This window comes from Brugia malayi (genome assembly GCF_000002995.4).
Source record: "Brugia malayi strain FR3 genome assembly, contig: Bm_v4_Chr1_scaffold_001, whole genome shotgun sequence".
Taxonomy (NCBI): Eukaryota; Metazoa; Nematoda; class Chromadorea; order Rhabditida; family Onchocercidae; genus Brugia; species Brugia malayi.
The window spans coordinates 1,877,404-2,386,995 of record NW_025062475.1 but is presented as its reverse complement, the minus strand read 5'-3'; the positions used below and the strand labels follow the sequence as shown (position 1 = coordinate 2,386,995).

The window sequence follows — 509,592 nt, the reverse complement described above, 5'->3', positions numbered from 1 at the left end:
CCATTAATTATTAACATTATTTTTCAAATTTTTTATTAACATCAAATTAACTAACATTATTTGTCATTAATTGTTTAATGCAAAAATGCTAGCTTGAAATTCTTGACGAATATTATTCGTTTAATTGTTAAAAATAAGCAGGTAAAATGAATGAAATTATAAATTAGTGTACATATTATCTTTAATAAAAATTATTAAATTTATTGAAATGAATTTAAAAATTGAAAAAAAAATATGAAAAATTTAGGAAATGGAAAGAACAAAAAAAAAAAAACAAATTGTCAACCAGAACTGCCAGTTAGGGAAAAAATTGATTGTCAAAATGTGAAATGTTATATGTGTCTGTGTGTGTATATGTGTATGAATGTATGTATGTTTGTGTTGTGTGTGTGTGTGTGTGTGTGTGTGTGTGTCTGTGTGTATGTTTTTGTTGAAAACAACAAAATGTATGATGAAATTTTAAAAAATCAGGAAATTAATTCTTACATGGCAGTGAGGAATGAGTGATAGTAGTTATAGTAGGAAACCAGCTTTATAATTAAATCGTTATGATTCCTATTTGAAAGTATTACGACAGAGAATTTTTCATATAACAATTGTAAAACAATACTGATTGAAATATTTTATAATTTATTGATTAAGCAATTATTGATCGAACAATTATTGACTGTAATTACAATCATTGTTAGCACAGTAAATTAATTTATTAAAATTAACGAATACATTTGAGATATTTTGAGAAGTTACATTTACCACAGTTATTTTCATTAATTAATGATATTCTTGTTGTTTAAATTTCAATAATATCATACGTACGTCACTTGTAAAAAAAAAAAAAAAAAAAAAAATAAAACGTTTAAATAAACAAAACAAGCTGATGATTAATAATTTTTTTAAGTACAACAATCTACCACTTTCCACTAGTTCTATCACGTAACCCACGTAAAGTACACTTAAAAGTTCAAAATTACGCAGCCCTTCATATGAAATCATTTTTTCTCAAACAAATTTGAAAAATTAGTTGAACTAAAATTTATTTTTAATAGTAATTGTTTATAAATGTTCGTGAAGTAATGCCAATTATACTTATTCACTAACCTTTAATTTTTCAACTTTTGTATTGAACAAAAAAATTAGGCTGATGATATAGTTGTATATATCTGAAATAAATTTATCTCTTTTAGGGATTATATTTTCTTTTAAAAATTCATCGGAACAAAATTCACAAAAAAAAAAAAAAAAAAAAAAAAAAGGAAAGAAAAATGTTTGATCATTAATAAATAGAGCAATAAATGATGAAGAAATGATTTCATAGAAAATTGAAAAGAAACGAAGTGAGTGTAATTTTAATTATGATATTAAATAAAGCATTATGTTTGCTTTATCATTTTTAAAAAATACTTTTACAAAAATGAAAGAAGAAAAAAAGGAAACAGAAAAGTGGAATTATGTGAGAAATATATAATTTTGTGTAAAGCGATAATAATTATTAATTAAGTACCATAAATATATAGTATTTTAATATTTCTTTGCATGTTTATGTATATTTAAAAATAGTTTGAAAAAAGAAAAAAAAAAAAAAAAAACTAAAACTGAAAAGCTTTCAGCTTTTTATCATTTGATTATATGAATTCCGCTCAACAAATATGACAAATACTGTTTTGTGGACATAATTTTCAACTATAACTAATGGTATAAATAATATTAAGCATAAACAGATAGTACAACTCGTGACAATATTTAATTTATGTTCTATTTTAACAAAACTTTATTTCAGCAATAATAATACAAATAATAGTAGAAATAATAATAACAATAGCGGTAATAATAATAATAATAATAATAATAAATAACAAATAATAATAAATAATAGAGACAATAATAATAGCAATAAAAAGTTTAAAAAATAAAAAGTGAGCAAACTTTTGTTATTTTCTAAATAAAAACATTTATTTTTATGATATTATTCGTTTTTAAAAATTGATAAAATAGTAAGGAAAATGCTATCAAAGCATATACTGAAATGCTGGAATTGTGCGAAAATTTTTTTTTTATGCTCAAAACTAAATATTTTTTTTTTTTCTTTTCGTTTTAAAGAAAACGAAAAGAAATTTTTGGAATCACTTTAATGAAATTAATTTGAAATTTTTTGTTTCTCTCTTTTCTCCTAATTTTGTCTTTTTGTCCATTACTATTTGTTATAATTATCATTAATAGTGTTGTGATTACTGATCATTATTATTGTCATTGTGATTATTTATTATTATTATTATTATTATCATTGTGATCATTTATTACCATTATTGTGATTATTTATTATTATTATTATTATTATTATTATTATTATTGTGATCATTTATTACCATTATTGTGATTATTTATTATTATTATTGTTATCATCATTATCACTGCTACTATTATTATCGTTGAAATTACTGCGATTGTGATTTCATTATAATTGTATTTCATACTATTCAAAATGGAAAATTTTGTTATAATCCTCATTCAAACATATATTTATTGGTAATAAATTGCATTGCTTAGATTTTATTTTAATAAAAAGAATAAAAAATGCATCAATTGCAGTCTTTTATTAGACTATAAATTTTTGTTATTTCAAAACCTTAAAAAAATTATAGGACAAATTATTATTGTCAGAAATAAAATTAGCAAATAGAAATAATATGCATCTGAAAGATTTCCATATTTTGTTTTATTTTTTTAATTTTTTTTGTCTAAATGATGCCGATTAAAAATTTAAAAAAAAAATTTTTTTTTAGTATTAAATGATAAAAAAAAAAAACATCGCATACAAATCACAAAATATAATGTTGGAATAAATAAATTATTTGATTTGATTAAAATTGTTAAAATTTGAAAAAATAATTTTAGGAAAGAGAAAAAAGAAATTTGAAAATAATCACTGGGAAATCTGGCATTTTTATTCGATTTTTTTTTAGACAATAAATTTAGGCTAAATTGAATTAATCAAATTTTAAATTTAAATGCAATAATTTTTATTTGTTATTACTTTTCAATTTGTTTGCTTATTTATCTATTTTTTTTTTCTTCCTATCATTAAGAAAAAAACTTTTCAAAGAAAATATACAAAAATTATTTGGTTGAGAAAATATTCTATAAGCATCAAATATTTTATGTAGCAAAAAAATAGTTGCAAATAATTTTGTACAAAAGTAAAAACTTTAGGATTAATTTTTTTTTTCTGTTTAAAAAAGTTTTTTTTTTTTTTAGTTATTAGAAAAAAAAAAGAGAGAAAAAAGATTTAATTGAAAGTGATCAAATTCTACTGAATTCAATTCAATATATTTGTATTCTCTTAACTTCAAATTAATGAAAAATGTCAACAATTATTTGACACATTTCACTGATATTTTATTATCATCTTATCATATCAAATTATCATTTATCAATCACTCTCATTGTATTTCGTTCAATTTTCATTTCATGCATTACCATTTCTAATATTATTTTGAAAAAAAAAAACAAACAAAAATGATTTTAAGCATAAATTTTTTCTTCAATCAAACGTAACTACGTGATTTTTTTTTTTTTGTTCGGGAAATGATTACAATTACTTATTGACTTATTTGAAATGATTACAATTACTTATTGACTTATTTGAAATGATTACAATTACTTATTGACTTATTTGAAACGATTACAATTACTTATTGACTTATTTGAAATGATTACAATTACTTATTGACTTATTTGAAACGATTACAATTACTTATTGACTTATTTGAAATGATTACAATTACTTATTGACTTATTTGAAACGATTACAATTACTTATTGACTTATTTGAAACGATTACAATTACTTATTGACTTATTTGAAACGATTACAATTACTTATTGACTTATTTGAAATGATTACAATTACTTATTGACTTATTTGAAATGATTACAATTACTTATTGACTTATTTACACTATATGGCATTTTTTGTAATTTATTTAGCATAATGGCTAATTTTATACTGCTCAAAAATGTTAATTAATGAAAGTAGAAATTGTATGAAAACACTGTAAAATTCGATTGAAAAAAAAAAAGTTTTTTGGCTTTTTTTTTCTCTAAATTTTTAAATTATTATTTCATCATAGAATTATGTTACGCAGTATTTTAAGCATTATTTTAATATAATTACAAGTAATTCATTAAGGAAAATAAAAACAGAATGAAATACGTGAATTCCACGTGATAATGGTAAAAAAAAATTTTAAATACGTGAAATCTACGTGATGATGGCTTATAATTGTTTATTCAATATGTAATATATGCATATTTATTGCATAATCATTAAATTTAATTATCAATTATGTCATAGCATGATTATTTCAATTATCAAATATAAAAAATTAATTTGAAATAAAATTAACTTTTAAAACGAAAAGTAGCAAATGAGTTTAGAAATGATTATTTGAGTGAGAGAAGAAAATGACATCAATGAAATGGCCAGAAGTGATGAAAATTGATTGGAAAAATTAAGGTCAAGGTGAAAAAAAAAGCTATTTTATTCATAATTTATAACAAATTTAAAAATTTTTTTTTTTTTAAAAAAAAAAGAAAAAAACAAGTTAAAATAACATGAGAAAGAGCGAGAGAGAGAGAGAGAGAAAGAGATATAAAAAAAAAAATTACTTATCAAAAAGGATAAAAAAATACTAATTGTAGAATTTTATCATTTATCAGTTTGTCAACGCGTACAATCAATCATCTAATAATTATTTATCAATGAATGTATTATATGATAGAAACAATATGAACATACACACATACATACATACAGCATACACACATACACATAAATAGAAACTTTTATTTTGAAAACCGAATTTGTTTATTATCACTTGATGATAACAAAAGAAAAAAAAAATCATTCCTGTTATTGATAACAAAAGATCAATGTTTGCTGTCATACATTTATTTTCTGTTGTTTTCATTTCAATTTGTTTTCTTTCTTTTTTTAATTCCTATCTTATATGATATTTTTCAAATTAATATTAATTCTTTTTTTTTTTCACACATTTGTTTACATAAAGTTAAATTATCTATTATTTTATAATTTTCATTTTTGTTTTTAACATCACATTGATGCAATTTTTTTTTTCTTTTTTTTAATTTTTTAAATGCTAATAATTGACATTTATAGGAGTTTAAATAATTGATCATAAAACATGAAATGATAAATTTTCAAATTTCTTTTTAATTGTTCGAAAGTGGCAAAAGTTGAAATTTTAATCATTCATAATTTATAGCGAAAATTTTTGTGAAAACATTTGATCTAATTTTAGAAAATATCGACATACAATTTTTTTTTTTTTTTTAGTATCATCAATTATTATTTTCAGGTATTTGTTTTCATTTATGTGACATTTTCATCATTCTTTTCAATGTGAATGAAATAGGATGATAGAGAGAGAGAGAGACAGAGACAGAGAAAGAGAGAGAGAGGAAGAAAGAGGAAATGGAATAAAAATATATCATTAAAATTGAATATTTTTTCGTTTTAATTTAATTTTTAAAATTTTATTTATCACTTCGTCATCTTGCCAGATCATCTAGCATAATATGATAATAAATGTTATCATAGATTATGAAATATTCAAATATGTTTTCTTCTTCTTCTTCTTCAAATGAGACATATAAGACAAAGTAATTCCCATTTCATAATTTTCATTTTTAATCTTTACACTAATACAAATGAAATAAAAATGGAGAATAATGAATAGTGCAAAATGCTTTTTAAACGACAAATTCACAAAGTAGACAAAAAGGAAATGCTAATTTTAATCAGATTATAATATCACTTTCTCTCTCTCTCTCTCTCTCTCCCTCTCTTTTTCAATTATTTCAACTGAATAATACAAATAATTTCATTTCATCATCTGTTTAATATAACATTCTCACAAGAACAAAGAATGAAAAAAAAAAATAATAATTCGAAATTATTTGATATATTATTTACTAACAATAATTTCAATTCATTTTATGCACACTCTCTCTCTCTCAGTTAATTTGAAATTGAAAAAAGTAATGCAAATTCAATTGCTTTTATTCTTTTTTTTTTTTCATTTTAAACTATTACGATTTAAAACAAAAAAAAGAAAAAAAAAACACGAGAATAAAAAGTAAAAATAAATAAATGAAAATATATTTTGACAGTAAGTATTTTTTAATAAACAAAACTTTATTTTTTTTTTGTTTTAAAAAAAAAAAAAACTTCATTTTTTTATTATTGAATACTAAATTTTATTCAAATACATACAAGCATCGCATTTTTTTTTCCTGCGTCTGCTTACAAACTGAAATTTTTTGAAAATTTGGTGATACAATTATTTGTATACAAATAATGATATACGCATATATAAAATTATTACAAAAAACCCCAATGATTTATTCCAAACAAAAAAATTTAATTAAAATTTCAATTTTACAAAATAATAATAATTTCAAAAATAGGAAATAATAGTTGTTATTGTATAAGAAAATGTATAATGCTCTAATGGGTTGATAATTGTGTTCATATTACTAAGTAAATAAAAGCATTGAATTGAAATTTAATCAAAATTGTACTATTTGTTTTTGTTAAACATATGCCAATACTATTTACATTTTATTATACTATATAAATTATACTGTAATTGTTTACATAAACTATTTATTTGCATGTTTTTTTTTGTATTCTTTGATTTGTCAATATTTTATTATGTACTTTAGAATGATTCATTCCTTAAAATTAAAATTAATAATAACAGTAATAATAATAATAACAGTAAATGAATAATAATTAATAATGTTGATAATTGATAAGTAAATAGATTTTTTTTTTCTTTTTGTTATCATTTTTACTTAAATCTTAGGTTGATTATAACACAATTAAAGATATTTGAAAATATTATTGAAAAAATTTGTGGAAAAATTATTTCTCAATTATTATTTTGCTTATTGAACGATGAAATAAATTTCAATTATTTCAATTCTTTCTCTCTTTCGTAACAGTTTTGGCAAGCACATAAAATTTTTCATGAATACGAAGCATTAAATGAAACTAAAAATAAATCAGTCAAATTAAAAATGTAAAATTTTAAATAACAATTAAAAGTGCGTACATTTCCATTTTTCATCTAATTTAAACATTTGATCAATAAAAAAAAAGAAGAAAGTAAGTGGATGAATTTAATTAATTTAATAAAAAATAAATATGTGTGAAATATATTGAAAATAAAATAATTTAAAAAAAAAAAAAAAAAAACAATAAAATAATAATAAAATAGTTTTCTAAAATAATTTCAGCTAATATCAAATAATTGAATCGAAAAATGACAAACAGAAAAATAGACGCTGATGAACCATATAAAATGCAATAGGAACGATTCGAAGGTGTACCAATTTCGAAAAATCGATTCTGTGATAATAATTTAGCCAATTCTAAAACGTCAGTATTTGTTTCTATCCAATCTATTTCTCTCTTTCTTGTTTGTATAAACAAACTGCAAGATATCATCATCCTTCTTACTCTCCCTCTCCCTCTCTCTCTCTCTCTCCTTCCCTCTCATTCTTTCTCTCTTGCAATCTTCTCAAAACTATTATCAAACATAAACCTGTTGAAAATTATCATGATCATTTCGATTTTTGCACAGCATCAACACATTAAAAAGGGACCAATGATTGAAAAAAACTGATCAAATATACTTACTTGCTGAAATTAACCACAAATAAATTTTAATTGAAAATTTATACATATGAAACAAAATTTGTGAATGATAGGATTACATCACTGTTATCCTCTCTCCCTCTTTCTCTCTCTCTCTCTCTTTCCCCACTATGTTATTTGAAGGATATATTACAGTTGATAATACAAAAATCACCTTTGCATATAATTACCTTAAAATAAGAAAATGATAAAATGGGATAAGGAAGAAAGTTACCAACGAAACATATTCAAAAATTATTTCAATTATTTTTACCATCTGAACATTCAGTTTTTCAGCAAAACATACTTAGAAATCTTGCGTTTTTTTTTCTTTTTTTGAAGTACATCTATAATGTGCACATATGTTCAAGAAAAACGACAATAAAGAATTTAGAGCAGATGGTAGCTATCTGGAAGGCTAATGTGAATACTACAATGCTTGCCGAAAATATATGGCATAAATGGTAATATAAAATACTTCCAGCTTTATATAGCTCATATTTGTACGAGAATGACACGTTGTGAAAATAGCCAGTTTCTATTGTCATTTGTCTACCGCTACATCTTCTTCCTTTTTCAATCAAACAATCATTGTGACACCAAAAGAGGTATTTTCACATGATCTTTGATCATGTGAAGAACAAAAGAGATGGCATTTCCCCCATCTCCAATTATGTAATTCCTTGCAAACATATAATGTGATACTTAAAAAGATGAAAATTAAACATTTTTCTTCATAAAAAATGGATATGATAATGAAAAGGAATCCTTTAGCTGTTGATGTGCTTAAATAAGTAGAAAGAAGTCAGTATTTATTTCATTTCAAGACATGTGCACTCTCATAAACATTTCAAGATTATTTCAGGCTTACTTAGGTTTCTTCTTGATACGCAAATCATTTGAATGTCCACATTTCTTCTTACGGCAGTTCGTTGCACGTGGTGGGAGACGAGCATAACACTAGAAATATACTAATTTGAAATCTATGTTTTCCTGGAATTAAAATTTCCGGAACAATCATAGTTTAACATATATCTTATCTAACGAAGGCAATAAATGGTTATCGAGAAGTTTAACAATGATAGAAAGAATGATAACGAGAAATTCGGAACGCCGGCAACCTAAATGCAAAAGTCCATTTATAAGAATGTGAAAGGCAATACATAAACACAAACTAAATCTTTGGGATCCAACTTTAAAACCAAATGCATAGGAAAAAAAAAAAATTCTACCAACAACTTGTTAATTATACTCAGTTTTGAGTTTCAGAAAATTTTGGTGATCAATTTCTGTGATTTCCATGCTCCCATAAACAACTTCGCATTCCCCCTTCTTCTTTCAAAGATTTTCTTCAATTTTATAATTCAATTAAAACTTTAACGATCCTCAGAATGCAATGGTAATATAAGTTGGCATACAGCGTGTAAGCATGTAAAAATTGTAACTTAAATTTCAAAATCTCGCCATACTTTCACTAACCTTACGACAAATTTTTTTTTCACAATTGTATTTCTGAGCAAGCTGTCGAAGGGAAGGCTCAATGATACCACCACGAAGACGAAGAACCAAATGAAGTGTGGATTCTTTTTGGATATTGTAGTCCGAAAGAGTACGTCCGTCTTCCAGTTGCTTACCTGAAATTTAAGCAGCTTGTTAAAAAAAGAAAGCGCTTATTAGTTCCTAATTTTCATAATTTAACATTCATTAACATATTACAATGCTTCAAACAAGTTACGTGAGTTGAGTAATTTATCAACCATTCACTGCTATTCAGCAGTTTGCCATTAACCACCTAATTTTATTTCAGAACCTACATCGCCTGTTATTATAGAGAAATTCATTACATTTACATCGACGATACTTCAAATTAAGTTCGTATCATCTTTACCATTGCAACTTCCTAAACAATGCTTAAATCTTGCTAAAAATACTTCATACAAAGATTCTACCTGCAAAAATCAACCGCTGCTGATCTGGAGGTATGCCTTCTTTGTCCTGTATTTTCGCTTTTACATTCTCAATTGTATCTGAGGATTCGACCTCAAGCGTAATCGTTTTACCAGTTAAAGTTTTGACAAAAATTTGCATGGTGAAATCTAGAAATTACATTTGAGATACTTGTCCAAATTGGTTCAATACATATGACGCCGATTCGCGGAAAAAATAATTAAAGAAAAAAAAAGAAATCATTTCAACAATTCGGTTAATGATTAATTCATGATTATCGGAAAAGATGAGACTATTTAGTTGATACCCAAAGATGAAATTTTGTTTGGTGTTAATTCACAATACATTACTGACAAATACAATAACACAACAACACCACGACCTTTAACCCTTCCTTATCAGCCTTCTGTACAACCCACTACCTAAAATCCACCACGTGCCAAATGCAGCCGGACTGGTTTGAAATGAATTTCTGCATGCTACTGAAACCATATGAAGTTAGAGCCATATGCAAATTTTCTTCCCGAAGTTTCCAATTAAAACAAAAAATTTGAATGTGAAATATTAACCAATTAAAGGAATTTATTATTCAAAACTAATATATAAATGATGATTAATAGTTAAAAATTTCATCAAATTTGATGTATTCATCAAAAAATTTGATCAAATTTGTTTATTAAGATCAATTTATATGAAATTTATGAAAACTTCACGCATATATCACTTAGATTATCACAAATGCATATCACATAGTGCCATTTTAATATATCATTTGTATATTTATATATCTTGTAGTAATAATAATAATAATTCTATTGAAATACTACTCATTCTCCATGTTAAATTTTTACTTCCATTTTTTAGTTTTGTTAAAGTAATTTATCAAGAAGATATAATTGTGATAATTTATGATAAAGATGAATGCGTTGACAATGTTATAGTTAATATAATAGATTGGGCTATGGATGGATAGGAAAAGAAAAGTTTTTAAGTATTAAAGTTTGTATTTTAAATGAATATGATAAAATGATTGTATGGTTGATAATTAACATAATAGAAATGTTTGAATTAGAAGTATAAGATTGAAGAAGATAGACTATTCTTGATGATTTATTAAAAATATAATATCAAGTTAAATGATTTCATTGTAAATCAAACGATCGATTAGTTATTCATTTAATGAAGACGTTGAAAGTTAAATATTGTAAATAAGGCAGCATTAACTTGACCTTTGACTCGAAATTATCTTCCTCTGAAATTTTTATCTATTAATCTTTGATTTCTAAATAAAATAGTATCATTTGTTATGAAATTCTTTTCACTTTTATTTTCTCACTTCTTCCATTTCTTTCTCTTTCTTTCTTTCTTTTTTTTTTTAATTAAATTTTTGCAGAAATAATTATTATATAAACCAATTAAGCAAGTGAGTTATGTTTTTCTTTTTATCTCAAAATTTTAACTTTTGTCTTAAAAACAATAAAAAGCAATGAAAAATGAAAAAAAAATAATGATTAATAATAATAGTGAATAATAATAATAATAAATAGATAATCTTACCAAAAAAAAAAATGGAAGAATTTTTGTCACATTACAATAGGCATTGAAGTAGTTGTGACATAATGAGACTGTAAATTTTTCAAGCTGCCAATTATTTTAAATTAAAATTTGAAATGATTATCATTACTCGATTAATTGCAATTGTTATTTTTTTCATCATTACATTTATCCAAATGAAATAAATTACAATTCAATTGTGATCATTTATTAATATACAATATTTTAAATTTAATTGAATTTACTATTTTTAACTCTTTTAAAAAATGTTGTAGAAAAAAAAAAAAAAAAAAAGAAAGACTCAAAATAACAGAAGATTCTTTTAAAAATATTAAGCAAAAAAAGGGACAAAGAGAAAAGGAGAAAGAAAGGGAGAGGAAGAGAAAGAAAAAGTAAACCTCTTCATTGTTGTGAACAAATAAGCCACCAAATAAACGCGCAACTGGAAATGCAAATTGTGGAGTAAATTCGCGCACTTCATCAATTTGTTCACTAATAATTGTTGTTTGATAACTGGAATGTGAAGGAATTCCATTTTGCGTATTTACTGCATAATCTGATTCTGATAATTGTGGTTGTGTAATTAAATTTTGCTGAAATTATAAAAAGAAATAAACAAAAAAAGAAAAGAAAAATTTTCATTCATTTATATTTACAACGTAAAAATCAATGAATCAAAGGTATCGGGTATTTTTTTTAAAGTATATTATACTAGCAAGTGCTTTTTTTTAAACTATATTATACTAGCAAGTGCTTTTTTTTTTTTTTTTTAAAGTATATTATACTAGCAAGTGCTTTTTTTTTAAACTATATTATACTAGTAAGTGTTTTTTTTTTCTTAAATCTATTTTATTTTGCATTCTATGTGCATAAAATGTTTTAATTTTCAAAATAGATTGGTAAAAAAAAGTGATTTTAATAAGAAAAAAAAAAATAAGGAACAGAGTATATATTGCTATTTTGAATTATACCATCTGTTTTTTTTTTAAAAAAAAGAAAACTATGATGATGATTAATATGTATTTTATTTGAATGTAAACAATCAAATCAATTAACGGGAAAGAGAAAAAGGGAAAGAAGATATGAAAAAAAAAAAAAAGGAAGATATGTTTGTTAGAAATGATTAAGTATAAAGTAAATTATGTTATAAAAACCTGAAATGCAGATGCAGCTGGTAATGTTGGTGTAAAAGTAGTAGTAGTGGTAGAAGTTGAAACACTTGGCAATGAACCTAAAATTTTATTGTTAATTAAGGTGCTATCGAGATTTGATTCAATTTTTCCACAGTTTAAATCTTACTGAAAAGTAAGCGATATTGAAAGAAGTTCCAATATGAAATGGTGTGAATGAAATTTACATGGTTTATCCAAAACCCTCCTTACAACTTCTTGCAACCACCTGTTACTGTAACTGCTTATCCAGCAGGTGGTTACAGATTGCTACGGTAACAAGTGGTTGTAGCAAGAGGTGGTTACAGTAGTATGCTTTTGCAAGCGATTACGGTAGAAAGTAGTTGCAGCAACAGGTGGTTACAGTAGTGTGCTTTTGCAAGTGATTACAGTAGCAAGCAATCTGAGGTTTGAGGTGTGAGATTGTCCATGATGTGTCGGTTCTAGGTACTGCTTTAGATAATGGATGAATTTGCTAATAATGCTAATAATTCTAGTTGCAATTAGGGATGAAAGATAGAATTTGGTTAATGTGGCATAAATCCAGATGATATACCAGGTTTTGGTGCTTGTTGAAATGGTAGATATTGTCCAGATGGTGGTGCACCAGTTATACCAGATGGTAGTTGAGGTGGAAGAGAGAAGCGAACTGGTGTCACATTAAAATTTGGATCATATCCAGGCAATGGTAAAGTAGCCTGAGGAGGTAAATCACGAATATTTGGAGTTGGAAATTGTCCTTGCGAAGCTGAAGAAAAATTAGAAAATGCAAATTTGAATTTGTAACATTAACCTTTTGCATAAGCAATTTGCGCATGATATTATCGTCATTATCGTTTTTTTTTTTTCGTTTCTTTTTGGCTGTTTATTTTTTAACTGAATTAGCTTACGATATTATTTGCTAGTAAAATTTATATTTAACATTTTAAATTTGTCAACAAAAATCATATGCAATCACTCAATGATTGAATTTATTATGATAACTCACGTGTTGTTTGTATAAGAGTTGGCTTTTGAGAAATGTGTGATTTTTGAACTCGTTGAAAACGTGAAGATGAATCAACTCGTGATGGAATTTGCATTCGTTGTCGTCTGGGATTGTGATAAGTTGGACGATTTCGGAATAAATGATATTTTGCGCTCTTTTCTAAAGCAAACATTTCGTTCGATACTATTCTCATATTGCAACAGAGAGAGAGAGAGATCTATTTTTCTGCTCATTAACTGTTCCATTCTTTTTCTTTTCGTTTTTTAATTCATACGAATCAATGAATAAAATTTCAGATAATGATCTTCCCATACTGGAAGTCATTTTAGATGGTTGTCTTGGTATTTTAGGTTCATCTTGTTGTTTATCTTCATGGCTTGATTGTTGTTTAGATATTTGTGACATTTCATTCACACCTAAATAAGCTATAGCAAAAAAAAAAAAAAAAAACTAAAAACAAAAAATAAATGAAGCAATTACAGTAATGTAATGCAGTAGCTACAGTAACACCAATGTAGTAGCTATAGTAATAAATAATCTTATTACTGTATTATGTCATAATGTTTGTTAATTAATTATACTTTTCATAAGCCAATACTACATTATTTGTTTTATCATAGTACAACAATATTATTAATCAATGTAAAAGATTCATTATCAAAATTTATTGTTAACATACAATTGTACTAATACTTTAATTAAATAGCAAAATCTTTTAAAATATTTCATTCATAAAAAATTAAGAAATGAAAAAAAAAGGCATTTATAGTGCAACAATAAAAATGTGAAAAGAAAAAAAAAACTACAAAATGATCATTTTTAATATATTTGAATTAATATATTTGAAAACAATTTATGAATATATTTTCAAAAAATATGGAAATAAATAACTGATAAATAATAGAAAGTAATATAAATTTATTAAATTGTTAAAATCAATCAGAATTCATTATATACACGAATACTAATATCATTAAAATAAGAGCAATCGGTCAATTTATAATGTCAGTTTCATTTCATATCATTTACAAACCTCAAATCTTTTTAAGGATCAAGCAAGAACAATTACTTCAACCGCACTAAAACCAATAATTAATAAAAAATTTCACGAAATGATAATTTATATACAATTTTTATCATAGATTTTTCAATATGCAAATGTGTAGTCATAAAATTCAACAAAATTATTTTTATCATTGCTTCATTTTTCTTTTCATTTATAGTACGTATGAAGAAGCATTTCTAAATTCAATTTTTTTTTTTTTTAATTTTAGAACTGTCGAAAATCTGATTTGAAATTTTTTTCATGTTTAAAGAACGAAAAGAACAAAGGAAAATAACTAGAGATATGTTTAAAAGGTTAGAAAGTGTACAAAAAAAAGAAAATTATGTTGAAATGCTTAAGTTTAAAAAATAAGTTTAAAAAAAAATTATGTTGAGATGCCTACAACGTTTTTTAATGTTTAAAAAATGAAAAAATAAATAAATAAATTTGGTATTTGTAAATGTTAAATGCTTGATAATAGTTTATTCGAAAATTAACTCTGTTCCTTTCGAAGGATAATCCATACAAAAGTTGATTCATCTTCATAAAAAATGCTTCAAATTTCAAGTAAACAGCAGAATTGTCCCAAGTTCTTATCAACCCATTAATAAACCCAAATTGATAATTAAAATTTTCAGGAAATCGAGAATAACTTATACATCTGAATAAATTATAAAGTATGACTTATACGTGTTCGGTTCAGGTGAGGACAAGAGGAAACATAGTGATCATTAATAGCTAATAACAGCTGTCGATTGGTATCATATTTTGACATTTCATCAAAATTGAGAATCTAAAGTAAAATTCAAATGAATGTAAAAAAAAGAGCAAAGAATCAGGGGAATTTATTACTGTGAAAAAATTTTAAACATTCAAAGGTAGATAAGCGAAAGATCCAATTCTTCAACATAAGACATTCATCTCTTTATTGTGGAATGAAAAAAGCCAGCAAGTAAAAATATGTAAAACAGTAAACAAGAATGATTGAATGGAACATCAAAAATAGAACATGCTCAGTATAAGTGAGATAAAATAATCCATACATATGGAGGCAGATTAACCACATGAATAAACGATAAAATATTCCAAACAAAAAAAAAAAAAAAAAATACCCTGAATACCACAATTTAAGCCTGACGAACATTCTAAATAACATCCAAATAAGAAAAGAAAAAGTTGCTATAGTTATATCTTAAACCTAACTAGTCATCAACTAAATCATAATAAGCTAAAACTAAATCAATAAACAAATCAAGCACAGTTTACTGCAAATGTCAACATAGTTCAAAGTGAAGATTTCAACTGATAGCACTTTCTTATCGCACAACATCATTTTTAATGACAAGTGATATTTTACTAAGCTTCATAGTAAAAATGAAATAAAAATTGCGCATTAGGACAGAAGTCAGCTTTAATGTTGATGGAAGAAAAGGACTGCAAAGATCGTTCTAATTCCGGAAGAAAATGAACACCCTGTCGATGTGAAATAGACCATTTTGGTCGTTCACCTACTTCAGGTTTGTTTAAAAGTCCACTAGTTAATCGATAATCGCCATGAATCCAATCCATCCAAAAAACGATAGCATTTGTACCAATCCTGAAAAATGTCAAGTACTTTGGTAGCTAAAAAAGCTTCTTTTTGAATTATTCTTTCAAACTTTAAAATAATATATTCATAGAATGAAAAATTACATCACATAATATAAAAACCATTGAACACTTACATGGAAGGAGTAATTTTGGCCTTAAAAGATGCATGAGATGGTGGTTCATTAAAATCAAATTCAGCAAGTACAACTGGTTCTCCAGTTACGATAGAAGAATATTCCCATAGCGGATGAGGATCAACCATTGCATCTACAGCACTTCGAGCCTTTACAATCACATCATCAAAAGATGTTAAATCGAAGCCTTCCACAATACCAAACAGAGCAGCTATTTTCCATAATTCATCGAATAAGACTGGCATTGCATACATTAGGCCTTTCTGCAAAATATTCCTTCCTGAGAAAACCGCTTTCTTAAATCTTTTCAAAAAATAACAGATAAAAAAATGAATAAATAAAATAAAGTAAAAACAAACTCCTGGCGACAAAGGAAAATATCTAGATTTGAAGAATGTCGATAATTTATGCGCCGTAAACCAAAAGCACAGATTATCCCATGGAAGAAAAGATGACAAGTAAAACGGTTCTGATACAACGACATCAATCTAAGAATAAAAATTTGTTTTCACATAAAAATTAATTCGCAAAAAGAAAAACGTAAATGAGAACTTCGAAATTTCTAAATACAATATGTTGTAAAATTTACTTCCTGGCAGGGAACAGAAGCACAATCATCATATATCTGAATATTCCGTATTTGATTTTCTTCGATGTAAGCCAAAATAACTGCCAGAAAATGGTCATTTGGTTCAATAATTTTGACTTTTTTCGCATATTTCGAAAGCAATAAACTCATAAGTGAACCATCATCAAGTACAGCCACCGATTTTTCTGTAAAGTTCTGCAAAGAGATTAAATTATTCGAAAAAACATTTCCGCTACCAAACCTAAATAATTACATCAGTAATATGATTATAATACATGTAGATGGAAAATTGATTAAATTAAAAATAAAGCAAATAAAAAGAAAAGAAGTTTCAAATAATGTCTGAAGTGAAGATTAACTTAATGTGTTTTCGCTTGAAACCAATTTTCTTACTGATGCATATTTTGCTTAGTGTCCTTTTTCACTGTGTTTATTATGCATCGAAATATAAATACTGTTAACGAATTATGGATTACTTAGAAATGCAAGTAAAAAAGTAGATAGATATTGCAAAAAAATTATTTCAACAAATTTTAGGATAATAAATCACGCAGCAATATAATTAAGAAACTCTGAAAATCATGCAATTTATAATTAACAGAATCAAAAGAAGAACTGAAATCTCAGAAAAAATAATTTTACCTCTCTTAAGAAATGATCAAAAGCAACATCATCATCAAGTTCGTTCAAGCGATGAATTGCATTTCGTGAGCAAGCAACATGCGTTTTACATCGACAAAAATTGGGTTCAAAAGCATCAAATCTAAATGTGAAAATCACATCATCCATTAAAATTCAAAATGGTTTCCTAGTTGAACAAAAATTTTCAACTAGAAAATATAAAAATAAATGAAAATTTAATAATACATACTCATTCTGAGGTACAGCAAACCAGAAAGAGAATTCGTCATGACAGCAGTGAAGCGCAACTGTTTCATCTTTTCGAACCTGAATACTTTGAGCAAGATAATAAACACCTTGCACCCAATGATCACGCCAATTCTCTTTTCTATTCCACCATTTTGGCGCTGTGCTTAATATATTTTGTCCTAAAAAATAATTTCTTTCTCAAATGGATGATAGAAAATATTGTAATACAGTTGCTTTTTGTTTTGTTATTTAAATAGACATATAAAGTGAATTCTAAATTAAAAGAACATAATCAGTACTTCTACAAAATTTACATACCTGTACCATCCATATCAAGTTCCCACCACATCAGAAGTGCTTCAAATGTACCATCTAATTCAACATCAAATGTTCTGACAACTGTTTCATTATAATTAATAGAACAACCGTCTTCAAAATCGAAACTGCAATTCAGTAGTGGCATTCTTATAATATGGAATATTAGATTTAAATAAGCAATATTTCGATTTTCAACATATTACTTTTAACTAATATGCCTTATTTGTTTAGAAAACATAAAAACTTTCACATATTTTAAAATATATCATAATAGCAAAAAGAGGGGGATATTTAAGTTTATTTAAAGTTATAGAAAAATGAACAGTGTTCTTAAAAGAAAAAACTGTAGTGAAAAAGACTGAAAATTATGAAATAACCTGAAAGCTACAAACGGTTCGGCAAGCACGCGAATCTCGTCCTCCGGTATTTCCGAAACGTGAATGTCATGTATAGCTCCTGCACCAGGACAACGTTTACTAATTTCTGGAACTTTGAAGTGTCGTGATGGAAGCTGATGAAAACGCATAAGAAAATCACTTTGTACAGGAACTAACAAAACTCGCGCTGATGATGGAACTACTCTACAACCAGGCTGAAAATCTCATCTCTAAAAGAAAAATTAGATTCATGATTAAAAATTAAGATATAATTTCCTAATTTTCATGAAAGCTCAAGATCAGATAAGTTGAAAGAATTGAACTGATCATAATTGCTAATTTTGAAAAATTTCTAAACAAACCTTAACTAATTTTTGATGTGCTTCCTTGAATGTTCGTAACGCACCCTCACCAATCAATTCAGTATCAAATACTTCAGCAACAATTACATTTCCTTTTTCAATAGTACTAACTGTAAAAAGAAAAGCGTTCCAACATTAATAAATTAAGCTTAAATTTCAAAAAAAAAAAAAAAAAAAAAAGAAAACACTGCCAACTTTGTTCATCCGTCAACTCAGTTGATCGTGATGCAATTAAGCGTATTTGTCCTTCATAGCCATTTTTTCGGATAATCTCTTCCGCACATTTCGCCATTGGTTCTAGCATTTCCAGAGCTGTCACACTATCAGCACCAGCTCTCATAGCCATCATTGATAGTAAACCAGTACCAGCACCAATGTCTAGGACATGCACTTGTTCGTTCTCTTTTTTAAACTAAAAAAAAATTCAATTTCAAAATAAATGATAACACAGAAATATGTTGCAGCATTTGTAACATTCTGAAATTTCAAAATTATTATTATCATTTATTAAGAAGCACAAATATTGCAAATGTTAGCTACTCTTTAGGTAGCTATACAGTGGAAAATAAAACGTGACAACATATGAATCAGTATTAAAAGAAAAATTTTTCATGATCAAATTTTTTTCCTAACAGTTTAGAGTATGAAAGAATCAAAATAGAAATGAAATACAAATATGATAACAATATAAGCATATGCTTTAATAACTCAAACATACCTGACCAATTACTGATTTTAGTCCAAGTTCATACTTTTGATTCCTTTCGAAATCATGAATCATATCACCAAATCCACTACGAGCAATTTCTTGGGCAATATCATAATCTTCATCGGCAACCTTCCATGTCTGTCGTCCGGTAACTGGATCAATTGTTTCCAAAAACATCTGAATTTATGGGAAAAAAAAAGTTAGGAATATGATTGTAAATATGAAAACAAAGAGAACGGAAATTTTGATTTTGCTGTCATTCTTCCAAGCAGAAAACAATTATAGATTAAGAAGATAAGAAGTCTTCCACTAATATGATGAACGATTTAAAATGAAATTAGAAGCTAAGCTATGAATCAGACTAATCTATCAAAGTTTCTCCTTGTTCCTTCATCCATTTACATGATTTTTGAAAAATTTTTTTTGAAAAAAAAGACATTTCATAAAATCGCAAAATCTCTTTCTTTTAATTTCAATTATAGCTACATACACTTACTTATTTATGTAAAAACGATCCAGAATACAGATATAACCTTAACCTTATCCTTGTGTTTCCTTCGTAAATAGCCTTGAATTCCAACTATACCAACTTTGAGACGTAAAGACAAAATCCGTGAAAATAACTGACCTATAGCCAATATTCTTTGGGTTTTATTTGATAATTCTGAAAAACCATCTCGAATGAATAAATACAGCCTAACAGATAGTTTAATATAACTTTTGTGTGAACGTATAAAATATATGAAATTAATAAATGCATTACTCGAAGTAGATCAATGCACACGCAACTAAACGACATGGTTGCACTAATATGATTATATCGAAGGATTTTGCGTAAATATGAAAAGATATATGTTTATTACTAGGTGAATAAGCTTTTTTTTTTTTTTTTTTAGAAAATCGAAGTTTGGAAAATTCACCGAGAATGTAAATCGGTTCCCTAAATTAGAAAATAAGTCAAAAAAGATCTTTTATTATGCAAAATATTACACTTACGAAATAAGCCATAAAATTTTAAGCTTCCCAAAAATAAATAAATGATGCACAAAGAGAAAAAATATTAAAATCAATGTCAGACTTCATAGTCAGAGATTTGCAAAATTCTGAATCTAAGTTTTTTTTTTTTTTCTTCCTTCGAGAACAAACACTCTTGAGACGAGGGCATTAAAGAGGAAGGTTTATAAATAGCATATATACACATCGAAGATAATAAGTCAAACTTGATAGTATACAATAAAGGTTAGATGGATAACGCGACAGGAATCAAATAAAACAATACTGCATAAAAAGAAAACTTGATTGAAACGAGTAACTTTTACAGAAATATTCGTAGAGTTATTTCAGCAATGATTTTATTTTATTTTTTAATTTTTTTATGGCTTTATTTTTAATTCCCCTACTAAAACAAAACATGAAGACGATTCTTAAGTTAGCAATAAAAAAATAGAGGAAAATATCAAGTGAACTTAATATCAGCAAGTGCAGAGGCAACTTTTTCAACATGCTTATCTTTCGATTGTCCATCTCGTATAATTCCATCACTCGATGTGTTTCCTTCATTTTGTACGATTGTTTTCGACGCTGCACTATCCCTTAGAGAACATCTCCGTTTCTCACCTTGCTTTCCTTTGTAAACCTTTTCGCAAAACATTTTATGATTACACCAGTCAATTTTTTGGCAGTCAGGATGACAATAATATGTATTCTGAAATGCATTATTTTAATTTAAATAGATTTTGAGACTATAAAGTGCCACAGAAAAACTACTATACAAAAATCAAAAGTTTAATATTAAGTTTAAGTGCCACTGAATAATAGTTAAAAAATGACAAAAGATGAATTTAAACAAGAAATCACCTTACAGCACCGCTTAGTGGAAGTAACAGCACCACATGTTGCACAAAAATGAGACGTTTCTACCATTCGTTGCCCCGAAAACACCGACATTATCAGATAAAATGCATCCGGTAAACTACCCTAAATAATCATTCTAATATATTTCAATGAGTTTCATAAAATGTAAATTTAAATTAAGAAACTGCATTGACATTAACTTACAAATTCAACAGCCGCAAGATTTTTGATGAGTGCCTGAAAAAGTAAGCAGTGATGATATGGAAATGCCTGAACAGCATTCCTTAGATAGCGTTCTAAATTTGGTCGTATCCGATAAGTTTGTTCCATTTTCAACAATTGCTTTATATAATTTCTAATTATTGTTGATGCTTTATGCCCTTCCTTTTCCAAAGCTGTCTCCACAAATTTGCACGTATCTCGTACAGTATATAAAATTAACCACAGTTTTAATGACATGACCTAAAATTGAAAAAAAAAAAAAGAAAAGAAAAGAAATACAAACATTAAAGAGTACAACAGATAAACGTTGCAACACTAATCGTAAACTGATGGAATCCTAGTACTATGAACTGGTAATCTGTGTATTGTATGTTAATTTTCGTGTATATCACATTCACATGTAGCACACGCTTCTATCATTTTAGAATGTGAATAAATCTTTTCTTTTATTCAGAAGAAATATTTAAAAAAGCCGATGATAAAACTGGAATTAAACATACCTCATTTGATTCTTTGCATCGTAATTGCCTTTCAAAAATCCTATCCAAAACATAACAAAATTTCTGACGATGTTGCCATATTAGTTGATAATGATCACGCAGGAAAAGCATAACCTGGATGAGTAACATTGCAGCTAATCATTAAATTGCATTTAAATTGTAGTAGAATATAAAATTTGCTTTCCAGAAGTTATCAGAAATTACCTCCTATATTTATAGAAAAATCAGTGACAAAAAAAAATAGTACAAAGAAACGAATGAATTATTATCCCATTTTTCTAACAAAATAGTTCGTCAGAAATAATTCACCAAAAAATAAAGTGTTAAATGTTTTCCGATATAACTTACCCAAACAGGATGTATTATATGGGTTTTAATCAAATCGTGTAATGCTCGGGAAAATTCTTTCGAATAAATTTCATCACTATCATTCCCTTTAGGATGTAATAACTTCTCGATTTCATCCAGTGCTACATAATTGTTGATAATACTAACGCATTCATGTTGTCCTGCAAAATATCAACCAAAGAAGTTTGGCGCTTTTTTTGTGATATTACTTCCACAAAGGAGAATGAGTTTGTGACACATCTTTGCCGCGCAAAAACTAAAGACAAGGCAATAAAAAAGAAAGAGCTAAAATAAAGAATAAAATATATCGAGCAAAAATAAATTAAAAAAAGAAATTTCTTGTTTGAAAAATGATCGTCAAAATTTAAAAATTGTTGAAAATGATCATTAGAATTCAAAAATTTTGGAAAATATAAAAATGGAAAATTTGAAAATGTTTGAAATTTCATTCGAATCCATGCACAAAAATAGTACTTCTGTTTGCTTTATAAGCTAAAGTTTTTGACCATTTAAAAATTTTTGAGTTTTTTTTTTTTTTTTAAATTCTTTAGTTTTTTCTTATCTTTACTGTGAATTAAACCATAAAAGTATGAAATACAAAACAAACAAACAAACCAACAAAAGCTGCCATTTCTGCGGCTGTTTTGCCAATTGCATTCGTTGAATAAACATGTGCACCGTAGTCTAGTAATAATTGACATATGCCTGCAAGATATGCATGCACTCATCATACCTTGAAAATTTAAATATTTTTTTTTTCAATTAAACAAATAAATGGAGTACTCGGATGAACAAATAACAAGCGAATTTTTATCTAATTAGCAAACAATAATTACAAATGCTACATATTTTTCCAAAACCATGTTAAAACAATTCAAGCTAAAACTAAAAATTGTTTGAATTAATATAACAGAAAATAAATATAGAGAAAAACCTTGATGCCCAGCAATTGCTGCAAACATGAGAGATTTATAACCAGAGTCATGAGTACTGTTATTCGGATCAACACCATTTGCTAACAGAAATCGAACTACGTCTTCAAGACCTGACCAACTCGCTTGATCAAGTAGTGACATGCCAGTCTGGAACTTTATGAAGGTTATCGCTTCAACAGATAAAACTGAAATTAGAATGCAGTATTTTCATCTAAATCAGTAACGAAAATTTATATCATTCTAATTGCATAAAATTTTGATATGGCAAATGCAATTGTAAAAATATACTATTCTAGGATTCGTAATTATAACAATCCTAGTTTTTTTTTTTTTTTAAATATAACCTTTCATTTATTTTATTAGCTACTCTCAATGCTACGTAGACAGTTATAACCATTAACAGTTAACAGTTAAATTCAGAACTGATCAGACCTTATCGGTATAATCAAGTGGAATACGCATACTCTTCAGAATTTGTAACACTTCTTCCGCATTTTCTAAATTAAACGAAGAACATCAAATTGCAACTATTCATTTAAATTTCGATTTTATAGATCTAATTTATTGATTTTAATTCGGGATATTTATATGACACTGCGACGAAACTGAAAGCCGGTCTTCCCAAATCATTAGTGACATCAGTCATTTATACTAAGTTATCTGCAGTAAAGGTTTTAATAGACTATTATCCTGAAACTTTAAAAACATAGCCGATAAGACTCGCAAACAAGACAATGAAATAAATAATAATAGAACTGAATAGCTTGAAACACTACTTTCTTTGATCATATCAAATATTCTTTCAGCAGCTTCCTCCTGATCATATTTCGGGACTGTTGTTGATGCTTCCAAATTATTCATTCTAAAATACAGCAATAAAAAAACTCAAAATTTTCAAACTTATCGGCAGAACTATAATTTTACAGGACAGTGAAATTAAAAATATTAAGCTCAAAAAATCCTCAGTTTTTCCGGTCTCCCATATATAAACCATAGAAAAAAATGTTGCTATAGAAAAAAGAAACAAATTATGATTGATTTTTAATCCCGATTTCTCTATCTAAAGCTATTAGCATTAATAAATTTTCGGTAATATACCAGTCAAATTCATGACTTTTCCTATCCCCAGTAACTTGAATACACAATTAAAATTTAAAACAATACCCGAAAATTTGAAAATAAAGATCAGTATTTACTACTGCAAAATACTATGCAACATTTTGTAGCAGAAGCAATCAAAACTTCTGAACTAAACAAAACTATGAAAACATTCATCAGTGAATGCTTAGTTTATCATACCACATAAGAAGCATGATATTTATAAAATGAAGAAGAGCTGTTTGTTGCTAAGGTAACGACGAACAATCAATTTCAATTAAATATTAGATTTTTCTCGTAACATTAGCAAGACTGTTGCATGCAAAAAATCTTACATGCTAGTCAATATATCTCAGAACTATTATAAAATTTGATATTTTATAATAAAATCCTGATCTATGCAAAGTTTTCAAAAAACATGATTTTTTGAAGCATGAAATAGTCTCGCACACTGTGTAATCACAAACTTAACTTTCCTTATTATCATAACTATGTAACATAAAATTTCCAGTTTTTGAGTAACATTTTTGAAAAAAATTATATTATCATACCTGCTTCCCTTTGGTAAAAACGGTTAAAAAAAAAGGTTAAATTTTATCCAAAAAAAAAAAAGGAATGAAGCAAATTTAAATTTCCAAAAGAGTATTTACCAATTAATTCGTTCATTTACAGAATTGACCAATAAATGCTAAAAACCACATCGACCAAAACTTGGAAATATTTATAATCCTGTTTGTTCCTGCCGCATAACTGATCAGTCAAGTATAATATTTTCGGTAATATATTTGTCCTTCATTTTTTTTCCCAAATCCATTTTTTTAAACCATTAATCTACAAATATTATAGGATTTAATATTAAAAAAAGTACTGTGATGTAATAGATGTAATAATTATAACAATAATAATAATAATTCTATCATTACAGCATAATAAAATAAGACATAATAAAAAGGAATGATAAATGTTATCATTTACAGAGAAAAGACAAAAAATAAAACTGATAAAATGATATTTACTTTTTTATTTATATTTGGAATGTTTGGACATTATTTAATTAGGCTGCTGCATTGTTAAAAAAGAAAAGAAAAAAAAAGAAAACTCCACCAAATAATTATTTATTTGTTTATCTACCTACCTCCTTACACTTTACACAAAATTAGGCATAATTTTTTAATTACCAATGTATATGCAAATAATAAGCAAATTTATAAACAGATTTAATCGTCCTAATCTCCAATCAGAAAAGGTTCAGGTTAAAAAAATGAACGATTATTATAAGGTTCAAGTAAAGAAAAAGAACGAGCACTACTCTTGTCTTTTTTTGACTTAGTGAAATTTATAATGCAAGTAACCACAGTTAAACAATATCAACATTACATCTTCAAATAGTAACAAAAAAGGATTTCACTTGAAAAATCTTCATGGGCAAACAAATAATCTGACGGTAACATATTAAAATACTAATGTGACAACTTCATTTAAAAAAATTTTTCGATCTCAATAAACATTTTTATGAAAGGAATGAAAAATGCAATGATAAGAATGAAAATTTTAGTTTTTTATGGACAGAATTTCTTTTTTCATTTATCATCTTCTTAGTATTCTCATTTTTTTAGTTGCTAATAATTTCGGAAAGTTTGCATAAAAAGGAGAAATTTAGACAGGAACATCAGGAAAAAATCCATCATATATTTGTCACAAAATTTTAGTTTAGTTATAAATTTATCAAAATTTTCAAATTTAATTTTTGGTTTTACTTTAGTAAGACAACAATTACATAAGAATGCTGATTCAACAAAATCATTCAAATGTAGCAATGTAAACCGGTTTTATGTGCATAAGTTGTCATGTATAATATTAATTAAAATTTAGCTGTTTAATAAATGAAATATAATTTTAACGAAGCGCAATAAATTATCTTGAGATTTATATATGAATATGTGATAGCAGTTCGAGTTCTATAAAGTTTGCAAACAAATACTTCCAATCTTATCAATTAAATCATTTCATTTCATCGCTTTCTTTGTCATTCATTCCAGCAAACTTTTCTATATGATAAGATTTGCAATTACTGCAACACGCATTAACATTAACAAATCTAACCTAATGTAACATCACACTGATAAAGACTGAGAGGTATCAATGTGACAAACATGAGCTGTCATAGTGATAAACTTGAAACCACATAAATCCATAAGTCATTCATTGTCTCCGTACAGCTCTTCCACTATTGTGGTGTGTGTCGTTTTCACTGTTAGATGATTTTTATCTGGCTAAATAAATTTCTTAATTTAGAAATTCCTGATATAAAGTAGTCGTTTCCGCGTTGTACTTTTATAGGGAATTAAGCTGATCAAAAAACTTAAATAGAATCCCAAAATTTTATGTCTGGGAAAATCCATCACCATTGTACTGTTGGAACAAGTTAATTATGCTTGTAACTTTTCTAGGATGTTTAACAAATTCCTTACAAATGATTTCCGGAAGTACTACCGATCATCAGTTGTTCATACGAGCTAGTAAAATACAATAAACAAAGAGTATTAGTTTTTATAAAATTAAATCTTGTGAAAGAATTGAGGAATAATTTCATATCATATCATCATTAGCTTTCTTTCTTCCTCTCCTTTCTCTCTTTTGATTATCTCTCGTAATCATTTTCTTACATTTATCAGTAAAATATAATCGATCTGCAATCCTTTTTTATAAGATCGAAGCATTGGATAATCAGGAGATCGAGTGACAAGAAATGGATTGCAGATCGATTATATATTCTCCTACCATCTTATAAAAAACAGCAGATGATATAGGATGTGACTGAAGGTAGGGGCAGGTAGCAGGTAGCAGAAAACGGCGGCAAAAACCAGGAAAAAAGTCGAGAAAAATCCAGAAAAATTACTGAAAAAATCATTTTTCTGGATTTTTTTTTTTGGTTTTTCTCCTTTCCGGAACATTTATTTTGAATCCCACCGATCAGTGGAAGAGATCTTACTTTCCTTTCTCTCTGTCCAGTACTGCTGTTTAGAACCAAATAATTCATCAGTGCTTGTTAGAAGTCTTTGAATGATCAAAAGAGAAATAGAAATAAGCGTACTGATCGGTGCCAAATAATATCGGAGCTCTAAACCTGGAAAATACCATCAGAATGATTCCCCTCTCCCACCAGATATTGATGGAGTAAACAATGAAATAAAAATAAACCTCAAATTTGTTTTTACTTTTGCTATTTATTTTCATAGACCCTAAATTCGGTGCTGGTAGTCCGATAATCGTTCTTGTTAATACGGATCTGCCGCATTCAAACACTCGTTTCATTCATTATCGTCTTATTATTAAGAGATCAGTGCAAATTTGATATTGATATTATGGGACTATGCATGAATCAAGTAATCACATAGTTTGCTAAATGATTAGTATAGATGACAACTTCTTTTGACAATAGTAACCGTAATAGCAGCCTGAGATGGAAATTATAGTGCCAAAAATAGTTGCTTTTATTTAGTGATAAAATTTTACGTGTTAAAGAATTGAATTGTGTATTTAATATCGATGTAATCGAAGGATTTCTATCTATCAGTCTGTTCCAATAATTGATAAGGAAGAAATGAAAGTATTAGATCTGATTCGAAATTCAAAAAACTTCATGTAAAAGAGTGAATTGTCATTTATTGTTGCTTCTTTCAAATTCTTCATAACTCATTCTTTTACAACTAAAAGTACTTTCATTTCAAAGCTTTGCTCAAAAAAAAAACGGAAATAAAATTTGGATATTTTTCGCAAATTGAAGTATGCAAAACCGAACGAAATAACTGGCTATTATCAAAACAACATTTCACGAAACGCTTACAATTGCATCCAGAAGAAAAAAAAAGGAAACAAATAGTTTCGCATCTAACAAAGCAATGAAGAGAATGATTATAAATAAAACGACAATCATCACGAATGACTTCCCTTATAAATCTTTCACAAATTGAGAAGAAAAAGTTGAAACTGTTATCAAGAAGTAACATTCATTTGTACTTAGGTAGAAACTGAGACAGATATTCTTCAGTCATCAGGTTGCAATTCACTGTAAGCACCCGAATTAACAGCATCAACTAATTCGGTCTTACCAGCTTTCAGCCGTTCACGAATTAACTGGGCCATCGCACGTTCTGTTCGTCTTTCTAATTTTTCCAATTTTTCCGCAATATCACGTTTCAGATCCCAGTCAATCTATTAATGAAAAACTGTTAATTAGATTACAAAATTTGCACGTTGTGCATTATGTAACTTAGATACAATTTCATCTCTTAACATAAATCTTTGCATGCAAAAACAAAAAAGTATGTTCTGTTTGAGAAAAAAAAAGAAATAGATGTACCTTTCGTGGTGCCAACGTCGTAATATCAATTTGTTCCACAGCTCTAGTATCTTGGGTATCTGCTAACTGATCAGCAATCTCCTTCTCGACAGCAAATAAATCCACATCATCACGTTTATCACCCAAATTACTTTGTGGCTCATAACTTCGAAATGTAAGCTTTAACGATTTATCTGATAGTCCAGACTCTGATCCATCACCTGAAATCTCGCACAGAAAATGATCACAATATAACTGATCGTCTTTTACTAGTTAGAGAACTTGAATTCCCTTATAATCATGTTAAAGAATAAAGCTACAGAAGAGAAATAAATTCTGTAGTCTTATTCTTTAACAGTTAATCATTGATTCAATCTAATGTATATTTACTTAGTGCATATAAAATGAGGAAACATAAAAATCTAAGGTAAAAAATCTCCATTGTTATCAATAATCCTCACGTGAATAATTTGTACATCAATAAACCTCACGCAAATAGCCTCCACTGTTTTCAATGTTCTAGAATAAGCCGAAAACTTGCCTCCTTGTTGCATTCGTTCACGCATTTCTCTAAGCCGTCGTTTCCTTTCATTTGCTTCTTTTTCTAAGCTAATACTCGTCTCAACTATATCTATGTCATCTATTTCTTGCTCTTCAACAATTCCATCTACCATTTTTGACTCCTTATCAACTCCAAGTACTATTCTGAAATGATCTGAAATTATTCATTTTTCAGTTTTTGAACTTGTCTAAATTACTATAAAACGAACATCTTTACTTTAAAAATACAACAATAAATATTTTTTAATGAAAATAAATAGATATGGAGAAATAAAGTCCCTATCAATCCTTTCCTTTGATATCAACCATCTCTTTATGCGTTATTACTATGCAAAATCCAGAAATAAAAAAGTTAACACAAACTTTGAATTTTGACAACAATAAGTCTCTCGAAAATTTATCAAATCACAAAAAGAAAAGTCACAACATAGAACTTCAAACATGATAAAGAGCAATTTGATTAACAAATATAACATTTTTCAATCAACAGCCTTTCGATCTTATAATTTAGATTATCTACAGGCCAAAGGCAAGCAGGATAGAAATGACTTTTACAAAATGTCTTTTCTCATTCGTCCATAAAATATGGCAAAAGAAATGAAAACTATTAAATGCTATATTCTATGCAGCGTCCTCTCAAATATTTATAATAATCCTTCATTTTATCCCAACCGTTCTTCGGCTCCCATCTCTTTGTCATTGGTGGTCCATCACCTTCCTCGAGTCTATAAATACATCACCTGTCATTAATTTATATATTAAGAAAAAGAAAGAACCGAAAAACCATTTCTAATTCATTGAGTTGGATAACATACTTCCAATCATATCATAAGCTGTGATTCTTAACACACATTACAATTTTTTCCTACTTTACAACACCATAAAATTTAGTTGGAATACAAGAAAGTATTCAATAAAAGATTTAAATTTTATATAACATGAAATATGTTTATAAAATGTAGAAAAGAATCTCTTGTTTGGTCAAAGAATGATAAAGTCCATAAAATACTACAACCGACTATAGCTAAGGAATTATAAACCTGCTAAATAATCAGCTATTAGAAAATAGATATAATATTGTGAATATTCCTTTTTTTCAGTCCGTAAATAAATATATTACGTGAGTTTTTCATAAAATACAGTGCGGAAAAAAAAAAAAAAAACCTGACCTTACGAAAATATTGATATATCGATATCTCGTGACAGTGATACGTTCACGTGCATGGCGTCTATAACCTTTGACAATTTGACATTGAACTGGGAATGCTTCCGCAACATGCATATCTGATGGAAATTCAACGTGAAATTCTTCCGATGCCTTCTTTTTTGCTTCAGTAAGAACTTGCCTTAAAATCATGCATGCCTGAAACAAAATGAATGAAACTGAGCGAAATTTAAAAATTTTAACTTCACAAATAATATTAAAACTTCTTAAAAGAAATATTCTGATTGATGGATAAATTTGACAGTTAAACACTGAAATGGTTAAAAACTGAAACAAAAACTGCACAGTGAATTTTGAAGAAATTCAAAACCTTTTTACGCTGTAATTTTAACTGCTCCAATGCTTCATCAACATTCAAACGCCAAACTAAATGACAAGCCATAAACATTCTTTTGGGACTACAATGAACTGATTCACGACAGTAGTAAACTTGCCGCAGAAGTGGCAAACCGGTTTCAGGACTAACATAATTTGGTGGCCAAACAACCTGAAAAAGCAATCTTTTTTAAATATTACACAGATTGTTTTAAAATGTGAAATAAGCGAAAAAAAAATTTTTTTATTATAGTAGTTCCATTTTAATGTACTGATATAAGAAATTTAACAAATGCATTCAAAGAAGAAAAAGTATGAAATTTAAAAATCTTATCAGATTCCTGGAAAAGTAATATTTTCCGGAATCCCAGAATAACAAATACAAGGTGCAGAATTGTAGAACAAATGAATTCTTGTGTATAAATTCTTGCAATAATATAAGTAAGATAATTTGAAAAAAAAAAATGAAGTCCAACTTTATTATAGTAGTTCCATTTTTCAGGGGTCATTACATCTTGACCAATCATAGGATGTGCTTCACCTTCTTCACCATCATGTCTTTTCTCCAAATCCCACTCAGGTGCATAATACAATTTTGGTTGTACCTATAAGCATCTCACAGATAATTAGTTAAATTTTCGAAAAATTCCTATGATGATCCAAATTTTAAATATTTTTAAAGCTTCCATTTTAGAAAAAAAAAAAAAAAAAAAAGCTACCTCACATTTTTCTTCAAATAATTATTTTTATCAAATATTTACTAATCATATTCCAAAAGATGTTTTTACCTCTTCATCACATTGTAGTTTTGGTTGTCGAAGTTGTATTCGTCGTTTCCAAGCTTCTTCAACCGAAATATTGGTACCAGGATACAACGTTCCACGATACCTTTGAGAAATTTGCAACAACGAAATTGATGGTTGTAATGAACATTCCAAATTGGAATGCATTTTCATGCATAAAAATCCTAATCGTTTTAGCATCTTTTACTAAGAATTGAATCTCTGCCGGATCACTTAGCAAATACGTGATAAGCCTCCGGAAACCGAAATCAATCCAAATGCATGCAATATCTCAATTTATTATAAACTTTAAATTAAATACAAATTAATCAATTATTTTCTTAAGTTTCAACGCATTTGACATTACTGAAACGTAATTATATATCAATTTTGTTCATCTTCTATTTTACTTAAATTCAATCTCGAAATATCAATTTTATCATATGTTACAGTAAAAACACTTCAAAAAACAAAAAATGACGAAATCTATTAAAATTTTTAGCAAACATTATAATAAGTAATAAAAAGAAAAGAAAATTTTTGTAATAAACATGGTGATAACATTCCTTATTGAAGTTATATTGATAATAACTGAAATTATTTACAATATTAACAAATATTTTGGCTAATAAAAACCTTTCTTTTCTTCCATCTTTGAAGAAATGAAAACAATTTATGCAACAGGTAAATACCACTTTATTACCATTTAAATTAAACAGAAATGAATTACATCCGTATTTGCAAATATCTTTTAATTAATCGACAAACAACATGATATCATTACAAATACGTCATCATAATTTATCCAAGTTATATTCAAACTAAATAATTATTACAATTGAATGTATTGCTAATTTGAAAACAGTTTGCCTAATTTTCATCTTTTTTCCAATTTTCCAATCATTTTTTTTTTCTAAATTACAAACTGATAGTAAGTAATTTGCATACAGATTATTTATACTAGCAAATGTTATAATGCTAGAGGTTGCAAAACAGAAAATATCTATACCTAATCGAATTTGGATAATTTTACATTATTTGAAATCCTTAGTTGGATGTTTTGTCTATTACTGCACATAGAAGAAGATATATTACAAAATATTGGAATGTAAAACAATATTAAAGTATTCCAAACTAGTTCATTTTTCACAAATATAACATTAATGATAGTTATAACGTCTACAGATACATCAATATAAAAAATTAAGGACTGCTTTTGAAATTATACACAGTCGAAGATTGGCAATTTGAAAGATATTTTCTTGAAATTTGCACCTAGTAACGGAGAAGCTAAACATTGGTTTGACAATAGAACAAGAACTAAACGATGTAACTGTAACTATAACAATGAAATACCAAAAATCCATAATTATAATTGAAATGGTGGAATGTAAAAGTATAAAAATTTCCATCTATCACTATGAAATCAAATCTTTTTACTTTTTACTATTGAAACTATTCAATGATAACAATGGATATTAAAATAAAAACTAAAAACAACTTTACCAAATAACCGGCAGTGACAGAATATGACAGTACAAGTATAAAAATGAAACGAAATGAAATAATAATGAGTGTTTACATGACTTACTTTATATCCCATATACATATCACGTGATATTGCAACTAAAATTTATGAAAATTTAGTTTTACGTAAAAAATCACATGTGCCTAAATAGCCAAAATCAAGCCAATATAGACTTAAAAAAGCAAAGAATTTTTAAATAAAAAGTATGATAAATTAGAACAAAAGTAACAAAAGATTTTCAAATAAAAAGTATGATAAATTAGAGTAAAAGTATTTCCAATATAAGAAAAAATAAAAACATTTATCTATTCATTCAGTAACATAGATACTGATGCTTTCGATGCTTTCAATGCTTTGTACTCCAATGTTAGGCCAATTAAACCATGCCACAAACAAAATCCTATCAATAATGTGAGAACAAATCGAAGTGTTAATGCCTGGAATATAAATTTAAATGAAAGCTTATCTGTTTGCTAATGCAACAGCACATAATAACACTCGAAAAAATGAATCTCACAAATTTATAAATGAAAGTTCAGCAGTATTTGAAGTTTCCTAGAAAATATACTTCGATCTGTTTCTCTTTGTTACAATTCTCTTATAGTTCCACTTATGAATTTTGAAGCAAACTTACTTTTAATTCGAAGAGTCAGTATAATGTAAAAGACAATAATTGAAAAAAAAATATTTCTATTGAAAATTTTTGCAATAATGAATTCAAATGAAATATGCAAAAAAGAAATACATTCAACAACTAACCAATGTTTTAACAACAGGAATATGCTGCTCAGCAGAAAAAGTAGCCAAAATAAGTCCAACAAGAATAACAACTAAGGCAAGAAAAATAAACCGATCTCGACTGACACGAGTTATTCCTTCTTGCTGAGTTTCGATAACTTTTTTTAGCAAATTTGCTGGAGTTAATGATAGGCTTTTAGTAATCTGTAATAAACAAAAGTCAGCAGATATTTTATATATCAAATTTGAATGCCTGAATTTTAGAATTATTTTGAAACTAAAAATTGATTTTATCACCATCTACTTAATTTAGAGTAATAAAAAAGAAAGAAAAATTTTTTGGGCTTAAAAAAATGCAAAAAGTTAGACTATATTTCATACGTTCCAGAGTTTTGTACGGCAAATTAGAATCTTTACAAAAATATTAGTACGAATAAGATTTCTCTAAACGTTAAATCATAACGCATTTAGTTTCATATTATTTCCTCAACAAATAAAAAAAAAAAAAAACAAAAATAGTGATATATACCTCGTCGTATTGATCTGATACAGAAAATTCAGCATAAATTCCAACATGATCGCTGTAGTTGATTGATTTCTGATCGTGGATACGATTCATTCTTATTTCACATAGCTTCAATTCTATTTTACCTAAATAATATGCATGCTAATACATGAATTTTTCAATTTGACAAACTTTTATTAAATTATAAAAACTATTGATAAAAATATGTTTTCTCTAATTTCCTTTTTCTTAGAATCACATAAATCAAAAATTAGTAAGATTAGCAACAACTTCAGCATATGAATGAAATAATAAGATGTGTTGGACAAATGTGACAGCGGTTTGACTGCAGTTTCAGACAGTGATAGCGGTTTGACAAACAACCGAACACTTTGATACTTTATGAACGCCAGGAGATTTCTAAACATCTTACTAGTTATTACTAGAAATTATTTCTGTTGACATATTCTAAAATAGACGGTTGACGAAAAATTAGATAAATATGATGAAAAAGTCAAAATTCATAGAGTAGTAATTCATTCAATATCTAAAGTACCGGTTATATGATATATGCAATGCGGTGTTGTTGGAAAAAGAACCAAACTTTTTTTGATAACTAATACTAATGCAACTTTTGATTTTCATAACAATTTACTGAGCATACTTCTCAGAACTAATAGTTCCGTAGAATTCTGAATGCTTTAGTTGCACGAAATCACTAAACAATAACCATAATCATTTTTGAAGTGTAAGTTTAACTTTGATAAATGCTTTAGAGTTTCTATCACATCATCTTGTGCAATTAATTCATTTTTTATCGAATGTCCAAATGTGATAAAGAAATGTTTCTGTTTTTTTTTTTTTTCTTTTTTAATAATTGAACGCTTAACTTTGCTTTTCGTTTAAATCCATTCCTATTGTCTAAAATAAATACTGAAAGCATAATTAAATTAGAAAAAAAAAAATACAAAGCCACAAAAGAGCGTACAATTATGAACACATAAATCATGTTTTTTTAAGAATGTGCTTTAGTATCAAATAGCAAAATGGAATAGCACACATAAACTGAAGTTAAATTTGCATTAAGTGCCAAGCAAAAGTCCTCTAATCTAATATCTTAACACAAATATGTGCAATTATGCAAACTTACTTTTTCCACTTCTATACATAATATAATCCAAACGTTTTCCGTAACATTTTTTATTTTTGAGCCGTTGAGGTGTATAACAATTATCAAGCCTTCCGAAAGTCGCACCACAATCATCACAGCTATTCTGAAACAGTAAGGAATAAATTTCTAGAACCTTCTTTTTTTTTTAAACAAAAAACACAAGGGAACTAAAGCTAGATATGAATATTAACATTTTATTCTTTCTCTCAAATATAGATTCAATTTCTGCCTATTCTTAATAATTTATCAATTTTGATCTCCAATGAAAACAACTATATTATTTTCAGACCGGATATTTCAATACTTCAAGACTTTGTTCAAATAAGTTCGATCCAGTGACTTCTATCCTAAAATGAAATGATGATATGTAACCGGTTTTTGAATCCAAGCATCTCTCAAGTTTGCGTTTTTCATAATTAATTGATAAGCAAGGTTATCAGGTTCAATGTTAAAGTCACCTGAAATATAATGCACATCAATCAAAAAAGGAACAATTATTCTGACTTGGCAAATATTAGATTTCAAAATTTCCACTTTTAGGAAATCAGTAGAGTGTGAGATGTGATTTTCATCAAATTAGGATTGAAAATCTCATCCGTTATATGTAAAACACAACGGCAGGACACAATCAATGAAGAAATAATATAAGATATTGGCTGTCACAGGATAACTGTTCCGCTAACCAGTTTTTTAGTTAAACTAAGTATTTTGCTAACTTTTTTAAATAAACAACTGATCATCAGTTGTTTATTAAAAATTTCACTGATCATCAGTGAATAGTTAGGAAGTGTTCAAGATAAACTGAGAAAACAAACCAGCAAGAATTAAGGCATCAGCAGAATAACTTGTATGTTTGACAAACTGAGCTAGTTCAAAAGCTTGTGCAAGGCGATGAGGCAAATAGAGGTCTTTGTTAGGATCGTATTCCGCGTGAAGCTATAAATGTAAATTTTCAAAAAAAATCATTTGATTTAATTCATCTAAAAAACTAGATGTTGATCTACTACTATAAAAGACTAGAAAGAATTTATGAAATAAATAGTTCAGATCTGAAAAGTACACAATAACGAATGCAAAAAGAGAGGAACTATGATTGCCTTGATCTTTTGCAAACTTATCCCTGTTTTTGCTATGAAAATTTCAACAGAGTATTAATATGCAAGAATATGTTCGAAAAATTTACATGAGCAGCATAAAAATTGATACGGTATTGTTCAATTTCAATTTCCACTAAGCCCACACCTTTTCCACCAAACCAATCACCTCTGAAATGAAAAACATTTTAATTATTCCACGAACTTTGAAAATATCTTATTAGAACACTCGGATGCATAGAAATTACAATATTTTCAGTAAATTTAGGATTTGCAAAAGCTTCCTAATTGATTGCTACACTCATTACGACAAATAAATGTTAACGGCGAGATCAAAAGCATATGCATGAAAAGTTCCAAATTAACTAAGACAGTTACTGGAATTTTTTTTAATCTGCAGTGGTAATAGTATCAGTGTTATAAGAAAAAGTTTCATTAATTAAACAACTCAACAACTTCGATGAAAATATTACAAACTTCAATTACCTGTGTATATGATGAGCAAACCCATTAAGAGTGAAACGATGCATTAAAGTTGAAACAATTGGATGTCGACTGAAAACACAAATGCCACTTCCAGTGAATCCACTGTAATGAACAATGAAATGGGTTAAGATTTGTTGCTAAATGTAAAAGTATAAAGGTCGAGGAAAAGTGTAAATATAAATAAAACAAATGCAATCATTTTGAAACATTAACTAATTTTTAATTTCAAATAGAAAAAAAAAATAATACCTATGAAAGTAATAGCTGTAAGCATATACATCTTTCAATGCTTTTTGTAAACGAAGAAAATCACCTTCTCCCCAAACCTGAAAAAATAAAACTGGATTCTTCCAGATTTTAAACAATTATGATTTTGAGAAAAAAAAGAAATTCAACATATTATTGCATTGCTAAAAATATTCTTCATGAAAAATTTTGCAAAAGTATGACAATTTTCACACACAAAAAAAAAAAATATTTCTCAGCATAGAAAAATCAAAAATTTTAGAAAATTTCCCAGAACATAAAAACATACTTCTTCTAAAGCTACAATATCATACTCATTTTGTAGCAAAGCTTCACCAATCTTCTTTATTCGAAGAGCATGATCACTGCTTCTAAATGGCCATGGTAAAGGTAAAGCCCTGAAAGGTATACCTATTCAGTATGGAAAAGAAAATTATGCAATTAATTATCAAAAATGCATACATAAATTCAATAATCTAATAAAAATAGAAGAAAAAGTAAACATCAGCTCATTTTACTGTTGAAAAAAAAAACAAACTACGAAAATTAAAATTATATATACAGCAGAGCTAATTTTTAGCAGGCTTGAAGAATCTATGAAAACATGTTTTATGCATGTAGGAAGTTATAAATTTTATTGTTAAAGGGATGATAATACTTTATTGATTGTAGAGAAATTCAATTAATCTTCTAATTTTATTTACAAAGCTTTTCTATGTCTTTTTTTCTTTTTTTTTTAAAAAAAAAAAAAGGATTAAATACCAGCAATTTAAGCTAACAACGCGCAATATCAGTGGCATATTTTCAGGGCAATATTGTAAGGAATTTCGCCCAATGAATTGAAATTTTACTGAAATACAATTTCAGAAAAAATTTTTCTTTGCAACTAAAACATCAAAAATTGTACAAAAAATTCATAAAATAATTATTGTTATCCATTTTAGAATCTTGATTTTTGAAATAAATACTACTAGGTTGTATTATCTGCACTGAAATTAAAGGTAGAAAATGTAATTAAAAATGACTACTGATGATCGATCATCAGTGATAAAATAGCAGTATTCGACTTTTTTCTTTATTTATCAGTACTGATTTAAACATCTTCGCAATCACTGATAATAATAATGCTGGCAAAAAAGCCAATCGATGTGAAAAAAAAAAAATCAAACAAATGAAAACATTAAAATTTATTCTTTATCAATATAAAAAAATAAAATTAATCCAGCATTAGCAACACGAAAATGTTACAAAATCGATCATTATTCCACATTTCTGAAATATGTTTAATAATATCAATCCAATTCCAACCACGTTCCTGTAAGCATTAAGAATGATTATTTCCATAATTTTTATAATCTTAATTTAAACTCTAACTCTTAATTTAAGCCTTTCATATCATCTATAAAATACTCCACATTCTCCTAACACCTTTATTCTCTTACAAACTATAGAAATTGCCGTATTCAATTAACTTCCAACATATGATTCTTTTTCCAAAGAAAACCTTAATTTCAGCAAAATTTGGACAATAATTATGTATTTGCCATATAAAGTATTTATGATGTAAATATTATTGATTAATTTGTTTATAAAATTATTTACAAAAATTTTTGAATAAAATGAGGAAAACTTAATCTAAAAAAAAAAAAAAGATGAATAACTAAAATCAAATAAACCTTTTCGTCAAATTTTTCAGCAACTGAATGATCTCACATCTTTTCTGCACTTCTGCGCTTCGGTTTTATCATGTTGCAGTAAAGTGCAAGTCTTTCATTGTAAAACAACTACTTTGCACTATATTTTTATAAACTTCTGTTGCTTTAATAACTGAAATTTCAGCACAGTTTACTGTAAAAGATTTACAAATTTCACAGTGCTCAAATCATAGTGATCAAATTTGGTAAACTTTGATCACGATGATATATTCTATTGATGTAGTTTGCTAGTTAGTTAGTTAATCATCCGTAATTAATTCTTTCTATTACTGCTAATATTACTACTAGCATAGGTTATAGTTGAAAATTTTTTTGAAAACAATTCCAGAAGTAAACACTGTAAATATTTTTAACGCTATTACTGGGAATGAAACAATAATAAAACAAGAAAAAGACAGAAGTTGAACGAAGCATTTGCGCATTTTTAATTTCATTGATAAATAATTTGTTGCGCTTCATTTTCATCACTTATATATCGCTTTTTATTATTACTTCGTTCTTCATCTGTTTGACTTCACTTGACTTCATCTTCACCTTATTCTTCGCTTAACTCACTACCACTACTATTGTCTACCACTATTCTTATCATTTGGCTATAAGAATTTCCATCTCAAATTTCAGCGAAAAAAAAAAAAAATTATTGTATAAGAAAATTTGAAATTAATAATTTTTATATGAAAATAAAGTAATCCCATATAACTCCCATACTATTTCGATAGCAGATTGTTTCAACTTTAGAAAACATTTTCATAATCCAAATCGTAAATCATATACAGTATTCAATCAAAAAAAAAAAAAAGAAAAAATCAAATGTCAAAAATTTAAATTAAAGATTAGTCCCTATTATAAACACATATACCTGATCATTAAACTAAATTTTCGAATGTATTCGAACAATGTGAATGTTACGGACATTGTTAAATGTCAATTTGCTTCAACTAAAGCTGATTTTGATATTTTCAATCGTGCTTTGATGTCGTTTTTCAACTAAAAAATTTGTTTGTAGAAAAAAAAAGTCGAACATAATACGATTTACAAGTCTAAAACGGAAGGTAAAGAAAACATTAGGGAAAATATGCCAATTCTGGATAAATAACTGATAATATGACTTCAATAATGAATGATTCTGCAATCACAATCTTCACTTGAAATTTATACTGAATGTGAATAAATAGACTTTTCAACCCTTATTTTTATTTTTTTTATTCTGGTTTAATCAAATTTAAAACGAGAAATTCTGGTTTGCATAGATCATTGTAAGAAACTTTGAGAGGGAATTTTAGGAGGAAAAAATCTATTGATAAAAAACAAAGAAATGTTAAGCATTGTTAAGATAATCAGTTACACCGCTGAGAAGTCTGAATCACATATCATTAAAAATACATCATCCTAAGAGAAGAAGAGGTTTAATGATTAATTAGAAAAATCGATTCAGCAATATCTTCTATCTTTTCTGATTTAATTTGCATAATTAGATTTTAAAATATGAATAAATGAATCAATTAGGATAGTAAGAAAAAAAAAAGACAAAGAAAAAAAGCATTTATGGAAGAACTGTATTTTTTCAAAATAATTTGTAACCGAAAAATATGTCATCATGTTATCTATGTCCACTTGAAAAAATAATAACAAAGATAATGATAATAGTAATTAATAATTAGTTGATAATTAACAAATAGTTAGTAACTAATAATTGATAATTAATGAGTGATAATAATATATATAGTAATAATAACATAGTAGTGCATAATTATAAGTAAATGATATTACCAGCATTATAAAATGAATCGTAGAAAGTTTTAGGCAAAATTTCAGAATTTTCAGATTATGATTGAGAAGCAAATCCCATAAGTGTTTCCTTTTTTTTTTTTTTTTTAAACGCTAATGCATCTTTTAGGATAAAAAAAAAAATTAAAAATTCATATTATTATTGGAAAGATATTCAATTAATTTCAATGTGAAAAAAAAAATCGTTTTTTTTTTTTTTTTCTTTCAAAAATATCAAAAACTCACCGTAATAATTTCTGGTTATTAGTGCATGTTTCTGAAATGAACTTATTGGTGATCCACAGAGTTTATAAAAAATTTAAAAAATTTGTGAAAAAAAAATTTTTTTTTCCTTCCGATAATTTTTAGTAAAAAAAAAAAAAAAAAATTCACATAAAATCTATCAATTTTATCGTCAAAAAATTTTTTACATAAAAAAGAAACATGATGTGATAATTTCTGATTACTATTACATGTTCCTCAAATGAACTTGTTCGTCTTCTGCGGAGTTTTTTTTCTCGGACATTTTTCTGAAAAAAAAAAATGAAGGACAAAAAATTATCTTTCAATAAAAAAAAAAAAAAAAAACAAGAATGATAGTGTTCAACACACATAAAAAAAAAAAAAAATAAAATAATTGTAATTGCTTAAATGAATCATGATGTATGAAAATGATCAGAAATCATTTAATCGAATATTCGTGATAAAAAGTACAAGCACTTCAGTACTGCACAAAAGGTTTTCGTTCTTTTTGTAAACCAAGAAAAAAGAATAAAATTTGCAAAAGTTTATGTGAATTAATACCTAAATCCCCCCCCTCCCCCCCGAGTAATTAGATGAAGGAACGTAAGTAACTAAAATATATGAAATAAATGAGTAAATAATTCTAAGGCATGTAAATGAGTAACTATGAGCAAATAATCTTCAAAATATATTAATGATAACAAAAGAAATTATATAAACTTGAATTTGTTATTATTGATAACAATGAAAAATGAATCATTACTAAAGATTAATTGCATTAATTTAATCATTACTGAAGATTAATTACAACATCTATAGTTGAGATTAGTTGCAACACCTCTAATCAAGATTAATTGCAACACCTTTATTTAATTTTTCGCATCTCTAAAACACACTCACTCAGTACATCTTAATGATAAATCACCCAAATAAATTTAAATTTAATAAGTACATGAAACAATGAAAATCATCAGTGCTATTAAATCTTTATACCATACAATTTTCACTTTTAAAAATGATAATTAAAGAACACTGAAATTTTCCAAAAATACATTTCAATTAAAGATTTAAAAGATACAGAGAATGAAAAGGGAAAATTTACATCTCACAACAAAGAAATTATTATTGTCGTTCTTTCTTTTCTTATTTGTTTAATTATTATTATTATTATTATTTTTTTGAGATCTTTAACACAGTAGAGTTTTAATAGAGTAGAGCCTACAGCGGTATTATAAGAAAGCCTAGATTTATGCAAAGTAATTAAAGTAAAAAAAAATGATTGAGCAAATAGTAAGAAATAGCATTGATAAACATGAATTAATTACATGAAAATTCTAACAAAATTCGTGAATGACGCTTAAGCCAAAACTTACAACAACAACAAAAAACGCCTAGTTCAAGAGGAAGAGATACTATTATTTCACAAGACATCATTAATCCATAAAACTGTATGGTATTTCACGGCTATGACTCCAGGTTGAGATAACTAAGATAGCTGACTGTTGCTGAATGTATGTAATTTAACGTTTTGTTTCTGGTTGTGTGTGTATTGTATATTTTGGTTTCAGCACGCATGCTGCATGTTGTGATTTTGTAAACAATCATTTTGTTTACTTTACCTTTTTTTTTTTTTTTTTTTCACATTATCCGTTACACTGACAGTTAAAATATTTTATGCTTAATATACTTTAAATATTTATTTTCAGTATATTTTCAATGTCACCGCTGCTACATCATTTGCTTTCCATTACACGAACGCAGTTATCTCGAACGCAGCTAAAGCAAATGACGAAAGCTTTTAGTGGAAGTCAAATACAAAATACTCATCCTGCAACAAGTTAGTTAATAGTTTTGTTGCGTCTACGTTTGCCTTGAGTGACCTTGAATTTTTCAGACAAAATTATAAAATGATTCAAATCATTTACATGTAATTCATATTTCATTTGGCTACCGTATTTCTTCATCAAATATTTCTTTTTTTTTTGCATGTGTAAAATACTCATTAAAAAGTATTGCGGCCAAGAGAAATGCACTTTTAGTATAATTCATGGAAAATTTATGTTGTAGACTATGATGAAGAAGCAGATGATCGTGATCGTTTCAAATACGACAAATTTTATAATAGCGTAGTAATGTATGGTTCACCAGTGGTACTCGCGATCCTTTTTTATGTAACTTATTTGGGACATCAGATGGAGGAACATTTCGATCAAGACAAATATGTTCACTATCCGTATCTCACTGTTCGCAATAAGGTTAGTTGAATTTGAAGTGAATATTTTACCTTTTAAAAATTCTGTTACATAAAAATACTAGTTAAAATTTTTTTGTCATCGGTTTTTTAGCCGCTTCCATGGGGTGATGGTAATCACTCACTGTTCCACAATCCAGAAAGAAATTACGTGCCAGGCGTTGGTTTCGAAAAGAAACAAGAAAAACACCACTGATTTTGTCAGTTATTTGGAAGTGCTCTGTGATTTTATTTCATTTCTATCAACTGTTTTATATTTATTATACATCTGAGGATTTACTAATGTATAATCGAAAATATTCACACTTTTTTACTGTCGATTACTGCAGAAAGAGTACTGAGTTATTTTATTCTTTTGAAAGTCAGATAGTTTATCTTTGCTATACATCTGAGAGGCTGAGCCTTATACATACGTTATAGACATAAAGCCTATTGAGTACACTGTGAAGAATAAATAGAAAGAATGAATTCCAAGGTTGGAATATTTTTGCTGATACTCTTTTTCGATGCATTTCATATTTTATGATTTTTTTTATGATATGAAAAGATCAGGAAAAATAAATTTAAACTGAATGCGAAAATCACTTCCACGACTCATAATTTCCCAAATATCATTTTAACGGTCATTATTCTTCAGTAATTCTTTTCATAACATCTTTTAGTTTCTTAGTGGAAATCTAGCGTTTGATAGTTCATTTGTATGTCACGCAAATATGGAAGCACGTCCATAAAGGACCTTTTTAATGAAGGTTTCTAGTGCTATTAATTAGGATTTTATATCGAAGTGTAATAAATGTGCAGCGAACAAAGTTTATTGCCTCACACACTAGATTGGTTTACAACGAATGGCTGATTTTAGAATTATTCGATGCGAAAGCTTCTTTTTTTTTTAAAAGAAGTAACGCAATGCTTGGAATGTCATGCATTCGTTATCTCTAAATAACTTGTGGTAGTGTTCATTCAAAAGTAAGATCCTTGTCAGTTGCATAAGATATTTATATTTCATGGGTTTCATGCTCGAATTGTAACATTCTTGTGTTACAACATTTCAGTTTTCGGCTGCTTGTAACCTAAAGTTTGCTCATTAAGTACTTCCGAGTATACTGTATGGTAGGGTACAATGAATTCAAGTAAAAAAATCACATTCAGAATCCTAGCAATTCACATTTATCTATAATTGTTCTTGTAAAATCTTAGAAAAGCATCAAGTATGACTGAAACATTTTATAAATTTAGTCCAAAGCTACATTATTATAATAAATTTAACAAGTACTCGTGAAGCAGTTATTATTGAAATTTGATGTAATTACAAATTCAATAATACACACATGTATGATTATACAGAAAGGATCAATGACACTATCATTTCTATCATTTTAATTCAAAAATGACTATCATGGTGAATACGGAAGCTTTTTTCATACGCCTAACTAGGTCAGGCAAATCTGTCTGTAAATTACAAAAGTAGTAGAATCATAGTTTTTATTATTAAAGTAGCCATTACTTGTCAAAAAAGATAACGTATTTGATTAGCAAACGTTATCAATGAATTATATCGAAATATAAAATTAGCTAATAGAAGAAGTGGAATTCACTATTATTAATATGTCTTTTACTACATTTGAAATAAATCATTAAAAGACGTAAGGATTTGCAGGAAAAATACTGGAATGGAAAATGATAAAAATTCATTATAAAGGAATTATCAAAAAAAAAAAAATTGTTTCAAATATTACACTCTTATTTGCAGTATATAATAATTTTTATTTTAAATATTAAAAAATCAGTAAATGATTTTTTTTTTTTTTTTTTTTTCTAATTTTTCTATCTTTCTACATTAATCCAATTTGTTCGTTATTTAAATAGCACATTAATTCCTTAGCGTAGTTATTAATTTTCAAAGGAACTCATATATAAATATATTCTTTTCATTCTTTCTTTCAAAAATTTATTGAACAAAATTGTGGATAATTTTTTAATTGTTTTTGAAATAATAACTGAACAAATCTGATAACTCAAGTTTTATAGTTCGAAGGAATATTGCAATGTAGTTAATATGATTCAGTTTAAACAAATGATAATTTAACACATTTCAAAACAATCGATATTTTCTACTCCTTTAAAAAAAAATAGGAAAAAACAAATATAAATTAATAGCAATCATCAGTTTTTATCAAATTTATCAACAATACAAGCAAATTATCCTTAAATATTGAATCAGTATTTCAGGTATTATTATTATTATTAATTTCAAATACCTGTTCATTAATCAAACTTTTATTCGCAATATTAAGAATACATTAATTAGCATTCAACAGATTTAAAAAAACAAAAAAAAAAAAAAAAGAAAAAATCGGATATAAAGAAGAATTTTCAATTTCGAAACAATTGTATATCATGCTATTCATCTGTTGATATACATTGTCAAACTAATATTTACCAATTTATGATTTACATAAATTTGATTGCTTTTTAAATTTTGGACTAAAAAATTTTTTGAAAAAAAAAAAATTATAATTAATTACATATGAAATTTATGAATTTAGCATGCATGTACATATATTTCAACCATACATATTTCTAATAAAATTCGATTACAATTTTTACTAAATCATAAATCTTTTACTGAACTTACCAAATGTATCTTTTCCTTTACAAATCTTATCAAAAAAAAAAAAAAAACCTACCTCGATTATTTGTTAAAATAATGCAAAAGAAATGAAACAAAGTTATAATGAGAATGCTAACAAACTTTGATCAAGGTAAAAAATTTCGAACAAATATTTTTCAAATGTTACGTTATTTTAATAAAAAATGTTGGCGCATTTTTTCACAAATCAAATATAAAATTCGGTCTACTTAGAGCATGCTAAGTAGAATAGCAGAAGAATATGGTTTGATAGTCACCAATTAAGCGTATCAATGGAAGAAATCATTCAGTAATGAATGATCCATTATTTTTCATCACATTTAATTTAATAGGAATAGCACTTTTTTCTTTTGAGAGAGGGAATTAACTTTGGGGATTTTTTTTTTTTTTTTTTTTCAAATATTTATGTTTGATAAATATAAAAATAAATTGATAATAATTTGAGGTAATCTATTTTTGTAATTTAGAATTTTCGGCACACTTTTAAAGCTGTGTTTTTAATAAATTTTCATCTTCAATTCAATTTGGAGTTTAAAAAACTTTTTTTTTTTTTTTTTGATTCTCAATATTATGATGATTTCAGTTATGTGTTGTAAGCTTATTCCTTCATTTTGCATGCTTTTATCGGTAGCAAATGCAGTGCATTTGGGACATTATGGTCCGCAAGAAGAACATTATCAGGATGTGCAACCACAAGAAATGCAACGGAAAAGTATAAAATTACTACGAATGGGACCGCAGATTATGCAACCGCAAGGTATGCTGCCACAAGGTATGCAACCACAAGGTATGCAACCACAAGGTATGCAACCACAAGGTATGCAACCACAAGGCATGCCACCACAAGGCATGCGACCACAAGGTATGCAACCGCAAGGTATGCAACCGCAATACATCGAACCACAAGGTAACTAATTATGATTACACATTTGTATCCACAATGCTTACTTCTTACAGTCTTCAGTCATCATTCAACTAATTTCAGCTGATGATAAAAAGTGTGCTGGGTGCATAATAAATATAAATTGTGGCGGTGCAGATTGTATGCCAACGGTAACACAACAAACGCCAACACCACCGATTTGGACGTTACCACCCACGCAGACACCAGGATGGACTCCTGGACCACCGCTAACTCCAAAACCAACGACACCTCCGCATGTGACACCAGGAGGTTGTCGTTTGTGTCCATGTTACATACCTCCTCCATGTCAGATATGTCAACCATGTCAATGAGAACTATGAGCACTTCATTCAACCATAGCTAAAACAAAAAAAAAAAAAAAAAAAAAAAAAAAAAAACAATTTTCTATTTCATTATTATTCCTCAGTAAAAGACTTAGTAAATTTCTTGCAAACATATAGCAAAAGACAGTTTTAACAAAATAAATTTGTGAGATTGAAAATTCAATTTCATTACGATTAATGTTTTGATCTGAAGTCAGCAAAGATAATTGGAAACAAATTTTGCTCATAAAGTATAATATTAGATTTATCTTAGATTATTAAACTATCCTAGAAGTGGCGCAAAAGTTTCATCAAAAGAAGCGCCATTGTGAAATGCTTATTATACAGTTTCTGTGCATTAATTATTTTCCGTGGAAAAATTGAAAGTTCGAATTGTGAATAAAATTCATTAAACCATTTTGATTGAAATACAACAGTAATCACATCTAACTTAATTTTTTCAACTTCTTTACAAACAGTTTTTGTTATTTATAAGATTTGACATTAAAAAGATTTCTCTATTTCTCACCAACTCCAGAGATTTAGTAAATAGAGTTCTTAACAATTAATTTAAATCGTAAACTGAAACTTAGTCTGAACTATTAATACGTATCCAAATTATTTGCTCTCTATTTGCTTCAAGTTTCCTTTTTTTTTTTTTTTTTCTGAACTTCAGTCATTTGAAAAATTGAAACTAAAACATAAATGTCCCTCGTTCAGAAGTGAAAACCAACGTTTAGAGTACAGTTCACATTCCTTTCCTTAAAAAAACAAAGAGAAAGAAAAGTATAAAACATTCTTCCAAAGGTTATTAAATGAAAAATGTTGCAAAGATATTTGTTTTATTTCAAATCAAGCGGAAGTTCAAATCGAACATTTGTGGAACATAAACGTAAGCTCAGTTGAAACGTAAACTCATCAAGTCTGAAGCAAACAAGCGTGGTTAACTCTATCACGTCTATATACCACGATCCAAAGCATACCGGATTTCAACCGAAACACTCTGCATTCTTCCTGATTTCCGGACTCAATCCATTAAATTGACTTAAATTCACTCAAACTATTAGAAAATAATGCTTTGCTACATACTTTCTCAGCTTTACAATTTTAAATTGCTATCAGCTGTTGTACTTTCATCCCATTACTGATACCAAATAAACTAATAAGTGTGCCAATAACGTGAAATATTTTCCACCTAATAAGCAACCATTATTATACGTGAAAAGTTTGCTACTTTTAAACGTCGTAAAAATTATACTATTTTAAAGAAGCAAATAGTGTTCCACTCTATAAAACATACATTCTTTTCTAACACAGTTAATCAAACAACAGTTCTGTGCAGTTCGGACTTTAACATTAATAATCTTTTGTTAACAAATTGCGAAGACTAATAATGAATGTTTTTAATGATGTGTCACCTTACTGATGTTCTAGTAGTAAATAAATGAAAAGACAGTCAATCTTTCCTAACCGTCAAAATATCTATGTAAAACTCACTGCAACCAAAATGACAAAACAAAATTTTGGAAACAGAGAAGTAAGCAACAAAAAAATGAATTAAGTGTGCTATGTCATGCATACAACAGTATAACAGTTTAATTGTCCGCAAAATAAGTATGTTTGATAGCATCATGAAATAAACAAGATCCGATAAATTTGAAATTTCATGAATTATAAAAAAAGAAAAAAAAAAAACACCCTTTGAAATATGAATTGCAATAGCGATAGGGAGACAGAGTGTAAAGTATAAAAAAAGAAATTTAAAAATGTAAACTAAAAAGATATGTTTACATAGGAATAGCTGTGTTGATTAACAGTGTATAAAATATTCAAAACTTTCTGCAAATATTACATATTACAAAAAAACAAAGAAAGACACTAAAGAACAAGTTGAATCAAGTGTACAAAATAAGATACCATAATTATATATTCGTACTTAATTCCACTGCAATGCTTTAACAATGATCGTACGCAATAATCGTTTTAATTGTAAAAATGATACTATAATATGAATGGAAGTCAAGAAAATCAGACTCCAAGCTTGAACAGGTCGGATTGCAATTAGTATTTTAACTATGCATAGTATTTTACAGTGAAAAAGAAAAAAGAAACCTGGAACCACAGACTATGTAATAGTAAACTTTACACAGAAGCCCTAAGTAACTTTTGCTGCTTAACAGGAGGCATAACTGAAGCATTACAAATTATATCCCATGAATATGATGAACATTTCAATTCTTTCGGTATTGACACACCAATGAAACGATATTCAGAATTTTCGTGCTCCACCTGAAAGCTATTAATTACAAAGGTACTTAAATATCTTTATATTCTGTCGCCCTATCTCATACACGGTAAGTCCGAAATTCTTTTATCAATTTCAATAGGATTAGCACAATGTTTATGAAAGTTAAGGTAATAAACAACAAGGTATGATTAATTAAAATCGTCGTACACCTACTATCGTTGTTCAGCTGAACTCGTCAAAAATGTTTGAAAAAAAAAAAATAAAAAATAAAATAAATAACTACTTTAGTCACAGCAAATTTATCAATGTGGCTGGTACATGGAATCAAAGGTCCATAAGTTATATCGACAAAATCACCCATTCGATAGATAATTACTCCTTGCTCACCATTATCGGTTTCTTGTTTTATTTCATGCAGAAGTTCTTGTTTAGAACTACAAACTCGCAAATTGATTATTTAATAAACGAATAACAAATAATACTGAAACTAGGATGACTGCAAATTAAATAAATAAAAATATGCATACATATTTGAATCAAATAAATCCAATGCAAATTCTAATGATACAAATAATGGTTCGATAACCAAAGCTTTTGTGATATACTCTCCAACGACTTTTTCAGTCAGCGCAAATAAATTTTCCTATAAATTCGTGTGAAATATTAAGGAATAAAAAATGAAATACAACAAAGGAATATAATGAATGGGTGTTTCTTGCTACAGTGGTACGAATAGAGAACTGTCTTGATTATAAGTAAATTTAGGGAAGATAAGAATAAAGTAGTCTTGTCAAATGTAGATTTATTTTATGAAAATTGTAATCTTACTGAAAAGAATTCTTTTATTTAATTTCTTGCATATAAAGAGAGAAATTCTACACTTACCGAATTTGGTGCCCAATCATGCAGATCTTTTATTTTCGCAATATATTCAAACCTACCCGAATGATCTAAATAATATTAGTTTTATAACAAAGAACAGACAAAATCAAATTATAACCGATATATTCACATCGAAATGAGCTATCGATCATGTCTAAAATCATAACGATGTGAACGAAATTACAACTTACAATCCACTTTCGAAGGACCAACTAGCTGCACATCAACGGCAAATGCTTGATCAACAACAGCACCTAACAAAAATGCACATGACCGCCAGTAAGCCTGCAAAAATATTTTCCAAAATTAATACCTTTCAGAAAAAAGATAATTTCATCCACTATTTAATCCCTTCTTATCTAAAAATAAAAAGAATAACGACAGAAATACTAAACAAATTAGAAAAAAAAAGATATTAATAACAAATAAATGAATAAGAACAAATTTACAACCATATTAACAGCATTGGCGTGGTTTTTATTTTGGCAATTATAACCTAATGGCATCATCCTTCCATCACCCGATAACTTCTCCAATACTGACTTGTAAGAACCATTTGCATATGCTAATGCCATGCGGTCAGCTTTTAACCGTGAAATATCTGAATTTAACATTTCCAACAGAGACAATAATAAACAATAGAATAAAACAACTAGGATCAACGAGGATGAATTTCTAGCCGTAGCCGTTTTTCGAATATTAATGAAAGAGTTGATGTACATATGCAATGCAATGTAATCGAATGGAATAACAATAAACTTTGAAACAATGACCTTGAAAATAAAATTTAAACTAAATTTGAACTGCAACTTAAAGTCTTTGGACAAATCTCTATAAACATTAACTAAACATACGCTTCATACAATCATGAAAGGTTGAAATATTTTGATTCATCAGAACTTTGACGGGATCATTACCAGCTTCATTTTCAATTGTCCAAAACACCTAGGAATTCCAATGCATTAATTTTACATGGAAAATTAATGTTTTATTTTGAGCGACATATTAAGCGTTCCTACACTGAACGATCAAATAAATTTTTGCATAGCGCTTTTATATTTTAAACATATAACATTATAATTGGATCAGACTAAGTCTACCTAGAAGGAATGGTATTTATGAGCTTGACTTAACACAAAGCTTACTCTGAATTTCATTTCTTAAAACAGACCTTTTCAACTTTTTTATCATGAATCGCAGCTTGCCGCTGTTGTTCATTACAAAATAGTTCCAAACGTCGTTGTCGATCAAAGCTGTGGAGCGCACGACATCCTGAAGAATATTATAAACTAAAGCAAAGAAAAGAATGAATTTTTGGAAGAAATATGAGAAAATTAAAAATGCTAGAGTGATTATTATTAAATTTCCATCAATTAATTCTCAAAAATTTTCTCTTCTTACAAACAATAGATATTATTCATTAGTTTCTTAATAAACACTTTAATGAACATCTGCCAGAAACTGATGATTTTTCTAACAATTACATTTCGTGAAAAATTTCATTAATATTGTCCAAAGATTTATAGAATCTTACCTTTTTTTAAAACATTCACACTTTGTACTGAACAGCAAATTGTTTTTTCCATTAAAAAACCCAACATGACCCAAATTTATTATGGCTAATTTAAACGATCGCAACAATGATCAGTCATAATTCCATGAGAAAAGCAGCTGTAATATTTATTAATGATAACAATAATAAAAGTAGATTTTAAGCTTGATATAAGGAAATATACATCAGATTAAACTTCGTCTAATTAAAAATTAGCTAAATGCCTTCAATATAATCTGATTCTGTTAACATAATCAAATTCTGTTATTTCATAAAGTTAATTGCAACAATCTTCACATACTAAATTAAATTAGGTGCTTTTTTTTTTTGATATTTATAACTTGGTTTTGGACACTGTCAACGTAATCTAATTCTATTCAATATAACTGTAAAGGACATCGAATCAAAGAATCACAAAATAACTAAATGCATCAAATTAGACATAGTACAACAATGTGAAACAATTAATTAGTTACAAAGTGGACGGAGTCACTCCAACAGGTAATTCCCGGACATCGGCCATTTTTATTATGAATTTATTAAGTGTAACTGACGTGCGTGAGTGATTTATTTTCTTACTTAGATTTATTAACAGTACTAAGCCATAAGCATTTACGTGTGTTTCACGTACTTGAATGCATCAAGCGCTATTAAAACTGTTGGACAGATATCTATTTTAAAAATTTTTTTACAAATAATTAAACTGTTATATTGTTGTATGCATGACATAGCACACTTAATTCATTTTTTTGTTGCTTACTTCTCTGTTTCCAAAATTTTGTTTTGTCATTTTGGTTGTAGTGAGTTTTACATAGATATTTTGACGGTTAGGAAAGATTGACTGTCTTTTCATTTATTTACTACCAGAACATCAATAAGGTGACACATCATTAAAAACATTCATTATTAGTCTTCGCAATTTGTTAACAAAAGATTATTAATATTAAAGTCCGAACTGCACAGAACTGTTGTTTGATTAACTGTGTTAGAGAAGAATGTATGTTTTATAGAGTGGAACACTATTTGCTTCTTTAAAATAGTATAATTTTTACGACGTTTAAAAGTAGCAAACTTTTCACGTATAATAATGGTTGCTTATTAGGTGGAAAATATTTCACGTTATTGGCACACTTGTTCATAATAGTTTATTAGTTTATTTGGTATCAGTAATGGGATGAAAGTACAACAGCTGATAGCAATTTAAAATTGTAAAGCTGAGAAAGTATGTAGCAAAGCATTATTTTCTAATAGTTTGAGTGAATTTAAGTCAATTTAATGGATTGAGTCCGGAAATCAGGAAGAATGCAGAGTGTTTCGGTTGAAATCCGGTATGCTTTGGATCGTAGTATATAGACGTGATAGAGTTAACCACGCTTGTTTGCTTCAGACTTGATGAGTTTACGTTTCAACTGAGCTTACGTTTATGTTCCACAAATGTTCGATTTGAACTTCCGCTTGATTTGAAATAAAACAAATATCTTTGCAACATTTTTCATTTAATAACCTTTGGAAGAATGTTTTATACTTTTCTTTCTCTTTGTTTTTTTAAGGAAAGGAATGTGAACTGTACTCTAAACGTTGGTTTTCACTTCTGAACGAGGGACATTTATGTTTTAGTTTCAATTTTTCAAATGACTGAAGTTCAGAAAAAAAAAAAAAAAAAGGAAACTTGAAGCAAATAGAGAGCAAATAATTTGGATACGTATTAATAGTTCAGACTAAGTTTCAGTTTACGATTTAAATTAATTGTTAAGAACTCTATTTACTAAATCTCTGGAGTTGGTGAGAAATAGAGAAATCTTTTTAATGTCAAATCTTATAAATAACAAAAACTGTTTGTAAAGAAGTTGAAAAAATTAAGTTAGATGTGATTACTGTTGTATTTCAATCAAAATGGTTTAATGAATTTTATTCACAATTCGAACTTTCAATTTTTCCACGGAAAATAATTAATGCACAGAAACTGTATAATAAGCATTTCACAATGGCGCTTCTTTTGATGAAACTTTTGCGCCACTTCTAGGATAGTTTAATAATCTAAGATAAATCTAATATTATACTTTATGAGCAAAATTTGTTTCCAATTATCTTTGCTGACTTCAGATCAAAACATTAATCGTAATGAAATTGAATTTTCAATCTCACAAATTTATTTTGTTAAAACTGTCTTTTGCTATATGTTTGCAAGAAATTTACTAAGTCTTTTACTGAGGAATAATAATGAAATAGAAAATTGTTTTTTTTTTTTTTTGTTTTAGCTATGGTTGAATGAAGTGCTCATAGTTCTCATTGACATGGTTGACATATCTGACATGGAGGAGGTATGTAACATGGACACAAACGACAACCCCATGGTGAAGGTTGTTTTGGTTTTTGAGTTAACGGTGGCCCAATTGTCCATGCTGGTCTTTGTGTAGGTGGTAATGTCCAATATGGTTGCGTATATGGTGGTATTGGTTGCTGTGTATATGGTGGCATTGGTTGCTGTGTATATGGTGGTATTGGTTGCTGTGTATATGGTGGCATTGGTTGCTGTGTGTATGGTGGTACCGTCGGCATGCAGTCTTGACCACAATTTATATTTACTACACAACCACTACATGGTTGACCAACAGCTGAAATATGAAATTATTCGTTGATATTCATTTAAATTTAAATTCATCGTTTAAATCTTGATCAAATTTAGCTACTGAGTAACACGAGGAAATTTACAAGAAGCAAAAATGATTGCCACATGCTATATAATTCATAATTAATTACTTAGCGGTTGCCTGGGTTGCAAACCATGGATTTGTGGTTGCATAGTTGGTGCAGGTAATCGTGGTGCACCTGGTTGCTGTCCATAACCTCCTCCGTAGTACATTGCATTTGCTACCGATAGAAGCATGCAAAACGAAGGAATAAGCTTACAACACATAACTGAAATTATCATAATATTTGGAATCAAAAAAAAAGTTTTTTTTTTTTTTTAAAACTTTAAATTAAATTAAAAATAAAAAATTATTAAAATATAGCTTTAAAAGTGTGCGAAAAATTCTAAATTACAAAAAATAAGCTACCTCAAATTTATCAACAATTTTTTCATATATTTATTAGATAGAAATTAAAAAAAAAGACCCCCCCCCCCCTCACTACAAGTTAATTCATTCTCGAAAATGCTGTTAAGTGTGACAAAAATGACCGACCAACCAGTCATTCATTACTAAATAAATTCTTTTCATTTATTCAAACTAACTTACCTACGCTTACTTTGTCGTCTTATTTTGGTGACATTTTGCTTTATCATTTTCTGCTTATATATAATTTGGAAATCTTTTACTCAAATAACGTGATATTTTTTAAAAAAATGTTTTTTTTTTGATCAAAAATTGCTTTTTTGTGAACAATGATAGTTAGCTAAAAAAAAAAAATTTTTTTTCTCTTTATTTTGTTCTTTGAAATTTTTTGTTTTTTTTCAATTTGATATTTTTTTGTTTGAAAAAAAAAAAAATGCATAACTTATCAAACTAATTTTGTTCATTTGATTTTTTTTTTATTTTTAATTGTTAAAAAAAAAAAAAATTTTTTAAAATTATGAATTAAGCATAATTTAATTGTCAATGGTTCGGCAAATTTATCATAATGTGTGATATATATTTAAATTTTTTTTTTTTGATAAGAAGCTCAAAAAAAAATGAAATCAAAAAAAATGTATCATATTTGATTCAAACTGAACTAATCAAATATTTTAATAAGAAAATATTTCCATCATATATTTTTTTTTAAGTACAATTATTTTTAAAAAAATTTTTTAAAGTAAAATTACAATTGTAGACATTTTATTATTAACAATACTATTTAATTTTCATTTATTATTTAATGAATATTAGAATAAATATTTATCAATTTTTGATTTATTATCAAAAATTTTCTTTCATTTTCCTTTACTTTTTGCGCAAAAAAGAGCAAAAAAAACTTAGATCACATTAGATTTTTTTCTTTTAAAGTATGCAAATTTATTTTAAATATTATCTTTTTTCCTTTTATCATTTAAATAATTTCTATTAATTGCATCCAAAGTGAAAAAAAAAAAAAAAAAAGAAGAAACGACATTTAAAATCATTAATTCATTTGTTAGTGTTAAAAATTAAATTATTATTTTGAAGTTGACATCGATATACTTCAAGTAATTTAATTCGTTTATTTTATATATACAATTATGTGACAATTAAAAAACACTTTACTTTACTAATTATTGTCAAATAATTGATCTGATGTGACACAAATAATTTTTACTTGGCTAATTGATTATTTAGCTTCAATCTTTTCTTGTCACATTTCCATTTACCATCTGTTAGTATAAATTGTTTAGAGCTATTACAGCAATAAATGTTAATTGATCTAAAAGCAAATTTAAAATTTCATTTTAAATTAATAATTTATTAGTTTTTTTTTTGCTGAATTGTTAGCATTTAGAATTAATTAATTAATTAATTAACTAATATAATTTTTTTTTACTTTATTTGTAATGAATAAGTAAAAGTTATTATTTTTGAAATGTAAAAAAAAAAAAAATGAAAATGTTAAATTTAAAATGTCTAACATATATATTATTTATGCTACATTAATAACATTCTATGCATAGCATAGTGATTTGATAGAAAAAAAAAAAAATGCAAAAGAAAAAACAATGAGAAACATACAAAAATATTTTTTATAATTTTAAAATTATAATTCAGTAATTAAATTTTTTTTTTTAAAATTATAATTAGATTAACATTAACCAAAATACATACATAACAATCAAATAAAAAAGAATGCAAATAAAGAATTATCACCGAAAATGATTGGAAAAAAAAAATAAATAAAATTGAAAAAATGAACAAATTAAAAAAATAAATATGAACAATTAAAAAAAAATTTCAAAAATTTTCATAAATATTATTTGGTTATAAATTATAAGTTTGTTTGTTTGTTTGTTTATTGAAATATTTTCATCAAATGGAATTTCTTTCTTTTTTTTTTTTCACTGAAATTAGCTAAAATGAAAAATTTTAATTTACTAATTGGATGAACAAAAATTTTTTTTTTATTTTAATACATTTAAAAATTATTTTTCATTTTCTTTCGTTTCGTTTCGTTTTTTTTTTTTTTTTTTTTGTTTTTGTTTTTGTTTTTGCAATTTTTATTTGTAATTAGGAAAATAAATAATTAATAGATAAGCATAGGGAAATATTCAAAATTATGAGAAAATCCTAACAATATTGAATATAACAAATAAGCAGAATAAATTAATTTGAGGTCGATTTGAGGAGGAATGTTTCAGGTCACGTATAATCAAATCTAAATTTCCATCACCTATTTTTGAAACAATTACGTTACGTAATTGACGTGTCCTGAAAATTACACTACATGACGAAAATTTTGACGCAAACCTTGGGAAAACAAAAATGTAAAATTCAATTCAAAAATGTCAAAATTTTAAATTCTAAAATTTTTTTTTTTTTTGTAATTCAAAAATTATCAAAAAAATAATTTTCCTCTTTTTTTTTTTGAAAAAAAATGTTTTTTAAAAATTTAACTCTTACTTTGTTAATGATGTTTCTAAAGTAATTTTTGTTGGATTTATCATTTTTTCATCTTTACAATCATTTCCACCAACAGTAAGCTCAACTTGCCAACCTCTAAAAAAATTAATTCAATTAAAAACATTGAATAATAACAATCAATTCAATTTCAAAATTAATTTTAATAAAAGCAATTAAAAAAAAAAAAAAAAATAAAATACCTATCCAAAAGTTCAATATCATAGCAACTTTGATGATGGCGCACTTGTCCTGCTGCTTTCATATTATAGTAATTGTGTCGTTTTCCTCGATTTTCAATTGATAAACGACCATTGTAACCAATAAAAATCTGAAAATTTTGTTATTAAATTTTTAAAAATTAAAAAAATTAAATTACCTAAATTAATAATTATGCTTAATAAAACTAATTTTACATTATTAACATATAAAATATTGATATAGCAATCAATTTTATAACTAAATCAAAATTTTTAAATTTAAACTTCAAAAAACTAAGAAAAAGAAAGAAAAAATTTTACCAAATAAAATAATTGATATAAAAAAAAAAAAAATGTTAGGAATTTTCTTAAATATTTAAAATATTTTTTTTTTTTTTGAAAATTAAATTTTGTTAAAATAATTTTATCATTTTCGTCTTATTATTATCAACATTTTTGTTTTTTTTTGTTTTATAATTATATATTTTTTTATTTCTATATTTTTTATAATAATAATTTGTTTTATAATTTTTTTATAAGTAACAAATATTTTTATAACTTTCTTTTTTTTTTTTTTTTTGCATCAATTTTAATGATAACAATTAATTATTGATAAATGACCATTGTAACCAATAAATATTTGAAAATTTTGATATTAAATTTTTTAAAAATTAAAAAAATAATTTGAAAAAAAAATAATTCGAAAAGTTAGCAAATAATAAAGGTAATAAATATTAATTTTACCTTTATACCGGTGGTAATTTCAGGTGATTGTAAATCGAGCACTTTCTCTAACAGATATATTACAAAGCCACTATGCTTTAACCAATCATCATTGATATTTTGTTTCTTTTTTACAAATATTAGCTGAAAATTTTGCATTTTATATTAAAATAATTGATTAATTAAATTCGAATTTCATTTAAGATTTAAGCAAAAAAAAAAAAAAAAAAAAATAAGAAAAAATCTTTTTTTTTTTCTCCTAAAACTAATCAATTGTATGAATGAAAAAAAAAGTAAAGCAAATTACTTTAAATTAAAATACTCTAAAAGTTTAAAATTTTGATTTTATATTGAAATACTTTAAATGGTGAAAAATTTGTCAAAAAAATGTTTTAGAAAAATAAGCAAATGATTTATGATATATTAGTTACAAAATAAATATTAATAAAATATCAATTATTACAAAAATTAAATATTTTAAAAATTAAAAGTATGCAATTAACGTATTATGAATTTATTGCTTTGTCAATAATTGCATAAATTTAATATATGAAATTATATAATTAAATTCTATTAAATATTGACAAAAATTGAATAAGGAAGAAAAAAATTGAATAATTATTTTAATTTATAAATTAGCTACATTTAGCATTAACAAATGTTAATTTGAAATTTAACAAAAATTGAATATAAAATCTAATCGGAAAAAAAAATTAAATATTTATTTTATTTTATAAATTAGCTAAATTTAGAACAAACAAATCTAATTTTGAAATTTAAATTGATTAAATTGAGATAAAGTAAAAAAAAAAAAGAAAAAACAAAAAAAGGATAACCTTAGCAGTGATCCTTTGATTATCCGGAAATACTGATGGCTGTGTGAGTGAGATCAGGAATGCCGTTGGCCAACCGATAAATGCAATACCTTCGTCACTTATTACAGCACCAGATGATTCAATAAAAACGGATGGAAATTCTATCAAATTCCAATGATTTCGATTAAATTTTGTTTCACTCTGAACAAAAAAAAAGATTTAAAAAAAAAAAAAAAACAAAATTCAAATTTTAAAATTTAATTTTTTAATTTTTTTTGTTTCTCTCTTCCGTTTCTCAAAATTAATAAATTAATGATTTGTAGTATTTAATGAATAATAATAATAATAATAATAATAATAATAATAATAATAATAATAATAATAATAATAATAATAATAATAATGTTATTATGTATTGTTTATCAAATTAAATAATTTTCTAATTTAATCATTTATTATTATTATCATTATGTAAAGAAATTTTAATGAAAAATAAGTGCAAAAATGTACGAATAAATTTGATAAGTAAATTAAAAAAAAATTGTTATTAAATAATTATTATCAAATAAGTTAATATGAAATCATTATTAAATAACAATTCCATGATAATAATAGTGAAATAAATATTATTAAATAAATTAATATAAAATCATTATTAAATAACAACTCTATAATGATATTAATAATAATAATAATAAAAAATTAAATTATCAATGAACAAATTTATATTACTAAAAAAAAAAAAAAAAAAAAATTTTATTAATTTTTGCATTAATTTAATTAAACTAAAAAAATTATACTAACCATAACAATGGAATATGGAAGCATTTTCAATACATTTCGATGTTTATCATTTAAATCAAATACTAAACGTTTAGAATATACGCCTGATCGAAGATTAATTATTTCAAACCAATCATTTATTAAATCCATTTCATCACTCCAAATTAATATTGAAATTGTGGAACGTATGCCCAAAATAAATTCAATTTGTTTACTGGAATAAGCAGCCTGAAAATGAATTAAAAGAAAGCAATGATTTGCTTTTATTAAATGTTTTATAAAATAGAAAAAAACAAAATAATAATTTCTAAATGAGTAATTAAAGTAACAGTTAGTTTTTTATATACTTTAGAGATCTAAGTAAGAATAATTTCGTTGAGTATTTTTTATCCAATAATTAACTAATTATCAATTAATTAATTAATTCAATTTAAAACAATTCAGTATGACTCATCAAATTTTAACTTTTATTCATAATGAAAAGGAAAAAAGCGAAATATCAATGGAAATTGATTGAATAGTGCTAAGATTTTCTTGCTTTAATGATATTTCAGAAGTTACATTAGTATAAAATGTTTTAGGCCTAAGAAAATAGCAAATATTAAATGTTACATTAAAATAAAATAATAAATATTGAATTTTCATTCAATATGCTTCAGAGATGGCCAAGCTTTCTCTTTTAGGTATTATGGTTAAATGGTAGCCAAGCTTTTTCTTTTAGGTATTATGGTTAAATGGTAGCCAAGCTTTTTCTTTTAGGTATTATGGTTAAATGGTAGCCAAGCTTTTTCTTTTAGGTATTATGGTTAAATGTAGCCAAGCTTTCTATTTTAGGTATTATGGTTAAATGGTAGCCAAGCTTTTTCTTTTAGGTATTATGGTTAAATGGTAGCCAAGCTTTTTCTTTTAGGTATTATGGTTAAATGGTAGCCAAGCTTTCTCTTTTAGGTATTATGGTTAAATGGTAGCCAAGCTTTTTCTTTTAGGTATTATGGTTAAATGGTAGCCAAGCTTTTTCTTTTAGGTATTATGGTTAAATGGTAGCCAAGCTTTTTCTTTTAGATATTGTGGTTAAATAGTAGCCAAGCTTTCTATTTTAGGTATTATGGTTAAATGGTAGCCAAGCTTTTTCTTTTAGGTATTATGGTTAAATGGTAGCCAAGCTTTTTCTTTTAGGTATTATGGTTAAATGGTAGCCAAGCTTTCTGTTTTAGATACTGCGTTTCAGTAATAACTAAATTCTCGTTTTAAGATAAAGCACTTAAATTGAATTCTTATAGTTATAGCATGATAGATTACTGTAGTAACTTACCGTATAGCATAACTTACTGTGTAATAATATACTGTATAGTGATAATAACTTACTGTACTAAGTCGGATTGCTAGCATAAGCGGTTGTTCAATTTCTTTGATAAGTGCTAGTACTTGAAGCAGCTCACGCCAACCAATACTTAAATTTGGAATTAAAATTTTGAAATGAATTATGACACTTAAAACAAAAAACAAAAAAAAAAAAATGAATTAAAACAGTTTAGATAAAAATAATTATTATGTAAATTTTATTTTTTCTAATTTAATATATTTTCATTTTCATTAATTATTCCTTTAAATTCATTATTTTTCTATTTTTATTATTTATTATTTTTATTAAGTAATATATTTCTATTTTTTACTAATTATTCTTTAAATTAATGACTTATTAATTAAATAAATGTTGAATTACAAAAGAATGACATACTTCAGTTGTGGAATTGTCAATTCTGATAGATTATTTTTTGTCCAACCAATTGAAAGAGTTGCATCCGGAAAATATTCTTTTGCGCTATCAATAAACTCCACTGCATCTACCGGCATCTAAAACAATTATCAATTATTAATTAATAAATAAATGAACAATTATTGATACTATAGTACTAACATTAACAATAATAACAAGAAATAACTTTAACGATAACAACAATAATAGCAGTAATAATAATTAATATTAATAATGATAATGATAATAATAGTAACAACAATGAAAATGGCGATAATAGTAAAAGCGTGGCAATAGTAATAATAATAATATGATGATGATGATAATGATGACAAGAACATTCGAAAAAAATAATAGTAATAGTAGTAATTGCAATAATGTAAAGCTTTAATCATAATTTATGATTAGATTAAAAAAATATTCAAAATTAAATTTGTAATTTCCTTTCTTTGTATACTTAAATCTTGAAATCACAATGAAATTTATAATAATTTTTATGCTTTCGGTAATTTAACAAATAAAAATAGAAATAAATTAGTATTATTAAACTATGCTATGATTATTTTTCTTTATTTAAATTATAATAAACACAAGTTTTAAATCTCATATATGATAATGTTTTCCTCTTTTTTTTTCTTGTAATTATTATATTTTAGTAATGAATTTAATAAAGTTTATCATATCACAATTACTTACTTTTTATCAATCAAAATTATAAGTGTGAAATTTGCAAGCTTCTAATGTTTATGATAATTTTAATGTATGATAGTGATAGTGACAAAATATAGTCTGACAATGAATAATAATAATGTAATAGTGATAAAATATAGTTGACAATGATAATAATAATGTGATAATGATAGTGATAAAATATAGTCTGATGATGATAATAATAATGTGATAGTGATAAAATATAGTCTGACAATGATAATAATAATGTGATAATGATAGTGATAAAATATAGTCTGACAATGATAATAATAATGTGATAGTGACAGTGATAAAATATGGTCTGATAATGATAATAATAATGTGATAGTGATAAAATGCAGTCTGATAATGATAATAATAATAATTACCTCTTTACTTCTAGGTGATCGGAAGACATTTGCATGTAGGACAACAGGTGAAGAAATGTCCTCACTTGCAGCAAATAAATATTGCAATACTGGACGAATTGCTGCTGTTGATCGAACATTAATTTTAATTACTAAAATATAATTTTCTTTTTGATATCATTTTTCTTTCCTTTTTGAAAAAAAAACTGATAAAAATATTTATTTAATTGTTAGTTTTATTCTGTAAACAATTTTATTTATTTATTTTTTTTGTTGCTAAATTTCTGACATTTTTTTTTTTTTTTTATTAAAAAATAAATATCTTTTAACATACCCAATAATTTATTACACTTGATTAATTTAATAATTAAAGCATTTTTAAAATCAATACTTCAAAAAAAAAAAAAAGTTTATTAATCTAATATTGGCAATTATTATTTAAGAAAATGAAAAAATTATTTTATATCTTAGTGTAAAATTTTTTTTTTTTTTTTTTGTTTGTTTGTTTGTTTGTAATAATTACTATTTATTAAATTAACAAATTAATTTAAATAAGAGATTAGAATTGATAGAAAAATGGAAAGAAAATTATAAATATTAAATTATTGCAAACATTTTTGTTAATTAATTAATTATCGTTGCATTTAAATTGATTTAAATATGAATTCAAATTATAATTCATTTAGATTTTAAGCATTTCTCAGAGTTTTTATGTTTAATTATGTTATTGTATCATAATTAATACCTTTGTTTGTAATTAATTTCATTAGGTTTTAAGTAATTAGAATAATGGAAAGTGGAATGTGCAATCCAATGACCTTTGCAAGAATTGTCAACGATTTTAGTCGAAAATGATTGATCGATTAATCATAATTATCGATGGGATCAATAATTATGATGACCTTATGGTTTAGATTTGTAATTACGGACCAAAATAATATTTTTGTGCTATTAATGAATGTATTGAAATGTTTTTAATAAATATTTTTTTGTTTTTTATTTAAAAAAAAAAAGAAAAAGAAAAATGTCACTTAAACTGTTTATTTTTTATTCAAAAAAAAAAAAAAAAAAAAAAAAAAAAGAATTAATCCAAAAAAATTATTTTAAAAAAAAAAATTTTTTTTTTTAAATTATTTATTATAAAATTAAAAAATATTATTTAAAGTTTCAAAAAAAAAAAAAAAAAAGATTGACAAACAAAATTAAACATTCTTTAATGTTATAAATAAATTTTAACAAAAAAAAAAAAATTAATAAAATTAAACACAAAAAAAATTTGAATAAATATTTAATTCAATTATAAAACAAAATTAAACATTTTTTAGTGTTATAAATAAATTTTAACAACAAATGAAATAAATTTAATCATAAAATTTTTTTAAACAAAACAAAAAAAAAAAGAAATTTAAAACCTTTGCGCAATTTTGCAACTTCTCGAAGCCATTCTTTAAATGTTATTCGATCGGCAAACTTCAAAGGTGCGCTCATTAGTGGTATCGCTCGATTATGATGTTTACGTTGATAATAGATGAAAACATCACCTTCAATCATTGTACTTCGTTCCAAAATTGGTCCTAAAAAAAAATTTAAATATTTAAAAAAAAAAAATTTTTTTTTAAATTCTTTCTTTTAAATTTATTTAGTAAAAATGATAAACAAAAGACTTTATTTGTGGGTTAATTTATTTATTTTGAATTAATTTAATGTAATAAATTGCATTATTTTATTTCATTTTTATTTTATTTTATTTTATTTTTATTTTTTGTTTTAAAAATTTATCATAAGAATGTTTTATGTGTAAAATCAAATTTATAAAAACGAATAAAATTTTTTCGTTTTTTGTTTGCAAATTTTTTTAAACACTTATTTATAATTTTGAAATAGAAATTTGTTTTTTTTTTTTGAATTAGTTGAATTAAATATTTGAAATTGAAAAATATTATTATAGCAAATTAAGGTTGGCAATTTTTTAGTCTTAATTTTTGTCTTTCTTTTTTTTTTTTGAAAATTTTTTCACAAATATTAGATTAATTATTTCAAATTTTAATCTTTGATTTCATTTAATTTTACTGCGCAAAAAAAGAAAAAAAATTTATAAGCTGAAGCTAAAACTATCATAAAATTAGCTTATATTCATTTCAAAAATTAATTAAGCAACGAATATTAGCAAATAAAATAATATATTGGCTAAATAATATGATTAATTATATAAAATTTAATATTATAAATTATAAAATGCGATGAATCTTATCCATCTCATTTCAATTTAAAATTTTTAGTTTAATTTCGATCAATTTTGCAACATTTAATTGTAAATGAATTTTTAGCCCATCCAATAATTTCATGCTAATAAATCAAAATTTTTGCTAATATTATTAATTAAGCTAATTTATTACAATTTTTATGTGCCATATGTTACTGCTAATTCACAACTTCTAATTTGATCATTAATCAAATCAATCAAATTTTTAAAAAGCTAAAAGTAAAATGATAAATTCGTTAATTTACAATTATTATAAAAATATATTTCAGAAAAAAAAATTTTTTGTGCTAATTTTAAAATTTTTAATTAAATGAGCTAATTAAATTTTCGCTTTAATTTAAAAAAAAATTAATTTTCCTTTTAATTTAAAAAAATTTATTTTTAAAATTTTTAATTAAATGAGGCAAAAAAAAAAGCGAAAAGACAAGAATTTGCATAAAATGCAACAATTTGCTAATTATAATCGAAAAATAAATAATAAAAAAATTTTGAATGAATGATTGGTAAATATGAAAATGTAAATTTATAAAAAATTTACTTAGTAAATTAATTATTAATAAATGCAATTGAATTCAAACATAAAACAAATTAAATATATTCTTTTCTTTTTTTTTTTTTTTTTTTTTTCAGTTTTAAATTTTAGTTGCACAAATATTCTATGATTTATTTACCATTTGAGAAATATATGTTTATTTACAATAATTGTTTACTCATTTTGTTGAATAATAATAAATTTTATATTTATTTTTAAATCAAATTTTTGTTTCATGCATAATTTTTATTAAATATTAGAATTAATAATAATAATAATTGGAAATTCAAATAAAATTTTGAATTGAAAAATTAGTTTTGCTACTAACAAATATGATAAAATTGAAATCAAATTTTTTTTTTACGTATAATAAATATTTCAATTAAAATTTTTGTAAATTATTGAAAACTATCAAAAATTCCTTCCATACATTTCTTCTTCCTATTTCATTTCCAATTTTTTTTTTCATTTCCAATATTATTATTATTAATTCTAATATTAAAAATATTTATTAACCATTAAGTTGTTCGAGTAATGCTGGCCAACTATTAATTCCATGTGCTATTTGTACTTCACCATCGTTATTACTATCATTACGCCAAATTTCAACAGCTGATACACGTGTTCGTGATACGTAACCTAGAAAAAAAAAATTTTTTTTTTTAATTTTAATTAAAATTAAAAAAAATTAATTTCAAAATTTAAAATTTATATAATAAAGAATATTTACATTTTTTTTGTTTTTCTTTTTTTGATAAAAAACAAATGATTGTTTTAAATGATAATAATATGCTTTTTTTTTTTTTTGTGTCACATCTTTTGTCATCTGTCCTCATATGATATTTGAATTTTCCCGAGAGAGAGAGGGAGAGAGAGAGAGAGAGAGAGAGGTAAATGAAAGAGTGAAATAGGAGAGAGGAATAGTGATAAGGAATGAATTTTAAGTTTATTTTAGTTTTATAAACAAATGTAGTATGAATGAATGAATTATGACTTCTTTAGATGTGCTTAAATTTTTAAATTCTTCAAACTATACGAAATATTCGAAAATATTTTGAAATTCAAAAAAAAAAAAAAAAAGAAATAATAAAAATAAAAATAAGAATTATTTTACAAATAAGTAAATCGTTTAATTTAGAAATGAATAATTTACTTAATTAGCACATAAAGTTTTATTTTCTAATTTAATTTTTAAGTACAACAATTATTACAAAGTAATTAAATAAATTAATTATTAAAATAATAATGAAATCATTTTTCTTTTTTTTTTTTTTTTTTTGAATGATTAAATAATATTATAATTTATGCAATTTATTAAAAAAAAAATAATATTATTATATTCGTTTTTTTTTTTTTTTTTTAAACTTTGAATATTTCCTATATATTTTTTTCTTTTTTTCTTTAATTTTTAAAAGTTTCATTTTTTTTTTTTTTTTTGAAAATTAACAACAATTTGATGAGTTAATCTAAAGAATATTCTTTAATGATAATCAAAAAAGAAAGACACATTTTTGTGTCGCATACTAATTTACAATCATTGTCATTGTCGCTGTCATTGTCATTGTCGCCTTTTTTTATAGATTCCAATCGAATAAAATTGCATTGTTGTCATCAAATGGTAAATTTTTTTTTTTTCTAACATTTTAATTTCTATATATTATCGTCAAATGTTTATTTTAACAAGAATTTATTTATTTATTTATTTTTTGAAGTTTAAATTATAAAATAATAATTTAATAACTGAAATCAGCAAGAAATTATATGTAAAAGGAGAAAGATAAAATAAAATCAATTAAATAGAATTTTAAAATTTATAAAATACTACTAAAGTATTCTCAAATTATAATATAATCAATTTGATGTGAACATCATAAATACTGTTGAATAATTTTTGTAAAATTTAATATTTAATTTTAAACTATACTAGTAAAGAAAGCTAAAAAGAAAAATTGGAACTAAAATTATTATTATTATTATTATTTATAGTACTACTATTATTGTTATTATTACTTTTTTTTTTTGATTACCAAAATTGAAACTTTAAATTTTTAATTTCTAATTAGCCAAAAAAAAAAAATTAAATAAGGAAAAAAAAATAAAGCAAAATAAAAAAAAATAATAATAATAATAACATACCGTAACAACCATTTGCTACCAAACCAACCAACCATAATGCGCAGAAAATAAAATTAAAACAAAACATTAGCCTTTGGCGCAATTGTATTGTTTACTTTGTTTTAAGTGAATTACTGTAAAAGCGCACAAATACATTCCAATAATTCAATGTTTGCAATTAATTTCATATTTTATTTCCATTTTCTTTTGTCGTATTTTCACAATAATATCGTCGTAATTTTATAATTTATAATACTGAAACATATCAAAATTTAAAAATTAATTTATAAATATTCAAATTACGATTAAAAAAAAAGAAAAAAACAATTATCATTAATCAGAAAAAAATTAATTATTATTTTAAATAACATATTATAGAAAAAAAAAAAAAAAATGTTAAAATTGAATTTTTATATCAAAACTATACAATAACAATTCTAATCAATTTTATTTTTCAACAAAAATTTTTTTAAATTTATTTTTCATTATTTTACATTTATTTCTCTCAAAACATTATTCACTTATTTTGTTATGATTTTACAAAATACTTTGTTTTAAAATTATGCTATTTTAATTTCTATTTATTTGCTATATATATATATATATATATATATTCAATTTAAAATTATTTAATTTAATTTCTATTTCATTAAAAAATATTTGTCCTAAAAATTTGCTATGTATACTCAATTTAAAATTATTTAATTTAATTTCTATTTCATTAAAAAATATTTGTCCTAAAAATTTGCTATGTATACTCAATTTAAAATTATTTAATTTAATTTCTATTTCATTAAAAAATATTTGTCCTAAAAATTTGCTATGTATACTCAATTTAAAATTATTTAATTTAATTTCTATTTCATTAAAAAATATTTGTCCTAAAAATTTGCTATGTATACTCAATTTAAAATTATTTAATTTAATTTCTATTTCATTAGAAAATATTTAACCTAAAAATCATTCCTTAACTAAACAAACAAAAAAAAAAAAAAAAAGAATCAAAGATGAAAAAGAGAATTTTCAAATGACCTTGAACATTATACCAACATATCATACCGAAATGTGAAAATGAAAAAAAAAGAAGTGTCATGGTACTCTCTTTTAATACTATTTTATTTTCACTATTACTTAATCAATTTAAATAAGTTAATTTTATATAAATTATTCAAATTTAAACAATACAAAATGATAATTATATCATAATTGATTAACTTATCAAATATTTATTGATTAAATTTAATATTTTTAAATTATTCATTAAATAATTATTTGTTTATAATTTTCTCCTCAATAAACTTTCAAAGAAAAATGAAAATCTTTTTCAGTGCAATGTTAGAAATTAATAAATTATTAATTTAAAATTAATTAAAAATTAATAATTGTTAAAATTTAAATTTTATATAGAAACTAAATTAAAAATTGAAAAATTTTTACTCTTATTTACATGTTTTAATTTAATGTCTAAACAAATTTTTAGAATTAAAAAAAAAAAAAAATTGAAATACTTTGATTAATTAATCAAAATTCAAACATTTTTCTTGATGAAATTTAAATTTATTTTTTATCTAATATTTAAATTTGTTTTGTAAAATTTTTTAAATTGAAAAATTTAAATTTTAGTATAATTTTTTTCTACTTCAATTTGTGTATATTTTTTAATTGAAATTTTTAGAAAAAAATATTTTATTCGTTTTAATTTTATTTATTTATTTATTTTTTTTAGCAAATAAAAGAGATTAAAATTATTTTATCGTTTCTTTTGCTAGAAAAAGTGTAATAAACTGAAATGGAATAATTCTAGAAGTTAGTTAGTAGTTAGTTCCCTGAGGTTTAGATTATGTTGATTGATAAGATGACGATTGACCCCAACTCTCCCTCCCTCTCTCTCTCCCTCCCTCTTTCCCTCTCTCTCTCTCTCTTTCAGCAACCTTTTATTTTCATTTGACCTTTTGTTACCTTTCATTTCTATCTGACCTCTGTTACCTTTGATTAGTTAGCAAATACTACAACACTAAACATATGTTATAGCACTTTAAATTCATAATAAATCTCATAAGTAATTAGTAGGAAAAAAGAAAAGTTAGTTTATTTATTATTTATTTTTCTAAAAAAATAATTTTAATTATAAAAAAATTTTTTTTAAAAAATAAAAATTTCAAAAAAAAAAAAAAAGAAAAGGGACAAAAGAGCAGGTGTTATTTATAAATATAGGTCAAATGAATAGAATAAAAAAAAAAAAAAAAATTAAATAAAATTGAAAAAAATTAATACACAATGAAGATTTCAAATTTTTTTATGTATTATAAAAAAAAAAAAAATTTTTTTTAATGCAAAAAAAAATTTTCATCAATTAATAATCAAATAAATAGAGCAAAAAAAAAAAAGGAAAAAAAGAAAAGAAAATTCTCGAATTTTGTTTTTATTAGTAAAGTAATTATTAGTAAAGATAAAAGGGACCGAAAGAGTAACTTAAATTCTTTTTTTAAAAAAAAAAAAATTTTTTTTATGTGTTTGTTTAGATTAAACATTTTGTTTTGTATTAATTAATTTTAGTATATCATTTTTAATTTATAATATTAAAAACGTATTGTGCTTAATTTTAGGTTACATTAAAATTTTATTTTAATATACGTTGTCAGTAAGAAAAAAAAAAAAATTCATCCATTTATCAATTAATCAAAATATTTTCAAAAAAAAAAGCGAAAAAACTTACTAATAATAAAATAATTTGGGTAATTTTTAATTTTGATAATATTTAATTGTATTTTATAATTTATCAAAATTACCATTGAAATTATTTCAAAATTTTGATAAATATTTAAAAGTGTTATCTCTTATGATTGTATAATAATAATTTCAATTAATTACCTTTTTTTTTCTCTCACTATAATCCTTTTAATTAATTAATTAATTAATTTGTTTATTTGTTTACATAATTTATTGTTTTTTTTTATTTCCTTATTACATAAAAATATTATTTTTCTCCTTTGTCATTTCTTTTTTAATTTTTTTACAAATAATACAAATAAAATTTTGTAAACAAAAAAAAAGTGCGATTAATTAGATTGAAATTTTAATTAATGAAAAATTAATTAAATAAAACAAAAATTAATTAAATGAAATTAATTACAATAGCATAAGACAAATGAAACTATATTGCTTAGCAGTAGTTTTTCCAAACATTTTAAATATTTATAAATATTCAAATCATCGTTATCATACATCGCTTCTCGACAAATTGCGAATGTTAATTTAAAATATAATTAAAATTTAAATTTAGAAATCAAAAATATTCATCAAAATTCAAGATTAAAATTAAATAATAATCGAATTAATTCATATTTGTTGGCCAAAACAAAACAAAAAAAAAAAAAAAAACATTTATTTAAACAATCAAAAATAATTCAATTAAAATTTTATGATTTTAAGCAAAAAAAAAAAAAAAGATTTTCAACAAAGAAGAATTAAAAATAATTAAATTAAATTTGCATTTCTTTAATGAAAAGAGAAAAAATTAAATTAACCAAAAATAATTTAAAAAAAAAAAATAATACAAAATTAATAGCACAAATTTTTATTTTATTTTAAGCAATATTTGATTAATTAATTCGTACATATAGCTTTAGCCAAAAATTCCGAATAAACAACAATATTAATTGTCTAAATTTATTAGTGATAACATTTGATAAATTATTTATCAAATGTTATCATTTAATCAATTTATCATCATCCATCAACAGTACTCCATTTCTTTTAACTCAAATGATTAGCTTCTTGTCCGATTCTTTTGTCATTAATACATCACTAACAGTTGTTTACTTTATTTACAATCTAATCCTTTTGTCTTTGATTTTTTTTTTCTTTTTTCTTTTTCTTTTAGAATAATTTCAAAATTTGAAAAATTTTCCAAAAAAAAAAGAAAAAAAAGAAAACGAAAATTATTTATTTATTTGAAAATAAACAAAAAATTTAGTTTTAAAAATTGACATTTAAAAAATGAAATGAGAATTAAAGGCTTTATCATACATATTAAATTATAGAATAAATTGAAAATTTTAGTGGAAAATTTATAAAAGATAAGAAATTAGAAGAGAAAAAAGAGAGAGAGAGAGGGAGAGGGAGAGAAAGGGAGAGAGAGAGAGAGAAAGAAATGAAACTTTTAAAATTTTGAAGTTAATAACACAATAGACGGATAAATCTAAAATACATCAATCTTTTGCAGTATATATGGATGGTTAAAAGTGTAAACCAATAACCAGGGAATGGTGAGTAACCGATTTCCGGAACGGATAATAACCGAATATAAACAGGAATAGCAGAAGAAGGAGGAGGAGGAGGAGAGAAGGAGGAGAAGGGGAGGAGAGAGGAAGAGAGGAGAGGAGAGGAAAGATGGATGAAAGTGGAAGAAAAGGATGAAAAATTGTGATAAGTTGGAATTTTACTAACAAAAAAGAAAGTATTTCAAACTATTAAAAAAAAAAATTATTATAAATAAAAATTTTTTAAAAAATTAAATTCAAAATATTAAGAAAAAAAGGAGAAAAAAAAATTTAATTTTTTCCTTTTATTTTCTTAGAAAATTAAAAGAATAAATAAGAAAAAAAAAAGAAATTCATTTTCTCAAATGCAAATTTAATTAATCCAATTTTTTTTTTTGTTTCATTTTCATTTCATTCAATGCGTATCACAATGATATGACAATGGTAATTATTCAATTTGAATTTTGTCATTAAAAAATTTTCAACAAATGTTAGAAAGAAAAAAAAAGACATAAAATGAGATTAATGATTGTTTCTTTTTTTTTTTTTTTTTTGATTGTAAATTAAAAATTTTTTGATTTAAATTGAAAAATTTTTAAAATTCACCAATTAAAGGAATAATTAATTTTAACCATAAAGAAAATGCAATTTAGTATAATTTTATAAAGTTTATAAATTTGGAAAAGAATTGAATAGTTCAATGATCTGTAAATAATTTGCAAGAAAGCTTTAAATTAATTTGTCTAAGCAATTATTTGGTAAATAAAATGGATGGTGTTGACATTATTATCAAATCAGTTTGAAAATTTTTGAATATTTTCTTTTAAATTCATTGAATTGGAAATGTTACTCAAAATTTTGATTACTATAAGTAATCAAAATTACAGGAAAGAAAATTATATTTTAAAGAAATATGCAATTACATTAATAACTACAATAAGTAATAATAGTAGTAGTAATAATAACAACAACAATAATAATAATATCACGAAAGGTACAACTGTAATTATTATTACGATTATTGGTAGAAGTAATATTTAAATTTATTTAAAATTTAAATCTATTTATATATATTTATAAATAATACTTTTATACTTTACAAATTATTTAATCAAACTATTTGATATTATTATTAATTGTAAAATCTATAAATTAATAATATATTATTGTTTGCATCTATTATTATTTTATTTGTAATTTAATAATATTTATTATTATTCTGTTTAGATGACATTTATTATTATTGATATAAGTAATATTAAGAAACCATTCTTGTAATTATGGTAAGCATAATAATAACAAATTTTTTTTTTTTTTTAAAACAGAAACGAAATAAAATATAAAATATTTTTGAGTAATTTTATGCCTTTTCTTTTTGATAAAGAAACAAAACGAAAAAGTAAGATAAAGTTAAGTTAAATAGTAAAAGTTAAATGCCAAAGTGATAGTAATTTTGTTAGATTGAAGATTGAAGATATAAAATGGATTGAAATGGAAGGAAGGAAGGCATCGTGGGACAATTATTTATAGCCAAGTGTCAAATTCATTTTGTATGAGTCGTAAATGATTTGAACAAAAGTGATGACTTTTAAAATAAATCATATTAAAAAAATTTTTCTTTCAAATTATTTTTGTTAAAAAAAATCATGAAATAAAAATTTTAAATTGAACTGTAAACAATTATTTTTTTAAATTTTATATCAAAAAATTATTTTTTTTTTTTTTTTTGAAAATTTTTATTGATTATGCTTAAATATTTGTTGAATAAATTTAATTAAGCTGATTAATTGATAAAAAGTATACAAATAGTTAAGTTAGTATTTCAAAAAGAGAAAAAGCAAAAAAAAAAAAAAAAAAATTGAACATTTTACTAGTGCAATTGATTGAAATAACATAATAAATTTATCTTTTAAAAATTTTTAATGCTTAAAATTTTGTTAATCAAAAAAATTTGTTATTAATTAAATATTTTTGTTTCAAATTATATAATTATATTTCATATATTTCCTTTTCATCCTTTTTTTTTCTTCATTTTGTACAAATATCGATTTTAAAGTAATTTTAAAATTGAAATCATACAATTTACTTCCAATTTTATGAAAAGATAAAAAAGTGGAAGAAATTTTAAAAGTTATTTTAAGCATTTGTGTCATACTTTTAATATATTTCAAAGCTAATATGATAAGATGAAAGGAAAAAAAGTGTCGAAAACAGATTATAGTTGCTTTAAGCACAAGAAAATGTTTAGTAATAAATGTTAAATTTTCTGCTAATCATTTCATTCTCACTTTTTTTTTTTTCAATTTTTCTGCTTTTCAATGTCCAATTTTCACTTTATTTTTTATTTAGAAGAATCCAATAAGAACGAACATTTTATGTTTTATTAAAATTCGACAATACTAGCAATTACTGAAATGAAAATGAAGAAAGTGATAAAATGACCGATCAGTGATAAAAATGAGAGGAAAATTAAGGGAGTGATAAAATGACCGATCAGTGATAAAAATGAGAGGAAAATTAAGGGAGTGATAAAATGACCGATCAGTGATAAAAATGAGAGGAAAATTAAGGGAGTGATAAAATGACCGATCAGTGATAAAAATGAGAGGAAAATTAAGGGAGTGATAAAATGACCGATCAGTGATAAAAATGAGAGGAAAATTAAGGGAGTGATAAAATGACCGATCAGTGATAAAAATGAGAGGAAAATGATTTGATTAATGTAAATGTCGTATAATAACAATAAAACCAAAAAAAAAAAGATTTCGATTAAAAGCAAAAAAAAAATACAATATTATTTCAAGATAATTGAATTAATATATTAAATATTGGTTCAAGAAGGAAAAGTATGAAATTTGTTCAGAAAAACTTTATTGTATGCATAATTAAAATTTAATTTAAAATAAGATTATTAATGAGTAATTTCAAAAGTTAATCATATTGTGTAATATTATAATAACATAAGTATATACTTTATACATTTAGAAATTACTCTTTAATAATAGCCAAATATATTTAATGCATTTTGTTTCATATAAGATAATTCTTGGTAGCATATAATGAAGCACAAAATATTGATCAAAGTATTAATTAAAATATGACTTATTCATTTTTAATCAATTTAATTCAGCCGATTTTAGCATAATGATGTGAAATACATGTTAGCATTATTGATATCATTCACAAATGTTTTAGCAAAATTTTAAATTATCTATTAAATGATTGTAAAATTCTGATAAATTGTGCTAGTGATTTCAAATAATTTCTTTGTTCATTATCAAAAATTAAACAATTTGAAAGTTTTTCTTTTCTTCAACTAATACTGTTATTCATTTATTTACAATACAAATTGTAAACAATTTAATTATATAATTATTTTAGAAAAAAATTATTATCATTATTGCACCAACTGTATTATTAGTAATAGTAGTAACAATAGTAATGGTAATAAAATCATTAATGACTAGCAATAAGTAATAAAATAGAAGCAACACTAGTAATAATGATAGTAATAGTAGTAGTAATAATATTAACAGTAGTAATGGTAGTAGTAATAATATCAATAGTAGTAATAGTAGTAGTAGTAGTAATAGCAATAGTAGTAATATTAGTAGTAATAGTAGTAATATTAGTAGTAATAGTAGTAATATTAGTAGTAATAGCGGTTGTTTCAATTGTTGTTGTGGTAAATATCAAAGTGTAACATATAGAATTGAACAGAGATAGTAATGCAAAGATTAATTAATTAATTAATTAACAATATCGTCTATTATTAAATAATTTGTATCATTTTTAATCCAACTAATAATATTATCTCATAATTTTTCTTACTTTATTATTATTATAACTTTTCATTTCCTCAACTTATCTCTTTCATTTTTTACAAAATTTTTGTTAATGAACAATTTTTTCCACTTGAAATATTTAAAAGTTCAGTCATTAAAATCATTCCTATCAATTAATTCATATCTCACTAATCAACTTTTTTTTTTTTTTCATTTTTAATCCTTTCTCTCTCTCTCTCTCATCATCATCATCATCATCATTATCATCATCAATCTATATCATTCTTCTTTAAAAAATCAACATTTATTCCTACCTTTTTATCATACCTGTCATGTTGCTCATTAACAACACTAATATCACCATCATCATCATCATCATCACTGTCAACATTAACATTACTGCCAACATCATCAACTAGTTTGATATTGGATTATCCGGATAGATTACTGAGATAATCTGATAGTTAGCAGACTACATTGACAATAATAATTATGATGATGATAATGATGGTAATGATGATGATGTTTGCTGTTGAGATGAGAAGGGAACATTTCAATCAGACTGACAAATGAAACATTTTACAACTAGCAATCTATCAAATTTCATTAAATTTCAGAAGTATACAAAAATTTTTGCGCTTCAACAACAAACGAAACAAACAATGGTTACAACAATAATAATGATAACAATAACAATAATAATAGCAGTAATAATAGCAGTGATAATAATAACGATAATAATTATAATAATAATAGTAACAATAAATAAATAATATGAAAGGTTAACAATAACGATAATAATTATAATTATAATGATGATGATAATAATAGCATTAATAATAATGATAGTAATAATAATAATAATAAATAATTGATAATAATAATATAATAGTAATAATAATAATAATAATAATAATAATAATAATAATAATAATAATAATAATAATGATAACAATAATAATAACAATAATTAATAATAAATAAATAACTAAATAACAATAATGATAATGATAACAATAATAATAATAATTAATAAATAACTAACTAAATAATAATACGAAAGGTTTAATTAACAAATTTATTATTTAAATCCAATACTCTATTAAATTAAATGTTATGCTGATGAAAGAAAGAAAGAAAGAAAAAAAAAACGAAGAGAGAAAGCCATAAACTTTAGTCTTTTCTATTTCAAACATTTCAAAAAATGGGAAAAATTGAAATAGCTTTTAACTAATTCACTGTTTCAACATAACTTTTTTTCTTTCTTTCTATATTCCTTCCTCCTTTTCTCCTATATGTATGTGTGTCTGTCTCTCTCTCATCCATATTTTCTCTCCTATAATTCTCATCGGCTTATTTGTACTATTTTGCAACTCTTTTTTTTTTTCTTTCCATCTTTTGTTTGAACCAATTTTATTTCCTATCAAAACAAAGAAAAAAGGAAAAAAAAGAGAGAGAGAGGGAGAGAGAAAGAGAAAAAGACGAAAAAGAAAAAGAGTATATAATCACTATTTTGATATATTATAATGTTAATAATAATAGTAATAAAGTGTCTAAATATGAATTAGACATTTTTACTTCTTGAAATGAAACGAATGATAAATAAATAAATACATAGAGAGAGGAGGGAAAAGAGTGAGAGGGAGAGAGAGAGAAGATCTTTTGGGAATAAATTTCCTTTTTTTTTCATTTCTATCCATTTCCGTTTTTTCTTTTATCCCATCCTATTATCTAAACTTTCAAAAAAAAATCTTTCCTGAAAACCAAATTAGTCAATTTATTTTATGTTTGAAAAAAAGAAAAGGAAAAAGCCTTTCTTTTTTTCTTTTTTGTTATCATAAAATAATTCTTTAATACAATTTAAATTTTAGTTTTATATATACTTCTCTATTTTGAAATTAAATTTCATTTTATTAATTATTATTGTGTTGTAATTTCACTCAAAAAGAACAAAAAAAAAAAAAAAAAATCTTTGATTGCAATGAAATAATTATTGAAATTTGTCAATGAAATAAAAAATTAAATAAAACTAAGAAAAAATGAAGAAAATCGATTATTAAGTATTATTATTATCAAAATACATAAAAATATTTGTTAAAAGAAAAGTGTATTCAAAGATTTAATATCATTTTTATCAATGTATAATAACATTTTTACAATAAATGATAATAGATCATTAAATCGATAACTGTTATCGTTCAGTAATTTATTTAGTATAAATTTATAACTTTAAAAGATAAGTGCAGAAATGAAAAATAAACGAAATGATAATGAATATATTATTTCGAAGTAATTCAGTTCTATCATTTTTGTTTCAATTTTCATTAATTATTTTATTTATTCCATAATATATTGTCATATTATTTCTTCTGATTAAGAGAAGAATTACTGTAGCATGGCTTAGCAGAAGGAATTACTGTAACATAGCTAAGCAGAAGAATTACTGTAACACGACGCAGCAGAAAGGATTACTGTAGCATGATTTAGCAAAATACATTGAAAAATACTGTATTATCACAAAACTAATTTATTCACAAGTGTATTGTAGCATTATTTGATAATTAAATTGTATATAAGATAGTACCAAAATTAATAAATTAAATTGGCAGTGTAATGATATGTCAAATTTTTTTGAACTGTACAATATTACATTGATAAAAAATACCTTTCAAATTTCTAATTTAATTTGTTGCTAATTTTCTTTCCTACCTGCTTCATTACATCGATCCTAATTTACCACTATTTGAACAAATTTAATTTAATTAATCATTTTTAACTTATTTGAATTATCTCTCTTATTTTGGCAGTAATTTATTTGAGCAAATAATTCAAAATTCAATCATCATAAAAAAAAAGGGAACAGAAATAATTTAATTAATGACATAGGAAAATATTTAAGTTTTGTTTGTTATTAATGTTATCACTTTTTTTTTTCGAAAATTTTATTTCTATTATACATTTAAATTATTTTATTGCATTATGCTGTATAATAACTATTAATAAATATTAATAATATTATTAATAATAATAATAATTTTAGTATATTACTAATACAATGTTGCCCTATGACCGTAATATATTATACTATAACATAGGAAAGGATAAATTGCTGACCACTTAACCATTATGCTATTTGTTATACATCAATTTACAGATTATGTGAAGGATGGCGCTAATGACCGATGATGACCTCAATGCCAAACCACTTCACTTCCTTGTCATCCCATTCATGCATTCATTCACTGATTGCAATGTATGATATTGGCGATGATAATGATTTATTAATTAATATGAGTTTAATTACCCCAACCGACAAGATGATGAATTACTTTAAAAAATTTCAAACAATTCTGCTAATATACCATATGCATATATAATTAAACGGATTAGAATCTTGAAAAAAAAAAAAAAAGGTTGAAGAAAATAACAAAGTAAATATTTGAAGATGAAAGTTTTAAATTAATTTTACACTTTCATAAAAGAAAAAATATAAACATTTTTTTTTTTTTTTTTGGGGGGGGGGCAATAAATGATCAATTTCAGAAAAATTTAAACATATTCAATAAATATGAACCATTATGCATTCAAAATTTCAACTTTTTTCATAACAATTTGGAAATGTTAAAAAAATAACCTAAAATGTAAATAAATGAAATTAAAAAAGAAAAGAAAAAAAAAAAAAAGAACAATTCAAAATGTTTTCAGTAAAATAATCTAATGAAATTAAACAAGAAAAGAATAGAATAAAAATTTTGATTTCAATAAATTTGTTATCAAACGATAAGCCAGTTTATCATCCGTGAACAATTAATTAATTGGAATGCATGAAATGAACAGCGAAGTTTAATACTAAATTAATTAGTACAAGTCACATTTTCGACAAATAAATGAAATTAAGAATGTAATTTATCTTCCTTAATTTACCCGTTTTTATTTTTATTTTTATTTTCTGTTATTTCACTTGATTTTTCATTTTAAGTCGAAAAAATTCAGCAAAAAAATGAAGTTTTAATTTTATAAAAGAAGAAATGGAAGATAATGAAAATTGCTATAAATGTTAATAATAACAATAAACAATGGTATTAATAACAATAATAATAATAACAAATAATAGTAACAAACAATAATACACTTATAATAATAATAATAATAGCAATAATAACACAGAAAACTACGAATAATAATGATAGTAATAATAATGCATTAATAAGCTAATTTTACTTGGCCTAGACACAAATGCATTTTTTATTTTTCCTGATTTTTCTTTTCATTAATTCATTGCAACCTACCCAACCTTTTGAATCTTTTATTATTTGTCACCGGTACAGTTGTCAACCATTGAAATATGAAACAATGAAAAGAGTACATGCATGCATTCATGCAAACAAACATCTGCATATTAATTAAATCTGTCACCTGTCTGTCATTCGTGTTTATTTTACACTCAATCAACATAAACAACAATTATTTTTTTTTCGTGTTCTGTTTTCATGAAAATAAAAAAAAAAAAAAGAAGAGGAAAAACTTTTTTTGTTTTTCACTTTTAAAAAGCAAATTTTGCAAAATTTTATAATCAAACTCAAATAATTGATGAGAGAGAAAAAAAAAACGAAAACAATTTAACAACAAATTATAATAATTAAAGACTTTGTGTTAGAATAAAAACATATTAATTGCAATTTAGAAAGCAATGAATTTTTTTTTTTTTTTTTTTATTGTCAACATTCTCATAATTAATAAAATCAAAAAAAAAAAGGGAAAAAAGTTGGTAAAAAAAAAAGCAAAGATTAAAATATATTGAATTTCAACTTTTTGTTCAAGAAAAATTTGTCTTTTTTTTAATTCTTACACTAATGAAGAAGTAATTTAAAAAAAAAAAAATTTTTTTTCCGTAACTAAACTATTGAGAAAAAAAAAATTTTCTCTAACAAAGAAAAAAAAAAAAGATCACAAAGAAATTTCTAGTAATTTTACTAATGATTTCATTAAAAATTATTATTCATATATGCATCATTTGTATAATTTACTAATATATTAATTTTTAAAACAAAATTTTGTTAAATTTTCATTGATTAAATATATTCTGCGTAAATTTTTATTACACAACAAAAATAGCTTTTTGTGTAAACTCATCGATTCGGTAATTCGGAAAGTATTTTTTCTTTCCCATTAAAAAACGAAGAAAGAGGTTTCATTGCAAATAAGTGTAGGAATTTAAATTGAATTCAAAGAAAGAATAAATTATTTGAAGGTAACCATTAATGTGATGATGACATGGTGATAGTAATATGACAATGATGGATAAATGTCACCACTTGATGTCATGATAATAGTGTGTGACAGTAACAATCCATGTCACTCTTTTCAAATTATCAAAATTCTAATGAAAATAATCAAACAAGCATCCCGTATAATTTTACATCAATTCCATTGATAATTATACATATTGGTTGATTTAATAATAGAGTCATAAATTTCATGAAAAATTTCAATTTTCAAATTTTATGCTTGAATGAGGAGTTTTTTTTTTTTATTTTGAAAATTAAAATTTTCTTTCTTTTTTTTTTTTTTTTTTTTTTTTGTAATAAAGCTGAATAAATTTGCAAATAACAGTGAATGATATAAAAGAAATGCATTTTACTAAATTAATTTAAAAAGCCAATCTTATTGCGAAGTTTTTTTTTTTTTTTTTTTTTGTTATTTTAATTTAGAGATATGGGAGAAAAAATTGTAAATGGAAAGAAATCTTGCCAAAAAATATAGTCCAGCCAAGAATGAAATAAAAATATGGCCTAGGCTAAGAAGATAAAACAAAAGCATTAACCATTCTCACTTACTACTTTCGTCTAGTATCAATAATAATGCAACTATCAATAAGTTGAAAAAAGAAAATGAGGGAAATATCAAATTACTGATAAAAGATAAATGGGAAATTTTTGTTTATTAAAATAATAAAATAGTATAAGGAATAAAATTTGCGATGAATTTTTATTTTAACAAATTGAAGTAAAAATGATCGGAAATGAATGGTGCGATTTGACGAGAATAACGAAGTAAAAGATAATACTGAATTGAATGAAAGAAAATTCAATAAGGTCCCATTTTCTCCCAACTTCTAGTCTAATTTCCAATTTGTTGTTCAATCTATTTTGATAATTTGTTCAGGAGGAATAAAATTTTTAAAATATGAAAAATTTGCTTCAGCTATATTTTTTTACAAAAAAAAAAAAAAAAAAAAGAGAAGAGGGAAAAACGAGATGAAAAAGTTTAGTTTTACTTGCAATATTTGATAAAAGTATAAATGATAAAATATAAACCAACAAAAAAAAATAAAAATAAAAATAACAGCTAATATTTAACCATGTTTTTTTTTAATAATTTTATTACATTTTAATCAATTCAAATATAATAAATTCACTAAATTATACATTAAATTAGCTACTGCTCATATATTATTTTATTATATTTTGTTGAAATACAAACTCAAATACAATTTTCATTTTAACTTTATAATACACATATACTACCTTTTTCTTCCTTCTCTTTTTCTGTTTGAAAAAAAAAGTTTCAATTCATCTTATTGGATGAAAATCTTCTTAACTTAAATCGGCTTAAAAAAAAAAGAAAAAATTTTTTTTTGAAAATAAACTGCAAGATTACACTTGCTTCTATTGCTGCTTGCATGTGTAAGTGGTTTAAATATATATATTTTGCATGTGCTTTTAAAATGAAATTAAATTGAATTGAATCCATTTGAAAGCAACTGAGCAATGTTAAATCTAATTAAAGTATATTGAATCGAGTTGAACGGATTGTATACAATGCAGAACTGAAATACTACATTAAATTGAATTGAATTGAAATAAGTGAAAATCAAAATTCAGCATTTAAAATTTACGTACACAAATCAATTATTTTCATCTTATCCAACTCTTTTTAATGCATATGTCAATGCAAAAAAAAAAAAATATTAGGAAAGTGTAAGGTTCGATTAATTGCATTACATTTTCTTTGAATTAAATATGCGAACATAAAATGAAAACAAAAAATATTACAAATAATATATAAGAAGAGGAAATAACTGATACTCTTATCATTTCTCCTAAATATTTTAACTTTTAATTTTTTGTAGTAAAAAATTTATGCATAATTTGGTGGAAAATTGAATGCAATTATTCTAATACTAATTGTATCTAATTTCTCATATGTGCCATATCTTTTAAAATAACTTTAAAAATTTTAAATACTTGTATGCATATAACCATGTTACATATATATAGCTGTAATAATTATTTCATTAGATAAAGAAATGTAGCTTGTAATATATTACTAATGTTCTTGAGTAAAATCGTAATTAATTTTTATCAAAAAAAAAGAAAGTGATCAATCATTTATATCACTGATATAATGAGTGAATCAAATGATGTTGCCGATAAGGTAAAAAAGAAATCTATTTTTTTTTTATCAGTAATTAATAGATCAAAATTTTGTTTTTATTTTAATAAAAATGAAACCTAAAAAAATTTATTATTATCTTGTTCCTTATTTTATTAATAATTAAAAACTCACATTTATTTACAAAAATAATTATTATTGAAAATTTCCATTTTGTGTTATACATACATATGTGATTGCATGATATCAAATTGCATCATTTATACAGTAACAATATTATTCAAAGTTATAACTGTTGCATACGGTAACAATAATATTCGAAGTTATAACTGTTGTATACGGTAACAATAATATTCAAAATTATAACTGTTGCATACGGTAACAATAATATTCAAAGTTATAACTGTTGTATACGGTAACAATAATATTCAAAATTATAACTGTTGCATACGGTAACAATAATATTCAAAGTTATAACTGTTGCATATGGTAACAATAATATTCAAAATTATAACTGTTGTACACGGTAACAATAATATTCAAAATTATAACTGTTGTATACGGTAAGAATAATATTCAAAATTATAACTGTTGTATACGGTAAGAATAATATTCAAAATTATAACTGTTGTATACGGTAAGAATAATATTCAAAATTATAACTGTTGTATACGGTAAGAATAATATTCAAAATTATAACTGTTGTATACGGTAAGAATAATATTCAAAATTATAACTGTTGTATACGGTAAGAATAATATTCAAACAGAGTTATACTGTGGCATACGGTAGAATTTGTCTTATCGTTCGTTTCATCCTTTCATTATGATAAATTTTCCTTTTTGTTTGTAGGATTATTAGTTAAAGAAAAAGGATTGAAAAGTAGAAAAAAAAAAGAAAGAATAAAGAAATAATACTATGGAAGTAATAGTTAATGAAAAAGTCTTATAATAGTTAATTAAAATGAAATGAAATAAAATAATGAATAATAGAAAAATCTTTCAGATACATTTAACAATAACAGTAGCAGCAGAGAAAAAGCGAGGTGGAGAGAGGGTAAGTAAAAGTGTGAAGCAAGAAAGTAACATACGATTTTGAGGTCTGTTTGCAACTTGCATGCAAACCGTCTAGCTTTGTCTGCAATATGCAGTTACAATGTTTGTATGGGTATCGATATGGTCTCGCGTATGGCTACGTAATCGGCGTAATAATGGTGGGCTAGGTAATTGTTGTGAAATGTTGACGTATTCAAGTGATAAGCACACGTAATAGTGCCATTTTCCTTCATTTTATAGTTTTCTTCGTGTATTGTTTTAGCTTCAATTCTTTCATTTATTTTTTTTAATTTATTAAACTTTCGATCATATCATTGTTGCTACCTATTTTTCTCTCTGCTAATTCATTTTTTTTTTCCTATTTTTTGTCAAACAATGAATATTTGAGATTGGTAGTTGTTGTTATTATGAAATGTTTATTATCATTATATTTCTCAGTGTTTTTTTTTATTTTTTACGAATAATATTAATATTATAATCTTATTTTTGTAACTTACATTCGTTTTTGTTTTTACGCCACTATTTAATTCATTTGTGTTTCGGTACTTTTTTCCAATTTGTAAAATTATATATAATATTTCACTTATTTTGGACAAAGCTGGAAAAAGCGATATGGTTAGTTTTATTTCTGTCTAATTCTTATTCATATCTTTTAGTCAGCGTTGTAACGCAATGTGTTACACATCTTTTCTTTCCTGAAGAAGCTATTTTGTTAACATTTCTTTGATAATATTATTTTATTAGCCTTTTTCTTCATTTTATTAAAATTCTCTTATAAATGTTTATTTGTTTTGAACTTTCACTGTTTTCTTCCTTTTCTCTTGTTTCTTCGTTATTTTTAATCCTGAATGAAGACGTGAAATTCTAATTGTCGTTCACATATCAGGTCTACTTGGATTGGCTTTAAATTTGGTTGGTAAATGAAAAAGGAAAGGAATTGGCAAGATACTATTGTTATTATTATCGTTGCTGTAGCAGTATTTACGAATAGCAATTGTTAATGCAATGTTGCCGGAACAAGAATTACGGTTACTATATTTATATGATGACGAAATTATGAAAAGGTAATTCTGCTATAAAGAAGTTTCTTTTACAGATAACTGACCATCTTCAAACATATATTTGTTTTATTCCACTGTTTTCAAAGAACAATATGAAATCAATATTTATATAAAATTAATACACATAATATGGTAGAAGCAAAATGATGGATTTGACCATTAAATCTCAATTACATGACTTGTCTAACTTAATTATTAGGCTTGCAAAATTCATGGTTGAGAGGATTGTGTAAGTGTAATTATTCAAACTGCATTTCATCTTTTCTATTTTTCCTAATTAAATTTCATTTTTTATGGAATTATCGTCATACTGTCGAGACATATTTTGTTTAAAAAAAAGCAAATTATTTACGTCTCGAACTCATTTTGATTTGTTTGGAGTTATTAAAATTACATTAAATTGTCAAAATTATCACTCGTAAGTATTGTAAACATATTATTTTGTTAAGGTTGCTCAAATGTTCTGTATTAAGGTTTCTGTTTTAAGTAATATTTGTTTGTTTAATTACTTCATTTGCAATATCATTTATTGAAATAGTTTGTTAAAAAGGGAAATTATTTACGTCTTAAACTTGAAAGTCAAATGTAAATAACTAGCCATCCACAGGGGTTTTTTTGCCTTTTTTCCATTTGATAAACTTGTTAATGTTTATAACTAAGTGACGACCGTCATTCTGTTACTCATTAGCAGAATCTATGGTGAGGTACCACGAATGAATCGTGATATGACGTGATAGTTGCCGACGTCTCAGGGCTTGACACTAACTTCTCATACTGGAAAACCATAGGATGACAGAAATAGTAAATAAAATTTACTAAATATCAGTATTAGCTACTTTCATGATACTTCTTGGATGGAAATTGAAGCCCAGTTCTAGGCATGTGCACTTGTTTACACTTTAATACCCTGAACTTTTTGCCCAGTTACGTTTGGTTTATCTAGACTGTTACTAGGTTGTAATACTGCATATGTGATACCACCAATACCTCCAGCTGGCCAATCCAGCAGCTATAGCTATACCGATTATAGCTAGTACTGGTAATATAGGACCAGCAAATACAAGTCCTGCAACTACACTTTGTTTGGTTGTTTATGTAACTGCTAAACTGACTGCTGAAAAATTAAATTTTTCAATATAATTTAATTTCGAATATGAATATCAACTATTCTTTGCTAGATAGAATAATAGATGAGACATTTATTATATCAATGTTCATTTTTGTTAACTAATAGTTGTTGTTCTTTAGAATTGCGCTACATCATGTGGAAGCTGTTAAATTTGCTTTACTTCTTAAACCTAACGAATATGAAACTCTTACCGAACAGTATCAGTTTAACTGGAATGCATTCTCAGTAAAACTATGGGAACGACTATGGGAAGCACCGACACGTACTCTTCTCTTGGAAACCGTTCTATCTTTCCTCCTATCTTGTAAGTTGTTGATTTAACGAATTAAACTTTATGCTGAACATTAAGTAGAAGCATTAAGTAGGAACTTTTCAAACTTATCTGTAAAAAATAAAATTGTGATTATAAAGTACGAGATTATTGCATTAATTCATTGTCGATTGTTTATCACCGAATTCATTCGATATTCCTAGTCTGAATGTTGTGCGTTCGACATAAACTGAAATGAAAATTTCTATTGTTTTGATCTATTGGTTTTATTATATGCATCATCAAAGAGATGTTTGCATACCATATCTTGAAATTTTTTGGAAATTTTGATAGCTTAAAATTTTAGCTTGAAATTTTTTGGATCATCTTTTTAGGCGACCAGAAGCTTCACAGGCGGTTGTTGCGTATCAATTTTAGAAGCAATTTACTCGACTTAATCGAAGTTCTAAAAAATTTCGATGAAATTTTTAAAAATATGAAGCCTGATATTATGTGCGAAAAGATTTCCTGCATAAGCCGGCATCATGCTAATTTAATGATGCCGGTGAAAAACATAATTGAGCAAATGGGTGAGCTGTTTTGTTATTCTTCTTCTTTATTTTTTTTTTTTTTTTTTTTGCAAATTCCTGAAATCAATAAAAACTCAAGTAAGGTTGATCATATCTGCTATAAATGTGGAAGTATAATAAAAATGTTACTGGTAGAAAATCATTAATAAATAATTTACAGAATCCGTAATACACTAACTTCATAATTTGTTAGTGTCACTTTTCAGATTTCTTTCACACTTATGATTCTCAAAACTTCTTTCTAAAATTTCAAGGGAAAAAGTGATATACTTTTTTTTTGAAATTTTAAGTAGAAATTTTGTGAATCATAAGTGTAAAAGATGTACTATTAATGATAATCTTATCAAATATATCGGTTTCGATATTTTGCTAATAAATGGACTTATATAGTTTTCAAAAATTTATTTTTGCAGTAGTTTATTTAATAGTTTAATTGATACTTCTTTGACGATATTATTATTATTTTTTATTTTTGATTATTTCATATTTCTTTAAAGGAGAAGAATCTGCTAAGAAATACATTTTGCGAACGATGCTTGATATGGGTGAGGGAGCATTCCTGGATTTACTGAACGCAGTGGCTGCTTGCTCCGATGTTGCTCATCATTTTGTAACGGAAACATATCCTGGTTTTGAACGAAATTATCGTAAGATGTTGTTATATTTGCAAATAAGAAGCACTTAATTTCCGGATCATTTATTTGTTTCTTGGAATATCAGTTTTTTTTTTTTTTTTGTTTTGGTTTTAATTAACATTGGAATATGTTTTCAGTGAGAATTTTTGCTTCTTATTCTGTTACTGTTACTGATAGTGTGTTAGTTTTGTTCATAAATACTGAAAAAATAAATACATTTGTAGATAAGTACTGATTGACTAATTGTTATACATTTCTTAATCGACTTGTTTCACTTCAGGTTTGTTTCTGCATGAACGCAAGAGAATGGAAAGAGGTTTGGCTGCTTGTTGCATTTATTAATCTATATGAAATACTATTTGCTTGTTATAAATTGAATGTTATCTGTAATTAATCACTGTTTAGCTTTTTTCAGAATCTTCATTTTTTTGCTTTAATTTTTCTACTTTAAAGACGGATTATTATTTCATAATTTTAGACGAGAATTTTGCATTAATTATGAATTACATATTTTTTTCCAAACTTTTGGTTCCATTTTTCAAACATATCTTTAATTGCGTTTTTGTATTTTTTCCTTCGTATGTGTTTTTCCGTAATCGTTTTTCTACAAATTTAGTACTTAAATTGTAAACGGCAAATGAATGCAGCTGTACGGGAAGTCTATACACTTTGTCTTGAAATTTTCGAAGTGCTTTCTGAAAGGTTGGGTAGGGTTCGTTATTTGGTTTATGTTCATCTTTCGTTTCATTTCCATTCCTTCAAACTTTTTGACAAAGTTTTTAGACGAATGAATATTACTGCTTTGATATAACAATGATTTTCTTCATATATTTAATCATTCCTGATATTTTATCACTTCTGAGAGACAGATTTTGCAATACAACAGTTTTTAATATGATTCTAATTTTCATCTTTTTTAACTAACATTATTCACCCTAAGACGCTAATTTAAAAATTGTCAAGTTTCCTACTTAAGTCAATCCAATGTACAGTTATAAGCAGTGAAGGCTTTTTCAGAAAATGAGATTGATTGAGGAAAATACTCGTCAGCCCATTTTTTCCTTCATTCATTTTTGTCTTTAACTATCAAGCATGCGTCTCAGATTTGTCGATAACATTTTGGTGTTACATTTCCACAATTCTATTTTTTTTCCCAGGGAAACTTTATTTTTGCGAATGTGATTTTCCAATAGCTGATGTTATTATGAGCTCAAGATCAAATGAACTGGACAAGACATGCATAGTTGATTTACGTTATGAGCATTTTCCTGTCAATGCATCAGATGCAGCCAAGGATGATATTTATGAAGGTTTTTCTTATTTCTTTCTATGATAATTTTGATGTTATTTAAGATAAATAAGGAAACATTATAATCAGTCAATTATTTCATTACATCTTAAACTAGTTATTTCTTTGAAGAATATCTGTGCTGGAGAAGATGCAGGAAATTTTGATGAGTTAAATAATTTTAGTGCACTTTTATTGAATAAGACGATAAATACAAACTCTGCATATGGTGCTTGTCTATAGAATAGCTTATGAAAATCTTTATGTTCATCATAGAGATGAAGTTTACGAAACAGAACAAATAAAGAGACAGATTAGAGAAAACTTTTTTACAGGTGAAGTTATGGTTTTACGAAAATATCAGGAAGAAATAGCTCAACCAGCTTACGATGGACAAAATACTTTGATTTGTGCACCAACAGGAACTGGAAAAACTGTGGTAGCGGCATCGATCGCTCGAAATCATCTTGTAATGGGCAGGAAAAATAATTTACATACGAAGGTATTTCAAAATTTTAATGATTTCACATTCTCACTTTGTTGGAACTTTAATTCAGCTACACGTATTTTAAAGTCTTTTGTCTTGGAAAAAAATTTTTTTTTTATTTTTCTAGTATTTTTTAGCAACAAGTTTTGCTATTAATTCTTCAATTAGCTTCAGTGTTTTTGAATAGCTTATGAAATTTAAAAAGTGAAAAGTTGTCGAAAGCTAAAAGAAGTTATCAACAAAGTATTTGTATCAATATTATCGGAACATTAATTCAAGTCAATTACACGTATTTCAAAGTCCTTTGTTTTTGAAAATTTTCTGTTCACTGTACGTCTAATGTGAAGAATGATCAGAAAATTTTAGATTTGTTTCTTCGTTACCAATGTAGTATTTCTGGAGCAACAGACAAAGTTGTTGAAGAGATTTGTTGGACATCGCTGGAAAGTTGTCTTTTTATGCGGTGTAGCGGCGAATACACCTGTTGCGGAGACAATTGCAACTCATGATGTTATTGTTATCACACCCCAGCTTATTGTGTTAGTACTTTTACATGTATTTTAAAATTTCTTGTTTTATTGTTCACAGGAAGTATGAAAATTTATAGAATAACTTCTGGACTTTTGAAATGAGAAATCGATATCAAATAGAAAAATTTAAACATCGTACTTCTTTCAATAATTTTTAATAAATTGTTTCACATCGAAACATTTACGTAATTTACAAAGTAATTGAGTACTGGGCATTTCACGCTTTTCTAACAGAATTGTTATTATTATTTGATTACAAGATCATTTCCAACTGTTCTTGCATCATTTAATATTCCAGGAATCTCATGAATGATTCTAATGAAAAAAACAGTGTGCTTTTTTCGTTATCGTCATTTTCGCTAATGTTTTTTGATGAAGCTCATCATGCAGATGGAAATCATCCCTATAATGGTATTTTCAAAACTTTATCACTTATAATCACAAGAGAAATGAAAATTTATCTTCTATTGTTGTGATAATTTAATTTAATTACCAAATATCGGAAAATTATTGGTTATACCGGAGAATACTTTTTTGCTAAAAATCTTCTGTTTTAGTAATAATGAATAACTATCATGACATGAAACACACCGGCAAGATTCTGGATGGAAAACGTTTACCTCAGGTACTGTTTTAAGGATAATGATATTAATGTGTTGCATTATCATTTGAATGTTATTTTTCGAACAGATTAACAACCAATCAACATATTTTAACTGTTAGTCTGTAGTTTATCAATTATATTAGACAATATTTATTAAAAAATCAGTTTAGTAGCACTACAACAAGCTTTTTTACAAGAAAGAAAATTATCAATATAAATGAATAGTTCTGTTTTTGCATGTGCTACAGAAATAAAATTTCCAAAATTTTGTAAATAATAGTTACTATCAACTTATGAATTTTGATACTAGCATTTTGCAGATTGTTGGTTTGACAGCTTCGCTGGGTATTGGTAGTGCTCAAAATGCTTCGGAAGCAGTAGAACATTTTATTAAAATATGTGCGAACTTGGATATCACTGTTCTAAGTTACGTACGTGAAAACATCGATGAACTCCGTGCGTTTTCTTCTATTGCTGCTGACGGTAAGAATTTTGAAGTTTTTTTATTTCCTGAATAGCTGAAAATTTTTTATCTTGTTGCTTATATTTAAATACGATTGAATTACTCCAGTGGGAATCGTACACTTCTACTTTTCTAAAAGCTCTTCTGATTTATTATTGTTTCAGTTCAGGTTATGTTTTGAGGCTTTTCAGTTTCAACTTAAATTCCAACTTATTAAATGAACTCTTAATTGTTTTGTAGATTTTCCTGATTAGTGAGAAAAAAAAAAAAAGAAACCTTTTGTAGAGACGAAACTGGTTCCGTTCAATATAAAAACTGATTCAATAGTCATTGGTATCTTGAATCTCTTCAAGCGATTTGAAATTTTTTTGAGCAAGATTGGTATATAATTTGACTTCATTACTCAAAATTATCAGTTGATTAACATTCGGCTTTGAAGTCGATTAAATTATCTCCAGTTATGTATCTTCCAGCAAGCTACTCTAACGTTTTAAATGTATTTTAAGCTATTTCACTTTAAATGTATTTTAAACTGTTTCTTTCGTACTTATAGCTGCGTATCAGTAAAGTTTCAATAAAATCTATATTAATCGGTAGCCTTAATTTTCTGTCGAATTTGTATGACTTGCCTCAATTAAGTTTTCTTATTAAAATCCAATTTGTATGATATTTGTAGATGTTGTTCATTTTAGTAAGATCAGCTTCCATGTCCGATAAAATACATGATAATTCAAACCAAGATTTACTCCATAAATTGCTAAATCCACCACATGATAAATGCTCCAAAGGTTAGTTCACGTTGTTAGTGTCTTTTAAAAGTGCTTTTCTTTTTTTAAAAAATTGAAACAATTACTGGAAATTTATTCAACTTTCATTTTTAATCTTGAAAAAATAAACCATGTTTCAGTGTATGAAACGTGGTTTTCTCAGCTGTTGGTCGGGTTTGTACCGTTAGCAAAGCTTGACAGGGTGATTCGTTTTCATCTAATGACGTGTTTGCAATTAATTGGGGTATGTTTCGAATTTAAAATAAATATTGTTTGGCTAGAAATTGTTCATTTTGTTTTGTCTAAATATTTTGAATTAGATAAATTTTTAATTTTGTGCTTAAGCATAAATTATAACAGCAATGTGAAAATATTCTACCATGAGAAGTGGATGCTTTGAACTAGCTGATAAAATGATAAAATATAATCGTGCATTAACTAACAAAAGTTGTGCAAATGTTTAGAGTTTAGCTAAAATGTAATAATTTGTTGACTAGTAGTGCCTTATATTCTTATGCACGACGATTGTTTTTTATGTGGTTAACGAGACAGATGCAAGCATTGCTTTTAACGATTGGATTATCAAATGTAATTGAATAATATAGAAAAATGTTATTTTACTTAATTACACCTAAAAATACTATCTAATCTAGCTTCAACATCAAAAAACGGACTTTTTGTAGATCAAATTTTATTTTATAAATTTATAGAATTTATAGATCAAATTATACAAATTATTTATTTCAGATCTTGTTTCGTTCCTTAGACTATTACATTCATTTCCCTTCATGCGTTGCCAAAAAGTATTTCGAAAATGAATTTAGCTTTATTCGGCATACTGCAGATCAGGAACTCGTGGATATCATGGAAAGTACGTGTTTTTCTAACACATTAATATCTGTTTTCTAAATCTACTTTTATCAAATTAAAAAAAATTCTCACATTTTGAATGCTAATTTGAACATGTTGATGTCGAAAGCTATTTCGTTATTGTATTCACTATTATTACTTGTTAATTACTGTTATTTTCAATTTTAATTATTATATATTTATCTGCGATTTATTATTGATTTTTGCTGTCTTTTAGCATGCCCTTTAAAAACTGTTACTGGGGATAATGCAGATAATGAACTATACAATGAACTTTTGCGGTAATTCCTTTTTTTGTTTTCTCAGAATAAAATTGGATTTGTTTGAATAAGTCTTAAATTTTGTTGAAAAATTTGCATTTCATTAGACATTTTTTGTGAAAAAATTTATAATATTATAGTGAATTACGCGATCAGTTTGCTAGACTAGGAGATGGACGCGCTATTGTTTTCGTATCGACGCGATATTTTGCAGGAAAATTAGCAGAAGAACTGAATAAAGATGAAAGTTTACATATGTTGAATGCTAAATCGGATTTCATTACGGGTACTTTTCATTACGGTATTTGTATATTTAAAGCAAAAAAAAAAAATGGTATTTCTGTAGATAAAATAATCCTTATTTTTAAAAAACCAAGATGAAATTTCCGGGTTTTCAAATGTGTTTAAGACGTTCGGGATTAATTTTCAATCATATGGGGTTTTTATTAGTACCCAACGCAGTTTATATGAGTTCAACTTTTTCATGACGAAATTTCTATGTTATATTAAGCTTGAATTCTGAATTGTCTGAATTTGTCAGGTCGTACTTGATTTTTCAAGTTTGGTATGTTTTGTGTTTTAAAACGAAAAGGACGAGTAAGGAATAGAAGCATCGGTTACACTGTTAAATTGAAATAAGTCACATATATCCATATACAAAAAATAAAGTAAAAATGTTCTTTTACATTCCTTCTCATCCTGTCTTCTTTTTTCTTTCTCTTCTATCTAGAACAAATCAAGTTTGTCTGTTTTTGCACTCTCAATCATTTTGAACTTTTTATTTGAAGGTATCAATGCATCAGGTGAGTTTGGTGGTCAATCTGCCAATCAGCAACGTAATGCACTGGTACGATTTACGTCAGGTGATATCAAAATTTTATGCGTAACATCGGTCGCAGAAGAAGGCATCGACATTCAGAAGTGCAACCTTGTCATCAAATATAATTACGTAACCAATGAAATTGCACATGTACAACGAAGAGTTTCGTAATTCATTCTTTGATTCAACAAATTCAGCATTCGTTTCTATAATTTGAAAGTTCGTAGGAAGCATTATAGTCTTATTTTTTCATTTGAGAATGAGATTATTGTTATGGAATCAGTGATAAAACCAACTTATTACATACTCATCTCTCATTTATATAATATCTACAAAAGATTATTCCAACGACATTATTGTTAAAAGTTTTTTGAGGTGCATGAATTGATAGGTTTAATGTCATTTCGATATAACACTAAAAAATGATCGAAATTTATTGTTTAAACAAAAAATTACTGATAAAGAATGGAAGCTTTATTTCCATTCATTTTTCATTAATATATAGCAAATATTTTAGGACGTGGTCGAGCTGCAAATTCACGTTGTGTTTTGATAACAAATGATGCAAAATTACAAGCTCGTGAGGAGAAAAATATCAACCGAGAGCAAATTATGCGAAATGCTTTGAAATTGATCAATCAGAAACCGCCGGATTGGTTTCAGGACGAAGTATGAAAAAGAATGTTAATATTAGTACCAGTGTTTTCAATTATTTTTAAGGAAAACAAAAATTTGAGAAGAACGGAAAGACACATGACTTTAGTTATATTTTATCAGTCAAATCTATTTTTGATATTTCATTTCGAATTGTAATTATTTGAAGAACATTTATGTGTGTAGATCAAAAAAAAAAATTTCTGCAAAACACGAGTTTAGCTGAGGAAGCAAATACTTTATGCTAAATGTTAACCAGAAATTAAAAAGGAAGATAGTTAAGTGAGAAGATTTGATACTTAAAAATTTAGGTAGCAGAACGTGTAAAACAGAACATTATGGAGCGAACCCGAAAAAAACTGCTATTGGATGAGAAAAAGATTGTACTGACTTCTAACCGGTACACATTATTATGCAAGTTAGTTTTATTCGTTCGATATCACTGAAAAAAAAGCTAATGCAGAGATCTGATCATAAGTATCAATGGTTTTTTTCTTTTCTACTTGCTAACATATGTTTTATTCATATGGTAAATGTATTAATTCACTAGTCATATGATTAGTGCAAATTAATTCACCATGCTTAAAGTCAAAGTAGTCAATAAAAACCGTTAAACCATTTTGTGCAATAGAGTTGTTTGTCATTTAGAATGATGAAAGTTTGAGTATTTGCTAAACTATTCAGTGCAAAATACTGCAGAATTTAACAAAGTTAGTATTGATTGATTTTATTCAGCAGATTTAGTGTTGATAGGTGTGGTATTTTATTTATGGGCGAGACATTGGTCATATCCCGGTTTTATAACAATCCATCTTACATCTAAAATTATAAAAATTAAAATAAAAAAAGAAAAAATTATTTTTTTTTTTGTATTAACTAAAAAATTTCTATTTGTGTGTCTTAATTTTTAGAAAATGTGATGCAGTTATTTGCAATAGTAATGAAATTGTCGTAACACCCACTTATTCGCAGTATATTTGCGTTTGCAAAGAAATTTGGAATCGTTCAATTCAGCGTGCATTTTCGAAAGCTACGATAGAACGAGAAGCTGATTTTCTGTTTAAAGGCATTGGAGCGGTATAATTTTTAAATTGTAGCATTATTGTATCATAGTCAATTTAGTGGAAAAAAAAAGTTTTGGAAGAACATGTTTAGCATTTTAAAAAATTTAAAAGATAAAAAAATAAAAACTTAACTGCAATTTTTACTTTCAGTTCATTTTTGCAGATGAATTGTGTGAAATGCTGGCATCATTGGGGTCGTATTGTTCATTATAATAATTTTACATTACCGATTATCGCTGCCACTGGTAAGTTTATAAATGCTAATACTATCTAATTTTCTGAAGAGAAAAAAGTAAAACTTAATCAGTTTATGAGATTAAAAGAAGAAAAAAAAAACTTTCATTCAGCATTCGTTCTGGTCGCTGAAAATGGAGAAAGATTCCAAAGAAAGCGATGGAAGCAGGTATTTCCATAAATTTTTGTTAATTTTAATTAAATAATTCATTTGACGATATAGCAAACATATAAACACATGATTTTTTTTCTAATGTTGTTGTTGTGAGCTAAACAAAATGATTTTGTAATAGCTTATGTTATCTGATACTCTAATATAATACGCATTAATAATAGAGTGCGTATTATTACCGAAGAAACAAAAGTTCTCGCTTAATATCTGTTTTCTGATTCAAATTGTTATTTCTTCAAGAAGTCTACTTTACGAATTTACTTCTGTCACCTAAATTTCATGTCATCTACTTGATATGTGTAAACCACTGATATGCATGAAAAAAACTTAATTTTGAAGCTTTAAAAAACTGATTTGTTCAGATAGTTGAAAGCCTGTTCAGGCCTCGAAATATCGAAATATACGACTATGCAAATATGAAGACTGCAATGCCAGACTTATCCGATTTAATTATTGATGATTCCTGCATTTAATATGAATAACTTTTTGCATTTAATGTATGTTTTCACCCTCACTACAGGAACATCTCTGCATTATTATTATTATTTATTATTTTTTTTTTTTTTTTCATTACATTGTATAAAACATCATGGAGCAGTTAGGTATCATAATGTTGAGATGAATGCATAATGCAGTCTTTCGAAATTCCATGAGTGCGTAATTTGTTTTTCAGTGTTTTAAAATTATCTCTAATTCAGTTTCTTTTTGCTTCATATATGCTTATTTTAGGACAGAAATAGGAAACCAAAAGGTCCTACTTTTGCGTTTCTATTTCACATATCATCAATTCAGACATGCATTAATTTCATTATTACGAATCAAAACAAAGATAATTTGTGTTTCAGGATTTACGAAAAGTTTTAATTTCTACATTATATTTGAAATATTAAATGTTTCACATTGTATATACCTTTACAGAATGTTAGTTATTTTAAAATCTGTACATTCTGTTTTCTCAATTCCTACTAGTTTACTGTTTAATAATTCCTCATAATTCCATCAAAGTATTGAAGTATCTCCAAATATCACTCTAAACGTAGTCTGTTTTGGAATGATTGTTTTAGCTTGATGAAGAATTTGCAATTTCCATTCAGTGATTGAGTTATAAAAAATGCGGAAAAGATTGAGAAAAATAAAATCTCAACTTTAGAAATTGCGCATGACAAAAAGACGAAGCAAGAAAAAAGTAACGAACAAACCCAAATTACTAAAGATTTCACGGTACAGATCTGTAAAAAGAATGATTCGTAGTTTTGGTTATAATTATTAAAATCAATTTCATATCTAATAAAATAAATATATGCAGAAAATAATTCATCCCTTTCACGAATACACTTGAGCTTTAGTAGCTATTAAAGATTAAATTACTGATGAATGTAACTGAACATTTTAATCTGTGAATCAAATGTAGAACTGATGCTTTATATAGATAAAGTTAGCAGATACTATTGAAACGATTCGAAATGTCGCATACAAGGCAATTATCATTCATAGGCTAACAATGATCGGATTAGATAGAATTAAATCGAAAAAAAAAAAACAACTAGATTAGATCAAAAAATGATTCCAAAAGTTGATTTAGAATTAATGAGCATAACAATATCATTTTCATCTATTCACAAAAATATCATTAAGATAATATTGGAAAGTTCTTCACTGTTTTGATTCAGAAGAATTCTTCTGACAGTGAACAATACGAATACTTAAATATAAATTCTAGTTTTTAGGACCAAACAAAAAGATGGAATACAATCCCCCCCCCCCAAAAAAAAAAAAAAAAAAAAAAAAAAAAAAAAAAAAACAATTAACTAGAAAAAGAAAGTATTCGATACTGGTCAAACTTACCTTTTTTTTATGATCAGGAGAGAATAAACATGAGATATATCATTTATCATAATTATTTAATCAGTCAATATCGTTGAATTTCGATCTGAAAGATTACACTTAACTGCATCAGTGATAATTTAAATAAACAAAGGAAAAAGTAAATTGATATTATACAATATCCAAGTGAAACGATAATCAACGAAATAAAATTTACAAAGAAATGAAGTTCAAAAAAAGAAATACCCAAGGAAAAAGTTATATTTACAATCATCACTTTGATTATCCAAATAATTATGACCACAAAAAATGCTCACATCAGATGGATATTCCAAACTGCCTAATACTTTTTGAGAACTTGGCGTGATAGTTTCTGATAAGCCAAGTAGCCTAGCATTCCTCTGATAGAAATATACCTTTGGTAGCCTAGTATTCTTCTGATCAATAAGCATAACATAGTTATAGTTTAGTGAAACAAATTAGATAATGTCCAGGACAAAAAAAAAAAAAAAAAAAAAAAAAGAAAAGAAAAGAAATAAACAAATATTAAGTTTGAGGTAAAAACTTTTTTCATCCTGCTGAGAAAACGAAAGGAAGGGAAAGGAAGTTTGAGAAATTTTAAATTCGTTTCAAAAGTAGAGAAGAGAAAAGAAAGTAAGGAAGGATTAAAAATGAAAATTTTATAAATAATCGATTTTTATCTTTTCATTTTTTTTTCGCAATTTATTACGTTGAATTGGTTTATGCTATCATTTGAAAGAAGACAGGATGAGTATTATTAGCACAATATAACATATATCTATTTATTGCCCTTTGACCTATTCATCTTCAGCTCTACTAGTTTACTTATCAATGAATGTGTACTAAACTAGCGGCAAAATCAAATAAGAGAATGTTTAACTTGATATGAGAAAAAGAAAAAAAAAAAAAACTCGGAAGAATCGATGATAGTATAATTACTACTGGCTTTCCGGATAAAAAAAAAAAAAAACGGAAATGGCAAATCATTAATATACCTATCTATCACCAACAATCTCGATCTCTAGATATCAAACTTCCGTTATATAAATCATTGTAAAGCTTCCATTTACCTAACCAATAATTTTGGTAATTTAACTATCAGTAGTCTAAAATTTTTTTCACCTCAAAGGTTAACTTAAAGTTTAAATAAGTAAAATATCGCACCCAAACCATCTAACCTAACCTATCTGAAGTATCTAAAGATTAAAATATGAATTGTAGTCGATATGTTAATCTCTTTAATCCTAAATTAAAACTGAAAACTCACGAATTTAAACCAAGGTTTAAATGAAATCTAATTTCAAGTGCAGCTAAAGTTAATTCATCTCTTTTCATTTAATTAGTTAACCATTTTCATTCCATCGATTTTAAATTCTTATTCCATCTTACCTTCTTATGATTATTTGTACAAATTCGCCATCCAAAAATAATGAAAACTTATATTCAAACACGTGCGTCACGTCATGCAATACATATATGCCAAAGTAAGACTTTACTTGCGTAAAGGAATTCTACTAGTTTCCATTCAAATTCTCCGGTAAAAAAAAATACCGGAAAAGTACATATTGAAGGCAGTAAATGTTACGACGTAACTATACAAGGATGATTTGCGCAAATAATTCTAATCACGAAAATGAATTAAACTTTCTACAATTTCGAAAAAAAAAAAGTGAAAAAGAAACTGAAAAAATTAATTGAAGTGCTGATTCACAACATATCTCTCAGAAATTACAAACAAAATAGACTAGTTGGAATAATTTTGATTATTACAAATTGTAAGCATTCATATAAATAATCTTTTCTAATGAGATATGATTATTTCAGAGGAGAATTGTAGTTACTGAATGGTCGAATAATCTCAATTAACTTAAAGACTATTAGTTAGCAGAACTAATGTATAAATGAATATGAGAAATGAGGAAAAAAAAATGAATTATTATGAACATATGGTAATAAGCTAATCATATCTATGACACTTTTCTTTAGTAAACGAACAGCATTGAACTATTCATTGTCAACATTTATACACGGCGTCTAACGTATCCCGAGAAATTTTCTGAAAAAAAAAATATATATATATATGTAATTATATTTGTATAAGCAGTTAGTAATACCATATTAAACGAAAATTTTCACGAGATTTCTCGTCTCCTGAAATATTAGGATTAAAAGAATAACAAGCAAACTAACATCATAATCTACAATTTCCACCCAAGGTAGCAGTGTCTCTATCACGGACTGTAAGCTAGAAACATTTACTTGTCTGCGAAATGAAGCAAAACACGAATCAAGAAAGGCTTGAATCTGAAAATGATTCTAAGTACGGAAAAGATTAATCACACATTAAAATTATTAAGGCTGACCATAGATTAAAAGATAACAATATTCTAGAAATGATAAAAACCAAAATTAAGTGATTCGTTACATCTTACTCTGTTAGATGATTTCTTCAGAAAACATATGATTTAATCGAATAACTATATTCGGCCACAAATATTTTTTTTTTGGACAAAATAATAGAAAATCAATAACATGAAATAACTTAACCAAAAATTTGATCTTTAAAAAAAAAAATTAACCAAAAATTTGATCTTCAACTCTTTAAAATAAAAACTACTCACAATTTGACACTGAATAGAAGATTTGTTAGATGTACAACTGTTTACTGCCATATTTTCATATTGTTTGGCGATAAGTTCAAGTGCTGACACCTAAATAAGCAAAACTATCTGAAAAAACACCCCCCAAAAAAAGTATAAAATAAGTAAAAAAGAAATTTGTGACAGATTACAAACCTGTGCAGCTAACTGAGAAAGTGTTTCATTCAGATTTTCTTCCTCCTTTTTTAATTGATTTAAATAATCAGCTGCACGAAATAAAATTGCTGCATTAGTCGTTTTACACCCAATGGGTGAGAATGATGATGGCAGTAACTCCTTCAGTTCCTGATATCCAATCTAAACCATTGAAATTTTGAAAAATTTCACATAAGAAATTGGATGAAATTATGCCATCTTAGGTTAAGCGTACATATAACATAATTTTAGAACAACCCGAGTAATCTGTTTTTCTTCTATTTTCACTCCCAAATAAAAACAGAATCACATGATCAGATGATGATCTGACAAAGTTAACTTGTACAGGAATGCCTTCTGGAGTTCCGGATCCTGAGCAAGCAATTGCGAATCAGTAAATTCTCTTTATATTGTTGATTTTAAAGTCACTTTCATGACATGCAGCAAGTAAATTATAATTTATTGATCGAATATAAGTTACTACTTACTAGTAGTAGTAATTACTGTCACTTCCACAGATAATGGCATTATAACAGTCAAATGTGCATTTTTTGTATAAAAAAAGAAAAAACAATTCAAATTTCGGATGTTGAAGTGAGTTTAAAATTGACTTGAAAACTATCTTATGTTATGCTAAGATTGATATAATTCAGTTAACTATTAGCATTTAACATACAAATACATCTCAGTTCTACTGATTAACCGGACAATTCAAAATTAATTAAAATGGACAAACATTGATGGCTTCTCGACGCTGTCGTTCACATCTTAAATGAGTTGCTTTCTTACGATCTGTTGAATCTGGACTATTTTTCGAATCACGTGAACCACCTCGTGTTTCCGGTGATGAATTTGATGACATAAACTTTTTGTTTTTTAGTAAACTATATAAGAATTTGTAAATAACGGTGCCTAACTCTCCTAAAATAAATTTCTTTTTCTTTTTTCTCTTTAAAATAATGATGCAAAAATTAATAACAATAAAATTAATGAAAAATTATCTTTCACATATGCCTTTCAATATTCTATCAAACGAAAGAATTAAAAAGATAGATTTCCATCAAGACTGACAAAACACAAGAAAAAAAAAAAAAAAATGATACTCCCTCAGAAAAATTACAAAACAAAAATGAGCAAATAGTACGTAACTAAATATTTTATAACATATGCCAGTCTATTTCCTATTCATTTCAAAATTCTCTTTCAATATTTCATATTTGCAATTGCCGTTTTGTATGAATGTCGCACCACACACAATTATGTAACCAAAAATTCGGGTATTTTAATCAATTACGAAAGAGAACTGATCTATGGTCAAGAGGTTAATTTATTGATTTATATTAGAAGAGTTACTTCTATTTTTAAAATTCAGATTAAAAATTAATCCATTTTTCTTTCCCTTTAAACAAATAATAAAGTCGCCAAATTCAACTCTCTACATCCTCCGCAATTTCTCAAATTTACCGTTAAATATTTGATTTTAGCTTTCTGAAATCTGCCAACAATTTCCCAACTATTATCAACTTATACCTACTTTCAGTGTTAGATAATACTTGTAACAGACGAAAATTTGGCAGTACAATTTCAAAAAGCTTATATGCAAAAATCTACTTTGCTATATCTCCCATACCTCTCTCTCTCTCTCTCTCAAAAAAAAAAAAACACACGTTCTTTTCAAAATGGTAATTTTGAACTTAGACTGAAGGAAAACCCAGTGGTTTCAGATTATAAATGGATAATTTGTAAGAAAAACACTAGGAATCACAAACATTGTTTTTTTATTCAACACGTATGGTATAAATTTATTCAAAGACATGAAAATACAAGAAAAAAATGATTTAGTACTGAGGAAGATAAAACGATCAGTGAGACAAAAAAAGAATAAAGTTAAGGAGGTAAAAAAAAAAAAAAAGATTGAATATCAAGTCAAAAACTCAAATACACACCTCGACAACCAGAAATTTCTTGCAACGTAAACAAAAATAAGACCTTTAAGTAATGGAAAAGGAAGCAGCAGCAGCAGTAGCAATAAGAAAATACAAAATAATAAAGTAAAATGAAGAAAGAGATGTTTGAAGTTCTCTCTCTTCTTCTTTAGCAATGGTCATAAGGAGCTGGCATATCCGCCCAATGACTCCTTTTCTCTTAAGAAGTAAATTACGTCCCAAAAGACAATCAGGAAAATTTTTATGGGATATTGTCATCTTGAAAGTTACGAATCGCATGATACTGCTCCCATTTCCAACTTTTCGATTTTCACGAAGCAAGAAATAATTGCTATTATATCTAGTTATGACGTATGTCCTGAGTTAATGACATGATAAAAAACAGAAATCCTCCCAACTTTGTTCTCTCCATCCTCAGTCCGATCGTAAAAACAATTAAAACAACAAGAATAAGAATACCTCCCAGACAATATTACATGGCGATATTATAAAGATCAAAACTGGACATGAAGAAAAATGAATTTCCTAGCTTATGAAAGATTAAAAGAAATTAAAAGAATATTACTTGAAATTTGTCAACAAGCACAAAATTGATCACCATTGCAATTTCAAAATACTAAAATTTATGAAATTTAAAAGACGTAAAATAACTGCAGAAAATGTTCTTATTATAAAATGAGATGAACTAAGTAGATAATTGCTCAACAATCAACTACTTTGCATAATAAATGTAAGAAGCTTCCTACTAAATTAGGATAAAAAAATTTCCGTAATAGAAACATATTTCACAAGTAGAATAATTAGGAACAAAGCAATAACGTCAACACGTAATAAATACTTGGTATATTTCACACCACGGTATCTATCTCAGTAATTCACACATTAAAAATTCTAAAAAGCTAGAATAACATCACAAAATTACATATGGAATAGCATTAACTTTCCAAACATACAAATAAAGAAGAATTAAACAAATCATTAACGGGAAAGTCCACTTCATTATTAAAGTTATTATACATGGCAGCAAGTGGCCAAAAACTATTTCTCGAGATTTTCTAGAATTTTTTAATATAATTACTCTTGGAAAGCTTCAGCCGGAATCCTATCACGTACAGCTAAAAATGCTTGCCCCGCAGCCTGAAATATCAAATGGGCATACACATACCAACGAAAAAATCGAGAACTATAAGGCAGATAAACATGAATAATGAGAAGTAAATATTTGATATGTACTTTTCAATGCGTTGATTCGACTTTTAAATTAGAAAAAAAAAAAACTTAAAACAAACCTCATAATTCCAATTCTGATCAATTAAACATTTCTTAGACCATTCTGGTTTCATTCTACTTTCTTGACAAAACGCATCAACCATTTGTTGTTGCATTTCTCGGTCACCTGCCGCAGCACGTTCAGATGGTGTTGGTTCCTGCTGCTGAGGGACCGATACTGCGGAGCTTTGAATATTATCCGTTATGGACATTCCACCTATTGCATCTGTTGTTGCAACTGTAGCATCTGGAGGTATCTAAAAATGTTTTCATAGTAATATTTTTTTGTAATAATTTTCAGTCAGTGACGTAAATAAAAGCAATCACAAAAAAAGCTCTATATTCATTTTCAGCGATGGGTACACTATAATAGAGGTTGCAAATTGAAAAAGATCAAACTTTTAAGGAATTCGTCACCATCGATTTATACCGCTGTATCCGTTCCATAAATACTCCACTGACAAACAACATGTCATTGACAACTGCTATTTTTCTGAGGATAAGGCATTTTATTTTCTGAGCGATATCATAAAGTCATGAAACTTCTAATATGAAGTGGTTTGAAACTAGAACAAAGGAGCAACAGCCAAACAGCTGAGCAACTCTTAAGAAAAACTTTTCTAAAATTAGACATTTATCACTGCTATAGTGGACACAGTTTTTCTACTTCCAATCGGAACCTTATCAATACCTATTATTATGCTCTCATTACCAACAAAAAATATAATGTCTGCAGAAATAATGAAAACTTACCCATCACCCTTGTTAATAACAACAAAATTACGACAAAAGAATCTGAGTTCGTCATCATCTCCAACTTTTTCCAAACCATCACGAAAAAAACCTTCAACGGCGAAACACATGTGCTTGTCCTAGAAATTGCTCTTACAAAAATGCAGTGAGATATCTTAAGTGAAATGAATGCAACAAAAAATAATCTCAATATTATTATCTAGTGGCGGTTAACACCAATGCAATCGATAAAACATCTCCAGTTAAAACTATGACTGTGGTAAAGAATCATTAAACTTACAGTTATTAAAGAAACGTCAATCAAAAATGTATCCATCAAATGCTTGGTAGCTGGAAGTTTCCGCAAAGCAACAATAATATCCATGGCTCCCTTATATATTACTTTTTCTCGAAAACGTTCCCATCTTTCCATACATTTGATATTGTGCGATGTTTTACGATAAGTACTATATATGCTATAAAAAAATATTATATCAGTGTTTGTTTTTGCCATTCTTTCATTATAAGGAATTTTTATCCTAAATTTTCATCCTTCAGTTATAATGAGTAAATGCGTGAAAATATTCTATACGCTGAGACCTCCAAAATGGTCAAAACACATCATTTATTATTAAAAGCAAATCATTTAAGCTACTGTCATTTGAGTGGTAAAGCAAAACAAAAATAAAGTAAAGCATTAGATAAAGAAAGGCGATGACACAAATGATACTAACCCTGGGTTGAAATAAGGTTTCTTTTCATTTGCATCTGTTAAATTTTCCGCACACACTGTAAATGTAGCCTAAAATCAAAAACTGATGCAAAAAACAATCCCAGTTCAGCAATACTGATAGATGATAAGGCTGTAGAATGAAAAACACTGCAAGTCATTGCAAGAATGATATATGGAAGACTGGAATATATCAACCATTTAGAAATATCTTTTGATCGTAGTCCACAACACATTATAAAAATCATAAAATATTAAAAATACGACTAACATTTTCATCGTAAGCATTAATCAAATTTTTCCTGTTATTAACATCCGGATCATCATATGCAACCATAAATTCGACAATGAATGCTTCAATAAGAGCACGGTGATCATCGGTGCCGTAAAAACTTGGCTAAAAACAACAGAAACTTTAAGGATTGGCCGTGAATTTTATAAATCAATCAGCAATCAGAGAAACTGGACAGTCTCACATTCTGCTCGAAAAATCAACAGTAATTCTAGATAATTATGCAACGATTTTGCAGCTGGTATAGAAACCAATTGGAAAAAAAATATTTACTTTAAACAGTGGTAGCTTAGCATTTTCATCTAAATCTGGTACAATGGATGAAACAGATCGTTGAACCGGAATACCATCCTAAAAACATCTGGGATAAGAAAGAGCAATTATTTCATGCTATGAATACAAGAACTAATAGAAGTCCTTTGCATAATAAAGTTTGTATAATTCTTTCATAATCATCTGTACATAATTCCGATGAATAAAAAACGTATTACATGCAATAAAGTAATCCAATCCCAAAAAATTTTCACCATACTGATCCAATCATGTAAAACAATGTAAAATAGAAACTCTAGTTAATATGCAGAACAGCTCGATAAATGAGTTTCTTCATGAAAGAAAAAGACTTACCAACATGGTCACCTTCGGAAAGACGCGATGAACAGCGCTGTAATCGAGAGAACATTCTTATATTATATAATGTATGGATGCACACATAAATATCCATCCACCATATATGAAATGAAATATGAAACCAAGAAAATATTTCTATGGATAAGTATTTAAAGAATGAGCCAAGTTCCATTTCACCAAAAATTTAATAAAATTTAATAGTCTGAACACCATAGATGCATTTGCTTGAAGCAGTGCTATGAACGAAAAGAATAACTCCCCATAAACAACTGATAACCTTAAATAAGTTTCTGCTGATGAATATGAACCACATAAGGGATTATTTTCAAAAAATAACGTTTCAACTGGCCATCCTTTCAGCTTCTCCAATTCCGATTCCTTGTCGATCTGAATTAACACGGACCTCATTTCTTGATTTACACAAACAATAATTTTACTTTTGCAAACCAAATATTTGCAGAGACAGGCTACTGACAACCACTATGACTCGAATGTCACGTCATTAGCTATTGAAAGTTTTGAACAAGTAAAGAAAAAAAAGGACGAAATCTAAGAAATCAAAATAGTGCTATCTACCTGATTAGCCGATAAATCCAATGTTTTTACATTTTTGATGCGATAAAGAAGACATGCAAAGAAATCCAAAAAGCGAAGGCGATTACCCTAAAAATAGAGTAGAAGATAGGATATTACAGAACAGACAAAGCTGTCTTCATCTTTGTAAAATAAAAAAAAAAGACCAATTCCATTCGGAGTTCATTCCCACACTCTTACATAATCACATATTCATTACATCCCTTATCGGAACACAATCCAAAAACTATTATACTTTGGGTAAATACCCTTCTAAGTACGATTTTAGGGACAGCTAATTTTTGAGAGTATTGCACTACATAAATAAAAACCTTCATGCTTAAGGCAGTTACACCTCCATAGTATTGGTCGATCAAATCGACAACTGCCATCATAATATTGTTACGAGTTAAAGAAAGATGCAAACTTCTCGTTCGGAACACTGAAACATTCAAACTGATAGCAGTGGAGCTATTTGAAAACAAAAGAACAAATTTATAAACTATCTCTTTCCATATGTCAGATAAACGGATGGATTTTTGCCTCAACCGCTTTCTAACAGCGTTAACGACTTTTCGAGTCATTTGTGATAACCTGCTGCCAACAAATTAGATTGCTAGATCAAAGGAGAAACTACCATCTTTGAAAACCAACCGTGAGACAAATCGAAAACCCATTAACGAATCATGAAGACTTAACTTATTTCATTTACTTCTGTAAAAATTTGGACTTTGAAATAATCAAGTCACAAATCAAATCTAGTTAACATAGTGCACCTGCTTTTTCAGAAATCAGACAAGAAAAAGTATTAAACTTACATTCATCTAAACCAAATTCACTCAAATCAAGAGCGTGTGTTTCCGCGTTATAGCGTTTCTTCAAACATTCCTGAAACGATGCGCATTATTTACAATTTTTTCCGCTAATTTGAGAAAAAAACTATAAAGAGATTTATCGAGTTAGAATTTTTGACAACGGAAACAATTGAAAACTTAAAACCTCGGAATCCTCTAACATTTCTCTATTAAAATCACCAAACGAATAATTAAACAGAAACCGCAATTAGATCTCTTTCATTCATTGATATGGTAGCAAAACCAGCTGATACACGTGATAATAAAAAGGTAATTGGTGCATTTGTATTCGGATCTCGGACACGCCTTGATATAGCATGGATTGCCGCAGCTGTCTGAATAATAATAATTACAATCCTACAAAATCAAAAATCATATGGCCAAGGCTTCGTGTAGGCTAAGCTACAACAACACTAGAATAGAATGAAATAAGTCTAGACTAGAACTGTTTACAAACTTTTATGCTGAATTACTAAGTGCCATTCAGCTCAGGACTTACAGAGAAAATATCTCATGAAATACCAAGAAGTGATTTAAAAGAAACACTAATATCTAATTAAAGGAATGAATTATTAGTAAACAATTTGATTTACGTCATCGTCCTCAACAAAAAATGTTATGTCTCCTCGATCCACTCTGAACAACAAAGGTTTTACGTCGTCGACATATTGTCCGATTGACCGCATAATAAAATCCTTTCCAATTGTAGCACCTCTTACAACCTGAAACAATAATTCAGAGTCAATTAATTTCTATTCCTAAGATTTCAAAGCACACCAGTCACAAAGGAAGTGCATACCTTAATCTGATTCATAACAACTGCTGTAGTGGTCGCACTACCACCGGCACCACGTTGCAACTGCCTATCACGTCTGTTATCAAGATGAATTTTTAATGATACGCGATCTCTTCCATTACCTACAACTACAGAAATAGACAATCAAATCAAAGTTCTAATCCATAATGACTATTTGTCTAACTTCAGGAATAAAACAGCGTCTGTAATGATTTAGAATCACACCTCTTCCAGAACCTCTTCCTCCTCTTCCATATCCAGCACCCACGTTTCGTCCCTGCACTCGGAAGAAACGCGGATCGAAATCCTACAAAAAAAAGTAGAATACTGCATGAACAATCAGATCTTGCTGAATAATTTCGTAAGCCATTGCAGTCACCGTTTAACGATAAGCACATAACACCTAATTATCCGGTATAAGCAGCGATGTGACGGATGTATTTTCTGCCCCAACCGAAAAAAAGATGTTTTAACAGCACCAACAAAACAGTCCTACTATTTAGGTTTAAATTAGTAGGGCTGTTTTGGTTTAAACAGTAATATCAGTCCCATAAATCACTATCACTAATGTGATGTTGAAAATAAAAAATAAAAAAAAAAAAACAATTTCCACAAGTCAAACTTAAAAACAAACTCACTTTTCCATCGTCATCATCATCATCAAACCTCGATGCTAAGTCGCTATCATAATAAATGAGCTTTTTCATTGTCATTTTCTTGGCATCCCATTTTTGATGACCACCACGTCGACTCATACTGCTATCTAAAATGAAAACAGCTTATTTAAGCGGACAAGTCCAACACTAAATGAATAAGAGTTTCATGACAAATTGATCGATCATAACTGAAGGACTGCACAATGAAGCAAGCTGAAACAAGTTTCATGCCCATAACTCATCCTAGATAATCTGTCGGTTTATAAACATTGTCATCCTAAATCTTTATAGTATTCAAGCACTCTTCTCACCATTAATATGCAAAAGTTAAACAATACCATATATGACAATAAATGCATTCCAAGCATGTCTATATGCAACTTAAAATTTAACCTGCCACAGTTTACTAGCACAATTCTGTAATGAATCACCTGACTGATCAGCCAATATCTACTAGATTAATCACTATTTCTCAACATTAATAAGTTCACATCATTTCCTCATGACATTAAATACTTCAGTACTTATATTACACTACCCAATAATCACATCCACTCACAACAACCCCGCCCCACCGTGGTACACAACCGAATCAACCCAGCCCCAACAACAAAAATCACACACCAGCCTGTCTTATTGCAGGTAAACAACTTCAATTAACCCGGTCCATCAAAAATTCTCCAGCATCATATGCAACTAATTGTCTCATAAAGTATTGAAAAACTGAATGCTTAGTTTGTTTAGTGTGCGAAACTTTCGTTGTCATTCATTTAATATTATATTTGGATTTTTGACAAATTAATTTACGATTAATTCTCGATTAAACAAAAAACAAACAAACAGATAAATAGACACAATTTCACTCTGAATAACATATCAATGCCTGAATTATTTGATAAGTTACAGTTTTATCATTTGAATGTTAGCAGTTATATGCGATCGTTTTTGCAGACCGATTAATTTATTCGATCAACCAATTGGTTGATTGATTGATCTAATTTATTAATTAATTGATTGAATTGGTTGATTCATTTCATAGATCAATTTTTGTTCATACATTACTTATCTCCTTTTTTCTCTATCAGCAAATTTCTAAAGAGCAATTAATAGTTATTGAATGTAACATTTTACATCTATTTGTTTTATATCGTTGTTCATACTGAAATCAATTTTTGTGAAAGTTAAAATGAGTAAATTGGAAAGATTATATTTTATAATTTTAATAATACATGCAGAATACAGTTAATGTTTTATAATCAAAAAGTTAAGAAAAGAAAAAATTTTACATTAAAGTATAACGCAACGTTTGGATCAATTAATTATTCTGGAAAGTTTGATTTTCATGTTAATTATTTGAATAAATGTCAGATTCTTCATGTCTGTTAGAACTTTTCTATGGGAGAATTTTACACTTTTTTTTTTTTTAAATCATATTAATTAGTCAAAAAATATTGGTTAACAAAACAAATCGTAACATTTGAATCATATAACATGACATAAAAAAGTGTTCATTCATAGAACTGTCAAAATATATATTTTTGAAGTTAATCAAACTTATCTTCCCTAAATAATTTGATCTTTAATTATGAAAAAAAAAAAATAAATTATGGACGAAAGAAAAAAAATTTTTTTTCTTTAAGAAAAGAGTCAAATTTTGATGATAGCATATGTCATTGCTATCTAAGTAATAATCAATGTTAGCTAGACATATATACAAAGGGATAATTTAAAAAAAAAAAAAAAAAAAACCATTTTTAAACAGCTGAAAGATTGATTAATGTAACTTGCATAGATGTCTGTCTGTCTGTGTGTGTGTGTTGTAAAATTACATTTTAAATTTTACCATCTATTATTAATTGTTTAATTTTAAAAATTAATTTATCAACAAATTTTTGCAAAAATTATTTTTAGCAAACGTATATATAAAGCAATCGCAAATGCTTCATTATATTTTGTTCATTTTTCAATATTATGTAGTTTTATGTATCATTATTATTAAATTTATCAATGTATTGATGAATGGATTACTTATTATTGATAAATTTGATAATGCAATAGATTACAAACTGATATATTTATTACTAAGTATTTTTGTGGTGTATTTTTATCACCAATAATTTCTTCACAATAGTAAAAAATGGTTTAAATTTGACAATTATCAAATTTATGTGAGAAAGTGTACAGATAAATGATTAACGTATAGTATCAAAAGAGTACATTGAAGTGAGAAATTTTACTCTTTCTTAAATTATATTTAGCACTCTAAATTGCTTAATGGAAAATAACATACTAATTTAGTGAATAGTTCGTTTATTTGAAAATTTAATTTATATTTAATATTTAACAGATCTTTTTTTTTTTTTTTTTGAATAATAAATTTGAATACCAAAATCTAATAGTTTACATTTACAACATTAATGAAGAAATATCCTGTACTGCTACTCTAATCCTAATATCACTAGACACCGATTAGTGAAAGAGGTTAAAGTAAGAAATAATGATTGTAAGAAATAAAAGGAATTGTAAAGATATAAAGAGAAAAGACCTTGATTGAGAAAGATTTACTAGGTGACGTACGTAGAATTTTGCATCATCGTTAATGCGTGATTATCAATTTTTTCCTTTTCTGTTAATTTTTCACCGTGATTTTTTTATTGATTTTTTTTTTATGATAATCTTTTTTTTTTGCGAAGTTTTATGGTATGATTAGATGTAATATTCTATAAATATTTTTGTTTTGTATTTTATGTATTTCTAACTTATAAGCGCTACGTGAAGATATAATGAAGAATGTTACGTTACCAGAAAGTGATTATTCAGCAATTAATTTAAATATTTAATCATGATATGTGTTACATCGTTTACAGATTTTTATGAAACGTTTATGAATGTTATGTTTTAATAAGAAGTTAAAGAAATGAAACATTTCATGTCATTTATAGGTATACAGAGATACATGCATAACGACGACTATTTGTTAACAGTGTTTATGTGGGCAGTTTGATGGTAATTAACTGATGTAATTTACATTTATACAATAAAGGTGGGAAATAAGCAAAGGAAAATGTCTACAGGTGTATTACCATTTGTAAAAGGAATCGATTTTTCATATAATGACTTCTCGGTTAGTTTGTTTTCTTATCAAATTTTGCAAAGAAAAATGTTAATAAAAATTAAAGGTTAATGAAAATAAGTGAAAAAAAGATTTTTACTAATTGTTATTCGCTGTCTTTGCCAAATTTAATTTATTTATGTGTTTCATTCTTTAGGGTGATTGTTTTCCGGTAGAAGTTGAACAAATGACGCAGATGACATGGCTAAAGTTGAACCATGCTTGTTTGGAAAGGGTATACATATTTTTCTTAGACATTACATTTATTTAATTTGATAGAAAAATAGATGAAATGACTGTGATTTCGAGTAGTTTATAGGTTTGTTGTAAATTAGAAGAGCTGTTTTATAGGTGCCGGATGAACTGTCACGATTAACAAACCTGGAGCATCTGCAAATGACCTGTAATACATTATCAAGTGTTCATGGAGAGCTTTCTGATTTGCCACGCTTACGTTCTGTTATTGTACGACATAATCAAGTAAGAAAAATAGAACAAAGGAGGTCTTAAGAAATTCGCTACTGAATTTTCGCTTATGTATCTGAATTGGAACAGTTTTATCCTTATTAAGTATATAATATTCAAATGAAGTTTGATAAAAAGCACAACATTTATTTTCAGATTAAAACATCGGGTATTCCTACTGATATATTTCGGATGAAGGACTTGACAATAATAGACTTTAGTCACAATACTCTTCGTGAAGTACCACCGAATTTGGAGTATGCAAAATGTGCTATTGTACTAAATTTAAGCCACAATAACATAGAGAATATACCGAACGCAGTAAGTATTTGTTTTTTAACGGTTGTTTACATAAATACAGGACGAAAATGTTTAGATCTTCAATGCATGGTAAATAAGAAATAATACTTTGGGAGTATTTTTTGAATCAAAGTAAGACTGCTGAAGGAATGTGTATTCTGTTCTATGTCATATTTTGATATTTTTAGGTATTTTCAAATCTCATAGATCTTTTATACTTGGATCTCAGTAATAACAAGTTGGAAATGCTTCCCCCTCAAATTCGGCGATTAACGACATTACAAGTTCTTCGTCTATCCAATAATCCATTGCATCATTTTCAACTAAAACAGCTTCCTAGGTACTTTTTCTTTCAACTCATTTCTGTCCAAAATTTTTAAATATTTTTGGAGCGCTGAATTAAATCATTCATTTTTAATAGATTTTACTTGACTAATGAAAATTACTAGCACTGTTCAAATATTTTTTTAATTGAAAGACGATCATATGGTGATTTTGAGTGGTATTTTTTATTAAGTAGATAATTATAAATTTGAAACAAACAAATTAAAGATATTAGGGCTTAATAACTGAGTAGGAATTTCAGTATGAAAGCTTTACGGGTGTTACATATGCGCAATACTTCACGTACTTTGGAGAATATTCCTCCCACGTTGGACGATTTGGATAACTTACAGGTACATTTCACTTGCGTAATTATTCACTGAAAATTCTACGGAATGATTTTGCAGTCAGTTTCATGAATCCTTTGTGAAAGAGTCGTATTGCAAATACAGTGAGTATCTGCGAGCCTGAATGTAAGATAATCCTGATGCTCACGTATCTTTATCGACATCTGCTACTAATTTTTTTAGGATGTTGATTTTTCTCATAACAATTTACCTGAGGTGCCGGATTGCTTATATAAATTGAAAAAACTTCGAAAGCTTGACATCAGCCACAACCAGGTGTTTTATTTAACTTCTTATTTTCGCTGTAGTTGCTAAGCAATTTTCAACTAAAAGTGAAGCATATGGTTCGGCATTATTTTGATTGTGTGAAATTTGATTTTTGTATGCATGATTCATCCGGAAGACTGAAGGGAGCCACTTATGATTGCGTAAACGTGCATTGCACTGAATTAATATCAATTTCTACATAGAGTTTATTTACTTTTATATGTCAATGCATCGTTTAATTAATTGGACTAATTTCTCAATCCGTACAGATTAAAAAAATCGAATCAAAAGAGACACCGTGGGAAAACTTGGAAACGCTGAATGTTTCTTCAAACCAGTTAAAAGTCCTACCTGAAAGTATTGTGCGAATGGTTAAATTGCAAAGGTTATACGCTAGCGACAATCAACTAACTTTTGAAGGTTATTTTTTCGGTTTATAAAAAAATTTTCTTTTCTGGAGAAAGATACAGACAACCCTTCAGAACATCTTTGAAGCAGGTGTGATAAAGAGCACTGTTAAAGAAGAAAGGAACTTAATACCTATATTTGCAGGTATACCAAGCGGTATCGGGAAATTAGTTCAGTTGCAAGTACTATATTTATCATATAATCAATTAGAATTAATACCGGAAGGTGTTAGCCGATGCGTACGTTTACATCGCTTAAAATTAGACAATAATAAGTTAATAACTCTACCAGACTCGATTCATCTATTACCCGATTTGAAACAGCTGGATTTGCATAAGTTGGTTTTTTGTTACTTATTGAAACATTTTTGTTATGTGAATTTTTCCTTTCAACTTTTATTTCTTTACTTATTTTTTGGTTATCCCATTGTTTGGGATATCGAACATTCTTTTTATATTCATAGTGATGGGATTAACATTTGTAGGAAGGAAGGAGTGTGATGAAAATGTAGCTGTCATTATAATACCGTATTTTAAATAAATAAAATATAGCATTAAGATTCCTTGTTGAAACAACATAGCATCAAAATAATTTATTGATTTTATAAGCCGACATTCCGATTATTTGAAATTTGTGAACAGTTGGCAATTATGCATCTGATTTCACGTTATTGGCCAAAGGACTAATAACAATAAAAGTTGTTATCAATTTATTGGTTTTTATTATAGTGTGAAATTATGTGTGTAATTACCAGCTCCTTATTCTTACTCTGTTTACAGTAATGACGGACTTGTATTGCCACCCAAACCAAACGAAGAAAACCGATCGCTGGCCTTTTATAATGTTGATTTCTCCCTAGCAAATCAGGTGATGACTTTTCTGTTTTTTCTTTTTCTTTTTTTTTTTTTTTTTTTTTTTTTTAAATTAAAATTTCTATTTGTTTGCTTTTCTGCGAAGTAGCTGATATTTTGCCTTAGATATAGAAATGCATAGTGATAACTTAATTATTTAAACCACTCCAATCAACGAGTAAATTTGAATGATGTACTGTTTACCATCTTTTTCGAGGTGTCATTCTTAATATCCTTTTGTACTACTATCAGACGATGTGTTACATTAAATAATTGTGTTTTTGTTATCTGATTACAAGTATACTTCAGATGAAACTTGCTGGGCAAAGTCCATCATCATCGGTCAGTTCAGTTCCCAGTTCTGCAACACAAAAAGATCCAGTTGCCAGAAAAAAAGAATTCTTACGCCGACGTCGAATGCAGGCTGACAGTCAGGGTGCAAATAAAGTTATTGAGGTATTTGCTGTTCTCATTACGAAAGCTAATCTGCAATAATTTGTAGAATCAAGAGTTAGAGGTGGAATTTTATTGTGTTTCTGAAGTCTGGTTGAAGCATTGCTTGGGTTTATATAAAGCTACAAAACTGCTGTTATTCTACAGTTATATATGTGGCGCATGAAAGTCATCCATCATAAACCAAATTTTCCGTTTTCTTATTTCTCTCTTCTTCCTTCTTGCTAATTTCTTTCTTGCATTAGCATCAAGTAGTTATTAATTTTGTTATATAACAAATTTTCTCTTACAATGAAAATATTTTACATAAGGCAAATGTATGGTTACAGTTAACCTTTTTATATCCTCTGGTAATTTTTACTACTCATCGAAGGAACTGGTATATCAACATCATCTGCATAGCAATTAATTGCATTGATACTGCAGTGACATTTCATTTTGAAGGCGGTTATAGAGATAGTGAAGTTATATATTTCAAAAGCAAACTGGCGTTCTTAGTCAAAAAGGAAAAGCTCCTTTTTCCTATTTTGCTAAATGCAGGTTCCTAGCAACCTCATTCATTTAATTTATCGCTCTCTTTTAGAAAAGAAATATTTTTTCAACCATCTTTTAATGACTTTATTCCTAGTTTTTTTTTTTTTTTTTTTTGTTGTTCCATTCGTTGATAATGGGGTTTTATCTTTTATTGTCTTCTTTTGTTCGAATTATTGAAAATACGGAAATATGATTTCGTTATACTTATATGTATTGGGAAGAATTCTTCATTTAATTGAAAAATTGCTGGTCATTCTTTTTCAGAATTAGCCTTGATTTGTCTGATAGATGCGCTTAACATTTTCGTCCATAACGGGTGACAATTAGTGATACATTTTTTTTTTTTTGAGCTTCGAATTTCGTTTTTGAAAGATGGTAGTGAAAAAATCTCCGTTTAATTAGATTATTGCCATTATAGCTTGTTTTTGGTAGCCGCTGTTGAGTGCATTTTTTGGAAATTATGGAATTTTAATTAATTATTGTAAATCCTGCTTATGTTTTTGAAATAACAACTTGATTGCAATCGTTTGAATGCCATTATGGCTAGCAATTTGGATTCTTTTTTTATTAAGTCATTATCGCTGAATTAGTTATCTACCGATATTACAGGATTTTTGTTTCTCCGTAAATTTTATTGAATTACTTTTTAATGAGTAATACTTGTAATATGCTTTCTCTTCTCTCTATTTTTGAAGAAAAATTATACTAATTACTCAGTCATGCAAATCAGGTTTTACAGTTATAAATTTGTTTGATTTTAATCACTTTAATATATAACATTTTCTTTTGAAGTTCTTTTGCTTCCAAAAATATGCTTCTTCATGTCTTATATATTTTATTTAGCTGCCTTTTCACTCCCACATTGTCATATATATTTCAACTAGGATTTCCTAGATGTAATTTTTATGCATGAAGCACGCTCATATATTTTTTTTTCTTTCAAATTCGAATATATTTTAGGGTATGTCGCATATTGCGGGTGCTGCTCGAGATCAATTAGAGCATGAACTGCCTACAGATTATGTCAAAGTTCCCACCTGGAAGGTTATTATGTTTATTGTTTAAAAATTTTTACTGTCAATTAGATGTTTTCTTTTGACCAAATCATATTTTATCATTTATTGCTGACAACTTAATATACTTTAAAAACAACGGACTAATTATTTCTTTTGATAAAATAGTGAATAACAAACTCTCACAAAAGTAGTGGAATAATAAGCTAGAAATGCATAATTTTGTTTCTGACGATCAATTCAACTTTCTTTTTGAATTTTGAGTTAAAAGGATTCTGAAATTTTGAAAATCTTGGAAAAATGATGAAAAAGAAGTTTTAATTTTTAGGATAAAATGGAACAGCAAAAGCCACATCTAGATTACAGTGAGGTGTTTGATGAGGATGTTGGACAAGATGAAGGAATATGGGTTTGGGAAATTGAAAATTTCTATCCTAGTATACTGGACTCATCAATGCATGGCCATTTTTATGATGCTGATTGCTACCTCATACTACGCACAAGAAGAGTATAATTTGAATTTTATGACCAGTGAATTGCTCAATAAAATTTTAACTATGCACATGTATCTAGATTATATTTTTACTTGATAGAAAAAAAGTCAGAAAATAAGTTAGTTCAATAGATATTTCAGATTTCAATGCATGGCATCATATTAATACATCATATTAATTCCATTTTTAAATTTCTTATTTTCTAGTACATGCACTGACGCGTAAAAATTTGGTTGCTTAAGCTAAAAAAACTTAATAGTTTAATATTTCAGATTATACCAATGTCTTTCTGTTTATCGAGTAGAGCAGTTAGCATAATAAAAAGCTAACTAAATTTTATCTCCATTGTCTTCAGTGAATGCCATAAGAGCCACACCATAAAGCTGAATATACACCTCCTTAAAGAGATCCTCAATGAATGATTTGTTTTGTCAAGCATAACACTACACACTACAGAGTTTATTTTTTTTTTTTTTTTAAGGAAGAATCTGGCTCTTTGAAACATTCAATTTTCTATTGGATTGGAGAAAATTCATCGTTGGATAAAGGAATGTGTGCAGCTGTTCATGCTGTAAATTTGCGAAACCATTTAGGCGCTACTTGCAGGTAGAAATTTTGTAAATTTTCACAATTCGGCTGTAATGACTATGCTATGATAAGGTTTAAAAAGTTATTTAACTTAATGTTATGAGATATCTAATATTGTTTACATATATGTATTCGGGTCACACTAACTGAACTGATTAAAGAGTAGATTATTCGTTTTTTATCAATGCAGATTGTTTGCAGAACTGAACGAGAAGAAATGAATGATGAATCTGATGATTTTTTGGAGTTATTTGGGGAAGAAATTACCTATATTGAGGGAGCACGAACAGCTTCTGGTTTTTATACTGTAGAAAAAGCGGCGCATGTCACACGGTAAGGTATTTTTCATTTAGAATATTTTACAAAAATTATTTCTTTACAAATCAGAAAGTTATTAATAATTTATTTAAGGTCTTATTATTTTAAATTGCAGTTTTTATCGTGTGTCAGTAGCCGGAAACACAATTGAAATGGAACCAGTTCCAGTATCTCCGGATAGCTTAGACCCACGATATGTGTTCTTACTTGATGCTGGTGATACAATCTGGATTTGGAGTGGGCGAAAAGCAAGAGTAAATTTTATTCTTTTCTATTATGATGAATCTATTTCAACTGCATCAATTGCTGTTTACTCACTTTTTTTTTCTCGTCTCATTTACTGGTCGGACAACATAAGTTGTTCAGATTAAACTAGTAAATAGGTTCTTTCAATTTTAGTTATTTCCGTCACTTTTACTCTATGCTATTTTTTAGTTATTTCAGTTCTTATGTTCTGTCTTATTTTGACGATTCTTTTTTTGGTTTAATCTATTGGAATATAATATTGTTTAATGAGCAGTAGAAGCAGTATTTATCAGCAAGATTTAGTTTTTAAATAAGAAGTAATTTTCATATTTTAAAGATAACTGTATCGAATAAGGCTCGTTTATTTGCTGTGAAAATGAATAAAAAAGATAGAAAAGGTCGAGCAGAGATTGAATCATGTGCAGAATTACGCACACCCGAAGGATTTTGGATGGCTTTATATGGTTAGTATTGTGTGTGTGTTAGATTTGAAGTCAAAGTTTATAAATTTATTCATTGTAAAAAATGTTGTAATGTAATTTCTAAAAGTCATTAATAAATAGTAAACAGATACTTTAAATACTTTAAAAGTCAGAAACATAACAAATACTGAAAGATATACCCTCTTAGAAGTGAACTTCGAAACGTGGTGCTTTTTCGGCTTCTAAATCTTCGTCATAATCAAGTTCTTCGTTTTCTTCATGATGTTCCGCAATTTGATCTTTTATAACTCTCTTCCTTCCTCTTGAATGTCATCATCATCATCCAAAATTCTAGGAATCCTATATTAATAGTGTGGCTCCTAAAAATTCTCTTGACTTTTGGTTTCTCAGTTTACCGGATGATTGATTATATTTTTCTTTCAGGACAGCCTAATAAACCGGAAGATCCAATAGTAGAACATGTTGATGCTGATTTTGTTCCTGAAAGAAGACGTTTGTATCAAGTGCAAATTGGTATGGGATTCCTAGAACTACCTCAAATAGAACTTAAACATAGTGTTCTGAAGCAGGTAAACATACATTTTAATTAGAAGTGAAAAAATACGGAATGTAATTTTAGTTGTTTGTGAATAATAAAACCTTGTTTTTAATTTAAAAATAAATTTATTTTAAAGGATATGCTGGACACAAAATGTGCATATATTCTGGATTGCACATCGGATATATTTCTGTGGGTAGGTAGAAAAGCAAATCGACTGGTGAAAATGGCAGGACAGGTAATTTCTTTTTCTTTTATTTTAATTTTTGTGTTTTAAATCGTTTTTATTTTGTATTCTTGAAACGTTTAATTATCTTATATAAATTCTATTGCTAAATTTATTCTATAATAAATTTTATACGGAATATTCTTTTCTGTGCTTTGAGTGAAAAATGAAAAGTTTTTACAGAGAAAAATAAAATATGAAATTTTGAAAGAATTTATATGTTTAAACATATTGAAATACTTTACATTGCCCTATTTTGATGCTACTGGTCCATTTTCAATACTGCTATTCTAGACTCTCTGGATAAAATTTCCCACTTTTTTATCAGAAGGCATCAAGCGATACATTAGTAGTAGTATAATTTAAAATCTTTAAAAAAATTGAAGAAAATGGTGGTAGAATTGCATGCAATGTTAGAAAGGCCAAATTATACAATAATTTCACGTGAAACAGAAGGCGAGGAGTCAACAATATTCAGGTCTTTTTTTAATTTTCAAATTGGTATATAGATTGTCTAATTAAAGTTTTTTACTTCAAAAACTTAATTTTAAAAACTGTTTTTTTTTTTTTAAAAAAAAAAACAGTAATGAGAGCTGTCTTACAGATCAAAATTCCAAGGCTGGGATGATATCATACCATTTGATTTTACGAGAACTGCGGATAGTGTTCAAAGAAGAGGAGCCGATTTAAAAGTAAGCTTTACTATTACTAATAGGGATGACTTTTGTTTTATTTGTTATTTGAACGTGCAATATTTAAAAGCCATATGAATTTTTTGTTTTTTTTTTAAGATAATTATGGAACGTGATAAGATAAAGACGGATTTGGCACCGCTATTCTTGCCACGACAATCAGCAATGAGTGAAGAAGAAGCTAATCAAATGATGGAAGAATGTAACGAAGATCTCGAACTTCTTGAACCTTTTGTTTTAGTATGTTATAACTTGACTCTTTGAAGTTATCCCAAATGTTTTTGTGATATCTGGAAATGTCTTGAAATGAAATGGGAATCAATTTTTATACTCCAACATTAATGAAATTAAAGTTTGTTCAGACAGGAGATTATATCATTAACACATGAAATTGTTTATTTTAGTCTCTTGTTTCAAAAAATCTTCATAACTTCATATTTGAAGAAATGATATTTTACAGGAAGGAAAGAAATTTGTTCGATTACCACAAGAGGAATTAGGCACTTTTTACACAATGGATTGTTATGTATTTCTATGTCGATACGAGGTGATACCGGAAGAAGATGAAACAGATTTGGATGAAGAAGAAATAGAATTGAGTGGTGAGAAAAATGATGCCGCTGGTGACGATACTGATACAATACAGATATTTAAACGAAAGGTTGGATCTATATTACTGGAATAAAATTCGAACCATAACATGTCAAAAGAGGCAGTTAAAGTAGTCATAAAGCAGGTTTCGAAAGTAATTTCCTTAAAGTTACCTCCATTCTTCCATTTTCCAGGCTTTCTGAAAATAAATGAGTAACTTACTGTATATGGAATAATATGGATTAAGACATTTTTGTAAGCTTATAAGATGTCTATTATAATAAAGATGTATTAATTTTATCTGTTATAACAAAATGTGTTAATCATAAGATGTATTAATTTTATTTAACTAAATGTTGAAAATGTAGCAATTATTCAGGAACCTGAGGAAGTACAAGAAGATTTCAAATGTGTAGTATACTTTTGGCAAGGTCGTGATGCAAATAATATGGGCTGGCTTCATTTTACATTTAGTTTGCAGGTTTGTTACTAAATTTTTAAATGATTGAAATTTTGTATCAATTGAAAATTTTTGTTTCAGAAGAACTCTGTCAATATTATTCTACTAGAAAAGTATTACTTTGTAAAATAGATTTTTTTTTTTTTCAGAAAAAATTTGAAGGTCTTTTTAAAGACAAACTTGAAGTTGTTCGTATGTATCAGCAACAAGAAAATCATAAATTCCTTTCGCATTTTCATAAAAAATTTGTTATTCGACGCGGTCGACGAGGTTTAACAATGAATCTCGGAGGTTATTGATTCTTTTTTTTTTTTTCATTACTTTTTTGCTTAAATATTCACATATGCGACAAATTATACAGAACGGTTTTAATGCATTCTAATGAGTGAATATGTTATAGAAAGCTGATGCTACCCTTGTTAAAGACAAACTCTACAAAATAATCAGTAATTTGTTGACTAGATTTTAATAAAGACTGAACGATCTAAAACTGAACTGAGCTTCATTTTCATTAAAATTTAATTTGGTATCCATGTATGAGTATCCATCGCTGTCTATTTTTACGGATAGCATTCATTACTGAAAACACTACTAAAACATTACCTCTGTTTAAAGTGGTTGATTAATATTTGTTGTTATAGGACATTGGCCGGAATTATTTTTAATGCGTGCTAATGGTTCTGCAGTATGTACGCGAACAATTCAAATCGACTGTCGAGCCAATCAACTCAATTCAGCTTTCTGTTTTATTCTTCGTGCTCCGTTCAAAATAGTTGATGAGAATGGATTGGAGGGTAAAGTGTTTGTTTGGTACGGCAGTAAGAGTAATCCAAATCATCATGATCTCTGTTTACAGGTTATTTTATCGTTTCCTATATTTGCTTATCTTTTAAATTCCTTTCATTCGCAATACAGATTCGAAACATGGCGAGAAATTGACTTTGTGCTTTAAACTGCATTATATGATAGCATATTATAGGTGTAATGATGTAAAATGCATTTTGAGTACCATTTTCATTTTGCAGGTAGCAAATGAGCTGATAAATCGAAACAGTGAATTTCCGGTTGAAATTGTGCGAGAAGGTGATGAGCCGGAGAAATTTTGGGAGTGCCTAGGGGGTAAAAAAAAATATGATACTAATGGTGATTTCTTAAATTTCACAAGGCTATTCCGTTGTACAAACGAGAAAGGATATTTTGTGGTCTCCGAGAAAACTGTTGACTTCTGTCAGGTAAATGTGTATTTGCATAAGTTATACAACTTGCAAAAAAGTGAGCGTCCATTCTGTAATTATATCCCGTTGAAGTATTACTACATGTGTGTTTTTTTCTGGATTGAATTTAGGTATTTGATGCCCAATCAAAAAAACATAAAAAAAATTATGGTGCTAATGATGGCATCTTAAATTTCACAAGTTTATTCCATTATACAAGTCTGTGCAGTAATTGCATACATCAGTTATACAAGCAGTAATTTCATGCATCAAATTTTTATTAAAAAAAGCATTTCATTTCAGGATGATTTGGATGATGATGATATCATGATTTTGGACAATGGAGATTTGGTTTTCTTATGGATGGGATATCATGCTAGCGAAGTAGAGCTTAAATTAGCATATAAAGCTGCTCAGGTATTATTTTTGCTTTTTCTATTTGCAAATGCATATCTTCTATCTATTTATTTATCTGCTTAAATATTTCAAATGTGGATACGAAGCATGGGAATAAAGACCGAAAATTATAGGTTTATGTTGCACATATGAAAATCAAAGAACCTGAAAGGCCGCGAAAGTTGGTGTTAAGCTTGAAGGGTCGAGAATCACGACGATTCACAAAATGCTTTCATGCCTGGGGAAAGCATAAAATTCCAGCTGGGGATGAAGTTTAACTTCCAGGACTTTGACTGTTGTGGTCAGATTATTTAAGTATTATAGTTGGTCTCAGTGAATAAATGGGTCTTTTTTTTCCCTCACTTACTCAGTCCAAGATTATCCTTTTTATTTGAATTCATGTGCTACACTAAGTGTGCAAATGCGTTAATGCGTTATGTATTTTCCTGAACATATATACGCATATTCCGGAGCATATGACAGGAAAATATTGCTTTAATTTCAAGGTCATTTCATCTTAGGTGGCATAAATATAGACTGTGTAAATGATAGTGATATGTTGATACGTATAGGATTTATTTATTGTTTTTTTGTTTTGTGTGTGTTTATTCTAAAGTGCCTTATAAATATTTTTTGCAATGATATGAGAACCATATCTGAAAAGAAAAGTTTATATCCATTAAAAAAAAAAAGAAAGAAAAACGAAACAATTATGAAACAGCAGCTAATTCCTGCATACATGTACAAAGGAAACAAAATGCATTGTTAGATAAATGTTTTTTTTTTTTTTCGTAGAATTTCTTTTCAAATAATTTGAAATTAAAAGATAAGGAATGAGTAAAATGATGCCATATTTTAGTGTTAATATATTTCAATAAGGATAAGATGTTTTTATCCTTCACGATGAAAACAAATATTTGGATAAGGTTCTTCTATATGTTTTCGATTAACTATAATTATTTATTTGTAGAATATTTATTTTTACGTTATTTGTAAAATTTCTACTCTTCTCCAAACATATTTATACTTTTCTAACGGTATTTTATTTTTTCTTCCTTTTTTCCACTACACTTCATATGAAAATGCAGAGTGTATTGCGATTGACATGACAAACTTCTGTTTTCTTGGTTTTTTTCTTTTTTTTTTTCTTTTTTATAATGTTTATTTCATTACAATATCGATTTATTCTGTTAATGCAGGTAACAATGAACAATTGATTACAAACAAATGAGATAAAAAAATTTTCAGTTGGAATCACCAAAGCAAATTATCATCTAACTTCATAAAACTGTCCAATCAATTTTCCCTGGGTACTGTTCTTCCATATCACAAAATAATGCTGCACATTCATCACGTTCATCAGTTCGTTTACAACTATCAAATAATTTGGCGGCAGTAACGAGAACAACTTTTTCAAGAAGTGGTGCGGAAGCACGACGAAACTCTCGACGTGCTGCAGCTAATGCATTGAGTTGTTGTGAAACTGTATCTGCAATAACGGTATAGCTTACAGCAGTACATTTTCTTCTATATTTTTCTTTCATTCTTTTTTGTTTTTTTATCTTTATAGTTAGCGAGAAACATTTTGAAGAATGGATAAATGAAATAGATACAAATGAAAAATAATGCGCAAAAACAGTAAAAATAATCTGAAGCAATAAAACTTTGCAAGCATCAATGAATGTTACTCTCATCGTAGATAAACACACAAACGGACATATGGCAAAGATAATCGACTGAAAATTAAAGAATGAGATTAGTTTCTCATGATAACTATGCTTTAACAATAATGATGAAAGCAAAGATTGAAAGATTTATTCTAATTCAATCAAGACGTCCATCCGAATTGCTCAGGAATCGTCAAGATTTATTGATTCATCAATAGTAGACAGCGAAAAAAAAAAGTCTTACTAAACTATAGTAATTTACCTGATGACGTGCCACTTTTTTGTGCATACACTGTGAAAGTAGTCATATGTAAAAATGCATTTTCCAAAGGCTGACATCGGATTTTAAGAGCCCATTCACAATTTTCAATTTTCGTTAATGCTTCATCAAATCGTCCCTCCATTACCTGATAAGAAAAATAAATTATAATCAAATTTCATATATACTTTGTTGTAATTCACCACCTAAATCTTACAATTCCTTGTTTTTTTTTTTTTTTTTTTTTTTTTTTGTTTTTTGTTTTCTCCGCTATCATCACAATTCAAGCACTTACTATGTATTATAAAAAAAAATAAAACAATATAAAATAAAGCTCCCGGACCTCTAAACTCATATCAACTAGATTTGAGAGTAACTAAAATATTGAAAAGCAAAATAAACCTATAAATGTATTACTGAAATGAACGACTTTGATCTTGAACTGAGAAAAAAAAAATTCAAACTTACATCTATGTAAGCAATCCGTCGCATGATAATTGCATGAAATGTATCTAGAGAATGCTTATGTGCAAGGTTTTTGCATTGTTCCAAAATTGATAGCGCTACATGCTCCAAATTATTTGAAGTATATAACATTGCTAATGTTATATCACACCTAAACAAAATAGTGTTTATCATCTGCTATTGATTAAAAAACAATCTTTAAATTATTAATTATTGAACTAAGTTTCTAATAAATGATTACCTTAGCTTTAGTCTTAAATCTTTTGAATTCTTCACTCTCTCAACATTTCTTCTCGCTATATTTATTGCTTCCTGAAGATCACCTTTGGAGTGAACCAAAATGGCTTTCCTGCAATATTTGAATTCAGCAAAATTCAATAATACCATGATAAAGAACAAAATTAAAATGCTTCCTAATAAACCAACTAAAAAATTTTTTTTTCTTTTTGGAATTTCACAGACTCGAACTTCAAACCTCAAATCGGCTTCTGGAGGAGCTAATTGTTCAATTATTAGAAGCCACTGATCAGCAGCAATCCAGTCACCAAAGAAGAAAGCTCGATCATATTCAATCAACGATTCACATAATTTCCAGTGAAAGGCACACTAAAATTACGAAAATGTTTTCGTAATGAATAAATTAATACCAATGTTTTAACCAACTTAGTTTGATCTGATCAGCAAATCCAACTGCAAGTTTACTTCTTTGAGTCAGTCTCTAACTTATCATACTATCTATTTTAAAACTGTTCATTTTATTTGCTCATTTGTAAAACCATTTATCTTTTTCCGTTTTATAATTGAAATAACCATTTCCAATTAAATATTTCCACCAAATCTAGATAGAAAAAAATACCTGCCAGTTGTTTTTCTCCGTAAATCGCACCTTCAACTTCTTCACCACTGTGCGTGCCTCATCAAACTGTCCGTTCAAAGCATGAGCATAAGCGATATTTACAGCAGCAATTACCTAAAGCACAAGCAAACTTGTTCTCATAATTCATAAAATCGAAAAAAAGTTGGAAGAAAGAAAGAAATTCAAATTCTTCATACACTTTTTTAATGAGTACGAAATAAAGTTTCAACAGCATTAACTGATAGACTGATTAATTAACAAGTTACTAATTTAATGCTAGAGTTTATATTCTTAAATGTAGCATAACAATCTTTATTTTTTTTTTTACTAATTTTTCTTTTCTGCTTAAATAATAGAATAAAGAAGTTTTGATGTGAATTGTAGATGATAAGAATTAAAAAAAGATTCAACATAAAATAATTAAGCAAATGGAAGATCTTACATGAGATTCAGTATCATATCGTTGACACCACTGATCACCTGGATTAAAATAGAGGATACGATTGCAATCGCTAATAGCTGAATCGACGAAACCATTTGCAAGTTTTATTGTTGCAGAAATTACACGGGCAGCTTCATTCACAAGACGTGATTGAGATTCTCGATCAACACCATAATCAGCACCAGCACATGCTTGTAATCCCTTTACCATACTGAAATTTTAGATTTCACATAAATCAAAACATTTTATGGAGTAAAAGAATAGTTTAAAACAATTCTACTACTTTAGAGCGCTCTGAAATGAATAAGAAGCAATTTTATTTGCTAACTCTCAATGATTGTTCTGTTTCAGAAATAAACAAAAAAAAAAGGTTAAGAATACTTAGAGAAGTGTCAAAATAATACACCACTACCTTTTTGGGTCATTAGCTGATTTTGCTAGACTAATGCAATTTTGTAATGTAGCACAATCATTGAGTTGCTTAATAAATGCTCGTGTATCAGCCTCTTCAGCTTTGATCTTATCATCTTCCTCTGTTGTTTCCTGTGTTTCACCATTATCAATCGACATTGATGCAAGAAGTGCAGCCGAAATAAAATGAGCTAGAAGTTAATTTCAAAGTTTTTTGATTTCAGTTTTATTCTTTCATGTTATCTCAAATTTGATAATTATCAAAAAAGAATGCTGCAAAATGTAAACATTACTTTTCGATTCATCAGTTGAATCATTCTCTCCAGATGGATTTAAATCTTCATCTGCATCGATTGCAGCTTGTTCAACTTCAGCTAACCGTAAACAAACTAAATCGTGACTGGTTTGCGCTTGATGTACTGCTTCGGAGAGAAAATGACGAGCATGATCCCTGTAAGATGTGTCTTTACTAACTTCTTTTTCAAATTCCACGGAATTGAATTTAATTTCGAACAGAAAAAAAAGTTAAATCTGAATCCATTAAATACGAAATGTATTAAATCCTCTTCAAAAGATCTATTAAATCAAACTTGCTAAAGAATCGTAGCTATAAATAGTAGAATATAATCACATATTCATTTTGCTATGGCTATGTACCACTAAATTATAAAGTTTAGTTTTTTAAATAACTAAAATAATATTTCCACTACTGATATATAAATAGGCAAATATTAAAAGCGAAGAAATCACAATACTCGAAATTTGTGCAAGCTTTCGAATAACGGACGCTAACATATGCTAAAACGCCGCATCAAAACTTTTAACCATAACTTACTTATATCCGAAAATTCGAGCAAGTCGTGCATGCAATAGAGGTGCATAACGTAACGGACGTTGATCGGTAGCCGTAATTGAACGGTTTATATTATTCGTTTCATTAATGCGTATAGCCGTCCAATCAAAGAACTGTTGCAATGCTTCACCAGCTTCAAATATATTATGAGATCGTATTGCATTCATCATATCAACTAAATGCTGAAAATGATAATTCTAACAGAATAAATTATTTAAGCATACAGGAAAAAACAAAAAAAGGGAAATAATTCTTAAAAAGATGTAAATATTAATAAGATTTTCAAAATTAATAATTATATTACAAATGTGTTATAATTCAAAACGTGCAAGCATATAATCATACTAACTGTGATAAATTTATATCAATGTAATAAATTACGTGTTTACAATTTCTATGATAAACTTATGTAAGACAGCTTCTATTATCATAATAGAATAAACAGTTACTGAAGTAGCCATTAGCAATATATTATTTAAAAAACTTAAACTCACAAAATTTTTTAATAATTTTAAATCGCAACAAAATAAAAAGAAAGAAGCATAACTACTAACAACAAGCGGTAAATCAGGATAATGCTTCTTGATGAAATCACATGCAGCCCTGAGCTGTTTTTCTTCCATTGCATCATCTGGTGAAACATGCAATGCATGCAACTGTCGACTGATAAGAGCTCGAGCTCTACTTGAAGAAAGTAGCTCAGTTAATTGTGGTTGTGCACCAGGATGTTGCTGTAATTCATAGAGTGTTGTAGATGGTAGTGATGTATTAACATTGAAAAGACTCCTCCTACAGTGCTTTTCTTCATCGTCAATTTTGACTGTTTTTTTCTTTCTATTCGCTGGTGATATTGATGCTTTCAAAAATTCTTCACTCATTCTTGTAGCTCTGAAAATGACAAGTAAAAATATTCGAAATTTTATTTTGTTATTTTGTAAAAGCAAATTTTACATCATTAATATCTCAAATTAACTAATACATGCACAGCTTACTCGTTGAAATAACTAATGTTCAAGCTATTAGCAGTTATAATCAAATTATTCCATTCATTCTACTGAATAACTTATCAACAGTAAATGATAAAAAAATAAATTTACTTGTCTTTAATTGGTGTAACTCTCAAATGCGTTATATCATCTATAAGAGGAGCCAAATGCGTATCACCTAAACATTTAATTCACGTATATTTTTTAAGATGCTAAAAATATGATATTATGAGTAAAAGGAATTTGTTGTTTGTTTGTTTAATTTAAGAATATCGCAAGAGCAACGAAATTATCAAAATGGCACCAAATGAATACTGGAATAAGTTATATAATGCAAATAAAAATTCAAAAGTGTCAATTTGTAAAATTAAATAAAATCGATATCATATTTTCACAGTAAATATGAGGAAATACCTGATACAGATGACGCAGAAGCGGTCAATTTAGATATGTTCTTAGCATAACCACCAAAAAGATCACTACGAGCAGCGGGACGAGAATCATTCAACCATTCCAACCACTGCTTATGTGATCGCTGAATTTGCGTGACACTTTGACAAGCTTGTGTGACTGCCAACTTAAATTAAATTTATAGTATTTATATAAATTTAACATTATAATAATATGTCGCTTCATATTTTTTTTTTAAAAAAAAGTTTCATTTTTATATTAAACTGATGCATCAGAGATGTTATTTTTTTAATCAAAATCAAATATAATTTTGACCATGAAAATTCGTAAAGAATTGAAATGTGAAGAAATAAAGCCCGTAAAGAGTTAGTGAAGTAACAAGATGACCAGACAAATTACCTTGCGAACAAAAATGCCAATAAGACTTTTAGTCAAAGCGAATGGCTGTCCCAAACGATCCAGTTTCCGAGGTTGATAAAACAATTCATCACGACGGATAAGTATTTCCACATTCCCACGATGACTATCTATTCTGCAAAAATATTCATCCATTTGAAGTCAAAAGTTTAAAATAATGCAGAAATTTAAACTAATCGAATGTGGTTACCAATTTCCCCTAATCTCTTTTTTTTTTTTTAAAAAAAAAGTTTCATTTTTATATTAAACTGATGCATCAGAGATGTTATTTTTTTAACCATATAATTGAAGTGGAATAAGTCTTAAATATATTTTTAACTCTTAAAGTAACCATTTAATTATGAAGAAAAGCAAACGTACTTTGCCATAAATTCCAAAAATAAATTTAATGAAACTTCTTGCAATGGTGCCATTATCATATCAATTGTTTCCGGAAAGCTTAAATTAACTGCATTTAAAAGCTCATATACCAATGATGATAACTGATAGTGCTCCTTGTGTGTAAATGGCTTTAATCGATGATTTGTATCCAAAACTCGTATAAGAAGATATATGGCAAGCTGAAATACGCAGAAAATTTCTTTAGTAAATATTATAATAGAAATTTTACTATTTTTTTTTTCTTTTGGCATCATCCAAATGTGAATCATTCTTATGGCAAGATTGGCAAGATTTGATTTATTCATACGAAAATTAAAAAGTAGAAAACAAACCCGAAATGGTGTAACCGGTTCACCAGGTGAATTATCGAAAACGAAACTGAATGCCTCATCTAAGCTGAAGCTAGAATGAACCAAATCCTCTGCCATGCCAGTTTATTCTCTCTATAATTTAAAAATTAAACATATTTCGATGGATGTTTCATATAATTTTATATGTATGTATTATATATGAATTTTGACTTATACCCAAACTAATAAGAATTAATTTGAAAAGTTGATTTGCTAAATAACATAAAATTGCTTTATCAAATAACCAAATAAAATAGAAAATCTGAAGAAGAAATGCTTATGAAAGTGTTTTAGGTCTAGAATATTTTAATCTGTAGTATTGTTTCTGTACCAATTCAAATATGTATAGAAGGAAATAATAAAAGCAAAAAGATGATAAATTTAAGCAGGAAATGCTTTTTACCCATATTTTTAGGCAATCAATTTTACGGATGCAAACCATAATGCTAGAATTCAAAATTGAAACGTTCGAATTTCTTATAACTTTGCATATCAATGCGATCACTGTTACATTTATATATTTCATTTATTTGATAGTGTTTTCGTCTTCTTTTATCATACAACAAATTCAAATATTCACAACAATAATAATAAAAATAGTACTAATAACAACAATAATAACAATAATAAGTAGCACTAAACAGCAAATGAGACAGAGAATCCCGAAAAATACTTCAACAGATGTTGAAAATGCAATTGATTAAATATAATCAGTTCCAAACATTAAAAACATGAAAGGAAAAAAGAAATTTTAATTTGAAAATTTGCGGAAAGAAAAAAAAACTCCACCTTGAAGCAGTTGCTTAAATTATCAGAAGAAATATCACATTTTGACTTTATCGAAAATTTCGAATTAAATGACTCTCATTAACATTTTTCTCTTCCTTCATCGAAGAAGTAATACTTTTCGAACAATATAATTTAATAAAGAAATAATTAATTAACAAATTATTAACTACTAAAATATAGTAATCTAATTGCATCAGACTATACTGTGTGCTAATCTCGCCGATATTCTCAAACAAGGTGTGTGATGAGAATAACGGTTGAACTAAACTTAGATTACAGTACGAAATAATGACAGCGAATAAAATATAGAAATGCTATTCTTAATGAAATATATTAATGCAAATAATGGCAAGAACAATGTTTATAATAGGCACTTTAGTGATATTAACGGGAAAATAATACAAAAGAAAGTGAAATATGAAGAAAAATTTTCAAACTGAAGAAAAAGCTGAGGAAAAAATTTCAAAACTTTAACAAACTACGAAAATTTAAAGGGTATGTAAATAAGAAAATGAGCAAATTAGAACAAAAATAAAAATAAAAATGTATATTATAGCGTAACATTCGAAATCATCTCCAATAATCAAGTTCCAAATTTCCAATTGATTTCCATTCATGCAAACTACTATTCAGAAGAGATGAACGTGCATTTGTGATCAAAGTAATAGCTTATCAGATTCAAACAAATTCAAATGAAAACGAACAGTTAGGAAGACGCAAGCGTACCATAACTATGTTCAGTATCTAATTACATCAGTGTATAAAGAACATCCAAAAACATTACAATAAAAACCTGAACAAATTAACAAAGTCAAATAGTTGCCCATCACACATCAAAAAAAAAAACAAGACAAAACAAAAGGTGAAAGGTCCTCACCATATAATTTGGAAAAAGACATCCAAAATTGAAATATAAAAAAACAAGCAAACAATTCAGCAAAATAAACAGTACCAAAACTTTCGTTGCCGATATTCTTTAATTTCAAAATATTTCTGATTGTCGCAAAAGTTCAAACATATCAAGGAAGAGCCATTGTTGAAAGTGAACAAGTAAAGAACGATACTTCATTCGATAGTTGAATTCGAAACGCTACATTATCCGGCATTTATTCTTCACTTTCTTATTCTTTTTGCTTCCACCATAAGAAACTGTACCGTGATTCTAAGAGAAAATATCATATTCAATCAGATAGCAATCAGATCTCATTTAAATATTTCGAAATTCAATATTTTATGTCTACAGAATACTTGCTCAGACATTAGCAATAAATAATTACATAAGAGACTCAATTATGCAGCATCAGCTGCAGTGAGATAATAGTTCAAATAAGAAAAATATTGTAAGAGACACATTCCCTTTCGCTTATCAGGATTAAATGAAAGTACTTTTCATTCATAATAGTATGAATAGTACAACCAATTGAGTTTCGTAGATATGCAAAGGGATAAGGCTCCACGCAGCCAATCATAATCTACTTGTATTAAATTTGAATTAACTCAAAAATAGATATCATGTAATAAATAGTTTGAAAAGATGAATTTCTTTTTTAAAAAAATGGTGCAAAAAATGGCAAACTATAGTGCATTCCAAAACAAGACATTTTTTTTGTATAAGAATGTTTTTTGTAAAAAAAATAAGAACGAATATGCGGAAAGGACTTACTGTATCGTTATCCTCATCACTTGGAAAACTTTTTACAATCCGAACTAATTCATGGAATGCCGCATCCACATTAACTGGTGGATCTTTGGCTGAAGTTTCAATATATGGAACTTTAAGCCGATCGGCTAGTTCCCGCCCTTGTTGTTCCGTTACTTTTCGCTGACTTACTAAATCAATCTAGAAATTATTGTTATTAATGTTCAATTTAGCAAAATTTCATTGGAGCAACCTTCATTTATAATACTAGCAATACAGAATATTTTATTTGGTAATATAGACCAAGAAGCTATAGTGCTTCCTCAAAACTACGAATACTGATTAATGAATATGCAAGTATATAATGGATTGTTTTTGTCGACTCAAACAAAACTTCCTGAACAGATTATGATGCTCAGTTCAAGGGAAGGAAACAGGAAAAGAACGAGGATGATAGGACATAAGCAAGATTAAACATGAGAATAAAATTACATATAAAAAGATTTAAATAAGACTATCAATCATAACAGAATAATCAGAAGATGACCAGATGTTGGCTGCTAAAACAGTAATTAATGAGAAAAACTTCATTAAAGATTACCTTATTTGCCACTAACAATACAGGATATTCTGTTTTATCCTTAACTCGTAATACTTGATCAAAAAGCTTCGGTGCTTCTTCAAAACTACGAACATCGGTTACTGAATAAACCAAAAGAAATCCTCGGCCGTTACGCATATACTGTTCACGCATAGCAGAAAATTCCTCTTGTCCGGCAGTATCCAACACTAAAAATTCATTACTAATCCAATATTAATATAATGGAGACATAAAAAAATGGAACTATCGATGAACTCAGTATATAAATTTCACAAGCTTCAAACCAGGTATCATCTAACCAGTAGACTAATGAATGATTTGCAAATTGGCTTTGTAAATCATTTCTAACTGGATAAGTTTAAGTAGCCATAATTGACATACAAAGTCGTCCTACCAAAAAAAAAAGACACCATACAGTGAATGATCAGAAATTTTTCATTGGAAAAACTTTTATAATTATCAAAATACATATAACCTATCACTTCCTCTACTTATTCCTTTTAAATCAGCTTTTCTACCTAAACTTATCCAATTAGATGAAAAATTGGTCTAGGTTTCCAACATGATTAAGCACAGTATAAAAATCTTAATAATCTAATTCAAGAGACAATACATAATTCTACTATATATATTTCCAAACTATCCAAACCAATCAAAATTTATCGAATATGCATTTTATATTTCGCTCCTATTAGAATAAACATTCAAAGCGCTATAAGCATAATGAAAGCATTTATTTTCGATAAACGTAAAAATCTAAACGATTCGGTTTTAGGTTAAAAAAAATGCCACAGAAAGTTAATTAAATATATACTCACCATCCATGATAACCCACTGGCCATCAACTTCGGCATGAATAATATATTGATCCTCTATTGTTGGATCATAATAATCAACGAAATGTTTCTAGAAATTAAACTTATATTCATACATTATTTGTTATACTTACTGTATTACTCGCCTAATGATAGCACTGGTGTTTGTGCAGATTATCTTTCAATCCAATGATTCATGATGATATTACAATTACTATTATGAAAGTAAGGAAAAAATCAATATGAAGACGAAAATTGTAAAACAAAAAACCTGGAAGAATTGTATCGTTAAGGAAGACTTGCCTACACCACCTTCACCGATAACTACTAATTTATATGTCGGTAATTTCGAGTCATCATCTGGTGGCCTTTTCGAAGTCGCCATCTTTTAGAAATGCTGTCCTAAAAATTCAAACTATTAGATTTGAAATGAGTAGTGCTTTTCAAATTGAGACGACACTAATGATCCATTGAATGCTTTTGTACTTTTACAACTTACAAACAAAAGTCAGCTATAAAGTTATTCGTGAAAAAACAAAAAAGAAGCAAAAACAAAAACTAAAAAAATAGCATAATTTGCAGTTTAAAGAAATTATAGTCACATAAATTTTATAGAAGCAATAGCATGTAATGCACAACAATAATTTCAACTGTTGTTAAGCATAACAATAAAATGTTATCAAAGGAGATGGTAATAAAACACTTACTTCAATATTATAACAATCTTACCCTATTTTTGCTCATTTTCACATAATATTTTGTATCAATTCTATTTACAACAACTTCTGATTAAATTCATACATTAAGTTTGAATTGGAAGTTTTAATTTAATATTCTGGCAATTTTCTACAAATAAGAAAAAAAAAGATGAAAGATCGATCCATCATTACATTCTGCACAATTTTATCATATCTGTTTACTCCATTTATAATAAATAATAAAATTTGAATTACTGGAAAACAAAAAAAAAAACTCATCCAAACAAATAGAATGGAAGAAGCATTATTTCACGCGGCCATAATACGTACAGTTTACAGTTCATTGGATTATATGTGAATAAAAAGATTTATTTGATAGGTATGATAGTATTTTAAAAATGAATATTCTTTTAAACTAAAATTCAACGTATTTTCTCATCGTTTTTTCTTTTATCGTTTTACATGAGCAAAAATGAAGTAATAAGAATAAATGCAAAATAAAATAAACTACATTAAATTAACAAGTTTGAAAAAAAAAAAAAAAACGAATAAAATTTAATAATAGAAATGAAATTTAAAAAAAAAAAAAATTGTTTAAAAAAGAAAAATTCCAAATTTACATGCTATAATCAACTAATTATGTAAAAAAAAAAGAAAAAAAAAGCAATGATCTATATATAATTAATAAATGTAACAAATATATTTGATTGATTATAAATGATGACGTAACGTTTCAAAAAATGTTAAATATTTAAGTGAAATTTATTAAATTATCAAATTAAAAGAAAAGGAATGAAAATTTTAAAATCTAAATGAAAAAAAAGATCAAAAATGAAATAGAAATGAAATTTATAAAAAAAAAAAATGAAATTAAAAAATAATTAAAAAAGAATTTCAAAATTTATAAGCAATAAATAATTGATTAATTCTCAGCTGAACTCTTCTAGCAATTCATTTTCCTTTTTATCATCGCTTTTCTATTTTTTCAAATAAAAAATTCCAATTTTTCCTCTTTTTTTTTTCTCTCCTTCAGAATAGTTAATTAATTATAGTATTAATTAAGTTTAATTACAATTTAATTATTTAATATTTTCTTTTTCCTATTTTTTACAAATAAACAATTCCAATTTTTCTTCTTTTTTTTTTCTCCTTTAATTAATCATTAGTATTAATTAAGTTTAATTACATATATTAGATTGCTTAATAATTAATTATTAATAAAATTATCTGATGGAATATTTGAAAAAAATTTGAATCATAAACTAATAGTAAATGAAAAATTAAAATTAAATGAATAAAAATTGACATTGATCAAATAAATGCCCAAAAAAAAAAAAAAAAAAAAAAGAAAGAAAGAAGCGAAGTGTAACATTGTGGTATTGCTCGTTTAGAATGATTCAAAACGATGTAATTATTTCATTAGGTTATCTTAAATATGGAAAAATGATCACACACACACACATACATATTGAGAGAAAGGGAAAGAGAAAGAAAGAAAGAAAGAGAGAGAGAGAGAGGGAAAGAGAAAAGATAAAAAGAAGAGAAAATTTTATGAAAAAGAGAATAAATTTAACAAATAATTTAAAAAGTTTGATAAAAAAAAAAAAAAAAGAAGGATGGTTGTGAAGTCTTCTGCTTCATTGCAGTTATATTTATACAATTGAAAATTCAAAGAAAAAAAAAGAAAAAAGAAAAAGAGAAAAAAAAAAAAAAAAAAAGGGTGACAAGGAAGAAAATTAGAAATTGTCACCATTTATGCATTAACGGAAATAAAAATTTTTATTACATCATTTCATCTTTGACATTTTGCCACTACCGCAGCAACAGTATATTACAAAAAAAAAAGGATTTTAATTGAAAATCAATACGAAAATGTTGAATGAATGAAATTGGCAATGAGAAAACAAAAAACAAAAAAAAATGAAATGAAATAAACTTTAACATTTTTCATTAAATGATTCGATTATAATGAGTAATAATATTTCATTGTATACTTTGAATTTTTTAAATTAACTTTTACATTTTTTTCTCCTCTTTCTACTTTAATTAATAAGTATTTCTTGATGAAATTACTTATGATTATTTGTTTAGAAAAAAATATAAATGTTAATACTACCTTATAATTCATTTGAATTTTTAAAATTTCACTCAATTGAAGAAATGATATAAATATAAGTAAAGGTTAATCAGTATTGTTTATTAATATTTATTGCTTATCAATTATTATTATTATTTTTTTATCATTTATCAGCATTATTATCATTTGTTAATAATAATATTTGTTATTATCATTATTATTGCTATTATTGCTAATATTATCACTACAATTGTTATTATTTCTGCTATCATTAATGCTATTTTTTATTCTTATATCTGATATTACTGATTTGTAATTTTTATTGTTTGAATTATAAATTTAAATTTCTTTCAGTTTGAATAATTTGATTTTTTAAGTTCCTAAAATTATTGTTGTTGAATAAATTTAATTGTTGCGAACTTCTTGCAAATATGCTCTGATCAGCAAATTACAATATACAATTAGTGGTATTTTTGCATTTGTTCCCATTTTACTACGAAAATTATAACTGATTTTACTTACATAATTAAAATAGTCGTAGAAAATTTTTATTTTTGTTTTTGATTTTTCTTTGAACCAAACTTCGGCTATTTGTTACTTTATTAACAGGTTTTTCCTTTTTTTTTTTTTTTTTTTGATTTATTTTTTATTTATATGGCAACTGATATATTTGCAAGAGTTAATCTAAAATGATCTCTTTATTATTATTATTTTTTTGCTTAACTTAACTTTATTTTAAGGAAACAATTTTAAATTGAAAATTTTTGATGAAATAAAAATGAATATTTAAATTTTGCTTATTTTCGTTGTCTAAATAAAATTTCAAGCGCATTACAAATCAAATAAAATATAAAATGGAGCAAAATAAGATGAAGTGAATAAATTGGATTCAAAAGCAAAGAAAAAAAAATTGTAATAATTAATTTTTTTTTTTATATATTTTTCATTTGCAATTTTTTATCATAAATATAAAAATAAACACTGTGCATATTTTTTTTTTCTAACAATTTATCAACTATTATTTAATAATTTAAATTCAAAATATTATAATTTTTTGTTTTACTTTTGAAAAAATGTTTTGTTAAAAATTTTTATGTTAAATTAATTCATAAATATTAAATTTCCAAATGCAATTCAGGGAAAGAGAGAGGAATTGAAGATGAGAGAGAAAGTGTTTTTGAAAGGTCAAAGAGAGGTTAAGTTCAAAAATGAAGAAAGTATGCTTTCATTTCAATAAAATGCATTTATATATATCTTTATTTTGATTATAAATTAAATCAAATTAAAAGATTATTTGAAATTTGCATATATGTACAAAAAATTTGCTATTTTTTTCGAAATGATTGTTTTGATGATTCGGTTGAATCTTAGTTATTCTAAATATTCTATCAATTAAAATTACTGTTTATTTGCAAATATATTTTTTGCAATATTTGCAGTAAAAATTATCATTTAAATTTCATTCTTGAATTTTTGAAATTTTCATTTAATTGAATTATAACATTTCACAATTTGCAATTCATAATAATGTGGAGGCCAATAAAGGCATGCAAAAATTTTTAGTTTTTATTCGAATATTTCAATTTTTTTCTTTTTAATTTCTTTATTTCATATTTATTTATCTATTTTTTTCTAGCTTTTTCTATCTTAAAAATTATTTATTTATTCATTTAAATAAATAAGTATTTAATAATATATTATATATTATTATCGTTATTTCAATTTCATTTCCTTTTTTTTTAGTAACCATTTTTGCTACTTTTACATTTTATAGTAGTAATATGATGGGAATTTATGCTTATACTTGCATTATTACAAAATAATTTTATGTTTATTGCTATCAAACAAATAATTTTATATAAATAAATAAAAAAAAAAAAAAAAAAAAAACATTTAATTAAAAATTTAAGGAAATGAATGATAGTTTAAAATGTCTTGCATAATATTTTATTATATTACTGAATGAATTATGCATAATTTAAACAAATATAATGAGCAAATAAATTAATTTAATAATTTTCAATTTTTTTTTAATAAATTAATTTAATTTTTAATTATGTTAATTTAATTTCTCTTTCTTCTTTTATAGATATGATTATTTATTTTAAAATTAAGCAAATAAATTAATTTAATGCAAATAATAAATTAATTTAATTTTTTTTTCTTCTTTTATGAATATGGTTATTTATTTTTTTTATATTAATTTTAATTTTTTTTTCTATATAAATTAATTAATTTAATAAATTAATATATAAATTAATTTAATCTTTTTTTCTTCTTTTATAGATATGGTTATTTCTTTTGGGTGCAATAATGGTGATATTATCATCAGCACTGATAACATTTGAATGTATTATCAATGAAATGACACAATGCTTAGAATCACATCCATTTTTACTTTCAACAATTTGCATTAATGGAATTATTCTTTTCCTTGCTAGTATTACCGAAAAATCATTTTTCATATGGGCTAATATTATTGTTGTTGTGAGTTTGCTTAGTAAATAATTATGTATTAATAGTATTGAAATATTTAATTTTTAGTTAAAAAAAAAAAACAATCATTTATATATGTGTTATGCTGCAAATTATTATTATTGATATTTAAATTTAATTATTATAAATTTTATTGATATTTATTTTCTAGTGTATTAGTATATTTAAATGTGTAAATTAATGCTTTATTTTATTGATATTTAAATTTAATTATTATTAATTTTATTGATATTTAGAATTATTATTGATATTTAAATTTAATTATTATTAATTTTATTGATATTTATTACTGGTGATATTTAAATGTGTAAATTAATGCTTTATTTTATTGATATTTAGAATTATTATTGATATTTAAATTTAATTATTATTAATTTTATTGATATTTATTACTGGTGATATTTAAATGTGTAAATTAATGCTTTATTTTATTGATATTTAGAATTATTATTGATATTTAAATTTAATTATTATTAATTTTATTGATATTTATTACTGGTGATATTTAAATGTGTAAATTAATGCTTTATTTTATTGATATTTAGAATTATTATTGATATTTAAATTTAATTATTATTAATTTTATTGATATTTATTACTGGTGATATTTAAATGTGTAAATTAATGCTTTATTTTATTGATATTTAGAATTATTATTGATATTTAAATTTAATTATTATTAATTTTATTGATATTTATTACTGGTGATATTTAAATGTGTAAATTAATGCTTTATTTTATTGATATTTAGAATTATAATTGATATTTAAAAGTGCAAATGATTGCTTTATTATATATTTTTATTAATTTTTTTCATTTATTTTTTTTTATTTTTTCTATTTTTTCTTTTAAATTCATTTATTTTTCAAAATGATAATACATAATAGTTGTGATTAATTAAAATTATCAAACCTTTTTGATTTAAAAAAAGAAGAAATTACTCAAAAATTATTCAATTAATGGATTAAATTTGCATATGTTAGAATTAATTTGTTCATAATAGTAATTAATTTAGACAGGTAATATTGCGGTGACATTGAGAACATTATTGTATGAAATTATTAAAGCATATTTCAATCCAATATCAGGTAAACTAATTAGTAACTATTATTTTTTAAATATATTTTTTATATTTTGAAATTATTTTTTATTTTAAATATTTGCTTTAATTATCTTTTCTGAGCAATTTCAAAGTTTTAAATAACATAAAAATTAGGTAATAACTATAACTGATTGCTATTAAAAATAATAAATTAAAAAAAATTTTTTTGTTTTTTAAAAAGAATATATTAAGAATGAATTAATAATAAATCAAATTTATATTTTTGCAAAGTATAATATAATAAAATGATTTTATTTAGAAGCAAAATGTCTAAAAAATATTTCTATATGGCTAACAATGTTATTTATATTATCACTGTGTTCATCATTCGGTTTTCTATTCCGTAGATATCATTATCAAAAATGATACTGATATCAATGATATCAATATCAACTCTTATAATCAATCAAGGATGAACGAAAAAGAAAACAAAAATTTAAATTTAAAAAAAAAGTTATTTGAAAAAAAAAAAACTAAATGTTTAGTGTTTTAAATTGATTGAGTTGTTTTTATTTTTCAAATTGTTTAATTTATTTTGTAATTAATTCTGCATAAAATAAAATAAAAAATTAGATTATTATAATTGATAAATTAAAACAATTTTAATAATCTTTGATTTTAAACTTAACACAGCTACGTAAAAAATAAGTAAACTTGAAAAGTTACTTAATTTAAGCAATGCTCAATAAAATTTACTTCCATGCAATGAATGTAAGAAATAATTTCAAATTATCTAGCAATTTTTCATATAAATTTTGTATGACGTAGAATGCGTGTCCATTGGTCGTAAAGTATTTGAATTAATATAATATAACAATTTTTTTAAAAGCAATTATAAAAATTAATTAGTGCATAAATTAAACAGTTAGAATTCTCTCTATCAATTCTAATAACCAATTTATTTCAAGTAAATTAAGCTAATTTGTTTTTTCTTCTAATATTTACACATCTCTCGTGCATGTATCACGTATATTACGTATGACAAACGTTTACGTCATAAATTGTGCAAATTTTATGTTCAAATAAAATAAAATAAATATAATTAATTTTTATGATATTAGTAGAATAATCAATAACAAACTGCTATTGTTTCTTTTTTTTTTGTGATTATAAATTAATTTGTAATGAATTCAAGTATAGTAGTTATTATTAGGGAGTAGTGATGTTTTATTTTGTTTTTTAATTTATCATTTTAATATTAATATTAATATATTTTAATTTCAAAAATGTTCTACTATTTAAGTTTATTCTTATAAAGGACAAAATTGTTTACTACCTGTCAAGCGGTTTCATCCTTTTAAAATATAACAAATAGAATTTCACAGTGGAAATTGTTTATTTCACTTTATTATTTTATCTATTAAAAGTGTTTTGCAGCAATAATAATCATAAAAAAGTGAAGAAAAAAAAACAAAGATTTAATTACTTTTTAAAAAAAGTAATATTTAAAATTAATTCCCAAAATATTTATTGATAATAGTTGTTTATCAACAAATGATACTAAGTATATGATATAAATGATATGAATTTATTACAATTAAAAATTTTGTTCTTTTAATTAATTAAAAATGAACAGAAATAGCGAAAGTGAATTTGTTAGTGGCAATGATTATATATGATAGTTGCCCATACTTTTAATTAAAAATTACTTATAGCAACAAAAAGTCATAAAAAGTTAGCAAAAAAAAAAAAAAAAATATAGAAAAAAAATATTCCATCAAAATGAAAGTATTTGTCATTTAAAATTAAGATTAGCATTAATTTAGCATGAAATAAGATGATAAAATGTTGAAAAAAGATGCATCATCTTTCTTCTTGTTTTCAAACATTTTTATTTTAACTTTTTTAGCAGTTTATTAAAAAAAAATAATTTAAAAAAAAATTTTTTTAAAAAATTAATTTTTAAATTATTTTAAGCAAACAGATGAATGAAATACTATAAAACAAAAAAAAATTCTGTAGTAAAAAGATTTAATTATATCAGCAATGCATAAATGACATAAGTTGAATTACCACTTGGAACAATCTGATCAAATTTTTTTTTAAATAAAAATACTAACAAATTTTTTAAATTAAAAAAAAATTTCCAAAATTATAAAGAGAGAGAAAAATTGCTGTATTTTTGACCAAACAGAAAAAATGTTTTGTCATATTCGTCGATCAGATATCTCTCAAAAATTTTTTTTAATATTTCTTATTGTATTGCTGCTATTGCATTGAAATATTTGGTTTGTTTTTGATTACTATTATTTTTTTTTAAATAATTATAAAATATATTTTTGAAAACTTTTTGTAAAATTTCACACTAAATTTTTCTTCTTCATTCATTATTTATTTATCAATAATAGCTTTTATCAGTAAATTGATACTATTGTATTGCTTTATCATTGTATTTCTATGTTATTTATCATATATTATGTAAAAGTAGCTAAAACGAACAAAAGAAAAAAAAATTTTTTTTTTTTGTATTACTAAAAAAGATTAAATATTAATAAGAATGTTTTTACTCCTTTAATTAAGGTGGAAAAAGTTTTTGTTTGTTTTTTCAATGAAAATTTTTTGTTACTTCTCTTAAGCAATCAATATTTTATGATTATATTTCTGTAGTGCAAAATTACAAAATGTTTTAATGGCTCTTTTAAGAATGAGAAAAATGAGAATATAATAACAAAGGTATCCATTGCATAGTTTGGAATTTATTATTTTCAATCTTTCTGTGCCAATTATATTATTTGCTATAAAGTGACAGCAATGCGACAATAGCGCTTTTTGTCAAATTGATGATTTCTTGGTAAACACTGAATAGCAGTACTTATATTTGATAATTTTATTGCAGTTTATTTAAATTTGATGCTTTAATTGAGTTAATACATATATGTATATCGAAATTAGTTTTAAAATATTAAGAAGAAAATAATAAATCATCAACTGCTTTATGCCAAAGAATCAGTTATTCCTGATTATTTCAAGAATTTGAAAAATATACTATAAAGGAGCTAAATTTGAATTGGTATAATTGAGTAAAGCATAAGCCGATGATAAATATCAAATCAAAAAATTATTATTATTTTAATGAATTCATCGTTTCAGGTAAATTGCTGAAATATCGATAACAAACAGAAAATTGAACGATTGATTTTTAATAAAATCAATCTGTTTCAAAGAACAGAATTGGATAAATAAAATGGAGTAAAGGATTATTCAAATGCTATGAATTCCTAGCCGTTCAGTTAAATAAATTTGGTTGTATCAGTATCAGATAACAGTACATTATGTTAACAATTGCTGATAGCTTTATCAACAATTTGAATAATTTCCTTATCACAGCTATGATTACAATGCTATCAATTTTATAGCATTTTATTATTAATTTATTTAATTACATCATTCTAACTCAGTAAATTTAAGTGATAATTCATTATTTGCAATGTTTCTTATCTCAGATTGATAAAAAATTTATGGTTTTAAATAATTTTTGAGAATTTTTCATCTACGTCACAAATGTGTGTGACAATTAATAAATTAAAGTAGATGCATTCATATTCCATAGCTTTTAATATTCCAAAGTATGCTTAAAATGGATATTTTAATAACAAAATGAATGTTTAGTTATTAAAAGTTGTTATTGAGTATGCTTAACATAACTTGTTGTTAAGCGATATGAAAAGCTCTCATAGTAATTTTTATAGTAGTCAATAGCTTCCTAATAATAGTATGAGTCACTTTATGTAAATATTAATTAAAATAGAAAATCAAATTGAAATCTGTTTGTTTTTAACCATTTATGCATTATTTGCATACTTTAGCTTTTGTCAGTTTTCATTTCTAAGAGTAGCATTGAAACTTTCTTTTTTAATGAAGGAATCGAAGTATTGCTGTAATTGCTAAATGTAAAAAGGATAAAAAAAAAAAAATGAAACCGTTTTATCAATTGTTTTCCATTTCATTTCATACATAATTTTAAGTGAATGAAAATCCTATATGTAGGCATTTCAAAATCATATTTGTTTCATTTTAAAAATAATTTATGTATAATTTATTTATGTACTTATTTGTTTCATTTTTTAAATAATTTAAATTTACTAGAATAAAATTTTTGCTTATAAAATTACTAATTATGTAATGTACCAAAAATGAAAAAAGAAAAAAGCTGATTGCTGATCATAAATCACATCATTTAGAATTATGTAGAATTCTTTAGCAGTAAAATATTCATCATTAATTTTAATTCTTTATTGCTAATATAATTACAACATAGCATCATTATCTTTTCACCGGAAAGATGCAACTAAAAAATTGAATTACTGTAAAAAAAGTAAATTCTTGAAAATTTTTCAACAAAATCTTAAAGAAAATTTAAATAATCATTTAATGCTATTTATTCTTTTGTAAAATTACAAAATAAATAAGTACATCTATGTTTGTTTATTAGTTTTATAGCAATTATATCGGATGTAAAATTGGTAAAAGAATGCTGTATTAGTGGACATATTTAAAAATACAATCTTCAAATATTACGACAAATTGTGCAATGTAATATGCAGTAGACTAATACTGTAATAATGTACGATGCAAAGTACAGTGGTCAAATGGTACTGTAGAATGAGAAATGCGGTATTTCATACGATGCAAACTACAGTAACCAAATATCGCGATAGTACGTTATACAAATACATTAGGCAAATATGATATATATTATGTAAATACAGTAGGCAAATATGTTATATATGTTATGTAAATACAGTAGGCAAACATGATATGTATTATGTAAATACAGTAGGTAAATATGTTATGTATATTATGTAAATACAGTAGGTAAATATGTTATGTATATTATGTAAATACAGTAGGCAAACATGATATGTATTGTGTAAATACAGTAGGTAAATATGTTATGTATATTATGTAAATACAGTAGGCAAACATGATATGTATTATGTAAATACAGTAGGTAAATATGTTATGTATATTATGTAAATACAGTAGGCAAATATTATGCAAGCATCATAACCCAGTTCTACATTTAAGATAACATTAATTCTTTAATTAATAATGGAGGTAGCTTATAATGCACTATCTTCTATCGATCATTGGTTATGCATGCCATCGATAATTTTCTCACCTGTAAAAATTAATTTCTTTTTTTTTTTTTTAGCTTTACACTTTCAGAAAAAATAGTTTATTAATATTTCTCATTGATGGAAATAGAATTCCATTAAAAAGATAATTGATAAATAGTATAAAACCGTGATTTGTTAAATTTCCTTTTTTTTTTTGATTTTATTTCTTTTAATGAGTAAAAAATTAGATCCAATTAAATGAAAAATTAGAATATAAGAAAATAAATATATCCTCTAATTCTGTATTAGTTTCCATTGTTGGATTTGTTTAAAGCGGCAGCATAATTTTCAGACATCATAACAGTATTTGTTATCATTATCACTAGCCTCTTGAACTGATAATATTTTTAAGTGCTTATAATCTTTTTATAAATATTTTGTTTGAATTATATTGAAGTAAAGGAGTATCTGCGCCTACAGAATGTTACTTTTTCATATAAATGTAACAATGTTGCATTTAAATTCAAAAATGATAAATTTGACAGTTATTATTTACTTTAATTTCTGATTTTTTTTTTCAAATATTTAAATATTATTATCACTTTTATGTCATATCGAGTATTATTGCTATTGCTAGAAAACTCCATACAATCTGCTGTTAGCGCTTAATTAATTTATCATTACTCACTCAAATATAAATCTTTCTAGTTAACGTAGCATAAATTTTTGCTTCTTACTCTTTTCATTTTTCTGCTTAATTAGCATATTTCAGGTGTCAGATTTCAGTTAATCAATGAAATATTTTCTAGGCGGAAAAGGAAGAAAGGGAAGTTTTTAAAAATTTTTCATTTCTCAAACCCCTTCAATTAGAAGCTAATTGAAGACTACAAAACGATCAATTATTTTTTTTTCGCAATTTCAAAAGTGAAAGAATCATTTCCTTCTTCCTTTTTTCTTTTCTTTTTTTTTTTTTTTTTTTTTCATTTAAATAGATGAATTTTCAATATCAAAAGTTTAATCTTAAAAAAAACTGATATTAAAAAAAATTTGGTGGGAATTGATAATGTAATGGATTATTCATGATGCTTTTAGATAGATATTAGCATAAATCAAGAATGGCTAAGATGTAATTAAAAATGCATTCGTCACTATTTGATATTATTATCATGACAGAATTAATTTAAAAAATTTTCCTTCCTATTAGATATTTATTCCTTTTAATTATTTCATATACTAATGCAATTTGAATTGAACCTATTTTGATGCAAATATTTTTCGTATATTATTGCTTATCAGAAATTTTTTAGTTTTCGTTGAAAAATCTTAATTTCCAGGTAAAGAAAGAAACGCTCATTAAAACAATTTCCTAAATGGCAGCAGGTTAATATTTGGTTTAAAATCATTTTATTTTTTGTTATATTAAAATTCAAAATTTAAATTTATTGTCTGGAATTAAGTAATTTGGAAAGAAATAAATGAAAACGATAACAAAATAATGATGCAAAATATCTCTTATTTGTGATTTCAATTATTTTTCCAAAATTTAAAAGTTTAGAGCTATGAATTAAAAGTTACTGAATGAATTATAAGTTTTTATTAATGAAAAAAAAAAGGAAACATAATTTGCTTCTTTTTTCTGTTGGTTTATTAAGAATTTCCAAAAGTTTGTGATAACTTTATTTTAAAAAAAAATGATATAAATCATGAATTTTATTTTTTAAATAGAAATATGGTGTCAGTAGTATCAAATAAATCAGATTTTCACTGATAAAAAAATTTATGAAAAAATTTTTTATCAGAAAAAAAGAAAAGAAAAATAAATGATCTTTTTAGTAAAAATAAGTTTCTATTTTCTTTGGTTATACATAATATTTATAAATATATTATTATAACTAAATGAAAATTTAAAAAAAAAAAAGAAAAAAAAGTATCACAATGAAAAAAATTAAAAGTCAAAGAAATATTTTTTAAATAAAAATTGAAAAAAAAAAAAAAAAAAAGTGAAGATCAAAAATAATGTTCAATAAGATATACGATAATAAGATACTTACAATATGTTTTAAATTATACAATAATTTAAAGAAATGAATTAAGAAGTTGCTAATATTTAATTATTAAATATAATAGTTAATTACTGAATCTAATATTTATAAATATATAATTAAATATACTATTTATTCAATCATAATATTTCATTTCTTTTTTTTGTAAATTTCAGGTGAGACTGAAACAAAACAGAACGAAGATTTAGAATGCTGCATAATGAATTTAGATTTTGATGCAAAAAAATTCACCGAATTGGAAGATTTGCAAATTACTGGTAAATTACAAGAAGTTGGCCATATTGTTGCTAAACATTTGGATAATGAACATTTGATGCAGTATATAACACGATTCCGGAAACAACAGGTTTTCCTGAATGCATTTTAATCGTTTAATGCTTTTATTTAATAATTCAAAATTATTTCAAATGAATAAAGTTTTTATTTTTTTTTTTTAAATTCAAAATTATTTCAAATAAGTTTTTATTTATTTATTGTTTTGTTTAATAAATTTTAAACTTTGATGAACGAAAACTTAGTCTTGCACTAATTTTTTTATTTTCAAAAAACTTTTCAAAACTTCAAATGATTTAAATTTATATGGAAGAAATTTAGTTTTTGATAAATCCAGCATTTCAATATGAGGAAGAGGAAGAAAAAAGAAAACAAATAATTTCACTTTGGTAGAATCAAATTTAAAAAACTGAACCAATTAAATTTAAATATAATACTTTTTTTTTTAAAAAAAAAAATTTTTTAAAGAATAAAAGAAAAAAATAAAATTAACACTGCAATAATGCTATTATGCTTATATATTTGAAAAGTTTGTGTTACATAATTTCATGGTTATTTAATTTTTGTTTTAATTAATTCTGTTTGCTTATTCTTGCAGAATCGTTTAAATGCAGCAATGGCAGCCATTGAAGAAAATCAATTGAAAAAATTGAAAAATTTACTTGACAGTGATTTAGTGGAAGCAAGAAATGCTAGAGTTATCTTTCTTTTTCTCGTTTACATTTTAAATCTTTTTTTTTTTTTTTTTGGAGAGAATTTTAATTTTGCTAAAAGAGAAAAAAAAATTTTTCAATTATCAGATCAAAAAATGAAAAAAAAAAATCTTTAATTATAATTTTTTTCTTCTTATTATGCATTTTTTTTTTGTTTATTTATTTTTTTTTTCTCAATCGTAATAAAAAAAAAAAAAATTTAATTTCAGGTTTGAGTTTAATTCATTTTGCAGTATGCAAAGAGCGTCATGAAATTGTTGAATATCTTGCAAGTGTTTTTCCAAAAAGTATCGATATTTTAGATGCGGTATTATTTGTCCTAATTAATTTTATCTTTTTTTTTTTCTTTTAATCGAATAATTTTACAATTTCAAAAAATCAAGAGCAATAAACCTACCCAAAAATTATTGCATATTTTATTGGTAATAATTATTAACTGAAATTTGTTCAAAAAAAATTTTGGAAATTATTTAATAAAGTCGAATAATTCAATGTTTGTTTGGCTATTGTACTAATAATTTTAATTAATTCAAATTATCAAAAAACCACAATTAATTAATGTGTACTGTGCAATGAAATTGATAATATTTTAATTATTTTATTTAATTACAAACTAATTTATGTTTACATGTAAAATTAATTTAGTGATAATACTTAAGTAATTAATTACTATGAAATAATAAGTATTTAATTAAAGATTTTTCCAGAATGGTCGAGCAGCAGTGCACTATGCAGCAATACAAAAGAATGCAATTTATGATACATTGATTGATTGTGGAGCAGATGGTTCACTTCCTGATAGCGTACGTCAAATTTTAGTTATTCACGTGTTCAGATTACGTGAAATGCACTATTTACACATATAATTGAGCAAATTTTGATTACTTACAAAATATGCTACGCTGTCACTTTAGTCATTGTAGTAATTGCCAATAAAATTAGGTAAATAAATAAAGAAAAACAAATAAAAAAGTAAAAATAAACAAAAAAGTAAACAATAAACAGGTTCGATTTTCAATCAGAAAGATAAAATAGACAGTTAAGGTTTTGAAAGTTTAATTGTTGAGCAAATTAAATTAGACCCTAAAGCAATATTTCTAAATTAATTATGAATGATAAATGATTAAACTAAATATATTAAAAATGCTCTTCCATTTTCTGTAGTATATTGAATATTGTATAATTGAATATTTTAAATTTTAATTTTTTTTTTTGGATGGAATTTAAGCAATTTTAAATTTATTTTCATCTTTATTAAAAGAGATTTTTAATTATTTATTAGCATTTTTTAAACATTTTAAATGTTTAACAAAAGAGACAACAAAATTTTTTTTAACAGTTTCAATTATACAGCAAATAATTACTAATTTTCATTTTAAAATTTAATTTCAGGTTAAAATTTTTGATACAAAATTTAGATTGGTGTAACAGCTGCACAATATCGAGAAAATTCCAATGCTATGATACCATCACCATTGACATCATCAACAAATGCTGATCTAATTTTCAAACGATATTCGCTTAGTGAAAATTTATATGATCCTGGTAAAAACAAAAAAAAAATAAATTAATTGAATTCATTAATTTATTTTAATTAATTCTTTTATTTCATTTAAAGTAGCAATATTTCTAAATTATTAATTTAAAAGTGTTGTCAGTGCTTTTAAAATGTTTAACAAAAGTAATAACAAAATATTTTTTAACAATTTCAATTATACAACAAATAATTGCTAAATTTCATTTTGAAGTTTAATTTCAAGTTATTATATTTTTAATGAAGCAAATAAAAGTTAGTAATAATACATTTTTTTCCATCCATCTACCCATCCATTCATTTTTTTTTTTGATCATTGTAAGAATGAAAAAAGTGGAAAAAATTTTTCAATAATTTCAATTTGTTTCATAATTACAACTTATCTTTTTTATTGTTTTTTTAATTAAATGATTAATTTATATTTATTTATTTTAATTATTAATTAATTTTTTCTTACTTTATTATAGTAAATTATTCAAAATATTTATAACACAGAAAATATTTGTTCAACTATTTAACTGATATGTGATAATAATATGACAATGAAAAAAAAAATTATATTTATTAATAAGCTAAATTTTAATCATTAATGAGTAAAAACTTTACAATGATAGCAATTACTGATTTAATTGATTGATTTTTTTATCATTAAGAATTTAAAATTAAATTATTAAATAATTTTCAATAAATTATAACTTTTTTTTGATGCACCAACTGAAAATGAAGTGAATCAATGGCTCGAAGATGGTAATGTTAAACAATTGGAGCAAATTTTTCTTGATGGCCGTGGTTATCTGTTAGCTGATAAAATTTCAAATGATATAGCTACAAGTCAATTTCTTAAAGGATCATCTAAATATCAAGTAATTATTGCTAAATTTTCAATAAATATTAAACAGTAAGTTTAATTTTATCATTGATAAATTTTATCAAATATATTTTTAGTTAAAATAATAATTTATGTACATTTTTAAATTTTGAAAATTATATTTTTTCGTTTATTGTAAGCAAAAAAAAATTTAATATTCGATTTTTTTTTTTTTGAAAATTTTAGGATAAAATTGATATGATTCATAAGGCAGCAGAGGAAGGTGATATTGAACAAATGATTGCATTAATTGATAATGATAAATTTTCGGTTGCACGCGATCGATATGGTAATTATTTTGTGTTTATTTTAATTAATCAAGTAAATATTTAATTTTTTATTTTATTAATATTGATAAAACATTTATGTATACATATACATTTGTCATTTATTTTCATATTTCATTATTTAACTAATTAAAAAATTAATTGGTGCAATTAATAAATAAATGTTAACTAATCAAATTAAATGTTTACATTTCTGTTTTGTTAAAAAAAAAAGTTATTTATTGTTTATAATTTTAAAGGTATGACACCTTTACATATAGCTATATTACATGGACAAACAAATACAGTTCGCTATTTGTTAGCCAAATATCCATCTTGTGTTAATGCTACCAATCATGTAATAATTTTCATTTTATTAATTTAAATAATAAATTAAAAATTTTGAACAAAAAAAAAAATTTATTTCGAATAAAAATATTATTACTTTTATATAGCATAATTTTTTTGAAACATTAACTGTTTGAAAATTTTCATTTTATCATATTTTTTTTTTTTTAAAAATAGTAAATTTTTTACTATAAAAATTAATTATTTAATAAGAAAAAATCATAATAAAAATATTTTACTACAAATAATTATACAAAAAAAAAAATCATCGAAAATTGTAATTTGAAAAAAAAAATTTTTATAATATAAAGAAAATTTAAAGACTGGTCGAACAGCATTACATTATGCTTTTGCAAATCGAGCTAATGAAGTTATGGTAAATATGCTACAAAAAGCTGGCGCTGATGCATTTATTGAAGATAAGGTCCTCAAATTTAATTTTTAATTAAATTAATTCAATTTTATGCTTTTATTTTAGAAAGTATTTTTCTTTTATAAAATTTCATCAAATGTTATTAAAAATTTGAAATAACAATGTTATTTTGTTTCAAGTATAAAAACAAATTAAATAAATCTAATAAAAATTAAAAAAAGAAATATTCGATATTTTTAATAATTAAAATTTGAATCAATGATAATAAGTGTATAATTACAGTTTGGCCATACAGCACTTTATTATCAAAATAATGAAAATCAATTAGATGTTAAAATGATGATTAAAGACAATGATCAAATGAATGAACTTCTTACAGGTCAAATGAGTGGACCACTTTTACAAGGTTAATTAATTATTTTAAATTTCATTCAAAAAAAAAAAAAAAAAGATAATCTATTTTGCAAATAATAATAATTGTTTATTTTTCAAATAATAAATGTCCAAGAAATCAATTGTCTGATTATATTAGTGCAATTTTTTTTTAGTTATTTGTATTTTTATTTGCATTTTTCTTTTTGAAATCATTTTATAAACAGTTTTCAAACTTAATTAATTACTATTTAATATTAGTGAAAAATTTTTATTTTACAAATAGAATTGGAAGAGGATATATCAGAATGGATTCATACTAGTAATTTGAGAAGATTAGATGATTTGGTGCTAAATGGTTATGCTAATTTATTATCCGGTCGAACATATGAAGTTGATGATCCGGATATACGTCGTTTCCTGGATACATTACCACAATATCAGGTTAATCATTTATTAATTTAATCCATAAAGTTGTACTGAGGAAAAATGTCATATGTAGAAAATACTTTCGAAAGAAAAGAAAATTTAATTAAATTTCAAAAATGTCTTTTGTATAATAATATCAAAAAAGTAATGAAATAATAAACAATAAAATAGAGATTAATTAAAAACAAATATTTAATTAACATCACAAGTCAAAAAGATAATGAAATAGAAAAAATTTAATTAAATTTCAAAAATAATTTTTGTACGGTAATACAAAAATTAATGAAATAATAAACAAGAAAATGAAGACTAATTAAATGTAAATATTTAATTAGCATCACAATTGATATTTAATATTTAATTGTTAATGCTAATAAATATTATTATTATTATTATTATTGTTACCATTAATATTTTAGAATAAAATTGATGCAATACATAAAGCTATTGAAGCAGATAATTTACGAACAATTAAAATATTAATAGATCGTAAGAAGATGGCATTTTGTCGTGATGCTCGACATTTAACACCATTACATAAAGCGATCGTTTTGAATCAAATTGATATTGCTAAATTTTTAATTAAAAATTATCCACAAGTAACAAATGCATTAGATGAGGTATCATTTTTATAAATTTTTATTTGTTAAATTATTTTGATAGCTTTTTTTTTTTTTTTTTTTAAATTGATAAATGAATAAAATTGACTAATAAATGAGGTATAAATATAATTGAATTTTAGCTATTTAATTAAATTTTAACTATTTCAATTAATTGATACTTCAATTATTGAAAAGCTAATAAAATAAATAATTTGCTGTCATTTGTTTTTGTTTTTTGTTTTTTTCAAAACAGATTTTACTGGAAAAAACATAACATTTTTCTCTTTTCTATTATCTCATACCAATCGATAAAATATATATATGAAATTAATTTGTATGCTAACTTATACTTAATTAATGGAATATTATATTTAAATTGTTTACCTATTATTTCCATTATTTAATTATTATCTAATTCCTTTTCATATTTATAATTAGAATAAACGAACGCCACTTCATTATGCAGCTGCTTTATCTGATGGTGGTTATATGTATAAAAAAATGCGTGATGTTGGAGCTAATTCAAAGATTTGTGATTGTGTAAGTTAAAATTTTTTTTTTTTTTTTTTCTTTTAAATTAAAAAAATAATTTTGTTAAACTAATTAAACTAATTGATGAATTAATCAGATAATTTAATTCAGATTATTTCTTAATTTGTATGATAAATTTGCACAACTGATTTTATCAATAATCAATATTATTAATAAATTTTTTTTTTTAAATTTTTATAACCATTATGAATTTGTAAAGAAATTAACTTTTCTTTGGATTTTTAAATTTTAATCACTTTTAATAGTCAATAATTATTTTCATTTCCTTTTTTTTTAAATTTTTTTATAAAAAATTTTTGAATCATTTTTTAATTTTATAAAATTTCTTTCAACAACTATTTTATAGAGGGGAAGAAAGAAAGAAAAAAAAAAGTTATACAATAATAACTTTCAGAATGGTCGAAAACCAAGTTATTATTTAAATAATCCCGAGGAAATTGATTTGAAAGCAATTAACGCTGATAGAGAAATTATCTTGGATGAAGTAAGTAATTAATGATTTGTTACATTTTAATTAAAATATAAATTTAAAAAATATTTAAACAAGAAATTTTTGCTTTTTTTTTAACAAAAAGTGAAAAAAAAAATTTGAATAACAAAAAGCTGATGTTTAAAAATTTTTATTTAAAGAAAAAATAATCAAAAACAAAATAAATGAAAAATTTTTTGTGCATTTTTTTTTTCTTATATTAATTACAGAAATTTTTTAATTTTCTTATATTAATTAGAATAAAATTTTCATTTTCTTTTTGAATTATTAATTTCAAATTTAGTTTTTTTCTTTTTTTTTTAATAAATTGTATTGCATATTTTTATTTATTTAAATAAAAAAACACAAAAAAAAAGAAAAAAAAAATATTTTAAAATTTTTTACAGATTATCCGTAGTCGTATAACAACATCTTATTTGCAATCAAATATTCGTCAATGGCTTCATGATGGTAATATTAGTAAATTAGAGCAATTGGTACTTTCCGGATGTGGTGATTTACTTTTTGGTCATACAACAAGTAATTCAAATTCAAATATTTTCCTCAATCAGTTGAATACTTATCTGGTAAATAATTATTTTATTAAAATAATTATTGCTAATTAAAATATTATCATAATTGTTTCTTCTCAACTAGTTAGATTATATATTATTTTAAGTATGAAATTTTTTTATAATTACTTTTTTTTTCTCTCATTTTTTCATTAAAAAATTTTGATTTAAAAAAAAAAGTTATTATATTACAATTATTTGATATTGTCTAATTAAATTTTTAACTAATATAATGTATTTGTTCAATTTTTAAATATTATTATATTATTTTTTGAAATAAATTTTTATATATTTATTTGCTAGTTTTTCTTTTCTTACATTATTATAATTTTAATTGATTTCAATTAATCAAATTTTACTAATTAATCATTTTCTTCTAATTAGTCATATGCATATACTATTTTCATTTCTTTTTTTTTGTCATCTTTTTACCGGAAATTTTGTCCTTGAAGAAGTAAAAGTTATTATAATGTCATCGTATTGTTCATTCTTTTCCTCCGTTTCTGATTTCAGGTAGCATCAATAAATGCTTTATTTAAACGGAATTGCTTCCCTTTTTATTTTTTTATTTTTTTTTTTGTTTATTTTTTTATTCCAAACGTTATTCTTTATTCTTTAGTAAAGTGTGCCATCTATGCCAATTACAAGGTCAAACCTCTTTCTTCCTTATTTTTTTTTTCTCTCTCTCTTTTTAAATAAAAAAAAAAAAAAAAAAAAGAGAAAATAAATTATATTTTTTCGTTTCCCTCTTTTTTATATTTTGTCTGATCTATTTTATCAATCAAATAATATTCAATCAACAAAAAAAAAAAAAAAAAAAAAACAGAAAATTGGTCAAACATTCATTCTTTATTATGTAATAGTAACAACAAACAATGATAAATAAAAATAATAACAACCAATGATAATGATTATTATTATTATAACAAAATTAATAATGGTTTTGTTAAATATAATAATTAATTAATTATTCGATTTGTAATTTTAAGTTTTTTTTTTTTTTTTTTTCAAATTTTGCTCTCTCGACGATAAAATTTTGCTAACAATTATTTTTACCTATAAAATTAATAAATTTTCCATTTTATTTTTTATGTGAAATAATTGAAATTGAATAAATTTATAGCCATCATTTTTTTAATTGTAATTGATAGATTAGAATTTATTTAATGATTCGATAAGACCAAATAATGTGAAATTTTGAGAAATAAAAAATTGACTGATTTTGTGGAGTAATTTTAACAAAATTTTTATTTATTTTTATCATTTCATGATAAAAATTTCAAGAAAAACAAGTTTCGTTTCTTTCTAGAATTATAATCTACAAATTACTTAATTATATTCGATAAAAAAAAAAAAAAAAAAAGTAAGTCAATGAATTTTGTAATGTAAATTTTAGGATGAAATTGATGAAATTCATAAAGCAATTAAAAGAAGTGATTTAAAACGAGTAAAAGAGTTAATTAATTCAAAAAAGTTAGCAATAGCACGAAATCGACTTGGTCATACGCCACTTCATACAGCAATTATTTATGAACAAACTGAAATAATTCGTCATATTGTATCAAATTTTCCATCTGTATTAAATGCTTCTGATTATGTAAGTTTTTTTATTTTATTTTGTTTTAATTAAAATATCAAAATTCTTAAAATATTCAAATAAAAAAAATTTGAAATTTTTTTTTTTTTGTCTTGTTTTTTGATTTGATTTTGAATTATTACATTTTGAGGTATTTTTTTAACAAACAACTAACTAATAATTCTTGAATATGACATTTTAAAATTTATATATTTGATAAAAATTTACACAATAGTTAGATAAAATTGGATGATTTATCAAATTGAAATATTTAAATAATAATTTATTACATATTGTAATAGTATTTTAGTACAAAAGTAATTTGAAATCTTTTAGAATAGACGTACACCAATGCATTATGCAGCAGCTACCCGTGATGGTGGTCATTATGTAAAAATTTTAATTAAAGCTGGGGCTGATTCAAAAGCAACAGATAATGTAATTAATTAAATTTGTTTTTTTTTTTTCTTTGCAAAAATATTACATACAAGGATAAAAAAAGATTTCTTAAAAGATTAAGTGAAGAAATTTGTCAAAATTATAACGGAAAGATTACTATATTAATAATAGAGTATCATACTATCATTATGGTTTTAAATTAATTTGAAATTATTAAAAGAAAGTGTTAATAATGCTAATAATAATAATAATAAATGATAAATGTAAACAATAATATGGAATATGTAAAATTTATGTTACTAAAATTATTTTTCTCTCTCTTTTTTTTTTTTTTTTAAATTTAAGGAAGGTCATACGCCACATTATTATGGTCTTAACAATGTGATTAATTTGGAATTGTTAAAAGAGACTGATAATAACGATGATAATAATGCTATATCAGAGAATTTCATTCCTGAACAACCCCAATTACATACCGATTCTGTATTGAGTAGTGGTTCAGCATCTGTTATCAGGTTTTTTCTTCTTCATTTTCTTTCTTTCTTTCTTTTTTCCCTTCCTTCTATCTCTCTCAAAAATTATCAATTAAATAAAAAAAAAAATTTATACAATTTGTAATTTATAATATTAATTATTAATTATATTCTCATATTTTCATAATTAATTTTTAACTTATCATTCTTATTCTATTACTGTTATTATTGTAATAATAATAATATTTATTATTAATTCTTTTTAACTTACATAATTATAAACAAGTAATTAAAAAAAAAAGCTATTTTTATTAAATGTTATCATTATTTTCTATTTATACTTAATAATGATTATTCATCACAATTTTATTCTTACTGTCTTTTTTTTTTAAATTGTTATTTATTAAAATATAAATTATCTTTTCAAAATTTAGTTCATCAAATGTATCACCACGTGGAAGAGAGCAAAATGAAACAGATGATGAGGATAAATTTGAATACGATGAAATTGTATCACCAACTAGCAGTAATGCTGTTTATTTGGCAAGAACTATTGCACCAATTCTTACTAAAGCACTTACTGAGGTTTGTTTTTTTTTTTTTTTTTAATTTTTAAAAATAATTTTAATTATTTTAACTTTATCTTTTTATTTTTTATCCTAAAAAATATGGCAAAATTGTTGAATTTTTTTAATTTTTATTGAGTCAATCTCTTTTTTTTTTTCTTTGTTATTTATTATGGAAAATATAATAGTAAAAATGAAAAAAATAATCTTTTGGAGACATTGCTGCGAAGACCGATTGATCCGATCGCTTTTATCGCTAATTGGCTCACTCAATATCGTGAGAAAAATCCATAGCATTAATTATGTGGTAATTTTAATTTACTATTAATTAGATGGTTTTAAATTGAATTCAAAAAAAAAAAACCTTTGTCAAAATAAATTTTTGATAATTTGTGAAAAAAAAAAAAAAAAAATGATTTGATATGTTTTTTGTTTGTTCAAAATTTTTTCTGACTTTATTAAGACAATTTATCACAATTAAAAAAAAATTTTTTTTGATCCTTTTCACTAAAATTTAATTCTTTTAATTCTTAATTAACGATGAACATATATAATATACAATTTATGAAAACTATGTTAAACAAATTGAACAATTTTTATGCAAAGTTTAAAAAATAAAAAATATGAAATTAAAAAAAAAAAAAATGATGAGAAACAGAATCACGCAAGCATCACTGCAAAGAAAATAAAAAAAAATTTTTTTTTTTCAGCAACTATTATCTATTAAATTTTTTGATTCAATGAAACCTTAAAATTTTTTAGTTAATTTGAAAAAAAAAAGTTGTGAAATTTATAAAGATTTTTTGCAACTGATTTTATATAAATTTTAACTATCTCACAAATTATCAGATAAATGTAAAAAAAAAATTTTGTACAAAAGAAAAAGAAATAATAAAAAGACTGAAATAAAATGATATTATCTAGGAAAAGTTCCGGATGTACTGGTTGCAAGTGATATGGATGATGATCGATGATTGCTTGATCGATGATATTTCGATAATGCACCAGTGGATGTTAATTTGATTAATTGTGGGCTAAACGGATGATTAAGTTGTAAATGTTGTATGTATTGATCAAACACCGGAGCCGTAAAGCCACAATCTTCACATACAAACACCTGAAATATTATTAATAATATTTGTTGTATTTATAAAAATTGATAAATCTAAAATATTATTTGATAATAAATCTAAATCTAAATTGTTAATTGATAAATCTAAAATGTTAATATATAAACAAAGCATATATCCTTATGCATTAAATTAATTACCATCAATTAATTACTGTTTTAAATTTTATCTGTTACAAACAGTATATGTATAATATTTTGACAAAAAAAAAATCTTTTCACATTTGTATTATTTAATTACATTAATTACAGTATATCATTCTTTTTTTTTTTTTTTTTATTTTATAATAATATGCAAATATGACAATAAAATTGTTCAAATTTTATATCATTTCACTACATTAACCTTATTTCCATCAACATAAATCATTTTTTCACCTTTTTTTTTTTTTTCTTAAATGAAGTAATTAAATATTACCTTACTTCGTCGTTCTTTATAACCGTAATTATGTTGTGTACCGTGTACCTTACGAAGATGTGATTCTAATGAACATCGCTGTGTAAATGATTTCTCGCACTGATCACATTTGTATGGTCGAACACCTAATTTAACAGCTAATTTAATTTTTCATGTTATTAATTACCATCTATTTTAATTGTCAGCATTCTATAATACTTTTATTTTGTTTACAAATTACTATTTCAAAGAAATTCGAAAAACTTTTATTTACTTCAATTATAACTATTCATACATTCATGATAGTCATTTATCATAAAGCATTAAAAAATTCCTAATTTTTAGTTTTAGTTTAGAATTAATTAAAAAAAAATATTAAACATAATTTTAATGAATAAATAGATTGAATGAAACCTGTATGAGTTCGCGTATGTCTCTTCAAATCAAATGTATCATTGAAACCTTTACCGCAAAATGTGCACAGGTATCGTTTGATTTCTGAATGACATTTTGCATGCCTATTTAAAAGCCTTTGTAATGCAAACTTCTGCAAACAATAAAAAAATCGTTATCAAATTTGTCAAATAAATAAAATAATTTATTACCAAAAAAAAAATGAAAAACTTTGTCGTTGAAAATGTATTAAATTTATTTCATTTTGTAGAAAATAGAAAGAAAAAGAATGAATCAGATTAACAATTAATAAATAGGGAATAAAATGAAGTGATTTAATTGTTAATGAAACAAACTTTTCCACATATTCGACATGTTAATAAACCAGGTTCAGAAGCAGGAGCTGGTGTTGCATCAATATCTGGCATACGGTAGCTTTGTAACATTGGATTCTTTACACCGTATCCACCGTTTATCCATTCTACTGTTGTTACACTCAACTACAACAAAAATATTTCTTTTTTATAAAAAAAAATATTAGAAAAGATATCGAGTGATGCAACTGTAAATGTAGAAGCTGTGGATACTGTAACAACATGGTACCGTAGCAATACTATTATGTGGTACTGTACTGTTTTATTTTGGGCTGAGAATGAGAAATTCTTTTTTGTAGGATCTAAATAATATATTTTTGTATAAAAAATATATTTAAGTCTTCGAGTAATTAGATTTATTCTTAGCAAGAAAACAGCAGAATATTAATTTAAACTTTCGAACTTACAAAATTTATGTGATTTTCAATTAGGGAAATTTTATAAGTAATAATTCTATTAATTTAAAAAAAAAAAAAAAACTTTGAAATAGTTTTTATTTTTCAAAACAAACAAAATTTCAATCAAAAAATTTTAGAAATGAAATAATTTAAATTGAATAAAAGAATAAGCGAGAATAATAGGTACTTGTGAATAAATATTGTTAGTTTTATATATAGCTAAGCATTGAGTATCATTTTTGCAAATAATAGGTTGCGTAAAACTGATGACCTCAATTCTTTTTCTACACTTGTCAATATACTTATAGTACTTCTGTTTGGTAAACAAATGAATTGATTGAACTTGAAGTTATTTAAACGATTATTTAAAATGAAATTTTTGAAGAGATGACGAGAAAAAAGCAACAAAAATATGCTTGTAGAAAGAGGTATGATAGAAAAATATAAATTCAATTAAAATGAGAAGTTGAAATTAGCAAAAGTTAAATAAATGGTGAATAATTTTACAAAAATACAAAAAGGCTAGAACGATGAAAAAACTTATTAAAATTGACATTTTTAAAAATAAAAATTCATTACTGACTTCCGCGTGTTTTTAGAAATGTCAAAAATAAAAAAGTAAAAAAAAATTAGCTACATAAAGCACAATTTAGACTGATTAAAGCTAGATAATCATATTATTAGTAATATAATATAATAATTAATTATGATAATAAAAATTTTAACAGAATATTGTAGTATTGCAAAATTCAATCAAGTAGCTATTGTTTTAATCAAAAGTGAGGTTTAACTCAATTTGTTTGAAATGATTAGGATTAAATTTAGACTAAATTAAAAAAATATATACCGGTGATGGTGTAGTTTGCTTTTTCTCAACAGCTGATGGGAGTAAGCTTTCAACGAGAAACAATTTTGATGAATTTTGCTTTGATGTAGCTTCTGGACTTTTCAATTGTTGAGCTGATTCCGGAATTTTTAATTGCTGAGGTAATAATGATGATGATGATGATGATGGCGGAACAGCGGATTTTAGCACCGAAGGAAATATTGCCGGAAAGCCATGAGCTTCAAAAATTATTGGGATAGTAATAATAGTAATGAAAATTCAAAATGAAACTGTTTAGGAAGGAAAAAAATGTTAAAATTTTATAATTTTTAATTTGATATCTCTTATATTTTTTGAAATATACGGTAAAAAATTAGCAAATTTTCTTCATGCTAAAGTTTCAACTCTTAGGTTGTACTTCATTTTGTTTCTATTCTTGAACACTTGATAATATTTCTTATCTTTTTGTCATTTGGAAAGATTTTTTCTTTATTGTTTATTAATTAGTAATATTACAATTATTAAAATTAAAATTATTAGTATTATTACAATTATTAATAAAAAATTTAAATTGAATTTGCTGCACTTAATTTAATGAAATATTATATGTCATCATAATACTTTTAGTAAAGTTTTTATCAGTGAATTTGAAAATACTTCGTTGATATGATCAAATGTTATATGAGCAGAAACTTACCGATGAATAATGATGGAATTGGTGGATAATAAATGGTTGTAAATGGTAAAGAAGATGGTAACCAAAAAGATGAGTTCATTACTGGAATACATGTAGCAATATGTTGCTATTAGTATTATTTCTTCCAGCAATTAAATATTTTCCTTTCAGTATGATAATCTTGTAGTTGTAAATTAAATTTGCTTTACTTAATTTAATCAAATATTATATCAATTTGCTGATATTTAATCAAATATAATATTTGATCACTTGGGAAAATTCAGATTTAAGGAATAAATATAGCAAATTTAACATCTGGAATGAACTTACAATTATTATTAACTCTTTGGTTATAAAATAATAAAGCAGGTAATTATTGATCACAATTTGTTAGTCTATCTAAGATTTATGTGTGTATGAAATCGGTGAAAAAAAAAAAAAAAAAAAAGGAAAAATATTGTTAAAAGATATTAAGTTGCTTTATTTGTCGTTTAATTAAGTTTCCGATATAATTTGATCCACCTTATTAAACAATAATACATTGAAGCGGTAAGAAAGAGCAATTATTTATACTTGATAATGGCACAGAGAAGAGAGAGAATGAAGAATGCAAAGAGTGAATCCGGTTTACCGGATACATGCTAGTATTGAAATGTTTCTAATAACATAAATAAGTCACTCCACCCATCGTATCCATTCAGCATTGCATCATAACTACCGTATGATAATGGATGCAATTGTCTTATCAAACAACCAATCATCATTTTTATTTTATTTTTTCCACACCAAATTAATGATAGCATTAGATAATACCAAACAACACTATAATTTCACATATCTTTTCCTTTTTTTCTCTCTCTTTTATCTTTCAATCATAAAAAGACATTTTGAAATAGTACATAAAATGAGATGAAACAGATAGTACTATTTAATGAAAAAATATGCAAAGCTGAAAAAGTTAAGATAATAATTTGTTTAAATAATAAAACTAAAAGAAAGATGACAAAATTTTTAGGTTAGTTATAACAATGGTAATGAGATTATTTAAATAAATTATTTTAATAAAAAAGAAAAAAAAAATTATTGGATGAAAAAGAGGAAGAGTAATGATAAAATATTGACGGAAAAAAGACAAGAGAGAGAGAGTGAGAGAGGAAAAGAAATAAGATGTAGGAAAAAAAAAAGATTGAAAAGGTATAAAGTACTGTAATGAGAAACGATAAGTGCCTCATATACACAATTCTAATGCACTATTTTAATGGGTTTTATTAATGCAAGGATGGCAATTATTTGAAGCATAAATTTGCAAATTAAGGCGTAAATGTGAAAGAACGGAGTATGAAATCGGAATTGAAATACTTCTTTATATTATATCATTCAAAATTAATCATTGATGGATAAATTATTACGTTACTTACCAACCAACCAATCAATCAACAAACCAATCAATCAATCAATCAATCAATCAACCCATCAACTATTTATTAAGTTTTAACCATTCAATTTCATAGTAATAGTAACTATTTTAGAATAAATCTTACTTAATTAAGATATCTCTAAAATTTGAAACTTTTATATTGTTAATACAATTAATCGTTATTTACCAAAATTTTCAAGCCAATTTATATGATATCTATTTTTGGATAAAATAATTATCTCATTTAATGATACTTTTCCAATGTTTAAGTTTTCATATATCATCAAATGTGATTTACTTAGTTTTTTCTCTTTTTTTTTTTTGTTTTTAATTTTGATTAGATAATTTTTTAAATTTGTAATTATTTTGTATCTAGAATCATTTTTTTCTCTGCAAAATATAGTGTATACTTTGTTAATAATTGTTTTATATTATATAAATTAAACTTTTACAATAGTTAAAAACGGTTTTGATAAACAGTCAAATAGTTAAAAACAGTCAAAACCGTTTTTAACGTGTACTGTAACGTATGATACAAACATTCTGACTTATATAAGTTTGTTCTGACGTATGTTATTTATATTTATTGTGATAAGCATCAAATTGTATTTCATATGAATTTATTTTTCTTTGTCGTAATTCTGATCACTTATCTGAATGTATATTTTGTACTTTCAAAAATTCTGCGAATAAAACAAAATGAATAAGTAAATAAAGTTTTGGTAATAGGACGAAAAATTTCACTGCTAATTTAAGAAAGCAAAATTTTTTCTCTACTCCTCAAATTTTGTGCTGATAAAAGAAATTTATTTGACTTATTCCAAAGAAAAATTATTCTTTTGATAATTGTTAGTAAAACAAAAATTATATTAATAGAAGAAGAAATAAAAGGAAATCAAAAAAAAAAAAGCTAACGTAACAAACTTTTGACTTATTCCAAATAAAAAACAAAAATGCTTTAAAGTACATATTAAAATCGACGTGACACATAAATGGCCGAGAATTATTTTTGATTGATACCTTTTTAACTATCTAAAAATTATCCAAACATTTTTTTTTCTAGGTCAATGAATTTTAACATATTCGACAAGAGAAATCGGACATAATATTTGATTATAACTTATATTTTTCTATGTCAAAATTTGAAATTTAATTATTTTTAAAGCATATAATACCTGGAAACTTCTAATCAAATAATCTTTGCTCTTTGTTTATTTCTTTTCATCATAAACTACATTATTATTGATTCAAAATTCGTAAAATTTCATAAAATGAAGTGTCAATTTTCAACTTGACCTTGAAAAATACGGCCAAATTAGCAAAAGAATGATGATAATTGCGGTAGCATTAGTGAACAATATTTACAATACATGAAAGATGATGAGAAGAGGATGTGTAATAAGTAACGACTAGAGCGGAAGTGTAAAGGACACGATGATAAACGGAGAGAATTTTAAAGGAAGAAAAGAAAGAATGGAAAAGAGAAGGAGTAATATAAATTAACAATGAGTTAAGGTAAGATAAGATAAGGTAAGGTTATATTTCGAAGATGAATTGATCCGTTCAAGTAGTACTTTCTTTACTGGCACAAATAATAACCAACAACCGTATAATAATAGGCATAACGATAGTATTAATGAAAACTTTCAACATAGTTAGAATGTGACAAAAGGAAAGTTTTCAGGACATTAAGATAACCTTGAAGGTAACCCTCTCAAGTAATATGTTTATGAGATGTGAAATGATATGATTATGCATTCAATTAATTTTATACAATTTCATATATAAACATGTTAATTTTCTCAAATTATGAAATTTAAATTTAAATCATTGATGAATATAATAGGATGTAATAATAAAGGAGATGATTTAGAGTATAAATAAAATTGATAGCAGTAATGAAGGAGATGATTTAGAGTATAAATAAAATTGATAACAGTAAAGGTTAAATTAATAAAACTTTACTGCTATCGCTATTCCTATTCATACTGTCACATAAATGTCAATTTTATTGATTATTAAAAGAAAAGCTGAAATTGTAAAATTAATTTTAAAACAATAAACAAAATAATATGCATAGAAATAAAGTAAAAATAATCTAGCATATTGTAATCACAAAAATTACAAAAAAAAAAAGAAAAACAAAATACAAAAAAACCTGAAATTAACAAGTTTAAAAAACAGTAATGAATGAAACACTGGTGGAAATAAAACGAAGATAATTTAGGTAAGAATTAAATGGTAGTATATTTAAATTTCACTTACCACTACTGCTATTTAATGGGTGGGACAATTAGAAAAAGAGGATTAGAGGAATGTACTGATTGAAAATTATCGAATTTTTGTGTGTAGAATAATTGCCAATGAAAATTGCAAAAATTTAATCTTTCTTTCTTTCCTATTTCAAAAATTTTCTTTTTCTTAAATTTAGATACAGATTTATTTTTATTTTATTTTCATTAATACTGATATTAATTGTTGGTTTATTTTCACTAATATTACTATTTTCATTAATATTAATAATAATAATATTAATACACTTATTATTATTGCTATTATTACTATTACTACCTACTACTACTGATAACAACATCAATTATAAAAAATAAATTAAATTTCCATTTAAAAATCTACTCTTTTTCAATTTACAGTTGGGTTAAAAATGAAATATATTAGATAGGTTGAAATTAGTAAAAAGTTGTAAATTAATCAAATATCATTAACATTGTTATCAACAATGCCTATCACATTATCATCGTTATTGTCATCTTACCCCACTATTACTTGTCATCATTACCTGTCACATTGAGTTATATTGTTGGAGGCTTGCACATACACACATACACATACACACATACACATACACACATACACATACACACATACACATACACACATACACATACACACATACACTATATATTATATTATAACATGACATTCATGACATTTCAAAAAGTTTTGTCAATTTTATGATACATACAAAAGCGACAAAGCTGGTTTATTTCCATTCTTCTTTCACTTCTCCGCCCAATCAACCGTATCAGTGAGATGCAATAATCCAATCAGTGATATTTACAAAAGATTTTGAAACGGTAAAAATCTGCCGTAAACAACATGAAATAAATTGAATTTTATAAAATATCAAAAAAATTTTTCATATAATCAAAATGCAAATACAAATTATAAAACCAATAGAAATTTTGATTTTAAAGTTTTTTTTTTTCTTCAAAGCAAAAAAAAATAGAGGAAACAACTATTCTTTTTCTAATTCAACCATTTTTAAATTTTCGCCAGTTCAATAAGTTTTTTTTTTCAATTTAATTTTTATAAAACGCACAACTAAATTAAAAGAAATGATATAATTTCTAAATTATTATTATTGTTATTTTCTTTTTTGCATGTTTACTTTTATGGAATAAATATAAAATTTAAGAAAGGATTTATCACAAAATTATTTTGTAATTCTATATCTATTGTCTCCTATTTTAAAATTATCTTTCCTCGTAATTCTTTTTCAACATTTACACTTTTTTCTTTAATGGAAAAAATTTTTTTCCATCGCTGATAATAATGTTTTTTTATCATTCTATTTCTAATGAAATAGAATGATAAAAATAAATATACTTATTCCTTTTTTTTTTTTTTTTTGCTTTATTTAAATAAAGTATAAATATTTATTTAGTGAAAATGTTTCTTAAAAATTAAACATTTTTCCTAACCAAAATAATTTTTTATTTTTAAACCATTTTTATAATTCTCTTCAAAATTTTCAAATCATTTATATCGAACAAAACGATGAATTTTTGATTACTAAATTTGGAAATAAATATAAAAATGACAGTGAAAAATTGGAAGATAACACCAAAAAAAAAAAAAAAAAAAAACGATAAGCGAAAAATGAAATATAATTTTACTGGAATGATTGCAGGAAGCAAAATATCATCCCTCCTCCTTTCTTCTCCTCATTTCCTATCTCTCTCTCTCTCTCTCCTTTGCTTCCTTTCTCTTTGATGTCATCACTCTCGATAACTTTGCATACAATTGGTACTTGTTAGAAGAGATACTTGAAAATATGCTTAAAATGTTATTATAATGTCCTTTATAGCACTTTTTCATGAAACATATTAAAATTTAAAAATGAAAAAAAAAAAAAAATACTTTTAATCAATTTTTGACACAAATTTAAAAAATATAAAATTTTTATTTCTAATTTTTTTTTTTAAATGCGGAAAAAAATTATTAGTTATTATTGCATTAAATAATCGCCAAAAAAAAAAAAAAAATGCCATCCTAATTTTTTACTTTTTTTTAAAAAAAATTTTTTTTTTCATATATATAAAAATAAATTAGATATGAAGAGATTAATTGATAAATTTTGATAATATTTTATCAAGAAAATTAAAATGGAATTTGAAATTTGTTTCAACTTATTAAAAATGTTAAAAACAGAAATGAAAAAAAAGAATTATTTTTAATTTTTCATTGTTTCATAATTTTTCAGATCGTAATTTTGAATAATATTAGTTAGATAATTTGACAAATTTTGATAATATTCATCATTTTCCGGATTCATTAATTATAGTATTAGCCAAACATTTTCATAAACGGATACGGTAGAGTAGAATAAAAAATATTGATAGTCAGGTTAGGATATCTCAGATTGATTACATTGATTACGTTTTTTGAATATGAGAACATTTTAGATACGTTAAAAATTAATTTTGTAAATTTAAATCGAGGCAAAAAAATTGAAAGATAGCAAAAATTTTTTTTAACAAAGACAAACAAAAAAATTTTGCAAATTATTGATTAATTTGTTGAATTTTTTGCTATGAAAGAAAATGTGGAGAATAGAATTTGGAATTTTTTTATTAGTAATAAATATAAGCTTAAATTTTTTGCTTAAATTAATTAAACAAAATTAAATAGTTACAATTTTTACAAAATAACAAGCAATGAATGATATGAGAAAATTATTAAGGTAAAATAAAATATATTCAAACAATTAAAATATAACAAATTAACAAAATTAATTTACAAATACAATATGCAAATTCAAATCATAATGCAATCACATAAATAATTTATAAATAAATTATTGTATTTGTTATATTCTTCTAACTTTTACATCGATTATTATCCATTACTTTTGAACAAAATGTTGAAAATTTCTTAAATGATACATCATTCATTGTGCATTAAAACATTGAATAAAATATAATTATACAAAAGCTTTCAAATTAATCATTTATATTTTAATAATTTAAAAAAAAAAATTTAAGCAATGGGTAGTAATTTTGAATATGATACAATAAAAGTACTTGCAAATTATTAAACTTATTTAAATTACCCCCCCTTCTCCCCCTGAAATGCTAAATTATGCAATGTAAATTGCAAACAGAAATTAGAATAGAAATGTAAAGTTAATTTAAAATCACTGAATACCACAAATAGTATTCTTAATTAACTTTAATAATTAGAAGGTTTATCTATTCAACTTTTACGTATAAATTTTGCTCTGAACACGTCACATATATTTCACGTAACAATCAATTTTTATTCATCCATTTCAAATTTAAAATTTGTTTTCATGTAATATATTAATTATAGCAGACTTATCATATACTAGCTAATCCATCCAGTTATAAAATAAATTAAAATATATAATCCGATATTTAAAATAATTAAATATATAATTTCATATCTGTTTTCTAATCGATATATAATCGTCAAAATTATTCCATAACCAATATGTGTAATAGACGTATAAATGAAATATTAATATGCAAATACAACAATATTCTAAATTTATTTATTAATAAAATAAATAATTAGCATTGAATTAAATAACAAAAAAAAAAAAAAAAAAAAAAAAGCAATAAGGAAATTAATTTTAAGAAGAAAAAATTTGAAGTTCAAACAATTAAGCATACAATAAGCAGTAAAATTTTATAAATAATTGTAAATTTAAAAATAAAAAAATTTTTTTTTTTAAAAAAAATTTAAACCGTTGAATATACAGTAATTAATGTGAAATTTTACCGAAAAATTTTTTGTTAAATGTTACGATGCAACGGCATTGCATGTACAAAAGCAGTAATATTAAAATATATAAATTTATTTGTGTATGTGTGTATGTATGCATGTATGTATGTGTATGCGTATGTCGGTTTGTTTATTTGCATACATATATAAATGTCTGTTTGTATGTGAATTATAAAAGAAGAATTTGTAAAAATGTGCTAAAGAGAGAAGACGAAAAGATGGGATGAATGAATGAGGATGTATAACCGAAATTAATGGTGTGCTACTAACGACTTGATCGTCCAGAAAAAGAATGATATCAAAAAACCGGAACCGGTGGAACCATTTCATTTTTCTTTTTTTTTTTTTAAATTATTTACTTTTACTTGACACATCAACATTTGATATGACACATACATACTCACATATAAATATATAGTAGCATTTCTTGAAATACAAACAAAAGAGAAAAATTGATCATTTAAAAATCATTTTTTCACTTTTGTTTTTTTGTTTTTTTTTTGGAATAAGAACTAAATAATAAATCGAATAATTAATAATTATAAAAAAAAAAGGTAATAAATTTAGTTAAGTGAAAATATAGTTGGAAAAATTTTTAGTAATTTATTTATCAATGGTATGCCATTTTTTTTTTTTTTTGGAATAAGAACTAAATAATAAATCGAATAATTAATAATTATAAAAAGAAAAAAAGGTAATAAATTTAGTTAAGTGAAAATATAGTTGGAAAAATTTTTTAGAAATTTAATTATTATCATGCAAATAGTAGAAGAATAAAAAAATTTTTTGATAGAAATTATAATAAAATTTGTTAAAGATAATGAAAAATTTGAAAATTTTATATAACATATTTTATTTATGTTAAAAATGATTCATTTTTAATATTTGCCACAAAAAAAACTGAGAAAATTTTCGAATAATTTGTAGTAAAAAAAAAAATAATAATAATAATTTTGATAATTTATTTGATAATAAAATATGAAATTATTAGATATTATTTGGTTTGCATAGAAATTGATTAAATTATTTTCGATTAAAATAAATTACTTTAAATTAATGAAGTAAATGCAAAAAATATTTAAATTATTTTTAATTTAATACAAAATAATTTATTATTTTACTTTTTTTTCTGGAGAAGTAAGAAGATAAAATTGATAGTGAATTATTGGAAAAAAGAACCAGATTTATTGCACTCACAACTTGTTCGTTATTTAATTTTTCTTTTTTCTTTCCTTAAACCATAAATTATTCTGTAATTATCATTATCATTATTATCAACTTGTTATCATTATTATTTATTTTGATCACAAAAAATATCAGTATTAAGAAACAAAATTAAAATTATTCTTGCAATTAAACAAAATATAATAAAGTATTGTAATTGTTTTTTAATTGATAAATTTAGTAAATAATTATAAAATATTGATAAAGATGATAATTTCTAATAATTTTGTATCTTTTTTTATAAAAAAAAATTTTTGTTTATTATATGTTTATTTAATCATTTATTTATTACAATTGTTTATTTTGTTTACTGGTTTATTTATTTATTTTTTTTAAAAAATAGATCTTAGTAATTAAGCATTTAAATTATGTAGAATTTCATGTAGAATATTATATTTAAATGGGAGAAAAAAAATTAATAGTTTATTTAAATTGAAGAGAGAGAGAGAATGGAGAAGAATGAATGAAAGTATGTAGGTGTAAAGTATGAAAAGGTTAGTTTAATTTTGTTGAAGAAGAAGGAGAAGAAGGAGATGAATTTGGTAATTTTCTACTTAAATGGTGAATAAACTATTTTCATTTTATAACAACAAATTTACAGCTTAAAGATGATAATGTTCCATTTAAAGGTTCGAAAATATGACATTCGTTTTGGTTAATTACAGTACTTAAATATTTGATGAAATTTTTTGGTTTGATAAAAAATATAAATTATATTTAAATATAATTTCAAAACATTGTTCAAAATTTTGTCATATATTTTATTCAAAATTTAAACTATTATTATTATCGATTATAATGATTAATTAATATTCATGATATGTTTTTAATTTTGAATTGGTAATATAATCTGTAATTAATTTTTGTATTCAAATAAAACTTTTTAATTCTTAGACAGCACTTTTTTTTTTTTGTTCCTATTGGATTTGTTTGAAATAATTGTTAAGGAAGTGATTAAAATAGTTATAAAAATGATAGCTAATCATTATAGCAGTTACTGATAACACTATCAATATCATTAGCATATCAATATTTTCCTCAAAATATTTATTAACAATTTTATCAAATTATTTTGCTTGAAAAAAAAAACTTAACCTATGACCTTTTTTATCAATGTTATTATTTCTGCTAGTACAATTTTACATAATTATTAACTTTTTCTTCACAAATAATTTATTCATACTTTTTGAAATTATTTTAAATTTTATAATTTATTGATTGGCGGATATCAAAATGAAAAAACAGACAATTTGTTCGACTTTTTTTTCCATTTTTTTTATAAAAAAAAAAAATGGAAAATAATCGGATTAAATACTATTTATGTTGCCGATGATACCGTATGACAACAAAACAACATGCAACCTAAGCAGATGTACAACAATGTTAGCTTTTTTTTCCTTTCTTTCCTCCTAATTTTTTCTTTTTTTTTTTTTTTTTCTAATTTAAAAAAAATGATTGTTATTTGATGAAAGTTATTGAATTGATTTATTTCAATGCTATAAATCTTTTATCTTTGTTAACATTTGCAAATAAAAACAAAATTTATTCACAAATTATCAGTTTTTCGTTTTGTTTATTTGTTTTTTTGTTTGTTTTTTTATTTTTTGATTTTGAAATTATAAAACAATAAAAACAATTATTTAATTTTTTTCAAGTCAATTTGCATTTAAATTATATATCGTTGTATTTATTGATTATAAAGTTGATTATAAATGTATCAGAATTAGTTTAATTCGCATACATTTATGACCGTACTATTCAATTTGAGCTTTTAACAGAATAACATTAACGGTGAATTTTAAAATTGAAAATATTAAACTGTTAGTACATAGATGTGTGAGAAGCATTTATTATTATTATTATTATTTATTATATTATAATAATAGGAGTATCTGTTATTATCATTATTATTATTATTATTATTATTATTATTATTATTATGATTATTATTATTATTATGATTATTATTATTATTATTATTATTATTATTATTATTATTATTATTATTATTATTATTAACTATCACTATTATTATTAGTTGATTTTATTATTATTTGTCATTATCATTATCATGTACTATTATTTAATATTATTGTTTTTTTTTTTCTTTAAATATTATTATAACTATTACTATTATTATTAATACCTGTTAATACGGCAAAAAAACAAAATATGGCAACGAATGTAAATGAGTAAAATTATTATTATTATATTAAGATCGTCAAAATGCTATTATTATTAAGATTATAAATCTATTATCACTATTATTATTATTATTATTAAGATTATGAATTAATATCTAAGATGAAGATAGAAAGATTATGAGCGTAAATAAATAAATGTAATATGAAAGAAAAAAAAAAGCAAAAAAAAAAAAGGAACAGATGAAAATTATCAATTAGAATTGTAATTAAAAACTTATTAAACAATCATAATTAAATAAAATATAGAAGAATGATAATATTACATTACAATATTAATTCTGATAACAACCAAGTATCTATCAATAAATAATAATTAATAAAAGTAGTGAAGGATGGAATTCTCACACCTTTATTGAATTTGTCATAAAAAAACAAACAAAAAAATTGGCATAATGAAAAGGTAGCAGTGATAATAGTAGTTACAAGTATTATAGTAATATATAAATGTATATTGTACAGACACATACATACACATACATCAACATACGTAGATAGAAATACATAATAATTATTCGAAGATATAATTTGATGGAAATTTTTTAAAAAAGGTAGAAATATGATAGTTAATAAAATGAGAATCGGAAGAGATTCGGAAGACTTATATAGTGTATTAAAAAAAAAAAATATAATCAAATTTCTCAATATGGACATTTTCCTTATCTTTTCTTTTTTTTTTTTTTTTTTTTTGGAAAAATTAAAAGCTTTATTAGATGAAGTGGATAAAGAATTAAAAGATAAAATTAAATGAACAATTAAAATCCATTCTATTCCTTTCATTTAAGCATATGTTAATCTTGAAGTTTACTAGTTTTGATTTTATCGAGTGAAAAATTTTGTCTTTTTTCTTGGCAGAAAAAAAAAATACTTAAATTTTTATTCGGATAGCAATTACATACATAATTTATGCACTGTGATAATAAAGATATGAAAATTTAAATTTTGAAATTTAGATTCTGATATCATGTAGAACGATTGCAACTAATTGAATTCGTAGAAATTACATTTTCACATGAAACCAATTTCACGTTCCCCGATAGACTCATTGATATCATATTAAGAGCTTATAGATTACTAAAGTAAATTTAGAAAAGCCAAGAATTTATTTGTAAAATTCGACAATTATTGATCTAATGAGAAGGCTATGATAAAAGACATCAGAATGATGATGATGATATTGCCACAACTGGTGATTAGTAGTAAAATGCACTAGATGGCAGCATTTAAATTGCAGTTTCTCGATTGCTCTTCTATTTGACAGCAAAATGATCTGCATAAGAAATTTATTAGTGTAAATAAAAGAAATCCGGCTCTAATCTTTTAGACCGGTAATTGACATATACAATAATTATAAGTAAAAAAAAAAAGAAAAAAAAAAGAACATAAGATAATGTATTCTTTCAAGTAACTAAATAATGAAACTTGAAGGGTATTTAAAATATAAAGATGATTTGAATGAAAAAAAAAATCACAAAATACACAAGTGTATCAGATAAAAATCTTATTCAGATTGGATACAACGAGATTCATAAAAACTACAACTAGAAAGAACTAAATAATACCTAATCACAAAGTTTTAGTAAATAACAAAATAATGAAATGAAATGATACCTTATCACAAAGTTTTTGTAAATATCAAAATAATGAAATAAAGTGACACACACATATATGATTCCTACAATTTCATGTCTTCAAAAATTGAAATAAAACAAGATAAAGAAGAATTGTCCATTAAAACGCTTATTTATAATCCAACTAAATAGACAAAAATTTTTCAAACATAACATAACTGCTGGTAATTCAAAAAAGCCTAAAACAGTTTGTACCCTCTTTGGTATAACCAATTTGGTAGCAGTCTTCAGCTTAAATCCATAACATTTCAATTAGTTCACAATTAAAGCGGAAAAAAAAAACACAAAATAAGTAAAATAAATACAAATATCAAATATTTGAAATAGGAAACTATTTAAAGTAGTACAATTGCTTGCCAAGAAATATTTCAAGGGAAATTATTCATCAAAAAACGCTAACTGAAAACCATCCACCTGCGGTTCCTTACGCTGCCACATACCCAATCCATTTTCATGCAATTGCAAATGGAATGTTTGCAATGCCTGCTGATATACCACTTCGCTTTGTTTAGCTTCTGAACAACTCCAAATAGGCTTATATGCATCTGCTTTAATTGCTGCCACTACACGTGCCCAACTTTCGTACAATTCTGATTTACAAAGACGTGACGGGGAACCAGTTACTGTACGACCGGTAAATGGATCCAAACGTTCAATGGTTCCTAAGCAAAATAAATTTGACTGAAGAAATAAATGTACAATTTGAGATAAAAAAAAAAAACTTTACCTTCTTTTGCAATATAAATGATATTCACAGAACTTAACTCGACGAATTCAGTTAATATCTGTTAAACAATAAAAATTGATGCATATAGTGCACTATCATCAGTATAGCTTCGTGCCTATTTCAATCAGAAGCTTAATGCTAGTCAAAAAGAATAATTATAATGGAAAGCAAATATGTTATAAGAAAAGTAAATATAGCATACAACAGGAAATAAATTGTTGAAAAAAATTTAACTGAAGATACCTATTCCGGAAACCCAATTATGGTACATTTCTCCGTGAGGTACTACACCGTTTTGAGAAGATTTCACGATTAGTTCACCTCGTCGCACATCACTAAATCGAAGAAGCACAGCGTGTGCAATGGCTTTATCATTGGAAGGTACACCAATACAAAGATGTGTGATGAATAGCGGTTCCAAAAGATGTGAAAGAAGTGCTCCTTGTAATCCTGAAATACACAAGTTATGCATAATAATAATTAAGACTATGTTTTGAACAATATAGCTTTTGAACTTAGATTTCCATCCGTGAATATGAATAGAAACATTATCAAATTTCAATTATTATGCAACAGACTTATCCAAAATTTCAAAGTTAAAAGTAACTGACAAAAACTTTCATTTCGATAAATTTCATTTCAATGCCGAATCCCTAAATGCTATTAATGAAAAAATTATTAAGCATAAAAATTGAACATAAAAATTTGGAAAATTAAGTTAATTGAGATTTAATGGAATATTACTATGTTACTATCACATTTATTCATAGCTGTTATTAAGCCAATCGTAATAAAACTTGAAATAAACCTAAATAATTCCATTTCAACATCTTATCAGCCAAGCTCATTACATAAACATGTCCGGAAGTTCCGATATCACCGAAAGTTTGCGGAATTTCCGGAGGATCCTCCAATCGAGCTCCTCCCATGTAGCATGATAACTTTTGTGTTTCACCGCTACTGCGTAGATTTGGTGGGAACGATGCATATAGCACAATTTGATAACCAGTCTAGAAAGTATGCATAATTGTTCGTGGGGAAAAAATGACAAAGAAAACAAATTCAATAAAAAAAAGAAAAAAAAATTCAACACAGGACAAACTAATGCCGTCTAATATTGCCAAATATATGTATTTTAGGGCACTGTTAAAATATATAAGAAAATGTGAAACCTTGAGACGGAATTTATTTGATGTTGGAGAGCGTTCGACAACACTGTTTTCTGCATCATGATTTTTTATTTGGCCATGCAAAAAGAGAACAAACGCACGACGTGCTAAGACCGTACCTAGGAAATTTTCTTACGATAATAAAAGATGAAAAATCTCTACTTTTATTCAGAGTTTTCAAATCGACAAAATTTCATCTGAAAATTGGAAATTCAATTTATTTACACCAAATTTAAAAGGAACTAAATCAAGTTATACAAAATTCAATCAAAAAATTTTTACTTTGCATGTGAATAAGTACATTGCCATGCGCATCTTTCAAAATTTGACCATCAATAACAGCATTACGACCTGCTCCAATTGCAACTAATTGTTTTTCACCATTTGGTGCAATTAGAACAAAACTGAAACTAAGTACTTTAACATAACCTATAAGAATTCATCTAGAATGAGGATATATCTCAGGTTAACTTGAAAAAACTATTTTTCAGACTAACTTTGAATATAAATAAACTTACGCAGAAATATGAGTGGTTATAGGACATGCTTGCTGATGGCATACTCCTTCATACTCCTGGCGAACAAAAGTGCAAATCTCGGTACAAAAAAGCACATCATTTTCATTCCTCGATTTTTTCATTGATATCATTTCAAGCGCATTTTCAGCGTAGAGGTCGAACTAGAAATGCTGATCATTAGAGATCGAAATAAACAAAAAAAAAAAAAAAAAAAAAAAAAAGAACATTTTTTATCAACAAAAATTGTTTTGCAAATTCCACTTCCTTCATTTACAGTCTATTCTCCCTTTTACTATTAATCTTATTAACGGTTTCACTACTAATCTTACTTTGACTTCTTACCCACCAACTCCCTAAAATCCTAAAACATATAAAACAACACCAAAAAAATGTGAGTATATTAGCATTTACAACGTCCAGTTATTTATTTCTGTAAAATTCAAAACAACAAGGTTGTGTACTCCAACAAAAATATACTTCCAGCTGTCAATTTATTTTCAAAGTGTATTTTACGGCTAAAAATTCAAGAATATAAGACAAATTTTGTTACATGCTGAGATGTAAAGATATACAGTACAATACAAATACCTAATTTTCCTGTACAGTATAATACATATATTTAGCTTTTTTAGCCTTTTTTGAACAAATTTTTTCAAATTTTGATAGCTAAAAAACGAACCTTAAATAACTTAGTCAATGCTTGTTCAGCAGCAGCACTTTTAGCAGTTTTCTTCGATTGTCCAATACCTTCAAATTTGTGTGTTCCATTTATTGTTAAAGTACATTTGAACATTGGTGGTTTATTGGGTGCCTGGCTGATATCTTGTGGTTCATCATACACTATGTCTGGGTTCTTTTTGCGCTGCAAATATGGCTAAACACTTTTCGTGGTTTCATTTGTGAATTACACCATCAATAATAACATACCAACAAATGTTGCATTTAATAATTCTAACTCTGGGATATAATGCGCGTCATCAACTCTTTGAAATTCTTAATAATTCTTAATGCAGCAAATCAATTAAAAAAAAAAAAAAAAAAAAAAACAAAATTCTTGTTGACCAAAAAATTCATTGTACAGGAAACTCCACAGCTCATTATATCACTATTATATATATGTTTGACCTACCAAAATTATCAAAGTTTCCGAAAAACAGATCAGTATTTATCGATGAGCATTATTTCATAGATTCTTCTATTAATAATATGCTCTCATCGTTTTTATTCAGTTTTGTTCATTATCTCATTGTTCTTTAAATTTAAGACCGTATGAACGGCCTTAAAAGAAACAAAATTATATTGAATTATCATTAATGAAATCTTTTAACTTATATGAAACTATATGAGAAAGCATTTTCTAATATGCAAAAGTACTTACATTTTGCTTCAACATCAGCTGATGTAAAGCATATGGAGGTGAAAGAACAGAGGATGCTTTCTTTATTTTGACATCTTCTGATGGCATAGTTAGGTCCAGCTCTTCTATGAGTACTTTTTCACATGCAGCATCCTTCGCTTTTTGCTTGTTATCTTGAGGTGGACCAACAATGGTTTCTAAAAATTATCAATCTGATATATTAATACCGCAGAAATCCACCATTCTTAGGCATATAAGCCATTTTTAAATTTAATTGATCTCTGAAATTCCAAACTGTTACAAAGGCGATCCTAATATGTTTCAGATATTTTCATAAAGCATACATTCAGTACACTAAGTTTAGGTCTAAATTTCTAAGTTCCATTGACTATTATAAGATCGTGGCAAAATCTGATAGTAACTATCCAGGACTACTCATAAATTCAATAACTAAGAAGATTACTAATAGAAGCAGAACTATTCTCTCAAAATATATTCAAAGATAAAAATTCCGAAAAGTTCCATAATGAGTTGTTATTACAATCAACGTTTGTTAACAAATATCATTTGCATAACATAAAGATATGTAAACCTACTTAATACCTACTATTTGTTTTTATGAAAAAGGAAATAATCCTAAAACCGCTCTTATCACACAAAATAAAACATGTAATAACGACCTGTAATGACCGTAATGCTTTTTTTTTCTTTACTTTTCTTTCCTTTGTTTTTCTTGCTGATTTTTAAATGAACTGAAAAGGAAAAGAAAGAGATTTTTGGTGAGTACAAGTCGCCAGCACATGCTTACTATTATTATCCAGCGTAATGCGGCAGATGAATCGACTATTTCCTTGGACGGGTTTTCCGTCAACGGTATCCACATCCACTTGCATGGTACGATCGTAGAAATTGAGCGCTTGTATCAAAACCTCAAGGCAAATATTACCACCACACAACACTTTCAAAAAAAGCGAATGATTGAGTTCTAACTAATCACTACTTATTTACTTTTTATTTAGACTTTTTTGTTAATGATGTAATATAGGTATCAAATTATGAAGATATTTAGTTTGAAGCTTCTTATAAGCCATTAGATCTTACGATGAAAAAACTATGATATCTCAATAAATTTTTCTTGCTATTATTTAACTTAAAATCAGCCGAAAATCAATTTACTGCATAATTTACTACATTTTCCATTTCTTAGTGCGCCTTTCGTCTTTAGCGCTATTTTCTGTCATATCAATTTCCATTTCTATCTTTTATTTGGTGTTATAATGTAATATCACTTGCTGCAAAGATGTTTCTTTAAAAAAGGATTAATTTCAGTTTTATAAGTGCATCAGAAACAATTCAAGCATACATTGATGGCAACGATTCTCATTTCTCCTTATTCAATTTAGTACTGATATTTATAAACATAACTTGTAAATCTAATAGCTTTCTCTGTATACAAAGTAATATTATCCATTCGCTTTTTTGTGCAGTTGTGAGATAATAATATAATAACTATGAAGCACAAAGGAGTGCTACAAGAATTAAAACTATTATAAAATCATACCTGCATTGGTTTGCCTGGCTTGAGATTCATTGTCCGGCGCTCTACCATTTTTAATTCATCTTGTGGCACATCGAAAACATCAACTAGTGCCTGTAAGAAACTTTCGAAAGGTAAATGAACAATGGTAAATACACAGAAAGAAATGTAGAGGTAACAAAAAAAAAAAACTGCAATAAATATACTTCACGAATGACAGCATTTTTGGTCGGTGATTTTCCATATCCTTCGTGAGAGTAAACCTTTCCTTGATGAGGCAAAACCAGCATACATCTGAAAAGTCATCAAAATTGTTCAAAAATAGAAAAAGACGGTTAAAATTGGGAAGAAAAATCCGAATAATCGCACTGTCACAACCGGTGATAGCTATAAGCACCAAAGATAAGCATTATTTTTTGAAAGGAAAGTAGAACTTTTTATTTCATTAATTCACCGGTTGTCACGTGAATTTTGATTTAATACATCATTTTAATAAGTCAAAGTAATCTTTTAATAATTTAATACCGTTGATTTAATACATCAAAATAATGTTAGTGAGTAACACTCATGCTAACTATATAACATGACGCTTAAGAATAATGACGCAATTCAAAGCATTATAACTCACTTGGTATTTCAATTTAATAGTGAAAGTAGTTCTGATCAATGCGACTAACATATGCATAATGTAGTTACATTTAAATAAAAATCTTAACGGAATAAAATGAAACAGAAAAATTAACTGGTATTAACTTGTATTTTTTCGACGATTTGCCATCTATGTCCGTTGTTGGAATTTCACTAAAGGTGAACTGTGGTATGAATTTTTCATTGCTGATACGCTCCTTCTCCTGAAAAATAATTTGTATCAATTACTACCGAAATGAGGAAACAAAAACAAGGAAGATGGAAACAATTTTAAAATAAAATTGCATACCCTACAGATACGAAGGAAGAAATCATGGAGAGAATTACACGTTGCATACCCTTTTCTTCGGCTTTCCTGAAAAAGAAAGAATAATAATACCTAAACAAAAATTTTCAAAAAAGACAAGCAGTTTTATATAAATTGTGGCAAGAGTATTTAAGATCCGAAAAAAAAAAAAAAAAAAACATGGATAAAAATGACATTTGAAGCAACAAGTTGAAAATCCTTAAATTTCTTAGTACGCATAACAAATCCATTTAGAAAAAAAAAGAATAGCCTTCTATTTCAGAATGTTTAATGAAGAACTGCCCTCTACAAATTCCATAGAAACTGAAATCTGCACAAATTTCAGATGCAGAGAATACAGTCATAACTGCTAATACTCAAGTTGTATATATTCTAGTATCACGAAGTGTTTTACAGAACAATTTTTTAAATAATCCTCATATAAATACTTCAACCATACTCTTAGATCAGCTGTAACAAAGAATTTATCTTTATATTAGCAAGAACAAAAAACAGACGACTTGTAAAAATTGCCAATTCTCAGTGCTACCAACGATATAGTAACAATTAGCGACATTTTGAATTAGTTTTTTTGGATCTGCACAGCACTAATATTCATAACTGTATAGTATGAATAAAAAAAAAAGAGAAAAAGGTAATAAATGTACAAAGATTGATTTAAAGCTAACTTCAGATCCGTTTGCTTGTTGTGCACAGAAATCAAAATCCGCAAGTTTTGTTTCCGATATTGAAACCGAAGCATCAAGTATTATATCGGGTCGCAATTCTTTCAAAGCTAATTCACACGCAAGCTTTAAATAACAAAAATGCATTAAGGTTCAAAGAAATTAACAGCGATATAACAAATGAAATGAAAAAAGTTGGAAAATACCTGTTTTGCAGCTTTTTTATTCGACCCTTCCGCACAGAATTTTTTAGCTTGCACCACAAAGCTGCATTCGAAACGTGGCAACTTGTTAACTACCAGCTAAATTACTAACAACTGTAATATTATCCACTCGCAATATAAGAAATAATAGCGTAACATTAAAGTTTTTTCTGCCATGGTACTATGTGCCTCATTTCATGAAATTCAACTACACAAACTACAGCAGATTTCGGAACTGTCAACATGCATTAGAAGAATCCATTAGTAGAATTTCCGGAAACAGTCCAAAAATGGCAAGAAATCTTTATGGATACTTTGATATCAACAAGAAATCCATGATGTTCTAACAGATACATACCGTTCTATAAGAACACTCATCCTTGAACTCTGGATACAATTCATTGAGAATCATTGCTGCTGTCTTGCCGGTTGCTGAATAAGTTCTAGATTTTTTATTTGGCGGTGCATAAGTTGTATCCACTCCGCAATCGAAACGATTCTGAAAACTTGATAATAAACAGTATAGAAAAATAGAAAAAAAAAAAAAAAAAACAGTATAGACAAAAAGAAACAGTGAAATTAGAAAAAAGAAAACGAAACAGTAATTTCTGAAAACAAAATAAATGGTTCCATTTGTAATAAAATTACATTTTTCCCATAACTAAAATAAGATATATATAAGATAATATGCAATACTAAACAGAAAATGAGCGATTAAACATTTCAATTTTCTAACTGAAAGTATTAAGAATTGTAACTGAAAGCATTAAGAAGATCATCATTATTAGTTACCTTTCTTGGAAATGAACCATAACTACGTTCACGCTTTCCCCTAGATGAAACGGTTGAATGTTGTAGTTGGTGTTTTGTAAAAAAACCTGAACCATAATAACCTGTAGTATTAGGATCAGTTCCAGAATAATGCTGTTGTTGAGGATAATGATTTTGATAATTGTGATATCCAGTACCAACACCACCGCTTACTCTATTAGACTTATTTTTAGTAATATTATTCAAAGACATCATCGGATAGTAAAATCGCTGTTGCTGTTGTTGTTGTTGTTGTTGTTGTTGTGATGTTATTGTCGATATTGCATCTGACGAAGTGCTACCGATTCTCAACCAACTTGGACAACCACCAGCACCGTAATAACTATGACTATCCATTTCGTTTTCAGAGAGGTTTAAATAGCGAATTCTATTAAGAAATTGTAGTCCTAAAAAAAAAAAAAAAAAAACTTTTAATGACGAAACGCAGCTATGCAATATCCACCGTAAAATATACGGCACTTTTTTGAGGAAAAAATAAATTTCAGAATACTCAAATCATCTATTTAAAATAAGTAACTGGTTAGGAACTGTAAAAATGCATCCTATAATTTGTGTTTTTCGAGGCAATTACGATTAATAAAGCTGACAGAACTTACCGGTTACTTCAGTAAAGTCATCCAGTATTTTTCAACTTTTTTTACACTATTCCTTGATCCTCCTAATTTATTATTGGTCTTCTCTAGGCAACTACCTAAGCTTTAGAAACTACTAACGACTAACCGGAACTTTTCTAACCCTGTATTATCGATTTCTCTGTTAGCATGGAGCGGCCATTATGCAAACTGATAATCTCTTCCGGTTTCAAGTTACTATTCATTTTTTGTTCTGCTTCGAAGAGATCCACGAAAGCCTTTTTTCTATTTCAGTTGTGGAAACAAAAATTTAAACTAATTTATATGAGTTTACATTTCTGAATAACATAAGTCTTCAAGTTTTAATATCTCTTATCAAATTTAATTCCAGCTTTTAAATGGATGAATTTAAAGTTTACGGAAAAAAATAGCATAACATCTTTATTACAATGTGCTTGCTTCTTTTGCAATTTCTTAATTGGTTTTTCTGTACTTTCCGAAGCAATTTTAAAACGAAACTAATCACTCAGTTGTCGAAGTCTAAGAGAGAGTAATACGATAATATGGATAATGTACGAGTTTGAATGTGTTCAACTTCTGACAATTTTGCAGAAAGATATACTATTCTCCTATTTTATTCCCAAAATCAACTGATTAAGTAACATGTACTCATGTATTCCATTAATTAATATAATATTTAAATAATCGAAAATTCAAAATATTTAAGTAATCGAGTGTTTAAGTAATCAAGTGTTCAAGTAACTGAGCACTTAAGCCTGGGTATTCAGTAACCGAGCATTCAGGTATTCAAGTAATCAAGTATTTCGATATTCATGTATTCAAGTAATCAAGTATTTCGATATTCATGTATTCAAGTAATCAAGTATTTCGATATTCATGTATTCAAGTAATCAAGTATTTCGATATTCATGTATTCAAGTAATCAAGTATTTCGATATTCATGTATTCAAGTAATCAAGTATTTCGATATTCATGTATTCAAGTAATCAAGTATTTCGATATTCAAGTATTCAAGTAATCAAGTATTTCGATATTCATGTATTCAAGTAATCAAGTATTTCGATATTCATGTATTCAAGTAATCAAGTATTTCGATATTCAAGTATTCAAGTAATGAAGTGTTTCGATATTCATGCATTATTCGAATGACTAATTCTAATAATCGAGCATTGCAGTAATTAGGTTTTGAAATATGAAGCATCAAGCATTTGAAGTTTAAGCTATCAGGTCTTGTGTATTGCAAGATAGGCACAAATAAATACATAACTGTAAGTAGTATGAGTAAACTATCTGAAATTATTGGATTAACTCTGAATTACAATGGGCTGCTACCCTATCAAGCTTCAATTTTATACAAAAAAATGAGGCATTTAAATCACTTCCAACATGTAATGAATTCGCCTTCTTTATGCAACATTTTCATCCCCAAACAATTATTTGGTCTCATTGTGCTAATAATGTGCTAATCTAAGTGGTAATATTTTTCAGAATTAAATTGTCCCATTAGGTAGCAGATGTGATTCATTAAGTTTCATTGATTGGAATGTTATTAGAAATTATTTATCGAAGTTTTTTCATCGTAATTACTGGAAAGATTGAAGATTTTCAGAAATAAGATTTGTGTTTTGGTGTAGTAAGATTATTATTATTCCATTAGTAAATTCGTTATTAATGTCTTTTATTGTAGTATATTTTTTTCTTCAGTTTATTATCATGTTTCGCAGAACAAGTGATATCTTCCGAAAAACCATACAAGTTGGTTTTTATTTCTTTCGTGCTGTGTTTATCAACATTTATTCCATTTGGCTCATTAAATAAACTAATTAAGTTAAAGGGCTAAGTATTCTCCTGGTCCTTATTTTAAAACATTATTAAATGCAGTTTGGAATATTAGACATTCATCTGTTAGTCTTTTATTTTTTTTTTTTTCAAGAAATTTTTTTCTTTTTTTTTTTTTTTTTTAAGAATTTCGGTTCTCAAAAACATGCTTACCTTGGAGGAGCAGTGTTTGCTGCCGCAGCTATCGCCCTTAGTGACGATGAGCTCAAGAAACAGCCTATGTGGTATGTTGTGATTTTTTGTTTCTTAACAGTTGGTTTTATATAGAACAATTGGTTGCATTCAGTTTAATACAAAGTAATTCAGTTCATATCTTTTTTACATATCTTGTTGATTGTGATAATTTTGTTACTTTTTGCCAAAAAACTTTGATATTCTCTTCTTTCATAGTAATCTCAGTTGTTCCATGTTATGTTTTTTGAAATTTGCTTGTAATGCAGGATTTCAGTTTAGTGTCCTATATCGGCTAGATTCAGGTATTTAGGAAATAATTTGAGTATATTTATATGAGTTACTTTTCTCCGTATATCACTTATTGAGCTTATTGTTCACTGAGCTTATCACTATAATTATCCAAACTAAGTTAAAACTTCAAACAAGTTAAATTCGAGTATTTTGATGCTATTATAAGGTGGTGCAATGTACCGAATATTTAGTCAGCTTTTTATTGTTTGTTATATTAGTGCTATTATATGCAGGTATCAAACGTCTGTGCGTAAGCTATCATTTGCGATAAAATATACGAATCGAAAAGGCTATTTGGATGATGTAATATTACTGGAGAATCTTCGTGAGAAGCTTTATCCGTAAGTTGTGTTTTCATGTTACTATTCATTTCATTATGTCACCACGTTTTGATTTCCACAGGTCTTCTCACTATAATGATAGATATGGTAATTGTAAGTGCCTTATATTAATGTCAGCTTATTCTAGGACATGAATCCCTTTCCTGAAATTTCTTATGAGGTCTTTCCATTGAACTTTTACCCAGTCTGGGCTGAGACGATTTTAATACGTATTTGTTTTTTAATTTCAGATATTCGGACTCAACGAACACCGACCTCTTATGGCGGTATGCCCGAGTACTACTCGAAATTGCTTTGTGGACTTCAAGTGCCGACAAAAACCGAATGGCTACATTCCTCGAGGTTTCTTCATGCCAGAGTGTTTTTGTGTTCCATTTTTGTTTCTAAACAATTTTCCGGTCATTATTTGGAGTACCAAGTTAGTCAGTGAATTCATTGAAGTAATTTTTAGGCTGAAAAAGTGGGCAAAAAGGCGCTTGAGAATGAAAGTCCACAAAGCCCAAATGCCAGTGCACACAAATGGTAAGCTGGAATTATATACTAATTTGTTCTATTTAGCTAAATCGATTAGGAGAAATGTTTTCATTGCTGGAATTATTAAGGTGTATGTATATCATATTTTAATAAATCGGTTTTTTTCTCATACTTTGCTTTTTTGGCTTTTTCTGAAAATGATTCGGAATAAAGTATAAAAAATGAAGTCGAGTTGGCTTTTCGAGCATTTTCAGGTATGGAATAACTCTGGTAAAGTTAATGGATTTCCGTTCTGATAAGAAAATTGATGAAGCACAAAAACACTTAGAGAAAGCAGTTGAATTAGATCCAAAAGATGTAAGATCGTGGCAATATCTTGGTTTGTTTTGTTTTATTTGATATAGATCTTTGAAATTCTGATTTACTGTTAAATGGTTGAATATCATTAGACTTCCTAAAGGAACGTATCAACCTAGTTAATCAAGGTATGGTAGCTGAATGGTACTTGTTCTAGCAGATTAATTAACTGATTATGATATCATTATTTGTGGGCCGTAAGTAGCAAACAACTATGTTCTTTCGGAGTTTAAAAGCATGCAATATATAGAAACAGATCTATAACTAAAGTTTTTTTTTTTTTCAAAAAGATGGACCGAAATTAGGGCTTTATTGGGAGTTTTTTAATATTAGATTAAATTAATATTAAAAGATTTTTTGTTTTGCTAACTAATTTATCTACAATAATAGCAAACTCAACATCATTTCAGGTATTGTGCAATACATGCAGAAAGATTACAAGCACGCATTGGAAAGCCATCAAAAAGCTGAGTCACTGGAGGTATGTTTATTTTCCTAATGATTCAATTAATTAGCTTGGTTGCTTAAAAATTTCTCATTTTCGTTTTTATAAAGTTACTACTAGGTATACAATTGTTAGTGTGTTGTAGTTGGGAGTCTTGCCGGCAATTTAGTGGTTATATTTTCAAGCAGAAAAGATTTTTTGCTGTCGAAGAAAAAAATGTTCATATATTCTAGAATATATATTGTGGCTATCAAAATGTGATATAAAACATTTTTTTTTTTTGTGAGTTTGTGTAGATAAAATGCATTCTTTATTCCTCCTTTTTAATCTGTCGAGGAAATATAGTTTAGAGTAATTATGGTATTGAGCAAAACCTTATTTAATCAAATCCAAATCATTTTCAGCCTGGTTTTTCAAACGAGAACACATTCTGGCTCGGAAAGGCACAGCTTGCATTGGGACGAAAAAAAGATGCATGCGAAAGCTTCAAGAAAGCAAAAACTCTGACTCCACGTTACAGGAATGAATATAAGGTTTTTCTTTGTATCATTAAATATTTACGGGATGAAAAAACTCAATTTATCAATGGACAAAATGAAGATAAAGCTTTTTTAAGAAAATTTTCTAAGAAAAAACTAAGATGTTGTACGAAAACATGTGATTAGGTTTAGAATATATAATTCTTTAAAATAATCGATGACGCGAACAGTTGTGCAAATAAGTTATACTTTTGAATGATAAAGCAAAATAAGATAGAGCAGTTACGTCTTTTTTATGTCCTCTTTTTTTCGATGATTTTTATAGTTATCGGATGACTAATTTATTATCACATTTTCAGACTGGAGTGCAAGCTCGCGAATTCTTATTGAAAAAGTGCCGGATGCGTGTGGAAGATATTCCAGATTCCGCTTGTCCTTACTAATCTGCAAATATCCATTCGTTTTTAATAGTTGTATTAGAATTTACGGAGGATTTCAAATTTTGTAGGCATAAATTGTTTTTGCTTTCCTTTGTGATAACTTTCCTTTGATGTCAGTAAAAAATAAATGAATAAAGGAAAATGCATGTGTTCTTCGATTCGAAATGTTTGTGTTAGCAGCATAAAATTTTTTTGCTATTCTTCTCATTTGTGGAAATTCTCGCCAAGAAATTCAAACCCACTTTTTTACTTCAGATTTAAATAATTTTAATTCCAGTATTATATGCTAGGTTATAACCTTCACAACTGAAGTTTTTTGGATTTCGGCTTTAGTTCACAATTACGAAGTACGTTTGTCTTTGATAAGTAAATGAAAATTTATTCCCACAAATATTATGATAAAAATTTCAACTAAATTGTTGTGAATTGTAGTTGATGTTTAGCATTTTGATCCTTTCAGATTCATAATTTTATATTCAGATGGTGATAAGGTTATGGAAGTATCCATTAATCAAAACATGTATTGCTGGTGGATTGGGATCTTTAGCGTTTGGTATGATAGATTCGGTTGATTCGTGTCCTATGCTGGATGACAATGAGAAATGGTATTCTCGTTTGTTTATTTCTCCTTACAATTTCTAAATTCTCCTAACGCTACTATTGCTATCGTTACATTTTTTAAATTTTTTCATCTTTAGGAGGAAATATCGGTCAGATTTCTATGAATTTTATTTCAAATTTGTGGATATTGTCGGCAAACGTCACTACATCGAAGAACAATATCAGCAGAACATACCCAATGGATCCTATCTAAGGTGGAGATTTGGTAGCTTTACTTTAATTTCATATCAGTTAAATTACAGATAGAAGAGAAACATTCCATTTCGGTATACTGCTATATTAGAACTTAACATTATTTGTCGAATGATAACCTTATCATTTAAAACATTGAAATTAATAAATAAGTAGATGATAAAATGTTTTTTTTTTTTCTTGGAATTTAAATATTTTTTTTATATGAAATCCTTTCCTTACTCGTTTGCAGATGTGCGATTGATTCGTTAGAAAAGGCTCATCAAATTATTAGGTTTGATAGTGATGATAGATTACGAAGAAAGATTTTGCGCAAGGTATTTCTTTCTTTCTTTTGGTCTTAAATTTCTTAAAATCATACTCCAGATTTAAAGTGCTCAAGTAAAATACTCAAGTAAACTAAAATACTCGAAGTTTGGCAGGATTATTTTCTGGATTTCTTTATACTTATTCTTTAAAATATTATACTGTCTGGCTAAAATAATGCAAACTGTCTCAGAAAGTAGGTAAAAGATTGGCACTTAGAGTTCAAATGAATTCCAAAAAATCAGTAACTGTAAAAGTAATTCTGCATTTTCTTATTACGACTTTTATTTATGCATTTGTAAAAACAATAATTCATATCTTTATCTTTGGATATTTAAAGTTGTATAAATTAAGGCTCATCGTTACGCAATCAAAGCAGTTACTGTTGAGCAAAATGAAGATTTGCGAGTTGAAAGTCATAAATGGTAACAATCAGTTTTTTTCGCTATTAATATATGCGTCATATAAAGATAAGTATAAATCTCATTAATTTTTACAAATCTTTGTTGTCTCCAATCTTTCAAACATTGATTTTGTAAATCCTAAATTTCAGGTATGGTCTTATTATGTTGAAAAGAGCCAAATACGGAAACAAAGAAAAACGATTACTGAAATCAATTAACGAGCTTGAAAAAGCATTGGTTATTGACAGCATAGATCCACAAATTTGGTATTATTTAGGTAAATTCGATATTATTTGCCTTATTTTTTTGGTTTTTCTAATTTTCTACTTCAAAAGCTTTTGTAAAATCAAAAATGTTTTTGGCATCGACAGTATTGACTTAATGATACATGAAGATGAATGAATAATCTACATTGGATCTTGTTGAACATTCCAGAGTATGAAACATTTTTTTCAGTTAGAATAATTGATAGGACAAATTTTTTAGTAAGTGAGCTATTGAGGTTGGAGACTATATTTAGTTAATAAGCAACTGGATTTAATTTAACATATGAAAAATTTTTGTCAATTTCTATCGTAAATTTTTGTCAATTTCTATCGTAAAATGAAGTCCAGACTCAACTTTTAAACGTCATATCTCTTGAATCATATTGAATTTGAATTTATGATTATATTTGCAATATACTGGTTTGAATTGCATTTTAAAGGTATTGCAAATTATGAGCTTGGTGAGTATCAAAATGCTGTCGAATGTCATTTACGGGCAATGAAACTGAAAGTTAGTTAGTTTCTTGCAATTTTGTAAATATATTTTCTTTCTGATATTTGTGAAAGAGTTTTGGAGTTGCCAAAGTGAACAACTGTTAGATTTCTCTTAGAGATCCATCTTAATACTTTTTATATCAAGTTCAAAAATTGATTCCGATTATATATTTTGGGTTTGAATTGTCTTAAGCACTCGGAATATACAACGTAAATTCAATTATGTCATATTGTTAGAGTAAGAGTATAAGTAGTTTGATAATCTGTCCCAGCAAATTTGCAGCATTATTTGTCGCGGATTTTAATATCGCGATCTAAAAATATGAGTTGCAAATTGTAGTAAAGATATCTACGTAATTTCCGCAAATAATGCTTATACTTCGGACTCTTTGTTTCCAAATTTATGCTTCTACATATTGAAACAATTTACATCGTTCTTTGTTAGCAATCCTTACAATCATGAGGATATCTACATTGTTCTTTGTTAGCTATCATAATCATGCGGTTATCTAATAAGCTCTTTATTAGCAACTGGTGCCCATGCAAGCACCTCCTCTCCTTTGTTTGGATCATTGTCTAACATCAATGTAGATTTTATAACCATACTATTGTCAATTAGATCAGTTTTAAAAATCATCCAATCCTCCGAATCAGTTTATTCAATTGTTGCCCAAATATTTAGCTGGCATCCAACACATCTCCCTGACATCAAACTTCTCCCCCGAATAACAATTTAACCAAATCATAAAGGTTGTTTCCAAAAACATTTTTGCTTCCACTACAATTTTGGTGCCACGAGCCGGGACATGTCCGACAGTATAAGAAAAGGAAGCGAATTATCGAAGTCGAGAACTCTAGAACTTCTTAAAGAAGCAAGTGAACTCGATCTGACCTCCCCGTCTCAAACACTATCACGAGGGGAACTTCAGCATCAATACGAAATTAAATTGCGAATCGTCAAGGAGAAGATCGCACATCTCGAATATTATGCTGGGTTACTCGAAACAGCTAATCAAAATTGGCTGGATAATATTCAGAGCTTGACAATAGCAACGAGGAGAAAGGAAGAGGAGACGAAATACGCCAATATGGTTGACGATCCACAAGGTATTTTAAGTTTAATCACTAGAACAAGAGAAACTATTATTACCCTTAAAATACATACTGATGAATATTGCTCGGTACTACAACATTTAAAACAAGAAGAGGTCAAAGAATCATTTCCAAAGAATAGTATGATTCACACAAATCAAGCAGAAATAAAACTTCCTCAATTACCACTAATAACGTTTAGTGGGGATCCAAAATTGTGGAGGCAATTTTGGTGTAGTTTCAAGGCAGCAGTCCATGAGCAAAGCATCCCAGATATTCAAAAGTTAAACTATCTGATATCATGTCTTAAAGGAGATGCTTTGTTATCTGTAAGAGGTTATGATATAGCGCCAGAAAACTACGATGTTATAATAGGTTTACTAAAAGAGAAATATGGTAAACCTTTCCTTATAAAGAAATCACTCTACAACGAGTTGAATACCATCAAAAAAAATGACCGAGAGTGGAAAGCAACCATAGAAGCCATGGAGAGAACATTTCGACAACTGGAAGCTATAGGTGAAAATTTAGAGCATTCAAGCATCGAAATTACAATTGAAAATAAACTACCAGCGTGGATAATTGATAAATTATACCAATTGAAAGAGGATTCGACGAGTTGGTCAGTTAAGGATATCCGGCAGTACCTGACAAAACTAGTTCTAAGAAATGAAGAAGTTGCTAGAAGTCAAGCAGACACAAGGGAGAAGAAAACAAACAAAAATAATGTTAGAGGCGAAACGTCAGCTTTCGCCACAATCAACCAAACAAAGGGAGATAATACAATCAAATCAAAAAAGGTTCCAGGAAAAATTTCTATAAATGGGAAAAGGAAACCATGCGTATTTTGCAATAAGGACCACTGGAACAATGAATGTAACATCTATCCCACTCTCAAACTCCGGATGGAACGTTTGAGAGAAATCACTGCATGTTTCAAATGTTTACGAAAAGGACATGCAACAAGTGATTGTAAAAAAGGGAAACCTTTGTGTTTCCATTGTAAAAGTCCACACAATACAGCACTGTGTCCCAACAACTACAAGGAACTCACGCAAGCAGTGGATTCCAACAAAGAAAGGTTGGGTTCAGTCACAATCGCTAACTCCATTACCGAAAAAGGAAATCAATGGAAAAAGCGAACCTTACTGTTATGTAAGGAAATAAATGTAACCAATCCAAATCGCCCAAAAATCCAACAAAAGGCTTTAATTCTATTCGATATTGGTTCTCAATTATCGTTCATATCAAAGGATTTGGCTTATCGATTGAATCTACAAGAAACTAACGAGATGGAAATAAAAATTGCTTCATTTGGTGATAAGACGCCAAAAACGTGTATCACTACTAAAACTGAAATCGGAGTAAAAATTGGAAATAAAGAAATAATCCGATTAGATGTAATAACAGTTAACCACTTGACGAATGAATTGCAAGTAGTTAATCTAAACAAAAAGGAATTGTTGATGATAGACAAACGAAATCAGTTTAGTAATTTCAAAAACAAATGGAAACAACCGGACATACTCATAGGTGCGGATCACTTCTTCAAGTTTATCCAGTTTGACCAAGCAGAGAACTTAAAATCAGGATTTTCATTGATCCATACAAAGGTTGGACCTATAATAGCTGGAAGTGGGTATATAAATGAAATACACGACAGTATTTCAGAAACCACATCAGTAAGTCCGATTTCTCAAGTCAATGCCGTCAATATTCCAGACTTAGATCACTTTTGGAAACTGGAAATAATGGGTATACAAGACAAAATAAACTCTGACAATGATGAAAAAGCATTGCAGCAATTTAAACAAACTATCACTAGGGACAAGGGAAGATATCAAGTTTGTTGGCCTTGGAAAGATTCAAAGAACAAACTAAGCGATAATTTCGGACTTTGCCTTGGAAGATTAAAGTCGTTAATTAGGAGGCTTCAAATGAAACCTCAATTACTAAGTCGATACAATCAAACTATTGAAGAACAACTCAATTCCAATATAATTGAGAAAGTGTCATCGGAAATGAATGAAGTTGGTATTATTCATTATCTGCCTCATCACGAAGTAATAACACCAAATAAAACCACGACAAATCTGAGGATAGTTTATGATGCATCAGCTCATTGTAAAGGAATGAAAAGTTTAAATGATGTTTTATATCGGGGACCAATAACACTCCCTGATTTGGTTGGAGTTTTGCTACGTTTCCGTACAATGAAAAATGTAATAATAGCAGACGTAGAAAAGGCGTTCTTGCAAATAGAATTGCATCCAACAGATAGAAACTGCACTCGATTTCTTTGGTTGAAAGACGTTCGAAGTCCAGTTAACGAAGAAAACGTAAGTTGTTACCGTTTCCAACGAGTTCCATTTGGAATTGTATCATCTCCATTTTTATTGTCCGCTACACTCAATTATCATTTGGAAACTTGTAAAAGCAAAATCGCACTCGAGTTAAGGAAAAATCTCTATGTCGATAACATTATAATACCAACCAAAGGAACCAACGAAGCTCTTTCCAATTATAAGGAAATTAAAATTATATTCAATGAAGCATCAATGAATGTACGGGAATTTCTCTCTAACGACCAAGAAGTCAATGAAAAACTTCCGGTACAAGATCGAGCAGAGGTAAGTTCAATTAAAAAAATTCTAGGTCTCAATTGGTACCACAAACAAGATATCATTCAAGTAACGTTAAAACCATGGTTTGGTAAGAAATTAACTAAAAGAATTATATTGCAATTCGTAGCCTCACAATATGACCCACTAGGATTCATAGTTCCTATACTGATAAGATTCAAATTGTTTCTCCAAACTTTGTGGAAAAAGAACCTTTCATGGGATCAAACTATAAGTGAGGAGGATGAAACCACGTGGAAATTACTCACGAACGAATGGCCAAAGAAACTAAAGGATCTACCAAGATTCACAACAAATTGTTCCAAGCAAGTACAATTTCATGTTTTTACTGACGCATCAACTGCTGCATACTCAGCAGCTTTATACATTCGAACTCAAGAAAGAGAAGTATTCTTAGTGTTTGCTAAATCCCGAATTGCGCCAATTAAAGGAATGTCAATACCTCGATTAGAATTACTGGCAATACTCATCGGAGTGAGAATGGTACAATTCGTATTAAAACAAAAAGAGCTTGAGGACGTGATAACAATTTTATGGTCCGATTCTCAATGTGCGCTTCATTGGGTTCACAATAGTTCCCGTTTACTACCAACGTTCATACAAAATAGGGTAGAAGAAATACGAAAGGCGAAAATCCATTTTAGATATATCCCAAGTGAACAAAACCCAGCTGATATAGCTACAAAAGGAATCTCTCCGAATAAACTAAAAGGATATGATCTTTGGTGGAAAGGACCAAAGTGGTTAACAGAAAACGAATCAAAATGGCCACAGTGGAAATACAATTACAATGAGGATTACCAGGATGAAGAAATTGTGGCCCACATCACAGAACCAATTATCATAAACAAACATTTCGGAATCTTAGATGCTAGTCGTTTTAGCAAATGGTCAAGATTAATAAGAACAACTGGTTGGGTTCTGAAATTCATAAGATTAACAATGAAAAGGGAAATTCCTTGGCTAAAGATGGCAACGAAAGAAAAGAATATATTGACAACACAGGATTACGAGTTGTCAGAAATTGTGCTATTCAAACAAGCACAGTCAGAAGGAGTTACCAAAGATGAAATAATCAAATGGAATTTGTTCTATGATAACGAACTATGGAGATACAAAAGCCGCGTAGTTAACTCTGAAATGAAAGAGAGTAACTTACACCCAATATATCTCCCGAGACACAACACCATAACTGAACTCTTTATTCAGCAACGACATGAACAACTGTATCATGCTGGAATTGCTCATACACTCTCAAATCTGAGATCGACGATATGGATCCCAAAAGGTAGAACGGAAGTCAAACGAATCTTGAATAAGTGCATGAAGTGCAGACGCTGGACAACTAAACCATTCAAATTACCAACTATGGCTGATCTTCCAGCATCTCGGACCACAAGATCAAGACCCTTTGCGCGAGTAGGACTAGACTATTTAGGTCCTGTGAATATCAGGAGTGATAATGGGCTAACAAAAAGATGGGTAGCACTATTCACATGTTTCACAACAAGAGCTGTACATCTAGAAGTAGTAGAAACTCTTTCAGCCGAAAGCTTTTTACATGTTTTCAGAAGATTTACAGCAAGACGAGGCTTTCCAGAATTAATCTTAAGCGACAACGCTGGTCAATTCCAGTTAATTTTTAAAATCATTGTGAAACAACAATTAAATGAATTCCTAGCGGAAAGGAAAATGATCTGGAAAAATATAATACCAAAGGCGCCTTGGAACGGAGGAGTATATGAGCGACTTATTGGGTTAACAAAAAGGGCAATGAAAAGAGCCATCGGCAGAAAGTTATTATGGGAACGGGAATTGATTACGCTAGTAGCGGAAGTGGAAAGTATTTTGAATACTCGACCACTAACTTACGTAAATTTTGATGATTGTATCATATTGCGTCCAATTGACTTTATACTACCGAATGCGCATCTAATCATGCCTGCTAAAAACAAGAATGAAATGGATGATTTTATCCCTCATAAATTGGATTCGAGAGAAAAACTCATTCAATACTGGTCAAATACACTAAAGGCCCTCGATGCCTTCTGGGAAATATGGAAAGAGGAATATTTAAATACTCTTAAAGAAAGAGCACAAAGGGAACACTCTTCTCCGAGAGATGTAGTAAAAAGAACTCCCCACGAGGGAGAGATTGTGTTACTAAATGAACCAGAAATTCCCCGTGGCATGTGGAAACTAGCCAGAATAAGAGAAATCAAAACAGGAAAGGATGGAGAAGTGAGAAGTGTCTCGATAGAATTACCGAAAGGAAAAATACTCAACAGACCGGTGAATATGTTATACCCACTGGAAGTCAAAGGTGAGGAAATTGACCCTCAACCAACAATGTTTAACAAATCAGTGCAAAATGTCAATGAACAAGAACCAATTGCTCTACGAACTAGAAGCGCTATAAGGCGAAGCAATCAACCAAAGCTGTCCAACGAACTAAAGCATTTAGCTCCTTCGGTCGGGAGTGTCGCGGATTTTAATATCGCGATCTAAAAATATGAGTTGCAAATTGTAGTAAAGATATCTACGTAATTTCCGCAAATAATGCTTATACTTCGGACTCTTTGTTTCCAAATTTATGCTTCTACATATTGAAACAATTTACATCGTTCTTTGTTAGCAATCCTTACAATCATGAGGATATCTACATTGTTCTTTGTTAGCTATCATAATCATGCGGTTATCTAATAAGCTCTTTATTAGCAACTGGTGCCCATGCAAGCACCTCCTCTCCTTTGTTTGGATCATTGTCTAACATCAATGTAGATTTTATAACCATACTATTGTCAATTAGATCAGTTTTAAAAATCATCCAATCCTCCGAATCAGTTTATTCAATTGTTGCCCAAATATTTAGCTGACATCCAACACATCTCCCTGACATCAAACTTCTCCCCCGAATAACAATTTAACCAAATCATAAAGGTTGTTTCCAAAAACATTTTTGCTTCCACTACATTATTTGGAAACTGTAGAAATTCAAATACATAATATTTGCTATTTCGAGTGGAATTACTTTTGATATTTAATGTGAAGTTTTTCGTGATATAAAGAAATAATAATAATAATAATTTGCAGCAGAGTGATTGTCCTCAAAATCAATATCACCTTGGATTAGCTCAAAAACAATTGAACACTCCAAAATCTCGAGTAGATGCATGTAATGCTTTCAAACAAGTTTTAACAAAACATTGTGATTCGGTCGCAGATACTGTGGTAAACCTAAACTTATTGTTTGTTCATTTTGTTTTTTAATACAGTTGTTTTTTGCATATTTCATTTAAATCATTTAAGTTTTTTGCATTATTTTTCATTTAAATCATTTAAGTTTTTTGCATTATTTGGTCAAACATATATTTTCTTTTTTTTTTTTTTTTTTTTTTACTAAATGCATTTGTGAATTTTGCTTCATAATAAGATTCAAGAAAACTTACATAGTATGAAATTCAACTTGATATGATTATAAATAAATTAATGCAATTTTTTTTTTTATTTTGCAGTTAATTTATTGCTGTTTATATAAAATTTTATCTTGCAAATATACGAAATTTTTAGATACGACGTGCAGCATTGAGAGAATGCCATGAATGTAAAGAGTATTTATGATACAATTTTTGCAATGAGATAGAAGTGGCAGTAAGTTTCACTCATACAATCGTGAAATAAGTGATTTTTCGCATTAAACTTATAAAATTGCTTAGTAATTTTTGTAACTCAAAAGCAGAATATATAAAAATATATAGGAAAGGTGCCTTTTTCATTGAAGGACACTAATATTGATCCGAATTTAGTATTTTCCTCTCATAATGATTTAGGAAAAAATTTTTGAAGTTATATCTATAATGTGTCAGTTGAATGTTTTCGTTCCAGAAAGTAAATTTTTGTGAATTTATTTCGAATATTATTACATATTTTCATCATTTTTTTTTTTTTTTTTTTGGTTTTAAAGAAAAAGGAATGACTAGATAAATGAAAGGAGTGAAAAGAATAATCTAATATTGTTAATTAATAATCTAATGTTGTTAATCTTTATTATCAAATTTCGAATCTGTTAATTTATATTTACATGCTTTGATTAACTGCATTTTCACGGTAGCATTCTTTGTTTTCTTTACTTTTCCTAGTAATTAATTCATTATTCTTGAATTTGTTATTGCTTAACATTTAAATAAGAGTATTGAAACATAGTCATTTTATTTCATTTCATTATTTATGAAAATATAATCCGGGACGAGATGCTTAACAAAATTTCCCCAACAAATTATTTAGCTATCATCAAATTGTTTGCATTGATTGTGGATGCATAAAAAAGTTGACATTTCATATCTGAAAAATCACAAACTCCAAAACTATTCCTCACATTGACGTATTCTTTCAAAAACGAAGGATAAATTTGATGCATTTGACGAAAATTGGTATATTCGAATAAATTTGAAATTAAAAATTTCTTTGCATAGTAGTTCTCAACGTACTGATAAGCAATATCTCAAATAGTGCAAATACAGCGAAAGATCATTTGGATTTATTATGATTATGTAAATATGTATTTATACAAATTAAATGCATTATCATTTTCTTAACAGAGATTTCTCTCTCTCTCTTTCTATTTAGCAAAAAGTTTAAATTGATACAACAATCATTGAATTAATCATTGTTTAATAAATAAGTTATTAATTTAGGTTATTTCATTTCCATAGACAAATCCATATAATGGCTGTAAATATCATTTTAAAATATTTTCCATTACTCATTATTATTTTGCCATGGTGTAGCAGTCTTATTGATATACGCCATCGTTTTGAACTTCCTCAAATACCAACTGATTTAAAGGAACAAATTTTGGCTGAATGTAAATCAACATTTGTCAAATTTTTTCAACCACATAAACATAAGGTGAAAATTTGATATTATTAATAAATAATTTGAACAAATTAATAATTTTTATGAGCATATTTGATATGAGTTTAGATATAATATATTCGATATGAAATTTTAATATAAAATATTTGTTTACATATTAACTGAAAATAATAATTGCAATAATAATTTTATAATTATTATAAAAGTAAATAAAGAAAAAAAAAATTTTTTTTTTTTTGAATTGAAATCAATTGATTATTAAATTTCTACTACATTTCTTTTCCTTGTCAATTAGTGAAATAAAAAAAAAAAAAAAAAAACATATTTTATAATTATGCTAATAGCTATGCAAAGTTTGAATAATAATGATAATTATCATTTCTTATAATTTTACTAGATGATATATATACCAATTCCATAATATATTTTTTTAATATTGAAATATTATTATTATATTATTGTTATTATCATTATATCAATGTATCATTTATTATTTACTAATAACTGATTATTGAATAAATCAATAATATAATTTGAAATAGATATAATTGGTATTGGTCATAATAATTAATCAATTAATAATGATATAATTAATATAGACAATGTCACAAACAACAATCAAAATAGATGTAAGTAATGCATCAATGAATGAAATGCTAACAAATACAACAAAAATGATGTCACATGAAACGGTGACATCGTCATCAGCAAGCAGTCAGCAATGTCCAATGGCAATAAATAATTGCATTTTAACAAAAACAAGTCCATTTCTGGAGCATTGTGATGTGAAATGCTTAACAGCTACTGATAAATCATTATCAAATGATTTACATTGTTGGAATGATAATTGTTTCATACGTGCAACACGTATTTGTGAAGAAAAATTTTGGCGTACGGTAAGTGTAAAAAATCGAAAGAAGAAAAAGAAACGAATGCGTTGTATAACAGAAATTAAACATTGCTATAAATTAGCATGTTTAAAATGTCTTGGACGTGAATGTAATATAAATTGTTATGGTGGTGGTATACAGTATATTTCATTAACAAAACCACGTTGGAAAGGTTATGATGAATATAAGAAATTTTTTCCGGAAATAAAAGATATTGTTCATAAATTTGTACTTGTTCCTGAGAAAATGATCATTATTGAGGATTATAATGAATAAAACTAACAAATCAATAGTAGTAATAATAATAATAATAATTTGTATAATTGATAATTAATTGATTTACTAAATAATGAATTTACTTTTTAACTTTATTCACATTAACTTGTCCAAATTTTAAAATGTATTATTATTATTATCATTAAAAATTGTATTTGTCAATTTTTTTCATGTAAATATGATTTATGAAACTGATTTAATAATGTGTAAATAATAAAATATGAAAAAAATTTTTATTTGTATTATTTTACACAACAATGAGCAATATTTTACAAGTACCAATCTGAAAAGTTTACCCATCAATGTCTTCTTACTACCGATAATTTCAAATAAGCAATTGAAAATTTGATTAAAAAAAAAAAAAGAAAAATTAAGAAATTTGATAAATTGATAAAAAATTTGACAAGATGAAAGAAAAAAAAAAAACAAAGAAATATGATAAATAAACATGTATATATATATAATGTATACATCAAATACTACATACACATATACATGTTTACATTGATATTTCTAAACTTTTATAAATATTATTATGAATAATTGATTTCAAACAATAAAATATTTTCAAAAATCATATGAATATTTCTTTTTTTTTTTCTCTCTCACACAAATATTACATTTTGTACATTTATTTTAGAAAAGTAAATAAAACAAAACAAAAAAAAAAAAAGAAAATTAGGAGAGAATACAAATATACAAATAGAATTTTTGTGTTTGTCTTTCTTTTATTAGAAAAAAGTATAATTATACAAAATCATTGTTTTCTTAATTTTGTTTTTCTCTTTCTTTTTTTTTTTTTTTTTTTTTAAATTGAATTAATTAAAAGTAAGAGAAAGAGAGAGAGAGAAAAAAAGGCAAAATTTGTTGTATTATTTAAGCACCCATTGGAATAATTCTGATCAAAATTTGATTATTTAAAGAAAATTAAAAAAGAAAAAAGTGAAAAGGAGAAAGAAAAATGGAAAATATCAATAATTATTATATTTCAATTATTTTTGCAAATAATTTATTTGCATATAATAGAAAACTGAGCAATTCAATTCATAAATTAATAACTTATAATAGATTTGATGAATTAGTCATTTCAAAAGTATTTATTAGATTTAATAAACTTTCAACTCTTGCCATCAGTGCAACTAAACGTTCCGTTGTCTCTTGTAATGTTAATTGATCTCCATCAAACATCTGAAATTAAATAACTTTTTAGCTTTTCATTAATAAATGAATTAATTAAAAAAAAAAAAAAAAAAAAAAGAAAAGTTGAAATGAAATGAAACTTCGATTGATTTAAAATAAATAAAAAATGGAAATATTTGAAATATTAATTGTATTAATTGAGAATGAAATAAATTTTGTACCACATTTTTTCCAATTTTTCATAAAAATTTAATAAATGTAACTGCAAAAATTAAGAGTATCTAAATTTGTCACACAAGCGATGATACTAACATTTAGTTAAAATAAAAAAAAAAAAAAAAAACTTTTTTCTTAATTGCATTTCCTAAAATTAATAAATGAAAAAGAGAAATATACTTACCTGATAAAAATCATTTCTAGATTGCATTGTCACATCATCATTTCTGCTATTGTTGGAAGTAAAATTAATCTCATTGAGATTTAAAAAACGACTTAGTAATAATCGTATAGTACTACTTCGTGTAGTATTACTGATTTCCGAATTATCCGATTCGCTTTGTTGATTATTTAGGGATGTTGTTGGTGCATGGACAGGTGCAAATATTGAAGATGATAAATGATCGTTATTAATTGGTGTTGAAGTATTATTATTTGGACCAGAAGTATGATGTGAACCCAAATGTCTCATAATTCCAGTCATATCAACTGGTGAATCTGAAATTTTACTTTTAATTTAGACCGGAATTATTTATCACTGATTTAAATTATGTTAACATCAAAAAGTTGCTCATTTATCTTATCATTATTTATTGTTTATTATTGTTATCGTTGTTATCAGTGTTCGTTATTATTACTGTTATTATCATTATTAATTATTCTATTAATATTTGCTAGCAAAATTTGTATTAGCAAACAAATCGAAACCATTATCAGCTTCCGTTTCTTGTAATTCTCTTGGATTTTCCAGTCTTGTTGGAGTGCTAGTTTCTGGATCCTCAGGTAGTGTTGCTCTTTGTTGTGATGTTGTTCCATTCATATGTTCTATTATTGGTGTTTCTGCTGTTGTCTAAAATAAAAAATAGTGCTGAAAATTTAAATTAAAAACAAATTTTTCAAAAGTAAAATTTATTTTATATAGATTAGATGATTTATTTATTAGAAATTGTATATTTAATATAGATTAAATATACAATTGAAATCATTATTATGCATTATATTCACTGGGAGAAATTAAAAATATAAATTTTACTAGAAAATATAAAAGATAAGATTTAATATGATCGCATGATATTATCATTTCCTATATATCTGATAAATAAACATAGGATCTTTGCTCACAAATGATGCTTTATCATTAAATGATTGGATATCACTGCATTTCCTAAAAACACAAAAAAGTATTATGATAATTTATCAAGGAGAAAAAAGAAATGTTTGTTGTTTATCCAATTAGCACTTACCGATGATGTGCTAGTTTCTGCACCTGAAATGAAATTATCACTTTCTTCGTCATTATCAGATTCATCACCATCATTATCTTCATTATCATCATCACCATCATTATCATCATTATCACCATCATCATCATAACTCTCTGCTTATAAAAATTTCAATAAATTATTGCAAATTAAATGAAATACTTAGGCAATAACATTGATCAATTTTATTTTCTATTTATTTTCCACTTTAAATACTCTGATCTAGTTAAATCTAAATTTCTACCAAATCATATCGATAAACAAACCTCCCGTAAATGTCTCCTCTGATTCATTAGCATTAGTAAGTGATGTAGTAATTGTATCATTTAGTACTGATGAAGTGCTAATTTGATTTGATGATACAGTAGCTCCCGGTGATAATTCCTAAATTTGATTATTATTTTTTTTTGTTTTGCAAAAAATGAATAAAATTGATTTTTGATCTAATTATGTAAATGATTTAATCATGTAATGATGTAAATAGATACTTGACATGGCTGCAACGATGATTGTTGAGTTGTTATGACTGATCTTTGTTGATCTGATGATCGATTATATGGGCATTGTTGAATGACATGCATAAAGTGCTGCGGTGATAAATCAAAGAGTGATAGTTGGGGTATTTCAAATGTATCATTAATCACTCTTGATGATTGTTGACATGTTTGCATATCTGACTGTGATACCTGTAAAATTCCTAAGGGTACACCTATTGATGCACATGGAATAAATTGTGCAAATAATGGTCGTTGAACTGTTGGTTGTGTGGGTGATTGTTGAATGATTTGCTGTTGTTCGTTTGATTGTTGTTGTGTACGTTGATTGAATAGCAAATTATTGTCAAAATTTGTTCTCCTTGATTCCAGTATTGGTTGCAACGATATTTGCGGAAACATTTGTTGAATGAGTTGTAGAATTGTTTGTTGAGATGAGAGAGATGATTGATTTGATTGCATTTGTTGCATCATTTGTCGTGTTTCCTGTGATAATCCGGTATCAAATGAACTTCTCGACTGATTTGATTGTTGTGGCAGTGGTAGTGATTGTTCAGTTGATTGCATTTGTTGTACTGGTATCCGATTAACTGGTCGTAATATCGATGTTTGTTGCGGTATTTGTTGCAATGAATGTTGTTGTTGTTGTTGTTGCTGTTGGTGTTGTTGATGGTGTTGATGCTCTTGTTGTTGCTGCTGTTGTCGCTGTTGCTCCTGTTCCGGACGGAATGGTTCCGATGTAGCGGAAGATTGTTGAAGGACTTGAACAAGCATTGGTTGTGTTTGCTGAAGTGACTGTTGTGATGGTAATGTTGGTATTTGCTGTGATAATCGTAGCAATAGCTGTTGTATTGCTGTGCTATTTTGTTGTTGAGAAATTTGTTGTGATTGTAGTAGGGATTGATTTATTTGTTGTGATGATTGGGTAATTAAATGATTATTTTGGGAATTTGATTGCTGAAGGAATGGTTGCGAAGCACTTTGCATATGTGTTTGTTGTTGTTGTTGTTGTTGTTGAGATTGTTGTGGTGTTAAATTTGAATTTGCTTGTGATTGAGGAAATTGTCGAAACATTTGCGCATTTGTACTATTGCTAGTACTGCTAGGAGTTAGCACATGAAACATTGATTGCAATTGTTGAGATGGCATTTGTGGCAATTGTTGTTGTGCATTTGCTTGCTGAATTAGTTCGGTTGATTGTTGATTAGCTTGCATAGGTAATTGTATGACAAATTGATTTCGATCCAAATATCGTTGCTGTGCTGCTTGTATTCGTTGAAGTGCATGCCGAAGAGTCATCCGTAAATATGGTTGTTGAATAGCTGATGCTGATGATGGCATAAACATTTCTTGAAGTTCATCTGCACTCATATTCTCAATGATTCGTCGAGATGAATCTGAGATTGCGTATTCCCGTGTCAATAATTCCGGAATTGATGGCACATTCTGGTCGTATGAAAAATGTATCCTTAATTGTTGCGGTGATTGAGAAAATATTTGTTGTTGTGATGTATTTTCTCCTTCTTCTTGAGTTACACGAAATGTTTCTCGAGATGATTGCTCAGACATTTGCTGACAATCAATTTATCCGTAACGGTAATCCCGTAATTGTTTACACCGGTTATAGATAAACTGCGCAAGCTATCCTTTTGTTTTAATGAATAATTAATTAATTAATTATAGTTTCTATCCTTCTTATATCGTTTGTTGTTAACCTGTAATTAACATCCCTTTCTTAAAAATTTCATTAAGAAAAAAAAAAAAAAGTTAAATCTTCACGAAAAAAAAAAACAAACAAATAAATTCATACGTTAATATTTATAATAATTTCACTTATGAATTTTTTAAAAAAAATATCAAAAATAACAAATCATTAAAAAATTAGAAATAAAAATATGAAAACATTTACAAAAATAAGCGTTTTAAAATCTATTTTTTGTAAAGTTTTTTTTTTTTTCCACCATGAAATTTCTAATTTTTAAACTCTTTGAATATGAATTAATAGGAAATTATAGGACTAAATGATATTAAATTTTAATAACAAATGTTTGCTAATTAATAAAAAAAAGAAAGAAGAATGAATTAAATAATACTAATTAATGAAGAATTGGAGCAAATTGAAGAACAATTTTATAATTGTAATTAATAGAAAAAAATATGGAAGTTTGATGAAAATAATTGCAAAGAATTTATTATTGCATTAAAATAAAAAAAAAAAAAAAAATGATATGATAAAATATTGTAACAGATATATGCTTGATAAAACTAATAATCAGTGCTTTTTTTTTTTTGTTTTTTTAGCTGAAAAAATTTCATTTATACTTTTATATTGATAAGAAATATTTATGGAATGAATAATTTTTTGAAACAAATCCATTCTAAGCATCAAATTAATTAAATTATTCTAATTGCATTAATCAAATACACAAATAAAAATATGAAAATTTGCAATTTATACTGTAATTAATGAAATGGAAATTTTAATTTCATTGAGATGATGAATTTTTTAATTAAATCTCATCCTGCAAAAATTCTTTTTTCTTTAATTCCTTTTTTTTCAGAACGTGAACGTTCAGGTTCCTGTTAGTAAATTTAGCCAGGAAAATTGAAAAATAGAAGGGGTTAATTTTAATTTATTTGATTGATATTTTGTACAATAAAATATTTCTTATTAGCTAGCAAAATTTATTAATTATTGTGAAAAGAAAAGAATGAAATTTTCTGTTACATTCTTTTTTCATAATAGCAAATACATATATAATCTATAAATTTCAAAATTCTAATGCTTTTATTTTCGAATTGTAAAATAAAATTAACTGATAAAAATGAAAATTGAAAAAAAAGGAAAAAATTTTTAGGAACAACCAAAAAAATATTCTATAATATGAAAATTAAATTAATTTAACCACTTACTATATGTAATAAGTAAAATAATTTTTGAAAATATAACTTTCAAAATTATGCAAATAGTCGTTAAATCTTAATGAATAATTAGTTTAATCATTTATTATGTAGGACAGATGAAATAATTTTTTCAAATTTGTTTTTTTTTTTTTTTTTTTTTTTTTTTGGAAACTTGTTGCTAGAACTTCAAATAAATAATTCAAAATTTTTAGATTGATGACTAATTAATTTAAATGAAAGCAATAAAAGAAGTAAATAAAATTTTTGAAAACATAATTTTAAGAAAGTACTAAAATGCGTAAATAGTAAAAATACTTTGAAGAAAAATTTTATAAAAAAGAAATAAATGTTTGAAAATGCAATTGCAATATGAGAAAGAAATGAGATAAGAAATTAAGAAAACGAAAAAATAAGTATAAAATGAATAAATAAATGAATGTATCGATGAGAAGAAGTTATACTTTCATTATTAAATTGTAACGATTAGTTGCGGTCATCTGAATATTTCGAACTGGAATGTGATAGATTATTGACCAGGTAGGTTATTAATGAGGATAGCCAGGTGGGTTATTACTCCAGGTAGGTTATTATTGAGGATGACCAGGTAAGTTATTACTGAGGATGACCAGGTAGGTTATTACTGAGGATGACCAGGTAGGTTATTACTGAGGATGACCAGGTAAGTTATTATTGAGGATGACCAGGTAGGTTATTGTTGAGGATGGCCAAATAAGTTGGTACTGAGGATGACCAAATAAGTTGTTACTGAGGATGACCAAATAAGTTGTTACTGAGGATGACCAAATAAGTTGGTACTGAGGATGACCAAATAAGTTGTTACTGAGGATGACCAAATAAGTTGTTACTGAGGATGACCAAATAAGTTGTTACTGAGGATGACCAAATAAGTTGTTACTGAGGATGACCAAATAAGTTGTTACTGAGGATGACCAAATAAGTTGTTACTGAGGATGACCAAATAAGTTGGTACTGAGGATGATCAAATAAGTTGTTACTGAGGATGACCAAACAAGTTGGTACTGAGGATGACCAAATAAGTTGTTACTGAGGATGACCAAATAAGTTGTTACTGAGGATGACCAAATAAGTTGTTACTGAGGATGACCAAATAAGTTGTTACTGAGGATGACCAAATAAGTTGTTACTGAGGATGACCAAATAAGTTGGTACTGAGGATGACCCTTCACATTACGTAATAGTAAAGGAATGAAATGGGAGGAATATGGCATCAACAGCTTCTCCCTCCAATTTTTGTACTGACCCTATAATTGACCTCTGACACCTAGCATCTTTAATCAATAGAAATGCATCCGCTTTTGATGATGACAATAATAACAATAACAACAATAATAATAAGTAGAATAAGTAATAATAATATTAACAATAAGTAATAATAATGATAACAATAAGTATTAATAATAATAATGAATTGAAATTATTAATAAGCAAGTGTTAAATATATATTACATATAAATATTTCTCGATGAATTATTTTATTAATTAAACAGAAAAAAAAATTAATTAACAATGGTTTTTTAAAATATTTTCAACGTTTTATTAGAATGTGAATTTTTAATTTAATAATATATGCAAAAGAATTTTTAACTTTTAATTTTTAAAAACAAACAAGCATATTTGAATGTATTTTCATCGTCTCTTTTTCAAATTAAATTTTTCAAAAAACAAAATTACAAAAATATTGCAAAATTTATTATCAATTTATATTCAACAAAAAAAAAAAAAAAAGTGGAGATTTTTTTAAATATAAAATTATTTATAAATTTTATATTTTATAAATTAACGTTTAGTCATTTTTTTTTTTTTTGCTACCCTTTAGTTTTTTGTAATTTTTTTTACTCAAATGATGATAATCGATTAAAAGAAAAGCCATTTTTGAGATAAAAAAAAAGAGGAGTAGAAGAAAGAGAGAGAGAGAGGGAGAGAGAAAATGAGACAAGGAAGAGAAAATGAATAAAGAGGTTGTGCAAATCATATTGAAACATTAATTTCAATACTTTTGAGATTATTCTTTTTTCTTTCTTTTTCTTTTGGTATTTTTATAAAAAAAGTGGGAGAGAGAGAGAGAGGGAGAGAGTGATAAAGGAAGAAAATATCATCATTTATAGTTTTATATGACTTATGTTAAAAATGTAATTATCATCGATAGATTGACAGCTGCTATTGCATACGACAAATGGTACCACAAAATTGTGAAGGTCATTTGATGGTGAAAGAAGAATTAAATCGTTGATCGGTTAGGATAATATTGCAACAATCTGTGTTCTCATTTCTTTTTTTTTTTTAAATTTCATTTGTTACTACTAATAACTTATATTTGTGTCAACCAGCTGCTTTTAATCAATGAAAATTTTCACTTTCAATCATTTTTCTTTTTTTTTTTTTTTTTTTTTTCTAAATAAACTCGAAGGTTAGATAAATTTATAAATGCTAATTGTAAGTATGCATTGTATCACATATATAAAGCATACAAGCTATTTGAATAACGTTTATATCAAATTTGAAATAATATTTGAATAACGTTTATATCAAATTTGAAATAATATTTGAATAACGTTTATATCAAATTTGAAATAATATTTGAATAACGTTTATATCAAATTTGAAATAATATTTGAATAACGTTTATATCAAATTTGAAATAATATTTGAATAACGTTTATATCAAATTTGAAATAATATTTGAATAACGTTTATATCAAATTTGAAATAATATTTGAATAACGTTTATATCAAATTTGAAATAATATTTGAATAACGTTTATATCAAATTTGAAATAATATTTGAATAACGTTTATATCAAATTTGAAATAATATTTGAATAACGTTTATATCAAATTTGAAATTATATTTGAATAATGCTTATATCAAATTTGAAATAATATTTGAATAACGTTTATATCAAATTTGAAATAATATTTGAATAACGTTTATATCAAATTTGAAATAATATTTGAATAACGTTTATATCAAATTTGAAATAATATTTGAATAACGTTTATATCAAATTTGAAATAATATTTGAATAACGTTTATATCAAATTTGAAATAATATTTGAATAACGTTTATATCAAATTTGAAATAATATTTGAATAACGTTTATATCAAATTTGAAATAATATTTGAATAACGTTTATATCAAATTTGAAATAATATTTGAATAACGTTTATATCAAATTTGAAATAATATTTGAATAACGTTTATATCAAATTTGAAATAATATTTGAATAACGTTTATATCAAATTTGAAATAATATTTGAATAACGTTTATATCAAATTTGAAATAATATTTGAATAACGTTTATATCAAATTTGAAATAATATTTGAATAACGTTTATATCAAATTTGAAATAATATTTGAATAACGTTTATATCAAATTTGAAATAATATTTGAATAATGCTTATATCAAATTTGAAATAATATTTGAATAACGTTTATATCAAATTTGAAATAATATTTGAATAACGTTTATATCAAATTTGAAATAATATTTGAATAACGTTTATATCAAATTTGAAATAATATTTGAATAACGTTTATATCAAATTTGAAATTATATTTGAATAATGCTTATATCAAATTTGAAATTATATTTGAATAATGTTTATATCAAATTTGAAATTATATTTGAATAATGTTTATATCAAATTTGAAATAATATTTGAATAATGTTTATATCAAATTTGAAATAATATTTGAATAATGTTTGTATGAAATTTGAAATTATATTTGAATAATGCTTATATCAAATTTGAAATAATATTTGAGTATTGTTTATATCAAATTTGAAATTATATTTGAATAATGTTTATATCAAATTTGAAATAATATTTGAATAATGTTTATATCAAATTTGAAATAATATTTGAATAATGTTTGTATCAAATTTGAAATTATATTTGAATAATGCTTATATCAAATTTGAAATAATATTTGAATAACGTTTATATCAAATTTGAAATAATATTTGAATAACGTTTATATCAAATTTGAAATTATATTTGAATAATGCTTATATCAAATTTGAAATTATATTTGAATAATGTTTATATCAAATTTGAAATTATATTTGAATAATGTTTATATCAAATTTGAAATAATATTTGAATAATGTTTATATCAAATTTGAAATAATATTTGAATAATGTTTGTATGAAATTTGAAATTATATTTGAATAATGCTTATATCAAATTTGAAATAATATTTGAGTATTGTTTATATCAAATTTGAAATTATATTTGAATAATGTTTATATCAAATTTGAAATAATATTTGAATAATGTTTATATCAAATTTGAAATAATATTTGAATAATGTTTGTATCAAATTTGAAATTATATTTGAATAATGCTTATATCAAATTTGAAATAATATTTGAATAACGTTTATATCAAATTTGAAATAATATTTGAATAATGTTTATATCAAATTTGAAATTATATTTGAATAACGTTTATATTAAATCTGAAATAAGTATTGAGTTTTTTTCTTTGATTTTTTTTTTAACAAATGCAAAATTTTGTAACAATGAGATAGATCTAAAGCACTTTTTGCAATTTCAAAAATTACTTTTTTGAAGTGCACTATTTTTGTGAAAAGTTTAAAAATTCTAAAAGTGGTTTTTGAAAAAAAAGTGTTATTATCTTATTTTAGTTTATTTATTTTTCATTATTTTAGTTTATGTGATTTTTGTACAAAACTTAAATTATTTCATAATTATTCGCAATATTTGTGAAAAATTTTTTTTAATGATTGCGAATAAAAGAAAAAAAGAAGAAAAAATCATTCTAGACTTTTTTATCAGAAATGATTAAATACAGATCTTTTGTCAGAAGTGATTAAATCTAGATGTTTTATCAAATTACTTATTTACAATTAGATAAATAGACAACTCACATTGTGATCTATTTTTTATTGACATATCTGTGATAAGATTAAAATAAATCAACTCTAAGATAAACTGAATCAATTCCAATCAACAGATTTATCCAGAAATTATTTAATCGATTAAGACTGATATGATAGTACATCGATATCATCTTTAATAATGTTAGTCATTTAATGAACTTTATCTAACTATCTTTCATTTTTGATTTTAAATGTTTAAAAAGCACTCATTTCAAAACAGAAAAAATGTCAGTACGAAATGATAATTTCCATTAGTCTTTCAAAAATTTGGAACAGACCGCAGTAATGATGAATGCAACTTGATATCTTTCATTGGAAGGAACTCAACTAGCTGCTATAATCAGTCAGGAATATCAGATAAATTTTTTCCTTAAATAGCATTTCTTATATGCTTGTATATACTTGTGATAGCATCAAACAAAAGCGCTTAATCCAATTTTTGACGTAATTAGCAGCATTGTACATAATGAAAACTATTCAGATGATGATAAACAACAGAAGTTAATACTTATACTTTATTTACCAAATTAATAAGCCAACATGAACAGATAACTGTAATTATAAAACTAGGCAAACCGCCTAGGGCAAGAATAAAATTTTTTGCTTAGTAAATAGCATTGCTATCATCCACTTCTTCCGGATAACGATCTTTCACCTGCAATAGTTAAAACATAGAATATAAAAAAATCACGAAATTTATAGAATATACTGGCTTATATTTATTCTATTTTAACGAGATGAATTCTTCAATCTGTGAATTCGTCTAAAGTAAGGAGTGAAGAAAAGATGAAATGAGTATACAATTTGCAATCTATTTGATTAATTCTATGACTCACAAAGAGTTCACATATTTTCAGTGCAAATATAAAACACTCTTATTGTTCTCTTTATCTGAATTCTTCTTATACCTATGTCTTCGTAGTGTAACTCTTACATTATTTCTTTCTTTCATAAAAATTCCTAAATTTATATATATTTTACCTCCAAATCCTCGCCATGCTGTATTGTGTTATCAATGAGTAATAGAAGATCACTGATCGATTCATCGTCTCCAATATCTAACGGGACAAAGCGTACCTCAAAAAATACTGTTTATAGAAACGTTTTCAGAATGATAAAATAATCCAGGAGATCTCTCTAAAATGATATTGGAAGAAATAAATGATAGAAAAACAGATGTACCTAAAAAGCAATAGTACAAATGTTTTCAGGGAATATCTGAAGCTGACACTATGTTTTAAAGTTATAAAACTTTCATCACAATAAAACTTTTCAAACAGCAATAATTTGCCATAAAGATACATACAAGACTATAATCATCCAAAACTTCGGCAATGATGTGTGAAAGTTGTCGGTACTTTTCATTCCAAGGTGAGGTAACTTCACTGTCCAGAATAGAGCGAACGTCAGTCTCTGTTGTTGCTGCTGCTGTTGTCGCTGTTGCTCCTGTTCCGGACGGAATGGTTCCGATGTAGCGGAAGATTGTTGAAGGACTTGAACAAGCATTGGTTGTGTTTGCTGAAGTGACTGTTGTGATGGTAATGTTGGTATTTGCTGTGATAATCGTAGCAATAGCTGTTGTATTGCTGTGCTATTTTGTTGTTGAGAAATTTGTTGTGATTGTAGTAGGGATTGATTTATTTGTTGTGATGATTGGGTAATTAAATGATTATTTTGGGAATTTGATTGCTGAAGGAATGGTTGCGAAGCACTTTGCATATGTGTTTGTTGTTGTTGTTGTTGTTGTTGAGATTGTTGTGGTGTTAAATTTGAATTTGCTTGTGATTGAGGAAATTGTCGAAACATTTGCGCATTTGTACTATTGCTAGTACTGCTAGGAGTTAGCACATGAAACATTGATTGCAATTGTTGAGATGGCATTTGTGGCAATTGTTGTTGTGCATTTGCTTGCTGAATTAGTTCGGTTGATTGTTGATTAGCTTGCATAGGTAATTGTATGACAAATTGATTTCGATCCAAATATCGTTGCTGTGCTGCTTGTATTCGTTGAAGTGCATGCCGAAGAGTCATCCGTAAATATGGTTGTTGAATAGCTGATGCTGATGATGGCATAAACATTTCTTGAAGTTCATCTGCACTCATATTCTCAATGATTCGTCGAGATGAATCTGAGATTGCGTATTCCCGTGTCAATAATTCCGGAATTGATGGCACATTCTGGTCGTATGAAAAATGTATCCTTAATTGTTGCGGTGATTGAGAAAATATTTGTTGTTGTGATGTATTTTCTCCTTCTTCTTGAGTTACACGAAATGTTTCTCGAGATGATTGCTCAGACATTTGCTGACAATCAATTTATCCGTAACGGTAATCCCGTAATTGTTTACACCGGTTATAGATAAACTGCGCAAGCTATCCTTTTGTTTTAATGAATAATTAATTAATTAATTATAGTTTCTATCCTTCTTATATCGTTTGTTGTTAACCTGTAATTAACATCCCTTTCTTAAAAATTTCATTAAGAAAAAAAAAAAAAAGTTAAATCTTCACGAAAAAAAAAAAAACAAACAAATAAATTCATACGTTAATATTTATAATAATTTCACTTATGAATTTTTTAAAAAAAATATCAAAAATAACAAATCATTAAAAAATTAGAAATAAAAATATGAAAACATTTACAAAAATAAGCGTTTTAAAATCTATTTTTTGTAAAGTTTTTTTTTTTTCCACCATGAAATTTCTAATTTTTAAACTCTTTGAATATGAATTAATAGGAAATTATAGGACTAAATGATATTAAATTTTAATAACAAATGTTTGCTAATTAATAAAAAAAAGAAAGAAGAATGAATTAAATAATACTAATTAATGAAGAATTGGAGCAAATTGAAGAACAATTTTATAATTGTAATTAATAGAAAAAAATATGGAAGTTTGATGAAAATAATTGCAAAGAATTTATTATTGCATTAAAATAAAAAAAAAAAAAAAAAAATGATATGATAAAATATTGTAACAGATATATGCTTGATAAAACTAATAATCAGTGCTTTTTTTTTTGTTTTTTTAGCTGAAAAAATTTCATTTATACTTTTATATTGATAAGAAATATTTATGGAATGAATAATTTTTTGAAACAAATCCATTCTAAGCATCAAATTAATTAAATTATTCTAATTGCATTAATCAAATACACAAATAAAAATATGAAAATTTGCAATTTATACTGTAATTAATGAAATGGAAATTTTAATTTCATTGAGATGATGAATTTTTTAATTAAATCTCATCCTGCAAAAATTCTTTTTTCTTTAATTCCTTTTTTTTCAGAACGTGAACGTTCAGGTTCCTGTTAGTAAATTTAGCCAGGAAAATTGAAAAATAGAAGGGGTTAATTTTAATTTATTTGATTGATATTTTGTACAATAAAATATTTCTTATTAGCTAGCAAAATTTATTAATTATTGTGAAAAGAAAAGAATGAAATTTTCTGTTACATTCTTTTTTCATAATAGCAAATACATATATAATCTATAAATTTCAAAATTCTAATGCTTTTATTTTCGAATTGTAAAATAAAATTAACTGATAAAAATGAAAATTGAAAAAAAAGGAAAAAATTTTTAGGAACAACCAAAAAAATATTCTATAATATGAAAATTAAATTAATTTAACCACTTACTCTATGTAATAAGTAAAATAATTTTTGAAAATATAACTTTCAAAATTATGCAAATAGTCGTTAAATCTTAATGAATAATTAGTTTAATCATTTATTATGTAGGACAGATGAAATAATTTTTTCAAATTTGTTTTCTTTTTTTTTTTTTTTTTTTTTGGAAACTTGTTGCTAGAACTTCAAATAAATAATTCAAAATTTTTAGATTGATGACTAATTAATTTAAATGAAAGCAATAAAAGAAGTAAATAAAATTTTTGAAAACATAATTTTAAGAGAGTACTAAAATGCGTAAATAGTAAAAATACTTTGAAGAAAAATTTTATAAAAAAGAAATAAATGTTTGAAAATGCAATTGCAATATGAGAAAGAAATGAGATAAGAAATTAAGAAAACGAAAAAATAAGTATAAAATGAATAAATAAATGAATGTATCGATGAGAAGAAGTTATACTTTCATTATTAAATTGTAACGATTAGTTGCGGTCATCTGAATATTTCGAACTGGAATGTGATAGATTATTGACCAGGTAGGTTATTAATGAGGATAGCCAGGTGGGTTATTACTCCAGGTAGGTTATTATTGAGGATGACCAGGTAAGTTATTACTGAGGATGACCAGGTAGGTTATTACTGAGGATGACCAGGTAGGTTATTACTGAGGATGACCAGGTAAGTTATTATTGAGGATGACCAGGTAGGTTATTGTTGAGGATGGCCAAATAAGTTGGTACTGAGGATGACCAAATAAGTTGTTACTGAGGATGACCAAATAAGTTGTTACTGAGGATGACCAAATAAGTTGGTACTGAGGATGACCAAATAAGTTGTTACTGAGGATGACCAAATAAGTTGTTACTGAGGATGACCAAATAAGTTGTTACTGAGGATGACCAAATAAGTTGTTACTGAGGATGATCAAATAAGTTGGTACTGAGGATGACCAAATAAGTTGTTACTGAGGATGACCAAATAAGTTGTTACTGAGGATGACCAAATAAGTTGTACTGAGGATGACCAAATAAGTTGTTACTGAGGATGACCAAATAAGTTGTTACTGAGGATGACCAAATAAGTTGGTACTGAGGATGACCAAATAAGTTGTTACTGAGGATGACCAAATAAGTTGTTACTGAGGATGACCAAATAAGTTGTTACTGAGGATGACCAAATAAGTTGTTACTGAGGATGACCAAATAAGTTGTTACTGAGGATGACCAAATAAGTTGGTACTGAGGATGACCCTTCACATTACGTAATAGTAAAGGAATGAAATGGGAGGAATATGGCATCAACAGCTTCTCCCTCCAATTTTTGTACTGACCCTATAATTGACCTCTGACACCTAGCATCTTTAATCAATAGAAATGCATCCGCTTTTGATGATGACAATAATAACAATAACAACAATAATAATAAGTAGAATAAGTAATAATAATATTAACAATAAGTAATAATAATGATAACAATAAGTATTAATAATAATAATGAATTGAAATTATTAATAAGCAAGTGTTAAATATGTTAAATATATATTACATATAAATATTTCTCGATGAATTATTTTATTAATTAAACAGAAAAAAAAATTAATTAACAATGGTTTTTTAAAATATTTTCTACGTTTTAATAGAATGTGAATTTTTAATTTAATAATATATGCAAAAGAATTTTTAACTTTTAATTTTTAAAAACAAACAAACATATTTGAATGTATTTTCATCGTCTCTTTTTCAAATTAAATTTTTCAAAAAACAAAATTACAAAAATATTGCAAAATTTATTATCAATTTATATTCAACAAAAAAAAAAGTGGAGATTTTTTTAAATATAAAATTATTTATAAATTTTATATTTTATAAATTAACGTTTAGTCATTTTTTTTTTTGCTACCCTTTAGTTTTTTGTAATTTTTTTTACTCAAATGATGATAATCGATTAAAAGAAAAGCCATTTTTGAGATAAAAAAAAGAGGAGTAGAAGAAAGAGAGAGAGAGAGGGAGAGAGAGGGAGAGAGAAAATGAGACAAGGAAGAGAAAATGAATAAAGAGGTTGTGCAAATCATATTGAAACATTAATTTCAATACTTTTGAGATTATTCTTTTTTCTTTCTCTTTCTTTTGGTATTTTTATAAAAAAAGAGGGAGGGAGGGAGAGAGAGAGGGAGGGAGAGAGAGAGAGAGGGAAACATTAATTTCAATACTTTTGAGATTATTCTTTTTTCTTTCTTTTTCTTTTGGTATTTTTATAAAAAAAGTGGGAGAGAGAGAGAGAGAGAGAGAGAGGGAGAGAGTGATAAAGGAAGAAAATATCATCATTTATAGTTTTATATGACTTATGTTAAAAATGTAATTATCATCGATAGATTGACAGCTGCTATTGCATACGACAAATGGTACCACAAAATTGTGAAGGTCATTTGATGGTGAAAGAAGAATTAAATCGTTGATCGGTTAGGATAATATTGCAACAATCTGTGTTCTCATTTCTTTTTTTTTTTAAATTTCATTTGTTACTACTAATAACTTATATTTGTGTCAACCAGCTGCTTTTAATCAATGAAAATTTTCACTTTCAATCATTTTTCTTTTTTTTTTTTTTTTTTCTAAATAAACTCGAAGGTTAGATAAATTTATAAATGCTAATTGTAAGTATGCATTGTATCACATATATAAAGCATACAAGCTATTTGAATAACGTTTATATCAAATTTGAAATAATATTTGAATAACGTTTATATCAAATTTGAAATAATATTTGAATAACGTTTATATCAAATTTGAAATAATATTTGAATAACGTTTATATCAAATTTGAAATAATATTTGAATAACGTTTATATCAAATTTGAAATAATATTTGAATAACGTTTATATCAAATTTGAAATAATATTTGAATAACGTTTATATCAAATTTGAAATAATATTTGAATAACGTTTATATCAAATTTGAAATAATATTTGAATAACGTTTATATCAAATTTGAAATAATATTTGAATAACGTTTATATCAAATTTGAAATAATATTTGAATAACGTTTATATCAAATTTGAAATAATATTTGAATAACGTTTATATCAAATTTGAAATAATATTTGAATAACGTTTATATCAAATTTGAAATTATATTTGAATAATGCTTATATCAAATTTGAAATTATATTTGAATAATGTTTATATCAAATTTGAAATTATATTTGAATAATGTTTATATCAAATTTGAAATTATATTTGAATAATGTTTATATCAAATTTGAAATTATATTTGAATAATGTTTATATCAAATTTGAAATTATATTTAAATATTGTTTATATCAATTTGAAATTATATTTGAATAATGTTTATATCAAATTTAAAATAATATTTGAATAATGTTTATATCAAATCTGAAATAAGTATTGAGTTTTTTTCTTTGATTTTTTTTTTAACAAATGCAAAATTTTGTAACAATGAGATAGATCTAAAGCACTTTTTGCAATTTCAAAAATTACTTTTTTGAAGTGCACTATTTTTGTGAAAAGTTTAAAAATTCTAAAAGTGGTTTTTGAAAAAAAAGTGTTATTATCTTATTTTAGTTTATTTATTTTTCATTATTTTAGTTTATGTGATTTTTGTACAAAACTTAAATTATTTCATAATTATTCGCAATATTTGTGAAAAATTTTTTTTAATGATTGCGAATAAAAGAAAAAAAGAAGAAAAAATCATTCTAGACTTTTTTATCAGAAATGATTAAATACAGATCTTTTGTCAGAAGTGATTAAATCTAGATGTTTTATCAAATTACTTATTTACAATTGGATAAATAGACAACTCACATTGTGATCTATTTTTTATTGACATATCTGTGATATGATTAAAATAAATCAACTCTAAGATAAACTGAATCAATTCCAATCAACAGATTTATCCAGAAATTATTTAATCGATTAAGACTGATATGATAGTACATCGATATCATCTTTAATAATGTTAGTCATTTAATGAACTTTATCTAACTATCTTTCATTTTTGATTTTAAATGTTTAAAAGGCACTCATTTCAAAAAAGAAAAAATTTCAGTACGAAATGATAATTTCCATTAGTCATTCAAAAATTTGGAACAGACCGCAGTAATGATGAATGCAACTTGATATTACTCCTGGAAGGAACTCAACTAGCTGCTATAATCAGTCAGGAATATCAGATAAATTTTTTCCTTAAATAGCATTTCTTATATGCTTGTATATACTTGTGATAGCATCAAACAAAAGCGCTTAATCCAATTTTTGACGTAATTAGCAGCATTGTACATAATGAAAACTATTCAGATGATGATAAACAACAGAAGTTAATACTTATACTTTATTTACCAAATTAATAAGCCAACATGAACAGATAACTGTAATTATAAAACTAGGCAAACCGCCTAGGGCAAGAATAAAATTTTTTGCTTAGTAAATAGCATTGCTATCATCCACTTCTTCCGGATAACGATCTTTCACCTGCAATAGTTAAAACATAGAATATAAAAAAATCACGAAATTTATAGAATATACTGGCTTATATTTATTCTATTTTAACGAGATGAATTCTTCAATCTGTGAATTCGTCTAAAGTAAGGAGTGAAGAAAAGATGAAATGAGTATACAATTTGCAATCTATTTGATTAATTCTATGACTCACAAAGAGTTCACATATTTTCAGTGCAAATATAAAACACTCTTATTGTTCTCTTTATCTGGATTCTTAAATACCTATGTCTTCGTAGTGTAACTCTTACATTATTTCTTTCTTTCATAAAAATTCCTAAATTTATATATATTTTACCTCCAAATCCTCGCCATGCTGTATTGTGTTATCAATGAGTAATAGAAGATCACTGATCGATTCATCGTCTCCAATATCTAACGGGACAAAGCGTACCTCAAAAAATACTGTTTATAGAAACGTTTTCAGAATGATAAAATAATCCAGGAGATCTCTCTAAAATGATATTGGAAGAAATAAATGATAGAAAAACAGATAAAGATACATACAAGACTATAATCATCCAAAACTTCGGCGATGGTGTGTGAAAGTTGTCGGTACTTTTCATTCCAAGGTGAGGTATCTTCACTGTCCAGAATAGAGCGAACGTCAGTCTCCAAAAAAGCTTCCAGCAGTTCTTTATTACGATTTGATAATAAATCCACTTTTGATAAAACATTTACTGCTGGAACCTGTAAGTAGAATGAGTTGCTAAATTATACTTATACTAAATATTATAAAAAACTAAAAGCAAATATGAGATTTAAATAATTCACGATTCTCCATTATCAACAGTTTTCATTAATATAAACAAGCTGAACTGCAATAAAACTTCACCTCCATTGCAACCATAGTCGAAAGAGTCGTTAGTGCACCACCTAAGAATTTGTTACAATCCAAAACAAACTGTGTGTCAAGAAGGAACACAGAACATATATTAAAATCCCACGATTTCAACGCGTTAACAATTTGCCTCATTACCGGCAAATGACTGTAAAGCTCAATTTGACCTGGAAGAAAAATCTTAATGAATACCCTAAAATAGCCTAAAATAGTTTTAACTGTTAATGATGATTCACTCAAATACCTTGCCTGAAAGGAAGGTTTTGTGCAAGTGCTTCCGGAAAGCAGATATTACGCATCAAAATATCAACTACCTTACCTTAACTTCATTCTTGCTGGGAAAATAATCTGTATTACAAATTACAGTGAAACAAAAGATATAATGAGAATCTAATGGAGTTAAATAAAAACCTGGACAATCAAAGATGAAATAATCATCCTCTCCTTCATTCAACTGATCATGAAGCCAATCTAAATTTTGAACGAGATATTCCATGCAAAATACCAAGGCACCATTTGGGCCAAGTAACAACTGCTTATCTTCTTGTACATCGTCCACACTGATTAACTCTCGAACATCTAACATATAAATTGATTGTATAAATTTACCATTAAAGCTGATCAATGAATGTTTACGATCTTCTATTTCATAATAAGAAATTGATAAGAAAAAAAAGTTAATGAAAAGATCAATTCCGAAAAACTAGTAGGTAGTATTGTCAATCTCAGAAATTTAGTGATAAAGTTCAAAAATTAAGGGAAAAAAAAAAAGGCGTAGTACTGTTAATCAAAAAAATTAAAGGAAAAGTAAGCAAGACAAACGAACCAATGGCAGCAGTGTAACTAAATTTCTCGGCCGCAGGATCCAAATTAATAAAGAAAACGTTACGACCTACGGATAGACAATGTTGCTGTACCACAGAACAATATGTGGACTAAAAAGGTTCCATGTAAATGATTATTAAATATATACAAAACGAAAATATTTATTCAAAGGTTCTCTTATAGTATGAATGCAATAATCTTTTTCCAAAGATAGTAAATTTTCAAAATTATTCAAATTTTTTAGTAATATTTTCATACAGGAAGCTTATTGATTATATAAAATCACTCTAACTAAAAATGAACCTTGCCACTCCCTGCCGGACCAACAACCAACTGTGCGTATTTCATCACAATCAATCAGTGTTCATCGTCAGTTTCCAAATTTTCTGATACATCAACTAAAGTCTGACATCAACTTAAATGAAGAAATGACATTTTTTTTTTACACCATACAAAAACTTCGGTATGATCTATTACACCGAAAAAACGGCAAATTTTAATACAAATATCTACGACTAAGTTCGCAATCAATTTTATTGACACTCAAACAAATTATGAATATAATTATCGATACGATTATCTGTATTACTACAAAATGATCGAAAATCTGACAGCATATAGTCTTGAAAGTCTTCTGAGCAATTCCTGAAAACAAAGTATAAGAGTTTCGCTCAGTGTATTGGCTAATTTTAAGCATTAAACGAACTAGAATAGAAATCAATGAACTGAAATGTTTCATGAGGAAATCTCAGGTCAAATCATCCATCCATTGCACTGATGTCTCTTAGCTATATTTAAAGATTTGTTCAAAATTTTTTGAAAAAAAAAAAAAAAAAAAAAGAGAAAAAAATTACAAGTTAGCACGATATCGATGGCTGAGCATATGATTCCAAGACCAAATAAATGCCTCACGTACTTCATCATACATCAAAAACATACCACCTGTAAGGTGAACGTATTGTGGCACTTGGTGCACTGAGCAACCCATTTCAATGAATCCAAAGGCTGTGATTATGGCAGTAATAAGTTGACAAATCTAAATAGTTAGGATTTTAAAAGCATATTTATAAATTCACTGTTGAGTAAACAACCATGATGTGCAATTTTTTAAAGGTAGAGCAATAATAAAATGAATGGGGAAACATTTCAAAAAGCATTTCTAATTCCCAAGCTATTAGCAAATCAATAGCTAAGTTTTGCTAAATCAAAAATCAGCATGAAGAGTAATAATGCAAGAAAATTACAGCAAAAAATTTCACGATTTGGAAATTTCTTTTTATAAATTAACTAAATTATATAAAGCCTCACATAATGAGGATGAATTCTGTCTGGTTTGAAAGGTATAATCACAGGATACTGAAGAGGAGGTGCAAAAGGATTTAGAGGATGTGGAAAAGGATCCTCAGGTACCGGAAACATATGAAACGAAAGATTAGCCGCTTTGCTACACCAGTGACGAACGGTTTCCGCCACTGTTTGACTATTTGCCATGAACCACCGTACCCCAATTTCGAAAGACCTTGTGGCGCAAAAAGTTTTTTCATAAAAAATCTGAAATAAAGGAGAATTTGATGCAATTGTAGATTTTGAAAGTCAACAGTGCGAATTAAATTTCCACAATAAAATCCATAATCCGTTATAATGTTGGACTGAATTATGTATCAAATTAGGCGACAATGAAATCTAAAGAAATATGGTGCAACTAAAGGCAATCATACAATTATCGAAAGAAAATGTGCAAGACGAAATTTACAAAATGTTTACTTTGCCCTTCTCCATGAATTGCGGTACATTTGGTGGGAGATATTCATGTCGTCCAGAATCAGTTGTTTTTTGCAGCTGCGCATAAAACTTCATCTCTACAGAATTTAGTCTGTACGCACAATCGGCTGATGTGAGACCTGAGCACCTAAAATAGTTATTTTGTAGAAGATCGAATCAGTGATATATCAGCCAACTTACTTTTTATCAATTTCACATTGGATAACTCGTGACCAAGGTTCTTTTTCTTCGATTTTATCATCCGAAACATATTTGTTCGCAAAGTAACACAAGAAGAAGCCACAATGAAACTCTTGCCAGTGACCTTCAGTGGATATAGAAGATCCAAGATCATCTTCTAATGCTTCAACTGAAAAAGAAGAGACAAAAATCACATACAAATAAAACTGTGCTTTAATACTCAAAAGAACTATTATAAGACATATGAAGCTTCCTATCTCAGAACAATCTATCTAAACCATCTTTCTAAGCGCTAGTATCTTTCTAACCTTTTCTTTAATCAGATAAATTTTTATTGATTCCTTTTTAATGATAAAAAATATGAAGTTGCTTAACAGCATACAAAATTAGATTAAAATATTTTTTTTTTTTTAAATAAAGATAAAATATAAACTTGGTTGTAGCATTCGTATTTTCCCATCTGAAACCAAGTTTTCAGCAAATTCCACAGCAGCTTGTCGACTGGTTAGTTCGGAAACATTGGCCATTAACCAGGCAACAAATTCTACTGCTAGAAACATACAAGACGGAAATCGACTAGTGGGATCCTGCGAATAAAGTGACAAATAGCTTTCACGCCAACCATTCAACAAATCATCAACATTCTCAACGCTATATATCCGACTTTCCACATCACTTATCGAAGCCATTAATCTGGAAATTATATCACAATAACATGGTGCTACTTTTCGAGAGAAACTTCAGTGTATACTGTTATCGAAAGATCAACATTTTCATGCTTAACAATTTTTTTGAGTAATCTGCAGCACAATGCCAAATGCATAAATTTAGTGACAACCTAAACTTATCAATAACATGTAAGATTTCAAATAATAATATGCTCTTTTTACTGCAAAATTATCAATACCTTTTATGCCTTGGTGAAGTTTTCCTTCTAAATCGATTTAATACTTCAATAAATTTTAAGAACCCCTCTTCCTGTCTTCTGGAGAATGATGAATCAAAAACAGCCATATACTTGTCACCACCATTACGTTCAGTTATAATTGCCTTTGTTATTGAAGCACATAGTGGTGTTAATAAAAACCTAAACATCATAGAGATGATGCTTTAGTTAGAGAAAAATTCATTTCTACAGATAATGACATCACTTATTTATTCTAATTTTTTCATTTGTCTTTCTCCTTGTTGTATTTTCAATTTATCTTCTCTCCCTACTACATATAAATGTAAAGTAAAATAGCATTATATATCTCAACTGCGACACAATGCTAAATGCATAAATTTAGTAATCAACTAAACATTCTAACAGAATGTAAGACTTCAAACAATAATATGCACTCCTTATTGCAAAGAACTAAATAGTATGCTCTCCTTACTGCAAAAAGTAAATATATTCTGGTCTTAGAGAATACAAACTTAGAGGTGAAACAACCTCGATGCAAAACATCTCATATCGTCTTGAAACAGTCGTGGAACACAGCGATTTTGCAGTTCTGCATCAAGAAGATACCAATCCAGGTTCAACAAATCATACTTCTGAAATCTAGAAAAAAGAAACGATAAGGCGCAGAATCATCTAACAAGCATTTCCAATTTTAGTATATTCAACACCTAGTAATATCATTACTATTAGTAAGTAACAGTACAAATATGTAGAACAATGTTAAAGGATATTAAGATGGTGCATGTTTACAATATGAGAATGTTTATTAAATCATCTAAGGATCACTGTTGCCTTCAAATACTGAAAATATAAAAAAATATAAAAAAAAAATATAAAAAAAAAAATATAAAAAAAAAATAAAAAAAAAAAAAAAAATAAAGTAATAAAATAAAGAAAGAAGTACCTTGCACTACATAAAGTGTACTGAAGGTTGTCCGGTATTTGGAGCATATATACATATTCTCTTCGTTTAGCTACTTCAGGTGTTTCGTAAGGTTCCTCAACTCTTGGTGAAAATTCGGTAATAGTTATTTTTTCACTTCCCAGAAGCAAATGATGACAAATTCGATTGAATGATAAGAAACATTCGCGAAAAACCAATTTCTTATCTTCCATCCATTTTAGATGCTCTTCCTAAATAATTCACATTCGAAGAATAAAAGATATTTTAGGTTAAATATGTTTTCATTTTTAGAATGTGACAAAATCAAGTGTTTTCTGATAAATAATTGTTGGTTAAATATGATGGTTTAAACATTACACTAGCATTACATTTTGCAAAGTTTACTACCTTACCAATAACTTATAACGAATTCCACAAAGATCACTTACATTAATGCTAATAGCTTCATGTATCAACTTCTTATCTAAAACAATTATTTGAAAACCACGCTGCAATCGCTGATAAATAAGCTGATCAAAGATCAGATTTCGAAGCTGTTCTAAATCATCACACTTCCGATCTTCCAGCCATTCACGCACCAAATCAAAATGTATTGGCAATTGATGGGACTAAAACACAAAGTATATCTGGAAAAAAAAAAAAAAAGTATATCGTCTATCTGGAAAGAAATCGTTCAATAATTCCTACATTAGCTGTTTTAAAAAATATCTTTTTATTATCCTAAAAGTATTGCAATCTGAAAGTAAACCAAAAAATTCTTAATTATTCATAATCAATATATCTCTAAACAATTGCTATCCTAAGAATCTCAAACGTTCACTGGAATAATCGATAAACAGGAAATAATGAAAACAAGGAAATAAATAAATAAATAAAATACTTTAATCACATAGTCTGCATTTATGCTGCGTCTATCTGGAAAGAAATCGGTAGTTAACGGAAGAAGGGCTCCACGTATAAGCGATTTCCAGTCAACACCAATTTCCATGTCTGCATTCCATTTCTCTTCACCAGTTGAACCCCAAGCCCAAACACATCTCTTTCCTCCTGCACCTAACCCTGTAATCCTGCAAAAATAATCAGGCAAAAACCTTGTTTATAATCAAATCAAACTAATATAATTTGTACTCCTTCTGCAGTAAGTCTCTCTGTCAACTATCAACTCTCCAATTCTTTTGCGCAATAAAAAAATAAAGAAAAAAAAAACAGTTAAAAAATTAACAGTAATAACGATGGAAGCAAGAATTAATGGAGTGTATAAGGAACGAGATCTATAATCTTAAATACAACTGATATATGTGTTCCAAAATATCTAGTAAATCCTGATTTTCTGTTAAAAAAAGAAAAAAAAAAAAAAAATTAACAGAAATAAAGTTGTAAATTTCATGACACAAACCTACTATCACCAATATCGTCAAAAATTTGAGCAAAGGATGATCTACATGATACAGAACCATCAACACTAATAACTGTTTCACTTGGCTCTGGCTCATCAGCCTGTATGATATTAACGACACTTTTACCGGCTACGTAATGATGTGTTAATTTTGAACGACCGAGCTTGTCAACCGGAAACACATGAATCCAGCGACGTCGATTAGCTGTGATCGGTACTGAAAGCTATTTTGTAAAGTTGCAAGTAGAAATACTGCTAATTTTGCAATACTATATGATGCGACTGTAGAATTTACTGGTCATAAACTACACTGGATGTCATCTCTTAAATAAAATTGTGATGCTAACTATTGAAGCACTTCACATTACTCATCTTTTAATTCTACATGTAATATATCCAAATATTTTACACATTCCAAACGGATAAAAGACAATAGCAACTTGTATTAATATAATATAATTTCCTCTTTTTGTGCCAAATAACACAGACGTTCAACTGTGAAATGAATGCAACATATTCGGTATTGTTATATTATTATTATATTAATACAAGTTCAATTCTGTTTAAGATTGATTTTAAGATTGAGTATCAATTCTATTTAAAAAAAAAAAAAAAAACACAATGATTTAAAATTTTATGGCTCAGTGTGATATAATTAGTTTCTCCATTTTTTTTTTCTTTTTACAGCAACAATAACAATAAATTAGCAATTATTGCTATCAATAAAATTAGCAGAAAGAGAAAACATAAAAGAATAGTAAATAAATATTATATATAGTGATCCAATAATGTAATATAATGAACAGCAAATATAAGGAATCAATCTAATATAATTAATTGTTAAAACAATGACCAAATTCTTTGTAGGCAAGGGAAAAATTAATAAAATAAATACGTACCACTAAATTCTTCCGGTTTAAACGGATTAATTAACGGACGCCTTTCAATTACAGTCAGTGTGTCTTGTGATTTTTTGCATTCCACAGGTTCCACTAGTAAAGTAGATTCAGGAAGGCTGTTTGCAACACATTTATCGAAACTGCTCTGCCATGAAGTTTCGGCTGCCTGAAAAATTTTTTTATCAACGATCCGTATTTTCCTTTTTTTTTTTGTAGTAGATTATAATACAAGCAGAAAAGCTCTCTGAAAAGAAATCAGAAATCTACGATATTCACTTCTTCAGTAAACTAACAAAATGTTATTTTTATATAATAAATTTGTCAAATAAACCAAGAGGAAAATAAATGCGTTAATATTGCAATTTTATACTATCTAAACCGCAAACCTATCCATTTCAAGTCCATCTAAAGATGATACTAAATGCAAAAGAATGTTTTTTCCCTTGTATTTCTATATTTCCTTTTCATTACTTTACTTGTATTTGCAAGGATTTGGGTAAAATGAAAATGAGATATAAATATAGAAAAAAAGACCGAAAATACACACAAGTATGGAATCCACATGATTTGAGTTTTTCTTTAATAAAAATTCTTTTGCGAATTCTGCCGCTACATTTGCATTATTTTTCATAGAATTGCTGCTAAGAAGTGATGAAAACGCTTTTTCATCGGCAGCATCAGTATCATTAATAAGTGAACCATTCGTTTCCATAACCAGACTTTTATGAGCATCCTGTAAGGAAAATGCAAAGTTCGTTTATGTCTATGTATTTGTAATTAGATGCAAAAACAAGAAGCAAGAACTAACCCGAAGTAACTCATCTGGAAGATTAATTCTTGGTTTAAATTTGATTGATATTGCAGAACGTCGGCTCATCTGATAATATGAACAGTTCATCCAGTGAGGTATTAAATAATCTTCCGAAGAATAGATGCTGTTTGTTCTTAATTAAGAGATAATTATTAATTGGATAGAAGACAACCATTGAGTTCTAAATATCTTCAAGAGGCTAATAGAAACGAATCGAATTTGTCATGAAATCTAACAAGTGACTTATTTAGTGTAAGTTAGCCATTAAATGAAACATTGTGATAGAGAATTGGGAACTGGAAAAGCAGAAGAATATTCTTCGACAAGATAATAGATAACCTTTGAAAAACAAAAAGAGGAACAGTGTGAAGTGGTTGCTCGCCAAGACACACAAGATCCAAAGATATGCCCATATCAATGAGGCGTTGTTTAGTTATATTGACGAAATCACGATCAACATTAAAAATTCCTCCACCTGCGCTGACAAAAACGATCTGAAATTTTACTGAGCCACTATAGTTACAAAAGTCATAAATAACTACGAAACTTTTGATATATAAATATATATATATATATATATATATATATATATATATATATATATATAATATTATATAAAAAACATGAAATCTAATAGTAAAATGACAATTAGTAAATTAAAAAACATAAAACATTAAAACTACTTCAACCTGCTGTCCGACAGTTTCAAAACGACGATTGGTAAAGTACACATTAAATTCATTCATGGATAAATTGAGAACTTGTAGAAAATTACCATCAGCAGCTGTTGAAAGCACAGCAAGCTCTTTTTCATTTGTATCTACCTGAGACACATATAATTCAATTTAATATGAAAAATTTAGACTTATGCAATTACTAAAAATGATAAGTTACATTGGCAAAGTTGTAAAGGACGTACAAAGAAAATTCAAAACAAACATTTAATTGTTGGCATATGAACTCCTTCACGGTATTTTTGTATGTACTAAAGACCAATCGCAACTGCAAAATAAGATAAAAATTTCAGTAATTTTGAAAAAATATCCGTAAATAAAATGGAATGAACTGCAAACCTTCGATAAAACAGCATTTCTCCAATCATCGTAATGCTGATTTTGTACTATAATACGATAAAAATCCTGTAAAATAGGTAAAATGTCCCACACAAAACTTCGAGTTAAATGTAACAAGATTGATTTTTTTTTAAAAAATGAAAGAATTGCGCTAGCAAACAAACCTGATAATATTTTCCCCTGTAATCTATACACAATTTTTCTTTCATTCCTTCGTTTAAAAGTTCTTCATTAAAGTACCATCTGAAAAAAAAAAAAAAAAATTACTGCTGCTGTAATATCACATATTTCAGCTTCACACTTGCTCTCATATTTTGAAACGACCCCTTCTTACCTCATCATTTACCTTTCTGGCAAGGTACACTGAAATGTGAAGTGGAAATCAGTACCTCAGTGGAACCTTTAAGAAGTTGATTTGAATTTAATTCCCGATTAGGCTCTTACAACCAACATTTTAAAAAAAAAAAAACATTATAGTACTGCACAGAGGAATAAAATTAACTAAGGTGATAAAAGTAACCTTGAAGTGACAATAAATGTTATTGAATGTGCACAATGCTGCTTATTCCAGTGTTCAAACAACTGTGGAAAAAAACCATTAACACATTTTTCGAAGTAAAGATCACCGTATGGATCAAAATCCCACATTTCTGAACTCATTTGAATATATACCAGAATCTGAATTTTTTCTTACAATGATTTTGTATCCTTACAATATGAAAATTACTATATTTAATAGTTGAAATAAAATGAACTTCAAAAAAGAACAAGAGTAAATCTATAACAAAATACCATAGCGCTTGCTGAACGAAACACTATACGTGTATCCTCTGAAATATAACCACTTTTCACCTGAAAATAAACAATACAAATTAAATATATTGTCTTCAATGAATAAAACACCACTTGTATTTATTTAGCTATATTTTTTTTAACACTTCTCTCAACAATCATCATTATACATGATGATAATTTCTCGTTACTCACAAATCACTACGTTAAATGCAGAAAGAATCGTTTTTGTTAAATAATTATAGATTTTGCTAATAAAGTTTTACACACAAACATAACAAAATTCTGATCGATGAAATTAATCATCAATAAAAATCAATTTTTGTAACTGAAAAATTTTAAAAATATAACATAATCACGGAACAAAACTTATTAACCATGAAATTCATATGAAATTATTTGGCAGAATAATAGAAAGCTTACAACTTCACCCTTTGCCCAAAGACTAATAACAGTAGATGGGATTAGTAACCATTCTACTTTCTTTCCAACATATGCACATGTATCAATAAGACAATCACGATAACGCCACATATCAGATCGACTAACGTAGCGTTCTTTGATAGTGATCTCGATGTTATCCAACACTACCTAAATCAATTTCATTTTAGTTTTATTTCAAGCTATTTTTAATAAAAATCCAGTAAAAAAAAGTCATTTTCAATAGACTCAATAATTTACACTGAGTTAATTAGCTGATGAACAAGGAAAGAAACTTATTAAAACATAATTTTGTTAAAGAAAAAAGGATTACAATAAAAGACTTGTTACTTTACCTGCTTTTTTTCCACAATTTTGACCGTAACATACTGATTTTGAGAAAGAGAAAACATATCGGCAATAGCTTTCTCAATATAAATACGTTTTTCTCTGTATGTTCCACTTTCAACATCATCATGCAAATGTTGTACGTAAAATCGCTGATCCAGTGATGGTGAAATCTCTAATATATCACCCAAATGTAATCCAGGAAGATCTTTATTACTCTACAAATAAAAATAATTTTCAAATTATAACAAAAAAATAATGATGAATGAGCATATTTTGCTTTTTTTGATTTACACATAAAACGTTATAAATGGCCATATCTAAAATAATACCAGAAATAAGTTTAAAATTGATATGATATGATAAAATCAGAAAATAGCAATGAAATTGTAACATTAACATTCAAATTTAGCTAATTTAAGTTCCTGTATTTTTATGATTACACAAAACACTCGTTAATTATGTTAAATGTACTAGTTTATAAAAGAAATATCAAATTACCAATATGATGTCACATCTCTTTCCTTTGCATTTCTTATCATCTTTCTTATATAGATAAACACGAAATACGTTATCCTGTTTTGGTTTCATTTACAGCCATCTAAGCAAGCACACTTTAATCGGAATTCTGGAAATCACAAATTATTGTTGTTGTATAATTGTTGAAAACATTTAAAAAGCTTTTCAAAAATATCAAATTAGGATTCAGGAGTCTTATATGTTAATGCAAAACCTTCCATGCTTTTTTCTCTTTGTCATTTTATATATTCTCAGGTAGTTCTTTATTTATGTTAGTAGATCATTACTAAGATTCAGCGAAGTGATTTCTTCCCATCAATTCTTCCCATATTCCAGTGATCCATGTTCTCCCATATCTTTTATTTATTGAATGACTTATTCAACATGATTTCAACATATTTTCTCTTTTAGTCGAACAATGGAAGGCTAATAGAAAATTGGTAATATTCGAGAAATCCAGAAACTTTCTCGACTTCAGCATAGCATGGCAAATGAACAATGTCCATGATATTCGAGACCACATATATGTCTTTAATGATAACATCACTACATTCAATCTTTTGAAAACATCCGACTAAATTTTATCATCAGAAAACAAATCAGTTTGCCATTTTTACACTGTCTTTTTTTTGTAAATGAAAAAAGCAAATTTCCACAATGTTTATTCGAACAAAACAATCTCAACTTTAGGACGATTGTTGGCAGAAAGTAAAAAAAGAAAATATGAAAAACAAAATCACAATAGCCACAGCTACTGAGTTATACTTGAATTAACTTACAACTAATTTCTGAACAAAATGAATGCATGTTTCTAACTTAGCCGTTGTCCGTGATTTTCATTTTGGAATAACAAAAATACACAACTATCAAGGTGGATACCATATATTAAAGTTCAATGTTTCAAAAAATATATATACATGTATAATTGCTGTCGTAGTTTCCATCCTAAGTTCTCCTCCCCTTCAACAACGAATGTAATATATAAGCTTCTCAAACTGAAATAGATGAGGACACCTCATTTAATTTTAAAAAATTTTATATAATCTACATTGAGAAGTACCTGCAAAAAAAAAAAATTCATTATACCAAATCTTTCATAAAAATGAATAGCATAAAGACTATTTCGGAAATCAGTACGACCATTACCACAAATACTAAAGTACATAATCAAGCTCATATCTCACAAAATTATTCCTTTCAGTATTAGGTACTCGCGGGTATCCAGAAACCAAAGCATCTTGAGATCCTAAGATCAAATTGTTGAAGACCTGCAAATTGTAGTAAAATAAAACTGCTACCACGGCTGAAAGACCAATCAAGCGTTTTATGCATATTTTACTTGCTAAAAAACTGCAGGCAAAAACTCATTCTCCGAAAAAAAAAAAGACTTTCTAAATATTTTATAGCAGAGGGAGAAAAAGACGACCTTCCAAATTGGTTCGCGGACTTTTCTTGCTGGATGCCATAGAGCTTGAAGGCAATACTGCAGTACTTTGATTGGGCCGAGCGATACGCGCATTGCATCACAAGCAAAAACAAATCTGGAATATTGCATACATCAAATTTCAACATGCAAAGAGAAGCAATATCACTGATAATAAAGAAAAAACCTACCGCTGTATTACATGTGGAGAATTTTCAAGCATATTCGGCCAAACATAATTGAAAATGTGGATTAACGCATCTTCACAGCCAAAACCATAAACGCCTAAAGTTAAATGCGCAACAGCATCCATTGCTATTTGTCGATGTACAATATCTCTGAAATAAATTGCAATGCAGTGTATATTTAGTAAAACATATCAATCAAGTTATATAGAAAATTCAACACTATGCATATGTAGAATTAGATATGTTCAAAATATAGAACTGAAATTTCAGGAATGAATATATTAAACCATTGCTAATCAAAACACTAAAGCAAGTAACTACATTTGCATGAAATAGAAACATAAACTTTTCAGTAAACTGCAATAGTTCAGAATAATTAAAGTGATATTCTATGCATAAAAATGAACAAAATTCCAAAGTTGACGTTTCGACCCACCTCTCCATTAAAGCATCCACTAAAAGAGGCGTAACTGCGTATATATAATCTTTGGCCATTTCTCCAATGTACTAAAGAAATTCATTACAATTAGACATGCAAAATTAATATAAAATCTTTAATTGGTAATATGAATATAAAGTCTTTACTTACTTATCCATCAACTAAGCTATATAGAGTTATATGAATTTAATACGTGCAAATATTTAACACACTGTACGTTACGCTAAATTGAGCTGAAGATACATTTTCAGGGTACTTTTTTAGGTCTTTTTGTGATGCCTCCGTTAAGAAATTGCAGCGATAGATTATCAAAATGTTCAAAATGAAAGAAATGAAATTTGATAAATTTATATAACAAAACCTCAAACATGAAGGACAGTGCTTTAAGAACACCATTCTGTACGTTGATCTCCGGAACTCGATACTCATTCATTATAGCTGGTAGCACAGTAAAAGGTGCACATGTTTCAGCGACAATAGCAATAGCAACTGTAGTGCATACACGAAGCTGGCGTTCTTGTACTTTCAGATTGTTAAGAAGTGTCGCCAAAACATCATGAGGTCCAATTGCCTGCAAACACATACACTAATAACCACAGGAGAAAAATTACTGGTCTAATATCTAAATAGAAAAACCTTATCCATTCTTCCGATTGTATGCAAAAACTCGTAATAAACTACATATAAACATATGTAGAGTACTAATAAGAGCAGAACAAAATAAAACGTACTATAATGTTTTTCTACTCAACAAATTTCAATAAAAGCAAACTTACGCTTCATATCCCCTAATATATCGGAAATTAAAACAAAATTAAATTCTAAATTTTGGATTCAATTTAAATGTAACATGAGATTTTTTGCTAAAAATTTTTTTTGGATGACTACAAAAATCGCACAGATCCCAACACGGCCGCTGGAACATATGCTGTACATCCACGTTCGGCTCAATTTCCACTGTCTCATTTGCACATTTAACTAAAATTTCAACTTAAAATTGCTATGATTTTGCTCTTCACAATACACGCATGCTACTTTGAACGATGAAAGACTATGATCAAAATTTTATGCAAGTGTACAAAGCATAGTTTTGCATCACAAGTCGACGAGCATCATTTCTCCATAACCTTGCTTTCTTTTCCTTCATAGTCCACTATTTTCTTCATGGGTGGCAAATACACAATTTCATTAGCTAGTAGAATGAGAAAACACTAATGGTTGTTTTAGACATTTCTCAGAATTTAGTAAAAAATTACTTTATCTTCGAACAAATTAGATCAAAAAAAAAGTATATTTTCCAAAATCGACAATCTTGCAAAATGAAAGCATCAAAACAACCGTTCGCAAAGTTGAGACATATTTCCGTTATCCAAGTAAAGGCCTAATCAAGCAATAAACAAATTCGTTACTTACCTTGGTGCACGCCGCTCGCAATACCAACGATCCGCATCAGTGGTGGTGGGCCCCTAAATTAAAGATAGCGGAGACGAAAAACCTAAACTTCCTTTTGGAGGACGTACGTCCGTCAACAAGATACTAAGCAGAATAAACAAGAAGGTAAAGGGGAGGCCTTCAAGGGATGGATTTAGAATAAAATAAGTTCTACGAGTTTTGTGCACCGTGTCGATGAAGGGCGACTGAGATCGATTTTCATATTTATAACAAAAAAAAAAAGCAAGTTTAACCTTTGCAATGTATCCAAAAGTATTAATTGCTGCACGACGAATCGACTTTTTATGAGCCTTCAGTAATTCCAATAATTCGAAACATATACGCATCCATTCTCGAGCTGACACAAACTCACTTCCACGATCAGCAATGCGACCAACCAGATCAATACAGTTTTCTTGTACTTTTTCATGCCTAGAAGATTTTTGATTTCACTATTGATTTTACTTAGGAAAATGAACAGAAAGCAGTTAACAAACGTAAAACGAACTGAAGCATTCAAAACTGTTAAAAAAAAAATCCCACTAAACTAATGATAAAATGACTCTGAATAATCGAAATGATATAACAGAGAAAGAGTCCCGACGACATAACACATCAATTGATGCATTATAACAATCACGATTTTTATAAAGCCAAACAGGTACCGATTCTTTAGAATTGGCGTTAAACGCGGCAGAAGGTCTTTAATTGGTGGTGTCATCTTTGTCATACCAATAACGTTAACAATTGCTTTCAGCGCACCCAGAATCGATCCCAGTACTTCCGGGTACTCTTCACCAAGATATTCATATAAAACAACACCTAAATGCCCCATAAGCTTCTCTTCTTGACAAATGTTCATCACTGGAGCAAGTTTAGCTATCTGCAATACTAACCACCAATATTTCATTATAATTATAAATGAAAAAATACATAAGATTCAGAAGTTCTTGTTCATTTTAGAGTTTCTTATTTAGAAGAAGTATAACGATCTTTTCAAAATGAATGAGTAGTGTAGATAAAACAATCAGAAGAAGCAATATCACAGCATAGTCAACAACTTTCATATCATTTTAACAGAAAAATGATCAGAAACGTACCAAATCAGCAGCCTGTTGTCGAACTTTAGCAGATTTATTATTAAGACGCCACAATATAGTACCACAGATCTGAGGAAGGTATGGTTTTGTACGCCGACCCAAACCTTTACAAACTGTACCAAATCCGTCCAGCATTACTGCATCCTAAAAAGTGTAGCATAAAATAACGGCAGATCTCATAAATCCAAGTGGCAATATTGAAGCAGAACAAACCTCTTGCGTTTGCTCTTGAAAGGCATACACAATACCATCTATAAGCTGTTCCTCCAAACGTGCATCGATTTCATTAGCTCCCATCAGTGAGACAATATTTTCAATTGTTTCCATAACCATCTTCCGATACAATTCATTTTCATCTTTCAGATCATCTACTATTCGTGCGATCATTTCCGCTGAACCTACCTTGAAATAAAATATTATTGTAATATTCCAATACCAGTCATTATTTAAGTTCTCTATACAAAACTCATTTTTCTTTGCCAATTCATGTGGTCTGAATTTAGTTGGTCAATATTAATATGTTAGGAAGAAAAATACTCGAGTATCACTAATAACAATCAGTATCAAAATTAGAAAAGCCATCTCGATAACAGAGAATCCAAATAAAGTTATCAGTATGGACCTGAAAATTATATCACAAATGCATAATCTGATCAACTGTTGAAGTGCCAAACCTTTTGCGCCATTTCCACAGTAGTATCGACCAGCTGCCTGTAGTTACGTCGATCAAGTGCCATACGATGATTCCAAAATGCCTTGAAGAAGTGTGCGAGGATTTCATCACGAATGTAAGCTGCTTCAACACCATCCGTTGCGCAGCACTGCTTCACCACCTATAATAATTTAGTTAAAGAAATGATATGGAATCAGCACCACAACGTTCCAATACATAAAGTTCCAATACAGTACATGAACTATGAATATCTATACTAGATAATTTCCTGTCTTATGCTTTAATAAATTACTGAAAAATATTTACAGTAAAATTAGGGATAACAAAAACTACCCACAGATCATAGTGAAAATAATTAGGACTAAAAAATTCATCAATTTAATACTCTATTAATGTCAAATTCACAAATTCAACAGATCTCTTAAATCGTCCCGGTGTTTAAAAATGTAAAAAAGTATGACTAACCTTCAGCACAATTTTCTTCATTTCTTCGTCGGGAGAAGCAAATTCTCGAATCAGTATAAGCATTACTTCACGCGTATAATAAGATGCATATTCAGCATCCATCAATGGAATCAGAAAACCAATCGCCTTTAAAAAAGCAGCAAGACCCTAAAATAATGCTTATAATGCATCCATTAGAAACTAGCGCACCAAAAATTTGTTTTTAATAACAGAAATACGGACTTTCCCACGATGCGACCGAATACCCTTCCAAAGTGGCTTCAAAACGGAGTCAAACGCTTCGATACCATATGGAGTTGCAGCTTCAGCAAGAGCTGCCAAACAGAGAGCCGTTATTGTTCGCACCTGAAAATTTTCTCATGATTTTTTCTAAAAAGCCTACTTAACAACTCAGTAAAATCTAAAAAACGACTGAAAATGTAAAATTTTATGCACAGCAATAAAATTCAATATGATATAAAGCAGCAGTAAATTTTATAGTACTTGCAAAAAAATGGCTTAATCATTTTGCTATGGACATATATGTGAATATCTAAACACTATTAATATTAATGAGATTATTAAAATCACCTTTTGCTGATCATCAACGAGGCCTGTTTCAACAATTTCAACAAGTGAACGGAGATGTGGCAAAACTGCACACCCCATAAGTATAGCCATTTGCTGCACTATCTTAATGCCTGAAAAGCACAATTGTTATGAGAAAAAAGAACCAAATTTAAATCTATTGGTAGTAATTCCCTGTTTAATAGCATCAACTTTCTATTTAACATCGGTGAACAAACATCAGTGTGAGAAAAAAATAAAAGGTTCACACACAAAAAAAAAATCACCAGTATGTCTTGCTTGCCAACTTTTTTTGCTCTTGCAAACTGCCTTCAGAAACGGAAGAAGAGCTGGAATGCCAAGAGCAGAAGCAACAACAGCAAAAGCTCGAGCCGTTGTATTGCGTACATATTCATCAACATTATCAATATCCGGCCGCATCGTCGAAATCATTGTTGCCAAACCTTTAGATTAAATCAACAATATTACTTAAGTAACTTGGATAAAATTGGATAAGAATACTATAAGTACTCGTCCGACTGCGTAGTGTCTTTGCATTTGAATAAGCTCTGACATAAAAAATTAGTGATGACTTACCAGCTGCCTTTGCAAGATTTGAAATAATTTCTCTTCCTTCAACACGTGCGTAATAATCTTCATCAATCAACAACGGCTCAATAACGACCAATATTTTATGGACATACGGTCGAACGAGATCATCAAGCTTGTACAAGACGCGATCGATCACCTAGAAATTTCCAAGTAAAACACTGCCACATATCACATATGAAGAAATTCAAAAAGAACTGTCGAATACTAGCAACTGTTAATTAAACTAGATAAGACATTAACAGTACGAACCTTCACCATCAAATGCCTTTCCTGATCTTCTAGTGTAGGTGACATTAAAAGAGGTAATATTTGATTAAAAAGGGCTCCAGCTCCAAAACGTCTCGCATTTTCAGTAATCTTACGCAGTCCGGATTTTCGTTGTGGAGGTGTCCCATTCTTGATTTTTAAAAGATAAGTCATAATTTCACGCTCAATCAACTCTTCTTTGCTCAATGTACTCTCGTCTACTTCCATTAAGAGTTTATCAAAATATTGAATATCTTCCGGCTTCAGTGGAGGCAATTCTGCATTTTTTGGTTGGGTATCGATCAATCCAGCAACACCTGGAAGAGGAATCTTTTCAACCTATAATTTCAAGTTTCCTCACTTCCTAAGCAAATGAAACTGTATAAAACTGATGTATTAGTATATCGAAAAATTCTGATTTATAGAAAACACAAAAGAAAAAGTCAAATTTTTGAAAAGTCACAATGTTACAACATATAAACAACACCTTTGTCGGCCAAACCAGGTCGTTCAGGTGTTCCTTGCATGATGAATCCCATTGGTGTTCCTGTTGCCCCCATCGGAGTGGGCGTTGCTAAAAGCTTACGACCTGGGGTTCGAAGTGGTATGTAGCCGTTAGGTGGTGGCAACACCTTATATCCTGGTGGGAACAATGCATCTAATTCTTCGTCGGATAAAGGCCTTAAATTACTTTTCCTTCACATACAAAAATGATAAAGATTTTCCAATTCACAGTAAAATCCTAAACATTACAAATTAAATGTTAAATGAGAATTGTGATTACTAATTTGTTACTTGCTGATCCTAGCTACTTCATCAGTAAAACAAGCATTCAGCTCTACTTCGCAACAGATTTCTTTAGATCCGACTAGAAGTTAAACGGTCATAAGGAATTTGCTGCTATATTTTGTTTCAGTCATCACCAAAGCGAATCCAACCATCTTTCCTTTTCAACGAACAAAATATCTCAAATATGAAATGATTACCTATTCCTTTCATCTATCTCTCTTTCCCATTTGAAAAGTGCCATCTGATCAGGTGTCATCGGTACCATTGGCATTATTGGAGTTTTAAGTCCCATTGCAGGCGTACCAACAGGTGTTGTTCCACCAGGTGTCATCATGGATGGTGTCATTCCTGCTCCGCTTGGTGTAAAACCTGATGGTGTTGTACCGCCAGCCATATGTGTACTTGATGGTGTTGCAGCTGCAGCAACCGGTGTGGCAGCAGAAGGAGTTAAGTCCCAACGTGACCGGCGTTTAGATTCACTTGGCGTTTCTTCAATCTGTAAACATTACATGTAACATTCCTGAATACAACAAAATTCTAACATTGGAGGGAATATAGGATGATCGTGAGAGATGAACCAAAACAGTGATATCAATAAAGAGTGGACTGATGTTGTATTAAAAAGCTACCTTGACATCTTCAAATGTGCGAGCGTCTCGAGGAGTCTCCGCTCCCCAACCTGGAGTCATTCCCTCTCTTGCCGACGGAGTCATCCCATCACGCACAGATTCTACAAGTTATATTTCTCTCTTAGGTTTCCAAACAAAATGGTATGTTCTTACAAATTTAAATGAAATTATTCGTGTCAAGATAAGAACTGTAAAGTAAGAGACCGTGTGGAGTTTCATCCCAACGATTTCGACGTGGAGTCTGCGTTGATGGTGTCGCATCCCACGCTTTTGCTCCAGAAGTAGGAGTTGCGTCGACACCTGCTGCATGAGCTGGTGTTTCATCCCAGCGTGCAACACGTGGAGTTGCAACCTAAAATAATTCATTACCTTACCGATATTTACCAACGTACAACATCATTAACTTGAATGATTTGTTAATGCTTACTTCTGCTGCTGCTGCAGATATATTCGATGTAAGAGTCAAACGCTTCCGCTGCGTGGAACCTGGTGTTTGAGAAGGTGTTAGGGCTCCTGCACCAAGCGCTTCAATTTTTGGTGTCTCATCCCAACGTCCTCTCTTCTGCGTTGGAGCGGCTGGCTTCGTAATTTTCAATTCACCAGATTTCGCCTTGCTGGTCAATTCCTTCTCCACCTTATCCTGCAACATATCGCATTATAGAAATTTTGGTGCATGTTTACAATAAATTACGATAGATATATTTCTGAATAAACAATAAATTTCCCGTTTTTAACTTCAATAGCTCTTTTTTATACTTCAATTTAATAACAAACCGTTTCTTCACGTAACATTTGTTCCTTCATGATCTGCGCATAAGAGCGATCCCGAATATCAGGTGTCTGATCAGCTAAAAATAGCCACAAATAAGTAAACAAGAAAAATAGGTAAACAACAAAAAAAAATGATGGGAATCACTTATCGCTTTATTTTTGAGAGATTATTGGAAAAAAAAAAAAACCGAAAAATCAAATTCAAGGTGAGTTAATTGCAAAAGTCACAAACCAAACATATCTGCTCTTTCAGGAGAAATTTGTCGTTGACGTGCTCTAGCTTGGTAATTACTTTGCCGCTCAGCAATTGTCTTGGTTCTCGTTTCCGCAAAAGGGTCATCTCCCTGAATGGAGACAGAAAGAAAAAAACATACAAAAACAGAGCAATCATAAGCATATCGCAGATCACAAAGAACGGTACCTGTCCATGTCTTGCAGCTTCCTCTATAAAGCGCTTCGGAGCTGAATAGGCTGCTTTAGCAGCAGCCATCGGGCCAACCAGTTCATCTTCCGCATCCTCCTCCTCATCACCAGCATTTATTGATGTTAAGTAATCATTTTTACGTTGTCCTCGAACACTTCCATATACGTCCTGAAAACTACATTGGTTGATCGTGTTAATGACATAGCTGTTTATCGAAGACGAAAAAGGTTTATAACTGAAATCTATGTGTTTTTGAAGAACTCATAAAAATAACTTGCCGTATCATAACCACCCGCTGATCCAAATGCGATTTTGTCAAAGTTATTTCCATTTCCCAGTGCATTTTCACTGTTTTCATTACCATCTTCAAGGTGTCGTTTCCTTGTCACAATTTGCGTTTCGACACCTGCAAGCTCGAAGCTACTTTAAATTTAAATATCAATCCTATCATAATTCGAGTTAAAGAATCATTCAAAAAATGCACAGACGTAAGCAATTCAAAATTTTCCTTATCGTCCGTCTTAAGATCACTTTAGCAAAGATACCAAAGGAAAATATAGTAGTAAAGAAGTTAGCGTACTACTACTATCAATTTTGCTCATGATAAAGGCAATATTGATGTTTTCCATGTTTTCCGTTATAGCGTTCCAAATTTACATAAAAAGATAGCTCAAAAAAAAAAAAAAAAAAAAAAAACTTTATTGGGGTAACAAATTGGCAACAAAAAAAAAAAAAAAGGTTTAAGCCTAACAATAACTCCCTTACGGTCAATGTTTTGTGCAAATTCTAACTCAGTTTTAAAATGATTAATAAATCCTAGCCATTAATATGACCGTAAGCTGACTAGGATAAAGTTATGATTGAATCACAAACCAAATCCTATCTAGAATTTGTTTCACAAATAAATTAACCTTTGTTGGACATTCCGCAGAAATCCCTTAAATCTTCTCAACACAATTTTCGTTTTTCTGGATTAATATTTCTTTTTCCTGCAAAGTGAATGAATCATGAATTGGTTGAAAATTTTCATGGTACAATTTTAGAATGTTGATACCATTCATATTTTCGCTGATCATTACGACCGATAATTCAGGAAACTGAGAAATAAGTGATAGAGAAAGAAGATAGCAAAAGACTGCAAAGAGCTAACATTTTGCCTGCGTGAAACGCGTTAACTTACGCTAACTTTGCCTACGTGAAACGCGATAATTTACGTGAAATGCATTAACATACGCTACTCTCTACCTAACAAACTTGCATTCCATTTCCTCTACATACACACACGTAAAACTCGGAATTTCACTGCATGCAATCAATCCGCCACGCACTCGAAACACGCAGACGAATTTACCGTCAGAGTATGAGAGCCTGCCAAAATTCATTTGCGCTTTACTACGCATACCGCAAGAAAGACTTCCCTCTCAGACACTACTGAACTACTGCAGCTTAAACTAAAGGTCACACGACTACCTCACCAAGGCCATTTGATTACTGATTTTCAGTGGATGAGGTCATCTTACCGTACGATAATATGATACATTGCAACCATAAAAATGGCAGATACAAATGGAAAGATAATGTCGCGTTTCTGGACCAAAAATTCAAGATCGAGGATCCTGCTTATAAGATTTATATCTTCTTTATATTTTACCATACTTTCTCGGTATTGATTCTTCATTTATTCAAACTTTAACAGAGGCACAGAGGTACTCTATTCCACACATTCATTCCATTCGTACTTTTTTCGCTCCTTTCTTTCCAACTATTTTAAATTCTCAAAACAAGCCATCTTATTCTAACACAATGAACAAGCATGACAGCATAGAACACGAGCTCTTTCCAGTAATCGATCCGTGAATCAAAAACAATCTTTGAAATACAAACATCATTTCTGATAAGGACTGGATCATAAAAGAATGAAGTATGAGGTAAATTACCTGTTAACAACAGTGTAAACAAGAACTGATATATTGGAAAACTATTTAATTTGTATTCAAACAGTAATGACAAACTTTGGTAACCAAATGAAAATAATGCTGTAAAAGATACAACAATAACATAATGATAACAGTTACTAAATAATTCTCTAAGACGAAACATTATCACCTTGAAGTTCTGAAACTATTTGATCACGATCTTCTTTTTTTGGTAGCCGTAATAAATACGTTGATGGTGACCCATTTGATATACAATTTATCTAAAAATATTTTTTGAAAAAATCCAAATGCTTCCTCTTACTAACTTCATTTTATCTTAAATGCGAGATATAAAATTCAACAGAGGATTTCACACGGAAGCAGAAGGATTTATTATCTCACGTTATTCATAACAGAAAGCTTTATACTTCTTATAATATAATATTGTCTACTTTTTAAAGCACAAACTCCATGTTCGTTTAACATTTTCCCTTCCTGCTGAAATCATACTTAAACATGAAAATGTTCATAGAGCTCTTTGCAGCAATGCTTTCTTTCGTATTTGGCAAAATCCTTTCTTCAATAAAGAAAATTTAATTCCAAAAACGAAAGACAAATGGTCTTGAAGACATACCCTTAATTTGACGTCCTCAACAATCACATGTTTCATAGATTCATCGATATACGAATTTACCCATACAGTACCTGCAAAAACAATTGAAAATAAATAATTCATCATAGGTATCTTTATATGGTTCACACACCTCTCAACCTTCCACTTTTAGAGCTCAAGCAATGATTATTATCATTCCATCTAATTTACATGCTAAATACATTGTTGTGTTTCTGCTGTCAAGTCGGACTTACCATGATTATTATGAACAAACTCTCACTATATATTTTGCTATTATTAATATACGCAAAATTTTCGTTATCGTTATCATTTCTTACAGTTAAAGAGAAAACCATTCTCGTACATGATCTACAAACATTTAAATAAAATCCTCAATAGTTACTAATAAATTTACCAGTGGTAGTGGCAGCACGGATGAGTAGAATTTTCTTTGCACCATCGGTTTCATCGGTTTTGATATGAAGCTGTCCAATTCCAAGTTTTTCATACTCCGTTCCTTTCAGCACAAATACCGAACATCTACAACACATACATGCATACGAAATGCCTTAGATGGCTATTATCTCATTTGGATGCACTTACTTGGACGAGAATATCGCTTTCGGTTCTTCCGCAAGCACAGTTTCTGGTTTTGGTGGAACATATTCACTTTCTTCACCTAGAAAACTGTAAAATATTGACTGGATGAATGTTTTATTTTGGGTCATACCAAGAAAAGATTCACTGATTACCCACCTTCATTATCTGGTTCTGACTGAACAGGGGGTGGCGCACCAAATTTAAATTCTGAAAATAAATAGATTGGGAGTAAAACCGAAAAAAATATGTAAACGAAGAAAAGAATCAAAATAATATAATCTTATAAAACCAGAAAAAAATTTTATCCTAAAGTTCAATGAACTAACATTTCAAACACAGCAATATTCTTAAACAGTTGGAAAATCATAATGTAAAGATAACCTAATTTAGTTTTCGAAGAATTGGAGTAATCACAATTCCCTTCAGTAACAACCGGTTTCAAGAATGAGAATGCTGGAGTTACATGAGATTTGTCAGCTAATTCCTTATTTAGTTCTCTGTAACATTTGAATGAGGGTATGGAAACTGTCAGTACTAAGATTATGATATTAACCAAACTATCAAACTGATACTATCACACCATTCTAGTTTTAACGAAGGTCAATTTTGTACTTATCAACCTGAAGCATAAGTTTTGGGCAATCAAAAAATTTATAATAAGCCCAAAATTATCCATAACAACTAAGATGCTTACTTTTTATCGTCGCCTTTCTCAATTAATCCTTTTTCGGAGGGTGATTTGGAGAAAACAAAATTTTGTGGATTTTTTAGTGGCTCATTTTTCTTTAAATCTTTTTGGCCAAATAAAAACAAAGGAATTTTGTTGTTGGTGTCTGTTTCTTCAACGTCATCTATATTTTTTTTCTGGAAACCTTCTTTTTCTGTTTCTGCTTTCGAATCATTCCTGCTATCAGAGCTTCTTTTTAAAATACTTTTGGGAATCGGGCTATTGGAAGGTAGCGACAGCGGAGACGACTGCGAAATCTGACTATGAGTTGTTTCGACGTGACATTTTTTCGAACTTGCTGAACGCTGTGAAGTCGGAACGTTCTAAAAATTCTGAATTACAACAATAAATCTTTGACAACATTTATTTCAAATTATAATTACTCCTAACGCCTATATATTCTTGACAAAAAAGGGACTAATGAATAACAGAATCATTCCTGTATTCTTAGCTGAAAATGAAGTAACTTCTATTTCTCATCTTGTTCAGAGATAATGGAAACTTTTCCATGGAAAAGTTTCTCTTTTATTTAAATCTGCTAGACTAAGAATAATTCATATAACTGTGAAAAAACAAAAAGTTAGTAAAATCACTGAAAGAAGTCACAAACAATTGTACCAAGACTTACATGATTTGAAATAATTACTTCCTCATCATCTCCTTCAGGACCACCTTTTTTTGCCCTCTTCCTTCCTCGCTTTTCTAAAAATAAAATGAAGCAGTAAACATAAATTATTAACTATAAAACAACTGTAAACAAACTGAAAACCGTCATCCCATAAACAAGAAATGTGGAAGCTGTCTTACTAAAGCTAAAGCTATGACTAAAATAGTTACAAACTTGATCGAAGAACAGTGGAAAACGTAAAAAATAATGGTAATAGAATATCTAAAAAATGTAACATTCTGGCAAACCATATCCAAATTATCTTCGTCTAAAAAGATATCTAAAAAACTGGATAATTTAACATCAAAAATATTAACAATACCACATTTTAACTCTGCAATATCACTTTAAAGAAAAAAAAAAAGGCTATTTTAAATATGTTCAGATTTTGAAGTATAAAACAGCAATTAAAAGACCTGTAAAAACGTTTACAGGTAGACATCGGGAACGAAAAGCAGTTTTAATAAGCTTGTTTTTCAGTTTAAAGAACTGAAAGGCAAATGTTTACCTGATCCAGATGATGATGCTGTAGATACGTCCAATGAAAATTTTGAAACATTGGCCGAATTTGTAGTGTTACTAAATAATGTTATCGCACTGGATACAGATTTTTCTTGCATAGGACTAGAGTTCATCTCCATTCCACTTCCATTGTCCAGGTCTTTTTCTGATGGATTTGTTTCCGATAAATCATTGATAACTTCATTTTTTTTACCACTATCGGTAGGCGCGTTATCATCCCCATTAGGCATATTCCCATAAGTTCGATCCAGTTCTTCGACATGTTTCAGATAATCACGAACGCAAGGTGACTGAAAACCAATAAGTTCATTTTATCTATCTAATGAACGTTAAATAAAATGAACCTCGGTTTACTTATTCTTTTAATTTCAAAGAATAATTCAAAGATTTGTTTTAGAAAAATAGATAAATTTTTTTGACCAAAAGAAGAAAGTAATAACCAAATCTGCATCAGGCATTTCTTTAACGGAACACTGAATGAAATACAAAAATGTTTTATTAAGAACAGCCATTTTTTCGAGGAAGAGCTTTTCTGCTTCAGTGTGCTTCATTTTTTGCCAATTGCTTAAATACATTAAAAGTAATCCTGAAAATACTGCTACACATCAGTAATTAAAGAAAAAAAAATATACTAAGCAGATATAAACACGGATTAAGAGTAGCTTTAAATTAAATTCAAAAAATAAAAAGAATCTCTTAATAACAAACCAAACTGTACGGGATGCGCACTGATCATACTATTTTGGTTATCATGGAACAACTAAAAAATTTCACAAAACTAAACTCCACTCTTCAAAAAAAAAAAAAAAAAATAATAAACATCAGAAATAGACTTTATTTGAAATAAAGAATTTATGATTTTACAATCGATGAGATTATTAACTTTCACACTGCGTCTGTATTCAAGAAATCCTAAACAACGTTATTCTTTGATTTTATAAATTGTCATCTGAGTGAAAGAAATAGTTGCATATCAAATGCATAAAAAGACAATAAGCAAATGATAACAACAACTTTACGTCAAAAAATGACGCAATCCACGTGGAAAATGAAACCCCAAATGGTTTCAACGTGCAATTATATATAAAAGGTTTGGTGTGACGTAATGAAAATTGGAATCTCATTGCAACAAAATGTTTTGATAGTTGTAATGTTTGTTAATGCGAGAGTGAGAGTTTCAGTTCATTGTTTTAATGATTTGTTCTTGTTCATTTATTTTCGATTAAATGTATTTGCTTACTTATCATTAACAGTACTTTCATTTTAACTTTTTTGTTTCCCAAATGTCCTTTTCTTTTTTTTTAAAAAAAAATGTTTTCAATTTATGGCAATTCATTTTTCTCTTTCTTTTTTTTTTTTTCTTTCTAAATATTTTTTTGTTATGCAACTAATTGATTAAGAGAAATAAAAATCTTAATATATGATTTATACCTTGAATTGAGAAAATATTTTAAATCAAAAATGATTCTGTGATAAATTTTGTAATTGCTCAAATGTTAGCATACTTAATTGTATATGCATGGTTTAATATTATACATGGTTTAATTCAAATAGTTAAAATATTTCGACATTTTATGCAAACATCAATTACAAAACAACATTGACCGGAATGGTGACACAAATGTTACAGTACAGCTCGACTTGTGACAGAAAATGACATGAGGTAAGTGATATCGTACTTTATAAATAAAAAGAATACGGTAACATGCTGTAGTTTATGAATGAAAACGGTACGGTACCATATCTTACGTACATTGCTAATATTTAGTTTAAAAATGAACAAATTATAAAATTTGGTAGTAAAGAGAATTTGGTTTGATGGAATTTAAGGAATACAAAGATTAGTGAAATAGAAATCAAAGAAGTATGAAAATATGTAAAAAATAAAACAGAATTTATTGATGTATTGCAGTACAAATATGTTTCATTGAAAACGTATATGACTGACGTATATGGTAACGTCAATTTGACATATGCATATATGGAAAACGTATATGGTAACGTCAATTTGACGTATGCATATATGGAAAACGTATATGGTAACGTCAATTTGACGTATGCATATATGGAAAACGTATGTGGTAACGTCAATTTGACATATGCATATATGGAAAACGTATATGGTAACGTCAATTTGACGTATGCATATATGGAAAACGTATATGGTATCGTCAATTTGACATATGCATATATGGAAAACGTATATGGTAACGTCAATTGACGTATGCATATATGGAAAACGTATATGGTATCGTCAATTTGACATATGCATATATGGAAAACGTATATGGTAACGTCAATTTGACATATGCATATATGGAAAACGTATATGGTAACGTCAATTTGACATATGCATATATGGAAAACGTATATGGTAACGTCAATTTGACATATGCATATATGGAAAACGTATATGGTAACGTCAATTTGACGTATGCATATATGGAAAACGTATATGGTAACGTCAATTTGACGTATGCATATATGGAAAACGTATGTGGTAACGTCAATTTGACATATGCATATATGGAAAACGTATATGGTAACGTCAATTTGACGTATACGTATATGGAAAATGTATACGGTAACGTCAATTTGACGTATACGTATATGGAAAATGTATACGGTAACGTCAATTTGACGTACATCATATATCATAGTAATTATAACCTTTGGCTTCATTAAAGCTTTGACATTTGCTTTGTTGTGCCTTTTAGAATTGCTTATCTATTATCACACCGTGATGAATTAGCGACAAACTGTCAAATTTTGTTAAATTCAAAAAAGAAAAAAAGACAAAGAACCAGAAAGTATCATTGAAAATTCTCGTGGGCATTCGAGAGCTTAAAATAATAAATTTGATAAAAAATTGTAATTTCAATCAATCATTTTTTTTAAAAAAAGGATAACTAAATGATTATAACTAGAAGCATTTTAGTAGAATAAAACAAAATAGTTACTATTCCTCAATACCGTAGAAAAAAAAAAAAAAGTTTTGATTCAGTGAATAAAATTGAGATTGTAATAGTTTAATGAAAACTAACTAAAATAGCACTGAAAATAAGGAAGAAAGAATTATGTAGAAATAATTAATCACAATTGATGTATTATTTATATTGAACTACAAAATGATGAATTTGCAGAAAATATATGCTTTGGAGTAAACAAAATGGTAGAAGGTTTGATTAAATTCGCATTTTCTGATTCAATACTAATCGGTAAAATTTGTGATTTTACATAATTACTGGAATTTTTTGTAGGATTTAATGAAATAGCATTTGATATCGATGCTTTTGATATTGATGTTCTAAACATATAACAAATACTAAATTAACTTTTCTTAATTAAATCATTTATCTAATTAAAAAAAAAAAGAACTTTTTGATATAACTTATTAACGAAAAAATGATATAACTTATTAACGAAAAGAAAAAAAAAAACTTAATAGTTTTAAAATTATGTGAAAATGAACACAAAAAAAGAAATATACCAATGGAAAAGTTTTATTTTTAAGAATGATTAACTTTTAATTAATGAAGTTTTACCGTTTAATTTGTGCACCTTTTTTAGATTCCATTCTTATAGTACGATTTATAATGAAAGAAATATAAATTAGCATTAAACATGTAATTAAACAGCCAGTAGTTATTGTCAGAGAAGAAATGTTTTGATTTGTTTGAACCTGAAAATGATAAAGTTTCATTCTGTTCTCAAATAATAAACAATAAATATATACAATTGACCTTTTTGACCCTCTTCATAAGTTAATATCTAGAATTTAATTTAATCTTTAATTTAATTTATTTAAGGGTGTGAAAGATACAAAATGAGATTATACAAATAAAGTTATGTAATTTTACATTTATCATTATTAATTTTATATTTTGTTTTTTTTTTTTAATTTACTTTAAATTTAATTATATTTAAATGAATTTGACATATTTGATTATTTCATTCTTATTTACTATTCTATTATGATCATATCATTCTAAGAATTGATCAATAACAATACTTATTGTATTATCTCTTTTGTTTGAATCAAAATTTCAATATATTTTAACTTTACTTTTATTTATTTATAAATATTTGTGCATTATTCGTTTATTTAGTAATAATTTTACGAATAAATTAAGCACTGATTAAACTTTTCAAAAATTTTTGCAATAAAATTTTGCAATAAGTTATTTGTAATGGTGTTGATAGCAAGGAACAATAATGAATAATTAAAATTATATTCAAAATAAAATTCTATTTTATTAATCAGCGCAAATTTTATAAATTTCAAATTCTTGATGTTATAATACGAAGAGTTGTAAACATTTCAAAATTTTTATTCATTATTTTCTTTTTTTTTTTTTTTTTTTTTGGAATTTATTCATTTCAAAAAAACAAAAAACAAATGAAATCTGTTAATCATTATTCATAATTAATAAAACTTAAAATTTTTTGCCAGATAGATCCGTTACTTACGGTTGTCGAATTAATCAAATGTGAACATTGATCGGAATAATTGGTAAAAGCTAACTGCGCTTTAAAACACATACCTGACATTTCGGTCATATTTTTCTAAATTATTACCAAACAATGATTATTTCATGATAAAATTACTTTATAATTAATTTCTGACTAATATAATTCTTGAATTGAAACAATTAATGCAGTTATTATTATAATTAATCATTATGCTATTTATATGAACAATAACAAATAAACAAATATGAATGTATAATAAATAAACAAATAAATAATAAATAAACAAATATAAAGAACAAGAAAAAAAAAAAAAGATAATTACTTTACCATTTGAGGTAATCGAAATAGAAAAATAGTTCCAGTTGTATCACAAAGTCTTGTGAAATCATAATCAGGATCAATTCCATTAATAGTAATACTTGAAATTATCATATCAGGTGTTCCTTCACTCCAATATGATATTAAATGAGTTTTACCTGTCTTAAATTTTTATAAACTAACTAAACTTGTAAAAGTTTTTTCTGAAAAAAAAAATCGTATTTCTCTTTTTCATAATAATAATAATAATAATTTCAAAAAAATATAAACCTGTTGTTTATCAAAGTTAACAATTAGAGTTTTAGAGATAGTTTCATTATTGAGTATATTGATAAGACGTAATTGAAGTGTTGGTTGAATACAGGTATTACTTAAATCACAATCATTTAACCATTTCAATTCTTCTAGTTTAACATCTGTCCAAAATTGCGCTGATAAAATATGACAAAATGTTAAAATGTACCAAAGCAAAGTACCAAATGATAATCGCATATTAATATTAATAATCTGCAATATTTATCGTTTTATTATACTCAAAAAAAAAAAATTAAAATAATTAATTTAAAATTAATTTTAACCTACACAATCAATTATTTTGTTTATTTCACATTCAAAATTTTTTTCTAATCATAATTAGCAAATTATATTTGTAATTATGAAAAGATAACATCAAAATGTATTAAGTTCATTTGTCACCTAATTAAGTTAATGCATTTATTGATTCATTAATTAAAATAATTATTATCAAAAAATTTTATTTTTTTGTCAATCATTTGTTGATTAATTATAATTTTAATAAAACAATAGAATAGTTTTAATTATTACCTGTTGTTATGCAGCATATAAGTATGTATATAGATTGTTTGTAATTATTAGACAGAGGTCACTGATTAGAGGTCATTTAGTGATCGTATCGAGTTATCATTACTTTCATGGATGATCGTGATCTCTTTCATAATATTTAAAATATTTATCACTGTCATATCACTAATTACTGTTTGATTTTAATCACTGTCATATCACTAATTACTGTTTCATTTTAATCACTATCATATCACTAATTACTGTTTCATTTTAATCACTATCATATCACTAATTACTGTTTCATTTTAATCACTATCATATCACTAATTACTGTTTCATTTTAATCACTATCATATCACTAATTACTGTTTCATTTTAATCACTATCATATCACTAATTACTGTTTCATTTTAATCACTATCATATCACTAATTACTGTTTCATTTTAATCACTATCATATCACTAATTACTGTTTCATTTTAATCACTATCATATCACTAATTACTGTTTCATTTTAATAAGATCAAAATTTTTATCCAATAACAAATTGCAAAAAAGTAATTAGCATTTTCGCTAATTAAAAATTATTTCAGAATATAAATTGTTGAATAAATTATTACCCTAATTATTAGAACAAAAAAAAAAAAAAAAGAAAAAATTAGTTTTAGAGGAGAAAATTTTCTATTTAAATTATTAACTATAAATTAATTTATAAATTTAATTTAATTCGATTACATTTCAACTTTTAGCTTCAGTTTAAAAAAAAAAAATAATTTATTGCTTAGCAAAATTAAAAAATTTCCTCACATTAAGTAGAATAACTTTTTCATTCTAATTCTTACATATTACAATAAAAATTACTTTTATTCCATAATTTTAAAAAATCTTTTTAAGTTAAAAATTTTATAAATGCTGGAAACATTTACAAAATTAATTGAATTACTTTGTTATACTTTTTTTTTTTTAATTAATAGAATCTTTTATTTCATTATTATCCTTTTTTTTTTTTCATTTTTCATTGATATGTAAAATATTTACAGAAATGAAACAATAAAAAATGAAGAAAATAAAAATTACACAATATAAATGATTATTGTAGGGCGCATTTGTCACACAAACATTGCTGTACAAAAATAATATCAAAAAGTTATAATAATTTATTATATTTCAAGAAAATAAAAAAATTGTTTATTTCTTAAATTTATAGTAAAGAATTGTCACCAATACTAAAATTGAATATTCAATAAGCTAAAAATTTGTTTTAGTTTCATTCCCATGGGTTTTTTTTTTTTTTTCATCTTTCCATCACCATTTTTCTGATTTTAGTCAAAATGTAATTGCGGAATAAATTTTTTTTTTTTTTTGACAAATGAATATTTTGTTGTTGATTTTATTTTCCTTTTTTTTTTTGCAATATTTTATCAAAATTTATTAGTCATTGTTAAATTTTACAAAAAAGAACAAAAATCAATGTTAGCTAAAAATTTATTATTTAAACATTAAAATTTTTGAATTATTTAATTGCAACTAATTACAGATCACTTCATCATCAATCATATATTATTATTAAAATTGGACACAATTTATAAAATTAGAATTTAGTTTAAAAAAAAAAATTTAATTAAACTGATTCTAAGCCACTATCTTCATGTTGCTCGCATAGTGATGAATTAGGTGATAGTCTTTTTGAAATTGTTGACAAAGTTCCAGTGATTGTTGTTTTTCGTGGAATATATGCTAATGAAGCTGAAGGATGTTTTGATATTCTTGAAGCAATCATTGTTTGTTGTTTGTTATCATCAATATTTGAATTATCATTAATCCAAAATCGTTGCAAAATACAATGTTGATCCCATGGTACATCATACCTAAAAATTACAATTTTGTTTTTTTTTTTTTCTAAAGTAATTTTTGTAAACAAATAAAATTGTTTACTATGCTATATTGTTTTATTTATTTTTTGTTAAAAAAAAGAAAGTAAATAAATGAAAACTAACCTATCATCAGCATTTTTAACTGATTTTGAAAATTGTTTTGAATAAAGATATGAATTAAGATGATTGATAGGTTGTGATCGTTTTTGTAGCAATGAAATGAAATGACGTTGTTTACTGATAATTAGAAGTAAGCAAATTAAGCCTAGTAAGCTTATCAGTAATAAGCTTAGCAAAAATATTAGCAAAATTTGCTCGCCAAGAAAAAATTGCACAAATTTCTTTGCCAAACTCATTTTAGCATCATCGTTGATTGTTTCATACTGCAAAATTGTATGATTATAAAATTATAATTGATATTCTTTTTAAGATTGTAATTAATAATTGATATTTATAAGATTGTAATTGATATATTAATTATTCAAATATTAATTATTGTACTAATAATTTATCAAATATTTGTTTAAAAAAAATTATTAGAATATTAATTATTGTACTAATATTTTTCAAATATTTGTTTAAAAAAAAAATTATTAAAATATTAATTATTGTACTAATATTTTAGCAATTATTAATTATGTCAAATTACAAATGATTTAATAAATTAAATTACACCAAATTATAAAATGATTTAATAAATTAAATTAATTCTAATTTCAAAAAAAAAAAAAAAAAACGAAAACTTTTTTTTCAACATTTTTAGAAATTAAATAATAAAAAATGAGAAATATTAATAGATTACCTCAGGTGCTGATTCAATAAGTGTCATATCATCTGGTGCTGAACACCACGGACAATGTTTCATATATTTTCGAGCAATAAATGAAGCATTAAAACATTTGGCTCGAATTTCAACAATAAGTTTACCATTTCGTTCATTCATTGATAATTCATCTTCTGATGATGCTAACATTTGATAAGTGTTAAGTTCCTAAAAAAAATTTTTTTTTAAAAAAATTTTAAAATTGCTGGCAAAAAAAAAAAAAAAAAGAGAAAAGAGGAGACAAATAACTTTGCTGTAATTATCAGCAACAAATTATAAATTTCATTCATTTCATTAGTGTATGATAAATTATAAGCAATGAATAGCTTAGCTATATGTTAAAATTTCGAACAAGGAATAATTTAATCGTACGTGAAAAATTTATCTTCACGTACGTGAAACATTTATCTTGACGATGTTTTAAGGCTATATTATATAAATACTTTAATTCGAATAATCAATTATTTTACTCATTAGTAATTAATATTGACAATAAATTTTGAAATAAGAATTTTAGAAAAAGAGTTTAAGCATACATTTGTAATAATGTTTGTTTTGTTTTTTTTTTTTCTATTTTTTAAAACTAATAAATTGTATTATTGATTAGCAAAATTAAGCTATGAAAATTTTAAGAAAAAAAAAGAAATGTATAAAAGTTTAAGTTCATTTTTTTTCTTTTCTTACCTTTTTTTTTTAAATATTTAAATAAATATGAAAACCTGAAATTCATTATTTGAATATTTTAAAAACCTGAAATTCACTATTTGAATATTTAAATGAATATAAAAACCTGAAATTCATTATTTGAATATTTTAATAAAAATGAAAACCTGAAATTCATTATTTTCTTTGAATATTTCAATATTTTGTGTGGTATCACAAGTTCGTAAAAATCCATACAATGGATCCATGCCGATGACATCACATTGAAGTGTAATTTCATGTGGTTTACCATTTAACCAATGAGTAATGAATTTTCGAGAATGTCGCTACAATTAAAATTTAATTAATTCAAAAAAAAAAAACTTTAAAACTTCTTCAAGTGATTTTTTTTTTTGTTAAAAAATAAATATTAAATAGTTTGTTGATACTATTAGTTTAAGCTTGAATTAGCAAAAAATTTTCAGAAATAATTATGCTTAATTTTGATTTTAATAAATTCAAAGCTTTCCTCTTCTTTTTCACTTTTAAAATTTAATTTTATGATATTTTAGATATTGCATTGATAATGAAGATAAAAATGATAAAAATTTTATTCTCGTTTCTTTTTTTTTTAACTAAAATTTTTAAAAGAAGAATTTAAAAAAAAACAAAAATAATAAGGAAACAAATATCGGAAATGTAATCAAAAATGACAATTAAATCGGTAAATTTTTCTTAAAACATAATCATTTCAAAAATTAAAGAATTTAAAAATGAGGGAAAAAAAAGTTAATAAACTAACCTCAACAAAATTTTCCGTAATACTCCAACTTATTGAGATAATTTCAGCATTAAATTTATTAAATTTAGAAATTCGAAAACGTGGATTTGCGCAACCACCTGTTGTCAAGCATGTTGGTCTCCAATGTACTGCTTGAAGTTCTAATTCAATCCAATAATTAATATTATTTTCCATTGTAGAAAGTATTAAATGCAATTGTATTATTATTATTATTGCTAAATTAATTAGCATATGCATAATCATTTTGATCCTAAACAAAAATTAATCAAATTAATCAACTAATTAAGCTTAATTTATTAGCAATGTAAAAAAGAAAGAGAGAGAGAGATAATGAAAATAATTATGTTAGAAAAGATAAATCACTCTTATCAATATTCTTATCAATACAAATAAAAGTTCAATAATTTTATTTGCAAAAATAGTTAACGCATAATAAATATTCCAAAAGTTTAAATTAATTAAAATTTATATAGCGTAATACTTCAAGTTATTAAAATTATATAAATGTTAATTGTGACTGGGATTTTTCTTCATTTTAAGAAGTAAATTATAAATTTGAAAAAATTTCATAAAAATTTTCATTCAAAATTTTAACTAAAATTTGGTACAATAATCAATAAAAAAATTAATAATAACTAAGTTGAATAATACATAACAATGATGATAGTAGCAATAAATTAGAAAAATTAAAAAAGTGAATTTAAAAATTAAAATGAAATTTTAATTTTCCATATATTTTTGTAGGAATTACGATAATTTTATATGTATGTCACATCAATTAGAGAAGTAAAAGACTGATAGAAAGGATATCATTTTATTTTGATAAGAATTTGAAAGTTTTAATTTTATAAAAAGAATAAAAGAACCGTTGAAAGGTGATGGATGGGTATCAGATCAGATCAGATCGAATAGCTTTTTGATATTAAATGAAAAAAAAAAATTTTCAAATTTGCAAATGGGCGGAACTTTTCATTGAAAATGAGGAAAAGATTTTTTTTTCGTAAAATTTTTATCAAAATGTATTTCATTTCGTGTATGTTTCACTGATATTATCGCTTGTCACACACACACACACACATACACACAACACACACACATACACACATACACACACATACACACACACACACATACATACATACACATGCATGCATGCATGTGTATTTCATGCATTAATGCAATTCGTTTTGTCAACAATCTGTGTGATATAATTTTAAGATATGAGTAGGTCACTTTTTACGGATGCTAAAATTCAGGAAAAGCTAAACTTCTTGGCTCATTTTTATTAAAAATGAGCCAAGAAGGGTAAATTAAATTTAAATTAAAACAATAATTGAATTGTTGAATTTTTTTTTTTGAAGTAATGCATTAAAGAACAAAAAAAAAAAAAAAAACCAAACAAACAAATTTGTGTCCTTTAATTTTTTTTTTTTGTAAACTTTTTATTTTTGATGGAAAATTTGAGTGAATGCGTTTATTTATTTGATTAGCATTAAAGATATTGTAAATGTTACAATAAAAAATTTCAAAAATAAAAATTTGATAAACAAAGAGAATTAGAATATTAAAATTAATTCTAATATATTAAAATTTATTAGCATTAAAAGTATATTGAAAATATTAATATTAAAAATATTAAAATTCATTCTAAATAAAAATTTTTTTTCTTTTTTAGAAAAAACATTATCACTTATTTTTATAAATAAAATAATTAGTTACTTATTTTTATCATCTAAGTAGCTATTTTTAGGCTAATCTTATCATTAATCTTATCATTATCACTTATTTCATTAATCTTATCATTATCACTTATTTTTATCATCTAAGTAGCTATTTTTAGGCTAATCTTATCATTAATCTTATCATTATCACTTATTTTTATCATCTAAGTAGCTATTTTTAGGCCAATCTTATCATTAATCTTATCATTATCACTTATTTTTATCATCTAAGTAGCTATTTTTAGGCCAATCTTATCATTAATCTTATCATTATCACTTATTTTTATCATCTAAGTAGCTATTTTTAGGCTAACCTTATCATTATCACTTATTTAAAATAAAATTATCGAGAATTAACAAGTGTAAATAGTGTTAATGAATTCTAAAACTGTCAGATAGCATTAGCTCACATAAATGAATCAGAAGTGGGATATTGTTGAGTTGATCAATTCATTCATTATTATATTACTCATTTCGGTTTCCTTTGGGTATTATCAAGCATTTAACCTCTCTCTCTCTCCCTCTCTCTCTCTCCCTGTCTCTCTCTCTTTTGGCTTTTACTTTACTTTTGAGCCTAATGTGCTGTAAAATTTGTACTCAGCCAATAAAGTAATGATGGCCAAGCTGGCCTGGCAACCATACAAATTTCAAGATTCTATCAGTTAAAATTAATCATTGCCGCGTGTTATTCAAGCATTTCTGTTGCTAATCCCAATGGAATCAAAATTTTGTGCACAATCAGATGAAATGCATCAATTCATTATAATAATATTTAATTTTATCAATTTTTGTTGAAAATTTTTTTTTTTTTAATTTAAAATTTAATGTCTTCGAAAAAGTGAGAAAAAGAAAAATTACTAAATAATTAATTTAAAATGAAAAAATTAAAATTAACTATTTGAAATCACAAATTATTAATATATTTTTTTTTTTTTTTTGTATTGCATTTTCAATTAAAATAATTTTTATCATTTTTTTATTTGTTATAAAAATAAAAATAAATTTTTGTTTAAAATTTTATTTTTATTAAAATTAACAAGAAATGAGCAAAAAAAAAAAAAATCATAACATACTCTCTCTCTCTTCCTCTCCCTCTCTCTCTCTCAAAAAACTATCATTTTATTTGCAAAAAAAAAAGGAGGAAAACATACAATTTTAGCAATTTTAATTTATTTAAAAAAAAAATGACCTTTTAAAAAAAAAAGATTTTTGTCTTTTTTTTTGAAATATTTATTTTATTATTTTCTTTTTTAAATAATTATTTAATTGTTTATTCGTATTTTGAAGAATATTCTTTTTTTTTTAACTTATATACAATGTCACTTCTTATCAAATTAATCAAAATTTTGGAAATTTTCTTTAAATAATTGTTTTAGATTTTAATTAAATATTTGTAAAAATAGTATTTGATTCTTGATCTCGAAAAATTTTTCAACAAAAGTTATATATTTTGGATAATTAAGCAACAAAAATGTTAAATTTATTTCAAGAAATCATTTTACAAATTTTTTGATATTAAAGGATTCAAATTCTTTCTAACATTTAATAATTAGTTTTAATAACAAACCAACTTTAACTTTTAATAATGATTAATAATTCCTATTTTTTATCACAAAAATAAATTAAAATAAAATTTTTGCTTAATAAGCCATTATTATCATCAGAATTAAAAAAAAAAAAAAAAAAAAAAAAAAAAGAAAGAAAAATTAATGCAAAAATTGGTTAAAATTATTTATTTTTGCAATAAAAATTAATAATTTAACTTTATTTGCTCAAATTTATCGATTAGTCGGATAAAATAAACAAACGACAAAATAAACAAAAATAAAATACACACAAAAATAACTAAATTCATTTCAATTAATGCAAGATTAACTTTACCAATAATTAGAGCAATTAGCAATTATAATTCAAGTTGAAATAAAAGTTTTTTTTTTTTTTAAATATATAACAAAATATTTTTTTTTTTCTTTAAAAGCTTAAGCAGTATTATATTTTATTCTATGATAGTTTAGTTTAGATGTGCTGATTAAAGCTTAATGGAAAAGTACTTTGAATTTTATGCTTCATCGAATAGCAAATGAATAAGCATATGATTTTACTTTCAATACCTTTAACGGTTGATAGCCTTTCTTTGATCTATCATTCAATTTTTGAATATTCCTTTTAAATGTTGAAAAGATAATTGACTTTTAGCAGTTAGGTAAATCTCAAAAAAAAAAAAAAATGCTATTTAAAATTGATAATTTAGAACCAATTTCCTTCTTTAATGTAAAAAAAAAAAAAAAAAAAAAAAACTATTACAAATTTTAAGATTTTTAAAAAAAATCAAAATTTAAATTTGAAATAAAATTTAATTTTATTTCCTAAATTGAATTAAAACCATGATTAATTAAAAGTTTTATTAATTTTGCTGATGAAATTTTAATTTAACTCAATGATACATCCTTTCCTTACCTGGCATAGTTGAAAAAATAACTAAAATTCATTTTATCTTTTATCAAACATTTATTGAAATTAAGGAATTTTCAAAAAAAAAAATTAGTTTAAAAATTAAAATAAATTAATTACAATGTTTTTTTTTTTTTTTTGTGATAATTAAAGCTTCAAATAATGCTTTATTAGCAATTTATTGATGCTAATAAAGGAAAAAAAAAAATTTGATATTTGTTTATGAGAGCACTTTTATTTATTTGAATAATATTAATAATAAAATTCAATATGAACAAAAAAAATTAATTCTATTTGTTTGCATTTAATTTTTCCATTTCTCTTATATTAAAATTGCTATGAGATTAATGTTTGCAATTTATTTTTTAATTAAATTTCTCTTTTACAAATTTTAATTTTCTTCTTTTTAGTAAAATATCAAAGATATTTTTTTTTTGGCAAGAGAAAAAAATTAATTTAATGCAATTATCAAAATTTTAATTTTTATATTAAAATGGTTATCTAATAGAAGAAAAAAAAAAAAAAGAAAATCGAAGAGAATAATATTGCATTTAAGAATTTTTTTAAAAATTTTTAAATTGTTTTTTGTTGAAAATTAAATTTAGCATATTGTTGTTTAAAAATTAAACTATTTCTAATTGCTCTTAATTCTAGCCAAATACCATTCATTGTTGGTCGTTCACTTACGTCCGTACGCCAACAACGTTTCATTAATTTCAGTACATTTTGAGGTAATTTAATATCACGCATTTCTGAAATTTTTTTGTATTTTCTTTATTAACTATTATTTATCGAAAATTTTTCAAAAATCAAAAAATTTTATTTTTCAAAAAAATAACACTTTTTTATTTTTTATTTAGCTAATACTGTTAATAGTTATTTGTTATCATAAATGCAATAAATGATTTAAAATTATGCAAGAAATTAAATTTAAAATTTCAATAGCAAATTTAATAGTGTATTTTTTAATCTTTTAAATAAAAAAAAGATGTTATAGTGAAGTGATGAAATTGATAATTGATAATCTATTCTATGTCCAGCTATCAGTTTACTTTTCTGTTATAGTTATTTCTTATCATAAATGCAATAAATGATTTAAAATTATGCAAGAAATTAAATTTAAAATTTCAATAGCAAATTTAATAGTGTATTTTTTAATCTTTTAAATAAAAAAAAGAAGATGTTATAGTGAAGTGATAAAATTGATAATTGATAATCTACTAACCAGGTCGTATTCTATGTCCAGCTATCAGTTTACTTTTCTGTTATAGTTATTTGTTATCATAAATGCAATAAATGATTTAAAATTATGCAAGAAATTAAATTTAAAATTTCAATAGCAAATTTAATAGTGTATTTTTTAATCTTTTAAATAAAAAAAAGATGTTATAGTGAAGTGATAAAATTGATAATTGATAATCTACTAACCAGGTCGTATTCTATGTCCAGCTATCAGTTTACTTTGTATCTCTTCGATACTCATCGAGAAATACGGTAAATTTCCGGTGAAAATTTCATAAAGTGTAATGCCAAATGCAAACACATCGGTACATTCTGTTAATTGTTTCGTTTTAAATACTTCCGGTGCAAGCCAACGAATATTTCTCAATTTTTTAGGTTTTACTTCTTTGATTCTTAAAAAAATCTTTTTCTCTCTCTTTTTTTTTTTTTTTTCAAAATTTAATTAAAAAAAAAATTCTCTACTAATAAACATATCATTTATATAATTTAATCTGACATTAATACAAAAATTTCTTTAAAAAAAAAAAAACAGAAAAAAAATTTAAAAAAAAAAAAAAATTGTAAAAATTTAAATTATTACTTACTTTCCAATATGAGAGTCACGAAAGTCACCCAAATAATACTTATAGCAATATGATGACGAATAACTCTTGACCTTTGAACTAGTAATTAGTTCTTTTCTTACAAATATATTTCTAGCTCCAATGTTACAATGCAATAATCCCAGAAAATGCATATCAGATAAAGCATGCGCAATTGTCTGTGCTGCCTAAATGAGACATTAGCGCATATTCATTTAATATTTATATTAATAATAAATAAACCTAAGCATAAGGTTAAAGAATACCTCATCAGAATATACTTACTTCTATCTTATTTTTAAAAGTAAGACTTTGTCCCATGCGCTGCGCAAAATTTAGATATGAGCCACAGTTCATGAATGGATAAATGATCATATATGGTGATTGAAATATTTGTACACATTGCGCCGCTACAATCGATTCAATGGCTGTGAATCGTCGTAATACATTTGAAATATGCAACTCCTAAAATTAGAAATTAAATTTGAATTCAATTTGAATTAAATTAAATCAGAGATTAAATTTGAATTCGATTTGAATTAAATTAAATCAAATCAGAAATTATTTGATAATATTAAATCATAATAATTTAATGTCATAATTTTTTTCTTTTTTTTTTTTTAATATCATAAAATTTTATTTTTAAAACTTTATTTTGCATTTGTTGAAATAAAAATTTTTTTGCACTTTAAAAATTAAAATTTTATTTTTTTACCTGACAAATTTTATTGAGTTCATTATGATTGTATTTATGCATTATTTTAATTATCACTTGTTCACATTTGTTTTTTGTAAATAATCTACCAACAAAACACTATAATTATTAATCTTTTTTTTAAAAAAAAATTACGTCAAATTTTTTAAAATATTTTTGAAAAAATTTTTACGAAAATTAAATGAAAAAAAAAAAGGAAAAATTATTTAATCAAAGATTAAAATTCAACAAAATGAAATTATTGATTAATTACAAAAAAAGAAAAAAAAAATTCGTTGAGTTTTATTTAAAAACTACGAATAGTTTTTGAAAATTTTAATCAAAATATTCTCATTTTAAAATTTAAAATAATTAAAATATAAATATATTTTGAAAAGAATTTAAAATTTTTATTTTATTTATAATTTTATTAGCCAAATAATAATAATAGTATCAGTGATTATTGTAGAAATATTGCTGTTTTTTTTTTTTTAAAAAAAAAGGAATAATTAATTAATTGCAAAAACAAAAAATTCGATTCATAATAATTTATCTGAAAAACTTTTTCTTTTTTTTGAAAAAGTTTTAAAATCATTGTTTTGTTTAAATTACATAATAATTTAGTTTAACTTATAGGAAATACATAAATTAGCATTAATTTTTGAAAAATATAAAAACTTTTCCAAAAATAATTTAAATAAATAATTAATTAATTAATTTTTTTTTTTTTTGGAATAATTTAACAATGCTAAATTTTTTTTTTTTTTTAAATGTCAAAAATTTAATTACATCAGCAATTTTTCCTCTTGCAATAAGATTATCTTTTTTGATAATATCATTTTCATTTAGGAATAAACCAATTATACTATAATCACTCTTATCATTGATATTTGGATTGATAAAATGACGTAATATTACGTTTGTTTGTAATATTGCTGATAAGATATTCATCTGAAAAACTTTTTTTCTTTTTTTGAAAAAAGTTTTAAAATGATTGTTTTGTTTAAATTAGATAATAATTTAGTTTAACTTACAGGACTTTGAATACATTTGTGAATTAATCCAGCTAAAGAAGTAGCTAATGGATAGATGGCATTTTCAAAACTGTATATTCCATCAAATTTGATAATTGATAAATGATATATTTGATAATTTTCAGACATTAATGAAAAGCGGAAATTATCATTGTGTGTACGAGAAATCATATAATCACCTAAAAAAAAATAAAAATAAAAATTTTATAATAATTTATGAATTTTTTTTTTTGCATAGTAATTTTATGCTATTTTTTTATTTCATTAAAATTTGATTACAAATTTCAGATTTTTTATTTCTGATTTTTTTTTTTTGATGTAAAAAGAGAAAAATTTATTTATTCCTTTTATGTTTACTACCTGATTTTTTGAGTAATCTGTTTTCGATGAAAAATTCAGAAAGTCGTCCAAAATAATTTTCTTCTCTTAATTCTAATTCATCATCATAACAGTCATTTTGTTCATTCTAAATATTTAATGTTAATTAATTAATCAACAACTGCACTTTTTTTTTTTGTTTTAATTATTTACTTCTATAAAAGTTCATACCTGTAAATAAATAATTAAAGGTAACATAAATGTCGTAAGTATTATTAAGGATAATAAAAATGGGTTTAGGAAGGGAGAGAGTATCTCTGATTCTGCTTTTCCGCAGAGAAAGTATCTGATTCTGCTTTTCTAAGACGAGAGTATTTGATTCTGATTTTCCGCATCGAGTATATGTGATTCTGTTTTCCGCAGAGAAAGTATCGGATTTTGCTTTTCCGCAGAGAAAATATCTGATTCAGATTCTCCACGACGAGTATTTCTGATTCTGATCCTCCACGAAGAGTATATCTGATTCTGATCCTCCACGAAGAGTATATATGATTCTGATTCTCCACAACGAGTATATGTGATTCTGATCTGATTCAGATTCTCCACAACGAGTATATCTGATTCTGATCTGATTTAGATTCTTCACAACGAGTATATCTGATTCTGATCTGTTTTAGATTCTTCACAACGAGTATATCTGATTCAGATTCTCCGCAACTAGTGTATCTGATTCTGATTCTCCGCAACTAGTGTATCTGATTCTGATTCTCCGCAACTAGTGTATCTGATTCTGATTCTCCGCAACTAGTGTATCTGATTCTGATTCTCCGCAACTAGTGTATCTGATTCAGATTCTCCGCAACTAGTGTATCTGATTCAGATTCTCCGCAACTAGCGTATCTGATTCAGATTCTCTCACATTCATTAATTAATTATTAAATAATGTGAATGAAATTTATTAAATTGACCATCATAGGATGCATTTCGATTCCCAAATTGGCAATTAATTGTTGAAGTTTCTGCACTTTGTCATCAAAAATAATTTCAGACGAACTGCTACTCTTTCTTGCTTTTTTCCCTTTATTAGCTTGAATTTCTGATTTTGTCATCAAAAAATTTTGCTAAAATTTAACACATAATTTAGAAATATAAATGATAGAATTATTATTGTAAACATTGATTGCAATCAATAAGAATTAATTACAGATTTTTCTAGAAATTATTTAGTGCCTTATGTGAGTGATATTACATATATCAGTTAATCAATTTACTGATAACAACACTTAGTACTACCATTTCTATTTTAAATGTTATCACTGATTATCGAAGCTAATTATCATAAATGTATGATTTGTAAACAATGAATAATTGCAATTGAATTAACACTTTTTAAATACGATTGATAAATAAAAAATTTGAATTTTTTTTTTGTTTAAAAACTGCAATTTAAAAAAAAATTTAATTATAATTAAATTATTTAATTGTGAGATTGGTCGTACGAATAAGTACATGGTAAAATATAAAATTACTATTATTTTTTTCCTTTTTTTTAAAAAAATTATTCTCATTGTTCTTATTGTTATTGACATTCTTATTGTTCTTGAAACTATTGTTTGGCTTTAAAATAATCATATAAAATTAATAATATAAAATAAAATTTAAAATAATCATATAAAATTAATAATATAAAATTAAAATTTAAAATAATCATATAAAATTAATAATATAAAATTAAAATTTTAAAATAATCATATAAAATTAAAAAGTTAAATTGATTAAGCTCTTATTGTTCTTGAAACTATTGTTTGGCTTTAAAATAATCATATAAAATTAAAATTGATGAGTTAATTTTTAATTGATTAAGTTTAGTAATTATATCAATTAAAAATTGCATTAATTTTTTGAAGTGAAAAAAACAAAAAAAATTTTTTTTTAATAAAATATAATATTATTTCTTTTTGAAATTTTTTTTTTTATTTATTTTACTAATTTTCAATCATTTTTTTTTAAGGTTGACATTCTTGATTGCTATCAAAAGAGTGCAAAAAAAAAAAAGCGACAAATAATAATTAAATTTATATCAAATATCGTTGCACAAACAATAACAATCTGATAATGATATCAATTGATAACGCTTATGGTACAATAATTTTGATAAATTTATATACTATTTTAATTCTTGTATCATTAATTGATATTTTAATAGTATTGCATATTTCGTTAAAAATTCGACTAATGCGCTTTATGCAACGAAATATACAAGTAATGTAATTTTGCGCTTCATTTTTTCATAATAGCTGAATCAAATTTTAAACAGTTAATAAAAACTAAAATTTAATATTTCTATAGCAAATACTTTTTTTTATTCTCTCTCTCTCTCTCTTTCTCTCCTTCCCTCTTTCTCAAATAATTCTCGAAAATAAATTTGTTAATTTTGATTGATAATGATAAGAGAGAGAGAGAGAGAGAGAGATTGACAGAAAAAAAAAGGAAGAAAAATCTTTCAATTTTTTATTAATTGATTCATTTTATTGTCTTTTTTATTTTATTTTTGATTCGATTTGTATAATTTATTTTTCAAAAATTTTTTGTTCCATTTTTTTTTTTTAATTCTAATAAAAATTTATTTTTTGTTGTTCAAAGTTAAAATAAATTGTTTGTTTGTGATATTTTTGATTAAAAAAAAAAGCCTTTTTGCATAGTTTTCATTTGCTTTTTTTTTCTACTTTCATATTTGTTTATACTAGAAATAATAATTTAAAAAAAAATTTTAATTTTAATATATTAACAAAAAAAAAAAAAAAAAGGAAAAGAAAAGACTTTTGAGAGAAAATTAATTTCTTTTTTTTTTGTTTATATTGAATTATTGATTTTTTCAGAATTATCCACAGAATTTGAACATTTTAAATTTTCGATTGTTTTATTTCATTTCGTTATAGTTAAAAAAAGAAAAAAAAAACAAATATTAGCAAACATAAATTTGCATTCGACTAATTTAAAATTATAATTTTTTTTAAAAAAATTTAACCAAAAAAAAAAATTTTTTTCCTAAGTTTTATCATTTATTCATAGAAATATTTATGCTAACTTTTAGATTATTATAAATATTTATTTTAGGAAGACTTTAATTAAGTTTTACTTATTATTTAGTTTCCTGAAAAAGAAAAAACAATTTTTTTTAAAATTAAATTTCATCTTTTTTTTTTTTTTATTTCAAATATTTGCCATCTAATCATTTCAATACGAACACAAAATTAATTTGCATTTTCTAAAAAAAACAAAATAAAAAAAAAGAGAAAGAAAAAATTGCATAAATTTAAATAAAATATTAAATATGAAATTAGCAAATAGTTAAATCGCAGTGTGTAATATTTAGAGCAAAAAATACAACAATAATTTATAAATATATTTCAAATTTATTTCATTTATGGTTCGAATGTTTTATTATTTCCGTTATCTGAAATATTAGACTATCGTTTTATACTTAAGTAATTTAGTAATTATAAATTAGTAATTGTAATCTTTTAATTTCAATTATAAGTATTTATATTCTAACCTTATCAGTATCATCATCATCATCTCAGTTTACTGTACTTTGTTATTAACTTAACTCTAAAATATTTATGTCTTAATTAATCAATTCATCTCTTCTCCCTTTTTTTTTTTAATTGAAAAAAAAATTAATCATTCTTTTTTTGTTTTTGATTCAAAAATTAAATTGTTTAAATTATTAACAAATTCTTATAAAAAAATTTTTTCATAACATAAACATCCGAACCAAAAAAAAATCAAAAATTATAAATAAAATGGTATTATCAATTTAAATCATTTCTAAGTGTAAAATTTTCTTTGGCAATTTTAATAATTTATAAATAATAAGCTTATTTTGAAAAGCTAAAAAATGAAAGATGAAAAGGAGAAAGATAGAACAATAATTTTTCAATTAATGCAACAAAATATATAATTAATTTTTTACAATTTTAAATTTTTTCAAAACAACCAAAAAAAAAAAAAAAATTTTTTTTAATAAAATTTTTTCTTAAAAAGAAAACGAATGAAATGAAGCGATGTTTTAAAAAGATAAATTTACTTTAGCAAAAAAAAAAATTTGATTAATTCTTTATAATGAAACTTACATTTAAACAAACATGCACAAATATTATTTTTAAAGCTTTTAAGCTCATTTTTTTTTTTTTTTGAAATATGCTAAAATTAAATATCAAAAAAAAAAAAAAATTTTTTTCTCACTTATTTATCCAACAATTTTTTTTCGTTTTTTTTGCTCTTTTTTACATTTCACAATAGTAAATTAAATTAATGCAAAAAGCAAAAAAAAAAATAAAAAATAAAAAATAGCTAAAAGTAAAAAATATTTTATGAAAAGTTTAAAAAATGTAAAAAAGAAAGAGATTTCCATGAAAAGAAGAAATAAATAATAGCAATAATAATCCTAAAATTAAAATTATATTTCGATAGGTTCTGATTTAGGCCTATTTAGGCTTTGAAAGGTATAATGTTGATACCTTCGACAACCCATTATACAGGCAAATAATAATGCAATAGTGGCAGACAGAAGTAAAATGATAAGAATGGTGATAACAATACGATTGATACCATCAACGGTACTTTGAATACGTCTTGTGGTATCATAATTATCATAAATCATTCCCAGGAAACCATTGATAAATGCTTTCTGCTCTTCACGTGAATACGAATCAAAACGTGACATAATTGCACGTACCTGAGAACGTGATAATTGCCCCGTGATGATAACCTGTAATTTAAATATTCAATTTTTTTTTTTTTTATTTAATATTTTTATAAAAATTCAATTCATTTAAAAAAAAAAAGAAAAAATTTTTTTTCTAATATAATAAAATTGATAAAATTTTTAAGCATATTCTTCTCATTATTAATTATTCAGAAGAAAAAAATTTCATTTTATTTAATTTAAATATAAAAATTTTTTTTAAAAAAAATTTTATTCTTTTTTTTGATAATATAAAATGTTTTATTTCTACAATAAATGATAAAACGAAAATGATAAAAAAAAAAAAAAAAAAATGAAAAAGAAAAAGGAGAATAACAAATTTGTACATTTATTGAAATTAATTTAATGTTTCTGATAATTTCTGGTATTTTTTTTTTTGTTTTGTTTTATTGGTGAATATGATAATTTTATAAGTGAGAAATTGGGTAATTATCATTATTGATTTTTAATTTAATTTATCACTTTTAATTTTTACATTTGTCATCGATTGATCAACTATAGGTCAACAATGGATATGAGAAATAAAATAATGATTAAAAAATTAAAATGAAATATAAATTTAATAATTAGACAATAATAATGAGTAATAGATAATGTTTCTTTCAATTTCAGAATATTTGTTATCTTTTTTTAAGAATAACTTTTGCTGTAAATAATAAGCTAATGTATTATTATTATCATTATTGTTATTATCATTCCTATCATTATTATTATTACCATTGTCATTATTATTATCATTATTATTATTAACGTTATTATTATTGTTATCATTATTATTATTATAAATCAGTTTCTTTCACAAATTCACTAATTACTGAAATGATAGCCTTATTTCTGATAATAATTTACAATTGCATTTAAAAGATCTGTTTATCCTTTTTTCTTCTGCATAATCAATTATTTTTCAGATAAATAAAGCTTCCTTTTTTTTTTTTTTTTTGTAAATTATTTTTTAGTTATCAAACTGATAAAATGATTTCAAACACTAATATCCAAAAGCTATCAGTTAGATTTTGATAAATTTGAATTAGCTTCTAAGTTAAATGAAATCAGTTGCTTGCGAATAATATTGAATTATCATCAAACTTACTTAACCTTATGACCTCATTAATTAGAGTTTAGAGTTTATTATTATAGAAATCATTGCGATTCTTCAAGAAATATATAAAAATAATACTTTTAATTTGATGCTAATTAATCAATTCATTATTTACAAAAAGTTCGAGGTGAAACTTTGATTTGACAATAATTAAAGACTAATTAAAAGCTGTGAATAGTTAAATTGAAATAATAAATTAATTTTACTCTTTAATTTTACTTTGAAATCTTTTTTTTGCTTTAAATTTATGAAATTTTGCAGTTCTTTTTTTTTTTCTTTTGCTATGATAAAATCCTATAATTGAAGCTAAAATGAGAAAAGAAAAAAGCATTTGTTTTATTTTAAAATTAAAGTTTAAAAAATTTTTTTTTAAATTTAAAATTTAGCCAAAATTGCTTCAATTTAGTAGTGCCCTAGTAAATTATATTTTGCTACTCTTAAATTTTGCTAAAACTATTTAATACACCGAAATTAAATTAAATTAAATTCAAATTGCTAAGATTTGAATATAAATGATTATAGAAGGAAAAATAAATAAATAAATAAATAAATGTTAGAATAAATTAATTAATTTAGCTAAAAAATTATTTTTTTCTTGGCTAATCATTAGATCAGTTCAATCATTTCTCGATCATTTATTTATTTACACATTACTTTGCCAGCAATAAAAGAAGAAAATGAAGGAAATTCTTTGAATTAAATTACTTCAACATTTAGCTCTCTCTCTCCCTCTCTCTCTCTCTCTCTCTCTCTCTCTCTCTCTGTGTGACAATCAAATGTGTCCTTTTTTCATTTACTCATTTTAAAATTGTTTACTATGATTGCTATAATTTTTCAAATTATTGTTTATTTCTTAACTAAAAATTGTAAATAAACAAGTCTAAAGCATATTTTTATTTTTTTAAATAAAAACGAAAGTTTTTAGTTTTTAATTTGAGCTTATCATTTCGTATCAAATTAATATTTTAATATGAATAATTAATTTAGAATTCACAGCTAAAAATGAAACAAATAGTATTTTTCAAATGACTGAATTATTTGATTTAAAAATTTTTGAGTTAAAAATATTTCTAACAAAAGATGTAGAAAAGATGAAAAGTGAAAATTTTACAAGCAAAATTTTAATTTGATATAACAATAAGCAATGCTAATTAGATGAGTAAATTGTAAATTGATAAACCTATCAATTAAGCTTCTAAAGTTTAGAAACTTTTTTTTTTTTTTGAAGTAGCAATTTTAAGAATATAACAATATCTAAGCTAACGATGCTAAATCTCTCTTTTTTTTTTTTGAAAAAGGAAAAATCAATGAAAATAAAATTAAAAGTTTAATCAAATTCTGTCTTCTTCAACAAATTATGCAAAAATGATAGAACAATTTAATTCGATAGAATTAAAAAAAAAAATCAAAAAATAATTTTTAAATATATTGCAATTAGATTATAAAACATATAAAAATTTTTTTTAAATATATCATTTATTTGTTCATTTTTTTTTCTATTTTTCCTTTTTTTTCTTAAAAAAAAAAAATTTTTGTTGAAATGTTGAAAAAAAAAAGTTTTGAAAAATAAAAATTTCAACAAATTTTATTTATAGATGGAAGAAATCACATAATTTAGAAATACAATATGTATGTTTTTTTTTTCTTTTTTTCGAGAAGCAAAAGCAATTTTCTAGTTTATTTCTTATTTCACTCTCTCTCTCCCTCTCTCTGTCTTTCTTTCTCTTTCCCTCTCTCCCTCTCTCTCTCTTTCTTTCTGTAAATAGATAAATTAAACTTTTTTCTCACTTTGTCATCATCAATTTTGAAGAGTTTTTTCTCTTTTTTTTTTTTTTTATTTCTAGATTAGTGAAGAAAAGAGAAAAAAAAAATTGATTTCCAATTTTAAATAAACTTTTTTTTTTCTAAAATAACTATTTTAGGAGCAATCGCATAAATATAATTTTGAAACATTTTTGAAAAAAACAAATAATTATTTTTAGGTGTACCAATCTGCTTAATAAATATTACTATTTTATTTTTTTTTTAATATTTAATTTATTAAATTTTTAATTTGCTCATAGATAATTGATTTTTCTTTTTTTTTTTTTAAAGAAAAAAAAAGTTATATGTTAGAAATGAAAAATAAATAAATTTTTGATAAGCAAACTCATATTGATTAATATATTTTTGATTTCTGTTATTGTATCTAAATTAATTTGAAATTAATTAATACTTTAAAAAAAAAAAAAATTGTTTAAGAATTAAAATGAAAATAATTTTATTCATTCATCATTATCAATGGATATTTTATGCTCAAAAAAAAATGCTTTGGAATGATTATTATAATTTTTGAAATTGATAAAATTATTTTTTGGTTGATAAATTTTATCAAAATTAACAAAATGGAATATAATCAATAATTTAAAAAAAAAATTTATTAAAAAAAAAAAAAAAGAAACGAAAATGTTTAATTTTTAAAAGACTGTGAAAGATGAAAATGATAAATGTTGTAGGAAAAATAAAAATAAAAAAGTAAAACTTAGTGAAACGATGAATGTTCGTCGTTTGTGCATTATAATTTAATTTCGATTTGAAGTAAAAAAATTTGCATAAATTTATTTTTAAAAAAGTTTGAATTAAAAAAAAAAAAAAGAAGGAAAAGATAAAATGAAAAGAAGAGAAGGAAGACAAATATAAATTGAAAAACAAAAAAATTTAAAATGAGATTATGTTTAAATTAAAATTTCAAATGCATAAGCAAGCAATCAGTTTAGTAATTTCAAATCATTTTATGCTTTTTCCTTCCTTTTCATCATCAAATTTCGATTGAAGCATTTTATTTTAATGCTCAAAATGATAAAAGTAAACAATGCTGTAATTTATCATAAAATTTATTTTCAATAATTTTTTGAATAAATTAAAAATGAAATTATTAAGTGTTAGCTAATTTAATTACTGCAAAAGTTTGTTGTTAGTGATTAGATAAATTGAAAATACTTTGTTATCTTTTTTTTTTTTTTTTTCAGGATAATCATTAAAGTTATATCAATAATATTGATAATTTTATAGAAATTATACTAATTAAAAATTAAGTCATTAAAAAAAAATTTTACTTTCTTTTTATTTGAGAAAAATGATATTCATTAAATAATTTTATATAATTTTAGAAAAGAATTTTATTCTTTTTTTTTTTTTTTTTTTCATTCTAAGACATTTTTCTAAAAGTATTTTAAAATATGATTGTAAAAAAAAAAAAAAAAATTAAAGTCATTTTAGAAAACAATTTTAATTATGATACTTACGATATATTAAACTATGATAATTTAACTTATAACTTTAAACTATGACTTAAGTTATGATAAATAAATCATTTCAAAAAAAAAAGAAAATAAATAAATAAATAAAATTGTTGATTAAAATTAACGCTAATTAATTTTCCTACTGATGCATTATTTTAATCTATTCAATTTTGCAAATATTTCCTGAAAAAAATTCCTTTAAATCATATTGTTAAAATAATTTGTAAAAAAAATTTAAATTTAAAAAAATTTCGAATTTAAAATAAATATATAAAAATAAAAAATATATTAAAAAAAACGTAAATTTTGTAAAAAAAGAAAAAAAAAGAACTAAAATGATAAATTAGCAATTTGAAAAGAAAGATTACATGTATGATTAAAAGTGAAATTTCTGAAAAAAAAAAAGTAGTAATTTTCTTATTTTGAAAAAGTTTGAAGTACATTTTAATTGCTAATGATATTTGTTGAAAATAATTTTTTTAATGCAAAAAATTTATGCAAAAACTTTTGATAATCATTTCTTTTTTTTTTTTAGGAAAAGAAAGTGATATAATGATAAGATATAATGATAAAATTTCTAAAAGTTAATTTAAATGGCAGAAAAAGAAAAATTTGTTAAAAAATTTTTTTCACTTTCAAGAATGGATATGACTTGTTAAACTAATTAATTAATAATACATAAAGTTTATAAATTAAAATAATTAATTAATAATACATAAAGTTTATAAATTAAAAAAATTAATTAATAATGCATAAAGTTCATAAATAATAATAAATACATGAAGTTGTTCATAAATTATTTTATTAAAAATGCTAATAAGTTCGTAATTAAATGATTAATGGATTGAGATAGTAAAGAAAATAAAATTCATTCAGGTATTTCAGGTAAATAAAATATGGAAATATGATCGATTGCTTAAAATTTTAATTAAAATTAAAGGAATAATTTGATGAATATTATTTAGATGTCAATAAAAATTACAATAAGTTTACCTGTCTTGTGAAGATGATAGTTTGAGGTGTGCAAATTGATGAGAATGCGATAAATAATCCGTTTTTCCGGTGTGAAATTTGCAGTTTTTCCGGTATGCAATTTGCAGCACTTATAAGAAATATCATAAATTGTAAAGTTTAACCATTAAATATCGGTGATTTTTCTTGATTTAACATTTCAAAATATTTCAATAATTAATTGATCATTCCATATAATTCGCTAGCAAAATCTGCAAAAATAATACTTTTTATGCAAATTTTTAACAAACAAAATTTTTTTCTTTTTTTTTTTTCTCTTTAATTCTTCAATTTTAATAATTTATGCATCGATGACAAAATTATTAACAAAATACAACATTAAAGAATATATTTAAAATAATTATAATTGAAGAAAAAATTACATATATTGACAAATTAATTTATGCAAACCAAAATGAAACAATAATATATTAAATTAATTAGCTAATTAATTAATTAATTGATGATCAAAATACAATATAATAGTGATTTTATAAAAATCAAAGTTAGATTGTTTATGCTTAATATTAAACAAATAATTTTTTTATATTTATGATTGTGAAAGAAATAAATCAAAATGAATATATTTAATAAAAGCAAAATAAAAAAATTAAAAAAAAAAAAAAACTAATTATTCCCAAATTAAATTCTTTATGAAAATTGTCAAAAAAAAAATTGCAAAGTTAAAAAAAAAAAAAAATATTCTAATATATTGGATAATAAATTTTATTGAATTGATAAAATATTTATTATATTCCATGATTTAAAATTACTTTACAAAAAAGATAAAAAAATAAAAATAAATCAAATTTGTAATTTAAATTTGACATATTTTCACTATCAAATTTAAATATGGCAATCAAAAAAAAAAAAAAAAAAAGGAAAAAAAATTGATTAAATCTAAATACTTTGATAAATTTCTATCAAAAATATTTGGCACATAAATAAGCGCAAAAAAGCAGATATTTTGCTCAAATTGTGTAAATTGAATAAATGCATTTTTCATCAATCAAAAATTTCAATAAAATTTATTCAAAAAAATAAATGAAAACGAAATATTTTTTTTTTTTTTTTTTTAATAGAAAAGTTAGTTTGTGAATAATAACAATTACAAACTAATTAGTTTGAAATTTCTTTCTTTCTTTCCTTCTTTTTTTTTTTTTTTTGAACCCACAAAAGGAAAGATGCAATTTAAAGTATTTAGAAAGGAATTGTAACATTTAAAAATGAATTGAATTATTTTACAATTTAAGGTAAATTGTAGCAATAACAAAAGATTAATGATTACTATTATTTAGATTAATTACTACTATTCATCGTTTTTTCTTTTTATTCTTGTAATATTATTCAAAATTTACAACAGTACTCATTTTTTCATAAAAGAATATTGAAAAGATATTTTTAATGATTAAGAAATAAATAAAATTTTCCTATTTTTTATTTCGAATAAATTATTTAATTTAATTTGCATTAATTTTTGCTTAATTATAGATGAAAATGATAACAAATTATCGTTTTAATATGTATTATAAATTTCTTTTTTTTATATTTCAATTAAATTAAATTAATTTAATTTAATTTTTATTAATTAATAGAGCAATAAAATTTGTAAAATAATATTTAAGATGGTTAAATGACTTCCATACGTATGAAATTATGATACTGCAATGTTATACATATAACTATGTAACAATCAAAATTGATAAAATAAAAGTGTCAAAAAAAAACTTCAGAAAATAATTTTAGGATAGTTTATTTAAATTTAGGATGGTTCAAAAAATAATTTTAGGATAGTTTATTTAAATTTAATTGAAAAAGCATTTATACTATTAATCGTTTGATTTTCAAAAAAACAAACAAAAAAATTCACTTCTTCTATTCAAAAGCATCGTCATTTATGACAAAATTAGCATAATGCTAGAATGAGTAAATTATATTTTTATTAATTTTACATTTTTTTTTTTAAAAACAATCTTAAAATTTCAGACAAATTCAGACAAAGTAAAAATTGATAACTTGCTGATAAAAGATAAATGCAAATTTGCTTATATCATGCATTTTTTTTTAACTAACTAAATTGAATTAAAAATTTTAAAAGTTACAAAAAAGGAAATTGTTCTATCTTCTCTTCTTATTTCATTTCTTATTTTTATTTTGATTAATTTTTTTTTTAAAAAAAAGTATAAGTGAAGAAGATAAAAATTTGGAATAGATTTAAAAAGAAAAAAAAAATAAAAAGGAGTGATAATTTTGTGATAAAATGGATAAAATGTATAAAATGAATAAAAGCGAAAAAAGTTTTAATTAAAAAAAAAAAGAGAGAAAAAAATTAAAATTAAAATTTTATTTTAATCAATAAAACGAATGAAAAATGCTACTATAACAGAATGAGTTTTAAAAAAAAAAAAGAAACTTAAAGCTTATATAGCACATAAATGAAAAGCCAGAAAATTTCAGGAAAAAAGTTACATATCCGGAAAATTTCAGGAAAAAAGTTAAGTATCAGGAAAATTTCGAGAAAAAAGTTACATATCCGGAAAATTTCAGGAAAAAAGTTACGTATCCGGAAAATTTCAGGAAAAAAGTTACATATCCAGAAAATTTCAGGAAAAAAGTTACGTATCCGGAAAATTTCAGGAAAAAAGTTACGTTTCCGGAAAAGTTCGTCTGTAAATTCTTTTTTTGAAAAGAAAATTTTCAATTCCATTTGCATTTCTTATCTTATCTGTCAATTCTTATCTTATCAATGTCAACTGATAATGAGCAAAGAGATTGATAAGCAAAGTGATAAGATGAAAAATGATACAATCATATGTGATTATTATTCTGTTTGTTGTTTTGGTTAGATTAACATAATAAGTATTAAAGAATTGATGCAAAAAAAAAAGGAAAGTAAAAAGTTTGTGAAAGTTAGATCGAAAGCCTAGTAGGGTTTGAGGCCAAGCCAAGGAAGAAAGAAAGAGAGAGAGAGAGAGAGAAAAGGAAGGCTTTAGTTAGATTTAGACTGATTTTTCAACAAAAAGTTTTCATATGTATGTATGAGGCACATACACATACACACAGACCACATACCACAGACACACATACACAAATATAAGTAAATATAAATAAGAAAGTAACAAATGAAAGTAATAAATTATATATATGCAAATTATTTTGTTAATGTTTTTAATTTGAAGTGAAATTAAAAGTTAATAATTTATTGGTGACAACGAAGAGAAGAAGAATTTGTCATCAAAATATTTAAAAAGTTTTCTTTTTTAAAATGGTTTCTTTTTTTTATTTTCAATTCAGTAATTGTAATATAATAAGATGAATAATTATAAAAATAAGCAAAAGATGAAATAATAGTTTAAAATTTTGCAAAATAAATAATACTCTAAAATATCTAACTTACATTTAACCCTACTCCACCACTATTTAATTTGTTTAATTGAATTTTTGTTTACAATTACAATTAGAAATTTAACATTTTGCAGCTTAACAATGATAAATTTCAATGTTAATAGCCAATTATAAGTATTAGCTATTCAGTTTTACTAAATTTAACTAAATTAATTTATTAAACTCTAATAAATTAATTCGATTATAGCATAATTAAATCTAGAAGAATGTATATATTTCAATTGACAATGTTAATTGAAATTAAACTAATATGAAAATGGATTTTAATTTACTAATAGGAAAATGATTAATTAACTAATAGGAAAATGATTAATTACTAATAGGAGAATGATTAATTAGCTAATAGGAAAATGTTTTGTTAATAAATTATAAAATGTTAAACCTTAAATGCTAGCCATTATAAAGTTGAATTAAAATTATCTAATTTTAACTTGAAAAAAAAATACAAGAAATACTAATACATGCGAGATATTACGAGAATTGGAGAATGTTTTATTATCTTTTCCACTGATATATGTTAATGCATTTGAAAAACATATGTTTCAACATGATATGATATCATTTTATCACATCTGCTTTATCATATCATATCACTTTTTTCAACATTTCTCTCATATACTTACATCTGCTATTTAAAATCTATTAAATAACATATTTAAACTTTTTTTTTTTCTTTTTTTGTAACAATAATACAACGATTATATTACACAAACATTCTATTACATTTAACATTTTTAACATTTTTAATCAGTAGTAGTTCTTTTTTTCTTTTTTTCTTTTTTCTTTTTGTTAAATAAGGGATTGAAATTAATAATAATAAAAAGAAAGATGGAAAATATTAAAAAAAAAAAAGCAAAATTAATAAAATGTATTTTGTATGTGCAAAGATATTTTTACAAAAAAAAACGTCGAAAATTCGTCATTTTTTATTTTTGAAATTGTATGTATGTTATTTGTAAATGAAATATAAATTTTTAAATTTACATATACTCAAAATGTATATGAAAAAAAAAAAAAAACATATGAAAATGCAACATATGGAAATTTTTTTTTTTGTTTTTCAAATTTGAAAAAACAAAAATGCTATTGAATTGAATGGCAAATGAATAGATGATAAATCAATGACAGTTTGTAAATGTTTATTTTATTCATAAAAATTTTATAATTACTTTTTGACAGTCAAATTTTTGATAGCTATGAATAATATGAATTCGATTAATAATTATACCTAAAAAAAAATTAATTTAAAATAGCATAAAATTTATACAAAAGTCAAGTAAACAATTTTACCACATTAATATTATGTTAAAAAAAAAGAAAAAAAAAACTTAGCTAAGCTATTTAGCTATTTAAATATGATTACTATTATTATTTATAGCAGTGTTCGAGATTTGTTTACTTTCTAATTTAGAAATTCATAGCAATTATAATTGACAAATAGGTAGGTGTATTTTTTGTTTGGATCATTTCATATAAAATAAAATAAATTGCTGTAATTTTATTTTTGCAAAATTATTTATATTGGAATAAAACTTATTATAGCAATGGATAAGGAATTTAAATAAACAAATTATTAATTGTAACAAAAAAAAAAAATGCAATTAATTTAAATTTAAATTAATTAAATGTAAATTAAACTTATTCATTTGTTAATATTAAAATGATTGAATATGTACACGTGGCGCTATTTTCACGCTTTCATCTTTTGTTCATTCAAACTTTTCCGCTCATTGCTTCCAGTATAAAATGAAATTGTCCTCTTCTGATGCATTAAACTTTAATGACGTTGACAGTGTCTTGCACAAATAATCACAGCAGATAATTTTACTCTTTATAATCTGTCAATCAAGCTTCAAGGTTTTTTTTTTTTTTTTTTTTTTTTCTCGCTTTAAATCAGTTAAACTAAAAAAAAAATATATATATATATTCCCAATTCACTCTTAAAAACTAAAAGTTTTTAGCTTTCATTTGAAAACAAAAATGTCTAGAATTTGAGTAAAATAACATTTCAAAAGTTATACAATTATGTTAAAAAGTGAATACTTTCAGAAAAAAAAAAAGTAAGGAAAAGTAATTAAATTAAAAAATTTGGCAAAATACTATAAATTGTATTATATTTCGTATATTTGACAAATGTTTGTTGTTGCTGATAATTTATTTGACAATGAATCGATGAATTTTATTGCTTATCTGAATGTATTTTTTTTTTTTTTTTTTTTTTTTTTTTGAGTAGTTCCGGTGAAAAGTGAAATATTAAAAGAAATTTTCTAGGAAAAAAAAAAAAAGAAGGAAAAGTTTGTGACATTTTAGCTAAAATCGTTCAAATTATTAGTGTAGTAAATTAGAATTAGCAAAATTCAATAAAAATATTTATATAAAATTTATACCATTTCAAAACATTTTATCAAATTAAGTGGCAAAAGTAATAATTTTGAAAAAAAAAAAAGAAATTCTATAGTTTTTGTAATTCAATAAATTTGTTTATATTAATTGTATATATGAGTATTTTAAGAAATAATTAACTTTATTAATGATAGTATGTTTTCCAGGAAGTTTATTGGTAATCACTGCATATACCTTCAATTTTCTTATTTAAGTGACAACTAAAGGAACCATCTAATGGCAATAATAATAATAATAATGACAATAATAGTAACATTAATAATAATTAATTAATTATGATAATAATAATAGCAATTTTCTTATTTAAGTGACAACTAAAGGAACCATCTAATGGCAATAATAATAATAATGACAATAACAGTAACATTAATAATAATAATTAATTATGATAATAATAATAATAATATAATAATAATAATAATAATAATAATAATAATAATAGCAATTTTCTTATTTAAGTGACAACTAAAGGAATCATCTAATGGCAATAATAATGATACTAATAATAGTAATAATAATACTAGAGATTTGAGTTAGGAAACTAGTAGTAATTCAAAATTCAATTTATCAAAATCAACAAAATTCAAAAAAAAAAAAAAAAAAAAAAAGAGCTAATAAAATGTGCAAATATAAGTTTACGTCGACAGATTTCTTAGCAAAAGAAAAAAAAAAAAGAAAAATAGGAATATTATTGCAATGAAGTAGTACTTGAAAAATGTCGTCCGAGATAAAGGACATGCTAAATATTTCTTGTCGTAAATATATATTGAATTTTTGACATTACTTTATCAAAAAATAAAAAAAAAAGGGAAAGGGCGAGAAAAAAAAAGAATTCTCAATAACTAAACTTTTTTTTTCCCTCAAATATTTATATTTATTGATAATTTGAAATGCTTCCTTATTCACTTCTTACATTTCATTTCTTATTCATATAAATTTAATTAATTTAAAATTAAGTTTGCATATATTAGCATTACAAAATAATAAGTTATAAAGCAAAAATAATCGAATGCAGTGCGAATATATTTAAAATTGAAAATATTATTATCAGTTGATGTTTTTTTTTCTATAATTTCATCCAAAAATTTAACAATTAACTTCTCCAAATTGTTTACCGTATTAAGAGATTGATAAGCTTTCAAATAATTTACATTTAATTAATCATGTAACTTAATTTGAATTCATTTTGATAATAAACTTTAAAAAAAAAAAGAACTGAAATGTCACTGCAAGGTAAAAATTACCTGATTTGTTTCCTTTACAAATTCATATAATGCATTAAACATTACAAGTTCTCTTTTCAGGTAATCAAATACCGCTTGGATACCTTCCATTGGAAGAACTCACTCTGAAAAATAACAAAATTACCAAAGTTTGCATTTAAATTTACTTAAAATGTAATGTAATTTTTACTTAAAATCTAGCTATATCCCTCTGTATTGTGCTGTTTTAAAATTGAGCAGCCAATTAGTGAGAGAAGTCAAAAGTAGGATTGCAAGCATCATTAAGCATTACAGCAATTTTTTCTTTATCACTGGAGACATTTTGAGGTCGTTGAAAGTTTTCCGAAATTCAAAATCAGAGATTAAAGGAATCACTGATTCGTTGTAAGCTTCTATTAAAGTCACTTATTGCATACTAGCATTTTAGTTGGAATTGGAATTAGTAGCTGAATTGCAATAACAAATCATTGGATTATCAGCTGATAAATTAAAGCAAAAAAAAAAAAAAAAAAAAGAAATTAAGTTCAGTCTGATTTAAATTCACAATAAATAAATAAATCAGAATGAAGCATGCAATTAATTAGTATCCCATGCATATCTTTTTACTAATCTTTCTAATTTCATGAATTTTTTTTCTGGTTGCTATTACTCAGTGCATGTTAGCTTACTTAGTAAATCAAAATTTATTTATTTATTTATTTGTTTATATATATTGTAGCAAAATAGTAGTTTGTTTACTTTCCAGAATTTTTTGCAAATAATTTGCTGAATAAATCGGTCATTTTTTTCAAAATTTTAAATTATTTTAACAAAATTAAATTGATTTAATGTGAAAACATACATTTTTTGCTATATGGAATTTCCATTTCTATTTTTAGCTTTCAATTTTGAATTAATTAAAAACTTACTCTGAATAAGTCCTTTTCTTTCAACATTCTTATAGCACTGAATACTTATTTGCATTTAATTCTTTAAGTTCTCAGTTCAGTTTTCATACCTTTTTTTCAAACAATAAATTATTGCAGAAATTTTCACGAACCACTCGGATTTGTCGTCTTTCTCAGAAGTTCGCCGGCAATAAAAGTTCGGTTTAAAATGTTTGCTTAAATAATAAAACTTGCTGATATGAAAATTGCTAAATATACTTGCTTGTTAAAATATTTTAAATTAAAGTCCATAATTTTAATTATGTTCAAAATTAAATATTTTAATTGAAGGGATTGAAGTTTTAATAATATTTCCATCATTTTATTTGGTAATATTTGGAGGTTATCATGAAATGCATAGTAGTTTCTTTGTTAGATCGAAAAAGACAGATATGGTATCATGATATTTTCAAATATATTTGATATTAGTGGAGGAGTAAGAATGGTAGAATTCAGTAAATATCAACTAAGTACCATTTATTTATTACAAATCAGAAATATTTGTAGCTGAATCAGAAAAATGTTGGTAAAAATCAGAAAATTGTTAAACTATAAAAATAATTTTTATTTTTTAAGATCTTAAGGTAAACAAAATGATTTCTTATTAATATATACAGTGACCAGTTGTAATAAATTTTTCGATTTGCTATCACGGCTGTGAGTCAGACTCCTCTATCCGGCTAACGCCGGAATACCGGAACAGGAATGATAAAGCTGCTGAAAGATTCCAGTCTATATAATTTAACTAATAAGCAAATCTAATAAAACGATTCAAGACAATATGAGACTGCTTCGTTACTTCTTGTAGTTAATACTGCAAAGTTCAACCGATAAGAGAAGAATTAATGCTATGTCATTCATCTATTGATATAAATTAATAATGAAATAATAATAATGAAAATAATGAAAACAATAAAAATAATAATAAAAAAAAAATACAATAATAATAAAGATAATAATAAAAATATAATAATAATAAAAATAATAAAAAATAATAATAATAAAAAAATATAATAATAATAAAAATAATAATGAAAAAAAATAATAAAATTAAAAATAATAATAAAAAAAGAATAAAAGTAAAAGAAATAATAATAAGAATAAGAATAAAAGAATAATAAAAAAAGTAATAGAAAAAATACAATAATAATAAAAATATAATTCTTATTATTTCTTTTACTTTGTTGTATGCATTGAAGTTAATTCATTATGTTATATGCATTGCAGCAGAGCAGGGCAAGTATGGTGTGCTCATTTTATAGTTTAAATATTAAAATACGCTTTTGTAATTAAGTTTTAAGCAAAAATTCGTCAGCAAAATTAATAAAACTTTCAATTAATCATGGTTTTAGTTCAATTTAAGGTTCAAAATTAAATTCAATTTCAAATTTAAATTTTGAATTTTTTAAAAATTTTAAAATTTGTAATAGTTTTCTTACATTTAACAAGAAAATTGGTTCTAAATTATCATTTTTTATTTTAATTAAGTGCCAAAACTACTAAAAATAGGTATTTTGAACTTAATTGATTAATTTATAAGCGTTGCATAGGTACTGGTCGCATACATTGTGGTCAATTGATCAGCATGAATAATAAAATAAACTTTAATAATTAAGTTTTAGTCAATATTTGATGGGCAAAATTAATTAAATTTTTAATTTGTAACGGTTTTAATTCATTCTTACAATTTTAATTAATTTTTATTTCAAATTTAAAATTTAAATTTTATGAAAAAATAATAATTTATTAGAATTTTGCATGTCAAACTATGAAATAAATTCTAATATTGCCAAAAATTTACTTTAATTAAATGATAAAATATTGAGAAATATCAATTCATTAAAAAAAAAAAGAGATATTTTGAACTTAATTGATTAATTTGTGTGCACTGCACATAAATTTTGACAATACATGGATTCATTCCGCATTTTAATATGCAAAAGCTTTTAAAAATTGTACAAATTTCCTAAATTTTGATACTTAAATTAGAATTAAAAATTAATTCTAATTGTAAGAATGATTTAAAACCGTCATTAATTAAAAATTTAATTAATTTTGCTAATAAAAAATTGATTAAAACTTAATTTTTAAAGTTTATTTTATTATTTATGCTTGTCAAATGACCACAATGTATGTGACCAGTATCCATGCAATGCATATAGTTTAATCAATTAAGTTCAAAACATCTGTTTGTTTTAAGGAATTGAAATTTTTCAATATTTTATCATTTAATAAAAATAAATTTTTGGTATTATTACAATTTATTTTTTAGTTTAACATGCAAAATTCTAATAAATTATTGCTTTTTCATAAAATTTAAATTTTATATTTGAAAAAAAAAAATTAATTATAATTGTAAGAAAGAATTAAAACCGTTACAAATTAAAAATTTATTTAATTTTGCCTATCAAACATTGATTAAAACTTAATTATTAAAGTTTATTTTATTATTCATGCTGATCAATTGACCAACTGTAAATGACCAGTACCCATGCAATGTATATAAATTAATCAATTAGGCTCAAAATATCTAACTTTTTTTAATGAATATATATTTTTTAACAGTTTTAACATTTAATTAAAGTAAAATTTGATATTACTAGAAATTATAGAAAAAAGTCTAATGTACAAAAAAGGTTTTGATTCATTGCAAATCATAAAACTTTCATAAAATTCTATCTTATGACTTCAAACAAAAATTAATTCTAGTTGCAGAAATGAATTAAATCTACAACAAATTATAAATCTTATTAATTTTGCTTCTCAAATATTAAAAAAAAGCTTAGTTATTGAAATTTATTTTCTTATTTATGTTGTCAATTGACCACACCGTAAGCGACCGGTACGTATGCAATGCATCGAATTAATCAATTGAGTTCAAAATAACTAATTTTTTTTAATGAATTGACATTTTTTAATAGTTTTAACATTTAATTAAAATCATAATTGATAAAACTAGAAATTATTTTCTCGTTTAATATACAAAAACTCTTGCAAATTATAAAATTTTCACCAAAATCAATGTTTAGATTTGAAATAAAGCTTAAGCCTAAGCCTAAGCATTATTTTGTTATTTAAGATGTCAAATGACCACATTGTTCCCGCACTATGCGTATATAATAATCAATTTTTTTTTATTAAATGGTAATTTTTAATAGTTTTAACATCCTTTAAAATTAAATTTTGATCATAATAAGACTTTTACCTAGTTTAATATGCAAATACCAGTACAAATTATGGGAATTTTATAAATGAGTTATTTAAATTTGAAATATAAATTTATTTTAATTGTAAGAATGAATAGGAATCGTGAAAAATTAAAAATTAAATTAATTTTGTCAATGAAATAAGGTTTATTTTATTATTATTGCTGGTCAAATGACCACGATGTGTGTGACCAGTACTTATGCAACGCATAAAATTCAATCAATTAACTACAAAATATCTATTTTTTTGATGATTTGAGATTTTTTAATATTTTAAATTTAATTAAAATTAGTTTTTGATATTACCAGAATTTATTTTATAATTCTTATAAATTAATGAATTTTAATAGAAATTGAATTTTAAATTTAAAACAAAAAATAATTGTAACTGTAAGAATTTAATAAGTATAACATAAACAATTAAGTTCAAAATATTGCTATTTATAGTAGATTTAGCACTTAATTAAAATTAAAATTGATAATTTAGAACCAATTTCCTTGTTAAATGTGCGAAACCTATGGCAAATTTAAAAATATTTAAAAAATTCAAAATTTAAATTTAAAATAAATTAAATTTTAATTTTTAAATTGAATTAGAACCATTATTAATTGAAAGTTTTATTAATTTTGCTGATGAATTTTTGCGCGAAACTTAATTACAAAAGCGCATTTTAATATTTAAACTATAAAATGACCACACCATACTTGCTCTGCTGCAATGCATATAACATAATGAATTAACTTCAAAATATTGCTATTTTTAGCAGTTTTGGCACTTAATTAAAATAAAAAATGATAATTTAGAACCAATTTTCTTGTTTAATGGAAGGAAACTATTACAAATTTAAAAATTTTTTAAAAATTCAAAATTTAAATTTAAAATAAATTAAACTTTAATTCTTAAATTGAATTAGAAAATTGAAAGTTTTATTAATTTTGCTGATGAATTTTTAAGCAAAACTTAATCACAAAATTTTAATTTTCAATTTGAATTTAATTGATTTCACTTCTCTAATATTAAAAAAAACTTAGTTATTAAAGTTTATTTTCTTATTTATGTTGTCAATTGACCACACCGTAAGCGACCGGTACGTATGCAATGCATCGAATTAATCAATTGAGTTCAAAATAACTAATTTTTTTAAATGAATTGACATTTTTTAATAGTTTTAACATTTAATTAAAATCAAAATTGATAAAACTAGAAATTATTTTCCCGTTTAATAAAAAAAAACTCTTGCAAATTATAAAATTTTCACCAAAATCAATGTTTAGATTTGAAATAAAGCTTAAGCCTAAGCCTAAGTATACCCTAAACCTAAACCTAAGCATTTTTTATTTTTTAAAATGTCAAATGACCAATGTATGTGACCAGTACTATTCAACGCTTATAAATTAATTAAGTTCAAAATATCTATTTTTTTAATGATGTGATATTTTTTAATTTTTTAACATTCAATTAAATTGAAAATTGACACTACGATTTTTTGTTTATTTGATAACTCCTATTTTTTGGCAATTCAATATACAAAAACTTTTAAAAATTATACGATTTTCATAAAAATCAATATTTGAATTTGAAATAAAAGTTAATTTTAATTGCAAGAATGAATTAAATCTATGACTAACTAAAAATTTTATTATTTTTACAACTGAAATTTTACTCAAAACTTAATTATTAAAGTTTGTTTAATTATTTGTGCTGTTCAAATGACCAACCGTAAATACCAGTACCTATGCAACGCTTATAAATTAATCAATTAAGTTCAAAATACCTATTTTTTATTGAATTGATATTTGTCATTATTTTAATTTTTAATTTAAATTAATTTTTGACATTGCTAGAATTTATTTTACACTTTAATATACAAAACTGCAATAAATTATTGAATTTTCATAAAATTTGATATTTAAGTTTGAAATAAAAATTAATTTTAATTATAAGAATGAAATACCGTGACAAATAAAGAATTTAATTAATTTTGGTAATGAAATATTGATTAAAACCTAATTTTTAATGATTATTTTATTATTATGCTGATCAAATGACTAACGGTAAATGAGCAGCACCTATGCAATGCATAAAAATTAATCACTTAAGTTCAGAATATCAATTTTTTTTAATGAATTGATATTTTTCGATACTTGAACATTTAATTAAAATGAAATATGACGGGATTTATTTCATAGTTTAATATACAGAAACTTTTAAAAATTGTACAATTTTCATAAAATTTGATATTTAAATTTATCACTGTGTTAGCTTCCAAGGATTCATATTCGTTTATTTTTTCTCCCACTGGCTTGTTCTATCTTGCACTAGCCCATGGTAAATTCCAGAATTATCGTTTATAAATATTGCCTGTCTTTGTGATCTTATTTTAGTAACTTTTTCTGTGCTTTACACTATTCTGTGCTGGTGTAGAGCGGATTTTTACATTTCCTAATATTAGAAATTTCAATGTAAATGCGCTTACTATTTCGTTCTTTTGTTTCTTGTTCTCCAGCAAAACCTAGTTCAGCATATTGTTATGACAAATTAATTGAATTATCCTGTGTTTTTTATTCTCCTGTGCTAGAATAATTACTGTCAAGTGAATTACTGTCTCCCATAATGATAGAATTCCTCATAAAAATGTTCACCATTTTGTTCCTTTTAATTTCTTTTTTTTTGCATCCAGATTCACCGGGACATATACATGTGACAGATAAATCGACTGACTTTCTCTAAGCTCATTTATGCTAGAGTAACATTATCTCAAAAACCATCTCTTTTCTTATAAATGTGTTTATTATATGCAAATTGTGTTTCAGCATTCTGGGAAGGCATTTCTTCATAAGTGTGATCCAATTGCAAAGAATGCCTTGCACTCTCCTTTATCAATGGGGCATGCTTTCTTTCAATATTCATATAGTCAGTATTGCAATATTCAGAGCTTCTTATCAACAAAAATTGTACTATAGGATGAGAGATTATTCCCTTTGGTAAGTTCTTTGATAGGTCCAACTATAAACTTTAAGACAGCTAGTGTTTCTCACAGTGTGCGTTATAGCATTCTTGTTATCTTTGTCTAATGTGTTAACATTAGCATCTGAACTGATAAATAATTCTATTATGTTGTTTGAGATTTTCTATAGCAACGCAAGTGTATCGTTTAAGTGCTGATATCCTTTTTATTATTAATGGATTCCTTTCTCTTAGCAGATTAAAAGAGTTTATTCTAATGCATTGAAGAGGCCTAGAGTAGCTTTTAAAATTTCTTTACTGTTGTATTTGGTAGCTTGAATTAATAGTTTGCTTTTGATTCCCACTGGTTATGTCTCACTGCCTATATTCTTAGAAATATGTTATCTTACAGAGGTTGACTTTTATAAAATCGTCTAGTGTGTACTGTTAAGTTTTATAAATTTTAGTCTTGCTTCCACTTTGCATATGGGTATTTTTTTACTCACATTCTTCAAATTTGCAGCCTTAGGTAGAATGTTGCAGCAATTTTGAAATCTGATAATTTATCTAGAACAACAGATAGATTATAGATATAAGAAATATCATTTTGATCATGGGAAATTACAGTTACCATGTATCCCTTGGCACTTTTATAGTTTTCCTTTTTCATATAGAGCAGACCTAACTTTGCTAAAAAACAAAGGAGCATATTTTTTTATACATCATGAAATTTCAATATTCCACTTAACACTAGATCAGGATTGTACTGTGAATTTTTTGTTTGAAAGTTTTCTAATATATAAGAGTTACCAGAATATTCTTTTAAAAGTTTTAGACCTAAATTCTTTTATATTCTTTATTAGCATAATAATTATCTCCTAGCCCAATTAAAGCATTTTTATGTTAAGCAATCTTGTAGAGACTTGTTTTCACTATCTTCCGTCTCAAAGGAATCCTTTACCTTTTCTAAGATAGAGTGCATACTAAAGCTCTGTAAAATTTTAGTATTGAATTTGTCACTCTTTTTTTCAATAACGTCAAAGCCATTACATTTTTTGTCGGCTTTTATATACTTAGCAACGCTATTAAAGGCTTTTTGTATGTCAAAATTTTCGTTAGCATAGGCAACAGAAAATTCTAATAAAATCACGGTGCAAATTAATTTACAGGCAAGTATAGATCCAAGTATTACACCGTTGAGGTTACATATTGGTATCATTCCAGCATGTAACCTGAGCTATACGTAACACAATATAAATTTATAAATGCTACTCCACCCATCTCATATAATAATAAAGATCTTATTAATAATGGGGTCAAATATAAATTTCCCTATGCTAACTGCTGTTTTATAGCATATATATAGTTAGTATACTCATTTTATATTATGATATATTAATGATCTTATATTCTGGTAGTTTTTCCATCTACCCCAAATTAGTTATGCAATGTGTAACCTTAACGCTGTAATATTTGGATCTGTATTTGCTTGCATATTAATTTGTGTCGTGATTTCATCAGAATTTTTTTTTTTAAATAATTTTAGGTCTTTATTAATATAAAGTTAATATTAGACATTAGCATGATTGCCTACTATTAAAATCTAAGGAGTTTACTTCATAACAAAATTTACATAAAGGACAAATGTTTAAAAGAACTCCCGAATTTGTAAATTCAATTGCAGTTGAAGAAGTGGAATCACTTTACTTTGCAAAAGCTATTTTAGCTCATGCAAAATGCTCTTCTAATGAAGCAGAAGAGATAGCTGCTGTACCGAATATCTTCAATGGCCATGATTAACCTATAGAAGATAGTGTTGGAGTAATTGATAATGATGCGATAGATGTGGCAGGTTGTACAGTAAGCACAGATATAATGTAAACTACATACATTACAACAAACACGCATTACAACTTCATAAACTAAGAAATAATGCATTAACCACAATAAGGGTTTTTGCACTAGTACAAAAACTCCTGTTTTACTCTGTTTACTTTTATCGTACTAGTTGACAACTAACAATTAATGTCTGAATCAATTGACAAATTAAACACTTGATAAGCATAATTTGTAACTTCCTGTGTGATCATTATATCACGGGATAGCTCTCAATCCTGATGCAGTCATAAACCTGTACATTTTTTCATCTCTTCTATATTTCTATTACCGGTATACCCCATTGCATCTTGCAACCCGCCAATTAATTGATGGATTACTCTTGAAGCTGGACCTTTAAATGGCACACTTCCTTTCACTTCTTGTAGAACTAATTTGAGTTTTGAGTCTTTATCTTGAAACAGCGGCTAGCATAACCTTGTTTCATTACACTATAGACCCCATTCCCTTCGATAATCTTTATATGCTCAACCTTTATGCATGATAATCACACCTGTACTTTCATCAGTATCAGTAAAAATTGAATCGATCATTACAGAATCAGCACCAGCTGCAAAAGCTTTTGCAATGTCTCCTGAACCGTCCTTAGGTATCTTTACGTGAATTCCTCATAAAAATGTTCACCATTTTGTTCCTTTTAATTTCTTTTTTTTGCATTCAGATTCACCGGGACATATACATGTGACAGATAAATCGATCAACTTTCTCTAAACTCTTTTATGCTAGAGTAACATTATCTCGAAAACTATCTCTTTTCTTACAAATGCGTTTATTATATGCAAATTGTGTTTCAGCATTCTGGGAAGGCATTTATTTCTTCATAAGTGTGATTCAATTGCAAAGAATGCCTTGCACTCTCCTTTATCATTGGGGCATGCTTTCTTTCAATATTCATATTGTCAGTAGTGCAATATTCAGAGCCTCTTATCAACAAAAATTGTACTATAAGATGAGATTCATGAAGTGATAGATGATAAGTTGTTAATAACAGATTATTGTCAATAAGATTATGTGTTTTAGTATAAACAAGGAGGGTTATTTCTTTATAGTAGTTTTTTTTATAGTGACGTGAAGCAGTGGAGTTAGAAGGTTTATCGGTGTTCAATTTCAGCCAGAGTTCCAATCAATCTAAGCCTCATCCTCTCTTTGTATCATTCGTTAAGGTAGTAGTTAATAAAGTTAAGAAAACAGAAGCAGAAAACAAAGGAAAGTGTTTAAGTGTCAATATATGAGTTTGCCGTTGAGTAAGCTAAGCTTGATGAGATTCCCCCAGGAGTACTGCTAGTTAGTAGAGACAATACCATCATTTCTTTCGCACATAATATATCCAACAATCCAACTGCACATGCACAGAGAGATATTAGTGATGAGACAGGATGCAAATTGTATGTGAATCATCAGTACACTGTAATGCTGACTGACATGTGCGCACATGGCCCATATGAAGAGCAGGAAATAGAAAAGCGTTTCAATGAGTTGAGGAAGTACGTCTGGCGCCGTATTGACCCAGCACGTCGTCTTGGAATCCTACGTGGTCGTGCGCGTGGCTTTGGACGCCGTGCTGGCTATGCAGTCGTGGTTACGGTGCACCAAGTGCTGGTTTCCCACAGACAATTCGCCATTAATCCAGCCGTTTAGAAGAATTTGGCTTTGAGTTATCAGAAAACTTGTGGTGTTTTAAAAGTGCTGATTTCTTTCTGCGTCACTATTGTACTGTTTGTACACATAATAATAATTGATAGCTATTTCCAATGACGCTCTTCTTTTCACGGTTTTTTATTTGTTTTTTCTTTTCTCGCCCCGTTGATTTTTGCATCGCTTTGTCGGCGATTTATTCTTCTTTCATCCACAACAATTTTTTTTTGTTAGACACATGTGCGCACGTAACATTAGAGACATGTCCGATGTGTGCTCAAGCTATTTCCTTTAAGGGTTAGACGATTGTACTCTAGAGCCTATAATTCAAAAGGTGGAGAAATTGAAAATGGTGCTAAAATATTTCAGTTTTGCAACCACATACCTGAAGTTTATGACGGGGTATCAGAAACTGAGTGCGCTTTTTTGTTTTTTTCTCAAAAAAATTTTTTTGAGAAACTGAGGGACTCTACCAATTAACCGTACACTTGATAGCATTCTGTCATTCTGCTCGCTTCCCGCGTTGGGTTAACTGATGAGCGTCTTCTAATCCTGCAATCTTTTCACTTTCACTGATGGAAAGACCAGTAAACTTGACAATAGTATTGGTGTCAACACTATCAGCCAGCCTTTGTCTTTGCCACTTCAATTTTTCCTTCTTCCATACCTTGCAAGTTTCTGTTCAAGGATAGCTTCCTCTCTGTACAGATTCATTATTCTTTCTTCATACGCTGTTAGGTACTTTTCATCCCAGTGAAACTTGTTTAACTCATCATATGCTTAATTTATGATTAATACTTCTCCTGCTATCTTTTTTAAGTTTTTATCTGTTATTTCTTCTGCATAGAAACACCAGCGTTCTACTATGCTTGTTAATTAGTCTACTTTACCTTTAGGAAATTTAGATAGTTCAATGAACACGAATTGAAAATCTTGTAAATCATGCTTACTAGTTTCATCGTCTCTTATGGTATGGCTGGATATATAATTGACTCACTCATCGGGAAATAAAGTGCAGTTTGATATTGTAATAAAGAAAATCTTTTGTAAATCCACCAGATAGCCTTGAGAAGCTTTGGCAATGTAATATTGAGCACGTTTTTCAAAGTCCTTGTCACGAGTGAGCTCCATTTCAACCATAAACTTATTACCAACAGAATCGTTGAGAGAACATCAACCATGCTTTGTTTCTCAGAAGCAAATTCAGAATTTATAATGACGCTGATGAATTCTATTTTTTGCATAGTATTAACTTCAGTATACCCTAAAACATCGCTCAAAAATGGGTAAGAATATTCTTACTTATTTCGTGCCAAAGATCTTCTTGAAAGTCAGGTCCAGTTTTGGTAAGGAATTTAGAAAAAGCCATAAGAAATTAACTTAATAGTAATACACTATTTTTTGCAAATATTCAACTATATTTTTTAACTTATAATTTTAAGCTTCCTTATAACATTTAAACTGTAGATGCAAAATATAATTCATCGAAATTTCGAAAAAAGTATAGCCTTACATTACCATTTTATAGCTCTATAAATCTTAGGAACTCTCTTACAAAATTGCCCCCCAACAGATGCCAATTTTCTACTGTCCTCTCTTGAACAATATAAAAACAGTATTTCTTCTGATGCTTTGCTACCTTAATGTATAATATCAAGCTGTGTTACAACCAAAAGCTGTACAACTTGATAAACCTTGCCAACCCTTTATCATGAATTGAAGATGTTTATTTATTCTCAATCTGTACAGATTAAGCGTATAACAGGGATGGCTTCGTATTTTTTAACTTTTGCACTATTTACACCTCATGCCTTTATAAATCTTACCTAAATTTCAGGTTTTTACCTCTAAAAATCGAAACGCACCTATAAAACGTTTAAGACAGTACGGCAATTTAAAGGATTAGAGAGTGAACAACTTCTGTCGTGAAACCTCAAACTTGGGTAATTAAATCTTTATTTAACATGAAGCAAATAATAGCGCTTTATACATGTCGTACGGATGCTACATCGATTAACAAACGCGTAACGAAAGATATAATTATAAAACATTAAAATGATATCAAAACCACCCCAAAATGCAGAATGGACCACCGTATGGAGGACGATGGTTTATATGCAGAACTGAGCTGACCAGATATCCGGCGGAGGATATTTAACTGATGTGAAACAAAGACTGCCAATAAAGGGTTTTGCTAACAAAGGGTTTTTGTTGTGTGAGGAAAAGGAATAGATAAGAGGAATTTGTTAGTTTTGGATATAATAATTTAAATATTTCGTCTTTCACGACACTCCCGACCAGAAAAGGTGGGTAATGCGTGGGGTTCATAAGAAAGTGGGGGTTGTTTACTTCCATTGATCTGTTTTTGATCGTGTAAATCTCTACAGGTTTCTGATGATGGTGCGGTGATAGTTGTTTGGTCCTCCTTTAATCGAGATTGTCGTTTTGTATTGCTCCTAGTTCGCATCGTAATAGGTTCCTGGAGCTCCTCAGTGTTCTGTTCGGTTTCCGGAATTTTCATATTTTCTTTCTTATTAGGTTCAAGATGAATTTCTTCATCATTAACTTCGAGAGGATATAAGACATTTATTGGACGATCGAGAAGTTTCCCAGTGGGAGTTTCCACCTGAACGTTCCTAACTTTACCGTCTTTATCGATTTTGATGTCCTTGATCCGTAATAATTTCCACATTCCTCTTGGAATTCCCGATTCATTTAAGAGTACAATCTCTCCGTTTCTTGGAGTTCTTTTTTGTGCTCCTTTGGATGAGGTAATTTCCCTTTGCGTGCGTTCTCTGAGGCTAGTTAAATATTCGGTTCTCCAGATTTCCCAAAAAACATTGAGAGTTTTAAGGGTACTTTCCCAGTGTCTCACGAGTTTTTCTCTGGAGAGTTTCCATTTTCTGAACTGAGTCTGCAAAAATCAGATTAACGTCTGGTGCTCCGGAGATGTAATAAACGACGTATGAAGCATAAACGAGAAGCATGGATGGGCTGAAACAGTCTAATAATCTTGCGTAGACTGATCGTCTCTTTCCCATTAGAACCCCAATGAATTGACACCAAGTAAAAAGGTTGGGATTGATCGATGCCGAATATGGAGATCGAGGTATTAGATTCATTTCCCTCATATATTGGAAGTATGAGTGATCAACATTCTTCTCTTCATGCGGCCCCCCTCCGATAAGCCGTCTGACATCATCAGCGATATCTTTGCTGAATACATATTGGAGCAAGACACCTGGTTCAATGGAAAGACACTGTGCTGCCTGGTTCAGGGATGTTATGACTACACAATCTTTTAAGAATGTACCTAACGTACATGCTCGATATTTTTCGAATTTGTGGTTTGGGAATTTTCTGAAAAACATATCAATAGCCGATACCAGAACACAGTAATCATGATCTTGAATCCAATGTGGTACGTTCATCACTCCTGCAGTAGAATCCAGATTAAATGGTTCCATTTTGAAAACCTCTCCAATTCTTCGAACCAGTTCAGCTTTATAGCCCATTTGGGTAGCTGGGGCTTGAGCAATTCTACTGGCCGACATACCTCACCTCGGGCACCAAAATTATTTTTTGTCGTGAAACCTCAAATTTGGGTAATTAAACCTTTATTTATCATGAAGCAAATAATAGCGCTTTATACATGTCGTACGGATGCTACACCGATTAACAAACGCGTAACGAAAGATATAATTATAAAACATTAAAATGATATCAAAACCACCCCAAAATGCAGAAAGGACCACCGTATGGAGGACGATGGTTTATATGCAGAACTGAGCTGACCAGATATCCGGCAGAGGATATTTAACTGATGTGAAACAAAGACTGCTAATAAAGGGTTTTGCTAACAAATGGTTTGCTAACAAAGGGTTTTTGTTGTGTGAGGAAAAGGAATAGATAAGAGGAATTTGTTAGTTTTGGATATAATAATTTAAATATTTCGTCTTTCACGACAACTTCTATATGGAGTTCTTTTGCCTTTAATCTGCTGCTAACTTTGGATATCTCAATTCACTTTATTACACAATTTACAATAAACATAGGGGTAACGTTGGACACTCTTCTAACCACTTAGCATAACTTTGCCACTGCTTAGCTACGGCGGCTCCTCTTTTTTCGAGCATTGCATTTGGCATAATGCTTTCCTTAGTAGAAATCAGACTATCATATTAAATCTTCGTGAGCGTATTTCTTTTAAAAGACACGCTATAGACTAGTTCCTTTATACTATACCTTTCCTCTTTCTCCTGAAGTCAAAATCCATAACTTAACTTTAGAAACTTCAAAATAAGATGCGATCTAATACCAGGCAATTATTTCATTACATAAAACCTAATCTGCATTATTTCATCATCTTCAGCTTTAACTATTCTCCTTGTTGGCAGAGGCTTGAGCACAACTTCACCGCTAAGCTATTAGTTACTATATTCATAGTTTTAGCCATTTCTCTCAGTGCATTTATTAGATTGTATTTCATTGGGATTGGCAATGAGAAAGTTACTGCAAGAATAGATGTGACTTATATGGTAATATTACTGATTTGCTTATATGGTAATATTACTGATTCTTTGAGAATACAAGTGTTCAAGATGTCATCTAGCTCAACTCAGCTCAGCACTATTACTGATACCTCTGGGCTACTGTAATCAATAATACCAATGCTACCTATTTATTGTCATGACGTCACTTGGGAAGAAAGTGCGCAATTGTGCATGTTTTGCCCAGAATAAGCTAAGTGAGCTTGCATCACTCTTTGACGCTCCAGCTCTTGCCTCTCTTGCTGCTCTTGCAATTACCGAGCGCTGCGCCTGTTGCAGTGCCATTACCCATCCCTGCCACACGCTCCTCCATCGATGACTCTCCTGCTGCACCCTTGCCGACATCTCCTACCTCTGAAGGGCAACGCTCTACCCAGCTGAATATTGCTTGTGCAAAACGTGTACAGTCTTTTTTGCAAGCTGTGTTTATTGAATATGGAGAAAATAAGCAATTTTTTGTCTTTTTCTGAAATATCTCCAAATTATTTCAATATTCCAGAAAAGGAGAAAGGAACTTTCTTTGAGGGTTGCTTGAATGATGATTGTGCAGAGGAAGGAGTGAATCAAAGGTAATATAATAACTCCAAAATCGATACTTGATACATACGGTGCAGATGTAGTGTGTTATTGGACAGCAGACTGAAGACTTGGAGTTGATACAGTTAACTCTGAAAACATATCAAAATTGGCAAGTGCCTCGTTACAAAACTTTTCAATGCCAGCAAGTTTGTTTCTAATTCATGGAAAGGTATCCAGCTGAGACATGGATCAATAGATACTGTCTAAACTATATAAAGTTATAGCAACGAATAACTTATTACAATTTGAATACTGTGAAGCTTTGGGTGCAGTAGAAGGATTTTTTTGGAAAGACTTTTGTGACAATCACTTGGAATTAGCAACAAACAACAAGTGCATATGGAGATAAAGTAAGCAGAGAGGCAAACAAAGTTTGACATATGTGTTGAATACTACTTTGCGGTTATTTGCTTTGCACCTTCTCTGCCATACATTACTGAACAAATATATCACCAACTATAGCTGTAATTCTGTGCACAATCGAATTGGCCGAATAAGGAAGGAGGAGCTTATCTGTGATAAGCATTCTGAAGAAATGGGAGATATTCATGTAGATAGATATTAAACCTCGTGAGGAAAATAAAAGCAAATGTAAAAGAGGATAAGTTGAATCAGTCGGCGCAGAATGATTTACAGACAGTCCGCAATGCTGAAATGATAGAATGGAGTGAAAACGCACAAGAGGACTTATAACTGATAATGGGAAGTTTATTGTTGGTAGGATTTCCTCATGTAACGACATCATGTGGTCGATTTGAGGGTATGGGTGAGCATACTCCTCATACTGTTTCAGGAGGTGAACCAGCAGCGATAGTAGTTGTTGATGTGTGCGTTAGACTTCTTCCTGGTGTGGTAAATAATTCCGGTAGTATTCATTTGTTTCTGCATTAGAATGATTTTCATTACTATTCTTGCTAGCATCTGAAGTTATTGATTTCATAATTATTTGTTCTATTTTTATTTTTTCTACTAGGTTTAGTTCTTTTGATTTTATTATTTCTCTTTTCAACGTTGGAAGACTTATAGACATACCTGCCTTAAGTGAATTTTTCGGTACTACTATTTTAGCTTTCTTCACTCTTACCTTTCTCTGCTCCAATTTGATGCCTCTCTCTTTGCTGGTTTTGACACCTTCTCCTCTACCTTTTTTAGTAGCTGTATTCAAGGATGGCTTTGTCTTTCTGTAGATTCATTAGATTCCTCTTTCTTCATACGCTATTTTATCTTCTTCATTCCAACGGAACTCATTTAACCCATCGTATGCTAGCTTTTACATCTGTTTCAGTGGTATCCTCTGCATTCTTAAAAAAGAAGCGTCAATGCTCTACTATATTTATTAATTGCTCTACTTTACTCCTAGACAATTTAGGTAGTTCAATAAAAATAAATTGAAAATCTTTCAAGTAATGGCCATTGGTTTTTGTATCATGTATATTATGAGTAGATACACAATCAACCTTTTTAGTATCTTATGAGTAGATACACAATCAACCTTTTTATATAGCAGGCATATATATAGCATGATGCCGGCAAATTTCCAGTAGAAAGTAGTAATCCTGAAGTGAGTATTATCCAGAGCACAGATATTGGGATGTTTGCTTGATGTTATTGATGTTTTCTATGATATTACTCAACGAATTAAATGTATCCAGCAAATTAGCTGCAGTCTTTGGGTCTATTTCTGAAACGCCAGGAATGTTGTCAGATACCTTCAGTTAGAGAAAAAAAATATTTGAATTTACACCAGATTTTTCTGTTACTTGTTTTTCATCGATGTATATGTTTTTGATAGGATCGAATATTAAAACTTGTTGTAGTTCTAGAGCTGAAACAAATCTCTATCTGACGAAATTATTACCACTTTTAAATCTTGGTGGTTGGCATATTTTGCAGTTAATGTTGCAATTATGCCATCTGCTTCATAGCCTTCAATCTCTTCATAACTGAGATTAAAAGCTTCTATTGCTTTCCTCAGTATTACGAACTGTGGAATTAAATCCTCAGGAGGAGTTACTCTGTTTGCTTTGTATTCAGGGTATAAGTCGTGTCTGAATTTTTTTTACTGGAGTCAAGTGCTATATTTATGTAATCTGAATGGGTAGTATACTTTGGAACCCTATTCAGAAATTCTTACACAGCACCTATTGACATACCAGTTGTAGTAGCTAAAGCAAAACTTAATAAGTTCTGAAAAGAAAGCCGTAATCACCTTGATAGTCCATTATTTAACTACAGAAATCAAGTCTCACAGAGAGGAAATTATTTCATTGAAAAGGAAGCAGTAGAGTTAATTGCGCGCCACTCTGGCAATTCAATGCGGAACGTTTCATTTTTAATGAATCAAGCAGTCCTGTGTAATAAAGGTGGTGCAGTATCTACTAAAAGTGTGATGGATATACTGGCCTATGGATAAAGATATTATATTTAATCTGAGGGAAGCAGTACTGGGTATGATTTACGGAGAGCTCTATCGTTATTCGACAAAGCAGTATTGGGTAGTGATTTACAGAGAGCTCTATCGTTATTCGACAAAGCAGTATTGGGTAGTGATTTACAGAGAGCTCTATCGTTATTCGACAAAGCAGTATTGGGTAGTGATTTACAGAGAGCTCTATCGTTATTCGATAAAGCAGTATTGGGTAGTGATTTACGGAGAGCTCTATCGTTATTCGATAAAGCAGTATTGGGTAGTGATTTACGGAGAGTTCTATCGTTATTCGATAAAGCAGTATTGGGTAGTGATTTACGGAGAGCTCTATCGTTATTCGACATCACTTAGCATTTCTGAAAGTCTATTGCAAACAGTTCAGTTAATATGCCGTTTTTTAGTTACAAAAGAGATTGATAGTTCAGTTATAGGATGTGAAAAGAACAGGATAAAAGACCTGGGTGTAAAGAAGTCTTTAATATTTTTTTTTATGTTTTAAATATTTAATAATCGTGACTTAGTTGCTTCTTGTTGCAACTAACCTTTAGTCATAAATATTTTGGAAATTTACTAGGCAAAAAAAAGGCAAAAGATATGTCGTGGTAGACAGTATTTACTCTTCACTCCTACAAATTAGTATATTATACTGTCCTAAACGCTTTATAAGTGAGTTTCAACTTATATAGGTAAAAACCTAGAAATATTATGAATATATAAGGTATATATAGTGCAAAAAATTAAACATAAGATGCCAACTATATAATACTTTGTCATTATCTAGGTGGAATTCCTAATTTTTATTAATGACAATTAAAATTGATCATTCAAATAATATTGTAAAAAAAATTAGGGTGAAAGTTAGTGATATTAGGGCGACAGTTGGTGATATTAGGGTGATATCAGAGTGATATCTTCTGTATATTATATTTGCTAATAGAAAAAGACTTATAAAACAGATTTATGAGAGTCATTTAAACTACTTTTCCTGAAATTTTGTTTTTAGCGCAGTGGAATTTTTACTTTATTTATTTAATACTTCTGAGTCATACACAATTATATTGTTATAAGTGAGAGAACTATATTAATGCAAAATACAGAAGTTAAAATTAAGTTAAAATGAAAGTAAAATTTTGAATTATGGAACCTATAATTTCTGTTTTAGTATTACGTTAAGTGAAATTATTAAAGCAGTTATTTTAATAATAATAACAGATAAAAATGTATGGAATAAGGAAATTCATTAAAATATTTTTCAGGAAAAGTAAAATGATTTGCAATTTTTGTGCTATTTATCATGATATTCGAGAAAAGCACTATTAATCTGATTTTATTTTTAAATAAATAATATTTGCTATCAATGGAATAATCTAATTTCTTTTTAAATTTGAACTTCATTTTCTTTATTTTTGTAATCCCTTCAGATAACTCATATTGCAAGATATTGATGCTAACATTTCCTATTTAGGCTACATTTTATATTTTTTTTTCTTAACAGATAAAGTAGGATGCAATGGTATATTTGTTAGGCTTAATTATTATTTTCATTTCATTAAATGTAATTAATTTTACTATTCAGTAGGTTTTCTAATAAAAGAAAATTCAGTAATAATCATAATGAAAATATGAAAAGCATATTTTAGAGGAAAAGAAGAGTACTTGGACATAAAATGAAATGAAAAAATGAAGAATTTTGACATTAAGAAAAAATTAATATAATGTTGTCAAGAAAGTAATTAAAATTTTTGTAAGTTATAGTAACATTTTTTAATTGTAAAGAAGTGGAGTATTTGTAAAATATTTGTAGTGAAATAATGAATTGAAACTATTTTCATTGGAATGTTCCAAGCAAAAATTCTATTTATCATGGATAGAAGAATGGATAGATTAATTGTTTTTATGTATATTACCACAACACATATTAAAATTTTTACTTTTGTCTGTAAAAAATTACAGAATGTTTAAATTAAAAAAAAACTTTATATTCAGATGAGCAATCATAGTCCTGGAATGTTTCCATGAGTTTTTCAAAGCACTTCCATTTCATCAGAATTAAAACTGCATGAACAACTTTCATGAAAATAAAATAACTGCAAAACACAAGAATAAAACATCATTTTAAAACAAATGGCAATAAAATAAGCGAAATTTTGCCTCTTCTCATGTTAGAGGAAAACAATATGACTATTTATAACAGTAAACAAAAATAATAACATTAATAGAAAAAAAAAAACTGCAAACAAAGAAACTAGTTGAAAGACAGAACAATGAATATTTTAAATATTTCCGATTTTCAAGCCAAATAAGGCTTTCGAAATAATTTGGATCAAGTAATTTTGGATCGGCAAGTAAATTCTTTCCAAACAGTAATTCCTGGTGAAGCTGATGCCAAAAAACCCAAACTTTCACCTAAAAACTATAATAATTAGTACTATTCATGATTGTTGAAAGTAAATGAAGTAAGCAAAAATCAACTTAGAAGTATAATTTAGTAAAACTTGCAATAAAATTTAGATCATGAAAAGCTAATAAACTAGGAAATTTTTGTTTATTCAATTTGCTCTATCTATCAGCTAACTTTTTTCATGAAGAAAAGGTTGATGTAGTAAGAAATCCTCAATTTTTTATATTATACAAAAAAAGGAACCATTCAGAAATGGAATGTTGGATATAACTCGTTCATCCGGTATAAGCTCCTTTTTCAGAATGGTTTTAAACGGGTACCATTGATCAGGACGATGAGCAATTGTCCAGGGAACCAAACGCATACCTCTAAAGGAAGATATCTGACGCGTACCTGAATTGAAATGATATTTTCTAAATTTTATTAAAACAGTTTTTACTTCTGGTTTATTTTTTAGAATAAATAAATAATTACGTTATTATAGATGAGCAATAGATCAAGAAGTTTTTTCTTTTTCGTTTTTTTTTAGAGCATTGATATACCAGCAGTAGAAATTAAAAGCAATTGGACTATTCGCTTAGCTGTCAAAGGACAAATAAAGATTAATCCTAGGCAGAAGCATAATAGTTTCACTTTTCTAAAAAAAAAAGATACCCTCAAAAGTATTCCACACGATATAAAGTACAACAATGTAAGCAGAATTTCTACCCCCTTCACCAGGTCCTTTAGCTTCAATAACTGCAGTTAACACAATGTTAGCTATATATTGTTCACAATCGATTAGATCTATCTGAAATATGAAAAAATTTAGAACAATAATTCACGCAAATAGAGGAAGCAATAACTATAATTCAAGAATAAATAGAACATTAAATTACGATAAATAAAATATTGAAATGTAGGAGGAAACTTTCACTATTTTAAAAACATTAAAGCTATCGATAACTGTAAGCTATTGATAATATCTCTGTTGCTGAATTCATCGTAAAATAGTAATAAGCAATGTGGATATAAGACATAACATGTTTTCAAAAAGTTATTTGATAAGAATTATGTTCGGGAAAGAAAAAAACACTATCATGTCAATCAAAAAAAGTTACATTATAAAAATCTTCCAAAATTATTGCATATAATGAAAAAAGTAAAAGATTAAGAATTAAAAGATTTTAATATTAACCACATCATGCCTAATGGTTAACACAAAAATGATTCCAAACAAAGATTATTTAAATTAAAACATTCCGATGAGAAAAAAATAGGAGAAAAATACCTCATAATCGATTAAACCTTCATATTTATAATTTCCATACATCCTAGAAACAACCACAGGCATAATTTCATACAGCAAACGTTCAATATCCATTAGAGTTTCCGTAACGAAAAGCGGTTCACTTAGGCCTGCTGGTGAAGGATTCTTATCTAAACTTTAGATGCATAAACTTGAATTTTATTTACAAAATTAATGAAGCCCAGAATAAGTTCAGCAAGTTTAAAAATTAATGATATGATTTCTGCAAAAAAAAAGAGTGCAACCTAAAATTTTACAGCGAAACCGCAGAATTTGGTGTGTACTACACAGTGGCACCATTATCACATTAACTTAGATGAAAAGAAAATGAGAATAAATAAACCTTCAACAGTAACTCGTTTTAAATGGTATTTTCGAGCAATGTTTCCACAATGTTCAGTTGCATCTTCCACTCTAATATCTTGCGAATTACATCCCTCAAATATTACTGTTTCACCACCATCCATTATTTTTGGGTCAATTACTTGCGCTATCTGCAACAAATAAGAAACTTAACAATTTTAAAGTACTATACAAATGTTCAAATGTTGTCTAAAAAATTTATGAAAATTATTTTTTTCACTGTTTTCAGAAAAAAAAAAAAATAGTTTAAAGTACAAGCTGACTTAATGCAATCGACAGAGCTAACAATTTGAAAGTAATTTTGTATATTGCATTCTTTTCTCTCAGAAAATTAATTTTAAAAATCACAGATTTCTAACATACCATACGTGACATACGAACCGCTTTCAAAGGAGGACAATTCTTTGTAAACAGATATGAAATTAATGCAGTTCCACCATTCAGTATACCACCATGATCCGTTGAACGCAAAACTGCTCTATAAACAAAAAATGGAATGCTAGACAGAAAAAACAAAAAAAAAAAAAAAAAAAAAAAAAAAGAAAAAGCACTCATTACAAGGTGAAATATTTGTGAATTGGTCGTTTTGAAATGATTAACTAAATTTCATTAAGGATGATCTTTATAAATTACTTATATATCAAAACCGACTGATAATATAAAAAAGAGAGTTGCCTGATGCCATCGTTTAATACATAAAAATAAGTCAAAGTCGAGTAAAAGAATACTGAGTAAACAAAAAGTGCATACATAATCCTACTTAGTCAAATCAGTATCACTCACATTCTAACTATCTCGTTTATACGATAATAAGAAATAATTAGAACAAGAATAACACCAAAAAAAGAAACTATCTTATGGGTAACTATAAAAAAGAATTAAAGAATACTTCGATAATTTCAAGCCATTCCAACGATAAGACATTACAAGGCATGTGGTCAAAGAGATAGTGATACGGAAACGAAATAATATAAATTTAACTTTGGCAATAACCGAAAAGGGCTCCAAGTCTCGCCTTGACATAGTTGTGTTCCTTGGTTCAGTGTTTTGTTTCCTGAAATCTTGAAGATAAAATTTTCAGTTCGTCTTTTTCCCATTAATGTTCTGAAAAAATAAGATGAACCAAGATATCAAATACTCGGATTTAGCATGCGTTTCAACCTCTCAACAGTTTCTAATTTACCAATAATCACAAGGTTTTTGAAAATATGAATCACTGACTTTTCTAAACACATCTCAGAAAATGAAACCACACTCTCTATTCTGAAATAAATAACAGAAGCATAGTATTATTCTCAAACCCTTGCAAAAGATAAAAAAAAAAAAAAACTGACGCAAAACCGACGATTGAGATATGTGAAGAGCTGTATGGGAATGTTGCATAAACTTTCGCAGTACTCGGCCAGGCTGTGAAAATTGTAATGAAAGCCTGCAAAAAATAAAACGAAATATTTTAAAGACAAATACACTGACAATGCAGAACTTATTTCAACAATCTTCAGAATTAATAAATGTACAAAAAAAATGTGTAAAAAATGTAACAAAATATCAAAATTTTTACAGGTCTAAGCAATGTTGCTGACAATTCAAATACAATAACATTGAGCTCTGCTTCGTCTTCATCATGTCCCACTGCAATATCACATTTTAAACCATATTTAGTGTTACAGTTATTAGAAGAGGTAGTCACGTTTTACGCTAGCAAAACAAACTGAGATTACAATCTTGAAAGAACAAAAATAATCTACTTGAACTTGAATGATGTGAGTCAGAAAATGAATAGAGCAAGCCAACTGCATAGCGAGAATCATTCGAAAGACCTATGAAAATACATCTGAAACTTTGGTTCATTTACTTAAAGAATTATTATACTTATTTCATCTTTATCAAAAAACTAACTTTGTTCGATGACATATCAATAAAAATGATTCTATCAACAGTTTTTTATATTTTTCTTGATCTGAGAGAATCAGAATCTGAGATATTTTATTCAATTTCGATTAATTTTCTTCCACGAAAATACCTACATTTTATGATTGTAATTATTACTTTGTGGATATGTCAAATATAAGAAAAAAAAAAACATTAGAAGCTACTCTCTCGAAAGAGTGCTGTGTATGACTGTTCATATTAATCACCTAATTTCTTCACAAATTTTTAAGTCCAGAAAAATGCAATTTTTTTATTTAAATGCATTAGACCGATATTTTCAATGTTTAATGTATTTTAAAAGTTCGTCTAAATAGTCTGACGATCCTGCATTAATCTGTTATACGCAATTAGAAAATGCAATACAAACTATAAAAAAGAGATCTTTGCGCTCTTTAACAACATTCACTTCATAATGATTCAATAATGGCTATAGTATACTCCAAATGAAGTTTGTAAAAGAAGTAAAGAATGAGACATAATTCAGTTTCATATTCTTTAATTCATTTCTTGAGATCTAGTGCAAAATGTTGATGTTCAAAAGTAAAAAAAAAAAGAAATGCTGAAGCAACTTACTCTCGAGTAATATCCAACAAACGTTTTACACCTGAAATTTCGACTAGATATGGACATTCTAACTGATCTAATCGCACTCGACAAGTCATGCGATTAAGCTGTCTTGCTTCTCCATGCAACTGGAATATAAATACTACAACAACGACATTTAAATTTGCATAGAATTTTCAAACTAACTGAAAAGATCAAACTTTTCCTTTCTTTTATTTGACACTTATCCGTTCAGTGAATACAATAATTAAAAAAAAAAGTCTAATATTTCACACTGATTCAAAGCAAATCCTCGCCATCTGATTATTCTATCAATCACAAATATTTTAATTCCATAAATTTATCATAGGAAAAAAATAAAATAAGTAAATAAATTGATTAAAAGTAAAGGCAAAATCTTACCTCACGATGGCGAATAATTTTCGGCAATGATGAAGCCATCGATTTCTTTCGCATTAATGATGATTGTACCAGATGATGCATTCGTGATATGATTGCTATCTGATCATAATGACGATAATGATACAATGCTTACTAGTCGATGATAACACTGATAATATTTACTGATGATTTATTCTCATTATCTCACTATTCACCTGTAGCATAAATTATTAATGAATAAAAATTTTTCAGTCTTTCTTTTCCATCTCATTTCCAAACTTCAATTATTACACTACTAAAAACAGAAACTAAACATTCAATACAAACCTAACACCACCACTCAAAAAACCACTAAATTTCAATTTGTAGCCAATACTTTTGAATGCAATTTATATTTGCGCTAAATTTTCCAACAGCATTTTCTCTAAATCTCTTCAATCCTTATAATGCTTTAATCTTTGTATTTTTCTCTACCCTTCACAATATTTTTTCATCACTATCATTTCGAATACATATAATAATAATAGTAATAATAATAACAATTTTCAGTTAAATTTTATATTTTGTAAATATATTTTCTTGCCTTCTTTTAATGCTACGTGAAGCCGTACGACACTTACGTGATCATCACGTTTAATTCAATTACTTATTATGTATCACACGCAGACAGAAAATAAAATGAAATTTGAATTTAACACAATATAAGGTGCAAGTCAGTTTAACGAGTCACAGTTTTAATTTTAGTTTCTCTTTAAAAAAAAAAAAATTGAAAACGTAATTGGTATGCAGTGGTGTCCGAGTGGTTAAGGAGTTTGATTAGAAATCAAATGGGCTCTGCCCGCGTAGGTTCGAATCCTGCCCACTGCGGGACTAAGCTTTTATTCTTAATAATAGCCAATATCGCAGTGATAATAATTATTAATGATAAATAATCGTAACAATAATAGTATGTTAATCTTAATCAAAATTAATACGTACAGCAATGCTAATTCGTCGTTGTGATAATTTGGTGCAACTCATCGCGAAGTGATATAATCCTTTCATTTTACAATTTATGCCACATTGTAAAGAATTTTTAGGAAAGAATCGATTGTTGTTAAATTATCGATTTGTGAAACAAATTGTTAACTTTAATTAACCTTTTTAGTTGTTAGTCATTTCAAAATATATCTTTTATTATAATTGAGAACAATTGATTAAATTTAATCATAGGAGTGAAGTTATGCTTTATTGTATATCTGTGTTGTGATGGTTGTTCAGATTATTGGAACAGAGGAAAATTATAGAAATAGTAAGAAAGATCTAGGAAAAACTAGAAGGAACGATAATGAAATATTATCAAATTAATTAATTTTTTCGTAAAATTTAAAACTGAGAGAGAAAAAAAAAGAAGAAAAAAATATTCTATGAAATTAACACTGCTAACAAAGCACAACAAAAAGAGAGAGAGAGAGAGAAAGAAATGAGAATATTAAATAAACATTGTCACATCACTAACACAATAAATTTTATCAATATCATGATCTGGTATTTGTTGAGTAAATTGTGGAGTAAGCTGTTCCTTCTAAAATAAATTGCATTATTTGTAAGATAAAAGTGAAAAAAAGCAAAATTATAAATTAATTTATAACATAATTAAGAAACAAAATTTTCTTTTCCTTTTTTTTTTTTCAATTTCCATTCTTTATAAATTTATAAAGAAAAAAAAAATTTCATTAAAAAATTTTACCAATTCAAAATCAGCAATATTATGAAGAATTTGTTGCACTGTGGTTGTCTTTGTCGTTGGTATACGTAAGCTAATTACATTTTGCTCATTAATTTCATCATTAAAACATGAATGTAAAATATGAAAGAGAAGCTTGAAGCCATCATTTGAATCACAATAAATTGGTCCAAATTGTGGATAGCCAACAATTGATAACAAGCGACCACAGCCATAGCCAACAACTTCATCATTTGAATTTACCAATACCTAAATGTCATTGCTATTTACCAATTTTTATTTTTAATAATCAATTAATAATTTAAAATAAATGTGTATTTGTTTAGTTTTAAAAATTAAAAAAAAAAAAACATAAATATATGTTAATATTTTAGATGCTTTTACTAATAATTAGTGTAAAAAATTAATTTGTTGTCATATGCATAATTGATCGCCAGGAATTACTTTAATCAGATCATAATCGAGCACATCTAAAGAATGTACTCGATTATGTACATGCACCAATCATTTCACTGATAAGATATTATCAGTGGCATATGAATCTTCTCCTCCCTTCTGCCTTATACCTTGCAAACTGCATCAATACGATCCACAGCCCAATGTCTAATGAAGTCTTCTCGTTGACACTTTGCAACTTTAGCATCGTAATCAATAATTCGCTGTAAGCTTACTTCTTTCCCATCTTTTATGGTTAATTGAATATCATCAACTGTAATTAAATCTTAAATTACAATTGTAGGTGAAATTTTGTTAAACTCAATATTTCATTTTACATTTCTTTCTTAATGCTAAAATTAGTTAAGATTTTAGGCTAGGACTTATAATTAATTAAGACTTTTTTTTAATTCATTGATATTTTTAGTGAAATAATAGTTAAGAAACATATTATTATTTCATTCATTTGATTTTATCAATTTGTTTGTTAAGCATATCAACTCCATTCATTACAATTTCAAAATTACAAAAAGTTTTTACTTTTAAAATGTCTAAAATTTTCATTTTAAAAATTAAAATAAAAATGTTTTTATTATATTATATAAATACCAATAAGTTTTTGTTTATTAATATTTTTCACTTTAATAATATCAATCATCCAAGATGCTCGTTTATTGAAACCAAGTTTGTCACTGTATATTGATGACATTTGTTGCACTAAAAAAAAAAAATGCTTTTATTATTTATTACTCATTTTTTTTTTTTTTATTTACAGAAATTTTTCTATTCCAAAATTTAGCCAAAAAAACAAACTAACCAGCATTTAATCCAATATTTTTCCGTCGTAAATTATCATTAACAACACGCTTAAATAATTCCTCTCCAACACCTTTCTTTCGATATTCCGGTCGTACGTAATACAAAGATACAAATGCATAATTATCAAATTCCAAACATATACACGAGCCAACATAATCACCAACTAAAATTTTAAATTTATTCCAAAATTAATAATAATTTCAAATTAAGTCACATTTGTTTTTTCTGTTTCGGATCATTTTAATATTTAAAAATATCGAAGAAAATAATAAGTATATAAATATTAAATCATTGAACAACATTTTTCTTACATTGAGACAAAACAAGAAAAGAAAAAAACTACCAAAAAATTTTATATCAACATAATTTAGCTAAAAAAAGAATTAAAAAAAAAAAAAAAAAAATAATTCCATTAAGATAGATTAATATTAAATTTACAACAAAAAGTCATCAATGCATTAAACAGATTTATATGACAATTTTCTTTTTTAAATAATGGAAAAGGAAAAATTCAACTTCTTTTTTTCTTTCTCTCTCTCTCTCTTCTTTCCTATGCTATATTTTATTCTTTCATTTATTAAAAATTATCAAAATATTTAACTAAGGAGAAAAAAGAAAAAGAAATTACTTTTCGTTCTCGCAGCAATGTCATGCAACTTTGTCGGACCGAGCATTCTTCGGTAGCAGTCATAATCACGGTACTTCCGTATCCAACCATTACTTTCATTGCTTGCATTAACTAAGCTCACGAAGTCTTCCTTCCCACCACGAGCATATGTTATCATCTGTGATCTTATCACTTCATCCTTATCATCACTTTCCATCATTAATTCATCATTCTCTTCCTTTGTCATTTCAACTGATTGATAATTTCAAATGTGCTTTTGAACGTTTTCGAAATGTCCTAGCAATATGATATATCCTTTAAAATTAAATTTACATATGATAATTCTTTTTTCTTAAATAAAAGCATTATTTTGTAAATAATAATCATACAAAAAAAAAATGCCTAAAGAAAATTAATGATATTCGAATTGTAAATTAACAATAAAAGATAATGTTTAATCATTTCAGATGTAATTATTCTCGAAAGTACGATGATCCTCTTTTTTTAAATAATACTCGGATAAATTTGAAAATAATTTAAAGACAAAAAATAAAAAAAAAAAATAATTTTAGATCACTGATTTCATTTAAAAAAAAAAAAAAAAAAAAAAGAAACTTTTCGGAGAAATGATAGAGGAAAAAAGAAGAGTGTAAAAAGTTTTTACAATTAAAATTATTCATTGCTACCATGCAAATTGAAATTACTTTCAAATTTGAGCATTAAAGAAAAATGAATTTGTTAATATTCAAAAATTATTCTAATCCTCTTTATAATCTTTCTAGAAACATTACATTTCACATTTCATCTTTCTCTTCATCTATTTGCTTTAAAAAAAAAGGACAAAAATAAAAATTCAAATAAGTTTTTCAAATAAATTTGTTAACTCTTAAGAGATAATGAAGAATATTCTCATCTTTCTGTGTGCTCTTTTCTACATTTTCGACAGCATTTTTTTAATTTAAAAAAAAGAAAAAAAAAAGAAAAGAAAAAAAGAGATAAAATAGCGAAATGAAGAGAATCAATGTGACATTAATGAGAAATATATGATTGACGATAGAAAGTCATTTTTTTACAAGTAAAAATGAACCAAACAATAATTTAGAATTTTCATGTACATCGATATTCTTTGATAATAATAATTATGCTGATAATAATTGATAACAGTAATATAATAATGGTAATGATAATAATAACTGATAATTACTGATAATGACAAATAATAAATAATAGTAGATATGTGCATCGATCATCATTAATATTGTTTACGAATTGGATTAGTCTAAATAGATCAAAGTATTGCTAAAAATTTGAAAATATAAATTACTTGAAAAAAAAAAAAATTCTGGAAAAATATATTTCTTATCGATAGGAAGCTGAATAACAACTAATGTAGCCTAACGTCATTTCCTTTCTACAAAAAAAAAAAAAAAAAAAAAAAAAGAAAAAAAATTGTCTATGAATCATTTTTTGAAAATTGCACAAGGCAATCATCAGTCGTTCAATCATATTGAAAACATTAATGATTATTTGAAATTAAAATTTAAACTCGAAAAAGCAATAAATAAATTTTGAAAGAAAAAATGGTTAAAGAATGCTTCGAAAAAAAAAAAATAGGTAAAAGTTAAGAATATTCAAAATAAAATGTTAAAATATTAGAGAGATAAAAATAACATCTGCTAAACATATTGGTTAAAGTTAAAATTTAAAAAAAAAAAGAAAAGAAAAGTATTAGAATAAATTTGTTTATATTATTTTGTTTAAATGTCAAAAGGATTTATAGAAATTAAGCATTTACATAATGCAGAAAATTTATCATTACTTTTTATAAGATTTATTATAAAATCAATCAATTAATTACACGAAACTATGCTCAATTTCATAATAATAATAATAATAACAATAACAATACACACACAGAGAGAGAGAGAGGAGAGAGAGAGAGAGAGAGGTGGAAAGATAAACATCTTTGCTAGATTAATCGTAATACTTTAATCTTTACATCTTTCAATGCAATAAACAATAGTGATTATTTGTCAACTAAAAATTTGCTAACATTCAAATCCTAAAATTTGCAATGTTTGCATAAAAATGAGGTATAATTGATGAGAATTAACTTTTCCGAAATGAAAAGAATGAGGAATGTTTGAGCGCTTAAACATAGAATCAATGTGCAACAGAACTAGTTTTTGTTGTTATCAATGTTTTTCTGTTTAAAGGAAAAAAGTTATTTAATTATTTAGCTGTTGTTTTGGGTGCAGTAAGTATAAAATTGTTACAATTGAATATTTTCAACTTTGATAATAATTTAATGAAAAAAAATTTTTTTGAAATATTATATTAGAAATGAAATAATGTTATTTCTTCTTTTCCTACTATAGAAATAAAAGATTAATCTTTTAAATATAATTTTATCAATTCTGTATGCATATTTATAAAGCATACTGAAATTAAGATAATAGAATTAAAAAAATTGCTCAAATATTTTGGAAATTGAAAAAAAAAAAAAAAAAAACGCAAAAACAGCATAAATCGTCAATTCTTGATTTTCTCTTTTTTTTTGTGAAAAATTTTGAGGAATTTAAAAAAGAAATGAAAATTTGAACATATGGAAGAGAAATACTTTATGCGCAAGTATTAATCTACAGAACTAAAATTGCTCGTCCATTGCAAGTTTTCCAAATGTGCAATTATTATTTGGTCCGCGTACACAATGCTTGTTCATTAAAAATCAATGGTAAAAATATGAATCTCTCTCGAATTGCAAATTGTAAAAAAAAGAAAGAAAAAAAGAGGGACCAAAAAATTTCAAATTCATTAGTATTCAACAACAATATTGATATGAAGAGCGGGAAAGGAAAAAAAAAAAAAAGAATATAAATATAAATCTTAATTATCAATAAGATCATGTATTTATTAATAGTGGAAGCTATGGCTAATTTGAAGTAATGCAAAAATGAAAGAAATTTTCAAATGAAAAGTGAATGTTTGTTCAGATGCACACTAATCTATCATAATGAATGCAAATCAACATTTACTGTGAAATACTTCTAAAATTAAAAAAGAAATGAAATGAAATATTTATTTAAATTTAAAACAAAATATTGAATTAACAAGATGAAGTGAAAAAAAAAAAAAAAGAATTTTAGTAGTAAGATCAGTGAACAATTAAAATTATTGCAACTTCAATTTCACCATATTTGTATAAATTATTCAGGTTAGAATGTTGAAATAGTACATCGCTCATTTGATAAACTGCTCTGATCACAATTTCGTAGATCTTTAATATAAATGATTTACGGAAAGTAAGAAATAAGAAGCGAAAGACAAACTGAAAGGAATAAATATGCAACACGTTATGCACATATACATATTTTAATTTTTAAAGAAAATTACCTGATTGTCACTAAAATTGTATATGTATGGACCAAAATCGAAGAACATGAAAAAACCAAAAATATAGTAATACTAACAATTATAAGAGCCTAAAAAAGCAATTGATAATATATGTCAAACTGCTTCAGCAACCATATTACAGAATTTTCCCACAAATATCAATAGTTTACTTAATACTTCCATTAGAAGACATGAAAAAATAACAACACTAATATTTCAGTATAAGGAATCGTATGATAATGATTTTCAACATTATTTTCTATTTTGGATCTACAATATGCAGCAAAAATAATATAAAATACAAATTAAATACTAAAGATATAAATTTATAACTAGTTATTAAGTGTCAAAGAAAATCTGTCTACAGGAAAGTTTGCCGACTCTTCATTAATGCTCCATGGCATTCTCATTTTCATGTCTGTGATAGATTTCCATAAATGATGCAGCAAAACCCTCAAGATGGAATATAGCTTTGCTACCACGTGTTAAGCGATGTTCATAATCAGCTGCTGCAGCAACCACTTCCACCTTGATTTTATCATTGCATGATTTTAACAGTTCGTGCAGTAATTTCTGAAAATATTTTATTTTAAAGATCAGAATGCTAAGCAATAAAATACAACCGATATTTACAGCAAATGAGTAATAAGTCAAATAGAAGATTCACTTATAAAAAAACAAAAGTAATCCATATAATTCGAACATGTGAGAATAACAAAAACATACCATAAAAATGACATTTGGAGGTATGCAATGTCCAATACATTCGTAAAATCTATTACGCACTTTGAGAAGACTGCAAAAATGTAAATAAAAAAGTGACAAAAGGAAAGAGTCATTGCTTAAGATCATGATAATCTTTTAAAGTAACTGAAGACAAACTTTTCAGGGTTTTGTTGCTGTATCATCATTTTAGCCGTTTCTCGCAAATAAATTTCCCATTCTGGATCAGGAATTTCTTGGTTCTCTTTGAATGGATAACTGAAAATAAGAAGTCTAATTATCCACCAACAATGATTATTTCTTTCCAAAAAGATCATACAAAGCTGAAATAATACATGACCTGGAACACAGTATTAATACAGAGATAAACTAACTGCAGTCATTTCAAAATTTTGAGATTTTGAGCTGAAAACGTAACAATTTTTCCAAAAATTTTCAAGGTATAAATACAATTATACGATTAATAATTAAATATTACTTCTGTACTTTTGCCGCTTCGATCATCAGTAAAGCTCGTCTCATATTACCATTGGCTTTTTGTAAAACTGCAGCGATGATGCTTTCAGGAACAGAAACATTTTCCTGCTTGCAAACATGTCTAACAGCTTTGGCCACCTAGAAGTGAAAATTTGAACTCTGAATGAAATTTTAAAGTCAGTAAACTACTGAATATGCAATATTTTTAAAGTTTTAATATAAGAGATAATCAATGCATAAGAAATAAGGTCCGAGCTTTACGAGTCTTGAACATACAAATTGAAGTTATGAATTTTGAATAGCGTAAGTTTAGTCCATGCAAACATTTGAAACATAAAAATCTTTGAATATAAACATGATTATCATCTCAGAAACAGTTATCTTTTTGTATAAAACTTACATCATCATCTGAAGGCGCAGCTACACGAACCGCTAAACACCGACTTTTCAAAGGATCAATAATTTTACTGATTGAATCACAACACAATATAAGTCGACATGTTTGCGCATATTTCTCCATTGTACGACGCAATGCGTTTTGTGCATCCCGAGTTAATTGATCTGCTTCCACTAAGACTACTACTAAAAAACGAACTTTGAATCTATATAAAATCTTTTTTTACGATAAAACAAAAATAAACTTAAAGTTTTACAACATAAATAAACTTAAAGTACGAAATTTAGAAGATAAATTAGATTCAACTCGAAAATATTTAGTGTGTTGAAATTGCAAAAACGAATTATATAGGCATGAGCACATAAGCACAGTATAATCCCCAGATGTTAGCTTACTCTATCTCTTTTTTATGTGTAAGTGAAACATATTACCACGACACATCATTTCTTATAATTGATGGTAAGTACCGCTGTTAAAAAAAAAGTAACTGAACCCTGTTACAGCACAAAATCTTGCAATAATATTTAAGACTTCATTGGACCCTTGAAATTTCGCTGCGTTGCAGTAACAATTTGATGCGTCTGTGCCATTTGTTTGACAATTTCCTGGACAACGATACGGTCGTAGATACCAACTTCTCTAGAAGCCAAAAATTTTTAAGTCAATGTTTAAATAAAAGTGCGCAATTAACAATGAATTCTCTTTTAAGTGCTTCGAAAATTTTTTTATTAGTCGAAAAAAATATAGCAAAAACTGCATTATATTTCAATACAAGGAGTTCCAAAGTAACTTACCCAGGACTAAGCTGAACATGATAGTTACTGCTAAAAGTCTGTATTTCTAATTTCTTGCCAGATGGAGCCTGAAAACTTCGTGCATCCATTCGTAATTTCTCCACACCACTGCCATAAAGTTCCCGCAAAATACAAAAAATTCTAGTCATTTTTCCCGCACCACTTGGGCCATATATAAGAAGATGTGGAAAATCACCGGCCTGAAATTATGTTTCTTTAAAATTAAAATTTCTAACACTCTTTTCAAAGATGTTTCCCTTCTACTATGTATGCCCACTGTCACTAGAGGATGTTCTAATAATATGTCCACTTTTGGCTGCGGGAAAACGAAAATCAATCATACAGCTGATAATTCCCATTCAACTATTAATCACAGATTGACTATGGATTTCCCAAACTTGTAGCTATGGATAGCTGTAGAGAACCTGTTACCAGACCAATTTATTTTTTAAAATAATGAATTGAACGCTAACTTTATCATCGATTAATGCACTAACCTTAAAGTCATAAATTATGGTAAGAACAATGAATCAACAATCAAAAAATGACAAATCCAAGCATTGGTCATCTTCCAATTACAGATGAACTCCAAAGACAAGACATGAATTATTCTTAACCTTCTCACCATTTTTTTTATAAGTGTATTGAAATGCTATTTATATTCGATATGCAACAAGTTAGTCCGTGTACATAAAAATGCTTATGCACAAGAGCAATCACTCGGGAAGGATTGAGATAAGAGACTGAATTACTGCAGATAAACACAGATAAACCTTAAATATATAGTGAAACATAACAACCTTCGCTAACGAATTAGCAAACTACAATTAACTGATCTTTACAATGGATGAAAGTAAAAATCACTAGTTTCCACTCATATTTATATACCGCTTTTTTCTAATGCTTCCATTGCCAATTCCAGTCTTTTTCCTATCTCTCATTTTGTTGAACGATAAAAGGCAAAATAATTGAGAAAATTCTTACCTTGACGATTTCAATGAGATCGTTGGCTTGTTTGACATGATATGTTAGAGCGGACAGCTCTCGCGGTCTATATTTATCTATCCACAACGCCATTATTTCTTAAAAAAAGAAAAAATTCACTTACTATCTCTTAATCATTACCTTCCTTAAAAATAATATCCAAATATTCTAATACTAACTGGAAAGAATATTCTAGCAACGAATTCAAATTTAATTCACTAAAAAAAATTTAATTCAAAGGTAGCAAAATTAACAGTAAAACTTAATTCAAAGATAGTGAAGTTAACGAAAAAAAAAAAGCAGGGAAAAATGTACTAAAAAAGAGGAAAAAAAAAGGGATGGAAAGAGTACGTGAGAGTGTACAATAAAGAAAGATATATGACTATAGGAGCAATGAAAGGATTATTTAATAATAATCGTTTTGTAATGTGAATTATACTAAATATATTCTAGAAAAGGTAGAATTCAAATAAGAAAAAAAACAATGGTAAAAAAGGAAGAAAATACGAGAAACTGATTATGAATTAACATGATGAGTTAAGCTAATAATATGCAGACTTACGTAATCTTCACGCAAGCCTTCACGTCAAAAAAGAATCAACGTGTCGCGTACGTAAGGTAAATGAATGATTTTTTAAATCTCCCACCTTCATATCATCCAATTTACTTTTCTATTCTGCCCCAGTTTACTATGCTATTTTATTACTCTCTAACCTCCCGTCCATACTCCTTTAAGAAATATATCTGCTAGTAATTTTCAGCGTATCAATTCAGAGCCGGCTGGTAAAGTACACTTTGCGATTGCTTGTAGTGGCTGGTTAGGTGTGGTAGGAGTTAGTTGAGTTCACGTACGTCACGTCACGTCTGTGAAATGTTTCGTGGTGTGCTGTTACTAATTAGGATTTTAACGTAACAATCTCTAGTGATTTTTTTTTTGGGTTAAGGATAAGATAAATGTCTATATTCTTTTTTTCAACTTGCGATTTTGGAAGTAACTAGTAGTGTCATTAATCAAATTCATGTAGGCTTATTTCTCTTATTGGTGTATGATTCCAGGAGATGGCAACGGGTATATTATTCGATGATATGTTCCTTGTGAAAGATGTTGACCCGGAAGGGAAGAAATTTGATCGTGTTTCACGTCTATTCTGCGACAGTGAATCATTTAAAATGGAACTCATCCTTGATGTAAACACACAACTGTAAGGTCATCTTCCTTGATTTTAACTGTAACTTTCTTAAAATTTCTAAAAATTTAGAAAAAATTCTTAAAATTCAGAATGTTGAAGAATAAAGTAAAAGTAAAATAACAGAGGATGATGAAATGAAATCATGACAAACTGGGCAGTTTTTGCAGATACCCAATGAATCTAAATGATAAATTCCGATTATTGCTGGCAACAACGCTGCGTGACGATGGTCTACCAGATGAACGAGAATTCGATAATCAGGTATGACATTTCACTTCTGTTTAATAACCGAGAACATAGTTTAATTTTAGAATTTAATTCGTTGAATTGAGCAAATAGGTGACATCATAATCTTTTTGTCGAAATAATACTGAGGGTTTATTGTTTACTGTCCAAATTTCAGACTCATTATCCACGACTAGATCCATTCGAATATGTAATGTTTGGGAAAGTATATAGAATTGAAGGAGAAGAATCGAGTTCTGAAACAAATACTCTAGCAGCATACGCGTCATTTGGTGGCCTGCTGATGCGGTTAAAAGGTGATGCGAATAATTTGCATGGTTTCGAACTTGATTCTGGCATTTATTTATTGATGAAGAAAGTTGTCTTTTAGTTTGTAATAGTTTTTTCCTTTTATAAGCTGGTTTTAGATTTTTGGTGGGAGCTTCTGAAGCTAGTAAGTTTGGTTTTTATCAGAGTATATCCTTTACACTGTTGGGAAATACAGTTTGTGCTTTATTGAAATATTTTGTTAATTGTTATTGATATGCTTCCTATATTTGTTTTGTACATATTAATCTGCATTTCTCACTGTGTCGTTTTTGTTGTGCGAACATTTTTTTTTTTTGTTTTTGTTTTGATACTGTTCCTTGCAAAAATTTTGTGATTCTCAAAACATATCTTTTAATGAGCAAGCATATGGTGTTACAATTTTTTTTAATCCTTTGTGATTCATATTGAGTGAAGAGCATAATCGAAGTGAATCTCCTTTACTGTTGATTCTTCGCAGTATCTATAGGGCGGTGGAAACTAGATGGAAGCGTTTCGGAATCCAAAATCCTCAAAATTATCTTGAATGTGTTTTGGAACATTTGAATCCACCAGGCGGTATTAAATGATTTTACAGAATACATAAAGTGCTATAATGAAACCGGAATCTCTGGATGGTATTTCTTGTGACAGCGAGTTACGACAACTCAAGCAACATCTTGAAGAATCAGTAAATTTCTATTCTCATTTCAAGGTGGCGGCAAAGTAAATAATTAGGATGTTATTTATTGGTTCTAGTCCATAATGGCTCATTAATGTAAAAAGATTTTCTAATACTGGTCATTTTGTTGCGGTTTTTAGAAGAAGGTATTATTTATTTGATGGAATTTAAAAGACCTTTAAATTACGGGGTTACTAATTATTGAGGGAAGGAATTCTAGTCTGGGTAATATCTTCCATTTTTAAGTAATATTTCATTAATGTTGATTAAAACATTTAATAAAAAAAAATTGTAAGATATTGTTGGTCGAATCAACTTATCATTGAAAAGGAAGACAGACGTGATCTGCGCTTTACGACTTATACCACTGAGGAATAAAAGAAAGAAAAAGCTGGCAGCACTGGGGTGCATAAAATTTTCATCCTTCTTATTGTTTCATTAAAACAATTATTTAATACCTACTTTAGGAGATCTTTTTCTTTCTTAGGAGAAGAAACTAGTTACATATCGAAGTTTGCTAGATGCCATGGAAAAAGGAGACATGAATGATGCTGTGTTGGAACACTGTCCTAACTTGTCAAAAGCTATAATGGAAAATGCAAAACTCAAATATAGGATGAAGATCCTTCAGGCGGTGAGTAATAATACTGTTTTAGACTCTACTCCTCTTCTTCCGGTTCTGCAATGACAGATTGTCCTGCGCTGTTGTGAAGAGGGAAGATTTACTAGTCATTTTTTCATTTTGCGAGGAGTTTTTTGTTTTGAGTTATGCTGGACTTAATGAGATGAGAAAGACTAGGTTTCGTTTGGAATTATTCTTTGCATACACTGATTCGAACTAAAAGAACTGAATTCGGAGGAACACTGTAGGTCTCGTATGTACTGATATTTTGTAATGCATTTCAATAAAGTGAATTAGCTAAAAATTTAAAAAAAAAAAAAAAATATGTAAAGGTATAGGGTATTTCACATTAAACTTTAGCCACAAATAGTTTACTTATGCTAGTTTTAGAGTATACGTAAGCAAGAACAATTGAATGAGGAAAATGGAATTAAAAACAGCAGTGCTGAAGTACCTGTGGAGAAGAAGTCGAAAACGAAGATTTCCTTAAAAAACGATGGTGATAAATCTGCAGGAGATAAGTAATTCTTGAATTGGCTTTTTTTTTTTTTTTTTTTTTTTCAAATATTTGTGGAGATTCCGTTAAAATTAGGTTGATGAGCATTTGCTACACAATGAATTTGTTCTGTCTTCATTTCATATACATGCATATGCTTCTCTTATCACTATTTTGTTGATCATAATTGTCCACAAAACTTTCATGTAGAAGACCCTCGAAGGAAAGCAAAAAATACAATTATGTCATTGTGAAGGATTTCGGAAGTTCACTGCTGTGCATGTTGCGTGCCATATTTTTAGAAAGCGTTTCTAAGGTAAGTTTTCCGTTAATTTTTGCTGCTTTGAGCCATGAGAATAAGAATAAAAATATTATTCTGTTGTATAAGTGAGAATTTTCTCATATTACTAATTTTATCACAAGCTGTGTATGAAATAAATTTTCAGCTCTATCCGGAAATGTCTGATATTCCTATTTTAATAACAGAAACTCAGCAAATTAAATTTGGTGACTATCAGTTCAATTCGTCCATGTCCATTGCTCAGGTTTTATTAAATACTTCTTTGCAGTTCTTTTTTTTCGGAAATTTTTAGTTAAAATGATTAGTTTTGAAAACAATTGTAGCAATTTGTTTTAGAAGTTACTACGAAATGGCCAGAAGATTTCCCCTCAAGAAGTCGCACGAAAAATCTTGGACAACCTGCCGGAATGTGATCGGATTGAGAAGGCAATTAAATTGATAGTTATGAATTCATTTAAGATTTGTTAATTGCGATTCATTCATTATTCATGTTATTTTTAGATGGAAGTTTCTGGACCTGGTTATATTAATATATTTTTAAATAGAAGTTGGATTGCCACTAGTATTACAAATATCGCTCTAAAGGTACATATTTTTGTTATCGTTGCTTAGAAAATATTTGTTCAATAAATATGGAACTCAAGCATGGTTCATCCAAAAATTTTCAGGGTATTGAAGTCCCAGTAATTGAAAAACGCCGTGTTCTAGTTGATTTTTCGTCTCCAAATATCGCTAAGCAAATGCACGTGGGTCATTTGAGGTCCACAATCATAGGCGACAGTATTTCTCGTTTGCTCACCTACGTTGGTTTCGATGTTAGTGAATATCTTTGTCCTTCATTTTGATTCTCAAATTTTTTACTTAAAAAAAAAAAAATTGTTTATTTTGTTGATTTATTTAATCGACGTGGAAATCTAATAATCACAATATTGAGTGATCGAAATTTCGATCTGCTAGTGAAAAGCATTTTTCGTATAAAACTTAAATACTTTAAAGGTTCTTCGTTTGAATCACATTGGTGATTGGGGTACACAATTTGGCATGCTGATTGCTCATTTGCAAGATTGTTTTCCAAATTTCATTAATGAGGTACCACCAATTTCGGATCTGCAGGCTTTCTACAAGGTTAAAACTTTTTATCTCGAAATTGCATGCATTCTCAATTTAAATATTGTGCATTGGTCATTGATTTCAACTTTAAATGTATTTTAGGAATCAAAGAAGCGTTTTGATGAAGATGAAGCATTTAAAGCCCGCGCTTATCAATGTGTTACCAAGTTACAAAGTTTCGATCCAGATTTCTTGAAAGCATGGCAAATGATTTGCGATGTTTCTCGGAAAGATTTCAGTCAAATTTACGACCGATTGGATATAAATATTGTTGAACGGGGCGAATCGTTCTATCAGAAACATATGGTTGAACTCGTCGAAGAACTTGACAAACTTGGTAATCCCTTCAGGTTTCAAGCAAGCATTATTATAATATTCTGTAATTGGATGTTAAGCTAACATATATACCGATATTTCCTAGGCATAAGGCTCTGATCTCCAATTTAATCACCAAATAATTGTAGGTGTTTTGGAACTTGATGAGGGGAGGAAAATTTTAAAACTTAGTGAAGGAGTTCCACTTACTGTCGTCAAATCAGATGGTGGTTTTACATACGACACATCTGATCTAGCAGCTCTGAAATACCGCTTGTTTGTTGATAAAGCGGATTGGATCATTTACGTTGTTGATGCTGGGCAAAGTCTACATTTTGAAGTTTGTATCATTTCAATTTTAAACAGTTTCAGTTTTTGCTAATTGTTTAGATTGTTGTATTTGCTTTAGTATATTTAATGTGATTGATTAATCGGTTGTTAATTGTTAATTATTCGAGTGAAGCAGCCAGTATGATTTGATCTACTTTAGCTATTGTACGCTGCCGGTCAGAAACTCGGATGGTATTCACCGTCTGAAAAACGAGTCGAACTTGTCAGTTTTGGTTTAGTTCTTGGAGAAGACAAGTAAGTATAAAGTTTTTGAATTCCAAAGAATTTTTCAAAAAAGAGAGGTGTTGTGGGCAAATGTTATTCATGTGGACTATCTTCATTCTTTTGCTGAAATAAGCTTGAAATTATTTTAAATTAAAATTTTTCTTAATGCCATAATTCAGACTCATATAGTATTATTGACTTTGGTAAAGAACAAATGTCTTAAAAACTTGAATCTATCTACTACGATTTCAGAAAAAAGTTTAAAACGCGGTCGGGTGATTCAGTTCGATTAACAGATTTGCTTGATGAGGGTGTGAAGCGAGCAGAAGCAAAATTACAAGAGAAAGAACGAGATAAGGTTCTTCATTTCCAGAATTTTTATTTTTCGATACTTAATTCGCTCATTTCCAGGACATTTAAGTCTTTATCTTTTGAAAAAAGACATTAATATCGTTGATCATATTTCTTGAAGGTTATGATTCCGGAAGAGTTGGCATTAGCTCGTGATGCTGTTGCGTATGGTTGTGTGAAATATGCTGATTTATCGCAGACTCGTACGCAAGATTATGTCTTCTCGTTTGATCGGGTACGATCTATTCTTGGAAATTTAAAATTGTAAAGTTTTTGTGCTTTACATTGTTTAAATGATTCTTAGAAATAAGTTTAAAAAAATAATATTTTAGATGTTGGATGATCGAGGTAATACTGCTGTTTATCTTCTCTACGCTTTTGCTAGAATACAGTAAGTTTATTTTATATTTCATTTTCACTTAATTTGAATTTCATTTTTTAAAGGAAACATTGTTTTGCATATGCTTTGAACTTTTCAGTTTTGGTCAAAATATTGTTTGGATAGAACTTTTTGAAAGTAGTTTAGATCAAGTTGGAGTCAATGAGATTTGGTTTCGTTTCTTTTCTTTTGTCTATTTGATTTTTAGATCAATATGTCGTAATAGTGGAGTTTCTGAAGAGGATATACATAACTATCTACAAAGTTTGCCTAATGGACTTCTTCCGTTGGAACATAAATCAGAATTTAGATTGGCAAAAACAATTCTGAAATTTACTGACTGTATTTTGAATACATTGGATAATTTCCTTTTGCATCAAGTAAGTTTGTTTGTGAATTCTTTTAGCTTTGCTTTATACCATATGGACATGAAATTGAAGTTTTTCTGGATTTTTTATATGGTTTCTTCATAATTTAATCACTCTTAAATTTTCCAGCTTTGTGATTATGTCTATTCGCTAGCTACAACATTCCACGACTTTTATAACGAATGTTACGTAATTCAGAAAGATACTGATGGCATGTATTTTGCTTTGATTTCATTAGCTATCAATACTGTCAGTCTAACTTATAAAAAAGTTCTAGGGTCAAGAAGATATTTAAAACTTATTGGTTCATCCATCTACTAAGAAATCCTATAATAACATAAAGCTAACGATCCAATTTATCATATTTCTCATAATTTGTAACTATGCGATCACTTTGTTATTGTATTAATAAGTGCAGTTTATTATGAACTAATATTTTTGAAAAGAAATGTAATTAGCTGAAGGAAGATAAAGAGTGGAGAGAAGTAAAAAAGCCAAAAGCACATTTAATTTGTAGTTATGATCGAGGCGTAGTTTATTTGTAATTAGGCCCATTATATAACTGTTAATTTGATCAGTTTCTTTTTTAAGGAAAAACTACAATTCATTATCAGCGGTTAGTGTTGTGCAAGGTGACAGCTGCTATAATGGCCGACTGCTTCAAAATATTAGGGCTGAAGACTGTCGAGAAAATGTGAAATTGATAAAGAAATTTCATTGTTTTTGGGACAAAAAAAAGTTACTTATGAGTTGTTAATAAATTTTTCTAGAATTTTTCGTTTCTTAACACTTGTTTTATTGACACTCGTTAGTGTAAACACCAATATTTCATAAAAAAGATAAAAACAGAAGAAAGAAGACAAAAATGAACGATCGTCCACTAAACTTTGCAAGTCTTCTTCCCCATTTCTTTTTTTAAGGTGAAACAACGATAAGAATGTAAAAGGCATAAGTTATTTGATAGTGTTGAGATGTTTCAATTCATAAGCTCATAACGAGTGCAAAATTGCAAAACAGAAATAATGCATTTGAGAGTATGAAAAAGCTAACACAAAGTATATGTATATGACAGTTTACCTCTCCAAATAGTTCAAAAATGAAAATCATTTTCATGAATAAAATGAAATAAAACGAAACTATCAGAGTAATACATCAGAAGTAAAGATGAAAAATGCATAACATTATCAGTGTTAATTAATGCTTAATCGATAATTATTACATGGTTAAACTTATTTATTTACTGATTGACTTTCGAATTTCTAATTTTAACATCCAGTCTCTCTCTTTCTTATCATCTGTCACATCCATCTAATCAGTAATGATAACAGCTAAGAATGTTCAAAATCCGTTAGACTTTTGTAAAGTTCGACTTCTCGCATACTTTGAATGATTGAAGTTTGTAGCGTAAACAGCGCGAAATTATTCGTTTATTTTCTTTTTTATTTTTTCAGGGGGAAATTTCCAACTTTTTTTTTGCGGAGGGAAAGAGAGTTATTTTCAAATTTAGTTTTTTCAAATCTATTTAATCTCTATTTCTGCCCATCTGCTTCTCTTTTTCTATTGTTTAAAAAAATTAATGTAAATTACAAATAATTTTATTAATTATTTATCAATCAAATTAAGTCTTTTGTCAATTAAAGATTAGTATGTTTTACTTTATTAATTACAAATATAGGTCACTCAAAAGTTAAATATTACTCGAATTGGTATTTGACAAATTTCAGGTGCTATTTATGGTGACTAGTATTACCGAAATATATTGTTACATAAACAACGTATTACTGCAAAAATGATTCCAACTTTTTTTCGCGGTTTCTTTCAATTAATCCGTTTAGCTCTGAATTTTGGCACATCAACGAAAGAAACAAGTAACATTGATGGTAAAAATTTTTTTGTTTGTTAAATTATAATTGTTTCTAATTTACCGGTCGTTTTAGAAATGAAAAAGCCAGGCATTACTTGAGGTATTAGCATATATTCTCGCTTCGCAACATATATTTTTTTTATTGTTTGATATCTTAAACGAACATTTCCCTTTATATTTGCCCGTTGTACGTCTTTTGCCTGTGTGTGTATTTTATTTTATTTAGCACCATAATATTTCATATTTATACAATGGCGCCTTTCATTTCTATATAATATTACTTGACAAAACATTGAATTGTGTATTTTCAACTATTTCTAGATAAGGTAAATTTCTTATTTCTTTTGAACTTTTTTTTTTGTTTGTTTTAGAAATTTATCGCCAGTTGGAAATGTTGCAACTTGATTTTTCCAATACGGAAGCAGTATCCACTGCTTATATTTATTTAGCTGATCCTCATAAATTGCCGGTACCGGCTAGGAATGCTAATGATAATCCTAGCAGAAGGGAATCTGATGCAGAGAATGAAATATCGCAGCATTATTTTCATTGTGAAGGAACTAATGATGAACTGGATCAGTTAAGCAAGAAGTATGAAATAGATGATATGAGTATTTCATCTGATTCTGATTTTGAGGAAGCTCTGCAAAATTATTTTCAATATACTCCAAGGCCTAAATCTGAGGTAAAAATCGAGGAGAATAATGACAGTTCTATTGATTTTTCTGCTTCATTAAAACAACAAAATATGGGCGATGGATTTGCCTTTACGGAGAATTCCAAATCTAATATAAGTTCTTTTCGGGAAGGAAATTTCAGTTTGCAAAATATTACTGAAAATATCAACATTAGCAATAGCAAAAGTCCGAACACTGGAGAAAGCAAACAACGAATATTTAATGATCATCTTGACGAAAGCAGTCCTGTTGAACAGTTCCGGAACACTTCGTTAGTAGCCAGTACTCCATTATCCACGAAATCTAATAATGGTATGCTATCTTCCATTTTGATCTTAAATTTTCGTATTCTTCAATGCCGTTACTTTTTATATAAAATCCTAATATTTTGTGAAAATGCTTAGATGATCGTTTTTTTTTTTCATTAGATGATCATTTTTTAATGAATACCAGTGAATGCTAAATATTACGATGTTTTGATTATTCAGCGAAAATTAAAGTTATGAAAATAAAATTGTTACTATTTTAGGATATCGACGTCAAATGGTCATGATAAAAAGTGCTGTAAGAACAAAAGTTGATGAATTGAAACAACGAACCATACTAAATTTGTCTGTATACAGTAATGACTCAATGAATACTACAAATTCCAGAGATGAAACAAAAAAGCGTGAACAGTGTGCTATTGCTAAGCATATTGCCCGTATTCGGAAGTCTAGTGCAAAGCTTGGCTCAAGTAAAGAAGCCTTACCATCCTTCAACAATACTCGTTATCATAGTATGTGTACATCATTTGGCAGCAGTGGTAGCACAAGCTTCAGTTAAGTGGCCTATGCTGTGTCACCCTGTTGTTAGAATGTGTAAAGTGAGCTTTAATCTTAGTTTTAATAGGTCAAGTAGGATGAAAATATCACTTCAAAACATATCAGAAAATCTAGGAAAACAACTCAGTTTTTGATGTTTGAAATTAGTTTGTTTTATTGAAAATCACATTTCACTACCTGTGCTGATAAATAAGTTTACACATCAGTTTGCAGTAAAAATCTATGCTTTTTTTGCTACCTAAGGAATTTCTTATGTCACCAAGGCTTTTTTTTTTCTGGTTTTGGTCCCTGCAATTTTACACAGAATCATGTAACTAATAGGTTTGGATCCGTTATAGCATGTAATATATTTAAATAACAATAGTTTGATATTATTTTATCTTTTTATTGTTCTTTTCTTCATTTTTTCTTCTTTTGGCTGCTTTTGCCTCAATCTTTTTGATATAATTGATATCATTTTTCATTATATTCAAATACAAGTAATCTTATTAAAGACTTTGCAAAAAAAAATAAACTATTTAACATGTTCAAAATTATTTAGAAAGAAGTTTTTTCATTTTTTTAGAAAGCATTGTTGTAAAACAAAATATTTTAAAAGATAACGCTAAAGAAGCATACGTACTTTTGAATTTTGTTTAAAATTGCAATTTTTTTCTTTTTTTTTTTTTAATGGAAAATGAATAAATATCATTTTAAACTCCAATTGTTTTATGATCGTTTTAATCACCCATTTCATGTAACTACCGCTATAACATATATAAAAGTTAGTTCTTTCCAGTGTTTTGATGCAAAGTATTAGTTATATGACTGATCCAGAAATATATCATTAGCAAATTGAAATAGAAAAATTCTCATTTTTCTTCAAGAATGTTTTGGCATTTCTGAAATGTTGATATTAAAATAATGCTATTGCTAACCTGTTAACATTATTCTAGCAAGGTAAACGATTTATTTAAAAGGACTAATGAAGCTTTATTCTATTAAATAAAAGAGCATATGACAAATGTAAGAAAGTATGCAATATGAATGCCACGAAAAAAATAATTGTATATTTAAAAGTATATTTGCCAAATGATTGATTGGTGTTGATAAAATATTTAAGCTAATAATACTTTGCTATTATTCTCTACCACGAATTGCTACTCAGGTGTGAATATTAGAAGAGCACTTATAGGTATTTGTAAAATGAATAAAAAGAAAGCGAATAAATTTGATTTGTTTCAATGCACGAAAATAAAATTGTTAAAATTTATAAACTAAAGAGAATATGCAAAAGAAGGAAAGAAAAAGTAACACTGCTAAATTAATTAAGAAATTTAGATAAGATGACATTAAAGTTACACAATTTTAAAATTCAAAAAAAAAAAAAAAAAAAAAAAAAAAAAGCACATTTGATGATTGTCATCTATTACAAGGAATAATATAATATAATAATGAATTATATTATTTACGTACAAATTAATCATTAACAAATATATGATAAATTTATTAAGTAAAAGAAAGAAAGAAGTAAGTTAAAGTATCACAGCAACAGCAACGAGTGGTAATCAAATGGAGCAGTGTCAAATTTTGTGTAAAGAAGTAATGTTCAAGTTTAAAATCAACGTTCTAGTACAAATCAACTTATTCTACTACTTTGATAGTTGGTCAGCTGTCAATTAGCTTTTCAATTCATCCACCTGTTGAACTATCGTGAAGCATTCATCCGATTTAATGGATGAATGGATGAATTGGTTTAGCACTAAGTTATTTTACTTTACTAACAATACTATTAGCATTATTTCAAGTATTTCCTAACATTTAAAATAATCTTATTCAAATTAATGAATTGAAAATTAGAATTAAACTTTTCAAACGTTTATTTAACATAGATATTATTATTGTTTACTTATTTATTTATTTATTTATGAAATAGAACAAAATATTTTACACATTTTCTTAATTGATTAATTTAAATCAAATCATTTTATTGCATTTGTTTTCTCTGTTAAATGTTTATAAATAAAAAAGAAGAAAAAAAAAAAAACGAAAAGTACATGTATAATTTATATAATTGAAAAAATTAAATCAATCATGTAATCATATCATTTTTATACAATTTTATCATACATACCTTCCTACTTCCTAGTTTTTTTCACAATAAATTTTGATTCATTTCAATTCAATGATAAAAGTTAATTAATATTTTTGAAATTTACATCTCTTTTTTTTTAACAAAACATTATACCTTTGTAATAATCAATATCATAATCAATCATTTTATTTATTACATATCATCAAACATACTAAAAATTTGATAATATTTTAGATTAAAATTACAAAAAAAAAAATTTAAATAGATTTCTTATTAATGTATTCAGCTTAATCATATTTTTAATATTCATTTATAGCATTTGATTTAATTAAAAAATGATTTAAACTTCAGCGAAAATAAACAACGATTTGAATCGTTTCTTTCTCTTCTTTTTTCTGATTATCACAAATTAATCACACACAATCATATCATTCCCTTATCTTTTATCATTTTCATATCTTTTAATCATACATTCTTATCTATTTTAATCACATGCATTTCCCTCTTTTTTCTTTTAGACAAAAAAATAAAATCAAAAAAAAAAAAAAAAAAAGAAAAGATATCTCATAAATTGAGAAATGTATCAAATTTATTTATTTTTTATTTTTTTTTTTTAATCAAATTTTATTATCAATGAAAAGAGAGAAAAAGAAAGAGAAAAGAATATGTATGTGAATGACAACGAAATAACAAAACGAAACGAAAAATTCTTTGTCTAAGCAATAAATTACTTCCATCAGCCAAACAATCTTTACTACTTTATCTTTTCTAATTTGCGCACATTAAAATTATTTTGTTGAAAATTTCAAATTTTTTTTTCTTTCTTTCTTTTCTTCTCTTTTTGTTTCTCATTCCAAATGTAAATTAGTTAATATCATTCACAGGTATATTAATGATTCAGGTGGAAAAAAATTTTATTTATATATATGTGTGTGTGTGTGTGTTTATTATTGATGAATTATAGTTATACTAAAAGTTAAAATATTTATTAATAAACAATTTAATAAATATATGTGAAAATTATGGAAAAAAAAAAAAAAAACAAATTGTTTTGTTTCAAAAATTTGACAAATTATATTTTTTTTATTTCAAATATATTTCGTTTTTTTTTTTTTTTTTTCTTTTTTTCTTCGCTTTTTTCACTCTTTTTTTGTCTTCTTTTTGATTGTTTGAAAGTTAAAACGAAAAAAGTTTTTTTTTTTTTTTTTTTCAAATATTTTTCAAAATCTAACAAGCAAACGTACTTCTATTTCAGGATGAATCAATCATTGCTAAATGCCTATAAATTGTTTCGTATCTAAGCATTCAACTCTTTAGCCAACCGACAGACATTCGTTTAACTTTTCCTCAACTTCAAATTTCTTTAGGGCAACTTCATATTTTCCTATTTCTTTCTCTTTTTTTTTTTTTTTTTTCATGCATATCTTTTCATTTCAATCTTTTCGACGACGAAAAATTCGTTAACTTTTTCAAAATTTTTGCATCATAATTTTATAAATTTGAAAATGTGATTTTCAGGAATGACAAAAACTATGAATTAGTTACAATCAAACGTTTTTGCAACGCATATCTTCAAGGAATTCAAAAAAAAAAAAAAAACTTTAAAAAAAAGGAAAGAAAAGTAATGTAATCAACTCTTTGAAGAAAAAAAAAAATCAAATTTCACATTCAAAATAATACAGTTAAGCAATGATTATTATCTATTATTATTATTACTATTACCTGTTATCATTACTATTATCATTTATCACTATTATCATTATCATTATTATTATTGCTATTGCCATTATTGTTATTATTAATTATTACACTCATATAACGGAACGTTTTTTTCTAATTTAATTTAAATTACATTTGTTACATATGAAAATGATTTGAATAATCTTAATTAAATAATGGAATATTTTTTGTTAATAATCAATGTCATTTTGATGACAAAAAAAAGGAATTATACAACATTTTTTATTAAATCTAAATGTTATTAATCAAATATTTTTGTTAATTGATGCGATATGCTTTTTCGAAATTTTTACTTGACAAGTGATTAATTTCATCCGTACTTTCTTTTTTTATGCCTCTTGATAAGTGATAAGAAAGTTTTGGCCTAATATGAATGATTGCCCATCAATTAATGAAATTAGTTAAGTATTATTATATTATTTACACATGTATGTATCTATATATAATGAGTGTAATAATTCTTCAGGCTTAATTAATTAGCAATGGCGGTGTTCGTACGTACTGAATCACGGCGTCAAACGTGTCATCCGTCATCAATGCTGATGGATATGAGCGATGAAACATTGATTAGCCGATATGATAATACCTGGTTAGTTGTTAAATTTGAATAATCTGATCTATATGCAGTGTTATTACTGATAATCATATCACGTATAATCTGATCTATATGCAGTGTTATTACTGATAATCATATCACGTATAATCTGATCTATATGCAGTGTTATTACTGATAATCATATCACGTATAATCTGATCTATATGCAGTGTTATTACTGATAATCATATCACGTATAATCTGATCTATATGCAGTGTTATTACTGATAATCATATCACGTATAATCTGATAGCACACAGTTTATCACTTATCAACTCTTTAAGTTTTTTTTTTTTCTTTTTAATGTTGCTTTACTCACTTAAATTTAGTTAATTTGTCCATTCTCAGAACAATGAATTATTAATAAATTCACTTTCTCTCATTAAAATTACTTCGTCTTTCTTTTTTTCTGAACTTCAATCGCTTATTCATTAGCACATTTGCTAATTCTAAACTAAAATGCTAACATTTTCTCAATAGATAGAGCTTTTCTCTTCAAAAAAAAAAAAAAAAAAAAAAAAAAGAAAAAATGCTTACTTTTAATTGTTTAAAAGAAAATTCGAACTAAAAAAAATCACTCAAAGCCAAAAAAAATTGTATCATTTATAATTTGTTACTAATTTTTTTTTTTAAATTTTACACATTTAATAAATCTATTAGGAATTTAAAATTTTATTTTGTTTGTCTTTGAATATTCCATTAGTGTTTTTGAATATTTAAATAAATATTATTGCAAAAAAAAAGAAAAAATATTATTTTGTTGAAAATTACAATGAAAGAAAACAATTAGTATTCCAATTAGTTTTTCTTTTTTTTTTTTTTTTTTTTTTTTTTTGAAATTACATAATAGCGTATAAATGCATATAAAAATATTTGCACAATTGTTTATTTCGTTGCTTTTCATCGGTAAACTCTTTCATCTTTTTAAAATTCATTTTCATATTACAAAAACAACAGTGTTATTTATCTTCTAAAATGATTGTTTTCTTTATTATTATTAAATTTTATTTTTCCTCTTTCTTGTTCAATAATAAATAAATAAATAAAACAAAAAATAAAATGTTAAAATTGACTGTGAAATGAAAAAGAAATTATATTAAATTTCTTTTTGTCAGTTTTCTTCTATCAATAATTGTTATTATAAAAATTATAAGATATATTGAAATTGTGCTACTAAACAAAATAAATATAAAAATGCATACATTGGCATACATACATACATTGACATACATACATGCACACATACACACACACAAACAAACAAAACAAAAAACAAATAAACAAACAAACAAATATTCATGCTAACATATTCCATATTGTTCAGTTTGTGGCAAAATTATTTTAAAATTAAATTTTATTCAAATTGAAAAGTTTAAGACAGAACAGATTCATACACTAAAGTTTTCAAATAAAAGCGAAAAGTGTTGTAATTTGACTGCTGTGCAATGAATTAATTGAAGTCTTTGAACTATCTCTTAGATTATTATCACTATCAGTTGTATCACTGATAAAGTAAAATCATTGTATAATTATAATTTAGTACAAGTATTACTTTAAGATTACTATTGCTCACAATAACTAAGTAAACAATACATCTTTTTTTTTTTTATTTCAATGAATTATGCTATTATTTATCAAACTTTCATATATGTGTTAAAGTGTTTCTTCTCAATACAAATATATCTTTGAATAATTTTCCACTTTAATATTTTCATATCTTTTAAATCTTCTTTGTTCCCTTTCACCTCCTCACTCATTCACTTTTCATCTCATAATATTCCACTCATACATACTCGAGTAAACATGCAATTCTGATGACTGTCAGCTATATTTTTAGGGTGACAGGTAGGAATGCTTTCCATGGTCTCTAAGTGATTCAAACAGCCATGGTAGTGCTACAGTAATACCACTTGCAAATAATTATTGTAAACAAATTGATTGATGTTTGCAGTGGACTGTCGCTCTTCTCGCATTCGTCCACAGATACACCGCCACAGCACTGCCAGCTGGTCAGCTTGGATGACCCTACGAGCAATCACTTCATCGATGCTGATGACCAGGTTGGCTTCAGTTATTTATTAGATTGAATTCATAAATATTGATTTATTATTATTATTATTATTATTATTATTATTATTATTATACATTTAATAGTTTTACATTTGGGTGATTAAAATTGCAATTATTATTCATGAATGAAAAAAAAAAAAAAAAAAAAAACGAATGAAATGAAAAAATGAAGGAAATATATATTAAAAGTAAAATTTAATCGCTTAAATTTTTCATTATATCTATTTGGAATGTGAAACGATCAAAAAAATAATAGAAATCAATTTGAAATGATATAAAATAATCAATGACTGATTAAACTGATAAATGTTACACATCATTTGATGATAATTATATTATTTGCTAATATAATTATTTATGAAGAAAGAAAAGAAATGAAAAGAAACTATATACCAGAAGTAAAATTTAACTTAAATTTTTCGTTGTAACTATTTGAAATTAAAAAAAACAAATACCAATGATTGATCACTTCACATACTTTTTTTTCTTCTTCTGTTATTTTCAAAATACTATTAAATTGCATAAATATTTTGCTAATCTGTCCAATTCTAAAATGCGTAAAAGTTCATTCATTGATTTTATTTTTAATAATAAAATTGTTTTCTCTCTTTTTCTCTCTTTTTTCAAAAGGTTAGGGATTTCATTTTATTGTTATAGCAAATGATAAATTTTATATTGTAAAATGCATTTCCATAATGTGAAAAAAAAAAAATAAACAATTAGAGAGAATAAGAATACACAGATTTTTTATTGGTATTTTTTTTTAGGATGGTAATAATAATATTTTTAGCTAAATTAAAATTTAAAATGCTTAATTGACAGAAATTTTACTTATATTTCTTTGAAAGAGATAATAAGCTAATACGTCAGGCATTTCTATAAATTGTACTAACAATAAACAATAACAAAAAAATAAACAAATAAATAAATTGCAAATAACCGGAAACGATTAATAAAAATTGCATGTAGATATCATACATTTTAACTTTTGAAATGAAACGATTGGTACGAGTAGTGAAATCAGGAAAAGTGTGTACGTAAGTTTCCTGAAAGTATACATAATGAAATCAGGAAAAATATGCTCTTTTTGTGGAAAATAATCGAATTGTATGCTTCAACTTTTATCTACGAACTATTTTTGTATCAAAAAATTTGAATCCTTTAAATGTTCATTGAACTTATGTGACACTTTTGTTGACACTTTCTCCTTTGAACTAATTTTTAAATTAGAAATTATAATTTTCAATAAGAAAAAAAGACCATACTTTCTAGAGAACTAATTAATTTTGTTTTTTTTTTTTTACATTTCTAAAATTGAAATCTTATAATTTCATTAAAAATTAACTTGATTCAAATTCAAATTCAAAAATTAGTTTAATTTAAAAGTTTGCTACCATTGTTTTTATAATTAATAAATAATTACTGTTATGTGTTGTAACACTTTTTGACAATTTAAAATTAACAATTTGAAAGCAAAATTTTTATGTAATTTTCACTGACTACGTTAGCTGAAGTTGTTGGATATCCAGAAATGCATCCGGTTGAAATTATTTTTTACCGGATATTACATTTTTCCTGTTTTTTTTTTTTTTTTTTATTCATAAATTTAAATGTGTCAAAAGAAACTTTGTAGAAATTTTTATTGGTCATAAAATTTTTAATATTTATAATTTCGTATTGTTTATTAAAATGTTCACGTTATATATTATTGTTGATATATCATCTAAACATCAACAATATATTATTTGAAAATAAATAACTTTTGATCCAATAATTTATTGTCACAAATTTTAGAAATACTTTGGTATTAGTTTTGTCATTTAATCAATTTTGTTCAAAAAAAAAAAATATTATTGAAAATTTATGCTAGCACTGTGAAATTATTACAATAAATTGATTCTATCTTATTTATTTGTCTTTCACAAACATTTTTGAATGTTTGCAAAAAGAAAAAAAAAAATTAATTTCTATCAATAATTTATATTTGACAAACTTTTCCTATGATTATCAATCAGAATTTAGCAGTGTTAAGAAAGAAAAAAGAATTTTGCATATTTAATATTTTAGGTTTTTAATCGAACAGCTGAAGAGAAGATACATTTGCAGAAGCAAAAACCAAAGGATTTCCTTGGACAGGTGATTATTTTATGTTTTAATTTCAAATTAATCATTACTGTGATAAGAGTGGTAGTTCAGTTAATAATTTATGAATTTGTAAAAATATGGATGAAATTTAACAAAATTGAGAAAAAAATTTATTTCTTTGTTTTTGTTTTATGCAAATATTAGCTTTGTATTTAATTGAAATCGAGGAAATTGTTTTTATAATTGAAAAAAAAGGCATTTTTTGCATTTTTGTTTTGGTTATTTTTATTTGTTTTTATGATTAATTGCATTTTTTGTTTTTTATTTTGTTTACTTTTATTATTAATAATATTTTCTTGCCATTTTTCTTATTTTTTTTTATCATTTTTTTAGTTTTATTTATTTTTATTATCAATGACTTTTTTTTTTTGTTTATTTTTACGATTAATAACATTTTTTCTTCGTTTGTATTATCATTAATCTATTGCAAAATTATCATTTCTTACACCAAATGATTACTTATTTATCAATTATAATCTCATTGATAAGCTATAATATTTAATTAAAAACTTTACTAAAATTTTAGGCGAAATTTTATTACGACAAATATAAATTACGACATATTGCGCCGTTTGTTTTGTTGACAGTATATTCATTACTGGGCGCTATATTATTCTGTTGGGTGGAACAAGCGCATGAACAAGAGCTTATCAGGTTTATCATTTTTGCTTTTTTAAATTATCAAAATTTTTTAATTAATTATAAGTTTATTTTTTTAGACTAACTAACATTTTGTTTTTAATTGATATCTTATTTTTTTTTTTTTTCAATAAATACAATTAAGCAATGGAAAATAATAACAAAAACAATAAATCTTTTATTGTTAAATTGAATATTACTGTCTTAGTATGAAATAAATTTAGAAAAAAAAAAAAAAAAAGATTTAATCTATGTTACTTACTATGATATATGCGAAAAAAAAAGTAAAAAGTATCAGAAATATTGAAAATAATTTTTTTTTTTTTGAATTTTAGGAAAGAAAAAATTATATTAGATGATTTGAGGAATGATACATTTCAACAGTTAAGGCGAGTTTTCCAGAACAAAAATTCAGATACGTACACAAATTTGATTAATTCAAAGTAAACAGTTTCATTTTCTCAAATTTAATTTTCTTTCTCTTTAACAGTCTAATAATTTTAATGATTAAAATGTGTCATTTGATTATATTGATCATATCATAATACCATAATGTCATAGGTCATAGGTCATTTTATATTAAAACATGTACTAATCTAAGTCTATTACATGATTCAGTTTCCTTTTTTCAAATTTTAGAAAAATATTATTGTGGTATGAAAGTCAATTAACAAAACTAAAAATGCCAGAAGGCTTAGAATGGGACATGTGGGGAGCACTCTTCTATGTTGGTACTATCTTTACTACTATCGGTTAGTCATCAAATTGTCATTTAACTCCTTGAAAAATAAATTTATAATATTTTTTACATTTTAGGCCATGACGAGATAGTACCATGAACAATTTATTTTTCTCTTTTACTCTTTAAAAATATATTTAAATATAAGAAATTTTATATTCTAAGTTATGGTAGTATATTATCACTATAGCATGCTAATATAGTATTATAATTTCTTTTTTGAATTTGTTAAAAAATAAATTTATATTATTTGATTGCTTTTTATATTTTAGGCTACGGTAATATAGTGCCAAGGACGCCAGGCGGAAAAGCACTAAGTATTGTATATGCAATTTTTGGTATACCTCTTGTACTAGCTATATTGAGTCAATTTGGTAAAACTCTCACAACTTTTGTAAGCAATGTTTGGATGAGGTATTTTTGTATGAATTATTCTTCTCTTTTATTAATTTAAATATTTAATTAATGCTAAATTTGTTCACGAGACTTCAGTTTTCTTCATTTCATTTCATTCTTCATTTCAAAAAAAAAAAAGAAAAAAAGAAAAAAGAAAGAAAGCAAAGATCAGATAGTTGTTTTTATGATATTAATTTCACATTTGAAAATAAATAAAATTACATTTTAAAATGCCAATAACTTTTGTTTTTCTGCTTCTGTCAATTAAACAGATTGTTCCGTTTAAATTTCACTTTTACAAGTTTGTTTATTACAAATTTATATGAAATGAAATCATTTATGAGCAATCGAACAATTTAGTTTGCTTGCAAAACAATTTACAATTGAAATTTACTGCAAAGCCATAATTATTTTACAATTAAATGTTTTATATGAAATAATAGAAATTAAAGAAAAAAGAAGAGAAAACAACAAATGGTTTTTGAATGAAATTTTCAACAAATTTTCTAAAAAGATTACAATTTCAGTGATATCATATGTCATTCATTTCAGTAATTTTAGATGCAAAAATTGTATTAAATTACATTACGAAATGAACAATGAAATACTTTTAATGAAAAAAATTGCTTTTTTTTTTGATTTAAATTAATGTAAGATTTCAAAATAAGACAAATTACTATTATATCAGAAGTTTGAGTAAAAATTTTTATGTAAAAATTATTAGATATTTTTGTAATAAAAAGAATCATTAATTATATAGATTGGTATAAAATTAAAAAAAAAGTGTTGCTTATTCATCGAGAATTCTCGAAATATGGTGTGTCAGAAACAAATATTTATTCATCGAGAATTCTCGAAATGTAGTGTGTCAGAAACAAATATTTATTCATCGAGAATTCTCGAAATGTAGTGTGTTATTCTGACCGACAATTCTCATTACTAGGTATCGCGAGTGTATTAAAGGTTACACCAAAGAGCGACGCATTGCATTAGCAAAACAGCGACAAATACTGAAACTTAAAAAATGGAAGTATATGCAGTAAGTATTTTAGGTATTGAATAAATATTATTTTCAATTTTTTGTTGCATCTAAATATTAAATGAATTTCAGACTAACGCAGCCATTTCAATTAATTAAAGTTACTGAGTAAAGTTAAGTAAAGTTACTCTGTTCATTTTACTAAAAACAAAAACAAATTGGCATCAGATAAATTTCAGGCTTTTTTTTTTTTACTTAATTAAAGTTATTGAATGAAGCTGAATAAAATTTAAGAAATAATAAAGAAATATTGATTAATTGATTGATTGATTTTTCACAGAGGAATGCTAGATATGGAAGAAGGAAATTTAGGACCAAATCATCGATTACTAAATAATAATAATCCAATCTCAGAAACAACTGAAATAATTGAAGATGAAAAAGTTGAAAGCAGGTTTGCATGAATGTTAATATTTCGATATTATTTTACAAATTGAATGACAATCTTAAATTAATTTGTTAATGTTTCAAAAGCTAATTTGTATAATTACACTTTGTTATATCTTTTGCTTAATTTTTATAAATAATATACATTTAAAAATATTTAATTGTTGTAGCACAAAAAAAAAAAAAAAAAATGAAAAATAAAATTCAATCATTTATAATACATTTTCATTTTAGTTCTATTTTATTGATAATTAATTAACCTTACTTTATTTGCCACATTTCTGTACCTCTTTCCAATTACTCCAGAACAATACCAGTTTGGCTTGCACTACTCATCTGCATCGCTTGGATATGCATTTGTGCGGGTTTATTTTGCCTCTGGGAAACGCGCTGGTCCTATTTCACTTCCCTTTATTTTTTCTTCATTTCATTGTCAACCATTGGCCTTGGTTAGAAATTATTATTTACTATTTTCATATTAATAAATTATTAAATTCAACAACAATTATTTACTTTCCTTTTTTAAATTTAACTTCAAATTTGGCTTTCTTCTTTTTCAACTTCTCTTCACTAATAATTAGCAGAACACATTAGGCGATGTTGTGCCAGATCATCCACATATGTTAATATTAATGTTTTGGCTGGTCATCATTGGTCTTTCCATTGTTTCGATGCTTCTCGGTGTAATACAAATTAAATTTGAAGAATGGCTTTATCATTTGATGATTCGAATGCAGGCAATTAATTACAAATTTTTATTGTAATTTGAAAAATAAAAAATAAATTTTTTTCAATGATTAAAAATTTTCACTAATATTTCTTGTTTATAATTTATATTAAATTTACTAATTCATAAATTTTTTTTATTTGAAATCATTTTATTTTTACAGAAAGAATATCAACGTGCCTTAGCATGCGGTGATCCGGTAAAACGGAATGAAATACTACAACGTTTAATGGCAAAAGAACCATGGTATATTCGAAATATGGCACCACATTTGCTTACCGAAAAGCAAACTGCTCAGCTTGATAAACAGGTTAGTTCTTTCTTTTTTTTTTTTTTTTTAATAATCAAAAATTAAAAATTATTTATTGAAATGAACTTGTGGAGTGAGTGTAAAGTGTTTTTGAATTTTAAAATGATTAAATAAATTTAAGCTGTATTTTTTATAATTATATTTTGAATTTAAACTAAAGATTTACGATAAAATTTTAGAAATTTTATTTTAGCAAAAGATATTCAACAAATACATAAATTCCAAGTTGAAATTTATATTAAAAGTAATTATTTATAAATGATTAATTATTTTCTTTATCTAAAAAAGTTCTAATTACAGGCTGAAACTTATGAACGATCAGTACGAATGTTAAATAACAAAAATATTCAAACGGAAGAAAAATTTTTCGACAAATCTTCAATGCATAATTCAACTGTAAAATTGCAAGTTAGTACTATCATATCAGTTTTAAATTATCATTTCTTACCTTTTAGCTTAATTCATTGATAAGTATGTGAGGTGATAAAATTGATAAGAAAGCTATTTCAGGATATGGGTACAACTATGAGTTTTACGGAAGAAATTTATTCAGAAGAGAAGGATGTAAATGCGCAATGGATGAAAGATACTGAAAATGCTGGGTAAATTTATGTTATCACCTTTTTTTGAATCATGATAATTTATAGACTTACTTTATATTCTTTTAGAAAACTAAGATTTTTTTGTATTTTGAAAGCTTACTTTTACTTTGTTGCATTTAGCAAAATATTTAGTTGTTTATAATTGAAAATTATCAATCAATAAATTTTTGATTCTTTCGGGTAATTTCCATCCATAATATTTGAACATTCTGGTTGATCTATACTTTTCTGATATTTACAATTCGAGTTCTTTTCTTTTGATTGATAAACATTAGTGATTAGTCCATTTGTGTGATAACTTTTGCAGAATGAAAGACTCTTTAGTATCTTCGCCGCTTATCACTGATATGCTAACCTCTGCACCAAATATCGACGGTGATTTGAATTCGATATCTGAAGTTACATCACTTCCAATGGATCTTACAAAGTAATTTCAAAATTTATTTGCAATATTTACAATTTATTTATGAATTTATTACTTACCATTTTCTTTCCACCAATTTTTACAATTTATGTTATACTATTAATTTTAGCTCGGAAGGTATTGATCGTAGTGTACAAGCACGGGTATCATTAGCTGATCAGGAACAGCAGATGGAACTTTGTATTTTGAGCGGTTGCGCTGTACAAACAGATATTGCACAATTTCAAGTAGATGAAATTATGCTTAAATTGCATGATTTGCAGGTTAAAAGTTTATTTCATTTTAAAAATTCGTTTTATGCATATTAGATTTAAAGTTTTTAAATTTTAGATTAACTTAAATTATGTTTATACAAGAGAAATTTTTAACTTTTAAAATATTCTAAGGCTAGAACACGTCCGAAATTAATGGATCGCAGTATGGAAACGTCATTGGATGAAGGAATTGTTAATATGCCAACGATACGAGAAGAAAATGTCAGTGACAATGAGAATTTAAAACAATTAATTAAGAGTATGGATCACGATAAAACACCCATACGACTTGTAAGTTATTCAGAAAGTTTTGAGAGTATAAGAGGAAATGAAAAAAAAAAGAAGAATTTCCAAACTGAAATTGTCATTTTATTGTAGGATGTTTCAACGGAAACTGAATCATTGCATCCTGAAATGGTAGAACAAAGTGCTGTAACGGAAGAAGAAAGTAATCAGGTATTATCATAAAATACGGTCTGATATTATAGAGCCGAAAAGTTGTTGCTGACGTTTGATTAATCCTTATTTTATTGAGATAAACATTATCACCGATTGTAGTTATTTAAGGAAGTTATTGTAGGAAGGCAGCGATTGCCGGATTGCCATCCGGAAAAGCTAGCCTCAGCAAAGGTAGCCTTAACATTAATTCGGTAGGACGAATGATTTGTAATACGATTGAAGATAGTGTAGAAGAGATGAGGAAGAGGTGAGGTAAACAAAGTGCTGCTAACCTTATCAAAGTGATATTACTTACAGTTAGTAAGAAAGTAACAAACAATGAAAGAGTCAAGTAAATAAGAAACTAATAATTATAAACAATCTAATTTGGGGACAGATTCCAACACAGACTCTTCGTTTAACAAACAATGAAAGTAAGCTCAGTTACCCATGGGTAATAAATATTGGCATAAATTGATTTCTTATGCGATAATGGAACATTTGCCGGAAAAATAATATTGAAATAAGACAATTTTTAGGGATTTAATATGATTTTAATTTTTGTATACTTGAATTTAACTTTTCTCGCAGGTATTTCATCGATCGATGGAAACAGATGCATGGATGTCACAGATACAAACACCAGAATGTAGTCGAGCTGTGCAGACAGCATTTGATGACGATGAAGTAAAGTTTTGATGCAAAATTTAAGTGAATTTCAAAATAAAACTAGAAATGAATCTTTATTTATTACTTGTTTTTATGAATCTTTCGTTATTATTTATTCAAAATTATTTTATATTTAAAATTAAGAATCGTCAAGTATCACAGTTATCAACAAAACGAAAGAAAACTGTGCGAAGTATTGGTTTTGAGCATTCATTTTTGATTGAAAATAGGTTTGCTTTAGAAATTCTTTTAAATTATTAATATTATTATTTTTTCTTTTTAAATTATTGAACTTTTTTCTTTTTATTTATTAGAAATAAATAAAGCAAATGATTTTTGACATTTTTGCAAATAAATTGAAATAATCATATATTAATCAGTGCAATTTGATCGTTTATTTTTTATCAAACATATAAAATTGCAATTGATATCGATTTATTTGAATCATTTTATCAATTTTGTCTATTAGTATAAAATTTAATTTCAGATAAATTTTATTTATTTGTGATTCATGAAATAATCATTACAGTACACAATGTTCGATTGAAGCAAAGGATACCTGTGATACATTTGTGCAAACGATGCTTGACATGAATAATTTCAACTCTGATAATTCGATTGATAAGGAATGCAATGCATCACTGAGTGCTCGAATCAGTGATGCAAATGAATGCATACCAAAAATAATAAAACCAAAACGACGGGTCAAAATTATTCAATAATATTATAATATTTAAATTTAAACTTTTAAAATTGATCATATCATGTATTTCTTATGGTATTTATATTATTCTAAACTGCCCACTAAATTAATATTACCCAAATTTCAATTTATTGAGTATTTCTCATTATTACTAATTCTTTCTAAAATCAAAATTATAGGATCTCATAATTCAAACCGATGATTCGTACTTAAAAATAGCTCGGCGATTGGATCAAATTCGAACTAATCGAACTGAAAGTTTGCATATTTGTATGGCAAAACCACTGAAAAAACATGAAAGTGGTAGTAGGTATGTAAATAAATAATTAATTATTTATTTTATTTTTCATTTCTATTTTTATTTTTAAATAATAATTTATAAAAAAAAAAAAAAAAACAAAACAAATTTTTACGTCGGTTTATAATATTTTTTGTGATTGTTTCAATGATTTTTTTGATTTACTACAAATAAAATTCATTTTTTGTTTAATAAATTTTAACCTTTATTTTTCTATTTTTGTTTATTTATTTATTAAATAATGAAGGAAAAAAATGGCAATTATTTTAATATATAACAAAAATATGCATAAAAAGTTTTCTTCATAAATTGTCCAAAGTTAATTATTCTTATATAATTAATTATATAAAAAAATATAAAAAAAAACTTAATTATATTTAAAAAAAAAAAAGTTTAATAATTTTTTATTATAGCTCAAAGCAACGTATCGAAAAATCTGATGAACGACGTACATATCAAGAAGAATCATCAAAGAATAGAAGAAAAGAATTAAAACAAACTAATGAAGAGCAGATATTATCATCTATAAACAGGTTCTCTACAATTTTTCTCTCTTTCTCTTTCTCTCTCTCTCTCCTTATTTATCATATCATATCTCCTTTTTTTCTCGAAATTAATAATTAACTTTGATAATTTTTTGTGAAATTAGTACTTTTCTAAATTATATTTACACAAAATCATTTTCATTTCTCTCCAAATCTAAAAATTCAAAGTTTTTCAATTAAATTAATTTGTATATTTTAAGTTAATTATGTTTTATAAAATAAAAAAAAATCATTTAATTATTTATTTTTCTTTTTTAAAGACCAGAAACGATAAGTGCAAAAGCATTAAAAGATCAAAACGATGGCACTGATCATGCTGATCAATCGATGACATCCAATTTATCAACAGCTAAAAATGATGTCAGTTAAAACTCAACTCTTCCTTCTTATCAGTTTTTTTCTTCTTTTTTGTTTTCATTTTGTCGAACGAAAAAGAATAAATAAATAAAAATCATAAAAATAAAAAATAAAAATTTGACCATTATGTTGTCACACTGTCACATTCTGCTACGTGTTCGTCAATCTCCTCACAACTACTATAATCTGTTATTCAAACCAAAATGACTGCATCTTGTCACCATTTAATTTTCATCACCACTAATTCATAAATCATACAATGCGCAAATGTCGCAGTTATTATTCACATGCAGAAAATGTCGCAGTTACTACTGCTGCAATTATTATTGTTCACATTAATATAATTAACTTACAATTTTATCTGCTGCACCTTTTTTACAAAAATATACAAAAAACAGAAATTTTTTTTTTTTTTATTAACATAATTTGTTATCACAGTTTTTTAATTATACATAGCACTTTGATAAAATGTTGATAAAATAATCCTAATTATACATAGCACTTTGATAAAATGTTGATAAAATAATCCTAATTATACTTTGATAAAAGCAATTCTAATTATTATCATTGCTTCAGTTATTGATTATTTTATTTGCATTAAACAACAACTAAAGCAAATCAATGATATCAGCTAATAATCAGCACTGCACCACTACAAACAGTTCATTATCTTTTCTCCCTCTCCCTCTCTCTCTCATTTCATCAATAAATAGAACTGTTAGTATTAATTAATGTTAATTTAATCTGAAATAACCTATATAAACACATGAAATTAAAAATTTATCATAAATGATTATCAGTTATCAATTATCAGTCAGCACATATTCATCTTAAATTGATTCGTTTGAATATTAATTCATTCAATGATTATTTTATAACTAAAATTAATTATTCGAATACTAAAAATTATTTAAAATATATTTTTTCAAAAAAGAAAAGAAAATTTGCTTATGATAAAGGGGAAAAAAGAAAAAAAAAAGTTTTTTTATCATTGTTGAAATGAGCAAAATGCAAAAAGCTTTTTCCAATATTATTGCCAAAATTATTTTATTTCATTTTAACAATTTACTAAAATATTACTCATTAAGAGAGAGAGAGAGAAAGTATATAATAATAATAATAATGATAATGATAATCATTTTATCACTCTAAATGAAATATCAATATCAGTTTATCATTGTGATAGACTGATATTTAGACAAAAGTTCAGATAAATTAATGAATTTTATGCAAATTTCTCTCTTCCTTCCTACTTCTAGCATCGATTATATAAGTCACGTTCCATTTCACCGAGAACACAGCACGGAATGTTACCAGAGAAACCATTTCTAATTCGAAAGCAGTCATTGTCACCTGCCCTTGTGCAACCTGGCAAAGTCAGCAATTTTATTTGGTACCACGAGAAAGGTATCCATAATCCAGGAACACCTGAAGGTCTTAGAGCATCACAGATAACGATTATTGATATGCGAGCAAGAAGTGATACAAATGATAGTGATAACAGGAGTAATATATCATTCTGATAAAATTGGCATAATTTATAATAATTTTATAAACATTGATTTGTGCAAAACAAAGCAAATCACTTATTTGATGGAAATAAATTTTAAAAGTAAAATTTGCAATTATATTAGTAAAATAATTTTTTGTATTATTTATTTGTAATTTTATTTGTAATCAAAAATTGTAAAATACCAATTTTTCCTCTCTCTTTTTTGATTTATTATTATTACCATGCATTGAAACTTGTAAATTATGTAAATGTTTAATAATATTAATTTAATTTGCATATTTTTGAATTGTTAATAAAATCGAATTATTAACTATTTGTAATTATTATTCGCAAATTAAATCGTATTGTGCGGTTCTTTTCAACAAAACATTCTCTGTTTTTCTGTTTTTTTTTTTATCAGCCATGACGGTAAGCTATTAAAATAGCAACGTAATAGGATTATAATATTAGATTTAATTTAAATTTTATATTTAAAATTAAATACTCTCATCTTATGCCAACTCTAAATCGTAAAAATCAAAATTATGTGGCAAACAGTGATTTTATCAATTGCTTTCCAATTTACAAACCCTAACATTTAATTAAAAATAAAATTATTTAAGATTGAAAACGAAGAGATTCACATTGTTTAATTGAAATAAAATTTTTAGTCTGAAACTGATATCACACAATCTGATAAGCGAAGTATCAATTTATTATCACTGGATGGAGAAAAGATAACTGTTGATATGGATGTTATATCACAGTCAAAAACTATCAAAAATATGTTAACAGGCAGAAATTGCTTTGTCTTTTTTAAAAAAGAAAAAGTTTTTTTTTTTTTTAATTTTATATATAAAAAAGTGTTTTTATATGTTTACAATTGTAAACTTTTTTTTTTTTATTTGAAATTTAAGAAAAAAATTTTATTTGCTTTTCCATTTTAGATTAATAATATTTGAATTGCAAATAAGTTTTAGAAAAAAATTAAATAATAAATGCTTTTCATTTCTATCAGCGAAAATTTAGATTTACTAATCGATCAAGTTGATGAATCACAGCCAGCTTTTGACTTACCTATTGAATTACCTGCTAAAACTATTAAAAAGGTACTTTTTGTAAACTTATAATAAAACGAGAAAAATTTTTTTGCAAATATTAATTATTCTGTATTGAAATTAATTAATTACATTTCAGTATTGCTACTAGATAACATCGAAACAAGTAGCAATTAGTAAATTGAAAAATAATACAATCAATTTTCAGTTTCATATGTTTTAGTGAATTTTTACTCAAATTTTTACTTTTTAAATCTTTATCATTTTAATTAAATTTGGTTGAGAAAAGAATAATATCAGTCGAACTGTTTTATTAAAAAAAAAAAAGCACAAAACATTAAATCCATAAATTAATTAATATCACATCATTAATTCATGAGAAAAGAAAACGTTTTAATATCTATAATTATCTATTATTTCATTAATATTTAGTAAATTTAATTTTTGAGTCTTATGATAGCGTATGATTAGGACAGGTAAATGATGACAGGTGGATGGTGACAGGTAGATGATGACAGGTAGATGGTGACAGGTAGATGGTGATAGGTAATGATGACAGGTAGATGGTGACAGGTAGTGATGAAAGGTAGATGATGACAGGTAAATGATGACAGGTAGATGGTGACAGGTAATGATGACAGGTAGATGGTGACAAGTAAATGGTGACAGGTAATGATGACAGGTAGATGGTGAAAGGTAGATGGTGACAGGTAATGATGACAGGTAGATGGTGAAAGGTAGATGGTGACAGGTAATGATGACAGGTGGATGGTGAAAGGTAGATGATGACAGGTAGATGGTAACAGGTAGATGGTGATAGGTAATGATGACGGGTAGATGGTGACAAGTAATGGTGACAGGTAGATGGTGACAGGTAATGATGACAGGTAGATGGTGACAAGTAAATGGTGACAGGTAATGATGACAGGTAGATGGTGACAAGTAAATGGTGACAGGTAATGATGACAGGTAGATGGTGACAAGGTAGATGGTGACAGGTAATGATGACAGGTAGATGGTGAAAGGTAGATGGTGACAGGTAATGATGACAGGTAGATGGTGAAAGGTAGATGGTGACAGGTAATGATGACAGGTAGATGGTGACAGGTAGATGGTGACAGGTAATGATGACAGGTAGATGATGACAGGTGGATGGTGACAGGTAGATGGTGACAGGTAATGATGACAGGTAGATGGTGACAGGTAGATGGTGACAGGTAATGATGACAGGTAGATGGTGACAAGTAAATGGTGACAGGTAATGATGACAGGTAGATGATGACAGGTAGATGGTGACAGGTAATGATGACAGGTAGATGATGACAGGTAGATGGTGACAGGTAATGATGACAGGTAGATGGTGACAGGTAATGATGACAGGTAATGATGACAGGTAGATGATGACAGGTAAAATGGTGACAGGTAATGATGACAGGTAGATGACAGTAGATGTGAAGGTAGATGGTGACAGGTAATGATGACAGGTAGATGGTGAAAGGTAGATGGTGACAGGTAATGATGACAGGTAGATGGTGAAAGGTAGATGGTGACAGGTAATGATGACAGGTAGATGGTGACAAGTAAATGGTGACAGGTAATGATGACAGGTGGATGGTGAAAGGTAGATGGTGACAGGTAATGATGACAGGTAGATGGTGACAAGTAAATGGTGACAGGTAATGATGACAGGTAGATGATGACAGGTAGATGGTGACAGGTAGATGGTGACAGGTAATGATGACAGGTAGATGGTGACAAGTAAATGGTGACAGGTAAATAAGTATCTTACCTACTAAGTGATTATTACACAAATTTCATAGATATGCAATAAAAAATGACGTGAAGTAGTGTACAGCAATTTTCCGTAAGTAATATCGTTAATTATGGAAATAAAAAAAAAAGAAAAAAGTCTAATTTTAATATTTCATAAAATTTTGTGTGTAATAAAATAGTATTTAACTCAAGCAAACTTATTTTAGGAGCATTTATTTATTTCCGTAATTAATTAACACAATTTGTTCGTCCGGAATTATTCTACCTTCAAAGCATTTCAGGAATTTCAGGATTTTGCTTTCAATTTATAACTTTTCAATTTACGCATTGTGTATTAAATTTATGAAATTTTAAATTTCATGATAATAATTTTTAACTTTTCTTTGTATCCTTCCAAAAAACTTTAAACTAAATTTCCATTTGAAATACATACAAAAATTAAGAACGAAAGAAAAAAAATATATATATTTCAAGAAAATAAATAAATGAAATTGTGATTATATGCAACAAAATTTGAACAAATAATAAATGAGAAATTTTACTTAAAATTATTTTTTGTTTGTTATAAATATAAATGAAATACTTTAGTGTTATTTTCTATTTTTAAAGGTTCTCGAATGGTGCACACATCAAGCACATCTCACAGTTGAAGCAGCTAAATCAGAGGAGGAAAGGGTTTGGCGACAAAATTTTCTTGCTTTGCCGGACAATAAGGAATTGTTCGAGCTTGTACAGGTTAGCAAAAGGCTTTTAAAAATATTCAAATTAAACTTTGCTTATAATCTGTTAAATTCTTCTTGAAAAATTGGAAAATTATGTTAAAATTAAAATATAAATTTAAGGCAGCAAATTACTTGGATGTCAGCGATTTACTCTCATCTGGCTGCAAAACGATCTCGAATCATATCAAAGGAAAGACGGTGGAAGAGTTAAGAGCCTTTTTTAATATTGAAAATGATTTTACTCCCGAAGAAGAAGCGCGTGTAAGTGTTAAAAAGTAAAATAAAGAAATAACTTTTTCTTTTTTTTTTCTCAAAATATTACTAAAAAAAAAACAAAAAAAAAAATCAAAATCTAAATTAAATTTTATGAAACATAAAAAATGTCAAATTTAAAAATATTCCCTTTATTGATTATTAGTTTTGTCTTAAAGTTAGTACAAAAAAAAATTATTATAAATTTTTCTAAACTATTAAAATTAAATTTTGTTTAGATTCGAGCGGAAAATGCTTGGTGTGAAATGTAAACAATTGGCGTAAATTTTTCTTTCTTTTTTGCTATAAAGCAAAAAATATTTGAATGTAAAATTAAATTTTAAACCAAAAAAGAAATCGAATTGTGTGATAAAATTAAATATTTGTACTGTATAACTGTAATAAAATTCCAGACAATTTTGCTACAATTTTATAAAAATGATTCAAATAAAATATGCTAAATAGATTTTGTTAGAAAAGTTTTAAAAATAATTTAATATTTGTTAAAAATGGCTTCGTTATTTGAAAAAATTTTGAATTGAAATTGTTTATTTATTTATTTATTTTTGTGCGCAAAAAAAAGATTACAGTAATAATAATTAAATAATTCAAAAATTTTCATTTTATATGCCATTTCAATAATTTATATTTTACATTTCCATTAGTGTAATTCTTTGTTTTAGTAATGAAAATTTTATTTTATTTTATTTTTTGCAAAAAAAAAGAAAAATTATTTGCTTTGTATATCAGTGACAAAAAAGAAAAAAGAATTGAAATTATTAATTTCTCTTTGATTGTTTCGCTCATCTGCGACAGTCACCAATTTCTCTTTCCTGAAAATTCAAAAATTAAGCAAAAATAAAATTAAAAATGTCAAAATAAGAAAGAAAATATTCAAATTAAAGATAATAAAAAGAAAAATTAATATTTACGAATCAAAAAAAAAGAATGCTAAAAGTAAACAAATTAAAAGTAAACAAATTGAACAAATAAAAGAAGAGTAAACAACTAACCAATGCGACAATAAGTTGCATCAAGTTTCTCTATTTGTGGTAACATATGAATTATTTTACTTCGATATGTGCCACATTCAGCGAGTGGATTCATTTCCAAATAAATTAATTTCAAATTTGGTAATTTAATCAATTCAAGTACATCAGACATTTTAGCGAGCTAAATTTATTGTTAGGTAAGTAAATATATATTTACATATTGAACCAAATAATTCCATTTGGAAAATTTGTAATAATTTGAATGACTGAAATAGCTTTATTTTTTAATCTAAATATAATCAAATTAGGTAATTGAAATAATAATTTAAATAAATGAAATAATTTCATTGCTTTAATATTTTTTAATTTAATGTAAACAAGAATTATAATTTATTTATGTATATATAATAAATAAATGTGTGTTCAAATTTTGTTTAAATTTTTTAAAAAATGAAATTAATTTTATCCATCTTTTTCAAAAAATTCAAACATATACGTTTTACATCAATATTTTTAATTAAGAATATAAATTCAATTTTAATTTGAAGTAATCATCTATTCATACAAAAAAAAAAAACGAATAATAATTTATGGTAAAATTAGCAAACATTGTTTTTTTTAGCCCAAAAATCGGTAAGTTTTTGAAGATGATCAATATTTGAAATGGAAATCAGTCGATTGTAATTTAAATCAAGAATTTCCAAATTTGTATTATTTTCTAGGCCAGTGATACATTTGACGCCATTTTGTGACAGATATAACTCTCGAAGTGCTTTTAGGTTATTTAAACCCTAAAAACAATTTAAGTACTTTATTTTTATGAATTATTTCAAGGTATTATTTCAGTGGAAAATACTAAAAACTGAATGCCAATTGCAATTCTTATAAATTAATTGATAAAATAAAATGAAAAAGAATTCAAAATTCAAAAAGCATTGCAAAAGAAAATTATTTCCTTTTTTGTAAATAGAATATTGGTAGTATTTCAATTCAAATATGTTTAATTAGATGGTTTTTTAATTTAAATTTTGATCTGTCGTTGAATGCTTCGTACAATCGCTTCTCGCCAATTTTTTTATTTTTTTTTTTTTACTTTGAGCAAATCAAAGCTAATACAAAAATATTCTGAAATTTGCCTAAAATCTCGAATAAAATGGCTTTGTTAAATTTCAAAGCTTAAAAATTAGTAAAAATTTACCTGTAAAATCTAAAAATAGAAATTAAAATCGTTTCAGTCTCTTATTTTTATTCTTTTTTAAATTGTCACCTTAATTTCTTGAATAGCATTAGCTGGAAGACTGAGCACTTCAATGTCATTTAATAAATCTAAATTTTCAATATTAGCAATTTGATTAGCACCCAGAAATAATCGTTTAATTTTGGTATTTTTTGAAAGATTTTCAATTTTTTTAATTTGATTATCGCCAAGTTCCAAATATTCCAATTCAGTGAGCTGAAAATAATCAATCATTTCCTCAAATTTTGTTAAATTTTCAACAAAAAACAAACAAAATTGAAAATGAATATAAATTATGATTGAAAGAAAAAGTTTTCAATTATTTTACCTCATCAAGTCCTTCAATTTTTCGAATTTTATTATGAACAAAATACGCATTTTTAAGCTTTTTCAATGCTGACAAATTTTCCAGCACTGTAATACGATTAAATGATAAATCCAATGATTCCAAATTAACCAATTCATCGAGATTTTCAATTTTAGTAATCTAAAATTTATGCAAATTTCTCTTTACCAATGTGATAAATATTATTTTTTTTTCTGCTTGCTGCTGCTATTATTTTATTACTATTTTAAAAGATTTAAAATTTGAAAATTAAAAGAAGGAAAAGAAAAGGGAAAATTGAACTAAATTAATATTAAACTTAATTAATAATATAAAAACCTAAAATAACACAAAGACCTGATTATCATAAAGGTCAAGTTCAGTGAGTGTAACAAGCATATGCAAATTTTCAATTTTTTTAATTAAATTCCAACGTAAACACAAATGTTCGATGCTGTGCAAAAAGTCAAATCCTTCAATCTTTTTAATTCGATGCCGCGTTAAATCAAGTTCTTTGGTACTTGCATCAACCTAAAATTTGAAAGCTTTTTCAAAAATTTAAAGTAAAGTTTTTTTTTTAAAAAAAATATTTACAAATATAGCAGAAAACATTTCAAAATATGCTTATCACTTTTAATTAATACTATTTGAGCACTTGATTTATTCTTATTTTACATATTAATAATTCTTAAAGCAAATTAGCATAATTTGAAATGATAGTAAATAATTACAGATGTGATATGAACTGATAAGAAAGATAAAATAAATGATATTGGCATTTCTTAGTTTAAATTAATCAAATGATAAATAAGTGATAAGAAATGAAATGATAATACTTCAACATATTCAATATCATTATTATCATTCTCCTCCTGAACAGCTTCACCAGCTTCGGGAACAGTCGTGGACGACATATCGACGCAGAAATGAAATTGCGCAAAGCAATTTGCAACCTTTATAAGCTCAATCATTTCTTTAAAATTACTATTAAATTTCTTTAATTTATGCAAAATTAAAATGCAATTTTATAATAATTATACTACAAATATAAGTTTTTATTCAAAAAAAAAAAAAGGAATAATCAAAAATTATAAAAAATTTGAAAGATTTAAGGAATATAATTTAGAGATTAGAAATTGTTCAATAAATTATTAAAAAAAGATTTGTTTTTTTTTTTTTTTTGAGCAAAAAAATAATAATTTAGAAATTTGAAAACAAAAAAAAAAAAACATTTTGAACTATATTATTGCTTATTTACCTCAAAATATTAATTACATAGTTTGAAACAAGCAAAAAAAGCATGCAGTAAATAAAATAAAAATGGAATATATGTATGCTACCTGTGTTACCTGTAATTTATCTGTACCTGTATTACCTGTAATTTACCTGTACCTGTGTTACCTGTAATAAATACTTTAATTAGTAACTCGAAATTAAAATGTGATTTGAAATAAAATTCAGACAATTACTATTGAAACTGATTTCTTTCAAGATTTGATAAATGAAAAATTCAAATCAGTAAAATGAATTAATATTGAGTATGAAATTTCCAATTTTCAAATAAATCAGCAGAAATTGAAAATTTTTTTTTAAAAATATCTCATTTTTTTTTTAAGGTTTTAGAAAATTAGAAATTGGTTTTTCTATGAAATCTATGAAGTTTCAAAAAATTTAAAATTAACTGAAAAAAGAAAAAAATTTTTTTTTATTAATTTGGAAATTCAGTGTTAGTTGGAAATATAGCAATGAAGTGAACCAAATAGTCAAAACATTTTCGATAAATTATAAAAAAATAATTGAAATTTTTTTTTGAACATTTAGAAATTAAAATAGTTTGAATAAGTAACTGAAAGAATTCATAGTTAATTTTATAACTTAAAAAAAAAAAAAAACACAAAAGCAGATGTCACATTTTCAATAATTTTAATGATTATATGAAAAATGAATAATTTGATAAATAATATTTAAAGCTTTGATAATTCGAATAAAATTTTAGGATGGAAAATAATTAAAAAAGAAAAAATAAATTATATATACACTAATAGTTGAAGGATGAAAACATGGATAAAAGTATTGCCCATTCAAGAATTCATTTATTTTGAAAAAAAAAAAAAGCCTAGCAAAGATAAAACTTTAGTAAATTGGCTTAGCAAAGAAAAAGTTTAATAAAATTTTAATGAGAATTTTTTTTTTTGTTTTATTTTTATACTTTATTAATCATTTTAATAATGGTATAACATTATTTTTGTAAATTAATCACAAAATATAATTATTCAAATAAACATTATCACTGTTAACGATTATCACTGTCGAGAAAAGATGATAAATAATCACTTGAATTACTGTTATCACACATGATAAGCACAAATAAAGCCTTGATTTGGCACAAGTTTTTTGCCATGCTTAAAATTTGTTCGAGAATTATTGACATCGCGCCACATCCCACCTATAATTTCTATTTTAATTAAGAAATGTAAAATGTGGTATTTGTATTAGCTGTTTTCATTAATTTTTATTAATTAACTTAAATTCATTATTCTGTTTTTTATTATTAATTTAACTTTTCAGTAATTAAACCAAATTTATTGTTGCAGCTTTTTTTAATGAAATTAAAAATTAAAAAATTAATAAAATTATTTTCTGATATTATAGCTTTTTTTCAAGCCTATTTCCTATGTATAATACAAAAAAGAAAAAACAATTACTTTCTATGATTGTATTTAATTTCAGTTAATTTATTCATTAAAAAAATGAATTAAAAGAAAAAAAAACGACAAATATGTTTTAAAAAAAAAAAAAAAAAAAAAAAACTCTTATAATATTAGAAAAAAGAAATTCTATTATTTCTATTAAGATTTTTCATTAATTTTATTAATTCAAAATCAATTTAATTCTATTAATTAATTATGTCTATAATTAAGATTTTTTTATTAAAATTGAATTAAATTATCAACCATCACTAAACCAACAATTAGAAATGATAACATTCGTGGTGATATCATTGATATCATTCCAACCCTTCGCAAAAATTTCTGTTCCATCAGACCAAACGTGTTGTGGTCGTGGTGAATTCAAATAATCCAACAGAATTTGTCCCTGTTCTTCCAAATGTGAGTAAGCTTTTTCGTGATAAGCATACCACCGCCAGTCGAAATCTTTTCTGAAAATAGCAAAGACAAAGAAATTAGTTATGCGATTAATTAGTTTTTGTTATTTTTAATTTTTAGTTTAAAGAAAGATTCGAAATATATAATTTTTGTGATTAACTTATGTTATACTTTCTCCTTTTTTTTTTTTTTTTTTTGAATTTTTCCAATGATTTTATCATATTTATAAAGTGTTGCTGATAATATAACAATAAGAATGATAATGATAAAATTAAATTATCATAGTTCAATTAGCAATAATTTTATTTAATACTAAATTACGCAGCTAAAATTTAAAATAACTAATAAAATGCAATTTGATTAGTAAACAATGTTCATAAAAAATTTGAGGCAATTTGCAAATTATTCTAAAAATGTTTATGTAAATTTTTAAATTTTTTTTTTCATAAACAATTTTTATTTACTAAAGATAAACAAGCCTGTATAAGCCAATGTAGTAATAATAAGTATTTTCATCCGTTGTAAAACATGATAAATTTTGTGCACCATTTAATACTTTCACTTAAAAAAAAAAAAAAAAGAAACAATCAATAAATATTGTTAATTAATTAATTGTTAACTGTAAATAATTTCTAAATGTAGTAAATAAAAAAAATTTATACAAAGCCGAAGGGAATTAAATAAATAAGTTAAATATTTAGGTAAAAAAATAATTTTTAATTATAATAAAGAGCAAAATTTACATAATCACACAAAGAGAGCTAAAAATTTCTAAGCTAAATATTTAAATAAAATTTCTAATTTTTTATCCTAAATAATTTTTAAAATTTTCTAACAAAGAGCAAAAATTGTAATAAATGCAAATGCAAACAAATATTTCAATTACTTTTTTTTTTTGCATACTTTAATTTGAAATATAACAAATAGCAAAATTAATATAAATAAAAAAAGAAATAAGTATTTAAGTAAAATTTATGAGATATTTTAACTTAAAATCCCAAATCGAACTACAAACCATAAAGAAACATATTAATGCTTTGATTTGGTATTCGCACAAGCCTCGCCGACTTCCTTTCATTTTCACATGGATCACCGATTGCCTTATTTGCTATATCGAATGTTTCATTTTTGATGGAAAACTAAAATTTAATAAAATTGAATGAATAAAAAATTATTGTATAATTCGAAATGAAATAATTAAATTAATTAATATTATTAATTAATTTGATTATTTGCTTTTTGTAATTATTTGACTGATAATTATTTCATTCATATAATAATAATATTAATAATTTGCAAGAAAATAAGAAAAATTTTGTTTTTAAATTGCTTAAATTTCTTTTATAATAATTCATTAACTGAATTAATTAAATAAATGCAATACTTTTGATTTATTATTGTTTTTGAAATTAATTCCTTCCAAATTTTTATTTTTATTTTTTTATAATTTCTTAATTTATGCTAAAAAGAAAAGAAAAATATTGCAAAAGAAAATTTTGTTTTTCCTTTTTTTTTTTTTTTTAAAAAAAAAGAGAGAATATACTGCTTTATAGCAAAATTGATTAAATCCTTCGAAAAATTTAACCCATCCAGAGTCACACTCCACCGATTCTAAAAAATATATTAAAATAATTCTTTCATTTTATCATTATTTTAAAATACATATATAAACTACAAAAAAAAAACAATATGTTAAAAATCTAAAAGTTATTGCTACTTTCGAAATTTTATAAATGATACTAATAGAGAGAGGGAGAGAGAAAGGGCGAGAGAGAATAAAATCAAAGAAGGAAAGAAATTGTAATTTCAAATTAAATGTTTTAGTTTTTTTTTCTGGATAAAAAACAAGAATTTCTTCTACAGTGCTATAATTTTACTAAATTTTTTTTGATCTCTCATTAAAAAAACATTTGATAATTTTGATTGACATAAATGTATGCAAATATCATTTTGAAATTTAAATTTATGATATATTACACCGAAAAATGTAGAAATCATTGCAAAATTTTGGAATATTTGCTGTGTAATTTTATTTAAGTCACTTATCAAAAATAAAATGGTGAAGTTACAGGGTTACTTATCAACTGATATGATAAAGGCATGATAGTGAAGTAAAATGATGGAATTGCTAAGATGATTAATTACAATTAATTATAAGGTAGTGAAGTAAAATGGTGAAATTATTAGGAAGATTAGTTATCAACTGATATGATAAGGATATGATAGTGGAGTCAAATGATGACATTATCGAGATCGCTTATCAACTGATATGATAAAGATATGATAGTGGAGTCAAATAATGACATTATCGAGATCGTTTATCAACTGATATGATAAAGATATGATAGTGGAGTTAAATGATGGCATTATCGAGATCGCTTATCAACTGATATGATAAAGATATGATAGTGGAGTCGAATGATGACATTATCGAGATCGCTTATCAACTGATATGATAAAGATATGATAGTGGAGTCAAATAATGACATTATCGAGATCGCTTATCAACTGATATGATAAAGATAAGAAAATGAAGTGAAAATGAATTATAAAGAAAGTACGTCTCAGTTGGATGCTACTCAATCGACAAAATCGACCATTTGGACCATCCGCCATGACACCAAAATAAACTGTGTTGCAAAATTCCTCATAAATTACTTTATGAGGAAATATTTCCTATAAAATTTTTATTTATAAAAAGAAATTTCATATTTCAAAAGAATGTTTTGTTCCTAAAAAGTTTTATTTATGTAAATGCAAAGAGAAATAATAGAAAAAAAAAGAAGGAAATTTAAATTTTAGAATTTAATTATTACTTCTCAAAAACAACAGTAGTAATATATAATGTTTATAGAGAAATTATTTAATAATAGAAAAGTTTGTGGCTAATTTTGGAAGATAATTAGAAAGAGATCATAATTGTTTACCTTTTCTCTTTCTCCCTCTCTCTTCCTCTCTCTCTCTTTCTCTCTCTATTTGTTAAAAGATTAAACTGAAAGTAATTAGTAAATACCGAAGGTAGTCTGCAACATTCAACACCTTGGTTATCTTTTGCTGGTACACTTGGTGGAATGCAAACAACACTCTCTTTAAAATTAATTAATGACATTGAAATTATTAGCTTATTTTCTTTGCATCAAAAGGATTATTAACTTTCCTCAATTTCAAACTTCAAAGATTATTAACTTTCTTTAATTTCAAATTTTTCAGTTCATATAAAACCTAAAGTTTTTTGTACTATCAAAATTAATTTTATTCATTATTTTATTAGTCACATTAAAATTACAAAAAAAAAAAAAATTTCGTTTTTTAATTTTCTAAAATTTTATTTTCTAATATTTACACACATATATAAGTTTAAATAAATGAAAAAAACCTGCGAAATGTATATTTGCTAGCAATGAAAATATGAAAAATGTGAACGACTGCATGCCAACCGTCAAAATTATGCCATTAACAAATTTTATTGATTTTTATGAAATTTGAAAAAATTTATTTCCTAAATTTTATGCTAAAATTTTTCATATTACATGCAAAAAATAGCATTAATAAATTTATGAAAGAAAAAAAGACAAAATAATATTAAAATAATAATTGATATATCGAATATTTTTAGGATAATTTCTAATTAAATCATTTCAAATTATTCCTCCAAATGATTTCATTTTCGAATTTAAAACAGTTTCAAACATATAAGCAAGCATCTATTTGTACTGTAATCTGTAATTTATGCTTTTATTGATGACAGAATGACTTTGAAATTTAAACTATGAAAAATTTGCTGTACTGAGTTCTGAGTTTAAAAAATTAGAAATTAATGATACAACATGGAATTCATTTTAATGAAATTCATTTCTTAAAAAGTTGCAATTTAGAAAACTTTCTTTTAATTCAATATTATAAATTAAAGTGATTTCATGAAAAGATTGTAAATAATAATGAATAGCTTTCGTAATTAGCAAACAAAGAGAAAACTAATTAACTTTTTGCTTTCTTTTTTCTAATATTTAATTAAATACTTAATATATGCAAATGAGTGCTTTCTTTCAGTAATGCAACAATGAAAGCCAAATACCACTTTAATTTACATTTCAATTATTAAATTCATCATTCATTAGCAGCGATCTTAATTTGAGTAATAATTGAAGAAGATGTGAATTATCATTTATCTGATTGTAGTAATCATTGTTATCATCCTCTAACTGATAATGCTGTCGTAATGTCTGATATGGTGAATGTCCAACTTTTTCATTGATATGATAATGTGATAATGGATTGAACTGTGCCATATCTAAAATGCCACAATGTTAATAATATCTAAATATATGACAATAATTATTTTAATTAATAAAATTAAATGACAAAAAATATTTTTTCAAAAAAAAGTTTTCCAAATCTAATAACCATTCTCTTTGTGTATAATCTTTGATAGCAATGATAAACGTTTATTGTTGTATTCATCTGCTGCTGATAATGATAATGGCTGATAAGACTTATCATAGATATCACTATGAGCTCTTTTGCCATACATTCCTCCCATCAAAGGCATTAAAACTGAAAAGCAAATTTATTATCATTATCACATCTGAATTTAATTATTTTTTTAGCTGATTTAATGATGCATCGAATTAAGGATTTCCCATTTCCAAGCTTTAAATTTTATGTTTACTGCATAAATGTTTGTATATCTGTGTATGTGTCTGTGTGTATGTGTCTGTGTATGTATGTTTGTGTATGTATGTATGTATGTATGCATGTAATTACTTTTAGGTTTATTAGAATTTTTCTCTAAATTTAAATAATTTAATTTTAGTTTTTTTTCCTTTGATAAATTTTTATTTATTATTCAAATTTTATTTAAAATTTTATTGAAATTTTTGTTTAATTTTAACAAATTAACTAAATAGATATTAAATACATACCGTAATTGACGCGTTTACCGTATAAATTACTGGAAAGCGGTAATGGATAATCATTCTTTTGCGCCTCTCCACCGCCTACATTCTGCACTTCGCCATCAAAAACTAATAAAAAAAGTTTTTTTTTTTTTTTTTTTTTGCTTCAATAAATATTATAGAAAAATCTCTCATTTGAATTAAATATGTGAAATGTATAAAATTTTATAATTTTTTTTTTTTATTAAATGTGTAAATGTTTGATTGAAGGAATAGTCTGAATACTTGTAAAATGCATTTTCGATTAAATTTCTTTTATTATCTAAAATTTTGTTATTTTTAACCTAAAAATAAAACTAAAATATCATAGCTATTTTTTTAACAAAAATTTTTCATTAATTTTGCATTTAATTAATTGAACAAACCTTCTTTTGCAGAAATAATTTTGTAAATTAGAATGATATAAATAAGAAATTCAGATAAAATTGCAACCATAATAGCATAGAAAAATATGTGACAAAGAGATTATTTTCACTAAAAATTGTTACTATTTGAGATGAAAATTTGCATTTGAAATGGTAAATACATCTAATCCGTCTACTTCAATATTTAAAGTAAATATCTAAGTTATGAGATGAAGAATATAAGTAAGTATAATCTTTTTCTTATAACAAAACTGCATTTTCTCTTTTTATATTTTTTAAAAATTCCTTTTTTTTTTTTTTTTTTTTTGATGAGAAAAAATGAATGATGCAAAATTGAGTGAATAAATTTAAATTTGCTTAAGTTAATTTTAAATTAAGAAATGAGCGAAACAATTAAGTCTGTGTGATCGCTCAATTATTTGGTAATTAATTTCTTGGACTCATTAAAACAGTCTTTTGTGGTAAAAGCAAGAAAACAGCTATGAAATTGAAATCGAAATTGGAATTGAAATTGAACTGATTAATTTAAGTAAACGAATTATTATGTATGAAATAAATTTGTTAGACAAATTAACAAGAATATATATCAATCTAAAGTTACAAAAAAAGGAAAATGAAAGTTAATGAATTCGATAAGTAATTGAATTTTTAATATAAATTTTCATTAAAGAATAAAATGGAAAAGAATGAGAAAGAAAAAGGAAAAGAAAAATACAATCATAGAAATATTGCTCGTTAGTAGTGATGTTACAGAAATATAGAAATATTACCCAATAATAAAAGAATGGAAGTAAGAGAGAGAGAGAGAAGGAGAGAAAAATGAGTAAAAAATAGAAAATTGTTTATTAACCAAAAATTCTTAGATTTATTTTATTTTTTTTTGTAATTTAGCTATTTAATAGGAAAAGAAATTTCCATTTATTTTCTTATTAATTCATTCATTTTCAAAAAAATTTATTAATTTATATAAAAATTGGACTGAAATAATTAAATTAAATATGATAAAATGATTGAAATGATAACAATTTGTACGGTTATTATCAGCAAATGCCAACTTTTTTTTTTGACTTGCAAATTTAACTTGCATGCATGCAGTGAAACTTGCACACTGCAATCTTATAACTAATGCTAAACAAATAACTTCTATGCACTTTTGTGCACTCATAGCTTTTTTTCTTTTTTTAACTCTAAAATTAAAAACCAATAAAACTTTAAGGATTGTAAATAAGTGAATTTCTTTCTTCTTTGATTGAAAGTTTTTGTTTTTGTCAATTAGAAATGCATATGCATTGAACTGATAAGTTGATGGTTTAGAAGGATTAAAATTTAATAAAATTAAATATAAAATTTAATAAAATTAAGCCTAACAGTCACTATGTGAATATATTGTATGAGTGACAATTTGTAAACAAAAATCACATTGAAATAAAAATTAATAATAAAAAATGGAAAAGAACATGAATTACTATTTTCTTGAAATTAATTAACAAATAGTAGTAAATATTGTGAAGATAAGAGATATGATAACTTAATTGTGATAACAGTGTTAAATTACAAATATAATCTAAGATATAAAAATTTTGAAAAGTTGCAAATGTTTAAAGTGTGATAAAAGATTTGATAAAGTGGTATTAAATGAATTAATTTGGAATAAATTTGCTATTTAATGGAAAAATTTCATTATAATTTCAATAAATTCAAGAAAAAAATCTTTCGTCATTGTATTATAATAACAAATTTTTTTTTTTTCTGAAAAAATGAGTTAAGTTAATTTAATCATTTAACATAATTAGGATTTTTTAAATTTTGAGAAGAAAACATTTGTCTTAGCTGAAAAAATCTAAGTTATTGATTAATTTTAATTTCATGAATTTTGTTGATTATAAAATGTGTTATTATGATAAATAAGTAAGCATTGAAATTAGCATAATTATGATATTTCTGATATTTTATATAAATTTTTTTTAAGCAAATGTTAGTGTATTATAAATTATAATAAATAAACAAAATTTCCTTTTACTTTTCATTAAAGAAAGGAAAGCAATGAGTGAATGATTTTTTGATTAAAATTTCGAATAAAAATAAAATATTCAAATGATAGGAAGCAAAAAAAAAAAATGGATGAAGGCAAATTATCAAAATAGAATTTAGCTTAAAAAGTTTAATTTATTTTTTAATTTGCTAAAATTATCAAATATAAGATTTAAAAAGAAAAAAAATGCTTTTTTCATTTCAATTCATTTAGGAGAAAGAAGACAAAAGCGCTTTCTTACATAATCCCTAAGGAAAGTATTCACTTCAAATATCATTTCAAAATGGCAAAGTAAAAATAATTATCTCCCCTCTTCCATACTTAATTCTTATCTACTCTTTTACAAACTTTAGTTAAGAGTGAATGCCTACTTTAAAATTCTTAAAGTATTATGCTTAAAGATAATTATGGTAGATTAACTTAAAACATAATTACTCATTAAAGAGGATGAATTAAGTTTATTAAAGAAAATGGTAATTTCAAATAATTTTTGTGATAATTTTGCTGATAATATGTCTCTATCAATCAACCAATCAATCAATACTTGCTTATTTTGGTAGCAAAATTTTTAAATAAAATTCAAAACACTTTATGATTTATCACAAATGGAAATTATAAGTTTAAAAAAATTTTATATTTGTTTATTTCAAAACTAATGCCAGGAGCATCTGTCTGTTTTAATTTGAAATTCTGATTAAAATATTGATATCAATAATTGAAATGTTTATTCATTTTAATGAAAGAATTCGCATTTGGTCATCATCTTTTCTCCTTTTTTCTCTCTTTCTCTTTTCTTCTGTCCACTTGAATTATACTTCAAATTTGAATTTAAAAGAGCGAAATTAATTTCATATTAAAACTGCACCAGAATATACTCATAAAATCATATCAATTATTAAATTATTTTTATTCTTCACTTTCAGGTTTTCAGTATAATTCATAATTTATGTGTAAATTCATTCTCGCATGAATTGATTCATTTAAAATGCAAATAGTTGGATCGAAATTGATGAAATTAATATTGGATTAAAAAGATTTGTTTATTTATTTCTGAGTCATTTAGCTTCATTAGATTTATTTAATTAGAATTATTAATTGTATCAGAATTAGATGCACTAAGTAAATAAAAGGCAATGCTGTGAATAAAATGTAAATAAAAATTATAAATAAAATAAATAAAAATTTTAAAGTTTGACTTAGACAATTTGAAAAGCCCTTGCAAAGTTTTTTTGTATAATTATTAAAAAGAGCAAAGAAAAAGGATGAACAAACTAAATTAATTAATAAATTGGTAATGAATATTCATTTCAAAAAAAAATATACATATATATATATATTTCAAATATATTATTTTTTGGTAGCAATTTCAATATTATATTATTTTCTTCTATATTAATTAAAAGGAAATAGAAAGAAGGAAACTATTCAAAATCTTTCGTTGCTGAAATTCATTCAAAAAAAAAAAAGTGTTTCAAGCATTGATTTTTTTGAATATTATTTAAAATATTGATAATTTATGATCAAAATTTCATTTATTTCTGTATGGCATTAAAAAAATGAGTAAATTGATGCACTTTCATTTTATTATTTTAAATGGAAGTTTTATTAAATTAGTTTTGAAATTATTTATTAAACCAACAATAGCTAATTTTGTTTATAAAATAGCTAAGATTTTATTTTAATTTTACTTATTTTTTTAATTCAAAATATGACTGAAATTTTATAATTTAACTATTGAAAAATAATTTTATCGAATAAACTATGTATCAATGAAAGAATTATCAGTGAATATTATCAATGAAATGTTTAATTTTCATATTTAAAAAACCACTTGCGGCAGAAAGAGTTAATTTATTTAATTATTACTGAAAGCAGTTGGAAAAAAAGATGACAAAATGATAACGATGACAGTGATTATTACTGCTTCATGCCATCATGGATGTCCTAATTGTCAATTATTTATAATTAACACCTATCACTGCTGAGACTGATAACCGTATCATCCTTCATTTAATCATTTTAATCAATATCAGTACTGATAAGTTTCATTCTGATTTATTTTTCTTGTATTTATAACTGATTAAATGCACAATTTGAATTCGTATTAAAATTTATATACAATTTGCGCTAATATTCATCTTGTCATATGGAAAGATTGAAATAATCAAAAAGTGAATGAATTATTTTTGAAGGGAAAAAATTAGTTAGACTTAGTTGACACACCTATAAGGTTGATATTTTGATCAATCAACAAAATAAGTATTTCAAATTATACATGGATGACTGTCTTTGTCATCTCACCTTGATAATGAATAAATTATCTCTGCTATAATTAATTAGCATGCAATGACATGCACTGATTAAAATTACTGCATGCAAAACAAATAACAAATGAATTTGTAAACTACTGAAATAAATAATTTTTTTTTTCAATATTTATTATTTAATCATTCACATTACACTTATTCTTTGATAATATATGAAAATTTATTCGATGGAATAAACTACAAATAAGAAACATTTGATAACTGATAAAGCATATCTGAAAATTTCACTGATATTTTCGATAATATTTGTTGTCTAAATTTATCGATTACACATCTAAATATTTAGTAAATTTCAGAACAAAAAGATTTTTGAAATAAGTCACACAATAAATTTCCATTGATAAAACAATGCAAAAGATGAATTAGCAATTTCAAATTTAATAAATCATTCGGAATGAAACCGGAACCGGTCTTCCATGCGTTGCATTACATTTCAGCGGTTCAGCGTGATAATTTGAATCATTTCGATCCATCATATTCTGTCACAGTTCTAGTTCATCTCCATTCCATGTATATGCAACAACAAATCTAACAAATCATATTCTCATCCCAACACTGATAACTTATCACAGCTGTACAACCTTACTCTTAGTCGTGCTGATAACGCTTACAGCTAATTAAACCACTCCATTCATTAGCTTAACCACTTTAGCATCATTTCTCATTGCAAGCAGTAAGTATAAGTAAAAGAAATCATTCAAATTGTAAACAAATATAATCAATTTCACATCCCTTAAAGTTTCTCCTTCTCTTCTCTGACCAACATTTGATCAGTATTTGCTCCAACAATGAATGTCACATCATTCCATCCTTTCGACTTCCTTCAGAAGAGCTTCTATCGGTTGTGTGCTTAGAATTATTGTTGTAGGTATTCCCAGCTTGTGACACTAATTTGCATATTGGTTGAAGATTGATATGAATTTCTGTTTTAGAGAGAGGAATAATCTGAGAGGGTGTATTTCAATCTTTGATTTCTGATTTCGGAATATGCTCTATTCAGGAAATTATATCACACAATGTTGCAGAATTAATCAAAAAATATTCGAAGGATTTTGTCTCTTTGGTAGAACTTTTGTAAGAAGTGACAGTTTGATAATAATCTCGAATATATATAGAAGTTTGATTAGCACAAAAGGTAGTTAGTGGAGTAGTTTATTGTAAGGGATCTGATTACAATGTAAGGTTTATGATATGATTGCTTATCAGATAAGAGATTGAACATGTAAATTAATTTTTATAAAGAGAAAGAATATGAATTTAGTTAGAAATAACAGAAAAAAGGATGTGAAATTGTTCATAATTGATTTCATAGCATTTATTTACAATTAAATTTTTATTTATTTATTTATTAGTTAATTTGATTAATAATATTTTGCTATTCGTTACATTTGTGCTAATTTGAATAAAAAGCAATGAAATTACTTTAGGCTTTCTGTTCAATAATGAATAAAAAAGTTTTATTAGAATTAGCATTAGAGATTTTGAATTTCATTCATATTTGTTAAGCAAAGACACAATTAGAACAGTAAAGAATTAAATAAGCTAACAGATAAGCTAAAAAGTAAATAATAAAGTTTACAAAGTTATTATTCAGTACTTATTTCTATCTTATATTCTTTCATTATATATTGTTCGACATAGAATTCATAGATGTCGATGATATAGTGGGATTATGGTATGATATGATATGTCATGATAAGATATGATATGATATGATATGTCATGATGAGATATGATATGATAATTGATATGATTTCTAAGATATCTATTATGATACATGATATGATATTATTATGATTATAATATGACATGGAACAACATTTGTTATGATATGATATGGCTGACTTTATCATAAATTATATATGCAAGCAAACTCATTTCTTACTGGAAACTAATGACTTCTCAATGCTTGCCTTTCTCCATGGAGAGAGAGAGCTTTGCTGCAAAGATAAGCCAACAGCGATTGCACACAAAACACAGATATTTCATTACACTTTCATGCACACTCACATCAAATAAGAAAGCACAGGTAATATTCAATTTAAAATTTCATCGCATTATGCATAAATGTTTGTAATGTGACAAGCGGTCCAGTGGTGTAGTGGTTATCACATCTGCTTTACACGCAGAAGGTCGGCGGTTCGATCCCGCCCTGGATCAGCGCCCTTTTGCAATGCCTTGAGTTTCCTGTTGTACTGTTGATATAATTGTAGTTTACAAGAATTGCATAATTGTAATCATACATAGTGCTTATTAATTGGGATATTAACAGGACTGTTAGTTTAAATGCGCGTGACAAAGTGCGCTTGAATCATTTGCTATTTGTAATTTGTTTATTAGTTTAATTATTAGTTGCAAAGTGCGCTTGAATCATTTGCTATTTGTAATTTGTTTAATCGGATGACAGTTAATGGCATCATCTTTTTGTGTATTTTAATATCAAATATAGGATTTAATTAGAGGAAGTGATTTAAAATAATTCAAAGAGATGAAAACTGTTACACTTCGTTATATGCTTTTATTGTGTACAATTTTCGCTACAAGTTCAACTTTAGAAAATAGAAACGAAGTAAGTATGTTACACATGTTATTAGCACAAATTTTCTAACAGCTATTCAATAGTAAGGTAATATTTTATAAGTAATATATCTTATAATACAGTATTACATAAGTATACATTTTATAAGTATTACACGACAGTTACAAGAAATAGATTAAATAGACGAAAATGAGAAATTTCCAAGCAAACTTATCCAATGTTAAAAAGAAAGAAAAACATTTGCAATAATAATTAATTTTAATTTCAGCACAATTCAACTGATTCACTGAAATTATTCATATCAAAGGTTGATTCATGTATTGCAAAAATTCGTACAATTGCTGGTATCAATGCAAACTTTCGCAGTAAAATTGATCGATTGGCGCAAATTGCACAATATGATGCGATCGATGAATTATTGAGAAATAAAGTTAATTTGAATGCTTTCGATCAAATTTCAAAAATATCTGAGTTAAATTGTAGATTATACAATTCTCTTTATATCATATTGCATTTGATACATTCAAAATATACTTGTTTTTTGTTTCTCAAAATATCTTTTGCAATCATTTTTTCTTTTTGGATGCTTCTGATGTGTACAGATGAGGAAATTACGGCAATGACGGAATTTCTCAATGAAGAAATTGAAAGTATTAAAATTATTCAATTAGTAGCACTGAATATGACGAAGGATGAGCGAAATTTTGTAAATCGAATGGAAAATATTAACAATTTGGCATCACTTCGAGACTTTTATCTCAACAAATACAATGTAAATTTAGCAAAATTCAACATATATTTAATAATGTTCAAATAAAGTAAGAGATGATTAAAGTCGTCTATATAATTTAACTATAGTTTAAGAAAAATGCTTCTTTTATACATTTATCATTATGCATAACATAAAAAATGATACGATCCCTCATACTTAATTAAATTTAAAATTATTTCTAATCGAAAATTATGATTTAATATTACCAATCAATTTCACATACATTTAGAAATAGCAAAACAAGAACATTCCAGTAGCAATTTAGTCAAAATAATTTACTAAATAGACATTCTGATTATTAATTCCTTTTCAACGTCCAAAGAAAAGAAATTTTTTTTATTAAATATGAAAAGAAAGCTTAATTTGTAGAGTTTGCCGCATGATCAATATGAGATGTCGCGGATTTTAATATCGCGATCTAAAAATATGAGTTGCAAATTGTAGTAAAGATATCTACGTAATTTCCGCAAATAATGCTTATACTTCGGACTCTTTGTTTCCAAATTTATGCTTCTACATATTGAAACAATTTACATCGTTCTTTGTTAGCAATCCTTACAATCATGAGGATATCTACATTGTTCTTTGTTAGCTATCATAATCATGCGGTTATCTAATAAGCTCTTTATTAGCAACTGGTGCCCATGCAAGCACCTCCTCTCCTTTGTTTCGATCATTGTCTAACATCAATGTAGATTTATAACCATACTATTGTCAATTAGGTCAGTAAAAAAAATCATCCAATCCTCCGAATCAGTTTTATTCAATTGTTGCCCAAATATTTAGCTGGCATCCAACACATCTCCCTGACATCAAACTTCTCCCCCGAATAACAATTTAACCAAATCATAAAGGTTTGTTTCCAAAAACATTTTTTTGCTTCCACTACAATTTTGGTGCCACGAGCCGGGACATGTCCGACAGTATAAGAAAAGGAAGCGAATTATCGAAGTCGAGAACTCTAGAACTTCTTAAAGAAGCAAGTGAACTCGATCTGACCTCCCCGTCTCAAACACTATCACGAGGGGAACTTCAGCATCAATACGAAATTAAATTGCGAATCGTCAAGGAGAAGATCGCACATCTCGAATATTATGCTGGGTTACTCGAAACAGCTAATCAAAATTGGCTGGATAATATTCAGAGCTTGACAATAGCAACGAGGAGAAAGGAAGAGGAGACGAAATACGCCAATATGGTTGACGATCCACAAGGTATTTTAAGTTTAATCACTAGAACAAGAGAAACTATTATTACCCTTAAAATACATACTGATGAATATTGCTCGGTACTACAACATTTAAAACAAGAAGAGGTCAAAGAATCATTTCCAAAGAATAGTATGATTCACACAAATCAAGCAGAAATAAAACTTCCTCAATTACCACTAATAACGTTTAGTGGGGATCCAAAATTGTGGAGGCAATTTTGGTGTAGTTTCAAGGCAGCAGTCCATGAGCAAAGCATCCCAGATATTCAAAAGTTAAACTATCTGATATCATGTCTTAAAGGAGATGCTTTGTTATCTGTAAGAGGTTATGATATAGCGCCAGAAAACTACGATGTTATAATAGGTTTACTAAAAGAGAAATATGGTAAACCTTTCCTTATAAAGAAATCACTCTACAACGAGTTGAATACCATCAAAAAAAATGACCGAGAGTGGAAAGCAACCATAGAAGCCATGGAGAGAACATTTCGACAACTGGAAGCTATAGGTGAAAATTTAGAGCATTCAAGCATCGAAATTACAATTGAAAATAAACTACCAGCGTGGATAATTGATAAATTATACCAATTGAAAGAGGATTCGACGAGTTGGTCAGTTAAGGATATCCGGCAGTACCTGACAAAACTAGTTCTAAGAAATGAAGAAGTTGCTAGAAGTCAAGCAGACACAAGGGAGAAGAAAACAAACAAAAATAATGTTAGAGGCGAAACGTCAGCTTTCGCCACAATCAACCAAACAAAGGGAGATAATACAATCAAATCAAAAAAGGTTCCAGGAAAAATTTCTATAAATGGGAAAAGGAAACCATGCGTATTTTGCAATAAGGACCACTGGAACAATGAATGTAACATCTATCCCACTCTCAAACTCCGGATGGAACGTTTGAGAGAAATCACTGCATGTTTCAAATGTTTACGAAAAGGACATGCAACAAGTGATTGTAAAAAAGGGAAACCTTTGTGTTTCCATTGTAAAAGTCCACACAATACAGCACTGTGTCCCAACAACTACAAGGAACTCACGCAAGCAGTGGATTCCAACAAAGAAAGGTTGGGTTCAGTCACAATCGCTAACTCCATTACCGAAAAAGGAAATCAATGGAAAAAGCGAACCTTACTGTTATGTAAGGAAATAAATGTAACCAATCCAAATCGCCCAAAAATCCAACAAAAGGCTTAATTCTATTCGATATTGGTTCTCAATTATCGTTCATATCAAAGGATTTGGCTTATCGATTGAATCTACAAGAAACTAACGAGATGGAAATAAAAATTGCTTCATTTGGTGATAAGACGCCAAAAACGTGTATCACTACTAAAACTGAAATCGGAGTAAAAATTGGAAATAAAGAAATAATCCGATTAGATGTAATAACAGTTAACCACTTGACGAATGAATTGCAAGTAGTTAATCTAAACAAAAAGGAATTGTTGATGATAGACAAACGAAATCAGTTTAGTAATTTCAAAAACAAATGGAAACAACCGGACATACTCATAGGTGCGGATCACTTCTTCAAGTTTATCCAGTTTGACCAAGCAGAGAACTTAAAATCAGGATTTTCATTGATCCATACAAAGGTTGGACCTATAATAGCTGGAAGTGGGTATATAAATGAAATACACGACAGTATTTCAGAAACCACATCAGTAAGTCCGATTTCTCAAGTCAATGCCGTCAATATTCCAGACTTAGATCACTTTTGGAAACTGGAATTAATGGGTATACAAGACAAAATAAACTCTGACAATGATGAAAAAGCATTGCAGCAATTTAAACAAACTATCACTAGGGACAAGGGAAGATATCAAGTTTGTTGGCCTTGGAAAGATTCAAAGAACAAACTAAGCGATAATTTCGGACTTTGCCTTGGAAGATTAAAGTCGTTAATTAGGAGGCTTAAAATGAAACCTCAATTACTAAGTCGATACAATCAAACTATTGAAGAACAACTCAATTCCAATATAATTGAGAAAGTGTCATCGGAAATGAATGAAGTTGGTATTATTCATTATCTGCCTCATCACGAAGTAATAACACCAAATAAAACCACGACAAATCTGAGGATAGTTTATGATGCATCAGCTCATTGTAAAGGAATGAAAAGTTTAAATGATGTTTTATATCGGGGACCAATAACACTCCCTGATTTGGTTGGAGTTTTGCTACGTTTCCGTACAATGAAAAATGTAATAATAGCAGACGTAGAAAAGGCGTTCTTGCAAATAGAATTGCATCCAACAGATAGAAACTGCACTCGATTTCTTTGGTTGAAAGACATTCGAAGTCCAGTTAACGAAGAAAACGTAAGTTGTTACCGTTTCCAACGAGTTCCATTTGGAATTGTATCATCTCCATTTTTATTGTCCGCTACACTCAATTATCATTTGGAAACTTGTAAAAGCAAAATCGCACTCGAGTTAAGGAAAAATCTCTATGTCGATAACATTATAATACCAACCAAAGGAACCAACGAAGCTCTTTCCAATTATAAGGAAATTAAAATTATATTCAATGAAGCATCAATGAATGTACGGGAATTTCTCTCTAACGACCAAGAAGTCAATGAAAAACTTCCGGTACAAGATCGAGCAGAGGTAAGTTCAATTAAAAAAATTCTAGGTCTCAATTGGTACCACAAACAAGATATCATTCAAGTAACGTTAAAACCATGGTTTGGTAAGAAATTAACTAAAAGAATTATATTGCAATTCGTAGCCTCACAATATGACCCACTAGGATTCATAGTTCCTATACTGATAAGATTCAAATTGTTTCTCCAAACTTTGTGGAAAAAGAACCTTTCATGGGATCAAACTATAAGTGAGGAGGATGAAACCACGTGGAAATTACTCACGAACGAATGGCCAAAGAAACTAAAGGATCTACCAAGATTCACAACAAATTGTTCCAAGCAAGTACAATTTCATGTTTTTACTGACGCATCAACTGCTGCATACTCAGCAGCTTTATACATTCGAACTCAAGAAAGAGAAGTATTCTTAGTGTTTGCTAAATCCCGAATTGCGCCAATTAAAGGAATGTCAATACCTCGATTAGAATTACTGGCAATACTCATCGGAGTGAGAATGGTACAATTCGTATTAAAACAAAAAGAGCTTGAGGACGTGATAACAATTTTATGGTCCGATTCTCAATGTGCGCTTCATTGGGTTCACAATAGTTCCCGTTTACTACCAACGTTCATACAAAATAGGGTAGAAGAAATACGAAAGGCGAAAATCCATTTTAGATATATCCCAAGTGAACAAAACCCAGCTGATATAGCTACAAAAGGAATCTCTCCGAATAAACTAAAAGGATATGATCTTTGGTGGAAAGGACCAAAGTGGTTAACAGAAAACGAATCAAAATGGCCACAGTGGAAATACAATTACAATGAGGATTACCAGGATGAAGAAATTGTGGCCCACATCACAGAACCAATTATCATAAACAAACATTTCGGAATCTTAGATGCTAGTCGTTTTAGCAAATGGTCAAGATTAATAAGAACAACTGGTTGGGTTCTGAAATTCATAAGATTAACAATGAAAAGGGAAATTCCTTGGCTAAAGATGGCAACGAAAGAAAAGAATATATTGACAACACAGGATTACGAGTTGTCAGAAATTGTGCTATTCAAACAAGCACAGTCAGAAGGAGTTACCAAAGATGAAATAATCAAATGGAATTTGTTCTATGATAACGAACTATGGAGATACAAAAGCCGCGTAGTTAACTCTGAAATGAAAGAGAGTAACTTACACCCAATATATCTCCCGAGACACAACACCATAACTGAACTCTTTATTCAGCAACGACATGAACAACTGTATCATGCTGGAATTGCTCATACACTCTCAAATCTGAGATCGACGATATGGATCCCAAAAGGTAGAACGGAAGTCAAACGAATCTTGAATAAGTGCATGAAGTGCAGACGCTGGACAACTAAACCATTCAAATTACCAACTATGGCTGATCTTCCAGCATCTCGGACCACAAGATCAAGACCCTTTGCGCGAGTAGGACTAGACTATTTAGGTCCTGTGAATATCAGGAGTGATAATGGGCTAACAAAAAGATGGGTAGCACTATTCACATGTTTCACAACAAGAGCTGTACATCTAGAAGTAGTAGAAACTCTTTCAGCCGAAAGCTTTTTACATGTTTTCAGAAGATTTACAGCAAGACGAGGCTTTCCAGAATTAATCTTAAGCGACAACGCTGGTCAATTCCAGTTAATTTTTAAAATCATTGTGAAACAACAATTAAATGAATTCCTAGCGGAAAGGAAAATGATCTGGAAAAATATAATACCAAAGGCGCCTTGGAACGGAGGAGTATATGAGCGACTTATTGGGTTAACAAAAAGGGCAATGAAAAGAGCCATCGGCAGAAAGTTATTATGGGAACGGGAATTGATTACGCTAGTAGCGGAAGTGGAAAGTATTTTGAATACTCGACCACTAACTTACGTAAATTTTGATGATTGTATCATATTGCGTCCAATTGACTTTATACTACCGAATGCGCATCTAATCATGCCTGCTAAAAACAAGAATGAAATGGATGATTTTATCCCTCATAAATTGGATTCGAGAGAAAAACTCATTCAATACTGGTCAAATACACTAAAGGCCCTCGATGCCTTCTGGGAAATATGGAAAGAGGAATATTTAAATACTCTTAAAGAAAGAGCACAAAGGGAACACTCTTCTCCGAGAGATGTAGTAAAAAGAACTCCCCACGAGGGAGAGATTGTGTTACTAAATGAACCAGAAATTCCCCGTGGCATGTGGAAACTAGCCAGAATAAGAGAAATCAAAACAGGAAAGGATGGAGAAGTGAGAAGTGTCTCGATAGAATTACCGAAAGGAAAAATACTCAACAGACCGGTGAATATGTTATACCCACTGGAAGTCAAAGGTGAGGAAATTGACCCTCAACCAACAATGTTTAACAAATCAGTGCAAAATGTCAATGAACAAGAACCAATTGCTCTACGAACTAGAAGCGCTATAAGGCGAAGCAATCAACCAAAGCTGTCCAACGAACTAAAGCATTTAGCTCCTTCGGTCGGGAGTGTCGCGGATTTTAATATCGCGATCTAAAAATATGAGTTGCAAATTGTAGTAAAGATATCTACGTAATTTCCGCAAATAATGCTTATACTTCGGACTCTTTGTTTCCAAATTTATGCTTCTACATATTGAAACAATTTACATCGTTCTTTGTTAGCAATCCTTACAATCATGAGGATATCTACATTGTTCTTTGTTAGCTATCATAATCATGCGGTTATCTAATAAGCTCTTTATTAGCGACTGGTGCCCATGCAAGCACCTCCTCTCCTTTGTTTGGATCATTGTCTAACATCAATGTAGATTTATAACCATACTTTTGTCAATTAGATCAGTTAAAAAAAAATCATCCAATCCTCCGAATCAGTTTTATTCAATTGTTGCCCAAATATTTAGCTGGCATCCAACACATCTCCCTGACATCAAACTTCTCCCCCGAATAACAATTTAACCAAATCATAAAGGTTTGTTTCCAAAAACATTTTTTTGCTTCCACTACATGAGATGCTACGAAGATCGTACAATAAAGTTTGGAATAAATTCTTAAATAGTAATTTGAAAGCGAATATTGCATATTTCCTGAATGCATTAACACCAAACGATAACAATCAACTGAGAGTATGTTTACCTTATTAAGCCATGAAATATTTACAAGAGCTTAGCCTAAAATGCTACTAACACAACAAAAAAATGTATTAGTAACATTTAAGGACTTCTAGAACTTCTTTTTTTTTTCAGGCTTACGGTATGCTATCAGAAGAAGATAAGCTTGTCGCATTTATTAACGAGAAGATTGCCGTAACGAATTTTACTAGCATCGATAAACGTGAAGTTGAGCACTATTTAAAAGGTCTCTTTATGTCATTAAAACTTGAACAGCATACAGTGATTGAATAAGTATAATTTCTTATGAAAGCAAGGTTTTTTTTTTTTTTTTTTTTTTTTTTTTTACATAAAGAATCGATTTGATTTGTGAAATTTTCCAAATAAGTATAATTCTTCTGCATCAGTGCAAATATCACCGAAATGCATCTTTTTAATATGAATAAACTAAAGAACTAATTTCAAAAGGCATTCAGAAATTTTGATATTAGATACAAACCTTATACACTTCTTAGGAGATTAAAACTTCGGGATATACAAGCACAAAAGATTCACAGCTAAAGCCATTGTCTAAAACAAAGAGGGAAAAAAAATAAAATGATAACAAAACGGATGAAAAACATGATATTTAATTCGATTTTCGTTCACAATTAGGAAATTGCTTAATTACATGGACATTGTTTCATTTTATAGGACTTCAAAATTAGTTTAAAAAAAAAAAAAAAAAACCTTGAGAATTACAATGAAATTCATGAATTAGCGTACAGCAAGCAAATAAATGGCTTGATGATTTTATAAATATGAAACAAATATGAGTAAAAACCATAAAATGCTGCGATCAAATTTATAGTCCAAAAAAACTGTCCATATATTCTTGATGAATATTTAAAAGCGATTTACTTTTAGAAATTAAGTATTTGGTATTCATATAACATAAATATCAAAAAGTTCAAGGTTTTAGAGTCGAATATCAATACGACAAATCAACGAACATGTATTAATTTTATAATGACTGAATCCAAGAAATGAGTGAAAAATTCCACGTTAGAAATAAATTTCTGAATTGAAGCAATTAAAATCTCTCCTTTAAACAACAACAATCAAACTTAAACATCAGAGATTTGAACCAGTTCTTCATCGGTTACTTCATGAACTTCTGCTTCTTCGGCCGTGGTTGATTCAACCGATCTCAGTTCCTCTATACACTGCATAACAGCGCAACGCACAAGTTCTCGTTGCTCTGGAGGGAATGTTAAAATGGATGAGGTGATAGTGCGGCTAAAGTGTTCATCATCTATATCTTGTCGCCTTTTTTCTCCTCCACTTAACAAATTTAGATTTCCTATTGATCTATCTGTCTCCTGAAACATATGGAAATACTATTTTAATAATAAAAATCAGAAAAATAAAAACAATGATAGGAAATATTACTCCATGCGCTATAAAATTGTTCTACTCCAACGCCATATTATTGTGGCAATTATCAATTTCATATTAAAGCGCTCTTATTTATGTAATTTTCTGGCTTTAAAACATCTTATGTAATAAAATATCAAAAAACATACCAAATTTGTATCTTCGTAATGCTCAAGATCATTGTTACCATTTCTAGAGGATGGCCGCGCTAGTTCGGAATCGGAAATGCTGCGTTTCAAACGTGAAGGTACAGCAGCTTCTTCATTTCTATTTTCCATTGCAGGTAATTCGCTGCAAAATAAATTAGAAGCAAATACGAATTAGACATATCAATTTCTGCTTTTTGTCATATATACCAATAATACAATAAATTATAACAGCTGGAATTACTTATTGACAAATGCACTTCCATCATTCGACTTTGAAATAATTTCCTCAAACGAAGTGCCGTCTTGCACATATACCACGTCGACAAATTCGTCTCCATCAGCATAACTGAAGTTCACTTGAGGATTTTGAAAATATAAAAATGAAATTGGATTGTCTCGTCAATTAGCAGAGTAAAGCAAAATCAATCAGTAGATACAAAAAAATTATTAAAAAAATATAAATTTTCATTCATTTACTTACGAGCCATCTTCTCGAATGAATACTTCGCCAGCATATGATGGGCCTCCTTCATCTGAATAATTGTTGTAGGCTATGACTTTCCCTTTATCAACACAATGTTGCGCAACTGCATATTGCTGTTCTTAACATAAAATCTTGACATAACAAAAACATGAAAAAATTCGTCGTATCGAAACTTGAATATTCTTCAGTAAATGATTTCTTTATATGTCATTGTTTTCTGCGAAAGTTTTTGAAAGCAGACACACACCCTTACTGACAAACTAACTTCTTGCTGGTTCCTCTTCAATTTTTTTTTTTCCACTCACATATAAAGAAGTTTTCAATCAACCTCCCTTGAGATAACATAAATGTAGGAATTCTATATCATTTTTAAAAAATTCGCAAGAATAAAAGTATTAACGTAATTTCAGGAAGCTAAAATTGCCATACCATCATAATCGTCGAAATCTTCTTCATCAACCTCTTCCACCCATGCACTATCATCATCAATATCAAAGCCATCATCACCTCTCGGTTTTCCAGCAATTGCTGTAATACGTTTTGTTACCGGTCTTATGATACCTTCAATGAGATTGTCGTGCATTTTTCGCAGGTGACGTAGCATTGCCCTCGTTGAGCCCAGCTTACGTACCATAACCTGGAAGTAGAAGAGAATCATTGGAACACTGTACAGAAGAAAGAAGACTGATTAGTTAAAGCTTACAAAAACTACCACAGTTATATTTTCACCAATCCTTTGCAAACTTCTGTTAAGATCGAATAACTTACCTTACATGCTACCATTATATTAATGATGTACGACAAAAAAAAGACTTCACCTTTTCCAGAAAACTATTTAGAAAATAAAAGCTCACCATCCCACAAATTCTGCATTTTGCTTTTGATTCACCATCTTCGTCGAATTTTTCACAAAATAACCACACTTTTGATTTTGCCTTAGCCAGGGGATCATCAGCAGTTTCTTCCTCATGTCTAAAATCAGAAAAACAATATTTAGAACGACTCTGCCTTGTACATATTCTTATTTTCTATCAACAGTAATCTCCTCAACACCTACTCCTTGATTCTTCTATTTTGGCAAGAAAAAAAAAACATTTTATTCTGAAACAGACATGATCAAAACACAGTGAAACCTCAGCTGATTTACACCCTCTTAGCTATGCCACTCTTAGCGAGTAAGCAAAATGACGACAAGAAGCACTGAAAAAATGAAAGCATAATATGAGACAATGGAAAAGTGACATGTTCAAAGATAATAAACAGATAGAAATAAAAATCGATAATGACACACAAAAAAAAAATTTCAATAACCTCAAAGCTTCTTGTCTAATTGACTCTTCCACATTTTTGTCCCAAATTTGTGGCTCATCAATTCTTTTTCGTCTGACGACTTTCTCCTTTTTCGGCATTCCCAAACATCTTAGGGAATGAGAAACTAAAGTTATGTTGCTACTAGATACTGGTGTTGTGCTGTAAGAAAATAAAAGCATTATTAATATCTAAGAAATACTTAGACATAGCCAACTTTTTCCATCCAACTCTATTAAATGACACATAGACGGTTTCTTACAGCTGTTTGAACTTAGTAATACATAAATAAATGTTGAAATAATTGAATTTTTACCCAGTACGAGACTTCTTCGGATCAAGTCTGGATGACATAGGGGCCGGTGAATAGCTTTTCCGTTTAGAAGCGCGAGTTGATCGACGTAATGAAGAGCCAGTGGCTAAAAATCGTAGTAAGAAATCAACTTCAACTTTTGAATCTAACCAAAAAAAAAACTCATGCTATATTCTGGCAATAAACTTTATCAACCAAACTATCATCTACTTGTCATTTAGTGTTCAAAAAATTGAATTTTTGTAAGTTCTTATTCATTTCCTCCAAGTAATGTGAACTACTGATTCCAAAAGTTTGAAGAACGAACCATCTGGAAGTTCAACCCCAATCGATGGAGCACGTCTACCAACACTATCATTTCCCCGCTGGATACTAACTCTCGAACCATCAATTCGTGAAACACGTGATGTAGTCATTCGAGCATAACCAGATTTATTTTCGACCAACTCTCCCTAAAAACTTCCCCCTAAAAACTTGCATTAACGACTTTTAGCTCTTTATCCCGAAGAAAAAAACTGAGCAGAGCCCATTATAGAGGGATATATTCCGAATGTTCAAAAAAACTACCAATAGATAGCAAAAAAAAAACTGCCAATATTTAAACTGAATTCAGGTGATTCGTACAATACAACTTAGTTTTCATGTAAATTAAGTAAAACAACTTAACAGTCGTCACTTAAATTGAGATTTCACGTATAGCCATTCTCTTATAGTAAAAGAAACCCTCATTTTGTGAATTTGCTGCCACAGTGTTGTAAGTGCAATCTGTTCACCCGTTTCCTCTGCAATCCTATCCTTTAATTCGCGCAAACTTTTGATAGAACCATCCAATCGCTGTTGCATTAAATCCATTATTTCTTTTCTATCAAATACATTGCCTTGCCGTCGACCCATTTCCTGAACATAATATTCAAGGATAAGTTTTTAATAATTTTAATCAGTTAAAAAATTAACAAAGAAAACAAGAAAAAAGAAGACATGTCACAAAATCCTCTTCATTTTATACAACAACAAAAAGATAAATTCTACAACAAGTAAATTAACAATTAATCATGCTTAATCCTTAAAGGCAAATTTTAATTTTTTTTTTCTTTTCATTCTCAATTTTCTTCCATCTGCTCATATGTGATAACCTATCTACCTTTTACGCTTATAAATAATAACACCCATTATTCATATGTCCTATATTGCATCAAACTCAACCCCCGTTATTCCCGGGAACTCCCAATATCCCAATACCAACCATCTCGAACCCTCCACAGTTCGCTGCCACGAATTACTCAAGGGCGGCAATTCACGGCCGTAACCCAATATATGCACTCACGTAATGAAAATATCTTATCCCCTAACAGGTAGCTAATGTGTTTATCTTACTTATAATATTTATACTTTAGAATTATTTCTGATTTACCATAAAACTATTCGAGAGTCTAACTAAGAAAACATCATCTCTCAGTTCTCGATGCTTTCCTGCTGCTTTCATAAAATGATTTCTTTTAAGGATGCATCAAATATTTCTTTCTTTACGTATGAAATCAACTCGTTCAGTTGCATCCTATATTTTGATGTAATTCATTGATTATTTCTGTAAGTATTTCCTGAAATAATATCAGTATTTCCTGAAATAATATCAGTATTTCTTGAAATAATATCAGTATTTCCTGAAATAATATCAGTATTTCTTGAAATTATGTCAGTATTTCTTGAAATAATGTCAGTATTTCTTGAAATAATAAACGAGGAAGTATTTTATGTATGGAATGAAAGAGTGTTGAAAGTGGAGAAAATCTTTTCAATGGAAAATAAACAATCATGAAAAAACAAAGACAAAAAAAAGAAAAAGAAACAAGAATTAAGCAATTGAAATTTCATTGAATGAAAAAAGATTATTAAATCTGAAATATTTAAATATGATTTTGTAAGGGAAACGAATAATTAACTGTGAAAAAAAGCTTCGAAAAAACGAATTTAATTTGTTTGTCATTTTTCACAATTTAATGAATTTCCACATTGCTGCAATGCAATGTTAAGTTTCTTAAAATAAATTTCAAATCTATGTTAAATTTATTTAAATTCAAATTTGCAATCTTTTTATCATAAAAATATCAAAAATTAAATGAAAATTTAGATTGCCATTTCAATTTCTGTTATTAAAATGTAAAGTGCTATGCAAAAAGAAGAGAAAATGCAATTGTTTATGTAAAATTAATTTAACAAATATTAAAAGAATGAAAAAGAATTAATTGTAGTATCTTTTGTTCTTTATTCATTTTTTTCTTTTTCTCACTCAATCAAAAAGAAAGATGTAAACACTCTAGAAAAATCTTTCGTTTCTTTTCTTTTCTTAAACACAAAAAAAAAAGAAAAGAAGAAAATGAAATTAAAAAAATTTAAGATTCTCCCTTTTTTTTTCTCTTTTTTTTTGAGGTAGTAGCATAGATTTATAGTGAAAGTCTGAAAAATGTGTCACAGCTGCTTTCTGCTCTCTAACCTTATTCCCTCTCTCTCTCCCTCTCTCTCTCTCTCCCTCTCTCTCTCTCTTTCTCCTTTTGTTATACATAATTGAATTTAATTTTAACTGATTTACTGCTACTTCATGTTCCATTTGAGAATGTAAGGAAGATATGAAATAGTGTGGAAAGAAATGAAATTTTCATATTCAAATGGAACAAATGACAGAGAGAGAGAGAGAGAGAGGGAGGGAGAGAGAGGGAGAGAGAGAGGGAAAAAAAGAGAGGAAGCAAAGAGGGCAAGTGAAGAGGGAATGAAATGATGGCCAAATGTATGTATATATAAGGTAAAATGGCATAGGCTTTTATCATGCTTAATTTTTTTTTTTTTTTTTTCAAAAATAAAATTTATAGCAAATTGATTCGAAATATTAGACAGAAATGTTTTTCTTTGTGATAATATATTATTTGTTATTAATTATTTCTATTTTATATATTTTATAAAATAGTTATATTAAATATTATAGTTTTTTTTTTCTAAATTTTACTTGAAATTTTTTGAAAAAAATTATTTACAATATTATTGCAAAATTCTGTTTCTTCTTTTTTTTTTTTTTTTCAGCAAATTGTTGTTAAATTTTTTGAATTAAATTTGAGACTTTGATATTTTAAGAAATTTTCTCAATATTATAGGATTAAAGTATTTTAAAAAATTAATGAAGCAAAAATAATTACTCAAAGTATTTGGAGATTTTTTATTTTAGTACTTTTTAGAATGAGAACAATTAGTTGGATTTGGCTTACTGTTGTTGTTGCTCTTGTAAAGGGACATTTGAATTCGATAACAGCAATCACTGATAATGATAATGATAAGAATCGATTATCAGCTGATATTACGAAGTGTACTGCATTTACTGAACAATCAATCAATAAATGTCTTCAGGAATTATATTTTTTCTTCTTTTGTTTTTTAAAAATTTCTTTTCAAAGTTATATTTTAAGAAATTAATATTCTGCTTGCATTTATTATTCAATATTTATTCAATCTTGAATTTCATATAAAAGTAAATTTAAGCAAAAAATAGGATGGTAAGCTGTATGAAAGGAAAAATTCTTTCTTAAGTTTAAGCTTAGAAATGAAATTTAAAAATAAAAAATGAAAAACGAAGCAATTTAATTTGCATTTTATATTGCAATCATTTTTTTCCTATATTATCGACATTCTATTTAATGCATTTTCTTTTTTCTCTAGAAATTTCTTGCAAGAAAAGAGAGATCAATTGTGTTATTATACAACTGATGATAAGATCAGTGATAAGTGAATGATAAGATCATCCTTAATGTTATTTATATTAATTGTAGGCAATCTATTTATTACATTGATTATTACAAGAAAGAATATAGTTTTGTATTTTATATTTTTTTATTTCCTAATTAATTATTTCTTTTTTTTAAGCCAATTTTGGATTATGCAGAAAAATTGCAAGAAACAGGTGCAATACAATTTCCTGTTCAAGGAATAAATATCTTTCGAGAACTTTGTGATATTTATGCTCATTTCAAGGTTTTCAACTTTTATATTTATTCAAATCTTCCCTCTCTCTCCCTCTCTCTCTCGCTCTCTTTTTCTGCCTCTCTAAGACTTGTTAAATTTTTTAGAATTTTTTATTTTATTGTAATGTTTCAATTTGAAGTTCATTTTATTTTTCAAACTTTGAAGTACTTTTAAAAACGTTGAAAAATGTATGAAATAAGCTTTTATTTACAGAATGAAACTCTCTGATATAATTGATTGAGTTTGATTCAAGTAGTGTTTATTTTCATTTATGCTTAGAGATATTTTGCATTTAAATTAAATTAATTGCTATTGTTGACAGAAAGAAATGACAAATTTCAAAAGCTAATGATGCATTTTTGTTAAAATTTATAATTTTTTTTCTTTTTTTCCTTTGTAAAAATGTAAAATAAAAGCGCTAATATACAATACTAAAGCAATAACAGTTACTTTTTGATAATACTTAAGCTTTCATTTTTCAAAAATTTTTTGAAAAAAAATTTTAAGCACTAGAAATAGGCACAAAAATTTTTTACTGTAAGTGGAAATTTTAGACTGATAAGCTCAATTGTTCATGATAAGCTCAATTACTCATGATGAGGTCAATGCTCATGACAAGCTGAATTACTCATGATAAACTCAATTATTCATGATAAGGTCAATACTCGTGATAGGCTCAATTACTCACGATAAATTCAATTACTCATGATGAGGTCAATACTCATGACAAGCTGAATTACTCATGATAAACTCAATTATTCATGATAAGGTCAATACTCGTGATAGGCTCAATTACTCACGATAAATTCAATTACTCATGACAAGCTGAATTACTCATGATAAGCTGAATTACTCGTGATTAATGATGAATAATCTACAGGAGTGCACTCGAGATATATCTTGTTCAAGTATATCAGTGCAAGCTATCGATGCTAGTTATGGCTACATGTGTGGTGAGGGATATCAATTTTTTGAAACTTATGCCACCTGTTTTGCTGAGGTAAACTTATCATTTGTCATACATACATATTAGTATTTTAAAGTGAGTGATAATTTGTAAATTTAAAAAGTACAAAAATCTTACTTAGTATTAATTTCATTTTTCTTTTTGCTTTATTCTTTACATTTAATCATATTTTCAACCATTATTTCATTCAATTATATTAATTACTTTTAAGTTTCTTCAAGAAATTTTTAAAAAAAAGAAAAAAATTTTTAAAAAGAAACTTGTTAACTTGCATATTTCAAGTGCTAATAAGCTAGAATTTAAATTATGAACGCTAATTCATTTAATTTTCGTTTAAAAATATCTCAAATTTTTATTTCAAATACAATTTTGTTTATAGGTAGAAGCAGAAAGTAATTATGTGAAATGCAGAAAAAAAGCAAATGAAGCAATAACAACAGCACAAAAGATAAAAATTCCAACTAATTACAGTCAATATTTTGAGGTTTTTGTTTCTTTTATTAAATTTCAAAAAAAAAAAAAAAAAAAGAAGAAATTATATATGAAAATATTTTAATCATTTTATTATTGTAGCTTTTATGTGAAATTATGGATGATTATTTGCGCTGTTGTCAACCTATAATCAATACATTTTGTGGACATAATGCTTGGGAATTAGTACGAACGGTTAGCTTACATCTCATATCGTTTCGTAAGCTTACACCTCATATCGTTTCGTAAGCTTACACCTCATATCGTTTCGTAAGCTTACACCTCATATCGTTTCGTAAGCTTACACCTCATATCGTTTCGTAAGCTTACACCTCATATCGTTTCGTAAGCTTACACCTCATATCGTTTCGTAAGCTTACACCTCATATCGTTTCGTAAGCTTACACCTCATATCGTTTCGTAAGCTTACACCTCATATCGTTTCGTAAGCTTACACCTCATATCGTTTCGTAAGCTTACACCTCATATCGTTTCGTAAGGTTTTTACAGTAAAAATTAATAATTTTGATGTGTCACAAACTTTGAAAATTTTCCGTGGCACACAACTTTGAACTAACTTTTTGGACTGTTCAATTTTGTTAGTGCAAATTTACTATGTTTTCTGTGTTCTCTTAAAAATAATATTGAGATAAGTATGTATGTTTAATTTTATGAAAACTTATGAGTTAATTGGATTTATCTGTGATAAAATTTTGACGATTGTGTGTGCTTTATTTTTTGGATATTCAAATTTATTATTAAATTGAATTGTTTAAGTTTTATTTTCTTTCTCTATTATAATTGTATTTTCTTTTCAGTTTATGAAATAATTAATTCGAATTTTATGACTTGTTTGTTATCTATGAAAAGTTTATTCATTTGCATAATTAATATTTACTGATATATTTACAGGTCACTTTGGACAGTTTACATGTGACAATGCCAACGTGTGATTTACATAATGCATTGTTATAATAATTTCTTGTTTAAATTCATTCATATGTGACAGTAAAAAAAAAAAGTAATTAAATTTTCAATGAAAAAAAAAAAAAAAAAGAAAAGAAATTAATTAAAAACATATTTCATTGTAATCATTTCATGAAAAAAAAAAAAAAAATAATAAAAATTTCAACTATTCCAAATTTATGCATTTTTTTTCCTTTGTAATTATTTTAACAAAAAAACAAAATAATAATTTTTTTTTTCAATTTCAAATTTAAAACTGGTTTTTTTTTTTTGTGTGTTTTGTAATTAATATTTGAAAGAAAAAAAAAGTGAAAAATGTTCGCAGAAAATTCTAATGAAAAATTTTTTTTGTGCAATTAATTATTGAATGTTATCAAACTTTTTTCTTTTTTTTTGAAAACAAATTTTTTGAATGAATTACTTTCCGGTGTTATTTCCATTTTTCAACAATTTTATTTCGTTTCGAAAATTTGTATACGAGGACAGATACCAGCAAGTTGCCTGAAAATTTCTCTTTTTTTGTTTTATATTATAAAATTATGATAATAAAAAATATTTCAAATAGATTTTTGTTATTTATAAATATTTTTTTTTTTTTCATTACTTTTCATTAAACAAATGGTATTTTGCAATTCCATTAGTAAACTGAAAGTGAAAATTGTTTAATTTCATCATTGTTTTACAAAATATTAATAATTTATGCTATTTACTTAAGCTTTTCAGTATTAAACAATTTTCTTTCGTTTTTCAAAAATGCACTCAAAATAATTTTAAAAATTTTCATAAGATTAAAAGGAATGTAAATTAATATCCATATCTTAAATATTATTATTTTAAAAAATTAAAAGTTCCAATTTTCTCTATCAGTTAGTTCCGTAAATATTTTCTGTTGAAAAAATCAATGATCAAATTATTTATTCTGTTCATTGCTCTTTCAATTTGCATATTTACAGTTTGACTTATCTTAATTAACTAATTAATTAATTAATAAAAAAAAAACTTACCGGATGCCACCTCTTTCAATGCAAAAACAGAGATCCTTCATGGCTGCAGTTTGCACTCCACTGCGAAGAGCGCAACTTTTAATTTTTTGTACCACAACGTTGTCAGATGGCAAATCAAGATGACAACTGCAGATGAAACATTATTAAATTTTCAAAAATTAGCATTTTAATATTACATTTGAAATAGAAATTAAAATTAGGCATTTAAAATTAAAATTAGACTTAAAAATTAAAATTAACATTTTAATGTTTTTTTTTTTTTGAAAATTTACAAATAATAAATATTTAAAATTTTTGAATAATTAAATTATACCTTAAAAAAAACAGAATAGAATATCATTAAATAGCTAATGATTTGAAAATTAGTAATATTTTAATATTTTTTTTTTTCTGGAAAATTTGATTGATTTTATTAATTTAATTTTTTTAAAATAAATTTATACCCATCAGCGCATTTGCCTAATTTCTTTGTCATACATGATTGAAAGCATTTGAAAAATCGTCGGCCTTGAGATAATAGATTGGTAACTTGTTCTGCTATTCCTAAAAAGAAAAAATTATTAACCAATTCTTTTGTTTCATTTTTTTTTTTTATTTTAAATTTAAATATTAATTGAATATTTTGTAATGAAAATTTCTACCAATTTTTATAGCTAATATCCATTTCAAAATGAAATTGTTCATTCTTTGAATCACTATTTTCTTTATTTTTTGAATTCTTGAATTACTTAGATGAAAAAAATATAAATGAATATATTAATTCTAATTTTTATCTAAATTTCTAAATTTTTTTATGTAAAAAAAAAAAAAAAAAAAACATTTAAATTTTATTCACTTTTGTTCATTGCCTTTTTTTTTTTTATTTGATAAATTTATATCTGAAATAGTAAAATTAGTAAACAAAACAAAACAAAAAAAAAAAAACGAAAAATACTGAATAATTTGCTATTTACCCATTCTTTGTAATTGTTTATTAATTTCATTCATAGCTGCAATTTCAATACCCTTTGTATATCGTTTTGGTATCATTTTTGGTTGTGTCCGTGAACACCTGAACAGGTAGGTATAAGTATATAATTTACTTATACAAAGTATAATATATACAATTAGTATAAAAGTAAAAAGTTAGAAAAAAAAAAATGAAGAATAAATGACGGATGAAAACAATAATTTCATTTTTCATTTGAAATTATAATAATTTATCATTTGTAATTGTTATCAGTCTTATCAACTGCTCCTACTACCATATCAAATTAATGTTTTTGTAATATTTATTGTCATTTCAGCGAGAAATAATAATAATAATAAGAAGAAGAAAACAAACGCTTCAGGGAATGCATCCTGGGAGCATTGCATTGCTTTATCGATGATTGGTTGTTTCTGTTGGAAACAGCTGCGAATTTGCTGATAATTACCGCCCATGGAAGAGACAAATTTCTTAAAAAAGTCAAATTTTATCAATAAAAAACAAAAATGATGAGGTAGGGAGAGAGAGAGAGAGAGGGAGAGGGAGAGGGAGAGAGAGAGAGGAAGAAAGAGGGAAAACAGTTGTATTAAATATTTGAAATAAACTAAAAATAACATAAGTTAGAAAATTTGTTGCAAATTAAAATATTTATTAATTATGTTCAAATTTTAATTAAAAGATTAATTCACAATTTTCATGCAATATCTATAAACTATAACAAAATGCTAATATAAGCAATTAAATATAGCTGAATACAATGATAATTGTAATTCAAATTTTTGATAAAATTTCTTTCATTCTATTTTTTTCTTTTTTTTTTTTTTTTTTTTTTGAATTTAGAAATTGATTACTTATTTATTAATGATAATGAATTTTTTAAAGTATGTTTTTTTTTTTAAATTAATGTTACTTAATATCAATTAAAATATTGAATACCTTAATCAAAATCTAAATTAATAATTATTTCATTGAATAAATTAAATGAAATAAAAACATTACAGTGATAAATTTAAATGAAATACTATGAAAGAAAAACAAAAAAAAAAGAAAAGATAAGCAACAATTTCAAGCATCAATACAATTAACTAATTAACTAATTAATTAATTACTTAATTAGTTAAAAGATAAACTTACCTGACACTGATCAGAGCACGGTAAAACTGATTCTACCGCAAGTTTTTTGCATGGTTCAATTTCATTGCATGTACATTGCCGTACTGTTTGTTGTCCATAATTTTTTTCAAACAATATTACAATTATTAGTGATACAATAAGACGTATCATTCTGATTTGATAATTTATATCAAATTTTAACTTAAAAAAAAAAGAGAAAAAACAATTGAATAATTGATTAAATTATAATAATGACGACGAAATGAAAAAAAAAAAAAAAAAAGAAAATTGCACTTTAAAAAGTTTTTTGTTAGAATTAATTTAATAATAATTAAAAAATATTTAATGTAATTCGCTTCCTTTTTTTTTTCTCTTTTTAATGTTTAACTCTTAATTAAAAAATTTTTGCAAGCATTTACTGTTAATATATTACTTAGTGATAATAAATAAATAAATAACATATGTTAGATTCTATATTTAAAATTTAATTTTATATTTTTAAAACATAAAAATTAAAAAAAAAAAGGAAAAAAATAGAATGTAGTGATTATCTTTCATAATAAAAGCTTAAATCGATGTACCAAAAAGGAAAGAGGGTCAAGGTTTAAGATTGACAGAGAAATTTTCAGTACAAATTTTAGTTTAAAATAAATTTGTTCCGTCTTTTTGTATTTAAACTAACATTGAAATGACTGTACATGAAGGCACCTTTATAATGACTGACTTCTTTCTATTTAACAAAAAAAAAAGTTAAAAGCTAGTTTTACTAAATAATTTTGTTCATTTTCAATTGGTAGAATGAATGATAGATGAAAGGAAGAGTTTTATATGAAAGAGAAAATGAAATTTAAGTATAATTAAAATGGTATACCTGAGAAAAGAGAGAGAGAGAGGGAGAGAAAGAAAGAAAGAAATGATTGTTGACGAAGAAAGGTGACAGATCGTTCTTTTATGAATATTTTTTTATGGAAATTAAAGGGAAAAAAAAAGACAAAAGAAAGAGAATTAAAAAAAAAAGAAAAGAAAAAAAGATATTTGAAATGTTCGAAGAGCAAAAAGCAACAGAAAGAAAAATTTGTAATTATTAATTAATTAATTAATTAATTGTGCTAACCTTTATTAAATTACAATTATAATATGTTTTTTTTTATTTTTTTTTAAAAAAAAATTTTACTTAGCAATGATTTTTGGTTCTATCACAAAATTTGTTTATATATTTTATATTAGAAAAGAAAAAAAAATTTTTTTTTTTGAATGAAATAATTTATTTTTATAAAATTTGATTGTAACAGATAATTCACTAATTGTAAACAACCAAAATTAGTTTTTACACATTTATTTGTTTATTTATTTACTTATTCATTTACATATTTGTGAGAATATTCGAAATAACAGTTTAATCAATTTTGTTGTTGAATTTTGAATTTTGACAATTTGGAGAAAAATGTTTGTTCTTTTTATTTTCAAATCACTTTTAACTTTTAGTCTATGTAACTTTAATTTGCTTAGATGGTAACAATACTAGTTTAAACTTTAAAAAAAAAAAAGTAAAAATCAGAAACGAAAAAAAAAACTTTTATAAAAATGATTGTCAATTGATATAAGAAATGATGAAAATTATTTTGAAAATTTTTTATTATCATATCTTATTGAAAGCATATTAGTGTGCAAATTATGAAAGACTGCAAATTTTTTTAGATTGTAAAAAAATAAAAATATTTTCCAAAATTTTAACAATTAAAAAAAAAAAAAACATTAAAATTAAAATCATCTAAAATATCTAAAGTTAACGTAAAATAAAAGTTAAAGATTGTAACAAGAAGTAAATCTAATGCAAAACGAACTTATCACAATCTTTTCCATTCGATTATTTTTGTAGTATTTTTACTTTCACAACTTTCTAATTAACATAACACTAATTAATTAGGAGCAAAATTTGCTTCAAAATTATAAAGTAATAATTAATTTTGTGAATCAAATTGATTCATATCGATTGTTTACTTTCACATAAATTAACCATAAACAATCTATTGTTTTTTTTTAAGTTCATAACCTAAATTTCTGGTACTTACTTTTTAACATTTTTCTTTAGTTCATAATCTAATCTAAGTTTTTGATAAAAACTTTTTGTCATTTAGCTGCAAGCTAATTAATAGCCAGCAGCTAAAATTAATTTTTACTATTTCATTAATTGTTCTTAAATTTTTTATTAATCAATTTTTAAATGCAAACAGAGAAAATTTAAGAAGCAAATTTTATTGATTGTTTATTAAAAGTAATAAGAAAATGGTTGATAGTTGGTAAATTAAATACACAAAAATAGTAAAAGTGAATTTTCACATTTTGAAATTTTGTTTCTTTTTTTTTTTTTGTTTTTACTTTGATTAATTTATGCTAAACGTTCTTTTGCTTTTGTGATATGCTTCGTTCTCTGAAATATTTTATAAATTTTATCCAAAAAATCTCTTATTGTGGTTGTAAACGATGAAATTGTGTAATCTCATCATCATTTGATGTAAAAATGTCAAAGTAATTGGCCCAAATTTATAAAATAGCCTAGGAAAAGTTAACAGAGTTAATTTTTAGTTAGAAATATCTCATTGGTATCACAAATAAATTAGCAATATTTTTGTTGGAAAATTTCTTTTTTTTTTCTTTTTTGGATGATATTTAATAATTTCCTTCAATGATTTTTTTCAATCGGTCATAATTTTGCCTCAAAAAATTTTTTAGTTATTATTTTATTATTATTATTATTATTATCATTTTAGTAAAAAAAGTTTGATGTAAAGTTATTTGTTAGGTAATTTGAAAATTTTTTATTTGAAAAATTAAATTTTTTTTCCAAATAACAAAAAAAAACTTTTTCATCTTCTTTTCTTTCTGTTTTCTGTGTTTTTTCTTTTTTTTTTTATTTCAAACGACGACTTTATTCCAGTTAAAAATTTGATGATCATTAATATTTCATAAGTTCATTTTAAACTCAACCAAAAAATAAAAAAAAAAAAAAAGAAAAACGAAACCTGATATTGACATTTTCAATTAAATATTAAAAGAATTAATGATTTAATTAAAATTTGAAAATTTTTTGAGTAATTTGAAAAATGAAAAAATAGTGAAATAAATGATTGCTAATATTTATTTTAAACCAAAAAATATATATATATAATAATTATTTTTACATTAAACTTAACTTTACTAATTTTAGGCTATGAAATTAGAACCATTTAAAGAAGTTTTAAAACGTCAAATACCAACTGATATTGGCAAGCCGATATCAATGATAACATATCACTTGGATCATCCAAAAAATTGTGGTGATCCATGGATTGGTGCTTACTCAAAGTATGGCTTTTGGTACAAATTTTCATTTGGTACCAACAATGATTATGAGAAGGTAAGAAGTGATTTTTGCAGACTAATTTTATATTAATATACATAAATATACATTTCAAACAATTCTTTAAATATATAATTAATTAAAATTCATTAAGTTTATTCAATTCAATAAATACAGTCATATTTTAGCATTAATAGCAACAAATATGAAATTAAGCTGATTTTATTTAATTATTTCCCTTTTTTTTTTTTTTTTTTTTTTTTAATTGACAGGTGGTTGCACGAGCATATGAAAGTGATTCATATAAATTGGATTATAATTCGCTAAATGTATGGCAAACAATTCCTAGCTGTGATTATCGATTTATTATTGCTAAAAATCAAAGTAAAACATTTTTAGTATTTATTATTAAATTTTTATTTATTTTCTTATTCTTTTGTAAATATAATATGAATAATTATTTTGAATTATTGTTATTTAAAAAATAAATTTTTGTTGTTTTTTCTTCCTTTCTTTTTGCATCGTTTTAGATTAATTTTAATTTTTAAATCATTTTTCAGGTCGATTTTATCTTTTTTTTTTCTAATTTTCACTTTTTAATTTGTTCAATTTCAATAGCATATATGAATTGTATGCTTTTCTAATTCAAAACTTTTAAGCAAATTATTGATAAATTTAATAATTATCACTTTCTTAATAATTTATTTATTTCCATTTTTTCCCCTCTCTCTCTCTCTCTCTCTCTTTTTTCATTTTTCTTTTCTTATATTGCAAAAATAAGCAGAAAAAAAAAAACTGAAAATTTTATTGCATATAAAAAAATTAAATTTTTTCGTTCTTTTTTTTTTTTTCAAAAAAAAAGGAAAAAAATAAATTTTTGACAGTTTTTTTTTTCTTTTTTTTGTTTGAAATACGAATGAAAATGAAATGTTACTGACATTTTTGAAAAATTATCAAAAAAAAAAAAAAAACAAAAAAACGAGAAAAAATGCTAAGAATAAACAATTTCATCAATTTATTTAATTATTACTCCAACTAACACTTCAGCGTTCCGTTGCACTTACTCATTTGCTCTCAAAAATAGGTGACGAGCCAGTCGGTAGCATAGTAATTGCATACTGTCATGATGTGACAGTGATCGGTGTTTACTATGTGATCGAAGAGTACCGCCATTCGGGCATTGGAAGTAAACTTTTTGACGAAGCATTAAGAAATATTAATCAACGACAAACAGTCATATTTCATTCAAGTAAATTTTCACTTCCATCTGTTCTTTTTTGGATTGAAAAATTGAAAAGAAAAAAAAAAAAAAAAGAGAGAAAAGTGAAAGGAAAAAAACATAAAAAATAAAACGAATTAAAAAATTTAAACAATAGGGAAAAAAAAAAATAAAATTAAAATATTTGAATATGTAAACATTAATGTAAACGTTTCCTCTTTTTTTTTATGTAATTCTTTTGTGTATGAAAAAAAAAAAAAATTCAAAAAAATAAAATAAATACAAATTAAAAAAAAAAATTGAAATAAACATTTCATACAGTTATTGGTTAATTATTTAAATAGTATAATTGTGAGAATAATTTTATTTCAAAAATTTACTAACTATTAAAGTATTTTTTAAAGTTTATTTTTAATATTTCATATGTATATTATTTGCATTTTTGTTTAGCTAACTTATTTTCTCACTTTCTTTTTGAACCTATTTTAATATTATCAGCTCGAAAGAAGTTAAATTTCAATTTATATTTTATGAATTATATTTATATTTACAATTATTATAAGACAAATGACAAAAAAAAAAAAATAATTCTTTAGCTAATTAATCAAAAATTTTCGTCTCCTAAAATTTTGAACTGTTTTCTATTTTCTATTTTTTTCAATTTGATTAATTTTGCTAACTATTCACAGTTCATATTTATTTAGTGTCACATTTGGCCAATAAATGTCATCGTTTTGGTTTGGTGACAACATTCTCGCAGCAATGGAAATTTGCTACATATGAAATTAGCAATCCATCAGCATTTCCCACACTTCAAGTCTTTTACTATTTTAAAATTATTTTCATTCATTTATTTAACAATTTCAATCAATTAATTATGAGATTATTTTGAAATAAATTAATTATATCAATAAATTTATGCTGTATATGTAAATTTTTTTAGAATGAAAAAATTACAATCATTCGATTTAGCAATCTTTCGGAAGTTGAACTTATAGCATTGCTAAAATATGACAGTAATGTGACACATTTGAAACGAAATGTTTGGTTAAAGGAATGGCTTAAACAAAAGAATTACAATACTTATGTGGCTTTTCAACAAGTATTCTGCTTTTTTTTTTTTGATTGAATTTTGAATTATTTGAAAAATTTTTTGTCTTTTTTTTTCTGATAACTTTTTAGGAAATTTTTTTTTTTTTTTTGTCTTCGATAAACTTTCTTCGATGTGCTAAATGTCTGCTAGGATGAAGTGATCGGTTATGGATGTTCGAGAGAGACAGCTGGAGGCTATGTACTGCCAATATTAGTTGGACCACTTTATGCTGATAATTTTGAAGTTGCCAGTGCTTTACTTTATGCTATATTGGAGAAATACTATGTAAATTGTTTTATTTACTCATTGAATTTTCTCATTTGCTTTTCAATCTTTTAAAAATTTTAAATTTCATAGCAAAAATATTATTTTTGAAATTTTTATTTGCCCTATGATTAATAATGTTTTTTTTTTTTTTTTTTTTTTTTGTAATTTTTTAAATTTCATTACATTACAGAAATAATTAGCTCATTACAGAAATAATTAGCTCAAATATATATATTTTTTGTAAAAAAAATTTCGAATTTTATTACAAAAATAATTGGCTCAGTGTGTTAATTTAAAATATTTTTTTTTTTTTTTGAAAAATTAAAAATTTTATTTCTGTAATTAATGATTAGAAGCAATTTTGAAGGTTAATTATTTGAAAATTATTTTTTTTTCAGAATCCGGATGATGATTATGATTGGGATCCGGATATTTTTGCAATATACAGAAGGAATGTGTATTTTGTAGTACCAGATGAGAATATTCAAATGATAGAGTTAATGAAGAAATTAAAAGGCGAAACAGGAATACTTGGAAAAGAACGATTATGCTATATTGTAAGTATTTTTCATTTTCTATTGTATTAATTATAAAGTTAAAGTAAATTTATTATTTATAGAGCTGAAAATAGTGTATTAATTATAAAGTTAAAGTAAATTTATTATTTATAGAGCTGAAAATAGTGTATTAATTATAAAGTTAAAGTAAATTTATTATTTATAGAGCTGAAAATAGTGTATTAATTATAAAGTTAAAGTAAATTTATTATTTATAAGAAATCAACGTTCGATAAAAAATTTGTAAATTTAAAATGATAAACAAAAGAAATAAAGGAGAAAAAAAATGGTAATTTAGCAAAGAATACATTTGGCTAATTATTTTCTAATCCATTTATTCATCTTAAACAGGAAAAAAAAGAAAAAATATGATTGACTAGTTTTGTTCATTTTATCAATTTTGATAAAATTTAATTTCGAGACTTCCACATCCACCCTTTCATTCTTTGATTCATCTCTTCAAGTAAACCTCCTTTAACACTCAAAAGTTTCTTCTGACATATCAATAATAATTTGTTGCTCAAAATTCACTTCTTTCTGTTCCTCTCTCTCTCTCTCTCTCCCTCTCCCTCTCTCTCTCTCTTTTCTTCCTTCTGATAAATTGCAATGAAGTATAACGTTTATTGCTGTGTTAACATCCATTAATTTGCTTAACATCTTTAGAAATACGTCACAAAAAACTCAGCGTTAAGTGAGTGCTCACGTGATCTATCTACAGATCACGTGAAAACTATTACTTCAATAACTAACTACCAAAAAAGAATGATCAAATCAATTCAATGCTGATCAATTTTCATACAACGTTATCATATATCTTATCTCTCTCTCTCTCTCTCTCTCTGTCTTTCTCTTTCTCTTTTCCATTTCACAGAGTGAAAGGGAGGAAAACAAAGAAAGATTGAGAGACGATAGGAAAATTAAAAAAAGATAGGAAAATTAAAATTTTTCTTAAACATTTGATAAAAAAAGTTTCCTTGTAAATGCATTACCGAAAATACAATTTAAATGATTCATTAAGGTCAATAATGTTTGATTGGAATTATGGAAATAATATTTAAAATTAATTAACTTTCACTTTCAGACACAAACAACGAACACTTTGCCAAATGTTGATTTCAGTAAAATTTTCTCCGTTTCCGATATGCATATGTCCGTTATATAATATAAGGTCAATTAAAATCAGAAATATTTCTTTCCAAACATTAATTTAATTTAACCAGAAATTTGTCTTTAATCATTTCACATATGAATAAAAGTGGAATGCCAAAAGTTTGAATATACTTTCTTGCTGAATCATTCTCATTGTGATTTAATTGCTTGAACAAGGACAAAGGATTTTTTAACTTGGGAGCAACTCGAATTATAGTGGTTAAGAATTCACTTTCTCAATATAATCAATAAAAATTCCAAGCTTTGATTTCACGTTTTTATAAATTTGGAAAATTTTTCACCTTGCAATTCTTCAATGCTCTTAAAGTAGCAACGAGAGTAACAGCTAGACCGAAACATTTATAACAAAAAGCAAACAACATGCATTATGACCGAAAACAAAAAACAATCACAAAGAAAATATCATAACCTAAAAAAATAAATCAACGTAATTGGAAAGCCAAGAGGTGAAGTGCACCGTAAATTTTGTAACTAAAAGATTATATTATAAAAGATTGTGAATCTTAAAAAATCTCATATAATAGTTAAGAAGCCAACCCCCTGCACCAAACATTTATCTCAAAAAGGCCAGGCAATCTAAAATAACACATGATGAGCATACAACAAAAGTCGCCAAAGTTAAATAAAGACGAAATAAACAACTCTTAGATCCAAATAGTAAATTATCAGAGCTAAGGAAGACAGACAAATCATAATAGTGTAAAGATATTACACTGTTGCATAAATAATCCCGCAAAACTAGTTATTATTTAAGAGCCAAGAGAGAAAAGTGATTAAACTTATATCCCACCAAGAAAAACCACATCATGGCAAACAAGTTTATTTCCAATTTTAATCTATATCTAGAAAGAAGTAATTCCCACTCTTCTTCTGTTCCATATCTTTTACAGAATCTTTTTTGTTAATACGTGGGCGATAATTATCCTTATCACGTCGAAATGTTATATCCAAAAGTCGCAAAAACCGGTTCATACCTTCCAAAAGTGACTGAGGTCTACAAAACAAAACAAAAATAAACTTGAAGTTATTATTAGAAATTGTGGTCTTTTCTAAGAAATTAAAAAAAAAAAAGTGCTTTGAAAAACTAACGATTGTGCGGTAGCTGATTTTGACGGTATACCTTCAAAAACTATTACACGATCAGCAAGATAAGTTCCCATCAAGAAATCATGCTCAACAACGAATGCCGTCTTTTTGGCATGCAGTATAAACCTATTGATTAAGTGAAATTATAGTAAGCATACATTATGCTTTATTTAATGTTAAGTCATCCATAATCATAGTAAGATCCAAAAAAAAAAAAAAAAAAAAAAAACTCTTTCTTCTGAATACTAAAAAGTCATACGAAATAACTTTCAACTTCTATTTACTTAATTAGTCGAGTAAAATTCCAAGAAGACAATGAAGTTAAATCATATTTGACCAAACCATTTTGCATAATCTTTTTACTAAAGAATATATAGTTTTTGCTTAATGTTTCTCATTATAAATCATGATGACAATATTTAATGGATTGATGTAATTACAAAAAATTAATGATATTAATCGGAATTTAAATCTTAAACATACCTTTTTATAACTTTGGCAGCATGCAATCGTTGCTCTGAATCAAGATATGCACTTGGTTCATCGATCAGATAAACATCAGCTACTTTTCCAAGACATAAAGCTAGTGCAACTCGTTGTAATTCACCTCCGGATAAATGTTGCACCTACGAGTATATTGAACTTTGACTATGTTATTTTCAAACGCATTTTATAAATTAATTAAATAAAAAACTATCTTGTTACTTGGGCAAAACTTATAGATACTGAAATAATACAGTAGTATAAAATAAAATGTTTAACACTTAAGACAAATTATTCCTCACTGAATGATTGTTAGCGAGTAAGGTTGTGAATTCAAGTTTTATGAAAAGTAATTCTAAGTACACAAAACAGTGTAAAGGAACAAGCTTTACTTCAAGGTTCAGTAAATCATCGATCATTAATGGTGATAAAACATCCGTCTTAAATTGTGCATGATTAACCATATCAGGTATTTTTTCATATAAAAGATGTCGCACAGAACACTGTGATTTTGGACTAATCTTTTGCGGTTTATAAGATATATTTAGCCGCGGAATTTCTGTTAAATCATCATCCACTTGCAAATTACCAGCAAGAATCCTAAAATATTTCATAAAAAATATTGTGCATTTTTTTTTTTTATTTTAAATCCAAAATCCTGAAATCCAAGAATAAAATTTCTAATGAATGTATTTCAATCAAAAATGACTTATCAAACTAGATAAAAAATTTATATTAACTTTTCCCGAATGCTTACAAAAAGTTTTTCAGTATATCTGAAGAAAAAACATCTGAACATTTCTGTGAAAATGACTGTCACCTACTACAAAAATACGTTTGTGACGATAGCAAAAGCTTATAAAATTGCAATTAGTCAATGATTAAATCTTTTCCATTCAGAAAAGTCAACATTCGTTTCATTAATTCACCAAATAAAACAAACCTAATCATTGTTGTCTTTCCAGTTCCATTTTCTCCAAGCATAACAATGATTTCAGAATCAGTAAATTCACCACCTTCAACTTTTAATTCAAAATTTCCTATATGCTTAGTGAATGATGGATATGTATAACGAGCTGTTCGTTTGACCACTTCTTTCTCCGCTTGATCAGTAACTTTGAAGGATAACTCCGAATCTCTGCAATGTTCAAATTGGAAAAAAGGAAAAAAAAAGACATGTGCATTCTAAATTTTCTTCTTAATTTGCAAATTAAACATTATACCTGAAACGCATGTTTTCAGTTGGAATGAAGCCATCCAAAAATATATTAATACCTTCCCTAACACCAGATGGCAGTGTTACAACACCATAAACACCTGGCATACCATAGAGACAGCATACATAATCAGAGAGATAATCCAGTACAGCTAAATCATGTTCTACGACAATGACATAACTGAAAAAAAAAAAGATAATTTAATCTTAAGAAGTTTTAAAGACCTACTTAGCATTTATAAAATACAAGGTTAAAAAAGAAATACAAGATAAAAGAATATTTAAAATAGTGTAACGACTAAATAACAAAATGCTCATTTTAATTAGATCACATGAAAAATTAGAAATTATGTTTTTATACATGCTAAAGAGAAAACTCACTTATGTGGTGTTACTAAATCTCGAATAATTTTAGCTGCTTTTAAGCGCTGTTTCACATCTAAATAACTGGATGGCTCATCGAACATGTAAACATCAGCACGCTGCACAACGCACATCGCTATTGCAAAACGCTGCAATTCTCCGCCGGATAACTGATCAAGCATTCGGTCTTTGACACCAGTAAGCTCTGAAAAACGACTTTAATTGTTGAAAAAAACAAAAAACAAAACAGGGACAAAGAATCAAAATTCTCAATAAGTTAATAAATAAACTTTAGAAGGTTTTTTTTTTCAAAAAAAAATAAAGTTTCTTTAAGGAAAAGGTTATACCTAACTCTTCGTAAATTTGCAACAAATTTTCTCGATCGCACTTTTTTATCAATAATTCTTGTACCTGTCCTTTCGCTGCCCTGCAAATTTAAAGTATCCTCAATAAAATAAAATAAATGAGAAGTAATTTCCTTCTAAATTTCTTCCTATAAATTATTTGAAAAATCGCTTAAATCTTTCCAATCGTGAACAATACACTTATTTACATCTACCTAAAATAATGATACAGTTTGAGATACGAACTATTATTTCATATTTCGCACTTAGAGTGAGATATAAAGAAGAGGGAAATATTTGTAAAAAATCAGCGAGTAACAAGATGGTCTGCGTTTGATCTGCGTTTGAATGATCTGCGTCTAAGCAACAATGTCATCATCGTTAGAAGAGAAAATAACAAAAAAAAAAAAAAAAAAAACTGCATACTTTGGAATTTGATCAACATATTGTGGCTTTGCAACGGCTTTCAAATTGTCTTCTAATATTTTTGTGAAATAATTTTGCAATTCTGAACCACGGAAGTAGGATAAGATTGATGGCCAATCAGGTGGAGACTGCAACAACTTATAATAATTTGTTTAAGCTGAGATAACCGTAAATTATTTCTTGAAAATCCATAACCAAAATTGAAAATTCATGCAGATATAAGGTAAAATAAATTTCGACAACCACTGTGTTTCTGAAAAACAAGGAATTTCGAAATAAATGAGTCAGTAAATTATATTCCTATCACTTACCTCAAATTTTCCAAGATTAGGTTTTAATTTTCCAGCCAAAATTTTTAATGCTGTCGATTTTCCAATTCCGTTTGTGCCAACAAGACCTAGTACCTAAAGAATTACGTTTACAGCCTTGATGATATCAATAAAATATCTTCAAGCAAAAACGACAGAACACTACTATGAATGTCTTAATGGCAAAGATTTATAATCATGTGTCACGTTTGTTGAATATTTGAATGCTTCCATATTTTCAAAAGTTATTCAAATACCATTTAAATATGACTAATGCTAAGACTACTATTAATCAGTCAGTACCACAGTTTTGAAATAGTTCACAAAAAATTGCTAAAAATATATTAAAAAGAAACTTCTCCAGTACGTGGCGTTGGTAAACGATGCAGTTTGAAGGAATTTTTACTGAATCGATGAGTTGTATCTTTGGCTAAATTACTCGGCAAATTTATAATTTTTATTGCCTCATAAGGACATTTCTGAAAAGAAAAAAAATGGAGAAAAAAATTATAATTGCAAGCAATGATTCAGTAGTACCAGACACACACAAAAAGCTATTCGATGAATTGTTGATATAAAGTACAAATCATTTTTAAAATAAAGCTATAAAAGTAAAGGCTAAAATTATCAGCAATTCGATCAATGACTTGGTGATTTTTGAAATGTTTTCAGATAAAATGATATTAAATCATGACATCACAAATCACTTCGGAAATCTTATAATTAGTACACTCGTTAAAAAACTTTTGAATGCAGAAACATTAAAATAAAACAAACAAAAACATGGAAAAAGTTGGTTAAAAATCGGTTCACTCTCAATAAATCCTGCTCAAATGTATTCAGTAAATTTAGTGATATATTATGGACCAATATGTTCCTATTTATTATCAAATTTTATAGCACGAATGTTTATCAATTTCATTTGCTACAAGAATAACTGCTCACAAATCACTCACTTACTGATATTACATTTTTTTGAACAATAACTGAACGATAAATAATATTTATATTTCAAGTTATTCAGAATATGCACTAAAAGTGAGTGTTGGATGAACAGAAAGTTTTCAAATTAAAAATTCATAAAGAATATCTAAAAGAACGCACCTTTACACAGATACCGCAACCAATGCATAAAGTTTCCGATATTTCCGCCATTTTAGAATTGCTTTCCACGACAATACACTGCTTTCCTAAATTTTGAAGCTGCATGATAAAAAAGCAATCAGCAAAGTAAAGCATGTTAAGTATTTGTAATCTTTTTATTATGCATTTACTATGATGAAAATATTTTATAAAACGTATGTTAGAGTCAGATCACTTAGCTCATCCATTATTAGCAGCCTAAATTTAAAAATCCGATAATTAATGAGCAAATTTGGTAATAACTTTATAATTGACTAACCTGACAACAATATGAAGCTATAATATACAATTAAAATCTCAAATTTACATCCGGAAAACTTATTTTGCTCAATTTTCTTCGTAAGCAATAACAATAGAAAAGAAAAAATACCCATTCGTACAACAGGACATGATTTCTTGCATGCAAGTCCACAATTTTTTGGTTTACAACGATCCTTCTCGACGATGGCAATGCGTGTCATCTTATCCGTCTCCTCTTGTTGCTTCCGCAAACGATTCATTCTGCCTTAATATAATCTTGTTATCCGGGAAGTAACGAACATTTATCCCATCTACTTCTTACTTGATTGTCTGCCTCATATTTTTTTCTTATTATTTGTTAAATTTCTTAAGAAATGGAAAAAAAAAGATATCTAACATCCATTTCACTCACAACCATTGTTCTTAATTGTATAACCTATACAAATACGTCAGCATATCATACAGAATTATAAATTGGACTTCGGAATGTATAAACCTGTCAGATATTAGGATAGTTACAGACACAACAGATTAGCTGTTTTAAAACAATCCCCAAAACAATTTGGGATCGCAATATTTTTTTTTTTTCTTTTTTTCAAACTTTTCATTACTACCAAGAAATATGCTCTCGAAATTTTTTTAGTTCATAAGAATAAGCATAAGAGGCGTAATTCCATCATTCTTGAACGCTCAACTCTGATCTCAAATTTCATAATCAGTGTACAATTACTAAAATTTTTAGACAATAAGTTACTAACTTTCAAGCGGATATATACGAAATAATGGCATCACACCATTAACAGAAAATAATCATCTCGTAGATTTCATAAAATCATGATGGAAAAAAAAAACAAATATACTTAATCGAAAACGATTTTAATTATTAGTTGAAATTCATAAATTACAACTGTTTGCATCGTCAACAATATGAGCTCGATAACCAAAACTAGTCGTAAGAATCAAAGTCATAAAAATAGGCTAAACTCCAGCAAATTCTTCAAGATTTCCAACATAAAGACGAAATAAAAAGCATATGAAAAAAGAAAGAGGAAACAGAAAAAAGAAACCATACTAGCTGCAAAACTATGAAGAACATCTGATTATACACAGTAATTATTAATTTGAAAGAAGAAAGAAAATCAATAATATTTGAAACAAGGCAAAAAGCAATTGAAAATGAAGAATCCCTTCCCGATCTCTTTTCCGAAGCATAAAAAACGAAAAGAAAAAAAAAAAAAAAAACAAATCCTATGTGAAAAGAAAAAAACGTGAAAGCACCGTAGTACTACCTATCATTTCCTAAAAATAAAACAAAGAGAAGAAAGAAACATTATTAGAACAAATAATTTGAGAAAAAACCAAATCATTCTACAGCTTCTATGGAAACACGATTTTTTTGTTTCATTGAAAAGGCAACGCAGAATTTTTTATCATATTCATTTGCCAACTCTACCATCAATTCCACAAATGGATCTTTGGAACGACCAATAGCTAACAATGCATCTTTAATCTTGAGAAGAGTGGCCTGAAAAAAAGCTTTTTTGAAAAAAAAAAAAAAAACTTTTACAATTACATATGTAAATTTAAATTATAAAAGGTATGGTGAAAAATCATGAACTTCTGTATTTCATTTATTTAGAACAATTCAATTTACTTTATTTCCTGCACAATTACTGAAATTGACATTTATGTAAATCAATCCTAACGTCTCTGCATTATAACATAAATATAGTATATGTATTGAGCTTTAAGCAATAAATAAAATTCTGCTGTGACATAATTTTCATAACGAATGAAAAAATGCTGAAAATAACATACTGAAAAATTGTGAATTAAACTCCAAACTCTATTTTCACTAATTCCGTTATCACGTTCCAATGTTTTTTTTGACTCCAGACGCCAAAAATCGACTGCATAAGCATTCAAGTATACCTAAAACGTTGTATTTTACAGATTTTTAAGAATTAAAGTTGATGACAAAATGTCTAAATCAACTTTTCTACTGAGATACAGCGGAAAGAAAAAAGAAAATGTTAAATATGCATTAAATTTAAAAATGCAGTTGAACCTAAATAAAGCTGAAGCAAACAAATCACTCGTTTTCGTGGATGCATTTATTCAAAGAATTGCACACTATTTAGATCATTCAATCACAGTTCAGTACAACTTATAAATTTGTTGTTTATCGAACATTAAAGTTCATTCTTAGATTTGTCAAACGATAAAATTTTCATAAACAAAGTCGAAAAAAAAAAAAAGAAATAAAAAAACCCTTACTTTTCGACCACGATGATCAACTGGACATGGACAGCGAGCTGGTATAAATGATTCATCAAAAAGCAAACAATCATGGAATGGATGAACAATACTTGATGAGAACATTGAAACTGATGAATCGGTGTAACCTGTTAGCGAGAATACATCACCCTAAAACAATTAAATTTATAAAAATAATATCAATTGCAATAATGGGATTCCTTAAATATAATACAAAGCCTTGGATAATCCTAAATAAAACTAAAACTAGCCTTACTGCATTAGAAAAATTAAAAGTCAATGATCAAAGCGAATCTGTAAAAATTTTTACTTGGCATTCAGTAAAAGCTTTTATTTAGTACACTATACCACAGTAAACGTTAACAAAAATTCACCGATTTATGGACATTTCAATCGTTAGTGGTGGCATATAGACGATTCAATTTCAGATAGATAAAACAATTTGCTCTTGCAACGTATGGATAACATGCAGCAAAATTTACTGTATGATCTTAATTGCTTTACTATTCAATAGATGGTCAAAGTCTATTTAAACTCAAAATTCAAATATAAAAAGTTTAATTGAATTGATGTCTGCATCATGCGAAGCTAATCTTTATTCGAAAAAACGGCTGGTTTCATGAACTATTACTCGTAGAGCAACAAATATATTTTGAAGTATCAATATATAATATAGCCTTGATAATAATCTAGACAGTCTACAGCTGGCACATTACAAGAGTTATCAATTTCAAATAATTACCTGAAGTCTTTTGTTAGGATCATTTAATCGCATAAATTCTCGATATAAAATTTCCACCCTGTTGGCGTACTGTTTAATTAAGCGCGTACAACTTTCGGGTAAAGGTTTTAAGAAAACCTGCAAAATTCAGAAAAAAAAATAACTTCTTTGAATAAAGAAATGAATTAGTACTAGTGCTTTTCTAGTGCATTTGAAATAAAATTTGAAATAAAATTACCAAATAATCAATTTCCAATTCTTTTCTGTTATGTTACAGTAAACAGTCGCATCATTCCTTTATTCTAGGCAATTAACTGTCATAAATTTTTTTTTAATTCGAAGATTCGAGATTAAAAAGTTTGTCAAGTCCATCATTCTTTCTTCTTCGCAGCTACAAATGTATTAAAAAATTATGTAAAATATGAACGAACCTCTGATTCCCCTGCTGATGGATAGGAATTCTTGTCATCCGGGTTCCAATTAAGGGGCAGTCGCAAATTAGTGAACAGATGAGCAAAAATAAGGACCAGTTGACTTTTCATTTCCTCTCTTGATACCGTGTTATCACGACACAAGTTGTGAAATACACCATTCTGCAGAAGATGTGCAAAAAGGAGATTACCTGGTTCGTTGCCTGATAAATGGCATACTAGAGAAGCCAAACCGCTCAATTCACCCTGAATGAATAATTTGATCGTTAAAATATTATACCTGAATAAAGTGTGATAATTTCAAATATTTAATGAGACTACAAACCCATAATTTACCTAAATTTGTATGGTGGATAATACCAAATTTATACGATTGTTTCAATCTTAATCTCTCTCATTGCTCAGCACAATAATCAATCGAATTTCAAAGAAAATAAAAAACAAGGAAACAAGTAGAAATAGAAAAAAATAACGAACATTCTCATTCAATAAATCCAGAGAACGTAACACTTGGACAGCAAAAAGTGTGTACAATCTGAGCTGCTTCTGCACTGTTGATGACAATTCGGCACGTGTATAAAGAATAAAAGAATTTGTCAAGAAAGACAAAACGGTCTAAAAAAAAACAAGTGATAAATGTGTGCAATAGTCTAAATATAAAATAAAACAAGCAGTATAATCCTACTTCTTCATTTGGCATAATTTTTAGCTGTCTTCGAAATAAGAGAATTTCTCGCGATTCTCATTCGTTATCTCAGATAGCAGAAGGAGGGAAGTTGCTAGCAGTTCAAACTACATTATTTTTCACTATAGGATTATCAAAACGCTAATATGATTTTAGTTCATGCAACTACAACCGTAGAATGGAACAGAAACCGTTATACGTAATAATAATACTAAGTACATAATAACACATAAATGAAACTCACTTGTAATCTTAGCTCAAACGGTGAGAATTTTTGATTTCCTGAACGTAGTTTACCTGGAAAGCAATGAAAAATCATATATAATCAAATGAAAAAATAAACAAGATATGAAATTTCCTTGAAGTTCGCCACTTGAAAACTAAACTTTTAATGGAAAGTGCTTTATATTGAAGTGCCTTATATTCTCAACAGATATATTTAATACCAAGTGACAAATAATAGGATGTATCGCTTGGTATTAAGTATATTAAATGGCCTGGAAGTTAGAATTATGAATTTAAAAAAGAAAGAATTATTTTGTACGACACTGCATGTTTCTATTATTCAATCTGCTGTGAGTGAAAATAAAATATTTGAGTGCGAAGCAGAATATATGCTAATGAAATGTATACAGTTTTATAAACGTCAAACTTACTCATCATGCTATCTTCTTGGTGTATGTAACCGAAAAGACGTAGGATATAAGATGTTGTAAATGGCAAATTTCCACGCAAAGTTGACAAACTCGCTGTCAACAAGCGCCTTATCTGAAAAAAAAAAAAATAATAATAATTATAATTGCTTCAGCAAAACTTTGATATTTTTAGAAATTACTTTAATATAAATATAAATACAAATGAGTAAATACACATGTATATGTTTATATTAAAGTAAACCTTTGCAGTTGGTATTGACATAAAAATGACTGAGCCTGAATGATCAAAACCACGACGACCCGCACGTCCAGACATTTGCCGAAACTGCAAAGGTGTCAAATTTGCATCATCAACACCGAAGAGAACAGTTTTACATGGCATATTGATACCAAGTGCTAACGTTGAAGTCGAAAATAAAATTGCCAAATGACCAGATCTATAAAAGCGAGTGCTTTAAAATTTCAACTTAGAAAGTAATCCATTTGCATTGCTTTTTAGAAAAATGGAATGAAATTATTTCTTATAAAAAGCACAAATCAAAATCCATGATGAAAAGAATAACGAAGTAATCATTTTTACTTTATCAGTCTACTAATCACGTTATGAAAATAACCTGAATAAGATTTCAACTGCACCGCGTTCTTTAGAGTTCAAACCGGGATGATGGAAACCAATGCCACGTTCAAAGAGCTTAAATAATAATTTTGTTGTTTCCCGTCCAGATATTCGATCTTTTGTCAATCTTGCAGTCACTTTTTGATACAAATCCACATCACGCTGCCGACCATGCAATTTAAATCTAAATAATCCGAACAGTAATATCGGTTCTAGATTTTCAAATGCAGACTAGTATTATCAAGAATCATAGTTCTTACAATTTATAAAACATCCGGATTCCCGTTAAATCCGGCTTTAAGTCGTTTCATTCAAATTACTTCGAGTTGACTCAATCATACAAAAGTACTTACAGATGAAATAAAATTAAAAAGGAAAAAATACCTTTCCAAAACCATATCCAACCGCAATCTCATTGCAGCAAGCGGATCGTAATCATCAACAACCTGCTCTTTATGTTCTAGCTCTTCCGTTTCAGCTCTCTCAAACTTATCTACAGCTTTCGACTTTTTTTTCTCCTTTGTTGCTGCAGCATCTCTCTTTCTTTTCATCATTTTCGCTATTTTCTGGAATACAAACCATTTATCGATCATTTTTTATGTATCATGTTGTTGATTTTGGCCTAAAAGACTGATTCTTTTGTGCATACACCAATTCTGCAAAATCTTTCAACATCCGTACGTATGTTTCAATGATAGACAAATTTAAATTCAAAGTTCTTAGAACTCTCATTACTTCTTCATCTTTTATTTCATATTTTTTGTATTCCGCACTAGCTTCGAATTCCTTTTGCTGCATTTCAAGATAATCGAACAACTGCTGAGCTAATTTTTCGCACATTCGACGATCTTCATTAAAACAAATTGCCGGAAGTAATTCCTTATCACGCAACTCCAAAACTAAAGGAGCAATGCTTTTCATTGCTGCAGCTCGCTAGAAAAAACAGTACTTGGAGAAATGAAAAATACAGAAACTAAATTTCAACTTAGATACTGCTTCTCATTCCTTATAACCTAATTCACTGAAGCAAATTTTGCACTTAAAATGCAATTTTCTTGACAAATTTCGTATTAGAAGGCATAAATAGTCTTCTCAGATATATAACTTCATGTGTTTCCATCTATAAAGATCAAAATCTTACAATGTACATCCTGGTAATTCATTAATATACAGTAAATTAGAAATACATATCCCGTCGAAAAGAAGTTCTCGAAACAGGACATTAAAACGATCTAACAAATATATTTGTACAACGAATTTTTGAGTTTTCAAATCAAACCTGATCAAATGGTCTGCTCCTGAAGTCTAACTCTTGCTCTACATTTTTACCAATTTGCTGCAAAACTTTATTGGCTCTTTCTGGATTTATTCCAAGCCACTCCAAAAACCGATTTTTTAATGCAACCTCCAAACGTCTAATATCTTCACGTGTAAGCCAAATCTTTTCGCCTCCAAGTTTGTAGTTGAAAAATGAACACGGTTCAAATTCTTCCCTATGCAGAAGTATGTAGAGTTCATTTACAGAGACTTTTAACTAGGATTTAACCAAGAAAAGTGAAAAATTCATAATCATTTAAAAATTATATGCTTTTATAGCTCAAGATATGGAGTGTAAATTTTAGAAGAGAAGATGAGAGGAAAATTTACTTGACTACAGGATCCACTTCGGCGAGAGCATGATATAAATCAAGAATTTGTCTTGCAGTTAACTGCTGATCATCGGGAATGCCAAACATTGACAACTTCACCGGTTTATACACCCCGTACGGCATAAAATGTTGAACCATTGAATTCACGGCGGTTCCATCAGGAACTGCTGTATCAATTGTCGGATTAATCCGTTGAACAGCAAGTTCCAATTCCGAGTATCTTTCACCATATGTTATTAATTCAACCTGAACACAAGATCAACTGCAAGAAATCTTGATGCCTAAGCATAGGATTGCGGAGAATGTCAAAACAACAGAACTTCAAACCTCAATAACAACAAAAACCAATTTCACATTTTAAATTAATTACAGAAGATGTAATGAAAACTTGTTAGAAATCATAAGAAAAAAAAAAAAAAAAAACGCAAACCTACCTCATTTAAAGGTGCGCATATATTTTTACTTTTCTCAGCGGACTGCAACCACTGATGAAGAACCGTTGCGTTACTGATAGTAGCTGAAAGAGCAAGGAACGGGCATCTAATAAGAAGCAAAAGATGTTCCCAAATATGAGCATCTGGAGAAGCGCTAATGCAATGAACCTGGAAAATTATCAAAAAGAATTTAACCTCGACGTATCATCATATAAGTGTTAGCTATCATGTTATTTTTATTCTTTATCATTTGTCCCATCAATTTTGATGTAGAAAGAAAAAGTTCAAATAGAATTTTATGATTTAAATTTTGAACACAATTTCTGACCGTAAAGACGCAACGCAAAAGCTAGAAAACCATTTACTTCATCAAATATGACGTATTTAATTTTATCGATCATTGCCTGCACAACTGGATTAGTTGACAAAAGCAAATTTTCAAGACACTCCGGAATAGTGACGAGCACCTAAAATTGATCATGACAGTCAGAATTAAAACAAAACAAAAGTATCAACCCAACAAATCTTCACTAAAGTTTATGCTCACCTTTTGAAACTGTAGTATGTTAAAAATCTACAAAATAAGAATAAAGTGGTGGTTATCGGCTAATCATCAACCGAAAATATCGGAAATAAAATGAGCACCTGACAATTCATTGGATTCTCGAAATGCTCTAACAAAAGCGTTCCAAAAAGTGTTTTTCCACCAGTTAATGTTTTGTTATGAAAACGAGCGTACACTGAGCCACAAACCTATAATTATTTATGAACAGGAAAAAACTACAAATAATGAATGTACACCAACTTTCAATAAACATATACAGATAAAATGAATTTCAACCAATTAAGTTTATAACAAATACTTGATTCAGAAGTGCCTTGGAGGGCGAAACGTAAACAACCATATCTTCATCACTTTGTCGCAATACACGCTCTATACAGTAATACGATACAAAAGTTTTACCCGCAGAGGTTGGAGCAATTATAACAGCTGAGTGATCTAAAAGTATTTAAAATTATAGGTATAGACTTGATTCTGATTCTGGAAGCAAATTTGTAACCTTCATTCTTTAATCTTGATAAATGTGAAATAGATCGAATAATTCTTAACATGAATGCAAAAATGTTGAAAGAAGAATGAAACACTAGATACATAACTCATTTTAATTCCTACTGTTAGATATTAAAGACTGAAATTTGCAATTACATAAAAAACTTCATAAATGAAACTTACTTTTATCCACAGCATCCAACATACGTCTCTGCCATGCATCTGGTTGGAAACCAGTTACACGATCGTCCTTTTGCGGATCCGACCGAATATCGATAATTTCACCACCGTAAGCTAACTGATAATATATCATATTCATGTTCAATGTTAATCTGCTTTCAGAAAAAGCAGTTGACTTCTTGCTTCTTTCAAATCCAAGCGAAACCCATAAATCAGTGACCTAAAAATGAAAGAAATCATTAGTACGAATATTGCCTGCAGACGATTAAGCAATCATTGCTCCGCAAAAATCTGATTGTGACATATTATCGTAGTAAAAGAATGAAGAAAGTATTAAGTGCATAATATGTCTCAAATATCCCATAAAATTCAAAGAAAAGAAGGAATAAGATAATTCTCTGAATAGGGTCAAGAAATATTAACTAATTATCTACTGGTCATTGTTGATAAGATTGTTCCTCTATAATTATACAATACGTTAAGAAAAATATTAAAAAAAAAATTTTTAAAAAAGTCGAAGAAAGCTATAATCACTGCATTTTTCTTAGCTAAAGTCAAACAGTTTCGAAAAAGCGCATACATATTCCTTTTGCTTATCATCCAGGTGTTGCCAATATAGTGTAAAGAGATCCTTCAATTTATTGATTATAGGAACTGCTCGAATCCTTCTCTTCTCCAAGAGATCTTTTCCTTCCAGAGAACTAAAGTCTTCTGACATACGCAGCATTTGCTGATAGATACACATAGCTCTAGATGAGCCCAACTCGAGTTTATTCATCAAGTTTTCCAAAATAAACATTGCCTAAAAAGACCAATTTAACATAGAAACAATCCTAAATTTAAACGGTGCAGAAATTTCGTTACAGTTTGAAAGAACTATAACAAAATACCTATTACAGATTGAAAGATATCACATTTTTATCTGCGTTGTTTTATGCCTGCATTAGAATAAAGCACATGGCAGAATATTCTGCATTCTCGGCACTCGGATGTAAAATACTTAGATTCTAATTTAAAACACCTTGCGTTAATATTATATCAAGTTAATACTACACTTTTCCACCTTTATTGTTATGGCTATCATCCCAACAATTATTAAAAATTACATTTTTTCCCTGTTGCACTGCGAATCGAACCATCTGCTTTTCATCTTCCGCAAGTTTTTCATTCTTTTTATTCCGATTAGCTTCCAAAATTAATTCTTTTTTCGATTTAACAGCTCCTTTACCTTTTGGTCCTGAAAAAGCTTCACACATATCACTGACTTCCAAACACTCGTCAAATTCTATTTTGCACATCAATAATTTTTGCGAAAAACTTTTTTTAAATCTATTTGAATCATTCGAATAAATAGTATAATGTTCCAATATCTAAACATGTGCTCCTAAATATTACCCGACAAGCAATAAAAGAAGATCTGTTCCAAATAAAAGTGAAAAAGTTTCTATCATTATTTCACTTGGTTTTTTTGATAATTTTTGAACAAAGGTTTATTGCTATAGAAGTTAAACAGTATGTGAAACAAATTGAAGCTGTCATACAGCCTCCTTTTCTCAAAAAGGAATTGAGAATAATTAAAATCGTAGTAAGCATGGATGGAATATTAGAGTAATAATATTTTGATATATATAATACTTTGATATAATAATAATGAAATATAAGTGGTTAAAAAAGAGATTTTCGTACCGTTTCCTTTGCCTTTTGGTTGCCACTGCTGTTTCTCTTTCTTTTTATCAGTTTGATCAGTAAATTTTGAAGCAAATCCACGTGGTGTACGTGAAAAATCAACTAGCAAACTAGATCCACGCCCTTCAAGCGATTCAGCGAAGAATTCGTACCTGCATACAGTTATGGATCAAAATTCAATAAACGTTGTAGAAAATCAGCAATTTTCAAAGAAAAAAAATCAGAAAATTGTATTTTTCTGGAGGGTACAGTAATTCTGACCATTTGCTAAGCTTTTGTTTGTTCTTATTCTTATTCTTCATTCGGTATTCATTATCAATTCGCTCTTCGGGTTTAGTGTAAGGCTCTTCAATAGCATCGAGACGCCATTTAACACGCATCAAAAATTGTTTGAAAGTGGATGATTCCTTCAATGAAACATTAATTCAGGGCAAATGTAAAAAGATGTCATCAAGTGCAACAAATTTTTAGCATTACTCCAAAAATTCTGATACTGATATATAGCATAAAGAAAAAGAAAGAAGAAAATCGAAAAAAAAAAAAAACCAAAAACAGAAAATTTATTTAGCTCGAAAGCAAATTATTTCTACCATTTCCTGGCTATAATTCGGAAAAGCGCTTAGCATTTCTGGAGCGTATAGATTCAGCAATGCAGAATTAATAGGAAGAAGTGCAGGCTTCTTAGAATTCTCCTCTTTTATAGCCGAATCAAATAAAGCATCATCTATATCGACTTCAAGAGACAGCTCCAGACAAGCTTTTTTATGCAGATGAGCAAATTCCTGCTGAAGTCGATATGGAAGAACCTACAAAAAAATATATGTAAAACGAAAAACAAAGTTCTTAAAATTTGGAAAATTAAATTTTGTATTAAGTATTAAAATATTAAATTTTATAAGTTGATATTGAGAACTTTTTCAAGATGCATTAGCAGAGGATAAATTTTATTTGCGTAATTTCAAAATAAAAAAAGAAAAAGCAAACTTACTTTCACACCAGAATTTATAGCATCATATATTCCCGCTATGAAAGGACCGTCCCAAAGATCGATTAATGAGAAAGACAATGGATGCCGCTGTAAAATTTATGCAATAAATTTCACAAGCTTATTGGAGTTTGTAATAAGAAAGTTAAGAGAACATGAAGATGAATTAAAGAAAACATTAAACTCCACTCTTTTTAAAGTTTCTGTTAACATGTGCTGCTATACTACCTTCTACTTTAATGCAAAATCTACAAAATACATATATTCATAAAAGAATATACCTTTATATCAAGTGTATCCAGAAAAGAAGAACAAGAATTAAGCAATGTTCTTCGGAATTTGATAAAATCGATGCCTCTTTTCGAAGCTTTATTTTCTTCAAAATAACGACGCTCTGTTCCACGACGTTCACAAATCAATGAGGAAATAAGTACTGCAGATGTTAATGCATCAGATTCTTTTGGTAAACCACCACTGCAACATACAAATCCCATTTTTATTGGTAACGTTGTTTACCAGAACACAATTTCTAGTTTAAGTTTCAGCCGAAATGTATGTCTGATATAATTCTAAGTAAGAGAGATTTCGTTGTCTTACCGTATCTACAAATAAAGTAACCCCAAAATTAAAAAAAAAAAAATTAAGACTAGCATAATTTTGAGAAATTTAAGATCAACATAACTCTCAATCAAACACTTTTTAAGCATGATTTGTTACAAATAATTAAGATTGGATAAAATGAAGCAACAACCTTTTCTTATTATCTCCAATAATTTGAGCCCATAATTGTGAAACGCTTTTGCAACTTGACAAATTAATATTCCTGTGAACTTCTGAAAGTATTTCTGTAAAAAGTGATACAATGAAGAATTCAGGCTACAAAATAAGTCGGAAAAGCAGAAAAAAAGATAGAACAAACTGTTAAAACAATTAAAACAATATGCCGGACACCTTATTAATTAAGGACGTTCAAAATATTGTAGAATCTAACAATTTTCACTTCAGTTTCGCAGAACAAAACTATTTACAATTTGATAAGATTGTCAGTAATATATTAAAACACTAATAAAATAAAGTTATCATCAGCAGTTCGAACTACTAATAATTTTACTCTAACCATCTTTTTTTTCAACCCACAGTTGGATTAAATAATCGGTCCATCCTTTGAAATCCACCATGTGCGGTTCAACACGATGACTGTAAACTGAACAAAGATTTACGACGAGGCCATTTAAATACACGACGGGAATAGTTGAAGCAAGCGCCTGAAGCGCTATTGAAGCAAGAAGCTGTTTGAAACCCAACGCAGTATCAGCCACTACATTTTCTGACACATCATCAACGCCAATCAGCTGGAAAACGCATAAAATTCTTCTGTTTGGAATAACATTGAACCATAAAGGAAATAAGAAAGAATTACTGCGTACCAAAAATGAAGGCATCAACTCGTGCAAGTAAGATAACCAAAGTGAATCACTAGGATTTGCAAAATGATCAACATCTGCTGCCCATTGAGACTGAAGCAAGTAAGCTGCAACGAAACTACGCAGAAAGTTGAGGATCGTATCTTTCACATAGATGGCAGATAAATCCGTAAACCAAATTAATTTGAACTTTCCGCCAAGATTTGAAAGCTGTTTCAATAAAATCTCGATCTGAAAAAAAAAAAAAAATGTTAGACCTGAACTGGTAGAGTTAAAATATGCTGTAGCTATTTATCCGTGGCTATATGGCACGGATTTATTTGATTATCTGAACAAAGCTTCAAGATTATTAATTAATGATGTCGATAATAGTAATTAACTTAATTTCAGATTACTGACTATCATACAAAACAAAACACAAATTTATGAATTTTTACTTGTTTTGCGATAATGATAGTCTGTCCGCCTAACGTCCAATTCAAATAACTGTGTGCTGTAAGTTCGATTAATAACCCATCCAGCGATATTAAAAATATTTCTACATCCGCAAATTCGGAGATTATATTATCATACTTTGAATTGAAACGATTTAAGACCTGCAAGGTAAAACATTAGTATATCTCTCTTTAAGACAAAAGAAATAATTAATCGTCTTTCTCCCAGAGAAGAATATCTGAAACCAATTTTAGCCGAAAACAGAAAAGTACTACTATGGAACGCATATACCAGTTTGGACTTAAGACTAACTTGAGCAATTTCGTAACTAACTTGACTACAAGAGATCTACTTCAATTCTTCAATAAATTTTAGAAATTGAAAAAAAACTCAACCGATGGATAAATTTCCAATGCAACTTACTTCAACTAGGTTCACGTCACCTACAGTGAAATCATTAGTAATGACAATGTCGCCAGCTCCCTCATCCTCGCTTTCTGACTCAATATTGATTTTGCTTGAAGTTGATGTAGACATTCCATCTTCAGTCTAGAAATAATAAACGAAAATCAAAAAATATATCAAAAAGTATTGCATTAGAGCATCTGACCAAAATGCAATTATAATTATAATCAAAAAATCCTCACATCACTATCGTTATTCTCTTCAGTAAAGAGGCCGTTTTCCTCTTCCGGATTGATTGCTATTTTTGATATAGCACTTTTCTTGATTGGAATAGAATCCATTTCGATAAATTTATCCAGATTGTCCCAATTGGACATTGTCTTCAGAAAGACTGCTTTACTACTTATTGATTGATAACTGTTCAACTGTATTGGAATGCAGTATGATGAACAAACTGAAATTAAAGGATAGAGGATTTTTGCAGAAATTACGGAAACAATACATAGTCCTCAATACAATCATTTTCAAGATAACATATCGATGTATATTAACTTTTTAGGTCGTTGTTAGGAAGTAACACTTCAGCTCCTCAGAAAACATTATATGTTATCAGACTTTTTCAAGAAATATTCAATATTTTCAATCTTATGAGAAAAAAAAAATGACATATAACCTGAACACAGCCTGAACACTATGAAGGAAAATGTAAATAAAAAGAATTGTATAGAAAATTTATTTTTATATAATCCATTATAAACCAATAAAATCGATGAAAATTTATTTGAAGAGTTGAAGTGCTACTCTTTGACCTCATCATTTCACACTGTGATTACTGATGAAACGAACTTAGATATTTCAGGAAAAACGAATCTGACGTCACTGCCCTAATAAAACATTCTCTAACGGACCGACACGTTAAAAAAAGTTACGGATTATGCAATGAATACGGATCAATTACGTTTGAGTTCTGTTCCGTATTTTTCATTTTTTTAAAGATTCATTTTTGTTTTGTTTTCTTTTTTTTTGTGCTTATTATAAACAATGTCATGTTCTGATGTCACACAATTTTAAAAAGTTTTCAGATTTCAGATTTAATCGAAAAAGCGAAAAACTTTACGAATTTGAAATTAAATATTCAAATTTATATGTGATACTTGCGTTATTCTTTATTAATAAATTGAACGGGCTATTACAAGAATTTAAGAGGGAATCGAAGTGTTTCCTGTATTATGTCGCGTCCAGAATTTACCGGTCCTCCGGAATTGGTTTGTTAGCTAAAATTCTATATTAGCGACCGAGTTTTTTTTTTTTTTTTTTTACAAGCAATTAATTGTAATGAGTGATTTAACGATGTTTGAAATAGAAATATAGAGGAAGATAAATTTGTTTCAAATTTTAAAAGATATTTTGAAAGAAATTAATCATTCAATTAGGTTAAAGTGTAATATTTGTGTTACATTTTGTTCTTTTAGTATTACAATGATGCTCAAGCTGCTAAATACTCACAAAAGTAAGTTTTTTTTTTTTTTTTTTTTTAAAGTTTTTATCCGTATTGTTTAATTATATGTATTAACACTGCATTTCTTCATTAATCACACTTGTCCTCTTAATATACGGAAATTTCTAGTTCACATATTATTGAAATTCAAACGCGTATGACGGAACGAGCTATCGAATTGCTTGCTCTTCCGGATAATAATGTTCCAAAGTTGTTGCTGGACATTGGATGTGGTTCCGGATTGAGTGGAGAAGTTGTCACAAAAATGGGTCATAACTGGATTGGCGTGGATATTAGTGAAGCAATGTTAAGTACGTTCTAAATTTATTTCATATGAAGTATCGTATTCCTTGTGAAATAAATAAAACTCGAATGCTGATATTTTCAAGCTAACAATTTTGATGTCTAATGAGAGAAACTATTTCAGTGGAAGTCTTTGTGGCAGTTCTAAATTTAGATGATCAGGATTTAAATGTTAATTACTAATCATAATGGTGACTTTTTGTATATTATTAGTATAGTTACAACGAGCAATTAATACTTTCATCTGAGGATCCATTCATTAAGTAGCATAAATTGTAAGCTTCCTTCTTTTGTTACTTCATAGGATTTTAGAAGTTGCCGTTGATGATCGAGAAGTCGATGGTGATGTTGTGTTGAAAGATATGGGCGATGGTTTGCCTTTTAGAGCGGGTATATTTGATGGTGCAATAAGGTAAGTAATGGCTAAGCTTTCTAGATTTTCCGAATTTAATTTATTTGGTTTATTCCAAAATTTAATCAACTGAGTTTAATGTTTGAAATTTTTAATTCTTTTTAGCATATCTGCAATTCAGTGGCTTTGTCATGCAAACACTCGAGAACAGAGCCCACAAAAGCGGTTACTTCATTTCTTCCAGTCATTATACGCTTGCATGGTAAAAATTTAATGGAACTGATTTCTTCCCATTTATATTCCTTTTTTCTATATTCTTATAAAATGAAAATATATATGAAACACACTGCATTAGGCATACATTTGTTTTTGAATTAAATAACATTTCAAAGGGTAAAGAGCATTTCAGAGTCGCGGTACCCGTGCTGTATTCCAGTTTTATCCTGAAACCGTTAGTCAAACTGAACTTATAACAACTCAGGCAACAAAAGCAGGCTTTACTGGAGGCGTTGTTATTGATTTTCCTAATAGCGCCAAAGCCAAAAAGTACTTTAATATTTAAATGTTTTTTCCTAACTTTTAGTTGCTGTCAAAAAGTAGTGTTTTGGGAAGCGAATTGTTATCCTTTGTTATTTTTTGTTTGTTCTTAGTAAACTGAATGATTTTTTTAAAGAGTTTATTTGGTGTTGATGGTTGGTGGTATACAACAGCTGCCAAAAGCATTAACTGAAGAGGAAGAAGTGGATCAAGTTTTAAACATTGGAAGGAGGTAATTTGAAAACTTATTATGAATATTTGCCCTACAAGATTTGGAGATTATGTAAAGAATATTGCTTCATTTTAGATCAAGAAAAAATGATAAACGAGATAGACGAAAATTACTTAAACGTTCAAGAGAATGGATAGAGGCTAAAAAAGATCGTGCCCGAAAGCACGGAAAGTATGTTTTTTATTATTTCAAATCTTACGATTAGTAGGCTCATAACTATATGAGAATTGTGGAAATTAAAGTTTTTTTTTTTCTAATTATTACAAAATTTTTAAATTTGTGCAGGAATTTTCATATTTCAGAGATGTTTGTGCGTCTTCGAAATATACAGGTCGGAAAAGGAGACGTTTCACATAAGTCACGCATCAATTCACTTTGATACTTTATTTGTTTATCTTTTTTTTTTGTTGTTTCTATTGCGTATGATAAAACAACTGAAATATTTTTGTGAAAGACATTCTCTTAGCTTACACCAAAAAGATTTGAAAATGCTGTGTTAATACTTTTCAGTTACTTTCTAAATGAGGTTGTTTATTTCATCGGGAATCCAATAAAGAAAAGCTAGCCAATAGATAATATTGAATAAAATGTAGAGCGATGGGAAAACAATTTTGGAAGCAGAATCTATTCGATTGACTACATTCGTTGCATTCTTTATTTTCATTTTTTCATTTGCTTCAGTGGCAATTCGATGAAACACTGAAATTTGCATTAATTTTCATATGTGTGTTTCCACTAGCATTTAATAGTTTGTTATTAATTTTTAGTCCTTTAACCAGAAATTTTGTTTACTAATTGAAGTTTACAATTGATCTGATATTACTGTTAATTCTCGAGTAAGTAAGTGTTATTGATCTTTCGATGCAAAAGTATCATCAGTGATAAATGGATAAAAGCAATGAAATATAAGTTTCACACCTGAACGCATCTGCTTTGAGGTGAATAAATGCCGATTTGATTGAAATTTAAAATTTGGAATCATTGTTCTGTGATAAGTAATGGCACTATGTTTCGGTTGCACTAGTGGTGTTGGTAATGTGCATATTTTTGATATCTAGTAAGTGATTTTTTCACTAATTAAATAGCATTTAGTGGAAATAAAGGATTTGAATTGCTCATAAAGCAATCGATAATTTAATTTTTGTGATTGGTTCTGGAAGGACTTAAAATATATTGATGGTTTTTCCAATTTTTTTTTTTAAGATTATGGAATTTCACTTTTGAAATTCTCCTACCTCTTAAGTGTTTATCAAATCCTAAAAATGAAAAAGAAAAATGTTAGTAGTTTTACTCATTCCGTATAATATTAAAAAATGGATTCTTCGAATATTTACAAACTGGTCTAAAATTCTTGGAATTTAGGAGGAAAGTGTTACTTTTTTCCGGATGTTAGCTGTATTTACATGATTGATAATAGCATATTCAATCATTGCAGCAAAAACAAATCCGAAACATGAACTGAAAAGTATTTCAAAAGAATCAATTTAAATAATCTGAAGTGAGGAAAAAAATTTTTTTCAATTTTATAATTTACATTTTTTATACCTACCATGAATGATAACATTTAGTTCCTTATAAAAAATTCTGTATGAAAAAAAAAAAGAAAAGAAAAAATAGTTAAGAATTTTTGAATGTTTAGAAATTGTCACAAACAAGAAAATAATGTTTAAAAAAAAAAAAAAGGAAAAAAACTGCTCACATAATATAAATATCGAGAGCTGTTGAATGCGAAACTCTTGGTAAATCAGATCGATAACTGAAACCCAATGTTGACACCGAAAGTACTGTCATTATGCCTAAAATTTAGCTATATCTAATAATATCTGTATTAAATTTTAGTAATATCTAGTATTATTTTATATTAAATTCAATAATATCTAGTAATATCTCTATTAAATTTAATAATATCTTCTAATATTTTATATTGGATTTAATAATATCTAGTAATATCTCTATTAAATTTAATAATATCTTCTAATATTTTATATTAGATTTAATAATATCTAGTAATATCTCTATTAAATTTAATAATATCTTCTAATATTTTATATTAGATTTAATAATATCTAGTAATATCTCTATTAAATTTAATAATATCTTCTAATATTTTATATTGGATTTAATAATATCTAGTAATATCTCTATTAAATTTAATAATATCTTCTAATATTTTATATTAGATTTAATAATATCTAGTAATATCTCTATTAAATTTAATAATATCTTCTAATATTTATATTAGATTTAATAATATCTAGTAATATCTCTATTAAATTTAATAATATCTTCTAATATTTATATTGGATTTAATAATATCTAGTAATATCTCTATTAAATTTAATAATATCTTCTAATATTTTATATTGGATTTAATAATATCTAGTAATATCTCTATTAAATTTAATAATATCTTCTAATATTTTATATTAGATTTAATAATATCTAGTAATATCTCTATTAAATTTAATAATATCTTCTAATATTTTATATTGGATTTAATAATATCTAGTAATATCTCTATTAAATTTAATAATATCTTCTAATATTTTATATTGGATTTAATAATATCTAGTAATATCTCTATTAAATTTAATAATATCTTCTAATATTTTATATTGGATTTAATAATATCTAGTAATATCTCTATTAAATTTAATAATATCTTCTAATATTTTATATTGGATTTAATAATATCTAGTAATATCTCTATTAAATTTAATAATATCTTCTAATATTTTATATTAGATTTAATAATATCTAGTAATATCTCTATTAAATTTAATAATATCTTCTAATATTTATATTGGATTTAATATATCTAGTAATATCTCTATTAAATTAATAATATCTTCTAATATTTTATATTGGATTTAATAATATCTAGTAATATCTCTATTAAATTTAATAATATCTTCTAATATTTTATATTAGATTTAAATAATATCTAGTAATATCTCTATTAAATTTAATAATATCTTCTAAATATTTTATATTGGATTTAATAATATCTTAGTAATATCTCTATTAAATTTAATAATATCTTCTAATATTTTATATTGGATTTAATAATATCTAGTAATATCTCTATTAAATTTAATAATATCTTCTAATATTTTATATTGGATTTAATAATATCTAGTAATATCTCTATTAAATTTAATAATATCTTCTAATATTTTATATTGGATTTAATAATATCTAGTAATATCTCTATTAAATTTAATAATATCTTCTAATATTTTATATTGGATTTAATAATATCTAGTAATATCTCTATTAAATTTAATAATATCTTCTAATATTTTATATTGGATTTAATAATATCTAGTAATATCTCTATTAAATTTAATAATATCTTCTAATATTTATATTGGATTTAATAATATCTAGTAATATCTCTATTAAAATTTAATAATATCTTCTAATATTTTATATTGGATTTAATAATATCTAGTAATATCTCTATTAAATTTAATAATATCTTCTAATATTTTATATTGGATTTAATAATATCTAGTAATATCTCTATTAAATTTAATAATATCTTCTAATATTTTATATTGGATTTAATAATATCTAGTAATATCTCTATTAAATTTAATAATATCTTCTAATACTTTATATTAGATTTAATAATATCTAGTAATATCTCTATTAAATTTAATAATATCTTCTAATATTTTATATTGGATTTAATAATATCTAGTAATATCTCTATTAAATTTAATAATATCTTCTAATATTTTATATTGGATTTAATAATATCTAGTAATATCTCTATTAAATTTAATAATATCTTCTAATATTTTATATTGGATTTAATAATATCTAGTAATATCTCTATTAAATTTAATAATATCTTCTAATATTTTATATTGGATTTAATAATATCTAGTAATATCTCTATTAAATTTAATAATATCTTCTAATATTTTATATTGGATTTAATAATATCTAGTAATATCTCTATTAAATTTAATAATATCTTCTAATATTTTATATTGGATTAATAATATCTAGTAATATCTCTATTAAATTTAATAATATCTTCTAATATTTTATATTGGATTTAATAATATCTAGTAATATCTCTATTAAATTTAATAATATCTTCTAATATTTTATATTGGATTTAATAATATCTAGTAATATCTCTATTAAATTTAATAATATCTTCTAATATTTTATATTGGATTTAATAATATCTAGTAATATCTCTATTAAATTTAATAATATCTTCTAATATTTTATATTGATTTAATAATATCTAGTAATATCTCTATTAAATTTAATAATATCTTCTAATATTTTATATTAATTTAATAATATCTAGTAATATCTCTATTAAATTTAATAATATCTTCTAATATTTTATATTGGATTTAATAATATCTAGTAATATCTCTATTAAATTTAATAATATCTTCTAATATTTTATATTGGATTTAATAATATCTAGTAATATCTCTATTAAATTTAATAATATCTTCTAATATTTATATTAAATTAATAATATCTAGTAAATCTCTATAAAATTTAATAATATCTTCTAATATTTATAGATTTAATAATATCTAGTAATATCTCTATTAAATTTAATAATATCTTCTAATATTTTATATTGGATTTAATAATATCTAGTAATATCTCTATTAAATTTATAATATCTTCTAATATTTTATATTGGATTTAATAATATCTAGTAATATCTCTATTAAATTTAATAATATCTTCTAATATTTTATATTAGGATTTAATAATATCTAGTAATATCTCTATTAAATTTAATAATATCTTCTAATATTTTATATTGGATTTAATAATATCTAGTAATATCTCTATTAAATTTAATAATATCTTCTAATATTTTATATTGGATTTAATAATATCTAGTAATATCTCTATTAAATTTAATAATATCTTCTAATATTTTATATTAGATTTAATAATATCTAGTAATATCTCTATTAAATTTAATAATATCTTCTAATATTTTATATTGGATTTAATAATATCTAGTAATATCTCTATTAAATTTAATAATATCTTCTAATATTTTATATTGGATTTAATAATATCTAGTAATATCTCTATTAAATTTAATAATATCTTCTAATATTTTATATTGGATTTAATAATATCTAGTAATATCTCTATTAAATTTAATAATATCTTCTAATATTTTATATTGGATTTAATAATATCTAGTAATATCTCTATTAAATTTAATAATATCTTCTAATATTTTATATTGGATTTAATAATATCTAGTAATATCTCTATTAAATTTAATAATATCTTCTAATATTTTATATTGGATTTAATAATATCTAGTAATATCTCTATTAAATTTAATAATATCTTCTAATATTTTATATTGGATTTAATAATATCTAGTAATATCTCTATTAAATTTAATAATATCTTCTAATATTTTATATTGGATTTAATAATATCTAGTAATATCTCTATTAAATTTAATAATATCTAGTATTATTTTATATTAGATTTAATAATATCTAGTAATATCTCTATTAAATTTAATAATATCTTCTAATATTTTATATTGGATTTAATAATATCTAGTAATATCTCTATTAAATTTAATAATATCTTCTAATATTTTATATTGGATTTAATAATATCTAGTAATATCTCTATTAAATTTAATAATATCTTCTAATATTTTATATTAGATTTAATAATATCTAGTAATATCTCTATTAAATTTAATAATATCTTCTAATACTTTATATTGATTTAATAATATCTAGTAATATTCTATTAAATTTAATAATATCTTTAATATTTTATATTAGATTTAATAATATCTAGTAATATCTCTATTAAATTTAATAATATCTTCTAATATTTTATATTGGATTTAATAATATCTAGTAATATCTCTATTAAATTTAATAATATCTTCTAATATTTTATATTGGATTTAATAATATCTAGTAATATCTCTATTAAATTTAATAATATCTTCTAATATTTTATATTAGATTTAATAATATCTAGTAATATCTCTATTAAATTTAATAATATCTTCTAATATTTTATATTAAATTTAATAATATCTAGTAATATCTCTATTAAATTTAATAATATCTTCTAATATTTTATATTAGATTTAATAATATCTAGTAATATCTCTATTAAATTTAATAATATCTTCTAATATTTTTATATTGGATTTAATATAATATCTAGTAATATCTCTATTAAATTTAATAATATCTTCTAATATTTTATATTAGATTTAATAATATCTAGTAATATCTCTATTAAATTTAATAATATCTTCTAATATTTTATATTAGATTTAATAATATCTAGTAATATCTCTATTAAATTTAATAATATCTTCTAATACTTTATATTAGATTTAATAATATCTAGTAATATCTCTATTAAATTTAATAATATCTTCTAATATTTTATATTGGATTTAATAATATCTAGTAATATCTCTATTAAATTTAATAATATCTTCTAATATTTTATATTAGATTTAATAATATCTAGTAATATCTCTATTAAATTTAATAATATCTTCTAATATTTTATATTAGATTTAATAATATCTAGTAATATCTCTATTAAATTTAATAATATCTAGTAATATCTAAATTATTTACTATTTTAAAATGTTATAAAAGATATAAATAATAAATTAAAATGTAAAAATATAATCTAACAAATTATTTTTGTCAACATGATAAAATTTTCATGCAGAATTTGATCAACTATCTAATTTAAATTATTAAACAAACTCTATGAATACATAAACAATCGAAATTATTTTCAATAGTAAAAAAAAAAAAAAAAAAAAAAAAAAAACATTTTAAATTATACTTTCAATTATTAAATTTATTTTTGTTATATTTTTTTTTTTTCCTCAAAATTATCTAAATTTTAGAAAAAAAGAAACCTAATGAAACACGTGCTGGCGATGATTCTTTATTAATCCAAAAACTAATCCACGATACAATAACAATTAATGTACACGGAGTATAAATTTGTAATATATAAAAGCTTTGTTGTCGCTTAAGCTTAAAGTATACTTTAAGCACAGATATATCTAAAGTAAAGTAAAACAAAACAAAAAGTAAACAAAAAGGAAAAAAAAAAATTAATTTTCTTTTTTCGTTTTTTTTTTCAATAAATAAATTATTTCCTTATTTGAAGATATTAAAATTTTACTTTTAAATTTAAATGACCAATTTTTGAATGTTTATAAAAATTTATTTAATAGCTATTAAAAAATTAAATTAGCTCATTAACTAATTATCAGTTAGTTACTTTTTTCATTCCTTTTAAATGTTTTTTACTTTTTTGTTAGAACCTATTTCAACAAATATAGATTCAAGAAAAAAAAAAAGAAAAAAAAACATTAAAAAACAATCATTTAGAAAGAAATTAAATGCATTCATTACATTCATATACTTATTCATATACCAAAAAAAAAAAAAAAAAAAGAAAATTATTTTTTTTTAAATTTAAAAAAAAGTTTAAACTTAATTTTAAACTTACTTAAATTGTTGTTTTGTGGAATAGACCAGTTGTGTGATGTTTTAATAATATCAATTAATTGATACTGTGCAAGCATATCACTCATCGCTATGTCTAATTCAACATTTTTCCAAACATAAATAATATCTTTTGAAAAATAACCCAAACTACCAATTTCAATTGGACATGCCTTAAATTTGAATTTTTTAACAAAATTTAAATTTAAAAAAATAGAAAAAAATTTTCAAACCTGATAATCCATTGGAAATTTTTTGAAAAACATTTCACAACGACTTTGTATTGTTAATCTATAAAACCAACAATTAATTAAAATTTTAACAAAAAAAAAAAAAAATGAATAAATAAATAAACAAAGAAAATCAATTATCTTTTTTTTAAAAAATAAAAATTACTTATTGTTAGCAGTTTTATGAATTATAGTTCAGTTAGCTAAATATTATATCTGTTTTTTTTTTTTGATAAGTTTTATAAAATATAATTATGTTTGAAAAATTTTTTCAGCAATTTATTCTCTTACTTACTTATTTTATTTATTTATGTTAAATGCAAAATGCTTATTATTTTATTTTAACAATAAATAAACAATTTAACAGTAATAATTAATTATGCAAATAGAAATTATTAAATAGGCAAAAAAAAAGTTGAAAAAATAAAAATAAAATTAAAACAAACCTTTGTGATATATGAATTTGTCCATCGTAACGAACTCGAAAAAGAATATTTGGTACTGTTAAAGTATGTAAATATGAGTGTCGTCCGTTTCGAATGTAACTGAAATGTTTCATTAATTTATAATTTTTTTTTTTTTCTTTTAAATTTTATTCATTAAAAATTTTTAGTTTAATTAATTTCTTTTTAGCAAATTGTTTTTTTTTTTTTTTTTTTTTTTTTTTTTTTTTTTTTTAATTATTTAGCTGTAATTTTAAAAAAAAAGAGAGATTGAAATGACTTAAACTAATTTTATTAAATAGCAATGAATATTTGATTTACTAATTTAAATTTCATTCAAAATTTTATAACACAAAAGAAATATATGAAAATTTCAAAGAAAAAAATCAATTAAAAATTTTTCAAAATATTTTAATATTTGTTTTAATTTTAAATTGTTTATTAGATTTATCATTTTTATTTTCTTTGTTCTATTTTTTGTTGAAAAATAAAATTTAAAAATTTTCTTTTCCATTCTAATTTATTTATAAATTTAAAATGAAATCGAAATACCATACGTATCTGGCTTCCATATATCCTTTAGCATTTTATTAGATATTGGCAAATCCTTGGCTTTATCAAACATTTCAAATGCTAAACGTCGATCTAACCATTTCTGACGGAAATAGCAATCTAATGAGAATTCCTAAAATTAAATTTTTTTTTTGTTTTGTTTTGTTTTCCAAATATGAAATGTTTATTTGATATTAACAAACCATTTTCTGTTCTGATATTGGTCCAATGCTACGCACAGAAATATCAATTTCAACTTGTAATGGTGAGTAAGGATCTAAAAATATTGTTAATTACTTTAAATGATTAAAGTAATTAATTTTACTTTGCTTTGACTGATTAAGTAATTAATGATTAAATGTAAAAGATGATTAAGGGTTACTTTTACTTTTATTTTAAATGTAATATTTGATTAAAGTAATTATCTTTTAAATGTAATATATAATCAAAGTTTCTTCTTTTTTTTTTTTTTTTTTTTACTTTAAGTGTAATATTTGATTAAAAATAATTATTTATTGATTATTACAATTAAAGTTTTAGATAAAAATGAATGTAAATTTATGTTAGATAAATAAAAAAGCATAGAATATTGTTTTATTATACATAAACAATTTCAATAAAAGTTCATATCAAATTTTAATAATTTATTCATAAAAAAAATTTCATACAAATGAATTATAAGTACTCAAATAACAAATATTAATTATTTCAATGTGATCCAAAAGAAAAAAAATTGCATTTTTTTACTTTAAATTTTTTCTTTTTTTAATATTTTAATGCTAATAAATTAATAAATAATAAATAATCCATTATGTATTTTCAATTAATATTATCATTAATGAATTTTAATTAATTAATTAAAGATAACATTTATGCAAAAGATAGAAATACTAATTTGAACCTTCATTAATTGGTCTAAAATGTCGATCATGATTGAAAAGAATTGAATCGAGAATTTGTGTTATATTATAAATTAATGTTTTGTTGGGTGATAAGATATCACCACGGATCAGTCTATTAAAATTACAATATTGAAATATTGTAGTGAAAAGAATAAATGTAAAAAATGAAATCATTAAAGAAATTAATTTATCACCTGAAATAAATTTAAATTATATCATTTATCACCTGAAATAAATTTAAATTATATCATTTATCACCTGAAATAAATTTAAATTATATCATTTATCATCTGAAATAAATTTAAATTATATCATTTATCATCTGAAATAAATTTAAATTATATCATTTATCACCTGAAATAAATTTAAATTATATCATTTATACCTGAAATAAATTTAAATTATATCATTTATCACCTGAAATAAATTTAAATTATATCATTTATCATCTGAAATAAATTTAAATTATATCAATATCATTTATCATCTGAAATAAATTTAAATTATATCATTTATCACCTGAAATAAATTTAAATTATATCATTTATCATCTGAAATAAATTTAAATTATATCATTTATCACCTGAAATAAATTTAAATTATATCATTTATCACCTGAAATAAATTTAAATTATATTATTTATCATTTTCTTCTTCCTTCTTCCCCCCTCCCCTCAAGCTAATTAAATACAAAAATAATAATAATATACTTCAAAATTCATTACAAGAATCTAAAATTAAAGTAATTTAATCTGCCAAATAAAATATTACTTCAAAAAATAAAAAAAATAAATATTCATATAAAAATTAAAAAAAATGATAATTTTACATTTGAAAATTAATTAAGTTAAAATAAACATAAAATAAGCAATTTAATCTTTAAATAAAATAATACTAAAAAAGGGAAAGAAAAAAAAGAAAATAAATTTATCAAAATGACAAAAATTAGTTTTACTTTTTCCTTTTTTTTTTTTTTCTTTCTTTTTGCATTATTTCTAAAGCTTAAAGAGCTAAAATTTCTTTCAGTATGAATAATTTAATTTACTAAAATAGACATTCATTCAACAATTTTATTCATTTTTGTCGCATTCAATAAATTATTTGTCATCAATGTCAAATCATTCCTAACTAATTTCATTCTTCAACAAATTCAATTTTGTTTCAAATCATTTCAATTTTTTTTTTTTTTTTTTAAATTGTTCTCAACAAATTTTATAGAATTTTTTTTTCTTTCCTTATTTATTTATTTTTTTTTTTTTTTTTTTTTTTGCACGATGGAATATTTTTGATTTATTAAAAATATTTTAATTAAATTTAAATAATTTTTGAAATGATAATGCTAGAATTAGTTTATTTCATCAAATCTTTATTTTCTCAAATACTTTCCAATCATAGAAATTATTTTTGTTTATTAATTAGCATAGGAAAAGCTTTCCATCACTTTTATAAATTAAATTTCAAATATAAATTAACAATATATTATACAAAAATCACATCAATAAAGCGCTTTTTCATTTTTTTTTTTCTTTTTATATAATAATTAATTTAAATATGAATGAATAATTTTATTTATACAAAATTTTTGCTCAAAATTAATTGTGTATAGCTAAGAATTATTTATTTTTAATTCTTTTATTTATTATATTTATGCTAATTTTTATTTATGCATAATTAGGGAAAGATTTAATTTGTCAAAATTGAATTTAATTTAAAATACATCTATAAATTTCATACTTTATTTACAGTTTTCTCAATCAGAACAATTTGCTAGTTGAAAAACTTTTTAATTTAAAAAATACAAAACTTTAAGAAATAAAGTGCATGTAATCTTATCTTATCTTATCACTACATTAAGTGTAAAGCAATAAAGTAATGATAAAAGAGTGATATGTTATCAGTAACAAAGAAAAAAAAAACTTAACAATGCTGATAAAATTATAAATGTTCAAAAAAAAAAAAAGAAAAAACAGGGAAAGAAACTTGAAAATAAACAAATCTGAAATATTTTACTTGAAAATATGAGCATAGCATAAATGTTAATTATTAAAATTTAAAAAGTTTCGAATTTTGTTTTGCAAATTAATTAATTCAAATAAACTATTAAATATTTATTAAATAAATAATAATTACTGAAAATTGCATAACATTTAGCAGCTGAAATGTGACATAACATAACATAAAGTTTTAGTTTAGTTTACAATTTTTTAAATAAATCAAAAACCAAAATATTTGCTTAGTTTTGCATTTTTTTAAAATAAATTAAATAACAACAAATATTATTTTAATTTGCATTTTTTAATTAATAAAAAGCTAAAAATATTTTAAATATTTTCAAATAAATTTAATAAAATATATTTGGTATTATTATTTTCATTAAAAATATTTCATTTTATTGTATTTTTTTTTTTTTTAATGTAAAATTGTTATTATCTTTTTTTTTTAAAAAAAAAAATGTAACTTTTTCAAATTTCATTTTTTACCAAAATTTGTTTAATTTATAATTTAAGAAGAAAAAAAATTTTTAATTTTATTCAAATTCCTTTGAAATTATATCAATCAAAAAAGTTTTTCTTTTTTAAAGCAAAAAATTTTTTTCAAAAATTTAAAAAAAAAGAAAAATTTATTCATTCATTTATAAAAAGTTTTCCGAGAATTTTCAGTTTTTTTTTTTTTTTTTTTTATCAAATTTATTTACTTTTATTGCATTAATAAAATATTTTAGCGCAATGCGAATTCAAAAGTATTTGTTTAATTAATGATTAAAAGATAAAAGTGATAAGACTAATCAGTAGCTTTGCAAATATCATTTAATTAATGATAAAAGGGTCAAAGGTTATCATTAGTGTGAAGATTACTAGCATTTACAATAAATTTTTGCTATTACAATAAATATTCCTACCCTAATTGTAAGTTAGTATTTATTTTCAAACTGTTTTCAAATATTTAAAAAAAAAATGAAAAAAGTTTCTCAAAAAAATTTTTCTTTCTTTTTAAAAAAATTTTATTAATATTTAGGTAATAGCACAATTAGAAAAATTATGAATTCTCATTTTTTTTAAATTGCCAAAATATTATTTTTTTTATTATAAAATTATTTTCGTAAACTTTATTTTATTTACTTTTTTTTTTTTTTTTTTTTTTTTTTGTAAGAGGTAAACAAATAAATAAATATCATTGCGCTAAATACAAAAGAATTTTAGGTTTTAATTATTTGAAAAGTTATAAGCATTAATTAGTTGACAACACGTAAGTAATTATTATTTTACTAAGTTATTTTTATTGATTAAAATTCACAAATGATTCAATGAATTTTTCAATTAAATATTTAAATTAAATAAAAATCAAATGTTTAAAAGTATTAAAATTAGGAAAAAAGAAAATGAAAAAACTGAGATATTACTTTTTTTTTCCTTTTTTAATTTATAATTTTTTTACGAATTTTTTAAAATTAGTGGAAATACTTATTTTATTATTATGCTCAAAAATTAATTTAATTTTTAAAAAATTTATTTAATTCTATCTCTTTTTTTTGGTACTTTTTCCATATTTTTCGTAAATAATTCGTTTTATTATGAGTAAAATTACATTTTACATTATTAAATAATTATTAAAATAAAATTGCTATAAGATAATAAAGAATTAATTTATTACATTTGTAAAAATCAAAAAGTTTTAGTGCTAATTGTGCGTTCAAATTTTAAAATTTATTAATTAAATAGCAAAATAAAGGAACAATAATAAATAAAATTTGAAAAAAATGAATAAATAAAAATTAAAAAAAAAGCAAATTTTACATTTAAAAATTGAATATTTCTTCTTTCTAATCTTTTCTGCTAGTAAAATGTTAGCTATAAATTTTAATGGAAATTTCTATTTTTACTAATTTTTTTTTTTTTTTTAATGCAAAAAACAACTTTTGATATAAAATTAGCATAATTTTGCAATTTTATTTTAAGAAAAAAATATGAAATCAAAAAACATTTAAATTTTAATTTTTAGATTTTCAAAATATTAAATTAATTCTTTTTCACATAAATGAATCAATGATATCACAACAATTTTATCATTTAATTCTAATTATTTTCAACATTTTCTTCATTGCAAGGTTTGTTAGTTTTATTTTTTAAATTTAATTTTTATTCAAAAAAAAAAAATTTTTTTTTAATTTCTACTTACTTATTTTTAATTATGCATTGCTTAGTTAAATTTATTTATTCCCAAAATATCTAAAAATAATTTAATTAATTAACTTTTCAAATTTTATATTATATTACAAAATAAATTAATTCGCCACAGTGTAATATATAATATATTTGATAATAAAATAAAATGTAAAGAAATTTTTGTTAAAGTTAAATTAATCAAATTTATTAAATATAATTAACATTTTCAAAATTTTTAAAAATATTTTTTTTTTTTAAATTGAAGTTTTTTTCTCTTTTTTTCGTTTCAATTTAAGGTTAAATTGTTGATATTTTGAAAATTATATTAAAACTTTTAAAAATTTAAGTCAATCAATCATTTATTTGCTTCAAACTGTCCACATTTGCTTAAATACATTGATAATTTCAGCAGAGGTCAACTATTGAATTCCAATAGTTCACGTGTTAACGTAAGTGACAATAGTTTGACACGTACGTCAGCGTACTACAAGAACGCTTCAGCTTTGTTAGCTGACTTACTGAGTGACTACGACATACGACTACGCCCCGGTTTTGGTGGTTAGTGTATTCATGTTAGAATTAATTAATTAAGTAATTAATTAGCTAATCAATTGTCTTAATTAGCTATTCTCAACAATAATTCCAATTTATGTTTTCTTAAAATGCTCAAAATAATTTCAGTTTGTAACGAAAAATATTAAATTTTGATTAAAGAAATTTGTCACCACTTTGTCACATTGATTATTACTTAATCTAAAATGTTACTTTCTTTTTCTTTTTTATCATTCCTAGTGACCACTGCTGGACAGTATACAACTTTAAGTATAAATTAAACAACAAAATATTATTAGCATTGTTGACGAGTTCAATTCAAAATTCTATTTTAGATAAAATAACGTAATTAGCAATTAAATAATAGCATAAATTAAAATTTCAATAAATTGAATTAAAATATTAATTAAATAGAAATTTAGAATGAAATAATATTATTTTTTAAATTTAAATTTTTTTAAAATTTAATTGAAGAATGGATATTTTGCTATCAATTTTATAAATAGTTAAATGGGATAAATTATAAAACAAAGCAAAAAATTCTTTTAAAAAAAAAAAAAATTATTTTTTCAAAATATTTTCATAAAAGTTTTTTTTAATTCAATAATTTTCTTCCAAGGTGATGGCTTTATTATTAACATTGGATATTATCGTTGATTCAATTGATGCAATCTCAGAAGTTAATATGGTTAAGTTTAATATATTTTGTTTTGTTTTTAAATAAAATTAAATTTGAATGATAGAAATTCTTTTATTATCTTTTTTTTGTTTATCTAAATTGAAAATTTTTCAAGAAATTTAATCTCTAATCTTTTCATTTATTTTAGGAAAGTTTCATTTTAAGTTGTTTACTTTACTTTAAATAATTTTACTTATTACTTTTGTACATTTAAAAATTTAATCCTTTAATTTATTAAAAACATACATTTAAAATATTACTATTTTTTTATTCAATTTAAAAAAAAAAAAAGGAATTTATCATTTTTTCACACAAAAAAAAAAAAAATTAATGGAATTAAAATTGAAATTCAAATTTAATTATGTGCATTTAAATTAAATTTGAGGACTATACTATAACAATGTATTTGCATCAGTACTGGCATGATGAACGTCTCTCCTGGTCACATCATTATCATATCAGTGATATGATATTATCAGAGGAATTCTCACAGTAATTTTTTTTTTTTTTTTTTAAATAGTTTTTATGAATGAAATGATTAAGTTTTTTAGTAAATTTCTAAATTTATTTAATCTTTGATCATTAATTAATCATTTTTTTTTCGCTGAAAGTAAACTGAAAATTTTTGAATGTTTTCAAAAATTTATAAACGTTTAATTTAATATTTAAGTACATATATATGATATGATTTCTTTTAATGTTTAAAAATTTTATCAAATTGATAAATTTTTGATAAATGATAAGTTATCAGTGTTTTTTAGATATATTTGGATACCCGACACATTCATAGCAAATGATAAGCAATCATTTCTTCATGATGTCACAGAACAGAATAAAATGATTCGAATTGAGAACAATGGGCAAATTACCTATGGCATAAGGCTAGTTATATTTTATTTATTTATTTATTTATTTATTATAATTTACTTTAAATTACTTTCTCAAAATTTCAATATTTAATTTTAAACATTTTACATTTTCTTTTTCCCTTTTGCATATGGTGTATAGCTGTATTTCAAATATATATTTAATTGACTTACTTTATTTTATATTGCAATAAAAATAGAATTTCGTTTTAAATAAAAATACCCTAGGAAAGACAATTAAAATTTAAAAATGAAAAACTAAAATTAAAAATTTGAAAATCAAATTATTTATTTATATTTAAATAATTATTATTTGCAATTATTAAGAATCTAATTAAAGATGTCGTTAATACATTCATTATTAATCATTAGTGTCACATTTAGGTGACACATTGTTGTTTTCTTTTTATCACAGATTATCAAATAAACGACAAATGTCGCAAAATATGACAAAAAATCAAAATAAGCAAATAAATCTGATAGAATCATTAAAGCAATTCATTATCAAATTCGAATTATATATATTATTTTATCATCGAATATTTGAAATTTAATATAAAATAACAATCACAAATTTATCATTGCTTATCATTTAGAATGATCTAACTATGATTAAATGTAAGTTTAGAAAGAAATTGTAAATAAAACTTAAGCATTTAATATTTAAATTGAAAAGAATAAATAAGCAAGCTTTTTGCTTAAATTTTTCACAACTAATTAGCATAATTAATTGTCACAGATTTACGACAACACTTGCTTGTCACATGAATTTAAGAAATTATCCATTGGATAATCAAAATTGTACGGTGGAAATTGAAAGTTGTAAGTTATCAGTTTTCTCACAATAAAATATTATCAAAATAATCAATAAAGAAAAAAAAAAGAGAAAAGAGAATAAATAAAATAAATAATTTTTGATCTTCTAAAAAGCAAAAAAAAAGAAAAATTAATTATATATTTTTTCGTTTCTTTTTGCTTTTTATTTCTATAATTTTATCATAAAATAGCATTAAGTGAAACTTTAATTAAATTTAATAATAATTTTTTCACTTTTTAAATTTTAATTCTTTCATTTCAATTTCTTTTTATTCAGATGGCTACACAACTTCTGAGATTTTAATGCATTGGAATCATCCAAATGCAATATTTGGAATGGAAAAAATTAATGTTCCACAATTTGAAATTCTTGGTTATCAAACATTAGATCGTATTGTTCGAACTGCTACAGGTATTCGAATTCGAGTTCGAATTCAAATTCGAATTTATCATTTCTTTTTTTTTTCATATCATATCTAATCTAATTCTCAAGAAAAAAAAAAAGAACAAATTATTATCAAATTTTTTAAAAATATTTTTAAAATTTATCGTTGTAAAAATATTTTATTAATAAGAGTTTGACGGTATATTATGGATTTAAAATTTTCTTTCAAATTTCAATTTTGCATTCATACATTAATGAATTTCAATTCCATTTTAATTCCTACTTGTTCAACTCTATTCATTTATATTATGTATTATTACTTAAATACTAATTGCATTTATTTAATTTTATTTTAGATGCACAATTTCAATTCCATTTTAATTCCTATTGTTCAACTCTATTCATTTATATTATGTATTATTACTTAAATACTAATTGCATTTATTTAATTTTATTTTAGATGCACAATTTCAATTCCATTTTAATTCCTACTTGTTCAACTCTATTCATTTATATTATGTGTTATTATCATTATTAAACTAATAATTACAATTATTTTAGGTGCATATCAACGTTTATCATTAGCATTTCATTTTAAGCGATCCGTCGGTTATTTCATTTTCCAAACTTATTTGCCATGCATTCTTATTGTTATGCTTTCATGGGTTAGCTTCTGGATTAATTATGAAGCTACATCGGCTCGTGTTGCTTTAGGTTTGTTTATTAATTATATTTACAGATTGATTGCATAAAGTTTGTTTATTAATTGTGTTTACAGATTGATTGTATAAAGTTTGTTTATTAATTATATTTACAGATTGATTGCATAAAGTTTGTTTATTAATTGTGTTTACAGATTGATTGCATAAAGTTTGTTTATTAATTATATTTACAGTAGTAATTCATTTAATTGCAATCTTAGCTTAAATTTAAAATTAATTAAATTTATTTGAGTTTTTTTTTATTTTTTTGTAAATGTAAGAAAAAGTGTAAAAAGTGATATATTCTAGCGAGAACAACAATATTAACTATGACAACAATTAGTATTGGTGTGCGACAATCATTGCCACGGATAAGTTATGTGAAAAGTATTGATATTTACCTTGTAAGTTTATATTAAGTATTGATATTTACCTTGTAAGTTTATATCAAGTATTGATATTTACCTTGTAAGTTTATATCAAGTATTGATATTTACCTTGTAAGTTTATATCAAGTATTGATATTTACCTTGTAAGTTTATATTAAGTATTGATATTTACCTTGTAAGTTTATATCAAGTATTGATATTTACCTTGTAAGTTTATATCAAGTATTGATATTTACCTTGTAAGTTTATATCAAGTATTGATATTTACCTTGTAAGTTTATATCAAGTATTGATATTTACCTTGTAAGTTTATATTAAGTATTGATATTTACCTTGTAAGTTTATATCAAGTATTGATATTTACCTTGTAAGTTTATATCAAGTATTGATATTTACCTTGTAAGTTTATATCAAGTATTGATATTTACCTTGTAAGTTTATATTAAGTATTAATATGTAAGTACATGTTTTTAAAAAATTAATTATTGATAATTACTACCTTATTTTGTAGGTTTATTTTTTGTAATTAATTAAAATTTTTGATATTTACAGTGTAAGTTTATATTTGTTTATAATTAATTAAAATATTAAACTTACAATTGTTAAACTAATGATAATTACTACCTTATCCTGTAGGTTTATTTTTTTGTAATTAAAGTATCGACAATGATCCTGTTATACTTTCATTATAATAAATTAAAGTGATTAGAAATTGTTATTAATTATTAATTCTGTATCGTATTAATTAACATATCTTTTTTATATTATTAATTTATATATATGTATGTATAAATCGATATTTTAAGATAATACTTTAAGGTAATGTATCGTTTATGATCACATTTTCTATTATAATTAACATTTTATTAATTAAAACCTTTTTTTTTTAAATTTTATTTTTAAAATTAATACTTTAAGGTTGTTTGTTTTATGTTTGTATTTGCTGCATTATTGGAATATGCGATAGTAAATTATTCATATTATAACAGTCGAAGTAAACCTTATGGAACTGTAAGTAAATAAAAGTATTAGCGATTAAAAAAGAAAAAAAAAAAAAGTTAACTTATATAATTACTTATCATAATCGACGTTCCAAAAGTAACAAATAATTTTAATTCATATTGTAATTATAAGTTTTATTTCAAATATTCTAAATTTTTTTATAAATTTGAATTTTAAAAGTAATCGCTGAAAACTTTCCTCCAATATTAATATACTTTTTAAATATTTTGTTTTTGTTTATTAAATTTTAACACTTTATCTTTTATTCCATAACTATTAAAACAATAATATTTCAATGGCATTTTATTTAGCAATCAATAAACTATCTTACAATTAATTATTTATTTACTCCAAAATTAATATTCCTTTATATGTTTTTAATTATTTACCTGTTACCGAATTAATTCGAAATTAATTACTCGTCTATTTGTCTAAAATAATTGTATTTTATTTGTTTTACGATATCACATAAAGTTATTTCTTATATTTCTTTTTGTAAATTGAATTTTAATTCTTAAAAAGTTTCTTTTGCAGAAAAATGGAAAAAAGAAAAGCAGCAAAATGGCAAAGTGCAGTGTAATGCATTATGACACTATCATTAGTGATAAGAGTGATAACAATCGTTCGCCATCACCGCTGTTATCACTGATGCCATCCAGCAGAAGATATGCTAGAAAGAGCACAAATTTGACTATTGCTTATCATCCTCGAGTTATCAGTGATAACAAATTATTGCATAGGAAGCGGTAAGTTTATTTAAGTAACAAAATTTATTCAATCTTTTTTCATTTTCGTTTTGCAACTATATTTTATGAAAAATTTAAGTTAAATATTAAATTGATTTAAATTTCATTAATAATTTTAATGAGTGTTAATTCTTCTAGTGTTAATGATTAATGATAAAAATTATGATAATATGATAATGAAACACAAATTAATTTATGTTTTTAATTAATTAATTTATTTATTTATGTATTAATAAATAATGTAATTTCAGTATTGCAGAAATTAGTATTATGCTAAAATTTCTTATTTATTTATTATCATTTAAATACAAATTTTAAATATTATAAATTATTGTAAAAAAAAATAATATTATTTGTTAACAAAAATTTAAAAAAAAAAAAAAAAATATTTAATGCAAAAATATTATTATTTCTTGCAATATTATAATAATTTTATTAACAATCTTTTTGTTTATGAAAAACAAAAAAAAGTTAAACATAATTAATTGTAATAAATTATTTTAATATTTTTATATTATTTTATATTAAAAGCTGAATGCATTACATTTATTACTTTATTTAATACTAAAAAGTAAATATTATTACTTTACTTGAATTTTTTAAATTACTTTGATATTAGATAGAGTAAGTATATATTGACAATATAAGCTTACTTGACATATATATATGCTTAAGTAAATAAAAGTAATATTTAGCTTAAAGCGATATGAAAATTTAAATTTGAAATATCGTAAACAAATGATCAAAAATCACGTCCAGTGGTTACGTACGCGAACACGTTCAATTGCTGCATCATTTCACGTACGCGACGTAAATCTTATTGATAAAAATTCACGAATTATTTTTCCACTCACTTTTATTATTTTCAAGTAAGTTAGCATAAAAATATAATAATTTTTGCTCTCAATTAATTATTCATATATTTTTTTTTTCTTTTTCTTATTTGTTAATGTTTTCCTTATTTGTCTTATTTGCCTTATTTGTCGATATATTTGAATTTAAATAAATAATTTATCTACCATTCCATATAAATGTTCAAGTTTATTTTAATAAATTAAAAGAAATAAAAATTCTATTCTTTATTCATAATTATATTCTAATTTTATTTATCTATTTATTTACATGTTATTCTTACTTAACTAATAAGATGGAGTAAAGTTATTTTAAAAACAAAATTAATTAATCGAGCATTAAAACTAATTTTGATAAATTATAATACAATAACTAATTTGCAATAAATTTTTTTCATTTCCAACTTTTTTAATCTTTCCAGAAAAAAAATTTAATCAATAATAAAATATAAAATCAAATATTAAGCAATAGTAGTAATTTTTTTTTTTTCAAAAAAAATTTAAATTACTTGAAAAAAAAATAATACAATGAATGGCGAATATTGTTAGCAATTCGCTTTTTTTTTTTCAAATTTTCCTTTTATTTTTTTGTATTTTTTTTTAATATTTTTATATTTGTTAAAATAAAACAAAAAAAAAAGTAAATAAATAAATAAATAATTTCAGTATATGTTATTGGGGATATTATACAATGATGCAATAAACAATAAACAACAATTTTGCACATTCAATGAAATGAATTCCAATTTTCAGTTCGTCAACTTGTCAACTTTGCAATTATTTTATTCCAATAAATTATTTGAAAAGCAATTAATGCCAACAAAACTAATCATTAGTATATTCTTAATAGTATTTTTACATATAAAAAGTGTATTGAAAATTTTATATGAATTTAAAAATTTAAATTTTTCTCCATCAAATAAACAAAACAAGGAGAAAACGAAATTATCGAATATTTGAATACTTTTCAAATTCATTTTAAACTCAAATTCATTTGCATTTAGTCAAAGAAGGATATTTCATTCAAATTTCACACAAATCAATTATTTGTATTTTAAATATATATGTGAAAAATAAATAATAATAATAATAATAATACATAAAAAAGTATTCAATGGTTAACTTTTACTAATTTTATCATTTGCTATATTATATATAAATTATAAATTTAAACCATTCAATTTTATATATTTTAATAAAAATGAATTTTAATAGTTTCACATTCCATTCAACTATCAGTTTATGTTATTAAGTGAGATAACATATACTATCAGTTGATCAATGACAATTATAATTACAAATTTGGCAAATATATTTAATAACTTTATAGTTTCCTTTCTTTTTGTTTTGTTTTGTTTTTTTTTTTTTCAAACCAAAATTATTTATAAATGTCCCATTGCTATCTCTGAAATGACCCAATGCCCTTATATTCACATTGGTTTCTTAGTTTCATTTATTCCCTTTTCCATCTTTCATTTCCGCTTTTTTCTAGTATCACTGATTAAGTTAAACAAATTAAATCTATAAGACTTATTATTGAATAGACTGAATTAACACTTCAATCTTATTCACTTCTATTTTTCCATAATTATCATAAATGTTTAACTTTTTTTAAAACTTTTTTTCAAATTTTTTAAAATTTACAAAATCTAATTTTGTTTATTTTCCTTGTCATTAAAATATATAAAAGAAAAAAAATTTTTTTTTTTTTTGAAAAAAACAACAAAAAAAGACAATTGATGATAATTTATTTTTGTATTCGACTCAAAATAAATTCGAAAATTCTTTTTTTTTTTTGTGCAAGAATTGCTTACCAGGATAGAAAATAATCATTATAAAACCAGTATAAAAACAATAAATATGCAAAGAATAAGTCAAGATGATTTTTTTTTTCTTCGTATTCACTATTTATCTTTTTCAAACATAACAACAAATATACCTCTTTAATTGTGTGAATCTTTGCAAACTATTGTTATAAACGTGAAAAACAATGAAAAATATTCAATTGATTGAAAAAATATGACAAATAAAAGAGCCATAAAAGCAGAACGCTCAGATCTTTTTTTTTTTTTCAATCATAATTAAACAAAACTTAAAAATTATACAATAATGAGACTGAAAATCAGAAAACAAGTTAATCCGAACGCACAAGTTTCTATCAGAAGCATATGCATATCACTATTCACTAAGGACTTGAAAACAAATAAGTACAAATTTTGTATTTACAAAAGCAAATATTCTATTCTCAACTTCCTCTATGTCTATTTTCAGCTCTTAAATGATAAAAATCCATAGCTGTTAGCGAAATATTCCAACCAGCCGTAACAGTTGCAACATAAAATATGAAAAGGAACGAAATCGGATATAGGAAGATATGCGTATTTTTTAGTATTGGAAGTGCTGAAAGTTTGCAAAATTTTCCAAATATTTGAAAAGTGAAGTTCGATTCAGGTTAAAAAGCATTAAAATCAATTTGGTTCATAGTGATTAAAAGACTGAGAGATGTTACAGTTTCTTTTTAGCCATAAATTACATAACTTCTATCAAAATTATTTGAATAAAGATATGAGCAAATACAAATACTCACTTGTACCAACGGTAAGTTTTAAGAAATTGAAAAGAACTTTCGAGAAATCAATGCATAAATTACATCTATCAAAATTAAAAAAAAAAAAAAAATATTATAGAAGATACCGGTATATCCCAAGAAGGTGATGTATATATAATAAACTACAGCCACAAACCAAATCGTATTCCCGAAAAGTCGCGGCAAAAATGCATCGAAACCTATCAGATCTAGAAAATACTTCATATTGACCAATTAATATTTGAATGAACAACAAATAAGCAATAATTATTAACAACTACAAAAACAACAAAAAAATCGATCTTACGCGAAAATGTAAGGGGTAAAAGAACATGAAGAAGCATAAGCATCGGAAAAAATGCATTGAGATGTACATCAAAGCAATAACCCCACTCTACATCCTGATCGTCAACTCGCCTCAAGAAACGATTAGATGCAAACCTAAAAAACCTTATTGTAAATTGTCAATTAACTCCTCTACTAAATTCGTTCATAAGCTACAAAATTAATTTTCTTAAACTAGACCATATTGATTTAGAAACGAAAAAAAAAAAAAAAAATTGGAGACAATCAGCCGAAAAAATTAATTCCTTTATAATCATGAAGGAATTAATGATCCTGTTACTCCTGAATAATTTCTTAAAGTTATTAAATTTCATAAATGCAAACATTTTTTTTATTTTCATTATGATGACTCGTTGCTGCTTCTTTCAAATATGAAGTGAGCACTAGATTATTACTAAATAATCATAAAATACCATAAAACAGTCGCAATGAGGATTCCAACACAAATACAATCAATGAAAACGGCCCAAAGGAAAAACGCAATGAAGCCAATAAATGAAAGTCGAATAGTCCATGCAAATAAAATACTCGAAACAGCAAGAGCTGTCAGTAGAAGCACAAGAAAAGCTGGATCATCGCGTGCCCACTGGTCCTTTGTTCCTGAAATAATAAATTTTTCAGTGTTTATGAAAATGTTACAATTACTAAAGTTACTCGACTATTCATGGCACTACTATTTTTCCTCGAATGATTTGTTCAGTGCACGAATGACAGCGATTACGCTAACAATTTAATTTTACTCATAGATTGTTTGGGAATTGAATCAATTTCCTAACACAATTTGTAGCAGTATCTTCCAGATTGTCATTAAATGACTAGTCATTACTTTGCATTTTAACATTAAATTTCAAAATTTGTAATACTACTTCAAATTCAAAAATAAAAGAGTACGAAACGAACGCTTGCGATACATGAAGTTGCGATATACTTTTTGAGGCTTGATCAGCAAATAAATCATTTGCCAAAGAGCAAATTCAAAGTCCATCTGACGAAAACGAATAAGTCTTCGAAAATAGCGATTAAGTTTTGCTATTGCAGTCATTTTAACAGCAGTAAAACATCCTATATGATCCGCAGACCTTAAAAAAAGCATTCATATAACAAGAAATAGCAAACAAAAATCAAGGCTATTCGAGTACAAATAATTAAATCATATCTAGAAATCAATGTACAAGTAAAAACGAAGAATGTTTGGATGTACCAATTTATTGAAATGAGAAAAGCCTTAATGCGTTAAATTATACTGTTTCAAAGCAAATTAATACCCAATAAAAGGTGCACATAAAAAAATTAATTAAAGAGAGCCTTGAATGTATTATAAATATGTGACGCAGTGAATTGAACTAACCCATTACTCGTAATAGATCTTGCACCGGGTGATATATAACCGCTACCCGGAAATCTTCCACCTCGACCACCAGAAGATGCAAAGGTGAACGACGTGCCAGCGTGTACCATACTCTGTGAAACAGCTGCAGTAGCTGATCAATCGTCAGAAGATTCGCATAAAATTGTGCTTGTAAAAATCAAATCTGAGAAAAAGGTTAAAATCAACTATTAACTATAAAAGAAACTGACTAATGAACTCATTTAAATTCCAATTTTAACTGATTATTTTTCAGTTGATAGAGAAAAAAAAAAACAGATAGTAAGCTCAACTAAGATATTCAAGACATTAAATAAAGAGTTGTAGCTGTTTATTTCTATAATGTAATTCATATTTAATCAGATAATTTACAATGGAATTTACAACTCCCAAAACAATTAAAAAAACAAGATTTTGTACGAATTTTTATGGAAAATCCTGAATAAAGATACATATATATTCCATCATCAACCATCCATCCATATTTCAATTTAAACAAACAATACAATGGCCCTATGATTATGCTGCTTTGTTACGTAACTTAATTTTAATGCTTCAAAACATGATTTACGAAATTTTCAAGTGTGAAATTTCTCAGTTCTATTTCGAGATTCAATGATAGAAGAACATAAGTAAGAGATGGAATTAATACATCAACATTACAAATGTTGCTTCTTGAATATGTAATATGTGTAATCTTGCTGAAACTATTTCTCCAAAGAATTCTTTAAGAAGGCACTTGATATGTTGTCCATAAAATAAGTAATCAGTGCAGAGATAAAGCAAAGCAAAAATATTCCAACATTCTGGATAAGTGATCTGAAATAGATGGAACATTATTTGTTTGTAAACAGAAAACACTTATATAAATAAATCAAAAAAAGTAGGACTGTAAAATGACGAGCTCAGATCTATTGCTTTGAAATGAAAAATTGAATCTAGTTAGCTTCATCCTCAATTATTAATCATTCCAAATATCTGAAAAACGATAATCAAAATTTGATAGTAACATTAAAATTAAAAGATGCTGACAATGAATAAAAAATAGAACAGTTGAAATTTTAGAAAATGAAATAAACATTTCCTGAATTATTTCTTTTGACGTTGACTAGCTGTAACGTAATGAAAGAAGACAACAAGCAAAACCATAGCAATGCCTAATGCATTCGCCATAACACCTAATTGCATATCTGTAATCATTGCTAATACCTGAAACTATTTAACAATTTAGATCACGAAGATAAAAGAAAGAAAAAACAGATATTACTTAAAATTTTGTATGTACATAAGACATAAAGCGAAAGAGAAAAAAAAAATAATATCTGAAAGTAAAAGTAATATATTGTAACACAAAAAAAGTGCAAAACATAGAAATGTGTGTAATATCAGAAATAAACATTAAAAAAAAAATCATAAACAATAATATTCTAATATTTGAATATAGTATGAATGTGATAAATCTTTCAACAAATCACAAATACATCGAATTCTTGAGAGAACTACCGCACTACCACAAAATGTCACATATGAAAATGATAGAATATCGGCCATACTGGATTTGCATTGTAAAGTGGTTCGGCCAAATTAAGGATGCAACTGGTTGACAGTAAGAGAAGAGGAAGAGGAAGAAGAGGAATGTTTAAAGGAGTGAATAGTTGCTAGAGGGTTCTGCTCTGTTCTTTCTATTTTCTATTTGCTAATTCCTTTAAATTTCTCGTAAAACTTTTCTGGAATTCAACAAATTAAAGTCAGAAAATTTTCATCTTCTGAAATTTGTGAGATGAGTTAAACATAGAAGTTATTGAATTACTTTCCATTCTACGTACTTTTTAACCATCAGTGGTATAAGTAATTTGATAGGTTGTATTACAATAATATTATGACGTGAACGTGTCGTGATACGTCATGTGAGGAAGGATTACATGTTAGTGATAACTTGTCATAGTTATATGAAGTGTATATGCTTACATATATAGAGCTATTCTAATTTTCATTTTAATATATTAACAAATTGAATTGATAAGAATGCAATATATGTGTAAATTGACATAACGTACAAATATCATTATTTATGTGTACAACGTTTTATAAATTAAAAAAATTTATTGAATTAGATAAATAGATTTTTTATACTAGATATTTATGCTATTTTATCTATGCTCTGCTATGCTAATAACAATATTGATGATATTATAATCGACGTGATACATATATTAGTTGTAATAGTGATAGATATGTCACAATGTACGTATACGTTTAGGCGTAATAGATATAAAATTTAAGCTGGAAAATTTCTTATATTCTTTTAAAGTTTGTAAAATTTGAAAACTGATAAATAATGTGAATATGTTGAGAGTTTTATTTTAGAGACAATTTCAATTATCGATTGAGGAAGCTTTAGTAGACTTTTCAGTTAGCCTTTTAGAACGTTATTATTCATTCTTTCCTTCCTTCCTTCCTTCCTTCCTTCCTTTCATCCATCCATTCATTCACTCATTCATCCAACCAACCAACCACCCAGTCATTGATTTCTCTCTTTCTTTTTTCGTTTTGTAATTGTAATCCTATGAATTTATATGATTTTACACTTGTAACATATGTTTCCTTTTTATCTCTCTGTATATCGCATACTATTTACTGATTTCATATCTGTATATCACATATTATTTACTGATTTCATATCTGTATATCACATACTATTTTCTGATTTCATATCTATATATCACATACTATTTACTGATTTCATATTTTGTATTACACACTTTCTACTGATCTCATTTTTTATTTTGCATATTCTTCAGTGATATCACTAAGATTAGTGTGATTTGCAGTAAAAACGAAATACATATGAGAGATCTTGGATTTTTTTCTTTTTTTTGATGAGTAACAGTTAATTTTTTTGTAGAATATTTTAAATGGTAAATGATAAGGAGATTGAACATATAGGAGATGATATTGCTATGTCTTAAAATGTCCTGCGTGTGCTTGAATTAAAAAAGAGATTTTTTTATTATGTACAGATTTCTTTATTTTATGTATTTTTGAACTAAAACTGATACAACATTTATATGTTACGGATGATATTTTCCTTGATTAAACCAAGATTATTATGGTTGAAATCAATTGTTTCAGGTTGATGTCCACAGATACAACGGTTACTAACGAGACAGACAATTTCCCACTTGTAGACGATGGTAGGTTTTAATATGATGTTTAAAGATGATAGAAAAAATTTTTTTGCTTTATTAAAATTTCAAATAATTTATAGAATCACAAGGAAGTTCGATAGATACAGGAGGTCGGATTCCTCGTCCAGCACAACCGTTACCGCGAGACGAGTCTGATGATCAAGAAGAAAAAGCACGACTAATCTCCCAAGTTCTCGAACTTCAGAATACTTTGGATGGTATTTTTTTTATCAATTTTTTTTTTTTACTATCTTTGTTTTCATCTCTATTTAAATATCATTCTACTGTCAGCTAATGTTAGAAAAAGTGAATAAATCATTTGAAAAGCATTTTTGATAAATCATTCTCTACCGAATTTGGAACCCATAAAATTTGTTTTCCCTTTCCATTGTTTTCATAGATTTTTCGAACTCGCAAAATTCGTTCTTGTTCTGTAAAAAATTTTGATTAAAGGAATGATTTGTTTTTTAGTTTCACTTTTTCGAAATTATCACTAATCTTTCTTTCGTCCATAGTTTAGTTATATTTTAAAAGTTATATTTATAGATTTGAGTCAGCGTGTTGATAGCGTCAAAGAAGAAAGCCTAAAATTACGATCTGAAAATCAGGTACTTGGGCAGTACATCCAGAATCTTATGGCTTCAAGTGCCGTATTTCAACCTGCTCAATCAAAGGCACCGCAAACCAAGTAATTGAATTTCTGCTCATTAGTTTGTATTTAATTACAATTTGCGCTTTATGAAGAACTATTAGCACAAGATTTGAGTTCTGCTTCATTTTCCATCGAAACGATGATTTTTGGTCATTTGCATGATCTTAGATGGGATCTTGCCATATTCGATGTCTTATTGAATGGAACTCACATAATTAATCTATAATCAAAATGACAGTTTGAAATTTTCAGACTGTTATCCTGTGAATGATTACATTTCTTCCCAATAACAGCACATTCTTCTTAATATTTTGTGCTATTTCATGTGTGAATTATTCTAAATATGTGATGCTGTTGTTAAGCAAAAATGCTTTTTTTTTTTTCACTTCAGCGCTTCTAACGTAATTTCATGATTTCAAGAATAAAACATCCTAGTGTGCTAGGAATGCTTGTATTGCAGATATCGTTATTACATATTTCTAATTTAGGCTTTATATTTGCTTGAAGGAAAAATCTTTAGCCTACATTACTCAATTAAGATATGTCAGTGTTAAAGAAAATTAATTTTAGTGGGCAGATTTTTTTAATGGATATTACTCGAATTTTAGGAGTTTTGGTTGTATTCAAGTGTTCTAGTAAACCAGAAACATTGATTTATAGTAGTCTGCTTCCAATCTTTCTGATATGTTAGTGCTATTCTCGTATTGTGATGAAGACACAGGTTAAAAAAAATCAACGGGCAAGTTGCGGAATCGATAAAATTACCGCTATTAGCAGTCTGCTATTGTAAATTATTACATTATGATTTGGAAATTTTATTCTATTGATGTGTATAAATAATAATGCGAAGTAAATCATAAATATAATTTCATTGCGAAGATTGAATTTCGTCACATTCAATTCCTAATTTTTGCAGCCATTATTTTGTTTGACTTCTTATTTGTTTTATTACTTCATTCTATCCTCTTTCTTTGGTTAGTAATTGTCTTCCTTTGTTCAGTTAACATTTTTATACTTCCATTTAACCTTCTCTATTTCCTATACTCGTATTTTACGCTTTTCCCTTATTGCATCTAATTCAGGACAGAAATCCGCAGTTACCCTTCCACTCAAATGATTAAATTTTTGGGAAAAGCCTAGAAAGTTTTAACTCATTACTGAATAAAAAATGTACAAAAAATAGAGAAAAAAAAAAATTGCAGTGCTCACTGAAGTAATTTAAAAATTTTATGAGTCAGACAAACATAGTCTGGACGGTTTTATCAGGTAAATAAAGTATTCGAAATGAAAAAAAGGTCTGTCTATTTTATAGTCGCTTTGGTTTCATTTATTTGTTAATTCCTTCATTCCTAGACACCGAATTGTCTGCTCGTTTAATTAAATTTTTGCACAACTTTTTCTCTGTGTTATGCGTTTTGCGGAATTTAATCTTCTCCATTTCTTAGTTTTAGATTTCTAAGCTTTGCACGCTTATCTTTTAGATTCAGTTTGCACTGCATGCTTTTCAAAGGTGCTTCTGCTTAATTCTTTGTGTTTTTCTTTTTAGAAACGAAATGTTTGGAGCATTCTTTTGGTGAGAAATAGCAATCCTTTCACGGATAATATCAAGCCGAAGAGAAGCAGTTGAAATGAATTGTTGGTTACATTCAGAAATCATTAAGATTGCTATCGTGGTAGTGATTACTCGTTTTCTTGTACTACTACTTTCCACAATTAAAAATCACTTAATTTTATATTCATTCATTTTTTTTTTTTTCTCATTACTTATTTTCTTGCTGCCTTGCTGTTAGTTTAATGCCTTCGTTATCTTCCAATGTAGAAACATTAACTGAACTACTGAACTATCTCTAAAACGACTGTGGTTAGTTAGCAATTTGAATATTTGGAGATCAGTAATTGTTTGGATATCACTGTCCAATGCATTATAAGAATAGTAGAGTTATGTAAAAATAACAAACCAAACTTTGCATATTGTTACGTCCTTTCATATAAGCTTAAGCAATCAATACAAGAAATGTTCACAATCAACATTGGTTAAATAGTAAAATAACTGGAAAACTAATATCTTCAAATCAAATGAAAAGTGATATAGTAAAAAACCAAGCAAATATGTACATTTCTATCCCATCAATCCTAATTCGAAATCTGTAATCGATAAGTTCAACAGATGACCATCACATTGATGAATTTCATCACTTTGTGATCTTTTAATCCAGGAAAATCTGCATTTTTTGAAGTCTAATGCCTTAACTGACTAGGATTTGAATCTCTTTAATTTATTCTATACTGTCAACAGAACGCTAAATCCATCCAAAAGTCGATATTTGTAATGATTTTCTTTTTCAAACATATCCTTAATATTTACATGTGAAGGTAACCAGACATTACGATTACAGTTTTTACTAGTAGGTTAGCTGAAGAATTCATGTACATCATACATTGTAAAAAAAAAAATCATAAATAGGTTGCGCTTTGTCGACGATGATACATCCTCCAAAAGAATTTTGCAAATGTTTTAAAACGAAACTTAAACAATGCACATATAAGTGTAATGAGATCGAGTGTGAGGTACATATTGATCTTAAGCCGCAACCTTTTTCTTTGCATGTGCCACTGCCGACTTCTTTCCTGGCTTCGATTTAGCTGCTGAACCTTCCGCCTTTTTCGGTCTGCCAACATTCTTCTTATTTTTTCGGGTTGCTCCGGCAGAAACAGTGCTTGCTTTCTTTTTGGGCTCAGCTTTTGGTTTCGAAACCTTTGGTGCAGTCACCTTAAATTCAAAAACTTTCATGAGTAACGACTTATACAAGTTTCGGTAAAAAGAAAATCATATTAGTGGGAATCCATATTTCGAATGGGCGAAACCAAATGATCTAATTGGTAAATTAAGTCTTACCAGCAGCAAAGTCTAAGAAAAAGTTAGCTAGATAATAAATAACAACCTTTTTTGTGCCAGATTTTGCTTTCATCGATTTTTTCGGTGACAGCATTTTCATATCGCCAGATGTAGCAGATTTTGTAATTGCTGGCTTCTTGACTTTTTTAGGCGCTTCCGATTTTGCATCAGCTAAACGGAATGATCCAGAAGCGCCGGTACCTTTCATCTGCTTCAGAACACCTGATGTGACGCCACGTTTTAGTCCCATTCTAAGGTGCGCATTAACCTGAATTTTCAAGATCCATTTATTGTTGCCCATAAGATTTTTTTTTAAGAAATAAACTGTTGGTCAGAATCAGTTAAAGTATTCAGAAAACTCATAAAAGTAAAAGAAAAAGTTGTTAAATCTGGCAAGTGCAAGTAATGAAGTCCTTTTCCTTGCAAAGGCAACAATTCTTGAATATAAAAAAAACTCCCACCGGGATCTACAATAATATTTAACATTTGAGGTCATAAAATAACATTCCAAATTTCAAAAACAATGTTGCCCACTTCCTTACTATCTCTTAACTGATTTTCTAACTAATTTCAACCATTGTATACTCATTTAAAAACTTCATCAATGATAATGGAATGAAATTACTCAATAAAAAATCACACCATAGTAGGATTTTCGCCAACTGCAAAATTTTGCATGATATACTTCAGAATTGCTGCACGACTCAGTCCCTTCTTGTCCTGTGTAGCCGATAAGGCAGCCTTGATCATATTACCATACGGTGGATGATTATGTTGCGATTTTGCTTGCGATTTTAAACTTTTAGTTGCTGGAACATTAGCATTCATTCTTTTCATCATATTGTTCCGCTTCTTCCCGACTGGTGCAGTTACTGTTGCACCAGTATTAGATGATACTACAACAGCTAAATTATCACCGTTAGTAGCGCTTGCAGTAGCACCAACTTCTTCAGTAGCTGGCATTATTTGTTAGATTGTATCGAACAGAAAATGGAAAGCACTGAAATTATAACTGATTATGTCAAAAAAAAATGATTTCGATCCTGGGAAAATATGGCAAATTGAAATATATTGAAAAAGAAAGAAAAGAATATTGACATAAGACTTAAATATATGAACTAAACATTTTCATGTTACTTTTAATTAATATAAAAATGCAATAGAAAACTATCACAGTGTTGTATCAGCATTACAATGTTCAAATACCAGTATTTTTGTGCAGAAATAAATGATCGAATTCTCTCGGATCATTTTTTTTTTTTTTTTTTTTTTTTCATTTTTGCCGCCATAAAGTGCATATTTAGCGCTTAGTGGCGGCAACAAAATAACAAAAACAATCATAAATGATATAATAAGATGATAGAAACATTCTTAAAAATTAAAATATCAAAAAAACTAATAAGTCTAAACTTCCGATCCATTCATGACTTATTTATTTCACGTATATATAAATGGCAATGATATGCACTAACAAGTTATCACGTAATCATACGTGATAATTAACCTATACTCCATACTAATACACAGTTTGTTGTAGATATTAAAGAAAAGAAAATTTCCAGAAACTCTTATATTCCTAAAAACTTAAAAGTCTCATTAAAATATTACTCTTTCCTTTTCCTGAAACTTAAATAAAAATTATTAAGTAAATCGATCGCTTATGAAGAAAAAAAAAAAGAAATTCTCTCTTTTTTCTTTAAATTGGACATTTTAAAGAGACTTTTGCACTAAATAACATACACTTTTAAATTCATTAAAAGAATGACAAAGAATTAAATTTATTAAAAGTGAAAATTCAACAAAAATCTTTGCACTATTTTTTGAAATTTTTACCATTTTTTTTTTTGTTCAAAAATTTGAATTTTACTTTTGCAAAGTTTTATTTCAATAGGATAGTTGCTAATTTGAAAGGAAATTTATTCAAACTATAAACCAATGCAAAATTCTCATAATTTTGTGTGGTAAAAACTTAAACTTATAACTTCTACGTGATCTACTGTCATCGTACAATCACGTAACACGTGAAAACGTGGAAATATTGGGATGGGACAGCCTAGAGAAACCCCAAAACAACCAACCCGAAGACGCGTTTTCACCAGAAATGGCTGAAAGTGGCGGAGAAACAGCTGTGCATGTGGCGAGAGCGATTGCAACGACTACGCTGGGACTCCTCGCTATGCTCGTATTCGTTTCAAAATATACACTGGCTGCTGGTAAGTAGCACTTACAAAATGGCACGTAGCACGTTAAATTCGTAAGTTAGACGTTTGCTATTATTACTAACGTATGCTCAAGAATCTGTGCTATCAAATGAATATAAATTTAACTATTAAATATTTGCAGGGAGACAATACGAAATATTTTAAGTGTAAAAATTTCAAATTTTTTATCTTTTTTTCACTGTTATTTGTGCTTTTTAAAAATTAATCATAAATATTTTTAGATCATTTTTACATCATTAATTAGCTAATTTTTTATACTATAATTTGTCAAATTTGTATTTCAATTATTTTGCTTACAGTGCTATAAAATGCCTTTTAGTAAGATGTACTCAACAACGATATCCGATGAGAAATGTCACATTTCGATCGTTTTTAATGAATAAATCCTATAAAATTTGATATTTTTATATTCGAAATTTAATGTATTATTTGATTAAATTAATTTCAATTCAATTTAATAATATTATAAGCAAAAAAAGAAAGAAAAATACATTGCTAATACTTTTTGAATAGCATTATGTAATGATGATCGTATCATTTGTGTCATTCGAAGACAATCATACATTTCCATCATTTGATCATTTCTCTCTCTCTCCCTCTCTCTCTCTCTCTCTCTCCCTATTATAGAGATTAATAATAATAATAATAATATTATCCTAAAATGATAAATTAAATTAAATTTTCAAAATTAGAAAAAAAAAACAAATTTTGTTGGCATAAAAGTGCAACAAATCAATGTTAATGATAATTTTAACTTTATCATATTCCTTTTATTATCAGTTATCAATTACGAATTTTCATTAATAATTAATCTATTATTTACTTTTTTTTTTTTTTTTAAGTTAAGAAGGAAATGAATTGAAATATTTATCTTTAATTGACTGAAAATGAAATTTGATTAAATTCTGGAAAAAATTTTCAACTATTGATTATAGCAATCTTAAAATGTATGTTATAATTATAAATTAATTTGCTAGAATTCAGTTTTATTGGGGAAATAATGAAATTTTAATTTTTTTTTTAATGAAATGCAAAGTAATATTTTTTTTTTTTTCTAGAAATTAAATTTTGTAATTATATCATTAATTTTTCAAAACATTTTATTATTAAAATAGTCGAATTTAGCTAAATATTTTTTAAAAAAAAAAAAACTGAAAAAGCACTCACAGTTTGAATTTTTCATAGAATGTATGGATGGAATTAAAAAATGAGAAATTATTTCATATTTAATTCTGAAATAATTAAATTGTTAAGGATTAGCTAATTAATAGCTAATGAGAAATTGTCTTATCAATTTATTTATTGATTTATTAAAATGTTTACTGCGAGAATATTGAACATTTAATAAAATAATTGAAAATCTCTTCAATTCTTACTTTAATTTTAACTCTTTAATAATTCATTTTATCAAATCATCATAGCTATCTCAAAAAAAAAAAATAAAAAATAAAAAAAAAGAAAACAGTAAAACGTTTTAAATAAAATTTTGTAAATGTAAAAATTTACTGAGAAAAAAAGAACTAAAATAAAGCATGTAAAATATACAATAAATATGTAGAGAAGAGAAGAAAAATCAACAATAATATGCATTGAAATAAACGAAGCAATAAAACAAATTGAAGTAAAATTATTTTCCGGAAAACTACAAATCAGGAATGTAATAATAATAATAATAATAATACTTTTATGCATCAAAGTATTTTCATATCAAAAAGCAAATTAGTATGTTGTTAATAGGTAAAAAAAAAAAATTTCCAACAAAATTATGCACAAATATTTGCTATATGCTAAAAAGATTTGATAAAATTTGAACAATAAAAAAAAGAAAGAAATTAATACAAAATTTTAGGCAAATGAAAATTGAAATTGAATTTCTTCTAATTTTTTTTTTTTTTTGCAAATGCATTGATATATTATTTTAAAGAGATGTAAAGAAATTAATTTTTTCCAGTAGTTATAGTATAAAAGAATGATAATTAATTGTTTGTTAATAAGTAAATATATTTGAAATAGGAAAGTATAAAAGGTAAAAGTAAACAATAAACAAAATGCAAACAATTAGCTTTTTTTTCTTAAGTATCACAAAAAATTAGAAATATTTTTAAATTTTAAAGAAGAAAAATTTCAAAATTTTAAAATTTCTAATAGAATAAAAGCAATTAATACTATAATATTATTATATTTTCTGCTTTTTTTTTTTTTTTTTTTCTAAAAAAAATTTTTATTGTTTATTGTGCAAAAGTTTTTTTTCAAAATATTTTTTATACCTTTCAATTTGCAATAATTTTCTACAAATCATACGTATATTATTATAGAAAAACAAAAACAAAAATAAGAAATTAAAATACAAAAAGGAAAAAAAGAAACAATCAAAACAAATTTTTATTAATTAGAAAATTTCAAAAAAAAAAAAAAAAAAAAAAGAAAGCAAATAATAAATTTAAATTTGTAAATTGCGGCAGAAAACTGTGTGCTATATTTATCTTCGTCTCTTCTTTTTAGATTTCTGCAATTATTAAAATAAAAATTATAAATGAAATTTTAATTGTTTAAAAATCTTAAAAATTACTATCAATAATTGATAATTTTTGTAATTTATCATGTACAAATGCATTGTAAAATATCACATTAATCTTTTTTTTTTTTTTTATTTTTATATATTTTTGAATTTTAGTACTTAAATTTATTTATCTTTATTAAAAGAAAAAAAAAAAGAAAAGTATCTCGTATTTTTTTTTTTTAATTTTAATAAAATTTGCTTAAAAAATTGAAGAAAATTTTTTTTAATGAAATAAATTTGAAAATTGAAATACAAGAAAGTGTAAAATAGAATAAATAATATTATTTAATGAATAAAAAAAAAAAAAAAAATCTTACATTTATTTTTTTCTTCGATTTTGTTTTCGTTGTTTTTTTTGAAATAATTTCTTCTGAAATTTCATCTTTTAATTCTTCAGTTACATTTGACTGATAATTGAATGATAAATTAGTGTCACTTATTTGAGTATCATTATTATCAGTGGATGCACATTCAAGATTAGTTCCATTCGGTATAATAGTACAAAAGTTATCACTAGCATTATCATTTTTATCATTATCATTACCACCATTATAATCATTATCATCATTATCATCATCATCATTCATTATAAAAATAAGTAAATATTGTAACATATCAGCAAATGCATCATTAGCATTCCATGCATCGCTAAAGTTTCGTGATAATGAAACAAATTCTGATAAATGATTATAAAATATCTTTTCACATCTGATTACTTCTCGAGTGGGCAAATAAAAAAGTGACTCAAGTTCAGTATTTTCAAATAAATCACTTGCTGCTTCACTAGCATCAATGATAATGTCAAATTCGGCCAAATTATCACAAAGTTTACTTTCAAAATTAATTAAACTTAATTGTAATTCACTATTTCTATCTAATAATAGTAATTTAATTTCATTTAATTTCAGATATGCAATGATTTTTTCTATATTTTCAATTAATGCAGAAATATTGCTCACAATTCGATGCGCAAAACGAATGCAAGCACTGAAATTACTTGTGACACACTGTGACTGCTCGTCACTTAGTTTTTTACTATATTTCATTTCGAGCGCAATTGTCTCTGCTCGATGAATACTCTTTAGCATTTGTCGTGCATCCGAGTGTGCTTTGCTATTGAATTGCTGTACTGAATTACTGATTGTAATCATTGCATTAATTATATTTTTTATTGCATTTCTTTTGTGCATATCGATTTGCAATTTTAATTCGATATTAATTTTATTTCTTTTATAAGCTATATCCTTCAGTCCAGATGTTGATGCATTTTCATCGTCATTAGCTTCAATTGTCTCAAAAATGATTTCTTTTCTTCTGGAAGTTATACTTTTGTTAGTGTTAGTGCCAAATGGCAGTTTATTTACTTTAGAGGTAAAAGTGGTCGCAGCAATTCGATAAGTTAAATGTTGTAAGTTAGAGTGAATCACTTTCATCATTTTAGAATTTGTTTCATTATTATCAGTGTTTGAATTATTTACTCGTTGATAAGTTTGTTTCAGATTAATTATCAGTTTTCTAAAATTTGTTGAAATATTCATATAATAAAGCTTCCTTGAATTGATCAAATCTGTCGCAAAATCAGCGCTTGCTTGAACCAATGCCAAATTATTAATTCGTTCGATGAAATTGTACGATTCATTATTTGATTTCATATTTGAGTATTGCATTTCCAGCAGAAGTGGTGACATTCTTTGCATTGTAAATGCCACTAATTGATAATATTCTAAACAAAATAATCACTAATTAATGATAATAATAATTTATTATAACAGTAGTAATAATATTAATAACAATAAATAATAATTAGTGATAATAATGTTATAAATAATAATACCGATAGTAATAATAATAATAATAACAATTGATAATAAAAATAACTGATAATAATAATAATAATAATAATAATAATAATAATAATAATAATAAACTGATAATAGCAACAGTGACAATAATGAGATAATGATAATAATAAATAATAATAGGCCAATAATGCAATAGCAATAATAATAATAAGAGTAATAACAGTAATTTCATATTTCTTTCATTAAAATAATTTTAATTTGACATTTTTGCAAATCGGAATTGGTCAGTTGGTCAATTAAATTATGTATATGAATAAACAAATAAATTGGATAAAATTTCATTAAATAGTTTTTTTTTTTTTTTTTTTCAAATACATAATGAAACGAAATAAATTGGAAAAATATAAATCAAAAAAACTTTTGTTTAAGTATAATTTCTGATTGCATACTATTTTAGCAAAAAACAATAAATAATTTATTCTAACTTTTAAATAAATAAAATATTTACAGCAATAAAATCTTGCTTACCACTGTAATTTTCCATTGAATCAATCAAATTTTTGCAAGCAAATCGAATTTCATCCATTGCTTTTAAATTTTTATCACTGTTATCATCCTAAAAAGTTTATCACACATAAAGAGTTTATCACAATTATTTAACACAATTCAATATTATTAAATGTATTGTCCACAAATTTTGATAATTTATTTCGTTTTGAGTTATTTTTTAACTCAGTTCAATAAATTTTTAAATTTTCTGTTTATTCTGTTTAAATTATTTTAAATTCTTTACTAATTTATTAACTTTTTTAAGCCAATGGCACTGATTATAGATCACAATTAAATTAAATTAAATTAGAGATAGCGATTATAAAAATAATTTGAAAAAAGAAATTTTTCAAGCAGGAAATTGTGATTTTACTTATCACATAGTAATTATAATAATAATAAAATCAAGAAAAAAACGATGATTGGAAGATAAAAATATATCAAACAAACAATTTTATTTTTTAAATAAAAATTCCGATTACTAATTTAAAATAAAAAAGTAAAAAAACCCAAAAATAAATAAATAAATAAGTGATAAAAATAGCAAAACTAAATGATAACAAATAATATTAAAAAATTATTCTAAATTTTTGAAAAAAGAGCTAGAAAAATTTAACAAAACATAAATGAAAAGAAAAGGGTAATGTAAACATTCCTAAAAACAAAAAAAAAAAAAAAAAAAACAAATAATAATAAAAAAAGATTTAAAAAATGTAAAATCTTATTGATATTAATTAATTTTTATTAATTTTCCATTCATTCATTCATTCAACTATTAATCAATTAAATGTATTAATTAATTTAAAAAAAAAAAATCATTTGATCAAGTAAAACCAATGCTAAGTTTTATTTTCAAACAGAAAAAGCAATTTGAAATTAATAACAAAAAACAAAATGCAAATAAACAAATAAATAAATTTATATTTCATTAATTTATTGGTGAAATAATTCATAAAAAAGAAATTAATGCTATAATAATTCTTTAAATTTCCTTTTTTTTTAGTAGCAGAGAAACAAATAATTCTGAGTTCTGGGATATGAAATCAATTTTTAATTAAAAATTTATTTAAAAAGAAAAAAATCACAATTAAACAAAAATTGTTGTTTAAAAAAAAAAAAAAAAAAAAAAACGATAAATTAATGTCTAAAATAAATTGGATAGCAAAATAAACAAAATAAAAAGAAATAAACAAAATAAAAAGAAATAAACAAAACAAAAAGAAAGAAACAAAATAAAAAGAAATAAACAAAATAAAAAGAAATAAACAAAAAAAAATAATAAAAAAAAAGAAATAAAAATAAAAAAAATGAACAAAATTTATAAAAAATTCAATCTAACTAATGCAACGAAATTAATTTTTTTACAACATTACAAAGTAATAAGTAAATAAAATTTGAATTTACAATGCTTTTTTAATTTTGAATTAATTAAAAATACAAAACTAATTCTTTCATTCTTCCATTACACATTTTAAACTTCAAACTAATTAAATTATCAATGGATATTTTAATTAATTTATTAAATTCATCAAATAAAATTTCTTTCAAAAAAAAGAAAGAAATGAAAACATATTAATAAAGATAGTAATTAACATATTATCAAATTAATTTCATATATGTGAAACATTAAAAATTAGAAGTAAATTTAATGAAAGTTTAAATTTAAAAAATTCCTTTTTAAATTATCAATTAATTTTATCAAATGATTGATTACTGATAATGAAAGAAAGAAGAAAAGAACGATGGAAATGAAAATAAAAATTTGAATTGCTTACTTTTTTAATTAAGTAATTGATTAAAATATTTGCTGGTACTTTCCAAACGCTTGGAACATTGTATAATTTAAATGCAAGTTCCATTCTTAATTCTTCATTTGTTAATTTATCATTTTCCCAATCAAATGAATAATCAATTTTATCGATATCTTCCTAAACAACAAAATAACAAAAATAAAAAATAAAATTTGAAATGGAAAAATCAAATAGTTTATTAAATTTAAAAAAGCATACAAATTTTTCACTTTGATTATTAACCATTTAACGATGTTAAAAATAATTTTTCTTTTTTGTATTTTAGAAATGAAATAATACTACCATAGAAGGAAAAAAAAAAAACTTAATAAAGAATTAAATCAATTTTAATTGTTAAATTTTAAACAATATTTTTTGCAAATGTTTGAAATTTTTTAAAAAGAATTTTTAAAAAATTATCTTTTAAAAAGAATTTTTATTGTCACAAATTTTAGAAATTTTAAAAGTAAACAAAAAGTCAATCAACAGTATTCATTTGATATATTTTCTTTAAGTTTTTTTTTTTTTTTTTTCTTTTTTAAATTTTTTCTACATTTTCATCTTTGTTAAATTTCGTTGATCTTTGATCTTTGATATTATCACTTCCAGTTGGCGCATTTGAATTATTTTTGAGATTCTGTTGTTGTTTCTCTTCGACAGTATCTAAAGAATAAATTTGAAACAAATAATTTGAAGCATTTGAAAATGTTTGAATGAATTCAGATGCATCGTTGGGATTCTGTTTGAGTGAATTCAGATGCATCGTTGGGATTCTGTTTGAGTGAATTCAGATGCATCGTTGGGATTCTGTTTGAATGAATTCAGATGCATCGTTGGGATTCTGTTTGAATGAATTCAGATGCATCGTTGGGATTCTGTTTGAGTGAATTCAGATGCATCGTTGGGATTCTGTTTGAGTGAATTCAGATGCATCGTTGAGATTCTGTTTGAGTGAATTTAAAAGTGCGTAATGCATCTGAAATCTCCTCGAGATTCTGTTCTAAAGAATTCAAGAGAACATACCATCTAGCTTTGATGCATCTGAAATCTCCTCGAGATTCTGTTCTAAAGAATTCAAGAGAACATACCATCTAGCTTTGATGCATCTGAAATCTCCTCGAGATTCTGTTCTAAAGAATTCAAGAGAACATACCATCTAGCTTTGATGCATCTGAAATCTCCTCGAGATTCTGTTCTTGTCTTTCCTCCATAATATCTGCAATATATGCACAGTAATTAATTTAGGAAGGAAAGATAAAATACTGAAATAAAAGATATTTGAAATATATATAAATAAATATGTGAAAGATTAATTTAATCATTTAATCACTTCAATAATTACTTTTTTTTTTAAAGAGAAATTTAAGATTGAAATTTAAATTATTCAGTGCTAATTATTTTTTTGAAATAAATAACAAAAAAAAGAATTCCCAAAATTTTTGCGAAATATTTCAAAGTTAGCAATAATTTATTTTTTCATATATTTTAATATCTTAAAATTTTAATTATTTAAATTTCGCAGTGTTTTTTTTTTTTTTTCGTTTAATTAAATTAATTTATTTTATATTATTGTTTGTTTCAATGATTTATGAAAAGAAATGAAATGGAAGAATAAATGAATTGGAAATAAAAAAAAAAATTATCAAACATAAAAGATTGACCGCTCAAAAGATCATAGAACAAAAATTTGACCCAACTTTTTAGCTCTCCAATAATTCCAGCAATTTCCATTAATCACTACCTTTATCTCTTATCAATAATTTTAACACTCTCTTAATCACATAACAATTATTTAACATTTTTATATCTTTCATAATTATTTCTCACTTTCCTAATATTATTTGATACTTTTTTTTTTTTGAATTAATATGGTTGTTGTGTGATATATTTTGTTCAAATATTATTAAATTTAAAAATTAGCAAAATTTGCTTAATTAAATTAGCATTAATTAGTAACAGTTACTTACAGTAAAAATTGATTCATATATTACTAATTTTATGTTACATATACTTTTTGAATATAATAACTAAAAATGAATTTGATTATAAGTAATTGTATAAATTTTAAACGAAATTCTTCAAACATTTGATTAATACTTGATTAATTGCTTAATTATTTTTAGATAATTAACTTCAAATCATTTTAAATGTACGTTCATTTATTTGTGAAAGCATAAAATAGGAGTGAAAAGAATTCGATTAAATTAATATTTTAATAAAAATTATACCCCCCCCTTTCCAAAAAAAAAAAAAAAAAAAAAACGAAGAAAAATTGTTGTAATAAATAAAATTTTTAAGCATAAATTTAAAAAAAAAAAACAACAAATATCAATAAATAATCAATTATTGAAATTATCAGTTTTTTTCTTTTTTTTGTTTACAAAAGTTATTTGTAAACATTCTTTATGACTTGTTTTTGTTTATCTTTTTTTTCGTGTTTAGTTTGACAATAAATTGTAAATATTACAAATTGAAGTGAATGTTTTTATTTACAAAAATTATTTAATAAACAGAAACGAATATGTGAGACATTTTCATACAAATTAATTATTTTACATAGTAGAAAAGATCAAAATGGATGATCACATTGTTAGATTTAAATTTTGCTAAAAAATAAAATCGATATGAGTTATTACTTTTCTTTTTTTCTCTGCTATCATTCTAAGTAAATTTATTTATGATAATTAATGTAACTCTAACAGTTACTTATAATTTCATATGTAAAAAAAGAAAGATTTTATTTATTTAATGAATATATGCAAATTATTTAATCGAATTAAAATTTTAAAGCTTTTAGTTTTGATTATTCAATAAAATTTAATTAACCAATTGATTTATTATTAGCTGCTAAAATTGATTTAATTAATTTGCTGATAATTTTATTAGATATTTGTGAAGTTTTAAAGTTTTATCAGTTTTAACAAAGCTAATTAGTATCATTTATTTCAGCATAATAGTCAAATACAAATATGGCAGATGATAACAATTTACGTCCAACTGATAACGAACAGCAAAATGACTCAAGTGATAAGCCAGGAAATGATAATGAAGATGTTAGTTTCGGAAGCTGTGATTTCAGTTAACAATGTAGCAATAAATGTTAATAATAATAATAATAATAAAATGATAATCTTAACATGTTATCCTATAGTGTTACTGATATTATGATAAAGAATGTTATCAAAAAATGAATGATAATAGTTAATTCAATTTAAACAATAATAATATATCAAATTTTTTTCATTTTGATTAATTTAAAATCGTTCTTATTAATGAAATATAAAAAATTTTTGTAATGAATTGAAAAATTTTTAATGAAAAAAAAAGTGATTATAATTAATTTTATCATAAAATTGTTGTCATTTTTTTTTTTTTTTTTGTTTGTTTGTTTGTTTTTAAATCGATCATTGATTAATTAAATTTGAATTATTTTTAGGAGATAGAAGTACTGAAATCTGATAATTCAGAAGAAAATTCAGACGAAAATTTGATTTGCGATGAAACGAAAAAATTAAGAAAAAATTTTTTATCATTGAAAATATTTAGTCGAAAGTTTAATGCATTAAGACAACGATCACAGAGTTATAGTATTTTACAAAGTGATCAGCCAACGACAAGTTCAAATTCAACTTCAAAAAATTTATTCAATTTTAAATCTCTGCGAAATCGATTTGCTCATTTAAGGAAATTTTTAAATTTAAAGCATTTGTCAAATTCAAAGACAAAACATCATGAAAGTTTGGAAAAGTTAACAGAATTAAAACATTCATCGAATTCAAAGAGTTCAACTGATTCTGAAAGTTCACCGACAAATTTCGAAAGGTCAACCGATGTAACTCAGTCAAAAGTAGTAGATTTGATGCATACCGAAGGACACTTCGCGAATTTATCAAATTTACAACAAAGTGAAACAAATTTGGAACAATCTATAACTTTGGAATGCTCTATTGATCCGGAAAATTCAGGAGATCAAACAGAATATTCGGCAAATACAATGCAATTAGAAAAAGAATTAAGGCAATACTCTGTTGATCCGGAAAATTCAGGAAGTCAAACAGAATATTCGGCAAATACAATGCAATTAGAAGAAGAATTAAGGCAATACTCTATTGATCCGGAAAATTCAGGAAGTCAAACAGAATATTCGACAAATTCGATGCAATTAGGAGAATCAATGCATTCATCAGAACAATCAGAGAATTCATCAAATTCAAGCAATTTATCAAGTTTCAAATATTCAACAAATTCAGAGCAATCATTCCGTTCCGGAAAATTACCTGATTCAAGTTATTTAACAACTTCACAATATCTAACAAGTATGATTCATTCACCAAACTCACAACATTTAGCAAATCCAGAACAAACAACAAATTTGGAGCATTTATCAAATGCGGAAAATCCGGCGAATTTAGGACATTCAGCAGAATTGGAGCATTCCGGAATTCCTGAACAATCAATACCTTTGCATCATTTGACAAATTCAATGATAGCTGCAAATTCAGATGTGGCGCAGAATTTGATGAATCAGAAATTTTCATCGTCATCGCTGTCACAAGAGGGAGGGAATTTCGATGGACAATCGAGGATTCTAATTGATTCAAATGATCAAACAACACGAATGCAACTGATAAGTGATAAGAGTGATAGCGCAGAAATAGATGATAACAACTCAAAAGTAACTATCAGTGCTAATGCTAATGCTAATAAGCTTGCAACAATTGAATGCGATGATTCATTGATTGTTAATGATGAATCATACTTGGAATATTTTATATGCTCGCAGTGTTCACCTAGCAATTCGGAAGGTTCGCAACAATTACCGGAAATGCGGACCGCAAGTCAGGAATCATTAATACGACATTTCGTTATTGATGAAATTTTTTCTACCAGTACCACTAGTAATACTGATAATGAAAATGATAATAATCATATTAATAACAATAATGAAAATGGACATTAAATTTATTACTAATATTGGATTTGTCAGTTATTTTTTCTTTTTTTTTTTTTTTTTGAAATTTTATAAAAAATAAAATTAAAAAATAAGAAAAAAAAGTGAAATTGTATTTGAAATTGTTTAAAATTGGCATTTAAAATTGCAAATTCATTCATTCATTTATTATTAATATTTAGAATTAGCAAAAAATGTTTGTGAAAAAAGTTTTTTTTTTTTTTTGTTGACAAAAAGTTTTGACAAATAACAATGATAAATTGAAATGATTTAATTCAATCATTTTAATAATAATTTAATCTTTACATTCAAATTATTTAACTAAAAATTATTTTCTTTTTTTTTTTTTTTGTTTTGTTTTAAATTTTTAATTATTTCTATATGCCATCAATATTATAATTATTCATAAAACTTTGTTTATTGTCATTTGTCCAATTTCATTCATTCATTTATTCATTAATTATTGTTGACATTTGCATTTATATTTTCAAATTTGCATAATGAAATTTTTGAATTTTCAAAATGGAATTAAATTTTTTTAAATTTATATTTATACTTCGATGTATCGCTATGTGTGTTTGCTTTTTTTGAATTTCAATTTTATTTTCAAAGAAAAAAAAAGAAATTTCTTTATTCAATGAAATGATCAATAATTGCTTCCTTCTTTTCTTTCATTTTTTTTTTCTTTTTTTTACAAATATGAAATTTTCACGAAATTTTCACAAAATAAAAATATGAAAAATAATAAAAAGTTATGATACTTTAATGAGAACAATTTTGATTTCATTTAATAAAAATAAAATTTCTATTATTTACAATTTTTTTTTCTTTCTTTTTTGTGTTTTTTTTTTAATTTATCAAACAAATTTTCAATGAAAAAATTGAAAAAATTTTTTGATAATATGCAATAAAAAGCACACAAGTAAGCTTTTTTTCCCCAAAAAAGCAAAGTTAAATCGCGGAAAGTTAAAAAAATAATTTGAAATTATTTTTGTTTACTCATTCCCTCTCTCCCTGCCTCTCTCTCTCCCTCCCTCTCTCATATTTTTTTCTTTTCATTTTTTAAAATTTAATTTATAACAATGTGTGTTAGTTAATTGCAACATTGTTTTTTCTTTTTTTTTTTTTGAATGACAGTCATTTTAAATGTTTGAATTTCATGTGTTTTCAAGTTCCAATATGATTTCAAATTAATAAAAATTACATACTAATTTGTGTTAATACAATTAATTTTTCAAATTCAATTTTCAAATTTGAAAAAAAAAGGAAAAGAAAGAGGAGTAAACATTTAATTTAATCATATTTCATTTCAATTTAATCTGATATAATTTTTACTTTTATATTATGCAAATAATAATGTATTATATATATACTATTTCATACTTTAAATCTGAAATCAATTAATTCAAATTGATTCCAATTTAATTTATATCAAATCTTGAAACAAATCTCTGATGAATTTAATAAATGAGAAAAATTTATAACTAAAATAGTAAATTGATATCGGAATGTTAGATAATATCAGGAAACAATTTATGTTTATAAATTGGACTTTTTCAATTTCAATTAAATCATTTTTTGAACGAATCAATCAATCAACCGATCGATCAATCAATCAATCAATCAATCGATGAATCAGTCAATCAGTCAATCAATCAATCATTTAGTCTAACAATTTGCAATGAATAAAATAAAACAAAAAAAGGAGAAAAAATCTAAAAATGAATTCGTCACATCACGTCGCATTCATCTCTTTTGTTTCCACTTCTTACATTTCCAATCCTTCACTTTCTCAACTTTTTCTCATTTTAAGAACGAACAACAAATCTCTTCGCAACTGCACCTTTTGCCGTAAGTATTAATTAAAACTGACAACTCATAAATACTCTCCTTTAATCACTTCAGTGTCTGTCTGTGTCTGTGTCTGTCTGTCTGTCTGTCTGTGTGCGTGTGTGTGTTTTACGTAGACCTAGTACGTGTGTGTATCCATATGTGTGCATGCGCAAATGCATCTGCGTGTTTTACGTACGTGTATATGCATATGCACACATATGTTATGTGTGTGCGTTATATTTTACGTACGTGTACATGTGTATATCCATATGTATGCATGCACTATTTACGTACGTGTATATGCATATGCACACATATGTTATGTGTGTGCGTTATATTTTACGTACGTGTACATGTGTATATCCATATGTATGCATGCACTATTTACGTACGTGTACATGTGTATATCCATATGTATGCATGCACTATTTACGTACGTGTACATGTGTGTATATCCATATGTATGCATGCACTATTTACGTACGTGTACGTGTGTATATGCATGTGTGTATGTGTGAATGTCCCCAGTTGTGTTGTGATCAGTGACCTAATCAATTCGACTCACTACTGAAAGGGTGTGTTCTGGAGAGAGATACCTGCCCGTCGTTGTGTGATTCACTGGGTATACCCGAGGACTTAACCTATCTTTGTAGCATTACCCATTCGTAAAGGAATGAATTGTCAAGAATTTTGGGATAATTGTCGAAGAGATATTACGGATGGATGGCGAATACTTGCTGATAAATCAGGTATTTCTCCAAATGATTTCGGAACAAAAAATTTTAATTTAAATTACAAAAAGATAAAAATTTGAAATGAATTAATTGTTAACAAATACACTGTTAATTGATTAATTTGTGTATAATTTTAATTAATAAATTTGAATTCAATTCTTCATGAATTATATCAATTTTTTCAAATTAATCCTTATTGTTAATAATTTAATTTTAAATTTCGTATGCTTAATTAATGCAATCGATAATTAATGCAACCTAACAATTTATTCAATTTATCAATTAATTGATTCCTGTAAAATTAAAATTGGTACCAGAAAAGTATGTTAAATTTTATAGAAATAAATCTAAGTTTATATATTAGTTAGTGAAAATTATGACTTTTGTTATTGAGTAATAAATTTATAAGTATCAATCCATCTGTTTAATTAAATTAATTAATTGGAAATTGAATTAACATACTGAAATATTTTGTGGATATCAATTAATACGATGAAAAATTTTGAATGAATAATGTTTATTTATATAGTTAGAATGCCTTTTTTTTTTCTTTTTTTGTATTTTAAATTTAAAAATTTAATTTTATCACATTTATATTTTACATTTAAAGAAATAAATTTTTTGTCAATTATTGATTGATTTTTAAATTTTTAATAAATAATACGCAGACAACATTTTTGGCAAACAAACACTTTACTGCGTACTTTAAAACTGAAAATTTAAAAAAAAAAAAAAAATTTGACAGTCTTTTTTTTAAACTTAAAAATATGAGAGTGTGAGAGGAAAGTATTCAATCAATAAATAATAGCAAATTCAAAGCATTCATTGTTGCATTAAAATTTAATTTACAAACTTTTCAAACTTATCGTTTTTTTTTTTTTTTTAATATTAATATTTAAAAAAAAAAAAAAATTTAATTGAAAATAAAATATTTTTCTTTTTAAAAAAATAATATTTTTGTTTGTTTGTTTGCTTTTTTCTACAGAAGTGAAATTTGAATGGCCAATAAATTGTCCAATTGAAGTGCGTGAACTTGTTGGACCGGAACGATTCGATGCACAGGATCCGAAATTCATGATGCCGTTTTTCTGGAAACGAGATCCTGTGCCAGCATCTCGTTCCTGGTTTTATTTTTATTATTAATTTCATTTTTTGTTTGTTTTTGTTTTCCTGAAGCATTTTATAAGTAATACTAATGTAAACAATAATTTCTAATTTTTAACTAGCAAATTTGAATATAAAATAAATTCATTTTAGTACAACAATAACATTAAGAAATGAATGTGTAAAAAAAAAAAAAAAAAAATTAAATTCCAAATTATGTAATATAATAATAATAATTTAAGCATTTCAAAATTTTTTCAAACTAAATTTTATTCATTTCTAATTAATTAAAATAATTATTTATGTGAAATATTTAATTTAATAGATATTATTGCAATGAATGTTTAAATATTAGCAATAATATGAAAAAAAAATTAGATCAAATATTTTCTTTGATTATCCAAAAAAAAAAAAAGAAAAGAAAAGAAAAGCGATATAAATAAGTGCTTTTATTGATTTTATGCTTATTTGTAGGGATATTATTGTTTATGCAATTGACATCAATTCATTCTATTCTTATTTGTAGGGGTATTATTGTTTGTGCAATTGAATGGAGTTTTGGTGTTATACTATTGCTACTCTATTCTTTGCACTATATTATAGCATTTTTTACTTCTGAAGGTGCAACTATTGTAGCTTTTATATGTTTTATAACATTATTACAACTTAGTATATTTTTTAGCGCAAAAGTAAGTTTATAATTTAAAAGTTAAAATTTTATTAAATTGAAAAAAAGCAAAAGTAAGTTTATAATTTAAAAGTTAAAATTTTATTAAATTGAAAAAAAGCAAAAGTAAGTTTATAATTTAAAAGTTAAAATTTTATTAAATTGAAAAAAAGCAAAAGTAAGTTTATAATTTAAAAGTTAAAATTTTATTAAATTGAAAAAAAGCAAAAGTAAGTTTATAATTTAAAAGTTAAAATTTTATTAAAATGAAAAAAAGCAAAAAAAAAAAAAAGGTACAAAAATGTTTTTTTTTTATTTTGGAATAAAAGAAAATTGTTTAAAACTATTTGTTAATTTTTCAAATTATTTAAAAAATTAAAAATTTGTTAAATATTAATTGTGTACAATTTTCATTTTTTAAATACTAATTTTTTCTTTTTTTTTTTTTTTTTGAACATTTTATTTTGCAGAATTTTTTTAAATTAAAATTTGTATTTCTTTTTTTGTAAATATAATTTCTCAAATTTTATTATCGTTTTTCAATTACTGCAATTAATATTTCATTAATATAATTTGATCATTTATTTAATTAATTTCATAGTAATTAATAAAAATGATAAATACATTGAAAGAATGAATTTAATTGGAAAAATTAAAAAAAAAAAAACTATTAATTGCCTTAAAGCACCAAATATATTATTTTTATTTTCATTATCAATTCTACAACAAAATTAATTTGTTATTTTTTTTAAAAAAAAAAAAAAAAAAAAAAAAAAGAAAGAAGCTCAAAAATAAATGAATATATTAGTATTTTAAGCAATAATAAATAAAATTAAAATTTATTTTTTAATTTAAAAAGGAAAATATACCTACAGTTTAAATAATACTTTTAAAATTAAATTTCAGGTGCTATTTGTGATTGCAATTTTAGAAAAGCATGCAAATTTACTGAAGCAACAATTGATATTTCAATATATAACTTGTGTTTTCCTCTTGCTCAATGCAACATTTACCTTTACGGCTGACATGGGTGGCTATAACGAGGAGTACCTATTCGGCCGGAACGATCCATTCCTGATCCGTACAGCGGCTGTCATTTCAGTCATTTTTATCTTTGTTGAGCTTTACTTACGTCTAATGACAAAAGCTGTTTACACATTTATCAGTGAGACAAAACGATTTAGGTATACAATAACATTTTTTGTTTACAAATAATTTTAATTTATTTATAAATTATACAAAATTTTTATGTGCTAAATTTTATCATATATTTCTTATAAAATTATTAGATTATAGTAAACAATTCGTTTTTTTTTTCTCAAGAGATATAAATGAGATAAATTATGTTTATGTATTTATTACTAAGATTAAATTGTTGTAATTTGAAATAATCAAAAATTAATGAATTTATAAGAAAAGCAAATAATAATAATTAATAATTATTAATAAAAATGATAACAATTATACTAACAGTAAATAAACAAACAAACAAATAAATAAATAAATAATAATAATAACAATAATCAATGAATTAATACTATCTGAAATTTACTATCGTTTTTTTTTTTTTTTTTTTTGTATTACTTTATCAAAAAAATTTGAAAAAAAAAAATTATTTAACTTTTCTTGTGATATATATATTTTTTTTTAATAAAATTTACAGAATTGCATTAGACAATTCAAGATGGCGTTATCGTAAACGTGTTTATTTCTCGTATTGTTCGATAATGCAACAAAGTTTGTCAAGTTTAGCTAAAACACAAAGTATTCCAAAGGTTAACAAAATTTTCTTTCTCTCTCTTAAAAAATTTTAATTTCTTAAAAAAAAAAAAAAAAGGAAAATTAGAAAGAAAAAAATTAAATGAAATTTATGGTTGAAATTAAATTTATAATAACAATTATTTTCTTTCCTTTTTTTATTATTTATTGAAATTAAATGAAAAAAAAAAAAAAAAAAAGAGAATAAAAACAAATTATATTCTAATATTATTAATGTAATACAAATATTTTTGAAATATTTATTTCAAATTTCTGTCTCTTTCATCTTTGCTTCATTCCTTAGACCGAAGATATGATGGATGTGACACGCAAATTAACCTTATCATCATCAGTGATCAATAATCAAAGTGATAAGCGTGAAGTAATCTTTGTTTTCTTTTTATCTTATTTCATTACAATTTAAGATATTTCATCTTTAACTTATTCTTTTCCTTCTTTTTTTTAAAAAAAAAGGAAGAAAGAGAGAGAGAGAGAGAGAGAGAAAAGGAAAGAAATTTATCATTAATGGAAATAAATTTTTTTTTTTTAAAAAGAAAATGAGGTTGTCATATTTTATGTGACACCTGGCATTGGCATCAGTTGCAAATTAATTGTTTGATTAATGTCAATACTTTTGCTATGTTTTGCCTATTAGTAAAGTATTTACTCTTTTCTGTTCTTTTCAGGTTGTTGATGAAATGTGCCAAACTACCAATGAACCGAGAGTTTTGAGAAGGTGAATGTATTTTCCAATATTTTAATATTAAAAGCAAACGAGATGAACTTTTTATTTAGATTTCATCTCAAATTACACTAAGTTAACATTCAATAATTTCTATACAAAATATCATTCAAATTCTTGAATAGAAAAAAAAATTGTAAATATTATGCAGAAAGTAAAAAATTATTTTTCATTATTTTTTTTTTTAGCCCCAAACCGATTCGTTATAGTTGTCGAACGACACGTAACTCACGTCAACGACAACAAATGATTCAACGCAAAGAAAGTCGTTCACGTTCACGTACCAATCAAGCAGGTGTAGCTCTACTGGAAGGTAATAGTAACAGTGCAGGTGTGACATTTTACATTGGCATGCAATTAAATTCGAAATATCTTCAAAAGCTTCGTGAAGGTAATTTGGAAGATGTCACCATACCATTAATTACCGCTAAACAACATCGTCAACAACGTTATCATCGACGATGTCAATCATTAAATGATAATGAACGTTGACTTCACATCTTAAGCTTTATTTTCGTTACTTCTTGTTGATCCTTTCCTTTTGTTTTTTTTTTTTCTCCTTTTCTCTCTCTTTCTCAACGAATTTATATGTTTTCTTTAATTTTGTAAATAAAAAAAAAAATTGGTAAATTATTTCCTTTACAAATTTAAGGGTAGAAAGACAAAAAAAAAAAAAAAAAAAAAAGAAAGAGAATTATTCGATAAAGAATTTGAGATTGAGATAAATGTTCATTTTTGAAATATAATTTCATTTACTCACATACAAAAAAAAAAAAGAAATTATATGATAATTGAGAATTTTATCAATTAATCTAATACCTATTAAAATAAAGAGAGAAACAAAATTTGGCACTTAAATTAGCTTAGAATAGAATGAAATATTGATCTCAAGTAAACAATCAATAGTTGTTGTCAATCAGGACAAATCATTCCCCTTGATAAATACACATACATACATTTCCTATCTGTTACATTAATTTTTCAGTCATAATTTTATACCATTTTTGAATTGCAAATGATCAAATAATATTTGAATTTTTAACTTTATGAAATGAGAAAACAGTTTTGTTATGTTGTTTGACCATTCTATCATGTAAAGTGCTTTCTTTAATGAATTACCTAAAATTGATTTAACTGAAACATGCATAAAATATCACATTTTCACTTTCAAAAAAAAAAAAAAATCTATCAAAAATTTTAAGTTTAATTCATCAATTATAATGTAAGTTGGTGAAAGAGAGCAGAAATTGCTGTAAATTTGTGCCAATGCGCTATTTTAAATGTTGTTAACTTGTCTACCATCGCATTTGATTACATATATAAAAATAAGAAGAAGAGGTGAAAAATTGGAACAGGAAGGAACAATTATAAGAATAGCAAATATCAGAAATATTAAAAGCAATGAATAACAGCGATTTCTTTCTTTTTTTTTTTTTTTTTTTTAAATGAGCACATTGCACAATTTTCAATTTAATTTGCTATAACGGAAAGAAAGATGAGCAATGATTTTAATGCGCTCATATCGACTCTCTGCGACATTTTATGAAAGAGATTCAAGAAAATTAGATCATGATGTATCCATCTATGCAATAAGATGCTGTCGGAACATCAAATATGCACCTAACTCATGTAGAAATTTCAAACGTATACACATACACACACAACATGCACACACGCACACATACACACACACACACACAACATACAACGTCTATCACAAAAACAGTCAACCATATAGAAGAAAGATGTGAGTGTACTGGGTAATATAAAAAAAAACGGAAAGCAAAGCAAAAAAAAAAAACGATGCGAATAGTTTTACAACAATCTGCAAAAATTTTCGGAAACAGAAAAATAAGTGATTGACTTTTACTTCAGCTGTTTGATTGAAATAGCCACAACACTGCTTGAAAAAAGAAAAATATCTGTAATAAAATTCAGAAAAAATTAAACAATTGTTTGTGTTACATAAATATAATTATCACAATATTAAAATCTCAACTATATTGCGCATGACGAATTGATTTTCCAACTAAAAACCGCTTAAACAAATGAAAGAAAATGTTAACTGTTAAATTAAACGACAGAATGCTGAGTAATAAATGATAAGGAATTGTGAGCCAGGGAATTTGCCACTCAAAACTTCTATGATTCTTACAAATGCTTTCAAATATATGTCTATGTTGTTTCTCATTTTTCAAAGTGAGTCAGTTTGTGAGCACATTATTAAATGTTATTCTCAATTCAATTCCAACAAAAAAAAAAAAAAAACTCTAGAAAAACGAAATATTGTATTCAAACCAAAAATCAAAATTGTAAAGAATTTTTACGCAATTTGAATTGCTATTAACAATGGAATAGAAAAAAATGAAACAGAACTGAACCTAAAGTAGCTTTGAAACAAAATTTTGCTACGCGCAGCACTTTTGGAAGTTTTCATGAATTAATTCATACAAAACGATGAATGTCAGATGACAAGCATAAAAAATTGTATACAATTTTCCTCAAATTTCAGGATCTATTCTTCAACTGATTGCTTAGCCAATCAAGTCCTTCATAAAGACCATCGCCTGATGTCGCACATGTTGCTTGGATATACCAATTGCGATTACGCAGCGTGTGCAAACCAAGCTTATCAGTTACTTCTGCCGCATTCATAGCATTCGGTAGGTCCTGAAAATATTTGTTGCAATAAAAATAAGAAACCCAAGCATTCTCTAGAAAAATCATAAGAGCACTTCTGAATCTACGATATTAAATAACTATCTTTAATATTACTAATATCCATCTACAAATTAAACGAAGCTACTGAAAACTACCTGCACTAAGCATACATTCAGACTAAACCAGCATTGAGAAATTTGAGCAACCCCTCGTGTTCCGGCGCATGATTATTTGGTCTGATGATTCTCATTTCTTAAATGCTACATCCAGTTTGCGTCTTTTCCTACTCTGAGGTCGTAACCAGTGATAGGCCATCTTTTTTAGCTATTTTCTACCACCAAAACCAAATTCGTCTGCTTATGTTGAACTGATGAAATATTATTCATCATACATATTAATTATACAAAACAGATCATGTATGAAACATATGCAAAAAAGAAAAAAATCACTTGTTTATTTGCGAAAACAAGTAAAACGGCATCTCGCAATTCGTCCTCGGCCAGCATTCGCATTAATTCCTCTCGAGCCTCACCTATTCGTTCACGATCATTGCTGTCCACAACAAATATGAGACCTGGAATGGAGACCCTTGATCAGAACTATGATCAATCTACAGAATATTTTATCCAACGTGCAACTAAACAATGCTGAGTAATCAACATGAAATATAAATCCTGATTTCAGGACAAAATAAATGTAAGCCAGGAATAAATTCGCTAACTATTTGACTAATTGAAATAACAAATTTACCCTGAGTATTTTGGAAATAATGTCTCCATAAAGGTCGTATTTTGTCCTGACCTCCAACATCCCACACTGTGAATGATATATTTTTATATTCTACTGTTTCAACGTTAAAACCTGAAATGAAAAATCAAAGACATGCTATCATCCAGTAAAGCACATAACTGATCAAAATTCACCTGAACTTAAAAATAGAATTATTGATATATCTAATCATTAAAAACGTATCGCCATGAGAGGTAGATCGGCTTCAAATAAACATTTTAAAAAGACTCTGATTGATAATCACTACTTGAGCCTCAATCTTTAGTTTGTCAAAAGTTCATAAAATTTAAAACTCTTAAGCAAATTTCACTAAGAATTCTTTTGCGAATAATAGTTTAACAGGTTTATAAATAGTGAAAATCATGGAACTAACCAATTGTTGGAATTGTTGTAACAATTTCACCAAGTTTCAATTTATACAAAATTGTAGTCTTACCAGCTGCATCCAAACCAACCATTAAAATTCGCATTTCCTGCAAAAGAAAATTGAAATTTACAAAACACAGATTAATCCAGAATTAAATATAGCCACCAAATTCGAAGACTGATAATAAATGATAACAATATTTCAGAAAAAGTCCTAATGATTTTTCGATAAACAGTAGGATCTATATTTCAGTCAAGAATGAATTCCCTCACCTTTTTGCCGAAAAGGCCTTTAAAGAGATTTGTGAAGATGTTTCCCATCTTCAGTGATACTTGTATTGATTATAAATGCTTCGTATTCAGAAGCTGAAATAAACTTACAAAATGGAAATGATGTTCGACATATCTTTGCACAAAACACCAAGCTTTATAAAATTACATCGTTTTTAAATAATATTTGATAAAATAAAAAAAACAAAATAAAACAATTAAAAAACGATTGAAATAGAAAAAAAAAAAACAGTTGATAAAGAAACACAAAATGAACGACAATTGATCATTTCGAGAAGGACTCACAAATACAACGCTGCTGATTTTCAGTTATGACTTATTACAGAGATAACAGTAGTTAGACAAAGTGTGAATGATGAAACATGTGATGATCACTGAACTTACTATATAGACTTAGCAATTTTTATAAAAGCATAATTACCTTAATAGAAATTAGTGAATGATCTTTTAACAAATCAAGGACTAATATCACATACCAAGTTATTCACCTGAACAGCTTGTTAGCATGAGACACCGATGTCTTATAACAATCAAGCCACTTGGAAATAGTTAACTATTTGACCTTACTGGTATATCACTTAGTCTAACCTACTCGCCTTAACTGTTTAATCTGTATAAATGAAATTATTTTAATTACGAAAAGAAGCTAGTCTTTATTTCATCCAAATCATACTAAAATTACTTAATCTACGTTGAATTCATAATCTTAACGAAATTATTTGATCCTAGTATAAAAGCTACGCATTTCCACCAACTTAAGTTCATTAATCTTTAGATCTCAAAATACTTTATCTGTGTTATTAAAGTTACCTAATTTAATTCAATCTAATCCAATGATATTTGAAATTCACTAATTAAAGCAATAACGTAGTAGTGAATGAAGGTTGAGCAAGTGAAAGACCAGTGATAGATAAATGATAAGCAATAATGATAAATGATAACTGCTGACTGAAACATACTAACAAAGTAACCCCGTCACCAACTGACGACACAGCACGACACTACCACACAACCCCGTCGGACCAAGAAAATCGATCATTCGGCCACATGTAACCTTTCTCATAAACATCGAACAAACGGCATACAACGGTCGGGACGTTTCGCAAATATTAATGTTTCGTTAATTTCGTTGCATCTCTTCTTTTTTTCGATTTTTTAGGATTGTAATTTAAAGAAAAATACGAATGGAAGTATTTAGTTATATTTTGGGTAAATTAGTGTCGTTAATTTATCCGAGTAAGAGATTGGCTTTTATTTATTTGTTTAACGATTTATTAATTTATTATTCATATGTAACTTACGTTACCTGTTTATTTTTAAATTTTATTACTTCATATATTTTGCTTCATGAATTGTTTGCACAATTTATTGTATGTATTTTGAAATAATCAAGGATAGAATCGAGATAGATATCATTCGAAATAGAGTTTATTTTAATAGGAACGAAATATCTGTTATAAGAATGCAGGAAATTCTGATGGTGTAGCTTTTGTTTTCATTGTTATCATTGTGTTTCTTCTTTAATTGTAGCTTTTTGAATTTTTGGAGTTGAGAATGTTTGGCATTAATTATTTACAAGATTTAAATATATTTGCAAGAATCTTCATTGCCAAATTTTGTTTTAAAAGTAGAGAATAAATAGGCTACAAAATGGTTTAAAAGTATCTGTTCGGACGATTTCATTCCACTAAAGAAGAGTGTGCTGAGACATTCTAACTTTTTATTTGTTTTAGAAAGAGTAAAAAGGAATGGCAAAATCTAAGGTGCGTTTCTCAGAAGTAGACGAACTAACTGATGAAGGAGCGTTGCTGCATAGCCGTGAGAAATATGCTCGTTATCAGGAAGACGAAGAGGAACAGAGGAAAAATTCGGATGAGGAGGAAAACGAAGATGATATAAGAAAAGTTTACCAATCGAAACATACTCTGGATAGTGATGAGGAGGAAGAAGTGAAATATAAAAAATTGGATGTGGACAAAGTCTGTTGCTTTACTTCAGTTTTTTTTTTTTTTTTTTCTTTTCAATTATTTAAATATTAAGTTAGAGTCACGAGGTAAGAATAAAATTGAATAAAAGTTTATTTATTTATTTATTAATAAATCTCGTTTTGTACGCGAATGTATTCAATAATTTAATCTTCCTTTGTACACTTCACTTCTATTTACCATTTTCGGCAGTTTCCAAATTTCAGATTGCTTGAGTAATATATGAAATATTCTATAATTCTTCATCTTGGCATTTCCTCAGTTTGAGTATTTCATATTTCATAGTCCGTCTCCTTTTGGCTCATCAAATTTGGGATTGATTTTTTTATATTCTCATAAAGTAATGCATTTTTCTGTTACTGATGAAGCATCCATCCTTTTTTTCGATTATATGTTATTAGATATTTCAGCAACATTTTTCGTACTCTAACAAATTTAGTTGGAAAAATTATTTAGAAAACGCACTTTTTGGAGCATTAATTTTTGTGTTTCTAAAAGCTATGCTATGGCATAGTTCTTTGTGGGGATACAGTTATTCGAAACTTTTTAGAAGAGAATTGTTTTAGATTGACGGACAAGAAGAAGCGGGTTTGGAATATGAAGGTAACACGAAAATTATGGCTTTCAATATGAAGGAAGACTTAGAAGAGGGACATTTTGATTCTGATGGAAATTTCATTTTTGATAAAGTGAGTTAAACCAGTTTTTCATAGTTGTCGGAATTGGTATGCTTAAATTATATATATATATTTTTTTTCTGAATACCTGTGAAATCTTGAAGTCCTTATTTTTAGAAGGAAACCGAAATAAAGGATGCTTGGCTGGATAATATCGACTGGGCAAACGTAAAAGCAGAGGCAGGTGATCAATGGCATCAGAAAAATGTACTTCCATATCATTTCGTAACATTTATTTCTGGTCGTGTTGAACATCCATAGAGAAATTTTTTTTTGCATCCATAACAGAAACATTTGTTATCAACTTTTTGTGGCGATGATTTGAATTCTGCGGGAGGTTCTTTTTTAGGAAGAAGACAACTCAACAACAAAAATTCTTGGTAATAGTGAACTTAAACATATATACACAAAAATTGCTTCGATGTTAAAATCGAATGAGACAATTGAACGAGCACTAGCTAGGTTTGGGAAGGAAAAAGGTGAGCGTTTAATTCACATAATTTATTTGAAAATTTCTATTAAAGGAGTTTTTTTTTTTTTAATTTAATGCAGTTTGTGTCAATTAATGTGTTATAAAATGCTTAAAGTTTAGGACTGAAATCTTCTTTAACTTTATTATATACTCCAAATTTGTCTATATAATTTATAATAACGTTGTTTAGGTTTAAGCGCAGCAGAAGAGCGAAGGAAGAGATGGGCAGCAAAGAAAGCTGGTAAGGAATACGTTAACGAAAAGAATTTTGCAGTGAAGGAGTTGACAGGTTTAACTGATACCTTAGTATCAAACGGTGAAATGGAAGCTTATCAATATACCCTTGAGAAAGTTCAATTTATGATCCAAGAGTTAGAAAGTAAAGCCGTTGATGTCTTGGATATGTTTTCGAATGAAGCACCAACTTGCTCTAATAGAGGTTCATTTCATTAACAAATTTTTTGAAATTATTTATATTGTAACTTCATCAAAATTTGTAGTTCTGCTTACTTTCATCCAAAAGTAAATATTGATAACTGTTAGTTTCTGGATGATATTAAGCCATTATCGCTGAGAAACATATTTCATTGGATGATTGAACTATTTTGTTTATTGTTAAGAGGACGAATCAATAATTTTCATTCTGTCAGTAGTTCTGAATTACAAGCTTTTACTTTTCTTGAAAATCTTGTTTTACTACTGGAGTAAAACGTCAGATAGATCCGTTATCTATATTATAAATTCTTTAATAAAAGATAATAAAGTGGTCATAGTTAACATATATCTGGGAATTATAGTATGCTTGGAAGAGAATAGTTGATTAAAATAAATTAGAATGAAAAATTCGTTGAGTATTTTGTCAGAAACTTTTTTTTTTTTTACTTTGTAGGAGAAAGCAAGAAAACCGATGGAACTGCAAAGCCTACTAATAATGCCGTCGTGTGGGAATATAAATTATCAAATGACGATGGTGCGGAAATTATTGGTCCAGTATCCAGTGAAGAAATGATGAAATTACAAGGGGAGGGCAAATTTGAGAATGGTGGTTGGGCTCGTAAAAAAGGCATGCAAACTTTTTACACCATTGCAAGGCTTGATTTTGAAATATATATTTGAAAATTTTATATTTGCTTGCTTTTTATTTATGATGTAGGTTGCGTATGATATCTAATTTATACTGACATCTTTGTTACCAAAAAATCATAAAAGATTTTACTTCCTCACTGTAAAATTGAGTTAAAGTGTATAAGTCCTATGGTCTTTTAGATACAAACGATTTTGCGTCTGACTGTTCTAGTCAAAAGAATGTTTTTGAAGAATGCTGGAAAATTTATTTTAAATGAGAATGTGAATTTGATTTAGCAGCTAAATAGATTAGGATTATAGCATTTCTAAAAGAAAGCATTTAAGAAAGTCTAGAATTAACGAAGCAGTAAATAAAAATTGCTGCGTTTCCCTGCATTAGATTTCGATTTTCGTGTGAGAAAAAATATTGTTTGAGATGTGTAATAATTCTTCAATGCTTCTCTCTTTTTTTCATAACAAATCATTATAAATTACTTTTATGAGGCATCTGCTTTGATAATGTTTGCTTCATTTTTTTTTTTTTGATGAAAAATTCTACTAAGAAATCCTTTTGAAATGAAAATAATTGCTCTTAATATCGATTATTCATGTGTGTTCATTTCCTGTCCTTTCTATCCTTTGAAGTTGCTACTTTTTATCCGCAAATTTATATTTTTTGATTGTTTAAAAGTACTTTGATCTTTGCACATTTCTTATTTACATGAGTATTCTTACTCCATGACTATTTTATTTTTTATTTTTTAGATAATTATTCGATATAAAATTGAAACGGTTAAGTAGATGAAAAGTTCAAATCTTAAATAACTTTTGCAATATCTATGTGACATTTAAAAGTTAAAAATTAGTATCAAGGTACATTAAATGGTGTAGTGTTGATTAGATAAATTAAGTCACAATGATATAACTTGGTAGTTAGTATACGAATGAATTACACAATTATCATTCCATATTTTGATGATGTATCGCATTGAATGATTGTTATTAAATGATTATATAGTTCGCATAATTAATAATAATAATAATACTGTACTATTTCTGTTGATAACATTTTGACTACTAGCTTTAAATTATCAGTGATTATCGGTGAGTCATTTATTACACTGACAAATAATAGCGTTATAGGCGAAAGTAATACCTGGAACTGGAAACAATGAAGTTGTCATCGACACAACAGAATTTGGTACGACAAACGGCAAATATTTTTCGGATTTTTGTACAATGGGGAAGTGTTCCTTTTATTGTGTACTTAGGTAAAATTATCAAATTTTGTTTTTCTGAGAAATTTCAAAACATGAAGTTCACATGGTAGTAATGAATAATTGAAAATACACCAAAACGGGAAACTAACATCGAAAGAAAAAAAGAATCAACAAGTAACATACAAAGAGAGATCAATGCATTCACAGTATTTCATTTACTCCATCAAACATTTCTTCTTTTTGTGGTCCTCTTCCCCACTTAAAGCTGGAAATGCTAAAACATTACACAGATAGAACAGAATTGGATTTGGATTTTCTTGCCAAATTTTAATAACATAAGTTTCCTTCCTTTGAAGATCATAGCCCGCATAAAACTAAGAAGAATATTCATGTCTTTTAAAAGCGGAACCGAATCTAGCAGTGATAAACTTTCAGGATTTCGTCATGGAGCTGACCCACAACCAAACGGTGAAGTGATACCGCTTTCATTAAGTGGTCTTCTCTATGGATGAAACCTCCAGTTTACAAGCAACTAGTTCTTGCTAACTAGTTCACTTCCTTTTAATTATGCAGACTAATTTGCGGACATTTTCGTTATTGAAGATATAATTTCATCACTTTGCTATATGTCAAATAAAAATTTCCAACTACTAATCAAAAATGGCTTTCACATTCTTCAGTAAAAAATACTGTTTATACAAATAACAAGAAATTAATGCACAGAAAGTGAGATACAATACCAAAATCTCGATCATAGTTCCTGATTCCCGCAGAAGTCATAAAACTTGTCATTAAATTACGCGTAAACAACATGGATAAGTTGAATAGTCAGGAATGCACTATATTATGATAGAATTAGTAAACCAAAGAATGAGATAGATGAGCGACAAACACAGACATTAAGGCAAGTTGACACAAAACCCGAATAGAAAAGCAATAAGTACCAGAACTTTTTGAACAGGTGTAAACGTTGGGGAAATCGACAAGGAACGGTAAGTCAATTTCCCTATCCTAGCTAAAAAGAATTTTAATGCATGGCGAAGTAGTCAAGAATTAAATTTTCGAAACGATTGTAGAAAAGCTCTATTTAAATCAGATGAAGTTGTATTGAACTTCTGAATTTCATGATATTACCATTAGAAAATTAAAGGAAGATATGATATGTATATCATCATTCAAGAAACAATTTCTTGATAAGTGAAGATGAAACTATGAAAGACTTTATCATATTTTTCAACGTGAAAGCAACGTTTCCACCGGCGGTAAATGCGTTCGCAAGAATTCGACATGCTGGTCGTTCTCATAATTATAATCTTTGAAGCTGACCAAAGGTTTCTATAAAGACGAAATTCTTGAAGAAATTTGAAGCAAAAAATGCAAAGCTGAATTATATTTTTTGTTCAAATAGCATTTCTTTCGCATAGTTTTTTTTTTTTTTTTTTTTTTCTTTGATGAAGAAAAATAGCAGAACGTGCTTCTTTACATAGAGAATTGGAAAATATTGAGCGCTAAATTTCATGAAAAACATCCTTGTTTTTGATCGTATTTATCTTTGTACTGAGACTATAGCAAAATATGGATGTCTATGAGATAAGAGTGAAGCTATTTTTGGGGTGTTTTGAAAAATTCGTAATTATAACAGTCCTAGCTTTTTTTATTGTGAAAATATCATTCATTTATTTTATTATCTACTCTCAATGCTATACAGATAGTTATAACCACTGACAGTTAAATTCAGAACTGATCAAAAAAAAGCTAGGATTTGTAATTATAACAGTCCTTGCTTTTTTTATTTTGGAAATTCGCCTAGACCTAAGCTCAAGCATTGAAGTTGATCTTACCCGGAAAATAGCATGATTGTGATAATGTTTTTCATAAATAATGCTGAACGATGTGCGAACAACAAGAATGGCTAGTTCATGAGCGCATTTGAATGACGTTTTCCTCCACCAGCAGTGACCGATAGCCAAAACAATACCAAAGCGAGGTTGTGATGTTGGAATTCGAATATGCCAACCGCCCCAGTGGTATCTTTCTGAATTCAACCAAGCTGCACATTGTTCAATTCGAGGAAAATCTAATTTACGGAAATAATTCCTGAAAAACTATGCAAAATTTAAAGAAGAATTTAAAAAATATATCTATCAATTTAACATGCCATCGATAGATATTCAAGTTAAACAATCATAATTGAGCTTATTTATATCAGTTGCAGTTTTTCATAATAGCAATGGATCAGACATTTATCACCAATAAAAATGACAATTACTCTCTTGGATCAAGTTAAGATTCAAATAAATTTGCCTAAATTATATCTTGGGAAACTTTGCAATGAAAATAAACAATTTTTGTAAACAATATATGATAGAAAACATTAAATATTAAAAATATTTGAAAATTTTCTACTCCATTTCTTTTGATTAAAAAATTCATATTCTCAAATACTGATGAGTCAGAACTTAGACAAATAATTCATAACAGTCATGGAAAAATAGGAAATACTTCACTTTCGAACTATTATTACGGTAATAGAAGTAATAATTAACGATGAAAAATAAAAAAGATACCAAATATACAAAAATAAAACCTTGTTTTATATATCAATATATCGTGTTACGTATTTTAATGAAAAGAATATCAAAAAAAAAAAAAATAAATTTAGTGCTTTTCTGCTTACAAAAATTACTGGACAGTGATGAGAGAAAATAGACTATCATTGGCAATATCAATTCATTAAATAGGTTTATTTAGCATATTAACTTTACCACATGATTAATCCCTATGACCATTTCCTCACATATTCTATAATTTTTTGATGAAAATAAAATCTACTGCTGATTTTATTCACATTAACTTATAAAGTGGACTGAATAAGGAACTTGTTTACTTTTCACGAAATAATAGATCGAGATGCATCAATTTATGTCGGCGGTTTTTGTCATTCTGAAAATGATCCAAAATATTTTGTTCTTTCCTTTGATGCTCATTTCCCACTATTTGCAGATAATCTTCATTCTTTTGAGTTTCAATTTCTTTTAGTGTAACTTTCACATTCTTTATTGCATTTGTACTGGAAACATGCGATATTGTTGGCTTCGGTTCTTTGACTTTTTTGTGCTTTACACTTTTCCTCCGTAAACTCTGAAATTTTCAATTTATAATTATGAGAAAATTTTTGCGATATTGGTTTGATCTTTCTATCAATATGAATATAAAAAACTTATACACATGGTATTTAAAGATGTTACATTTATTTCATCATCAAATTATGTGAAGCAATTTTATATCATTAACTTTCTTTTTTAATTTTTTTTTTTTTTTCATATCATTAATTTCATACTTTTTTAAAAAGAATAACTTATCATTAACTGAAATTCCTATTAAAACTTTGTAATTTTAAAATGTTTATTAAAATACAGCAGTGCTTCAAAAGATTGATCCGTTTCCGTTCAATTAGAAATCTAAAAATCTTTCAAGATTCATTTACAGCGCTAGATTTCGTTAAAATTTTAGAATAATATATGAATTGGCATGAAATAAAATTTTTATTAAAATTTAGACAAATTTGACATTCTAATATTTTATTCATTAGACTGAATAATTTAGTAACTAATAATTGATATATTAGTAATTTAAATATATGCTCATGATTTTTTTTTTTTTTCTAGAATATTCCTCTACAATAATATGTTTTATTTATTTGTGTCTTTATTGAATAAGGTGTTTATGCTTACATATCCGAATATTAACATATATCATCGTCCAATCTAGCTCTTCACAATATATTTTCGTGTACACGTTACATTCCTACAACAATAATTAAACATACATATCCTACGGATAAAAAAAAAAGGATTCAGTGACTGTTTAGGACAAAAATATGATTAGAATTTGAAAATTACTACATTATTACCATTTCTTGAGTGCAAATAAAACAACATCGGAACGAGCGAGCCATTTCTGTTATCATTCGATCACATAACATTTATCACCTGAAAGAAATATTAATAGACTGATTAATTTTTCTTTTGATTATTTATAAAAAAAGAAAAAACTAAATAAATAATTCGATTTTATCAATCAAAAAAATTATCTTTATCTTTATAGAATTTCGTCCTTTTTTCATACTTTATCAAATCTTAAAATGACATTTCAATTGAATGTCACACTGCTAAACAAGCTATCACTAATAGACAGCACTACACATTCATGTCATTTCTCACTTCCACATAAACAATTTCCATTTCATTTTCTTTCCTTCCTGTTAACAACAAAGATTAGAAATTTCCTTTTCCCTCTTTGTTTCACTTTTAAATTACTAAATAGCAAAGGTCACAGCGTAACGTGACCCCTCCACTACAGCATATCCCTATTGTCACGTATCACAAATTAATAGTCACGTCATCTCATGAAATTTAATCTTTGTAACTGAATAATGTTGTCTACGTGCATTTTTCAAGTTTCACTCTCCAGTAATGCAGCTGTATTTCTGGGACGAATGTATTTCAGAAATATCTCTCATTCAAATTTATGCAAGACAAGTGGTCCGTTGAAATTGAGCAGTGAATGTATTTAGTTTGGAATTTTTCGGCTTGTTGCGGCGACTTTTAGGCACTCTGTTAAACGAATGTATGAAAATGATGATTGCTCATTAAGTTTTGTTTAAACATTTATTTGCAGTTTTTTTTTTTTTTTTTAAATAATTTCCTAATTGCTAATGAGATATTAGGAGAGAATTGAAGTTTTTTTTTTTTTTTTTTAAAAAAAAAAGATTTGTATTTCTTATACACTTTATTTCCATGTAAATTCAAAAGGTCAAATAGTTTGTAAGACGCTGCAGTAGTTCTTTAAGAAATTTAATATTAAATTTAAGGACTGCAATGTTTTATTCCTCAACAGCTTTGGTATGTTTCGTCATTTCGTTTGAATTATTTTATTGTATTCCAAATATTAACCATATTTTTAAGGGACTTCTTCAATGCAGGAAGTTAGTAGTGAAAGATGCAAATTACTATTACCCAATGAAATTTTGACTGTTTTTATCGAGAAACTCGCATTCAAACGGTTCACACCAGTTCAGGTATTAATTTTTTGTTTTTGGGTTTCGAATAACTTCTTTAGTTGAGATATTGCAATAGCTTAATAATTCTTGCTTGTGGATATGTGATAACCTTGGAATGATATCCGAATGTTTCATTATACTATCACTTTATCTCCTATGAATATATACAATTCAGATTTAGTCATTACATTCATAAAGTCATTCCTTAAGAACTATTTGCTTCTTTGATTCAAATGTTGGCGCTTCGAGCTTTCTATCCAGCAGATTTTGCATGTTATAGAAACAAATCACGAAGTAAAAACTGGATTGGGATGATTTGATTCAGCTTTAAAGAAATTTTATTTAATGGAATTTCTTAATGTCGAAAATCTTATTTAAAACTTCTATGGGAAATGCATTTTAAGAAGTCAAAATTGGCAGAGTGGATGTGCATGCTTGTTTCTTACCTAAAGAACATTAATCATCAGTAACTTATCTAGTAAATAGAGATTAACTGAGGTGGTTTGATAGTCCAGCAATCCTTTCTTGTTTAGGATTCTTGCTTAATGGCTTTTTCTAGTTATGCATATATAGATTTGAATGTTAACTAAAACATTTCAGTGATAGAACTCAAGAATTTCAGTGACGTTCAGCTGACGTATTTAAATGATATAGATTTTTAACAAATGGAATAGAACCGATGATATTCAATAGGCGTAAGTTAATCCTGACCGTAGTATAAAATTTCTGAAACAGTCTGTTGTTTTGGTGCTTCCGGTTTAATTTAATAATACTTATTGGCATGTCCTTATTACATTGTTATTTTTGTGCACATTTCTATTTTTCTACAGTTTAATTTAATTTAACTTTTCTTTTTTTTCCCTTGCCTTCATCAATTGCTTTTCATTTTGTTTTTTTTTTTTTTTTTTTCTTTTGAGGTTACGGCTAGAATCAGCTTACAAGTATAGCATCGTCCTATTTTTTTAAAATTTTACATCATCTAAATACCGTCAGCAGAGTATCACTTGAGTTTTTCGGTTCTTCTGCTAGATTAAAATAAAATTTAACTTTTGAAGGATTTAATTTCTGGAAGAATCTGTTGTTTTCGCACAATTTAAAGCTCGTACATATATTGGCATATTTTCATTATGTGTGTTGTTATTATTTCACATTTCGATCTTCCTACAATTTTTTGCTTTCATCCTTTTATTTTTGTTAACTTTTTCTCTTAAACTCATTCCCTTTATTTTTTCTGGTGGATTTAAGTATTCAAATTATGAAGCAATATGTATTGCTTCACTTTGGTCTTTGAACATTTAGCAAGATTGAACGATTTTTACTTAAATTGTTGTTTGAAACAAGCTTGAAATCTGATTTCTGATCTCCTGAGTTGATTGAGGATAGATTTCTCCTTCAGTGATTTTGGGTACTTGAGTATCAGAGGATGCGCGAACACAGTGATTATCGATGGGGTGATTATTATTTGTCGGGCGGACGTAAAGGCAAAAAGTCATGGGTTTTGGAATTAATTCATACGACCAATCAAATGATACCAACCTTCAATGAACTATTTGATGAGGTGAGCTGCAAGTATGTGTGTGTTGTGCTGCATTATAGTGAAAGACTTTGGAATTAAATTTCCTGAAATGTCACAGCGTAAAATAATATTGAACACGAAAGGCATAAAATGGTATTAACGAGTTTTCAAAATCTGTTTTTCTTAACCGATCCATTTTATAGTTTATTGCATTAGGCAGCTTTGTAATATTGATTGAATGAGTCTCTAATGCTTTTTACAACTTTTTTTTTTAATGACGGGTTGTAAAGTTCCATGAAAAATATTACTGCTTGTGATAAAATGAATGGCATAAGAATTGTTCTGTCGTTTGAGGAATTTTATCACTTTACTTTGAAAAATTATATATTAAAACTTAACTGATCATCATTCAGGAGACATTCTATGTGTTTGCATTCATCGTTGTCATTTCATCTTTCCTGATTGCTTTCTTTCTGGCTAAAGTGGTCGGCATACGAATTCGCGAATATCCACTAAATGTGAACCGTGAGTGGCGTGATGCACGACCAGCAAATCCCTTTCGTTTCCCATGGAATCGAAATAGTTGTTGATATTCTTTTGGCTTCCAAAATTTAAAAACTTTCTATAAGCGAAGCAAAAGAAGCATGATATCATATCTGTTTAATCATCAATGAGATCATTTATCATTTAATATCATAAGTGCATTTATCAAGTTCCAATAAATTATTAAATCTTCAGTACTAAATCTTCGGGAACTAGCATTTTTTAAATTATGGAAGTTTATGATGTATTCTAGTCATTAATGTACTGTAATATGTTGATCAATTGTGTTGTTTAATATATATATATAGTTTTTTTTTTTTTTTCAATAACTCAATTTGTTTGATGGCTTAGGTATAGTTTTATATTTCCCTTCATACGTTTAATAGTTTCACATTTTCTTTTTTAATAGTTTCACATTTGTCAAAAAAATTGAAGGATTCTTTAATTAAGTGATTTGATTGATCTGATTGTTCTTTTTTAGCATTTATTTTGACATCCTCAAATTTTATTTCAAAGTTTGTATGCTTCTTTCACAAGCTGATGAAATTGTTATAATTAGTGGAAAGTGCTTATTGAAACAGGAAAAAAAATTTAGTCTTTATTTGTAAAGTGATTTAGTGCTAAGTATTTTTCAAAAAAATTCGTGCGAGATTGAATAAAGTGAAATATATAAGATCTTTTTCTCGTTTTTCCACCACTTTTATAATCTTAATTGGATTTCTGAAAACAATCTGCCTTTCCATTTTTGCATGAAGCGGCTGAATCCTGTAAGAATATGCTAATAACAGTTTTCTAAAGTAGTATTATATAACATGCATATTCATATTTTTTATTCTTTTTTAACAAAATCATAAATTCATAGAAACCAAACACTCCTTCAGAGTTGATAGATTAGAAATGTTGGATGTTGGAAAGTGGTGCATTTCTAATTAGTGTAAATCATGATTAAACATGTGGTTCAATATCCTAAAGAAATCTAACAACTCAGTCTTTTTTCTGTTCATTTCAACAACATTGAATTATAACTGTTAATTTCAATTTTAATAATCAGTAGAAAAGATTTGAAAAGGATATTTCTAAGACATCATATGCCCGAGATATCGATATATTTAAAGGTTTCCTGAAATGTAATGTTATGTGAAGTTTTGCATATTTTTCAGGAACAGGTAATAGAGAGGTTATTGAAGTTTCAAGATGTTATTGTGCAAGCACCAACTGGTTCCGGAAAAACTCTCGCATATATTTTACCACTGTTTACTATTTTATGGAAAAAAAAAAAGGTTTGATTCTTCGATGTATTAATAATATTACAGTTGACTAATATCATTGAAACATTACTGATAAATGGATTGATATGAGTAAATTTCAATGAAATTACAAATGTTTACATGATTCCGAAGCTATAGTATTGTTGTAAATTATATGTCATTCCGCGTTGTAGGTTTGGCCGGAAAATGAAATAGGCGCAGTGGTGATTGTTCCAAGCCGAGAATTAGCAAAACAAGTTGGCGCAATTTGTAAATTGTTTGCGGATGCACTATCCTTCAGTATGCGTGTGATGATTGGTGGAAAAAAAGGAAAATCTAACTCAAAAGCAGACCAGTGTCTGAGGTTTCTCTTATTTCTTTTTTTTTTATCAAATGGAAGTAAGTATATTTGGCAGATCGCTTATAATTTTTATAATTTTGTGTTGAATTCTCGCTTATAATTTTTATAATTTTTGTTGAATTCTCGCTGTTACCAATCACAATAAGAACAAATTGGAAGTGCTAGAATGACATTGTTGAGTATTTCCATTATGCTTTTAAATGCTGAATACTTTCTGGAATACACTAATCTCTTGTCTTATAAATTTAATTTTTAGCGCTGCAGTAATAATAGCTACTCCTGGAAGGTTACAGTCATTGATTTCGTCTAATTCAGACTTTAAAAAAGCTTTAAAAGCTCTTGAAGTATTGATTATTGATGAAGCAGATCGATATACAGACTCAAGTTTCAAAGCTGGGTAAGCAAAAACTCGGTAATCTAACTGACTCAAATGCTCACTAAAGTTTATAGTATGTTTGTAATCATAACATATATGTAACAACATGCATTATTGCATTTGGTAATTGTATGTGCCATTTTAGTATGACTGAAATTCTGGAATCCTTACCCAAACAGAGACGGACTGGTTTATTCTCTGCAACACAGGCCAAAGAAATGGAAGAAATTGTGAAGTTTGGATTAAGGTTGTTTATTTGATTATCGTTATTCAAATCATCAAGTATCATCGCATAGCATTTAATTTGCCAGTCCTGAATTCTTATAGAAATCCCACACAAATTACAATTACAAATTGTGGTGCAATGCTTGATTCAGTTGATTCAGTGGAGGCAATATCACCAAATACGCTGAATAACTTTTATATGGTTTTTTTTTTTTTAACTACAGAATAACTTCTAACTTCTAGGTAACAATTTTTATATTAATTGTTCTTATAAAAGACTTTTCAATCACATGAATAAAAATAGAGCTATTTTTTCCACTTCCACAAAACTAAGTTCGGAATGTACTGATCTGTTTTTTATCATATTGTAGTGGATTACTTAGCACTTTCCTTGTAAATTTTCAACTTTTTAATATTCTTTTTTCCTTGGGTTTCTTTTATTTAAATTCAATTTTTATATTTAGGTAGTGAAAGCTGATCAAAAATTGCATTTGCTGGTAGAATTTGTCCGAACTCATCCAAAATCAAAAATACTAATTTTTTTCTCAACTTGTCAATGTGTCGAATACATGCAGATAGTACTGAAAGAACTCATTCAAAAAAGACAAATATTTGCATTGCATGGAAAGAAAAGAAAGAAAGCAGAGAATCAGGCATAATTTTTTAGATATCGATATTTTATTTACTATTTTTTTTTTATGTTACGTTATATAGATGCACATAATTCACGTTTTATAAAGTAATTCACAGCAGATGAAGTATGAGTTTATAAGATGATACATATTCCTAAGGTTTAAAATTCATTTAAATTTTTATTTGATTTTACTTACAGTTGCAAAGTTTCCGAAAAATTGGCAAATCACTGATGTTGTGTACAGATGTACTTTCTAGAGGTATCGATGTTGACAATATTGATTGGGTTGTGCAGTTTGATGTACCAAAACAAACAAGGTCTATCTTTTATTTTTTTCGTTTTGATCAATATTGCTTTCTCAATCAGTAGGAAATTAGAATCAGTGACCCTTTCAAATATTTATGGTAAGTTTTTGGAGATGTCTTCACCACCGAATTCATGATAGCTTTTAATTTTACTATTACAAATAACGTTAAATTAAATAGCCGAGTGCTGACTTTCATGTATATCATAACAAAACACCGTAATTGGAGGCTAAAATTTTGACATTTTTTTAATTTTTCTGACTCAAAGTAGTACAACATTAATTTGAACAAGCTAAATTATATTAAGGAATTTACTAGTGTTTAACTTAAAAGAAATGCATAGAGTAGAAATAATTAATGTGTAATATATACAAGAAAAACAGGTATAAGCACAGGAAGATACTGCTAAAAACTGTATTGTTTTCCCTAGTTCGTTTTTTAAATTCCGGGATATCTTATGTGGTAGTTACATTGCGTGTATAAAATTAATTTGACTTTCTGGTTAGTTAAAGTTCAAAATACAAATCGCTAAAATTAAAAATTACTGTCAAAATTTCTAGCTGGTTTGTCCATCGCGCTGGTCGGAGCGCAAGGTGTGGTAAAGTGGGGAATAATGTGTTGTTCCTTACACCAGAAGAAACGGCTTACATCGAATTTATTGAGAAGTACGAGAAAGTTTCGCTGACTGAAATGAAAGCTGATCTAAAGGAAGATGATGAAGCGGAACAAATAAGGCAGCAGATCATTAAGATGGCTTCAAAAGAGAGGTATGTTCACTTTTTTTGTAACTATTTCAACTGTTTACCTAAATTTTATATTTGAAAGACTAGAGAAATAATTAAAAGAAATTCACTGTTTTTGTGTCTTGATATTCACTATCAGCATGTGTTGATTTAGCAACATATCAGCTGTTTATATTGGAAGACAGCGCATAAATACAGCGCTTGAAGGCTAACTTTTGCGGGTTTATTAGATAATTAAACTTTAGAGAAATCCTGGAATGTGGTACTCGAGCATTTATGTCATTCGTTGAATCCTATGTGCGTCACGATTGCAACGTTGTGTGTTCATCTAAGGGTAACGATTTTTTTTTTGTCTCATTTCATTTCCTATGAGATGCTAATTAGCCGAAGTAAAAAAGAACTTGGAAAACCGAGATATACATTTTAAATGAAATATTTTACGAAATGTTAACTTGCAGACTTGGATGTTGTTGGTTATGGCCATGCTTATGGATTGTTACGTCTCCCGCGCATGAAAGAATTTCATCATAGCGATTTGAGTGATTTTAAACGCTCTGATTTAAATACTTCAGAAATACCGTATAAAAATGCAGAAAAGGAGAAGCGAAGGCAAGAAAAGTTACTGCTTCTGAAGACTGAAAATAAAGAACTGAAAAAGGTACAAATTTCCAACAAGCCCTTTTCTTTCGAATCTTAATGAAAATTGCATTGTGTCTTTATCTGCTCATTATTCCTTACGTTCCGATTTCGAAGCTGCCCAAGAAGATTTTATCCTCCGATTTAAACCCATCCATTTTTTCATCGTTCTAACTTAGATTTATAAATTTAATCACGTGTTTTTAAAAACTAAGGATCCAAGAATTAATGTTTATGATAGCCATTTATTTTAGAGCCTCTAAATTTTCTATTTTCCATCGAAAATTTGACAGATGGATAAATCTATTCATGATGAGACTCATAAATTTTTTACAGGAAGGCAGACCTCAGAAAAAAAAATTAGGTGCCAAACAAACCTCCCAGAAAAATTCTGCGAAGAAGCGACGGCATAGCGAAACCAAGGAGAACATAGATGATTTCGGTTCAGATTTCGCATTACTGAAGAAATTAAAAAAAGGAAGATTGAAAAAGAAGGAATACGATGAACTAATGGCGGATAACTCCTACTGAATATTCTTGTTAAATTTTATGCTTGAAATTTATGTTTTTAATAAGTAAAGTAAAATTGCTTTATGATTTGCACTGACGTTAGAAATTCTGAAGCGGGGGATTCATGAACACAAAACAGGATGCTTATTATTTAATAATTTTTAATATTTGAGATTCCGCTGTTAGCGATATGCGGAATAAGCTATTCATAACGTGTGACAATATAAATCTCCGATGTAAAAGTGGTATTGCACAGGTTTCGGGAATTAACCCTGCAATCCTTGATTGGACTGACGATTAGTTTGTTCAACAGAAACTTTGACTACTACTACAATTACAAAAAATTCTATTCTTGGGTAGGAATACAAGGAAATCAAATATGATAAAGATGACACATCAACGATATTCATAAGGCTAAAAAAACAGGAAGGAAAGGAATTGTTTTTAAAAATCATAAAAATTAGGCCTCAAATGAAAATCATCAACGATAAGCACATACTAAACAGCAAATGGAAAATAATGGGAAAAAAAAAGAAAAAATAGACTCATATACTAAGGATGTGGATATCATTTTCATAGTAAGTCTCGATTTGCTCCGTTTTTTACAAAATCCTCAGGTTCGTTCGTAAACAATCAAATTTCGAGAAGACTAATCCCTTATTTGTCATCACAATCAATAAGAAAATGAATTAATTTTGCTAGATATGGCTGGAAAGAAAGAATACCAATGATTTATGATAATACGATCGCGTAGCATCATCCATTCCGCAACATCCGATAATAGCGCCGGCTTAAAGTAGCAAACACTGGAAGGAACTTTTAGGTCGGAATGGATTCATCTTATCATTCGGAAAGCCTGTCAGTAATATGTCGTCTCTTTGACAATCTTGCGTATACCTGGAACTCCAGCAAATTAATAAGAATATTTTGCTCCTGTAATATATGGAATAATCCCATTTATCAAGAAATTCTTCCAAACAGAAAGATTTCCTCCATTTCAAACATTCATTTAAAAGATGATAAGTTTAAACATGTAATTGGATTCGATGAGCTTATTCCATTAAAGTTAACATGAAAGTATGTTCCAGGACTATACGAGGTTCCAGCTAATCAATATTCCAGTTGAACATGCATTTCAACAACAAAAACAGTTCTTGAATTAATTTCAAATATTAAAGTAAGAATTTCACAAAAACACATGAAATCATTAGAATTTCTTATTTTGGAAAAGAAAGTTTGGCAGTTGGTACATGGACAAGAAAAAGACATGCAAAAAATAATAAATTGATTCCTCATCTTTTTAACTCCACATTTTTCACGTAAATTTCCGATAATACCTTCTCAAACACAGCCACAAATCCATATTTCTTTCCTTACATTAAAGGTAGTCTCACCACAAAAACTTTTGCATAACTCATAAAAAATTCCGAATGTGTTACGAATATTACATAAAGTTTGAAAAAGCATAATCTCACCGCACTAAATCACTCGCCGTTTGAGAGATCGTCGTACGACGTAAGTTACGTTCACGACGTAACTGTTCCACAACACTTCGCGCCTGTTGAATGGAATGAGTATCTCTTGCGCTCATTTTATTCGTACTTCCTAATCAACTTATGAATCCTATAAAAAGTTTCAGATACGTCAAAATAATATGATTTAATGGCACCTACCAGAGACTGAATATTAGTAAACTGTTTGAACGCAACCTAAATTCTGTATGTGGCAATGACGAATTCTGAACAGAAGAATTGCTCTCCTAACATGTAAATGTCATACGTACATAACACGCACGAATTCTTATTTTTACCAAAACAGATGTCTGACTAAGACGTAAATGAACACGTATAACACGTGAAAACCCACTGCCCAACACAAAACATTCATCATCACATCACCTCACCAATCCTAATTTAACGATTTAACGCATCATTGTTATATCCTGACGCTACTTCATTTTTTTTTTTCTCGTAAGGAGTCTGTTACGAAGGGTTAATTTAATTTACGTGAGATTACTGCATTAAGTTAAGACGATGATCGTTTGTTCTATTCGATTCTGAAAAACGTGAAGATTTTCGTATAATTCTTACGTAAGATTCTTGTATTTCAGAGAAAGAACAAGCATGGAAATTGATTTTCCACGTGAGGATTTATCCGTAAGTAAAAAACGTCGGAAAATACATTCAGTTAATGATGAAACAACGGATGTGAAGGTGAATTTTTAGTTAAAATTAAAATGATCGTATGCAGAAATAAGTATTGTAATGTTTAATTCATGTTTGTATTTTTAAACTATAATAAAGTCAACATTAACTATGGATACTGATGATAGTATCAACAGTATTAATGATGCTAATGTTAACAGTAATAGTAGAAGTCTTCACTATAGAAATTTGTGCTACTATTTGTACAACAGTAATGATAAAAATAATGGTAGCGATAATAGTGATAATATTTATTATAACAATTAGATGATGGCTATGATAACAGTACGTGATAGTTATTCAACTGAAAATGTTGACATTAATAGCATTGTAAAATGACACATTATTATTAATGGTATTTATTTGGTTTTAAATAATATAAGGAATTGATTAATGGAATTCATAGGGATAAAGTAGCGAAAATTTTTGCTAATGATATTTTCAGCACCTACCGATTAAAAATGAGCAAAAGTCGGAATATGTTGGTGTATGGAATCAGCGTATAACTCCGAATTTTCTCACTGAAGGAATGCTTGGATTGGGTGTTGTTATGAAAGTAAGGTTTTGAGATGAATTAATGGTTTCTTATTTCACGTAATAAGATTGTACAGCTTCAGTGTTTAAGAAATTTTTTTCTTGATTCTATTTAGATTAGAGAGGCAGAAATACTGTTGGAATGCTCGGATGGTGTAGTTGTTAAAGTACCTGTTCAAAATTTCGGCAGCTTGATGCTGGAAACACTTAGAAATTCATCTATTACGCTAGAAGATGTCTTTAGAGTTGGTCAAATGCTAGCATTCAAAGTCATCAAAGGCAGAGAAACTCATGGTATTTTCATAATTTCCAAATTTGGTTCCCATAAAATTTGATCTGAAAAATTTTTGTAGTGTAATACAAAATGAGATGTTAGCTTTTAACGGCTATCAAAAATTAGTACAGCTCCTTTATGCATTATTAAATAATCAGACTAAGGAATATTTTGATGTAAGTTTGCTTGCTTGCTTACTTATAATTTGCTTTCTATAACCCTGCTTTCCTGCAGGTTCAATAGCAGATCGATTTTAATATATGGCAGTCATTCCAATTTGAAATTTATGACTTAATATTGTTAGAAAACTTGGATATGTTAGTAATTAAATCTAGCAAATTGCTTCAATTCCAAAAGAGTGTTGTTCATGAACATAATTAAGTAAGAAATCAGGGATGTAAATAATTTCTATTTGTTCATCTTTCAGATACTCAAAAGAAAAGGAAAAAAGCTTCATATCCTATTGTTAGCTGTGACCCACTAATTGTAAATTTCCATCTCAATCCTGGCGCTCTAATTGATGGTCTTGTGCTTAATGGCGTTGTGGGAAGTGTAGAAGATAAAGGTATAATTTCAAGAAGTTTATCACTTTTTCGTTTATTTTATTTTTTTTTTCCTTTTTTTTTTAGCGGCTTTAATGAAAAACAATTATTATAGGTGTTATTATTGATCTTGGATTGCAATCAGTTGAATTAAAAGGATTTCTAGCAGAAAGACACTTACCATCTACTTTTCCAAAGGAAAGCTTAATAAAAGGACAACCACTTTTACTGCGAATACAGAATGAAAGTTCATCAAATAAAGTAAAACTAATTTTTCAACTTTAAATACTGGCTATTCTGACATTGTAAACTTTTTTTTTTGATTAATGATTTGAATTTAATCTGAACAGCTAATTTCAGCAGCAATTCATATTTTAACAATCTAAAAGTTCGCATAAATTAATTTTTGTTGTAGAAGGCACGAGTTATCAGTTTGTCTGCTGTTCCTGAAATGGAATGCTTGGATGATGCCGTTGTTAAGAAACTTAAACTTAACGATTTAATGCCAGGAACTTTACTTTTAGTGAATCCTTTGCAGCCAACTCATAGTGGTGTTTATGTCAATATTGGGAATGGTAAACTTTATAACTTTAGAATTTGATCTTATCGAAATTAATTTTTATAAATAATAATTCAGCATATTCTAGCTGTAGGAAAATCTAAAAGAAATAGTTCTGTTTAGAAGAAAAAATAATGTGTTTATAAAAACATCAACTAATTAGTTTATCGATGGTTGTTTCACTAAAAGATTAAAATTGGGTTTGGGATTGTCACTCGAAAACTAAATTTGTTTGAAGGACATAATTTAGTTTTAACTGTGTTGTTTTCTGTATGTGTTTTTAAAGAATAAAAATTATTCTCTTTTTAAGAGAAAGATATTCTCTCTTTTTGGTTTTTAATGATTTCATTCTTAAATATTTCAGATATAAAAGGATATGTAAGCAGACAACATTTACCACCTAGGTATCGCAACGATCCATACAAATGTTTGAAGTCTTTTAAAACAATAGTGATGTTTTGTCAACAGAATAGCAATTTATTAACACTGAATGGACATCCAGATATAATTGCTGTTAGTAAGTTGGTAAAACGAACTAATTTTGAGGTGAGATTTGTTATGATAATTATTTTATGTCGATAATTATTAACGATTGGAATGGCTGACTTTTTTCGTTTTACCTTCTACCACTTTTGGTTCATACAACAATTGATTTTTCACTACTATAAACATTCACTGTCGTTGGTTTTTTTTTTTTTTTTCTTTTTTTTTTCTTTACTTTAGTAACTCATTCTATATGAGTTAAATATGCTGCTTGGTCTTTCAACTGTTCAACTAGTTTTATTTCGATCTTTTAATGGTTTAGTAATTCTTTTCTCGAAAGATTGAAAGATTTTTTACTTTTTACTAAGTTCACTTGCTTAGCGAGATGACGTAATACTTTTGTTTTTTATATTTTCGGTTTTCAGAATATCCACATTGGTGATATTATTGAGTGCAGGGTAAGCAGTGTCGATAAGAATGGGAATGTCAATTTTGATTTAGTGCATGAAGATGAAAGAAACTCATTAGTGGCAGCATTTGCGAGAAAAACTAAGCTAAAAGGTTTGCATGCATCTTTTAATTTTCACTTCATGGAGTCTTTTTAATTTTTTAATCATGTTTAAATGAAATAATTCTGATGAGCGACTACTTTCAGATTTAATTTTAAAATAATGAAGATAATGCCTTGTTAGTGTTAGCGTCAGATTACCGAATTACTTTATTCAGTCATATATATTCACCATCTTTTTCTTTTATTTGCATAAATGTAATTTGGTATAGCATTATTTCCCTTTCGATGAGATCTGCGATATCAGTTATTTCTTTAATTTGTTTACCCGAGTGGAGTTAGCATTGAGTAAATTCCTTATTTTTTCAGATTCTGTTGAATACAAGAAGGGAACAGTACATCAAGCACGCGTATTATCATTCAAAATGGTTGAAAGAATATTAATAGTTGCAACACAGAAAAATATTTTAGCACAGAAAATGGTCTCCATAAAAGTAAGGCTTTTTTTTTTCATTTATTTAATATTTTGCTGCTTTACAACTTTCTTTTTGAAATCAACTTACGCCATTTCTAATTTTTGCAGCTTATTAACTTTTCTAAAGATCAATGTATTTTAACTTTAGCAGAATTATAATGAATAATTAATTATTTCTTTGCTTATTATTTTCCCTGTTTTGTTCATTACATGTCATCTTCAAATTATGTGTGCAGTAGATTTTATACTTCACTGTTTTGCGTGAAAGTGTCGAATGAATTTATTTGATCAATTTGTTTCACTGTTTCGTTTCAGGACGCTGTTCCAGGTGTAAAAGTTACTGCAAAGATAGAATCTGTGCTAGATAAAGGATTGTTCGTCAAAATATACAATTCAATCCCGGGATTTATACCCAAAATTCACCTTTCTGACAAGTTGATAACGCGAATTGAAAAACATTTCGTCGTCGGTAAATTTTTTTCTAACTTCATTAGATATTTTGTGAAAAAAAGATTACTTTGTTTGATTACCATCTGAATTATTAGTCAGTTGCATTCCAACTTGGTGCTGATATTCTTAAGCACTGAAAGGTTTTCTTTACTAGCACTTGGCAATTTTGCTTTTGAAGTATTTTATGATTGCATTCTTTGTAAAAAAAAAAAAAAAAAAAAAAAAAGTAGAATTAAAAAGCTTCTAGATTGCATATATTTTCTTTCCTAAAACATAATATATGCATTAAACTAATCAGGAAAAAATTGTAAAGTAATGCAGCTAAAAATTAGTTGAATGCTGCTATAAGAAGTGTCTTTACTTTAAGTTATTCTATATGTATGACATTCCAAAAATATTTTCCTATTAATGAAATTTTTTTTCCTATCATTAGAACAGTAGAATATAGATATAGGTAAATTTTTGTGCAAAAATTGTCGAAAGAATTTCTTTTTGCATGTTATATTAAAAGATTTTAGTATTGAACATACAATTAAGACAAATAGTTCAATTTTATTGCGACTTAATATGTCTCTTATTTTTACGTTCAGTAAAGAAGTGTTATGAGACCAAATAACTTTTTTTTTTTTTTTCTTGCAAGATTTGCGAGTTGAAAGAACAATAATTTTGTGAGTAATGGTTTCTTTTATTTTTTTTTTCTGCAAAGTCTACTCTAATTTAAGAATCAGGGTTGTGTACATAGTATGTAGTTCGGTCGCTAGTTATTTTACGTATTTAACTGATATCAGTTATTAAAATTGCTGTTCTTTCAAATATGTTTTTCTCTGCAGTGCTTTACAGTTATTTCTTTTATCTTCAGGTGATGAGCTCAACTGTCGTGTTTTGAATGTGAATAAGCTGAAAGAGAGACTTATTCTGACAAATAAACAATCCCTTATATCAAGCAAAGATACAATTATCAAAAATTACGCTGAAGTTACAACTAATGTAATAACTACTGGTTATATTATCTCGCAGCACTCAAGTGGTGGACTTGTTATTGGTTTTTATGGTGGAACATGCGGTTTTATGTTTCCGAAAGAGGCGGAACGATTAGGAACCAATGTGAAGTATGTTTATTTATTTTTTTTTGAACTTTCTTATGCTACTGTGTAATTTTGCATAAAAATGTGGAATTTTTTTTTCTTTACTTTTATCTATTATGTATTAAAGTTTATAAAATTGATTTTAAACTTTCAAAAGATATTGATTTTTCTCCTCTTCAAGAGTTGGTCTCACAGTCCGTGTTCGAGTGGTCAGTGTTGATCCGCAGCGTAAGCGTTTGTTGGTTGCCTTAGCTAATACGACTAACGGTGGAACCGGGATAGCAAGGGCTCAGGTTTGCTTTAAATGCTAATTTACGGAAAAGTGGAACCATATTAATATCTAGCCTGAATAATTATTGATGGGTGAGAATAGTGATCTTTATCATTTCTGCTGATTTCTGGTGAAGGATTTCGATTTTCTTCTTTCAATAACGTATGCTTTTGATCGAGATAACTGATTTGAAAGCAATTCTGCAATCCTCACCAGGACGAAACAAATGCAAATAGTTGTGAATTCTTCTTAGAAAACTTGTAATTTCCTTTTTTGCACACATTTAAATTTTAGCCATTTCTAATGGATAGAGAGAATCCCCTTTCTTTTTCGGCAGTTGTTGTGAATGTTTCATCGAATGGTGATAACTTAACACGGAATGAGGTTTTGAATGTTTCTGTCCGACTAGGAAAAAAATTGGTTTGTTTAATCTATCTATTAATGGTTTTTTTTTTTTAATATGTTACTTGATCTGCATGCATTATTGATCCTTTGGATGATTCATTATCAGTGCGTTTTTCATTTATAAAGATAAGAAAAAGGTTAAAAGTATCATCATAGCCACTTCAATAATTTTTTTTTGTGAAAATGAACCTCAATTCAGGGTGGAAAAGTGAAAGCATTCATTCCTAAAGAATTACTGAGTGATTACCTTGATTTACCTTTTCATTCATTAAATGAAAGCATTGCACCTGGAAGTGTGCTGCCAAAAGTTACGGTGTTGGGTGATATTGCCGGAAATCTTAAGGTTTGTTCATTTTTCAGATCAAAATTTGATTTTTGAAATTCAATTTTGAGGACTATTTATTCAATAGATAGACTTGATTTAAAGTTCATTGAAAACAAATGAACTATTGTGCAATTTAATAGATTACATTATAGTGATTGGACCATTAATGCTTTAGTTTTTGCTATATGCAACTTTTAAAATTCATGGAATTGGATTGAAGTAACATATATTTTAGGTGACGAGTAAGCGTTTCATAATTGATTGGTTAGAAAAGCATGCACGCATTACTGGTATTCAAGATCTTACGAAAGGAGATCTCGTTTGTGGTAATATCATTCAAAAACATAAAGAAATGGGATATTTTGTTGAATTGGCAGGTGGCTCAGCTCTTACAGGCCCAGCACGGTTTATACGTCCGATGATGCTGCCAGTGTCAATGCGTAAGTACTGATTAAAAGGCTTCTGAATTTTGTGATTATCTGATATTTTTAAAATTTTTTTACAATATACTTAAAAATAATTGCTGTTTTTCAGAAGAGCTTCAAATAGGACAAACCGTTGTGGCACGAGTATCATCAGTTGATTTGGAGAGGAAACGATTTGCTTTAATCTTAGATGTAGGTTCATTGTGATGTTATCATTTTTGCTGTTAAAATATTTATAAATATGCACATTTATAGAACTTTTCTTTACAATCTTTTCTTTGCTTTATTCTGAATATTTTAACAGATAAGATAATTTCTAAACGAAATGTTTTTCAGACACATCTCTGTGTACCACCAGGTGCAAAACCTGATTATTTTGCACCATCTATGATACATTATACTGTGGAAGAATTGAATTGGTTTATAGCAAATAATGCAAGCAATTCGCAAGTACCAAAAATCGGAGAATGTATCCATGTAAAGGTTATAGAGGTCTCAGAACGTAATGTTGTTGTACAGCATGGTGATAACACAAATCTGAAAGGATGCACAATAAATAGCACTAATATTCTGCAGGTTTTCTTCAAAATATACAATAATACAGTTTCTCAAAATATAGATTGATAGAGTTCATAAGTCGTTTTTAGTTAATAATTTCAACAGAAAATTGAATGCAGAATGCGTAGCAAAGAAATTGTTTTTAGCTTTGCTGAGGGTATTTCTTTTTTTTTTTCTGAAGAGATAGATTTATGTGATTACTGCCATTTTCTTTGAAAAGTTTTAAGAAACAAATCTTGGTCTGAATCGCATGTATTATTTGAAAAGCTTTACTATTTTTTTTTTTTTTTTTTTCAAAAAATTTTAGAAAGGAAGCTATGCTAAGGCATTGGTTTTGGATATCAAATTGCCAACCTGCGAATTAGTTCTATTTCTTCTTGATGATGGTGTTCAGCATTTGGATGAGGTATAGAACAAAAATTATAGTTGTGAACTATCACGGAAACTGTTCTTTGTTTATTTTTCGACTAATAAATTAAATTAATATAAACAATATTTGTAACATCAATCTTCTATCCCATTTTAATTAACTGTATGGTTAAGTTGTTCTTGTAAATTACCATGGTAGCAGTTTGTTCTTTCTCTTTTTTAAGAGAGAACTTATGTTGTTTTACTTCGCTTAATTTGCAGTAAATTGAACGGTATTTTCAGTTCAAAAACTCAATTTTTGTTTCAGTTTAAATTGCTATTCAGTTTTTCAGCATTAATTAGTTTTTGGTGAAAATTTTCAGAAAAAACTCCAGTCACTGTTGTGCAGTAAAAATGAATTAGATGCGAAGGTATGGTTATACAAAAAAGAATATGCAGTTGCGACAGTAGAAACTGAAAAATCGGCTTTTGTGGTTTATATTCCGACGAGAATACATCCAAATATAAATGTGAATACTATTTCTGCAAATTTAGGTCAGTTTTAACTAAATATAGAAAGTTGTGCTAATTTTGTCTATGAATTCAAAAAAAAAAAAAAATGCGTTTATCGATACTAGCTGTGTTCAGCTTACATGCTGCTAATATTAGGATTATAAATAATGGATTTAACATATGATTCAAAAAGATAAATATTCATTTTGTTTGACCTATTTTACGACTACCGTGAACGTAAAGCATCACCGTAAGCTGAAAAGAACAATAAATGAATAAATTTCGAAGTAATCAGATTTGAGCTAGAAGTTTAACGTTCACGTTTCACGAGAAGGGGATAATGCAAAAAAAGAAAGTGTGGTCACTGCCGTAAACGTAAGGTATTACCATCGCTATCATGAAAGAATCAAAAGTGGCAAATTGAATTATTTTGAAGGTAATATAACATTAAGAATGATTATAGATGAAAGTAATAATCAATACACAATTACACCTAAATTGGTTGCTGGAAATATTATGATTGGAATTGCAATGGAAATGCTAAGGAAATACGGATTAATTCGTAAAAAAGTTAAGGTATTATTATTTTATTGGTATTCCCTGTCGAAACATAAAAAATTTAACTTTATGTATTTGATAAATTATACTGTACATTGTATGATTTGCATTTAAACATAATTTCTTAAGTGTTTACATAGCTGTTGTTTAAAAAAAAAAAATACTGAAGTCCTCTTGTTGTTCTCTTGTTAAAGTTTCTAATATTTTTGTTGATGATCTTATTATTTACTATATTTCATTCCTGTTTTCTAGGTACCAGTGAAGCCAGCAGTGAAAAAAAAATTAAAACAATTTAAGATTTATGCAGCAAAAGTTGTGGGAATGTGGACCAAAGATGATTTATACAGTGCTGTCGAATTAGAGTTTCCCGATGGCAGTATCGGTATGAATTTTTTTCATTTTGTTGTCTGTTAGGAAATGTGTTTCAAAGATGACAGCAGATCGATCACATTATTATGCTTCTCTATTGTCATCTTATTGCGGTATTTATCTTCGTCAAAACAAATTTATAAATTTTATGGTATATATGGTTTTTGTTAACTGCATTTGCGCATTACAAATTTACATTTTAGGACGTTTGCATGCATCGGAATTTGATCAAAGTTTCTTGAATCAAACTTCTCAACCGGTTCAGAGTTTTTTGAGAAAAAAGAAAGGTAAAACAGTTAACGTTAAAATTATGTGTTTCACGAAGTTGAAGCAAAAAATGGAAAAGTTGGATCTTTCTAAACCAAAAGGAAAAGGTGTACAAAAGAGCGAAAAAATGGTTGTTGTAAGTTCTTTTTTCTTAACTGTGCTTTTGCTGATTTATATTTGGTTTGATAATAGTATATACTATAAAATGCCAAGGGAATAATTGGAACAGTTTGCAACAACAACTCTAATTCAACTTTATATTGTTTCAAAAAAAATGAAATGTTTGGATTGGCTTGAAAAGTATTCTTCAGAACTAGGAAATAAGTAACAAAATATTTGAGTATATCAAAAAATCTACGAACTTATTATATTAGGATAAGGTGAAACAATTTGTTGTAAAAAAAAAAAAAAAAAAAAAAAAACACTATCGATTTTCGTAACTTTTATTTTAAGATGGCAAAAAATATGTGTATTCCAGGTGACACGTTTGGCAGAATGTACGATGAAAACTTGGAAATTAAATGAAACAAAGAGGAAGCAATCATTGCTAGGATATCCACAGAGTTATGTTCATGGATCGTTAATTCCTGTTTTTGTATGTAAAGGACCTCATGTTGGTGTAGTTAAAGTAGAAGTTAGTCCACTTTGGAATGGTGTCATTCGGAAACAAAATTTGTACGATGAAAATTTGGTATGTTTATGCTACTTGTAGCTTTAAAATAAGGTGTGTAAACATTCTCATCATAAAATAGTTTTGAAAATTATAACGTGTGAAGTGTGATATAAGCTTGCTTTCTTTTTCTCTCTCTCTCTCTAAATTAGTTTAAAACATGTTTCAAATATCTATCAATCTAAAAAAGCATATATTAATTTAATATATATTTCAGATGACTAATCCAGCAAATGATGCGTCAGCATTAATTGATATCGATTTTGAACCTGGTGAGAAATTGATTGCACAAATTATTGGAGTGAACGTTTATAAAAACAAACGTGGTAAGTCGAGGCATCGAAAATGTTTGGAAATGACTTTGAAACAAACGCGAAAGGTTATTGTTTTATTCTGTTGAATTCTTTTTTAGTATGTTGTTTAATTTTTTAAGTGTAATATTTTCTGTAATTACTATATCTTAAAGTTCTTTTTTTTTTTTTTTTTTTTTTCAAAATTGAGACATTGGAGATCGAATAAATGAAAAATTATCAATTTTTTAAAAAATTCTATATAAAATCTCAATTTACAGGCATTTGAATCTGGTGATCGTGTGACGGGAAGAGTTGTTGGTATTACACAGTCACCAAGTAGTATTATATTAGAACTTACCAATAATCAACGAGCTATTCTTACTTTGACTGGTATCATGGGTAATTATTTGAAAGCACATGAAGTTATAAAGACTTATGAGTTAAATCAGGTGCATTTTTTTTCTTTATATATATATTTCTACATAATAGTAAATTTGAATGATTGTGAATTACAAAATTTGAGCCAAACATTCCTAAGCGTAAAGTATGGAAATTTATACTTCACTTCAATTTATTTCGCTTGCATCAATTTTTTACGAAATGAAATTAATACTGAGGTGATATTTAGTAAATAATTCTTATTTTTTTTTGTGTTGAAATTTAATGCTCATTTTTTTTAAAAAATATGTTTTGATGCTTTATATTATAAATTCAGATTTATAATGTGGAACTTTTGAATTTTGATAGCGATAAGGGTAGGTGGCTTGCAGTCACGGAATCACGCTCAGAAAGTACGCTGTATCGAAATGGAACTGATATTGAGGTAAGATGTGATGAAGAGTATTTTTTTATATTTAAATCCAGTCGTTTTCATTTGTAAAAATATTTAGAGATATTAAATTTTAGCTGCTATTTCTTCACGTATATCTTTAAATAAATGGATAGAGGAGTAAATAAAAACAAAGCACAGTAGATTATGCATTAATACTTCTTAAAATTTCTTTAACTTTAACTGATGTTTTCATTTTTAGTAGTTTAGCTTTATTCTTTCAATACTGTTATAAGTGTTTTTGCTTAGAGTATAGTTGTGAAGTTGTAGCTTTATTTCATTTCAGATCGGTTCAGAACTTCAAGCATTCGTAACTTCAACATCTGATGATGCTCATGTCTTTGTCGAAGTCAGTCCTGGCATTTCTGGTTGCGTCGTAAAAAGCAAAAAGTATTTCATTTTCACATTTCAGATGTTGTATAAAATTGATTTTTATTACATATGAAAATCTATGAGAATTTAAAGATCATTCCATAACAAAAATAATTAACAATTTTTCACTTCATTGAAAGAATATAGGAAGTATTGAGTGAAGCCAACCTTATTATTTAAGCAGAAATGAAATAATTATGAACATTGTGAATTGAACTTTTAGAATGAGGAATTTTCAGATTATCTTTAAAACCTGATGATTTGATTAAAGTTCGTGTCAATCATGTCTTTCCGGATGGTGGTTTGAAAGTAGATTTTGTCAATTTGATTGCGGAAAGTTCTACGGATGAAGTTTGTGTCTATTTTTTTCCAGTTTTTTTCATGGGTTTTTAATTTTTCTTTTCCATTGATATTTTACTGAACTATTTCTTCTTTGTAATTGTCATTTTTGAAATAAATTCCTTGATATTCTTTGCTAGCATCATTTTCATAAATTATAAAATGCTTTAAATACGAATATTTTATAGAAACCGCGAAAGAGGCTCAGAAGTATTGCATCTGATAACGCAATCGATTTGCCACGAAAGAAATCGAGAGCAGCTGGTTATGTGGCAGCTCATTCCAAAGAGAATGAACCTCCGCAAGTTATTCTTGCTGAAGCAAAAGTAGGAATTAACATTGAAATGAACTTCCTAGTCTGTTAGAATGTTTATATTTACCTGATATTTACCTGATATTGTTTAAACATTTACTATTTATGTTTTTGGCTAAAGAATTTGTTAGTTTATTCTTTAAATTAATTTATAGCTTAGTTCTTTTTGCTTTAATTTTAGTTACCGGAACCAGGTTTGGACTGGTCTCTAAAAGGTTTTACACCAGCTGAATTTGCAAAGGTAGGACAACTTGGTGAAAAAGTGGATGTCGCAGATGATACTTTAATGGCGAGAAATAAATCTATTCCTGAAATGGCAAGAAATGAATCATCCATTCCTGATAATGTTGAAGAGCAAAGCAAACCAAAAAGTAGGTGTATATTTTAAGGCGTTTTCTTACCATAGGTTGCGTATTAAGTCTAATGTTAATTTTCACCGTATTGGGAAGGTTTTAGCTTTGATTTTTGGTATTTTGGTGTGGTTTACTACTTGTCAGAAAAATAATTGAGTAAAGTTTTTTTGTTTATTTAGATAAATCTAAAGACTTTCTCGATTTAAAAATATTTTTTAAACTTTTTTTATGTATTACAGCTAAAGAGGAGCTTGAATTAGAAAAGGAAAAGAAATTAATGGCTCGTGAACGAAAAATTCTTGAGGCGGATTGGATCCCGGATAACACAAATGATTTCGATCGTTTAGTTACTGGTTCACCTAATTCGTCGATCTTGTGGATCCGGTATGTTTGAAACTTATATTTCCGAATCTTTTAACGGGACTTTTGTCTAAAAAGTGTTTGCAAATGAAAGTAACTTCGCAGTGGTACAGTGAAGTCAAATTATTGCTTTATTTTTTAATGGAAGAAGAAATGCATATCATAAGTTTATTATTAATACTTTTCCAGATACATTACATTCTTTCTGGAGCAAAATGATATAGACAAAGCAAGGGCAGTTGCAGAGCGAGCACTTTCAGTTATCAATTTCCGGTTAGTTCTTCATCTAAATGATAACTTTGCGAGATAATACTATGTTAAAAATGAAAATAAGATTTAAAACCATCTGAAATTTGTTCTAAATTATTCCATATGAAAAATAGTTCAAAAGTAATTTATGTGAAATATAAACAACATAATTTATTTCTTTTTTTGTTTCAGAGAAGAAGATGAAATTTTCAATGTTTGGACAGCATATCTCAATTTAGAAGGAAATTTTGGTACGAGTGAATCATTGAAGGCAGTTTTTGCTAATGCTGTCAGAAACACTGATCCTCTGAAAATGTATAAGCAAATGGTAAAAATATATCAAAAGCTCGAGAAAATTGAGGTGTGTTTCATGTGTACCTAATGTATATTTCTGATTTCGTTATTGAAAAAAAACTATGTGTTTCTTTCAGAATTGTAGTTATAGTGAAAAAGCAAAAATTTTCTCATTAACCAAAATCTTTTAGAATTTTTTTTTTCTTAAAAAATTTCAAAATAGTGGTTTTTAGTTTAAGAAGAAAAATTTCTTTGGGGAAAGATTTTTTGTATGATGCATTGATTTTTTGAAAAATAGAATGTATTTTTCCTTTCAATTTCATACAAAATTTATTGCAGGAAATTGATGATTTGCTAGAAGAGATGTTGAAACGATTTCGTCACGATGATTTGGATGTTTGGTTCATTTATGGACAACATTTGCTGGAAACAAAACGCCCAGATAAAGCAAGGAATCTGATGAAAAAAGCGATTAATTGTTTACAACGAAAACATCGTAAGTAACTATAATCGTCTAAAAAGATTTAGGTTCATTTAACCAATCAAACTTTTGTTTTTATTATTGTCAGTTGTTGTTGGTTATTAGCAATCAAAAAAATATTGATTACTCTTAATATCTCTTAAGGTATAGTATTAATTTTTTGTTATGGAACATAGATTAGAATTAGTGCAGTAAATGAAATAATTGTGAAAGATGACACATACATCAGATGATTGTTTTTTTTTTTCTTTGAATTTGATTTTAGACGTGACAATTTTGAGCCGTTTCGCACAACTTGAATTCAAATTCGGTGATATTGAACAAAGTAAAACAATTTTTGAAAGTATTTTAAATTCATATCCGAAGAAAACAGATGTTTGGACAGTTTACATCGATTTGCTCATCAAAGCTGAGAAAATTGAGGATGCAAGGTCATTTTTTTTTTTTTTCGAAAAATAACAGTCTTTTCTACTTATTTCGTAGCAATATCAGTATAATTGGAAAAATGATTAAACCTTAACGTTGCTTGCAGTTTACACAAAAATTTTGTTCTAGGCAATTATTGGAACGAGTTACTGCACTAAAATTATCCACTCATAAAATTCGATTATTTTTCAAAAAATGGGTTGACCTGGAACAAAAACATGGTGATGAGAAACAACAGAACAATGTATGTTTATTTGAGTTTTACAAAAAAAAAATTAAATCCTAGGATAACTTAGTGAAACCATGGAATAAAGTGAAAACTGAGGTAGAAAGATGTAAATTATTGTTTCTTTTGTCGTAAATGAAAGACATTCGAGGAATAATTCAATAAAGCTAACTCCTGTTACTTCACATTTCATTTAATTTTTTGAATTCATATTCTTTTTTTACATATTTACCTCTAGATGAAATATAAAAAGTAGAATAATTTGTTAATTCGTTTTTCTTATTTTTTAGGTTAAAGAACGAGCAGTGCAATATTTACAAGATGTTACAGAACTTGTATCTGAAGCATAATTATTGGATTACTCCAATTTGCCCTCTGTTTGGACGAGCATTTTTTTCTTTGAAAGTTTTGTATTTTTTTTATCTGCTATGGTTGATAAGCGGGTACTTAAGTGATTCCTGATTGATTCTAGAATATTAATTGCAGGTAACTTCTAAGTGTTATCAGCTTTACCCATTTATTGTGTACATATAACTACTGCTGTTGTCTATCGTTGTTGTTGCTTCTGTTGTTTTTCTTGCTGTTGGTTAAATTTGACATTTTAAATAAATTGTTTATTTTATCTTTTTTGCACATTTTACACCATTATTTGTTTGATGGATTGTCCAGTCCCTCCATCGCTCTCACATTATCATTTATTTTTTTGTGATTTAATTGCAAAAATCACCACTTTTCATTATCAAATTATGTAGGAACTGTTTTCTGCAGGTGCATAGCTATATCAATTAGCTCTGCAATATATACAAAAAGAAATGTTTTTGAACTATAACTTTT

At 26.2% G+C, this 509,592-nt stretch overlaps 74 protein-coding genes, 2 non-coding genes, 12 pseudogenes and 1 further gene across 96 annotated transcripts; 35 read left to right on the top strand and 54 right to left on the bottom strand.

The window, feature by feature from the left end:
• Window positions 1-8,586: 8,586 nt before the first annotated feature.
• Bma-ubq-2 (ubiquitin-like protein, putative) lies at window positions 8,587-9,807 on the bottom strand (the record flags this gene model as incomplete). The annotated part of the gene is made up of 3 exons (XM_001902266.2): window positions 8,587-8,679; window positions 9,199-9,353; window positions 9,669-9,807. The coding sequence occupies 3 exons, from the start codon at window positions 9,805-9,807 to the stop codon at window positions 8,587-8,589; spliced, it is 387 nt and encodes a 128-aa protein (XP_001902301.1).
• Window positions 9,808-11,249: 1,442 nt separating this feature from the next.
• On the bottom strand, window positions 11,250-13,782 carry Bm219 (Uncharacterized protein; the record flags this gene model as incomplete). Its single annotated transcript, XM_001902267.2, has 6 exons — window positions 11,250-11,291; window positions 11,619-11,813; window positions 12,375-12,451; window positions 12,946-13,137; window positions 13,378-13,536; window positions 13,692-13,782. 6 exons carry the CDS (start codon window positions 13,780-13,782, stop codon window positions 11,250-11,252), a joined length of 756 nt encoding a protein of 251 aa, XP_001902302.2.
• Window positions 13,783-15,778: 1,996 nt separating this feature from the next.
• On the bottom strand, window positions 15,779-19,548 carry Bma-prmt-7 (Protein arginine N-methyltransferase, putative; the record flags this gene model as incomplete). The annotated part of the gene is made up of 11 exons (XM_001902268.2): window positions 15,779-16,019; window positions 16,147-16,409; window positions 16,506-16,634; window positions 16,736-16,930; window positions 17,378-17,498; window positions 17,607-17,784; window positions 17,924-18,048; window positions 18,301-18,515; window positions 18,663-18,772; window positions 18,858-19,074; window positions 19,381-19,548. The coding sequence occupies 11 exons, from the start codon at window positions 19,546-19,548 to the stop codon at window positions 15,779-15,781; spliced, it is 1,962 nt and encodes a 653-aa protein (XP_001902303.1).
• Window positions 19,549-20,827: 1,279 nt separating this feature from the next.
• On the bottom strand, window positions 20,828-24,091 carry Bma-daf-25 (MYND finger family protein; the record flags this gene model as incomplete). The annotated part of the gene is made up of 9 exons (XM_001902269.2): window positions 20,828-21,076; window positions 21,229-21,348; window positions 21,430-21,687; window positions 21,948-22,061; window positions 22,296-22,456; window positions 22,911-23,000; window positions 23,230-23,377; window positions 23,663-23,727; window positions 24,007-24,091. The coding sequence occupies 9 exons, from the start codon at window positions 24,089-24,091 to the stop codon at window positions 20,828-20,830; spliced, it is 1,290 nt and encodes a 429-aa protein (XP_001902304.1).
• Window positions 24,092-28,375: 4,284 nt separating this feature from the next.
• Bm7017 (zgc:101038 protein, putative) lies at window positions 28,376-29,344 on the bottom strand (the record flags this gene model as incomplete). Its single annotated transcript, XM_043076314.1, has 3 exons — window positions 28,376-28,543; window positions 28,692-28,891; window positions 29,233-29,344. The coding sequence occupies 3 exons, from the start codon at window positions 29,342-29,344 to the stop codon at window positions 28,376-28,378; spliced, it is 480 nt and encodes a 159-aa protein (XP_042932248.1).
• Window positions 29,345-29,838: 494 nt separating this feature from the next.
• Window positions 29,839-31,754, bottom strand: Bma-mrpl-22 (RE06857p, putative; the record flags this gene model as incomplete). Its single annotated transcript, XM_001902271.2, has 5 exons — window positions 29,839-29,956; window positions 30,401-30,594; window positions 30,767-30,943; window positions 31,248-31,376; window positions 31,560-31,754. The coding sequence occupies 5 exons, from the start codon at window positions 31,752-31,754 to the stop codon at window positions 29,839-29,841; spliced, it is 813 nt and encodes a 270-aa protein (XP_001902306.2).
• Window positions 31,755-33,386: 1,632 nt separating this feature from the next.
• Bm6055 (Endonuclease/Exonuclease/phosphatase family protein) lies at window positions 33,387-38,121 on the bottom strand (the record flags this gene model as incomplete). Its single annotated transcript, XM_001902272.2, has 11 exons — window positions 33,387-33,518; window positions 33,841-34,023; window positions 34,349-34,470; window positions 35,475-35,598; window positions 35,868-35,953; window positions 36,311-36,431; window positions 36,679-36,760; window positions 37,076-37,177; window positions 37,325-37,401; window positions 37,611-37,719; window positions 38,084-38,121. 11 exons carry the CDS (start codon window positions 38,119-38,121, stop codon window positions 33,387-33,389), a joined length of 1,176 nt encoding a protein of 391 aa, XP_001902307.2.
• A 4,641-nt stretch (window positions 38,122-42,762) lies between these two features.
• Bma-cox-6A (Cytochrome c oxidase subunit VIa family protein) lies at window positions 42,763-43,493 on the top strand (the record flags this gene model as incomplete). The annotated part of the gene is made up of 3 exons (XM_001896445.1): window positions 42,763-42,883; window positions 43,114-43,301; window positions 43,392-43,493. The coding sequence occupies 3 exons, from the start codon at window positions 42,763-42,765 to the stop codon at window positions 43,491-43,493; spliced, it is 411 nt and encodes a 136-aa protein (XP_001896480.1).
• Window positions 43,494-46,532: 3,039 nt separating this feature from the next.
• Bma-shp-1 (Major microfilarial sheath protein precursor, putative) lies at window positions 46,533-47,183 on the top strand (the record flags this gene model as incomplete). The annotated part of the gene is made up of 4 exons (XM_043076313.1): window positions 46,533-46,704; window positions 46,735-46,764; window positions 46,810-46,854; window positions 46,933-47,183. The coding sequence occupies 4 exons, from the start codon at window positions 46,533-46,535 to the stop codon at window positions 47,181-47,183; spliced, it is 498 nt and encodes a 165-aa protein (XP_042932247.1).
• Window positions 47,184-49,316: 2,133 nt separating this feature from the next.
• On the bottom strand, window positions 49,317-51,905 carry Bma-mrpl-39 (Uncharacterized protein; the record flags this gene model as incomplete). The annotated part of the gene is made up of 9 exons (XM_043076312.1): window positions 49,317-49,463; window positions 49,706-49,856; window positions 49,950-50,065; window positions 50,308-50,372; window positions 50,496-50,589; window positions 50,757-50,905; window positions 51,159-51,249; window positions 51,476-51,576; window positions 51,839-51,905. 9 exons carry the CDS (start codon window positions 51,903-51,905, stop codon window positions 49,317-49,319), a joined length of 981 nt encoding a protein of 326 aa, XP_042932246.1.
• A 2,237-nt stretch (window positions 51,906-54,142) lies between these two features.
• Window positions 54,143-54,773, bottom strand: Bm8725 (sheath protein 5, identical; the record flags this gene model as incomplete). Its single annotated transcript, XM_001894070.2, has 2 exons — window positions 54,143-54,471; window positions 54,617-54,773. 2 exons carry the CDS (start codon window positions 54,771-54,773, stop codon window positions 54,143-54,145), a joined length of 486 nt encoding a protein of 161 aa, XP_001894105.2.
• Window positions 54,774-57,077: 2,304 nt separating this feature from the next.
• On the bottom strand, window positions 57,078-67,753 carry Bma-mnr-1 (Uncharacterized protein; the record flags this gene model as incomplete). The annotated part of the gene is made up of 12 exons (XM_043076311.1): window positions 57,078-57,231; window positions 57,424-57,519; window positions 57,624-57,751; window positions 58,365-58,487; window positions 59,180-59,359; window positions 59,963-60,169; window positions 61,307-61,391; window positions 61,680-61,795; window positions 62,777-62,907; window positions 64,168-64,329; window positions 66,067-66,189; window positions 67,687-67,753. 12 exons carry the CDS (start codon window positions 67,751-67,753, stop codon window positions 57,078-57,080), a joined length of 1,572 nt encoding a protein of 523 aa, XP_042932245.1.
• Window positions 67,754-84,774: 17,021 nt separating this feature from the next.
• Window positions 84,775-96,513, top strand: Bma-drh-1 (Type III restriction enzyme, res subunit family protein; the record flags this gene model as incomplete). The annotated part of the gene is made up of 25 exons (XM_043076310.1): window positions 84,775-84,777; window positions 85,138-85,226; window positions 86,472-86,656; window positions 86,998-87,192; window positions 87,690-87,839; window positions 88,108-88,143; window positions 88,985-89,137; window positions 89,451-89,617; window positions 89,969-90,141; window positions 90,431-90,543; window positions 90,690-90,757; window positions 91,057-91,219; window positions 91,485-91,580; window positions 91,892-91,987; window positions 92,107-92,210; window positions 92,714-92,837; window positions 93,054-93,117; window positions 93,237-93,382; window positions 93,885-93,959; window positions 94,434-94,585; window positions 94,882-94,988; window positions 95,482-95,647; window positions 95,798-95,879; window positions 95,982-96,037; window positions 96,403-96,513. 25 exons carry the CDS (start codon window positions 84,775-84,777, stop codon window positions 96,511-96,513), a joined length of 2,874 nt encoding a protein of 957 aa, XP_042932244.1.
• On the top strand, window positions 87,398-87,517 carry Bm16544. The gene has a single exon (XR_006228066.1). The product of XR_006228066.1 is annotated as a pre-microRNA Bm16544 (primary transcript).
• A 3,386-nt stretch (window positions 96,514-99,899) lies between the features above and the next one.
• Window positions 99,900-101,542, bottom strand: Bma-mxl-2 (Helix-loop-helix DNA-binding domain containing protein; the record flags this gene model as incomplete). Of its 2 annotated transcripts, XM_001893584.1 has the most annotated exons (5): window positions 99,900-99,941; window positions 100,076-100,189; window positions 100,507-100,596; window positions 100,681-100,842; window positions 101,417-101,542. In XM_001893584.1, 5 exons carry the CDS (start codon window positions 101,540-101,542, stop codon window positions 99,900-99,902), a joined length of 534 nt encoding a protein of 177 aa, XP_001893619.1. The 2 variants fall into 2 exon arrangements, with proteins under 2 accessions (XP_001893619.1, XP_042932243.1); XM_043076309.1 differs by lacking the exons at window positions 100,681-100,842; window positions 101,417-101,542 and having other exon boundaries at window positions 100,507-100,557.
• A 2,158-nt stretch (window positions 101,543-103,700) lies between these two features.
• Bm2230 (TAP C-terminal domain containing protein) lies at window positions 103,701-109,257 on the bottom strand (the record flags this gene model as incomplete). Its single annotated transcript, XM_043076308.1, has 18 exons — window positions 103,701-103,763; window positions 103,916-104,152; window positions 104,295-104,388; window positions 104,649-104,767; window positions 104,929-105,103; window positions 105,362-105,429; window positions 105,629-105,754; window positions 105,923-106,000; window positions 106,277-106,313; window positions 106,557-106,666; window positions 106,856-106,942; window positions 107,185-107,294; window positions 107,671-107,740; window positions 107,910-108,041; window positions 108,300-108,428; window positions 108,506-108,624; window positions 108,728-108,809; window positions 109,141-109,257. The coding sequence occupies 18 exons, from the start codon at window positions 109,255-109,257 to the stop codon at window positions 103,701-103,703; spliced, it is 1,953 nt and encodes a 650-aa protein (XP_042932242.1).
• A 2,965-nt stretch (window positions 109,258-112,222) lies between these two features.
• On the top strand, window positions 112,223-123,716 carry Bma-fli-1 (Flightless-I protein homolog, putative; the record flags this gene model as incomplete). Its single annotated transcript, XM_043076307.1, has 29 exons — window positions 112,223-112,282; window positions 112,428-112,505; window positions 112,622-112,750; window positions 112,892-113,056; window positions 113,224-113,375; window positions 113,622-113,712; window positions 113,890-113,982; window positions 114,243-114,393; window positions 114,526-114,718; window positions 115,161-115,248; window positions 115,542-115,688; window positions 117,180-117,263; window positions 117,561-117,740; window positions 118,208-118,332; window positions 118,516-118,647; window positions 118,748-118,886; window positions 119,216-119,342; window positions 119,745-119,890; window positions 119,996-120,097; window positions 120,472-120,563; window positions 120,690-120,777; window positions 120,877-121,017; window positions 121,238-121,438; window positions 121,748-121,849; window positions 121,978-122,119; window positions 122,470-122,684; window positions 122,854-123,060; window positions 123,346-123,459; window positions 123,573-123,716. 29 exons carry the CDS (start codon window positions 112,223-112,225, stop codon window positions 123,714-123,716), a joined length of 3,828 nt encoding a protein of 1,275 aa, XP_042932241.1.
• A 1,002-nt stretch (window positions 123,717-124,718) lies between these two features.
• Bm8218 (Uncharacterized protein) lies at window positions 124,719-131,014 on the bottom strand (the record flags this gene model as incomplete). 2 transcript variants are annotated; one of them, XM_001893588.2, is made up of 16 exons in its annotated part: window positions 124,719-124,927; window positions 125,368-125,512; window positions 125,833-125,980; window positions 126,071-126,178; window positions 126,305-126,435; window positions 126,686-126,799; window positions 127,128-127,338; window positions 127,540-127,729; window positions 127,832-127,989; window positions 128,374-128,573; window positions 128,946-129,279; window positions 129,489-129,555; window positions 129,792-129,954; window positions 130,188-130,320; window positions 130,566-130,765; window positions 130,919-131,014. In XM_001893588.2, 16 exons carry the CDS (start codon window positions 131,012-131,014, stop codon window positions 124,719-124,721), a joined length of 2,607 nt encoding a protein of 868 aa, XP_001893623.2. The 2 variants fall into 2 exon arrangements, with proteins under 2 accessions (XP_001893623.2, XP_042932240.1); XM_043076306.1 differs by lacking the exon at window positions 124,719-124,927 and adding an exon at window positions 125,113-125,174.
• A 1,801-nt stretch (window positions 131,015-132,815) lies between these two features.
• On the bottom strand, window positions 132,816-135,165 carry Bma-ras-2 (Ras-related protein M-Ras, putative; the record flags this gene model as incomplete). Its single annotated transcript, XM_001893589.1, has 5 exons — window positions 132,816-132,887; window positions 133,389-133,565; window positions 133,966-134,153; window positions 134,784-134,871; window positions 135,052-135,165. 5 exons carry the CDS (start codon window positions 135,163-135,165, stop codon window positions 132,816-132,818), a joined length of 639 nt encoding a protein of 212 aa, XP_001893624.1.
• A 12,418-nt stretch (window positions 135,166-147,583) lies between these two features.
• On the top strand, window positions 147,584-158,955 carry Bm11608 (Uncharacterized protein; the record flags this gene model as incomplete). The annotated part of the gene is made up of 21 exons (XM_043076305.1): window positions 147,584-147,593; window positions 148,432-148,622; window positions 149,148-149,217; window positions 149,472-149,569; window positions 149,970-150,065; window positions 150,681-150,807; window positions 151,523-151,659; window positions 151,851-151,953; window positions 152,191-152,288; window positions 152,601-152,702; window positions 152,934-153,057; window positions 153,310-153,467; window positions 153,872-154,072; window positions 154,493-154,594; window positions 155,001-155,090; window positions 155,483-155,662; window positions 157,044-157,244; window positions 157,560-157,661; window positions 157,968-158,137; window positions 158,530-158,680; window positions 158,878-158,955. 21 exons carry the CDS (start codon window positions 147,584-147,586, stop codon window positions 158,953-158,955), a joined length of 2,589 nt encoding a protein of 862 aa, XP_042932239.1.
• A 622-nt stretch (window positions 158,956-159,577) lies between these two features.
• Bma-lin-48 (Uncharacterized protein) lies at window positions 159,578-162,954 on the bottom strand (the record flags this gene model as incomplete). Its single annotated transcript, XM_043076304.1, has 6 exons — window positions 159,578-159,778; window positions 160,209-160,333; window positions 160,602-160,734; window positions 160,937-161,080; window positions 162,200-162,417; window positions 162,876-162,954. 6 exons carry the CDS (start codon window positions 162,952-162,954, stop codon window positions 159,578-159,580), a joined length of 900 nt encoding a protein of 299 aa, XP_042932238.1.
• A 12,799-nt stretch (window positions 162,955-175,753) lies between these two features.
• Bm4652 (adenosine deaminase ADR-1C, putative) lies at window positions 175,754-183,529 on the bottom strand (the record flags this gene model as incomplete). The annotated part of the gene is made up of 17 exons (XM_043076303.1): window positions 175,754-176,037; window positions 176,346-176,552; window positions 176,911-177,112; window positions 177,275-177,390; window positions 177,554-177,675; window positions 177,790-177,950; window positions 178,469-178,651; window positions 179,168-179,343; window positions 179,955-180,075; window positions 180,708-180,797; window positions 180,890-180,977; window positions 181,437-181,534; window positions 181,621-181,686; window positions 182,307-182,429; window positions 182,510-182,605; window positions 182,865-183,005; window positions 183,299-183,529. The coding sequence occupies 17 exons, from the start codon at window positions 183,527-183,529 to the stop codon at window positions 175,754-175,756; spliced, it is 2,505 nt and encodes an 834-aa protein (XP_042932237.1).
• Window positions 183,530-185,643: 2,114 nt separating this feature from the next.
• Bm19 (TPR Domain containing protein) lies at window positions 185,644-188,773 on the top strand (the record flags this gene model as incomplete). 2 transcript variants are annotated; one of them, XM_043076301.1, is made up of 9 exons in its annotated part: window positions 185,644-185,685; window positions 185,896-185,993; window positions 186,468-186,575; window positions 186,806-186,917; window positions 187,027-187,097; window positions 187,304-187,428; window positions 187,817-187,887; window positions 188,256-188,384; window positions 188,690-188,773. In XM_043076301.1, the coding sequence occupies 9 exons, from the start codon at window positions 185,644-185,646 to the stop codon at window positions 188,771-188,773; spliced, it is 840 nt and encodes a 279-aa protein (XP_042932235.1). The 2 variants fall into 2 exon arrangements, with proteins under 2 accessions (XP_042932235.1, XP_042932236.1); XM_043076302.1 differs by lacking the exons at window positions 186,468-186,575; window positions 186,806-186,917; window positions 187,027-187,097; ... (2 more) ...; window positions 188,256-188,384; window positions 188,690-188,773 and having other exon boundaries at window positions 185,896-186,036.
• Window positions 188,774-189,250: 477 nt separating this feature from the next.
• Bm18156 (Uncharacterized protein) lies at window positions 189,251-191,079 on the top strand (the record flags this gene model as incomplete). The annotated part of the gene is made up of 6 exons (XM_001892883.1): window positions 189,251-189,375; window positions 189,469-189,585; window positions 189,816-189,900; window positions 190,244-190,314; window positions 190,443-190,570; window positions 191,000-191,079. 6 exons carry the CDS (start codon window positions 189,251-189,253, stop codon window positions 191,077-191,079), a joined length of 606 nt encoding a protein of 201 aa, XP_001892918.1.
• Window positions 191,080-199,513: 8,434 nt separating this feature from the next.
• Window positions 199,514-200,829, top strand: Bm9287 (Uncharacterized protein; the record flags this gene model as incomplete). Its single annotated transcript, XM_043076300.1, has 2 exons — window positions 199,514-199,696; window positions 200,263-200,829. 2 exons carry the CDS (start codon window positions 199,514-199,516, stop codon window positions 200,827-200,829), a joined length of 750 nt encoding a protein of 249 aa, XP_042932234.1.
• A 1,059-nt stretch (window positions 200,830-201,888) lies between these two features.
• Window positions 201,889-205,510, bottom strand: Bm9288 (protein x 0004, putative; the record flags this gene model as incomplete). Its single annotated transcript, XM_043076299.1, has 6 exons — window positions 201,889-202,017; window positions 202,370-202,683; window positions 202,894-203,035; window positions 203,430-203,563; window positions 203,714-203,831; window positions 203,936-205,510. 6 exons carry the CDS (start codon window positions 205,508-205,510, stop codon window positions 201,889-201,891), a joined length of 2,412 nt encoding a protein of 803 aa, XP_042932233.1.
• A 6,894-nt stretch (window positions 205,511-212,404) lies between these two features.
• Window positions 212,405-214,101, bottom strand: Bm9284 (protein x 0004, putative; the record flags this gene model as incomplete). Its single annotated transcript, XM_001892098.2, has 3 exons — window positions 212,405-212,455; window positions 212,782-212,877; window positions 213,103-214,101. 3 exons carry the CDS (start codon window positions 214,099-214,101, stop codon window positions 212,405-212,407), a joined length of 1,146 nt encoding a protein of 381 aa, XP_001892133.2.
• A 6,140-nt stretch (window positions 214,102-220,241) lies between these two features.
• On the bottom strand, window positions 220,242-221,972 carry Bm13863 (protein x 0004, putative; the record flags this gene model as incomplete). The annotated part of the gene is made up of 6 exons (XM_001902763.2): window positions 220,242-220,352; window positions 220,466-220,648; window positions 220,794-220,966; window positions 221,211-221,378; window positions 221,626-221,734; window positions 221,928-221,972. The coding sequence occupies 6 exons, from the start codon at window positions 221,970-221,972 to the stop codon at window positions 220,242-220,244; spliced, it is 789 nt and encodes a 262-aa protein (XP_001902798.2).
• Window positions 221,973-222,157: 185 nt separating this feature from the next.
• Bm5670 (DEP domain containing protein 5, putative) lies at window positions 222,158-231,766 on the bottom strand (the record flags this gene model as incomplete). The annotated part of the gene is made up of 25 exons (XM_043076298.1): window positions 222,158-222,269; window positions 222,479-222,660; window positions 222,933-223,175; window positions 223,389-223,533; window positions 223,587-223,755; window positions 224,020-224,279; window positions 224,494-224,673; window positions 225,022-225,132; window positions 225,437-225,666; window positions 225,865-226,044; window positions 226,317-226,503; window positions 226,833-227,049; window positions 227,732-227,897; window positions 228,279-228,464; window positions 228,540-228,675; window positions 228,882-229,036; window positions 229,232-229,366; window positions 229,482-229,544; window positions 229,616-229,681; window positions 229,780-229,858; window positions 230,136-230,293; window positions 230,408-230,467; window positions 230,831-230,998; window positions 231,184-231,393; window positions 231,677-231,766. The coding sequence occupies 25 exons, from the start codon at window positions 231,764-231,766 to the stop codon at window positions 222,158-222,160; spliced, it is 3,888 nt and encodes a 1,295-aa protein (XP_042932232.1).
• Window positions 231,767-232,848: 1,082 nt separating this feature from the next.
• Bma-sftb-1 (Splicing factor 3B subunit 1, putative) lies at window positions 232,849-242,354 on the bottom strand (the record flags this gene model as incomplete). The annotated part of the gene is made up of 26 exons (XM_043076297.1): window positions 232,849-232,962; window positions 233,121-233,235; window positions 233,309-233,455; window positions 233,742-233,812; window positions 234,106-234,315; window positions 235,430-235,607; window positions 235,841-236,058; window positions 236,276-236,419; window positions 236,489-236,677; window positions 236,950-237,108; window positions 237,414-237,560; window positions 237,636-237,758; window positions 237,984-238,093; window positions 238,247-238,423; window positions 238,557-238,707; window positions 238,821-239,134; window positions 239,305-239,498; window positions 239,804-240,102; window positions 240,236-240,336; window positions 240,440-240,587; window positions 240,663-240,875; window positions 241,010-241,083; window positions 241,239-241,350; window positions 241,428-241,598; window positions 241,709-241,836; window positions 242,342-242,354. The coding sequence occupies 26 exons, from the start codon at window positions 242,352-242,354 to the stop codon at window positions 232,849-232,851; spliced, it is 4,020 nt and encodes a 1,339-aa protein (XP_042932231.1).
• A 1,162-nt stretch (window positions 242,355-243,516) lies between these two features.
• Window positions 243,517-247,050, bottom strand: Bma-npp-16 (uncharacterized protein; the record flags this gene model as incomplete). The annotated part of the gene is made up of 10 exons (XM_043076296.1): window positions 243,517-243,627; window positions 243,981-244,051; window positions 244,375-244,499; window positions 244,563-244,638; window positions 244,716-244,766; window positions 244,941-245,056; window positions 245,254-245,609; window positions 245,915-245,988; window positions 246,462-246,765; window positions 246,916-247,050. The coding sequence occupies 10 exons, from the start codon at window positions 247,048-247,050 to the stop codon at window positions 243,517-243,519; spliced, it is 1,419 nt and encodes a 472-aa protein (XP_042932230.1).
• A 4,216-nt stretch (window positions 247,051-251,266) lies between these two features.
• Window positions 251,267-251,758, bottom strand: Bm17335 (Uncharacterized protein; the record flags this gene model as incomplete). Its single annotated transcript, XM_043076295.1, has 2 exons — window positions 251,267-251,428; window positions 251,537-251,758. The coding sequence occupies 2 exons, from the start codon at window positions 251,756-251,758 to the stop codon at window positions 251,267-251,269; spliced, it is 384 nt and encodes a 127-aa protein (XP_042932229.1).
• Window positions 251,759-253,692: 1,934 nt separating this feature from the next.
• On the bottom strand, window positions 253,693-256,386 carry Bm8030 (Uncharacterized protein; the record flags this gene model as incomplete). Its single annotated transcript, XM_043076294.1, has 5 exons — window positions 253,693-253,939; window positions 254,069-254,328; window positions 254,748-254,936; window positions 255,599-255,757; window positions 256,213-256,386. The coding sequence occupies 5 exons, from the start codon at window positions 256,384-256,386 to the stop codon at window positions 253,693-253,695; spliced, it is 1,029 nt and encodes a 342-aa protein (XP_042932228.1).
• Window positions 256,387-261,807: 5,421 nt separating this feature from the next.
• Window positions 261,808-262,964, bottom strand: Bm1577 (Uncharacterized protein; the record flags this gene model as incomplete). Its single annotated transcript, XM_043076293.1, has 4 exons — window positions 261,808-262,018; window positions 262,211-262,395; window positions 262,493-262,672; window positions 262,923-262,964. 4 exons carry the CDS (start codon window positions 262,962-262,964, stop codon window positions 261,808-261,810), a joined length of 618 nt encoding a protein of 205 aa, XP_042932227.1.
• A 1,649-nt stretch (window positions 262,965-264,613) lies between these two features.
• Window positions 264,614-274,523, bottom strand: Bm1603 (Uncharacterized protein; the record flags this gene model as incomplete). The annotated part of the gene is made up of 3 exons (XM_043076292.1): window positions 264,614-264,881; window positions 268,777-269,027; window positions 274,398-274,523. The coding sequence occupies 3 exons, from the start codon at window positions 274,521-274,523 to the stop codon at window positions 264,614-264,616; spliced, it is 645 nt and encodes a 214-aa protein (XP_042932226.1).
• A 13,816-nt stretch (window positions 274,524-288,339) lies between these two features.
• On the bottom strand, window positions 288,340-288,525 carry Bm18539 (annotated as a pseudogene). Its single transcript has one exon. A coding segment is annotated over exon 1 (186 nt).
• A 520-nt stretch (window positions 288,526-289,045) lies between these two features.
• On the bottom strand, window positions 289,046-289,264 carry Bm18538 (annotated as a pseudogene). Its single transcript has one exon. A coding segment is annotated over exon 1 (219 nt).
• Window positions 289,265-290,552: 1,288 nt separating this feature from the next.
• Window positions 290,553-290,957, bottom strand: Bm18537 (annotated as a pseudogene). The gene has a single exon. A coding segment is annotated over exon 1 (405 nt).
• A 1,393-nt stretch (window positions 290,958-292,350) lies between these two features.
• Bm18536 lies at window positions 292,351-292,533 on the top strand (annotated as a pseudogene). The gene has a single exon. A coding segment is annotated over exon 1 (183 nt).
• Window positions 292,534-292,728: 195 nt separating this feature from the next.
• On the bottom strand, window positions 292,729-293,196 carry Bm18535 (annotated as a pseudogene). Its single transcript has one exon. A coding segment is annotated over exon 1 (468 nt).
• Bm18534 lies at window positions 292,729-293,400 on the bottom strand (annotated as a pseudogene). The gene has a single exon. A coding segment is annotated over exon 1 (672 nt).
• A 922-nt stretch (window positions 293,401-294,322) lies between these two features.
• On the bottom strand, window positions 294,323-295,610 carry Bm8231 (Uncharacterized protein; the record flags this gene model as incomplete). The annotated part of the gene is made up of 2 exons (XM_043076291.1): window positions 294,323-294,970; window positions 295,104-295,610. 2 exons carry the CDS (start codon window positions 295,608-295,610, stop codon window positions 294,323-294,325), a joined length of 1,155 nt encoding a protein of 384 aa, XP_042932225.1.
• Window positions 295,611-296,290: 680 nt separating this feature from the next.
• On the bottom strand, window positions 296,291-296,951 carry Bm8232 (Uncharacterized protein; the record flags this gene model as incomplete). The annotated part of the gene is made up of 2 exons (XM_001896808.2): window positions 296,291-296,315; window positions 296,734-296,951. 2 exons carry the CDS (start codon window positions 296,949-296,951, stop codon window positions 296,291-296,293), a joined length of 243 nt encoding a protein of 80 aa, XP_001896843.2.
• On the top strand, window positions 296,361-296,702 carry Bm18533 (annotated as a pseudogene). Its single transcript has one exon. A coding segment is annotated over exon 1 (342 nt).
• A 645-nt stretch (window positions 296,952-297,596) lies between the features above and the next one.
• On the top strand, window positions 297,597-297,875 carry Bm18532 (annotated as a pseudogene). The gene has a single exon. A coding segment is annotated over exon 1 (279 nt).
• A 9-nt stretch (window positions 297,876-297,884) lies between these two features.
• On the top strand, window positions 297,885-299,964 carry Bm17334 (Uncharacterized protein; the record flags this gene model as incomplete). Its single annotated transcript, XM_001896809.2, has 2 exons — window positions 297,885-298,037; window positions 299,620-299,964. 2 exons carry the CDS (start codon window positions 297,885-297,887, stop codon window positions 299,962-299,964), a joined length of 498 nt encoding a protein of 165 aa, XP_001896844.2.
• On the bottom strand, window positions 298,343-298,648 carry Bm18531 (annotated as a pseudogene). Its single transcript has one exon. A coding segment is annotated over exon 1 (306 nt).
• Window positions 298,343-298,651, bottom strand: Bm18530 (annotated as a pseudogene). Its single transcript has one exon. A coding segment is annotated over exon 1 (309 nt).
• Bm18529 lies at window positions 299,238-299,354 on the bottom strand (annotated as a pseudogene). The gene has a single exon. A coding segment is annotated over exon 1 (117 nt).
• Window positions 299,912-300,091, top strand: Bm18528 (annotated as a pseudogene). The gene has a single exon. A coding segment is annotated over exon 1 (180 nt).
• A 1,845-nt stretch (window positions 300,092-301,936) lies between these two features.
• Window positions 301,937-306,644, bottom strand: Bm10182 (Uncharacterized protein; the record flags this gene model as incomplete). Its single annotated transcript, XM_043076290.1, has 12 exons — window positions 301,937-302,019; window positions 302,258-302,407; window positions 302,669-302,804; window positions 303,285-303,433; window positions 303,646-303,796; window positions 304,029-304,143; window positions 304,555-304,719; window positions 305,000-305,094; window positions 305,227-305,297; window positions 305,414-305,499; window positions 306,171-306,289; window positions 306,564-306,644. 12 exons carry the CDS (start codon window positions 306,642-306,644, stop codon window positions 301,937-301,939), a joined length of 1,401 nt encoding a protein of 466 aa, XP_042932224.1.
• A 683-nt stretch (window positions 306,645-307,327) lies between these two features.
• Window positions 307,328-307,409, top strand: Bm14603. The gene has a single exon. It is a non-coding gene; the product is annotated as a tRNA-Ser (tRNA).
• A 604-nt stretch (window positions 307,410-308,013) lies between these two features.
• Window positions 308,014-310,376, bottom strand: Bm10179 (Uncharacterized protein; the record flags this gene model as incomplete). Its single annotated transcript, XM_001896811.1, has 6 exons — window positions 308,014-308,106; window positions 308,272-308,517; window positions 308,835-308,977; window positions 309,313-309,420; window positions 309,521-309,685; window positions 310,151-310,376. 6 exons carry the CDS (start codon window positions 310,374-310,376, stop codon window positions 308,014-308,016), a joined length of 981 nt encoding a protein of 326 aa, XP_001896846.1.
• A 3,533-nt stretch (window positions 310,377-313,909) lies between these two features.
• Window positions 313,910-316,990, bottom strand: Bma-rfc-3 (Activator 1 38 kDa subunit (Replication factor C 38 kDa subunit), putative; the record flags this gene model as incomplete). The annotated part of the gene is made up of 8 exons (XM_001896812.1): window positions 313,910-314,095; window positions 314,249-314,318; window positions 314,405-314,503; window positions 314,724-314,860; window positions 315,123-315,304; window positions 315,661-315,758; window positions 315,914-316,113; window positions 316,898-316,990. The coding sequence occupies 8 exons, from the start codon at window positions 316,988-316,990 to the stop codon at window positions 313,910-313,912; spliced, it is 1,065 nt and encodes a 354-aa protein (XP_001896847.1).
• Window positions 316,991-317,956: 966 nt separating this feature from the next.
• On the top strand, window positions 317,957-318,703 carry Bma-rpb-8 (DNA-directed RNA polymerases I, II, and III 17.1 kDa polypeptide, putative; the record flags this gene model as incomplete). Its single annotated transcript, XM_001896813.1, has 3 exons — window positions 317,957-318,099; window positions 318,255-318,348; window positions 318,491-318,703. 3 exons carry the CDS (start codon window positions 317,957-317,959, stop codon window positions 318,701-318,703), a joined length of 450 nt encoding a protein of 149 aa, XP_001896848.1.
• Window positions 318,704-319,234: 531 nt separating this feature from the next.
• On the top strand, window positions 319,235-324,495 carry Bma-rars-1 (the record flags this gene model as incomplete). 2 transcript variants are annotated; one of them, XM_043076288.1, is made up of 18 exons in its annotated part: window positions 319,235-319,309; window positions 319,788-319,934; window positions 320,313-320,443; window positions 320,629-320,734; window positions 320,865-320,963; window positions 321,056-321,145; window positions 321,221-321,304; window positions 321,388-321,534; window positions 321,716-321,844; window positions 321,932-322,166; window positions 322,294-322,484; window positions 322,635-322,729; window positions 322,952-323,057; window positions 323,172-323,285; window positions 323,383-323,441; window positions 323,638-323,809; window positions 323,927-324,008; window positions 324,389-324,495. In XM_043076288.1, 18 exons carry the CDS (start codon window positions 319,235-319,237, stop codon window positions 324,493-324,495), a joined length of 2,169 nt encoding a protein of 722 aa, XP_042932222.1. The 2 variants fall into 2 exon arrangements, with proteins under 2 accessions (XP_042932222.1, XP_042932223.1); XM_043076289.1 differs by lacking the exon at window positions 319,235-319,309 and having other exon boundaries at window positions 319,827-319,934.
• A 1,091-nt stretch (window positions 324,496-325,586) lies between these two features.
• Bm12214 (Uncharacterized protein) lies at window positions 325,587-327,163 on the top strand (the record flags this gene model as incomplete). The annotated part of the gene is made up of 3 exons (XM_001896815.2): window positions 325,587-325,677; window positions 326,033-326,650; window positions 326,868-327,163. The coding sequence occupies 3 exons, from the start codon at window positions 325,587-325,589 to the stop codon at window positions 327,161-327,163; spliced, it is 1,005 nt and encodes a 334-aa protein (XP_001896850.2).
• Window positions 327,164-331,458: 4,295 nt separating this feature from the next.
• Window positions 331,459-344,326, top strand: Bma-twk-31 (Uncharacterized protein; the record flags this gene model as incomplete). The annotated part of the gene is made up of 24 exons (XM_043076287.1): window positions 331,459-331,565; window positions 333,524-333,632; window positions 335,710-335,778; window positions 336,314-336,441; window positions 336,762-336,869; window positions 337,066-337,178; window positions 337,438-337,579; window positions 338,505-338,600; window positions 338,881-338,994; window positions 339,294-339,436; window positions 339,582-339,724; window positions 339,878-340,024; window positions 340,325-340,432; window positions 340,535-340,626; window positions 340,934-341,053; window positions 341,160-341,313; window positions 341,437-341,595; window positions 341,683-341,760; window positions 342,334-342,429; window positions 342,556-342,641; window positions 342,941-343,115; window positions 343,294-343,424; window positions 343,826-343,945; window positions 344,218-344,326. The coding sequence occupies 24 exons, from the start codon at window positions 331,459-331,461 to the stop codon at window positions 344,324-344,326; spliced, it is 2,847 nt and encodes a 948-aa protein (XP_042932221.1).
• A 1,903-nt stretch (window positions 344,327-346,229) lies between these two features.
• On the top strand, window positions 346,230-349,883 carry Bm6609 (S-phase kinase-associated protein 1A, putative; the record flags this gene model as incomplete). The annotated part of the gene is made up of 6 exons (XM_043076286.1): window positions 346,230-346,235; window positions 346,478-346,601; window positions 346,836-346,915; window positions 349,247-349,372; window positions 349,480-349,620; window positions 349,851-349,883. The coding sequence occupies 6 exons, from the start codon at window positions 346,230-346,232 to the stop codon at window positions 349,881-349,883; spliced, it is 510 nt and encodes a 169-aa protein (XP_042932220.1).
• Window positions 349,884-350,427: 544 nt separating this feature from the next.
• On the bottom strand, window positions 350,428-353,079 carry Bm5689 (Leucine Rich Repeat family protein; the record flags this gene model as incomplete). The annotated part of the gene is made up of 7 exons (XM_043076285.1): window positions 350,428-350,444; window positions 350,625-350,784; window positions 351,212-351,394; window positions 351,871-352,056; window positions 352,169-352,327; window positions 352,523-352,696; window positions 353,002-353,079. 7 exons carry the CDS (start codon window positions 353,077-353,079, stop codon window positions 350,428-350,430), a joined length of 957 nt encoding a protein of 318 aa, XP_042932219.1.
• A 1,434-nt stretch (window positions 353,080-354,513) lies between these two features.
• On the bottom strand, window positions 354,514-358,703 carry Bm796 (Uncharacterized protein; the record flags this gene model as incomplete). Its single annotated transcript, XM_043076284.1, has 8 exons — window positions 354,514-354,611; window positions 355,135-355,325; window positions 355,752-355,833; window positions 356,288-356,411; window positions 356,816-356,883; window positions 357,834-357,948; window positions 358,286-358,359; window positions 358,649-358,703. The coding sequence occupies 8 exons, from the start codon at window positions 358,701-358,703 to the stop codon at window positions 354,514-354,516; spliced, it is 807 nt and encodes a 268-aa protein (XP_042932218.1).
• Window positions 358,704-359,363: 660 nt separating this feature from the next.
• On the bottom strand, window positions 359,364-360,662 carry Bm12379 (Uncharacterized protein; the record flags this gene model as incomplete). The annotated part of the gene is made up of 4 exons (XM_043076283.1): window positions 359,364-359,563; window positions 359,677-359,826; window positions 360,195-360,296; window positions 360,593-360,662. 4 exons carry the CDS (start codon window positions 360,660-360,662, stop codon window positions 359,364-359,366), a joined length of 522 nt encoding a protein of 173 aa, XP_042932217.1.
• Window positions 360,663-367,038: 6,376 nt separating this feature from the next.
• Bm14539 lies at window positions 367,039-367,111 on the top strand. The gene has a single exon. It is a non-coding gene; the product is annotated as a tRNA-Val (tRNA).
• Window positions 367,112-368,073: 962 nt separating this feature from the next.
• On the top strand, window positions 368,074-376,923 carry Bm8672 (Uncharacterized protein; the record flags this gene model as incomplete). The annotated part of the gene is made up of 4 exons (XM_043076282.1): window positions 368,074-368,262; window positions 375,085-375,198; window positions 375,319-375,430; window positions 376,796-376,923. The coding sequence occupies 4 exons, from the start codon at window positions 368,074-368,076 to the stop codon at window positions 376,921-376,923; spliced, it is 543 nt and encodes a 180-aa protein (XP_042932216.1).
• On the bottom strand, window positions 376,290-379,747 carry Bm8673 (BED zinc finger family protein; the record flags this gene model as incomplete). 2 transcript variants are annotated; one of them, XM_001896116.2, is made up of 10 exons in its annotated part: window positions 376,290-376,544; window positions 376,749-376,890; window positions 376,990-377,094; window positions 377,230-377,350; window positions 377,662-377,869; window positions 378,087-378,204; window positions 378,544-378,702; window positions 378,857-378,959; window positions 379,161-379,305; window positions 379,577-379,747. In XM_001896116.2, 10 exons carry the CDS (start codon window positions 379,745-379,747, stop codon window positions 376,290-376,292), a joined length of 1,527 nt encoding a protein of 508 aa, XP_001896151.1. The 2 variants fall into 2 exon arrangements, with proteins under 2 accessions (XP_001896151.1, XP_042932215.1); XM_043076281.1 differs by having other exon boundaries at window positions 377,230-377,281.
• Window positions 379,748-383,720: 3,973 nt separating this feature from the next.
• Bm12265 (Uncharacterized protein) lies at window positions 383,721-384,545 on the top strand (the record flags this gene model as incomplete). The annotated part of the gene is made up of 3 exons (XM_001896117.2): window positions 383,721-383,858; window positions 384,205-384,309; window positions 384,399-384,545. 3 exons carry the CDS (start codon window positions 383,721-383,723, stop codon window positions 384,543-384,545), a joined length of 390 nt encoding a protein of 129 aa, XP_001896152.2.
• A 1,169-nt stretch (window positions 384,546-385,714) lies between these two features.
• Bm3649 (24 kDa secreted protein, putative) lies at window positions 385,715-388,517 on the bottom strand (the record flags this gene model as incomplete). The annotated part of the gene is made up of 6 exons (XM_043076280.1): window positions 385,715-385,763; window positions 386,267-386,392; window positions 386,710-386,809; window positions 387,220-387,317; window positions 387,591-387,703; window positions 388,368-388,517. The coding sequence occupies 6 exons, from the start codon at window positions 388,515-388,517 to the stop codon at window positions 385,715-385,717; spliced, it is 636 nt and encodes a 211-aa protein (XP_042932214.1).
• Window positions 388,518-391,557: 3,040 nt separating this feature from the next.
• Window positions 391,558-395,984, top strand: Bm17333 (Uncharacterized protein; the record flags this gene model as incomplete). The annotated part of the gene is made up of 8 exons (XM_043076279.1): window positions 391,558-391,743; window positions 391,959-392,070; window positions 392,771-392,935; window positions 393,610-393,722; window positions 393,849-394,007; window positions 394,149-394,283; window positions 394,664-394,822; window positions 395,904-395,984. 8 exons carry the CDS (start codon window positions 391,558-391,560, stop codon window positions 395,982-395,984), a joined length of 1,110 nt encoding a protein of 369 aa, XP_042932213.1.
• Window positions 395,985-396,823: 839 nt separating this feature from the next.
• On the bottom strand, window positions 396,824-401,861 carry Bma-abce-1 (ATP-binding cassette sub-family E member 1 (Ribonuclease 4 inhibitor), putative; the record flags this gene model as incomplete). The annotated part of the gene is made up of 13 exons (XM_001894551.2): window positions 396,824-396,986; window positions 397,082-397,204; window positions 397,562-397,704; window positions 397,954-398,161; window positions 398,505-398,699; window positions 398,785-398,958; window positions 399,159-399,345; window positions 399,488-399,567; window positions 399,911-400,038; window positions 400,222-400,314; window positions 400,575-400,697; window positions 401,323-401,408; window positions 401,732-401,861. The coding sequence occupies 13 exons, from the start codon at window positions 401,859-401,861 to the stop codon at window positions 396,824-396,826; spliced, it is 1,833 nt and encodes a 610-aa protein (XP_001894586.1).
• A 1,103-nt stretch (window positions 401,862-402,964) lies between these two features.
• Window positions 402,965-415,613, bottom strand: Bm2454 (DEAD/DEAH box helicase family protein; the record flags this gene model as incomplete). Its single annotated transcript, XM_043076278.1, has 32 exons — window positions 402,965-403,126; window positions 403,420-403,533; window positions 403,879-404,028; window positions 404,621-404,737; window positions 405,031-405,276; window positions 405,508-405,645; window positions 405,960-406,012; window positions 406,372-406,483; window positions 406,613-406,808; window positions 406,986-407,171; window positions 407,372-407,553; window positions 407,723-407,920; window positions 408,267-408,480; window positions 408,635-408,882; window positions 409,071-409,238; window positions 409,436-409,537; window positions 409,716-409,823; window positions 409,934-410,070; window positions 410,305-410,521; window positions 410,882-411,103; window positions 411,408-411,538; window positions 411,988-412,139; window positions 412,249-412,394; window positions 412,578-412,793; window positions 412,976-413,062; window positions 413,254-413,446; window positions 413,724-413,805; window positions 414,090-414,324; window positions 414,400-414,627; window positions 414,834-414,992; window positions 415,255-415,380; window positions 415,479-415,613. 32 exons carry the CDS (start codon window positions 415,611-415,613, stop codon window positions 402,965-402,967), a joined length of 5,160 nt encoding a protein of 1,719 aa, XP_042932212.1.
• An 852-nt stretch (window positions 415,614-416,465) lies between these two features.
• Bm13867 (conserved hypothetical protein,hypothetical protein) lies at window positions 416,466-418,515 on the top strand (the record flags this gene model as incomplete). Its single annotated transcript, XM_043076277.1, has 9 exons — window positions 416,466-416,501; window positions 416,709-416,746; window positions 416,864-417,045; window positions 417,350-417,449; window positions 417,555-417,651; window positions 417,799-417,935; window positions 418,063-418,158; window positions 418,234-418,329; window positions 418,461-418,515. The coding sequence occupies 9 exons, from the start codon at window positions 416,466-416,468 to the stop codon at window positions 418,513-418,515; spliced, it is 837 nt and encodes a 278-aa protein (XP_042932211.1).
• A 160-nt stretch (window positions 418,516-418,675) lies between these two features.
• Window positions 418,676-427,994, bottom strand: Bma-lgc-37 (Uncharacterized protein; the record flags this gene model as incomplete). 2 transcript variants are annotated; one of them, XM_043076276.1, is given in 11 exon segments in its annotated part: window positions 418,676-418,857; window positions 419,535-419,537; window positions 419,540-419,616; window positions 419,858-419,954; window positions 425,096-425,245; window positions 425,698-425,866; window positions 425,927-425,984; window positions 426,370-426,468; window positions 426,924-427,051; window positions 427,122-427,195; window positions 427,820-427,994. In XM_043076276.1, coding segments are annotated over 11 exon segments (1,212 nt in total).
• A 3,869-nt stretch (window positions 427,995-431,863) lies between these two features.
• Window positions 431,864-439,673, top strand: Bm17332 (Uncharacterized protein; the record flags this gene model as incomplete). Its single annotated transcript, XM_043076274.1, is given in 14 exon segments — window positions 431,864-431,925; window positions 432,393-432,541; window positions 433,155-433,163; window positions 433,165-433,223; window positions 433,600-433,706; window positions 433,976-434,095; window positions 434,820-434,899; window positions 435,174-435,308; window positions 435,843-435,995; window positions 436,292-436,386; window positions 437,290-437,382; window positions 437,908-438,119; window positions 438,815-438,988; window positions 439,637-439,673. Coding segments are annotated over 14 exon segments (1,485 nt in total).
• A 1,542-nt stretch (window positions 439,674-441,215) lies between these two features.
• Bma-unc-50 (putative 28.6 kDa protein T07A5.2 in chromosome III, putative) lies at window positions 441,216-443,360 on the bottom strand (the record flags this gene model as incomplete). Its single annotated transcript, XM_043076273.1, has 6 exons — window positions 441,216-441,370; window positions 441,665-441,766; window positions 441,865-441,998; window positions 442,316-442,502; window positions 442,803-442,981; window positions 443,251-443,360. The coding sequence occupies 6 exons, from the start codon at window positions 443,358-443,360 to the stop codon at window positions 441,216-441,218; spliced, it is 867 nt and encodes a 288-aa protein (XP_042932207.1).
• A 997-nt stretch (window positions 443,361-444,357) lies between these two features.
• On the bottom strand, window positions 444,358-444,468 carry Bm5627 (Uncharacterized protein; the record flags this gene model as incomplete). The annotated part of the gene is made up of 1 exon (XM_043076272.1): window positions 444,358-444,468. The coding sequence occupies one exon, from the start codon at window positions 444,466-444,468 to the stop codon at window positions 444,358-444,360; it is 111 nt and encodes a 36-aa protein (XP_042932206.1).
• Window positions 444,469-446,404: 1,936 nt separating this feature from the next.
• On the top strand, window positions 446,405-448,685 carry Bma-unc-69 (short coiled-coil protein, putative; the record flags this gene model as incomplete). Of its 2 annotated transcripts, none has more annotated exons than XM_043076271.1 (4): window positions 446,405-446,462; window positions 446,537-446,674; window positions 447,003-447,144; window positions 448,655-448,685. In XM_043076271.1, the coding sequence occupies 4 exons, from the start codon at window positions 446,405-446,407 to the stop codon at window positions 448,683-448,685; spliced, it is 369 nt and encodes a 122-aa protein (XP_042932205.1). The 2 variants fall into 2 exon arrangements, with proteins under 2 accessions (XP_042932205.1, XP_001892311.2); XM_001892276.2 differs by lacking the exon at window positions 448,655-448,685 and adding an exon at window positions 447,361-447,379.
• Window positions 448,686-449,689: 1,004 nt separating this feature from the next.
• Bma-hil-1 (linker histone H1 and H5 family protein) lies at window positions 449,690-450,967 on the bottom strand (the record flags this gene model as incomplete). The annotated part of the gene is made up of 4 exons (XM_001892275.2): window positions 449,690-449,878; window positions 450,051-450,272; window positions 450,647-450,813; window positions 450,922-450,967. The coding sequence occupies 4 exons, from the start codon at window positions 450,965-450,967 to the stop codon at window positions 449,690-449,692; spliced, it is 624 nt and encodes a 207-aa protein (XP_001892310.1).
• A 3,738-nt stretch (window positions 450,968-454,705) lies between these two features.
• On the bottom strand, window positions 454,706-456,474 carry Bm9256 (Uncharacterized protein; the record flags this gene model as incomplete). Its single annotated transcript, XM_043076270.1, has 2 exons — window positions 454,706-454,732; window positions 455,104-456,474. The coding sequence occupies 2 exons, from the start codon at window positions 456,472-456,474 to the stop codon at window positions 454,706-454,708; spliced, it is 1,398 nt and encodes a 465-aa protein (XP_042932204.1).
• Window positions 456,475-461,896: 5,422 nt separating this feature from the next.
• On the top strand, window positions 461,897-463,887 carry Bm9257 (Uncharacterized protein; the record flags this gene model as incomplete). The annotated part of the gene is made up of 2 exons (XM_043076269.1): window positions 461,897-461,980; window positions 462,364-463,887. 2 exons carry the CDS (start codon window positions 461,897-461,899, stop codon window positions 463,885-463,887), a joined length of 1,608 nt encoding a protein of 535 aa, XP_042932203.1.
• A 2,497-nt stretch (window positions 463,888-466,384) lies between these two features.
• On the top strand, window positions 466,385-471,208 carry Bm4722 (Uncharacterized protein; the record flags this gene model as incomplete). The annotated part of the gene is made up of 8 exons (XM_043076268.1): window positions 466,385-466,460; window positions 467,431-467,569; window positions 468,076-468,238; window positions 469,123-469,400; window positions 469,880-469,991; window positions 470,279-470,356; window positions 470,661-470,710; window positions 470,905-471,208. 8 exons carry the CDS (start codon window positions 466,385-466,387, stop codon window positions 471,206-471,208), a joined length of 1,200 nt encoding a protein of 399 aa, XP_042932202.1.
• A 2,016-nt stretch (window positions 471,209-473,224) lies between these two features.
• Window positions 473,225-475,862, bottom strand: Bma-arf-1.2 (ADP-ribosylation factor 1, putative; the record flags this gene model as incomplete). Its single annotated transcript, XM_043076267.1, has 6 exons — window positions 473,225-473,386; window positions 473,827-473,951; window positions 474,128-474,238; window positions 474,540-474,639; window positions 474,806-474,822; window positions 475,787-475,862. The coding sequence occupies 6 exons, from the start codon at window positions 475,860-475,862 to the stop codon at window positions 473,225-473,227; spliced, it is 591 nt and encodes a 196-aa protein (XP_042932201.1).
• Window positions 475,863-476,571: 709 nt separating this feature from the next.
• On the top strand, window positions 476,572-479,073 carry Bma-teg-1 (Lin1-like protein, putative; the record flags this gene model as incomplete). Its single annotated transcript, XM_043076266.1, has 6 exons — window positions 476,572-476,802; window positions 477,375-477,497; window positions 477,603-477,692; window positions 477,835-477,964; window positions 478,148-478,396; window positions 478,847-479,073. 6 exons carry the CDS (start codon window positions 476,572-476,574, stop codon window positions 479,071-479,073), a joined length of 1,050 nt encoding a protein of 349 aa, XP_042932200.1.
• Window positions 479,074-480,193: 1,120 nt separating this feature from the next.
• Window positions 480,194-480,754, top strand: Bma-tomm-7 (putative mitochondrial import receptor subunit TOM7-like; the record flags this gene model as incomplete). Its single annotated transcript, XM_001891827.2, has 2 exons — window positions 480,194-480,293; window positions 480,678-480,754. 2 exons carry the CDS (start codon window positions 480,194-480,196, stop codon window positions 480,752-480,754), a joined length of 177 nt encoding a protein of 58 aa, XP_001891862.1.
• A 721-nt stretch (window positions 480,755-481,475) lies between these two features.
• Window positions 481,476-484,227, bottom strand: Bm9258 (Uncharacterized protein; the record flags this gene model as incomplete). Its single annotated transcript, XM_001891826.2, has 4 exons — window positions 481,476-481,577; window positions 482,084-482,339; window positions 483,130-483,383; window positions 484,156-484,227. The coding sequence occupies 4 exons, from the start codon at window positions 484,225-484,227 to the stop codon at window positions 481,476-481,478; spliced, it is 684 nt and encodes a 227-aa protein (XP_001891861.2).
• A 984-nt stretch (window positions 484,228-485,211) lies between these two features.
• Window positions 485,212-485,325, top strand: Bm339 (Uncharacterized protein; the record flags this gene model as incomplete). Its single annotated transcript, XM_043076265.1, has 1 exon — window positions 485,212-485,325. A coding segment is annotated over one exon (114 nt), but the record flags the coding sequence as incomplete, so codon positions are not given.
• A 1,402-nt stretch (window positions 485,326-486,727) lies between these two features.
• On the top strand, window positions 486,728-487,410 carry Bm7485 (CG33184-PD, putative; the record flags this gene model as incomplete). Its single annotated transcript, XM_001891825.1, has 2 exons — window positions 486,728-486,862; window positions 487,234-487,410. 2 exons carry the CDS (start codon window positions 486,728-486,730, stop codon window positions 487,408-487,410), a joined length of 312 nt encoding a protein of 103 aa, XP_001891860.1.
• Window positions 487,411-488,493: 1,083 nt separating this feature from the next.
• Bm7480 (ATP-dependent RNA helicase ZK512.2 in chromosome III, putative) lies at window positions 488,494-492,421 on the top strand (the record flags this gene model as incomplete). Its single annotated transcript, XM_043076264.1, has 11 exons — window positions 488,494-488,643; window positions 488,805-488,974; window positions 489,228-489,368; window positions 489,493-489,594; window positions 489,675-489,774; window positions 490,037-490,225; window positions 490,405-490,523; window positions 491,072-491,278; window positions 491,500-491,588; window positions 491,713-491,912; window positions 492,227-492,421. The coding sequence occupies 11 exons, from the start codon at window positions 488,494-488,496 to the stop codon at window positions 492,419-492,421; spliced, it is 1,662 nt and encodes a 553-aa protein (XP_042932198.1).
• Window positions 492,422-493,191: 770 nt separating this feature from the next.
• Window positions 493,192-493,991, bottom strand: Bm9259 (GGL domain containing protein; the record flags this gene model as incomplete). Its single annotated transcript, XM_001902679.1, has 2 exons — window positions 493,192-493,297; window positions 493,876-493,991. 2 exons carry the CDS (start codon window positions 493,989-493,991, stop codon window positions 493,192-493,194), a joined length of 222 nt encoding a protein of 73 aa, XP_001902714.1.
• Window positions 493,992-494,523: 532 nt separating this feature from the next.
• Bma-let-716 (S1 RNA binding domain containing protein) lies at window positions 494,524-509,108 on the top strand (the record flags this gene model as incomplete). Its single annotated transcript, XM_001891823.2, has 37 exons — window positions 494,524-494,613; window positions 495,050-495,160; window positions 495,255-495,432; window positions 495,840-495,977; window positions 496,070-496,215; window positions 496,370-496,529; window positions 496,878-497,059; window positions 497,422-497,557; window positions 497,874-497,998; window positions 498,295-498,448; window positions 499,289-499,538; window positions 499,696-499,807; window positions 500,080-500,205; window positions 500,390-500,533; window positions 500,751-500,955; window positions 501,050-501,132; window positions 501,277-501,516; window positions 501,806-501,904; window positions 502,230-502,401; window positions 502,823-502,935; window positions 503,170-503,299; window positions 503,490-503,689; window positions 504,032-504,244; window positions 504,441-504,602; window positions 504,795-504,965; window positions 505,232-505,339; window positions 505,632-505,735; window positions 505,957-506,068; window positions 506,245-506,382; window positions 506,551-506,740; window positions 506,962-507,106; window positions 507,272-507,355; window positions 507,524-507,692; window positions 507,965-508,121; window positions 508,372-508,537; window positions 508,662-508,776; window positions 509,049-509,108. The coding sequence occupies 37 exons, from the start codon at window positions 494,524-494,526 to the stop codon at window positions 509,106-509,108; spliced, it is 5,388 nt and encodes a 1,795-aa protein (XP_001891858.2).
• Window positions 509,109-509,592: the final 484 nt, after the last annotated feature.